This window comes from Temnothorax longispinosus, chromosome 2 (assembly GCF_030848805.1).
Source record: "Temnothorax longispinosus isolate EJ_2023e chromosome 2, Tlon_JGU_v1, whole genome shotgun sequence".
Taxonomy (NCBI): domain Eukaryota; kingdom Metazoa; phylum Arthropoda; class Insecta; order Hymenoptera; family Formicidae; genus Temnothorax; species Temnothorax longispinosus.
Window position 1 is genome coordinate 22,680,971 of NC_092359.1, and position 576,716 is coordinate 23,257,686.

At 39.2% G+C, this 576,716-nt stretch overlaps 14 protein-coding genes, 2 long non-coding RNA genes and 1 other non-coding gene across 32 annotated transcripts in view; 9 read left to right on the top strand and 8 right to left on the bottom strand.

The window, feature by feature from the left end:
• The first annotated feature begins 3,483 nt into the window (after positions 1-3,483).
• Trnal-uaa (transfer RNA leucine (anticodon UAA)) lies at positions 3,484-3,567 on the top strand. The gene has a single exon. It is a non-coding gene; the product is annotated as a tRNA-Leu (tRNA).
• Positions 3,568-24,290: 20,723 nt separating this feature from the next.
• LOC139825322 (fibroblast growth factor 18) lies at positions 24,291-155,317 on the bottom strand. 5 transcript variants are annotated; one of them, XM_071797968.1, is made up of 7 exons: positions 154,869-155,317; positions 146,826-146,940; positions 146,510-146,567; positions 41,113-41,158; positions 37,750-37,882; positions 30,407-30,513; positions 24,291-29,795 (listed from the first exon to the last, which is right to left on the bottom strand). In XM_071797968.1, exons 4-7 carry the CDS (start codon positions 41,113-41,115, stop codon positions 29,346-29,348), a joined length of 693 nt encoding a protein of 230 aa, XP_071654069.1. In that variant the 5' UTR covers positions 41,116-41,158; positions 146,510-146,567; positions 146,826-146,940; positions 154,869-155,317; the 3' UTR covers positions 24,291-29,345. The 5 variants fall into 5 exon arrangements, with proteins under 5 accessions (XP_071654069.1, XP_071654067.1, XP_071654066.1 ...); XM_071797966.1 differs by lacking the exons at positions 146,510-146,567; positions 146,826-146,940; positions 154,869-155,317 and adding an exon at positions 136,271-136,861; XM_071797965.1 differs by lacking the exons at positions 146,510-146,567; positions 146,826-146,940; positions 154,869-155,317 and adding an exon at positions 82,216-83,299.
• Positions 111,040-117,983, top strand: LOC139808939 (uncharacterized). The gene is made up of 4 exons (XR_011730980.1): positions 111,040-113,038; positions 113,684-113,751; positions 113,853-114,052; positions 117,496-117,983. It is a non-coding gene; the product is annotated as an uncharacterized lncRNA (long non-coding RNA).
• LOC139825324 (uncharacterized) lies at positions 148,098-198,627 on the top strand. Its single transcript, XM_071797970.1, has 7 exons — positions 148,098-148,434; positions 172,040-172,197; positions 172,341-172,639; positions 173,001-173,188; positions 173,373-173,417; positions 173,489-173,673; positions 196,872-198,627. Exons 3-7 carry the CDS (start codon positions 172,575-172,577, stop codon positions 196,908-196,910), a joined length of 522 nt encoding a protein of 173 aa, XP_071654071.1. The 5' UTR covers positions 148,098-148,434; positions 172,040-172,197; positions 172,341-172,574; the 3' UTR covers positions 196,911-198,627.
• On the bottom strand, positions 160,496-199,839 carry LOC139825321 (uncharacterized). 2 transcript variants are annotated; one of them, XM_071797963.1, is made up of 9 exons: positions 199,678-199,839; positions 198,709-198,784; positions 183,186-183,217; positions 182,222-182,309; positions 179,808-179,887; positions 168,361-168,404; positions 162,851-162,911; positions 162,509-162,555; positions 160,496-162,121 (listed from the first exon to the last, which is right to left on the bottom strand). In XM_071797963.1, exons 1-9 carry the CDS (start codon positions 199,698-199,700, stop codon positions 161,325-161,327), a joined length of 1,248 nt encoding a protein of 415 aa, XP_071654064.1. In that variant the 5' UTR covers positions 199,701-199,839; the 3' UTR covers positions 160,496-161,324. The 2 variants fall into 2 exon arrangements, with proteins under 2 accessions (XP_071654064.1, XP_071654065.1); XM_071797964.1 differs by lacking the exon at positions 182,222-182,309.
• Positions 199,840-200,430: 591 nt separating this feature from the next.
• On the bottom strand, positions 200,431-202,463 carry LOC139808363 (protein DPCD). The gene is made up of 4 exons (XM_071770255.1): positions 202,306-202,463; positions 201,555-201,757; positions 201,195-201,428; positions 200,431-201,112 (listed from the first exon to the last, which is right to left on the bottom strand). Exons 1-4 carry the CDS (start codon positions 202,367-202,369, stop codon positions 201,011-201,013), a joined length of 603 nt encoding a protein of 200 aa, XP_071626356.1. The 5' UTR covers positions 202,370-202,463; the 3' UTR covers positions 200,431-201,010.
• A 1,584-nt stretch (positions 202,464-204,047) lies between these two features.
• Positions 204,048-302,463, bottom strand: Cnc (NFE2 like bZIP transcription factor cap-n-collar). Of its 6 annotated transcripts, none has more exons than XM_071771595.1 (14): positions 300,912-302,463; positions 269,536-269,703; positions 263,595-263,670; positions 245,149-245,459; positions 244,483-244,683; positions 232,358-232,592; positions 232,141-232,227; positions 231,728-231,928; positions 208,378-208,666; positions 208,061-208,209; positions 207,800-207,976; positions 207,593-207,691; positions 207,114-207,478; positions 204,048-206,973 (listed from the first exon to the last, which is right to left on the bottom strand). In XM_071771595.1, exons 1-14 carry the CDS (start codon positions 301,371-301,373, stop codon positions 206,806-206,808), a joined length of 2,988 nt encoding a protein of 995 aa, XP_071627696.1. In that variant the 5' UTR covers positions 301,374-302,463; the 3' UTR covers positions 204,048-206,805. The 6 variants fall into 6 exon arrangements, with proteins under 6 accessions (XP_071627696.1, XP_071627695.1, XP_071627699.1 ...); XM_071771594.1 differs by having other exon boundaries at positions 231,728-231,952; XM_071771598.1 differs by lacking the exon at positions 300,912-302,463 and adding an exon at positions 292,269-292,422 and having other exon boundaries at positions 231,728-231,952.
• LOC139809008 (ATP-dependent RNA helicase vasa) lies at positions 225,973-231,322 on the top strand. Its single transcript, XM_071771600.1, has 4 exons — positions 225,973-226,159; positions 227,642-227,716; positions 227,809-229,815; positions 230,047-231,322. Exons 2-4 carry the CDS (start codon positions 227,648-227,650, stop codon positions 230,125-230,127), a joined length of 2,157 nt encoding a protein of 718 aa, XP_071627701.1. The 5' UTR covers positions 225,973-226,159; positions 227,642-227,647; the 3' UTR covers positions 230,128-231,322.
• Positions 302,464-305,059: 2,596 nt separating the features above from the next.
• On the bottom strand, positions 305,060-320,652 carry LOC139825406 (endoplasmic reticulum aminopeptidase 1). 4 transcript variants are annotated; one of them, XM_071798105.1, is made up of 15 exons: positions 320,036-320,652; positions 317,317-318,321; positions 312,075-312,227; positions 311,850-311,929; positions 311,349-311,445; positions 311,180-311,262; positions 310,881-311,086; positions 310,607-310,787; positions 310,204-310,429; positions 309,524-310,101; positions 309,216-309,453; positions 308,686-309,091; positions 308,456-308,598; positions 308,008-308,363; positions 305,060-307,902 (listed from the first exon to the last, which is right to left on the bottom strand). In XM_071798105.1, exons 2-15 carry the CDS (start codon positions 317,465-317,467, stop codon positions 307,735-307,737), a joined length of 3,066 nt encoding a protein of 1,021 aa, XP_071654206.1. In that variant the 5' UTR covers positions 317,468-318,321; positions 320,036-320,652; the 3' UTR covers positions 305,060-307,734. The 4 variants fall into 4 exon arrangements, with proteins under 4 accessions (XP_071654206.1, XP_071654205.1, XP_071654209.1 ...); XM_071798104.1 differs by having other exon boundaries at positions 312,075-312,230; XM_071798108.1 differs by lacking the exons at positions 317,317-318,321; positions 320,036-320,652 and adding an exon at positions 314,070-314,909.
• An 883-nt stretch (positions 320,653-321,535) lies between these two features.
• On the top strand, positions 321,536-322,627 carry LOC139825407 (high affinity copper uptake protein 1). Its single transcript, XM_071798109.1, has 4 exons — positions 321,536-321,838; positions 321,920-322,053; positions 322,116-322,175; positions 322,245-322,627. Exons 1-4 carry the CDS (start codon positions 321,830-321,832, stop codon positions 322,441-322,443), a joined length of 402 nt encoding a protein of 133 aa, XP_071654210.1. The 5' UTR covers positions 321,536-321,829; the 3' UTR covers positions 322,444-322,627.
• A 39-nt stretch (positions 322,628-322,666) lies between these two features.
• Positions 322,667-324,840, bottom strand: LOC139825408 (uncharacterized). Its single transcript, XR_011735525.1, has 3 exons — positions 324,300-324,840; positions 323,742-323,933; positions 322,667-323,162 (listed from the first exon to the last, which is right to left on the bottom strand). It is a non-coding gene; the product is annotated as an uncharacterized lncRNA (long non-coding RNA).
• An 8,072-nt stretch (positions 324,841-332,912) lies between these two features.
• Positions 332,913-337,021, bottom strand: LOC139808490 (uncharacterized). The gene is made up of 13 exons (XM_071770539.1): positions 336,862-337,021; positions 336,244-336,438; positions 336,008-336,148; positions 335,796-335,936; positions 335,538-335,684; positions 335,284-335,412; positions 335,093-335,215; positions 334,646-334,930; positions 334,433-334,558; positions 334,120-334,239; positions 333,818-334,021; positions 333,558-333,734; positions 332,913-333,046 (listed from the first exon to the last, which is right to left on the bottom strand). Exons 1-13 carry the CDS (start codon positions 336,920-336,922, stop codon positions 332,973-332,975), a joined length of 1,923 nt encoding a protein of 640 aa, XP_071626640.1. The 5' UTR covers positions 336,923-337,021; the 3' UTR covers positions 332,913-332,972.
• A 1,421-nt stretch (positions 337,022-338,442) lies between these two features.
• On the top strand, positions 338,443-344,459 carry LOC139808819 (uncharacterized). The gene is made up of 3 exons (XM_071771247.1): positions 338,443-338,580; positions 338,943-341,348; positions 341,636-344,459. The coding sequence occupies exons 1-3, from the start codon at positions 338,550-338,552 to the stop codon at positions 341,851-341,853; spliced, it is 2,655 nt and encodes an 884-aa protein (XP_071627348.1). The 5' UTR covers positions 338,443-338,549; the 3' UTR covers positions 341,854-344,459.
• Positions 344,460-344,599: 140 nt separating this feature from the next.
• Positions 344,600-351,816, top strand: Sosie (oogenesis-related potein sosie). The gene is made up of 4 exons (XM_071771254.1): positions 344,600-345,207; positions 346,188-346,337; positions 348,832-348,960; positions 349,717-351,816. The coding sequence occupies exons 1-4, from the start codon at positions 345,060-345,062 to the stop codon at positions 349,794-349,796; spliced, it is 507 nt and encodes a 168-aa protein (XP_071627355.1). The 5' UTR covers positions 344,600-345,059; the 3' UTR covers positions 349,797-351,816.
• A 68-nt stretch (positions 351,817-351,884) lies between these two features.
• LOC139808822 (EEF1A lysine methyltransferase 2) lies at positions 351,885-354,232 on the bottom strand. 2 transcript variants are annotated; one of them, XM_071771252.1, is made up of 4 exons: positions 353,955-354,227; positions 353,762-353,860; positions 352,334-352,743; positions 351,885-352,028 (listed from the first exon to the last, which is right to left on the bottom strand). In XM_071771252.1, the coding sequence occupies exons 1-4, from the start codon at positions 354,008-354,010 to the stop codon at positions 351,934-351,936; spliced, it is 660 nt and encodes a 219-aa protein (XP_071627353.1). In that variant the 5' UTR covers positions 354,011-354,227; the 3' UTR covers positions 351,885-351,933. The 2 variants fall into 2 exon arrangements, with proteins under 2 accessions (XP_071627353.1, XP_071627354.1); XM_071771253.1 differs by lacking the exon at positions 353,762-353,860 and having other exon boundaries at positions 353,955-354,232.
• The window catches only part of Invadolysin (leishmanolysin-like peptidase, invadolysin), a 281,796-nt gene continuing 58,879 nt past the window's right edge, over positions 353,800-576,716 (top strand). The window contains exons 1-4 of the mRNA XM_071771249.1: positions 353,800-353,938; positions 361,377-361,789; positions 477,982-478,082; positions 560,566-560,596. Coding sequence (XP_071627350.1) covers positions 361,607-361,789; positions 477,982-478,082; positions 560,566-560,596 — 315 coding nt within the window. The 5' untranslated portion in view covers positions 353,800-353,938; positions 361,377-361,606. The remainder of the gene's footprint in view (positions 353,939-361,376; positions 361,790-477,981; positions 478,083-560,565; positions 560,597-576,716) is intronic.
• Positions 353,814-358,032, top strand: Fech (ferrochelatase, mitochondrial). 2 transcript variants are annotated; one of them, XM_071771251.1, is made up of 9 exons: positions 353,814-353,938; positions 355,381-355,449; positions 355,861-356,059; positions 356,153-356,374; positions 356,498-356,599; positions 356,917-357,082; positions 357,165-357,272; positions 357,391-357,555; positions 357,626-358,032. In XM_071771251.1, exons 2-9 carry the CDS (start codon positions 355,410-355,412, stop codon positions 357,821-357,823), a joined length of 1,200 nt encoding a protein of 399 aa, XP_071627352.1. In that variant the 5' UTR covers positions 353,814-353,938; positions 355,381-355,409; the 3' UTR covers positions 357,824-358,032. The 2 variants fall into 2 exon arrangements, with proteins under 2 accessions (XP_071627352.1, XP_071627351.1); XM_071771250.1 differs by lacking the exon at positions 353,814-353,938 and adding an exon at positions 354,254-355,291.

The window sequence follows — 576,716 nt, forward strand, 5'->3', positions numbered from 1 at the left end:
CATGGTGTCCCATTACATCCTGCCTCCAAACGCTGGCGTGTATGATGCATGTATTGTGAGGCTGTTTGTGTTATTAGATTTAGATTGGCTGGCACGTGGCAGGGGTGGCGCGTGCCGCATTGCAAACGTTACAACGTGGGCACAATACAAAATCGTTTTTCTTCAAATACTGGTTTCTTTGGCTTCCCATAGAGGGGTATCGATTTTCACTTGCACACGGCTAACATGCTGTTACAATAACGCGCTAATTTCTCTGGTATATAATTTATTAAAAGAATAATACGTACATGTTTCAGTACACAAACTGTATATCTGTTGTAGTATATATAATAACTGTACATATTTTGCACAGTTTCTATTCAGTTCAAGTCTATCATTTAACATTGAAATTAAAAGTAAAAAGTTAGATTTTTATTTAAAATATTTTAAGATACTTCATATCTTTACAGAGAGAAATGTATAAGAACATAAATAAACAAGTTTCTACGTCGCACAATCAAAGCGAGTGAAATAAAAATTATATTGCGCGATTACTTTTCAATTTATTAAGATAAAGTATATATATATCATTTAGTCACTGATGTTAGCCTTGTGTGTGATAGTGTTACATAGTAATAATAATTGCATCATCAATATACCTAACAATAACAATGAAGGCTTGAACTTTGGTTAATCGATAATCTTGGTCCCTCGGTTGTTTCAACCCTTACTTTGCACAAAAAGATATAGCTGTATTTTCAAATCGCTGCGGTCAGCTTAATTTTTTGTGCTCTTTCATCACGTGCCATGCTCTTTCATAAAACCTAACATGACGCATCATAGGCACGATCCAATTAATTTGAATAAAAAGAACAAAAAGTGAGCAATTTTAAAAGAAGTCTACACTTTTTTTAGAAAATTATACATATACATATTATATATATATTTTTTTAATTTGTCAAGAACAATGCGAGCGGACATTTATTATCTTGAATCTCAAAAGATTTATATATAAATGGAGTATTACAATCTATGTAAAATAAAAACTATATATATATAGTAAATTATAAATCTTCTGAAGTATAATAAGCTCCAATCTTTTTTAGTTGTCTGACTATCTATATGTAGTTATCGCGCCATGCGCTGTCTTTACCATTATTATGTTATCGAGGCTGAGCTCGGGTTGCGTGTCAAAGGGGATGCACATTCGGGCAAGCTGGGATAAGAGCAATCCGGTGATCCACCCCTGACAGTTCATCGCGATAAGATCTGCTCGTCGGCAACGAGTCGGCTCCATTCGTATTCTGTTTGCTTTCTGGATCCTACGACATCGCAAGCCCATTGTACTCCCAGTGATGCGAAAGAATATTACCATCTGCTTATTACCGGTAATCTTCCTTCAATGGTATCGAATTTCCATGAGCTTGTCGGAATAGCGAATCTCGTCAACAAACGACCCGTTCGAAATGTATTTTGCACTTTTTGAAACCTACAGGAACGATTTAGAACATTCAATTTTGTAAACATAAGAAAAAGTTATTTAAAAATATATTCAAAAAATTCAAAAACAAATCTTTTTAGATTTTTCTATTTTGTGAAGAAATTTAAAAATGTATATGTACCTTTAACGCCAAAAGAAGAAAGTGAATATATCGTAATTAATTTGTAAAAATTACGCAATTTAGATATTTCGTAAATAAGCGTACATATTCATGATTTAAATTCTTGAAACTTTCGAAAATTTTAGAAATTTTAGATAGTCCAATCTCTTTGCTGATTATATTTCCCTAATACTTTGTTTACTTTTTATCTTCTTAATTTTTGTTATTCGAAATTTTTCATTCTCGGAATTGTAATTTCGTTAAATTTTAAAAATTTTTAGAGTTTTAGATAATTTAACTTTCTAGCCGATTATATTTTCTTAATGTAATTCCATTGTTCATATTATCGATTTTCAAGAATTTAGATTTTTGCGTTAAAATCTCCAACCTCTCCAATCTTAAAATTCTTGAAATTGCTGATTTTTAGAATTTTCATTAATTTATAAGATATGAAAATAATTGTGAAGGAATATGCTTTACAAGTGATTTGTATCATTAATTTAATTTCATTATATTTTTACATGTATATTAAATTATTGACTTTATATCTATTTTGTTGAAGTATATATAAAAATTAACAATTTATTGACGATTTGTCAAGCAATTCTAAGTTTCTTTTTCTCTTTGATTAAATAATTACTGCATGACTACTGTTTCGGGATGGATTCAGAGAATCGGGAGTGGAGGAGGGGCAAAGAGCCAATATAGTGACCGTATACTTTTAAAGTTTATACCGAGCTTTAATTTCACAATGTTACGTCGAGCCGGGCGGTTTGTTTTACAAACTTCGATTCGGAAGCGCGTCGCGGAGGCGCAGGAATGCAACAACTCGACTGGGCTTGGAGAAGCTCTCGATCACCGCTCGGAGCACGCAGCAAGACGGACTCGCATGGTTTCGATTAGGACTTGCACGGAATTTGGAGCAAATGGAAAATAAAAATAAAATTTTAAAATCAAAATCGATGAACAATGTGGTAAGTCAGAAGAAAATTTTGGAACCGAATTTTGCTAGCACGTCAACGGATAAGTCTCTGAAAAACTAAAGAATGCTACTTTGCAGAAATAACAGGACAGCGAGGTCCAGAAAATTGTAAAAATTTGATACAAGAAAATGAATCCTTGAGTCTTTTATTATAATAGAAGACCAAATAAATGAAATTAAAACAATACAAACGGATCATAAGAAAGCAATCGACCATCTGGTCGAGTCGTATCGAGCGTCAAATTCGTGACATGCAGCAGGTGAGAAAAAATTGTCCGCTTTACCGTTTGCTTTAATATAATATTGATTTGTCATTGTAAATCTATTATAATTGCAGGCACTGGCAGTAGAGGCGGCCAAAGAACTGAATAACTTGCAAGATAAAGTTGCAAGCAATACCCTAGAAATAGAGGCATTAAAGGACAACTTATTACAAGGTACTTCCTATATAATTTTATTTGGTTAATTTTTACATAGTTGCTTTACCGAGATTCGTAATTTATTACATATCCCCGTAGGGTTCGCAATCTACTACCAATACTATCCTTCTCCTCTCACTTTAACCCTTTGGATCAACGGCTTAACGTCTCTTTTCGAAAGACGGAGCCCAGTTTTCTCCATACATTATAGTATAATACATTATAGTACATTATAGTATAATAAATTATTACATCTAATGTTTTTCATATAAATAGTAATTTTATTTATTTCATCATTATGAAATATACATATTGGCTATATATATCTATATAAATATAGGTTTTATACAATAATAAACGAAGAGAAGAAGTGAATATTTTAATTGTACAATCATCTATTATTGAAAAGGAAGAAACAATGCATTATAAATAATTTAGCACAACGCTCAATATATATTGGATACCATAGTTAAAGCAATTCAACGAGTGATCTCGACACGAAGCTAGGTTGGCCGAGCGGTCTAAGGCGCCAGACTTAAGTTCTGGTTCCCATCTGGGAGCGTGGGTTCGAACCCCACACCTGGCAAACTTTTTTTGCATCATGCATTTGTTAGTTAATCAAACCATCTATATCATTTATAACTGTCTATAAATTTAAATTCTCAATAGTATTTTTTTTACTAAATAAATTAATAAAACATTTTTTATTTGAGATTTTTAGATTTTATAGCTTTCAAAAATGTTTGTTTTTATATTTAAAATCGTATTATAGTTTTTCCTTAGTTACCACACATATATTGTTCTAACAAATATTTCTATCCGCTCATAAAAAATTATATAAAATATTAATGTTATATTGATGTAACACATATTACTGAAATAGTCGATTTTAATATTGAGAGGAGAAAAAATTGCTTTCTTAAGAATATAATATTTTTTCAATATTTGGGTTAACATTTTTTACTTACATTAAAATTTATCTTTGCAATTTGGTAACGTTAATTAACTATTATTATAATTACCGATAATATTACTATTAAAAAAACATCGACTCTCGATAAATTTTCGTGATTATCAATAGAGCCCAGAAATCCGGAATTATTTAAAGAACATCAACATTATCGACTGTCGAAAATTTTCTACTGTTGATATAAATATTCAAATAATTAATAACTTAATAATGAAATATTAAAATTATGATGTATTATACAGACACTTTCATTGAAACAATTATAATCTGTGTAATTGCTAAAATGTTTATAAGACAGTTTATAGTTTATAATGTATTATTTATTTTATTATTTATTATTCCAATATTTTATTTGCATATGTACAACGTTTATAAATAAGACTTATATATTTAGTATAAAATAATATTACATATATATTGCCACAAAATTGCATTTTTTCTATATAGTTATTATTCGCATGGATAATAATCAAACACGGATAATAAGAATAAAATTGCAGTTTTTAATGAAAATTGTATACTATCAAATCAAAAATATATGTACGTTGTACATATGCAAATAAAATATTGGAATAATAAATCATAAAATAAATAATACATTATAAACTATAAACGTGTCTTATAAACATTTTAGCAATTACACAGATTATAATTGTTTCAATGAAAAAGCCTTTTTTTATTTCTGTTCCTCGCGCGATTCGTACCAGCAGAATGTTTTATTGTAAAAGGTTATTTCTTGCTGGTTGGTCCGATGAACAATCGACTTGTTTGCCGCTTTGAAAACAGAGTTGCAGAGCATTCTTTTAAGAAGTGACTCTGTAGGAGATAAATCAAAAAGGGATTACAATTCTTTAAAGACGTTGAAATTGACAAATGCAAACTTGCGCAAGGCATTATTAATCAATTTAAAATAATTAAATTAATCAATTACAAACAAGTCGGCAATATAGACATCTGTTTTTATTTTATCTTATTATTAGTAGATATTTCAGGTATTCTCCTGCAGATAAACACACAAATTTTCTCTTACAGACAGTTATGCATTGTAGTACTAGATGTCAGTTGCTTTCTTAGCGGGTAACTTTATTCTACATTATAAATTCAAAGGAAAAACATTCAAATATTTAAAAAACGAGAAAATGTAAAGAAAAATTTTCACTGGTTTTTCTAAACAAATCGTAAGAATTATAATAATAATGTCTTATACAAAAATATAGTTAGCAATTATAACGAATAGATCTTTTGTATGAAGTGATGAAACGTCTTTCAAGGGACATTCCCACTGCATAGTTAATTCCTACGTTTTGTTCGTGAATGATAAATTTATGTTCTTAGCTGTTAAAATTTTACAGATTTACAGAAGGAAAATTAATCTAATTTAATCTAATTATAAAAGAGAGAAAAAGAGGGCTGAGAGAGAGAGAGAGAGAGAGAGATTTTTAATTTGCAATTTAATTATAAAAATTTCTCTGTTGTTCTCATTATTATTATAACTGCATAATTAGTATAATACCTGTTATTTTAATAATAACTGTATAATGTACTTTATGTACATACAGTCTTATTTTATAGATAAAGCAGAAAAGGGGGGAGCATTTTATCATTAATTTATTTCTGAACATGGCACGAATGCATTTTCTCTTCGCAGCATATATCTCGCCAAGGACCCTACATCAGTGCAGCGGAGGCAATCGGCAACACCTTAATAACATTTCTACATTATCCGGCGATCAAGTTTGGAAAGATCATTAAACGAAACAACGTGAAACGCGGTCGTAAATTAAAGCGGCCGGGCCGAAGTTTCCGCGTCTCTTTCCGAGCGGCCTCGCGTGTCAAGCGAGATGGAGGCGCGACGAGGCGGCGAGTGGGGCGAAGACGATGCACGAGCGTCGGCCGTAAAGCAACGCTCTCATTAGAAAATGATGCTCTGGTATAATATCATCGGGACAACGCTCTGTGCGCGTCCCGGTCGTAAAATCGCCGTACGTACGGCGAATGATCGCGGAGGGGACCCCGCGTCAATATAGTCCTCGCCGAGGTTCTCGCGCGTTTTCGGAACCGTCGACGGAAAATTAACGAGGGAAGCCAGGTCGCGTCGTAAACTCGATGTAAACGTATCCAGCCGACCAGCAGCAGCGCGAGCTCGGACTCCGGAATCCGCGCTAATTTGGTTTTACGTTACAGAGTGATTATACGTAGCCCGGCGCGCAACGGGGTAACGCAACGCGGTGCCGGTCGGCACCTTAATCCGAAACAAAGCATCCGTTTCGGCGAGAGTGCGTATGTAGTTGTGCAATGGTGCGCGCGCGCGTTGGGACCGCACACATTGTCTTGTAGGTGAGCCTCTCCCGTCCGCCCGCGATCGCGCTGGAACATTCCGGGCTAAGTCCCGGAGGTCAGGAGGATACGGTATAATTATGTCGAACCACTTTACGCGACCTCTTCGGCTACCTTGAATCCGAAATCGATTATTCTCGCACGCGCGGCAGCCTCTTAATCTTCACTGAATTCTTCTCAAAGTCTCTCGAAAGCACACTTTCCGATCGGCATATACCTCATGAATTTAATGGCGTTTAAATTTTCCTGCTCAGACACGAGACCAAATAAAATGTTTCGGGAAAATTATCAATCTTTCAACGATTTGATAGAAACCGTGAAATATACACGGGATTGTGGAACCAATTAAAAAATTTATTTCTATAAATTAACTTAATCATGAAGGGATTTTCAATTATTGCCAAGAAATTATCTATAGATAAAAAAGAATTTTTGGAGCTAAATTTTAATTGGTGTTACAGTTTCTGTGTTCGTAAAATACATCGACACCCCGTTCTGCCCTAATTCAAAAATATTAAATAGTTCTCTTTAAGTGTAAAATAAGAAATAACTTTTTTTCAGATATGATATGCTAACACCTTTCCATTTCTTCCGTGCTGTAACCAATATTTTGCAGAGTTGCGTCTCTTTATAAATAACCGGTTCACCGCGATACCGGCATCCGTATGATGTAATAAAAATATCACAATATTTACGAATCGGAATAGGCGTTACGCAGGTCTGTTACCGCGAATCGTGACTGTTACGTGAGCCGGAATGAAAATAGCGTATGAATACGGTTTACCGACGACGGCATTCCAATAATAATTTACAATACGGAGAAACCTCTCTACACGCGCGCGAATAACAGGTAATGACGTACTTAACGAGTACGGTATAGATTCCGCTTAGGCGCGTATATACGACGTAGTTGGGGTTCAGGGTTCGAGGTTCAAGTGCCCGCCGTGTGCACACGTTTCACGTGTGTCGCACGAGGTGTGGGCTCGAAACGTGAATTCCGAATACTTCACGCACGTGTCTAATAGTACGTTCAAACACAACGGTAAATTAGCGCCAGCATAGCTCCATCTCTCGAAGGGCGAATTCCCACCATTAATCGACGATGTTACTGGCGGCGCGGCGGCCGGGTCTCCGAATGGCTCCTAAAGCCGCTTTACGACATAATCTGAAATTGTGTTGTTATTAACCGATTAAAATTGTAATTGCCCCGCTATTGCAATCGCGATAAGATCCGCAAATGAAATTTATAACGCGCTCTCTCTCTCCCTCGGAAGCGCGAGGCTTTTCATTGTGGGAAAAGCCCACGATTTAAGATGACTTTCCGCAACGTGATTCATGACACGCACGTTTATTACGCATGCATTAAGAAATGCCCCGCGACATTACAGCTATTTCAGCGTTATAAAGTAAAATATCTCTCTCGCGAAAATCAATATAAAACCGATGCATGCCGCGTACGATATATCGATTCTAATCAATAATGGATCACGCAATAGAATAGTTGGAGAAAGATTGGTGCATATTGATAACCAATTTCGCGATATCTCGTGCAATAATAATTTGTTATACAATATTCAACTAACTAAATTGTTTTACAATCACAAATGCATGTATAAAACATTTTATTTATTTTCTTTATACATTTTTGTTCTTCATAAAAGACTGTATATAGATACATGTGTATGTTATTCGAATTACGATATATTTAAATGATCTTTGAAAACGCTGATAGTTTACACATTCCATCTTTTATCAGACAAACCTCGTTATTCCGAATTTGGTAACGACCACCTCGAAGTAGTACGACGCTACTTTCGTTTGCGTATGACACTCCGTCTACCGCCAAGTTGTTGCTCAAAAAATCTAACGGAGAAACCCGTGTGGCGAGTAAACATACACACGAGTCATATCTCTCACCATCAGTAAAATTCCATTTAATCTTTTTCTACATTTCCATTTTGTTTTCAATGAAAATGTCGCCTTGTTTAAGTCACATGCTTATGTATGTACATATTTATTAAAAATGGAAATAAAGCTCTGCGTGCGAGCGCAAAAATATTTACTGCGCGAAAACGTTTTTCATTGATGCATAACACGACCTTTCAACCAATAATGAATTATTAAAAACAAGTAGTTGTGATTTGCATACATGGTTAAAAACATGTTACTGAAACTTAACATATTTTACTTATCACAAGATAATTATCATTATATTAGTACTCATCTTCATATAGAAGTAAATAAGTAAAAGATCTAATGCGTAAAAAATTAGAAAAAGTATCATCAAACTTGTGATTTTTACAAATATATTTTTGTTATAATTACATTTAGCGTTTATTATAATTACAATAGTCGAGGGGATTGCCTCAGGATCGCATATTCAAACCATTCTGTTTGCCTCTCTTAGTATAAGCTTGAGGACTGGCTCGCTATAAAATAATACTAGAACGATAAAACACGCGTGCGACTCGTGTCCACGATATGTACGCGCGTGGGAGGATGGTGTCGCAGGTAGAACGATCGAATTGGTACACATTGATACATCGATTTGAGACGAGATCTCGTGGCTTCGATACACACGCTCTGACGCGACGTTACCCATACGCCCGAGCCTATTAATACCACAGTCAGTACGTTACCGTCTCATAAATACGGTCGCCGATACGAAAAATGACGCGTCGCCGCGAGCTTGACGCGAATCGTTAAATCAATTCCCCCTTTTTCTTACCGCGTCGCCGGTAAAATTCATCGATGCAAATAAGAGCGCATTTGTCACGGTCATTGAGAAACGAATCGTTCCGTTCCATCAATATCGAGAAATCGTTTCGCGCCGCTGTCTCTCGATCGAAATGTTCATTGAACAATTCCCATCAGGACGCTCGACAGATCGCAATTTGAGATATCGCACATTCAGCTGCATTTGTAACTTGTATCCCTTGTTTATTATCCTTCGCTGTTGATACGCGCCGCATTGCAAACATTACATAATACCCTACTTGAGGTCGCCTGTAAGTGAAATGTAACACAGCAACCGTAGTCGCGACGATATCTTTCGAGAAGGGAAGAAATGCACGACCATGCAACGCGGCAAGTTTTTATCATCGCGCGATCGTCGTGCGAACATAACACCGTACACCGTAGGCCGTGTTTCTCGATCCGGGGAACACAAGAGTCATGTGGGTTTCGCAAGAAAACAAGCGAAATAATTGGGCCCCTAAGACCGATTCGGCGCGGAACGCGCGAAGACATATGTGACATCATTGCGCTGTTTTTCTTTCGGCCGCGCGCAAAACTTTATGGAGTTTCGAGGGTACGCACAGATTCCAAGCGACACTTCAATCCTAACATTCCGACTGCTTGAAAATTTTTCTCGACGAATTCAAGTACATTATCCGTCTTATTGTAACAACTAATTCGCAATTTTTTATCCACCACAAGAATTTAAACTGCGTTTTTATTTAATTTAATTTCAATCGAGGTGTCCGTTTTACGAAACTTCGACAGTCATGTATAAATATCATGATTAAGAAGACAGAAATGTTTTGCGCGTATATCGCGACGCAGGACGGTGGCGCCATTGGGCGGCGATAAAGTTTTAAGATGCGGAAATAAAAAAATACGGGTCGCCCTTATAAGGCGGGATCTCACATACGCGCGTATTACAAGACGGCCGAGGAGTCGCGCGGATAATTTATGACGCGGGACAAATTATGCCTCACCGAACCGGTAAGGAATTTGTACGTTGCCGAAGGTACCAGCTGTAACTGCTTACAACGGGTGTTAATTGAAAGACTGCACACTCCTAAACAATTATAAATATTCTCTTATTATTATAATCTACCGTGTTTATGCGCCACTTATAACACGTATGAATCAGAAAGGGGGAAAGAGAGGAGAGACGCGGTGTATGTATAATGCGCGGACGTGATGTCTCTCAAGGCGGTTTTGTTCCGAGAGGTATCGAGACTGGCTACGTGGCCGCGTTCCTGCGTATTCAAGTGTCGCGGGTAATGTTGCGTTTAACCGTGCGGTCCGTAATTTCATTACTGCGCTTAATGAACGTTAAATGATTAAACCGCTAAAATATGTCTCGCGGATACCCGATGTATAATGCCCCCGCAGCGAGATTCGCCTATTGCCGTGACAAATTTCAGACACTCTCGGCGGCGGAACTCTCCGGCGAACAGACGCGATTATTCATTTTTCCTCCCTACCGGTAATACCTCTTCCTTCTTGAATAATGTGCATATCTTAACACCGAGGTTTATTGCAGGGAGAGAGAGAGCCATTACCGCTGTCATTGCGTGCTCGCGCACCGCGCGCTTGGAAAGAGTGTCTTTATTAAACGCGTCGTACCAGAAATAGCGTCTATGCATGTAGCTCCTATATACGCTCTCGCTGTACTAATATTGTGAATAATAACCCGATAAATTGTATTTTATGTCCGAATGTTGCTAAATCTTTCCGCGGAACACTTTGTAGGCCGGTATTATTAATACGTTCAAGATCGAAATGCTTCATTATGCATTCATACAAAAAGAATTTATTCAGCCCGCATGTAAGGCGCTTCTGTGGAACGTAATATCACTAATATCTTTATTATTTATCACTGCCAACGATAAGCGGTAGACGTGTACAAAACAATTTCCAATATAATCAAGTTAAAGAGTGTCCTTTCTATGCTAACAGTCTACTGAAAGGCATTACTTCAAGCCCCGGGGAACGAAATCGCCGAAGGAGAGAGAGCGAAGTATATCTCGCGCATGCGATCGTCCTCTCCAAGTCCGCTCGACCGCAGAGATCGGCTCGTCGGGCTCGTCTCGGTTCCACTTCGTCCAATGATTTGTAATTACCGCCGCTAATATGGTACACGCCGGCAGTAGCTCTCATCCGAAATGGCAAGCCAATTATAACGCGAGACAAAGGCCCCGCCAAATCGTCGAACGGAGCGAGCCCATGCGGATAGGGCCCATCACGATCCCATGGGCTTTACGATCTTACACGGCGCCACGGGTTAATCATTCGAATCTTCCTCCACTCTCGCTCTTATAGTCCGCGGTATTTATCTTCCATTCCAGCGGATTCTCGATTCGCCATCCCGCAAACGGCTCCTACCGATCGCTACTGTCCCCGTTTGATTCAAACACCGATGCGCAGAGATCGATGGACTCTGCAGTTGAGCCACCGTTGCTGTGGATTCCAGAAGCCCTAGGGCCACGCACGTCCTCTACGTGGACCACCTCCTACGGTCCCGATCTCGTTTTCGTAAATCACACTGGTCGGAGGAGAAATGGATTATCATGCCGTATTACTGTCCGCTGCCGTATTTACTAATCGTGCAACACGGCAATTGGATGTATAAGAGCCATTATAAATAATTAAAAATAAAGATATATATTGTAATTGCAGTGTGTATCTGTAAATTTGCTGTTCCCTGCATTTTAATATTAATATACTATTGCAGATTTAATATTTAATATCGAAAGTTAAAATCCGGTTCATACATATCATATCCTTTCAAGCACGTATATAAAAATAGTTTTGGGTTTAAGTGTATTATTTTAAGAAATAAATTAACACGCAATATATTCTGTTAGGTCTCAGAATTACATTTTTTTCTCACTTCTTTGTTAAAATGGGAAAGAAGCGAGCCCTGCTTAGCTCAATCCAAGTAAAAGTCCCATACCCGAGTTACGTAAATGTATTCCGCTTAATACGGCGGCAGGCGAAAAAAGACGAATTCCTTGGTTTTACCACGTGCCGCGGAACTTAGCGTAATTTTCACGGAAGATCACGGCGTCAGGTGCTAACTAACGTTCCAACAGGATCGACACCATTCCCTTTCCGAGCGTGCCGCACGATTCCGGGAACAAAAGCCCTACGGTGCCTATACGATATTTGTGACAGGCCAGCCGCCGCGCGTTCTATTGACCTCCGTTATCGCGATTGAGATGACAGGGCAACGTGGCAGGCAGTTCCGTTTCGAAATCGTCGGCTTCAATCTTGCGAGAGGGGACCCGTTGCCGGACGTGGTGCGCGACGGGAAGTGGCGGGGGTATGTGCGAATTGATTTGCGGTTCGGCGTATGCCGATGTTACGGTCCTGGCGCCACAGCCGGCATTCCAGCATTTCCGGAATGGCATACCGCCTCTCATCAGGTCCAGCCTGGCATTAACGTGGCTCCGCATTAACAGGAAAGGAGATTCAAGTACGGCCGATCCGCGTACTCTCGAATGGTGTCTGCACGTCAGACTCTGGAACCACATAAACGTTGAAACTTGAAACTTTAATGCAACGCTAATAACAACTGATAACAATTGTGGATTTGTTAACAAACACACGTGCCAACTATACGATATTTTAGACATTTATAACGTGTAAATTTGCAATTTGTATTTCTATTTTTTTCGGCAATTTTATTTGTTTCATTATAGCATACAGTACTTTAATTAATATTGTAGAAAATATTTGGTAAACAAATTGCATAAATATTTTATACGATCATTTTTCATTTAATTAGTGTGACATAATTGATGTAGATTTAAGATGAATTTATCATTTATTAAATAAGAAGATTCAAGATTGTTTTTAACGTTAGTATATAATTCTTTCAATACGTCAGGTATCGCTTAGAAATCATGCATTTTCTTTTTATAGATATATATTGAATATTGTTAGTGGAAACTTGAAGTTTTTCGCAGAATTTAAATAAAAATTCCGCGTCATTAACAACTTGGCATCTTAGCTAATAACTCTTCTCCTTTTAAGGTTTTCTCGTTCGGACAAAAAACTGAAGATAATGAATTTTCAGCTGACTAATCGGTGCTTGAAGTATTAATTAGCTATCACGGCCATTCCGCGAGAAGAAGAATAAAATTAACAGTCTAATGGAATGTAACTGGCCGAGTGTTAATTTCCTTGTTCTTTGCACACCACCCGCCGCCAGGAAAACCGTGCTCCGGGGTGGAATTTCCGACTCGTCGTAAAATTTCGCGATGATCTAACTAACTCCTGTGCGCGCGTAAAGCCACGGGTGGTATCGCGGTGTACCGTAAAGTCACGTTTACACCCGAAACGCGAATGGTCTTAAGCCAGGTCGAAATCATCTGTGGGAACCACAGGACCGCGCGGCACAATGGCAGGCTTATTAAAATTCCTGGCTGTATTTTATGCCCGCGAGACGGTGGGCACCATCTCGCGAGGAGGTACGGCGAGGAGCTGGAAACGGAAAGAAGGAGAGAGAGAGAGAGGGTCCCCCCGGTAGGAGAATTGGCGGGGTACGGAAGGGGGAAGGCCACGCGACTCTCTCGGGGCCTGGGCTTAATCTCGCCACATCTACACCCACGCTTACTAACCGATGTGGGTATGTAACCGCTGGACACACCACGAGCGCATTTCACCGCGACGACTTCGGGTTTCATCCTTTCGCCGGCCTCGTTCACCCACCCCCTCCCCCTCTTCCCCTTCCCCTTTCTCTTGGTCCAGTCTCGGAGACCAAGCTTCAAAATTTCCCACTTGTGAAAGACTTACGGAACGAGTCGTACTTCATCAACGAGATATCACACGGTCTCATCGACGTTGAATGATATCCGATGCATAATGTTGTGGTAGACAGAAATATTCCGCAGGTAAAATTCTGAATTTTCTGATGTATGGCTGTCGAAGCATATAATATATAAAATAGTTTATAGTTAATTTTGTATATATTTACTCAGCTGTTGTTTCTCAGAATTTATTAATCATTTTAATTAAATATCGTATAGTTTTGCCTATTTCAAAATCCAAAGACCAGGGACCCCAGCGCTGATGGCAAGAATCGTCAGTTCTTGGATCACTTCGTGACTACAATACTAATTGACGATAAAAGACGGCGAGAAAGAATCCGCGCGATAAAACGCTCTTCACCGGTTATTGAGTAAATTGTGGGAATCCTCATTCGGCTTATCGTACAAATATGCAGCTTCGCGACAACGTCGATGCGCGTTTGTACCTATGCGAAAATATATCTACCGCCAAACACCCTATAGCGCGCCGCATAGAAACGAGTGCGTTACCCTCGCGCGCTGCACACGCTCTTATCGCGCGACGACCGCTTATCAAGCGCCAGTCTGGCCAGACTTCCCTCCGCAGGTGAATGTAGATACGCAATCTACCTGTATTCGTCTCCGGCGCGCGCGCATGCACGGCTTACGAAGAGAGAACGCTCTTTCTGTATGTCTCTTGTGCGTTCTCTTATCGCGAATTCCGGGCCGCCGTCGTGCGAAGACCCCCGTAAACCCCGTCGCCGCCCTCCGCAACGGTAATTGAATTCTCGGTACTCATAGCAAGCGACTATTCGTCTTGCGTTAAAGAGCAAATTTGTTTCATCACCAGCCTGCGTCGCGTTATCAGCAACAATTCCGCAAAATGGAGCAGGCGGGCTCGTTATAATCACCGCGAGTAAAGTTGTAAGACAATATAAGATTAACACGCTCTTGTCAGCGCGCTACATTGTGAGAAAAGTACGATTGTAATGACTGTATAATATTTCCAAATTTCGATTCAAATTGTTTCCATCACTTTACGCTATGTATAAAGCTAAAAGCTAAATGATCACTTCGCGCAATGTACTTGTGCCAAATAAACGAATTTTAGATTTAGATGTTCTCGGAATTCAAAGTAAAGATCACATTGCTAGAAGATGCAATATAATATCGAGATCCTTAGAAACACAAGTCGAAAATATGCATCCCCTACTTGAGCAAGGAATCTTTTCTATTCGCGAGAGGTCAAGAGCGGATTAAATTCTTCTGCACGCGAAAGTTAATTCGAGGAACTCCGGAGCATCTCGTTGAGCGCTTCCTGCCGTAGGATCTCCTCGTCCAGTTGGCCGCGGGCCAGAAGCAAATTAACCTAACGAGGAAAAGAGGGGCAGTTTTCACCGGAAATCACGCGGCAACGACGGAGACAAAAAGAGGCGGAGGAAGACGGGAGATCTCTCTCTCGGCGTAGGAATTCGTTTCGTTGCCAATGCACCTTCGGGGCGCCCACACCCACGAGCGAGTGGACAAGCTGCTGGACCGGACAACCCGTTCGGCTCCTTCGAGGAAGGAGGGAATCGGATTTAATGGGACACCATTGTTATTTATTTTTCTAGGCGTGCTCTGGCCCCGGTCCAAACGTGGGCCCACGTGGTCGCGATTATTTATAAAATCCAGTACCAAATATAGGGGCGCCGCCGTGCTGGGCGTTAACGAGACCCGTGTCACGCCGGGTTGCGCAATCCGGGAGGGAACGGAGGGCCGCTTCTTCCACGAACAACAAGTAAGAAGAACATGGCGCCTTGCTAATGACGCCGATAGTCAACCCACTTGTAACCCATCGTGCGTGCTTTTACATTGATGACGCAAAACTTAGTACGCGCGGAAGTGGTAGTGGTCGATGTTTACGAGATATAGCGCTCTCTTCCATTCTTTTTTCCACGACGCTCCTCCACCGAACACAAGATGATTCTTACGCGAAGTTAATTACACAGTATCCCTATTCACGCGCGATGTCATTGACACGATGGTATTATTGTCATTATCATGATTAAGTTGTTCGAGAATTGGTTTTTAGAATTATATACATATAATTTAAAGTGTAGATTTTCATTCCACATGATCGGCAATGTTCACGTAACCCAACAATAATCGATCGACATATATTAAACAATATTAGCAAAAATATTCTGCTCTCTAGCCGCGTCAGATGCAATTCGAGATAAAGTCTCTTACTACGCGATACGATATTGCTCAACGATTTAATATCGCGGAATAGATTAACTGGTACCACCAATGTACGTGCCAGTTGCCACCAATGACATTAAATATCGGGTGTATGCATTAACCTTATCGATACACTATCTAATTTACCTATCGACATAATACTCTTACGTTCAATCTTTATCCTGATTTATATCTCGCCGGAAAAGCCCATACTCCAAGCAATCAGCGTACTCGAGGCAATCAAAGATCCAGGCAACTGGGTTAAAGAGATACTGGTTTAGAAGAAGGAATAAGTTGGATAAATCGATAGGCAAAAGACGGAACGGAGCGGGCGGATTAACGGAGAGAAAATGAGAGTGAAGTCCGAGTGCATGCACAGGCGACTGAATTATTCATCAAAAAAAATATGTGCTTAAAAGGTAGGTAGGCAGGAGATAAGCGGTAAACCCCGCGAAATGCATTAAAGCCGCCAATAAACTTCGTACTCGAATGGAATGCTAATATATTATTCGCCGCCATGCCAATCCCCTTCCTGCCTGATATTGCCGAACGAAAACGAATACGGCATAGCCGGCCGGCCGGGAACGTGGAACACGATAGGACTAAAGTAACCGCGCATGTATATCGGTATCGACCAACAAGATTACGTCTTAATCACCGGATCGATTGATCTTTATCGGCGTCCCATCTTTCCCTATAAATCTTCCCGAGATCGTCGAGCAGCTTCCACGATCGCGGAGGTCCATCCACGGAAAGTAATCCACCTCCGAGATGACACGAATAACATTTACGACGCTCGTAGATTGAAAATAACACAGAGAGACTGACAGCTATACAGATTGCTGTACGATAAATTGTACTATCTACAGACTTTATTTGATATACAGTCGTATATATTTTGCCGATGCAACCGACTTCGCATCACTGAAAAAGTTATATATAAAATCATTATGTTAAAAATATTATAGCTCTAGCGAGTGATATCGCGCTAGAGCAACTTTATTTTTATTTGTCTTCATTGTATACATTCAAATGTATAATATAAACAGATATTCGAAAGTATTACTTAATCATACTTTCATTATTTTGTGTTACACATGGATTAGTAAAATAATATTCCAGTATCACATGCCAAATTATTCATTCTCACAATAGATCGCATTTTCTGGTACACAAAAAAGGGAATATAATTTCAATATACTCATTGAAAGTCTGGTACGCGTCTCTTCTATATAACTTACCTTTTCTACGTGGGTTCGAGGACGTCCTGAAGCTTTCCGACGATATTTCTGCGGAGGGTTATCGCTCGGCACGCTTCCTCGGTATTGTATACGGCTCAAAAATGACGAAAGGGTAAATATAACGAGGGGGATGAATATTTATGACGTCGCTCTCAATTGCTTCGCTCGCGAGGGAGTGCCGCACGTGCGTCCTGTCGGTGCATCGGAGAAAGGAGAAAGAAGAGGAGAGGTGTATATAACGAGTGAATATTCAAGAGAGAGAGAGCACCCTGTAATGCGCGGAGCACTTCGATGCGAACGCGGAAAATTTACGTCTGTTTTACGATATCGCTATATATAATTGAGTTTCGTTTATTTTGTAGTCACGCATTCCCCGTAGCTGCTCCATATATTGCGTTATCATAATGTTATTGAGAATCAATGCTTCCGTCCAACTCTTCCGGATGTCGGAAATATCACAAATATATCAACCCTTGTCAACCCTTTTATATCTTGCACCTAATCCATCGAATAGATACTTTCAGGGATTCTTGTAATTTTCTGTCCTTTGCGCAACCGCTAAGTAATTGCTCTTTTGTGCATTTCATGTTGTATTAATATCTCATTATTTTCAAAATTGTGTCTGAACAACTTTTATGACCGCGGCGTGGTTATAATTAATAGATTTTCTGAAATAATAGAACAAAATGTGAAACACTGTGTCTCGAAAATTGTGTCGGCTTTCTGGGCACTTTTTTCAAGGGACAGAACAGAAAGGCCGAAGAACGAGATTAGAATCACAGATTGCTTTATTATTAGCTGGAAGAGAGATTCTTTTCACGTGAGTTCTTTATCCTGTTCGGGGTGACTGGCAGAATATCTACGAAATCGGCTGACGCCAGCGGGAAATTTCGTAACACTCATTGAATTTCCGAGTCTGATGCGGTTCCGCCCTTGTCGCTTTCCATGCAGTTAACCCCATTGGTTCCTTTTAGAATATAAATCATGTTCCAGCAATTTTTCGTTTCTTTATATCAACATCAATCTTACTAGTTCGGTTAATGACAAATTTTTATAAACGGTCAAATAGTTTATCAAAATAAAATTACACATTCACATTCCTCTATAAATTTTCCAAATAAGTCTCTATGCTTTATATTATAATATTATATTACGCAACTAAACAAGAGACCAACAGTTTACAAAAGAGCGTAACAGAAACTACTAAAAATTGAGCACCATAATAAGAAAATGTTAAAATAGAATAGGCACAATCCCCTGGATTGATGAAAGGCGGGAGATAAAAATCGACAACTTTCTCGCCTCTTCGTATATTTTCTGTCGTCATCGTGGACTCAGTAACACGAGAACTTGTGCCATCAATACAATAAACGCCTCTCCACATATACTTACGGTTGCCTGGTAGCTGTCCCGAGTGCGAAAGTTGTAAAAGGCGCGAATGCATATATCATACAAGCGTAATGCAATATTGGCCGGGGCTCCCTTGGCCCAGGGGGCCCCACAACGCCGTGGCCGTATGCCGGTGTAAGAATAAGTAATGCCTGTTATTTGCCGGGTATTAGTTTTTGCAACGGCCTAACTTATCGTCCTCGTAAAGTAGCGCACAATTACCTGTCTCTACCGTGCGAGTGCCGGCGCAGGAGCTCACGACGACCTCTCGTATCACTACCGAGAGTGTTTCTCCGTGAAATTACATTCGCCATAAAACGACGATAAGATAAATGGCGGGATCAGGGAAGAGAATCACTTAAGGGAACCAGGCATATAATTGCTCATAGGCGTTTTAATTTTAACGCCGTAGTTGGCGCTACGGCGTTAAAATTACTGCCAACTCCTTTTTCTCTTTAAATACCGAATTTGAAAAAAATTGCTATTTTTAGTACACTAAAAAACATTACTGCGCTCTTATCTTCAATAAATAGTCCGCGTAAGTTTCTCTAGGAAGCTAGAAACATTCATCACTCATGCCGCAATCTTGCATACTACTTGAATTAATAACAACCGATGATTCATTGGTATCTAGGTTATTATCTTTCGTAATAAATTTTTGCTATCATGAATTCTAATAACTCATGTAACAATCAATAAAGTACTTCGATATACTTGTATCATGATGAATAATAAGGAATCAAATTTTATTGATGTTAAATTTCTCACATCAAAATGAATATTATAAATCATACAGAAATTAGAAAAAATTATCATTGACGTTAAGGTTAATAATTCATATATTTATTGCAATATGTGAGCCTCTATTTTAATCATGCAAATAATAAAAATAAAATTCAACGATTTAAAGTAACATTTGCTGTGTAGAAATTATTAATATAAAATACTATACACTAAGCATATTAAAAACACAACTGCATTCAAAATTATATAATACTGTAAATAGCTCTCAGTATATAGATAATGAGAGTAATTTAAGTACAATAGCGTAAAAGACGATAACATGATGAAAGTTTATCTCATCTATACGTATAGTAACTTTCATCATTCCAACACTCTAAACCTAACATCACCATTAAAATCCTCTGAGAAGAGATCATTGATCGTGAAATAGTGCATTTCTCGCTATCGACTTACCAGATCGACCTTTAACGGAAAATCACGATCCCATCGGTGGGCTTTGTTCAAACTTACGAGTTGTCCTTCGTCCCCTCGTTTTCCACTTCTCTTCTCCTCTCTCTTTTTCTTCTACGTTTATGCGTAACCATTTAGGATCCACGATATTTCCGATTACGGAGTAGCCGCCGTTACGGATAATGGGCCGATAAGGCCGATCGCCGAAAAAGCGGTCGGAACATTTATACGTGTACTCATACGGTTGGTCCAATTAAGACGAACCGGTAGCAAGACGATCACAAGGTAGCAACGCTTCTCGAAGATTTATCCATAGCCGTTCAATGGCCACACACCACCAAATCAATAATAAATTGACCAAGTGTAAATCTTATTCAGATTTTATTCACACAGACTTATTCACTTATTCAGTCGTGCCCGGTTTTTCCAGAACAGAATGTGAATGCCAGAGTTGATGGATGCGATGTCACAGATCTTGCAGATTTAATATTATTTAGAAAAGAAGCATTTGAATATAATGCGCCTGTTGAAATGAGACCGTTGCGACGTATGAAGCAACTTATTTCATTATTAAAAACTTTTGACGGTTTATACATATTTTATTATAAAGTTATAACTGTACTTAATTTTATTTAGTTATTATATGTAGATATATTATTATTTTTGGAAATTTATTTTAATTACGTTGGAACATTAATATTAGTAGTAACGTATTTTTTGTGCACTATAGCGGCGCTAGTGGTGAAAGAATAGGAATATTCGCAATATATATTCAAAATCTTTACTGAGATCCCTTGTGAATGAAATTTGAAACATATTTGAGAACGGCGTCTATAGTGAGGCGTATAACAAAGGATCTCACGCTGGCACGGATAACCGTTCATTCGGATCATCCAAAGAGTCGCATACTAGTCGCATTTACCGGGTGAGAACCGGGGCGGACCCAAGGGTGAAAAACCGAGAGAAAGTCCACCTGGTGCTTCCGTTGCTCTTCGTGTGAGCGAAGGAAGGGGCGTAACGCGCGAAAAATCGACGTGGAATTTCCTCCGATTTTCTTCGTGGGGCGTTGCGTGACGCGTTGGTGACCACCCGGCAGGTCCGCACATAAATTCAGCCGCGACAGAATCCGGTGGCGATTAAAAGAACAGACGAGATTCTACAATGCCGCGGGGATGCTGCTGCTGTCCGTCGAATATTTACCGAGGTTAGCTCCTCATTGTCAGAGCAACTACGGTGATTCAACCAGCTTCTTCTCCTTCAGCTCCTCGCATTTCTTGGTATTTAACTTCCTGCGCGTAGACACAGGATATAGGAAAAATATATATCGACGTGGAAATGCGCAAACGTTGGATCAAAGGTCTTGCGTGGGAGTATTTCGAAGATTTTTTTCAAGTAATTTATTTTAACTCAATAATAATATCGATAAAAACTATATGTAAATTATAAATGTAAAAAAAAATGTACAGTATAATAATATTAAAAAATTTACATCAATCACGATTATTGTATGATGGAATCAAATTGTATTAAATTTTTCTGCAGCGTTTGTCAAAGTCAAAAACGTGAAATTGTAGACACTTTGATTATGCAACATGCTCCTTGCAAGAAACTACCAGATCGTCCAAATATGGAAAACAGAAATCCTTCCTATTCCTTTTCTCAACCTCTCTTTTTCCGAGAGAGTCTGGTCTTTTCTCATTCTATACTCTACGCTCTTGGATTGTCACTGTTCTTTCGGAATTGTCCGGATTTTATCCCACCAGTCAGCGGGTATTGCCTCAGAGACCAATTTGCTGAATGGACGTCTCCAAGTCACTCCTCTTCGAAGGACCAGAACAACCGCCTTTTAAGGCTCCCTTAAATGGAGACATTTCAAAAGAAAACCGCATGTAAAAGAAATACAAACCGGAAGTTACAATTTTTGCCCCATACCGTGCAACGAAGAATTTGCAAGCAAGTCAATAATATTGTAACAATGTCGATTTTAATAATTTTTTTCATAAATTTTTACACACTCCATAAACGTTAAAATCACGCTACAATCTAACTTAGATCTGAACGATAAAATAGCGATTATATCTTAAAGACACGATAATTAGATGCAATAATTTTATTTAAGTATTCAGAGAAATGACGCGGAACGCTCATTCCCGCCGCGACTAATAATGTATCAGGTTAAACGTGAATTTGCGTCGGTTAAATCGACTGGAAATAACCAATATTTCGAAGTCTAATGGACATTCAATGCGCGAAATAATTAAATGTATACGCGCGTCTAATTGCGAAGATACGTCCGAGAGCCATGGCGGGGCATATCTGGTTCTCCCGTGAAGCCACTTACGAAATAGTACGAGATTACAGGTGGTAGCGAACGAGAAGGGAAAACGATCGCGCGATAGAATCTCCCTCTAATGAATCGCCGACTTAATATTCTCCTGGCGCGGCGGTACTCGATTTAACGAGGGCGGCATTGCTGCGGGGCCACAAAGCGCGCGCCTCCTGTGTATGCAGGTGAAGCAACGTCCGCGGGAAATAGACCGACCGACCGACCGCTCGATCCGGGACTGGTCCAGAGAATTGGAGGAACGCGCGGGAACCTGTCCGGCGCAGGCCGTTAGATAAGCAACAGCGCGATAAGATACGCTAATTGAGAGATCTTAATTGGAGGCCACGCTGGACCCTCTTTTCGCGCGCGGGCGCACGCCGTCGCGTCGCCACGCCGCGTTCGTGAATCCACAAACTGTTTAAGATGTCTTAACGTTTTTGTATCAGGAATGAATATTGTAAGATATTCCGGAATTATTAAAAAGATGATAAAAACTTATTTAATTCGAGATATTAATATTTTTTTTATAAGTATTATATTCCTGTGTGTGACAATGCACAATAATGTTAATAGTATATATTTAACAATATGATGTCTATACTTACATCTAAAAAAAAGGCAATTTAAACACAAATAATTGTGCGTGGCATAAGGAATCAACTAAATGAATAAATTGCCGCTTAAAAATTTTACTGTTAAATATTTAAAGATAAAATTTAAACCAATACCTTGTTTGTTTTTTAAACTACCATATGTGTCAAATTTTTTTAACACCAAATAGATATTATTTCCACTCCATTGGTTTAGTTTAATTAATGACATATTGAGTAAGAGCAGTGGCAACCTACAGGAATAGTTAAAATTGACTCATATTGAGCATAATTTGACACTACGAATTTAACAGTGTGAGAAGTAACGACATATAGATTTCATATTAGATAATACAAATCTTATAATACGAGTCTTAAACGCCTCATTTATTTGTGCCGTTGACTGGTGCGCGCGTTTCGTGTGAAATTCCGGAGCACCAACCCGCCCGAACGAAAGCGGATTACGGGTATTATCCGGTAAGATAGAGTTTCCGATGGGGGAGCGCACGAAAGCCGCACGCCCGAAGAAGGTAATCTCGGGATCTAGATGCGGGAACTTATGCACCCTGAAACATTGTCAACCTACCTGGTGACGCGTGAATGTACGTTGACGTAGAGGGATCCGGGGAGAGAGTAAATGCAGGAAAAGGGGTACGAATTCGGAAGAGAGAAGGATAGGGCGGGCACTTTGTGTGTAAGGATAAGGAGGGTGCACAACTCAACGGTTTCGTCGGGCCGATTTCAAGTTAAACACTTGAATGGGAGATAGTTGAGATGTAGAGCGCGAGATTTATGGGAAATAGCTCGAGATTTTTTGAGCATCAGGCGAGTACGAGAGATTCACATCTTTTTTTTCTCTACATCTCTTCCTTCCTCTCTCTAAAGGAAACCCCGATTCTTTCTCAAGCCACCGCTGCAAATAGAACAACCTCTCTCGGCTCGGCCGTTGCCGCCATCATCGGAATGTGTTTGATGTGTTTGATTTTGACTTTCGGTCTCGAGAGACGGCTCAAGTGGACGGTTGAGTACATTGACAGCGTCACAAATCCATCGGCGGTAGAAATTCGGCGTTCCCTATGAAGTCGAGTCTGCTTCTTCACGGCGGATTCCCTTTTTCGAGAAACCGCCATTTAAAAACTCTACCGCGAAAACATTTATCATGCTGTAACAGCAAATTTGGAAAAAATTTTACACGATACATTATATTGTTATAGATAAATCGGAGAGAGAAATGAGAGCAATAATGTTATGAGTGCTATAAGACATTAGACGCAGAACAAACCCGTCTCTCGGTCGGTTTTTTTTTTTTTCGTTTTTTCTCCCCTTTTTCTTTCTTTTCGCAAATGTTTCTGCAGTTTGCATAACTCGTTGGACTAAATCGTATGTCCGCTACTTTATCGCCTCTCGGAGACTGGTTTAGCTACCGTTCCTTCACGATCGTCGTTTTGCGCGCGGACTCTGCGATTATGGCCATTAGAGGGATAAGAGAAGTCGGTATGATAATAAATACGATGAATAGCAGTGTATGAGCGTGTATTTGACAGTGTTTTTCTTTCTCGTATGGCGGCACACATTATTAGAATTCGCAGTACATATGCGATTTAAGTTGGAATGTTATATTATTGCTAGTTGCTGCCGGACGTGCTATGCTCGTTCGTAATAGGTTGCTGCACATCGTAAACAGGGCGAGTGTGTGCGTGTGTACCTGTATGTATGTACGTGAGAGCGCGTGGGTGTATGTGTGTGTGTGCGTGTGTAGCTTTCGCGCTACAGCCGGGATGATTAACGTCGCGCAGCGCGAAGGCGCGATCGAAACCGATCTAATTTCCCGTCCCGCGAGTGCGACGGTCGTTGAACGTCGGCCAGTTACGAAAGTGGCTCCCGGTCCTTCTCGTAGAAAAATCTCAGTTCGGCTGTGATTGGCCGTCGTCCAAAGCGCGACGCACCTGCACAATAGCCCTCCCCCCCCCCCCCGATTCTCACCCTCTCTCGGAGTCATCCCATTCGGAAATGTGCACACGAGCACAGCACGGCCGAGGGTACATCGACACATCGATTTTAGTGGGTAAACGGGTGGGCCTCTATATTACAACGCGAATTACAGTGTAGAATATCATCATCGTCGTCGTTCGTTATACAACAATCATCGTAATAATTATTATCATCGTTTCATTGTTATCGATCGTCATCGGGTGTGCCTAAGACAAGTCGGTATTAAATATCTTACAATACACATCTTTCATATATTTTTATTTATATATATAATATTTATATTTTATCTTTCTTTTTTTATTTAGTATGTATACTATCTATCTATAGGAGAGGGGAAAGGGATAGTCAGATTCATCTCTTGTGTTCTATTCGTTTCATCTGCCGTTTTTTTTTGTCTTCTGGTTCGTCGATGGTTGAGAAAGTAAAAAAAAGGAAGGGGGGAAGGGGGCTATAGGACGGGCGGTGATGGTCTCTGCTCGCAATCGAGTCACGCGGCGATGATAAGATGATCGCAACGTCATGTGACGCTAACGGAGTTTAAACGTACCGAACGAAAATTTCTCACCAATATAAAAATATACAAACTAGACGATATAACAAACAATCGACGAAATTTTCTTCGATCCCGAAAGTAATTTCCGAGTAATGGCTCGATTACGAGTAGTATTCGATGAGGTCGCGAGAGTGTGACGCGCTGGTCGGGAATCGCATGCGCGCTTTTCGTCTTCCTTTTTTTACACATAATACGTAGAACGACAGAGTCCAGTGACACATCTCGCTTTCGAGGAGACTCGCATACTCCATAAAAATTATTCTGTCATTTTTCCTCCGCATCGCGCCGTGAACGCCGGTGGTGATTCTTGCTACGTGACGCTATGCTTACACATACAAAACGAGTTGGTTAATTTTCTTTTTCTTTAGAGGCGGAGTTACAATACTCATATTACAATACAATACATATACACGTTAGATTAGTTATCTGTTATTAAATTATAAGCGTCGGATTTTATGCCTTTCTCATGGTCATCTGCTGGCGTTTAATTTCTGTTTACACGCGACATCTTATCGTGCTTAGCTTGCACTCGCCACGTGCCGATAACGAATCACCGAAAGAAGTCAAATTTTACCGTAATTAAACGACGGTTTGCGGGGTAAAAAGAGATAAGAATTTTTTCGTAGATTATATAAAAAGATTCCAAAAAAAAAATGTTCAATTTGTGTGAAATGCGTTACAAGACTGAATTTTTGATTCGTCGTACGAAACGTGACGTTACTACGTGCACATTGCTCCCTACATTTTTTAACACACATACAAACATCATCCGTAGGAATAAGCTTTCTTATGCACTGCCACTCGTATGCAATTAAATTAATCAGGTATTGAGTATTTTCAGACTTCGCGTAAAAAGCGTGAATTTTAATAATTTAAACGAGTGAAGGGACGCGGCGTGAAGAAAATGTGTTCTCAAGTAAATTTTAATTATTTAAAACGTTAATTAAAAATCTTAGAAATGGGCATGATTTGAATATTACTCTTTATTACAGCGATGAAGTGTGATGAAATATTAAACATAAATGTAACACACTATCTCTTTATGAAAGATTTGTAACGTTGAAAATGATTTTTTTTTTTTAGAAAAAAGATATAAATAAGCTAAAACCCGATGAATTAATAATTAATGACATCGTATCGAATGGCCCGCAATTGTGACATGACGTTGCGCGAAATGATAATTAAGAAATGTGACTGATAGAGAGGGGAAGGGGATGGGGAAAAGGGTGAGCAATGAAAATGATGAAAAGAGAGCAGCGCATATCTTCATATACATATATATACGTACAAGGGTTTCTCGAAGGGTTTCTCAGGCTTTTCGGCTTTCGTAGTACCTAAACGTGATTTCAATAAATAAGCTACCTAGGGAGCGATTTCTTTCTTTCTTTTTTGGAAAGGGGGAGGGGGGAGAGAGGGGAAAAAGGGGGATAGGCGCTCCTTACGTGGCGAGTCTACGAAAATGAACCGCTCCGGGGTGCCATATCCTTGTGCCTTGTGAAAAGTTAAAACGGCGAGAGGAGGTCGACACTCGAGCTCGGAAAAAATAGAAGCGAAAAATAAGATTGCACAAGACGTTCCCTCCTCGAGGAACTCGGCGCCCCCCTCGGTCGTTCTCTTCGTCGAGTCGCCACCGCGTCATATATTCACGTACCTAGCCTAATAATACAGTCTGCGATAGCGTTCTAAGGATTAAGTTCATTAACGATAATGCATTATATTACACGCACTCACACGCGTTTCGGAGGCGAGAAATACGTATGCACGCGGAATGCATACAAGTACAATATATACCCTCGCGTACGCGGACACGCAGTTCTAACCGATCGCCGTCGTTCGAATGCACGAAAGAAGAGAGGTGTCTCAGGGTAAAGATTTCACGTGAAATATATTGTTTTAAAAAAATATTGCCGTCAAATTTCGTCGATGTCATCTTGTATTTGAGAGATAGAGGAACACAGACGAGCACTTGGAAAGAGTACAAAAATGAAAAACTACATTTTTATTCACTTGAAAAAGTATAGAAAAAATACTCTTTATCTCCGCGTCTCTGGGCATCTCCGTAAGTATCCTCTCAAAAATTACATGTACAGCTCTTTTGCTGTATCGTTAGCGTAGAGAGCTCTTCTATAAATACAAAAGTAATTTGCCTTTCTTTTTTTTTTCTTTGTTTAAATATATGGCACTTCCAGCCTTGTTTATATCAAGCCTTCAAATGTCCCGCATCTGAAACATTTTGTTCCTCCTATTTCAAAGTCACACAACGACATCGTATATTAATTTTCAAAGACACCGAATATACGATCCCCGATACACGATCTGATCGGCGCAAACCGGAGAATTGTGAATTATCAAAGAAAAATCCCATCGAAGGACTTGTCGTCGGTTGTCGGACTCGGCACGTTCGTTAATCGATCGCGCCGCGCGAGTTTGTGCGTCGGCGGCGCGGTAAGGCCTGCGTGTACATCGCGAGCACGCACGTACGCACGCAGGCAGGCACGCACACATTATTCATACACGCGGGCAGGCAGGCACGCACGCACGCACGCTACGTTAGGCGGCGTAATTAGCACAGCGAGCGAGAGAGTCTTGCGCGGCGTGAGCTCTAACTGCGCAGGCGAGCGTAAGAGCAGGCGACGGTACGAGCGTACGAGCGACGTGACAAATATTTCCTCGCTGGACCCTGGACCAGCGCCGACAGCGTTCCCGCTTTATAATTCGTCGAGGAACGAAATTCTGACGATTGTATATTGATCGTGATTTTCGTTGCCGATACGTTACGACCTGGTAACGCGTCATTTTGTTACCGAAAAGCGCTTGATCGAATCGACTGGATGAATATTAGACGCTTGTTTGTGTATAACACAAACAAATTTGTCAATTTATTGCGTTTATTTTTATTGCTAAAATACGATATTGCATTGAGATTTCATCGTATTAGGAACAAGCAAGAGACATTTTTTTCTAAAATATGCCTGATGATGCACCTTGATTGAATTTTGTATATAAACATTGTTTAAGTGAATTATATTAATATCTCGAAATTGCACTAGTAATTTTGTATTTCGCGATATATCCGAAAGACGGATGATTTCTGTCGAGCAAATTGGGAAACACGTGTCCATCGACGTGCGCCGTCCGCGCGTCTCTTTGCGCTATCATCGCGGGCCGGTGACCGCACTCGAAGCACAGTAGCCGTTCGGTTACGCTACGATTTCTACGCGATGTGAATTCCTTTCTGTTCGCGTCGCCACACGATCGACCGGGCGATAACAGGCCTGGAATGAATTTACATGGCCGGCGCGGTATCACACGTTTACCGCGACGCACGGCATCGAAAAAAAAGGTGTTTTCTCTACTAATTGGCCACGCTTCGTCACGAGACTAAGAGAAAAGAAAATAGATACAGATAGATAGAGAGTAAAAAAGAGACAGAGAGAAAGAGAGAGATAGAGATAACGAGAGCGATTCGTCGCGCGCGAATTAAAAGCCACGAGGAATCAATTAACGATTAGAAAGAAAACGCTCTTATACGTTACGAGGTACATACTTGCCTGAAGGGGGTCAGTCGGGGCAAGTGTAAATCGAACTTAACCACGTGAAATTGAGATAGCTTCGTTCGCGGCGGAAGTCCTCCGCCGATCTGGACGCTAAATCTCGACGACGGCACCCGTCTCCGCCGGCGGGAACGTTTGCTTCGGCTCCCGATGCGGGCGGAAACGGAAACTAAACGGGCGCAGCTTTAAGGCGCGCGCGCGCGCGCGTGTGTGGTGTGTATGTGTGTGTGTGTATGTGTGTATGTGTGAGTGGTGGTGCTCGGAACGAGCCGCGCCCGCGCTCTTGATTCGCCGACCGATCGAACGAATACGTGGTGCTTCGAGTCGCGAACACATGAGGCGCCGACATTTAAAGTGGGCTCCTGAACATCCCGACCGTGCGAATCCACCAGCGTATTTGGCAGTTCTGATCTCTCAGGTTTTCTCACGGGGTACGGAGGAGGCAGTCTTGATCGGCGAGCTCGCACGCGGCTCAATACTTGCTGGCCTCGACGAGGAGGCGGCTCTCGTGCCGTCTCCGGGGTCCCGAGTCCCCGCCGCCGTCCTGCCGCATCTTCCAGCGATTCGAGTGCCGATGGCGATGCGTGGACGTGTGGACGTGCTCCCTCGCGCTGTCGGCCTGCAACAGGGAGTTCTTCGTGGCCCTCATCACCGGCGACGGTTTCCTCGAGACGACGTACGGCTCCCGCGGCTCCATGCCGCCCATCTCCGCGTTCACCAGACTATTGTGGTGGTTTATGTCCGCGTGAGGGTTATACTTGATGAAGTTGAAGCACTCCTGCCTGCCGTGGGGATTCTTCATCGGCTTGCCGAACTTGTTGAAGCCGATGTAACGCGTCCCGTCGACGGCGCTCCTGTACCTCAGATAGGAGCCGTTGTATACCTCGTAAAACTGGCACATCGGTCCCTTCTGTTTCTTCGGCTGCAAATAAATAATCCACGGTTCACGATATACCATCCCGCTATTTCGACATTAACCCTTTGCAGCCCAAAATAATATCACAAATGGATTGAATATTTCGTTTTTTTTTTTAACATTAGCAATTAAATATTTTGTTGACAAAATGCACAATTACTGTAAATATTACAATGCAAGATATATAAGACTGCAAAAGATTAAAAATGTCCATACAAATCTTTTGACTATTACATGATTGAATAACGTTTTTTTTTAGAAATCGCAATCTTGGTAAATTGCTTGAAATACGGAATTCTAAATATGGAAATTGTGCGTAATTTCCAAATATAAAAATGATTAATAATGAAAAAGTACTCTAGATTTTAGCAAATTGGGTGGTACTTAACGTACGATGTATTAAGTAAAATTGAAGCTTGTAATGCACATTCTAAACGTTGAAGCCTTAAATCATCAAACTACTAATAATCCAATTTGTAAATTACAGTCCCGCGCGTAGGTGATGAATAGAAATTTACGGACAATACAATACGAGGCGTTTTACCGGCGCGTGTAAATCTACCCGAGCTCACTTAAGATGATGAAACATGTCTACTAATTGGTAGGCGAGTAATTACCAGGCCGACGAGTTTCCACCGCTTATTGAAGCAAATGTATCGTTGGCTCTTCTCCGCAAAGATGTACAGCTTCCTACTGAAATCTTCCGATTGTGTGGTGAGCATCTCTATAACATAAAAAGAAACGGAAACCTCATTGTGCGTTTGAACTATCATAATAATACAGCCATCAATTATATTATACAAAAATAAGATTACTCTTATCAGTAAAATGTAGCAAACGGTTTTATAAAACCATTTCTAAAATTATTCCTTTCCGAGAAAGAGGAAGTAGTTGCAACTTCGCGTAAAATAATATGCATTGTGGATGCAAGAGAATAACGTCGGAAGAACGTCGGAGGGAGACCTCGAGAAACTCTCGCAGTTTCTACCAACGCGGAGCTTCGATCCCGGAGGACAGGCGACAGGATGCACAAAGCGAACCGTTTTGTGCTTCGGTATGCGCGCTGGCATATTTCCGAGAAGAGACCTCGTCGAGGTTTATGGCGCGAGTTGTACCTACAACGACGCTCGGGCCCCTCTCTACCAGGCGCTCTCTTCGGCACCGGCAGAAAAGAAGAAAAGACTCGGCTAAGCCTACCGCCGAGGCTAGTTGGTGCTAATGAAGGAGGCACAGACCGTCCGGTGTATGCTTTGCCACTTAGCGGATCCTGTCGTGCCTCGACCCCGAAGTGCACGTTGCACCGTGCAGCCGGTGCAGCGCCGTCTCTCTATCTTTCTCCTTCTGTCTCTCCGTTTCCCTTTATTCTTCCTACTCCGGTGTTACGAAATTTCGTCGAGCGAGAAGCAGGCACCCTTTGTCCGTCGAATGGGAAAAAAAAGGGACCGACCAGGTACAGGTGCGCGCGCGCGACGGACGTCTCTTCTCTTTTTCTCTTTATTTCTGAGGCGAGAAGAAATATCTACCGATGTGCTCGTTGCTGTAACGCATTAGCAGAACTGGGTCAGAAGCGCGATATGTTAAGTTAAAATATCATTAACTTCAAGTTTACATTAAGTCCTCCTTTTTCATTCCCTCCATTTACGAAAAGAAAGATGTTAATGATGCAATAATCTTATATCCTTTATTTCGCGTGTAACATAAATTTGCTATTTTGTAACTATCTTTGAAACCGTTCATTCGCGTCGGCCACATTAAAATAAAAAATAGTTCATAATGTTTTACGAAACCGTTTCGCTTCGACATATGGTACGAACCATAATGAGAAAAGAATCAAAAGGCAAAAGTTTTGTCCTCTCGCTGATAGGTTTGTCTAGAGCCGATCGCAATGTTTCTCGGAAACTTTGTGACGGAAGGCGCAATCTTAAGACCGAGTGTTTGCCCATGGGTTAGTAGTGCGGCATGAGTTCCAGTAGTATAGAGAAAATAAAGGAGGCGAGTCTGCAGGGTGGCCCATTTGCCGTGGAGCCTCGTTAAATTCAAGTGGTTCTCGTCGGATTCCCTTCCAACATCGAAATCAAGAATGTCCCCGAACTGCCTCGTAAAGCCCTTCTTCAGCTCCGTCTAATTCTTCCTCTCTCTCTCTCCCTCTTCCTCCGTTCTCCTACTTGCACCTCTTTCCCTTGTCGCCTTCCACGGGTCTTCGCAGACGAAAAAAAAAAGTGAGAAGCAGAGAACTTAATCTGAAACTGCTATCTCACTAGCCTATGGTGTGCAGTCTGCGCCAATTAATTGCGCCACTTACGCTAATTAATTGGATTTAGCTCGCAATGGGATGTCGATTCCGATAGTATCATTAAAGGGAAACCATTGTTTTTATCTATCATTTGACTCGACAGAGTCCCTGTGAGAAATACCTACATGATTACGCTCCCTTTAACGTGACGATCGATAGATTTTATGAATACTGACGTACTAATTTGTAAATAGTAATTGAGAGATACATTTCAAGAGCACTTGTAATTGAATAATTAGTCATAAATTACGCAATCACTTTGCAATTTAAATAAGCGACAAGTGCACAACAAAGTAAACAGCGTTTCTCGAATAGTATTATCTTGTATAAAAACAACTGGACTAGATCACAAAACTTCATCATAAAAATTTTTATATATTTTGCTATTCGATAAAAAAATTTTATAAAAGCTCAATTATAAATCTTTAACAACAAAAGATTATAAATCACTTTTTCAAGCAATCCATCAATTACATGATACAGATGCTGCACTTAATAATTTTAATGCATCAGATATTTGATCAGAAAATTGTAATCTCTCCAGCCGATCAGTTGCGATCAATCAATCGGTAATTAATTGGCAAAAATAAAACCTCGAAATTATTTTTATCATCATCATGAAAACAAATATGATTTTATACAAATACCGATAAAGTTGATAACAGACGTCAACAACTTCGTTTTTTTGAGAATCAGCTAACCGTGGACAGTTTGTCGATTAATAAACGGTAAAATGTTTCACGAAGCGGTTGGTGATATGATGAAAACCAGTTTGAAACAAAAACACACACAACATAGCTGCGCTATCTTAATACGGACTTTATCAGAAATATTGAGGGAGTTATACGGGATATGGAAATTTGAGCGTAGCGAAACTAGCGTATCGATAATGAGACAGTGAATGTGCGTTACATGATAATATAAGTATCGCAGTGGTCTCGCAAATAAGTCAGAAACTATCGAGCACGGAGTCGATGGTCCCTTCCTTCCGGTTTGTGACACCGGAATTTTAAGTATGCGCCGCGCAATATCTGCGGTACACACAATGGCGGAAAAAGATACGATGATAACAACCCGAGCGATGTTACCCGCGCGTTTCACAAAGTCCTCTATACGTGTTTGTTCGCTCCAGTTACCCATTACCGAACTTTCACATTTCCGGTACCTCGTCGCCGTCGACATCGTCGGCGACCGAAGCAATCGCGGCGAAACTCCGTCCGTCGCTCCGTCTCGAAGCGATGGTTATCGTTATCAAAGAAAGGAAGTGAGGCCGGCGCGCCATTTCGAGTGCTGACGCGTTTGTTAGTAAGTTGCCAGACGCGCGGAGTTTCGAGACAGCCGTCTACGGCGCGTTGATTTCAATCTTCCATTTGACGGATCTCCTCGGACGATGAATTTCCCCCCACCCCCCTCCGAGTGCTAGAGCGTGTGCCGGACGCAATAAGCATCTTGATATCAAGGGAAATACTTCGTGAAATCGAGGAAACGTTTCTGTGATGAAATATAATAAAGTACTCGTCAAAACGAATTATTCTGCACGATTCTGCGAGTTTTCAAACTGTATGACCGAATTAAGAAGATAAAAAGTGACAAGAAGAAGAAATTAAAAGTGCAATTACAAAGCAAAATTATTTTTATAACAAATACTATTTGCAAAATACAAAATTCTGAAGCTTTACACGTAAAAAGTATTCCGATGCCTATCCGCAATCGATCGATTCGGCAAGATGTAATATATTTTGCCGAAAAAAGGTGCGACATCGGAATTTATTCATGACGCACTCGCGCAAGCTCGGCGGCGCGTATGAGGATGAAGAGAAGAAGCCACTAAATTTTTCGCTTCAAACCTCTGTCTTCTCTCCCTCAACTTCCCCCTACCCCTGGCCCATCGGCACGTCGCCCTCGCTCTGGTTCCCTCTGATCGGAGCCGCCGCGAGATTAGAGGCTGCCAAATGAATTAAAAGCCAATTTTAATCAAAAGCGGGCACCGGCTTTTAGGCACGATTACTCCGGATAATAACTGGTAGGATGGGCCTGCGCGTAAGAGGAAAAGAGCAAGGTAGAGGGAGAGAAGAATGGATCCCATATATTACTTCTACGTGCTCCTCGCGATATAGGAACCAATTCGCCGCTCGTTACAGGTTCGCAACTACCCGCATTTTTCTATCGCGCGTCGAAGCCAACTACTTAAACGGTTTTATCTCGCGATCGAGCCTCGCGATGCAACCTGAAAAAATTTATCAGACTTAGGGATATTCGCCTAGCTTGGAGAAACGGAGAAAAAGAAATTACACGCGATTACCACCGCGGCAAGAAGCATCGATATGGCCATTAACTGTTGATGTAATGCCGGCCTTGGTACAAAGGTGAGACGACGCGTCGGGCCGAGAACCACTGGGGCGCTACAATTTCGCGGCGTCGGCGTTATGAAAGCTATAATACAACGCGCGAGGGAGAGATGGCCGGGTACCGACCGTGTAAAGCGCAAGAAAAAGTCAAAAGGGAAAGGCAAGAAAGAACACGGCGTATAGACGCGCAGCTCTCTCTCTCGTTATGAGCGCGCGCGGTATAATAGCGAACCTGTCATTAACACCTAAACGCACGATTGGCCGATGCGCGAGGATGCGTCCTCTCCTCGACGATGCACAGTAGACGAGCATCGGTGCATCAAGACGGACCAGGAATGCAACGTGAGGTATTACGGGATGGATCAAAGGTGCGACAGGTGAAGGTCTGGTTTATCGGGCTGACGCGGTAATCACAGCCCACCGCGACTCGAATAATTAAATTCCAGTCCGGGCGATCGCGGTGCTGATGCCGGCGCAACCGATTTCCCCGCTCGTAATACGCCCCGTTCAAATCTCTATCGCTTTCCCCCCTTTCCGTCGTGTCGAAATTCGCGCGGGTGTCAGTCCGAAGGACACCCAATTCCGGGACATCAAACGTCAGACGCTTCGCGAGGTGTTTGGGGGATCATTTAAGCGCGGTAAGTATGTCGCGTCACGGTAATTATAAGTATAGCGTGTCATGTCGATCGCATCTGTGTTTGCTCTCGGCGTACGAGTAACGAAAAGTCGATAATTATTATTTACCTTGATTGTGGATAATAGTTATTATCGTGTTATTAACTGACGCGCACTTGAATTATGACTTATCATTCCGGATTGGAGTTCCCTCTCGTTCAACGTTCCCATGTCTTCTTGTACACTTCTAATATTATTCTACTTAAATCACAATTTAATATATTAAGTACATCATATTAATGCAATGATTTAATTAATAGATGCGTTAAACGTTAAAAAAATAATACTTTATAATTACGTAATTCTTTTAATTATTTACTAGTACCGATATGTGACGATGCTAACGGAAAATCACTATTGTGCATGAGATGGCATGCCTCCATACGTTGTACGATTTTAATTTTGTTTAATAAATTAATGGAATTTTGACAATGTGATAATTTATCTGATATTTAATAGAAAACAGACATCAGCTGGTATTCAACAACAATTCGTTGCGCGACAACGGAGCTTCAGAAGACTTCAGACTTCCAAAGATCTGTCATGGCGCATTCTTCCTCGAAGTCTGGTACATGGCTCCTCAAGGACTCTCTCACAGTGTCTCAATCCCCCCGTGCAGCAGCACACGCCGCACCGTTCCAAGTCGCGAGAGGGGCTTGAGTAATCGCTGGTCAGGAGAGGCTCGTTGTCGGCAGTTGAGTGCCGTGAGAGGTGAGAGAGCAGAGTAACAGAGGGAAAAGGTGGAGGTAAAAAAAAGCAAGAAGGTAGGAGGAGGCAAGAGGGGGCAAGAGATGGAGGAGGAGAAGGAGGAGGAGGTACGCAAAGGTGATGGATCTCGGGGAGGTGCAGACGCGACGCGCAGCGTGCGGCGCGAAAACTGGCTCCTCTGTTTGCACAAGCGAGCGCCTTCTTCCCTCCTTCCGAACCTTCCTTTCGTCCCCTACCTCGCCGGCAATCGTCTCAAGAGGAACCGCCTCGTACTCGCGCCGCGTGTAGGGCGGACAGCCCGTACGCTCGTTTCGTCCGAGATATCACGCGCAAAGTTTTCGCGGACTCGCGAAATTGCGAGAACAACCGTCGCGGGAGGAGCATTTTGGCAGTGAGGGGGAATCGTATGGAAGTTAATGAAACTTAAACTATGATATGGAGTTTCCTAGTATATTAGCGGCTCTTTACAAAATCTCGTACTGGCAAAATTTGACAATAGAACCATATTGCGCTGCGTGAAATAAAGAAAGAATTCATACGTGAATTAAATTCGTTTTATTGCACAAATATGTGTGAAAAATAAGTAATATAAAGTTAAGGAGCTTTCAGTTTTCAATTCTTCAGATATTAATAACTTCAGACTCCAAAATCTCATTAGCCACCTTCGTTTGAAAAGAGTCGACTTTGGACCGTTATTAGGGTCATCGGCAAATTAACGTGAACGAGTGAGTTGTGCGAGACAAACAAGAGAGAGGCGTTTATTCATCATAATTCTGTGTCAGCGATTTGCGCGGTTTAACCGGACATTAACCAGGGATACAAATGTTTAACAAACGTTTAATAAATACATCATCAACATCATAACATCCTGTTCATAAACAAGCGTTGCTTTCATGGCGGATTTATGTGTAAGGAGATAAAATACAGGTAGAAGATAAGCGAGCACTTATGTAAATGTCCCGTATATTTTATTGAATATCTCCTTTCAACTTTTCGAAAAATAAGGATAAATTCTTTTATTTCTGAACAATCCGCTCGTAAAACCGATTCCAATAAATAGAAATTCGGACGAGATACATTCCGTGCACGATAAAGCAAACGACGAGAGTGTCTAGCCGAAAACAATCAAGACGGGATAAAAGTACGTCGTAATTCATCGAGACTCCTCAGTGGCCGTCTTCTTTTACTCCTTTTATTTCTTCCACGATATTTGTGCGTCCGACGCACTGTTCGCGGAAATAGGACTGCAATTATTAGTTCGTAAAAATGGAAATTCATCCCGGAAGACCCCGCCGTAGAGACATTCGATAGCGAAAACGAGAGAGATAAGGTTCCTGACCTACCGAGGTCGATCGATAAGAATCACAATAAATTAAATTCTTTACTGCATCGTACCCGGATAAAAATCCTTTTCTTGTAGACAAAACTGTCTATCGAAATGATAAAGAAATGCTAACTCGATTCGATTAACATAATTAATTATCTTATTCCACAGATAGTCTTATTATACTACGAGTACCATAGTATCTCTTTCACTTTAGAGATAATTAGTATGCAAATCATATGTCAAACATATAGAGCATGTTTATCAATTGTCAATATAATTAATAAATTTTGTATTATCTTAAGCTAAGTTTCACAGCTGTGATAAGAGAAATCTTTCGTAAAGAGAAATTGATTTTAATAATTCAACCACATTTCAAGAGAATGTATCTTTTTAATATAAAATGTAAAAAAAATTATGAAAATATAATGGATACAAAAATATCTTGAATTATTTCCGCAAAATTTGGAAGATATTTCGGAAGAAAAACAACAAAGTGTTATAACAGCTACAAAATAGTAGGTACTCTTTATTAAAATAAATGTTTTATCTATCGCATCTAAATTATATTAGCAACAAGTGAGGCATAATGATTTTTGCGGTCTTACTTACGGTAGGGTGCATTGTGATCGTCGCGTCCCATGGCTTTGATCGAGCGGCCTATTACGGTAACATTGCCGCTGCTGCACGTCGAGTAGAGACTCACGGAGCGCACCATCGCCGGCACCGCCCCGCACATCACCACCTGCAATTAGAAAAGCCTCCCGTATATTCCAAAATTTCTTAGCCACGACAATAAAGAAATTGGTAAGTTGCTTTATAAGATGCTCAAAATAATCTCTTTAAACGAATCGCAAATCGAGACGTTCCAGAAGAAAAAAATTAGCAAATGACTTCAACAGCAGTGTTTCTAATGTCTCAAATCAAATCAATTTTACAATTTATATAAAATCCAAGATTTATGAATATTCAAAATGTCCGTTTTATGGTAGTGTTTCTTCAGTCCGGAATTATAAATTACATTTTATCTGCGATATTTAATTATTCGCTGGCATATTACATTACATAAAAGAGAGAGGTGCAAACATGAAGAGATTATAAAGAGGAAAAAAAGCAACTCCAAAAGCGGTCCAAAATTAGAATCGCGCTTTATATTATCCGTCGCGAATTATCTGATAGTTTATCTCTCGTTGAATATAACGATAAAGCTGGCGGGATAAGAATTCGCGTGGCATGTTTTCAGAACAACGACCGAACGGAGAGTCGTTAAGAACGTCGAAATTCTTCCACGGCCGCTTGAGAAGAACGCTTTTACGGTCGGTTCACATATCACGACATCGAGTCATTCCTTGATCCGCCCGCGCGGATCCTTCCCCGCGATAGATGCGCGCGGATAAAAATGCGCCGTGTCGGACGAAGACGGAGAGTCGTCGTGCCGGCCACTCGGAGGTGATGGTTGTACGCTGATGGCAGAGATCTCGTTAACGAGCGGACACGAGCCATCCATTAATAGTCGCCGAAACTGGCGTTTCGTTTATATATCAAAAGTGGCGCCGACAATGCCATAATAGCCGATGCAACGAGCGTTAATCCGACAAACATCGAAGTAGAAAGCTTACACCACGATCGAACAATCACGATACTCGAATGACGCATGAATCTGCATATATAATAGACGTGACATTAGGAACGTTAATATCGTAGGTATGTATATGACGCGTTTCTTCTAATATAAGTTATAATTTTGTACGGAATTCGTTAATATGTATGAACATCTAAATTATGATATTAAATTGTGTGCAACATACGTCCTTGCAGTTAAATGTCAATATTTCTAAATTGATTACTCTTGATGCTCACATTTTTCGCGCATTACGCGTCAGAATCAAATGCTATACACGTTTACTTTAGAATTTATCACAAGGAAATCCCGCTGTGGTATAACACCGCCGTATAGTGAACGTACATACAGCGACGAACAGTAATATGTGCGAACGAGAAGAGCAATTAAATTCGCATTGCAGGATTTTATTGCAGTTCCCTAATTCTGTAACACGAGCCTTTTAATACGTGAGATGGTAGATCGTATTTACGTATATAGCCCATATATAGCCCAAGAGACGAATAGAGTTGGTATAGCACCGTTGATAGCTTCTCTATAGTTTAACATACAAAGTTAAGTAGATCATATATACTTTCGCAGAAACTGTTTAAGACGTTGTCGCACGCAACAAATTCTATATTGAATTCTGTGTTGCAAATGTACGCAGTATAATCGCGCTCGTCCGCGACGCGCCGCGTATAAAAATTCGACACGCTAATTGATTCCGCATCATCACCATGATATTCGCATTATCATTTAATCGGCAGGACTTTCAAACAATAAGGAAACGAGCGAGCGAATGATGACAATTGTCAGTTCACAAATAGCTCCTCGCAGTTTTATATTGGCTGTTCATTAAATTCTCACCTAACAAACGTATCGTCAAGGCGATAGCCTCGGGATACGCTCGTCGCGATTTGCCACATGCGGTTACTCCAACCGGCGACATCTAAATTTATCGCTCGCGATTAAGCCGACCATCTATTTAATTATTTATTGGACCAGCGAACCGTTTACTGCACCGCTCAAGACCGGTATCGAGGATACATAAATCTCATTTAAATACGATTCGAGTCTCCGCTCGATGAGACTGTCGCGCGAATTGTCCTTATCATCTTGGGAAGTCGAGCATAGATCTTCATCAATTTCGAAAGCGTAATAAATGACGAGTGCCATGCGAGCCCAATCTCTACGATACTCAATGATTCATATTATATGATATTTAAGTTCAAAAAACATTTGGTCAGTGACGAAAATTATTTTGTTATCAAATCGAGAATATCATAATTTAACAATCTAGGTTTTTTACTAATCAATAATCAATACCCATATAAATCAAATAAATTACTTTTAGTGCATTAATATCCAAATGTGGCTAATCAGTTTATTTATTAACAATTTAATAAACTAAAAATTGGTAAGTTAAAGTATGTTAAAGTACGTTCAAGTATATATTGTAACATATAGACAGTTTAGAAATGAGAGAACCAAAGGAGAAAGAACAACTCGATATATCATGCACGCATTTAATCAAAACGCAATGGCAAGCTAACGGTTCCGTAATGAACGCCGTCGTAGGTACTTAAAAAAATTCAAGCGACGTCAAAACTTATAGCGCTTCGCGGCGCCCACAGCGGGAAATTGAACGTACGCCGCAATGAGTTAAGATGAGTTCAAAGCCGGCAGCCGCCGCTCTCGGCCATATAAATTGTCAGTGCCTGTAAACGCGTAGGAGTGGAAGCGCCGATCATTAATCTATGGCAGGTAAGGTGCGTGCCGGCGTAATCGCCGATTTACTTGATTCTTGGCACGAGTTTCAGCACGCGATCCTCCCGGGTCCCGACCTCCCCGTACAGGAAATATCTCAGATCTGACCCAGTCATCCTCGCCGTATATCTTTACATACGTTCGCGAGCTCGGAAGTAGGCGATTTTGCGGCTTCAGCGGAACTGCGGCTCGGTATAATACGAACTCTATGCCGCTCGTTACCGTCCGCGAAACTAGGCCGACTGATCATCAGATTACCTTTATGCAATTGGCTCGTGCTACAAATGTCGGTCGCGTTCGAAAAGATAAGATTACAAACCGATCGTAGCGCGATAAAAGTGCCAGTATTGAGTTTTCCGTACTTTTATATTTGATTCCTCGATAATCTTAATAATATAAATATTTTCAATTCTTCACGGATTACAAAACAAGGTGATATTACTAATTAACTATGACATATATATCGTAGCCACTTATTTTCTCTGATAATTTTCTCTAACTTACTTCTCTACTTATTACGAAAAGATGCATGTATTTGTAGCACAAAAGAGTGAGACTAAAATTTCTATAAATGTTATGAAAAGATTATATGTGAAAATACTCACCATCAGGAGGCACAAAATCTTCGCTAAAACGGCAAGCTGTGGTAACCTGGAAACAACAAAAATATACCCGTTAGTTAAAAGTACCGATCGGGATCGCGAATGGAATATGCAATAAGTCCGTTTCATCCAATTTGCGGCGATTCTAAGCAATCATGTATGCAAATAAATTTCGTGTGATTATATAGTAAGCTCGCGCAGTCATTACTCCCAATCGCACAAATTGAAAATACAAGGTGCATTTGATAAGTTGTAACTGATAAGCGAAACTGTGCACGGGGTAATTAGGACTAAAAAGATGTCACAAATAGATTACACTAAGTCCGCATAAATCATATGCCTCTTAACCTTAAATTATATGGCTGTAAAAATTTTATAAATATTTTTAAGAATAAATGAGATAATAATTGCGCTTTTCGTAAACTCTATAATTAAACGACATCAACAACATTGTCCAAACTTTGAAACAAGATTTAAAAATGTGAATAATTAATACTGATTATAGTGATTATCCCTAAAGGCACAGAAATATCGTTTTCAGCCTGCGAAGAAGTGACGCGAATGAGATCTCACGTAAAATCAACGATATTACCAACGCGTGTGTGGGAAAGGTGCATTGGAGAATCGTAGAATAGTGACGCGGCGCGGCGCGCCGCGCCGCAGGTTGTAAATGATAACCCAGTTACATACGAGCTACATGCGGCGAGCCGCCGCAAGCAGTTGCGCAATGCAAATGCATCTCGTGTTACAGAACACAGGTGAAACAGCGGCCGCGTCCGCGGCCACGCCGCGCCGGTATACGAACTTTCGCTACTCGTTCGCTTTAATTCGACTGGGTTATTGGCTCGCCCGTGGTACCGCGGGGTGGACCAAACGTGCCTTTCTTTCGCCTCATCCCGCCTACCTCGTCTCTCAATGCACTCGATGTACCGTGTGGAATGCCGCTTGGGCGGCCCCAATCCACTTAAAACATTCGCTTTGTCTCTCTGTCGAACGCGCGTCCTCGCGAATGAGCACGGCGTCCTTCATCTCTCAACTATATCAGGTTTTCATCGTTATCTTCAGTCTTCCCCTCTTTCGTGACGCAACCCCTTATAAGAATTGCGATTAAACGCCAATCGGATCTAATTTTTCGGACAATGCATGCGTGCGATCTCCGCACGTAGAAATTATCTCCGTTCACATAGAAAATTTGTGACTGGAAGACATAAGTTTCAGTTGACGATACAGATTTTCGCCACGACTTTCTGCCGTGCATTCATCATACTCCTTGCGCGATATACATCGGGTCGTAACGCGGAGTGCGGTACGGTGTATACGCAATCGACTCGGGTTTCGAGGTTTAATTGCATTGGCGCGACTGCGGCAGCGGTGCGACGCGACTCGATGCACAACTGGATTCGGTATTGCTGCTGGATATGAATAAATGATTCATACTTCATTAAACTAACAGATTCTTTTGTATAAAACGCCTCTAAAAAAAGTCTAAAAGACAGGCCTGCGGAATAGAAAATTAAGGAGAAAGAAGTCTAATCACGTACCGTGATTAATATCATTGCGAATTATCGTCTACTATAGGTATATGATTTGAAAAAGCTCTTTCTTTAAAAATAAAGATAAAAATAATAATACTTGTAATATTATGAAAAAAAATCTATGTATTATACACGAGAAAGAATCTATATAAATAGATCGCGTTTGATCTATCGCCATCCGGCGCGGCGGGCACTCTCGCTTCTTCTACACTGAGAGCCACTTGTAGAACGTATCGTGTCACATACCGAAGTATCTAATTTACGTCAGCAGCGTCAATATCAATTTTTCAATTTTCACATCAACGAAGACCACCGCCTCTAAACCAAGGTGTACGAGTATCCCACTCGCGCCGGGATGCCGGTTTACATAATTGCAAACTTAGTCACAACGACGTCCCGCTGACAACCTCTTGCTAGCCGTTTCATTAAGAGCCGTGGATCACCTCGGATGCGATAATACACGCCGGTGTACGGCGATGAAGGTAATCGCCGCGCGCCGCGCCGGCGTGCGGCGTCGAAAGGCGCGAGGATATATTAACATTCGGATCTCCCGGGACGTCTTACGTAAGGCGGAAAAATGTCCGAGCGAGATGTCCGTGAGATGTTTCGCGTGTCATCAGGATGGAAAGAGTGCCGAGGACGAAGAATTCCAGCCTAGACTATCTCGCGTTAATCACGAGCATCGAATGATATTCTTGGTTTACCGTGCGAATCATTTTATACGTCAATAATTCGTAATTCGTCACTTTTACTTATTTCGATATTATCTAAAATTTATAGATTAATTTATTAAAAGAGATTTAAATAATAAATCGATGTAATTTTTACTCAATAGTGAGAAAGGAGGAAGAGAGACTTGTCACGCGTCTCGATACCGATAGCGTGGTACCACGGAGGCTGGGATGCATGCGTACACACGCGGCGCCGAGCTGGACTCTGGCGCGGTTGGCGTTACTACACACGTGGCCACGTCACGGAATTCCGAAGAGTCGCGAAATTCCGGGACGTCGTGAAATCCGACCGTGACAAATTCCGACACGCAAGATCGGCATGCGCGCGTCACGCGTCGCACTGGCGCACTTCGTGACGCAGCATCCAGTTAATGCTCGTTACTTGCGTCTTGCACCGATATCCGTTAATAAAAGACCGAGTGTAAAAAAAGAATACTGAAGTCACCGAAGAGGTACGTGAGCGCACGCGCTTTCTTATCGTTTTCTTTCGAGGAAAGTATATAATAAATGATAAGCATGCGATTTCATAAGAGAGATCGATCCTAAACATTCTAGAGTTTCTCCAAGTTTTATCACGAGGCAGTGACAATGAAAAGTATTACGATCGGGCGATAAAAGTAACGATGTCCCTGGGTCCCTCTTCGTTACCGATTCATCGGCCATAGATTGGAATCCGAAGGATGTCCCCAGAGGACGACGCGAGAGACATGTCAACGTGGCGAATGAAATCGCCGTAACTCACCCAACGATCGCCGTAGACATAGCTGCGAGTCTCCGCCTCGGTGTGTCATCTCAGTCCATGCATTGTAAATCGTACGAATTACGACCAGCTAGCCGCAATAACGACTCAAGCATGTCGTTTCGCCGCGAATTCTCGCGGTTTCCGTTATAGGATAACGCACGATCTGCGACGGACACATTTGACAGGTCGATGACACTTCGGCGCGGTTCGATTCGGTTCGGCTCGATTGCACTTCTGTCCCGATCGACTAGTCCAATTTCGAAATCAGCGTGACGCCGACCACTGCGTTACATCGTCGTTGGAATTCAGCGAAGTAAACCGTGTGCCGATTACGTCGTCACGACGCGTCAGTCGCACTCGCAGTCGCGCGAGATTAACTCCGCGGGAAAAGCCCACGACCGAGCCTATATACCTTTTCGGCGTTAGGTGCAGGCGATGAATTCCCGTCGCACACCCATCGAAGCCACAGTCCGTGAGCTTTCGAGTAGAGGTTTAACCTGGATTACGCCGTGATATCTACATTAATCGTAACGCTGACGTAACACGCAAAGTCCTTTCAGTCACGAGAACGGTGGTTCCCCGGTAAACCGACCTATCACTCTATCAGTTAGGCGTTGTTAAAACCTAGTGTAAAAGCGTCATTCGTATTGTCATTAAATCTTTCGATAGAATGCCAAACTGTAATGATATAACATCGATCCACTGTTGACAGGACGTCAAACTGCCCGCACAAACCGCGAATGGTAATTAAATCACCTCGCACGGCGAGGAAACGACAGTGGAGTCGTTGATGCGCGAAATCACTTCTCTTCTCCGGAACGACCTTTTCGAAACACTCGCGCTCGATCGCGATCGTAGATTCGATAGATCACTCGGTACACGCGACTCGGTAAGTCACCGAGACGGGATCGGCACGGTGAATGTTGCCGGCGAGGATGCGACCCGGCATGACATCCCGGACCACGTGAGGACTCATCCAAAGGGGGATTTTGGTGGGGATATTTGTCGCCTGCCGCGTGAAAAACTGCCAACACTTGAATAGGCTCCGACACGACGATGAAAAACGCGACTACCGACCCGACGCCGATGACTCTCAGCTGGACACCGCCTGTGTCGCCTAAGCGGCGTACACGGATTTCGTCGCATGACTACACACCCTGGCCCCCGACATCCCGAGGATGTCATGCCGGAGGATGATCGTGCTCGTTGTCAGCGTCATTTAATGAGCGACCTAATCGATCACCTAGGTCGTCGTCCACGAAACTGCCCGGCGCGTACATCCGAACTTGTTTGTGTCGTCAACTAAATGAATTGCTATCGAGCGACGCGTTTGGCATATCGTTCCACGCTGCAATGTATATTGGTATAGACGTAACAAAGTTACGAGACCGTGTTAACCGGATAAATTCGGGTAACGCAATTTTCTTTAAAATCGGAAAGCTATCTCAACGAGTTTACGTCATTTAATATATTTGATATTAACGTTCTATTATAAAAATATCAACTTTTATATCGCGGCGTTACTTATTGAAAGGCTGAAAATAGCCTTTCAGTAAACCGTTCCAATAGACCTTCCAACGTTATGGCGAGAAGGCAGATAAACGACGACGTCTCCATTGAGGATAACCACGAGATTTACTACCTTTGTAGTGCCTATGCAGCACGAGCCGATCTACGCGAACGCCCCGAAAGGAAGAAGTCACCTGGCGTCGCGTCACAAAGGCCTACCCCGAAATGTTTCCTACATTGCCGTGGCAAATTGCGACAAATCACGCGTGTCAATGGATTCACAGACGGCCACGGCAAATTGTCGTGACCAATCGTGGCGGCAATGCGTCGCATCGCCCAGCGTCGCGATCAAGATCAACCCGTAACGCGGGTCACGATTTGATTTAGAACCAGTAAATTCGACCGCTAACTGACCGGGCCTAATCGCGCAGCGGACGCAATACACAATCATAGTAAACCGCAATCACATATTCTTGGCACATCTGCAGATCAACGATTTTTTCTTTCTTGATTAATACGCGTAAAAAATGGCGCGTTTCTAAAAAAATTTGCTCCGTAATAATGCGTAAGATAATTGATTGAAACAATTTTACAATTTCGCTAAACGCTTCATAAATTTGGGATAGACAGAGATGCTGCGAAATATAATTATAAGTTGTCTTATTTGTCCCAAGAGAGATTTTGAAGTTAGAGTGAGTCGTTAGTAGATTACAATACTTAAAAATAGGACTGCGAGACAAATATCCCACAGCGTTTTATGTCAATAAAGAAGCGTCTTATCGCATTCATCATAAAAGCCTAATCTCCTTCAACTCAGAAAAATCTTATCAATTTACTTCCTTCTGATTATTCCCGAATCATATTAATATAAATAAAAAATATTTCATGTTTGTTTTTTATATATGCACGCATAGAGAAAATTTAGATTTCCAAATTATAACAATGATATCAATATAATATCAAAATTTTTACAATTTCGACATCTAATCTGAAGTACATTGTAAATTTCGTATAAAAAATTAAATTTGAACTCACCCACATGTGCGCGCTTCGCTAATGACCAAGACCGGTGACTAGTCGGGAATTGTCGCGACTATACAGTTTAAATTTGGCTTTTTTTGCCGAATTTAAGTATGTGTCATTCGCATCATTTCCATGAAGAATATCTGTTAATCCGCTTACTTCATGCGGCTACTTCCGAATTCCAGGAGATTACACGGACCATCATCGAATTTGTCATCGCGACGCTTTCTACGACATGAATAATATTCTATTACACGTGCATCAGATTATTACTCAAAATATTTCATTTTTCCGAGAAAAATCTAATTGATTCTAGTTTAACTTCCAAGTGTTCACGTATATCAGTTATCATAACTGGAATGCAACTGATACGTAAATTATGCTAATTAATATCATGATTAATGTATAAAACACGCCTGCTGTGCAATCAATTATCATGATTGATCGAATTGATAATATTTTTTACTAATAGTACTAATAATTACTAACAGTACAAAAAATTAACGTAAACAGTTGCTTTTGTCATTTTCACTTTATGCGAAAATATATCTTCGCACTTCGAGCCACAAACACTCGAATATAATTAGCACGCAGACTAGAATCATAAAATATGTATATTTAACGTAGCATATGCTAGAGCTACTACTCTCGTAGTAATAATAGATCCATTACGGTGGCCACGATTGGTTACAATCTGCGTGTAAAAGACGCGGAGACACGTCACTTGACAGAGTCAAAACAACACGGACCGTCCTGTGGTCGGAACTATGCCAGCGTAGGATACGGCGCGCAAACTATCTCGTTGATCGAGCCTGACTTTTTCCTCCTACCAGCACGAGCACACTCACTCGTGTCTCCAGGCTGGTGCCACGTGAAGTGGTAGATAGCCGTCGACGTCGTGCGTTTATGGAGAACGGATAAGGAGACGACGAGCGACTAAACGCGTCCTGTAACGCTACGTAGAGAACTGTCGTGCGTCAAGTGTACCACGGCCGGGGACGCGGACGGGGAAGAGAGAAAGGAGAAAGAGAGAGAGAGAGAAGATGAATATAAGGAAGGAGAGAAGAAAGCGCAAACAAGAAGAGGAGCCACGCGAGAGGAGTACGCGACGTAGTTTTTGCTCGGAAGCCGCGACGTTCCGCCGGCGTCACATTCATTCTGACACGCTCCTCGTCATTCTCCCCTTCCTCGCCCCCGCGAAGAAAAAACGGCTACAAAGTGGCGGGATGAGAGCGAGGGGTAGATGGGCGAATATCATCGTTGTGAAAGAAAAACCGTCCACGGTGATTTGTTGATTCTCGAGAATCATGCGCAAGCAGGGAATTATGTATTAAACGATTAAAATAATGATTCAATTTTTATTCGCAATATGGTACTGCATTTTATAATAAAAATAATTTTATTTTCATTGATCTTAAAAATATATCCTGAACAGAGTATACCAGATTTCAAATTTGTAATATTTTGTAGGTAATCGTTCTCTCTGTAATTATTGCTGTTAAAACATAAATAATTTATTATTGCAAATTCAGAACATTAGTATATTTTATTATTACTTTAATCATTACTTTAATTTTTAAATATTTTGAACTGATATTCGAGTGACACTCGTTTATACACTCGTAAACACTCTCTTACACTTGTGAAACGAATTGACGTTGAAACGGTGCTGTCCACGAACTCCACGATGAGTCACCGTTGAAACTGATCTTGTACCTCGCCGATGAAGTACCATCGAGCTATCCCTTGCATTCCTAGCGTTTTACTTAGACCTACTTAAAAGGGTTGGATCATTCGATGCTCTTAGGGCGGGTATCGGTTTCGAATGAACGTATCCACGGATAGCTCGGCCCGATCGGAAAGCCGACGTATCCTGCACCGACCCATTCATTACCCGTTTCGTGTCGTTCGTTAAGCCGAGGCCGTTAAAGAGGCCACGGTTAATTGAGTTTTAGGAATTCATTTCGTCGCCGATAACCCAACGTGCCCTCCTCGACGTATCGCGCTCGTTGTGACCGACGTCTGGGAACGCGTCGATATCTCTCAAAAGAGGAGCCGCTATGTGTATCGTCGCACATACTTTCGTGTTCGACGACTCGATGTGGGTGATCGCGATAATCGAAAATGTATTTCAGCGTAAATCACGCGAAGTATTATTGAGAAAGTTTCAGGTGCAACGATATTTCGAAACTTGAATTTATTTTGGGTGTCACTAACTTTATTGAGGTAACTTTATTTTCAATTTTCAATGATTGTAATAAAATTATATATAATTTTGAACTAATCCCGTTTTAATATAATCGACCCAGATGGAGATTTAATACAAGCTATTAACCTATTATTACGAGTTATCTTATGAGATATAATTAAAATGATAGAAACATGAGAAAAAATGTAAAAAATCTAATTATAACACGAGTGACGTAAGTGCGAGACACAATTTACATCTTAATTTTATACACGGCTGTGTGACTCGGTGTTGATTGCAAAAACTAGAGAATGTTGCGCATATCATATCGAGTCGCTGGTTATCATATTACTGAGAATATATATGATTCATCTACGAATTCATCCCGCCATGCCATGAAAACGACGATGAAGACGCAACTATATGAGTGAACGCACGTCTATATCATATTAAACATATTAGACATAATTGTCATAATCCGGTCGTGTTTTTTTAAACAGAGACGGTCAAGGATATGCTGACGCGTGCTATACGCATTCGCAGGCCGTTAGTGCGCAATCCGCAAATGCATTTCACGCAGAAGCATTCGAAACCGCGTGTGTGTGCCATCGCGGGGAAAAGGTACGGAGGGAAAGAAAAAAGTATGAGGGCTATGGAAAGTTTTTGTTTCGAAAAGCAACATATCGCCGTTCGACTTGGCTCAACCACGTCGGCGGTTTGTTGTTGGACCGTAATCTCTAATGGTTCCTATGGGCATTTAAATAACCATCTCGCCCACCCACCATCACTTAACTCTCACTATTTCTTCTCTTCTTCGCGTCTCTCTCTCTCTCTCTCTCTCTGTCTCTCTCTTTTTCTCTCTGCTTCTTTTCTCGGAACCCCGGCGCTATCAGAGGCGCACGCTCTGACGATTCGAGAAAAACGACTGCTCTCCCTGGCTTTCCATTTTTTTACCGTTACCAGCTGACCGAGGGGGGCTATTATTCGCTACTACCGTCGGGAAAGTATCGTCCCCACGGATCAAGGATCGCTTACGACGCCGAGATCGCCGAGTGATTCCGATCGAAAGACCCAGGTCATTAAGTACGGTCCGGACGAAAAATCACAGATGAATGAAGACGTATTCGGTAAATATCGCATTACCGAGATGAGAATGTATTGTACAATGACGTTGGGAGAAAATGGTCCTGCCAAAATATACGTCTGCGACGGATCTTCCTCCATTCGCGCGCGGCACCGAACGAGGATGAGTCAGCGGAGGTTAGTCATACGAAACTTGGTTAGTCGACGCGAATCCAGACAACAGCGAAGGCGCACTTTTAGGGCACTCTCCCAGCAACCCGAGTCACCGGGGAACAGCAGTCCGCCGCGTTCGATCGATTCGGGCAACGATCCACCGATTAAATTTATATTTAGTCGGTCGTTCGCGTCGGGGATAAGCCAATGCCGTGCCGTCGACGTCCATGAGGACGGAAAAATGCTCTCAAGAAGGAAGATTTAAATCAAGTTGCTGATGAAACGTCCGCGGAAATTTTACGATCCGCATTTAATGAGAGCTAGCTGGCCAATGGTCGAAGAGAATTTAATTTCGCTTTTGATCAGACGAACTCTGAATGACCCGAGATATACGTATATAGCAAGGAGCAGATTGAAAAAGCGCGAAAATCACTCGAACTATACTTACGAACATAGAAGAAGCCATTAGGAATCTATCTTCAAATTAAAACCTTATTAAATAATATAAATGCCTGAGAGAGATTAAAGAGGTGTAGAAAAGAATAGACGCAGGATAAACGCAGCAAAAGACAATTATCTTCGCAATATTTATTTATCGTATAAAACTTTAGTTAGGCAAATAATTATGCATCGTGTGGTGCAATTACGCTCTACAGTCATAATTGACTTCAAGTATCGCGGTCGTTTGCGCGCGGGGAAAAAATATTCTCGACACGAATGCAATACCTCGGAATAGCTGATAACGACTGCGTGGGAGTACGTAAGATAAGACTCGCGAAGTCATCGATGGAATCCGTGTAATCGTTCGCGCGGGAATTTCGTGGAATCGCTTGAGTGGCGCGGGCCCGAAATAAACGTGTTACGTCAATGTCTTAACGTACAACCGTCGCGATATCTACGCTCGACGTCGTTCTCGCGATCAACACCGAACAATCGAATGTTTACTTACCCCAGAAAAGGGATACGATATCGAATTTTTATCAAGAATGTCCTCAGACTTCGCCGATGATGAGGAACGTCATGTTTGTTAGCGATCTTCTTAACGGAGTATCATCTCTACGACTAAGTCAATAGATACGCAACACAAGCTAAGAAGTTGCAAATATACGTTAAAACAATTAAAATGTTTTTAATAATTATCTATTTAAAAATTTTGTTAATAGAAATATGATTAAAAATAAAAACAGTATCCATCAAATTAAAACGGAAACAGCGTGTTATTATGGTAGCGAAAATTTAGTCCTAATTCAATGATCACATTCTTTTTCTGTAGGAGAGATACAAAATATGAGCAGATGTGTCGGAGATATGTTGACGCCTCGATCGCTAAGTACTTCATTTACGTTGCGATAATCTTTTATATCCTCTTTAAACGCTTTAAACGATAGAAAGTTAATTTACTTCTAATTACGCGAGGCAGATAATTACACCGTTAATAGGGGCTTATCGATTCGCGCGAAAAAAAGAGCACTCGTAGGGCTTCCTGGCGGCCCGTGCAGACGAGAGGTAGTCCGGAGATATCGAGTTGAGAAGCGATTTTAAGCCGCCGTGAAATGACCGACCGGAATCGCTCCAGTTTAATAACTCGGTGTACTCGGCCGAGATGAGAGGCTGCTCGAGAAGCGCGCGCCGTGCCGGTAATCTTCAAAATCGCGATACACTTATTGTCTTCATGAACGACCCACTTTCGCGAGCGCTATTAACCGACCTAATTAAAACGTCGCTATAAACGCCGTGCTCGCGCGCCATTTGTAGCTGATGTGTAACTCACGGCAGCCAAGACAAACGGTGCAAGAGGGGCACCTTTCCCGATAACGAGCAACACGGTTGGATACAATTAGCGATGAAATCAATCGCCGTACCGGGGACGGGGACCCCGGCCGTCAATATGCATAATCGCACAAGCGCCATTAGCCGCGTGTGTGTTCGCAATGTCGATGCGGCGTGTCGATGCGAAGGTCTCCTCCTACTTTCTATAGCTCCCGTCGGCCGCCTCACATGTGTAAGTCATTTTAGATGTAATTAGTGAGTGATTTGCACCGACTGGACGATAGTCGGCGAGCCCGAAGAGAAAGAAAGAGACACGGACGAGAGAGCGAGTCGGAGAGAGAAAGAGAGCGAGAGAAGGGGGAGACCTTTCCTGCTTTCAGAGTAGAACCAGTCCGAGGCGGACGTACCGCGGCTATTTCTCCGCTTGCAGGAGGGACTTTGTCATGGCCGAGTGATATCCAATCGGGAATACAGTCAGCGGGGAAACGTGGTATCCAATCGGCGGTATGGACCGCTGCTAATTGGCCCCGATACTCACGGACAATCATCTAACCGCGATCAGGTGGTCTGCCGTGGCGGAATAACTTTGATGCCACGGATGGTATTGGCGATAACTTTGGCCCCTCCCGTTTTGAGCATGTCGCCGCAGCATAATTCCATATACAATAATCGTTAATGCAAATTGGATAGCTGTTGAAATTAGATTGAATTCGCGGGATATAGAAAATTTATGTCAGTAATCCCGCAATTGACACTAATTTTTAGATATGTGCAAAATTTACTCTGACGAAACGTCGAAAAATGAAATCTCTGTTCCAATTAAGGCAGACTATTTTTTAGTTGGTCATCTTTTATTTGTTTTCGTTACAATAGATTTTATTTTATTTTTTTACTTGTAGTTTGTCAAGTTTTTCTGATTCTCCGGGAAAGTGATGTTCCAACCAATTCTCGTCTATTATTTTGAAAAAGATAGCATCGCAAAATGTTAAGAGAGTCCCGGAATATCTACGCGATATTATTAGTAATACCTCATATCGTGTTATTCGATCTTCGTACCGCAGCATGCAAATTATCTACCAACGTTGGTGGTCCGACTTATTTCTTAATTAGCTTTACTAGCTCAAGGGTGCGCGGGGACGGCGAACGAGAAAATATTCCCGTTGCTCCTTTTTTATCAACAAGCTCTACACCGCTACTCCTTAGCGGGATCTCTCGACAGGATCCTCCCGTGCCATTAACAAGCGAACACGGCCGGAGCAGCCGAATCGCTTACCGATGTATGTACCCGCCGACATTCGGACGGGTATCCTTTTCCTTTCCACACGCCCCGTCACTCGTCAATTTCGATTTCTGTTATTTGCGCTTGGCTTTCCGGAACAAGTGCTAAAATATCCGGCGCTACGCATGTCATTAAATCGCGCGGCGATTACACATAGGAAATAAGCGACGCCGGTTCCCTCGGTCATAAAACGGGTACCTCGAAATCGTGTTAATTGCAACAAATATGGGGAAGAGAATCCGACATCATCGGGCAATCCCTGATAAACAGGTACATTTCCCAATGGAATTCCCAAAATAGTCAACATCCGCATATCGTGTCACCGAAAATACGTCGCCGAGTAAGACTGTCAACCGTAATTAAATAAAATTTTATGCGCGCATGCATCTGCCGAAATTTACATGTACTTGCGAAAAGCAATTACATGTATCTATGTTTTGATAACAGGCAGGAATTTTTGCTGCAGGATATTCCGAATTAGACAAGAATCAGACGATCGGATGTACACAAGTAGATAGCTTCCGCACTAGTCAGACACTCGCGGACTTCGCGCGACTGTTTTCGCTTCTCGAATTAAACGCAACATGTTAAATTAATTAAAAGACATGTTATTACAACTTGAATCATGAAAATATTATTATTTATTTCAATTGTAACCAAGAAATACTAAACTTGAGTTATAAAAAACAAATATATATATTGTTGCATATCCTAACAAATTTATTTGCAGATAATAAAAATTGCAAATAACGTATCAGTAGCTTATCTATAAAATTTGTCGCCAAAGAAAAAAATAACTATGGAGCTGTGTTTCAAATCGCGACATAAGTTTCCGCGCCATTGTGCGTAAGGTAAATCCGTCAGGCGCCGCACAAACAGATGTAAAGAAATACTCGACATTCCGACGAAACATTCGTCTGCGAAGCGGATATTCCATTCGTCAAAGCGTTTTTATAGTGCAAGTTTGATACGTAAGAGCCGAGGGGAGAGAAAGCAGAAGTATTTTTCTTCCCGCGTGGTGCATACGCACCGTGTTTCCGCTCGCCGGCGTTTGCTGTACACGCATGCCTCTGTATGCGTATACCCTGTGGGAGAGTGCACCGTCCGCGATCCACGGTGACGATCCGACGTCGACGTGAGTGCTTACACGTATATCGGGAGCCGTTGAGTCGAGATACTTTTGCTTTTACGGCTTTACGATCCGTATCGCCGATTGCTCCGTTTGTTCAGGTTCAACGATTGGCACCCGGATTCCGATGGCGACTCGGTCGTTGTTCCCGAACCCTCGCGAGCACGGTCTTCTTCCCGTTTTTGGTGAAATCACCCCTCACCCGTCCCCTTCCTCCTGCATCGCTTTTCCTTCGGATACTCGCGTGGCGCATCGGGAAAACTTAAGCCATTAGAGTTCGCGACTCGCTTGATGAAATGCTTTGTCGCCCGAACTCTTCCCCGTACACTCAATGAATTTACGCGTACACTTTCGAAATAAGATTATATAGAATACGAGAAAAGGGAATGTAAAAAAGAGATATTATTTTTGCGGTTTTATCAATCTTTCTAGATATTTACCGTCCTCAAGCGTTCGTCAGATCTTGCCATTCTTTTTTGATACTTTCCATCCTAATGTTTGACAATTCCATGACATCTCAAAGCAATGAATAATTTATGAAAATGTAATATTGTGGAAATATATGGAGATGTAACGCATATAATTTCTTACAAGTTCACTGAATGTCATAGAAAACTTTAAAACGATATAACGAGAAATACTTGTATATTTTCACACTTTAATTATTCAACGATTTATAAAAGTATATATCAAATCGTTCGTTTCTCTCGGCAGCACTAAATCTTTATGACGCGCGCGCGCAATTCGAAAGACTTCATTCAAGACTCATTGTTAACATCACGAGAGGCGCGCTTTGGTCGCACTTTGCACGCGATTACGACGTACGCATGCGACGACGTTCTCTGTGTAACCGCAAACATTGTGTCATTGTCACGAGAGCACGCGTAATATCGCGTGTAGGCGGACCAGCGCGATGAATTATACATCGCGAATGTTTTCGGTCTCGAATTTGCATCGTCTGAACGGCTACCGCCCGCAATTCTTAACCACGGGGGCACCCTTACCCCTCTCTTCCTCTCGCTTTCCGATTCTCTCTACGTTCGCCGGCCAAAAAAGAAGGAACAAGATGTACGACCTTAGGAATCCGCCGGCGCGTACGCGCCGGGCGCTACGTGCGGCCGATGCGATCTCGCCGAACGTAGAAATTAATTATCAACGGTCGCACATCCACCCGGCCAAAATTAACGATCTAACAGACTGAAAATATGTTTTCTAGAATTATTATCAAGCCAGACAAATTTAATGTAAAAAAATATACATGTATAATAAACTACCCTATTAAAAATATTGTATAATTGAAAAAATGTCGCTCTTTTTTTATTCCTTATGTGTAAATGTTAATTTTGCCTTCTCTCGCGAGATTGCTTACCGGGAAGCGGAATGGGGAATAAAGCGCTTGCATAATTTACAAGAGTGTTCTTTGAACTCAAGCTCGGTGAAACGTCGCTGCACAGACGAACGATTCAGAAATCCAAGAACGAGGCTCCTTGTCCCGGCGTCCGTGCTCTCGGACAACAGGACGAAGCACAGGCGGCTGGACAGGACGCTTATCGCGGGACACGCGCGATAATAAACGTTCCTTTTACGAGCGCGGAAAGCGTAGATACGCGTAGAGGAGCGCGCGGAGAGAGAGGGACTTGGAGGAGTGAGAGGATCCAGGGTTGCTGCGGATGCGCTTCGCGTATACCAGCGAGCGTCGCCGTTTGTTTTGCACGCGCCGGCGGAAACGAATCTTCCCGATAAAAGCTGGAGTTACGATCGGGGCTTTAAGTCGGAGCTGGGAAAGAGATTGCCGACGCGAGGGCACCGCGCCCGACGGCCGCCGCCGCCGCCGCGCCACGCGATTCGGATCGATATCACGTTAATTGCATGCCTTCGCGATTGTGCATCCGCGGTCGCGGAGACGGTAATCGTCGTCGGTGACGCTCGTTAAGTTCGCTCGAGTCTTTCCTCCCCGGAATAATACATCAAGCTCTTAATTTACGCGTGCGATTTTACTCTTCTTTGTAGAACAAAAGATTCTTCAAAGCTTATGATGTAAGTACAGATTGATTTATAAATATATTAAGAATTTAGGATAAGAGGCTCATTGCATGATTCTTCCGAAGCATAATTATTTTATCTTATTCCATAATCTTGATATATTTGGAAATGTCATCCGTGTAAATCTACAGATTAATGTGTGTTCTTTTCTTCTACATTGATTGTCGTGGTTCCTCCTCTCTTTCAGTATGTTACTTTACCAAACTTCTCACTTCGCCGATCTTAGCTCTCTTTCGCAGATATCGCTCGTAATTCATTACAGTCCGGCGTGAGTGAGTTCTGCTCGTAAAGTACGAACGAGCTGGGCTCTCGGCGAGAAAGAAACAATAGCAATCTCTTCAACAGCCACCACCGCCGCGCCGCCGTCGCCGTCGTCGCCACCGCCGCCGCCACCACCACTTTCTGCCTTGGCGATTGGAGAACCGGACGAAGCCAGAGGCACCAGGAAAAGGATTCTGGGATCGCAAAAGCATAGATATCCTCAGCGGCCATCTTGCACAAAGGATTCTTACGCCGCCACCGGTACCAGGCTCGGCGCCGCGCCGTGGAAAGGACCGAGAGAAACAAAAACAGGAAGATACGGAGAAAGAGACGCGCGCATCAGACATGCAATAGCGACGCCCCCGTTGTAAATTATCTCGCGGGAGGCGAACGGGACAGAGGTGAGGCGGACAACGACATGGACAAAGCACGTCGAGGAACGAAGAACGTTGCCGAGGCAAGACAGCGGGAGGAGAGACGCGGTGAAAAGGGGACCGCGCGCGGCACGGAGTTGTAAAGAGAGAGCGGGTCGAGGGTCCTCGCTCCAGCGGTCTAATTAAGAACTCAGGCTAATTCAATTATAATTTATGCCTCGAGGCTGTACCCCCGGGGTCCTCGGCCCTCTCGCCCGGGCCTCCTAGGTACAGGCAATCAATTACACCGAGCTAAACGCCACATGTCCGCGGCACAATAATTTACGACGATTTCAGGGCTTTCGTCGATCCTCTCGCGAACACGTCGTGACAGTACGCACGCCGGAGACTGGCCACGGATCATCGTCGGGCAGATGAGGCCGCGAGGAACGAGGAAGAGGAACGAGGTTGCACGAGAGTGAAAGAGGAGGAGGAGGCGACGTCCGCCGCTTGACAGGATTGAGACGTCCTAGATTATTTGTTTGGAGTGCAACGCCGCGCCGCTCCGCCCAGCTCATCTCGCGTGCTCTTCTTCTCTCGACGCCTGCGTTCTACGCTGCCCTCCTCCCGGTCGTCGCCACCACCGCTTTCTTCCAGTCAGCAACCACCGACGGCACCTTTTTGCCCTCGCCGAGACAGTGAGAAAGCATACCGTAGAGATAATCTTGCGTGAACGTGCGTTTCGGTAGACGCGTCCTTGGAACATCAACGTCGATGTTCCAAGACTAGACGCGATCTTCCCGATCATTCTCCCGCGCGTACTGTCAAAGATATTTTTCGTTCTCATTAGCGGGAAGCTGTCATTAGTCAAATAACTTTTCGCTGCCAACTCAATTTCAGCTGAATCTATTGAACGAAACGATTAAAGCTTAATTGTATAATATCGCACTGGAGATGGAAGTGCATATTGATAACTGAGAAATTAACATCAGATTATTATGGAAACAGAACCATCCAGTTTAATAATTTTTGCATATATACGATAAAAATTGCCGTATCTTTTTGGTACTACTAGTTACTGCTCGCGTATAAAGACGACGTAAAGGAACTGAATGTTAAAATACATCATGTAGCAAATATAGTTCAAATATTTGTCAATGTGTGTCATATTCAAGTTTGTAAAATTTGATAACGAGAAATATCACTCGAGAAATATGGAACTTAATAGAAATGCACTAAAGTCACGCGAAGACAATATTTTACGCAGACATATATACATATAATCAAAATTACGTCATCGTAATTTACGGCCTGCAGTGGAAACGTTTTCCCACTCGTTCGCTACTCTATAAGACATCTACTTCAAAGCGCAATAAATTAATATTTAGGATATAAAGTATCGCTTATCTGGCAGTCTACGATTAACGTGCATCGTCAGAAATATAGCATTACGAAATGTATCATATATATGACATATACCCGCATAATATATCGCCCCCCTTTAGTTTTTTGTTATTGTGATATATTGCGAGGCACTTGCTAATTTATAAAGTTAACGATGATCTCTCTAAAGTAATGTTTAACTCGCGCCGCGGACAACACTAATCTCCAGGCAAACCAAAGAATTCAAGGAATCATCAGACGTACTGAAAATCGTAGAAACCAAAAAATATTAAATAGATATAAAAAGATACTTCTCTTGCGCGTGTGTGAATATTGAATTTTTTTGCGTCTGCAGCCTTAATATACTAACATGTTTTATGTATGACAGCATAACTTGGCAAAAAAAAGCATAATTTTTATTCCATGCGTCATTCAGACGATTTATGGATTAATATCTTGTCGAAATGAATTGGTATCCCAAGCGAGACTATTTCTGCGAACAACAGTAACGAGCGATTGATAAACATAGTATATGAGTAGTCGGTGACGCGTCATCACTATGTCGAAGCTGACGCGACATAATGATCTGGTCGACGTATGTTTCGTTCGTCTTTGAGATACCTTTAAGACAAGAGATTTGCGCGTAGAATTGCTTATACTCTAATCAAAACAGCAAATATCCGAGGCATACATCGGAATGCAAATTAAGAGAAAGTCCGATATACGTACAGGAAGCAGGCAGATCTTCATGCCGCGTCGCGTGTCATACGCGTGCACACCGTGAACTTATACGCGTGCGCTACACGCGGCAAACACGACGCCTCGTCCCGGAAAATTATGCAATCCATCTGAACGTTGTTCGAACGGTGTTTACTACTTCAATGGAATTTTACAGATGGCAGAGAAACTTCCAATTACAAGTTTATTGCGAAGCCATCACCGTCAGGCTTCGCGTATTAATTCGTACGTTTGTTTCGTATGTATTTATCGCGACTCAAACATATCTATCTTGGGATAACGATGGAAAAAAGTCAAAGTGGTTTAAAAATTATCTAAATCTATTATCTAGATCCTGGAGATAGTCGTGCCGATATGATGCAGTAAAGTGGCAGAAACGTTGCTCGTACGGAAAGTAAGGGGTGAATCGGATTAAAGTTAGAAACACATAGAAACACAGGAGAAAAGTATAACGGTTGTGCATAAAAGTAACTGTTTCCTAGTAATGCAACGAGGTAAAGTAAAGTAAAAGTAGTAAAAGTAGGTGAGTCGCACCGAGTAGAAGCACCGAGAGAATGCGCGGGCAAGTTTTCAATTTAAAATTCAATTCACCCTTCGATCCCGTTTACCTTCCGTTACCGCTTTACCGTACACAACATCTGAAGATAATGCCGTATTTAACCGAGCACAATGCGATATTTCGTAGAAAACGCAATTGAGAGGAAGGACAACAACGGAAGCGGCCTCCTACGTTTAAATAACCTGCCTGAATCCGTGAATGACGAGCGTCCTGAACTCGATGATCGCGGGTCTACACTTGGACGGAGATGAGAAGCAAAGAGAACGGGCAAGATGTCGTACGTCGTTCCCTCTATAAATACATTTACCGTGTTTGCGGAGCACTTGTACGTGGCGGCTTGTACCGGTGGAATGCGACTCTCCCTCTGTTTCGATCGGTTTACTCCAAGGGCCAAGGTGCGGTAAAATTTGGATGTGGAGGACTTTCGAAATACATACACAGTGTTGCTTACGAAATTTTTCCATCGTCCGGCCGTTCGTGATAATCGACATTTCGACTAACATTACGAAAATAATTTATAAGATTAAAATTTCCAATTTTTATGTATTGAAGGATTATTAATTCGATGTGTTTTTAATATTTTTTAATATACCAACGCAAAAATATTTTTCAATTACCCCAGCGCAAATAATATTTTGTGTATTTGTGGTTTTAACAAAATTATATATTATGCAAACTGTACCTATATTTATATGTAGCTGTTCAGTGCGTTACAAAATTTTACAATAAAAGATTCTTATTCTTTATCTATGAGCATTTTTTTATCCGATATCCAGACATTCTACATCTTAAGTATAAAACACCGATAATTATCGTTTTAATTAACGTAATCTCAACTGTTGCGCGGGCATAACGATAACGAGGTTGATGAAAATTCCATCGTCTTCGTCGATAGAACAGTCTAGTGAATCCTTTGTTGCATAATGCACAAGTCGTGTGATCAATAATTTTCCAGTACTCGTAATTTCTCGATATATCGGTTAACCGCACAGCTGATCGACCACCAGCGTGGCTAGTTTTATCTCGAACTACGTATCTGGTATTTATTTATCTGGTGACTATACACTCTATACGAGAATCGCGTTCTGCGCGAGATCTCGATCACCTCGACCCAAAATTACGAAAATTCCTCGAAGAATGTTACAACAGTCCTCTCAGACACACGCAGATATTGATTACAGCTTCATCGCCGCAGAGAATTAGAGTCAGCATTCTCAGTGCGTAATGGGAATCGAGCGATAATTAAATTGTAAGTCGCTAATTAAGTCGTTAATAGATTTACGGGCATTTCACGAATCAATAAAAGTGCAATGGCAAGGAAAACAAGTCCGGAATAACGAAGTATCGAGCGAGAGTTTCTTGGACTTCAAAGATCGAGAAGGCTTCTTATATAATTAAGTAATTTGGTTTTCCACCGACCGTACATGGCTTACTAGAATTTTTAGCGATTATGGATCAGAAGTATAAACTTGATGACAAAACAGGAATTGTGAACGAATATACCATACAAAATTGAGCGGAAAATCAAGACTAAACTTGAAAATATCACTCTAGAGAATTCGATAATCGTTTCAAAGATTTTATTAAGTTTGGAATATAAGTTTTATCGCACTATTTAAAAATTAAAAATTTCTATCTTGCCAATAATAGAACCACAGTTGACTATATGAGTAATTTAAAAAATTGTAAAGCGTGTCGTGCGGATCGTACGATAAACGCGCTTTTTTATCCGATATCTATTTGCGCACTATCTCGTTCGTTCGCGCCATAAAGTTGTATTATATATTATTACTATTATCGCAACTATTATTAGTTCGATCGTGCGTGTGGCACGAATCGTCTACCACCGTGCGATAAGACGATAAAACGGCGATCAAACGTATGAACCGACATCGCGCGCTTCTGATAAGGATCGCATTCTTTGTAACGATAACAAAGAGAATGCTGATTTTTTATCCCGACCAACTGATTCGCAATACAAAACGTACTGTATCAAGTTCTAATGCTGTTTATACACATTTTACACATCTCGCTAAATTCATATTAAGTTGTAATTTTTTTTCAATTGGCCGTCAAAAAAATGTATTCTACGCAGAGAGTGATTTCCAAAAATTTAAATCTAAATATTAAAAAACTTGGAAACAAAGTAAAATCTTATCTTTCTAATCACAAATCGGTGATCGCGTCACGTGGATTGGTCTCGCTCTCCCTTTCTCTTTCCCTTTCTCGATGCTTCTTGTGCATTTACATACAAATTTATTCGCGCGTGCAGGCGGCACGAATCGGTGCCAGTTTCAAAGATAAACGACGTCGCCGATTATTTAGCCTGGAGGGCCAGGTCGAGCGTCTTCCTGAATGGAGAGCCGGTCGATCGCTCATAGTCGCTGCGAGTCGCGTCGGGCCGCGTATTATACGTATGCTCGTCGATAATGCCTTCGGTCAATAATCACCGCGCTCGAGCACGGCACGCACGCACGCGGCCAGCCTCGCAGGCCTTCGCGCAATGCTAACAGGCCTTTGCGGAAAAAGTTGGCGCCAAAAATATTTGCCGTCCGGCGACAGCTATATACGTGAGAGCACTCCGTCGATAGGAAGCCGCCGTGTACCGTCGTTTTTATGCCACGCCAGTCCGACTATTGGGAATCTCTATGGGCTCCCCCGGCTGTGATTCCCCTTGACCTCATTAATGCTTACAAATTGGAGCGAATGAGAAAATGTCGGTCACATTTGTGTGTCGCTCGCAAAAATGTCATCAATATTTGCTAATTCTTACTTACTTAGAGTTATTCGACCGCGTAGAAAGATTACAAAGGGCTTTATAATATATCAACGATTTTTAAGTAATTTCGGGCAGATAAAACATGATTTTGCGTGATTTTGTATACTTAGATCATAGTATCGAGATTTTGTAATTTCGTTTTGATAAAATCTAAAGATTCAATTGAAAACGGAAACTACTCACATTTGGAAAATTCTCGCTGTAATGGAAAATTAAACGAATGGCGATACAATGCAACGCTACAAGCACATTTTTCTTCGGTCGGTCGAGCAGCACAGAGTACTTCTTTCTCTTCCGTGGAATTGGTCAATTTCCAAAATGCTGCTTTTTATTAGCTTCGAAGAGCGTATCTCTTGGCAATTTACTTAGATCTAACTGTATTGTTGGTTATCGCTTCGATTGATTACGTGAGAGATCAAAAGCTATTATATCTACTCGTGCGTAAGCAGACAATTTCAAAAGACAAAAATGCGAACTATTCTTACATGCGATATATTCTTAACTCGACTTAAGCCACCACTTCAAATTTTATTATCGTCATCAAGAGAATAAGTTCCAATAATAAACTTCATTTTGTCAGACACAAAGCAACTGTAAGAAACTAAAGACGCGTTCAATTTTGTTCAATTATATCACTCATATTTTTCATTTATCATTATATACACTTTATTATTAAATTTGCCATATTATTTGTATTATTTAGTTTTACATCACTTCCGATAGATCTTAAATCTAATGCAAGAACTGCGGGCAGCAAAGAACGCAGAAATTTTACGAAACAAATCGATCGAAACTTCGCCAATGTTACAAAAGAACCGCCACATTTATCGTTTCAGTCATTTGTCTTAGTTTCGTGTTTTGCTATCCAATATATTGGCGCCATGGCATGGCGATAATCTAATCTCGCGATAATGTATCGACATACGTTTCTGTATGAGTATCTACCACGTGATCCTCGGAAAAAAATGTAGAGTATTTGCATTAGCACTTGTACTCATGCACGAGTAGCTATCGAAAATCAGATGCGATATTAGTATGTATGCAGAGGGAAAATACGAAATATCTCAATGTGTTTTGGACTTGACACGATTCTTGATTGTCTGTGTTATATAAGCGCAATATAGATTATGAAATCTATTTATATCTCTAATATCTCACAATTACACGCATAATCCTATCATTAATATCATCGTTGCGGGACAAACGAGAATTATAATGCAGCAAACATTTTTTTCCTCAATTTATTTCATTGACATGACGCAGTGCGATTGAAACAAAATAAAATGTGAGCAGATTCTTGTCGCGAGTTGTTGTTTGTTTACAGCCAAACATCTCATCCGGTCGTTGATCTCTCAATCGGTAATTCTCTAAGTGCAGGCACGATACTCAAGTTCCTAACGTAAAATAGATGATGTATAGCTCAGGTAATATATAATATATTACATATTTCGGTGTGAAATGACATAAGTTTTGAAACATCTTTATCTTCGATACTAAATCTGCTCTAGATAAAACTTCTAACACATGTATCAACACAAATCAAATATTATCATTTTTTTTATATTTTTTATATTTCGATATGATATGTTCTCGATTATTCATTAAAAATTCTTATATAAAGTTAAAAAAATTGAGTTCTCCACTATGATGTTTTAACGTAAAGGGAATTGATAATTAAATTTCATAATAGTTAACATATTGCACAAAATAAAGCATGCATATGCACTTAATGATATAGAATAATGAAACAGAATAGATGAAAAACGTTATTCTTCTCCGATTAGAATAGAATTAAAATTAAAAAAAAAAAGAATCGAGGATATCGAGAGATGCCTTTTAATAGAAACAAAACTCTTGCCAGATATACTGGTGAGGCTTGAAAGGAACGAGCCAGGCCAAGAAGCTTCGAAAGAAAAGCCTCAAGGGAGGTACTCCTTGATATTCGGAATTTAATCGCTCGTATATCCACCATTACCTCTCTATCTTGAACAGCAATTATTGTCAACCGCGTCCTTTGCCTTTCGGTCGGCAGATGAATCTACTTCGACGCTATCGAGCGCACATTATGTGCGTGCACACGTACACGCACCAACGTACCGTCGTGCATACGTGTAGTACGTTATACTGGCACCAAACGTATATAACTCCACTTTATCGCGGCCATTAAGGAGACATTAAGTTTCTCTGCCAAGGGAACCAGCTTGACGCTAAGGACAAAAATGGCTCGGTGATTTCGTTGGGAAATCTGAGTACATGACCGCAAGGTCGACAAAATGTATCAGGACGCGCGATCGCCCGCGAAAGAATGAAGTGCGTCTTGCGCAAATAACCGCCGTCCCTATCATCCGTACGCCTTAATCGAGATTTACACTCGGTACTTAAATATCACCGTTAAAAGGCGCACTGACGGATTTTACAAACTGCCGTCGAGTTTAGTTTTCGATATCGGCGGTAGGACACTCTTTACGATAATGGAACTGCTCGTATACCTTCGGTGCTCTCGAGAAAGTATACGCGGCACGAGAGATTAAGAAAATCGATTTGCGTTCGGGAGACAGCCATTCACATAATTTCGTCCGGACGTGATGTAGCCGTGGATGTGTCTTTTCGAAAATCGGACGACGCGACAAAGCAAGACGAATAAGAGTATAAGGAATCGATGGCGGCATTAACATTCCAAACATAATACCGTCATAAATATTGGCTCGTAAGATGTGCGAGATACGATCGGCGGAAAATACACGGCAATTACAATCATTTTGGACGTCGACTTGTCCGCATGAGATGATTAATACAGTGCAGTATCGATCTAGGTCGTCGCGCTCGTAATTTCACGGATTATCACGGATCGAACATTATCGTAAATACACTACCGGCACTGCAATCGAGACGTTAATTGTGCACGCTAGTATATCCAGCGGAAACTATCTTATAATAGTTACATAACGATCCGGAAAATCATAAATCCGCGAAATGAGACGGTCGTAAAGTTTTCTGTTGATAGAAGAGACTCAACTTAACTCGCTCGATGCTCGTCTAAGATGCTGTTATATCCGCAGCATTTTATAACTTTAAGACTGCAGGTGAGATAAGTACACGGTAATCCGAGTGGTTGATTGATCGGGTTTCATCCAATCGCAACCGTAAACAGAGTGTCACCTTGCAAAGCGCCGCCATTCACGCATCAAATCGCACCTGCGTTCGAGAAGTTCAATTTCTAAATGTACTTAACAGTGAAATTGCTGACTGCACAATCTGTGCAAAGATTATGCAGAGATATAAACGTCGGATGTTTTTGCATATCTTCCAGCTCATTCTTATAGTTAAATTTATGTCATCATATGTTGTGTGTGTTTCTCATACAAAAAAAAAACAATCAATTTTCAATAGTCTCTCAATTAAATAATTTATACAAATATTTAGAAGCATTATTTCTACAAGAAAATTTGCAATTCTCTGGCTGTGTCGATTAATTTTAAGAACCTAACAGGAACAATGCACGATCTGAGGGGTTGTTTTGTAGCAAGTAACGAAGTCTCGGTATCTGACCCAGATTAAGGCTATAAACTGCCCAGCCATAACATTGGTACACCCGCTATGTTCCACGATACTGTTATGATAGGTATGCGCTGCCCACACTTCGCTCTTTATCCCGCTGCATTATTAACAATAAGCTGAAGTAGCCACGATATATTTCCTACAAGCGAAAACCATGCTGAGGCATAATAAATCTCACGACAAAACAAGACGTTGCGTCACGGAAGCGCTCCTTTGGTCGTATACCGTTATGTTATTAACATATTTAATCGCCGTCATATATTTCCTAACGTATTTACTGCCCCTTTGTCCGTCCACCCCGATTTGCCAGCTGCAGCTTCTGCTCTGAATAATTCGCGATCTGTCTTACCTATATACGTATGTCGTGGAAGCCTCATGCTTAAAAGTGGGGAACGAAAATGCATAAACACCTCGGCCACGAATCCACGTACAAATTAACGTGCAAATATTAGTCGTGCGTCTTAGCAATTCTTAAACAAGTTCATTACCAGGAAACGATACGTTCCTCGTCTCTTTGTGTACCACATATGCAGTTGCACCGACCTAAAAACCCTAAATCACGTTATTAATCAAGACCTCATTTATTTGCAATAACGCAGTAATGCTAAAATGGATTATACAAATTTAATTATATCACAATGTACATAAAAAAAAAACAAAATCGCGATGTAAAAAATGTAATAAAAAATATGTCACTATACAAACTAACAATGTCTTGTCATTGAAGGATCTTACATCCTAAAATTTAGCGTTCAGTATTTTAATTGACATGCACACATTCATAAAATTCACGACAGTGTAACGCTTATAATAGATTGCATTGCCGTATCGGTACAATGATTTTCGCCGACGGTGCAACACTATGATTACAGTGCCGATACATAAACCCGAGAACGATGATTCTCTGATTGAATGTGTAATTGCGTTGCGGTCAGCGCAAAATAACAGCCCATTAGGCGTGATCCGGCGCGCGAGCCTCTTTCTCTCGAGTCTAATCGATCGGGCTATTAGGGCCTGCCGAACGGCAAGGGCCGCGAATGGGCCTCGAACAAAACCTCGAATTTGCGAGGCACGTCTGCTACGCGCGAGCTGCTACGAGGGAGATCTCGTTGTAGGTGGTCTCGGTAATGACGTATAGACGACGTATAGGTAGTGTAAAGTCGTTTTAAAGACCCGGTACTCTTACGACGACGCCGACAAACTCAACGGCTTAACTAGCTAACGTCTTCGCGTTTTATTTTCCTCTTCTCCGCCTCGCGCAGTATATTCGTCTATTAACGGGGCGATTAGCCGGCTCCTCTCTCGCTGAACCTGCACCGGCCGGAGCGTGATTATTAACTGTCTCACGAACGTAACTGTACACACGACTCTATATGAGATTACGTTCCACGATGTCAAGATACGTTTTCCGACAAAGGTGAGTCGTTGATCAGAAACTTGTGACTAATCTCGCGACGTCCGAGCATTGAAATAATTTACTCAAATGTTCTGTGAGTTATCTAGATATTGATCCAATTGATCCAATAAGTACAGTAAAAAGACAACTAACAAAGAGTAAATTAATATAAAATTCCTGTTAATTCTTACTGTGATTTCAAGCAATTCCTTGAATTGGAATAGTCTCAGAAGATGTAATCATCAATATCGATGCGTCAGACCAAGCTGTTATCTAAAGTATTTCAACTTCAACAATTACTTGTGTTGCAGACATATACCAACTTGAGCAAAATTAAAAAGCTTTATTTTTATAGATAGTTACATTTCATCGGAATGAGAAATCATCCGACGATCGAGTCACGATGATAAGTTAAATCAGCGAAAAAAATACAGATTCTTGACAGCGAAAATAGCAACCATAACATTTACGTTTCTAAGACCGCGCAAACTCGACCGCTTAAGTAGCCGATGTTTTTTTCGTTCTTTTTCTCTCTTCCTGAATAATACGCATCCATTAACACACCGATTAGATGGGAATATTTTCTCAAAGCATGTTTATTAATCTCTTCACCGAATGTAACTATATGCGTCATCACTCTAAATGATTTATCCACACAGTTTGTACGCGCGGCGAGCAAAGGGTAATCTACAAGATTATGTAGCAATCCTTTCGTGTCTTGAAATTAGCACGATACTCTTGAAAAACAGTCATCTGTCGTACATCTATATGCATTCGACAAGTATTTTCTCATCAAATCTTGTCAGAATGTCAATTCCTTCACGCAGAATCGTGTCGCACGTAGGCCACTATGCGTAGTCAATGACGCGCGGTAGATACTTCCACGGGCACTTCGTGGCTAAACATCCAGGCCGCCCGCGTCGTGAAGTGAAGATGTTTGTTTGGTTTTCCCACGAAGAATGCCATGAAGCACTCTCAAAAGAGACGACCGTGCATGTCGAGTGTCCGCGAGTTTCCGAGACCCGGCCGACACTTCGATCGTATCTTCCTTCCCTATAAGCATGCCGTAGACCGACTGTTACGTCGTACTAGGTGCAGGGCGAAGTTGTGCCCGGGCTTCGGGGAAACCGACTTTACGTGCACATTATGTGACGTTTACCATATATTATGATCTATTCACAGAGTGGCTCGTTCATGGAAGTATTGTATAATGGAGAGATATTTCACCACGCGTTATATCCTATCATCCGCCATATATACGTCACCATGAGAATCGAACAACGCCAACATAACATATCCTTGTATAAATTTCATCCTTCGTTTAATGGAAAACAATATAGGTTTAGTTAATTGTAGAACAAATTTGTGCAAAGGAGTTGTTTGCTATAAGAAAATGATTCAACAATCTTCATGATGTCATCTCATACTCGTAAAATATTACCGGATGTGTGCCAGTAGTGGCGTTATCTATTCTGATCATAATATTTGCTGTCGCACGCTATATCGTTGCATTTAAGCGGCGGTTATGCAAAATCAAATGTTTTCTCCGTATCAACTCGTTTCGTAACGCCACAAAATGGAGCAGACAGCAAGACTACGCGCACGATTACCGAGCACTTTATTATTTTAATTCGCTGTTTCATGTCGCCATGTAAAATTAGTCAAGCACGACAACGGGGATAAGATATCCGTTCGAGAAACGGGTGGAAAATTGTGGAAAGAGCCGGGCAATCGAACAGACGTGAGCTCATGAATTTTTCAGGAGTCTCCACGGGGTCGTCGTCACTGAAAGTCGATATCTGCGGCAGAAACACCACTGTTTGGTCTCCGCGGCGTCCCGATCTCTCGGCCTATCTTAAAGGATGTAAAGCCATGATTTCTATACATGTAGATTCAGTCGCGTACCAATTATCCTACATAAAACACTGTACTTAATACTGATTGGCGAAGTAATCCAATAATACATGTAAAATCTGAACAGACTTTCCCGTACAATGCAACTTAAATGTATAAAAAAAACCCGAGAAAACGAGAAAAGGCGAAAGGTGACCGATGACTAACAATTAGTCGTTGGTATTTAATGATGTTGATTGAATATGTTTTATCTAATGAGATACACAGTTTCCGATTGATTCTAGCATTTCACATATCGCGTATTGATATTGCGATAAGATATTCACATATATTACGTAATACTCTCATCGTAAAAACTGTCGCAATAAATTTCGTATTTTGCGATTTGCGTTTGTTTTATACAAATACTTCGTGGGAAAATTAGCAATAAAAAGTAAAGGCAACCACCCTGGCTAGTAATAAATTGCTAAAATTGCAACATGGCATTTGCATCTTCTACTCGGTTTGCGTTTACGATTTTCCACTTTATGCTTCTAATTTTAGCGACGCTAAGCCTGCCTACAGGACGTCTTATCTAAAAAGGATCGCTGCGATCTAAGTGCGTCAAATGAGTCAGCGCTCCTCTAGTGTTAATAATTCAATGAAATAATCTATGAAAAGAGTAACCACACCTCCTTTCCGACCAGCTGAGATATGATTCTCGATAATACAAGCGGAAAGAGCGATGACATCGATCATCTTCTAAATATTTAGTCTCGCGATCACTGACCCGTCCCAACGAGCCTTACTCATAGACGTACCATTCTGTCTCAATCACGAGAGCGAGAGATCCTACCCACGACGTCGCGCGCCATACACACGCGACACAGCCTTAGTGCAAGTGACCGATGCAATACGCGCATTCGCGTCCGTCGAGGAAGGACGATAACGCATTCAGGTCGTTATCGCCCTCATATCGTATTACAAGCCGAGACGATTCGCGATATAAGCGCGTGTTCGAGTCACCGCATGCTCCTCACCCTTATTCAGCTGCTTTACTGCTTCCACGTTCGATGCAGTAGCATGCACAACGCGTATATGTACCATATCTAAGTCGGTATGCTTATTATCCGTCTGCATGGTAGCCAGCGATAGCGGAATATGGTGAGCGTACTTGGGTGCGAGAAATATCGGAAATATTGAAACATCTATGGCGCTCGACGGTAATATTGTTACTTTATTCGATAAAGTTTGAATCAAATTTGACATTTATAATGAAAATAATGATAATATATTTTATGACAGAATATGCTCTCTTAATCTTCATGCAATAAAATCTATTCGTCCTGACTCCTGTATCGTAATTTTATAATAAATAATAAGACATAGGAAATTAGTAAGTTTGACAAAATAGGAAAATAATAAATTGAAAGTGAAATATCATTAATAATATCTGCTTTAAACACTTTTTGGGCCAGAGCATAGTCTGCCAGAGAGGATATCGCAAAGATACTTTATATATTCGGCCTCCTTCTATAATCTATTGAATAGAACTTTTCACAAGCATTCACGGCGACTTCTGTAACGTATGCTTTCGACCTGAAAACGTAGGTTGCTCGCTTTTGAGGTAAACGCGGTATGTAATGCCGACATTTGCATGAACGAATAAAATTGTCCGAGCATAAGATCTGAACGTACCGAGGCGTTTCCCTTCTCTTACGTCGCAACGGCAAAGACTAGCTTCTTCAGCTCCCGGCACCATTCCCCTTGGAAGTTACATGACAGGGTACCGGGTTCGACGTCCGACCGGGAGGGCGAACTGGTGGAAAACGCGGACAAAACAAGACGCACTGGTCTCACGACAAGTCAGCGGAATAAAGTTTGTCGGGTGGCGGTGGTGGCAGTGGCGCCCGAAAACTTGAGAAAACTCGAAGTCTCCCCTGGACCTGATTCGAGGGGGTTAGCGCGATGACGGTACGCGGGGGGGGGGGCGGATGCCGGTGCGGTGGTGGCAATACTCTAAACTAAAGTCGATGACCGTTGCACTCGGGGGAGTTCTGGGGTGGGTTGGGCGCGCACGATCAACTCGTCGAGTTCGATTTGTAAACAAGGCTCTCAATAATGAAAGATTGTTATAACCCGACTAGGCAGTTCCCCCTCGATGTTCCCCCTCGATGAAGAGAAGCAAGGGGACGAGAGAATAATACGTGAGCGAACTTTAATGCCGGACGACACTCCGCGAGTAGAGTATAGTCTCTAACTGCAAAATATCGCTCGTCGAAAGAACAGTTGGCTACGCTACCAGGTAGCATGCAAGTAACATCGCTTCGTGCACGGCGTAGACACATGTTCGATCAGGCAAAAAGAAAGTTTGCGGAGAACCAGGTTAAAGAATGAAAGAATTTCAAATAAAGTCAAATAAAAACGCGTTTTACATTTTCAAGAAAGCTATATATGAGATACCCGTTATACTTTCTCTTTTTCTCTAATTCCTCATTAATAATAATTTAATAATACAAATAATAATTTTCAATGATACTAGATTAAACAATTTATATGTAATAGTAGACTACACCATCATGATATAGCTTCAACTTATAAAAATCCGTAATACTTAAGTCAATTTGCTCTCGTCCACTGCTCTTTCAATCACAAAATAGATATACTGTTTAAAAAAAGACGCTCAGAACATTTCGCCGGCGAGAGTGAGGCGATGATAGTTTTACAGCTTTCAACGTCATCGAATTAACCGCTAATCTCAGCTCGTCCTGCCTCTCTATTTCATCCTCGGCGTACCTGTCATCGGCCGTGACGCGCTATCCTAGCCACGGTAGAAAAGTTAATTACCGCCGGGGCAGCCCCTACACCAAGACGCTCATTAGGTAGCTCCAGAGACCCAGTGACGTCAGATCTGGTAACGAGGATATGGGGGCCGACGTGTCGTCTACCCTTATGTCCACGCGCATGGTGGTGGTCGATTAAATCCGAACGATCCGTAGCCCTCTCCCCCCGTCTTATTCGTGTTACTTGGCCATTCATTGTGATTTACACGCTCATTAACGATACCAACCGAAGTAGAAGGGGCACGAGAAACAGAGGGAGATTTACGCCGTTTTGGAGGGCACACAGCTGTCCCGAAGTTTATACCGCCCGCTTCAAGGAGGGTTGCGCACAGCCTATCCAAGAACGGACGAATCCTTTTACGAGCACTCTAGCTCGTTATTGCGACGAGCCGAAATGGAATTCAAACTCATCACGAATTGCTCGGCCAGTTAATCGTGGCCGGTTAGTAAAACAACGAAAGAATTTATAGGCGTAGCCATAAATCATCCATGCAAATGTCATCATCAAGATTTACAGCGTTAAGATTATCTTGTTGTAAGCACGCAGTGCCCAACTATCGCGGCGCAAGTATAATGTTAGCACGATGTATTAACGTATAACGAAAATATTGAATTGCTATAAATGGAAATTACTGAAAATGATTCCAAAATACTATTTAGGTTTCTCGCGTCTTACGCGTCGACATGAAATTCTTCTCTACCTCTCGTTCGCCTAACGGATCATCACATCCAAGAAACGGGCTGATTGACTTTTTAATTGGAGCCCCGCGCCCGGCAATTACGATCGTTGACCCTTTTATCCCTAGTTCCCGTGCTTCGCGCGAACGAGCGCGAACAGACGTCCGTCGTGCCAGTTCGGTAATACGCAAACTGGAAATCGCCGTCGTGCATCCTCGCCGCCTGATATCATTTACGTTGATCCGTGACGAACGACGCCCAACATCTCGCTTTCATCCCGCCTTGTCACTAACTATGTTGATTTTAACCGGAGAGATGAGCCCGGCTTGATATGGCCAGCGCCAGAGCAGGTGGACGGGAACAAAGCAACGTAAAAGGCTAAAAAAAAGCTCTCGAGCATGTTGCACAGGTGATTACGCAAAACGTATGACAAGTTATACAGCCGATTGGCGGGATGGCTGCGAAAGGCCCGAGTCTGAAATCTCTTAAAAACTTCCTCTCCCTCGAAAAGATGTGGTTTAGCCATAAGAATATTTAAATTCGATCAATACTGATTCACTATCGAGTACTAATACAAATATCACTCGATAATTTCCAAGCCAAACAAAAAATATTACGAGAACTTATATCCTCGATAAAATTTCATTAAGCGTTATCATTTTTCGCAACTTCATAATTTTATTATTATTAAATATCTCCATGATAAAGTAACTAAAGAGATTAACTAAATTAAATTTCAGTTAAAAGGCTTATCTAAAATTAACTGCACAAGATTTTATCCACTCGCTCGATACTCAATTCGCCAAGGCCCTTTAATTATCAATGTAAAGTAACTTCATAATTAGACCTTGCACATAATATAGGATCGATGTAGTGTCAAGATATCGTAAGCATCCCTATTCATCCCTCACGTGCGAGCGATTAAGTTCCCGAGGTCCCCGTACGTGCCTGCGCATCCACGCAGCGCAAAACGAAAGAGTTGATTTATTAGAGCGACGAAATGATCCTCATTACACTGCTCGTCTTCTCGACCGACCGGATTCCTGATTCGAACACCCGTCCGTCTCGTGACTCCGAACCGTTTCAATATCGGTATCGGTCGAATATTCGTGATCCCATTAAAATTATCGTGTAAGCGACGATTTCAAGTAATTGCCGTATACGTTACAAACGTTCTAAAACAAGCTTATTAGATATGCCGATATGTGTGTAAACAATTTTTTGTGTCGTAACAAATCATCGTCAACGTTTAATAGAACACTCTATGTAAGAATTTGAATAATTAATAGAAGAACGTTAAAATATTATCTACAATATTCATAACTTATGTACTTTTAATACATTCTGTACGTTAAAATGGAAATTTTTTAGTTTAATAATCAAATTTATTCTCACGATAAAAAGATAGATTACTTAAATTAAATGTTAAAGGTTCACCCATGTCACGAAATCCGTAAAAATCAAACTTGTTACTCGTACATGTCTAACTTAAATGAGCAATATAAAAAATTTTGCAGAATATAAAAATATATTTTTTACAGTAATAATGTCATCGGAAGAGAAATTAAAAGGTTCAACGGCAAATCAACCTCCAACGAAGAGGCAGAGTTCCTTTAATTAAGCTATAATGTCCTGAGGCACGAGCCGCCGGGCGGTGCCACGTGGAATAATCGATTATGAGTTTTAAGTATTTTTCTGTCACGTATCAAAGAACAATAAGCGGGAACGCGTAGGCAGAGAAGACTCCATTATCTCGCGAGGGTGGCAACGGAATATGCATGCGGGGCCTCTTTTGTGTGCTAGTGCGCGCGCGCGCGTGTAAATGAATGCGCGCGTGGCGGTCCATACGCTTCTTCCGAATCTTGGATATTTCCCAGGGAGGCGCACATTAAAGGTGCAATAACCCGATCTCGATGCGCAGCCCGCTCGTTCGGTTAACGACCGTCAGCAATGGCTGTCTCCTGGGTCGAATACTTGAATCTTATACGAGCCGAGATATAGTAATAAGAAAAAATAAAAAGTAAAACGCGGAGACGTGCCAGCGTCGCGTGTGCTTTGTACATGGCATATGTCGTATGAGAGGATGATTCTGTCGTCGCAATTATTGCCGTTGAAAAGCCTCATTGAACGTGTGTCGCAATCGAAGGATGTCGAATCTCTTACCCGGCCGCGGCGTATATGGACCGTCGACTGGATTCGGCCGCGGCCATCGATCATTCTTATACGACTTTATAGATTTCGGTCCGCGCGATTTACTTCCTCCTTCGATAATGGTGGGCTTTACACTTTGTCACCCGGGTGCAAATTCAATCGCGGTTGAATGCCTCAAATAAATACGTCATGAGCGACCGCGATCGATTTACCAAGTCATTTGGAAAGTGAAAGATGGTAAAATAAAATACAGGTTTATGGGACAGAATAATCAAAAAATTATTCGTGCATATATTAAGCTTATCGATTCTGTAATACGTCACAAAGGTATAAGAAATAATTGAAGAGAATGTAACACGTGTGAAGTATTCTGAATAAACGTGAAGGATGGAGAAAGCCACTAAAACCCTAAAAGTATATTAAACAATATATCCCTATAATATGATTATATTCTCTTAGAAAATGAGACTCATAACGTGTTATCGTGGTTTAATTATCGTATATAGCTTTTAATTAGGTATTGCACATATACTGGTGATGATAATCATTTATTATCAATTTAATAATATAATTTTTCGTTTACCTTTTAGTCATTAAGTACAAATAGTATAATCATATAGATATTCACAGAGCGCGGCTCGTAACGCGGGTATACGGAAGCGGAGTATCTTTACGTATAGGAGATATAGACGTATACCGCTCAGGTAGCTAACCGCTCGCGTAATCTAAGAAAAGCAGGAACATTCTCTCTCGCTGCCGAGAAAGAGCGGAGCTCCGTGTCTCTCCTTCCGCGAGAAAACCGTGCTCTTGCTTGGGGCGAACACGCAATTCCGAGGGATTAGGCGTCACCTAACACCCGTTCGACTTATGTCCCGTAACGTACACCGGATGCAGAAATGTCCTGAGCCAGCGCATTGCTTCGGCCCACCACTACCTGGTAGCAATGGTAGCGTTCGGCCGCCTCCGTGCCGTGCCAGGCCATGGCGGGGGCGCTCTCGATCTTCGCCTCGAGCTTAGAACTCAATCCGGCCGACGAGGGGCCTGGCGCCGACTGTCACGCACGAAGCACGAACAAATTAACTGCCACGCATGATCGCCTATGTACCGTCTATACGGTTCTTGGAAGCAGCGTGCCTCTTCGCAATCTTCACGCTGGGCGAACGCATTAATAAGCGATCAGAGAAAGATACTTTTGGAACTCTCTTTTGCCAAATAAAGAGAATTCTTAACATCCATCCAATAAAATCTAAATTTTCAAATAACATTATTCCTTTTTATGCTTATCTTTTTTAAAGTTCATTATTTGAAAATAATTATGTGAGGAGAAAATAAAGATTTAAGTGAGGAGAAGACTTAAAGATTTATTAATAATTGATCTTTCAAATACGAATTTATAAAAAGATCGAAGTCGCTAATTAGCGAGGGGAAAAAGAAGTATACAATGATTTGTGTTAACGTTCAACGTAAAGATTGCGACAAACGTCCTGCGATTAAGACAGCAAAAATATTTCTGGTCTCGGTGTCTTTTGTATATGATATAAAACGCGGCTTCGCACAGCGTGACTATCCGCGAGTGCTATTTCTTTTAAATATCGATTCCGATGCAAGCCGTAACACGTGTTATCGCAGGTCGTACACGGCGGGCTTATGTACGTGTTCGATTCTCTGTCCAGGCGCCCAAGCAATTCCCCGTGCGAACTGAGAGAGCGAGTACTTACGCGTGTACGGGGAGAGTAAGTACCGGACTTGTGTATACCGCACGCGATACACGCGGCGTTAGATTACATTCATGCCGTGTTTGTCGTGCGGTCGGGCCCGCCAGTTCACGATCGCGGGTGATTTCCACGACGTTAAGCCGCTGTTCGGACCCTCGTCGTTCCAAGGACAGCGATGTTAAAACATCATATCAATTATTTAAAAAATGCATCGGCGTCTGATTAGCCATGGCGTTTTTGAAATTTGTGAAAGTTATGACACACATTGTATAGAAAAATCTATACAATGATTAATAAACTTTATAGACATCGTATTTCTAATGAGTAAAGGAAATCTTTGTAAAGTATTTAAGACGTAGGAGGTCAGGTAAAAATGTAACAAGATATAAATCATGTCATTAAAAAAAAACAGAATTCTTTTAAAAATTCTTTTTGAAAACAAAACGATGGCATTAACATTATTAAGTGAAAGCTTAAACCTTGTAAATATATCTACATGTTTATTGCTTCAGAATAGATAAACGAATCGAAGATACTGGGCTATGCACCTGCCACAGGCGCAGAGCAATTCTGCTTGTAAACGAGTGCCTTTACTTAGCACGTTATCGTACCTAGTAATTGACCAAATTACCAATAAGAGGCTGTTGGGAAAATCACGTTCATTCTCTTGGTCGTTAACTTGCTTAGAGACCTTGCTTAGAGACGTCGGACTGTTCGTCCCTCGTTCAAGTACGATAGTATCGATAATGGTAATGGATCTTTCGTTGGAAGTTGACGCAATCGAAATACTTCATGATATTTCAAAATTAGATACTGTTACAATCATAAAATATTCGTTACAAAATATGCATAATGTTAATTATGCATATTTAATTAATCAATTAAATATGCGATTAGCGATTCATTCTTTCATTGCATTCCAAAAAAATCCATTTGTATATAGAGTATACTGATAGTAATAAGGTATTTGTCCAAAAGTTATATCAAGTGCAAGGTCTACAAAATGATAGTCTTACCAAATGATTCGAGATACGCATTTAATGCATACTTGTGTTGTTTTAATGATCATTTTTGCTCACAGCATATCTGATTTCAATTAGCAAGATCGCTGATTACCTAGACAAGTATCTTGCTTTTAGGATATCAATGGCAATATATAAAAACAATTGCGAAACTCGCTCATTTTTTTTGTTTATTATTCTTTTTATCTGTGCTCAATCAAAGACGCATAAACGAGTTCCGTTCTATGTAAAGGCTCGGACTTAAATGACTCTATAAATCCATTTTTAGTATCAAACGAATAGAAATCTCAAGAACATTTTATATTCGTGGATATACCCATTTGTTCGATGAAACCTTGTCGCAATATTCGATATCAAACTGTGACACAAGACAGATAATATCATTACCGCGACCTTGTTTTCCCTGATTGGATTGTCTCCGCGTCCATGTGTATATCGACACTATTCGGTATATTATACAGTGCAATCGACATCAATAACAATAACGAACGCGATAATACCACTTTTACGTTCCACCAGTTGCTCTTTTCAACTCATTAATATAATAATTTCATAAATGCATCTTTCTACAAGTCAAAATTTAAATCAAAATTATTTTTAAATATATTTCTACTCTTAATATTCTCTCCAAATACTTGTCTGTTTATTACAAGCGGCAATATTCACATAAAAAATTCATTAATAAAAGTTAACAACAATTTACATAATTATCGTAAAATTGTATTCAACTATGTTCCCTCTACAAAGTAATATCTTGAAGCCTGTAATGTTTACGTTTATGTAAAAGAAACTACATTTGCACGTATGTTAGCGCAATTTTGTGCGTGATACTTGAGTTCGTAAGTGTACTTTAAAAGTGCTTTACGTGGAAAAACGGTACGAGCAGATCTAAAATGCTCGCGTCACGCATTCCTTTAATGAGACCTGAGCGTGAACCAAAGTGCATTATGTGCATCCACCGGCCCCATAACCGCTAAAATCTTTCTTATGTTCGCTTATTATTCATGTTAGCACATGCGTCGCCGGGGATTTACAATGTTTGCACATCGTGGCGTAGATCGTGCTTCGTTACCCAGCGTCATGCTCCATTCGATGGACATCAATTGGTTACTGCACGAGAAAGAATTCGCAAGAATTCGCAAGAATTCTTTCTCGTAAGATGTAAATGTTAATCTTTGAGCGGGCGATAATCATCGTTACATCATTTCGTTCCTAAAAGGCATAAAACATCTAATTTTAACAGTGCATCACTAGTGCAACTGGGTCTAATTGATAATAAAATATTGAAGTCGTCGTTGCGAGAAAATCGGAAATTAAAGTCCAAGAGAAACTCAGTGAAGAAATTCAACTATATCCTGGTCAATCGTCGCTACTCATCTGTTCAAAACTCATCTCTGTCTGCCCGATAGAGCAAGGTGCGCGCACAAAAGTTGCCTACTGACCATTACAGGAAAATACGATAAAACCTAATGAATCGTGAAAGGTCCAAGAACCACACACTTGTGACCGTACGGCGCAACGAATGCTGTCACCTCATACCGAGAGGCGGGAGATAATTCCCTACAATTTAGACTGACTCCCATACAACGCAAATGAATGACCCGCGTTACGCCAGCCTGCACGCGCGCGCTCCGTTACCCGCGAACGAAATATTGAAAACGTGCCGGTGATTATAGGGATCGCAACCGCGGCAGAATAAATCGAACTGTAGATAATAGCTTTGTGCGCAAGATCTATACGATCTCGCGAAACAAAGAAGAACGCTCGCGACGCACAATTGAAAGTCAATTCATCATTGATAGGGAATAGCTTTAATTGATTACCAACAACCGAATACGAGGTACAGCGATAGAAGAAGAGAAGAGAAGAAGAAAAGAAGAAGAGAAGAAAAGAGCGGAAAATAAAGGTCAGAAAGAAGAGGACGTGGAAGCACAGAGTGCCGTTGCCTCACGTGGGGCTCATCCAAAAAGTATTTTAATTGCGCGTTTTCCTTATCTGAAATATGCTCCGTTATCGCGCATTTGCCGACTGATTTTCTCGCTGACAGCTCGTCTTCTGATAATAATCATCGAAGCGGAAATTCCACGGATTGAGTGTTTATCCGCTCAAAAGCGGAACGGCCGTCGATCTTCTATGTATATTGGAAGCGGGCTCGATCTAAAGAACTAAACGATCCATCGCGACAGTGTGTCGCCAACGAAATCGAAACCTATTCGCGCAGATCTCCGATAAGTCGCGGTGTCCCACTTGACGATTCGAAAGTCCAGTTGATATTTTTCAATCCGTTCGTTTAAACGAGTTCACACGTGAGATGACTTAGATTAACATCTCAAAAATGTTTAGTACTTAAGATAAAAGTGTCGAGGATTAAATCGTTGAGGTATTAGCGGAGGCTAGCGCGAGTACTGTTTAAATGGGATATCATCTTAATTAACGTACTAATTCGCACTTAAATACGTAAGTACTTGCAAATCTTTGCGAAGACGACCGGCTATGCGAAAAAATCGTTAACGTAATAAAATTCGATATATAGATGTAATAAAATTTAATTATTACTAATTATGTACAAAGAATAAAATTAGAATAAATAAGTTAAAGAGAAGTACGGAATATCCAATTCAACGTAGGTATATATAAAGTCGCAAACACCTGACATCGCGTGAATTTCTCCACCTAGCACGAGTAACCGTTGGCTTGAAAAGGGTATAGCTTTTCGTTAATCGACTGCAAAGCGTGTCAAGACCCTTCGGTTACGCTCATCTGCAGGGATCGCCGGATCCAACGTGGCAAAGGGTTGCGCGCGTCGTGCTCGGTTGAGTACCGCTGTTCGGGACCGTTATGTACCAGCAGCAGCACAAATAAATTAAAAGTGATACTCTTCAATATGGAAACCGAGTTTTCCGTCTTTAAACGTTTCATTATAAATTAAAATGCAATATCATTCAAATGTATCGAAATGCAAATATATAATTTATAACGCAAATTGCGATCACGAAATATCGATCACTTTTGCGATGTGGATAGGGGAGAGAAGGACCCGAAGGAGATAAGTCTGTCTTCGCCCTTAAACTATCCCAATAGCACACGTCGTCCATTTATAATGGATACCGTTATACAAGCGCCGTCATACTCGCGAGGTACGACTTGTCTCTCGCCGTATTTGATCATAACTGCATTTTAAAACCGACGCGCTTTTTTAGGCCAAAGCCCGTTTGTCGTTTTACTACCTGGTGTCGCTTCGAGGAAACGTGTCTCAAACTGGGTTTCTTGGGAGACAAATCCTACTTCACAAACGATTTCAAGCAAGATCCTTTTGTGTGCTTTATGTTAAGTCTTGCAATCAACACATTTCTTAGTCGAATAAAATCTATTTTAATGCAGATTTCTACTATATATTGTTATTATTATCGCAAAGAGTTCAATGGATGGACGATCTCAAGCAAACCCGTGGTATATATCGTGATTACAACTTGATCGAGAAATTGACGGTCCTAAGGCCATTGCACGTAACAAAGTTTTAGTCGTAATCGTAAGGCCATAAGAAAATAGACCAATCACACTCGATTATTTTTCGAGCGCGAGAAGAATAATCGACTGTGATTGGTTTATTTTCTTACGACCTTACGATTATGGCTAAAACTTTGTTACGTGCAATGGCCTTTAAGTTACGCTGGTCACGCGCACATTGACTGACGATAAGCCCCCCCTCTCCCCAACGAACTTTAAAGAGCAGAGGAGCGTTCATTTGTTAAACAAATGTTTAGACATAAGAAATTTATATGCTTGTTCATAATACCCTTCATATTGAATGCTAAATACATCACTCATGTATAACGCAAGTCATTTTGAAGTAAAATCCATCATACTACATAACATCATTGTTTTTTTTTAAATTATTGAATTGTACATATTTAAATTTTGTTTCATAAGCGACCGAGCCGCTCTCAGCTCACGCCTCATCGTTTGCCCGTCGCCAAGGTGCGCGCGATCATTCACGGACAAATCCAAAGTTATTTTCCAAATGCGTCGTAACGAGATCTCGCGGGGTGGAAACTTACATTTGTTTCCGCGTTAGACGACGTGGATTGACGAGATCGTGAAGGAACCGCGTGATCCGAAGCGGACGTCATCCCAGTATTCGTGTACGAGTACCTTTGTCAGCTCGGAGCCAGGATCATTCACCACCGTCGTCGTCGTCGCGTATATGCACTCGCGACCACTTACTACCACCAAATAACAACAATAATAAACACCGCACGCAGCACCAATTCACGCAGGGCACTATACTCACGGAGGAAATCTCCTTTTTGCGGGCGCGGGAAATATATTCGTCGCAAAAGCGGAGCACACGATTCGCGAGAATCGCGACGTGCAGGGGTGGAGAGGAGAGAACGACGTACGGGTACGAGGAGCAATGCTCAAGTGTCGGTGTAACGTGGCGGAGATGCTGAGATCGTCCTTCCACCCAATCCCCTCGGAATCATCTTAACTCGATCGACTCGCGCGCGACTCGATCGAAATACACGAGGCCGGCAGCCTCCTCGCGGGATAAATCCGTGGACGGTGATCCGACAGACGTACGATCGTAACGCGTGAACCCTTTCGCGCTTTCCTTTTCCCCCTCTTTCCCTTTATTTAAAAAAGACACTCACGTGTTAAGAGTGAGACGCATCCAGGCGCGTTTGCGTCAGCAGCGTCGACGCATTGCGTCGGGCTGGCCTCCGGGAGCTGCTTTTAAAATCGTCGCATCTAACGACGCCGCTGTTCCTTTATCACTTTGCCTCCCCCCACGTGGCGCGAAACACCCCCTGCTATCCCTTCCGACTGATCGAGACCGATCGGCAGCACTTGATCGTTCACACAAAGTCGTTTCACACTACATCCATTTCGTTTGCGAAAACGTGCGAAGTAGAAGGCAACGAGAGAAAACTCCGGAAATTCTTGTGCTCCAAAACGAAATACTCCGAAACTAGGCAGTCATCGCCACATCGCACTGTTGGATACGCGACACTGCTCGCCGTGCTGCATAGGTGCTAATCAATTAGCGTGATCGCGACACGTTTCACGAGACACGACCCCGTATCCCCAAATAATAACTTCCGGTCGATCATGCGCGGCTCACTCAGTTCGCCGACGTGATTTCCACCCCCGAGTGAAGAGCGACGCGCGATCGTATCCTCAAGACCGGCGACGGGCGACAGTTGTAGCAACGTGGTAGCGCCGGTGGCGGTACGTCTCCGCTTCGCCAGAAGCGCTTTGGAAGCGTGCCAATATTCTATCGTCACTCGAGGAGTCAGCGGCACGGCGAACGGGCACTTGGCGGGGGTAAAACGTAACGTACGCCGCCGTGCTCCGCGATGCTCCGGTAAACACACACGCGGGAACGCGCGCCCCTCTTAGACGCGCGCGGCGAGCGATCAACCCTCCGAGGCGATCGCGTTCTCTTCCGCGCGAAAGAGCAAGGGGGAAGAAGCCGGCGAGACCGCGAACACCAAGGTACGGGCGGCCGCGTGGCCGACGACGACGGAGGTGCAACACCCAGGTCGCTGCTCCGCAGCGACGGCGGTACGTCAACGGCGACGACGACGGTGCGACGACACGACCGTAGCACGCGTAGCGCGACAGTATACGACGACGGTGCCGCTGCCGCTGCCGTGTGTATCCCAACGGCTCGAAGGCGCGCAAGTCAGCCCCACTAGTGTTCGCTCGTTGCTTACCTGGCCGCTTCCCTGCCGCTACCGCTCGACTAGAGCGTACCCCCACCCCTCTCTTGCCACCCCTCCACTCGTATCGTACACGAGGCTGCCCCTCCATCGGCGTGCTCGCTTCCCTATCCCTCCTCCTATCCCTCTCGCGGCGTGTTCTCCACAAACGAACGCCCCCGCTTGCCGCGCAACCCTACTTCTGCCTCACGTACCGTACTCTCTTTTATAGTGAAATGATATAGAAACGCGTCGCGCTGCTGCGCCCAGCCGCGAGAAAAAGGTTGCGGCCGATTTCATGCGGCGAAACACGTGGCCGGCAACCCTTGTGTGCCCTGCCGTTTGTAGCCCTAGCGTTGCGGAATGAAACCACCTGTCCTAACTCGCACACGTCTTCGAACGATCCTGTCGGTGTAAGAATTCCAGAAAGAGTTTTTTTTGTTAATCTAACTGAAGATAAAAACATCTTCTGTTAGTAGTTTCTTTGATTTATAGCCAAATTCTTCTTATTACAATTAGTTGATTTCCTATGGAATTACATTACAGAATGGAACCACCTCTGTCCTAACTCGCACGTCTTCGAACGATTCTGTCGGTGCAAGAATTCCAGAAAGAGTTTTTGCTAATCTAACTGAAGATAAAAACATCTTCTGTTGTTGGTTTGTTTGATTTATAGCCAAATTCTTCTTACAATTAGTCAGTTTCCGATGAAATAGCATTACAGAATGAAGTCACCTGTCCTAACTCGCACTTCGAACGATTCTGTCGGTGCAAGAATTCCAGAAAGAGTTTTTGTTAATCTAACTGAAGATAAAAACATCTTCTGTTATTAGTTTCTTTAATTTATAGCCAAATTCTTCTTATTACAATTAGTTGATTTCCTATGGAATTACATTACAGAATGGAACCACCTCTGTCCTAACTCGCACGTCTTCGAACGATTCTGTCGGTGCAAGAATTCCAGAAATAGTTTTTGCTAATCTAACTGAAGATAAAAACATCTTCTGTTGTTAGTTTGTTTGATTTATAGCCAAATTCTTCTTACAATTAGTCGGTTACCGGTGAAATAACATTACAGAATGAAGTCACCTGTCCTAACTCGCACGTCTTCGAACGATGCTGATGTCGGTGCAAGAATTCCAGAAAGAGTTTTTGCTAATCTAACTGAAGATAAAAACCTCTTCTGTTTCTGGTTTCTTCGAATTATAGCCAAATTCTTCCTGATCGGTTTCTTGTGGCTGCGAGATCGGCGTGAATCTCTCTACTGTCGCGCTATTATTTCTTCGCGAATGTGACCAAGTTTTCAAGATCGCTGTATCTTTTGCGGAATATTCTTCCTACCGTGCGTTTCTTTCACCTGGCGATTGTTGCCCGAACGTTTCGCGCACACGCGCATTTTTGAACCATCACGCAACACTCGGCGCACAATAACGTAAAGGTCACTTTATAACAGCTGGACAATCCGTGGATCGAAAGTGCGGCGGCGATGCGCTGCGCGCGTGAGAGAAGACGCGGTTTCTCGCCGCCATCGACAGGCGGGTTGGCGCGTTCGCGCCATTCGCACGCGATTTATTTATCTCTTTTTATTACTTTCATTTCGCCATTGGGATGTGTGTGCGCGTGACGGCCAGGCGGTATATAAATTACGGTACAAGTCGTATCGGCTGTGGTATTCCGCCGCGCTGACTCGTATGCGTCCGGCGACGGTGACGATGACGAGCGGGCGGTTGCGCAATCCCCGCGAGCCCGAGAGCCCGAGGTTTGTTTTCCTAAGTGATTCAACGGCACGATTATTTTAATATATTTCAATGAATGTCGAATGTTGCACCATTCACAAAGAACTCAAGGACCTTTTCGCGGAACACGTGCGGATTTCGTACCGTCGCGTCCGTCTACGCCCGCAGCGCAGCGCGAGGTGAACGAAGAAGAATCGAAATGCCAGCGGCGCGGCGCGCGGAACGACGATGCGCGGAGAAAGGAGGAAAAAATTCGCGATGCGGCTCATCTCCGCGACGCGAGAGAGAGAGAACGGGTCACTGATGATGGAGCAGCAGTGTTGCGAACGCTCGGTGACCCAGCGCAACAAGATAATTAATTATCAATCGAGCCGCGCGCCGATTATTCCGCCCGTATGGTCACGCGCGATTGTCACCGTTGTCATATTACGTCGCTCGTTTTGTCTTGATAACGCCGCGGAATCAGCATTCGCCGAGTGAGTACGCGTTCCAGCGCTTTTGCTTATGCTGCGCTATTAAATGCGTGTTCAACACGGCTTCAATATCCGAGATAATGCCCGACGGCGTGTAAGATGTCTGCATTGTAGAACATTTTGTGCAACACGTACACTTAATAGTGTAATGATAACTAGGATGTTGGCAAATTAACTTCAAAGGTGCAAGCGGCAAAATGTTGTTCTACATTTAATTTCGAGCTGTCTTCGACACTTCAACAGGATTGTAATTGGAAACTTGTTTGTTAAGATATTTAATACCGACACGTCAAAGTCAGCAAAACAAAATTCAAATTTCATTGAGGAAAAATTAACTTCATCAGAAATATGATAGAATACATTGGTTAAAAAATGAATAGTGTGACCTGATGAAAAATCTTACGAGATATGTTAAATACCAATATTTTCTAAATTTAAATATTTTAGGAAGGTACACATAGATCGAAGTAATACATCTCGATGGAGAACATCATTCAGAACGTGGCAGTTATTTCCCAAATTGCTATCAGGTTGCCTTAATTAGCTTCCCTCGCGCCAGACGATTAACCTGATAAGTGAACACTAGGGTCTCGCCATTTTATATTTTACGAGATTCAGTCCGCCGTCCCTTTTCGGCTATGCCTAAAGTTCCGACTACGTGTCGCCAAATCCTACTCCAAATGGCCTAATTCATCGAACGTCGACGAGGCATCGCGTGGGAGAACGTCGGCGCCTTTTAGGATCGTATCTCGCGGAGCAACGGCCCTTCGGTGCACGCACCCATTGTAAAATTCTATCTCGCACGTATAACATGCGAGCGACTTATGCCCTTGCATAATGAGATCTCCAACACTTTTTACGAATATCTTTTTATCTTACTAAGAAAACAGTAAAAATGCTTAGTAATCAGTAACTGACCGTTTAGTATTTTTCATGATTTTTATAGATAAATAAATATAAATTTTAATTTATTATACCAATTAGTATAATAAATTAGAAAATATAAATATATATTCGAACAGAAAAAAAAATCTTGGTTTTATTAATATTTTAAAATATATAGCCATAATAATATATAGATATTTATAGACGTCTAATTTTTCATTCTTTTTGCTTCATTCAGTTTTGTTGACGGTGCCATCGATGCGGCCCTGAAAATCGGTACAAAGCGTTTTTACCTATCTAAATTAACCTGCACCACCTGTGTTGGGCTACCTACCTTTACGTTGAGTCTTTCTAAAGTCATTCTAAAAGAACTCACTTCACACATACGTACACTCACGAGGAAAAAGAAACGTCCTAGAGTGATCCTATTGGTGCGTAGACGAAGGTGAATTGGGATGCTCGCTTAATTATTAAAGGTGACAAGTGTCAATGCCGGTGGTACGGACGAAATTCACCAAAAACTCGGCTCAGTATACCTGAACTGAGAGGCTGAAGCTGGTGTAAATCATAGAACAATGGAATGGGATCTTTGTCCGTTTGGCCGGGGCGGAAATCTCCCTGAGAGGTCGAGAAGGTGCCTTTATTTCTTTCGTCTACCTTCTCGAAGGAAGACGACCCGTTACTCGACAAAATTCTCGGTCTCGGTGTAGGAGGTATGAATTCATATATGTAACAAGTCTTATCGCGATCTGCTCCGATTTCGACCTTCAACGACGAGCACAAAGAGAGACAGAGAGAAAGAAAAAAAAACAGAGAATGGTCGCGTGTCGATCTCTGATAAACTGACCGGGTTAAAGCCCGGAGCGTCGCGAAAGAGCAGAAGTGTTGATTAAGCACGAAGCCGAAAGAGCATTTCGTCTTATTTAGAACGAAGCTCACGAATATAAAGTAGATTGATAATCGTCGCTACGATCTGCCCGTATGACGAATCGCTCGCGGGAGCTGCCCACATCCTCGAACTCTTCCACGCTGAGTAACCGATGACACGGTCACGGATTGAAATATCTCGGTGTATGTACGTCCATTCTTCTATTTTTACCAACCTCCGAAACGAATGAGTCCGCGTGCACGAAGTCTTTATTAGACCTCGCTGCGGCCGCGTGCTTTTAAAAGAGATCAAACGCCCCGAATTCTTCACGGAAAGCTTATACCCACTACGACGACGGTCGACGATTAATCGCCGCTAGTTAATGCTATAATCTTATGGAATTCAAATCACGGGCGATATCGCGAGCGGAGTAATGCCTTTCTACGTGTATAAAAAGCAACGTGACTCGTACCGCTTTTATCGGCCATGTCGGAGCTCTGCTGCCGTACATGTGGTAAACGGACTGATTGCGACTCGCTCGCTGTGTATTTTTGGAGGATTCTGCACCGGGAAAAATATTCGATTGGGTCCAAAGGTCAATATTGTAATTGTTAATTCGCAAGAATATTTTTGTGTTATTAATAGCATCATTGCGTCACCTAATCAATGCAATTTCTTAAGTAGAATATTATTTTCTTATTTTAAATTTCCAAATCAAATATGCATCCCTATCTATCCTACGTTTTCTCACATTTAAAAATTCTTTCACCAACTTGACCTTCTTCTATCTCGACTTGAAAGATGATTCGTGTACAAGTGGAGATGCTCGGTGTTACAAATATACGATGATTAATGACACCGCAAATGTAATAATGTCTGCATCCATAAACATCTGATGTTTTAAAATGTGCACCTTATTTATTGCGCTGGTGAATAATTGATACGATAAGTCTTATGTAGACAGGAAACGTTTTAAGCGGTTCGTTATGTCACAAACGATGCGCTTTCCTCTACCTCTATTTGTCACGAGCTTACCAGGCTGTAGATTGCAGTCTGCGCGCCAATTAGTCACTCTCGTGGCAATCTGCTACCTGCTTGCGACCTGCGACCAATTTTAGGACGTAAAAAATCGCGGCCTATTTCGCTCGGCATTGATTGCACCTCGGATTGCACGATTAAACGAGATACCAAAGGAACGTTCTTCCTTTTCATTTTATAGGCGATGAATGACATTTTAACTCTCGCGTTTTATAGTAGTAAATTTGCGTAATTGATAAATTTGTTTAATCGTTTAAGCCTTCAAGCCGTGGCTTGAAACAAAGAACAATATTACAAATGCATGACTCTGTATTTTATTTAAAAAAAAACCGACTGCATTACAGATATATCTAAGTTAATTTATTAATATAAAATTATATATCCGGAATCCACGAGGTACATGAATATCTATACGGACACTCTTCTGAATATATGTCCAATCGAAACACTGTTTATCTTCCAAACTGTGCCTGGACAGCGATCCACGAAATGTTATTGTGAGTCATCACTGTCACAGATTGTAGACTGCGTGCCAATCAAGCATTCTTGCTCACACATACATTTATATCCGCTCGATAATTGTCAGACATCTCGGTTACCAAGACAGTGTCTAAATAAATAAAGAGTTCCCTTTTTTAAAAAAAGATAATTATTTTAGACGTGCTTGAAACGCAATTTGAAGCAAATAGTCTATTTTATCTCTTTCTCCCTCTCTTTTTAATAAATAAATATATTCATTTTAGAAAGCTAATAATCATTTTGCTTCGATATCTTGTCACATAAATCGTCTAGTAGGAAGAATCCAAGGAAAGGAAGGATGCCAGACGCCATCGTCACAATCCAAGAACGCGAGATATTAAAACGTTAAAAAACTCCTCTTTATATAATTTAATGAAAAGAATGTTACATGGGCATAATACACGCATGCCACACTTCTGCATCAACACGAACGACTGATATGCGCATCAGCGCGAGTCGGAGTGTGCGAAGAATCTATACACCGACAATTATTATAGTTACTATACACCGATAATGATTTCTGCGTATACACCTTTACGTAAGATCGCGCGAGAACGCGCGTTTTTCGCGGATTACGAAACCGATCGTTTTTCAGGTGTGGGTAGACCGCGCAAAAACAGTTTCTCCGGTTCGCCCGCGGCGGGCGCGAAACACGCGTGCGTTAAACACGAGGGGTAAGAGAAACTGGTTCAAAGAGACCGAGAGTGAGAAACGAACCACGTGGAGCACCGGCGGTGTGTATGGTAGGCGCGCGCGTCATACGGGGTCCCCTTCGAGTCGTGTAGCTTACACGATGCTCGTATTAAGTCCCGCGGCGCGGCTCGCGCAGACCGCATTTAATCAGTTTGCGGTCGCGGCCCGCTCTCTTATGCCCTTTTAATACGTTTTCTCCTCTCCCCCGGGTTCCTTTAACTCTCGCGCGACACCACGACGTAACTCAACTCCCGCATGTAACGTCCGCGGCGGCGCGGCACCGACTCCTTTCTCCGGATGGACGAGTTGTCCAACTGGCGAGACTGCCTACGACTCTTTTGTATACCCTCTTAGAAAGCAAGTCCAATGGAGCGACTTGAATTAAAAATTCTTTAAAAATCGTATCGCGAACGACGATGTCGTTTTTTTTAGTATTTTAGAAAAAGATATTTAAAAAGCAACTCGATAGTTTTTATTACATGTGGATTTAGCGGCACGTTTGCTTATTTCTCCGTTTGTATGGTCAAAATAAATTAATAGGGACGTTAACGACGGCGGAAAAATAATTAGGCCCTCGTGGTATGAATACGCATATCGGGGGCCTGCACAAATGTAAATTATGCGGCGGGACGATCGCGTCGGTGAGGGCCGAGTTCGATTTCCTCGGATTTTATTTGCCCGTTAGTCCGTTTCTTTTCCTTCCTTCCCGCATAGAATCCGGGAGTACAAGAGACCCGCGGTGGGTTTTTAGAAGGTTTTACGCCTGTTTCAGTGGGCCGGCCGGCAATTTGGTGGAATTAAATAATAGCGCCCGTCCCATTAACGTAACGACGCGGTCGGCGGTGTCTCTCTCGCAAGATTCGTGAGAGAGGATCTGGAAGTGGATGGAGGCACGCCAGGTACAGCTCACGTTTTATTTCACCGTAACGTGCCAGAAAGTTTACACATACCTACGTCTCGGGAGTCAGGACCCTCCCGAGGATACACCCCGCCGGTCCTGTGTGGCCTATCGCGGTTCTTCAAATTATTACCAACAATTCCCTCCCCGGAGAATTCCTTCGTCAATCTTAAAATTTGTCAAGAATTCCCGCTGCCGCTAACGCATTCGCGCTGACTTAAACGCCGCTTAAAAATTAATAAGCGACGCGTTCGCTCGGAGAAACGGAAACTTTCTCGTGCCAACTCTCGAACGATGCAAGATTAACCAGAAGCAAAATGTGAATTGTATGTAGTATATAAAAGTTAATGTCTGGCACAATAATATTTCTAACTTCGTTATTCAAACTTCTCGATCGATCAACTTACTTACGAGTTACCGCATGATCACTATTCTTATAGATATGAGCTATATTAAACGATATAAAACAGTAAGGAAATTTATAAACCGCGCGGCCAATTTTAAACGATAAATTTATCCGTTAATATCTTGCATTATTAATTTGGAACTACTACAGTCTCGTTACCGAAGTCTAGTTATCGATTTCCTATCCATGTCAGAATATTCAAATATAACATAAAGAAGGAAAGTTCAATTCAAGCATTCACGATATCGTGAACGGCACAGATTAATACGGCTCATCTCTCATTGATTATGCAACGCAGATTTACTTTATCACTTCACATCTTACGAGCACGTCTCATTGATTGAATGCCAGCGTGCAATAAATCTTCACTCTTTTAGTCCAGGACCCCCTATTCTTCCAAGAAACGGACAAAGCCAGCGAGAGAGAGAGCGTGGTCGGCCGACTAGGTGGAGTCGCATGGGAGAAGCGAATGAAGACGTAGCTATAAACATAAAAGAACGTAAACCGAGCGAACGACGCGGTTTTCACTGCTTAATAATTCTTTTTACTGCGCCGGGCCTGAAATTTGAGCTTCTACAACGGCGCGGCGTAGCCAACCGATGCATCTCCATCGTGGCTACTTCGCGCATTACGATGTTCTTGCAGCGAATTTACGGTTTTGGAAGGGAGGGGGGGTTAAGTATAACGCCGCCTTTTCCACGGTAACACGAAAAGGACACGTCCGTCGGTATTCGGACGCTTTTAGGCGATCTGCATCGTGGGTTAACGCCACGTCGTGCGCGGACCCACCGCAGCTTTGTGACATCACAACTTTCCGCTGCAATAACATTCACGTCTCTACAACAACAGCCGCGTCTCGTGAGACGAGAGATCCACTCTGCAACAATAATACTGCATGTGTGGCCCCGGACAGTGGTGCTCAGGCTTTTCGCATTCTTAAGCGTCACTTATCGCGCATCGGTGGCAAAAATTTGTAACCGAGAAACGAGCGACTTTCATACATTCGGATGCAATATTGCAAACGTTACACTCGATGATGAGTACGTAGCGAAATATTATTGTTGACTTAAATTATCTTTGGATACATCTCCTGTTTTCACTGTGGAGAATCAATCGTTCCGTAAAGGCTGCCTCTAAAACCATTCGCCGCCTGCGAATACGCATGAAAATGAGAATCTCCGCGAAAGATGGGAAACGAGCGTTAGCGTGTAAAATATCACGGGGACGCTCGCCGAGGAAACGCTCTAAGTTACGAAGGTAATATTTGCAAGCAGGTAATAGACGCGTTAGAATGGCGCCTCGACAAGTGGCGGACTGTCCTCTTGTTGTTTAAACGACCGGGAACGTGTGAATGGATTTTCTGTTCGCAGAAAGCGCGGCGAGCTCCACAAGATTTCCATTCACGACCTTCTTGTCCACTTCGAGCTCTTTCGCCGTCAATCACCAAAGCGCGCACTAAAAGGTAGGCTCAGAGCTGTCCTTATTTAGATAATCACACAATCCCGATAAAAGCATCGCTCTACAGTTTTTTGTATACCGCATATATATATGCATGCGTCCAAATTGAATTAGAAAACTAGCATAATCTATTTTTGCTTTTCGCTCATATATCAATCTTGAAAAAATTGAAGACTTGCTTAAGAATAACAATAAATATAAGTCATACATATTTAAGCCATTTTTTACGTCACGTATATCTCTTATCGAATACACAATTAATTAATGCAATTAAATTCGCGTGAACCACAGTAGCGTGCAATCCCATCATATAGTACATCATTCGCTATAGAACATAATCATTATCAGGGTTCTCACACGAACGAGATTGCGGCGGGTTCTAAATCATGACCTATGACGAGCCGACGTATATGCGTAGAGAGGTGCACATGGCGCAGTCGAGCATGCACAGATATGCACGTGCGGCATAATCGCGCTTATAATAAAGGCTTCGCCGTTGATTGAAGAATATACGATTCGAGACATCTGCGCGTGACGATAAGATTGCGGCCTTACTCCACGTCCGCAAAGTTTCGTTATCGTTATGCTTTTATTTATTGACTGCGAATATACCACGATGCGATTGGCGCAACACTCGTGTAATGTTCATCGCACTGGGCAGTGATGTGTGCATTCGCTGCGCGTACGCGATATGACGATCGTAATAATGCGTTCACGAGCATTTTTACCCCCAGCGCGAACACGTTACACACTGTGGGGAAAAGCCCACAGAAATCACATTAAGAAACCGGATGGATACGTCAATTTGATTAATCAGAATAAATATCGTTTACGATATTTGACGTGATGCAACAAATTGCAATCATATTTGCCTCACGCGATGATATTCAACAGTGAGAAGAATTGCTGAAAGAAGGTGACACACGCGTTTTGATATCACGCTTATCGTCGATATTTAGAAGAAATATTAACATTCATGAAATAGAAATATTTCGTATGTACTAATAAAATAAAATAAAAATAAAATAAAATTATATATATATAATTTTTAAAAAAATTTAGTAGAAAGATAGAGATAAACAAATTTCAGTGTACAGTACATATCTGTGCTAAAAACTACGGTAAAACGGTAATTACTCGCATACAAAATATGCAATAATATAATAGCAAATATTGCCAAAAACTGTGATATCAAAGAACAATGAAAAACATCATGGCAATGTTCTTTTAATTTTGATTCGCGAAACGTTTCTATACCTCTTCGTTACCAATTAATTGCGGAACGGAATGGTTTATGCTTCATATATGTACATATCGTTAATTAGAGTTATACAATAATAATGATTTATCAACACGTATTGCCTCTACCGAGAAAGTACGTGCTTGACTGACGGCACTCTCGCGAGCAGTACCGTTGCCGGTAAAGCTTGATTCACCACATTCAACCACGTGGTCAACTGCGCGAAGGTTACCGAAGTCCACGTGTCGATGCGCGGTGTTCCACGTGTCGCTGAGGCAGCTGAAGCAGAGATGCGTGAGCGGTTAGTAGAAAGACTTACGCATACGTATATACTCTATCGCGTTTTACGCAAGCGCCAGATATCTCTCGTATTGGCGCGAGGCACTTATCGTGCCAGCACATACGTGAGCTATGACTAAGGATCTTTTAATTGATAATTCTACCTTATTAATCGGATTAAATCAAATGATCACGCACAACTCGTCAAAGGAATAATCGCCGAATGCCCATAAAAAATTTGTTATAATTTTCTACGATAGTCTTCCAATAAAATAGGATTTTTGCTAATTAATTGATAATACATTTATAATGTTTCTAAGTGTAATTTTTTATTATAAAAACTCTCGTATATTAAAATTAAAACAGCGTTTTAGAAATAGAAATTTAAGATAGAATATTTAATCAATAATCAAATCGTGTCTTGTACAGATAAAAACCGGAAAAAACTAATTCTATAGAAAAACTTGTTGACATTGTTACTTCTTCAAAATTCAGATAATTGTCCAGGGTCAAGATGAGGTTCAGATAAAAAGTGATTTCATCGATTACCGGTTATCAATAATTATCTTAGAATATTTCTTTGTATATATTTTTAAAATTGGTTTCTGCTGATATATATAAAATAATAAACACATTGTCAGAGAGAGAAAGAAAAAGTAATAAATGAAGATCTCAACGATGACACCAAGTCATCGCGATGACACCAAGTCATACAACGCAATAGATAGATAGTGCCATACTGTTAAATGTTAATCGATTCTCCAATCGACCGTGAACGACTTCAGCGCATTATAATGGGAATTAATTTCCTGCTATTATATATATATATATATATATATATATATATATATATATATAATATCAGATATGCAAAGTAAATCATTTAAGTAATAGATATAAATATCTTGCGAACATATTTTTGACTCACGATGATTTAATATCTTGTGCATTGTTTTTATTTTGAAGAAAGAAATGCTAAGTATTCAATTCTTTGATAAAATGCTAAAATGATTTTTTTACTGATTACTACACGCATTTCTACGATTTATTGCGTTAATCCTACGAAATTGATACTAATCTTAGCCTTGAACCAATTCTTATCAAAATTATTGATAATTTTAGATAATATGTTTCTAAAATTATATATATGTATATTATGTGGATTTGTGCATCATATATTGCACAAAATAAAATTTAATTGTTGTGTTCGACCTCGAATGGCAACAAAAGTTTCTTATTATTCGTTGATAGATAAATCAAAATCCATTCAACAAATGAATAATATTCATCAGAACGATTCTTGTAATTTCTTCAAGCGCCACCCAACCATTTCACGTCGTCGATAAGCCAACGCTCAGCTAATATTAGCCGCAGCTAAGATTAAAACTGTTATCGCCGATGTTATTCTGAATTAATCCTTGATGTAGAGTAGTGTCAATCGCGACCATGTAACAGGGGCTTTGTGCAACGAATCAATAAGTGCGCGATTGTTCGCACACTCGCCGGTGTTACGTTTTCTAACGTCCCAATTTTCCTGACCTCCATCATATCGAAAAGAGACTGTACCAGAAATACGGTCGCCACTCATATTCGAAGGCTATTCAAAGATACGAAAAGTATAGAAAACTGATACGAGTAGAAGCTTTCTGCTTGGTATATGATTTAAATATGGTTTTGTGCGCTCGTCGTGAGAACTTTCTAAAATATAAAATAAACTCTTATTTTAAAATTTAAAAAGTACACTTTAAACATATCAACTTAATTATGCAATCTGTTACTTTACTGTTACTGAATTAATTTAGGGCTAAAAATAAATCGGAAGAAAATATTTTACGCCACTAAAATCCGAATGAGATAACGTTGTTTAGAAAACGCAACTTTCTCGCGAGATCATACACGATAAGCGAAGAAATGATATCGTTAACGATGTCGATGGGTGGTCGAGGAGTATCCAGTTGGATCCAGTTTCCCCACCGAATGTGTAGATATCGAATATGTAGGCAGTTGTGTTCAACAAACCTTGTGAAACCGAGGATGATCCGTCTTGCGAATATTATCGCTGCCGAACGATCCCCGACAGTGACAAATCTTAGGACATCCCCTTCGGCTCTCACGTACACGCACACTTAAGCGTTAACCATGTTCGGCAAGCGCTTGCAACGTGTTGCGATCAACGTGATTGGTAAAAGTGGATCTTTACTTTTTTTGCCTCCCCTTTTACAAGCTTCCTCGTGTTTCATCGCTGTCTTAATCCAGCTTGACATGCTCCACGAGTATCTACATGCACTGATACGTGTACAGATATAAAACACAATAAATAAAATCATTTGTGTACGTATGGGTAAATAAACAATTAGCCTTGTGAAGTGTTATGCCACTGTCTTATGAACAAAAAAAATACTATTACCTCCTTGTGTACCTCCAAGCTGCACACATTTATATTTACCTAATTACGCTATTCCCTAAGCTATTAATATTTAATAGCTGCTGCAATAACACGACGAAAGATTGATCATGATTAAAACAAGATTTCTCAGAGACAACGATAATCCACAAAGCGCAGCGATTCGCCACAGCCGCTTACTGATTGCGCTGGTGCAACGCGAGCGACAGTGGAATGCGTCGGGCAAATACGAGCGTAGACAAACACAAGGAGGCTACAGCGAAGAGGCTGGGGAAAAGGAGTTCTTCACAGAGATACAGCTCGGCGCGAGTCGACGCGACCGGCCGCGGAACGCCCGGTTAAAAGTGTTTGCATAAGCGCACTGTCCGACTTCTTCGCGATAGTCGTCATTCGTTGGTACCAGGCGCACTAGCGAAGAACACTCCTCGCTGTTTTTCGCGGAATCGACCCCGCTTGTTATCAACTGGAAATACCAAATCGAATGTGCTCACGTGTCTACGAGAGGCACTTAAATCGCTCCAAAATCGCCGATACGCGAATACACATCAATAAAGAATATATCATCTTTTATTAATCATCGAACGTCTCAAATATCCCGCACATTCTTCTTTTTATTTATTCTTTTATTCTTCATTTAAATGCCGATAATTTTTTAATTGCCATCGATTGCCCGCCTAGATAATTTTATAAACTAAGCTCTCTGTGCGCTAATAGAAACTTATTTATTTACTCGATGAAATGATTAAATACTGGAGATCACGTTCCGGCTATTCGTATTACGTGATTGAATCTGGTGTGTACATAAGCGCGCATTTAATTAAGCAGAACGTTTCTTAGGCGAAATTCTCATGCATTATTCATGGATAATATGGGACTTCCGGAGCGCGGAGCCGGTCGCGAAGTTTCTAGGAAAGCTCCGACATCGCTGTGAGAACGAATATGTAGCGCGAAAAATCGCGACAGCCGTAAATAAATTACGGCCGTGCTATATTAAAGGTACGCCGGTATATTTATGTATTCTCCTATGGCAACTATACTTTCACGTGGCGTAATAACAGCGTGCAGACACCTGTACACACGCGCGCACCGCTGCGCACAAGTCACGGGCCAATCATCGGCTCCAGGCGGCGGCTTCCGGTAGCACCGATCGACATTCCGTTCTTTCGCATTTCACGAGAAAAAAAAATTGCATTTGTATTTGCCGATGGCAGATAACTCGATCATCAATCGTCGCAATCGTCCAATAACAAACTAATCCCGTAGCTATTCGATAGATAAATAGCCGATATGGTCCGCACGAAGTTGCATCGATATACGCATTTGCTGCGTCATAATGCACAGAAATGACCTCGCGTTTCAAAAATGTAACGTTACTACGTAAATTTCATATCAGTCGGATAATGATTTGAAAAAAAAAAGAGAAGGCGGAAGACAATACTACAGATAGTAGTACAGATATAGGTATACTGTGTACTTACATTTTAGAGCGATATAAATGGTATATAAATGGAATGAAATAAGAGTCGCATTTTTTTGATAATCTAAACAATCACGCAAACAATTGTAATTTGTAATTTTATCTCTTTTACACTCTCTCTTTCTAAAAAAAAAACTATCTTTTTTTTTTATTCTTTAATTTAAATCCATGGATCAAATCCATGGATCCTAGGATCAAATCATAATTACGCAAAAAGATTTACGCAAAAGCTTACAAATTAAGCATAAAGTTATTTCATAAAGATCTTCGGTTGTCAAGCACACACCAATATTGTACGCTCCAGTTATTACGAGCTAAATTGGCTAAATAAAAAATCAGTTTTCGTTAAAGCCCGTGACGATACATTCGTTTTTGTATTTTTGCCTCTCGCATCACTTATGCATGCGGAGATACCCTCTCCGGCGTCAGTTTACAAGTCGTTCGATCATGTTTTCATCGCTCGCGTTTTATCACCGAGCGGCGCGGCTCGGTATCAAGGAAATTCAATATTTGTGCGGGAGAGATCTCGCGGCGTTTTGCAGACTGGCTGGATGAAGATCACGCGAAGATCCTCGCGCTCGTCGTCGAAAAGCGGCTACTCTCGCATGCCGTCTATTCGTATAACGGATTTGACGATTTTGACGTCGTCGGATGCAACCAGAAATGCAACACCGTGATAACGTTATGAAGACGACATAAAGATATTCACATATCCGTCACGTACGACGAATCATACTTGAGCGATCGTTAATCACGACGGGGTAACGTGACTTTCGGTTATATTGTTGTTTTCAAATGTGGGCGGTCTTATTACGCACGCGTATAAAACATTACCATCGCGATTCTCATGAGATCGCCGGGTTAAAGTCCGCGGAGCGCGATCATTCATCCGTTGCCGTTGCAATTGGGATTAACACCCAAGCACACGACACGGGTAAAGCAAAAGATATTAATGTCGATCGGCGATAACGATCGTCATCGCTACATTGATGACGATCCAGGCGAGCAGGGCAAAGAAAATGGCCAAAAAAAAACAACGTGATGAAGAGAAGGAGATCGATCGATCTGACGTATCCAGCGGCCGCTCGTTCACTCGCAAAGGTGGCCGCATTCCCGGCGCTTGGCGCCGCATGCCCGTCGCATCGAGTCCGGTAAACATGGACGAGAGTCAATAAGTCATAAAATCCAACACCTAGGCATCAGCCATATCTGCGCTTCGCTGCGCGAGGCTCGCGGATCGATTCTACTTATTCGAGAGAGCATATCTGTGTTTCTACGCGGGGCGGGCGAAAAAAGAGAGTCTACTACTTTTCTCTCATTCCCGCAAAGAAGAATATTGGCTGGTTATGCGATCAATTGACATGAGATTCCCGAAACACTTAAAAAAGTATTTTTTGCGAGATTTGAAAGTGACGAGACGTATTTCCGGATATAAAGAAAACGCAGATGGCAATTTACATTCAACGACGGACAGAATAACGACTGAATGAAAATGTACTCGTAAATATTGCTCTGCCATTATAACGCTTCTCATCCCGGTATTTATACGATTGTCTAAAAAATTATAATGCTTCGTTCATCTTTTGAAATTCCGGCGTTTCATATCACAAATGGAACTCTATCGTTATAATTTTTATATTTATGGACTGACTGGAAGCTTTATGTGAGAAATTTATAGCTAGACGGAAAGAGTCTTTCTAAAAATATACTTGGAGTTGGAATAAAATTATAAAGAAATCATTTTCTGAAAAGTAAAAGTCTATCTGCGTAGGGGAAACACGTTACGCAAAGTGGTAAAGTCATGACGCTTAATGCTTGAAAACAGAAAAGACTATACAATAGAGGCCACACACATAACGAGCGCTCGAAATTAGCTCATATCTTGCCCCAAAGAAATATTTAGGTTTCTTTTCATCCTGTATATTATTTCAGCTAAGTCCTCTTGAACGGAGGCACTCGAAGGAAAAAAGTACAACTCACTTCTCACCTGATTTTACTCTACCTGCCCTGCCTAAAAAAGGGATTTTCAGATTCCTCCTCAAAGAATTAGCGACGTATTTATGTGAAACGACGATGAAATGCGCAACGTAATCATTTTCTTTCGTAAATTCATCTCTTTCTCATCAAATTCATCCCTTCCATCAAACCTGAACGACTATGTAAATATACTCTCTGCATCGTCTAAAAATATCAAGCACTAAATTCATATCGATGAATTATTACGATCGTACTATTCGACTCGAAGCAAAAACATCCGGCTATCTTACGCTCGCTCCGCATCGCCGCGATGGTAGCAAATTCTTTCAGATCAATATCGAATATGAGCGTCGGGGTAAACGGCGACTCCAAGAAGGCAGAGATATACGTAGATGAGGGCAAGAGACGTCGCGACGAAATAATTCGTTCGTCGTAAAAGAGCGCGTATCTTCACGACTCTACGCGCAGTTCTTTCTTCGAGATGTTAATCCTCGCACATACGCAAGCGTATCGTTTTCTCGGGCCGAAAACGCAACGTAGAAAGAGGAGAGAAAAGGGACAGAAGTAGAAACGAAAGGGGAAAGATGCGAGTTATAAAATTCGTCGAATGTGGAGTACATGAGCCGTGTCGGGGGATGAACAACACATTAGTCAAAGGCAGTTTACGTGGCCGACGAGTGCGCGGCGGCGAGCGACGCGCTGGTATTTGTGAGCTGTCTACCAATTTGTTTCACCGTTTGACAAATGCATTCGGGGCTAGGACGGGCAAGTAGTTCGGCAAACTCGTCTGACGGAACGAAACGGCGCGCGAGCGCTGGGAAAAGTGGGGAAAAATAAAGTGATACGAGGCGGCGGGTATACGGTCGACGTGTCGGTGACGGCACGGCGACTGGGTATAGGTGGTCTCTGCCTGTGTAACTCCCGCTGGCGCTTTGGTAGCGCCGCTCCGATCTCTGCTGGTGTTGGTACCGCGCACGGCGTCGTTCGTGACGAGGTACGTTCGCCGCGACGATGGTAGTGGCGGAGCGAGAGAGCGCCGTCGGAAGAGGGAACGCTGACTCGTGTTGGTCGGAGATGTCGGCGGCGGCGGCGGCGGCGGTGGTGGTAGTTGGTGGTGTGTGCGGCCAGCGGGGGAGGGTTTGGAGAGGGTTGGCCGAGGATGGCAGGCCGCCGCCCTGATTTGGGTTACTAAACTGTAAACAAATTCTAACTTTTTGTTCCATCGATTATCGATCGGTGCCCCGGGTGCAGGGACCTCGGCACAGCACACCGACGACGGCGCGCGGCCGCGCGCCGATGTACACGTCGCCGCCGTGAAAATACGATCGGCGACGTTGCTTCTAACGGGTGTCTCTTCCAAGATCGTCTCGGGGAGAAAATTTGACTCGCGAAGAATTTTCAGGAGCCAACGGTATCCTGCCCCCCCCCCACATATCGTCGTCGTGGATTAACATCGTCAAGACGATGGCACGCGACATCGACCTCGCGAGATCTCACTCGTGCGCGAATAACTATCTTTTGCTCTGGCAACCACGTTGCATGATATCCTGAAAGGGTAGTTTTATATTCGCAAAGTCTGATATCTTTTACTTTCCGTGCTTTCTGATTCTTTTCTCTTTCTATACACTCTCTCGATATATCAGACAAGAATGACGAGGCCAAGATGAGGAGCAGTATCGGTTTATACTGTTCTAAAATCTGAAATAAAATTCTCAAGTGCGCTTCAGTACGTTTGAGACTTATTTCATGCACTTTACTTAATGAATACCAAATATGTGTGCAAAGAATTGTACAATAAGATAAAATTATACTGAGAAGACTAAAAAATAATTTTTAAAAAATTCTTAACAACTCAATAAATAATAAAAAACAATTTCTATTAATAAAAAAAATTTACAATTTATATTTTCAGAATTTTAAAGGCCTCCGCACAATGAAAAATATGAGGAACAAGAAACAGATATTAGCAATTAGAACTAAAGAATCAAGAATAAAGTTGGATGCACGATGAAAAATACAGGCAATAGAAACAGGGAATAACACAGGCAATAGATTTTTAACCCATCGGAAGCCGTGTATTACTGCTACACCAGCTTTATTCCTGATTTCTTATTTCTAATATATGTTCCTTATATTTTTCATTGTGCGGAGGCCCTTGACGGTTCTAAAAACTTTTATTATCAAAAATTTTACTATTATTAATTTGTATATTCCATCTTAATATGTTTACAAATCTACATCGCGTCATGCACAGTATTACATGTCCTTGCAAAATTATCATTTACAATCTATTTCAAATCATCAGAAAAACCGACAATGCCTCCGTTCTGCTTGTTGTTAATTTATGATCTTATGGTACATAATCGCTTTTATATTTAACTTACATTTCTCCGTTGCTTTTAAAATATTTTAACGACTCCACTGGTCCATTGAACCCTCAACGTGAACGATGTAAACAATCCTTGCCGGATGCTGCATATAAGACTCTTATTACGACATTTTCCTCATCGTGTCCAAATAAACGTGCCCATAGTTATAAAGACCCAACTGTTGGTATTTCGACTGTTCCGACTGGACTGGCCGAGTCGTCCCCTTGTCCTTTTTTTTCTAACTGTTATCTTATTATGCTCCTCCTCTCTTTCTTGAGAACAGCTTGATTCTCGAGGCATCAACTTGATTCTGATGACTGGCGGAAGCAAGTTTATAAGATAAATTTATCGGCAAGAAACTATCATCGTAATTGAAACGGATAACGATTGAAATTTTTTCATCCTTCAATTTCTATCAAGAAACTTGGAAGAAGTAAAAGTGCGATATACACGATTGAAGTTATACGAGAAACAATACAATAGTAGACTTTCCTCAAATTTTTTTACATTGACATAATAAAAAACATACGCTTTTTCTTATTTTTTCCACTCTTTTTCTGGTCGTTTTCTTACGACATGCCATTAAGTACGCAGAAGAAAATTAACAACGAGTTTTTGTCAAAAGCAAAAGGGACAAGTATCCGTCTACAAGACACAGAACAAACGTGCCGCGGTACCCGTTTGTGATAAATATAAAAATGCAAATATGCGAACGGAGAGGGTGGAGAAGGGTGAAGGATGAGAGGTCGCGATCGTAAACCGGCGCGACGCCAACAGAGATGCGCGTGAATCGTTCTCTAGATACATAATGCCAGCAACGACGAAGAAAGACAAAAATATAACATTGGTTCAATAGATTTCGAATGTTATTACTAAGCTGTATCGCATAAGTGTTTATTCGTTTGATTAATAAGTATCAAAACAGTTCAAAGTATCAAAACAGTGAGACGTTCACTAATAATCACTTCTCGCTTATGCTTGTTTATAGTTACAAATTAGCTTTTTATATCGCCTAAAATTATACTGTAAGAACGAGTTATCTAAACTTGCAACGCAATTTGGCGTCTTATTAAACGTTAATCTCTTAACATATATTTCCTAGAATATATGTTCTTTGTATTGATTATATGGCGTGCTGGAAACGCGATAGATAAGATCTTATATTATCATTAAAAATACAAGACACATGCTTCTTTTAATTAATTTTTCAAAGCAAAATTATATTTCACTGATATTGTTCCGTAAATAATTAAACAAACAAATATACGAGTAAATAAACAAATTTATGAAAAGTTTCACGCAAAAACATAGTTTTAATAAAAAAATAAGACTCACTATTTAGGAAACTAATTTGTTCACGATAATTATTTAATTCTGTTAAGTAATATTGCAATTATTGTAAATGTATTCTTCGTTTTCGAATTCTCTCCTTGGCTTTCGCCTTAAGAAAACATGGAGAGAGAATATGGAATGGAATATACCGCTACCGTGTAATCGAAGCTGAAACCGGATTGGACAAGGAGAATGTGCCACCGTGGAGACCTCACGCCGAGAGAAGCTCTCGGTGTGTCTTAATCGTCTAGACGAAGGCGCGATATCAGGTTCGCGATTTGTCCCGTCTAGGATAAACCAGATAGAGGCACCGATATGGCACCGATTAAAGCGAAATATAATTACGAAATGTCGCTAAAGAAAAAGATAATGTGACGAATAACGCTAATGAGCGGCCAGTCGAACGATTTTCCAAATGCCAAGGATCCCTTAACATTTAATCATCTACATTTCTGGCATGCGCGTATCGCCAGTGCCAGTTTATAGAATCGTGAATGTTTTCGGCCACGTTTCGCAATGTGTACGTGCGACTATCGCATTAATAACGATTACAGCCACGCAGTAAATCACTGTATTCAGGTAGTCTCAAGCCTCGAGCGCGGGAATAAAATGAGATCGAGCATCGAGCGGAGGGCTCCCCTTCGAAATCGTTGTTTCTTTCAGCGCAGCGTGAGGTACATTGTGATGCATTCGAGACCCTACCGCTCACTTTCGCTCTCTTTGAAGATTGAGCCATTCTTGCAGAGAGCCCGAGGACCAAAGTACTCTTTTCTCTCCCCCCTCCTCTCTTTCCTCCTCAATGGGACAATGTCTAAATGACTATTCAAATGAAGCCCGTGGATCGCGTGAGGCTTTGACATTTGTTTTCTATTCGGCTTTTATTAGAATGTGACAGCTACGGGTCACATAAGTCGGATTAACGTTTACTCATTTCTTCCAAGCGGTTTCCGAGGAGAGACACGACAAGAGAGCAGACGTGTTTGTCGCTTTTCGCTCACTATTGTGCGTAACGTACCAAAATCCGCTCAATCATCGAGGCGATACTTCAAAACGCATGCGAATTGACACAAAGCGACGCGTTTAGGTTCCTGACGTTAGAAAATGGATAAAAAAGAGACTTCTCAGGAGAAGATTATAAACAGTTATTTCCTACGTGTTTGCAGAATATAAATAAATAACATAAATCTTACTTATTAAATAAAATAGTTATTACATTAAACAAATGTAATTTTTTTTACTGTATTGCATTCAAAAAATGTAATTATCTCAATATTTTTTTAACGAATGCTTGATGAATGATTGATTGACACACGCAAATAAAATTTTCTTAATAATGATGAAAAATATACAAGATAATATAATTTCGCGTTGTTACAAACATACTATCATCTTTCCTTCATATAATGAATACATACATGCAGTAAATGTAATTTTGACAGCAACTAAATGGTAAATAACGATTAATACTCAACTCCTAACAAATAACTACGTCAATACTGTGTCAATACGTTTGTCAATCGAGACGTACGGTCAAATAAGGATATAATAAAAACCGAAAAGAAAAGAAGAGATTTCGTAGTAAGCTGATTAACTCGACCGGTGTTTAACCAACGATTTAGACTCTATGAGAATGCTGTGCCGACACTAAGAACCAATCTTTTAACGATTTATCGGTTTATTTATTCAGTTGTACAAATATCATATAATCTAATCGTTTTGTTTACTCAAAGAAAAATATCGTCAACTATTTTTTGTCTCGAAGGAATGCAACATACCAATATTTTCACTGACGTTTTCCTTTTTATGTCTGAAAGCACGCTTATTTGAATATCATTGCTTACGTAGACTATGAGCCATTATTATTGTGAGTTTACGACTGGGCGTGATATGCCTGTATCGGACCAGCGAGAGACAAAGCGTGTTCATTAATATGCAGTATTCTTTCCTGACTATTCGTGATGGAGATGAAATTATGGAAAGGTGTGTACTCCTTACGAAACGCTTCCGAATAATGTTACGAGACGAGCCGAGCCGAGCGACGCTGTACGCATTGCATAATCAAATCGCCGAATGCTCCTAGCGCGACATCGAGGTCATTCACATCTGGTGTACTCCGGTGTAGCATTTCCTAAGTGCTTCAAGGCTCTTTGCAGTGGATAAGTGCAAGCACTTGTGATGTATCATTAAATTATAACACATACCGCTTTCGGTAATAACCTTGTTAGTAATTGAGGGAACTTAAGCAAGAATTATTTCTATTTTTAAAAGAAATTGTAATTTCTTGTGGAAAAAGCGATATAATTAATTATTTAAAAAAACTGCCTTTACAAAAAACAGTCGCTTTTGTTAAATAATACTTTTGAATAAACAAACAACTAAACTTTTCTGTAACATTTCACTTATAAGATTTATTCAAGAGTAGGCTCGATTTTTCAAATATCAAAACAAAATCTGAATACATTCCATTAAAACCGTCGTCAATATTATGTCCCAAAAATTTCATTGTGGCGAGTTTAAGAAGTCTGAAAACAGGTTGGTGCACGTCCTATCATCCAGTAAGCTGCGGAATGCGTTCCCTTTCACGTAAAATAACCTAGAAAATGGTCAACGATAGCCAAAGGTCGAAGAAACAATCGAATTCTATAACGAGCTCCGTTGTATACCGCTCTACAAGAATTCGCTGTTACCTCTTTCTCCTTAACGAGGGGACAGCACGAATTTATGCGTCGGGGCGGGAGCAACGGCGAAAAATGAATGGATATTCGTCCATCCACTTCGTATTTGCTGATGCGAAGAAAACACGTTCTCAATTCCGCTTCGTAAAAAGCCGCGCGACAAGAGCAAAACCTTTTGAGAGTCGTAGTTCGCGCGCGAACGAGGCAGCAGCGTTGCGGCTTGACACACCTAAACGAAGATCTCGTCCTATTATCGCGTTTCGATAATCTTCTTTCCATTCCACTTAGTCGAGAATAAATACCGCGTCGGGGAACTGTAATTACTCCTCGCGGAGAAATCCGCGAACGCCCCCTCGTGCCTCGTAGGCACGAAAATATCATTTTTGTCGGGGCCGATGGGGGCGTCGAAAGATATTAGCGAGCGTGTATACCGCCCCTTTCTGCGTTCCCTAATATACGCAGCGAACTGCGAGGCGACGAATATAAAACCAGCCGGCCACGGTTCGTTCCCTCGTTCCCCACGGTACGACTAATGGCCGGCGCACGGTTTTTGCAAATTGAAAGAAGCGGCGACGGGGCCGAATCGTCGAACGTCAGTCCGCGTAAATTATCTAATTTAGACGCAGGGCCAGACGGGTCGCCGTTTCTTAGAGATGAACATCGGCGAAGAAACGGGAGGACCCACGACGGAGAATGGAAATCGTATTCGGCTCGTTAGGCTACCGTGAAGAGAGAGGCCTCGCGCCGCATCCTTTCGAAGGATACGCGGATGCGCCGATGTAATAAGCGACGTGAAAATGTACACAGAAACGTACACGAAACGGCAATATATCGCCATGTGTACTGGCGATGTAAAATATGTGCAATCGAAAGTAGGCACCACGCAAAGCGTGAAATCATAATACATTACGCTACAAAAGTGTCATGAAGCATACCGTGTTTTCCCTTTGGTCAGAGTAAAACACGGAGGACAAGATTTTCGAATTTCACCGCACAAATCGTCGCTTTTGCGCGAGTTATCAGAAAATATTGTATATAACAGGAGCGGTGAGACGCGCGTTATGACGTAAACGTAAAGCGTCCGTCCGTCTCGCGATAATGCATGTAAGTAGGCCTCGTACTGGCTCACGTACGTTTTCGTTTCCCAGCGAAACGCGAGATAACAAAGATGTTGTTATCCGTCCGGGATACAGCCGAGGGACGAAACGGACGAGAGAAAGAAGCGATGCAGCGAGAGCGACTCGCGCGTGAACAGTGAATTTACTAACAGGGAGAGCAGCGTCGCGTTTTGTACCATTACCACACGCGGATGTAAAGATAATAGTAGCTCGTGTATTCGTGTATATGGCGTATAGATTCTACATGTCTACTATGCAACGGCAAATGGACGAGCAAATGAGTAAGTGTGTGACCGCGCGGGTTGCCGTACCTACTGAGCCTCACCGAGCCGGAGTAATTTGCGGCACGCGAGGTTTGCATCGGCCTCGGGCTCTTGCCACGCGCCACTCATTCCCTGCACGGAGCACGGTGGCTCGGATGTTCCGTGCCACCTCGATCACGCATCAGTCTCTCACAGTGCGCCCTAGGATTATCAATTCAAGGAAACTTATGAGGGACCGCTCAGGAGAAATCAACATCGGTTCAAAAACGCAGATAAGAACACGGATAAAGAGGGTTGTAATGAGAAATTGTTAAGAGTAACGTTAGCTTACAACTGAATGTGATAAGAAACCAAATGCCATTAGGAGCGCCAAGCGCTCTTATTGGACAGGAGATCTTCTAGAAACGCATGATAACACATGGAATTGTATTTGAGGAGGATTATAGTTCGGACATTACATTTGAGATAACAAAATTTGGCGCGGAATTTTGTTTCTGATGTTTCGTGAAATTTGCTTTAGCGGAAAAGTAAAGTTTTGGAGTTGGTTCCGCATTCCAGAACTACGTCCAATTGGAACTACGTCGTTTATTAATAAATAACCGTATGTATATCTACATAAATAAAAGTTAGAATCACTAGCAAACTATTATGCGAGATTGTATGTGCCAAAGTGTTTATAAAATTCATAACATTCATAAAATTCATTCTAAACGAAAATTCCATGAGTTTTATATTGTTTTTTATATTATTACAATTAAATTATTTGTATATACTATTCTGTTCACTAGAGACTAAATTCTTTCATGTCCTAACGTGTAATGTATTTGCAACCACAAATTTCATTCACTGTTATGCATCCCGGTCTTATACAAATACATGAATGTAGCGATAATTACGACAAGTCAATTCACTCCCCTAGTCTCAACGGGCTCGGACCCTTGGCTTATTATTGAATGTCACACAGGGGTTGCCGAGCGCCAGCAAGATCTAATTCGTGGCGGAAGGATAAGCAGCTTCGGGGATCAGGAGGGCGTTGACGTGCGAGGCTTCGGAGGGTAAACAGTTTGACAGGACATAGTATTTCTATGAAGGTTCCTGGTAACCAAAAGCCTCCGTGTTGTATGGCAACCTCATAAATATGTACGAATGCGCGCGTATATCAAGCGGAAAGGGTTAAAGTCTTTTGTGGCGATGTCTTTTGCAGCAGGACGAGTCGTATATCGATCAACCTACCCTATAAATACGGTTTTATTCTCACACTCGTCCCATTTCTCCCTTCAGTCAATAGCACAAAGGCGTATACGGTTTCCTTGTGGTTGTCTGATAAATATAGCCAATAATACTATAAATAAATATAACAACGTAGATAGATATCTCTCGCTCGCAACTCTGCTAAGTGATTAGAAAACTTTTTTACGCGTTCGATTGACTGTGTTTGAGTCTATGGCGATGGTTTACGGCGATAAGAACAGTGCGATAACGATAAAAGCTAATAGCACAGTACATATGTTTGAAAATATAGTGCGTCTTAAAGCGAGCGGGCAGAATCTCGCGCGTCCAGACTTTGGACTCGGCGCGTTATAAATTTCGGACGATTCGTACTTATCGTACTTCTCGTCGATGCGCGAGCAGCGAAATCGGATGAAAACCACTGCGCGATTGTGGATGAGCCGCGTGGTCGCGGAAGATAACCGACAGAGCTTAATTGTTTCTGGTCTGACGACTCTCTATGCAGTCTGCAATACGCAGCAGCCAGAAAGGAGCGCCTTTGTTTATCAAATCGAAAGCAAAATTTGCATGCACCACCGACCGCGAGAGCCCTCCTAGAATTTTTGTTCGTGTGACTACACGTCGCGAAAGTATTCCCTCCGATCATTCCTCAAATTTTGATTCGCTCCGTGCGCTAATGAGCGTCATTAGCGTTTCGTATGCCGTCCGTTCGCGTCGGGTTCGCTCTGACGTATTCCCGGGACCCGGAAGGATCGTTTGTCCATCAATCTCAGTCGCCCTTCTCGCCGATACCGGCAGGAGAGAGGCATCTCTCCTGGCTGCATTCCATAAAATATCGAGCGTTGCACGAATGAATCCCCTGCCGTGGGAGGATTTAATTATCAGCGTAGAAACGAGAGTATCCCTTCCCCCTTCTTCACCCTTGGCAGGGCCGTATGTATGCGGACGTGAGCGCCAAGTAACTGTCAGAATTATCGCACCCCGAGGTGTACTCGCTAAGTGCGCTAGGCACCCGACTCGCCGCTGTGTTATTGAGCAGCGCAATGATTTAACGTTGATTGAGTGTCTCCGAATATGGTCGCGCGTTTGCCTCAGGTAACCGAGCTAATGAAATTACCTTACTGCACGGTGGCGTATATACAGATATACAAACGGACTTCGGAACGCGAGTATTTGCTCCGCATAGCCGCACGCTTATTCTTCCTTATCGTTGGATTAATATTATCTGCCGTTTATTGGACATTATTAAATTGTTTTCGCTTTGGACAAAACATGTTATAACATAACATGTTTTGAGTGAAATACGAGTCTAAGTAATAAAAGCTAGCAATTAATATTTCTTTCTATTTGATTTTATTTCTCTCTCTCTCTCTCTCTCTCTCTCTCTCTTGTTTTCTCTTTGTGTCGCTCTCTTTAGATAATTATTAAAATATTAAATATTAGGAGGAATCATTAAGCCCTTTTAGGCTACGATATGATTACTTCTCCATCGAAATTGCATAATAAAGAATTGTTGTTGTTACCAAGTAATTTCAAGCCAAGAGAGTCTATTAAGCTTCCACCGACCGATCATTACGAGTGAAACTATAGTGATGCTCCGAACATTGTGATTATCTAGACATAATCCGCGCCATAATGGAGATGTTTAGGAGTGCATTACCAGGCTCAGTGGGCCATGAATGCGGACCTAATTACTATATAAATTGCTGAAACATCGTAGTTATGCGCGAATAATAAGAAGACAGTCGCCGAAACCGGCCCAACATTTTGGCGCCTATAATAATCACCCTATGATCATCTTTATCTCTTTTCTTATTTTCTTTTTAGCTTAAATTCCCGACTGATGTTTCAGAATTTATCAATGTCTTTTTCATACTTATACTTACTACAATCCATAAACTTGTAAAACTTATAGATTGTTTGAATACTAAAGTATGATGTCATAACATCAAAATGAGTATCAATGCGTCCGAAATTTTTGCCGATACTGTATAATATGTGACATAAAAGTTTAAGATTTTTTTTATAGATGTATGTCCGTGTGTGCACGCGAGGGATACGCGAACGTGGCGCTTATTTTATAGAGGCGCGTCGGCGCCTTTCTTCTCTTAGGGGACCAGTGACGCGGAGTCAGTTGGGCGTGGATCGAAGTCTCCTTTTCTTTTCTGCCCTTCTAAGTAAGAGCCTAGCCGGATCGCGTGCCTTTAGCAAGAATGAATACGTACGGCCTCCGAGTAAATGGCCACGTGTGGCGACTCACCACGTTTAAGTGCATGCAAAAAATCACCTGACACACGAGAACTTGACTCAACATTGACCATAATATAGACCAAGTTTGTCACATAATATGTTTATTACATAATTATATTTTGCTTATATATTGAAATATATTATAATATTTATAGTGTTGTTAAACTTAACTCTCGTCAAGGAAAATTTAGGAATTTTCACTAATCAAGTTTGAAAGATACAACATTTCTTCATTCTATTTTAAATAAAATTTATGTTAACAAAATATATATTAATATCAAACATTAATATAAAAAAATTATAAAAAAAACTTATCGTTTAATAAAATTTAAAAAAATCAACGAGTTGAAGAGTCGGTGTTATTAAAAAAAAAAACCAACTTGTTCAAGCAATATTCCCTGAAAAAAGTGGCGATCATTTTGGGACACTCTGTGTATATTATGTCGGCAAGCAATACGAGATAAAAGGCAGCATAACAGAAGCGAAAAAATCAACTGGAATTTGGAGGCACAATAACCGAGTAACAACCCTTGCCAAGCAGAATATCGGGGGATTAAAATACGAGGAAGTAAAGTTCGAGGGGAACCGGGAAGAATTCCAATTCAGATAACGTACCTCTGACATCGACGATACGTGCTGAATTTTCCCCGAGCGTGCAAAGCCTGTCTATAATGTCGGGAATTTACAGACAGAGAGTATAAGGGGGCGAGAAGCGCGGCGATACCGAAATGACTCCACCGTATCCGCGAATGGGAGCAAACGACATTTATTGCACTACTCGTAACGTGGGAAAAACAATATAAGGTATATTGCGCCACAGTATAGATACGCGGTGTACGCTAGTATTAATGTACCAACGATTTTTTTAGTATTCAGTCTGATAGTAGCGTCATGAGTTTACACTCGATAAGACGTCAAGAAGAGAAAACGACAGTGGCAAAGACAGCGAAGTGAGGCAAGAAAATGTGAGATTATTTGATGTCTCGACTAATTTCTCATATAACGCTTTTTCTTTTTCTTCTAAATATGTAGAAATATAAAAATTGAAATATTAAATATTTTAAAAAGCAACATCTATAATCTCTCTATTATGTAAACTTAAAATAAAAGTTGTCTAAACTGAAGTATGAATTAATGTACCTACTATTGTTAATTCATACATAATATTGTCAATCCTGAAAAGAATATACCTAAATCATCGTTACAAGCAATATGTCTGAAAGATAAACCTCTTTGTAATAAATAAAAAAACCGGTGTTATCCAATTAATATAGCCGATATCGATTTTATTACATAATTCATTTCACTTTTATTATTGGCTTGCTCAATAATGCGCTCATCTGTACGAGGTGTGCGCCAACTGCCATCGTGCCATCGGAGAATAAAATCCGAGGTAGGTAGCCACGAGGCACGGACGTGGCTTTCTTCGGAGAAGGCGGCTCTTCTTAGCTCAGTCATAACTAACCGAGGCTGAGCATCGTGCGCCTCCTCCACCTCCTTCTCCACCTTCTCGGTGCTCGTACCTTCGCCGCGCTAAGGCTGTAAACATTTTGGCACCGCGCGATGCAAGAACAATAATTTAGTAGGCTCACGGGGTCCGCACGTTGCGGCGCGGGATTCCTTTTGCCGGCGCGACGACCGACCACGGATGTTACAAGACGTGGATACGTCGGGGTGCTTGTAACGTGCCGCGCGAAACGCGCGCGCCACACGACGTTGAGTTGTCGATTTTTGCGAAACGGCGCGTCCCCAGCCGCCGGGGAGGTCGTTGACTGGCCGATTCTCACCGGGAAGGCGTAAGGCTATTCGGGCAGGACGATAATTAGCAGTAAATCACGAGGGGATGCGTGCGCGTACAGCACGTGGCCCTCGTACTCCGTAAAACACAAGGGTGGCGAAATTATAATAATCGCGCCGCAAGAGAAACGTGGGAGTCGTGCATTTAAATCTTAACAGGCGAAAGTCGTCGAAGATATATCGCCATCTTTCCTTGATCATTCCTTGCTTCTCGAAAAATTTAATTAATATTAGGCAATCTAATCGAATATAAATTGTAGAAGAAAGTAATATATTTGTCTACATATATATAATACCAGAAAAATGATACAGATAAATATATGTCTCTATGTATAGATAGATCCTCCGGATACGCGGTGCAAACGCTGTGGACATTGCAATGTAAGAGGTAAGAGTAAAAGTTAGCGAGCGTCAGCTATTTCTCGAAACTTTCGAAAACGCACTATTGTGCTTTTCACGACACATCGTATATATTTCAAATTAGAACACAATAGCGTATTGATATTTTACTATGTGTGAAACAACCTTCCATCCGTACAAGCTATAGCTAAATGTTTACGGATATGAGAAATACAATAAATTTTACTGAACATTCAAGGACGCTAATACTCGAGAAACGTACTTGCATTGAGTCCACCACTTGACTTTTTATGCGGCCTTTGTCATAACATGATAATTTCGAAACAGGATAGACAGACGTTCCACACGTAAAACCAATATTTTGTTTCAATCAGACTCTAATGCGATAAAATATTCAAAATATTATACGGGTGGTACTAATATCTGTGTAAGACATCTGATAAGATACACACCTATCAGATAAATCTGCTATTGCACAGTAATTATCGTAAATACGATAAATCGGGATTAGCGTCCGTCAAACGACAAACAGAATAAGAATAACTCTCAAATTAGACCAATAAGGCTTCTCGCGCGCGTAGCAGCGCGATGCTGATCTCGATTTAATTAACGCTAAAAGGAAATAAGTGATTTCCCGTTAATTGCGCTACAACAAAATCACTTACGATTGTAGGAGACCGCAAAGGGAATGGGCGACGAGGAGGAAGAAAAACGTTCGGTAAAACCGCAGGCCTGATGCAGGTAGGCATATACGCACATCCATATGTCTGCGCGTTATGGGACCCGGTATAGGCTAGCGGTGCGTTATTATTTTTAAGACTGCATGGATTGAATTTTTATAGGGCTGTTGGCATACGCTTAGCGGGCCCAGTGGTGCTCAAATCGCGACGGTCCTGCCGAATTTTACGACGTCATTAACGAGGCCTCGAGAAAAGTTTGAACACCATTGACAACGTAACGAGACTCACGGACAACCCCATGTTAGCATATGAATACCGGGGTGGTGAGGCCGCGAGACACGGAACACGACCAATAAAAAGAAGTAGGTATGAAAAGGGGAAGGGGGAAGGGGCGCCGCGACGGATCGGTTTCGTATAATAAGCCCTTCCGTCGGTGCCGAAGGGTGTTAACGTTCCCGCAAAAAAAGGGTTGAGTTTTCACTCAACGGCCCACGACCTCGATGCAAGAGAGAATTATTCGAACTCTAAATTTACAGTTCCGCAGCGAAATATTTCATATAATATTGATTCAATTCACGTTGGTTTTCGTCACATTAAAAATGGTTTATATAATTAATCAGTCATGAAATTTAAAACAAATATCGGCTACGCAAAGGAATTACATATTGCTTATATACATAAAGATCTATTATCGCCCGTATGAAAAAAACTTATTTATAAATGTTTTATTAACTTCAAATTGATTTGCGGTTGACATACATTCGGCATTTTTAAAAATCGAAATTAATTATTTCTCTTTTTCTCTCGACAGAGGCGATGAGCTCGTGACGCGTGTCGTAGGCGATGCCTAATCGGTTCATTCAAAAAAATCCATCTAGACAATGACTCACAGCATAGACTGGCCGTTCCACTATAGGCCATTCCACTGTAGGTCAAAGTTCACGTGGGTCAGGGCCATCTTAATTGACATATTTAGATATTGCATATCGTTATCTTTTCTTATCTTCTCCGGACTGTTCGAAAGGTCTGGGAAAGCTCGATTAGGTTTTCTTTTTAATCATTATTTAAAGACAAAGAAATAATAGTCAAAAATATTACCGAGAAAAAGATATTCAACTATCGAATAAATCAAGATACCATTTGAATAAACACATCATGTTAGTCTAACAAGCGTTTCACAAAATGTGATTAATGACATGATTAATGACTAAAAGGAACAAGCGATAAAGCGCATAATTGGAAGCTGTCGTCGTTAGTTCAACTCGTAATAAAACGCACTGTCCAACTATCAACAAAAATTTCGTCAATTTTTATCGTTTTATGTTTAGCCGTAAATTATACACACTTGGGCAGCTGCTTCCCATACCTGGAGAGAGCACGGTCGTAATCATTTCTCAGGAATGTATGATTGATTTAAACCGTGAAAGGGTTGGCCCGACGGCGGGAGGGAATAGAGGTAGAAAGGGAGAGTGAAAGGGTGATTCGGGAATTTCGGGCGCGCGGATGTGCGCGCAGCGCGAGCCGGGAGAAAAAAGAAAGGGCGCGCGATGCGCGTTGTGAACGCCGCGCCGCGCCGCCACTGCTGTCGGGACACGAGATATACAGCGGAAACTAGGACACGTTCCTCGGGAACGCAAGGCCAAGAAAAGGAATACTGCGAGAAGAGAGCGACGGAAGAAAGAGAACGAAAATTATGGAGAGAGAGCGCGGGCTCCGCTGTAATAACATCAGCGGGTCTTAATGGAGGCATCAGCCGATACTTGTGGCACAATTTCACGGGGTTTACGATGGCGTATATCAGGGGCCCCGCTGAGCGGATCAGCCCCCGGGGGATCCACATATGTCCCACTGAGACATTCGTAATCCCTTGTCTTCGTCCCGCTCGTTGATCTCCTCAATCATCCTTCCTTGTTGGCCCCCCATTTTCGCCGAATATCTCCCCCTGTTCCCGCGACCCCGTATGTTTTCGTTCACCTTGTTTCGAACGGGAACGACGGTGAGGTGTTTTTGATACGCCCGTAAAAATTACGACGGTGTCCACAAGTTCAACTTGTGACGAGTGCTACGGCATTTCGAGAAATTAAATCGATAACGATAACCCGCACTTGTAAACTCTCATATCATAATATTTTTACCCTTTTAAATGTTTTATTGCGTTTAAAAATGTTTTTCAAACCATTTGCATTTATTTAATTGCAGAAATAATGAATTTAATTATTATCTGTGTATAATATTGGAATTGCAGAAAATATGAATATATCGTGATCTATTTGTATCTATTGGTTTCTCGATAGACCGTAGGCGGTGTTTTGTATCAATATACGAGAATACGATTCGCACATCTGTCTATAAAGCAAACAACGCTTCGGGGGGTGTCCTGACGTTTTCCAATGCGATCCCCGCAGATGCATTTTTTACGACTTCGCATGCAAATAATTTACATCCCGATCTGATAACTGTTCGCATTCGACCCCTTCGTGATAGTGACGAATGTCGTTTGGCAGACGCGTGTAATGCCATTCAAAGTCGCTCTATCTTGCATTTCACACCCCTGCGACTTTCCTCTCCGGCGATGATTACGATATCAATCTCGCCGACACGACAAACAAGGATACGTTCAATATCGGTTTACTGAAGCAAATATAGTCGACGACGTTCCAAGCTTCTTGTCCTCTCAAGGAAACAATGCCTCTCTCGTAAAATGAAAAATTTGTTCAAATTACAGAGCAAACTCGCTCCTTGCTTTACATATATCTTATTTATCTCTATGTATATATATATATAGAGATAAATAAGAGAAAAATAATTATCTAATACTAAATAATCGATATCGATTGATGTTACTTCATAACTTGAATCACGACGAAAAGATAATACTTAGTTAAGAGTGATGTAACAATGACATTAGATAACTCATATTATGGAGCATCAATCATAAATTATCAATTTACTGTGATAATACAACGATAATTTCGATAACAGCGGAATATTCAGGAGGACGGAGGACCGCAATTAAGCTTAGCAACGTATATCGAAATACATTAAGTCAACACCAACCAATTAAGAAGTGCCGGCCCAACCCGATACGATAGATACGATCCAATGAGTGGGAGGGTCTGCTTTGAGAGAGCCAAGCAGGTGATGGGTACCATTGTCTCGAGTCACTAAGGCTACGGCCGCGGCCTATAATTTCGTCGAGATGGCCGATAGCGTCTATGAAACGCCGATTGAGATCGATATATGCCCGTGAGGATATGTACGCTGACAGCTTGGCCCCGCTGCGGTAGGGTCGAATTGAGAGAGGTCAAGATCTTCTGGACAAATGCCACAGACACGTACGCAATGAAGGAAGCGAAGGCATTCATCCCGACAGCAATGTCGGCTACTATTACAGGAAAAACCCGTAAATTCTGAGTCAGCGCCCGGATTGAATAGTTTCGCGAATTTAATTTCATTTCCAGAAATTGTTACGTCGTGTAAACTAAGAATTAAGGTTTTATGTATAATTGAATAACTATAATTACTTTAATTTCTTCAGTAATATAGATTTTACTCCAATTTTTTATACTAGCACTGTGATAACTGTCTATTATAAACTTATATTCAGTATTAATTTGCATATTATTGCGTGTTGAAAAGCAGAGAAGAAACTAATTCTATTTTCTTGTTTAAGTAAATTCTTAATTCTTAATTTTAATAATTAATCTACTTTCCATAATTTAGACTCATATATATGTATAAGCGTAATTGGAACATCCTGTATACTAAACACGTAAATAATAAAACGTTTTGTATTCTTTTGCAGCTAACTGACATATTGTGGAGTTCCCAGTAATCTAGTGCAGTGCATCACGATCGATGTGGAAGCGCAATCCACCGAAAGAAAAAGCTTTGAAAGGCAAGGCAAAAAGCTACGATATAGAAGACGGGTTTACAATTTCGTCTCGTCATTGTCTAGCATTCGTCTCAAGATAATTTGTCGATCTCGAATGGCCGCTTGTGCATGATATCATCGACATTCTTGCATATATAAGTCTTATTATTTATAAGCAACTAAATTAAATTGCAGACTGTATTCTTCGATTAAACGATTAATGTGATAAACTAATAGACTAATTTTTATATGTTTTTTATATAACGATAGTTATATAAGTACCTATAATCGATGAAGATTTAATCATTAAGTTTTTGTTGAGTACCTAATTCTTTTAAATACATTAATCTTATATATCAATTGATTATTTAATCTCATATCTATTTATTAAGATTCGCGAACTCTTCAGATAATGAATAAATTCAATAGATTTTGATCTGTGTATCAAGAATAACAATATCGAAAATAAGAAATAAAATTGTAATAAGATAAATAATAAAAACGTTCTAAAAGTTCATTGAAATGCAATGCGATTTCAACTGCGCCATGATCCCAAAACAGATTCCATTCGACCGAGAGTGAATCGAATACCGAGAGGCGCGCCTGAAATACTTCCGATGATCGATGCCTCATCATCGAACGTTCCTAGGAGAGCGTCAGGTTGTCAAGCGATTATGGGACATCATGTAGGCCTACGGGGGAAAGAGAGAGCATAGCACGCGGGTATAGGAACGGAACCACGGGGTCGTGTTCTTTAAGGACAAGCCGGTATCGCGACGGTCTCTATTAATCACCGCGCGATGACGGGTACTTGCTCGGTTTCTCACGAGTTCGATTCATCGAACTTGCATTTCGTAGTCCGGTGTTGGGCCCGCATTCTGTTATCGAGACCCGGGACTGCTTCGGGGGCCCCTTTGATTGGACGGCGCTACCGCCATGGGGTTTCTCACGGGACGAGGCGTCGAGGCAGGATCGAAAAATTGATATAATGAGACAGATTATCCAATTGAAAATTATATCTCCTTAGTGTCGGTGTTGACGGCGTCGGGGCCAACGATGATCAATTATACATCGATACCGACTTCGCTTTCTATCAGTATTGTCGAATATTATTAGTATTATCAATAATAAATGCACTGCCGTCACTTCTCACTTGCTGACCTGTCAACGAATCTTTATTAAAATTCCATCGATACATACGTCCAGCACGACGACAGCGAAAGACACTTCGTACGATAATTACCATCGCAATCTTACGACGCGGTTCACAATAATTCGCAATAATCTCACGGCGCGGCGGCGGCTTTATTGCGTTCAACGCTGAGAGAAAGCAAGACAAAGTAGAGAGATAGATAGTTTCTTGCGCGACGCCGACTCCCACGAAAGTATGAGATTTAATTTATAATTTCGGAAGTGCTGTAAAGGGAACCGACTGTCGGAACGTCGCTCTAGGGTACAACCTGTCACCCCTTTAGACGAGCAAGCCCCACGACAGACGCGGACACATATGATAGTGATACGATGCGTGCACACACGCACGTGTGTGCTCCGAGTTAACCCATAACCCATGTCCCATCGGCTGGCAGGCATGAGAGCCTCGCGCGGGACTATACGAATTAAATTTCACAGCTCGTGAACAAACGTCAACTTTGTCCGATATACTAGACGCCGCGCCGCCGACATCTTTCTCTCTACGAATTATCGGTCGCCATTAATTCCTGTATTAATAGAGTCATTAAATATACAACGAATCTTCCCGTACACTGCTTAAAGCAAAATTATATTTTAATCCCACCTGAATCGCGACGTCAATTTTTTTTGTACCTGAATCATAGCGAAGAGAAGAGACTGCCTTGGATCCCAGAAATGTAGGGATTTTTTCAGCATTGTCTTTTAAGTCTCATGTTCCACCTTTTGGAACTGGGCCCGCGGCAAATATGATGAGGGCAAGAGGATACGCGTAAGATACCACCGGGACCGCGATATGAGGAGAGAGAAGCGGTGGGAGGGAAAAGAGAGAAGGAGGATCCCACATCGAAAGGCCCTGTCGAGTGTCGTATTATTTCAGGTTTGCATACGTTTCATGTTTCAGCCCATTATACTCACGAGGCCCACTGCTCTTCCCCTCTCTCTTCCTCTCTCAGCGCCAAAGTGCTCGCGTGTCCAAAGGCATACTCGTCGTTGCCCGAAAAGATTCCCGAGGGACATAAAAGGAGAACCGTACAGGGCCAGAGATGGAAGGGACGAAGCAGCGACCGAAAAGGAGGCGCGATAGGAGGAGAAGAACGGTCTCCTCGGTCACGGATATCTGTCGCGAATCATAATATGCTGTTATTAACGTGTCGCGGTTATCAGCCCGAAATACGTTAGTGCCCTTATCGATAAAGGTATCGGCGGCGGCGCGGCGGTGGCGCGGCGGCGAAAAATCGCGAAAGAATCGCGATATCCCGCGCGTGTGCAACTCTACACCGAATTCACGAGGGGTCCTCGTTTCCTCGAGGAGAAATTAAAGGCAAAAACGATCGAGAGGATAGGCGAAGGACACGCCGGGGACCCGCCTGTCATCGGAGTGCGACCAGTTTGGCTGCCTATCGTACATTCCAATCGACAGAAAAACCCGGCGGACAAATGCGCGAGAACAACTTCGTAAACGCACGTCTACTCTTTCGCCGGGCGCGTTTCGGTTTCTCATCGCCATTCCCAGATCTTCTCGGCTTTGCATCTCCCGCCCTCTTTCTCTTCTCTCCTCCTCCCCATGTTCGTTCGCTAATACACGAGATGTGATTTTCCAGCCAGGAACAAGCCCGAGATTATTTTGCTTCTTCCATCCGATGTTCGGCAGCAAGGATAACGAGCCTCGGAAAGTTATTTTCCGTCAGTAGTTAAGCGGTTTTTATGGCCCTTCTTTATACAGCAAAATATCACGGGTAGTAACGAAGGGGCAATCTCTCGCCATACTCGAGTTTCTCATAGAGATCGTTCTTGTTTCCCGATCGTCAAAGGCGACGTCACAACGTTGACCCTAACGATTGATCTGATTACAAAATATTATTTCCACGTAAGCAGATTGTGTGATAGGTGATCGCGGGAGTCGGCTGCATACGGCCGGCTTTAACAGGGAAGATCATGATAGAAGGGACCGAGAATAGGGTGGCACCGTTACACGCTAACACGATTACCGGACGCCGAACGTTTCCGAGGCGCGGTTCGCCTACAACACCCTGCTCTACAAGCCCGTGTCCGAGGCTCAGGATGACATAGGGTTATTGCCGCACCACCGGCTACTATCTGCTCTCGGGCATCAGCCCGTAATTGTTACAAATCGCCGGACGTCCTCGCAAACATTGATCCACCCTAGGTCCAGAAGTCGTTACCGAAAAAGGACAGATCGCGGCCGCTAGGCAAATCCAGCGCTTATCTAGAGACATAAAACTTGAGAGACAGTGTAATTGATACGAAAGTGGCTCCGTCTTTAACGTATAATCAGATCTAATAATTTAAACGCTGGTATTAATGAAACTGTAGACGCAGATATCGCCTAATAATTACATCGTAATAATTACGATGTAATACAGATGTACTCTAAGCGTAAAAGAGCAAGAAATGTAATTTAGTCCCAATAGATTCAATTTTCTGAAAGTATTGACAATTAGAATATTAATGGTTTTCATTAATAGATAATAAATTAAACAATCTGAGAAGAGAATAAAGTTTATTATGTTGAAGTTGACGAAAGGATAATAGTATATGTATTCTATAGAGCGCGATGCATATTTCACTGGATGGCACACGAGCGAAAACAAAAGCGATAAACTCACTTTAGGCTTACGCCAACTCGCTAATGTGACTATTCAACCTGTGTCAGGCTGATAATCAGACTGATGCATTAAACTTGCTAATTGGATTCTACTCGCAGCGCGTATATAGCGTGTATATAGTTAACTCCGCGTAAGTCTATCTCTGCAGAATGAGCTGAACTCTATGCTCGACAACTCAGTTATCATTTTTTTTGTCACAGAGTTAGCCGAGAAGACACAAGCGTGAAACTGTATCTCGGGTAATCGTATCTTAAATGTGCGTGTAAGCTTTTCTCGCGCGCATCGCGAAATCCGGTTGGTGGGTCGCGTAATCGCCACTACAGGCGATTACATTAAACTTATTAAAACGACCGCGAGGGAAGAAACGAAGAGAATCCTTTCAAGCTATTACCATGGCGTAGTAATAAAGAGGTGTGTTGTGTCATCGTCGTCATTACTACTTGGTAACGGGCGAAACTTAACGCCCGTGTAAAGAACAACCATGCGTGCAGGGGAGAGATAAAGCCGAAGATATCGGCGACGTAAAAGCACATCAGGATGATCGAGTGGAGCCGGGCAGAAGTCCTAATTCCATTAGCACGAAACGGATATAAAGATACGTTAGTGTGATTATAATAAACATCATTGGTCAACTCTGATGCTGAATACGCGTTACTGTTATTATCTTCGCTGTTGTCGTTAACCGAATGAGACTTGCAACGACATCGCCGAAACGCGTGAACTTTATCATTAATATCTATCGACATTATCACCGATAACAGGTATCCGTTAACGCGACGCAACCCGCATTAAATTTGCGCGAAGATATTTATAATTGGTTAACGTAGTTTACGCCTCTCCCGAGTACCCTTCTCCGGCTCGTCGAATCGCCGATGGGCGACGATAGGATTACGTTACTTCAGAAGTCTCGGATGTATCCATACACACATATAAATGGTACTTCGCGCCGTTCAATACTTCGATCGCCGGCTACCTCTTCTCGCGCAAAACTTGCGAGACTCTGGAGTACCGGTTCTCGTCTCGCAGATCTTATCGGGCGCCGCGCGCCGCCACTACCGCTTCTACCTTCGCGATTGTAAAACAGATGCTCCCGGTTGTGTTGCTACTATCGATAGGTGTCGTACCACGCCTGACGTGTAATTCTGTCAGGAGCCACACGAACGGCGAGTGATATCTCTTTCCAATGCGAGGGGTATACGGAAGAAATTTTAATGGAGTCCGCAGCCTGTCTCGAAATAGCGATAAGACACGCTTGGACGGCGTATTTCTCTTATGAAATTTATCGATACATCGTGCAAAGTAAGTCCAATTAATTTATATATCTTATATTTTCATGGAGAATATGTAATATCTAAGCAGGCAAATCGCCTCATGCTTCGCGAAGAATTAAAAAATATCGTAAAATGACAATCTAAAATGTAGCAGTATTTTCTCGTTCGATGAGAACCACTATCAAAATGTCGTAAGCAACACCCACGCATTTTACTGACGAAGCTCTTCTCGATTCTTTTTTCTTCAGCTTTAAACCATCCTTGTTCTACAAATACATTTCGTTCGAAATTTTGTTTTAAAATAATCATGGAAAAATATACAAGTTTGTACGTATCTTAATATCTTTTCGTATAAATAAATAAAATATAATACACAACTACAATTATCATCTATGAGTGAATTAAATGAGCTATTTCATATACATATATATCTTTGAAGAAAATTATGTATATAAAGTCCTTTCCCCCTCTGAATTTCATATTTATAATTTAATCAGTTTTGAAATATAATCTGCAGTAATTATATCACTTGCAAAGACAATTACTTATTAATCTTTGTGTAAATATATATATGGAATTAACAGCGCACGTATCTTGCACAACAAATTTCTTGTGTCTAATTGCAAGCCAGTAAAACTTAACATTCGCGACGTTGATTTTATTCCTGTAGAAATATTGAGCGCCCGCGATCACCGCGCTGTTGACGTTTACAACCTAAGTATCTTAATTTGCATAACGGATATTTTGTTCGTACACGCACGTATCGCAATGTATCCACGGCACCGGTCTACTCGTGTGACGTCAGTAAAAGGAAAAAACACGAAAGGCGGGCCTCGTACGGAAACTTTCGAAACGCGTGTACGTTTAATGGCACGCGTAAAGGGCCTGGTAAGGTGAGAACGGAATGCGGGGACGTTGCTCATTAACCATCGAGCGACTTCAATCAGATTATAGAAGCTGCCCGGGCAAGGCTGGTGGCAGCCTGTTTGGTTCACGCTCGTCTTGATTGGCCGACCTCGACACTCTTCGCGAGAGAGACGCACATGAGAACTTTATCCTAAGCATTTTATCGAAGACGGCGCTTATCAGACGTTATCCGGATGATTTTATTATTTAACGCCCTGAATGTCAACATACCGTATGTCATCGGTGCAGCGACGTTCCACGAGCGGTTTCTACACACAGAACGCTTTACCTCACATGTCGAGATTATACATATAATGAGATTTTATGTGATTCCAGAATTCAGAGATATTATCTGCTGCCTACTTCTCTCCTTTTTGATATCGCAATTTCAAGTATGTACTTCGTAATATGTTTCTTCAAATCGAATTCTTTTTTGCTACCAATTTTGTCATTTAAAATGACATAATTTTAAGCCGGTATAATTTTAACATCTGAAAATGATGATGACGACGACAGGCGCGACATACACATGACTAAATAGAATATCCTAAATCATAGCGACACGTCGGTGGCTGTCAGCCTCCGTTTTAACGACAGGTACTTACCGATAATGCGGGAAGGCGAGTTGCGAAGAGGTGGGTCCATAAATCTACCTAGTTATCGGCAGGTAGCACGTACCTACGTTACGTTTATGACAAATTAATAGACTACCTGTTCTCTCTCGGCGACCCGCGATCGCGCTCGGCGACTACCACGGAACTTCGCCGGATTTAACAGCGTTTTAATGCATCAGCGTGTCTCGTGTGACGTCCGGCGCGATTGTAGGGATTATATATCTCGACGCTCGCTGCCCCACGGGCCACCATAAAGCGACTTCTCTCTTCGTCACGAGTTTACGGCTCTGTCATGCCGCTAACGCAACATAATGCCCGATAATCCCCGCGCGTTGTCGCACTTACGCTCCCGTAAGCGCAACGCCGATCGGTATTGCGCACAGGTGCACCGCCGCAATCTCGACGGCGATATCTCAGGGGAAGACGTATAGCGAGGCATTTATCGCAAAGTACAACACTGGCTTAAGATTATTCTGGGATCGACGTCATCCTGTATATCACAGATCTCGCCGGACTAACGGAATTTTATGATGCGATAATTTGGATTTAACATGCTGTTTGATTGAAATAAGCCTCGAAATAAACCTCGCGAGACTGCGATCAGTGCGGCGCTCGACGAAGTTTCTCTACGCTAGCTTAGCATCATTCCCCAAGTGATATCAATGCGTACGTCACAGATAATCGCGGCTAAATAATTTTACAGCTCGTGAACTTCGACTTAACTAGCTCATTAATTTTTTAAAGTCATATATGCGTCCATAGAAATGTAATTTAACATAGTTTATAATATTATCTATTAATAAAATCTAGTATTTGTGAAAATCTGTCTATAAGTGACTTATCATATTAACCTTCTCATATAAACCTTTCAAATAAATTACACAATTTAAACAAGTATAACGATAAAATATTACGAGAAGGAGCCATGTAAAAATCAAGAGACAAGCGTAGTACCATTAATTTGTAGCTGTTTAAATGTAAGGCCAAGAGAGACAGAGAGAGAGAGAGAAAGAGAGAGAATCAGTGAATATAGTTCCTAACAAGTTGTTACAATGAACAGACTGTGATCCCGCTGAATCGGGTTTTGGGCGTATCGATTCATCAGATAGGTCTTTAGCCGGTTCTCCGCCGTTCGTATATATATCAAATTAGTGAGGCGAGAATTAGTGAGACTACGTCGGGTGCGAGAAGCGTACGCGTGTAAGCGAAACGACGATAAAGGGAACAAGGGCATCGAAGACGAGGAGAAAACATCCGTGCGGAACGTGGCTAGGCAAAGGACAGAAGAAGGTGGACCGGGAGAGAGGGTGGGTCCGAGTGAAGAAGCGAGAATCGATCAATCGAGGCCGAGTGACAGGCAACCGGTGGTATCACGGGCATCGACATGGCGACAAGTGCCTCGTACACCGTTCCCAGTTACCTACGTGCGTCGAAGGACATCTTTGTCCCGATGACGTAGCTGTAATCAAGACACAAAAGACATACCTACATTGTAATCCTGCGCGACGACAACTTTATCTTTCCCGTTGCATTAAATGCATAAATAAAATAAAATATTAATTCTTTTTCCGTTCCAAACAATTTCTCTGCTTAAATGGACTAAAATATATGTACTTTTCTACAGCGTAATCTAACTAAGCGACGTTTCATCAAACAAGGCGGTTGACGCAACTGAATCTGTTACATTATAATTGCATTAAATATTGCAACACGCTCTCGCGCGCGTGGTCGCTTCAAAGAAAACTCATCTATCAGCCGAAACAATATCTTATGTACATAACGTACATTAGAAGGTACCTCGTGTACCTGCATAAGTTAGGTCGTCAGATAAGCGCATGAAAAAGACGCCGCACTTGGGACGTCTTCGGGAAATCGATGTGTGGAGAACGGGATTTCTGTCCGCTCAAACGCCGAAAGAAATGCGAAGCTAATACATGTTAACCGCGGTAAATTGAGACCGCAATTATTCGACGGCAATTATTCCGAAGCGTGATGCCGCAAAAGAACCTGTCGTTGTTCCCGTGTGCAAAGAGGCGGTTACGAGACAGACCGCGAGCAGATGGATTAATGTAAAGGCGCACGACCCTAACAAGCGAATTATCTCCAAGATATATTGTGCCGCTTCACGGGTGGTTAAGTCCGCGCGAACAGCTCCTAGGAGAAAGAGAGATAGAAAGAGACGATTGTCGAGTATAACACCGCTGAGGAGAGACTGGAGAGAGTCAGAGTAGAACGAGGAAATAGAAAGCGAGAGAAAACGAGACGCAGAAAGCGAGAAAGAGAAGAAAAAAGAGAAGGAGAGAGAGAGAGAGAGAGAGAGAGAGAGAGAAACGAAAGAAAGAGAAACGAAGAAAGATCAGACGGCTCCCAAGCTCTGAATGACTGCGGCTTGCCTCTTTCCGTCTCACTCCCTGCTAATGCCTTGTAAGCTCTACTAATCTGCTTACCGGTCGTCTCTCCTGATTTACCGAGATGTTTTCATTGTCTTTGCTGACTTAACAGCGGACCATAAAGATTCTCGAACTTACTCTCTTTTCTGCGCGATCTATCTGTATCTAGGCGTCGATGTGCTTTTTATAAGAGGACACTCTGATTCTCCAACACGCACTGACATTTCGCTTCCGTTCTACCTTCTTCTTAAAAGCTTTCCTGAACAACAATTTTACACGCGATCGTGATCATATTATAAACGACATTATGGATTAAAAATCGTCCTCCTTGCATTTCTAGATAACAATCAGGAAATATCGAAAAACCTTACATTTAAAAATCGTATATTATATTAATAAATTAAATAATAAAATTAATTTTATTTGACACAAATGTGAATCCATCGTATGATATATTTGGCAGTGGATCGAAGTTCTAATTGCGAAGAAAGTCCCGCTGGCGGTTGAGTTTAGTGAACTCTTCTCGACAGCGAGCTTCTCTCAGAGACTGAAAGAGAAGAGCGGAGAGTTCGAAATCCGTCGTCGGCGAGCGCCGACTTTTTCTTGGAAGAATAATATTTTCTTACGATGCGGGGAGAAAGGAGAAAAGTACTCTCTCCTTCTCCCGAAACTACCGCGCCGATCAATGGTGGAAGTGAATCCGCCCGCGAGTCTCCGCGATGAATTTTTCCGCGGCACGCACCGACGAGCACGGGATTTAATGGTGGGTACATTGCACCACGGACATAAATTCCGCGATCAAAGTGCATTGCGTCGTATCGAGGCGAACTTTAAGGATTTTATGTGATTAAGTTCTCCGCCGTCACTATCCCCCACTTTTTACTCGCTTAGAGCTCCTCTCGCTCCTTTTAACTATTTTCGTTCCCCGAACGCAATCTTTTCCTCCTCGCTGCAAGACCTTTCCTTTTCCCTTCGTCCCGCTTCGCTCGCTTCGCGATGACTTTTTCTACGATTCTTGCGCATCTTCCTGCATCGATTGCACTCCCTCCATCGTCACTGGGGGCGCACGCCGCCTTTTCCTTTTCCGATCCGGTCGGATGCAACGGCGTTGGATACCAGCGCATTATCGAGTTCGACTCGGGCACGTACGACAAATCGTCCAAGTTTTAAGTATTTTCAAAAAGAATCCATCCTACGAAAATATCCCCGTCGCGCGTCTCCGGTAACGGCGCGCGGCGGCGCGCGCAGTGCCGGGCGGAACGGGGGGAAGGACCGAAAGAGCCGGGGCCATAAAATACGTGTGCATGGATGCATTTACGAAGTCCCCAGGTCCGTGGCGACCGGGAACCGGGAGAATACCGGGGGATGAGGGATGAGAACGCAGCGGCGTGCAAGCGCAGGGAGTAGGCGGGAGCGGGACAGAAAGGGAATGCTGGCCACTCTCACGTAGCCAAGTTGCTACCAGTTGTTTTCCCGAGGGACAAATTTATCACCGCGTCTCTCGCGCGCAGCGAGTTTGAGAGGTCAAAATCAAAAGTCGTATCAGCGCGATATTTCGTATCGATATCCCCGACCGCCGATCGTTTCAACTCCCGTTGGTATGTTCTTCAATTAACGTGAATTGTCTGATATTCCACTCCACTCGACTCCGGCAAGAGCTCGACCCACTTCGCGCAGGAATCTTGACCAAGTTTCTCGTATCCGGAATATCGGAGGCTTCCAACCGCGAACGAAGCTCCTACTGTGAATAATGACAAAAGTACCGCGTAACGAGCGTCGTTGTTGAAGAGAATTGACGAACATTACCTACTTATTTTTTATACATTCATTTTAGGGTGTATATCTCAAATGTACATTTTTGGAACAAATAATTGTAAAAAGAACGATGTGAACAAACTAAGGTACCAAGATTAAGACAGAAATAGTTTGGAAAACGTAAAACGCTTTTTGTTATTTCAGAATAAATTGTTTTCTTGTAGTTTTTAAAGCTCCTTTTAGCTGTATGTAAAACTATCATAATATTAGTTTTCAAAATAAGATTCAAATAACATGTAATAAAATATCATTTGTATCTTTGGAGAAGTCTTTAATTAGCTAAGAATATCGAAGACATAGGATAACATACGAGTTGACACAAGGTAATATATAGCGCACGTCTTGTCGCTTCTCGCTTTTCTTTATTAAGAATCATGATTGTTTTAATTCCGAACGTGCGATTTAAAATTCCAACTCCGAGAGTCCCGTAATACACAGAAAACAAACGACGAGACATATACATCTATAAAAATATTATATAAATCCCATAAAAAAATATAAAATAAATATCCGTAAGCAGTACCATTTATATGCAGTTGAAACCAGTTACGTGTTACATACACGTTGATATATTTAAAGAGATAATTACACATGCAATAACGTACGTGTCAAAATTAATTAGTTTCTCAGAATGCATTTCTCTAGAAAGGCTTATAGAAATCACGAATTGAAATCGAAAACGTTGTAAAAGGATTCCCATAAAGAATGAATCGATGCAGCGCTACTCCGGTAATCGCGACGGTACGACATCCCGGAGGTTGCGAGAAACGTAGGCGGGCCTGTAATTTTCTCGCCTCCGGACCATGACGCGCTTCGTAATTTTCATCCGACTACGAGTCATCGGGACTCCGGGTCGTCCGGCGCGGCGTCGCGGTCGAAAATTGTGCTAATCCCTTTAAAGCGACCCCCGCCCGCGTCTCGAGAAGTGTGATCAGCCGACGAGGCGTAAGTAACACAACAGGTAGGTAGAACAGCAGAGGCCACCGGCGGCGGCGGCGGCGGCGGCAGCGGCGTGCACGAGGAGGAGCGAGGAGGAGAGAACGGCTGGAAGAACAAAAGCAGCAGCGGAGCCACAGGCTCCACAGGTGCTCTCGTGAGTGGGTTTCCGTCCGTTTGGATAACCGCAGACCAGTCGCCAAGGCGTTAGAGCAAACACCGACCGAGGCGAACTTTCTAACGCCACACTGCCGCCGCCGCGCCGCCCGGTGAATCCCTTCTCCCCATTCCGGTCCCCTTGAAACTACGATCCTCGGACCGCTCTACCTGCTAACTCGCGTAAAACTGCCTATAATCTGGAAACGCAGCCTTTCCGAGAAGTTCCATCTATAACGCGTCTCATTGAAAATCGAACGAGTTGAAAAGAGAACATATGGTTGTTAATTTAGAAAAATGCATCTTAATAGAAGTTGAAATATTTTATCTACTGTGCTTTATACGAAATAACACTGCCAAGCATCATCATTCGAAAGACCAGAGTCTCGAAGTGATCATTCTCTTATTGTTAGTTATAAATACAGTACATAGGATTTTATCGCGCATCGATATTTATATTTACGAAAGAAAGTATTCTCTCTCGGCACTAAAATGTACCTTGACGTGCGCCCGTAAATTCGCCGATTTTCACCCCGTCGACTCTGATAGTTTTATCTTTCTCACCCCGCATCGTGTTTACTGCGCGATGGTCATTAGCAGGGATTGCTTGGTAGCAAATCCTTGCAACATCACGTATATCATACGCAAAAGCGTTGCATCAAGGAAAGCGAATCAAACAATAAATAATTTTAATATGCATGGGGATAATGAGCCATTACTATTAATTTTTCTACTCATGTGTATTAAATCAATTTCATGTCTTTGTAAAATCCTAAATTGTTAATTATAAACCTTTACATGATTTTTAATTATATAATTTTGTCAAAGCACTATAATATTTAAATGTGAAATAAATACAAATTTACGGAAAGTGATGACATTCATCTATTTTATCTAATTTCCCTGAGAAAAATATTCTTCACGATACTTATTTCGAGAAGTAGTATGATCATAAAATTGATATATGTAGATACTCTATAAATAATTAAATACATGGATTTTTTGTGTAAAACTTATGATGCATTTTTTTAATCCTTTGTTCGCACGCGAGTATTGTTCAAATGTACATGTGGCACGTGCCATTCTTTATTTTATGATTTTACCATCCATCCACAAACCAACGTCATACATAATACTATATTTAGAAAAAAAGTGACCACTATATCGAAGCACAGCTTCGCGAGCAGCGTTCAAGCAAGAAAAGAGGACGAAGATCGCGACGACGATCGTTTTACGAGCTCCGAACACGGATCAACAATCGGAAGACGATGGCCGTCTCAATGAGCGGCAATAAACCGACTTCATTGGAGGGGGAGAGGGGAGGAAGAGGAGAAGAGAGTGCAAAGAAGAATATCCACCCAAGAAAATGCGAATGCGTCTCTCGTATAACGGCACCTGCGACACTCTTCTACCGGGTGTATCTCGGAACGACGCGGCCGAACAATGCCGGACCACGAATCGTCGGAGTCTGATTTACAGTGTGCTGCCACAACGCCAATGTAAACAGATACCGGCGGCGCGAGGGCCGACGATATATAAATCGTGAAATGTCGTAAGTTTTCGAAACCAAAATGGTAATGGCAGTTGCGCAATTCGGCGACGCGACGCGCGACGGTCCGCGCGCTACGAATTACGTGCGCGGGTACGATAACGTTTGTCAATTTCGGTGCGAATTTTTCGCAAAAGTTTTGCGCGCGGCATAACAGCAGCGGAGCACCATTCACCGCGATGGCAATGATATACAGGGGAATTTTCTAACTGGAGTAAACTCGCGCGATACAGTATTCATCGATTGCCACGATCAATAAGCTACAAATATCTGGGATACCGAATCGTGCTGCTGGCCGATACATCGAACCTTATTAATCGTTTGTTATTTATGTAAATATTAAACCGTTACTGTTCACTGTTTAATGATCCTTGAATTATTAATTACAAATCACACAAATTGAAAGTCAAGAGATGAAAAGTTGTTCAGTCCTATACAATTTTTTAATTTCGCGATGAAAAAGATGAAACACAATATCGGCTTCTGACACAATCAAGTTAATTAAGGTATATCGTATCAATTATTCATTGATATAGTTTATTTCTGTACCGGTGTGGCGCATATAAATCCTACACGAATTCTCTCTTTTTCTCGAAAGAATCTTCCACCTATAAGAATTGCAGGTAATTTAGGGATTCGCAGAATGAAATACTTTTGTATTTACCTCGTGGATCGCAATTCTCTGACGAGTTTTAAATTCGGCGAATTTACTATCGTCAGTGACGCGGACTGCGTCGTCACTGCACAGCACTCGCACGCTCGGCGCGAGCGTCACGTCGTTACTTTACATTCCTTGTCGATTTTTATGACGTGGCCACACGTTGTAAAAATCAATAAGGGAGATTCGCATGCGACAGGAGAAGCGTAGGAGCAATAGATTCCTCGGTGACGGCAGTCCGTAACGGGGAGCGAGAGCCGTATAGCGTCGTTCTCTCTATTACTATTTTGTTATATTATTGCCAATAAAATATCTGCGGAAAACAAGGCACGCACCAAGTTTTTACAGTCCGGAACGGCGCGCGCTTATTTACGCCGAAGTAAATTCCGCGCGCTGCCGTTCGTTCGAGATCTTTAATTGAGGCCCAAACGCGCGAGCCAGTACGAAAGTATTTCGCGCCATTAATACCCGCGGACACGCGGATCGTAAGGAAATGCGTAAATTCATCCCGCTATCGTTGCCGCGAGCCGCGCGCATCGGCCGTTATGCAAATTATTCTCAGCCCGAGCATAAAACCTCGCTAAACTAGGGTCAAATTCGCCGCCTTGAGAGGAGCCACGCACACACGCGTATCACACTCTCGCCGCTCGCGCCTGCGAGAAATAAATAACGAACGGCCACGTCCCGTAAACGTCAATCTCCGTAAAAAAATGCAGCTTGGTCGACCGGGGTGCCGCAACGGACGGCGCAACATTTCGGCAAGCGGCCTCACGCGCGGCGATCACCGAGTATTTACGGCGGTAGATGGAGTAAGGCCCGTACCGCGTGACGACAATAGCCGCGACAATGCAACCTGTCTCCCGGTACTCGCGAGGATGTGACACGTTCGAGAGCCGCGCGTGACGTTCTGCAGCGCGCCGTGATAAGCGGTCCGTCGTATGCGGAGGCACGGACTCGGTGACACTTGAGACTTCAGGGTGACTGAGTCAAGGCTCCCGACACTTTCGAAATCCCACCGCTGCTGAGACTTGCCCAAAAACGGAAGAAAGACGCCTCGTAATTCGCTATGTAAATTTGGAAATTGAAATTGAAAACGGCGACTGAGAATTACTTTTTTTTTTTTTAATAAATTGATTACGAGATCATCTCCGACTTCTGATGTTCTATCTTTTAATGGTTTTCCAATTTTCAATATCACTTCCTGTCTCACAACTTTAACAGAAATCCAGTAATGTTCCTAATCAGATAATAATATTCAAAAATTCCCAACAAGCTCGTATAACTTTCTTGGTACAATCGGGAGAGTTTCGTGACCCGCTTTTGTGCATCGCTTAGTCACGATAAAACGGCAACGCGAGAAAGAAGAATTGGATGAAGGAAACAGAAGGAATACGAGCAGGTAAGCATCGAATCGCGATTGGAGCGGCGCCAATTCCTCCCGTGGGATACGTGGATTTGAAATTCAACGCGATGAAGAGTTCACCCCCTCGCACATTTTCGGCCGCGTCCAACCCGCTAAACTAGTTCGACCCTATACGCGAGGGCCAAGGTATATATCCCAGTTCGCTAACCCAGAGACCGTAAGCACTGGCACCCTTTCAAATTTGGCAGGTTCGGTATCCTTTTAATTTAAATTACGCCAATCGGGATATCTGTTTCTAATATCATTAACACCAGAATAAGACAGTGGACAACGAACCTACGGACTCATAATTTGCGAGAGAGAAATGGAAAGTCGTTTCTTACTTCGGTCTGTGTTCGTATCTTCATCTTTCCATTGTATTAAAAACCCTTAGAAATAATTTCTCGTGAAAACTACGTTATTCATTATGCTACTTTAGTTTTCAACTTTCAACTTCGAAAATGTCACTTTGATTAGCTTGTACAAGCATTTAACAAATTTGTAATACTATAAAATCGATATCGAGATAGAAGTAATCTTAATTTGTGTTAATTTTCTCCGTGCAGAGAGGAAACAAAATTGAATTCCTGCTACAAATATCAAGGTCTTAAATTAGTTTCATAATATCGTAGTTCGTAATCTTGTTGAAACTATTGCAATACCACGGGATTCCTTATATCTTACGATGCAAGTGAGTCAGCATTAAGAAAAGTCTTCAAAAAAGCGAAACGTTGCATCATACCCAGTTCCTGGAGGGATCGCGATAAGCCCGATCGATCCGGCGCCATTTTCTCGGGAAGGCGCACGACCGGAGAAAATCGCAGACAACCCGCGGGGCACGGATGTTTGTTTCCACTACCACTGAATGGCGAGCGTCGTCCGCGGGTCGACAAACGGAAGCAGATTGATGCGCAATGGGGCGATGACGCGTTAATCGCGAATTCCTTTGGAAATCGTCCCCTCGAATGTCGAGTCTATCGTCGGCTTTTGTACAGCCGGGGGGCACAGCCAGATGAAGGGGCAAACGAGAGAACGCCGTTGACTCGGAAATATCGCGGAGGGTTTCGCTTTTGACGAGACTTCGCGAGGCGTAAGGGCCATCACTGCGCGCGTACGAACGTGAATCGCGAGGGTTCGCTGCTTCTTCCGGCAGAGTCCTGGACAAAACTCATCGACGGCACAATACACCGAATAATACACGCAAATATGCCATATATCGCTTACTAGAGTTTGATACACGCTTTAAAAGTCATACATGATCCATTTGGATCAAGTGGAACAAGTAACTTAATTGGTACGAATGTACTTCGTAATAAATTTGATAGTTTATAGTGTTTATACATATGCATATAATCTAGATGAATGAGTAATATATGTTATATGAATATGAAATATATCAGTATAATATATGGTAATTGTATGTGAGAACAGACCGCAAAATAATGAGTACTCTCAGGAGTTGCAACAAATGCATGTAAGCTCAAGCAATTCAAGCTACATAGAAGCAACAATGCAGATATAAAGATATTTCGTAGTGCACTTGGAAGACATACATTGTAATCACTTTTATAAAATGGAACATTACAAGATTTAAAAAATTCAGAATTTTTCTGAACCACATTATATCAAACAAGTAGCAATTGCAAAGTAATAATATTAAACAAAGTAAATAAATAATTTCATATATATAAGATATATTTGAAATAATTCTTTTCTTCGCCAATAATAATTCACAAGAAAAAACAATTTATTTCGATCAAACTGGCAATTTATTGTAACGTTTATATGTACAACGTTTCGGCCATTGTTTTTGGTCCTTATCAAGTACACTCTGTGTCATAAAATTAAATAGCCGCTCGAAGCATCCTTGTTAGATACGAGTTCTTACCTCAGAAATTCATATCTAAAAGATATATAAACGGATGTCCATTACGAACATATGGACACTCGATTACATCTGTTAGATATGAATTTTTGGAGAAAAAAACTTGTAACAAACTTCGAGGGGCTATTTATTTTATGACACAGAGTGTACTTAATAAGAACCAAAAACAATGTTCAAAACGTCGTATATATAAACTTTACAATAAATTACCAGTTTGGTCGAAATAAATTGTTTTTTCTTGTAAGATATATTTGTTATTTAATCCCTTTAATACTTTCATTTTTCAATCGATGCCCCTGTACGACTTGCTCCAACCTTATTTCTCGCATTTTTGGCGCTTGAACAATATGGTCAATTGCGTTAATGCATTCATACCATTTTCTTATGCAACTTGAGTTAAATAGAAAGTCAGGCGATATTTCCGCGTCGTAAATGTCGTGCATTTCAAGCGAACCATTAACAACTGATTGCGCGGAAAGAGATTGCCAAAATTCGGAAGGAAGACGCGCGACGCGCGCGAGAATAGAACAGCTCAAAAAAGAAAGAAACGGATCTATCCCTTTAATCTAGCCTTGGGCAAAAGTGGTCGTGTCGTCTAGCCATGAGCAAATTCTCGCTCACTTCCCATCCCCTCGGCAGTCGCCGGCTCGAAATGGAGCGAGGGGAGACGTTCGCGTTTGCGTCCCGATTAGAATGGATTTCATCGTCGCGATTTCAAGAACGCTCCACCGCGAGAATGTAGCGGAACGAAACCGGAGACGATAAATCTGCGCGCGCGACATTGGTTCCGCGGCTTCCTCCTCGCAAATGCGAGAGAATGCGAAAGCATTCGCGGGGGCGGTCGAAAGACGCGTCTGATTATCGACATATCCGTTCGCCTTAACGCACTTATTCGGAAATTCTAAAGGTCAGCTAAAATAAATCCGCATTCGCGAGAGCTACGAAAAATTCGCCAAGAACATCGCTACGCACGAGGAGAACCGGTGAATTTCCGCGTTATTTCCCCTCCTCTGGCCGTGAAAGAATTCTCTGCAAATATCGTGTTCTGTACTTTTTCTCGGAAGTTACCAAGTCGGTACTTCGTCGCGCGAGGATGAAATCTCGCACGTTCCCATTTACGTAAATCCTCTCCGTCTTGACCGCTGGAGTTCCGAAGTGCAAACGACACGTAGATACTTTGCGCGGAACTCGAAGAACTTCGTCTCGGGAACGAGTCTCACGCGAGACTTCTTCGCAGGAGAAAAAAAAAGGAAAAAAGCGCGTTACGGAAACAGCGAGACAAGCAGCGGCGACTTCGTACACTGACCTTATAACGAACATGTGTGTCCCGTGGTCCCTGGATGGACAGTCATTGGGTCTCACACGGGGTGGCTCGTAGTACTCAGACGACGAAGCTTCGGGCACGTATCCACGCACGCACGCGATGTCCTCGCACGATCTTGACGCGGCTACCTCGCGGTCACGCGTGCGTGCGCCGCGCCGTCGTACGATCCTCGTGGTGTCCGGTGTCGCGATCGTCACCAATAAGAACTGAACCGACCTCACGATCTCGCGGTACCGCACAATTTCGCGGTTTCCTCGAGAATTCACGCCAGCGTAACTTTCTCCTTGTCTTCTTCTTCTTCCTTTTCTTCTTTTCCTTCTTCTTCTTCTTCTTCGTTTGGGACACCGTTTACGCGCGATCGCTCTTTTCGCGCCGCGAATTGCCGATAAAATAAACCGCCGCGTCTCGTGGAGAAACTACCGGAAGTAACGGGGGAAGTCAACGGGTGGAAGACAATAATGACAATGACGACAATGATGACGAGACCGTGAATGACGACAACGACAACGACGACGACGACGACGACGACGGTGTCTCGTGGCGGTGGTCGATAGCGCGGCGCTCTACTGACGTCGCGACGCCTCGTCGTGTCGTGGCCCGCGGCTCCTGCCCGCCCACCCCCCGTGGCGCCCCACGACGCCCTCACTCACTCCGGAACAACCCGGAAACTGACGAACCACCCCGCCCCCGCCCCCGCAAACTACCCTTATTTCGTGCCCCCACTTGCAACGTTGCCACCACCATCGCCGCCGCCGCTGCCGCCGCTGCCGCCGCCGCCGTCGTCGTCGTCGTCGTCGTCGTCGACGTCGACGTCGCCGCCACCGCCGCCACCGCCGCCGCCGCCACCCGAAGGACGATTTCGACTCCTGCACGCAAAGGAGGCATCCACCCACGATGTCTCTTTCTCCTTCCTCTTGTCTGCTTCTTCCTCTCCTCGATATTTTGGAATGACTTCGATTCGATCGCGCCTGACGCTGAAGGGTGAGACGGACTTCCGGCAACGGCATCCCACAGTCGCGACTTCGTTACGCTATAAACGTCTTTGCATCATGCGCGATAACGAGTTTGAGCGAGAAGACCTGCCTTGTCCTGTTGCTAATACAATCGATTGTTGCATCATTTGACTCGTAAAAATGTAGTGGAAATTCAGTTCTATATACGAATGACTGCTATTGTCAGTTTCATTGTTATCCAAATGGGTATCCGATAAATGTCCATTGAGATGATGAGTTAAATTTAGCCAGATTTACGACCATGCAATATTGGACATCCTTTTCTAAGTGCGTTTTATTGAAATAAAAATATCAGCGATATCGTTATTGAATTATGAAAAATATTAATAGATCCTATTATTCGATATTACGTAAGTGAGAGGCGAGATTTCAAGTTACATGTTCCGTACAAAAATGTCATAAGATTGCTTTATTGTTTCCCTTAACTTTGTAGGAATAATAATAGTTTCGCGGAATAAAGCCATAAAGTCAAAGGGACGTAGCAGAAAACGCTTTGTTGCCCTTCGTGGCTGCATTATTTCGGAGACGTTTCTTTGTTGCGTGCGTGTAAAACCGTACGGAGAGTGCGGAACGAAGAAGAAAAAGCCCATCGAGGAGGTACGGAGACGTGAAAGAGAGGGGAAAATCCCGCGGGCAGTTGGCCGACCACGTGGGTGCCGTCCCTGTGTAGCCCCCGCGTGGCCACGCGCCAAATAACTCACTTGGCACGCGTAAACAATTACTCCGAAACTCATATTATCGTGTTACATTACGCGTACATATTTCACGCGTGCATCTCCGCGGGGCATACGTTTAAGCGTTGTCTTGTGGCTTTACAACTCGCGATCGTCCAACACCTCGGCGTCTCTCTCGCGTCCCGCAGCGGAAAACTTTAGCTGGAACCCGAAGCTGTAGAAATAGAACCATCGCTGCGCACGACAAGACTAATTTCGAGGAACGAAAGAAGCAGGCATAGAATGGACAATTGTGACAATGTGAAATTCTAATATTTTTAACGATACAATTAAATTACATCATTTCCAACAGTTGCATACATAACAGTAATTCGTTATGGATTAATAACATAATTTGTCATTGAAAATAATATTCATTAAATTATACAAAGCTACAGATTAAATCATTTTGAAACTTGCTATTATGTAATCGTTCATTCTTCTCGGTTAACATCCTTTCTATGCCTGCGGGCTCACTGGCGGGTGCTCTACATCCACAAATCGATTTGGGCAATCGCCAAACTCGATTGCCGATATCGAGGGTCAAGACCCGCGATCGCAAGACAGGCGCAATGAACGTTTAAAGTACACTCATTAAGTTTAACACAAGAATTTGTTTAAACCGATCTCAGTGTGCAAAAATCTTCCCAGAGCATTCTATCTGTAATAACGTACGTATTTATCTGCAAATACGTACAGACCACTCTGCCACAAAGTTCACAGAAGTTAGTCGAAAGAATACAGACCGCACGTGTCCTACATTCATACATGCGCGCATCAGAAGAAAGTTATTTATGATAATACCTGCACGCGAATATCGCTTTTGATTGACGTCCTTAATTCAATAGTAGTATTAGTAGAAACAACACGTAACGCCAGCGACATAATTTATTTATTCACCGTCTTGTTACTACGTTTGACAGAACGGCTTTTAAATTACTAATTATGTCGCAAACGTGCAGGTTTATAATATTTTTAAATTATTTTATATCTTACACATTTGTAGAATAAAGAGTGGACTAAGTGCATATGCATGTGTAAAAGAAGAGAATATGCAGATTTAACTATCATATAATAGTAAATGATATATGAATAATAATTAAATATATATATATATAGAAAACTGACATTTTTATCTTTACTTTGTTATCACGGATTGCAATGTATAAACATCGATTGCGTAATAAACGGCCACCGTAAACATTATGCAAATCGATGACAGCGGATGATTTAATCGATCGCCGAGGACCACACATGATGCACGCTCGCACCTTTGATCGAAATTGTACGTTACGTCGTAGAGTCATTCTTTGTAGGGAATGCATATAATCACCGTGAATGATTTACGAGTTGATCGATGCGTTCGAACATTGATTAAACTCCGACGAATCTCAAAGTCCCGGATATACCGTCTACAGCGGCCCAACATCGACCTAAACTGCTTCATGTTCGTCTACGTTCCTAACACGACTAAGAACGGAAAAACTTATAACAAGACGCCATACAAAAGATAGAGGCGTATGTCATAAACGAATAAACGACTTTGTAACAAACCTAGCCGGTGCACAGTTCCTCAAATAAAACCTTCTACCGACGAAGTATCTTCATCTCGTTAAAATTACATGGACGTCAGTTATAGGTTTTCTTTAGTGCCGCTTTATAAAGCCAGGGCGAAGATAGGTTTAAAAGATTTTCAGGTAAAGCCCGTGACACCGAAACATCAGCTACAAGTTTCTACAAGTTTTTCCTTTAGAAGTCTCGTCTGTTTTCCGAGTACGAGTTGTTCAGAATTCACACACTTCGCTGTGTAAAGAATAAGCCAATGAATAATAATATTCAGTGGCAAAGAAGAAGAGATACTTAATAAAAAAAAATATTAATAAAATCCATGAATTATTTATCTCAATTTATACAGAAAAAAGTCAGATATAGAAGTTTGGTAGAAGCAGTAAAACTATAACATATTTATGTATGTAAATTTATATGTCTAGATACGTTTTGAAAATCAATAGAATTCGTTATAACTTATATTTTTCTCAATCGCCTTTCCTCTTTATTAAACCCGATTAGTTTTGCGTGAGGAATATCGCGCGATGTAACCAAGAACTTGAAAACCTCTCCGTCTATTATTTTTTTTTTTATTTTTCGCTCTATTGTGATCAGTATTCTATTTTTAGCCGCCGAATTCTAATTCTGCGAGGGCGCCAGCTGGGAACAAAAAACTACGAAGGAAAGCGTAGGCGGGCGGCTCATTCGTTTCCCTCATCGCGTCTTGTCTCCTCCTGCTTTTCCTTGAAGATTTAGGCTATGCGTATGAATAACGACGGGAAAGAAATGAAGCCTGGCAGCCATCGTTCTTTGAATTTTACGTGGGTTATCGATTTGTTGATACACACGGTGCTTTTAAGAGTCCCGAAATTCATATGGCGCCTTCGCGTGGCTTGTTCAGCGAAATTCTTACGGTCACCGTGCTACTATTTTTCTGGACCACATGTCCGTTTTAACACTCGCATTATTCGCCTTTGACATTTGAATATCTACCGAGTTTTAATTTTTAAAAATAGAGGATAAAAGATGGACGTCATATTCTTATATTTTTGTAATTAATTATAAATTTTTTGTAATTATAAATAATCACGTCGATACCTTTTACACAGATATCTATATGTGACAAAATTGCATTAAAAAAAGCGTGAAATATCGTCTTCTATAAAACTTCTAACCTGCCCTATTTACTAACGTAACGCTTGTCACAATGGATATTACAGGACAGTAGCGATACATAAAATCAGACGTGACTGTTATAAATAAATTATTTCTCGATATACGTTTCAATCTTATTTGTACCGCCCAATGTTTAGCTGCTGTGACCTTTCTCAAGTGACCTCTGACCTTCAGCATTGCCGAAAGACCAGCGAGATTCGACCAATTTCACGAATCGCCAACGACAGACGGCGGACACTGGGTGCTATCCCGCAGACGGTATTCCTATCGCGATACTCCCATCATCGGCTCGACAATGCAAAGGTTATCGACAATGGCGCACAGCCAGAAATAGCAGACGGTGCATTGTGTTTAGCAGCGTATAGAATATATACGGATGGTGGATGGCGGTTTTAGAAGCTGGGAGGTCAGCGGGTGGAAAGTTTTGGGGGTGATGGAGGAGTAAATATGCGTGATTTCCCAGATATACATAAAGGTCTTCACTTGCATCGTATCGTGATTCCAATTAAAAAAATATATATTTCGGTTTAAGCAATCTGATTAATCGTTGTTTGCGATAATTAAATAAAATCAAGCCCCCTCAGCAGTTTTCTTTTCTTATCGTGACCTTTTTTGCGCCATTATTTTTCAAAGAACCATAATTGCGGAAATTAATATGATTGCGATCGATATTTTGCGAAATACGTAATTATAACCAATTTTGGTAATATTACACTCGAAGAAATCGTGTAGATCTACTTTAATAAAAATATCAGAGATGTTAGAGAATAGAGAAGGAAACACATACATATATGCATCGCTACGCGCAGAGGATTTACGTCAGACGAGAAATTCTCCCCAGATAAATCGACGCGGTTTCATTTCTAACGTTAATATAATATAACGCTGCGAGCCAATGTTTATCTTATATAAGTGCCATATTAACGTAAAAATCTACATGTTGTAAATTGAATCAAAGTACAATTATATGAGACTTTTTTAAAATTAATATTTTGTAAAAAAAAATGTGTAAGAAAGTATTTTGGACAATCTAATGCGCGATCCAGAAGTGTTAACATTCGCGAAATCTCCGTTGTCGTATGATCGTACTTTTATACCTATTATATCGTGATTCTAAAATACGTGTTTACGCTGTTTCAAACTTGCGTATGCTGGTGCAATCGCACTCCGCTTTGCACCAAGTCGCATCAGTAAAGCATAGAACGTTTTCTTAAAAGCAAAAATCTTTCGCGTGGGAGAAAAACTTACCTAAGCAGTAACACGTACAGAAAAGCTGACATCCTGTATCGGTTTATCGCGCAGTTAAGCATACTCTCACAGCAATTTGTATAACTCTTTGAACACACGATGGGTACTCTCGCGGGGATAAACTCGTTGCGATACACGACGCGTTTTCACTCCCGGGAAACATACGTCGGGAAAAGAGCTTGAAAGCTCTCGCTAAGAAAGTCGCGGAAGACGTAGTCGGTGACGGTAGTAGATGCGGGTAAGGGGACATCTCGAAGGGATCTTAACGTTTTATCTCCTCCGTGGATATAGGGGGAAGGATCTCCGTTGTACACAAAACGAGGGAGGATGGGGGTGCGCCAGCGGCCCCGCGCAACCCTTACGCTCTTACGCCCACACTTATGAATCAGTGGATGAATGAATCGACTTTGCCCCACTTTCCAGCGCGTGGGTGTAACGTATCAGCCGGCTAGTCTGACATTTTCGCGCGGTGGCGGCGGCCACCCTCGCCGGCAACAGCAGCAGCAGCGGCGACGGCAGCAGCACCAGCAGCAGCCCGGCGACGACGTGGGCGTTGCTGACTCTATATCTACCCACGTAAGTAGACAGTAGTCTGGGATGCGACCACGCAAAAATCCATTTCTACGTTTTCGTCCCGTTTCGGCGGAAAAACAAAATCGTCGTATCGCCGCGCTATAACCGGACCGCGCCGCTTAACCCACCGTATTGCGCCTTATATGTACACTCATTACATTCATTAAATCGAGCATTATACAACGCGCAACTCTTTGGTATTCCCGTCGGTCGTAAACGATAGTCACTATATCGTGAGTTATGTTGTACATGTAATATTTGCATTCGATTCGATATGTACGTCGCGTCGGGTGAAATTGCGATGAACTCGACGGAGCAGCGAAACAAATAGCGTCGTTCGAGTCGCAGAAGTAGATCCGTTTTCGCGTTACGACAAAATATTTGGTCACGAGAAATTTTTAATTTATGTAGCTGACGCGCGTGGAGTTTATGTTCTTTTTAATGCTGGTCTCGCGCGAAGGACTCGATCGCGATCGCGATTTTTCTTGCGCGAGAAGCTTTCTTGCGTATCCTCGTTGCGGATGTACCACGAATCCGTCAGTGTCTCGACCTACGCACGCTATCGACATCCTCGATGATCCGTGACGTGTGTATGTGTGTGTCGAGTAGAATTTAGAAACCGCAGCTAATTTCCCGTCCTGTTTTCATACCGCCGGGGAAGCTATCGACTAAACTCGAGAAAAGTCGCCGCGTAGTGCATCGCGAGATGCGGTCCGATTAGCGTTGTAGTGGTGAGCGTGGCACTGAATGACGTCAACGGTGTCCCTGTATCCCCCAAGCTCCCATTAACTTCGACCGAGCGCCGAAAAATATAAAAGGAAATTTCACGAGCAAGATACCGCGCTTCTCTCGCTCTTCCTCGTCCCCAATTAATCCGCCGCTTCTCGTTAATGCTTCCTTCACCGATACTGGCATTTTCACGATGGCCTTTTAACCTTGGACCGCGGCAAATGTCACTGATCGATATCATTTTTGCCGACGCATTTTTATCGTCATACGTCCCGCGCGCGAGACACAAAATGACAAACTGAAAACGTGGGACAATTTTGACAACGTCATTACGACGCAACGATCAATATGATGCAAAAGTGATCTTAAAAGTTGCTCGACGTTAGAATAAAATTGCCTAGTACTTATTTTGTTGTGTATTCGCGTTCCGCAAATTGATTACGTAATTATTACATCAACGACATGGAATTATATTAATGAGTAGTAAATAAAATCTAATGTTGCACCCAAGCACTGAACATGTCGCGGGCATGTTCTTCGGCGGTTTAAACGACACTCTCGAGGCACTACTAACGTCGTCTTCGTAAAGGAATCAGCCACGTGCGACGAGGAATTACCGTTTCATTATACGGACGGCAAAGAGAGGTATAGGAGCAACGAGAGAAGGTAGTGTTGAGGCAGGCTCAAGCGTAGTAAGCATAAAATAAACTTGGAGACGCATGGGGTTCTACGTTTGCCTCACGCACGTACAGCGCGAGAGGCATGTAGCTGCAAATAATAACAGTGATTGTACAGCTCGTTTCAAATGCCATTTTGGTATTTAAGAACGTACGATTTTCGGATTGCTAAGCTAATATAAGATCTTACATGCATTCTTGCCTAAAATATTTCAATGAAACGCATATTACGTAAGAAAGTTAATTGCAACAGAACAGAACTGTGTTCTCAGAATATTTCGAATACTTTTTTAATAACGTAATAATGCGACATACACCCTTTATTCGTTTGTCTAATATATAATTATATAAATTCGCAGTGATTAAAAATATTATTATTAGATTAAAATTCACCTAATTGTTATTTCCTGCGTAAGACGTTTTGCACGAATTAATTGCACTTTCTTGCGGAAAATGATTAAAATCGATATTAAATTATACTTCTTTATTTTGTATTTTTTTTGTCAAATGCGATAGATGGGTGATAGCATTTTTTTAATAACAAAATGCGATATATGCAAAGTTTTATACCATTGTATTTGAAAAATCCTGTATGACGTCGTGGCGCGACGGCAATGCAACGGCGTCATTTTCAAGGCGATTACGCCACGGCGTTTCTAACCCTTGTATTCCAGATGGAATGTCAAGTGCGAACTTTACAAATGAACGATTGAGGTAGAAAAGCAAACAATAGCCGGAAAATGCTTCAACTTTGCACTCAACTCTAAACGCCGCAAACTCGCTATCTGGTCGAAACGAACGTCAATGTCGAAGCCATTCATCGCGAATTATAGAGATGAAAGACTCCCTTTATGTGCAAATGAGCAATAAAAGGAGAATGCAATCATCTGTCATCGCGATGTGCAACGATCGTCAAATCTCGAGACGGCGGCGCGGCGTCTCAACGCAACGCAAACAAAAAACCGCGAGAAAATAAATGTCGATTGCCTCGCAACTCCAATTCGCAAACTTGTCTATAATCGTAGAACATTGCACGAAAATCTTTATTTCGGCAAACGACGGCACGGAATTTAAGAAGTCTAGCCGAGCGCAGCATCTATTGTCGATTAAAGCTATAAGGGGGCTATATCTCGCGTATAAGCGAACGGATAATAAAGCAAAAGCTGGCTCGATCGGTCGTTGCGGCTTGGCGGAATATTCAGATTATTTATCGGTCAAAATCGGACACACATCGGAAAGTCGAGGGGGATATTACCGCGGTACGTAGGCGGTATAGCGCGACGCACGGTCCTACGTCCATTCCACGGCGTATACGTATATATCGTTAGAATGTATCCGAAGAAAGAGGAGCTCTCTTCCACGTTCCTGGAGATATTGTGCCATTCTCTTCGATAGCCATACATAACGGCACCCCTTTCTCAACGGACTCGCTGTCTCGTTCTATGTCGCGAGCTCGTTCATTCAGAACGCTAAATCAATGAGCGTTATTTTTGGCGCAGACCGGGCGGCGTCTGCCTGCGGCCGTACGCACGTGTAACGGCTCTTACGCAAAGATTTCACGTATTCGAACTCACGTCGATGCTGGGTGACGTATCGAATACGTCAGCGGTTGTTTCGACTTATTGTTAGACGTATCTTTGACGCATGACGGAAAAAAATCGAAGTCAGCGGTATAAATAGTATTCCTTAACGTTTTTCCTCTATGATGCGCGCTAATGAATTCATGGCGATTTAACGTAAATCGCCCCGTAAATAAATCACTTTGTTTTCAAAATGATATAAAGGCGGATAATAAATTTGTATGTCCATAAATATGTATGAATAGGCTATATCAGATAAGAGATACAAAAATTTGTATATTATAAGAATATTCTATGTAACTATAAAATATTTCCTGTCTTTTTATTTCTATTCGTAACATGCTTATTGAAAAAAAAAATTTTTTTAATAACTTCCGTGTACTGATTTATACAATATCTAATACTGGAAATTCATATTTCATTCTGGAAATAGATTTATGCAGAAAGGCTAGATACGGTTCTCAGATTCTATTTAAAAAAGTTGTGCAAGAAGAGAAAAGAAAAGAAAATAAAACAACACACCTAATAATTTTTTTCTACTTTGTTCTATAAATATTAATTTATAAATATCTTGTGTTCCGATATTCATTGTCTACAAGAAATAAATACCATGAAAAAATAACTTTAGATAAAAACTTTAAATATTTTTTTAATATGCCTTATTAATTTTTTATTTATGTCCATTAGGAAATTAAGAAATGAATTTAAAACAATTTTTGTATTGGTATTTTATCGTATAATGAGATTCTACATTACTGTATATATTCTAGAATTAAATATATCTGATCTGTTCTAGCCTATCCATTTTAAAGTATTGGATCTATATAAAATGTTCATTTCAGAGAAAGATTTTTCATCCTTCTTTTCTCATATCTTTTTTAAATATACATTTTATACATATGTCTGGCACAATTTTCACAGATCCATTACTTCAAGTTAAAATAAAAGTTGACTTATCACTCACCGATACGATGCGCAACAGCGGAGTTGTAGACTTTGTAGACTACGTTGAAATTATTGAACTGTAAAGTAGAAAATTCGGATTATAGCAGCGTTCACAAAATAATTAATATCACAAAGTTAATAATTGCGCATATCAAACTTTTTATTTGTCTTTTCTTTTAACAGATATATATTTAATGAAATAATTATATAAACTATTTTAAAGTTTCACATAAAAACATACAAGTTTAATGCTTATATAATTAATTTCAAGTAGCATCTCCAAATATTAATTTTAATAATATAAATAATAAAAATAAGTCGCGTAACATGCTTACCTCACGGTTGCTCCGCTGTCGCCTGATTTCTCTCGGTTTTCCTCTCTTCTCTTGCTCCTCCTTTGAATTCTTCATGGCACTCACACAACGCTCTCTCGCGAAATGACGACTTTATCTGTATTAATAATTGGATTTTATACATATAGCATTCGTGACTTTAATCGTACATGATACGCATTTCATTATATTACGAGCTGATCGTCCGTAATTGTTCATAAAAAATAATCGCGATTGGAATCTGTTAGTATTTATCGCGGTCGCATTTCGAGAAATACTCGGAGAAATAACACGATCTAACCTAACCTAACACGACGATGTACGGAGCGGCCCACACCGTCACCCGTCCGTTTGGCTCTCACCGAGCGAATGATAACAAACCACGTGTATACAATAAAACGGCGATATACGCCGCAGATCAAATCAAGTACTGTGCGCATTCATACCTCAGAACATACATATCTGGAAGAGGGAATTGTCTATGCTTCCCGTGAAAAAGATCCGTGTCCAAGTACTCCAAGTTGGGCGCGAGAGAGAAAGATAGATTAATTTAAACCTTTGCTCGCAATGTGCAGGCGCAGAGATGACGTCACGCTCACCGTGCCGTCCGTACCGACCGCGCCGTTACGACGCGATTGACGCGATTCGCGTCTGTGCATTGCGGACGAAGATTACTAATCTATCTTTTTCTTTCTTTATAAAACATGATTCTCTCTCGCACCTCGCACCAAACTTGGACACACATGCTCGATCCTTTATTTCCCTTCCAGGTAAATATGTTATAAGATTCATCCCTACTGCAATTAAGTAATAAATATATTATACATATTTTAAATATAAACATCGACAAGGAAGTAATTGCTGCCCATATGTAACAAAACAAAAGAAATTATAAAAATATATAAATATAATTCTCAGTTTTTAAGCTGATCTTTAATCTTTATTTTAGAAAAAAAATTTATTTTAAATAAATCGCGCGCGAAATATCTGCTGCAGTAAATATCATCTCGATAGATTTACGAATCGTTAACTATAGAAGATAATTACTCGCACGAGTTGATAATTATCTATAATTATCCGTAAGGAACGATTGCATTTGAATTCTGTCGCAACCGCGTTTCGATAGAAGTAATGACGCGTGAAGCGGCCAGTGCCGCTGTTTGTCGGTTAAATTTGCCCCTTGAAAACGATAACTAATATACGGCAACAGCGAGACGCATATACGCCACAAATTCAAAACAAGCGTCGCACATAGCGCGCGATATAAGTAAATTATTATCATTCTCAAGATGAGAGCCAAACAGTCAGGTAGCGGAGCGAACCGTACTGAGTTGTCGCATTATTTCTCGAAATGCAGTCGCAATGAATATTAATAGATTCCAATCGCGATTATTCTTTACGAACAATTACAGATTATCAACTTTAAATGTAATAAAATGCATGTCGTATACGATTACAGTCGAGAGTGTCGCACAATCATATTTCTATTAGTGCGGGTACAATCATAATTAAATCTGTTTTCGCGAGTGAGTGTTTGCGTGCTATTTGTCATGGAGAAGCAATAAAAAGAGAGAAGGAGACTAGGGAGCCATCGGACGATAGCAACCAGGGTGTGAGCACAATTTATTATTTTTATTACATGATTAAAATTTATACCTGGAGATTACTGCTTGAATTATTTATATATGCATGTAATGCATGTATTAGAATTTGATATTTTTATTTGAAATTCTATAATAATTTAAATAAATATTTCATTAAGTACCTAAAAAAATACAAATGCATATGCTAATTTCGATAAATAATTTCTGAAAATAAAGAATTTTATTCTTTAGCAATAGATATCTCACATTCAATAACTTTTTTTAATGAAATAATTAATGCATTTAATAATTTTATATTTTGATATCCTTATTTAATTTCATCCGAGAGACGCACAATCCGAGACGAAAAGATCTTCACGAAGATCTAAGCCGCGACTAACAAATGGAGGCGTATCTTCATTTCGCAAGTGTACATACGTTAACTCTATTGTTCCAAACCGACTTCTATTCAAGCCGACTTGCATCCCTCGACACAAATGAGAGGGTGTGTACCATCTTATCCATCTGCATCGTTCGACGCGAAATAGAATCCTCCGGCGATTTATTTGCAATTCTTGCGTCTACGAATACCGTAATCGCCAGAAGCAAACATACATTTAGTTTGGAACGAAGCAACATGTTAAAGATGAGGGAGGTATAGATTTTGCGCGAGCGTCTAGAACGGCGACAGGTGGAATTTTCGGAATTTTCGATTCTCTAAAAGACCGGTTCTCTCTCCGTTCTTTGAGGCGCGCACCGAGTTTCGTTATTTGTTTATGGCGCAATGATTCGCTTCGATATCGCGTATTCGCGCGATTCCTTTTCCAATTAAATGTCGGCATGTCGGCACGAGAAAGAGAAACGGAGACGGGATGGCGCAAATTAACGCATCGTAAAATCCTTTGACGTTAATAATGACATTATTACGCCGTCTCGTTCGAAGAGTTTCGAGGACGTTCGGCGCACTGGGGAGACGAGAGCGAGCTCCTCCAGGAAATCGGTACCCACGTCTTACTACCGCATGGCCCGTTTCGCTAAACGATCATCGGCGAACGTCCGCTACGTGCAAGTCCGTGTCAAATTACGGTCTCACTCGCCTCGATTGCAATGACTTTAACCCTTTCGCCGCGCGACGATCCGCGCATACGCCGCCGAATATTTATAGTCCCGCCGCTGGTAGGTATTTCTTTATTTGCCTCGTTGGGATTGTTAAGCGTGCGCAATTCAACGCGGTCCATTCTCGAAAGGGACATTAATACCGGCGAGTACCGGCAGATACAATTAGCATCGCTATCGAAGCGGGTAATTAAATTAACGCGTCATGATTTGATAATGTCCTTTTCTTTTTGGCGACGCGTAATTGATGCCAAGGTAATTTGCTATTTTTGCTTCGACTTTCCGCTCTTAAACTTGGCCACACAAGAAGAAGCCGTCGCTTTACTTAAAACGGATGGATATCGTAACTACGGATAAATGAGCTCGCACGCCTGGATCAGCTCCAAAGATGCATGTATTATTTCGAGTGTAATTTGCTCTCGCGATAGACAGTACTTTACTGTGGGAAATTTCGAAAAGTTTAAAATGTGGAAGCTAGACATTACTTATTGCATCGTAACCTAATATAAAACACTAGAGAAACACTGGAAAAATAATAATTTTCTATCGAAAGAAATATTATATAAAAGTAAAGAAATTAATTCTGTGTTATTAGGCTGAAGACAGAAAAATATCAAAATAATTAAACAAAAGATAACATTACGGAATAAAAAACGTGTTACTTTCGCGACGGACACTTTCTTGCGGGAGGATTAAGATGTCGACCCGACTGTGGGATCTCTCAATTTCTAGCCGCCTAATTTGCCTATCCTCCGAAGGATCGAGTCCGGAATCAAATTAGCGGAAAACGATAAAGCGGCAAGACGGGGAGCCTTTGTAGGGTGATGTCGCGGCGGCGCGGCCGTGAAACCGGTTACGTGGAACGTGCGCAACGCACGCGCGTGAACGTGCGCTGGCGTACGCGGTCGTCGTGTCAGCGCACACGTGTGTACGTGTGCGCTCGCGCGCGCGAGCGTGTGTGGGCTCTGTGTGTGTGGAAACCCGTTGACAGTGAGGTGAGCGATGGCTCGTCAAGCTAGCCGCCGCTGACAGCTGATGACAGGCACACGCACACGTCCGAGACCACACACAATAGGCGTGCGCGAGCGCGAGCGCGCCTTCGCAACTACGCAACGATAGTACGACAGTGTTTCTTTTCGGACGGTGCCCACTAATTCATATGGTAATCGCGGGCCCCGGTGCGCTATCTCGCCTTTATTAAGTGCACCACGGTCTAACCCATTTCGCTTGTCAGCCCCGGCTCCAGGAATCTCTGAGTCACTCGATCCACGCACCACGCGACTAATGTGCGCTCCTCCGTCCTCCGTCAGCTGCTGAATCTTACGTGTGTCTGTCCCGTACCCACCTTCCTTGGCCTCGAAAGTCGACGCCCGGCGATGACCGAGGCACACGGAGGGGAACTCGAGAGAAGTTCTACTCTATCCGGATATCCGGATTACTTTGAGCGTTCGCTCAAAAAAATTTGACGAAGATCTGGAGAGAAAGAGCATGTTTCTTTCAAGAAGAAACGCTTTTCAGTTATAATTTATGACATCTAATGATGCCTTAAAATTAATAATAACGATCATTCTTTGATATAGTTCTTATACAAATGTTCAGAGTTTAGTAGAGTTTAATTATTAATGTATACCGAGAAGAAAACATATCCGCGATATATCGCTTGATCATTAGATTTTTACGACTTTAATATTCTACTGGCCCGATTTTTTTCTCAGCTCTCCTTACCGCGGAAATAATAAACCAATGGTCCGTAGAAAATCGGCCAGCGTTATAAATTCTAGTACTGTTTGTTCAGTAAAATCTCGTACGTTATGTTTCGTGTAACGAATGGCGATAGTTTCATAGAGAAATATCATGGGTTTAACGACATATATTCCAGAAATTCAAAGCACTTCACAAATATTTCAGCGGCATTACGCGAATCCGCGGAAGCTTGCGCGAGATGTATAATACAAACTCCCACGACATTCCTAAATGAGAAATCTGACCTACTGTACCGAACGGTCATACACATATACACGCGTGACATTTTCCGTAACAGATAAACGCACCACATTTCAATCGACAATTGACCTTTAAAAAAAGACGATGATAAACTAGATTAAATTTCGCAATGCAGCAAAGTCTAATACGCGTGCGAAAGAGAATCATCTCGTTCTGTATATATTTTTTTCTTTTTTCTTCATTAATATGATCTCGACCTCTCAGCGAATTATAAAAAGTATACTGGTCGTTATTGTACATGTATTGCATATGTATATAGATACATATTGTATAGTGCGTATTTGCTGAATAAAATGTTTCATACGTTTCACGTTACTAAGCAAACAACAACATCAGTATCATCGATATTCATTAGCGCCGCCTTAATTAAACGTCACAAACATTATTGTGCAATCGTACGTAGGTCACTCTCGGTATTACTATCGCAAATTCCAGTGCGCCGCAAATTCAAAGTTCCGCGACAACGGTGACAACGGAGATTCCCCGGCATTAATTCCCGCTGCCTTTGTCACGACACCTCGTACCGATATTCCCGAATCGCTAATCATCGGGCCTGTTTCGCGGTTTTGTCGGCAACGAATAGCCATGGTTATTCGGAATGGGGTGGAACGAAGAGCCGGCCGACAGGAAAGACCAGGTCGAAGGAGGAGCGGAGAGAGATGGAGGGGACGGGTTGTCATAAATTTAAGCAACAATTAACATTCAGAGTTAAGGCCTGTGGGAAAGGGCCATTAGCCACACGTATCTGTAACGCCGTGAGCGAGCGGAGAGAGAGATAGAAGCGCCGTCCGACACGAGGAGTCCGTTTAAGCCGTCGCGAAAAGGATTCACGCGCCGCGTGAGAGCAGGCCGCGCCGCGCGATGCGAATAGGATGGGGAACGAGGAAAAATGAAAAGGAGCGCGATGCATCGTGCCGGGGTCGCAGGTTAAACTGTTCTCTCAACGGCATGCCTGATTTATTAATCATCCAGTGCCGCAGGCTACCTACGTTATTATCCTCTCTCGCCTGCCACTTCGTTTCTCTTTCCTCGAATGGGAGCTGTCCGCTGATCTTTAGTCCGCCGCTCCTGTCACCGATCGGGATCGGTTATTACGTCTACTATAACGTATTACGTATTGCATTCCACGAGAATTGCCACGTTCCTGACTGACGTGTAATTGGTAGCCGATTATAGCTTCAGATAAGCTAACTTTATGCACGAATATTATAATTTCCGAGTAAAAAAGAACGATGCTAAAATCAACGATGCTGCGCGGTCGTAAGCGAAATTATCCAAATATCCAATAGCGGTTCATAAATTATAGATATAGTACTCAAATAAATTGAGCGGTCTCTAGGATTCTTACATGAGCACTTTCAGCAGACACCTCCGCATTTCGACGACGGAAAACGAATCCGTCATCCGCTTCAGTCGCCGCCTCCAGATATACTCGGTATCGATTATCGGATCGAAGCTGGCGCGACGAATTCCGTATATATTGATGATGCGAGATATTAAATTCGGAAACGGAACCGACAGTGTTGGTCGGGGTGGTAGAAGGGTCTCCTTCGTCGACAGAGAGAGAGAGAGAGCTCCCTAATAGAGACGTCGATAACAGTTCCGGCCGTTAATGCGGCGTTCTACGCGTGTGCGCGGCGTATCTCGTTGCCATCGGCCGCTACTCTTTTCGCGCAAAGGAATTTATTTCAATTACGAGCTCGGCCGGCTCTGCTGCTCGTTTCGACAGATCTGATATCGATACACGTATCAGCGGGGCGAAATCTGCGACACGTCCCTTTCACAACCCGTGCCTCCTTTCATTATTTCTTGGAATATAGCTCTATTCCATTCAAAAAATTAGAATTTACATCTTTATATTATCTTTATCTTATTTATACGAAAGTAAAGTACAAAATTAGCAAGAAGCAAAATCAACACTTCTAATTTACTCTAACGTAAAATGAGTTCCGTGAGTATCAAGATTAGTTTCGAAGTAATCTTTATCGAATCGTGACTTTCAAACACTAGGCGGAAATCGATTGGATACGAGCTATAGCGCCCTACGACGGTGTTAAAGGATTAATCTGTTGAGCGTAGAGTGACGGACATCAATTTATGGTGTTCGCCGCAACATTTGGTTTAGCGAATTTGTAATGCAGACGTGATCGTGTACATGAATGTAAATATATTGAGTGATACCAAGTTAAAACGTTCTTACAATCTATAATTTGCGTAAATTGATCAAAAATTCTTCATTAATTTTTGTAATAACTACACTAAAAATTTATCATGATAAATCAAGTCCATAAAGATCATTCTGCTGATCTTTCACGAACGTAAAAACCAGAGTAGTGTAAGTCAAATTTTCTTAAATATTTTCTCATGTGCATAGATGCAATTTCTACAATATATAAATTGCAACTAAACACACGAGAAAAAATTTAACAAAATTTGACTTACATCACTCTGATTTTTACCCCTCCATACATATGTATACATATATCTATTCTGAATATCGTACAAATTGTAACCGCGTAAAGATGCCGTGCACAAACGCGAGGAGCTTTCTTCGTAGCCCTTTTAAGGCTACACCTACGACTACAGAAAGACAAGATGTTCTCCTGGTTCTTTCTCTTTTTTCCCCTCTCCTTCCACACACCGACACCACCATCGGGCAATGCATCACCGTTCTTTGTGTAATGCTACACCGTACGCGTTTATCCGAGCCTACCCGCACGATAAACATCGCACCGTTATCGATATCTGTCCATATCGATCAAAGGGCTCGGGGATAATAAGGCCGTCCAACAATGTCGTGGGAGGCGGACATCGGGACCATCGGAGACAATGTCGCCTCTCCCGATCACAATTGCGACTATCGCTTTCTCGTATTTACGGCACGCGAGACACGCACCTTCTCGATCGTCCTCACTAAGGTAAGATAGACGAATATTTATTGCCGTGGTTCATGAATAGAAGTTCGTTTGCGCGGCAGGTATAACACTACGTTAGCTCCGTGTTCTCGCCGGATAACGGTATCTCAAATTGGAAATGATAACTGTGTCACGATTATTATCGTACTACATATACTACTGTTACTGAAGTCGTCGCAGCTTGATTGCCATTTAACATTAATAATGCATTAATTGGCAGTAACATATCAAAATGAATATCATTTCTTACTTATTAATAGTGTTTTCAAAATGTACCAAAAAAGTATGTACGTTTAATATAGATTTTTCTAAGATTTAACACGTAAAACTATTACATTTTATCGTCCATTTTGTTTTAAATATATAACAATATACCTTCAAATATTTAAATATTTGAATACGACGGACAAAGCAGGTCAGGCACTTACCAGATGGAAAATCTCCTCTTCAGAACTGATGCGGCCGTGAAAATATTCCGTCTGCCGTGCGCCACTGATTAAGTTCACCGGATTCCTAGAGGATTTAATTTCCGCGAACGACGCACTTCGTGCGTGAACTTCGTGCCTGTACCACGTACGCGTCCTACGTATATCCAAATGTCCACGGTGCCTCGTAAGCGGTGAAACCCGAGCGCGCGACGGACCGCGCGCGAGATCGAAATGTCTTTCGTATGCACGACGAAATGTATCGGCGATATCTGTATTCGCGCGGTATCCGCCCATTGCTGTGGCTCGCTAAGGCCCCCATATGGCGCGCCGACTCGCCGACGGCGCACTGTTTGCGCTGTTAATAACGCGCGTTAATCGCTAATTACACAGCGTCTTAATTATCGGCTCGTTGTCCGAGACGGGCGTATAAATAGCCGCCGCGGGAAGCCGCTGGGCGTATTGACGTACGACGATTCTGTCTATCGACACCGAGCGTGACCGCGACATTGCCATTGTTAGACTGTTATCGTTGATAAATATTTTATTAACGTCTAAATTTCATGGTTTATGATCGATCTTATACGTTAATAAATGTATTAGCATCTTAATTACATATTACATAATCGATGTGTACTTTGCTCGTCAGTGTATTTCCTTATCAAATATCTAATAGAAAATGTGACATTTATGACTCTCACGATTGGGAAACGAAATTCTATTAATATGACGTTTTCTTCGCGCAGATTATACGTAAAATTGAGTACAAAAGTTAAGTAAATCTCCCTCTTTTATTACAATGTTGCATTGAACAGACAAATATATATTACATCTGTAGATGTAGGGGTACGCATTTTTAAACAATACCTTAAATTATATCAAACTACGACACGATATTTTCGAATGTAATTGCTATAAAAATAATCATATTATTTATCATTTTTCTTTTCGACGTTTCTCAAGGATATCTATCACCTCTGGTATCGATACCTCCGTGATAACTTTGTAAAATCGATACAAAGAAGTAAAATGTTCGTATCTATTTACAAATAGTCATCCCTGATCAGAACAATTGCAAGCCGTCGAAGCTGGGATTGTAAACACGGCTACAGATTGGATAGACGAATGCGGCGCCAACGCGCGCGTAACGCTGACGCAACATGTAAAGGGGGAACAAACGAGATAGATATGTCTCTCGCGCAAAACCCGCCAACAGCGTATCAAGTCGAATTTATCGAAAAGCATAGACAGATTTTTTTATTCAAATGAAATTAGAATCGAAAAACACACGGCTATAAATATACAATCATATATATATATATATATATATATATATATATATATATATATATATATATATGAACAGTTTTAAATAACACACAACGTCACCGAAAGTACAAAAGCATAAACTTAAAACAAATTTATAAATAACTTACATCTCGTTTGTTTAAAACTGATATTATATACTTGCCGTATGTCGCGTAAATAATAAATATTAAACTTAAATAACAACTCGAGCTGAAACGGGAACCGAGAGGAATTCAGACGATGCTGAGAAGGCCGAAACTCAGGAAGGCAAGAGAGGAGCCCGCGGACCGGCTCCGAGTGAGCCGATGTGAGACGAAAATAAAAACCAAAATAAACGAAATCGAAAAAGAGGAGAACGTGGAAGAGGGCTAAAGGGAAGAGGGAGCGCGGGCTCGCAAAATCGCCGTGGCCGAGGGCCCCGAGGTGGACGACGCGCAGGGCAATAAATATCGTGCGATTAGATCTCCGATGCCGCCGCTGTTGGGGTTGGTTACGAACGGAGGGAGCAACTATTAATCACTCCATGTTAATCAAGCCGGCCGCTAAGTAGGCCGCGCCGCGGCATTAAAGTGCACTGCCACGCAACGTTATTGGCGTGCCAACGAGAGAGAGATGCGCATACATACGCGTAGTACATAGGCCGGAGGATACACAGAATAGAGGATCTACGGAATAGAGAAGAGACACGGAGAGAGAGAAAGAGAGAGTGTGAGAGAGGCTAGATCGCTCGAACCACGTGTGTGGTTAGCTTTTAGCCTTCTATTCGACTCCCCGAAGTCCCTACCCTAAAAGATCTATACCTACCGCAGAGCACGCGCGCGTTCCTTTTGATTTTTGAGGAATTAATCGGGACTAATTGCCACGTCGGACGAAAGGGAACTCGCTGCCGATCCCTCCGTCAGTGAATTATAGCATTCAATCTGTGCAAAAAATAGATGAATTAAAAAAGATTCATAGCGATTTATTCCGTGAAATTGTGAACCTTGCTATCTAAAAATGGAAAGTTGATTTAGATTTCGACACTTTTCCATATTCCTTTTTATTTACTTGATTTAGATAACTAAGAAATAAAAAATATACTTCGTTTTCATAAAAATACATATTAAGATATTATTCATCCTTATACACGTATGAAATTTAGCTATATATATTTATTGAAGTGATCTATTGGCTAGAAATTTTTTTTTAAATTAACCAAAAATCAAAAATTAATCTTGCAGAAATATTTTGCACTATTTCTTCCTTTAAACTCATCTATTTTTTCTAACGATTGTCTCAGACTGCAATTTATTATTGATGCGCATACGAATCAGGTAATAGTGCGCATACGGATTAGATAAGCATACGAATTATCTGATTTGTGATCTGTGTTTCTGATAGATCGCACCTCAAAGAAATGTAAAACGACTGATCGAAAGAGGAAACTGGACGTGAGGAAGAAGAAACAGCGAGATGACGCGAGGTCTTTATGGACTTGTTTGTCCCTCTGCGGGTTTTTACGAATTATTTGAAAAGTTCCGTCGAAACGCACCCGAAAGATCGTTTCCGACAATCACGCAGTAGTTAGATCATGCAATCTTCTCGTTCGCAGTAACCCTGCACCGATTACGATCGTAATAATAGAAATTTCTGTCAATACCTAAAAAAAAAGTTATCGTTCCAACTCAGTACTTATTAACATCCATTTAAATCATATATAATCAATTGTACTGCGTTACACTTGAGTAAACATCTTTTTGCTCTATGCTCGAAAGTCCACGTATCAAAGATGGAATCTCATTATGCATTCATAAAACTCGAGGTAATAGCATATTGTTAGCATAATCAAAAAATTCAAAAAATCACGTATATTTTGCGAATAATTACGACATAAGTAATAGTAATAAATAATTCAGAGTTCCTTTCAAATGTTGATTCGGACAAATTTGCGTGATATAACATGTTGTTCCCCTCAAGCGCCCCTCGATTTTTATTCAATTCCTACCAATTCTCGATCGTCACGCATATCTTCTCTTCTGTTCAAAATAGAATTTATACAAACACCGATCAGTTTCCTGGTTAAAACCTCCGTTTCTGCTATCCCCCTCCGATCTGATCGACCAGCGTCCGGCGTAGTCCGAAACAAGGCGGGTAGTCGCGCGTGCAGCAGCGGTGCACGAAGGCGAGGTAGACGACGTTGTACAAAAGTAAATAAAGTCTCTCAAAAGACTGAGAAAATATGTCGATAAATCTAATGTCTAACTGAGAGATAGGTACGGGGGACCCCGGGGAAACAGTTGTCTCGCGCGCACGGTTGCGCCCAACGATCGCGATGGACGATTGTTTCCCATGGCGCCAGTAGCCCGCACCAGAAGTTACTTTCGGATTGTCTCCCGTGAGCCGGGAGCGTGGCGAGAAGGGCGACGATCTTTCCACCTCTGAGAAAGTTTTCGAATTCCTTCTATCCACGACGACCTCTTTTCTCGTCGTCGTCGTTCGTCGTCATCGTTCCCCTCCTCTCTTTTTCTCTTTCTCTATCTGTCTTCTTCTCTATTTCTCGGACATTTAGGTCCAAAGTGTGCCTGCGTTATGTCTAAGAGCATAACTTAGAACGCGATATTGATTTGACTATGATGAAAGCAAACGATTCACGCGCTGTATCTGATGTTCTATTATCTCCAGTGCAACCAAATACTTCACAGAAAAAAGTATGATTTTTATGACATTGTGTTATTAACAATTTCTTCTAATCTCTTCATATTTTAGCCTTGAATTTACACTATTAAATGTCTTATCTTTGCACTATGTAAGCATCATTTTTTACGAGGTGATCCTAAAGCCGTGATCCTAGCCGGTTTTTTTCAGTTTTTTTCTTAGCACTAATCTTTTAATTGGCTTTATAGAAATGCAAAATTCTTGTCTAGAATTAAAGTACGCATCAAAATCTAGGTCATGGTGGTCGAATTTATATCAAAAACGAAAAAAAATTAATATTTTTTGTTATACGTGACGACCACCACATATAAATTCGACCACCATGACCTAGATTTTGATGCATACTTTAATTCTAGACAAGAATTTTGCATTTCTATAAAGCCAATTAAAAGATTAGTGCTAAGAAAAAAACTGAAAAAAACCGGCTAGGATCACGGCTTTAGGATCACCTTAACGCATTAAAAGTTCAATTTTTTTTCATAGCCATAATATTCAGATATATCAAATGTATCTGATTTACTAAATTCAATTTTACAGTTAGGATTATTTATAATCTGAGAATTACATTTCTCAATCCACGTCAATTATAGCATATTACTACGTTTACGCGAGCGTTACTTTTGTAGTAACTTACGATAATTTACTCCGCGTAAACGAGTGAATTATCGTAAGTTACTACAGAAGTAACGCTCGCGCAAACGTAGTATATGTCGTTCACTTGCTATCGATTTGTAGTATTGTTCGCCGAAATTTGCTACTCGTCATTACAAGCAGAGCAATGCTTATCTACCAGGCGAGAGGGAAGCAGCACGCCATATAAAACGCGCATACGAGCGCACTTAATTTATGCCCTTCCTATCACCAAGTCTCACTTTTAAGGCCGCCGGGTAAAGCCCCCGAGAGGCCCAAGGCGTTACTCGTGTGTGACGCGTGCAATTTCTCGTGGAATTATTCCATGTACGCCAACGGCAGTTCGTGATATATGGTCAGGCGCGCGAGAGACGTGTCCCTCCTACACGCGTGACCCTTTGACTCCGGTCCGAATATTGAATCACTTTAATATCTCGGAACGAGATACACGATGCACGACCAGCCGTGGCCCGCTCCGATCTTCCAGGCGTACGTTCAATTACGTTCGCGCCACGCGCGTACCTGTCTACGTAATCTTATAGCATAGCAACGACAACATCGAACTACCAAAGCTACTTTACCATCGAGCATCCTCGTAAAACATTCGATCCCTGTGTTAGTATAGAAAGTAATTCCCCCCAAGAAGTAATTCCCCGAAAACAGATTTATAGCGATCAGAAAAGAATTGATTGCGTACCGGATATAATATAGAAGGAGCGATAATAAGTCACATCGAAAGAAAAGTGTAAAACTCGTTCATAATTCAATATGACAAGAATGATATTACGTTGTATTAAAGAGAATAAAATTAAATATCTGATAGGTTTCCAGATTGGCGGAAATCCTGTACTGATAACCTGCAATAATCAACAACTGCAGTTAGTTAACCAATATTAAGTCTTGCTAAAAGCATTGATTTCAGAATTGTATTTTCGCCTAGCCCATTCATGAAGATAATTGCGATTTCCCGATTGTAAATGAATAAAAAAAACTCTTAATTTGATTTTATAATAGTATATCTCTTATATCTCTTATATCTAAATGCACACATTTTATTTAAAATTGTACATAAAATCACTGTCCGCTCATTACTATCTATTTTGATTTTTAGTCATTAATCAGTTTTGAATATAATATTCGTCAATGGATTAAGTGTTTGCAATTCGTATAATGCTAAACACAACAATATTAAATGTTTAAACTGAAATTTTGTCAAATTAACGTCAAATTATAAGAAGTCACGTTAATGACGTGTTATACTCAATCTATAAATGATAGTATAAGAGTCATGGACAGTTCTGCCTTTAATCCTATTTTTATACATAATATTTCGCTTTTTCTGTTAAACAACATACAAACAACTATTTATTACATAAATACTCCCAAATGGCTTCTGTCGCACGTCAATCCCACGATATCATGTCTATGAATAACCTTAATAAAAATTCTACTATTACATTTAAATAACGTAATAATAATTGTTTAATTACTAAAATAAAATTACGTGTACATAGACATAAGCTAAAAAAAAATGGACATCGTGAGATTTCTGATATTATTTTCCATGAAGTTCGGTCATTAGTGTTGTATTCAATATAAAATACATCAGTAAAATAAAAAATGTTTACGGGAGAGACAGAGAATGTGTTATTGATGTCCAAGTTCAAAAATTATCGTGTAAACTGTTAGGTATCTCTATACGTCACAGGACAGCGACTACAAGCACGAGATATCTTGGACACTGTGAACCTCTGCTTTAACTGCGATATGTCAAACGGAAAAAAAATCTGGGTTTTAAGTATCATCGGATTCCTAACGAGTACATCGTCACTTGACTTGATTAAAGCGTCCTCTCGTTTGTCGTCGCGGTTGCGCGACAATCGTGGTCGTAAGCAGATTCTCCTCGAACGTGTCGACGGTAAAGTCCTGTTCCTTACGTGCTTTGGGTATGATTCTGCTGCTGGCCGGCCCGTTCCGCCTTAGGCGAATGTTCACCGCGCGCTCCATGATTCCATTTCTAATCTGCTGCTTCTTCTGCGCTTGAAGCTGCTGCTTGATTGTTCTGGAAGGCGGAGGCGGTGGCGGTGGCATCTTCATCGGCGGTAACCGTGCGGCTGGGCTGGCTGGCAATCTCGGTAGACCCGCCATCCTCGGCGGGACTGGCATACGCGGCGGAAAACCGGGATGCGGGAAACCCCCTGGGCCGGGAAGCGGCGTCGGTGGCATTGCCTGGCGCATCGGCGGCGGTCCATACCTAAACGGCCTGGGTCCGTAGAGCGGCGGACTCATCGGCGGAATAGGCGGCATACCGGGCGGAGGTGGTGGCATCGGGCCGAATCCCGGCGGTGGACCCGCGATACCGAATCTCTGAGGCGCGTACGGCCCACCGTTCGCGAAACCTCGTCGCGACATCGGAAACTTCGGCGGCCCCATCGGTCGGCCTGCCGAGTTTTTCAACAGCGAACGCATCTTCGACGTAATCTTCCTAGACGTGGCTACGACGCCGATGGAATCCGGGGTCAGAACGACTTTACTCGTGTCGATCTTCTCACCGCGTTGGACCTCCTGCAACGCGGTGAGATAAATGTCGCGTTCGACGGGATATCCGCGTGCTTCCCCGAAAGCTGAATATAAACAGAGGAAGATCTCATTTGTCATTCACTAACCTATTTCAGGCCGACGTTTTGCATAGCGTGATAGAAATTGGAGCGTCGTGTTTTGCATGACGCGCAGAAAAAAAAGAACGATCTGACGGTCTGTGATCATGGCCTGCTATGTATACTGCTCTTTTGATAGATATAAAATGATATCTGCTCATAATCCACAAATAATTAATTCTTCATCCATTGATAAATAATTCCAAACATTTAGTAACAATTCGTTACAGTTGAGAAAGTAATATATAAAATTTTAATTACCTCATTTATTACGTTTAATAAAAATAAAATAGTTGAGAAAGCGACTTTTCTATAACATAACGAAAGCGTATGCAAGCTTTTAAAACAACGTACCTTTTAAGGAATCTTGAGTTTCCCAACCTAGCTGTTGAATGAGATATCTATAACAAAGTAACCGCGCTATAACCATTTCTAACTCGTAAATAGGTTTTTCTATAAACGGATATCCGAATATTCGATATTTAATTAAATAACAAATAAATGACAGATACGAATTATTTCTTGATACACTGTTAGCTACACAAGGCTAAACAAGTATCCAGATATTCGAATAAGTAAAGCGAATATTTGGCGAGTATTTAAAATTTGGATAGCTGAAAACTCAATAAGAGCACTCGTTTTAACTGATTAAAAGCGGCGAAATTACATAATACTATGAAATTACATAATACTGACCTACAAATTAAATAACCAGTACGGTTCACACCGTGTGTGCAATGGACTCCTATAAGTTCACCTGTAACAGAAAATTTATACACACCTTACGATACGCAATTTAGTGATGCAAGTAAGGACTTAAGTAGTGGCATCAATACGCACGCGAACGATACTTAATAAATTTCGTAATTATAATTTACTGTCATAAAGAAAGAGTAAAACTTGTAAGTTTGTAAATTCAAGTGTCCGAGCGCATCGCAAGCTTACCATATTCCTTTCCGTACTCCTTTCCCGAGGGAGTTTCGTAAGTAACGAAGTAAAACGTAACCGATAAAGTAATTATGCGGCGACACAGATGTGTATGCGTGAGAGGCCGGTCGGCGGGACACGCGATCGGTATCTCGAAAGCACTTTCGAGACGTCGGACGGCACCGAGGACCCGCGGGAACCGAAAGAAATATTCGCTTGTGAAAAGGGCGTCCAATAAGGGCGCGCACCGCTACGCGCGGCAAGACGTACGATTCCACGGGTCATCAATTCGGCCCGGGGCGTGGGGTCGGCACCTCTTCGGGCTCAGCAAGGGGCTGATTATAATATTATCGCAAATTACCGGCAAAAGCTGCGACGAATTCACGACGATTCGTGACTCCGGCTACAGCCGGCCGGCCGGTCGCGGCGGCGCGGCGTCGGCGGCGGCGGCGGCATTTTCGCAAGAGCCGCAAACCTTAATGAGAGTAGTTGACCAGCATATAACGATCGAAGCGCGTCCACCGCCTATCTCCTCTCCTTCTTGGATTCCGTACGACCGGCCTTTTCCCTTACCAGTGTCTTCTTGTTTTCAGCGAAGCGCAAACGAGCGCGGCGGAGGATAAGTACCCGAGTACTTTAGAGGCACTTCGTACCTCTTTACCACGGCTTTCAGGGCGAATTAAGTGGCCCATCGCGAGAGTCATGCGATACGCCGTTTGACCTCTCTGCGTGCCGCTTCGATCGAACGCAGAATATATCGGTATCTCGGAACGATACAGCGCGGAGTTATGCCCTTCTCTCTTTTGATAAACGCGATACTGTACCGCTCGCGAAGGACAATAATGCAAATATATATTTAGACGCGAAATGCATGGCGCCAGCGAGGCGATAAGATTTTCCGTGAAAAATTTTGAAAGAGAAACGGTCTAATAAAACTGCTGACCGGGGCTATTTTCGATCTAGCAACCTTCGACATAGCGTCCCATGTAGAAGTATATTGGAATAAATATATGTGAATGAGCAACAGCGTGTTAGCGGACTCGAGTATAAAAGCTATTTCTTCGTAAAAGAGTCCTTGGATTATCATATATGGGAAAATAACAGTGTGAAAAATCGTAGAACGTAAACCCTCAACCTCAATCGAACATAAACCGGAGAACTCGTGAACATTTGAAACAAGAAAAGATCGTAGATATTTATGTAAAATAATTTCATGAACAAAATTTCAATCTTTCTTGAAAATCGATAGAGGAGACACTTTATAATACTGCTTCGCTTAAACGTTACACGTTTGTAGGATCTAAAATTTATATAATTGTAGTACGTAACGAAAAAGTTGTCTCTTCCACCTCTTTATATTTTTTGAATCATTGACGTACTCGTTAGATTTTTAGTAAATTATAGAATATATAATATATGACAATGTAATAACAATTGAAACAAATCAGAGAAGAATAACAAATCGCAGATATAATTCGACATTCATGTACACGTACACGATACGCAAGGTATGCTCGTTTCACGGTATCTATCACGAGGTCATCTCAATTTTGCATACGCCAGAAACGTTCTCTTAGTGGACGGGAATCTTCCCAGAACACGTCGGGATCTAATGTGAATCTGGAGCCAGCACCCCCGTGGAGCAGTGGTCTTTATGCTAACAAATAAGCCGATCCTCAAGCAGATTGTCGAAGACTTACGATTATTTTGATGGGCATTAATACATGTCATTCTTTTAACTACCAAACGTAACCCCTACTCCCCCTACATTTTCATAAGCTGAATAAAATAATGTTTCAAATTTAGTCAAATTTATCAAAATTTCATATAAGGTATCAGCCACTCATTTGTATACTAAATAATTTTCTTTAGTAATTAAATAGTTATTTCTATGGCAAAATTAAATTTTGCTATAAGACAAGCGTACTGACATTGAGAAAAAGACAGGAATGTGGAATTTTGCTTAACGAAGATCTCCGGCACATGAAGAAGTGAAATTCACGGATTGGCACTTGAATAATGTGTACATATGTACACGTTCGTACATCGGTATGGTATTACAACGGCCAGAGGGATATTACGGAAGTCTTTCCGAGCACCCTGCTGTTTGGCAGCCGAAATCAAACCTTGCTCGACGGGAGCTGAATGAACATGACGATAATAATGCTTGTTGGTCGAAAATGGGCCTTGTATATTCAACAATATCATTAATTAGGGATGAGTCCGTTATCAATTCGAAGTATCGGCTTCACACTGATGCAATTATTCGCAAACGTACAATCATCTCAAATTTATGTTATAATACAATATAAAAAGATCATTGAGATCTTTAAATCCATGCTGGAATACCACCTCAAAAAATTTTGTCTGTTAATCTTATCGTTATTTGAACTTATTTCACATCCGTCGTTAACAGTAGTTGCAGATACTTACGAGTATTACTATACAGTCAAAACATTTGTGCACACGCAATCACGATTTTCGTTTATGCCTTCACACTGTAAAAAATTTAATGTCCCAGAAAGTTCACTCTAAATTTTGTGTTAAAATAACTCATTCATCGTGTTATTTTTTTACATTTAGAAATGTTATATCGACTAAAAAATGTCGATATAACATTTCTAAATGTAAAAAATAACACGATGAATGAGTTATTTTAACACAAAATTTAGAGTGGACTTTCTGGGACATTAAATTTTTTACTGTGCAGGATATTACTAAAGAAAAAGAAGCATTGCCACGTAGAGATTCCCATTTACCGAAAATTTCGTTCGCTGGTTATTTGCTTAGAAGATTGTAAGCTATTTAGTTAACGAGGTCAAGTAAAATGTTACTTTCCACGAAGATAAAACTTAAATATAATTACCATACGTCGCGAGAGAGATTTCGAACCGTGCCTCGCTTTATTGCAAGCTTCTTTCGTGTACAAGAAGATTAGAGTCTCGCTTACGAAGATAAATTCGAAATTCAGGAGAGCGGCATAAAAACGCCGTGTAAGAACGTTTCGCTAAATAACTCTTCGAGCGAAGTAGAAATCCTTGTTGCTTGTAATGAACTTCGGTCCGTCACGTTTCAAACAGCGCGAAACGAAGCGACGCGACGGAAGGAGTCGGTCGGTTGCAGTGCACAACCTCGTGCATACTGATGGACGAGGGTGGGCAGTCGCATGCAAATATTGTTTTCGCTCGTGCCCCCGAGATATCGCCGACGAAGGGAATAAAAGACGGGCGGCGCACCCGGAATTGCACACGCCACTCCCCGTACGGCGCGCGAAGGTTGGTTTTCGGGCTACTGGAGTAGTCGCGAGGTACGACCCGAAGCGACGTGGTAAATGTGGCAATATGATATATACGTGAGAGGTACGTCAGCTCAAATAGCCTCTGGTAGATGGGAGAGATCCTGGTCGTCTCGTGCCGAGAAGAACACGAGAAGAAGATCCTAGTAGCGTAAGAGTGTAAAGCCCCGCCTTACGTGCACGTAAGAACCGCCGAAACGAGGAAGGACGTTAATGTCCGGCGTACATAAACATGAAAATATCGCCGGCTTGTTAGAGAGAGTCTTTCCAAGCTGCCGATTACTGCCGTCCTAAATCAATCCAACGATCCGAGTTCGGCCGCGTTCAATGTACGTATACGGAGCGTGTCGCGAGATGCTCGGTGAATAAAGGCTTTTGTGACGTGCCTGAAAATTAATATTAATTCGGGTTCGCGCGAAAGGAATATAAATATCCGCCTGATGCTTTCGAAACGCAACAATTTACATTCCGTTGTCAAAAATAATTATATACGCACCGAGATAATTCTCTCAATATACATTTACACGTGGAAACTTAAGAGAGGAAAGAAATTGGCGCACGACTCTGAGACACAAACTTAACTTCTTAATGCATTGGGGATTTAATAATTGATTTAATGAATAACGAAATACTTGTGTACGACCATTTCTACGCGATCGACCGACGTCTCGGTATTAGGCATTGGATACACGGTATTGATAAATGCTAAGTGGTGGTCAATGGATGGGCAACTAAGCGGCTCCTTTTGCCTTGGAATGCGTCTCGACTCGTTCCTTCGACGGACCGTTCCACCTTCAAAGTTCGAGTTACTTGATTTATAAGTTTCCCACGTATACAAATCCGAGAGCTGTAAATCGTGATAACATAACCGAGCATTGCACGTTTATGCAATTTCGACGCAAGAAATTCGGTTGCGTTAGTTTCACATCTTATAAACTTCCTGAAAAATCTTGCAAATCCTATAAGAATTCCGAAAGTTTCGGATTTTGTGTAAGTTTAAAATGGTTCTCTGTCGAATAAATTTCAAAATTTCAAGCATCGTCCGAGGATCGCTGCCTTGAAAACGTGTACCTCAACGACAATAGATCCTAGATACATAGAGATTTAAAGATACCTCGAAATAAACCAGAGATCAAAACTCGATTCTTAAATTATGGTGTACACGTGTTCCACCGGATCCCGACGTAGTCTCATAGATATGACTGGCCGTTTGGCATGAGAAAAAATGGAGGGACAGAAACGCGAGGTTACACACGCGGAGAAGAGACGAAAAGGAAGAAAACGACGACGGGAACGAAGAAAAAGAAACGAGAGTATAGGGAAGAGAAGAAGAAACGCTCAAGGGAACTTTCTTCTCTACTGGTTGATAAACGGCGGCAGATAATTAACAACGCCCCGGAATATACTTCGCGCGTGGGCGATCCTTCGCCTCTCGAACTCTCCGGTCGAATTCGTTTCCAATCGTCGTCGTCGTCGTCTTTGTCGAATTCTCCTTCGTTCGAAACACAGAAGCCGGATCGTACAATCGCGCGAGTAAAACAACCACCGACTATTCTACATTCATTCTCACAACGTACAACACGGCCGAGCCGTAATCGAGAGAGTAAATTAGAAAGGGATGCGTTCGTACAGTCGTGATCAGCAGTTTCGTTCGAGCGAGGATTCCCACCAGAGATTTTTCTCGCCAGAAACACGAGTACCCGTCAGTGCGTTCGATGTTGCTTCTTTTTTTTCTTTACGTTTGTTGGTACGAAGTTTCTTAAGAGCTATTTCCTACTGTTGTCGAACCTGATGCATTTTAGTTGGCGCCGATCACAGACATGAGTCTTGCAACTTTCATCAAACATCTCAGCGATGCGACTACTCGCGATCAATGCAAAGCGTTACATATTTGTCCAAGATTGTGGTAGATGCAATAAAGTTACTTCGATTTCTTGAGTCGAGAAACTTTGTTTCAAGTATATTTGAAGTAATGCAAACTCACCTTCACCGCATGTCGATGTGAAATCATCCATCACTTTAAAGAATCTGCAAGGAGAGAAAGCAAAAAATCTTTACTTTTGGCAGCATTAGTGATTGCAATCTAGTTTTGTGACTTTATCTTTCAAAAAAGGCAATTGACACTGCAAAAAGACAATTTACTTTTTAACAATCAATCTAAATTTGTATAGAATTTTACATGACCGGAGCCAGCTAAAGAAACTTTCCAACCCTATATATATATATATATATTAGGGTACATATATGTGTTGAGTAGCATTCTGCGACTCTTGTTAATAATAATTAGTTCGTAGAATAACTTATTTAGTGAGCATTAACATTTTTGCCATCTAATTATTTATACGGATTATATCTAATTAGTTATCTCGACTAAATAACGTAATTAATATCTCAAGCGCAATATTATAAGCATGCGTAATAACTGCGCCGCCTTTGAAAGGGCAGCAGCCTCTTATCCGTCCTTCATTCGCTGCCCGTAATTTTACGAAGCAGCCAGCGCGACGGCGATCGAATTTCCCCGGAGTCGATGAAAAAAGTAATCGGCTAAATAAATATTCAGGTACCGGTAACCGGTCGAGCAAACCGGCAGCAGTGTAATAGCTATGTAATAGGTATGCAGAACCCGAGCGGCAAACGAAGGAGTATGGTAATGAGACTTAAGAGCCGGAATGTTGTACGTCCTGAGTTACGGACGGGTGCAGGCGAGTAAGAGTCCTTTACGCGTCACGCAGAGGCGCTAAGAAGTTAAATCGATTCCAAATTATGTCATGAAAACACGTCGCAACGGGACTCACGCGTTTCCGACGTGGATTAATAATAGCTGCAGCGCCGGCGATTTTTCAGCGGCCAACACATTTCCCCTTTTGTCTCCTATAAACTTTACCGTGAACTTACTGGCGGCTTCTTTGTGATCTATGGGATAGAAGACAAGAGAAATGGAGAGACGAGAAAGAGATTTCTGAAACTTCGCAGATATTCGGGTGGCGGTTACATAATAATTTATGGGGGTGCAGTCGTGCATCACGTCGGTTTCCCTTCACCGTCGTCGCCGAGGGCGGAGAAGGAAAAGAATTCGTTAACGGATTAAGCCTACTTCGATTGCTCGATAAATTATATAAAAAGCTGTTCACGTGTCTTTTTCTTCGAGAATTTCTCGAAAATATTCCATATGCGCTGAGCCAAGCGAAATGTTTCGATAATAATTAATGCCAACGTGAAACTGATTTGTCTTGCATAAATTTAATATTTTACATCATTATGAAATCTTTCGCTCAAACTTTGCACAACCCAAGATTAATTAATAATTTGAAAGAGACACCGAGATCTCATGTTGAAATAAATTTAAGAAATATGCTAACATTTAGTTTCCAAGGAAATGAGAATAGTGGTGACAAGCATGAAATCGTTTCATCCTCTTCACCGAACCTAGATAGATTTAGTTCTCCGAAAAGTTACTGTACGCTCGTTATTGTATTGGGGATTGGGTGGCCCAATTGTGGCGGTCTATAGAAATTTAATAGGACCGTTTTAGTGCCTTTGGTCCCTTTCAACTCCGAAACGGACTCCCTACAGCACCGATTAGGCTAACGCGATTATAAGCACTAACTCATTCACGGCTTGCCGACTGGTCTCAACCACCGTTCAATATCGATAGGTTATAAGGTGAGAGATATTTATAACCTGCGAGAGCTTGTTAACTCATAATGACTCTCGAAATAGGTGCATCTCGTTTTGGATTGTACTCCAATCGAATCGTAAACATCATCGTTATTCTTAGGGGCATTAACTACATCAATACGTCTCCATAAGTTGAACAACCTGGTGAAAAATTCATTGTCATAATTCATTGTCATAAAGTGCACATGAGATACGACAAATTTACACGACTCTATATATGTAGCTCGCGACACATAGTCTGTGCAAGGTCAGTGCAAGGAATGAGATAAATCTTCCATGTACGTATTGGTAGCGAAATAGCGCGCGCAACGTCAACTGTCACTCGCTCCCACGGTCGCACATTATTTGTAATACTTGAAATATTCGTGGCGCGTCTTCCACGGTTCAAGAGCGTGACAGCACAATCACGAGGAGATGCATCTATCACGGGGGGAGAGTGTGGGCCACAGCCTTCTACGGGATGAAATATCGAAGGATAGCTGCCGGGGCTCCGCGTGCCGCGGAGCGGCGCGGCGCGGCGCCGCCGAAACGTGAAAAATGACGAGCGTTAAATTAATTTGACTTTCGGATTTGAATTACAGATTCGAGATGGACGCGGAGGTGTCGTTGTACACGGCGCTTCGCGCTCTGCCCAGTAGGAATTCCCCTCGAAGAACCCAATATCGAGAACCAGCTCCATCATCATCATCATGATCATCATCATCATCGTTGGCGTCATCAGCGCGATGGCCATATTTCCGACGCCATCCCCCCGTCGGAAAACCAAAATCAAAAGCTCTCTGACCCGCTATGTAAGACCCGCGGCCATCAATATTTATAAAACCAGTCATCTATCAGTGGATGAATTCCTTCTAGGAATATTTTACTGCGTTGGCCGCTATGAATGCATAGATTTCACCGCGTATCGAGTGTTTACCTTTTTATTCAATATCGAGAAGTGTCATTTATCTTGAGCGTTTCTATGCTAGAGACCGCAAACCGATCGATTCGGTTACTAGCAAATAGCTAAATGCAGTTCCGCTCGTTATGTCATATAATTTCGCGCGTTTTTAATTTGTCCTTCCAACCTGTTTTCCGCCCTTTAACAATTACAAAAATTAATCTAGAATATTATATATACATATATTCTAGTATTCATACAATTACATAATATACACATAAAACTGGCACTATTAATCATCTGTAACACACTTCAACTATATTATCACGTAAATTCAACATTATTTAATTCAGTTATATTAGCAAGTAATATTGCTAATATGTAAATTTATCTTCATTCGATTACGTCGATTCTTTTTTTCTACAATTTTTCTTAAACAATTATACTTTAATAGCGTTACATCTACGTGATGTTCTCGGAACAGTTATTACCGCGTATTGCGAATATCATATGGTCTCCGCAACCAAGGTGTTAATGGAAACACGCTTTTACAATCTTCTCAAATCTAAGTGATATCGTCGCTAATTAACTGTAGGGCCTATCGAGATGACTCTGCCGATAACTCCAGTTTGTTTCGTGTAAAAACCGTCAAAATCACACGGAGCAGTTCGACCGGAATAAGGAGACACGCCTGTGAAACCGCGAAACGACGTTTATGGCAGCGCGATTGTCGGTCGTAAGTGGCGTTCATTTGAATATCACACGGTGTGTGGTCCTTCGCACGCGCCCACCGTACTACGTGCTCGCGCCCATTTGCGTGCGTGCGTGTAACTTTCCTGAGAGATCACACGACCGGTCTATGTCATGCCGTGAAGACGGCGCGATTGCGTAATCACACGTTATCTAGAAGCTCGATCGGAAGAACAACGCGTTGTGCTATTTAAATCTAATGAATATCAAGTTACAATTTTGCCGTCTGACAAAACGATGATAAATAAATACATCATGGCGCTCAGAATTTCAGACACACAGGCAACCCGCGTTGATTATCCGCGGGACACGTCAGGCTTTCAAAGTCCGTTAAACGAACAATTTTTTATTCCAGATTTCAATTGACTAACGTAAACGAGTCGAAATGTAAAAGAGAATTATTGTGCTCGATCGAAATAAAAACTTGCCTAGTCAACAGTGTTAAATGGCATTATACCTCGAACGATTCATAAGGCACTCGTGTCAAGATGAATGAAACTTTATTTAACTTAGGTATATAAATATTTTCGTAAAATTCTTAAAATTCTTTTGGCCGAGATTACGTTTCTTATTTAAATTTAAAAAAAAAATTGTTTTTATAAAATCACATCATGCAATAAGAATTTGAAAAAACTTGCTTTGTTATTTCGTTTCAGTATGCATTAATAATGTAAAAATGCAAGTTCAATCAAGTTTCCATTTACAAAGATATGATGCATATACGAATTATTCTGCGCTGTGAAGGATGATGAGAGAAGCAGTCGACAGGCCTTGATCGATCGACGCTATGTAAGGCTATAATTTTGACGTAATATTTCAAATTTGTAAAATTTTTCGGCACAACATTTTCAAAATTACGAAATAAGTATATTTGTTCTGTAAAATCGACTATGTGTACTTGCAATCCAGATACTAATAGAGAAGAATATCACACTGCACTTTCCGAGTTTGAGACGTACGTAACCTATATATAATTTTTTGCATTAAGATTTTATTAAATACATAACTCCATTATTATTCAACATTGTTATCCAACACATTATCGTCAATGTATAACAATTTATAAACTAAACATATTGTTGGAAAATATAGATGATATAATCGATTATTTGAAAAAATAATTTCTATATTTAATCATGATAAAAATGTAACATAGTACATATTATAGATATATATTATAGTATATAATATATATTATAATATATATTTTCTTCTTAATGTTATATGAACTTTCATAAACAGCGTTTTCACGATCAGAATAAAAGATCATCTCAATTTATTGAAAAAATACTAAAAAGTATGTGAACTTCAACTAGAACTCCAGAAGATCTCCGTACATCGACAAGATATTATGAGGATGAATTTAGTCCAGAATATATCTCGACTCCAAAAAGAACTATACAACAAGATTATCAACGTCCTATTCCTCGAACCCGTTTAAGAACTACTCCACGTAGACTAGATCTTACAACTGGAGTGGCCATTGTTCCACGGCGAATCGATTGTAAATAGAAAATTCATGTATAATATGTAATAGTGCATTATCATATAGATATAATGCAACAGTTAGTTTTGTTTTCTTGACACAAAAATTGCTTCCAAATCAAAACTTTCTAATTTCTGCTGAAACTAATCAATAGGAAAATATAAAACAATAATCTAATCGTTTAATTAATTCTGATTTTCAGTCGATGCAGCATCAGATGTCGAGGACACTGAGGAAGATATGGGCGGCAAGTTACATCATGATCGATGCATATTCAGATATGTAAATAATTTACACAAAATCGTTATATTTTTCTAGAGCTAGCAAGAGAAACATTAGAACGCTTGAGAAGTGCGGCACAACGTCCGACCCCTATCTCCGAATCGACTGTTGCTCCTGAAACGTATAGATTGAGACGTACAAGAGCGACACAATATCCAGGGGACTACGGAAGACAATACCCTAGAATGGTTAGGGTTACACCTTGCGGGAAATGCTTAAGAGTAAATAATTTAATGCATCTTCCTTCTTACGATACACAGATTTGTATATAAATTTAATATGCCTCAAATGAAAAACCAATGCAAATCTTCAAATTTGAATTAAAATCTATATCCCGATAATATTTCTGACCAAGTTTCCTAAAGCAAAGTGTGTGGTCATCGCGATCAAAGCTGACCTAGAGCTAGCCTTCCTACTATTCCAAGCGCAGTTTTGGCTACCCTTTCTTCCGCCCATAAATTCGTTTTCTTTGATTTTTACCCATGTTTGCGTTTTGCGTCACTGTTTTTTTCCTTGCCCTACATTTAGACGAGAAGACAAAACTCTTTAAATCTACTGTGATGAATAAATTAAAAATCTGTCTATATAAATTACTAAGATATCTATAAATTATTAGGATACTTAGTTAACGTAAAATCGCTTATTTATCAATTCTACTCTCTTAACAGATATAAAAGTATATCAAAGTAACTACTGAGATGCAATCAACTAATCTATACAAGTATGTACACTCGTGCTTGTTTGTATTTTACACTCTGCACAGTATATTTGATTTATATGTAAATATGATTTATTAGTAAACGCTTGAATTTTATTCAAGGTGGTGCAACGTACGCACAACACATGAAAAAAAAAAAAAAAACAAGAAAAAATCCATGGTATAAAGAATAGTCGTGCGACGCAGCAGTTTTAATTGCAACAAAAATCCGCGTCCTGTTTCAAAATTCACGACCGCGGATTGTGTTTTCACGCAAGTACACACGGATCAGCGAAGTTGGCCCATCGCTGGACGTAAGATCGTTCGTGTTTGAGAATGTTTAATGCATGGACCGCGCGGTCGTAGGTAGGTGAACGGTTAACCGATGTTTGTATGGCTGTACTCCCAGCACAGATCCCGGAACACCGAAGATATCGTAGAAGTACTGCGCAAACACTCCGACTGACTGTTTCTCAATCAGAGTCGCGTATACGGAAGGCGCACGGTTATAGCAGCACTCGGTACACGCCTGTTTTCACGGTCATCCTATCTCCAAAGTGCGTAATTTGTCATCATATAAAATATATAGCTTAAAATATACTCAATTTTAAAGATGCGACTATATCTCCATTCGAAAATGAATAATTCATCCAGCTAATAATTGCAGAAATTGATCGATTAGAACAGTTATCGAAAATAAAATACTTGGACGACAAATTGGATTAATTAAAGTCTATCATACACGTAACATGATTGATAGGTAGAGCGTAATGAGACAAATCTGAAAATTCAGATTGAACAAGAATTTTTCGCTGTAAATTAACGTTTATGAATATATAATATTCTTTAAGATAAAATCTTATCATAGAATTAATTAGATAATAAGATTTTATAATTTTTACATTCTCCAAGATTGATTATAGATGCTCAATTATATCGAATATTAAATAGTGTTCAGGGACTAGTTTTTGTTGAGAAGAAGATTAATATTGACCCAGGAATACATTCTTATACATGCATTATCATTTCTGACCAAGGATGTCCGATCAATTCGGCGAGTTCTCGGAAGAACGCGTTGTGTTGGTATTTCGCGCGAAATCACCTTTGAGCATCATTGCCTGGTATCGCACGAAGAATGGACGGCGCGGCGGGACGGCGCGGCGCGGCGCGTGCACGGACGAAACGGGCACGCGAAGACGCGGAGGACGCGAGTGGTGGCGAATTTACGTAATGAAGCGATCGCCCGGGTGGTCCCGAGCGTGAGACGCGCGTACGCACGTTCCTTCGTCGTTCCCGATGCGAGACGCTTGCCAAGATGGAGAGAACAAAGAGAGGCGAGAGCAGGAATCTCTCCTCTCTTTCTCCTCGAGGACGACTTGTAGCTCCGGCGCCGTTCAGCTCTCGAGCCGCGGCGAGCCGAATTAACGGCACCGGAAATACGAAGCAACGTGCACGCGCTCGGACGCATTATGCGCATGGAAGAGAAACGCGCGCTCGCGCGTTTACCACCCACAATCATTTGCTAAAACGTGCCTCTCCCGTGATTTCCACGCGGCACGCACCGTCGGAGTACCGCGGCCCCGTGAGACGCCACACGTCAGAATATTTGAGATGGGTTCGCCCCGAGCGCTAAGGAAACCAATCACCAATCTTTCAGGGAAACATCGTCGAAGTTTATGTTCGCGCGATCATCAAAAGATTATCCCACCCCCTTCCAGTAAAATATAGATTTCTTGAATACAGGAGAACTCTTAAGACTCTTTAATTACGTTTGGCTTGTTAAAATTCTTAGCAGAAGAACAAGATATACCGCATATGATATTATTGATATTTTAATATCAGTAGCTGTAATTCGAATGACAATCAAAGAAATGCCATCTAATAATGTTAATTATATTAATAATGTTAATAAATTAAATTTTATTTCATAAAATATCTCAGTATATCTTACAATAGAACCGATCCGATAGATACATAGGAAAAACAGGCAAAAAAAACCATGCACGGCTTATACAAGTATAAAAAATCCGAACCATTACTGCAGTTCTAGAATCGTGCATCAGGCTCACATTGCGCACGCTTGTGTTTCAATTAACATCATGGTTCACGTGAAATTGCTTAATCCGCCACACACGAGACTAATGAACCGCTATCAACGTGATTATCGTTGGTAACCGAAAACGTTTACGGAACGAACACTACCAAATAACGGCTTGCATGTTGCGAGAACCAAAACCACTGCCTAATAATTTCTTGAAAATAATAACATTAACGTTCTATTTGCGCGGCACTTATAAATAACAAGCCATATTATTTAAAGCTAAATTACAAATTTATTTATTACCTATATATATTGTATATATGAAATATCAATCCTAAATATATATATATATATATATATATATATATATATATATATATGCGTAAATCATAACTTAATAATTATACAGAAAACTAAAACTCCCAATGTTGAATAACACAAACTAATAATATGAAATTGCCTTTACGAAAAACGATATAATTTACGATATAATTTATGTCTTTATTTTACATCTTTTTATTAACTTTCCCATTAAGTAAATCAATTATCGAATAAAGGCAGGCACTTGTTGCCATGAACCCCGTTAACCGACCACTCAAAGAACGCAATTAGCCGCGTGAAATTTAAGACTCCGTCCCGAGCGAGAGTAATATCGTCCGTTCTTTCTCCGCGATTTCTCCTTTAATCACCGATCGTCAATCCTGAATACTGCGCTGCGAAATAAGGAAACGTCGTTTACCTTCCAAATACCATTTTCGAGTGTCAACGAGCGTAAGCGCCCGCTGTAAGGCTATTTTTGGCACGTTCGCTTTTGGCGCTTCGTAGACGCATTCGCGAAGATATCCTTGAGGCAAAGGATCAACACTTTCGATCTTCCAGACGCGTGACGACCGCGAGACGCGCGAAAGAGAAGAAATTCCGGTCAGTGTAAGTTAACATTACTGCCTGATAAATTCCGCTGATACGAGCACCACGACCTCCGAAGGATGGGGCCAAAAAGACAAATAGGAAAAATTCAGAGAAAGGTCGACTCCAAAAGGTGGCCTCCTTGCCATCTCCTTGCGCGATGTCTATGTTGGTTTCGCCTTGCTCACCGCAATCTCACCTTTTCGTCCACCTCCGCGTTTTCGTCAGAGTTCAAGGATATCTAGGATATTAAACGGCGCCTAGTGTTTTTTCACCCCTGGAAGCACTCCGTTCTACCTCTTTCACCATTTCTCTTTCTCATCTCTTTCTCCCTATCTCTATTTCTTCCTCGTATCGGCCTCACAACGGCACAGCGCCGGTAACCGATCCAATCCTATCAAGGATGAAGTTAATTACACGTCGCGCAACAGCCGAGCCACAAAGCCATCAGGTCTCACTCAAAGAGATCAACAAAAGAGTAGTGCGCCGGGACCAGACGGGCATCCGCGCGATAGGCTATTCGCATACCTGTCGGCTATTAACCGCTGATGCGAATCACCGTTTTATCCTCGAATTATACAAATCGGGCCGCGTCCTTTGTGCGGGCCGATCGACGACCGAGGGAGGAGAGCGAGAAGTCGGATGATCGCGCGAAAGGTCGTGCTTTGACCCGCTCGGCTGGCTCGCGAGTGGTCAACATTGTTCCCCCATTAAAGAAATATATCTCACGTATTTATTTCCCACTCGATCGAACGAGTAAATAGTATTTAAATGCGGTAGCCGTCGAAAAATTCGGCCCGACGCGACGTGACGTCGTTAAAAATTTACGCGCGTGTCATGTTCTTCGCGCGACGCACTTATGCGAATGTTTTTAGTAGCACCTTCGCCGCGAGAAATAATTGCGTCGGATATCGCCGTAGAACGTCTTCATATTTCTCCACGAACGCAAACATTTCCCAACACACTTGAGAGCGGACACTGATAATTAATACTTTTATTATCGTAATAATAAATAGTTTTTATACGTCGTAAGAAACTGCCGCTAATTACGGCGCTCTTGCATTACTCTTCCTCGATCGTATAACGCAATCCTTACACATTATCCGACCGTGTAGCACTTAGGGATGTCCTTTGCACGCACACGATAACGGAGAGAGAGGACGAAAGCATGAGAGAGACAGGAGACGGAAGACGAGCAGGAGAGTATGGGTACGGTGCACAATGTTCGGTAAATCATTGGACGTTTATTGCAGTTAATTAGTCGACTGACCAGCCCCGTCAGACCACTTTGCATGTACCATTCGAAGCAGAAGAGCTACACACGTGCGCGTGATGGCGCCGTACAAAGGTTAACACGCGTCTCCATTCCGTACGAGTAAAGTACGAAGAATTGGACGTTATCTTGAACATCAGAATTTCGGGAATTTTATTCAACCCGTTTCGGCTACTTAACGACCATTAGATAAGAATTTTAGTAATTGCATCTTTTCTCTCCGTTCAAGGACCGCAAGGTCCTTCTTGATCGATTAAGATAAGCGGAATTGTTATAGCTATTGATATTCTATAATCTATATCAATAACCATATAAATTTTTATAAATTTCTTACTTTCTAAAAGTATAATGATAATTTTATAAAAACCAAAAATACTCTGCCCTCATTTAAAATAATTTTTTTAAGTAAAAAAAATTAAAAAATTATAGTTTTTGTGTTATAGCTTTAATATTTTATTATCATTAAAATAGCTTTAAAAAATATAATATAATAATAAAAATGCAGTTTTAAGTATCGAAAGAATGCCTAATATTATATTTTTTTTTTATACACAATGTACATTTTTAACCAAAGATGTCAAAAGACATAACGAAAACTAGAAATTTATCTAATAATATTATTGAGCGTGGAGTTGCAGATCACAATTGGCAAATAATTAAAGCCAAAAAAAATCGTCGAGATACTCGTAACTAAACTCATTCCTCGCTGCAATGTGAACCAAGGTATTCCGAATAATAGTGTAACACGATTCGCTGTATAGCTGACGCTTTACGGTCTAAATTAGTGAACGAAAATATCCAAGGAAGGAGAGAAAGAGAGGAAGAGAAAGGAGAAAGAGAAAGAGCGATGGAGCGATAAATTTCAGACGCGATATTCGCCCCTGATTTCTCGACGGCGGAATGCCGAGAACCAGAAAAACGGTACATGCCGGGCTCGGCTTCCTTGTTAAAGTAACATGATTTGCAGGCGAATGATTAACCGGCCGTCACCTGCGCTATGCGAATCGCGCGCTGATCAATCGCCAATCGCCATGAAGGGATAATAAATATGAAATACGATTGGCATTAAGCGAGAGGTTAACGCAAGTCGTACCAGAAAAGGTTCACGTTGTCTTGCACGCGTGCCTGACATTAAATCGAATGGATTGTTAGATTCAATGGAGAGCCATTCCATGTCAGACTAATCTTTTTTTAAGTACACATAAATAATTTTCCTGAATTTTAATCAGTTTAAAATATGTTACGACAAAAGAAGTGTTAAGACTACATATATCTGCAAAATTCGCAATTTTCAAAGATGTATTTTAAGCAAACTGAGACTTTTAATGATCATATCATACATTTATCGAGCCAATATAAATATCACGAGCACCGTTATGTCATTGACGTTTTATATAATTGTATCTAGCATTGTAAATAAAATCATTCGCATACTTACTTTTCGATTATATCCCTAGTTGGTATCTTCCTCCCTGGAATAGCAATCTTCTCATATTTAATACCAGCATTTGTAAATTCCTGTAACAGAACCGTTAACAACAATGAACAATCACATGCATATGTGATGTTGCGTAATAAAAACATAATATTCTCCGTCGCATGAAACGCAGATGCATTAATAGAACGCGTATTGAATTGAACACGCGTATAATCTGATCGACCAAGCTATTGTCCTGTTAAACCGCCCCGGCGCACTCATTAGCATCGCTAATTGTCACACGTAAAACCGTCAATTACAAACAATGCGGATAATCATACGTTTCTGAGTGCGAACGTGTTTGTTATTCAAGTACGACGTAAACTGAACGTTCGGAAATCGAAACAACCGATCATTAGATACAAAATGTGCAAGGGCAGAAAGGAAAAATACTCCGTAGACTAATCGACACGAATGAAAGAAAGATTCACAATCATTTGTATCTCGAAAGGAATTATTTGATACCCGCGTGTCCGCCTAGAAGCAACAACGTATGTTGCATATTCATGAATCTCGCCATTATCTGTCTCTTGGATGATACTTCCAACCGTACTATTAACAAATTTGAACCGTAATAAGCTAATGAATATAATATAAAAATAAATCGTTGCGAAAAAATATGAATAACATGAGACAAAAATTAATTAAAAAATGGAGCAATATCTTGTGCCCCGTTAACATTTATCGTCATCTTTAAAAAACGCCGTTTAACAATAACAATAATAACACAGTAACTCTAACCTGAGTGATGTCAGATAACAGTTACGACTAGTTTTTCCACTCTGATGACAGATCACGTCATAATAATCAATCTTTTCGACTTTGCTTTTAGCGAGATATTAGAAACTCAATCCTGGTGATCGTGCACTATTGCGCTTAATGGCTATATCGAACCTATTTTCTTTTCTCGGACCGTCGATAATGCGCAAGAAATTCTTTCGCACGTTCAAGAAAATCTCCGATTTTCAATCATAATAAAAGCAAAGTTACAAGTTACTTTATAATAAATCAGAAGAAAAGAAATTTAATTCTCGAGAACGAGAAATTTTATAATAACAATTACACTTATAAATAATTCTCTTCATATAGGAGAGATTCTCTAACCGTATCTAATGGAGCTCATCGTATTTCTGAGATTTTAAGAAGAAAAAGATAGAAAACTCAGCGTGCACCGCGTACGCAAACAGCAAGAGTTTTGTATATGTAAATATACACAAAACTGGGAGAGTAAAAGACACATCTAACGATAAAATCTTTACGAACCGGTATGCGAGGTCCTTTGTCTCTACAATCTTGTTTTCCCCCATGACATCGGCCACGGGCAGGAAAATTAAAGGACCGACTAAGCGCTTCATTATACATGTATAATGCGCTCTAATTAGGCGTGGGCGACACCGAGAGAGATCTCTCTGTTAATTATCGTTGCCCCGCAGCGCTATTGATGTTCACGGCGGCGTGTATAATGTTTTTTTAAAACATATATCCCCCTGGGATTCCTCACTCTCCTCGCGTGGCAAATGGCTGTCCAAACGTCGGTGGGGCCGGGGCAAAAAGCGGAGAAGCGACTGAACCGACTCCACGGCTTATTAATATAATTGATCGGTCTTCGGTCCTTCTTTCTGACAGCTGACCCAGAAAGCATCGCGGACACATTCCCGTTCGGCACAACGGCTCGGACCGGCAGTCAGTCAGCCGATCGAGTCGTTGTGGCAGCTGGCTATTCCAAAAATCTAATAATAAGTTCATTAGCTCCCGACCCCTCTTACCCTCGCTACAAATTAGGACCGCTCTCAGAGCGTTCTCAAGTCGGAAACTGACTCTGATGCGATATTAGAATGTCAAAGCGAGAACGAACGAAGAGGGGCAGATGAAACCGGGGGAGATATGATAGACGAACAACGATAACAGATAGTTGAACCGTGAAGTTTGAGAAAAGGAAAGAGAGAATTTGTATATCTGCCCGATCAAGGAATGCAGCAGGTGACAACTTGCGGGAGAGTGAAAAGAGAAGACGTCTCTCATCTCGAGTTACTAAAAGGTAAGGGAGCGCGTGCATAAACATAGCGAATTACGGCTTGAAATTCGAACGATACGCGATATGTTTCCGCATTAAATTCATGTAGCTACATCAGTATTATTTCATCAAACGATATTGCCTGCGTATGGCCCCTTTTTAATCGCGTGTAACAATCTCAAATTTATTTATTTTCTACGTTACGTTCTGTAACATGTTTACAACATTTCTCTCAAAATTAGCGTGATTATATCGGTATGTATTAATTATCGATTATGTAGAGCGATTATTGTTCAAGTCGGTAAAAATCGGTCGTTTGGTTATGCATGCTAAAATCAAGTTTCGGCTTTGTATCCCTTACCTTTTTGTCATAGTAGCGATAAGTATTGGTCAAGTCGACGATATACTTGAGATGAGGAAAGGCTTGCAGCAATTTTGCGGTAGTAAATCTGCAACAACGGACACATGGCCGGATTATAATATGCGCGCTGAGTGGTGTTTCGATTTATCGATCGCTCGTAAAATTCCTGCGCTACTTGAATCATAAAACGACGTCTTTCTTCGTTTATAGATATAAAGAAGATAGGAGAATCTAGTCGGTTAAGACGGCGTACACAGAGGGAGATTCTTCTCGAGGGGCGCGATCTGTACGACTGGATGATATATTAAGGAAAGCAAGGAATCTCCGAGGCTCCAAACGAAAGGGATCGGATTAGGCGGGGGTGTCGGCCCAAATAGTTTCACCATCCCTTTCGATATATCAAAACCTTTGAGACGTACCAGGTGCGTGCGTGCGTGCGTGCGTGCGTAGATACAGAAACGAGCACGACCACGCTTTGCCCCGAATGATTTCCCATAAATAAACAACCCTCGCTCGTGTCCGCGCCGAAATGTTATTAAAAAAAAAACTCGTGAAATTTATTAGGATACACTGGTCGATTTAAAAGCAATTAGCGGCGAGCTAATGTGACCCGGCAGATTTATGTAGCTGAGAGTTCTCGAGTGAGAAGTATCACGTCTCTCTTCGAACGCACCACTATAATCATTACTATAATTTCCACGAGCGGCCACGATTTATCGACGAACGACTAATACTCCTTTCTTTTTTCTTTTCGCGCGTCGGGTTACCGCGACGCGACACCACTCCGCGTCGGATCTCGCTAATGTGCTTTAGTACGCTCATGCATCATCTCCTGTCTACAAGGAGAGAAATTCTGCACCGTGTTGTAAACGCGGTACAGATATTTGCGGAATGAAAGAGAGGCGGTTGGCCGGCGATGTTTACACGAGAGGTGTCCAAACGACAAGTCATCCCCGATACTCACCGTTGCTCCGGCTGCAGATTCTTCGCTATCGCCTGAAACAAAAAAGAAGACAACATTCATCACCGAGGAAAACGCCAGCGAGAAATAATTAATAACCCTTAGCTTAGCGACAGCCGCGACTGCAGCGGTGCTTCGGGAGAAACTTTAAACGGCATCTCTGAACGACTTCATCTCCGCGATGATTACCATCGCTGCATACCTTCGTCTCGTATGAGACCCGTACGGATGTATGTACAATATCGCAAGTCATTCCCTATTTCTGGTTAATTAATAGCGCAAGCTTAATAGACCGCACGAGACCATCGCGCGCCGCGATCACGGATCGCATATATCGCTAACGAATGATTGATTGACTCGAGTCTCACGTTAAATAACGATACGCGATGACGTCGGTGGTGAACACCGGTGAGAAACCTTAAAGGCACGCTCCCGCCACGGGCACGATGACTCGATGATTGTAACACCGGCACTTCTCGACAGAGAAGACACCGATATCAAAGATATCGATATTAAAGACGTAGTTTACGGATTCTATTTCGTCAATATTCATATTGTTATAATGAGCATCTTTGTGAGATTTTGAAGATTATTTGCAACAATTACATCGTTGAATATGCTCGTTACTCAATCCATTATATTCAGAGATGCCACAGAAAAATCTAATAAACAAAATATTTTTTTAACAACACGAAAGAAAGATGAGCTGTTAGCTAAACAATGCAAGTTCAAGAAAGTAATAACATGGTGTGTACTATTTATACACGCACGTTTTAGATTAACAGGCGTAGAATACGGTGCAAGGTAAATTGAAACTTTCGTTAATCGGCTTGTAACGTCGCACCCGCTATGGGTGGGCTAATGGTAATTACGGGTTTAGACGTAGCTATCTCTCCGATTGGCTAGGCAGAGAGATCGTATCTACGGATGAGTACGGAATGAGTATCGGTCGCATTAATAACGGACTCGTGGTATGGCTTTTGTGTCCGACGTAATAATCCGACGTTGACTAGGCGTGAGATATTTCCCTACCCTGTTTTAGGTTTAGCCGCTTCTGTTGCTCGTACGTTTCACATCTTGAAGTGTAATTTCGCGATTTCATAATTAACACAACATATAATTCATGAAAGGCATACATTAGATATGTGTGCTTACGTACATTGTGAGATGTATAAACTACTTGCATTCTCTGAGTGCATTTCTATTAACAATTAATCAAACGCGATTCAATAAATAGTCCTGTTTTGATTAATGTAATTTTATAAGTTTTAATGTAACTAACGTAAAATAGCTTGTCTTTAACATCGCGAATGGTAGCAGTGACTGTAATATTAACAATTTAGTAATTATGTGTGATGCGTATATGATGTAAGAACATGAGATTAAAAATTCACAACGAACAATGCTATGACGCAATGGTGGCTGGCGATTGCCAGCGTGCATGCGCCTCGCCTTTGACGAGTCGGGATTCGCGTATTTACGCTCCAAGTAAGGACAGAAGGCGCGAGGTAAATGCAAGGATTTACGAGCCTTCTCGGGAGAGGACATTCGCGGCACTCCTCGACGGAAAGGAATACTCCGGGAACGCAAACCAACGGAGAAGAGTCGAAAGGAGAGAAGGAGGAGAAGAGAAGAAGAAAGATAGAGGATATACAGGTAGCTTTGGACCACCTGCGAAATTTACTAACCCCACTCGCGCCAGGGGCAGTTTATTTTTCGCACGATACACTCCGTTGCTCGCAGTTGACAGCCGGATCGTTCTCTCCGCTGATTCCACCATTCAATTTCACGATCCTTAATCTAATATATAGGCCCGTCTAAATCAGGATTATCGGACCGCGCCTGCATTGTGTGAATCTTCCTGACGGTTCGCTCGAGTTCACGCAGTATCCGTCGTGCGTCGGAAAGCTTCCTGCTATACCTCCCATTTTCATTCTCTAGCAAATGCCACTTCGGAATCATTTCTGTTTCAATGATTACTTAAATACGTAAAATAACCTTACATATATCGATTAAAGGGATTAAATATTATTTCATGTTTCCACTGTACTCTCTGTGGTAGCTAAATTTTTTATCTCAAGAAAAATATTTAAAAAATATATAATTTTTATATAGAATATTAAAGAATTGAATAAATAGAATAAAACTCCACTGAAAGCGTACCGAAATGTTTTTACATATTGATACATAAATGCAACTGTATATCATTATTCAATGAAAAATTTGCGCAGGTCGTAAAAATTCGTAAAAATGAGTGTTGATCAAGCGCAAGAAGGTACAAAGCCATCGAAAAAATGTGATCTTGGCGCACGACGTAGGCGTTGGTCAACGGTAGGTATCGGTGATATTTATTGGAAATATTTACGAGGGGTGAGCTTCCACGCCTTTGTACCGAGTGGGCCGTAATATTCCCAAGGTCCTTGCCTGGTCATTCGAAGTGGACGGCGTAATCTCGGCGAAACTGGCGTGAGAACTTCGGCGTAAACAGGGGGTAACCGCAAATTCATATGCGATGTATCGATGACAATATGATTGAAGTTTTCTAAACGGTCTATTAGCAAATCGCTAAAAATTATTACAGTTACGTACACGTATATCTACCTACATATTTTCTAAAAAAAAAATAGAAAAATAAAAATGTCTTGGTTCTTCTGTATCTAACTTTTCAAGTTGTAAGTGTGAGAAATCAATCGGCAACAAATAAAAAAAAATTATCTAGATAAGAACCCCATTAATTACATCAAAATTCTAAAAATAGAATGCCAATTTTGTAAAAATAAACTTGTAGCAATACTTCTCGTGTCTCTCCAAAAGACACAATACATCATAATAGCGAAGCAAAATTGGTCTAATGCAAACTAGGACGGCACAGCAATTCAAAGGGCAATGTGAACAATGGCGAGCGAACAGAAGCACTTTCGTAACAGAAATAAGCGAAACGTCGTCAAATTCCACGTGTCACTAAGTTACCGTATACTCCGTATTACTCCATGAATTGCTCGTAAACATCTAGTTTCCTGAATGGCCGAGCGTGAAGAGTAAACCAGGCAGAACATTGCCATCAAGCTTTGTCCAAAAAATTATTGTATCTCACTTAACACGCTCACTCTCTCAAAAGTATCGTTCGAGATTATCTTCACAAACAAGCGTTGTTAAAAGGTTATGTGTTAATTGCTGAGAATCATAGTGAAACACGCTATTTTGAAATACAACGCTCAATAAGTGATTAAATAACTTTATGTCATCAAAAAACTCTAATCAACTCCATTTAACTCCATGTAATTATCCAAAATCAATTTTTTAAATTTATATGCAGAGATTACAGTAATTAATTTTATTAATTTCTATGAGAGATTTCTTAGAACGGATTCTAATTTGCAAAATTATATATCAGATTTATAATACTTGCCCTAAACTTTGAAACTTTATATTATAGGAAGAATGATCTAAAATAAGAAAATACAATGCATAGATTGATGAACGAAGCCTATAAAAACGAGATGGAGAGAAAAAAGGAAGTCGACAACCTGCGAAAGGAACATTTTACTGCATGAGAGAACGAACGACATTTCTACGCGTTCATATAGAGCCATGCAGAGAAGCCATATAGACTGCTATATGACCATCTCGAGCTGATATATGCACGACATTATTCGTATCCACTTACTTCCTCGTTTGGCAGAAGATTCGAAGCGATCTAAAATAGGTCACCTACGCGGACAGAAGACATGTACGACAACACGACGCGACGTGTCGCGTCGTTTGCTATCGTCATCGTCAATGATTTTTCAGCAGTCACTGAAAGATGCATCATCAACTACATATAAATTCGAGAAACGTTAAAACCTCTGAAATTGAGAGTAAAAATAAATCTCCGCATCTTCACTATTAATTACGGATTTAAGTTTCGGCGTAATTAAGTGTCAATTATATAATTATATAATTTGTCGTTCCCGATTTTAGTCTTCTATCGTTGAAATTTTATCTTGACCGATAAAACCACATAATTTATTTGAATAGAATATCTTTTAACACGTGAGAAGTAATTTTAGTTGCATATGATCTTGGATAACAAATGAAACGTGAATCCATCAATTTCCACCTTCCGCGTGCGCAGTAGGTAAACTATTTTAAAAGTAGAATGCCTCTGCGAGAATCTGTAAAAATTGATTCTCTCTCCGGCTTTCTTTAATAATCATACCTCAGTTCAATATTTCGTGGTCCTTTTACGATTTTCGAAAAGATCCAAAGCCGATCGATTCAACGTCGATTAGCGACCACTCCTCAAACCCCATTGTGTCCAGTGAATTGACCATTAGCGGGGTTCCAAGAGATATCATCGGCCATTATACGGCGGTAAAATACAAGGTATCTCAAATAAATTTTTTTCTGAGTTTTACGTAAAAAATTTACGAACACAGATAATTCTGAAACGATATTATGAAATCACACGTGCCGGATTCGTACGTGAGAAAAGATCGAGAAAACGATTTCGGAAGGAAGGTGCCAAAATTCTCCAAGACACAACGAGGAGCGAGGAGATAAATTGAATCGTTTGTATCAGCAATATGTCAAGGTTTATTCCTTAACGCGGGTGCTGCAAGCGCTCGGGAATTGATTATAGGCATCGTATTACCGCGATACGGCGGCGTAGCCTCGCCATTCTGTGTGGATAACGAATTAGTACCGCTCCGACACGTGGCTTTATAGACTACCATCCGCGCGCCGCGTGTTTCCTATCACCGACCGAACGCTCGGGCACAGCACGGCGAAAGTCGGGGAACATGTTACCCGACCATGTATAAATAATAGGGCCGCGTCGGCAGTCGCTATAATTCAATTCACACCTGATAACCGCGACCATAGAATTTCCATATTACAGGCCGTAATAAAATTAAAAATATTTTCAGGGCGGTCCGCGCGCCCCGGGGGGTCCGCCTCTCCTTATTCGTGCCCCGGCAGACGGAGAATTGCGATCCTCCACGTTCGCCGACATCACGAATTTGTTCCCCGAATTTGTTTCTCGTTGTCGCCGGTGGTCCGTCGTCGGCTGTGACATACGAGGGAACGCATGCAAAACGATACCGCGAGACCGAAATATTTATGTCGCCAGATTGGGGCGATATTAGACGCTAGACAAGTAATTACAATGAATCTTACGGATGAATGATGATCTATTTGCGAGACGCGTTCGGCAAGAAGCTAATGAATATTTGCGTTTTCTATCGTCATGTTTTATTATGAGCGACGCGTAGACCGGAACATTGACTTATGGTCTACCATTAAATCTTAACAGACAATAATCTAATATATAATTTATCTTTCGTACTTTTTTCTTTAGTTTATTAGACCTCTAATGCACTCTGACAGTTGAAATTACATTATGAATACTGTGTTCTTATTACATATAATAACTTTAGAGAAATTGGTTTACTGAACTTTTTATTGCTTTGCCTATATTAGAATACAATAAATTATATTTGGATTATAAATTATTCATAAGATCGCTAGAAAATGCAATGCTAATTTAAAAATGGCAAAACAAACTATATATAGACCGTGTAATAAGATTAATAAAAATCGATATAATCCATTTTCCACAGGAACAGTGTTGCAATATCGACACGATGTACGGTCCCCCCTTTGTAGCAATCGCGATGTCGTCGACATGCATTAAAGGATATTACGGGCATTGCAGAAGGACGTTATAACGCTTTCGTGTGGGTAGCGCCGAATGGAGCCCTAGTAGACTCTCTAAAGCTACCATGCCATCATTTTGCGGCGTCGGGCTTCCGGTATTCACGGCGCAGTTACAGCAAATGGCCGAAATGACTTATACCAGCATCGGCATTTCCTAGTCAGGATCGAACGTCGCTTTTATTACGAAATTCTTACGGACGGATCATACAAGATCGTAACAATGCCCGCGGAGTCACATTAAGTCACCGACGATGACCGCTATTCCCGAAACGAGAAAGATCGCGGCAGCCCTTCATCTCTATCCACACCGTTTCTCTTTCTCTCTTTTTTTCTATACCCGGGTCATGCCCCTGAAGAACAGAGTCTCGTCGGCGTGTCGGAGGTTCCAATGAATTGATTGTTTTAGCTACGGGGGTGAGAATACATTATACATTAACGAAAGACCGGCGCGACCGAAGACAAGATTAACGACCCGCAGGTATTTATGGCCGTGACTTGTCGGGATCGTTTAAACAAATGTTTGTTTCTTGCCTCGGCATGACCCCGCCTCGTCAGTTTCTCGAGGAGGAAAGGAAAGGTAAGAAGATTTCCCGAGGATCTTAAGGTCCGCGGCAGCTGCTGATGGCGCCGTTGATGCCCGGTTACCCCCTCCCCCTCCCCAAAGCACACCCATTTGCAGTTGACTGACTTTGTATCTCCCTCTTTGTCTTCGTAATCCACCGTACATCATCGCCGGTGCTTTTCGCCAAATCGCGCGTCTCCATGAAATTCGTTCGCGCGCAAGGGAAACAGATCGCGAGCAATGGTTACCGCGGAGATCGCCAGCTAAACAAATAATTCCTCCGATATTGCTCTATAACGCGCGTAACCAATCGCGCGGTCTCCCCGATAGATCCGACGCACCGGTTACGCGAAGATTTATAGGACATAAGCACCGCCTGCCGCCTTGCTGCGCCTTTTTCTCGAAGACGTTGGAACTAATCGACGATGCAACAGAACCGGTGGGAGGCGGCGACCGCGGGGCCAATAAATTTGGAAATTTCTTCACGTGTCATCCTCGCGTCCGGTGACGCTTTCGTAAACAGACGGGCGATCTCGCAGAAGGGAGGATCAGGCCTCCGACCACCCTGGATAGAGCAGGTCCACAGGAGCACGGAAACGGGAGGAACGGAAGAGGGAAAGAGAAACAACGAAGACCGGGAAAATCTCGACGGTGCAGAGAAGGGTGACGATAGCGGGAGTAGGACACAGAAACGGTGGGCGCCGGCTCATACGCGCGCCATTCACAGAAAATTTATGTACCAGAAGCATAAAGCCAGAGCCGCGTCTCTCTCGGGCCGTGGCATCCAAACCACCGGGCAAATCCACGATCGTTCGTTCCTTTCATCCCCTCAATCTCTCTTTTTTTCATCTTGCTCCCTTCCCCCCTCTCTCCCACTGTTTTGTTTTCTCTTTCTTTTCTTCTGCAGAGCTTGCGCGATACAATCCAAGCAATACTGCACTTCGTCACGTATAATGACGCTGGATATGGAATGGGAGAAATCGAGCGAAGAAAGAATGTAAAAGGCAAGATCGGGAGAGGGAAAGAGAGTACGAGTTGAGAAATAAAGGAAAAGTAATACTATTGCCTCCTCAACGATTCCCATCGCTCTGTGAGAACTTCCCGCGAAACATTTGCGGTCCATTATTTCCCCCGTACTCATATCAAAAGGGTCGGTGCATATACCGCAGAAATGGCCTTCTACGTCTCAACAATAGTTTCTAAAAAAAAAAAAAAAAAAAAACTGATCGCTTTCAATTCGTTCGTTCACACTTTTAAGTTGCTGCTATATAAAATGTTATTTAACATTGTTTAAAAAAAATAGTTATCAAAAATTGTATCGCAGTGTATATGAGATAAACAGTGTATGTATGCAATCTTTATAAAAAAGTTGCTCTATCTGATGTCTATTTAAAATATTACCGCTTGTTTTTTCTTTCTAATAAAATATATTTATTATATATTAATCTACAAATCATTAATTTTGTCATTTCATTTGTGAATAACATCCTATTTATTACAATATTTTACATATTTCAAAAGTTAACCAACTACATAAGAAAAACATGAAATCTATTTAATTTCGTAAATAGTGCAATCGATAAAATCATTTAATATCTCAAATTTAGCAGAGAAAGACTTATTTTCATGTTTTATAAATCTACATAAAAGAGCCGCGAATTTTAACTCTCAAATAAAACAGAATAATATCAACAAAAAGAAACAGTAAAATATGTCGGATGCATAGAATAATAATTTTATATATATTCTACGCGTGAAAATATTTAAATGTATGAGAATATTAAATTATAGAAGTAAAATTGAGACTAATGATAACGTTTCCTTTATTTTAATACTAACATTTTATAAAGTTATTTTAAACAAATGTCTGTAGACTCCATATTCTTAGTAAACATGGAACTATGAATTTTTTTAGAAGTATTATTTATGTGACGGATACACCTTAAGGTGCTAGTACAAAACATGCCAGATCGCATCAAAAGCTGCGCGAGCCGTTGAACTGCACTAGATACAGATATGCTAACCGGTTGAGTATATCTTCCAGATTCTTTACGACTACGCGCGTCACCGCCTTGCTGTGCACGTACGTGTACAAATGGGCAGTACCTACGCGTATAACGAAGCCTCGCAAAATGAGAGGAACAGCGGAACACGATCGGGTAAGAAGATAATGCTGGCTACTGCGAGATCTTTACTCCGCGGGCTTCCCGGAAAGAAAGGACCCCCCGAGATGAACACTCGCCATCTTATCTAGCGGAGATAGACCGTGGCCCAGCTACCATATCAGATGAGACACGATAGATGGGACGGCGTGACAAAAGTGTCCTGCACGTCGAGCTTCCCGCGCGATCATCCCCTTCAATGCGCGCACACCTGTATGTATGAACCCATCCACATCCGCACCGTGACAAAAACTTTTACTAACCGCAGTTAACTTGTTCTGTTGGTAACGATACATATAGCGTTTGTTAATTTATATAAATCCGCGTAAGTCAGGTAAAATTCAGACATTAAAATATTACAGAGCGCTATTGCGGGACGCAAAAGTGAAGAGATCGATACACGTATCGTCATCGCGCACAAATTCCATATACCGTTTCGTTTTCTATTTTAAAATCGAGCCGCCGAGTGTGACAATGTTAGATCGCGAGACAACGGTGTCGATAACAAATAAAATAACCAGCAGCGTCCAATTTAGTAAATGTTCAACACTTTCGCGACGCTCCGGCGTAGATAAAAACTAGTTTCATCAACAAATGACATGTTTATATGCTTTCTTCGGTGGCCGATCGGCGGAACTTCGAAAGCAAAGTCGTTCTGGCGCAGTGGGTCTCGGCGTGACGCACGACGACCCCTTTTAGAGGCGCCAGGCTGCTAGAGGAAGAGCAGGAACGAGGAGGGCGACGACGAAGGAGCGAAGGGCGAGCGCAAGAAGAAGAGAATGATGAAGAAGAAGAAGCAGAAGAGAAGAGAAGAAAAGAAGGAAGGCGTTCCGACGAAACGGAGCGCGGTGTCGGATCTAGATAAGATCTTCGAAACGGGGATCAGTAATATTTTACAAAGTCATCGAAGTTGCTCGCTAACTTCGGCATAAATTACAATCGCCGTCTCCTTTTCTCCCGACCGCCTTCCTTCTTCCTCCCGCCGCGCAGCTCATCCCTTTTGTGAAACGGCTGCACACGGCTATGGGAAGATGAGGAGGCGCCCGCGGATCCACCTCTCTTCAGCGAGTGTTAAACAAACACTTACAATTGCTAATAACATAGAACGCGCGCTCGCTTCGCGGTGAGCTAATAAATCCGCTTATCTAACGACCATGCACGGCCGATTGCCGATGGGAAACGTAATAGTGACGCGAGGACGTGTCCCGAATTAATTACCGTAATCTTCCGCCGAGATTCGTGAGAAGGATCATTAAACGATGTAATCTTAAGCTAACACTTCTTCGACAAATCAATCCATGTCTAGATACTATGTAATCGAATAATCTTGCGCATCAAGCAAAAAAAAAATGTGTTAAATCAAGTTGTGAATTTACTGAAATTCGAGAGATTTCATATTAAAGAATTTCATATTAAAAAATTTCCATCTGATTAGTATTCGATATAGCATTCAGTATAATTACCGAAGGTAATTCAAGAAGACTAATGAAATCATTACGTACATTGGATGTTAGATAAAAAATTGTATGAATATTATATAAGTCACCCTGTCACATCAATCCGAAATGGTCCAATCGCAAAAATTTCGTAAATTCGCAATAAAATCTGCGCGAAACAATAAGAATGGCTGATTACGCGCACGAAGTCGACTGTTTACCCGCGAGATTAGCGTCTGCGACAAGGCACAATGCCGCCGTTTATTATCTCCGACAGTGACCAAACCGATAGCTATCGTCGAGGGCCGTTACTTAATATTTTGTCGTAAAAAAAAGAAAACGAGAGGGTCAGTCAAGAAGGACGCGGGACTCCGGTCCGTGACACGAATACGTCGCAGGAGCGACGAAGTTCGCGAGGCTCTCGCACATAAATCATACGTGAAAAAATGTTTGCGGCTAATCCTAACATGATATGCTAGCAAAAACGTCATGTATGGCAGTCGTGAATAATGATTGCTGCATGTATGTCGGGCGACGAATCGATACGATATCCACGAGATGTAAATGCGTTACATTTCGAAAATCACAGAAGCGACTCCGATCGATGTTGCTTTCGTCGTCATTCGCGTGGCTGGCACTTTTCCCGATACAGGTAAAAGCTGTGAGAAATGAAAGGGTCGTCTATTAGGAAAAAGGTATCCTACATTCCTAGGTTATCATAATGGAATTAATCAAACAAGTCGACGGGATATTTGGGCACGATTAAGACTATACTGTGAAATCAAATGAACAAACGTCGAGAAAAAATCTCATTAAACTTCAACAGTTAAAAAATAAAGAATCTATGTATAAAATATAGATGTACATATATATCTCTAAAGAATGTTGCGTGTTTTCGTTTCCCCGATAACTATATTAACCAAAGTAAAATCGAAGTTGTACTTTGTGTCAAAAATAAATGTCAACAGTTGCATCTTATGTCAGAGTCTGTAAAAATTCTGTAAATAATTTCGACACCACAATATATTCGAGGCTTGCTGATTTTGATTGCAGACAGAGAGAATAAATTGTATCTCGTGAATCGAAACGCGTTATCCTTCAGTACACCGTTGGAAGGATACATTCCTCTAGAAAATGTTAGGCAAATTTAAAACACAAAATGATCAATCCCTCCATTCATCTTATCCCCGAAGACACGGCTGCTTACGACGAGGGCGAGTAGCCCGTGTGTAACTGAGAAGTTCATGCGATTACGATCTCAATGTTTGGGATTTTTCGAGGGTTGAAATACAGATATCACCCACGAAGAGACGCTATCTTCTCGAGCGAGGCCTACCCTAGCTCCCCGACGAATTAATATTCTACCACCGTGCAGAAATCGCCCACATTGCTGTGACAGTCCAAAAAATATATAGTCAATCGAAATGTGCAGTCCCCGCTATCGCTCAAAAAGTCAAAAAGAAACAGTGAGAGAAAACTTGATAGTTATCTATTTATCTCGCATTCCGATTATCTAATGAAAATATACACACATTTACACATCATTGTCAAAGAGTGGATTTATCATTGAAGAAAAATTTAAATTTTAAATTGAATTTTGACAAATAAGAAATAATCAATATAGCGTTTCGGTTTTTATTCAAATTTGCTTTTACCTTCAGTTGTATAGCTATTATGTAAAAGTAATAAAAGGAAATGTAGGAGCAATATTTATATAACGTCAAGTTTCGAGATTTAAGAGTGGGATCTATTTCAAAGTGTTTCTCTTCTCATTTCCATAATTCATCATAGAAGAGGCAACTCTGCACGGGGATGCATCCGCCGAGAGCATATGACTAACGCCATCTTAAATCCGTCGGATCAGCATCGTTCCCCAATCCAGAGTAGAACGAGAGAAAGACAGAAAGCCTACGGTGAAGCGTCGAGCGAAGAGAGTATCACGTTTCGTGTGAGCCGATATTTGTTACAAGTTCTTATAGATGATGAAGAAGCGTTCGCCGTGCGCGCGAGCCGAGGCAGCCCAAGAACGAGCGCTGGCACTGGGCCCTTTGAGGGCCCTATTAACGAGTGGCCCCCCGCGGCCGCCGCCGCCGCCGTAGCGGGCCCAATCAACCCCGAGTCCAATTCGGGGCCCCGGCCTCGACTTGTTTTATGTAATGCCCGCGACGCCAGAATCAATTAGCCCTGGCACCCTCCTATTTTGCGTATGCATGCGCAACGTATATGCATAGCAGGCGATCCCGGCGAGCCGAAACTTATTTGCAACTGTCCTGCGCGCGCGCGGGAACGGCCGGTGGACGAGAAAAACCGGTTCCGGAGCCGCGAGTTAGGCGGAAATTAAATAGCTCGGGATAAACGGGGATCAGAACGTTGCTGCTCACCTCCGACCGTGTGGCGAATTAGGATCGCTAATTTCGCCGCTCGGAATCCCGCGGGTTTTTGACACGACCGGGCCCTGCGATAGATCCAGCGGACGTTACGACTGGATAAAGGACGGCGCCAAGTCCCTCGAGTCTTTAGTCGAGCTATTAAAGTTTAACGTCAACGGGTTAACATCAATGAAATTCGCGCGCGCAATTAATTTTACCTTTAAAGATATGACAAAAGATATTATCTTTATTAATTATGTAAAAATATATATTATATCGTTATGCCATAAACGTTGCAATAACGAACACGAGTAAATAGCATTATCGGCAGGCGAATAATATAAAGAGCCGCGATTTTCCTCTCAAAAGAAGTTATCAGAAACCACCACCGTCATCCACCAAGCTATGTAGTCGCGGTCGATAATTGATCAACGTTGATTAACATATAGACTATCGTTAGCGGATAATTGTCATGAAAAATGACCCGTCTAATCGTATCTTTGGCGAGATAACGAGAATCACGACGACGGCGTGAGAGATTATGTTAGCGGAGAGATTCGACGAGTATATACGCCGATCAGGAGTGCGCGCTCGTAGGATAGCACGGTCAATTAGGCGGACTATCGTTACGTGTTTTAATGAGATCTCGACGCGGAGTCGAAGGTATATAAAAGTGTTTTATGTCCTGTGAAACCTGGGCACCGTTGTGCCGTCAATTAGGAGACTACGCGCCGCACCGCCCATAATCAGCATATATGCAACGTGGCGTATGCGCGGCCCCTCGGGCCGATAACCAGGAAGCGACAGTGTGATCTCGACTTATTATTTCGGTGGTAAAAATACTGCGGGGCGCGCAGCCGTTAGGCGCCAACATTTTCTTGTTTATGAAAGGTATTTTTCGAGCAAGAGTATAGAATTAATTAACATCAACTCGCGCTCATCCCTTTTATCTCTAAATATATACAAAGAACACTATTGTTGCATTTAATTAAAATCTTCGTCATGTGCGAACACTGCGAACGATTGTTAGTATTTCTCAGTATTGTGTCTACCTATATGAGATAAATAACAAACGAAAAGAGAGAGTAGCATGATTATTATAATCATATACTAATATTCTAATTACAGATTATGCAAAAGCTATGACCCGACAATCCAACACGTTAATTCGACAATCTAACACGTAATTGTATTCTCATTCTTAACTTTATATAATTTCTTCATAGAAACAAAATTTTTTTGATTATTTCGTGTTTTTTTTTCTTATAATTCTTATGTCAAAAATCCCACTAAATATTTTATAATCTTCAACAAATAGAAAGTAAGCATATTGAAAGATGAATGTTAGAAACAGCAGTAAATAGAATCGATGCCGACCCCGGTTATAATATCGTCACTTATGACAGATGAATCAAGAATTCTATCATTACACTCTGAATAATCGTCTGTCCCTTTTACAGGAATTCTATTCCCGGAAACTCCGGAAAGGAATTCAATGAGAAGCGATGGATCGCAGCGTGAACGACTATACGTCAACCAGCTCGCGCTACAGCGGCCGGCATTGAAGCACACACATTTTATCTAGCCGGAGGATTTAGACTCTCGGAGGAGAATCGGCGGCAGCGTGCACCAGCCGGCGATACCGCGCGTGCACCGGCTGAAAAAAGGAGCACGCATACATCAAGCGTATTTATATCTACTACGGAGTGGGTCATCGTGCGCAACAATACGACAATTTGGCCGCGGCCGATACGAGATCTCACGACGTTGCATTCCCACCCTCCCGTTACCTACATCCCCGCCGGAGTAGACGCGCGGCTCTCCCGTCCTCCACCCTCTCGTATTCCTCCGGTTCCCGACGTCGCATCGATTTAACGGGGAACCCGTGCCGCGCGATCCCACGAGCCGTGCCGTGCGTACGTGCGTGCCTGCGTGTAACGCACCCACACACACGCGCGCACGTGGCGTAGCGACGACGCGTGTACCTGCCGCGTCGTCCATTTCGAGAATCCGACGCGATCTTATCTGCCGTGCGGCCGCCACGACTCCCGCGAAGAGAATCTTTGATTTAGTACGGGAGGAAAAGTACGGGAGAGGACAGTCGAGTGAGTCGAGGAACGAGGGGGAAGCCGGGAGGACGACGGATAAGAAGGACGTTCTGTCCCCGAGCGAACCGCGGCTGCGTTCCGCGAGAGCGATGCGCTCTTAAAAACTTTTTTTTTTTTTAGAGTAAATCAGAGAGGAGTCCAAACGCGCTTTTCGTTACCTTCGAATGTAAGATATAAACATTCTTAGCAAGTAGACCGCGCCAATATAACGCTTTATCTACAGATACACATTTGTAATCTAGTCAAATTACAAATACATCTTGTCTTTATATTCGTCGCAGGGATTTCGTGTAATTCATTTTTTTTTACAAAATTCCTAGAAAATTCACAAAAAACTAGGATATTGTGGCATGTGTGTGAATAAAATATATATACAATCTCACTAAACTTCAGTGATTTTGCAAACTTCTAGGTTCTGTCAGTGAAATTGTGAGCTGAGATTTTTATTAATTTATATAGATAAATATATATTCAAGTATATTTATTCAAGCGGGTATATCAAATATATATTATTCAGATTTTGAAAAAGCTTGAGAGGAATACAAAAATTAAAACATCATTCAATATAAAAAATTGAAAATAGCGAGAGAAGAATTCCTTAACCGCTCGCTCTCCTTTTAATTGCTGATCCGGCATTCAAGTTCAAATGATTCAGATGTCGAAAAGACTAGAGAAGAATACACAAGTCAAAACATTTTCGATTCATCATGTTTATATTTATATCTATATTAATAATTATTTATTCCACAATATCCTGGTTTTTTATGGATTTCCTATGGATGTTGCATAAAAACCGAATTATTTACATACAACATATTCACAACGTGGGGATCAATCCTAGTTAGAATATAAAAAATGCATCACATTTCTGATGCCTGTTACATTTTTCTTGTTTATTCTAATCGATTCATATATCATCCTTCCTTCACAATTCAGAAAAATATAAGAAATGCATCACTATGTGGTGCTTGTTACATTTTTCCTGTTCATTCATTACAATCAATTTCTGCACCATTCTTATTTCAATCTAAAATTTAATCTAAAATTTCCTTTTTATTTATATGCTAAAAATAATAAAAAAATTGCTAATTTTATTCTATTTTCAATTTTTTTCCAAATAATCCCACAGCTTGTGAAAGTTGTAATGCAAGTTAAAAAAATACGCAAGACGAATGGCGCAGATACTCACGTCTTTCAGCGGAACTTTGAACGCCAGGATCTTGGTGCCTTTGATCACATCGCCGAAAGCTTTGTACTCTAACCATCTGAAACATACGAAAAAACGACTATAGTTGCAGAATTGATAATAATTGCCTTCGTGGCGATTTGGTAGCAGGAAAGTATGCTGAATCTCCGAAGCTGGATTCATCGATCAACAGATTAAATACGGAACTTTATACATTCATTTATCGACGTTCGATTCAATTCTCCGATTCTGGTATTTTCAGGGGCACATCTAAACGTACGAAAAGACACGATACGTTTGAAATATCGAGATACTTAAGTGTCGGTCATTTCGTTCCCGTGCCTTTCCACCTGTTTTAACCAACAGCTTTAAATCGATACCTACGATTTCAAATATACGTACTTCTTGCGGGAACGCGTCATTCTCCGTCCCATTCTCAACTCTAATCGATATCGGCCGCTTTACGAGAATGCGTCACTTAAGTAAACTAAACGCCCGGCGCGATAATTATTAAATAACGTAACGAAAATTCGCGAGACCCGAGAGACCCGATCGAAGACTAATGACCCGCGCGAATCGAACTGGCTCGTATTTCAAATGGCGATCAGGCAGGCAACCCCATCTCGGGAAAAAAGGCGGGAAACGATAAGCGGGCGTGCGACACGCTCGCTCCGTTGGTAAGTCAGCTGTCCCCGAAGATAGCGTCGGATCGCGTTCCCGAAATTCCAGCGAAACGTTTCGCCGTCGGTTCTGTCTGACGTGCGAGAGACAAATGAAAGCCGCACTTCGCCTCGCGGATCGACGATCGCGTTATTAGCGTCGCGGCCGCAGGCCGAGATGTCAGGGAAACGTCGGCGCAACCTAACCTCGTCGCGGCACGACTGCGCTCGCGATCGCGCCGCGCGAGCGATCTCCACCGTTTCGAGAGACTCGGCGGGCCTCCCCCCGCGCGGGAAACGGAAAGCCGCTTACCTGTCCGGCACCGAATTCGTCATGTTTCCCGCTCGCTCAGAGATTTTCACGCGAAAGGGACGGCATAACACTCGAAACTTGAAAGTCTTGAAACGCAGTTTACGCAGTACCACCGTGTCACCGTCACACCACACGCACTCGCGCGGAATCGACGACGCAGAACGATCGATCGATCTCTCGACTACGCGGCGCGGCACCGACAACTCGGCGGGTTAACGTGGGCTCCGAAGCAAATTGCGAGAAACGAAAATAATTCTTTAATAGATTCTCCTTGATGTATATTTTGATGTGTACGTTTATCATCAAAGATTAACTTGATGTTACTTAAGATTACTTTGCTGTAGCGTGAACATATCTCTTGAGTTTTAAAGAAAATGAGAATTCGTGCATTTACTTTTATTTGTTTACATTTTAATTGAAACACTTTTGCAAACATTATTTATAGAGAGATTAAAAGTTGTGATTATGAAAATGTATAAATTCTAATGAGATATACATAACCAAAAAAGCCCGTAGGATTTTTCATCTTTAAAAATTAGAAGATGCTACTGCAGTGGAAAGATATTTATAAAAAAAAGTCAATCCATTTTCAGATTCTGCTATTTAATTTACAATTAAAACTGTTTCTTTCAAAAGTTTTATTTTGGCTACATTTTTTCATAATTGCACATCCAATGAGAGATACTGAGAGATACATTTGAGGATTCGATTATTATTACGATTATTATACGATTATTATTCATTACTCTCCAGTTAAGAAAATAAGATATAATCACAGAAATTTTGATACAATTTTCAAGTAACAAATATTTAATCATAATTGCACTTCCAATGAGAGATACTGAGAGATACATTTGAGGATTCGATTATTATTACGATTATTATACGATTATTATTCATTACTCTCCAGTTAAGAAAATAAGATATAATCACAGAAATTTTGATACAATTTTCAAGTAACAAATATTTAATCATAATTGCACTTGTTACATACAAACTGTAGGTCTATTTTCTATTGCTGCACTGGCTGCATTAATTCAAGAAGCATACATTTACATTGAAGCGTGAGACACGTATGAGACTTACACTTTAGGGTGTTTTCCGTTGCTGAACCGTTATAGTTCAGAGTTCACCTTTTTCCTTCTAATGTGGAGTAAAAAAGATCAACTCTGAACTAATGCAGCCAGTTCAGTAATAAAAAACTAACCCTTAGTGTATGTACAGTTCTTAAACTAATGTAGTCAGTGCAGCAATAGAAAATAGGACCTATGTATATATTAAAAAATTATTTGATGGAAAACAAGAAATTTATTAACTTATTCATAGTATCTCATTAACTGGTTGGACACTGCACATCCTTAGACTCTGTGTTCAGTTCCAAAACTGTGTTTAATACCTTTTTCTCCACGTCGAGAAGTTGAGGAGGCTTTTTATACTAGAATAAAAATAGAAAATAAATGATAACGAATAAGCCATACCTACATAGCAAAATATGTACAAAAAAGTATTTTCCATACCGTTATAATTAAAGTATTGTACTGATGCCGAAATGATATCCTTTGCTGTTCCGGCTTCAATCCGATCCTCTCCAGATCTGGGATCTTTAGCTTTTTGAAATATTTTTTGTTGCTTGTACGTACGGTCATAGTGCCATCCTGTTCTGCAGTAATGGAATACACACTTTCAGGATATGGCAGATTTCTGATTCGCCATTCCAGAGACGTTTTTGTAATTCTTCTTGTAATAAACGGCTGCAAAAAGACGATGAACTTAGAAAATACATTGTACGTACAATTACAGATATTGCTTAAAATTTCAGAATAACCATGTTAGAATTATATACTTGTTCTGTTATTCACAAAAAGAAAATGACATACAGCATTTGAACTTTCTTCTATTCCATATATCTCTATATTACTCTGTTTAAGTTCAGGGTCTCCAACTTCCACCGTCCATCCAACGTTTGTACCAAAATTATTTTTCTCTTTCCATGCCCGTCGTACCACTACATTTGTATCTGTGTTATATTCTTCTACCATTTCCTTTCCATCTTCCAATAAAAAATGAACTTTCCTCTTTCCTGTAACGTAACATAATAAAATCAATAAAGAAACTTCTTGCATTAATTGAAACATTTAACACTGTAAAATTTAATTGTCTCAATTAAAGGACTATAATTTGAAATGTTATAAAAAGCGTCGTCTACAATGTCAACAGGAGTATGCAGTAAGACGTAAACGGTAAGCTATTGACCAACCACAGTCAATTATTCTTAAATTGTAAAAATTCCATTAGTCAATAACTTACTGTTTACGTCTTACTGTATACTCCTGCTGCCATTGTAGACGACGCTTATAAAAGATAAACTCATGTATACTCATAAATATAAGCATAACAAAAAATGTCAATTTTAAAAAATATTTTTTTACAGAATTAATAACAAGTTTAGTTTAATGATATTTCAATATAATGCTACATTGTCCTGTTCAAGCTTGTGTAATAATGCATAAGATTACACGAGTCTACTATTGATCAAACATTTTTAGGTTAAAAACAGGCATGCCGTAAACCCACACGTGGTTTAATCGACAATAATCATAAATCGTAAAGCTATTTAATTACACTTACCATCCTCGATAACAGCAGTTTTCCTAGCATCTTGAATAATCTTCAACCACGATTTAGACGTCATCTTGCACGTTAAATAAACGAGCGAACTTATAAGGTTTCCTAGCAACCTCTCGAGAGTCTCGAGACTGCTCAAGACAGACGATAGCGCGCATGCGCAATATGCGCATGCACCTGATGCACCAAATCATAATCAGATCTTATTTCAATACTTAAGATGCTAATACGGCTCTGTGATTGGTTAATGACATCTTAAGATTGTACATACTTAAGATGGTCTTAAATATAAGCCCCGACTTATGAATACCGGCCTAAAATGATATTTTATCGACAGTGTCGGAAAATGGCCTCTCTCAGGCTTCTTTCTGAACATGATATCAAGTTAATTGTTTTAATATGATTTGGCTTTAATATAGATATGGCTTGAAACAGATAATTTATATCATGTGTTATTTTCAAAATATATTATATCAGTGTATATATTTCAATATTTGATGAAACTGTAATTGAAAAGATAATTTTTATTTCTTTGTCTCTGTATATGTAGATATGAAGACATAAGTGTTTAATGGATGTCAATAGAAAAGTTTATTATATAAATTTATTATACATATATGTACATCTCGAATGTTTCAACTGCCATATTTTTTTGCTAATTGTAAGTCCATGAAAAATTATTTCAATAAAAAAAACCGAACAGATTGTATAACAACAAATTAATTTTTTACTTATGTAATTGTTTTATAATTGTTATTCTGAAAATCAAAATTTGTTTAAATTGATCAATCACAAATAATATGTTTTTTAATTAGAGGCCTTTTTAAATACTACAAGTTTAGCATATCTTGGGCCCGATTCTCTAACGACAAACGTATGCGTAAACTCTGCTCTAACAGAAAAGCTGCAAGCTTATTGGGTAAAAACTGTGCGATAGCCAATCAATTTGCAGCCTTTCTTTTTTAGAGCAGAGTTTGCGCATACGTTTCTCGTTAGAGAATCGGGCCTCTTATATCCAGAAGCAAAATAAGTTTAACAATAAGATATAAATTAATAGAACATATATTAATATAACATGTCAGATTTGTTTTTTAAAAATTAGAAAAATATTATAACACACTTTTCTATATGACAAAGAAATAATTGAAGCAAACTTACAATACTTCTCAACTTATATGTATACAAATAAAATCACAAAATTAATTTTAATTAATTATTAATTCCCGCACTTAACGAGAGGTTCAAGCTATTCATTGAAGCGTCTTCCCTCATCACGCGATTCACTCATTCGAAGAAATCGAAACGGAGACGTGAATTCCGAGATTATTGTTTCACTGCGACACGCCACGCGGAACAACGATTCCGATTCGGATGTATCGCGCTTCGAATCATTTATTTCTCACACATATGTACATATAATTCACTCATAATTATTTTTTAAATTGAAATATTCAAGTATTTAAATAAAATTACGTCATGTTAGATTTAATACATCATATTTAATTTAAATACTTAAATATTTCAATTAAAAAAATAGTAATCAGTTGAACGCATTTAGTCAAGTTAACAACTTTTTTTCTCTTTAATTAAAAATCTCTTTAATTAAATTTTAAAGGTTCAGGATGAAAGGGTTAATTGGAGTTTGATCAAAGTCGTGAACTACTGCCGCGACACATTCACGGTACTATAAACATGAATATTTATATAAAAATAGGTATTGATTAATTAGACAAATACAAGCCAGATACGATACTTTCCCCAGAGGTTTTTATTCAGCTTTATTTATACAATATAGAAATTTAATGACAGAAGGAGATCTTCATTGCAAGTAGATGGATTTGCAAGTTTGCGCGAATCCAAATTGTTTGTACAATAGACGAACAGAGAGTTCTTATAAATTAATATTATTATTATCTTTTACAATGTTTTGCCGAGATCTCCGCTCGCTAAGTACAATATGTAAAAGGCATCCTACACCCAATAGTATGAATACAATTGCGTATGTAAATGTTAATAATGATTATTAATAATTACCGACATAAATTGCATTTTCGTTTTTTTTTTCAACGTTATAACATATATTTTATCGTTACTCTTTGTGTATATGTATTTATATATACACGTACATATACATAAATACATACATTTATTTCATATATGTATATATATATATATTTATATATAATATTTATAGAAAATTATACTAGCTACATTAATATATACATAAAAAGGCAAATGTGAAATACCTGAACATTTCTCATCTCTTTACTTTATAAAAATATGTGTTTTTATTATGTTTGTTCGTATTTCAATGAATGCTATTCTTAATATATTGTAGCATTACAACGTGTCGCAGTAAGTGTATATTCACATACTTGTATTATTTACTATATTATTTGTAATATACATTACAATGTGTTTTGCATGTAGTCTACCTGAATGGAGTGAAATTTAAGGTATCTGTTTAAGCTGCTTTCTATATGGAACACAAAATGGTTCGGAGATTAGTTACTGCAAGTTTGCTGTATCCCACTAATGCCTCAATCATTTGCCTTTTATCGCTTTGCCCCCTACTTTGTCCGCAATTAAATGCAATTTTGCATTACATTAATTACAATTTTGCATTATTATCCATAACGCTACCAATTCTGAAACTGTAAGCGCTTCAAATCATGCGTATTTTCTAAGTTCATATAACACAACAAATTTTTATTTAATAATACATACGCGTGTGATTAAACATTTGTTTTACTAACACTGTCACACGCAGATGACGTACTCAATGCCGTAGCGTTTTGCTTGCGACAGTGAGCATTATTTATTCATGAATGTGTATCATAATTTTGGCAATTAAGTATACCGCTAACAATAAAAATCACACACAATCAACTGAATAGATAAAAATCACTGGATACATTCAACGCAATCGTCTGTGCTTCTATATCTATGAAATATATAATTCAATTCATATATGTCATAATCATAGATACAATTCATAAAAATAATGATATCGAAACGTGATAAAATCTGTTTCGCGAATGTAAAAAAATGAGCTTTTTGAATGTATAATATATCACTGTACGTGTGTCAACGTGTGTTACACGTGTACGTATATTAAGAAGATGACAAGCATATTTTACGCTTAAAGCAGGAAGAATAGTAATTGGAATTAGATGTTAATTTAGAGTTGCTTTAATTATGGTGACACAACAGTTCTCGTGCGTGATTCCACAATATAACCATCTTACTACGTTTTCTTACTATTTACGTATATTAATAGTTGTAATCTTTTTTTTAACGCTATAGACATCGTGATTTGTTTAGGCTAGGTCTGCAGCTAGGTCGGTTTCCATTTTTCGGCCGATATTGTCTACTGCTCTTCCCATTTCTCTCATTTCGTAGCATCTATGCTACTCGCGGAGATGTAACACTCGAGTTCAGGAATGGTATTAGTTATAAATCGTATGGGACTTTGGTTCGTATTGCCCTGAGCGCTGTTCACTGTTTATTGAGTTATTATTATTATTATTATTATTATACATATTATATATGTGTGTGTATATATTATATATACCTATATAATTATATACACACAATGTACATAATAATAATAACTCTATAAACAATGAGTAGCGCGCGAATCAACACTCGCCAAAAAACTATACAATTTGTAGTTAATACTGTCCTCGAGCCCTTACATCTCCGCGAACAGTCGAAATGCTACGAAACGAGAAAAGTAGGAATAGCAAGCAAGATCGGCTGAAAAGGGCAAACCAACTGCAGGCCTGGTTTAGGCAATCACAGAGAAACTCGCATACTATAACACATTCCATCATTTTTTCACGAGTAGTATTATATGTCGCTATAAGGCCAGTATAAACTCATGAAACATATTTTAAGATCATCTATTGACGTAGCTTAAATAAAGCATAGGAAATTCATGAAGCTTTCGATTTTATTTTATTATTAATTATTGATCTTATTAAAGACAGTCACAACAGACAAGATACATTATATATACAAACAAATACAATGATACCCGATGCTCTCCTTTCTGTAATATAAAAATCTTTGATTATGAAAATGAAAAGAAAATGCACAAAGTTATGATATTTAGATGTGAAAATGTATTAACACGGGTAGTCAAAGTAACTGAAAACTGTAGCATCACCCATGCACACAAAAACCACCATTAGGATAATTAATCCTATCTTTCTTCCTACTAAAATCTCTAAATGTGTTAAAAAGTCATCTGCCAAAAATCACGTAGTCGCGATTCGTAAGCCGGTATCCTTGACGAATTTCGTTGTTTATTTGGACACAGTGCGAGGTGTGTCAGGTCTAAAACCATGAACGCTACTCTTTCGAATTATACGCAATAAATCTAATAACGCGTATAATATTCGCTGCCCGTGTTCGCTTTCATTACGCTTTGGACGCGCTGCCCAAGAAAAACAAAAGTTTTTCAATAATCAATCACATCGTATACAATCCTTTAGCAGTTCATTCCTTGTGCTCAGGATCGGGTTTAGTCTTCGGCTCCATCGAAGACTGTCGCGACTGATGCGGATTCGTCTGATTTCTGGGAACTAGCAAGATGTTCCCATCTGCAGACTGTTGAAGACTGTATTCGCACGGATGATACAGATTACCATCCGGATCCCGTAAAGACTAAAATATAATTTATCAAACGTTATAGCTTCTCTTTTATCGCCTTTAACAGCATTTTACTCGAAAATAACATAATAAATTATCCGTTACTTAAATTACATATAACTGCAATGGAAATGAGATTAATAGTTAATACTGACCTGAAAAACATGACGGTAAAGTTGGCTAAATTTGTCTTTCACCCGCTGTCTCTCGATGAGCATAAACTCGCGCTCGCGGATGAGCCTCAACTTACGATCTCGCATCTCTTTCACTTCATCAGCTAGACTTATGATTTGATCCAATTTGCGTTTACGGCAATTCTGTGCGGCAACCTTGTTTTTGCCTCGTCTCCTAATATCGCGTATTAAAGATAGTTGGGCTTCGCTGAGATCATATTTACTGAGACGTTCGTTAAACTCGTCCATGGGAAGGTTGATGATGTCACTGACTGCAATCGGTACACTCAATGCTCTTGCTCTCTTCTCATCTCTTGTTAGATGCTCCTCTGCTTCGTTTTTGCGGACTGAAATTTATATTTGACATAGATAAAAATTTAATATTGATAATCTCAGGAAATTGAACAATCGAAAAAAAGGTGATTTGAACAAATGATGAAAAATATTAGAAAGATAGTTACCTTTCTTGTCACGGGAAATGGGACGTTGAAGAGATCCTGAGCTCTCAGCGGGCAAATGATAGGTGTGATTGTGATGAACATGTTCTATTACAGATCGTCCTGAAAATAAAAAGAAATCAGAAATTTGTATTTACATAAAATTATTCATTTATTCAAGAGGATATATTTACTGTATTAAATAAATCTACATATAAATTTTTTTCTTACCGGATTGATGACGGCTGAAATCCACACTGCAGCTATATTTCATTTCTGGCTGTGGCCCGGCCGCACCTTCGATTGGTCCAGAATATGTATTTCCCGGTGCACCCGCACCAACTGTATGAGTATCATAATCATATTTCATCGGAGTGGTCGGATGTGCGGTAGCCCCTAAAGGTGAGCCTAGTTTGAAAGTTGTTTAACGATTAAACTTATATCATAGCGACTTGAAAAACTGCAATCATAAGGTTACTTCTAAATACTAACAAGTGCCTTGTTCCTGGAAATATCGCTTGGCGAACATTTGGTGTTTCTTCTGTGCGACTGGTGGTACCGCTCGTTCTGCTTGGCATCTCGGCGAGCCGGCGTTTCTCGCGGACACTGAGTAGTTGCAGTCGTATGGCATACGATATTTGCTGCAATACAATTAAAAGATTATTGATAAACGTTGCAGAGTATACTACAAATTAGATTTTTCTCATATACAATCGTGATATCTTGAAAACGAAACAAACCAAAATTATTCCGTGTCTTGAAGATAATCCGATCCATGTCACGAATGACGCATTTGTGATATTAATTACCTTGCGTAATCCATGGTGTAATGGGAGTCGGCCTGAGTATGGCTGGAATTGGATCCAGTTTCCATCCATTCGCCGTCCGATAGAGATGGTACGCGCTCGCTACCCATACTACTGACAGCGCTATCACTTGAAGCATCCATCCTTTCATCGGCTACACCAGGTAGAGTCGTAACACCCGTGGCCGTCGAAGTTGCGCCGCCAGTTGTCGGGACACCCGGCAAGGCCGCTGCACCGGTCGGTCCGGATGCATTGTTGCTACCATTGTCCAACATGCGCATGGTGTACATGCCTGAAACACAATAGAAATATAATAAATTGGAGAATTCTATCCTATATAATTATTTTGTACAAATAACGCGAGAAGAATTAAAAGCATGTTTCAAAAATTTATTTCGGTAGCATTGTTTATATTAGTTTATATTAAATAACATGGTGCCTTCGAGATGCGATGCGAGTATTTAAGTCCTGATATAATCACGTTTTATCTTCACGAACGCAGCTTTGTGTTTACAATCCTAAAAGAATGCCGAAGTAGGTCGTTGTCTACATTTCGCGTGAAAATTCTTCGAGGACGTAATGTTCTCTCGCAAACATTGTGTTTGCGCCAAGTTTAACGTGACTGCAAAAAGCATTTACAGACGAACGAATACAATTTCTGATACGTCGGTATTCGGGCCTTTCGATAGCAAACACTTCTTCGCAAACATGACATTTGCTACAACCGGTTTTTGCACGGACGACTATTTACAACATGCACAAGTTTTATGACTATACCAGTAGTACACTATCTACGGAATATTCTTCATTTAATGTAAGAATAAGAAAACGTAAAACTTATTGCTTAGTAGATTGTCTCACTATTGATCAGAAAAAAAAACATTTTTTAATATGATTCATATATTTTGTGTTTACTTTGTACCAATTTCATTACTTTGATATACATATAAAAAAGGTTATATATATAAATTTATATTATTAGAGTATATATATATTTTTTTTTGAAAAGGTTTTACGTGTCTTAAGGGAGTTTAATGACTCAAGATAATAAAAAATATATCATTAATCAAACATGCCTATTAATATCAATCGAATTTAAAGTCCACACCGATTGTGAGATAAAATTGACAAGAAAAAGGCGCGCAAACATAAAGAAGATACATTGGCACATAAATCCCGTTATCAGTAGATTATCAATATTGCAAACAATATTGCACTAGTTGCAAGAAATAAAGTTACTGCAAGCTCTTCACTGACCATGAACAGTTATTTTGAAAGAGACGATCGATTTGTTTCGTTATATAGATAAATAAAGTCCTATCACTTTTGTTGATAAAATACTGACTGATATGTGTATAATAAAGTTCTGTCAGTTTCATATACGATTATTTTCATAAACTATTGAGGTAGAGTTAAAGTGATATATGTCATCTTTCTCAACAATTGAAAACTGTCACTTCCGAATATAACTGTCAGATGTTAAGAAGAATATCCTAAATATCTTCATTTACCAAGCTTTAATTTTCTTATTAAACTGCATCGTATTTACGCGGATATCCTTATAGAAATACTGTTTTCATAAAACACAAAACTGATAATTGCGTGAATGGCCACTCTAACTTTATCTTATTTTCTTCGTAAACAAGCTAAGCTTCGTTTGTAATTCAGTCCAATTCGATGCTATCTGCAAGACTGTTATCGTTCACAGTACGGTTATGAATAAATTAAATTTTTCCACATCTCATCGTCAATTAGCATTAGGGAAAAAACTTTTTTATGTCAGAAAATATTTGCACTTAATTGCCACGTTTTTATATTAACAGCGCATGATTTTTATACAGTTCATAATAAACGAAGTCATCCGAGAGATTCTTAAAACGACACAAAATACGCGTCTAAGGTACAATGCGACTGATACAACGTTCTCAGAAGCAGACAACGTGACCGAGTATCATCGAACTGTACGTGACTAGTTCCAGGTTTAAGTTGTTATTATCAACTAGTTGCGAGAAAGGAAATGCGCCGCATTCTTTTTAGCTCCTTCGCATTGCATGGTTAATCCTGTATTAATCTTCTATTTGGTTTATATCAGTTTTGAGATATTTATATTAACAAATAAAAATATAGGAGCTTGAAATTTTACGTTATCTTAAGCACGAGATATATTATGATATATAAAATATCAAGAAAATTTAAAGATCTCTTCATTTTTATTTTATCATGTTTTAATAATTGAAGACAGATATGATATTCTAATCGACCTAGTAAAACTTTGTATCATGAGTGTCAAAAATATGCTATAAAATATGCTATCTGGTCATTGATCACCAAATATTACATCGGTAGATCGTCCTTATCGCGCTTTCATACGCGATAGACGTTAGCAAGAGATATTACTCTCATTTCCGCAGGCGATAAGAGTGAGCTTCCTAGAATATATATTCGCGCAATAATTGTGAATTTTATCGGTCTTTATAATTTTCTCTTTCTTCCATTTCTCAATTTAGTTTAATTGTACATTTTTAGATTTTGTTATAAACAACACTACAGTTATTAGCACTGTATATATTCGCGTATTTTTGTAAATTAGTGTTATATTTCAAAATATATACTCTTATCACGCAGAGGATGCTCTTTAGAGAAGATAATTCTGCCTATAAAAAACGTTATATTTTATTTTAGTACACATGTTCTTCACAAGTCCGTTATATTAGTTGTTAAATTATAAAATAATAGCTGAGGTTGTTCTTAGTCAATTTGTAACTAGCGCGAATATATGCATCGGCCAAATTATCATGACTCAGCACGGTACAGAACGATACTGTTATCACGTCGTCAAGCGTTACTTCTCAAGGATCAGCCACGCATTTGATTCGACGACGCTGTGCCGCGTTACGTAACGCTTGTTTTTATTCAAACTAAACTCATTAGACCCTCATTCTAATTTCATTATTCCCAAGATGATTTCATTAGCGGTGCGTGCGAGCCAATAGAGTTGTCATATAGGTCGGCATATCGCCGACCGATGACGCAGATCGTATGATCGGGCAATGTAAATACATATTTATATCATGTGCTATCTTTCTCATAAGGCAACCCGATTGAGGAGACGCTATCCACATTTTTCTGATTTCCTGGTCGCGCGAGTCAGGGTCGATAAACATGCAACGCGATCGCGACATGGAAATTCGAGTGACACTGCAATTTTCACGGTTTATTTCTACTGGCCGGTTATTGAGTGAACGTTGTCGTGGGAGTCGTGGGACAGATAAGCGGTAGGGAAATATATGAAATGCTCTTCGAAAGTCGCATTATCGCCGATATCGTCTCTCTTTTTTTTCTAAGAGTCCCCTTATCACAGATACATTTGATATTTTACAATATTCCGGCAACTGTGGAAGATTTATAAAGTAACGTTAAAGACACGTATAAAATTAAAAAAAACAAATAAATGACTTCAGCTCGAGTTTTCAAATGAAATACAATAACAAGAAGTCACGAGCGTCGTAAGGAGTTAAAACGCAGCGTGAAGGAAAATTACCTACTTGGAATATATACGATAACTCCCATCGTCGCCATTCAAGCTCATCGAAGAGCTTGACAATTTCGCGAAGAGTCTCTCGGATTTAATCTTCCTCGGTCTTACAGCGTTGAAATAATTACGCTCACGTTGCTCCGATTCTCGTCTAACGTTAGAGGAGCATTCATCAGGAAAGCGAAGTGTCTTTATCGTGTAAAACTGTTTCTCGCGAAGTCTACAAGTCCGGGATCTTCGTTAGCTTGACGAAGTTCCGATGAGACGAACGCCGTGGACGAGATCGAGGAGCTCTGCTCCTTAGAGTCCGCGAAGTGTTTAGCACCTCCGCTGTACCAGATGTTCCTTTCTCTCTTTCACAATAGTTGCCGAAGGTACTTGGGCTCTACCTCTCGCGCTAGCGCATATTAATTATGGCCAGCTAATGGAAGCTAACATGCTCGTCGCGTCTCTTGACTAACAAAATCAACACTCCTAAGGTCCTCGCAGCGCAACCCGCGACCACACTTTCCTCCGGCGGGAACTATACCGTCGTACGCGCTATCACTCACGAGGTGAAGTGACTATAAAGATAGAAGACTGTCTCGTAGGAAAAAAAAACTCCAACGATGTTGTTACGTCGCGTGCGTATTTCAAAAACGGCGAAAGAAAACTTTGCGTTAATTCACGTCAGAAGCGTGACATAATATAATCGAGCGGCGATGCGGCAACGCGAGCGCCGAATCTACGACTGACAATAACACTATCGAACATTACGTTTTCGCGATAACACATCCAAACTCCGAAACTTCCCGCGGACTGCGTCAGATCACGGAGAGCATCTGTTGATAGGAACCTTATCGCGTGCTCGATGTGTTTGCGATTTCGGGGCCGCCGCGCGCCGGTGACGAGCGGAAAATCCGGAGTAATCGCGAGAGAGAAATACGCCGGTGATCGGTAATCACACTCCGAATCCACTTCACCGAGTTTCTCGCTCGCTCTCAGCACGCCTTATTGCATTCGTGATCGGCGTACGTGCGAACGTCACGTAACTTCGCGGGCGGCGTGGAAAATGCACGCGGCGAGCACGACGTCGTTCGTACGAGGCGTCGTTAAGTATTCGTCGTGCAGATAAGAGCCGAGCCACCGCGGCAACTTTTTCGTGGCCGGATCGGTTCCGGCGAGGGAAGCGGGGAGCATGCACGCGACGACGACGACGGCTCCGTTCGCCCTGACAGCCACGCTGGCCGCGTAAACATAACTAGGTACTCGCGGCGCGGATCCGCGAGTCTGACCCTGCACGGGGCGTAACCACTCGTTCGGAGAGGCTGGCGACTAGCGTCACTTTTCACTGCGGCATTGGACGGCGCCCGGCCACGCGGTGGGAGCACCGTTGCTGACTGCGCACTATAATTATAGTATACGTATTATAATTTCGTCGCGCCGCGTATACTATACGGGCCGCGCGCGGTTTCATGAATCATTCGCGCTCGAAATCGGTATTGTTATCGGGCGCGTTTTTAGCGTGACGAAAGATCGATTCGACGATCATCGCGTTCATCATCGATCCGTCACCGATCATTGATCATAGATTTCCCTGGAATTCATTTATTTCGCTTCGTCCTCTCGTAATATCGAGCTCACTCAATTGTTCTTGAGTGTTTTTTTTTAAACCAACTCAACATGTTTTTTTTGTTTATTATACAAGAGTCTCAAACTGCCAGTGATCTTAGCAGGGTCACGTAACACATAATTTTTATGCATGTAAAGCGTATAGTATTTCTATGCGGAATGCGATAATCAATCATTCGCAGCATTTAATAGATAAAGATAAGAAAAGAATAATAACAATGTATCTTTAGATCTTTAGATTCACAAAATCGATGCTATGATCAGCGATACGATTGAGTCCTTCTGTTTTTTATCAGCAAATTGGCAAGTCTGAAAATGGCCACTCCTATAAACGAGCAGCACCCGATAAACAAATATGAACATGCATGTGCATTCGCGCGATATGCAGCGCAGCGCGAAATAATTGCCGATTCATTACCTACCTCAAAAACTAAAATATGCACCGTCATCCTTTAAACTTTTTAATTCCAAGGCTACTTGCATTCGGCCACCGGATTTATTATTTATTTAAACCTCGCTTTAAACTTATTAACAAACTCGTTCTCGGATGAATAAAAACTGCCGGGGATATTTTAAGGAATATTTTAATCCTCATTATCACGGAATTATTTGTATGAGAATGTAAATTAGTTAAATATAGTACGATATTCGCGTATCATATCGCTATTATTAAATCGTTCTGCGAGAATAAATGCCAATAAATTAACATTATTATGTAGCATTATTGCACGATGCAAATACAATATTACAATGATTAGATTGCGGTCGTCTCTCTGGTCTCGAGGTTGTAAATCCCGTAAGCTAGGAAGCGACATTACAATGACATGAGGCAATGCCATTTCGCAAAGTTTTACATACAAAGTCCGCAGCGTGCGGAGCGCGCGCATATTAATATTTTCTCAGAAAGAAGGGACCGCATTCATTTCGACATACTTGTCAATTCGATTATATGCGACTGCACAATAACCGACGCCGAAAGAATGCGCCGTGTCTCGGCGCGGTGCCGATACCTATCGGCGCTTTATTTAGTAGGTATTATTAACGTATGTATAATACGCGCGAATGTAACGTGAGAGAGTTCGGCGCGATAATCGCGCCGACGTAAGAGCCCCGGAGGGAACGTAACTGCATAAGTATGCAGGCGGCGGTCATTTGTACTTTCACCGTCCGTCGTGGGTGTAAAATCGCGATGTTGTTTCGCGTGTGCATGCACGTGTGTAATTATATCTCGCCGTGTTGCGCGACGAATGGGTGGAGCGCGTAAAACCTCCGCCGCGCGTTAATAATCCTTATAGGCCGAGAGACGTTTGGCTCGTAATGCAAAATTAAGATATTAATTGGAATCATTCGATAACGATCATTCGATAATTATCTGCTCGTAAGCGTAATAGCCGCTATACATGCATGATACGTGAGTAGCGGCTATTGCGCGCGAGTGCGTTTCATTCCGAAAGTGTGAGTGCGACACTTACGAACCGTTCCCACAAATTGTTAAGTTAAAGTCAAGCAACATTTAATTGATTTCTTTACTTTTTAAAGATAGAGGATTACTTGAACAGCGGATCATTTCAATTAACGCTTGCGTGATACTTTCTATTTGTACGTAAGAAGCAAAGCTACCCGACTTACAATCCGCGATGCGATTATAAGCTAATGTGTCTAGCAAGTTTTCATAACTATTAAATCGATACAATAATATAATCTATAATTAATACTTTCAAGTAGCGATCAAGATAGCAGCGTTTTGTTTTTTCGCATCTCAAGATTAATATATTTATTGCAACTTCATTATTTTTAATGATACTTGTCACAAAAAGAATGTATCACTTTGTCAAGGACTAAAATTACTCGCCATTGAAAAGAGGCATATCTTTTTATTCCAGAGCGATTCGCAAAAATTGCCGACCTTACCGTGCATACTGTGATGTAAGGATACTCTAAAGAAATTACGTTTCGCGTGGTAGAGCGGAAAATTTATCTAGATCTTAGTATCTTCGCGCGAAGTGATGGATAGCTAGACGAATTCATGCGGAACATTTCGAGCCTGAAGAAATCGCGGAGGTTTTTCTTTTTTATCCTTTTTCTTTAACAACAACGCACGCGACGACGACTTCTGAAGCGCGCAATCGGGCGTCTCGGACAGTATTTTTCAGAAGTTAATTCAAGAACTAGTAAAAGAGCCTTTTAAGTCATCGAGGCCGCGTGACTAAGCGTTTCAAATATGGACGCGATATCTGTTCGCCAACCTCGCCAACCTCGCCAACGAGTGATAATAAAGAACATGCGGTCGTGCACGAAACTATATATAACCGTGTGCGGTTTCCGAGTTGTGTCGGAGTGCCGAGACGTAATGTTTTTATCGAGGACTCTGTTTTGGGAAAAGCGCGGTTCTTGTACCTCTGAATAGATAATCGCATGTCGAGAAATAAAATGAGAGAAATAATGAACAGTTATCTTAGTTTCGATCTGAATTTGGAAAAAGGCATTATCTTAAATATTAATAAACATCAAATAAATGAATAAACAATAATGCCGGTGCATTCATGTCAGCAACACATTACGCGAAAAACATTCCTGGTTAATTCCACTCCTATATAGTTAAATTGCACGCGTTTCTTAGAATCATGCAAATAGAACATACGGGAAAAAAGTCTCGCTCTCGCCCGGAGCGGTAACTACTTCCAGCGACCTGAAATTACTCGATACGTAATCAATTGAAATATTGTGGGTAGAGAACATCTGCGTGACGTACGCGGTGGAATGAAGCAGCAGCTCCGACACTTAATATGACGGATAGAGTCAATATTTGAAAGTTTACGTCGAATATTCGATTACGAGGCACGCACATGTGCATACGGCATACATTTATATGTATATGTGCAAAGACAAAACAATGTTATGAAAGTAGCATAGTGAAGCATCTCCGCGTGATGGAGCATCGTTCTCGAAGATGTCCGATAAAATCGTCCGCGACTCGAACAGCCGAGTGACGGATTAGCGGTTTTATTCGTCACAAACGTGACACGAAGCCGAGGAGCAGCGTGCTTTGAGTTATCGTATTGTATAAAGAAATGTCCCCGCAATATCATCGACAGTGATAAAGTGATTCGTTTGCAAAGTCGCTAAGGAGATCGTGGATCAGTTGCTTTTTCCTGCATACAATGTCTGGTCGTTTACGTGAATGAGATGATCTCATGCTTCTATATACGATGATCAATTATTCTGCATTTAAATTTCTGCAGGTATAAAATTCTCATTTATGTGAAAAACATGTACTAAATTATACTATTTACAAAATACTGCCTCAATATATAAAAAGAACTTTTCAGAAGTTTCTTTAAGAGCTCACTTCAATCTTCTAATAGATATAATTTACTATATCTTTCTAAATATTTTAAATGAAATAAATCTCTGGCCACACACACTGCGTATATGTGTGTTCTTTCACTTCGTTTTATAAATGAGAATATAAATATGTATATCTATCGTTAAAAAAATTGAATAATTTTATTATTTGAAGATATTTTTTATTACGTTATATATTTTATTATGTTGTTATAATAAAAATTATTTTCTCGTATCATCTTGCGGCATTGTAGACCCCAAGTTAGCATCATATGCGTAATTTTATACGGTCTCGTCGTCATCCGTCTTGCTTGACGCAGTAATAAAAAAATATTCGACGTTCAATCAGATCCAAGGACGATACACGACGCAGCGCAACATTGTTGCGACGACAAATACCACTTCCGAATTCCGGGCGCGATTTCATACGACAGCAAATAAACACGAGCCGAGCCGAGCGAGCAAGTGACAGCAGGCAGGTAAGCGGATTTGCAGAACCGCGCGCCGTCCGTCGCAAACCCGTGTGCTACAAAGAAGCTTTGCAAAAATCACGGGCGGTAGCGACTCGCAAGCCGGTTGCGAGAGCAGTACCCTCGGTCAGGGTCGGCGAGTGTAAGCGAGCACGAAGGTAGATCAACGTCGGTGTCCGGCTCATGTGTCGCCGGTTCTAAAAGCCGGCGATAAGCGCGGTGTTAGCGCGTCGCGCTATCCCGTCATTGTCGTCGTCGTCGTCGTCGTCGTCGTCGTCGGGGAAACCGCGATTATCGGAGCGTAGGAATACATATCTATCTATGATAATGCGTGACACGATAAATGTCAGTTCTGCGATGCGTTCCCACTCGGCGATTCTAAACTCGAGCAACGAAAACCCATAACGGAAATAACTGTAACACACAACGACGCGATAAGCCGATATTCAAATCAGACACGATTGGAGTGTAAGCGCGCGAAATGGTGCAAATAAATCGACCAGGCAAATGGAATTTAAACGGGTGCGTATATCGGATCGCCCTCCGGAGAATCGACGGACTCGAAAATCCCCCTGAAGCCGGTTCCGACCGACTCGTTTGCTCGCTCGCTCGCTCGCCAAGCAAACTCCGAGTCACAAGAGCGGGTCAATGGGATAATGTAACGAATAACGATTAATGTAGACGGAGAGATATATCACGTTCTTACTTGAAGAGCCGAGCAATATCGTGGACAAATTATTTTTTTTTTTCACACAACGACAGCATTACGTAAATCATAGCACATTGCCTCTTGTTAACAATAAGTTCTCAGTTAAAAGTGAAAATCAGATTAATTGTCACGATTATTTTAAAATATTATTAATGTCACACGCCTTTTTTACTCGCATTTTTTGTTATATGAAATATGGCGCGAAAATCCCTTACATAAGTGCAAACATTTGGCATAAATGAATCATTCAGAGGCTGCTTTTTTTTACGGCGGCTCGTTACTCGAATCTCATGCCGAGGTAAGCGAATTCTTGAACGCGCGATTTCACAGCTGTAATGTGAGTAGCTGCAATTTCTATTGCAAGATAACGCCGCGCACAAAGCAACGTTGCAATGTCTCTCCCTCGATTCATCGAGCATACCGAAAGGTTTTTTTTATGTAATTGACTGCCAAAAAATATTTAAGTTATGAACACCTTGCGTTTTGTCACGTTACATTGTCGTTAAGTAATCACAAAAATTACCTGCGACGTCGTTAAATGATGAGCTGAAGTATTTCCAAATTACTTTTTTTACATTGCTTTTAATTCTAGAGAGATAGTTTTTAAGATTTTCTCATTTTATTATTACATTGACACTCGCATTAACATCAATGTGTGCTCTTTAACGTAAATTGTATTAATTATTTTCGACTAGCCTTCTTCATTAAAAATGAAAAAATACATAACTCTTGGAGGTAATTGAAGATTGTATCTGTTTATTGCCATTATTATACCAACTGCTATAATATATTATACATTCTGGCAATATTATTAACCGAGGTTACTGGATGTTGAAATGATATTAACGCGTTTCGATTTGGACGCGATAATCAAGTCGCAATTTGTTACCAATGCATTCTCTAATCGCGCCTACGCGATGCGCGCGAATCGATAGCGCGGCGGCACGCATCATCGACGATTGCGCGGCCGAGATGTCAACCTGCAAGAAGACAAAGATCGAAACGCATCGTCGGTCGGCGCTCTTCTGGTGAATCAATTTCGTTCTATTATTACGTTACGATCGGGGTGACGAGATGCAGCAGCGAAAGAAGGGAGATGACTCACTTTACCGGATACGTACGTGTGCGGCATACACGCGCGTGTGTGTGCGCGCGCGCACGTGCGCGTTCTCGGTTCCGCGCTCGCGAAGAGATGAAGGCGAGAGCGGTCGCGCAGTTGCAACGATCACTGCCTGCAATCGCCGCTTCTCTCCTTCATTACTCATCGCCTAAGTGAATGATGCAAATCATGTTCCGGGCAAACAGTCGCGCGTTTACATGCACGCGCGCGCGAGAGAGAAAGAGAGACTTGGTGCGCGTTTACGTTAAACGCGTATGCGTTTCTCTTTTTCTTCGCGTTGGCGTAGAACAGCGGTTCCCAATCCGTCTCGACTCGCGAATTCTTTCATACGTAATTACATTGCGAGCAGTGAAATCAATTTCGTACCAAAAATGAGATAAATCTAGCTTCTTAAAAAGCTTGCTATAGCTTGCTAAAGTGCCCACCGTTTGATTTTATTCCTTTTATGGAAATCTCATGGAAATTTATGTTTCAGAACAAGATTTACGTTGTTTCTTTCGCGTAAGCAATTCATCAATTATTATTGTGAAGTATAAATTAAAGTGGATAGGCCGATGCCGAGTATCTTCACTGCAAAATGTTTGACGCACAAGTTGGGAATCGCTGATATAAGAGACTTGCATAACACGCATCGTAACTGTCTCTCTGGATCAGCTGACGCGTATAATCGTTTTCGATGAAGTACCATCGTCTTTTCCTTCTCGCTCGCTTATACACGACGCGTATGTAATTAAACGCGACTGCAGCCAATATTTGAGAAACGGCAGTCGACAGTGTGCTATACACGGACTGTGCCAGAGCACTATCGTGTTATTTATCTTTTACTTTTCATTCTCCGACTGGCCTTGGGCATATTTCTTAGTTTCACAGTTAGTATACAGGATAGCTAAAAAATGCGGGTTGTCATATGACACTCATGAAAATATTGTATAAAATTAACATGCTTTGTTGCTACATTTTGCTTACGTCTTAAATTTGGTTTAACCGTCTCTCCAAAGTCGAGTCGCATAATAAATTTTTCATCTGCCAATAAGTACACGAGTCATCGCACTGCATGCCTCAAAATTGTTTATAAGGCGGGCCTGTTTATAATCCGCCGATAAGCCAAACAAGGCCTCGATAATAAACAGTCTTACCATTGATATGATTGAGTGCCGTGGAGATATCCAGACCCATTCTTCGAATTAGTGGAGTAACAGAATCACACATTTGAAATTTAACGTGCGATAAAAAAGTCGCTCTCAAGGATTCACAGATATCTTCTATTGTTTTTTATCATTATAGCACCCGAATATATTAACAATGCACACATATGGTGATCAGATATTTCGCTTTTAGACAACAAGCATCTTGCTTGCATATCTAATCTTGACTACAAATTTGAATCTTCGTTAACAGATTCCATAAAAAAGAACGATTTACTAAATCATTTGTTAAGTAAAATAATTATACTTTTTGTTTATCTTTCGATTCATAAAAATACTTAAATACTTAAACTTGTAAAAAAATACTTAAATTCGTTCATTTTTTGTTTTTCTACGACGCGAGGTGACTCAAATAACTATATTAGCGTTCTTTTTTGCAATTTAAAAATCTTATCACCATACGCTACACGTGGTCGTGTAGCGCGCATATGGGAGACGCGTGGATTTAACGCCGGTCGGTCGCGATATTGCTTCCAAAGTTGCCGATTCATGCGCCATGAATATTTACAAACAGCGGCACACGTTTTTCTTCGTATCACGAACTTCGTTTTTCTCGCATAACGTTAATCCGTTTAAATTTTAATCGTATACGTTCACGAGCCGTTCACGCCTACGAGGGCAATACAGCGAATAGTTGCATTATTTTCCGAAGGCGCGGCCTCACCGAATGCTAACTGTCCGCAAACGACACGTAAAATTACACACTCCGCAGGTTTTTGTCACCGTGCCGAAAAGATCCCGGTGCTCGTTCGTTCGAGCGGAGAGGTGCGCAAATGCGGCCCGTGTGATCCCCGATTCGGTGATTGCGATTAGTCATAGTATATAAGGTGTTCTAAAGATTTCGAATTTTTTCTCAAAGCTCGAAACTCGAAACGTAGGCTGCGTTCCGATTGAGGTTCACTGCAAGTATTGAAAATCTATAGTTTACATAAGGTACACTGTAGATTTTCAGTATATCGACAGTGAATATCGGAACGCAGCCGTAGTGAGACAAATTAATCTACTCGGTGTTAAAATGCAAATAGTCTTTTCAACAAAAAGGAAGCAGTTGTACAGAAGGATGAATTGCGTTTCTGGAATCACAATTCGGAATCGTATCGCGATTTTGTTATGTAAAAGACATGTCAATCTTATTTTCGATACGTTCTTATTGTTCATTCGTGCAAATATTCCAAGAAAAACATGCAACTCGAAGGTCGTAAAATTTATTGCATTCACAGTCGAAGCGGTCACGTGGTTCATACTGCACACGATCCGGGAGACGCACAGAACGATGGAGGCGTTTAAAATAGCGATAAATCGTGTCAAAATGGAAATCATACTTTGCGCGGGCAACACACACCACTTCTGTCATCCGTCGTATTTCGCCGTTATCCGTCACGATCCGTCGCGCATTTTTTTTTTTCCGAACAAAACGCGAACACGCTCGTTCTGGTTCCGAATTCCGAGCGGATCGAGGTATCCAATATATTCGGCGTGCCTGTCCGCGCCCGGCGGTCTAAAACGAATTGCGTGGGCTATGCACTGCTGATTGGAAATTCCACAATTCCCGCGGACGTATCCGTTCGCTTGACCCGCGATCGCGGGTTTCGCAACGCGTGACCCTTTTCCGCGTAAAACGCGTGCGAGAAAATCGCGGGATGTGGCGTGTCTTCGAGAGCGTTTTGGCGAGCGGAGCTGCAAGATAGAGACGCTCGAATCCGTCGCGTTTAGTCACCATCGGATAAAGCTTAAAGCGTCGTCTACAATGGCAGCAGGAGTATACAGTAAGACGTAAGCAGTAAGTTATTGACTAATGGGATTTTTACAATTCAAGAATAATCGACTGTGGTTGGTCAATAGCTTACTGCTTACGTCTTACTGCATACTCCTGCTGCCATTGTAGACGACGCTTAAGTCTATCACGCGTCCTTTTTTTTCACATGCGATACGAAATGATATGTTGATGAGCGATCGCGTGACAATTGAATCGCAAATTTTAAGACGAATAAATTAGAAGCAAAGGTAATTTGTAATATTCCTTATCCCTGGCTTGTCGAATATACCGATGTGCAATGTAGGGACGCGCGAGTCACGTGTCGTCACCGCTCTACCATTTGAAACGCTTCCTATCGTCGAGGATGTGTCGCGACGACGACGAGGGCGATAATAATCGGACACCGCGTTCCCGAACAGGCGCGATGTCGCGCCGCGCGTGTCGCGAAACTTCGGGCGACGGTACGTTACTGGAAACTGGGCCCCTATATCGTTCCGCACGGCGACGATACGTTTCTCTTCTTCCTCTCTTTCCTTTACTCGCGCCCCGAGCCCCGAGACACCTACACTTGGGTATCTCAACGCGTGCGTTGGACGGCTGTGCGTATCACCCGCGCACACACGCTTACGTATGCATCCTCGTGGCGAATGCGACGACGTAAGTCTGATAACGGCGGGAATAACGATTGCGGCTCGTTCGTACTCTGATGATGATGCGGCTCAGACCGCGTCCGCCGAGATTATTCACTTTTTTTCATTTCGTTATCCGCGTCGAAGGACGCAGAGCTTTCGATACGATTGTCGCCGAGGAGGCTTCAAATGATGATTGCCAATACATTGTCGATATTGACGATCTATTGACGATAAATAAGTGTATAAAACTGATCTAGAGTAGGAAGGTCAGGAGATGTAGAACGATTGAAACGAATAAAGTATGAGATAATTATCGGACACAGAGGGCCGTTGTTGTAATAACAAGCAAGGCACTCGGCACTCGTTTAAATCATGGATTTCACTGACACGAGGGCATTGCCACAGGAAGGAAAAATGATGAAGCGCCTCTTACAAGTTTGACTGCCATTGTATGGAAATGTGAGAAATCGGTGTCGCGGTAATTGCATCATTTTCAACATATGCAACATTAAATTTTACATACGCCAGTGAATTCAATATGAAAATGTCTATTATGTATTTATTACATACTCTCGATATATGTAACGTTACTATCTTCTAACGAGTAACGAAGTTTTCAGATATTAAATTCAGATATGTGTCAATGTTTCTTCTCGTAAAAGATGCGAGTTAAATCGAGAAATTTATTATAAAATATATCAAGAAAGCAATACAACAACAACAAAATATGTAAATAAAGATTGAAAAAGTTACAATAATTATAAGCAATTTAAACAATGGCTTTCATGGATATATCAATATTAAATTTAGCACATATTATGGATAACAAATATATTCTAGAGAGAGAGAGAGAGATCTGTATTATATATTTACGTGAAATTTAAAAGCACATTTTAAATACGTAATACGGACAGTTTTCCATATTGCCGGTTTGATCTTTATCGCGTTTATATTCGTGTCATGAACAAAGGTGCTTTGAGAATAACACGATCGAAACTCGACGCGATACGGAGTGACTCAGCGTTTATAGATTAGTGTCAGTTGCGCGTGTGCGATAGGAAACCTTTTATTCTTTTACAGCGCAAAGTTAAAACGATCATGACAAAAAAATATTCGGACTGTCTTTATTTGTACGTTAAAATAATACGAATTACAATACAGATATGTCCAGATTAGTGGAGTCAATAGCGTATATCATGCAACAAATTAATGTTTTGTATAAATATACATATTTGTAAAATTAAAGGAAAAAAAATAATTATAAATAATAATAATAATAATGTTACCGGAATACTGTTAAAAACAATTTTTAGAAAGATCAGTTTTTCATGATTTTTTTCTTTAAGTTCTTTATTTTAGTTTTTTCTTTCCCATCTCTTTCTTTACTGAGAAATTCAGAAAATCGTGCTTCCGCGAATGCATTATGTAAACACCTACATATGAAGACTTAAAAGTAATATTATCTCTCGACTATATCGCGTAAATACACAATCTCTTAGTGAAGAGAACGTGTTCTGCTTTGTGTCACTTTTTTTTCTCTCAATTGTATAATGCTATACGATTTCATTTACGTCTTTTATAATACCGACTGTGACATAAACCAGACGCTATATTACCTTTCGCTATATTTCACTTTCGAAGTTAGGGTGATACATTTTTAAGAGCCGACATGAATTTGACCCGAAATTATTACAAACAAAACTTTTAAGGCGATATCGAATTCGAAGACATAAAATACAAGTTTTTGACATTATTAGTGGAACACTTGTAAGTAAAATCTAAATAAATCAGTCTGTTAATTTATAATCTTAATTTGCTTTGTTACATATCTCTATATAGTCGCGTTCAAAATAATCGAACGATAAAAAAATATACTTGATTTTATTCCGAAGTAACTGCGACGCGTTTAACAAAAAAGTACATTTATAGCCTTAAAAATATGAGCTTTATAACATTGCTGCTACAAATCAATAGCACTTCATACAATTAGTTTGAAAATAATGATGTATAACAATGAAATTCTTGCAGTTTTATTCAATTATTTGATTTGTATATATTGAAAAAACAAATATCAAATGTTATTTTCTCCTCATGTAATCGAATAAAATAATATCGATGTATAGTTATCAATATAGCTCAATTATAAGAATGCTAAATAAAAGACAGCTAGGTTTCGATTTAATTATTCTCTCGTCTAATTTCTCGTTTATTATAGAAAATGGTATAAGATTTCAATGAATAAAAATCTCAATCTCATGAAATTTGGAAACCAACTCGAATACGTTTCATTGAAACATGAACACATTCGTTTACCTACTACAACATAAATTCATGTGTTGTCTGATGCTGGATGCATCAGCGGATTCCATTATATAAATATTGATTATTGACATAAATTATAATATAAATAATTATTGAATAGCATCTTAAGCGTTTTCATTAAAAAATAAACTTATGTATCTATCAAGAGACACAGTCGTGAAGACGAACCATCTATTTGAGAATACCTTAGATTATTTCATCTCAATAACGGATTAATCGATTTTGCAATAATTTAATCAATAATCGAGTTTTCGATTACATAACAAAAGCGTATCTATTTTTTGTTTTACGTGCCTTAGAAACAGAGAGATATAATCTATATTGTATATATAGAGAATAGTATCGTCTATAATCTGTACAGATAACAAATTTATTATAAGAGAGATTAAAGACAATATTTATAAATTAATCTTGCACGAACGTTAACGATTGTGTTCTGAATGTCCGATAATTTGACTTTAAACTGCTTGAAGATCGCCAAGATTTTTGTAAAGAATGTAAAGGATCCTGTTACAGAGATTCTGCTGACAAATCCCACATATGTAGGTCTGGCCCTGGAAAATTTACGAACTTATGACTCAAGACTTATATAGCAAAAACTCGAACCGTGCCGTCTTTACTCAGATTGTTTGGCTCAACATCTTGCTTTCTTTTTCGATCGTAAATTTCGTCCCTTCCTCGGGACAATGTCGGAATGTCGGTATTAAACAAAAGAACGGAAAGGTCAGCGCCGGCAGCACCCGCGCCCGGCACCCGACGACCCGACGAGACTCGAGGACGAGACGACGAGAGCCGGGGGCGCGACGCGCAACGCGCATGCGCGCACCAGTCCTCGCCGTCGCCGATTGGTCGGAAAAAGGCGCACGACGGCGGCAGGGAGCCGATCAGGGACGCGAATCGCGCAGTTTGCTTCGACGTCACCGTCACGGACGGTTCGGCTCTATTCGTCGTGCGATTGCATTATCTCGACGTTTCCGACGCCGCTTGCTAACTACCCCGTCTCGTTTCCCGAGACACGGAAAACGAAGGGAGAGAACACGAGGGAACGTTCCGACTACGTGCCCATCGAAGACACACGAGGTACGTGCGTGAACCGGGTGAAAGTGAGCCAGGCGGCGCGTTTTTCCGTCGCGCGGCCATTTCTCCAGTCAGCTCGGCAGCACTGGTTGTTTTATTATCGACCGTCCACCACGTGATATGGCGTAATTATATGCGCTAGGCGCGGAATATCACATTCGCCGACGGTGATACGCGTTGTTTCCCGCTTATCGAAGGTGATTTCCTGTGCGAGGTAGAAGGCGACGACCCGATACGAAGCACGTTGCTTTATATGATCGCGAGCGAACCGTGTCGCTCGGAAAGACTGTTACCCGCGCTTTTTTTTTTTTTCTATTCGCGAAAGTTCCAGTCAGTAGGCCCGTTCGTTTTAGCTGAATTCTTGCCCAGGTCATCTTTCCTCTTTCTCTTTTCACGTTGGAGAGAAAAAGAGGAGATACGACCTGTGCGAGAAGTTCAGCTAAAACGAACAGGCCTATTAACAACAAGCCGTGTGTCGTAGAATTATTTTCAAGGACGTCCGATGGACGAACCGTTTTTTTTTGTCGTCAATTATCCCGTTGTAAACATTCCACAACGTACTGGCGAAAACAAGAAAGTAGGGGTCACGTAAGAAAGCTGATTTTCGTGGAGACGAAGCCATAAATTCTTCGTTCTATATTGGAATATTAAAAATCAATATAAAGTCGTGGGAATATACAAAGCGATGACTTGTGATTTTGATAGGATTCGGTTACAATTGTACCTTTGTATTATTTATAGAATGTATGTGTATGTTATTGTTGAGAGTGTTAGTACATGATATTTGAAACTTAACGAGATAAAGTAGAAACTGCTGTGACTCTGGATCTCATGCTTATCTGCAAATTAACCTCTCAATCTTTATCTCCTTCCTGTTCTATCTTCGTTCCTTCAATGTATATCTCTAAGCGAAAACTAATGCGTGCAGAAAGCAAGCAGTAAGACTTGTCGAGTGTTAACATGGATAGTCTAATATTATGTACTTCTAAGCAGTTTTATGCAACTAAATATTTTTTACTGAATAGTTGTTTAGAAAGAAACAATTGTGCATTATTGGTTGGATAGATTTTTAATAAAATCTTAAATGTGAACTCAGATTATGAACACCATTCTGTAAAAAATAAAATTATTTCTTGATAATTTAACTTGGCATGTTAGAATTACCATTTTAATTTATTCACAGATCTATTAATCATTATTATATTCAATTTATACGTTTATTATTAGATTAAATTACTTTTGTCATCTTGTAATCTTAGACGTTTGTCATAATGTGATTTGTATTAAATAATAATCCATATCTCATTTTATTTTTGAGAGAGAGAAGCAATCCAATATATTTATTAATTATACACGTATTATTAAACTCAAAAGTTTTCTGTTTTATATATATAAAATTATATATTAAATATATAAATTTTTTACTATGTATAAAGTATAATTTACATGCAATATATATGTGTAACATGTTATGTATTGCTATAGGTAAAAATGGCTGAAGAACAGTGGGGAATTGTTGATGATGTGGACTTTACTCAGGCGCCAGTAAATACGTCTTCCGTAAGAAAATTTTTTACACAATGTGGAATTATATATAAAAAATAAATAATAACGATAAAATAGTCATTAATATTGACATTATATTTTTATAGTTTGACGAAGGACGCGCGCCTTGCCGCGGTAAAGGACGTGGCACAATCCCATACAACAACAACGATACAAATGGCAGTGTGGGAGGTTACAATAGCTCCTATAACAGCAAACGAACAGACGACTACGAGGGCAGCTACGATAATAATACCCACAACGAAGATCGTGAAAATAATAGATTTAACGGCGATAATAGATTTAAAGGAAACAGACAAGGCAATGATAGACCGCGTTATGGAAATAACAGAGGTGATAATGATCGAAAGTTCCAAGGCAATAGGGATAGGAACAATAGTAGGCGAAACAGGGATGATAATGACGACGAAACTGAAGATAATGGCTATAACGGAGGTTATCAGAACGATAGAAGGGATCGTGGAGACCGACCTAGAGGTGGAAGAAGCGGCGGTTACGGTAGAAAGAGGGATGATGATAATGATGGTGGCTACAATGATTCTGAAGACAGAGGACGCAGAAGAGATGATAATAGAGGTGGAAGAAGCGGCGGTTACGGTAGAAAGAGGGATGATGATAATGATGGTGGCTACAATGATTCTGAAGATAGAGGACGCAGAAGAAACGATGGTGAGTCTAGAGAAGGCAACGAAGATGAGCCAAAGAAGAGAGAGATTTATATTCCGCCGGAACAACCTGATGATGAAAAATCCTTGTTTGGAAACGATGTGTCAATGGGAATAAATTTCGATAAATACGATGCCATCGAAGTAAAAGTGACCGGTGAGAATGCACCACGTCCGATACAATCCTTCGAGAGTTCCGGCCTCAGAACTATCCTGTTGGAAAACATCAAGAAGTCAGGTTATACGAAGCCTACCCCTGTTCAAAAGTACGCCATTCCAATTGTAATGAGCGGCCGCGACTTGATGGCTTGCGCGCAAACAGGTTCGGGCAAAACTGCGGCCTTCGTGGTTCCTATCATACATACTTTGTTGGAAAGCCCAAGAGACTTAATTAAAACGACCACTTCCTGCGAACCACATGTAATAATTGTATCGCCCACGCGTGAACTGACTATGCAAATTCATCAACAAGTGAAGAAATTTTCTTTGGGCTCTATCCTGCGTGCCGAACTTGCATACGGAGGAACATCCGTTATACATCAATCGAATAAGGTGCTCAACGGTTGTCATATTCTAGTCGCAACTCCAGGCAGACTGATAGATTTTATGGGACGAGGCAAGATTAGACTCTCTTCCTTACGTTTTCTTGTGCTGGATGAAGCTGATAGGATGCTGGATATGGGTTTCCTACCTGATATCGAAAAGATTATAGATCACGAAACAATGGTAGCGCCAGAAGAAAGACAGACGCTCATGTTCTCTGCCACTTTCCCGAATGAGATACAAGAACTCGCGGGTAGATTTTTACGGAATTATTTATTCCTCGCAGTTGGAATTGTGGGCGGTGCCTGTGCTGACGTGCAACAGAACTTCTACCAATCATCTGGTCAGTCCGAAAAGCGAAAATTGCTGAAAGAACTGATAGAGAAGCAAGATCAACTGGGAACTATCGAAGGTACCTTAGTATTCGTTGAACAGAAAAGACACACGGACTTCATCGCCGCTTTCTTGTCGGAAAGCAATTTTCCTACAACTAGTATACATGGCGATAGATTACAAAGAGAACGAGAAGAAGCTCTAAGTGAGTTCAAACGAGGAAAAATGAAGATCTTAGTGGCTACGGCGGTTGCTGCGCGAGGCTTGGATATTAAAAATGTCTCGCATGTAATTAACTTCGATATGCCAAAGGCGATCGACGAATATGTTCATAGAATCGGACGAACTGGTCGAGTTGGAAATCGCGGCAAGGCCACTTCATTTTTTGATTCAAGTACTGATATGAATCTTACTGATGATCTGGTCAAAATTTTGAAACAGGCTGGTCAGCCGGTACCTGACTGGTTAGAATCCGGTGGCGGTGGCGGAGGCGGAGGCAGAACTTTCATGCCAGGAAAGGGCAGAAGATTCGGCGGGCAAGATATCAGAGGCGTAAGTAACACTAATCTAAATTTTTTATCGAATATTAATAACATAATTAAGGAAAACGCCGTTAAACAATTCATTTCTATCATGTTTGTAGTATATTACTGTTGAAAAGTAAAAATTTGTATTATGAATCGCAGATAATTTTTTGTGTCAAATCGGAGTTTTTAATAAGCATAAATAACTGAATAATGGTATAAATGGTTGTAGATAAATATGAATAATTCTTCTGTGCAGGACAATGATGCATATGGTGATACATATGAAGATGTTGGCTATGCACCTCAACAACCAGCTGAACCAGAAGAAGTATGGTAGATTTAGATGCTTCGTATTCTATACAATGTATAAAATACTGCTTTATTTTCTTTAATTTTAAAAAAATATGATAGGTTCTACAGATACATGTAAGACAAAAGTGTATGGACAGTGTTGACAATCGATTTTTGTTTCCTTTTCTCTTTAATTGTTTACTATGTGATATACTTTTATTACTGAAGTTACATACGGTAAGAAAGAATGTGGTGTACATGGCTTTACATTACTACCTCGAATTCTCAGGCATAGAGTTGATAATGTCTGAAGTTAGTTCCAGTAATTTTAAATTACACAAACGTTTTTAGATTACGTACACATACATACACTTACATTACTTATATTTTTTGTGTATAGCATAGCGTATTAAAAAACATTAATTTTGGATAGTGATTTAATAATTGTGATTTTCTTTTTTTTCTTTAATTAAGATAAATCCATCTTAACATGATGTGACATTGATTATCTCCAATAAGAAATTCTTTGATAGTAGCATCGAATTTCAAGACAGATGATCATGTAGGATATAAATATAAAATATTCCTCATATAAAATATGCAAAATGTAATGAGTAATTAACGATTTTTTTCCGTTGTCTTCACATACTATCCCTTATATAATATATGTAATTTGTGGTCACACAGTAATTCATTATTTTTTCCATTATCTTCACATACACGTCACTTTTACGTTAATCTCTTACGTTAATTTAAAGAATCTTTAAAAGAAATTTTGGGGTACTTTGTCTATATAAAGATTTTTAATGTATGCATTTTTTATTTAGAAAAAACATGCATTTAAAATTAGTATAGTATAATTAACGAAGTATATTCTAGTATGAAGTGTATATATATATTTTATGTCCCACACGATCATCGAAAAGTTGAATGAGTCATATTTTGTGATTATAGTTTATTTCACGAAATACTGCGATTATATTTCGTTCCTTGATATGTTACATTTTTACATGTTATAATAAAATATATATATAACATAATAAAGTTTCATACTTTTATAATAAAATTTTTAGTTGATACTTTTCTAATTAAATTCCAATAATAAATTGCTTTAACAGATTTCAACATATTAAGATGAGTTAGTACATTATACAAATCTATTTCATGATTATTAATTAGCATAATTTAATGTATATAAAAAGGAAGAAGAGAGAGAAGTAAAGTAGAGAATTTCAATGAAAGTCCACGTTAGACAAAAACTATAAACTTTTTCATCCTGGATTTAGCCTATAATTTATTAATTTCTATTACACAGATTTAGCAAATTATATTCCATATCCAACCAATAAAACACTTCCGACATGCATAAAAGATGTTTAAGAAGCCTTTTATTAAAAAAATGCTTGATTTTTCGATTTTATATTTTCTACAGTTTATTGTAAATAAAAATTATTAAAGTATATTGCCAAAAGATCTCTTGAGAATTTTTAACACTGGCATCTCTGTATTACTTACTTTTTTTTATGCTACGTGTTCTTTAAATATTCTTTAAATTTCGTACATTAATAAAGCGGTAGAATTTTTATATTAGGAGAAGAATGTACACTAATGTAGTAACAATGACATAAGCAGTGGGTAATACTTACCGTCGCTCATGGCCATGTCCATTAAGTGCAAATCCTCGTCATTGAGTAGGGACGAAAGAAATCCGTCAGTGGTTTGGTTCATGGAATCTGTCGCCGGTGCGTGATAATACATCATATCGTTAGGTTCAGACTTGTAACTCGCGCCGCTCTCTGCACCCATTGGCTCGCTACTGTTTGTCAAATTCATCGATGTTGCCACAGCTGAACCCAAATTCGACGACCCACCTGTAACAGTGAGCAGCTTAGTTCAGACAATGAAATTTTCTTAGATGATATTTTTATAGTTACTGCATTCCCTCATCGTTTTCGTGCAAAAATTGATGACGTCGGCTAGAGTTTGCACGAGGGTGAATGAGTGCGTGAATGAGAGACAAGCCATTGTGAATTTATGCTCTGGAGATTATACAACTTACGTATTAGGCTTGCCGCGAGAGTACAGAAAATATTTTGGCTAAAGATTGGAGATTTCGTACACCTCTGATGCACACATCGCGTGTTAGCTTCATTTATCTCAACAGTATAATTCACATTGCGAAATTTCGTTGCATCAGAGAGAAAGAGATAATAATACGTGTTAATATAAAAAGTAAGAACAAAGAGCTTCCGTAGGCAGCTTTAGGCAATACTCACCCACATTGTGGTAGGGTCCTGTTGAATTGAGATCCCCGACCGGAGGCGCTAAGGTAGGATTATGGAGCAATACATTACGTTGCGCCTCGTAATGACTGTGACTTATACCGTGTCCTGGATATCCAGGATGCGCTGGATGTGCGAAGTGATCCGGTCCTCCCGGAAGGGATAAGAGAGATGCGAGATCCTGCCACCGCTGTTCCATGCTCATCGCTCGCACAAACGGCATGCGACCCTGAAACGAATAAATTCGGTTTTTCTAAAATCACAATCTCTCTCCATAAGAAAAATTAATTATTTTAATGCATCTCACGATAAGTAATTAATCATTAATTATTTCATAATTTAAAATCTCTCTCGGAATATGTATTTCGCGCTCATTTATGCATTGCAAATATAAAATAACCAATCGAGATGAAACATCGTTATTTTTAACGAATTATTAAAACTTAATAATTTTGAAGCAACTCATAAATATGTATGACTAATGTTCCGATTTCGTTGAATGACAATTTTCGTTTACATTTGAAACCAAATCCACGAAATTCCACGCGGTCGTCGACCATCGCAGCAATTATCTTATCTGTGGTACATCCTATTATCATAGAATCGAACATCCATCGATCGAATGTCACGCGAGAGAAATCCTGTAGCCGTCGTGCCTGTCAAATGTCAACCAGGTAGACACCTGGATTCCAAGGAGACAGGAACCCCGCTGATCGCGTAGGTGTTGGCTGCACGTAAGATCGGTAAAGGATATTAATAACAGCGGTACTACGTGTCAAAAGTATCCTTTTCCCCTTGTAAGGGCATGCGTCAATCGTGATCGCGTGTCAATCAAATGCGGAAATTATGACGGGCGAAATTTATGGATTGAAAAACGCAGCACGTTTACAAGTATAGCTACCAAGTAAGTATAAGTTATGTGCCGCGGACGAGGTTTAATTCGTTTGGAAATACGATAAATGCATCTGCTCAGAAAACGTAGTTACAGTATTTTTCATCTGTGTACCGTCGATATTCTTCGATAATACGTAAAGTCGTATATCATAGGCGCCCGAGATGTATACCAATTAGCACATTTAAACATCGTCAATTATAGGTATAAAATAATAAGCATCTTGTTAGCATATTTTTTGTACGTCCGTAAGGAGCGTGGCGTAATAGCAGGAAACACGGAATTATCTTCGATTCTTCTCGCGAGAAACGCGCGCGTTTTACGCTTTCGAGGAAAAACATCTGCGAATTTTATACGGTTTCAAGAATAAAAATCTCTCTCTTTCTCCGCCTGGCGACATGCGCGCGAAGAGAATCACGATTTGTCCGCTAATTGTGAGAGGACAGTCGTTCGCTCGTGTACTTTCACGAAATTTCTTCCTGTCCCGCCGTCTCTCAGCGAGTTGCGATGAGAGGAAGGGGTGACGCGAGGCTGCTGCATCCTGCATCGCGCGTAAGCGTAAGCGCGGTAGTGCTGTTGGGGCACACACCGTACGTACCCACACCGGCGCCTTAATGCACATAGGTATTGTCGCTAATGCGCCTGGGCCGCAAGAAGAAGATGAATAGGGAAGCGCTGCCGCGCGCGGCTGGCTGTGCGCGCCGGGCCTGCTTGGATTGTTGTTCGCGGGCGCATCAATCAGTCGCCGGTGCAATCTGTCGAGCGCGACGCCTTTAAGGCGATTCTCGCTTGTCAGCGCATCTGCCGGCTGTGTGTAGGCCGCGCGGCAGCGCAGCGGCGAAATGTAGGACGGGGGACTTTTGTTCCACCGGCGATTTGTCGTGCAAGCGCGGCACGACGCGCTGTGCACGTTTCTAATGGCCGGACTTTACGGCTCATCCTGGTTCGACGTAACGGCCGTGATTGAGTTATAGGAAAAAAGCGTGCGCCGCGTTTAAGCCTCTCCTCTTTCTCTTACTCTCTCGCTCTCTCTCCATCTCTCTTTTCTGCCGTGGAGACGGCGGCGATTACCTGTCCGCGACGCGGCGAAGTGCGACAGCTTTCCGCCGCGCCGGAACGCGACTTCCAGTTTTCAATCATCGTCGGGAATACTCGAGATTCGTTATAGCTCGCGCCGGATTAATCCGTGACGGGAACCATTAACGGACACCTTCCGCGCGCGTTGCGCGAGGAACCGGAGTCCTCGAACACGGTGGATTAATTTTGAGTACGTAAAGAGGCGATTGTGCGGACTTTTTTAATCGGTGATCTTTATTCAATCCTTTATCCACAATGCAAATGTAGCAGGTCGCTCAACTTGTTCGGTAAACTATAGAAGAATGGAGGAAGTTATAAGGACGCGGATCCCGCGATGTTGCGTACGAAGACCGTCCCGGCTGCTAATCTCGCGATTAGATGCACGAAGCGTGATTTATCGGACAGCCGTTGGGGCTGCCCGACATAGCGTTGCTCATCCTGACGAATCCACAGTCTCAAATTGGTTTGGTATCTATACGAGTGCGGTAAACGAACGTTACGTTACGCATTCCTCCTCAGCTACTGGCGCTTATGATTTATGTACCACACACAGGACGTACGGCCTCACATACGGCGCACGTACGTGCGCGTATCTCACGTGTGTGCGTGCACGATCTCGCTTCGCGTGCACGGGAGAGTCGTCGCGGAACGTATGAATCTGCGAGAGACTGCGAGGAAAGATATCTACGGCGGCAGATGTTTGAAACGCGCTGTCGAGGACTCGCTAGATTTCTTCCGAGATCTCTCCCTCTCGCTCTCTCTCTCTCTCTCCCTCCCTCTGTTTCCTTCTCCTTTACCCCTTTTTCCCCCCTGCAGCTATGTGCTCTTTTTCTTCTGGTATTCATTAATATCGTGCAATTCCCGATGTCTTATCAAATCCATCACGAGAGTTCGTGCAGAAACAGATCTGAGATTTGTATGAAATTGATTTTACTCTGGTTCGTTAGAAAACGCATTCATCGCCAGTATTTGCGTTTGTATTATCACTCATCGCGCTACTTTAATCGGATTTCTAATGAAAACAATCTTGAAATGAGTTCTATTAATATAGTAATGAGCGTGATAGTTTTAGCCAATTATCAATAACTATCAATAAAACAAAGTACGTGGAACGTGCGAATTAACAGGTTTATCGTTTTCTTTTTGTGTGCGCTAAACCTGCTTCATAGAAATATCATGTTGGACGCTCGTCCATTTCTCTCGTTCTGTCTCCTCCCTTTAAAGCGCCATAAAAACGGGATCGGTCTCTCCTTTCAGGATTGTCGTCTGCAATTTCTGTTTTTATTCCACCTATAACGTCGCGGCGTGCACGAGCTGCATGAGCGAAACTATTTCGATCTATTTGACAGTGATCAACTGACCGCTTGACACCTGCCATCCACCGTCGTTTAACCCACCGTCTCTCCACAGTCCTCGATCAGTTACGTCGAGTTACCTACTTTTCACCTCAACACGTCGCGTGTGTTTTCGTACGTGACTGCTGGCAAAGCTCGTTTCTGTCATGAAAGTTGTGAATGAAAATATTGATGGATACGGATTCAGCCCCTCACCCTTTATGCGCGTCGCGGTATGTGGAAAAAAATATATTTGTGTCCGCCTTCCCGATTCGTTCTTCAACGAGCCAGAAATTTTTCCCAAGCCCCCGCGATCATCCGCGCATATCCGTAACGGTAAGACCGTTCGATTCCTCGATCGTATCTCGTTCAAGGGTTGCGTGTGGTTCAATCGATGTAAAACCTTATAATTAGCGAAACTACAAATTGCATCGGAGCGCCGCGTTCAGCGTTCACACATTGCAGGCGCCGATATCCCGCCACATCTGTTGTCTTTGTTGCGTCCGCGCGTGGCCTCAATGACCATACGAAGACAGAAATTCGTTTCACACATCCTAGATAGCCCCGGCCGCGGACGCGGACGCGCATTATGCATTTCACAGCGCATAAGTCCAGCAGCTGCTTGGAATCCTGGCGAACGGAACGGACTGTGACGCCCCGTTGCGTTTCTTGGTTCTTGGTGAAAATTGCCTGGTCGGGGTGCGCGCGTACGTAGGAATTTATGGGCGACAGAAGTGCGCGAAAAACTTAACTTTCTCGCCGAGGCTTCTGATATTACGTGAAATTGACGTGCATCAGGGATTTTATGTACGCGCGTTTTATGTAGCGCAATTTCATATTATCGTGAACGGAGTATCTCTGCAACAGACGAGTTGATTTAATAAATCGACTAAACAATTGCAATTAGGCTCTCAGTATTAAACTTATTCCTTATTTCTACAAGTGTCTAATAAAACTATTAGCAATACAATAAACTCGTTTAGGTTTTCATTTTAATTTGAAAAGATAAATATGAAAAGATGTCACTAAGTTTGCGTCATCAAACTTGACACTTTGACGAAAGCGATAAAAGTTAAACTGATCTTAAAAAGTAGAAAGATAAATTTCACAAATATTTCTGCATACGAACAGGCGGACGATTTCTACCGCTAACTATATGGCGAATTTGATAAATGCCGGATGTTACATGCACCGTTTTGTTGAGACACACCGGCGGGCGGCCGGAAACGGCGATCTCGTCTTAATGCGTCATCGGCAAAACGCAAGTAATTAAAGATGCGCGAGAAAAACGTGCGCATTACCCGCGGTCGCCGGTGTGCTCTTACGGCTAATGGGCGAAGATATTAATTATGATTCATTCGGATTCATAGTCATCAGATTAATGCACGACCGGCGTGGGTTACCGCGGGCCGGCGGGGTTTGCGCCAGCCTCTCCGACTATTGCCACGAGTGCATCCTAATGTCCGACCGGCGCGGCGCGGCGCGTCTCCCACCGCCTTTCTCATTTCCATAGCACACATTTCGCTTCTCTTATTAATTTCGTCTTACGGCCTCTCCGGCTCGCAATCTGCCACTTGTCTCCGTCTCTGTTTCCACCGCGCGCGGATTGCCCTCTCTCACGATCTTCTTTCTCTAGTCCTTTATCACCCGCGCTCGCCTCTTTCCTCGCCACGACCCTCCGTCCCGCCGACTTTCTTCTCTCTCGATTCGTAACTCGGTGTTATACGTAAATATTGTTCGGGGAGTCCAAGGATACGTGGAGGGCCCTCCTCCGGCGCTCGAGGTTCTAAGCAAATATTCAAGTGCCACGGCAAATAGCGCGCTACCGGCGCGCTCACGGCCTAGCAAATCCTTGTGCAAAGATATACAGCGAAGTTCCCGTCAATCACGGCCAAAGGTCATCTGGTAGTTCTCTGCTTCTCCGATTACGAGAGACCGAGGCCTGCGGCTCGATACTGCGTTATCCAATAGTGCGACGAACGGCAATAATGATTTATTCGCTTAGTTGATTGGCTGTTTATGCTCCACATCATTATCCAGCGATCAACTGATCGACCGATCAACTTATTGCGTTGCTCGGTTTTTTTTCGATTATTTAAAGAATATAAATTCTTTAAATAATACTCCACGTTCGTGAACGTAAGATAAGTGCTATAGGGTTTTTTACATGCATACATATGCATAATCTTCGTAGAAAGAATACTTTTGCTATACATATATACCGTTTCATCATAATTATCAAGAAAAAAAGAGGAAAAAACGAACTTAATATTTAAGCAATTTGTTATCCTCTCATCAGATGATATATTATCAGACAATTTGTTCCAACAAATTTATAATATGGTTGCGCTCTATTAAAAGATGTATACACGGTTTTTTAATTGATTAATACCACCGCGTCGTATGCGTAATAGTAATATATTTGGTATACATATATTTTTCCAATTATGACCGAAGAATTAATAGACTTTTCTTTTTACATTAAACATTTATGAAGATCAAGCGCAATAGAAATAAGCCACGGAATAAGATACATCATAACACGCTCTCTCCCACGAAAACAAATGTCTACCACTTCTAGCTTCAAAGACCTTTTTGTCACAAGGATATTTTAATTATTTCATGTTAGTTACTTCCTACATTCTCTGTGTTTGTCGGGCCCTGCGGGTGCGTGTTGCAGTGGTAATTATTATCGCGTCTTGACATATTCGAATTCATTCTCTCATTATTTACATGGAACTTCTAAGACATTCCGCGTTCTCGTTACCCGCAGGCGAACATCTGCCTACTTTATATCGTTGCTTAATTACTAATTATTCTTCTATAATTAATTCTACCGTACCGGGCAATTTAAGTATGTTTTCCGTTGACATCCTAATAAGGGCGAAATTTTTAGCTTCATATATCAAATGACACACGATGATTAAGTAAAACAAACAGCAATTATTTATTTATTATATTTTATATGATTCCAAATAATTTATTCATCACTGTCGGTCGTAAAATCACAAAAAAAAATAAATTCTCTTTATGAAATTTACAGAATGATTTAACAATGGAGAGTCAAATTACGACCGTAAAATTGATGATCTTGATATTTTGAAAGCTTGAAAAAAATTTCAATTTTTTTTTCAGTTTTGTTCGGCGAATAACATTTGTACATTTGTCATTTTTATCCGGAAAATGCGGCGAAATTTTTTAACTGTGCGACTTAATGACAGAATGACATTGGTCTTTGTTACAGTTTAAAAGAGAGTTGCCACTGGTAGACCATAAGAGATAATCCTTCTGGGATGGTTGAGCATAATTGGTGACTGGTAAACTGCGGGAGGTCCTACTGTTGGGAGAACTTCGACCGCTTTTAGTGAATCTTTTAAGATTCAAAGGAAAAGATAGGTACCTGCCGAATTCCTAAGAAATTTCACCATATGTTCTTCAAGATAGAGCTGGTTAAGAATCTTTCTAAAGCATCCTTAAGCACATGCACAAATTTTAAAGTATTCATAATTTTGATCTCTTATTTTTTAAAGCAAAAACTATTTTGTAGAATATGACAAATGAAATTATTCTAATTCTTTACTCAAATAGATACGATTTCAATAATTTTTTCGATGCACAATTTGATCTGTTATGCGTATATTAAAACGTTCTTCGAAAGCAGAATCAAGAATCAAGTAATTAAATATCAAGAATGTCTCCTTTACGCTAGCGTGAAATTCTGACATATTCTGCGTGACGTCACAAATATGTCCAATAAAATTTACTATGATCACAATTTCCTGCATCTTTAAACGCAAACAATCCGTAATTTCTTGGACACTTGTGTGATGCACTATGAACCGCTTGCGATAGAAAAAAATAGCGCAAAAAAAATTCGCGCGAGTTGTTGAAGCGGTATTACATACCCGAGGCTCTCGTTCTCGCAGAAGCGCCTTCCTCTCCTCTGTGAAGGAAATAAAAAAAAAAAGGACGATTCGACGATAACGTCGGAACGTGTGCCACCCAACTGTAATGGGTCGCATTACGTGTCCGTCGTTTGTATCTCGGTGTATACGCTAACATGTAGCAATTACAGGTGACTGAGGTCAGTGTTAATACGACGGTCGCGTGAGAGAGGAGCTCCAAAAATGATATGGCTCGCGAGCGGCGACGGCGCGTTTTCTTGCGTAAGCCATTCCATATAATACGCACGACACATCCTCCTCCGTAGGCAAAGGTCCCGGGCGTAGGAATATATTAATTTAGTGTACTCATTACGTATTGAAAGACTCGCGGACGCGGCGCGCGGAGTATATAATACGACAACGGTTGCGTGTAATGACAGTTCTACACGTGCGGGACGCAGGGACGCAAGGTCGCATGGCCGCGCGCGCACGCGTGTGTATGTGTGTGCACACGCGCGCGCGTACGGTCACTATGGAGGCGAATTTTAGCGAGATGTCAGACTGAACCTACTGTTTGCCAAATAAAGCTTATAATACGTACTCAGTGCCCCAAAAACGCGGTCATTACGGGAAAAACGAGCCATTTTAACTCTTTAATTATCACACGTAACTGGATAATTTCATGCAAAATAGCTATTAATTATTTAACATTTTACTCCTCGATGTAACTTCGCGTGCTTCATATAGAGTTTAGAAACACGAAAGCTATGCAGTTTTTTTTCATAAGAAAAACAGGTTACGTTCCTAGAATTAATCGCAGTGAACACAGTCCATCGCTAAGTATTCTCTCAGTTATTAACGATATATGTCTTTTTATCCGCGGAACCTTGTCCACGAGACCTTGCGACCAATCTCTGCCTCGTTTCCTCGCTGATTTCCACGTGTGAATAACTGCGGTTATCGTATCTGTTATCGCATTGTGAATTTTTATTTCATTATCGTAATAAGTGTTGTGCAATTAGTGCAATCTACCTGAAGAAGACCTTCGTCCAATATCAGACTCCAACATTCTGTATTTCCTTGGCACGTGTGCTCGTTCGTCTGCGGATGAGGTTTGACGAAGGCTTGCTGCACGTCGTTCATGTGTACCCTCTTCACTCGAAATACGAATTAGGCACGAGATACGCACCGGGGTCTTCGTCAAATTAATCGAGTATTATTAAAGAAACAACTTTTTTTTTACAAGAAACTTTCACCCCGCGGCAAGAATTGCACATCCATACGTCGGCATGCGAATTTCAATTAATTTTAATCAGGTACGATTTTTTGTAAGTGTATTATATCGCGTTACTCCAGTATGTTATTCCTGTATTCGAACGAATATCTCAGTCCATTGGCGATTCTGCGATAAACGAAATATCATTTTGAAAGGCACGGCGGAGGAGAGATTTGTGTATTCAACGTGGGCGGTCTTACGGAGTGATGTGAGAAGGGTTTCTTGGCCTCGTTCAAATCGCTTCGAGCCTCGTACAAATGAACGTGATGCGTTTCATAGAGATAGTCATTGTACTAGGTGGCTTTATCACTCGCACACTTATATCTCACGTAGTTTAATCTCCGTCTCGATAGCGTATTACGCATCGTAGAATTTACTGTTCACGTAACACCGAGATCCTTGAGATTAGACCGCAGGCGTACGAAACTTTATGCAAATTATCAACTTGGTAGTATAGTAGTAGTAGTAGTAGTAGAGCCACCGGCTCGTCAAATGTACAAGGCCGGAACGAAGCGATCGCGGAAGTCCAACGTCCTCATTTTGCAACCAGTTTTTCATTAACAATACGAGGTGCCTTCCCGGTGATGTCTGGACGGGAAACTCGTCGGTATCCTCGAAGAGGCGTGGTATCCTAGTGTCTACCTCAAGATCTTAACTTCTTCTTCTTCTTTTTCTTCCTCTTCGTCTGCGAGAACCGTTCGAACGTCGCACTATCAGCAGAATCGCAAACTCGACTAAAGAAACCTTCCGGAACCGTTTATCGCGCCTATCTACGGAGCGGATGTTCCCCGAGCGAGAGACCGCCTTTTCTCCGGGTGATTGTTGAAGCTAACTTTTCCGCGAGATTAGCGTTCACTTCCAACCGCGTGTCGTCCGCGAGTGTCAGCGCGCGACGTCCAGGATCACAAACATCGCGGATCGCGTCCACCGCGGTTCATGGTAGTAGGGGCCCGTGCCACCTCTCCCATTGGCGGGGGCTTTTCAGAGACGTATTCCTCTCCACGTGCACGCGAAGAAGTCTTGCACACGTACGCGTTGCGTCACGTCTCGCTGGACGGACTCGCCGCGTACGGACTATCCGGGTAGGTCATTGTCACGATCGTCCTCTCCTACAACGATGAGATTTCTCGACGGGACGCATTGTATGATGTGCCCCGACAACAGCGTCGAAATTCAGATCCGGGGAAACGTCAACTTTCTCAGGGGAGTTCTTCGGGATGCTTTCGAATCCACGGCGTGATTTTGTCTTGAATAGTTACATCTTACATACGTTGTTAACCCGCTTATGCACAAATGAGATTTTAGGGGTTCAATGAGCGTTTTTTTAGTTATTTTCTTTTGCGTCATTAGAATTCGACACGTGTAAATGTATTGATATACGATGGTAAAATACATTGTAAACGCATATTTAAACATTCGAACGCATGCATTAAAATAATTGCATTCTTTCTACATAGATGCATCAGAATTTTAAAAGCAACAACAAAAGTAATTCAGTTTACTGCCAGCTTCTTTGCATATCTTTCTGCTTTCACATTTCTGGGTTATTGGAAAGATAAGACAACGATTATTATATCACGTAGTATACATACGGCTATAACTGCATTGCCATTCGCATTATCGGCCAGCTACTGTCTGTGATAAAATTTAATTTACGTTTTATAAAATGCACGTCGCGAACGGAACAAGCGGCTCGAGAAGCATCAAGCTCACACGTATGGCTTTCTCTAATGGGCACGATCTATTCGAGTCTAAAACTTGTTTTGCGCGTGCTATAAAATTCTATAATGCTATAAAGTGATAATGAGGAAAGAGTTTTAAACGCCGAGTGATATCTCTTATGAGTAAAGTGCTAAAAATGGTAAAGATCTCTTACAATTAGCTCTTTAGGAGCTATCTTTAGGAGGAACGAGTAAATTTTGGAAAAGTCAGAAAAAATTGAAAAGATTCTGTTTTAGTTTTTCGGAAAGCACAGATACGATATTTGAAATATCATAAAGATAATCATAAAGAAAAAATAAATGACGTTGATTATGGAGATCGGAGTTTTTTCTTGAAAATGATTAGCAGTGTTATTGAACAAAAAATTTCTAAAGAAATGAATCACCGTTGTACTATCTATCTATCTATCTGTACTATATTATCATTGCAGTACATTACGTTAAATAAATTATTTCTGGAGATAAATCATAAACAAATTCTCTCGGAAAAATCACGTAGTGATATCGCGAGTTATACAAGCGCACAGGAATCCACAACAAGTAATAATTATAATCAAGAAGTTGGCCTTTTGCGAACGTTAAAAACGCGTCGCGACAACGATTGCCACAAACAGTACATTCTAACTGTCCAAAATGACAGCATGATACTCCTATTAAAACAATGAGTTGTAATGATCGTTTATGATTGCCACGTTTAGATTGCTGGATAATGAAACTTGTGTAAGAATCGGTACACAAATACACAGTGCAGCCGCATTGAAATTTTAGAAAATGCATATAAGATATTTCGATATCTTTAATGAAAGTATAAAAGTCGAGCATACATGTAATTGACATGTAATTAACTTGCAAATTGAGATATTGTAGTAAGCACGTAGATTTAAGACGTAATTTAAAACGGTAAATGTACAAAAAATGTATTTAAAATTTCTTTTTATTAGCTATTAAAAATATAGCCATCACCAAGTGTTTTGTGGAAAAAAACTTTAAATGTGCTTTCTCCAAATTGGAATTTCACTTAAAATTGCTTTTCTTTCCGTCACATCGTTTTAATTGTATAATACATTAATAATAATCGTGAGAATTAAAGTTTTCGGTTTGAATTAACTTTTTCGGTAAAAAGTACGAATTGTAAAAGCGATCCATTTTCAATTGCCTCGTTACATTAAAGTGCGGTTAATGACGTACAATCGTGAGGGGCCCCCTGAAAGGGTGTGGAGCCGCAGGAATGGAGCCGCAGCGATGTTTTCGCGGTCAACGTTGTAAATAAAGAATGTCCCGTTTATGGACCGTAAACGCCGCTCTAACTGTGCGGCTTTGCGCGTGGTTCTTATCTTCTCGACGTTTGTTTCCTACTTCGTATATCACCGCTTGCTCCGCGTGGTATCATCGTGTGCCATTCCGAACCTCTCATTAACGGAATGTCGAAAAATCGCAAATGCCATGCCGTGGCCATATTCCCGGCGACAATGTCCGCAGCTCTTTCAGCGTCTCTCAAAACTGCAGCTGCGCATATCGCGAAAGGGCATTAAAACGCCAGGAGAGTCGCTCTAGATAAACGTGTTGCTGCAAACCGGACAATGTTTAAACCGCGGTCGTATCAAAGCAAACAACTGCTACGAGTGCGAAATGATTTGAAATAAAATTAAAACCCTGGCGATTTTGTTTACATGAAGATTATTGAGACGTATTCCGAAGACTGTTATTACAGAGACGATAATTCAACATCGTGACACTCGATTAGAAATCGGATAGCTCAAGTCAAGATAATTTTTCATCGATTTACTTAGGCATATATGTTTGATAAAAGAAGCCTGTGTACTTTGTACATAAATCATTACATTGTCGCAATCATGGTGACATTGTATACGCAGCAATGAGAGGCACTGGCCTTGGTTCTAATCTACAAGGCAATGAAATCAGGGTCGTTCGTACCTGGAAGGAGCGGTGGTGTGGATGATGGGGATGATGAAACTGCGGTGTGTGAATCATGTCGCCGGTCTCGGGATCCTCGCACCTGGATGACTTTGCGACCTCGACGTTACTCGAGGCGGTAATGGCCGCGTCGCCCTCTGCACTCGCGGAGTCGTCGGCGGTGTCTTCTTTCTTCTTCTTCTTCACTTCCGACTTCGTTTCCTAATAATCAATCTTTATATAATGATCACAACATCACAGCTTCGCTAAAGACAGTGCATTAATCACGCAAAATTAAAATATTCTAACACGTTCAACATATATGTTCTTTTTATCAAGAGATTCAAATACTGTTGAACTTGCTAATAAAAAAATTATTATTATATTATATAATATTTGAATAGTTTGGAGAGAAGGAAGACTATTATTGCCGAAATCGACGTCAAAATAACTTTTGTTGATCTTATACGAATCCTCAGCTTGTAAATAACAAAATTATCCCAATCAATCACAGACTGAACGTTACAAAAGATATTTACAAAAATAAAATAGAAGCAAATAAAATTTTACGATCCGTCTCATAAAGAGGCTAGCTGTTGAAAGACGAAATATTAACATATTGTCTATTCCTCAAAGAGTCAAATTGTAGTTACTTTCAAGCAGAAGATATGAAGATATTCCACAAACCTCTGGTTGAGCCTCATCGAGGCCAACGAGCTGAAGCGCCGCCTCGAGATTAAATTCGTCGGGCAAGCCTAGAGTATCGTTGTTAAGCAGATGTTCTACGCCGGCGCTTGCCAAGAGACTGCCTCCGAGCAAATCTGAAGTAAAGTCATGCTCGAGTTCTAGAGTGTCGTTTAAACCCAGAGAATCACCGGTTAAGTCAGCCAAGGGATGATTGTCTAAAGCCAACGATGCTTCGTTGAGAAGCGGATCGTCCTCTTCGACGATGCTACTTCCACTTCCGTTCTGACTGCCGGAGCTGAGAATGTATTCGCCTGTAAAGAAGTACACAAATGTTCGATCGACGAATTGATTGAAATTTATAGCTAAATTCGTTTCACGAAACCTGGCGATCGACGAAAGAAAAAGGCGTTTTCGATATTATATGATTCATCATGAGAAGCACGCGTGCTTCGAAACGGCAGGTGATGAAACATAAGCGAGCGTAAACAAGTTCGCGTGCAGTCGCAAGGTTCACGCAGAGATCACCCGAGAATACTTAATTAGTCGTTTGATTGCGATGTTATACAGGTTTCTTATCCACCCTATTATGCAACTTTGTTCTGACACGACATCGACAACTGTTACTATTATAAGTTTCTTTATATGCATTCCATAATTTTCATCTAACAATGTAGTCGTTGTAGAATCAATACTTTTGCAAATTTTAATTATTTGATTATTTGACTGACTGTTACATTATTATAAAAGATAATTAATATAATTATCTATATGTATTCACATTTTTTCTACATATTTACGTTGGAGATTAAGAGTTGGAGCAAAAAACGATCAATGTTTGCGTTTTAATTAGATTTGTGTGTCTGTGTGATTATCTGCAATTAAAAAATAATACTTGCTCAATTGCTTTAACCACAGCACATATTAAATAATTGTTGATTTTATTTATATCTGATCATATTTGCAATGCTACGACATAGACTAATTTGTGACACTTGTGTTCGAAAGCACTGTTTCACTAGTCAGTTATTTAAAACGTCGTTTATCGTTCGAGTTATATTAAAATCAGTACTTATCATGTTCATTTGATATGCAACAAAACTGTTAGTCTAGAATATCTTCGCTTTTCTTGTATCCACGCTACCAACAAAGTAATTAGTAGCATCGTGATTAATCGTTTATCGCGACCACCTTATTACGCGTACGTGAATTGTGAGAAAAAATAAATTCACAACATTTCACTGCACTGAATAAACTTATGACTCGGCAGAAACGGACCCGAAGCGCGGCGCTCGAAAACTGGCAGTTAGCGACGGACAGGAAAAATTTTTCAGACGAACAGAGAGAGGAAAAAACTTAACTAATTGAGAGACAAAGAGGGATGTTGTTGGAGATCCACCTGCTCGTTCTAGCTCTCGTACGTTCCCGCCCTATAGCCAATCGCGTGACCGCGTCGTTTCATCCCTATTGCGCACGCATGAAAAGATAACATGGACAAGGCTGTTCGAGAATCGTTCACCGTTTCCAAAATGCGTAACGTGGGTAACTAATAAAATATACTTCCATATGTCTCGAACAGACAGGTAACATTTTTATATTCAAACAATAAATTTCGTTTCAATATATTTCGCTCCTTTTTTTGAGAATCGACGTTAAAATATTGTTTTTCAAAACTGTAAAATAATTTGTTGTAAATAATTAGATAGATATAAGGAGAGAAAGATTTTCTAATAAAAATTGTTAAATTAACTAAATTATTTACTCACAGAGACTAAAATAGAGACTAAAAATACCTCATATTTAACATTATCATAGTTATATATACTGTTTATAAAGTAAGATATCGTGAGATTAATAATTTAATTTGCAGTAAATATTTAATACTAAATCACTGAATATATAGATATTTATCTCGTACATTTTAACGATAAATTATAATTTCTTTAAAAGAGATTCATTATACATTTATTACACTTGAAAATATGAAATATAAAATTGAACATGCTTTGCTTAATATTGAACAAGGATATATTTTATTTGACTTTTAGAAACTTATATATGTATATTGAACTTTCGTATTTATCAAAATCGGCTATCATTTCGGCTAGAATGTTCCACATTTCACCAGAACATTAAGTAAAAGGGCTTCTAGAATTTCTACCTGGACTTTTGACAAAACATCGATAATATCGAACAGCTCGAGCGGGCTACTTCCACGTGTGAAACATTTCCATCGAACACAAAAGCGTACTCCTTTTCTCTCCTCGTAACCGGGTGATGTTATTAGAGATAATAATCTCATAAAATAATAATTCGCCTTTCGGGGGCTGCCTGGAACCCGGGCAGGTCCGCCTGACGAAACGAAACGACGGACAGGTTGACCGTGAAAGAGGAGGATTTTCGTCCTGCGCGGTTCCTACCGGTGAGTGCCGGTGCCTCCCAGTAAAGAGAGAGATCGCACCTTTTGGATGCCTATTACATTAACGAGTGGTGGCGGCCATTGTCTGGCCCAAATGCGAGGCCGACCGCGCGATAATGGCCGTCTATAATTTGAGGGAAGTCAGAACAGCCCCTTCCCGTTCGACGTAAAGCCTATTTAAAGCCCGGTGGAATTACGAGGTAAAATTACTTTCAGCCACACACACGCGCCGAAGTGTGCGCCACGCGTAATTGGTACAGGCATAATTTTTAACCGGTGCAGCATAACTTTTTGTGGCTTTTATTATCGCGCTCTTTCCGCTTCTCTCTGCTCCATAACAGGTATTTACAAAATGTAATTTCTGTTACGCCCTCTTATTCCCACAATAGAAATTTATACGTGTGAGCATAATTGAAAATATAAAAAAATTCAATTTTTCTTCGGTCCCCAGTCAAAAGAAATAGATTCTAACATAAATATGTAACAAAAAACATTACGAATAAATGCTATAATATTTTAGATCATTTGAAGTTAAGAAATAAAAAACTCTACTTGCTTTTTTTATATGAGATTAGTGAGGAAATTTTTACAATGAGAAAAGAATATAACACATTTTTTATTGGATTTCATTCTTTGTTAATACTTATTGGTTAATACTTATCTAGAAAATCGATTCGTCTCATCATATAATTTCTGTTTATGAAAAAATACACCGATTCTGTTTATCAAACTTTATGCGAAATAACTTAATATACAAAATATGACATGTTATTTTTTCGAAATTACGCGGCGTTAAATCATGAAGCGTTCAAAGTTTGTCCCTAAACGTATTAAGTTTATCGCAGTTGCTGACGATTATCATTTTAAGGAGTAAATAAGAAAGTCTGGGTTTTCCTCGACGCTCGAAATTCTGCCGTCGGAATGGATTTTCCTTCGAACTAAACCCGTCGCACGGAATTCGCTCTATCACGCTGCATCTAATGGCGGCCCTCCGGCTTTTTCAATTCCACGGCTTCTTTGAAGCCCGCGTTCGGCTTTTTCCACGGCCACGGGAACGTCGACAGATCATTTCTCATATTTCGCGCACACGCTTAACGACCATTTTCTTCCGCCCCCCTTCTGTCCTTCTTTTTCTCTCTGTTCAACCCGACGGTCCGCCGCGTTGGATAATAATTCTTGCATTACTCGACAGAATTTTCGGTGCCGAGGATCCTGTGCCCGAGGATCGGGAGGACGCGCTCTTGTTCAAGCGCTCTTCCCGATTCGTTCACAGACCGGCGTATATCCGACGGGATGGGACGCCACGCCGGAAGAGAATCCTCGAGGCCGAATGCGCCGGCACGATTGTCCTATTCCGGAGGGGAGGGAGAGGGAGCAGTGACAATACGTATACATGTCGCGATAATCTCATTTGTACCCTTCGACTAAGGGTGACGATTCGGTGCCAGTTAACTCCAGAACGGAGCTTGACGTCTCATTTGGAGCCGAACTGCCGAAGGAGCGCGCGAATCGTCGCGCGTCACCTGCCGTGAACGATAAATCGTAATTGCGATCATCAATCCTGCCGTTGATCGATGTCGAACTGTCGGCCGTTTCGTCGTGTCTTGTTTCGTCGAACGAGTGTGCGAACCGGTCGGGTCGATTGGATGGACGCGTCCTCGATGTGTCTTATGCTTATCATATCTCTTTAAAAGCTTCTGGTTGATCTTTTCAGCGAAATATGGAAGTTCATTAGAAACTTAACGTGATTAAACTCTAACGGGAAGATAATTGATAGCTTTAGCATCCAACTCTTTGAAGAATGTATGAAGAACGAAGTTGTTTGTACTATGCACCAATAACATTGATATAAAATGGTATGTATATATTTCTTATTAAATTGCTATATTGTTGCAAATAGATTTAAAATGTCTTTTTAGACAAATCGGGCTAAATTTCCTACAACAGCATTTGACAAGTAACACGTTCTTGTTAATATTTTTTAGTAAGTGTTTTAGTAATGCTGCGTTTGAAATAATAGGACATAAATTAATCGACCACTATGACCATCCATTACCCGTCGTATAAATTTGTACAAAATTCTCCACTAAAAAAAAATTACACTCGCAAATTTTTCTGATTCTGTTTCTGATAATAGACCAATTGCATTTAGAATATTTTGTGAGATATAATTATTTATAATCATCAGGATATGTATGCGATCCGAAAGTATTAATTGTTCGTCCACCAGACGGCGTATCCGACGGGACGCCACGATAATGATTGATGCTAAAGTTGAAATAAAAAAAAAAAGCATTTGAAAATATCGGTAGGCAAATTATCGAGTTTAAGAAGAATTAATCGACAGTATAAGAATCGATATGTGTAAACTGGGTTCTCTCTTAAACATTGTCAATGAAGCGTCGCATGTCTGTTGTCAAACCGCGACGATTAAGACAAATTGCTGTTAAAGCAACTACACGTGCTTGCGTTACGTAATAATACACCGAGTCGCGCTGCAATACGATACAAATACAATCGCCTGACGCTCTTCTACGCATACCTTTGTCCACTAGATCCTAATCCAGGATGTCAGAGAAACCCGGAAAATAATCCAAAACTCTGTTCACGGTAACCACAGTGGCAGTACTCGAGTCACTAAACTGATTCGTATTAATCGTAAACAATTGCAAAGATACGACTAAGTTCTCGCACTAGACACATGGTTTACGGATCTGCAGCTCGAACAACAGCGTCGTTCTTCAGGAAACAGCTCGATTTCCAGCTGAAACATCGAGTTCTCCTTAGGATAACTCCTTAGGACACAGAACGGAATATCTGCGGAAACAGTTTATCCGCATTCCAGAATTCCCAAGGGGCAGGATAATCCGCATTCTCGAGCGCATTCTTTATTCTTCGGATATTGCACTGGCGCTTTATCTATCACATGAATGACCTTAGATCGTCATCAAGGTTATTGACGGCAACTAAGGACTTCCGACGGTACTTTTGATGAGAGAAAATTACGAAAATTCGACGCACACAGACCGGATTGAACCGGACTGGACTGACTGGACTGAGCCAGATTAAACTGGGGACTGAATAGGGGATTCCCTTTATCGTCCCGTGGCGTGGATCGCCTCTGCGTTATACGATCCGATCTTGAGGAGAGTCATAATACCCGGGCACCGCCGACAGACGAGTTCGAAGCGAACGCAGCATGGAGTCGACTGATAGACTATCGCGTAGCCAGGCATTGCCTAACCACGGGCTGGTCGAGTATTGTGCCAAGCCACGGGCTCTCCGTTAAAAAACGGACCAATCACGACGGGGTTGGCTGTTACTCCAATATGGCTGCCAGACAATACGCGGCTCGGAGGCGAGGTGGGAAGAGAGGGAAGGTCTCTCTACCCGTAATGCCATTCTCCGGCTCCCCACTGCGATCCGGGAACGTATACCCGGGCTTGATCCGCTCCTCGTTGCTGTGCCACGGGCTTAGTCAGGGGTGCATCTTGCCCCGGTATAGCCCCGAGTCATCCCCCGACTTAGCAACTCTCCCTCTCGTCCTGAGGATCGCATCAATTGCTCCAATAGCGTTTGTCGTAACATCGTTCTTGCAACATACGATCTTTTATCTTGTTGAAGAAAATTTTATGCGGGGGTTGCAATACAATTGTGCATGTTATACGAAAATGCGAACACGTAGCTATGAAGAACAATGTTTATTTGTACTGACATATGAATTAAGAAAATATAGGTAAAAAAGTTGTTATATCTTTAGAGATATTTGAAAATGAAGCAACTTTAATAAAAACCTTGAATTTTAATTAATTGAAGGGCGGAATTTTAACTTCATAACTTCAATTTCAGGATTAAATATAAAAATATATAATAATACTTTTTATATATTAAATTATCGTGTAAAAATATGGATTTTTTTATTCATTATGAACTTCGTTCCAATTTTACACCAGTTACAAAATATTTTATATTGAAAAATAATTTAAAAGCACACGGAACACGAGTTAAATGCTGATATATAACATTTTATAATAAATATAGATAGAAAGAACAAAAGTATTATGGCAATCACAGAGTAACCTGCGGGAGTAGAGAGAGATCTATTACTGCTATAATTATTAGCATTGTTTTTGTACATTCGTATAAACATGCCTATTTAATCCACACAGTGACTAGCCACTCTAAGAGCCAGTCACTAGGTTAAAACCGCCGGATGATAAACCACCGCTGTTAAGATGCTATCTAAATCCTGTCAAATGCCCACTCCATTGATACCCCTTATTCTTGTGTCGTCACTCTCATTCGAACACAGTTCGAGATCTGCCGGCATATATTGGAATAATTTCATAATTGCCACCGATACGGTCAGTAAACTTATTATGCGTACTCTAGGCTGCTTGACAGTGGCTACAGGTCTCCGATGAATGCATAAACCTTGTGACCATGACAATCCTTGATCGTCAGCGACAACGACACGGTTAAGCAATTTTTCGTATAGCTAAGTCATCGACTAAAGCCGGGAAACTCTATAAATTAAGTAGAGCGTAACTTCTTCCCCGAATCCATAATGTAATAAAAAATGTTTTCTTTCCATAAAAAATATTGCACATTAATAAATTAATTCCGTAAATAATATCAGAAAAAATGTAATAACATTATCATACTACAATATTATCATAATCGCCCTAAATTCGTAAATTAAAATTATTTCAGAATGGGAAGGAAGAAGGAAGTGCATGATTTACCGATATCTTGTCGTGTAATAAGTGTGCCGTAAAAGACCGTGCCGAACGCAAATGTTGCCACAATCTTGAGTATAACTTGACTCGTTATCAATGACTACTTTCCATCATCAAGATCTGAAACGTTTCGCGTCGTTTCCTACGGACAATATTTTGCGGCTCGAGCCGGGCTATTGAGGAGAGTGACGCTATTTCAATTTACCATGCCAACGTCACTTCATCATGAATATGTCGAAGAATATCGGCACCTAATGGCAAACGTAGCGCCATAGCGCTGATTTATTAACCAATAAGTGCAAATCACTGTATCTGCCAGTATGCCGCCGCGAACGAACTATAGGGCCATCGACAAAACTGTAACGTAACAATACGCAGTCGATCCTGCGGAATTGTCCTGAAGAACGCAGCCCGCGGGACACCTTGTGCGGCCGATAAATAATAGTGGCCGCATGAAGTTGTGCTTTCCAATATTCCGCCAATATTCCAGGCTCGTTCCGGAACATCGGCTGACACCGACACGGCTCCTTTTGACTTTTTTTTTCTCTTCGTTTCCTCGTCAAACGCGTAATGCGAGTTTATTATTCAACAGCGCGCTCAATAGTAACACGCCGTCGGAAAGTGGCCTGAACCCGTTTACTGTTCCTTTAGCATACATCTGACTCGGCGATTACCTCCGTAACACTTAATACAACGATGTGCAAAGCGATAAATTCTTCATCGTTCTTACCGTCGGAAATTAAAATTACGCGCAATCACTTTTAATCATTCCGGGGTGGTGATTGATACACGAATCGTTGACCGCGGAATAGTAGTATAAGTCAGTAGTAATGTCGTACATTTTGAGAAGCGTAACATTTAATTATTTTGGTATCGCACAAAATTTCCAACGCTTTTCTCTATCTCCCCTTAAATCCCCCTTTAAAATCTCCCCGTTATCTATAAAAGCAGAGTACTTTACACACAGCTGAATTGTACAGTTTAAGTGTTTTCACGGTTGCATTCAGCTTTATCAGTTTCGGACACCGATAGCCATCTTGACTAACAATGAGGTGCGAATTGTACCGGCAATTGTAAAACGTAGTCGGTTGTCGAAATTCACGGTAAGGTAACGTAATTAAGGGAATAATGGCGGCTGAAAAACGTTGGTCATCGCTCAGACAACGGACATGCCGCGTAATCGAATACGCTCACAAAAACGATGTCACACCTCTCTTTTCGAGCAAACAGTTTGCAGATCCGTGAATACGTCATGACACGGTTCGGTAATCGTGGAAGTAAACACGAAGAGATACGTCAAACAGTGTAATAGATATGATTAAAGTTAATAGACCCGTGTTTTGGAAATAAAAATGCATGCACGATAGATATAAGACATAAGACATATTTACATCTTACATTACTGCGATGCCTTTAGTCCAGAATTAAGAAAATAGTAAGAAAGCACGGCTAATTTTACCGAAGAAAGTGAATCTTTCACCGTTGTAATTTATTAAATGACAAAAAATCACTTATTTCGACTAGTACACGCGGAAATCAAATTAAATTCAAATTAAAAGCAGCTAGACAGACAAATTAAGATTGCGAAGTTAAACGCAGTTAAACGTGAAGCGGGCAATCGCAAAATCCGAATTTTCCCGTTTCGCCGCGCAGAAAGAGCAAGGTAATCAAGACGGCGCTCGTACGCAAGGAAGAATTCTGAAAACGAGGTCAGAAACCTTGCTAACACCTCATACATACAAGTCATTCTCGATCTGGTGGTGCCCGTCAATGAGCATTGTTGCCACCTCATAGTATGACGTTCTCTCTTCGTGTCTAGCTTGCACTTTTCGATGGCCACGCGTCCACCACGAGAGCCACGCGGTAGTCGAGTCATGCTTAGAAGGTGCATTTTTCTCATTTCGACTTCCGAAAACTTCGTCTCCCGTTACCTATCTTCCTTCCGGCTTAGCTCCGTCATATCGGAGGCGTTCGCCAACCGGCCAGACACGAAGCGACGGTGCTACCTTCACGTATGCCCCTTATCGTCCAAAGTAGAGGTACCGCGCCGAGCAAAGTGCTCGTAGCAGTACCTCGTATAGAATATTTGTAACGCGTCGCCTGTCCAATAAAACCCGAGTTTTATCGGGCACTTCGCAAAAGCGGGCGAAGTCGAGCGTTGGCCCGCGAGAAACGTGCCTTGAGAGACAGATGCTATCGTGACTTTACGTCCAGAATAAACGCGGTCTGCGTTGGAAGACTTGGAGCGTACAAATCGGCATCATTTTGGGTGAAACTTGAATTCCACGATTAGAATAATTTTTTGACAATAGGCAATTTAACATTTAAATGAGAAACATTTCGCTAACATAAATTTATGTATAAATTCAATGAGTCTATTAACTTGACAAAAATAGGACTTAATGTAGAAATGCTTATTTCCGACAGCAATATTTAATTTATATACATATTTGAATTCATACAAACACAGCAACTTTTGTCGCCGTACTTTTTTCGTAGTCTAACTCACGAATGCTGATTTATAACGGTTTGGCTTCCAAAGTTCCTTGTTGCAAGTTGTGGTGATGCACGAATTCTTCCGCGGGACATAGTAACCCACATGACAAAACAGATTTTAAATCGGTCAATCTCTAACTATTATCATACTTTTCATATGTGAAAGAACTTTCGTCTCTTCTGGAGACAAGTGGAGAAATTTATTATTGCTGGATTTCATGAAAAAATTTGTCTAATTAATACGCCATGTGTATTCAGTATAGAATTATTTTTTAACTGATTTAAGAAAAACTTTCTATCTTGATATATTGTCTATATTTCAAATGTTTAACGTGCATAATTTACGTTTCGTTTTTCTGGTTTTACATTATATCTCCGTATATTCAACATATCTATGTCAAGAAGCAATGGGGCTAGCGATTTTGCAGACTTCTTTTTTGATAGATACTTCCTTTATTAAATTTCTTAAGAATAATGACTAATTGTAATGAATATTGTGATTAAAGTTGCGAATAAGTACGCCTTTTAAATAAGTATCTACGTACGTGTACCATTATTGCATTCATTATACATAGTCCACTCCGATGTCTGATTGATACAAAATAGCCGTTCGTTTTATTGCTTGCGAGAGATTCTCAGGAAAGTCCGTCGACAAAAAATATCTTGATGCATTAATGACAGGTTGGAGGTAGAACGGAGAGGGTGTCTAGAAAGGGCTAATGGTACTTGAGGTGACAGGCTGACCTTAACCCACGCGGTCTGATACATATCTATCCTAAACCAACACGATTCTACCAGAAGAACCTCGCCTCGGTGTACTAGCAATGCGTTCTTTTGTTTATTTAATGTTTGGCTTTGCATTCTTTCCTCGTACTCGAGTTCGTGTTTTAGCCAGCTTAGTCAAGAACACTTCATGTTTTAATATGATTTATCCGACAACAATAGAAATATTTAAGTTGTACGAAATGCGCATTTATTTAAAAAAAGATACGCGCGGTTCTCAATCAATTCTGATGTTCTCAGTAATTTACAATTTCCTCGGATAGCTCGAAAAATATCGTTACGATTATGAATGTTGGATGAGAGGAAAAAAATTTCCTCTGAAAAAACGTTGTGTGTTATTATCCGGTAGCAGAAGTCGAAAGTCGAATTCGGTGAGGTTTCGACGAGCTGCGAGGCAACGTCGGTCGCTTATAGAACCTAGGATGATTTGCAAAAAACCTCACAAAATCGTAGAGACGATCTCAACCAGGTAACGACTTCTACAGACTGTAGACAAGCTCTATTGTATGGCGGCGGGAACTTCGAAAAGCTAAAAGGAAGAGAGGAGAAGGTGCCACGGACTTAATTTTTCATCGTTACTGGCGACTGTCGTCATCTCCGACTCTGTGCAGCTTTGACTCTAATACGAGTTTTATGTTAATGTTTTAATCCGCCGATAGGATTGAAACGTTTGAAATATACGAAGGACGTGGCGAAGAAGCGGAGGAGAGCAACCGCTCGTGTTCGTCGAGAAGGAATCCCGGCCCTTTTATTGAGCACGTCGACGCGGCTTTAAAATGGACGCTCTATAGCGACTCTCTCTCTCGCTTGGCACTACCTCTCCCCGTATCCCATTTTATTAATATGAGATTAACGAAGGGATTAATTAAAGTGCTCGGACGAAGAATTGGTGTCGGCTCGGCCAATCCGGGCAGATATAATTACGCCGAACGTTGCGATTGGCATTCGTATACTCGGCTTGCGGAATACTGTGAAACATAATACATATTGTTACAATTGTATTTATCAATGTCAGCCTTCATTACAGATAATGCTCGTATGTTCTGCGCTGCCGGTGAGATATTCGCGAGATAATTTCGAGCATCGTCGTTTCGCATGACGAACGGCTGGTTTTCACCGAAGGATGGTGGAATTTACAGTTTAATTAGTTAGTTAGTTAGTTTCTCGCGCGATTCTGTGTGTTTAACACATGCACAAAAGCACAATATGGTATACGTCGCAAAAGTCGAACGTTTTCTCTCATCTACCAGTTATTGCGAGTCGCGATATGAGTGCTTGAGCGCAGATGAAAATCCTTTCTAAGAGAAAATGCTTTGGATCATTAATAGTTTGACGTAGGCTTTTTAAACAAATTTCATAAAGAAATAGCATATAGTGGTATCTTGCGTAGATTATTAAATTTAATTATGCCCGGATCGTTATAAAAATCGCATATTGTATATAGTGGCACGATTATATTTTTGTGTTACATATTACGCTGGCACGAAGCTAGACATGACGTCGCGGCTATTGTTGCCGCCTATTTTCATCCCGAAGCTTCCTGGAAGTGCCCTCCTGGATTCGTCCCGAATCCATGGCGTGCAACGAGCCGCGATATGAGTAATGGTGCGTGCTCGTGTTACAGGGGTGGATGTGGCAAGTCATGGCTCCGAGTATCCCTGTAACCCCCATATATACGCCTCGCCAGCTGCCCTCGCAGACACATCCCCCATGGGGGCCGCCGCTGGCTGGCATAGCTGGACTAACATGGCGGAACACGCACAGCTCCAAATATTGATTCCCTCTCGGGACGTGGCCGGAGAATCGAATCGCGTTCCTAAAAATTGTCCGCCGAACAACGAGTTGCCGCAAACTGGGGCATCGCTTTCCTCCGAGAAATTTTGTTGTTACACAAAATCCTTTGATCCTTCGCGCATTTGTTCCCCGTTACAATTCTCAAAATGTTCAGTCTTTTCTAAGAGATTAAGTAGGGCACGAAAAAGAGGGGATCATATTCGAAGCTGATTTTTTGCAGTTACACGAAAAGAAGGATGACGGAGGAGTTTTTCGAGAATCGCAGAGTACCCGATCTGGAGTGGAGTGCGGTCCCCGAAGTGGGGTTCCCGCGTCTAATTCCAAATCCACTTCGGGAGGAATTGGTCACGGCTATTGCCATGCGTGGAGATAGTCGGATATTATTTTTTCTCCCTCCCCGGATCCTTGACGAATCGAAGCGGAAATTAACACTACGCGGTCTATCGATTGCGTCTATCGGTTCTTGCTATCGACTGCATTTTCTTGTTTCTATCCTTTTTCATATCATCTTTCTATATTTGTCGACGTGAAGCTTTTATTAATTCGCTCATCAATATGAGAGCATCATGATTATAATTGCGATATAATTGTAGCATTAAGAAATAAAATAAATCGACCAATCTCTGATCTTGACGTTTCACATACGTTCACGATCAAAAAGTAAATTATCTTGATAACTTTCTAAATCTTCCATAGTTGAAGAAAATAAAAAATAAAAAAATGAAATAATTTTTTGCAAGTTTAGATATTATTCACTCTGTGGTTTATTTCTGTGTAATAAGAATTACATAACGATGTGAGATAACGCTTTTATTATATATAAAGGATAAAAAGCTCACGGATAAAATCGCGCACTACTTTTAATGAGTTCACCTAGAACAGCGAAAAAAAAACTCAATTTTACTCGCAGAGAGAATTGATTCATTTCACCTCTGAACTTCATGAATATAATGTAATGAAATTCGATAAGGCCTTTCCTATTTTACGCGCGATTCTCTAACGGCTTCTCTTTCCTGATTAGCATCCCGATATCGAAATTGGAGATAGACAGAAAATTAGTCGATCGCGCCTGGGCGGCCGCGCATGGCGGATGCGGCCATGCTTCCTATCCCTCTTCCCCCTCGTGATTTCAGTCCACGCACGAATCCACGCACTATGCGCCGCCCGCGCACGTGGCAGATGTTCAGTTTTATGCGCTCACGCATGCGTTTCCATCGAGAGGTCCCCACCAATCCCAATTTCGCTGTCCCTCTACAACTCGTATCGATATACAGCTCGTTCCCTCGATTCACCGAAATATTGAGGAAATTGCGTTGCCTTTTATACTACGAGATGGATGCTTTTTTGTTAGAGCATGACGCAAAATATTCGCGAATTTCGTATTCAATTCTGTTTTAAAATGCGAGTTTACATTGCCATCGACTACATCACGTTCAGAAGCATAAATATTGATCTTCATCTAACAATACGCGTTTTTTAAACACTTTTTTACTCGGACTAAAAAGATTTTTAATTTGAAAAATAATATTGGAAATACCATGTATATACGTCATATTAAAACAGGATTATTCATAATGTACTACTCAAAATAGCTTGTTTTGTATAATTTTCAGCTGAATGTGCATGAATTTTTGGTTGGTTAATTTTAACTAACAATTGTTGAAATGCGAATATAAAATTAAAATTAAATATATTACAATAAATTACTTTTAAAATATAACAATATTAATTACTCCAATTGTTCACTTATGTATTATCAGCAAATAAATATCAATAATAAAATTGTAATTTTCCGTGATTCCATTCCGATGTAAGAATAATAAAACAAAATAGCAAAAATTACTATTAATCATGAATTATGCAACATACTATTAGCTATGAACTTATAAGCAGCAACGATAAAGACATATTTTCATCAATATAAAATCGGCAGAGACATTTAGTTGTGATCGCATATGATATTTTCTATTTAACAGCCAAATTTTCGCCTAAAAAAAATTCAATTTTATAAATAATATCATGCTTGCTGATGTAGTAATATCAACAGGGATCAAATAATGCCATTGCAAATTCATTTAAAAAAATATAAAAAGCTTCGTAAATCCACCTCTTGTTACTTGAAAAGCCATTCTTTCCTCTACATTAGTTTCTTATTTTTTAATAAACGTTCCTTGCGTAACATTACTCAATATCTAGTGAATGCGACCGATCAGCAAATTGTTTTGGTTTTATATAAAGTTTCTGCGCGATAATCTCGTGTAGTTTATTCTCTTCTAGTCGTATAACCGCAGTCGCAGATAATGTCGCGGGCATATCTAAGAAGGCGGAGTTGTCGAGGCTGAACGCCCATTACACGACTTGAATCTCACGAGGCGTAACGAAAACCGATCTCTCAGCGCAACGTCGATCTCGATAAAGGTTATTCAGTATCGAAGGTGCTAATAGTCGGCTACGCGATTATTCGAACCTTTCCGCTCGCATAGACGTATCGTAATAATAAATATAAAAGTATCACGAGCGGACCGGTCGAGTTACGTTTATTTCAGTCGATCACCGATCGCGAACACCATCACAATTAAGATCTATACGTCTGTGATAATAGTTCCGACGTTCAAAATACGTTTCACCTTGGCCGAACCGCGTGTGGTGCGAAAGTATTTTCGATAATTGTGCAACAAACCGGCCAAGTAAAACGCATTAAACGAGCCTATATAATACATTTAGTTGAGACATATTCATCATACGTTGCATGGACATAACAAGGGTCTCTAATGCGCTCGCGCTCGAGACAATGCGATGATAATTTATTCTGTGGATGTTATTTTTTTACACGCGACTTACAGTATAATCCATCATGCTTCGTCAAATTGGTACAAGCACCTTGCGCCGCGGCGGTAACGTATATGCTGCCTGCTTTCTATCCCTCTTTTATCTTTATATCTATTCCTCTTTTCTTTTCAAACTACCTATCTCGCGTGCGGATATCACGATTGGCACGAAATTCTTCTGTGAATACATAATGATTTTTCATGCAAATACCAATGCAGCTTGCGTTCTAAGCGTCACAAAATTTTTAAAAATAAATTTTACGATAACAATTACTTTATAGAAAGAATAGACAAAGATCAATACTTTTCGCAAGTTTTTGTGTAAGAGTTAATAATAAAGATTCTTAGCTTTAAATATTATAAGCACTAACTAAAATTCATATTGAAACAATATTGGTTAACAAAAACAAGAAATACGCTCTCAAAATATACAATCAAATTTAAAATATAAAACAAATAAGAGAAAAACGCCAATGTTGAAGTAAGATATATAAAAACAAAAAAAGTAACTTTACAATACACACAGATTACAGACATTTCAGTCTTATTAAAAAGTATCTCTGGAAATGTTTTACATTAAAAAACAAAATAATCGCATTAACCTACAAGAGAACACATTAGACTTTGTAATGATTAATCACCGATTGTCGAGAGACTACCACATAACTGAGAGGGTTTAAACCTTAAATAAATAAAAATAAACAGAAGATGTCAGTTATGTAGAAGTCTCTCCACAATCGGTGAATAATAATCGTTACAAAGATCTAATGTGATCTCTTGTAGGTTAATGCCATTATTTTGTTTTTTAATATAAAAGATTTCAAAGGTACTCCTTTTAATGTAGGATTTCTCAATATCTTTTATTATTATTCCAGTAAAATACTTATGCCCATTTTAATCTATGTTTAGAAACTACAGAGTAATCTTAGTGTTGATTGAGGAGTGAGACTTTCTTATTTATTAGAGGTTTGCCATGGAAAAATTAAAGCCGCACAGCGACTGAAAGTTAAGATAAATTTACATTAATATATTAATATACAAATAATATTAAACAAGTTAAAATCAAATTAAACAAATTATCAGGAGAGAAGCAATAGCATATTAATTATGTTTATATATTTTCTTATATAAATGTAGAATATATACGTGTTAAAACAAATAAATTAATATATAATAACGGCTGCATGTATCCTAATTGCAATATGAAAATTAGCTGCAAGTAACTTTTCCCACAAATGTTTGATTCCACACAAGTGTATGAGTTTTACGACCTGCATCGCGATTCGCGTCAACTATTTCAAATTTACAATTAATTTCTAATAGTCATCAATTCGCCATTTCTATTTTAGCGCACGCATTACGCAGCTCTCTTGCTTTATATTACGTTGGATCACCATTTTCTCCCATCAAGCCCTACAGAATAAGGATGATGGAAGAATTTCTTATGTATTAGTCTAGTAACTCATTAATCATATACGCCATGCGCCGAATATCTCGATTGATCGACGACGAGATAACCGCGTAATGAGCTCTGCTGCTCTTCTTGGTCCATTCTCTGCTCAAAAAGTTATTACCGCACTGTCCGATTAATTCATTTCGTCATCGTAAACGAAGGAATACTTCAAATCATAGCGCTCTATTGCGCTGGTATTAGTTTTTCAATATTATTTTTGAAATGCGGACAAATTACATATCGTACTACGGCTAACAAAATTTAAAAAAAGGTATAGTATAACCATAATATAAACAATTTCTCTTTAAAGATTAAGAAAAATGTAAGGAGATAATTTCGAATTTATTTTATTGCCAGGATATCTAATGTATTTTTCCAATATCAATATGAAAGTAACGTTTAATAACATTTTCCTTGGTGCTCAAGCACTTCCAAAATTGTCAATTGTTTTAAGACAATCCTCGCAGTCACGTACGAACGGGACATCGATATTATGAATTTCTAAGGAGAATTTAACAAGCGAGCCCTTCGTCAACCGTTGATAGCACGCTCGACGCAGAGTGTCTCGTAGCTAGGCGTATATTCTGTCGAGCGCAAAGTAATTAAATGCAGAGAGAGCGAGAGAGAAAGAGAGAGAGCAAGAGAGAGAGAGAGAGAGAGAGAGAGAGAGAGAGAGAGGGAGAGAGAAAGAGAAAAGAGGGGGGAACCGAACCCGACAGAAGGGCTGGACAGGCTGGTGGGGTTGGAAAGGCAGGGAGGTAGGGAGGAAGGTAGCGAGGGCGTTCCTGAAGCCACTCCCCAGCCTCGAGTCCTCCGGAACTGGAACCTGCCTGCCTGGAAACCCGTAGTTATATACCTGAACAAAGTGCACCTTGGCATGCAGGTAGATGCCGCGGCGCGTTGCATGCGCGCTCGTTACAGTCTCCTGCCATCTCTCTCACTCCTGACGTTCGCGCGAGTGTCCTCGACATTCTCCCACATGCAGTTCGTGTCGCATAACATTTCTCGCCGCTAACGTACTTACCTCCCTTTTTATTATGCGACAGAAAGCGCGCGGCAAGAATGCCAAAGAAACGATTAAAAAAAGGGAATGAGATGCAACCTCTGGTCTATTAATGCCATCCAACTGTTATATATGTATATGTGGTGTGATGTACATTTTCCATTTGCACGGTAATTTTGCTGATCTTACATTACGTCTGGTCTCTATTTCCAGGCGGATCAATTATTTAATTACATAAACATAAACCTTCGATTATTTTATGATTGCTACTTATGGAAAACGATAATGGTCAATTTAATTGCTCTACTATTTTCGATTAAGCATCGTTATTAAGGGTCACATACAATTTTTACAATGTAATTAAACTCTTTATAATTTGGCATTTAACGCGTTTAAAATTCTATGTCTTCAATTATATGTTTTTTTTTCATGATGGATGGCGATGAGATATTTCACGGTATATGGTGTATTTCCAAAGGAATGGCCAGGCGAAGTGCATTCGGTCGGCGTGTTTATGCTAATTAGTCGCGCAAAGGTGCGGCCAGGTGCGGCAGGCTCGGACTATAGTGAATGTTCGGATTGGCTCTTACAAATTGCCGCATTAATTCGATACGCTTCCGACGTAAAGAGCCGCGAGCGCCAGATGTATTTAGCTGTTCTTGCCGGCACACGGACCAACATGAAACATGCACAGCATGTGCGCCGACTGACTTTTTAATTGGTATCCGAAAACGGGATTTCGATCATCTCTGATAGACGCGCAACAAGATAAAAATTGCGATCGATGCACAGGCGAATTAAAAGAACGCTGATTCCGATTATAAAATAGCTCGATCACCCAATATCGTCTTTAATAGATCAAACCCTTTCTTTTTTACTAAAGTTTTACGTAAATACGAGAAAGATAACAGATAAAGAGCGCAAAAAAGCTTACCAGTTTCAAGATCTACGGTGTAAGGCAGTCCTGCCCATGGATCATCTTCCTGCGGCTCGGACTCCTTGGTATCATCCTAAAAATAACGATAGATTCGATCGAACAAAAGATTTTTATCACAGATTTATCATATTTTTGCAATCATTATCTCTCAAGAGAGATAATGTTATGCGCAAAAGTATAGGGCGATATCTCACGAGGCGAAAAATGTAATAACGTGACTCGTTGTCAAAAGTAAAGTTTATCCAGCACATTAATTATAATTGATCAATTAATAAACTGTAACGAGGGGCCAGTAAATTAGCTAGAAAATTAGATTGAAAGAGTAGCGTCGTGGTGTAATGAGCGCTGACCGTAATTAACGACGTTCTCGCATCTGAGAGGTGTCAAGGAGAGGGGTGAAGGACTCGGCTCTCGGCTGAAGCGAGACTCTCGAAGAGAGATGTGATCGGTGTACCCGGTGCTCGATCACAAAACGTAATTTCAACAAAGATGATTACGAATCCGTGGAGCTGACGAATTTGAGATGAAGCTCGCGCAACAATGGCCGAATTCAGTCGAGCGCCTATTCGAAACGGCCAAGGTCGAGCCTTATGGAGACGTCATAATCAAGCGACCGACCGACCCTACCGCCAACGTGAAAAAGGGCCCAAGGGCGGGCGTATGCCCCCGGGCCATAGGTCGCCCATAGCGCGGCGGTACATGCGAGCTGCAGTGAAATGAGTTTAATGAAAACAGTATTGTACTCGATCATTAATCATAGCGAGTCCCTGATAGCGGCCATCCACAACCACCGGCTCTCTATCTCTCTCCCGCCCGCCAAAATCCGTCTCCCTTTCTCTCTCTTTCTTTTCTCGCCGCTCTCCCTTTGCCATCCTCTCTCTCTCTCGAATCTTTCATCCCTCTGCCTACGCTCCGGTCACTTTTTCATTCGACGATATGATGTATCGTTGTTGAGTGGTGCGTTGCACTGTGAGCTCTACAGAGTTATGAATACGAAATTCAATCTATCCTAGCGCCCTAAAATCGAACTCGCGCGAGACAAAAACGAACACTTCATCACTGTACTGTTAGAAATATCGTGAAATATCGTGAAAACTTTTTTTTCCGGATTAATAACAGATGTTGCAGCTTATCGTAAACGTAATTTTTTTCCTTAATAGATGCCTTCTCTAGAATTTAAAGAATATCCTGTGTAATATTGAGTAAAACCTGAAAAATTCTCCGTGAACTTTAAAAGTCCATGCATCTTAAAGGCGGTCCTAAAATATTTTTGAAGAGTCACGAACGCGTATAGCCATATGCCTTATTTTGGGCCCACAACGTCATCTCTTTCGACTCTCGAAGGAAACGTCGGTCCCGCTCGACGACGCAACCCTCGATGCGACAATGGAGGTCCTGTCAGCGATACGGACTTGCATGGCTGGCATAGCTCTCAATTAACGTTTACGAACTGTTACGACTGTCTGCCCCGATCAACCGCCTTACAAGGACCAGCGCGCGGATAGAAAGCATAATTCAAATCAGCCTTGATCGCCGCGAGTAAATACGAATTGAATATGGTATATCGCGGTCGTTGAAGATATGGCGCGAGTCACGCTGCCATCGAATCGTATGTAACTCGCGACACATTTCACATTTTGTGACTTGTCGTTCTGAATTTATTTCGACTTGTGAGTGAAGTATCTTGAGGAATAGAAATTTTAATATTTAAAAATATTACCTTCGACAATAATTAAATATTTTAACAATTTTATAGAAGAAAATATACAATATCTTATTAGTTATTAGTCATAAAAATGTAATAAAAAAGGAACTATATTCTAATAATGCAGCGGACAATAAAGTCGCTTCGTAAGGAGTAAGATGAATAAGTTTCCAAAAAAACAGCTCCGGAAGTCAGATGTTAAAACGCGATAACCTAGATCATTGATATCACCGCACGAGCGCCATTTTGCTCCGAAATTCCAGCCGACGGAAACAATCGGGACAAAGAAGGAAGCCAAACCCACTTCGGCTGGCCGGGCGCGTTTTCAATTTCCAGGACCATCAATACGTCCCTCGGAATACCCCTCCCGGAGTGCTCCAATCTCTCTGGCTCGCGAGACCCCTCTCTCTTTATCCGCTGTCTCTCCTTCTCTCTTACAAGAAACGCCTCGTGGATCGACATCGTTCTCTCTTTCTCTCTCTCTCTCTCTCTCTCGTCCTTTTTGGTCCCGTCTCTCTTCCGCTCCGATAGGTTCGTCGATGGCGCCCCTTCGTACCGAGGGGGATGCTACGTACATCTATCATTTTACCAGACCCCGCCGGCTTCACGGATACATCGCAGGAACAAATGAACGCTAGCCATTTTGATGGTTTTATGAATACACTCGGCGCGGATGGAGGACGGGGCGAGAGGATCTGTTGTTTTCGTCGAGATCCTCCTTCTACATCGGCATGGATCCGACCCTCTTCTCGCCGCGTTTCTCCCAGCGAGCCACCGTCTTCGGGCTCCTGGCACCGAGACGGAGTCGCCCCTAATGGAGCCCGTCGCCTAGGAGAACTCGCTTCATTTGAATCGCGTCGATGAATTAAAAATTCACGTCAGTCACGACAGCTCGAGAAAGCGATCTCCTACGATCGGAAATAAGGTGCCTTGCGGCGATTCATCTTGCGCGATACGCATTCGCGTTGAAACAACTTAACGGAGCAAGCCGGTGCTGTAAGCGGAAATTGATCGGGCTTTGTATCGTGTTTGTTGCAGGCGTCTCTTCGCCCAATAATTACGAATCATCTCAGACTGATGAAAACGCGCAACGATACATGTGATCTAGCAATGTAGCGACGACGTATCGAGAGCATCTCCATACATACGTATAAAGAGAATGTCGATCAAGATATCAAGTTGAGTATTTATACAGGAACATCGATACGACCTTTTTCCGTTGTTGCTTTTCTAAATGCGATCGACGGATCTTTGTATTTTTAATTGATATCGATAATGTTTTTGCATGGACGATACCAGCCGAGAGACGTGTGTACGGAAAGTAAACAGACGTGTATGCGCGAGGGGGAACGTTAACCGTGACCACGTCTGCTAAGCATGGAAAAATTTGTTGTCTTCGCGACGAATGCTTTCCATCCTGAATCGCTCGATCGAACTTCCTCTTTCCTACTTTCTAGATTGACGTCCCTCTAAACGCCTCCATAATTCATTCCCATTTCGCAGCGAGACGGAGTCGCTCTAATGGAGCCTGTCGCCGCGACGTGCACCGATCATTTAAATCTTGGCTCTGGATTAAAAATTTCTGCCAGTCACGGCGGCTTGAGATAATTGTACAACAGAAACATGCAACGTGCTTTACAGCAATTCACTTGCCTAGAAAGAAGCTTCTTCCTAGCGACATCAACGTCGTTCTCGAATGGCACGACATGTTGACAAATATTCTACGTGGCAGGATCATTTATAGTGTTTTCATTGCACTGTTCACCTTAAAGCTGATAGTCGTAAACCTTTATGAAGCTATATGTCTCAATATACAATTTCAATTATTCATATCTAAAAAAAAAAAGAGATTAAAGCAAGATATTATACCAGTAATGTTATATCGGTAAAATTGGACTCGCCAGAATTATATTAATTCTAAATTCTCAAGAAAGGAGGAATAATATGCAATTCAAGAAGATATGCATAGTGAAATTTTCTCATTATCACTTCTGACAGCGCCACGTCGATTTTGAGTCATTGCCTGCCTTTTTAGTTAAAACAATTCTGTGGCCAGACACTGGAACAATGCTTGTCAATAATCTGTCGCAATGCAAGACAGAGAGGGAGAAGACGAGAGACTGGACTCTTCTTTGTTCTCAGCTGTTCGCGGATCGCGTCTCGGATCAATGTGTCGGCTTTCGATCGGGATCGAGGGTCTTCCCCGTGTTATTGGGCTCTCGAGGCGGCGGCGAGCCCTCACAAAGATAGAACCCGCTGGAACAATGCGATCTTCGCGGAGGAAGAGGCCGATGGAGACGAAGCGGCGCATAGCGACGCCGGGAAAGAAATAAAGAAAGAAGAAGGAACGCCGAGACTACTGAAGGTCGTGAGAAGAAGAGAGAAGCGAAGAAGCGGATGAAGAGAGGACGAGACAGAGAGGGAGACGAAGAACGTCGAGAAGTCTGATGGGCTACCCGCCCAGAACGTCGATGCAGCGTCATTGTCGGTGACCATCGTATGGATGAGATCTCGTAGGCTCGAATCTGCCGGATACTTAAATGCGCCTCGTGTCCATCCACCGAAACACGCCGAGCGAAGAAAAATCATCAGTATCGAAAAACTTACTTGCACGAGGAGAATCAACTGGGATCCAATCAGCTAAAGAGCCTGCATTTTTCATAGCTTTAGATTACATTCACGGTTAGAAAATTAAAATAAATTGATTTAAAGATGATAGTCGAGTTCCAGAATTAAAAGACCTGCTTTTACATTGCTAATGAAAGAAGCTATTAAAGAATAAATTGTATAATCCCTATCATTGTATGTAGATATCGAAACAATATTCTGTTCTTCTTATTTTCAATTGCATATTATTCTAATTGTAAGTATTTTAATAGTAGAGACTTGATCAATTTTTCGGTGAAATAGAAGTAAGGGTCAATTCCATTACTATCATTTCTCGATAGTAACGGAAGCAGGTGTAACATTATTCATGATATCTGTCTCGTAATTTCTACTGAAAAAGAAAATATTTAGAATCTATGGAAGAAACTGCAGAATCTTTATATAAAGATAAACAACTGCTGCATGAAGATCTGCCTTCTCGTGGGACACGACTATAATACACCGTGAGACAAAGTTATCTCGGATGTGCATATAACTTGAGAGAGACAAGATCGATGATCGATACGAGCCAGATTTGGAATATCAGCCGAGATTGTATCCGAGAAGACGCGTGGGATATGGTTCCTAATCTCTCTTTGGGCCTACCGAACATAGCCGCTACGTATTTGAGGCGGCTTAGTGTCTCCGATCGATCGAGATCGATCATCTACGACCGATTATGAGCGCAGAAACCACGCGCTAAAGAACCAGGATAAGAGAACAATACTTATTCTCGAAACAAAAAAAATATTAAAGTTCGCGAAAGATTCGGGGTATGTTGACGTTTCAGGACGGATGTGCATATCCCTTGAAAAAAACTTTGCGCGGTAACGCACGATGAAGAGATGACAAGGAGATAACCACCCCGAGCGCCGAATTCCACTGTTGATCGAGCTAGTAGTGTCATGTTTGTTTGATGCATCATCGTCTATTTTACGAATCGATATGAATCTATCTAGACACAGTATTTTGTTGATATTTGTATTCTCAGCGTATCGCGATTAGCTTAATATTCTTGTTAAAATGTCAAAATACATTTTTTTTTAAATATAATAATATGATTTATAATGATACTCAAGAAAGAAAACGAAAAATAATAATCCTAAAATGTTTATCAACATGTGCATAAATGCCCGGAAGCCAAATCTGGAAGTCTTTTTCTTCTGAAGCGTCACACAAGGAATGTCGCTTCCTATTCGCACAATCCAATTGGTCGACGATTATCGAGAGGCAGAACGGAATACGTGCGACGTCGCGAGGCATTCTTTAACGTACAGGTGCACGTCCGGAGCTTTCTATCTGCGATAATCGTCCGGAGGACACAGGAAGACATCAATGGGCCCGTTGGCATATGGAGAAACGAACGTTTAAATTGAGTCCGAGGAAGCAAACGCTTCCTTCTAACATGCGTGAAAGCAGAAAGCGGCGCATTCTCAAGAGACAATCGCTCGTTAGACGCTGTAATTGGAAATCCGAAACAACTCGAAATCGCACAATCGTGCGATTTCAAAAAAATGAACAATGCAAAATTCGAATAGCGTAAGATACTAATCGAAAAGAAAGAAAATAAAAAGAGCCTTTTCGTACCTTCTGATAGGTGGCATTAATAGCTTCTAAAGCTTTCAGCTTCTCGATTTCGTCCGCTGATTCTTTTTCCGATGTAGACGGCTTTTTGGTGGGCGTCGTGGCCGGCTCCACCAGCGTGAATCCCAGATCCACATCCTGCTTCCAGAGAACCTCAATTAGGTCCATATCCTGAAATCAAGAATGCACGTGATATTATTATATAAGATCAGCATTATTCGTACTTATTAATTTTATTTGTTTTCCCTTTCTTAATTCGAAGCTCCAATAATTGATATAATGCAACAATAATTTACATTCACGCTGATTTAATTTAACGCATAATCCTTTAAAACAAAATGTTCCTACTGTAACACACTTTCCTCTTTTCATTATCTTACACGAATATATGCGGGTTTCATTTTAAATGCAAATCGAATAGATGCGAGTTATACGGGTGGAAGTTTTGTCTCGTTTTGATATACTTAATTCTTTGATACTCATCTTATCTTTTGCCCCAGAAATGATATTAAAGAAAATTATACTTATAACTTTAATGTAACTTGTAACATGTGCTTTAACATAATACTTTTATTAAGTATATGTACGAGGGAAACTTTTAACAGGTGTACATTTACTTTGAAAAAATGAAAAATCTATTGTATGTGATGTATAGAATAGAGAATAGACATTGAAAACTTTTACAGGGGGATCACGATAATTAATTTTAAAATTCATTTTATTAAGATGCATATCCGATATGTTATTTAATTTTACGATGCGCTCCTGACTAGCGCTTACGATTAAAATAAAATTGTTGCGCAAAGTAATCATAATATCGCTACCATCCTTCTAAAAGTCGCACGATTAATGTTCCACAACGGAGTGCCCTGCGCGCTTTCGTTTATGTTTATTTTACATAAGTTAATAACATCTGGCCTCGATCGCCGTTCAGGCCCAGTCTCGATCTCCGAGATTCATTTTTGTTGCGTCTCGGATGTCCCTCGCAGGGAGTCCCATCGACGAGTGTGTACAAAAGTGCATGATTAATGATGGTCGAGTATCGATGCATCTCGAAATGGAGGAGATCGAAGAAAGGACCCGGGAGAAGGGACCAATCACATGACGGGGCACAATCCTCGGGGCAGCTGCCCCGTGGGTTTTAATCGAGCCAATTTCGCCGAGTTCGTACTTTGAGCCTCGTTAACCAATCTACGGATTTTCCTCGCCAATCTAAAACCCACTCCGAACTCGCGGCACATACATGAAACGATTAACATGTTCGGAAGGAGACCGATCTATGCGCCAGTTTGTGTAAGTACCGTGGGAAAATCGTTATGGTCTTAAAAAATACGGATTACAATATTTTTAGCGATAGTGCGGGCGTTAGGATGTTTCCAAGTATTTCTTTTTGTAGGAAAAGTAATAAGCCCTTTTCGTATAATAAAAAGTAATTTTTTGTATAAAAAACACAAGTGTTATAATATATAATTACAAAGACCATATAATATATACTAATAATGCAATATGTAATATTAATTTAAGTTTCTTATTTTTATTCCTGCTATAACATTTAGATAGTATCTATTATATATATATATCTCAAAAAATTTGAGTTGTATTTTAATATAAATCGTGATTTTGTTGAAAATATACTAGTATTGCCTTTCGCAGTCCTTGCTTACTCATCGTTCGCTGTTTCCCCATTTACCGATAAACCGACGCCGAAGCGTAACGTTTGCTCGAACCGCCATGTTTACGGATTAAGTGACTAGAGGGACATACGCGAGTTCTGGCGTCTTCGGCCGAACGGCAGGCTTTTTCCGCGGTACTTCCGCGTCAATTATTGTTCGCGAACGCGTGTTTAGGGCCCAGGCATTTCTATTGTATTCACCACTCGTTACACGGTGCTTCATGGGCGTTCTCATACGTGGGTACCATATCGCGGATATGCCGATACTTGAAACTGTAGCAATAGCTTTCGCTTCGTCAGCGACATGCACGTGGGCTAAAACGGCTCGATTCTTGTCGAAGCATCGGCGAGACAGGAAACCAGGCTGCATTCATACGACAAGCACGTAAGTGCGACGTGTATGTCCAGGAGGAAGAAGCCGCGGCTCTCGTAACGCGACTCTTGTCAAAAACGTTACACGAGAAAGGACATGGAATGAGGCTCTTCGCGCAATGCCTGAATAGACAATTGAATCAGGAAGCGATTAGATTTGATTATTTCGCGCTGGACAAGCGTAGCAACTCGATCGCGGCCTGTTTAGTGTCCCAGAATAGTCCCTTCATTATTCAACATCGTTTTTCCTATATTTCCTTTTACCGAGGCTTCCCTCGACGAAGGAATGATGTCTCGAGAGACCAAAAGGTATTTACAGCCAGAAGACCATAACGTTTTCGAGGGATCATTAAAAAAATACAATACATAATGTATTCTTTAGTGGTAGAGGTTTTCAACTCTAAAACTGTTGTTTATGCATTTGCGAACGCCAAGCTAGAAGATAGCGACGTGATTTTCTCGATCGCGGAATATCACCCTTCCTTCAGTCCTCCATTACTGCGCTCTCTCGCGTTCTTAATTAATCAGCGACTACGTTTGTCGACGCGCCCCAGCCGGCCAAAGACAAAGGGACCGCGGCGCCATTAATCTCACGGTATCGTTATGGACGATCGCGAATTTGCGCGCAGGCCGCGGCCGAGGCGCCGCGCCGCTGCCGCGGAGGGATGTAACGGATACGATTCCGTGCGGCGCGCTCTCGTGCGGGTGTAGCTTTGTAAATTACTTCGCTGACCGTGTAATTCGATGCGGCGAGAATCGAGAAAGGGGAGATCGGCGGTCAGTGGGAGGCAGAGAAAGAGAGACACGGCGTGGGTGTGCGTATGACGTCGGCCATGTTGGAGAGACACAGCGGGATATCCGCCGCGCCCACAGCTGGGCTCCGTGGCGCGATGTCAAGAGTTACCTCTCGCTCGGCCCACGTTTTATACGCGCAGCGCCGCGCTACGATCCACGATGCACGCCATGCGGCGCGGCGCGATGCACACGCTCGTCCGCATACACAGGCCCCGATATATCGAATATCGACGCCCTCAATTTCTATTCGATTTACATCGGCGGGTTGGACCGGAGTCCCGAAAAAAGACTCGCGCCCGCGACCGTCCGATCGAAACGATCTCCGACAACGGCCGGCTATTGTGGCCAGTCCCGTGCTTCTCTGCGGGCGAAAATTTATATTCAATTTATATTCGAAATGAAAGGAGCTGATGATATATGAAGCAATAGTTGTCACGTATCTTCGCCAGATTAAAAATTTCGTTATCTTATCGCACGAATCTATAAACACAGTTCGAAAATGTAAATCGCCGTGTCAGTAATTATGTAATTTCTAAGAATAGGATATACTATACTCGATCGAAAATGAAATTCCAAAAGTATGAATGGTGCCGGTAATACGATTCGATCGGAGAAACCTGGTGAGACCGAGCCGCGCACAAAACAACGACGTGAAGGCAGAAGATATATCTGAAGATCAGTAATTACACGAGGTGGGCTCGTAATGGTCGACCACCGTTTTATCTAGCATCGCCCGTCCCTCCGATTCAATCGGATGTGTCGCGGATAGGTTTCTCGAAACCGCGATGGCGAAACCGCTTCGATACACCGAGCACCAAACGTATCTCCGCGAGTTATCTCGGAAAAAGCGATTGTTTTTGCGTCCGACTATAGAACAGGTGCAATGCAACACGCTCCCGTTATTTCCGCGATTCTCACCGCAAAGACGAATCTTTGCTCGCCAGCTATCGCCGCGCGTATCGAGTTAATTATAGCCGGGTATCGCGATACGTTCGATTTTCTGTAACTGTAAACATAATTGCAGTCTGCGAAGTCCAAAAAGATCAAGTTCGACTTTTTGTTCGCAACTTCGGACGAATAATAAGTAGAGCTTGGCAGCGTTTCACGCTGATTGTATTACCTCAGAAGTCAATTGCAATATTAAAACAAAATGAATTGTCAAAATAAAGATAATTAGGCACATCCGGGAATACAATCCGTTCTTTTGTGGTATTTGACTAATTGTCGTACCGTGCAACGGTTAAGAATCGTAAAAAATATCGCCATTGAATTGACATAATGAGAGACACTATGGTCTATATCTGCGACTCTTGACAATGTTTTCTTCGTCAAGCAAAACCACTGTCGTCGAAACATGACAATGCAGCTTTCTAGTTTTCGTGCGAGTCGATGCACTTGTCCTAATTCACGACTTCTCTTCTAAAACCATTCAAGCGAATCATATTAACGATTTATTGTTTTTTTTTTTATTTATCTTTCAATTGTGCAGTTTAGACAGCTTCTTCTACTTTTCAATTATTTCTAGCTATGTTTCTTGTCGCTAAATTATTACAATTGTCGAAAAAGCATATGGCTTTTAATGATAATTATTTACTCAAAAGTTATAACTTCCACATAAAAGATCTCGATTCTCGAAAAATATGATCTAGAATCATATTACTTGACTTTTCTGCATATATAAAAAGAATAATAACATTTTTTAGTGAATCGTTAATTTATAAAATAGCGCAAAACGACAATATTGTAAAAAATATAAGTAACTGCTTTACGAGTGTCTCGTAAGTGCACTGAGAGAAAAATCCAGGTTTAAATGATCAGGACAATCAATTCGAAACGGATATTATCGATTCCTTAAACCTCTCAAAGAATTTTTCTCTCAGTGTGGAACTAATAAATAAAAAGCCAATCGTCCTTTTGGGCGATATATAAAAGATCTTTACAAATGTATTGCTAATCTCATTATTGCTTAATATCATTGGTTTTCTTCTAATCCGGCATTTATATATAATTGATGAATTACCTTTTGGGAATATCACACTGTTTGCCGACAGTGAATCCCATTCAGAATTGACAATGGATCTGTTTGACTATGGACAATAAAAAGACCTAATAATGATTCTACCGTTAAGTTGACCAGGTATTATTGACAAACCGACAGCTTGCTGTCTTTGCATAGATAAAACATATTTCTATGTATTTGTATTTTATTAAGATTAAAATACATTTGTGTTAAATAAAATTTTAATAATAAATCAAAATTAAAAAATGTAGAATAAAAGATAGACTTTCTTTTCGTATTAATTTTTGGAACTTTTCTTTAAGAAAAATATAACTTAATGTTTATGATAATATTCAACATAAAAAATTTAAATAAAAATCCAAGTATTTTATTAGAAAGAATTGTATTCATGTATTCATTATGTTATTTTTATTTTTATGCTATTCACATTGTAACGTTCATATTCAAAGTTCTTAAGTTTTGACCAAACTTAGTGAAATAGCACAGTTGTCCCATGAGACTCCATAGAATTCGCACGGAATAAGTGCTTTCTTCACAAAAAACGAAAGGCTTTCTAGGTAAAACCTTTCTTGCATGCGCAAACAAAAAGATCTTTACGAAACAAATGATCTCTTAAAATTCAAACGAAAAATCTAACGATGTGTTAGATCCATAAATTATACAGTTTTCGTATATATTTATGAATGACTTGACACACACTTTGATGTAGGTACTGACCGCTAATGGATTCCATTCTGACCGATCTGTACACCTATTGAACGGTAGAGCGAATCATTGGCCAAAAGAATGTGATGCATAGAATTTTTACTTTTGCTATTTTTTTCATCTAATCTCCAACGAAACTCATAGCAAAGTTATTATAAAACAAGTTAAATTTTACGTTACATATTAAAAAATCGACAAAAAGTAAAACAGATAATTTAATTGAAAACTTCTTCATTAGGGGAATGACTATCTTTTTAATAAAATTCTTCACCATATATATAAACTAAATATAAAAAATATCTTTTTCATACGCATTGTCGAAAAAGATTTTCATTTTTCGCAATAACAATTTTTTTTTAAATATAAAATTCTCTTATTCTGTTTACAATTAAAAATGTATAGTGCAATATATGTAGCATTTCTATGTCAATCTTAAAATATTATAAGAAAATCAGGCTTTTTTCTACATTAATTAGAACAAATTAGAATATAAGTCTCAATCGGTTTAACAAAATGATCGTGCCTCGTCTTTGGAACTACGAAGTTTTCCATCTGGCACGATACGTCGTATCGAGAGAGTAGGCGTAAAGGAATAAAACATTAATTTCCTGGTTTTAATTAGTGCGTTGTGCATGCAGCCGCACAGTAATGGCGGCCGAGCCTTCGGTCAAGGCGGGGATAAAGGGGGAGGCGAGGCTAAAGGGGAATTTGATTAATGATCCTGCGGGATCTGGGACGGGAGGAGAGGGAGGAAGCGTATCCTAGGGGACGTCTGTCTTGCCGCGAAGCAACGATCGGTCTACCAAAACGTAACTCGAGAGAGAATATACAGACAATATATTTTCGGATACATAAAGCATAATCGATGCGCAATATATTGCTTTTCTAATTTTCGATTGTAAAAGAAAAGCATAGTTTTTACTCATTGGTATTGGAGATTAATAGAAAGAAACATGATAAGAATAATAATCTTCGTAAATATCCAATCGTATTAAATTCGAAGCATGTGAGTACTCGACGTAATGTTACGATCGAGCTAATGTAACGTAATGAGCAAACAAAAAAAAGCTCGAGAAGGATGGAGATTTAATTATGGCTAAAGTTTCCTGAGGCAAGGGTGAAACTTAACGTCAGTCATCAGAAACTCTCAAGAGACTTCCCGAAAGGGGTTGACTGCAAAGTTACGCGGGAGGAGTTATTCGCTTTCTCCGGCGATCAATGTTACGTCTCACATCGCAATGGCGACGGTCATTTTTAGAGATGTGTAGGAAAATGATTATTTAATCGAATAGTCAAAAGTACATTCACAAATCGTGGTATATATATATATATAATTCACTAATACGAAAAAAATTATTTCCCGTCTTACATACTTCTATTGCTAATAAAAAAAAAGATCAAAATGCAGTCTACTTCTAAAAAATCTAGAATTTTTTCATTTTTTGTAATAATATCCTTTCACTTTTTGTCTAATAATCATTCACGCATGGAGAGCGTATTCTCTACTATTAAATCGCAAAAAATACTAATTGCACGGATTGATTAAAATTCTAATGACAAAACCGGTTATACAACTTGCTGTACAACAAATAAGGATTGTGACTTTACTAAATCGATTCCTGTCTGTGATTTTGATATCAAAATGATCTTATAATTATGAGTCAAATTATAAGGCCGCTATTAGTTTTTGAAGAAATCATTGCAATTTGTCACAGAAATTTCATTGAATTTTTCTGGTTTAAATATCACCAGTACATGCGGCTGAACTCATTATCGCGTGGTGCCTTAAGCGAACTAACGAATAAGAAATTGCGGCACCTAGTGCACCGCGACTATGGCGCTCGCGTGAGTACTGAAATGCGATCATTTGCATCATAATCAAGTCCGTCGGAGGCACGTTATTTTCTTCTTTCGCGCGAAACGGATAAAAGAAACGAACGCTCGCGGACGTAAGATCGTAAGAGCGGTAAGACGGATAAGGCGGGAGGGAGGGTCCGGGGAGGGCAGCATGAAAAATAGTTCCGGCGCTATCGGTGCAGCCAAAGCACCCCCCTATCTCGTGTCCCATCGACGTATCATCAATGTAATTCGTATAATGTATCCACGCAACTCCGACCGACAGGGGAGTCCGGCAGGATTGCGGAGGAAGAAAGGGAGGAGGGGGGGATAGGGAATTGCGGAGGGAGAGACGCGTATTTATGTTGTGGGATATATCGCAGAGGTACCAGTCGGCAAGAAGGAAAGGGGGAGGAGATGGAAAGGGGAGGGGGGCGGTGCGTATACAAAGGGAACGCCGACGGTGCCCTCACGATCGTTCACCCCGACAGGGGCGTACGTATATTCTCCCTCCTCAACCCCGGAGCCACAAACCCTGCGGTGCGATGCCAAGCCCACGTATTTTGCATTTGCCGCTTTTTATACGTATTCCAAAAAGGGACTGCAGCACTCGTGTCGCAATAACGAGTACACGTGTCGGCCACGATTTTCGGCACGATATGAACGCGATAAAAAGTAAGAGCTTGAAAAATTCGAAAATTATATATAAATAAAAATAAAATAGGGATAAGATAGAAACTAGTATTAGTATTTAAATATTAGTATTAGTATTTTTATATTTAATGAAGGATATGACTCTGTGAAAAAATATCTTGCATGTGCGATAAAGGAGTTTATCTTTAAAAAACTTTACTCCATTTTATGATATCTAAGTTTATCTGTATTCTGGTGAACAAAAATTCAACGATGTTGTGCTTAATCAACGATCGTACAATGTAAAATTAATTTATTACATTTCTATTTATCGACATTTAATCGATATCTTTTGTATTACGAAATACGAAAGATACTTCTTTTGCACACGTAACACATAAGAAACGTACACATAACAATCTGCATGATAAAGTCACAAAAGTAATAAACATTTCTCATTAACCTAGATTGGAAAAGCGTTATTTGTCTATCAAGATAAATAGCCTTTTTGGATTAATAAGGATATGTGCTAGAGAGAAAGAGAGAGAGAAAGAAATATTGTTAAGTTCTATATGCGTACCGCGCATATACAATGTTCCTTATCAGGCTGTCAGACGAGAATACTATTTTCACGCACTGTTAGATAATAACTCGCTGCGTGTTATATCACCTTACACTATCCTAGCTCATTAATTTATAATCCATTCAGATGAAATCGAAAAAATTCTACGGACGTTTTCAGAATATAATTAGCAAGAAAACGCCGATACAAAGTATAACTGCCTGTCAGTGTTTAATGAGACTTTTTGTTCAGATCATAACGACAATGTAGCGGATTGTTTACAAGCATGTTAATTAATTATTAATGAAGCATCACTCACATGTTTTTAAAAACGATCAAATAAATTTCTCGCTAATATTTATAGATTCACCTGTTATTAATAGATCAAGCAATCTTCTTTTCTTTGCAAATATAATATCGACTATTAATTTTTAATCTAAACACTTACAGAAAATGTCTGACAAAAACCAATCTTCGCCGAAGATATATCATATTAAATCACTTTATTATAAAAATCAATAATTGAAAAAATTAATTGTCATGTAAGTATTTATCTGTAAATATTCGTAGAGCTGTAGAACTCGCGCACATAGTAGCGTAAAACATATTGACTCGCCATGTTATCGGCGAGCATCCTTTTCTTTCCGTTGAAGTTTTAGATCGAGAGAAACAGGATTCGAGGACAATCTGTGTCTAGAGCAGAGACTAGTTTGAAGAAGATCATTTATCATACGCGTATTCTTTCGCACGATTTAGATGAGATCTTTCGTTTTACTAGAAAAATTCTTATCTTCATCCCCGAGCTTTTCCCGTGCGCGTGCCTTATCTGCCATGCGCGGCATAAGCCGAAGAAAGCGCGGAACCAATCTCAGTCATCGTCGCAAGAACATGAACCAAACCATTTTCTTTTTGTTCGTCCGCCTCTTTCGTTCCACCGCGGCCATTAAATCAACATGCGCCTTTATTTATTCTCACATCCTTTCGCGTGTGTTACATACATATATTCGTCTTCCAACTTGATAATTAATACCATTGTTATATGAATCGACCAGAATCTAACTCGTTTATTCGTAAATCAATGAATGTATAATCGCCGAGAAAATCGCCAGAAATTTTGCAGCGAAAGCTTGAGGATCGATATCGTTGCGTGTTTCCCTTTTCGCTCGCGTCGATGTTCACATGGCTTCTTCTAAGTTAAGACGATGGACGACGCATGGCAACGAAGCACGCTTTGCCTTCCAGTTTAATATAGCGTAACAAACATAAATAAAATCGCTTAATTACATCGGAAGAACGCAGGTCGCGAGCAAGAAACCACGTATCGAACTGCTTTACAGTGAGATTACAGTGCAATTTTTGCGAATATATTTACGGTTTGGCAAAGTGAGAAAAAGAAGTTGAATGCCTTCGAGCGTGTCTCATAAATAGCGATCAATTAAACGCGTTACTAACACGTTCTTCCTCATTCCGAGTATCTTCTGATAATCTGCTGGAGATCTGACGCGTCTGATTCAGATAAAATGCACTTTACACAGGGTTATCTACTTCAAATTTGTTTCGTCTTACGACAACGAACCGCTACACTTTGATGCGACGAAAAATATGCAAATTTTTTCACGTAAAGCAGATTCGACGGTACAAAGACCGACGAAAAATGGCGTCTGCGGCTAAGTCGATGGTGGCGATGGGCCCTGAATTTTTTCGAGATACCGCGCGATTGGTTCGAACCTTATAATTACGCTCGGAAGAAAACCGGTCTTGTGCCTGGCGATTTCACGATGAACGCCTTCGCTCAGATACAGCCGCCATTAATGCAAATAAGATCCTAAAAGACGCGATCGGAACTAATCACTGGATTTAACCTTGAGAATTTTTTTTCCTGCAAGCAGTAATCGTTAAGGTTTTATTCATCGCTTATGTTCCTAGTGATTATTAGAATGCTCTACGATTTTCACTAAAAAAAAATGCATGACTCTCAATTCCATGCTACAAATTTCCCCTTTTATCAACGATTTATCAATGATTATTGTAGCTACACGCAATATCTCAGATTTCTCTGGTTACGAAAGTTTTCCAGAAAATATTCGCCAAGTTATAAAGTCCGCAGAGCAGATGGCAAGGTCTTTCGACCAACCGCACGCCACGGTTTCTGGTGAGAATCGTTCATACATAGGACTGCAGTCCATGGCGCGATGTGCGTTCATATGGAGAAAATGCAATTCACGATGTAATCTCCAGGGAATGGGCATCGATCACACGGCGATCTTCCCCGACGTCAAAATATTTTCAAAGACAGTCCGCACGACGGGAGCCTAGAAATTGTTCGCGCCAACGGAATCGCCTCAGAATTTATCTCCCCGGAATGATCCGCGGGAAAAATTAAAGAAAGCCTTTCTCGAGGGAGATATTCTTGGTACCCATATTGCAGTTCGATATGGATTTATAGATAAAGTAGAAGAACCTTTACTACCAACATTTTTCACGCTACCGCACTAAAATTTTGAACGCATCATGTATTTCTTTTAAAATGACAAAAGCTTCTAATTAAAGAAAGATGTAACAAATTTGATCGATGGGACGGATTCAAAATAAAATTCTTGAAAATTGCACACATAATTACGTACTACGTATCTGATCTTAATTGCTCAGTAACGTATGAATCCAGAAACGTCATAGAAAGCAAAATTGTGCAAAGATATAATATAAAATATATCGAATTTTAGAAAATATCGAGTTGTGTAATGTACATATACTTACAAGCCAATCTGTGTGCAATCTGTTTAAGTTTCGATTTAAATTATATTTAACGAAACTAAGCTCAGGTCGGATAACTTCAGAAGGAACCGCCTTTCGCCGAAGGCATTTTGTTCTCTTCGTGACACGGGTTTTTAGTTTATCGAGACGCACCTGCAGCTGAGAAATGAAAGAAAGCTGCATTTTTTTAAATCCCCAGGTGAGGGTACATAGAAAAGGCACAGAGCCAAGAAAGGGCTGAAGAGTGCTTGACAAATGAAGAAGACGGCATCCCTTTGAATTCGACGTCTGTAAAAGGTGCGTTCGACGCCAAGTAGTCTGTGCATCGCGGCGGCAACGTGCACATTGTTTAGTGCACGAAACACGTGGTGTCGATTATGAGGGAAAAAAAGAAAAAGAAAAAAATGTTAACGAGCCGGATGCGGTCGACGGGCGTCAGGAAGGTTAAGGCGAGCCGAATCCGAGAGCTCGATAGGTCGACAGGTCGGAAGGAATCGGACGAACGGACGGACGGACGGACGGCCGTTCGACGGAAAGAGACATCGCTGCGTCAGCCTGATAAAATCTCGAATATCGCGACGCGTATCATTACGCGGCGCACGAACGCGGCTTTTACGTAGCGCTGTCTCCGTAGCAGTCACGATAATTACCAGTGACAATCATTGCCAGTGTCTCCGTCGTTAATGAGTCGATAAAGATACCGCTTGTCTTGCGCTACGTCGCTGGCGCTTTTACGCATAAAAGGATCCATCGTCCTTACGCAATGGAACTTCGCGATCGTCAAAGATAAGTCTGTACGCTGTTCGGTCGGAAAGTATTACGAGCGCGATACAAGTCGTGATCGTTGAAGCACAGGAGAATCAGTAACAATAACAGGACTATGCTCTTCATCGTCGATTTTGGAGAATCGATCCCTGAGAACGTAATTAATTTCAAGTTTCTAGTATTCGACGTCAAATGTTTTTAAATTCCGAGATGAAGTACGAATTGACCAAGAAGATTCTCGAGGGAATATAGCCGAGGGAAGATTTATATCCGTCTCCTGACGAGATTAACATGGGAGATAAATATGATGATTCGATTGCATCCTAGCTGTTACTACGCCCCTGCCTTTCTCCGCATGATGCTTTCACGTAAACCTCCACCTAGTGTCATTAGTCACCACAGTAACATTTCCCCGAGCCCGAAAGGGACGCAAAACTATTATACCCACTTGTTCCGTAGAGAATACGGCGGCGGAGGTGTTTATGGTAATCTTACCGTAAACGACAAACCGCCCAAGGTGTCCCGTTGTCACAATCATTTGTAACATCTGACTAGAAATATACGAATCCCAAATATACGGATAATCGCTTTCACTCTTTGTGACACCGTCCGACTCGTTGCAACCTATACATAAAAATTTTTCAACAAGAAGATGGTATTCCCTTTTTTCTTAAGCCAGTTAGCGCCAACCATAACCGTGGTTGTCTTGTCCCTTAGTGATCACTTAAAAGAGATAATTTACAGCAAATTGTTATTTTACTTCTTGAAGTTAAAATGGATTGTATTTTATGAGATTGTCTATTTAAAGACAGAATAATGTGGCGAAGGAAAAATATTAGAGTGCAGAATTAAGGGAGATTACATAATAGCTGTTGATTGAAATTTCCCCAGCAGCAAAGAGCAATGAGAAAGAAAAACGAAATAAAAATCACAAACAAGAATCTAATATACGACCTGGTGACTTAGATTTTTATTTAAATTCTCAACACAACGGGCGTTTATAATTCGTGAGTTTCGTGACGCTTCATTAGCAATTGTAGTTTTTGCAACAATAGTCTGACATCGATAGATTATGGCGAATAGTCGGCATTACTGACCGCGCGGTAGGTATATAAATAAAATTATCATAGGTCAATGCCGATGATGCATGCGCGCGAAAGTATCGTAGTTTTCAACGTCCACGTGGCGAACGAGACTTGACACATTGACAAGAACGTGATACGAGACCACCTCCGCTACAACCAAGATGCGTATCTTGTTTGTTATCTCGAGGCTACCACAATTTGTCAAGGCAAATCGGATTGATCTAAAAGGATACTGATCGACAGACAGGACGGGAGACATTCTTAATTCCCGGACGAACGAAACCTTTATCGGGCAAACATATTTCGCGCGATATAATCGATCGAGATCAATGATCACGCGCTAGACGGTTAGATGATCGCGTGGATTGCTGTGCGGTCATCGTATCGTAAGAAAATAAGAAAATATAAATGCAGAAATCTGCAGCAAGAGATTTACTCTCTGGCGCCATCTGAAATCACTCGGACGAAGGGTGAATGTGGTAAAAGCTCGACGCGATACCGACTATTCATAAATAAGAGAGTATGTTTTCGAAAGATAATGTTCAAGAAAGTTCCAAAAAAATAAAAAAATGTTTTTTTTTTTTATATAATAATTGATAATGTCTTTTAAATATAATTATAGATATTTTTTGGATCCTTTCTAATAGCGCTATTTTTCAAAAAACATACTCTCTGAATTTACATATATATATATATATATTTACCTATTACACAATATATTACATAGATGTACATAAATAATAAAATTTTATAAGGCTAATAAATAAATAAATAATATAATGTATATTCACATATTGGATCTATCAGTTTCAAATGATAACATTTTTCACATAGGATAAGACTGAGCCGTATACATAGTAGACGTATGTGATAAGCTTAATACGTTAATATGAATACGATGAACTTCATGCTGCAAAGTCATTGTTTATAACTTATGTTCGCAACTATGACATAAAAAACAGACAGATACGAATTAGCGCGTAAGCATCTGTATTTTCTTAATATTAAACAACTATTGCGAGAAAAGCTAATAATATCGCTAATAATATACATATTATAACATTGTATATAATATATTAACTGTTGATAGTCGTTTGATTTTAATTTATTTATTGTAATTTACTCCAAATCTTTATATTTTTCCTGTAATATTTTTCCATTGGTACACTCGAAATCGATTGCGAATTCGTATGTTGCAACTCTTCTTTTCAATTATCCTATACAATCGTGATTTGCATGTTTAAAATACGTTTGAGCTAAGCTGAAACTAATATTTGCAGATTTATATTTAGAATAATGTAACTTGGAGTTTTATTTGCAATAGAAACATAAATCAGAGGATAAATGCAGTGGGTTGTTCTTGAGATAAATGTGCACATTGTCTATGTAACTCACGTAAATTACTTGGTGACACATCTAGGTAGTTCCCGTATATATCTTAAGTATCCTAAAACCTCGAGTTGTGCGAATGCAAAGTTTAACATAAAGAAAATAATAGAAACTTTAAATCAACGATTCAATATATACGGAATTTCCCAATTTATTTTAATCATATGAAATTCGATCAAGTTGCATTATTAACGCATATTATTATCGCGTTATGCATTTACCTATGACTCATAATAATGGCTGATACAATGTAATTATATAAGTATGAAAGATGCGTAGTGCTATCTAACATAAATAACATTCTAGTAAAAATTTTTCAAGCTAAACAGAATAAAAACTTGTTGCATGCTGTCTAAGCGTGCTGTTATTGGCACATGCCGAGCAAAACAAAAAAAAATGTTTTGAAGAATTTAACATTAATATTTTCATGTCAGATAAATCCGTGTCATGTGTCTGACAATGAGATAAAACTCACATAACAAGATATATATATCTCATACAAATTCGGTTCCCATAGTCCCATAAGTCGCGGCGATGAAGTTCGTTTAATACGTCTAAGGCCAATAACTATTGATTATATTATTCTTGACGATTTATCCGATACAGGTGCGATCTCTATGTCGATCATCACACATTGAGTATCATTATATATAGTTAAGTAATAGATATGTCACACTGTATATGTCCATATTAGTACGTTGGCTTGCATCACACAGCCAGTGAACGTAAATTGTGTTATCTATCTGCTGGGTATTACCAAGAACAGTATCGTTAAATCGCGTCGAGACTTTATCCTTCATCGAAGTGTCATGGCTTTGGCGCCAAGCGAGATTATGTTCGCATTTCAATGTCAATAGAATTTTAATAGTATGTCAACTATTGAGCATATATTTATCCATTGTTTTTTGTTTTTCTGTTGATATCAATGCTATTAATAAAATTTTCGTTGCCGCTTTTAATATAAATATATTATAACATCTTTATTAGCCCTAATAAACATGAAATAATATATAATAATAAAAAAATTGTAAAATATATAATATGTATATAGTATATCTCTCAGATATCCTTTTCATTTTTTTTAATTACAAATTTTAATTAATTTAGAATTGATTTTTAAAAATGTTAAAGTTACTTTTTTATTTTATTTAGAAAAAAAACTTTAAATTAGTAGCGTTTTAAAATGCTAGCGTTGATAAGAATTCAAAAAATAACAGTCTATAAATAAATATTTAATACAATGTAATTTATTTTTTTGAACATTTATATGTGGATTACAATGATTACATAATTATACATGGATATCTTTTGTATCTTCTTGCAAATAAATAACCTATTAATAAAATTAAAAAACAATTAAAAAACCTAATTTTAACTTCAATTAAAAAATAAGAGAGTTATCATAATTTTTCCATCTTCTTTGTATATTAATATAGAGGATAGAATTTTAATAATAAGGTCTCATTATATGTAATAGCCTGAAGGTTTAGAGTACCATTTATCAGATGTACGTCAAGGAAACTTGCGCATTAGTTTTATCTAAGAGACTACCACGTTAAAACATTGCTTTATTCAAGGTTCTTTTAATCATTCAAATGGCTACTGTTGATATAATTAATTGTTACCACTCAATTGTTGATATTCTTAATGGATTGCAGATAACGCAACGCGCGCAATTTGAACCATCAGAAAAGCGTTTTACGCGCGGAATAGAAGCCTGTCTTAACCATGCACTAAGTTTTTTCGTGGAAAGTGTGACATCACCCGGAACGGTTCATGTTGCCGAGAAATGACGATTTGAATCGTTTATGAAAACATGTTTGACCGGTTATACATCATCGATGTTAAGTGCAAGAAAGAGAAGGCATTTAGGTTATCCCACGTATTTTTAAATTCCTCGCAAGGTCGGAAGTGAGAGAAATATAAGAAAAAAGATAATATATAAATGTGTCTGAAATAATTTATGCTTGTGCGACGTTGCTTCATCTAACGCGCCGATCGCCACTCGTATTTCGTAATAAAATGGAATAATTTTGAGAGAATCGTTTTATGTCTATTTCTATCAATGTAGATTAACTTTAATCGCGGTTTAATTTACTTTTTATCTTTTTCTAGTTCTAAGAATTAGAAAAAGATAAAAATAAGTGAAACCGAGATTAAAGTTAATCTACATTGGTAGAAATGGACATTAATGTCTCGACTTTCTTTTAAAAATATCGAGAGAACTGCGGTTGTTCTTACGCGTCACTTAACGTGCTTCTATGACAATGAGATGTCATCTCGCGGTTTCTATATTGTGCCCGCCAAAAGTGAAAATGCTCTCTCTCCCTTTTTTTCTACTGAGATCTGCTAACAGCAGTATCATCGACCTACCGCGTTCGACACCACTTCCAGACTCATGTTGCTCCTCTCAAGCTTGGAGAACGTTTCAGCCGACAGAGAAATCACCGCGTGATCGTACTCCACCAGTGCGATACGTCACAGCTATTTTTGGTAGGCTTGTCGTCTGCACAGGGATCTCCGCAATATTGCGTTCCGCGTGTACGGTGCGTAGACCGGATTCACGTATACGTCACGGCAACGTAAATGCGGTTTCTACGAGGATCGTAACGACCGACTGACCGTTAGTTCGCGGCGGGCACGAGTTTTTAACGAGTTCACCCGTATCTTATCGAACCGAAGTGAGAGATCCGCGATCTTTCGGTGGGTTTCACTCTTTTAACCGTCATAAAGAACGTCGCTGAACGAAAGAGGAATCGCCGAACTGTTTTTCCGCGCTCGGGGTACACTGTCGTTGCGAATTATACACTCGCGATCGCGAGACTGACGATCGCGCGACGGCGGCGTCGTTGAGGGGCAACGGCGACGATGGCATCCGACGAGGACAGATTGCTCTACGCGCGCGTCACGATGATAACGATGAGTATGGGTATGGGTAACTCTTTCGCGCTACTACTCGCGTCGCGAATCATGAAGAACCACGCCGCGCGTGAACTGCTCACACTGTACACGCAACATTGCAGAACTTTCGAAGTTGCTCCGTCCAACCTTTCCCGAGGTCAGAATTGAATGGGATCTCCGGCAAAAAGCGATAAAAATAATTTGCCCGCATAACCGATAATTGGAAACCATTCGGCACGAAGATAAAAATAATGTCCGTGTACATGTGCACACACTTCTTGTTGCAACTCTATATAGAGTTATATAAAGATTAACGTTGCCGAATATAACAGTTGTAGACGAATTCTTTCGAAATGATTGACATTGGCAGAGTCAAAATCGTTACCAGTGGTCAGGGATAAACTGATAAGATATCGTTGCCAGCCAAAATTTACATGGCTTTCTAGCTATCTACGTTTTATACAAAATTATACATAATGTCTTATGTTCACGACAGTGATTTTTCAGTCACTTTTTAGGCGCAACATGAATTCTCAATAAATCGGACTGTGTGAAATATTCACAATGCATAATCCTCCTTGTTGCAAATTTATCGCAAATCTTATTGTTCATACATTCTACATTGCTAATTTGCTGCTACATTATTAATATATACGTTATGTTCCGGCCGATCGATGGTGAGAACATGGATAATTTAACAGAAAATACTGTGTTGTATTATTAAAATGTGCCTAACCGAGTCGAAGATAAGATACGGGCATTATCGGTCGCGCACATACACAGCTATCAAAAATACGAAAAAAGAGTAATAACACGCGTATTAAAATAAAACAATACTTACACTGTCCGTTCTGTTCCTTTCATTTTATTGAAGCAAATATTTAAGATTCCCCTATCGCGCAAACTTGTTTTAGCATTCAGCAACGGCATTCAACGACTTTATTACATATTCTTACATACACCATTAATGCTCACGGTAATTACATAAATTCATTGCACGAATCACCATTCATTGAACTATATGTATCTTTCCTCTCACTAAATCAATCTTTCTCCATATTCTCTGGTTCAATATCCTTCATCATTTTCTCGCTGATCGATCTCCCCTTTTTACGCAATGCATGTATATATAATTACATCGCTACATTCGCGAGAAAAGTGTAATTATATTTAAGAGCAAAGTATATTTTGGATCATCATGATATTTTGGACGTCGGTTCAATGACTTATTAACGGATCAGGGATGTCCGGCGAATCGTCGAGAGGAATATAATGACAAAATTTGATTTGTATTCGCTTATAGAAAAAAAAAGTTGAAGAAAGCAAAGTTATAGTGATCAGAATGTGCATGTGCAGCAATACACGTGCGACTGTACTCACGAAATCAAGGTCGACGATCATTCTAGATAATAATATCGTGTATAGAACACGAACACATAATTACCACGAACAATCATTAATGACAATTGCTTTAAAAAAATATCATTTTCCGGGCGTGCCTGAGAAGACTCGCTTACAGCAACACGCTGAGGAATCGTAAAAAATATTGAGAGATCGGACAGAAGTACGAAGACATGTTTGCGCGACAGTATATAAATGATTATTTGTTCTTATGTCATAATGACTTATAAGAATGTGTCATAGCTAAGTTTTGAATCCACTTTAAAAGAAATCTTTATGACAAAGAATTGTTCATTCATCGAAAAAGTTATTTAAAAAATATTGAATTATCTTCTTGATTTCGGCACTATATATAGATCAAGATTTCATATTGCGTATTTTTTAACGAGAGTTAATTTTATTCGATAAAATATCTCGAGATAATCTTCTTTCTCCTCTAACTTATTATGACGTAATATTTCTAATGCGTTATGTAAGAGCAGTAAATCAAATGGATTAATACAATTAAAATGAGAACTCATCTGGACATTAAAAACATATTATTAGCTCACTTAACAATAAAAAGATCGATTTAGTTAATCTATTGTTTTATAGTTGATATTTTCTTTGATATCAATTAATAGTCAATGATTCGAAGAATTAGAATATTAAGGCTGTAATCTTGAACATAATGGACTAGATTAAAATATAAATAGAGTTTAGTAAATCTCATATTTATAATAAATAAGGATTGATATTTTGCTAGCACACAGATCGAATGAGTTCCCTCTTTTCGTATACCATCTATACTCGCAGTAGTGTAAATTGGTTCGATTAACGTACCGAGAAAAATTGTTACTCCCAATTAACCGTCGTCGACCTCGTCAGTTACATGACTACTATACTCGTGCGAAATTCCCGCTCTGACATTTTTCAAAAATCCCAGCGCGTTAATTATTGCAAAAGTTCATGAGAAACCTTATCTTTATAACTTTCATTAAACACGATAACGTTAGAGCTCCCTTATCAGAGATAACACGCTGGACCGATCCTAAACATAGTCACAAATGCATCATATCATATCGCGCGAGCTGCTTTTTATCACAATAAAAGTGTGTTTGATACTGCGAAGGAAAAATATATTCCAGTTCGTGCAAGAAAGTGATTATACTTGATGTCAGCACCCATTTTAAACGAAATCGATGACGCAGTTCTCGCTTGTGGATGTACATCCAGCAGAAAGTTACTTAACCAGCAATCGGTAATTAAAAAAAACTTCGATAACAATTAAACTACCTTACTGCACTGTTTTATCGATGGAGAAATAGTCACGATGCTCGATGGAGAGCTATACACGTAGTATTGTATTGGATGACGTACTACGCTGTCTACATAGTATATAGATATTTACTTATCCTATAGATGAATAGATGACATTGCATCTTCGTTTGATTATGAACAACAATGCTTGTTTCAGAATGAAAAATAATGTTTAGCTTGTAAATTAAAAAAAAAAATGAGCTTTGACGAGATAATGTTTAGAAATATAAATGAACCGCTATAGCTTCATCATTTATTTTAATAGGAATTTAATTGTAAGGGCTTGGTATTTAAAACAGTATTTAACCCGTGAACAGTCACCTTAATTTTTTTGCATAAACGATTTTGCATAAACGACCCAATTAAAAGTCATTGCTATTAATTACATATTGCATATATTTCATTATTCTATAACTTATTAGTATTTGACGAGGTATTTGAGAACAGTGCATATATAGATTTATTCAATATTTTCTGAAAAAAATAAGGAGAAACCAAAAAATATTTAAAAAAAGAAGCATATTAAAATTACCATGATGTGAGCTTCGTTTTTTCGACACTGGGTCTAAAAATCACCTCACACACACATATAGATGACTGTTTTCGGGTTAAAAAACATTTTTAATACTTTGTTATAAATAAGTGTTTTAATTTGTGTGTCGTTAAGAGATATCTAAAAGTCAAGAGAAAAAATAAAACTACTAATGTACTTTACACGTGCGTAGTAAGTGATAGGTTAAATAATGTTAAAAACATAAAGATGTACGTTCGCCGAATAATTTATCACAATTTATTGGCAGCCGACCGACCGGGCACACGAAAAGCGCAACAAAGATTTCGAGATCTCCCGTTTGATTGCTAAATACGAAGACGCGTGGGTTTAACCCGCGAAGGTTACAAGATCGCTGCACTCTTTCATGAACGAACGAATGTTGCTGAACGGTGCGACGCGATGCGGTTATTTTTGCAGAAGCTGCGCTTCGACCTCGCTAACCTTGGTATATATGAGCATCTTTCCTAAATGCTCACCCTCAACGATTCGGCGAAACACGCAAAAAAAATTCGTTCTACGCCGCGTTTTCCTGGCGATCGACTTATGCATAGGTTATAGGTAGTGCGGCTGTGCTAATTTTATAAAGCAAGTCGAAAATAGTGCAATGTTGTTTACGTTAATAACGGTACAAAGTAACGCAACAAAGACGATCGCTGTGCTAGTTTGTAAATTGGGTGGCATTTTATCAGAGTGGAGCTGAGCTCTGATTCATGGGAACCTTTGTTGACTAGAACGATATTCGCAGCGGGTTCATCAAACAAAACGTAAAAAAACTTTCAGTTCCTACCTTTGTCTTACGTTAAAAAGACAATGTAAAGAATATTTACTCATTATAAATTATTCTTGATTGAGGATGATTAATTTTTGATGGTATCGAAAGAATATATAGTGAAAAAATCACGAAAAAATCTTAGTATGCAATTGAATGTGCAATTTCGAAAAGGGCACGTCTCGCATTTTTTGGCCTATAAGTTTTTTCACTAATATGTATTCTAATTACGTCTACACATCTTTCTGTGTGAATTCCTGAAAAATTTTAATTTTCAGAAACGTGCCCTTTTCGAAATTGCACATTCAATTACATTCTTCGATTATTTTTATCAAGGAAGGCTTTATCCCAAGTTCACGAAATGTCTATTACTAATTTTATGTGACATTGAATCGATTTAAAGAAAGAAGCACAAGATTTGTAAAACCGAGCGATATAATTGTACACTGGAGCGACAAGAATAAAATAGGGAAATGCGCAGGGGGAATAAAAGTTCCATAAAAACTTACCCAAAGACGTGAAATATTGTGTTCTATATTCGATGTTATTAATACGCAATGTTGTAGAACTGTGCACAGCAGAGAAATACCGTGATGTTAAGTAATCTCAAGTTTTAAAGCCCAAGATAGCTTCGATAAATTTAAAATGTGATATGATACGTACCTGAAACAAAAAAACAACGTTGTTATTTTAGACAACCGTGAATGGAAAACAAAAGCACACAGGCACAGTAAATAATTTATGTGTTATAATTTTGGCTGCATTCCGATATTTACTGTCAGCAACTGTCAGTACTGAAAATCTGTAGTATACGTGACGTAAAATATAGAAAAATATAGCTTTTCAGTACTGACAGTGAATATCGGAATGGACGACAACGAATTATTTAATAGTTTTTATTTCAAGATCGTCTTCAGTAATGTCTTAAAATGCTATGGCTCTGTGATTAGTTTATGACATCTTAAGATTATGTTTAAGACGGTCTTAAATATAAGATCTGACTATATGACTATACCGGCCTGTGACTTCTAATGCCGAGAACATCGCCGAAATGTAAGTAAAACACATTAGCATCCCAAGTTTCCTCCTTTGCAATTTAAGTATCCTAGTGACCCAAAAATTTCATATATTCACGAACGATGCACAGCGTACGTGTTTTATCACGCGTGAACGGTGGCGATTTTGTTTTTCGATGAAGAATTCGTTAATACGATAAGAAACGTACGTCGACCGGCACGAATACGGTGACTATCCTCGGCTGCTTCCTCTTCCTGCGCGCCATTTGACACGTCCGACCAAACAGTAACGGTGATCCCTGTGCGTCCGATTAATTACACGCGCGACTAGCAACGCGTACACACGCGGCATCTAACTCGGCAGTCGCGCGGCGTGCCGCCGTACTGCCGGCCGCTTGCACCTCGAGATCGACGAGGCAACTTTTGTCCGTCAACCGCGACGGGTCGTCAGGGTCATCGTTTGCATACGCTCGCGATGCTGATTTATGAAAATTTATGGAACGCTCGATGAACACGTGACGTGTCGACGTCAAAGTGTTCGTTACCGGACGGTGAAACTCGCTAAAAGGAACGTCGAATCTCGCGACGAATCGAGAAACTTCATTTTCGGTTATTGACAAAATTTTGACTTGCAGAGATAATCGCGAGAATCAGGTCACAAGTCAAGAACATTAAACGGTATCTATTAGACATTTTAATTAATGTAGAGAAACGGAAAATAATCCAAGAAGTATATAAGAGCATTGCAGATATAAATTCGTCTGAAGCCTTGTATACGTGCAAAGTTTCTTAAATTAAATGTAAACATGATTAAAAGCGTAAACTATTATTTTATTAATTAAAGCTAATATCGTAATATTATCGTGTTTCCCATTTCATTGGGGTGTCACATTTTGCTTATGTATAGAGAAGTTAAGTATATTAAGACAGCTCAAACTTACTCACTAACTGCGAGTGAGGAATTCTTCTAATAACAATCCCGGGCAAGGGATTGATACTTGTATCAGTCAATAAATATGCGATTCGCATGAATGTACAAATATGGCACAATTCTTACGCGCTATTTACTGGGTGAATCACGATATAGCTTAATAATTTTCAAAAAATTATTATTACGTTCGTATAATAAATGTGATCATAATAATTAGTTCGTATAATAATTAGAGATGCGATCATATATTATCGAATTTCTGCAATAAAGAGCGGAGCAGTTTAACGTAAAAGAAGAAGTTTAATTAATAGCGAACAAAGATGCTTATGAATAACTTTGATGCTTATAAGAAACAGGATTTTCTATGATCAAAAATGATATCTACAATTATGTGTAAAAATATGCAAATGTTCTGTAAATTATTTGCTGAGAATGTTGGTTTCATAAGCGAATAATATATTAATTTTGTTCAAGGTTCAATCATTGTATTGTTTATCCTAGAAGACCCCTCGGTCTTGCCATCGTCAAATCTCTATGATAGATCACATACGATTGTGTTTAATCACTGCACACTCCGCGCGAAGGCTGAATATCCTCAACCTTTGCACTTGCGCGCAATATAGTACGTATGCGCCACATTGTAAATGATGCGCGATAAAAAAGTGATGAAAAACGTAAGAACTTGCTACACGATGCGATCCGGCCGATTCAATAACAATAATCGACTAGTGCTGCTTAATTGTGGACCAACAGATTATGAATTAAGTCTTGGTATACGACAATTTCAATATAAAAAAGTATATTCGGAAATTCGCTCGAGATAAGATAAATACACTTTACTGTGCTATTTTATATGAAATGTCGTATTTCGAAAGATTTAACTTTATGCAGATTTTTCTTTCTTTCTTATTATTATAATATAATATGATTTTTTTTATTTATGCTTTAGTTCTTGCAAATACTGATTCATTTTCAAGTCAGATTTGTGTAAACATAAAAATTCATATAGTTTTTCATATTTTAAAAGTTTGGATATATAACATTACAAAAATGTTTTTAAATCTTGAATTTCCTATATTGATGGAAACAAAATTTATACGAAATATGAGAATCCTATCAATTGTATATTATATATTGTATATTCTTGTAAATTATCTGAATATCATTTACATAAAGTCGACATTTTATACACAATAACGTCAAAACATCACATCTTTCAGCAAGACAATTCTGCTTGTCCGAATCGGTCGCTAATAAATTTATTCACATTAGTTGATATGCTGATATATAGTCGCTCACCTCGCGAATATTTATTCCACAATGAAAAATCGGGAACTGAGTCAATTCGTCGTCTTTCCTGTTTATGTACGTCACCTCGAGACGCCGTCGACCCGTTGCAAAATCATTGCACGATTTAAAACTTGGCAGGGCAACCGGTGCAAAACAGCGAACAAGTTGTCGTTACTTATTCGATCATAAAAATAATGGACCACAAAACAGAACGACAGTCGAACGGGGTTATAAAAATATATATCACGTCAATTGTTAATCAGTAATTTGGACTCATATCAGGTCACTATTAATAATAAAGTCCAAATTCGCGAATTGTCAGCAAAATGAATAATTAATTAACAATACATAATATAATACGTTTACGTTATATTACATATTATTTATAAATATTTCTAGAAATTTTTAATGCATATGAGCAACATTCAATTCAAGGAAAAATAAAAATGTTGTGTATTTTAAATGAAGATATAAGACATGAGTATTAAAAATTGTCACTTAAATATTGGATGTTAGTTACGAATAAGTGGTTAAAAAATAAAACGGAAAACAAAGTGAGCAAACAGAGATTAGTAAAATGTTTGACCTCGTCATTATGTCGACCTTCGTTCCATAATGTTACTTAGAATTCTATTTATGCCGATAACTCTTTATCTGTTAACTTTTTACATTTGGTTTTTATATGTAAACATTTTATAGCCAAAGAATTTTTATGAGATAAAAAGAAAAAAAAATATATTATAGTATCTCTATTATATACTTCACTATCATTGCCATTTAAATCATAAGTCTATGATAAATATATGTTACATAGATACTTTTTACTGACTAAATATCTCTTGTAAGAGCATCCTTTTTGTTAGCTCATTGCCATTGCCTTGATTAAATAAATAAAAATAAATAAAAGTGAACTCTGAAATTAAGCATTGAAATTTATTGCTTCCAATTTTCTATATCATTATTAATATACAATTGATTAAAAATTGCAAAATGAAAACTTATACTACAATGCTGGTACTCGCTATATTAAAATTCCACTTTAAGTTATTAATAGTTATTTCTTATAATTAGATTTTGTTCTTATGCAATTAGAATGCAGGAGAAATTATAATATTTTATAATAACATTAAAATTAAACAAGTAAAATATTTGTGAAATAAGTCAAGCTAACAATTCTCGAAAGAGTTATTTCGTCATGCGTCAATATCTCAAATAAAGTTTACATTTGTTACAAGATCGTAAGGTAAGAAAGAGCTATATCTATAAATAGCTAATAATGAACAAGGATAACAAGCTCCACGCGTGCACACATGTGTATGTGTATATGCGTGTGATGCTGCCAATGAATTAAATCTTTCCTTCCGAGATCCAATGTTCTCGAGAGTTATGTTATCTGCATTTTTACTCTCAAAAAAAAATAGAATTTATATAAAATGTTTGACAATGATACTCTTGATATTATCATAAGCAATTGCAAACATATATTTTGTTTTACTATTGTTACAAATTGTATCTATTGTTATAATTGTATTTATAATTAGAATGTATAACGTATATGAATATGTATATGTATATTGAAAAATCAGATTTGCCAATAATCTATTGTTATCATCTATGCTTACCAATAATGCATTGTCGTGCAACCCTAACTTTGTTACTTTTATTTCACTACAATTTAATCACTAGAGCACGTGAGAAGCGCACTTCGATCTTAGTAGGGCAGCTTGCCAAGATGCGTCAAAGATCTGTATTCATCGCTACGTAAAATGCCACGTATATTTCTCTCGAGATACGCTTGGTTGCAGCTGCCTTTCTACAACCGGGGAAAGTCCGACATCCGCGATTTTCATACACAAAAACATCAATTCGAGGAAAGACATTAATTTACTCGAAATAGTTTCGAAGAAATTAACAAGAAATATTTAAAAAATTATTTAAAATTAAATATCTTCAAAAGTTTAATACTAATAAATTTATATATGTATTACAAAATTTACCACACAATTTTCTTAACGGACCTTGTATAGGCAATAATATATTCATTATTTGTAAATAAGTCAAATAAAAAGTGCAAAAAATAATATTTTTATATTTTCTCTCAGATCAAATTAATTTTGCGATGCATTATTTATTCAAACCATTTCCCAGTGTAAAATATGTTGAAAAAAGGAGTGCAAAATGCGACTACTAATATGGTACAAACGATTTATATTATAATCCGTCGATCCTCGAATAAATATTGAAGATTTATATAGTTTCAAAATATTATGAAATATACGCAAAATTTACATTTCACAGTCCTATACTTGGCCGATTTCTGTAGAACTTTCAACGCGTGCCAATATTTACTGCGGCAGTTAGTGTCACTCTTTCGTTTGATTTGCGCGTTCATATAAATGTCACATCTTTAAGAAAAAAAGCAAGAGTACTCTGATTACCGATCAAAACAATATCTGCTTCGCGTGCCATAAAAACTGTCACAAAAATATAAAATGCATGCCTTGGAGTTTGTATGGCATTTGATCATTCAATGCGTCCTTAACACGCAAAAGTAAAGACAGAAGGACAAACTCCTTTTCGCGAGCACCTTCTTACGATCGTGTCGAAAATCCTCGACCATTTCCTAATTCTGGATGCATATATCGCTCTGGAAACGAGAGATTTGCACAGAGAGTTTCGCATCAATCCTCAAGGAATCGGGGTCACATCTGTTTTTCGCGCATACCTTTTTTTTCGCGAAGTCGTTTTTAACGCGCGCATTTGCATGCAATTATTTTTGTAATCGAGGCCGTCGCGAAAACCTAACGAAAGGCTTTGGCAATGTCTCATCGAAACGTTTACTCAAATAAAGCGGCGGAGTTTATCAACGCGATATCTGGGTAATTGTCATCGAGAAAGAATTGAGCAATAATCTTTTTGCAAAATAAATTGATATAAATTCCATCGAATGTTCTTCGAAGTCCGACAATGTCACTCACGTGTTGGAGTAAGGTCAGATATCTAATTTGGAACAAGGCAATTCTCGGTAATGTATGGAAAACACTTACAAATACTTTTTAGTTGTATTTAGTAACAGTCAGTCAATAACATTCAAAAATAGTTATATAGAATTATACCACATCTCCTTCGACCTACTCTTATTTATAAATATGAATTTTTAATCTCTAAATAAAAAGGTTGTGATAATACAAGCGTTAATTACTGCAATGTCGCAAAAGTTCTTTTTAAAAGTGTTGAAGATAATATATACATATATATTATTATGCAAATTGATAAGTAACGAGTACAAAAAACGTGACACATTGATGTCATTATATCCAATATGTTTCCTTATGACATTTTTTGTATCATATTAATCGTGACTTTTTTGAGTACATTAATGATTAGATCTTACGAGTGATATCATAGCTTGTTTCGGAAATATTTCTGACGCAAAAATTGCTTATTACAGTGCATATTCGCATTCAACGCGCATAAGCGCATTTCGCAAAATGTTACTCCAATCTTTGAGGAGAGATGATAAAAAAATCACTATTATTAAAACACGCTCTTGCTCCGATCGATTACAATTACATCATCCCGTGTTCAAAGCATTGCGTGTTATTATAATGATTTTTATCATTCAAAAACAATATCTTTTTGAGGCAGCAAACAATTTCTTAAAAATTCTAAAGAAATTTCTGTTAATGTTTCAAAGCGTATTCTTTATATCAAAACAAAATATTTTTTTTATTTCTACAAAAATAAAATCTAAAAGTTGAGAATAAAAAATTATATATTATATTTATTTTTTTAATAATCGCAGTACTGTTTGTATTATTAATTTGGAAAACAAGTATAATTTACAATATCACATTTGATTATATTCGATTTCAATAATTAGACGTTTCTACGTTCGGCGCGCTAAAATATGCAAAGATTTTGACATTCGATACGTATTCGTAAATCGATAGAGCCAGCAATATCTTGGCAAAAACACGAGCATTCAATTACTGAAGAATTTTACCACAAGCGGTGTGAGATAATTCAGAAAAGCTTCTGCTTCTACGTGCGAGTGATGTCACAGGTTCGCGTGACCTCAATTTATCAAAGATCATAGAATTAATGACTAAATCCAGTTAACACCATTCTACTTTAGGTAAATAAATCGCGTATCTAATTATGTTCTCCTTTGTCACAAGGAAAATCAAATTTTTTGTTCCTAGACGTAATTTAAAAGAATAACTCGACGCACATTAAACACGTCTCTTCTTACATACACTTTGATTTCAGAAACATATATTATTTATTATTTCTTCTCAGAGTAGTTAACATTGATTATCCTTTTATTTCTTTTTAAGAACTTTATTAGTTATTTTGGGAAAATAAGTTAGAGCTGGATAAGCAAGCTTTAAATTCAATTTAGCAGGATCAAAAAAGCATATATTATGTATATTGCGAACATTATCATTATTTAAAATTCTAAAAAATGTAATATTTTTAAATTATGCGCGTATAATTATAATCCCATAAATATGATAAACATAATAAAATATACGCTAATTCTTATAACAATACTTTTATTTTTTGCGTCATTCTCGAATATCATATTTTCCTCTAGATTTCTTTCACGTCTTATCCATCCGGAATTAAACATTCTAATTAAAGAACAGACGTAAGATTCTGCGAGAAAACTCAGAATATAGTCCAAATATAGTAAATAATTTTTCTAATTGCAAGATTTGTTATTGTTATCTAAATTGCGATATTCATCGTGCACGATTAAGTTATTATCGTTTATGACGCACGCACACACACGCACACATGGTATCAGTCTTGAGATGATATACTTTCTATCATACGGGACGTATCAATTATTCATAATGATGCGTCATTGTGTGTCATCCAATGTGTACGACCGAAGGATTTTTAAATTTGCTAAAAACGATCGTCGTTAAGCCATTGAGGACAGATTCGCAATTAGTTGACCTAGATCAGCCGGTATAGGCATAACCTGCGTGCGCAAGGACGCTTGTCCTCATAAGGAAAGAAACGATCCTCGTGTGGGTTCGACAAAAAAAATCACAAAAATAAGATGAATTACGATCAACGAATGTAGCCGTGCTTTTAGGATGTACAACAAAGAAAAGTGGGTTTATGACTCATCAACCCGTTGTTTTCCTTCACGCGCCACTATTTACGGTATCGGGTCGTAAACTTTTTTTTTACGATATCTTTCGAATTTTACAAATAGCGTACAACGTTCTTTCATAACACGTAGGATACGGAAACAATACAGTTTGAAACGAAACTAATATCAGATGCCGTTAGATATATATACATTCTAAATTGAAGACGTAAACAGTTACGTTGGTAAATATGTGTAATCTCTAACTTCCATTTACGATCTCTTGTAAAAGCAGAAATGAAATAACAATACATAGAAAAAGCACTGACTGAGCTTAGGTTATTACGTATCTATCCAATTCTACGGTTGACTGTTTATAAGTAATCACGCGCGTATGAGATACTACATCAGAGTCTTATCCAACTCGCCGTAAACGTAAATAATTATTCATTACATAAACAGTGTAAGATTCCACAAGGCGAATTGAATTGATATTAATGAAAGATTGAAGTCGTATGCGAGCCAATTTAATGCTTCGAAAAAAAAAGAGAAAAGGAGAAATAGAAAAGCGAGAGAGGCGGAGGGAAGACACGTGGGCAAGGTCGTCGCAAGGATTCGCGGGGTCATTTACATTACATGCGATTATATCTGCTCAAAGAGAGATATTGCGTTTTCGCTTTCAACAAATCCCCCGCCTACCAACGTGACCGTGACGAGACGACGGCTATTTCTGATTTTTTCAGAACATTCGCTTTCGAGCAAAGAAAAATAATAATGTTCCAGATACGCGCCGCGTGCACTGCCAAATATTATTTTTAAGTCTGATTTTTGCATGCAGTTCGACGCGCTCGATCGCATGGGATCGATTTTATTGTGTGCGCAGTGTGTTTGTTAAAAAATACTATCAGATGCTACGAATGATCATGATATAAAAAATTATAAATATATATATGTATATAAATATTATAAATAATATATACATATGTCATAAGTGATATTTTTAACTAATAATTTCTTTAACAAGTAAAGAAATTATGTATTTTAAATTAAAGAGTAGGTTAAGCAAAACCATTTTTGCTTGCATTTAAAGTAGGCAGCACTTGAAACAACTTAAAATAATATTTAAATACTCTCATATCAAATATAAATGTCAGATTATAGTTACGACTATTTGTTTATGTAATATAGAATAAGAGCAAACGAATAAGGATTAGCATTAATTTGTAACATGAAAAAAGAAATAATAACTATGTATAGTAAACAAAGTATCAAATAGTAGCTTTCGTAATGTAAAATGTTTATATGTCTGTATATGTATGGTGAAAGTATGATATGTTGAAACGTATATGTATTTGTATTATGTATTGTGACAACTGGCTGCACTTTTTCCTTCCAATGTGGAATATAAAAAAGAAAAACTCTGAATTAATACAGCCAGTTCAGCAATAGAAAACAGATATACTAATCCTTATTCCAATTTCACTCGTCGTCAATCTTTGGTGCAAAATCAACTGAAAGAGGTACCTCTTGAGTGAGTTCCGCTGCGCCAACTGGCTCTGCAGGACTCTGGGTGGAAGTTGGTGGATCGGGAGACGTCATGTTCCTGGTTGTATTAGTGGAAACTGGCAAGCTGGGACCCGCCACTGTCGCATCTCTATTAGACTCCTCGACATTGAGCAGATAAGCGTGTATGGCATTGAGGCCCGAATTCATTCTGTTGTATCTGCCCAAGGAATTGAGCTCCTCGAACAGATCCCTCTGGTAATTCAGAAGCATGGAATCCGGATTCTTCGGATGGACGAACATCGGGCGATGGACAATCGTGTGGTCCGTGTGCCATCCGGAACCGTTGTGGAGATCCAGGGATCCAACGCCGATGGTCTGGATGTCCAGGCCCAGGTAGGACTCCGGATCCACGCGCAGCAGGGAGAGCAGCAACGCGAGCTGCAGCAGCTCCTCCCGATACAGTTTCTTGATGCACAGCATCTTGATGCCGTTCCTGCTCTCGGCTCTCGGGTACAAAATCACGCGAAAACGGAGATTTCTACGGATTTCGACACGTTGTCGCACTTTGCTTCACTGTCCCTATTAAATCCAACCGACAGGCTCGCCGTCATGAGGAGGCGATGACGCAATTCCGCGAAATGTTGATTGACATCACGCGCGAGTAGCACAAAGACAGTCCCACGCAAACACGAAGAATTTTCTCGAAGAACAGGCGGCGGTGCACGTTCACGCGAGACGCATCGCGAGCGAGTCGCGTGCTCCAGTTTTTAAGGTTAGAGTACGGAGTCCAGCGGCGGCCCAGGACACTCGCTCACCGCGTTAATTCGCCGCGGGAACCGCGAAAGGAGTCCTCTCGGGGAAGGCGAGCGATCTCTCGGAGCGCCGGAGTGGAAATAAAAGATCCGCGGCTTTCCGGCGCGGCCGGGTATAGGTCAGTTACACGGGATCGAAATAACCTCAAAATCCGCGCACGAGCCTGCCACACTGATCAGCCTGCGGTGGAGTCGTGCGCGCGTCGCACACGCATGCCTGGCGGACACTCCTCTGACAGGCGGCGGGCGGCCGCTTCGCTCCGCACCTCCGTCCTCCGTGTGTTATCGTCGGCGCTTGGCCCTCGGGCGCGGATCGGAGTCGCGCTGACAGCGCGGACAGGCGCGAGACCCTCACGCTCACGCACGGCGCGGATCAGCTGCGAGACCGCGAGCGAGGCGGGCAGGAGACCTCAGGCCGCGAAAACTGACAAGTGACAGATCCCGCGTATACACGTTTACATACATACATACAGACGACGCACACACACGGCCGCGGCGATTCGAGGCGGACGATTCGAACCCCGGGACGGGTTCGCGCGCGCGGATATGAGCGACCGCGACGAGCGTTATGCCGCGTCTCGCTTCCTTCACGCCGCGACGTTCGAGCCTCGCGCGGCGGCGGCGGCGATGAGACGACACTTTTGCCTCCCGACTCGGAGTTCGTTACGCGGAGAAACCTCCCGTCCGACCGACCGAGCTGAGCGAGCGAGCTGGCCAACGTCGCGCACCTCGCCGGGAGAGATCGTTCGCGAATTGTGACTCAGCAATCGCGGTATTCGCGGTCCGACGTCCGACGTCGCGCCGCTCGTCAGGGCCGCGCCGACGTCGTTGATTTCCCCGCGCGTTTCCCAATCGCGCGGTTTTGCGCGTTTGTACGCCGCCGAGCGGTAACGAGCCACTCGCGTTTAATTCCGTTATCGCCGACGATAACGATTTCCGCGACTACGACTACTATGAGCCTCGTGGACGATATACGTGCGACGTGCGACTCGGCAGGCGAAAGAGGGTGAAGGGGGGGAATCGAGGTGCCTATTGCCCAATCGAAAAGAGTCGGTAGATTTAACTTCTGACTTCTTTAACGCGTCATGTCGAATACGTCAACGTGCGCTTGTTTACGTCGTGCTCGCGATTTAGCATTTTTTTCCTCGACATAGTAAAGTTTCAGACTCCGATTAGCTGTTTGCGATTTGCAACGTTAGGCAAGTTTAGGATCGCGGTAAAGATGCGAAAAACGATAGCGAGTCCCAACGAACAATTGAATGCGTCTCGATATATTCGTGCTTATTTAAATAACTGACTTTCTGCATTTTCGAATACATTATTCACAAAAAATGTTAATGTAACATTTGGTATTTATAACGTGCCTCGCGAAATCTGCATAAAAAATTTCAACAAAATATATGCTTTAAAAAATTTACAGTCCTACCTTTATACAGAAATTCAAGTTGTTATTATAATCTTGTGATTATTTATCGTTGAAGATAACAGAAGAGAATAATAAAATTTTTGAAAAAGAGATATTTCTTAAAAATCAAGATAGAATCGTCTTGAGACTCCGAGAAACACGCTCCTGAAATTTCATTGTGCGAGCATATATATCGTATATCATACGATTCGTGTATCATGCGGACACGTGTGACTCGCGGTTCGATTAAACTACACCTACTATGTGCGAGGTGTTGCGATAGAGAACGTCGAGCTAACTCCACGCAATGAATAAGCTACACGTGCGCTGTTTTTATATACGTTTCTAACGCGCGAGTTCGATTCGTTGACGAAAGACCGTCCGCGCTGGCCTGATTACCACTCACAAAGCGAAATGATGCAAAGCTTCTTTATAATCATGCGCAAATACATAGATATACACGACATAATAGCGTTTGCGTCATTCTCTTCCGCGTAAAAATAACTGTAGTAAGTTTCTATGTTTTCCTTTCACTTATCTTACTTATTGTTACTTATTGTTAGCGGTATTGTTTGCGTATTTACATTTGTCAGTGAACACGTCGTCCGATTAGCAAGCATGATATGTTTTGATCCCCGCCGTAAGTTTAATCTCGCGGATTGAAAGTGTCTCTCGTGACCAATCATCTAACATCGTACGGCCGTTCGTAAACATGCGTAACACGCGCCATGTAATTTCTATCCTCCGGTGAAACAATTTACTTTCTCCGCGTCTTACTGTTATTAGATGAATTCTCTCAGAAGTGATTCCAAGTGATTGCCTCATTTTTAATAGCGATCCACTTGAGACACTCGTGCTCGACTGAGATGGCGAGCTTCCGGAGCAGATCCGGAAGTGCTCGTGAGAAGATTTCTAATAATAATTCGCTAATAATTTGCGAAGTTGGATCGTTCGCGTCGATAGAAACCCGCGCGCCTTTGAGTCATTCGATCTTCGACGACGATTTCTCCGTCAGCTGCGTATCATCGCCTTTCCGTTCCCCCTCTTCGTCGAGGTCGCAACGTCCGCGACGGTATTCGCGACGAGGAACTTTGACCCCGTGTCCGACTGCACACGTGGCACCGTTTACCACGGATCCTCTGTGCGTGTGGCGCGTTCACGCATGCTAAACAACGCGTTTAGCTTGTTCTCACCTAACGCATGACCTTCGTCGATGATGGCTCGTTACCAGGCGACAATGCTCGCACATCGCGACAGCTTCTCCGGTGAACGGCGTGTCTCCTTATAATTAGTCCTTCGCTCGAGGAGCGACGCTGATGTCCTTCCTTATCGTTTCAAGCACACATATTATCGCTTCTCTAGATACGCATCACTGGTTCGTGAGGAAACGCTGCGACGATGCGTCATCGCGATTGATACTTTCTTTACGACAGCCACCGACCGCGGCTCTCCTGACCGCGCCTCTCCAAAGATCTCGATAGTATAAATAAAGGTCTATTTGGACGAAAATACGAGATCTATGTGATATATGGCTTCTACGTTGTATTGTTTCGTAATCGCGGCGGCGCCTATTGTGTTTGACGTCACTTTCGACACGATGCGTATTTTGAATGCGGGGTCAGTGTTGTTAATTGCGATTGCCGCCGTTGATTCTAAAGTTCATGGAACGATTGCAGAAAGTTTTGGCAAGAACCTGAAATGTGTGAAAAACTTTAAATTTGTGTAATACATTTTGTTTTACATAAATACCCCACAAACGTTATGATTTCGTAGTGTCTCCGATGTGCTGCTTTACGAATTTTATCTACGATATTTGTGAAAAAAATTCTTTAATATAAGATTATAACATTATATTATAGCTACAGAAAAGAAAAGGAGAAAAAGTTACACATTAACCGAATTTCTTCCATAAATTGAAGTTATTAAAGGAAACGCATATATATCTGGTGTACTTTAAACATATATAATATATTCATTTATATGCTTGTACATATTTCATATTTTTTTTATACAACAAAATATCTATGACAATACAGTTGAGAACGGTATACACTATATATATGTATATATATTATTATGTTAATTCACATAAATATGAGATGTAAGACAGCCTCGTTCTCTTAAGATGTAATCGTGTCGTGATTGCGTAAAATACATAAGTATACTCTTGATTACTTTGGTATCCAGTCTTTCGATATAGCATTTTCTTTGTCCTATCTTGCGTATAGTAGATTTGATACGATAAAATTTTTCTCCGCAAAAAATTGACAAATAAAGTTGACATTATTTGTCTTGATAAATAATTTATTTAAGATTAAATAATAGATCCAAATATCATATAAAGTAAAACGTCGAATATTTAAAGATCATTTAAAGATCATTATTAGATCAAAACTCACAGCTGTAATTCTGATCCATGAACACACAAGTAACGAAAGTATTACAAATGCATTTACAAGAGTACTTTCGGATATTTCAAGAATGTGATAAAATAGGCCAGTCGGTTCGCATCTCGCACAAGTCGGCGAGCGGACGCTTCCTTAAAAATTCCGAAGCGACTACCGTTGGTTAACTCTTTAATAAGAGAGAATATCCGTTAGTGAAAAAATATGCTATTTACACGTAAGATATCTAATTGTGCGTCGATTCATTAACTCGCCGTTTGGAGTGTATCAAAATCTACTTAATGGGACAATGAAAAATGATTTCACATGCTGTACAGATTTTTTTTCCATGTGCGAGGGATCGTGTACGTATGTGTAGGTACTTATATATGTGTGCGTGTGTGTGCTCTCAGTTCGCTCATGGAGCCATGTAAATGCGACGAGCGCAAAGAATTATGCGCCGTTAAGTGGATTGATCCGATAAGAAAGACGTTAACAATAAGTATTAAATATCGAGATAATGTCATTTTGCAGTAGGCATCGATAATGGCAAGCACAAAATGGCAGTAGAGATTCGTGGCAAGAAAATATCGTAGAACCGTCGTGTCCTATGTGTTTGAGCGTGAAAATGAGATAATAACGTGTTCCAGTTAAACGAGTGCTTGAATTTTAATTGTTATCTTTACAGGGACACGCGAATTCCAGATCTGATTAACCACCGAGTTCCGGCAGCAACGAGAAATACTTAAGGAATAAAATTGGAGAGCACATGAATGTGTTTGTAGACAGTTTGATATTTTCTGATCGAAGCAGGAATTTTTTTTTGCTTTCCGTGTATAACTATTAGACACTTTGCAGACCTTCACATTTTTGTATCCGTGCGATCAATTTTATGCTGTAGACGCCTAAGTACTTAAGCCTTAATCCCAGAACATTAAATTAATGTACATTGCTAAAACAATTAACGTATAATAATTAAACATTTTTAAATATATCTCCCTATTTTCTGGTGTTTATTGTCCAAACGGTTAATGGTACGATCGAAAAACGATGAATTTCGCATTGCGACATGTACGACATATCCTGTTTCAAATTAAGATTTACTATTGTTAACCGAGATTTTTTAGAATTCGAACGCAATGCTTCAAAAGCCGTGATGATGTTAAAGAGATTTTAGATAAGTCGCGTCTAGCATCTAGATTCTTCACAAAGTATTCGATCAAACACGGCACACTGTCTTACACTAATGCATGCACACCATACATATATGTATATATAAAGCGTTGTTTGGATTATACAAATTTATTAATTTTTTTCAGAATAAAATATCCAATTCTCTATTTATACTACTTCGCACGGAGAACAATCAACTCCACACGAGACATGTCCTGTTCTTCCCGCAAACCTTTAGCAAACACGAATATGCGATACACACGACAGACATCGATTCTTCATATTTTTACAATTAATTTTTTATATATCCTCCTGGCTCTTACGACCGAGTTTTTAATTAACGCCATCTTGTCTCTCTGGACGGTGCTTGTGGCACAGACCTGAGCGATTCAGCGGATTATGCTTCTCTTTTCCGTACATTGATATGCTACTTAAATGTGCCGAACGATCGCTCATATAGTCATGATAATTCTAATACCTCTTAACATCTGCAATGCAACGCAGTTTTGCACGCAGACTTACGCGTATAGGACGTACGTGAATAGTATAATTAGCGTTTTCTCCGACAAATTTGCCGCAAGCTCGACTCTCCCTGTTAAAGTAATGTTGGATGATTCATGAATGGGGCTTGGACATCACGTGGAAATGATTATCGCAGCTTCTTTTCAATATAATAAAGTATAGCAAACCCGAGAGACTAAAGCTTTCAATGCCAGTAGGCGTACGTCATTAGTCCTTATCTGCCGAATGTAAGGTCAATGACTACCCTAGGAACGACTTTTTTGCTTTGCTCTCGTTATTCCTTTTTATACTTACGATTAGTGATCCAATTGGCACGCGCTGCGTGCACGTTAAATAAATACTTTCGAAAGTGCGTATAAATCGGTGTATAATGTATTACATTAATATATTAAACAATTCGGCTTCTCTCTAGGCTCTTGTTAGAGGATTAGGATCCTTTCCGACAAGTAAACTATGATAATGAGTATATTATACTGAATACATTTAAGTGTCTTTCTCAAGATAAGTAACGCCCTCGTGTAAGAGTTGTCTTTTAAGAGCGAATGCTAACTTGCAAAATTCAGATCCGTGAAGTATTCGGTGAGCCAATTATTCACACCTTTCGCGTTTGTTTTTACCCAGTGGATGTTGAACTTTATCCTTTCTAAACTCTGCTGCAGAGTGCGATTACCGCGGCGAACGTCATGCCCATGCTGCTTGAAGAATTCCGAAACCTAAAAAAAAATTACAAAATATTTTTTTCGTGGCATAACTTTTAAAGAAGTTCAAGCTCGATTACTTTCGAGAAATTGACTTAAAAAAAAATGGCTTCTCCTTACTTCGCAATAATCGTACTCCGTGATGAAATAGTCAGGAACAACGCTAAGTATGAGATTGTTTATCGAGAGCGATTCATTGATATACAAAGCTTCTATTTGCGGCCAATAAGCTTTAATATGACGCCAAGCGAGATAATATCCGTGTGGATTGGCAGCGACGGACGTTATGACGGTATTAACTTCTTGCGCCTTAAGCAGATTCCGATCCAACGAAAGTCGAAGATAACGTTTGAGTAACCAAGGATCCCTCGACGCACCTAGGGCTTGCAACATTAATAGCTTCTCGCTCTGGATTTGCGTCTTAAGATAAACCTGCCAGCAATGCTGCCAATCAGCCTCCTCTCCGAATTTGATGCCTGAAGCATATATATATTTGCATTGCAAAATACTTTACTTCGCGTTTCTCAAATTATATCGATATTATATAAATATCCTTAAATTTCTTTACCTGCCATATAAACAATATTCCGTATATTGGGTGCGATGCGTTTGCCTTTCGATATCCAGTCTTGAAAAAGACTCCTTGCAGACTTCACCACATCATTCATTCCTAATTTGATAGCGGCTTTCAGTACTGCGATTCTCAATAATCTGCATCAAAATAACAAAAAAATTTGGATAATGTGCTATTCGTTGCGTCATTGGATATCCAACAGTTGTTCTGAATGCTATACTAACTTTTTCAAGTGAGATCCCTCATCTGTCCAGCCAATGTATCTTGTAATCGGACCCAACAGTTGCTTAAAGAATAAGATATATTTCTTATACGCTGCACTCTCGGCCAGTCTGCCTTTCCAAAATTTCAAATGACGAAGCGCGGTTTCCCATGGCGCGTAATCTGTTTCGTTAACAAGGTAAAGCAAAAGCTCCAGTGGGATCGAAGCATCCACCTCGCCCGCATCACAAAGCGAAAACGCATCGTCGATGAGATTCGCCCGATCTGCCGGACTGAATTTGGTGTGATTCTTCATCAAAGTTTTGATGATCGAGGTCCACATCTCCTTCGGATAGTTTACTCGATAAAAGCCAGTTTGGTTGATGTTGCATTTGATGTAATCTACGTCGCTCGGTATATCGAAAGTCGCTAAGTAAAACATAAAATACTCGTCTTAATTTCTCAATCAGGATTTGAAGGAAAGGGACGTAGCAAATGCATACGTTTTATATTGAACACTAAATAGACTAATAAATTTTAATGTAATTGTTACCGTTGGTCATATTCATCCACACCTCCATAGGAGATTCCATCGGGTCATCCTTGTCTGTGTAACAGTTCAACGGGATGTACCACTTGTAATTGAAGGGTGATTTGGGTTGCGAAATGTTTACTCCAGTTTCTCGCGGCGAAGCAAGGAATCTTTTTTGTGTCGCCGTGATAGTACTGTCTTCACGGATGATGGTAACAAGTGGGAAGCCCATTTGTTGGATCCAAGTGTTCATTATGGTCTGCCGAAATTTTTTAATTATATTAAATACGAGAACGCGCGAAATAATTATTCTCACACATTGCACTTACTTTCACGTCAAGATCCGTGCTAATAGATGTATTTTTGGAATGTTTTGTAAAAATGTCCCACAGATTGTTGGTCTCCGTATTTCCATACGCGTGCAGATTTAGATAATCGTTTAGTCCGCGTTTAAAAACATTCTCGCATAAAACTACTTCCAACATGTAGAGGATGGAAGCGCCTTTGTAGTAGCTGACCGTATCGAATATGCTTTCTATCTCGACGGGGTTTTCAACGGGCACGCTTACCGGGTGACTGTTGGCTAGGGCATCGAGTTCGAGTGCTTCTTGCGTTTTGTGTAATATGAATAAATCCATCATGCCCCATTCGGGAAAAATGTGATTTACGCCTTTGTATTCGAAGAACGTCGCGGCACCCTCGTTCAGCCACAGATCATTCCACCATTTCATTGTGACGAGATTGCCGAACCATTGATGAGCCAATTCGTGAGCCATAATAACGGCTATGTATTCCTGTATTTCAGTAGATGTTTCTTGTTGATCGTACATTAAAAATGATTCTCGAACAGTAATTAGGCCCCAATTTTCCATAGCGGCGGGCTCAAAATTAGGGATTGCTACTATATCTAAGTGCAGAAAAATATGTCTTACAAAATATTATATATTCAAACAAAATATTAACAGTTCTTTGATGATTATGCTTTATTCTTTATTTGAGGAGGGCATACCTTGCTTTGGCAAAGGGTAAGGTATGCCAAAGAAAGATTCAAAGTAATCCATAATACGAGCAGCAGTGATCATAGCATACTTCATATGCGGAAGCATATGCGATGTGGCGTACACACTTACAGATGTATTTCTCTGTGTTAGTTCAAAAACTCTTTTAAAATCGCATACCACAAAAGCTACCAAGTACGTCGACATATCTACGGACTCTTGAAAGTCATCGCGTAGCTGAAAAGTAACATTATTCTGGATGAGGCTAATGCAAATGCAATCACTCGCAGATAATATCATAATTGCGATAATGTAGCTTGTTGCACTTACGATCGGCATAGTGAGAAAGGTGATAGCCTTTTAAGATGCCGAAAGATTGCGAAAGCTTTCACATTGATTTGAATGCGTACTTACGAGATTTGTGCCCAAGTAAAATCCAGCCTCCTCAGTATTTATCGCAGGCATGTTACATAACGCAATGTGAAATCTATCCCTATATATTGATATCTTAAATTTAGCTTTAAATTGTGGTTCATCGAAACATGGAAAGGCCATGCGCGCGTATGTTGGTTCGAAGCGAGTTGAAGCCAAATATCTAGAAATTAAAGAAAAAATTTAAAAGCCTTAATAGCAAGGCATGAATTATCCATTCGTCATAAAGGGAATAATTATATAATTTCAAAGTTACCTGTATTCTCCTTCAGGAGTGATGTAACTGTTAAAATAGAACCCTTTAAGCTCAGTAGAATTCAACGTCGAATTAAAACTCAGATATAGCGTGTAATTGTTCTTTTTTCGAAATGATGTGTCCTCTAATTCCAAATACAGCTGTTCGCGTTTCGGATATTCGAGCAACTTTGCGATTTTTAGCTCTTCTTGATCATCTTTGACTATCTAAAAGTCAATTTTCGAAAATTAAATAAAGACGGACATTGACATGTAAAATGTCAATCATCATGTGTGCGATCGTAGCTCGGTGTTATTTACCTGTTCCTTTATTGTCAAATTTTTACTATGGAAGACGATAAATTTGGTCTCTTCATCGACAAAGAATTCGATTGTGACTCGTCCTATAAATAAAAATAGACAGTAAATTTATTACATGTAAAAGAGAAGATATGTTCTTTTATTTAAATGCAAAACTTTTTAAACTTACCTCTAAATTCTAAGGTGGTAAGATTTGGATGCATGGTAATATTGTACCTAATAGGATGTGCAAAGGCAGGTAATCTTATGTTATCCCATGGAAATACCTGTAAAATTTTCATTATATTCGATCTATCTTGAGTGAAGTTATTATAAAATATAAATGACCAAAGTAAGTAGACTTATTGCCATAATTTCACCTATTGATTAATCTTTCGCTATGCTATATCATATTTGTTTCAGTTTAGTCAGTATTGTAACTTAAAATTTCTACTTTTTTCACAAGTAAATAAGTTTTTTTAAATTTTACAATATTACTAAACGTACAATTAATTTATTTAATATAAATAATTTATAAAAAGCATAATATATTTTTCAATTAAAGAAGTATTTATACAGTTTAACTTGAATCAAATAAAGCAATTTTTTAAAAACAATTAAGAAAAATGTAATTTTTTGTCTTTCATATTATTAATATTTTCATATGTAATATACATCCAAATGTACGTACCTCTCCATTTTCCATCCGAGGCACGGCGTTTTCTTCGTCGTCCATAGCCTTACTTAAATCTTCTTGAAGACAAGTGCAGCCTAAAAAAAGAAATGATATGTGTTTAAAGATACGAAATAAATGTGACAAATGCGATTTTTATGCAGAAATTAAATTTGCGACGTTTAAATATACGATTTAATATTTATGACGCTCGCTCAAAATGGAAATTTGACATTTAAATACCAGTTCGGAAAGGCGCCAAGGCGATGATAAGTGATGCAACGAGAAGTACCAGGCAGCAAATACAAAGTACACAATGAGTCGTTCTTTCAGAACATCTAACGACTTCATTTGCGCGCTCGTAAAAGTTACGTCTGTGCAATCCTGCATTGCTCTCTTCTGGAACAAAGAATCTTCTGCAGAAACGTTCGCTCCAATATCATGTAATTTTCTATAAATGTTGTTATAAATTTCGCAGTAATTGTTGCGTAATTTATAGCTAGTATAATTAATTTGAACTGATTGTATAAATTTCATGATGTAATAGCTATTAATATATCTATATATGATAATTTAATCAAATTTCTCTCTTTGTCGACTTTATTTCATCTCCATATATATACGTAAATCAAGATAACAAATCAATATAATCACAAAATGAAGATAAGTAATTTCCAATGTAGATATATAGATATATTTCCAATATAGATATATTTCTGATTTTTAATTGTTTTGTATACGTATTAAAGATAAACATACACATACAAACACATATAAAAGATATGCTTTAATTTGTATATTGTTTGATTTAACTATAATATTGGTATATTACATTTCTACCAATATTTAATATTTCAACGCATGTATAATAAAAAATTTACTCTTTTCATGGCTATATACCCTTGATCCAAATTTTGGATTGCTGTACGTCTGTGCAGAATAACTAGTGCACCTGACTTATACGAGAAATGGAATGATAACGTTCTTAATGTACTACACTTTTTAGATTTGTACTTATATTTAACCCTCGAAAGCCACACACTGGGGTTTCAGGGACCCCATGCAACAAAATTTGGAAACTACGTTTGGAACTATTATTTATATTTTTTAATTCGTATTTTTTGGTAATATTTTTTTTACAAATTCGAGATTCGAGATTACCACTATAATTCCCAGAAAATTTACGATCAATTAAAAAAAAAAAAACATAATACGTTGATTTTTTCGAAACTTATGAGCGAAAAACACTGGGATCCTCCAGATTTCAGTGTAGCTTACACGTGTGCAAAAAATAAGTGTGGTCTACAAGGGTTAAGACGAACAAGTAAATGTTTAAACTTTATATATATTTATTAAAAGTAATTAAGATTTCGCAAATGCATGGCAAATATTAAAAGTATATTAAACTGATCTGTATGAATGATACTTTTATTTTTAAAACATTTAAATTTAGAATATTTATTTTAAAAGATTTGATTATACGAAAAAAGAAATTTCTAAGGAATATATTATGTATCTTTTAATGTATTCTATTCTATATCTTCGAAATTATCTTTGGACGGACAATATTTATTATTCTTATCAACATTTTTGCATTGTAAAAAGCATCTTGTATTACAAGATGTACAACAATTCTTTTTTTTTAGACATTTTTGCGTAGAGTCAATACATCAGCTTCATTTCATTTAATTATTAAAATTGATAATTTTTTAACAAAAATCAAATAAAGTAAATCTCTACATTTATAAATCTTGAAAGAAGCTTATATCGTTTTCAAAATGGGCAATTCGTATAAATTATATAACATGCGTAACGTGTATAACATTTTTTGCTAATATATCTTGTTACATAGTCGCGCACATACATAGATACATTGAAATCATTGAACAACATTATCAACTCGTCATACGTATCTATTTCCGCTGTCAATAAAGAGACCTTAGTAACAAAAGCCGTGGGTGGGTGGATTGCGATACAACCGCGTGGGGTGAGAACGAAGTGTTCACGCTTTAATTCAAAAGATCGGAGAAAGCTTTCGTTTTATTGATCGCACACACGTGCTTCATAGTCTATTCGCGGCTCGCGGAGGGCTGTAAGTGGGCCATCTGGCCGAGCTGTTCTTATAGAAAAGGAATTGTCTAGGTATAGCAGACGCTTATTGTGTATCGGAGTTAAAGTCCAAAGCACGCGTTCGCATTCTAATCCCCAGCCAGTCACCTATAGGATAGGACATCTCACCTGTCAGAAAAGCATCCTGCTCGCTCATCGCGAACCGATTCGGCGGCGGTCTCCGATGAACGAGTTCTTTTACCTGACCGTCTTTCGAGGCATAGGCGACTTTTATGAGCGGCTCTCTTTGTTCAGCCAGTATTTGCTCGGATACTCGATCGTCGCCTCCTAGCGTCTCTCTTGACCGAGTTTTCGCCACTGTACCGTCGTCTCAAGGTTGAAGCCTCAACGAGGAAGAATTTCGATTTTGATGGACGGCGTTTGAAATTCGATTCACCGTGAAGCCGGCTCGTGAGTGCCGCCGCAATTATTCGAGCCGCATCAATTACTATATAGGCTCAAGCCTTTTGATCATCCGCTACACGCAATTGCGTCAATGTGGCCGGATTGAGTCGCGTCTATCTTTTTTTTAGACGTAACTTTGGGCGGGCCACAACCGGTAATTTTAACCCTTTATTAATAATACGCATGAGATATGAACGTGTGGGATCCAATCGGCAAAACCGACAAGCACCAGAAACGGATCGCGAGCGGCGACGCGCGACCTCGAACGATCGGCGTCCCTCAGTCGGCGTGAACGCGCTGACTCGTGCGTAACGCGGACACACCGAGTACCACCACCGGGACCGGGACTTTGTGCAACACCACCGCCAGCAGCACGCCAGAAATCAACCCCGCTGCGAGGAACCGCCAGTACGCGAGGAACCGCGAGCTTATGAAACCCGAGCCGAGTAGCCCGACACCGTCGGCGAATCTATAGCGCGCGGCATCCCCTTGACATTTCATTGGCATTAAAGGCGTGGGATATAGCTACTGCGGAGTTAGGCAGAAATGGCGGCTTTCCAAACCCCCTGGTGGCGGACTGCTTTACGGGGGTGGTTTTGCCGGTCCTCAGCAGTCGGGGGTGGTTGGCATTACGGTGGCGCCATCCCTGATCCATGCTTTGCAACCCCTTCGTTGGTGGTGGCCCATCGTGATATTGGTCTCGGCCGCGGGAGCAGTCAACCGGACAATGTCGGGGATTTATGACTTTTCACTTCGGCTTGCGTGATATTATGAAGTTGCATCGATCCAACGCAAGGATGTCGTTTATATTACATTTTTTCTAATTATACTTAATTATACTTGAAAGCTTGTTGCCTCGACTTTACAAAGGAATGAAAAGATTTACTCGCACTTAATTTGAGTGGAGAGAGACTTGAGATATTTGAAAGCATAGCAGAAATTTTCGTACTTGAGATAAATTACTATCTTCCATCATTTCTTTTCACACTACTCTTTCCCTTGAAAAAAATTGTTAGGACAACTTGGTTTTATTGCTTATTAAAAAAATTTATTCCGCAAGAGCTTTATTTTTTTTACATTTTGCCAAAATTAAGAAAAAGAGATTTATATGTGTATGTATTTATGATATATTATACGTAATAACATTTTTGTTAATGTGCTAATTTACATTTGAATTCACATATTGTATTAAAACTCTTTAATTCCCAATTATTTATAATTCAAGACTTTATTAATATTACAATGTCAGAATAATGGAAATTATTTTTAATTTGGATTCTATTATATATTGAAACATTGCATTGCATTATTAATAGTATAATAAACTGATTTCATATTTTTCATACATAAGTTTAGTTTATTTTTTTTATTTTTTGTACAATAAATAAAGTAGAACTGTGTAGAATGTTGTTTCTAGCCTAAATAGACAGCCAATGTATGTAGCTATATTCCACTATGAGATCTGACCCTTTTGAGATCAGAATCGCTGGCGAATTGCAAATGGATCAGTTTGTTCGAGGGGTACCATATCGATTTTCTTTTCTCCACGCAGCCCCTCTGACAATCACATTACATTCATTTACGAAATGACATTCGTGCTTCTATTGTATACAGAAGAAGCTTTTTTGATGAACTTTGTGGCAATTAAATTCGGTAAAAATTTAAATTCAAATATTAAAGAAAAGTTGAACGTCTTTAGAGAAGACATAGCTATAAAGCAACATCATTTTTATTGACACACAAAATTAATTTAATTTTGAAGCAAAACAAGAATATTTACCAAATTTTATTTTAGACAATGCTATAGTTATCTTTTTGTAAATTAAATTTTCACGAGAAACGTTTCCAAAAGTACGTTCGCAAAAATATCTGCGAATCGATAAAGCTTAAAAGTTAATAATGCGCAGGCCCCAATTTCGATATTGACGCTGAATATGAATAGAAAGGGTATGTTTATAAATATCTATGATTGAACTTTTGAACCTCTGACCCCTCGCATTTTGTCCTCGCTGTTACAGCGAGACTGTTTCGACTGCGAGAGAGAGAGAGAGAGAGAGAGAGAGAGAGAGAGAGAGAGGCGTTGTATAATATAAATTATTCAGATATTTCGTGGTCGTGAATCTCGCGCTGCTTCAAAATATATGTCGCATCTGATCAAACGGATTCTGACGCTGGGCGAAACGTATTGAAACATTCATGCGCTTTCCGACTGCCATATGTTCGTCGAAGTTACGTGTCCCGAAAGGCTAGCGTTATAAACGCCGACCTTTTTCCCGGTCGGTTTAATTTCGAAACACGTAACTGTTAGTGACGAATCTTCCGGTAATCAGCTAAACACGCCGATAAATAAGAGAATAAGAAATTAAGATGTATGAGACTACTATGAAGATCGTAAATTCGAAAATTATCTTCCGTCTAAACCTAACTTTAGAGTTTCTAAAGATTTGCATTGCGAGCAAGTCACGAAGGGCAACAATTTGAAAATTTTAAATGTATGCTAATCTATGTGGTCACGCGAGAATCAAGGGAGCGCTATCTTAAATCTACCTAAGCAGTATTCACGTTAGGATCAAGTTTATTAAATTTGAATAACATGAAGTCACAAGAGCTATCTGAGCAGAACATAATGTAAGTAAATCTACGCCAAATATCGTGTGGATCGTTGCGACATATAAAAAAAAATCTTGTAATAATCAATAAGACGCGCGTGCACATTACTTTCTATCCGAAATAGTTTCTCGGAAGAACCATGCGTGGCCAATCAATAAAATTTATCGTATACTTTTTACCTGTCTTTTCGTTAAAAATTACCTCTTTATCGATTGCATCTTATTGTATAATTATTGAATTTATTATATCCATAATAAATCCAATTTTTTCATAATGCAATTCATAAGCATATCTTATATACATGTATACATTGTAACGTGTAATAAAAATTTAACGAGACACAACAAGATGTTACACGTACCTAAATCACATGTCTTTCTTGCGGCGTGTCTTAACGGTGCCTTCGCATCTATTTCTGCACGGTCCATAGATTCGTTTCGCCTAGGCGTCCTAGACAAAGGCTCCAACTGGATATTTTCGCTGCTATCCTTTTCCGGACTTCCTTTCGGCATCTTACCTCTACTTTTCTATTTTCCTTTTTACCTCGGCCGACCTTTTATTCGGCAAAGTCGGAGTTGCGCGCGGCAGGAACTTTCTTCTTTGTTTCTGAGTTGCTTCGTTTGTCGAGTGACATGCTTCGAGTTTGCGGCTGATTGGCGTCTTGCTAATTATCGCTACTTTACGTAGTACACTCGAAAAATAAACGTCGGAGCCGTAGACCTTTCTGCCATCTTTAGATATCCCCTGTCTCTCACGATGGTATCGATCGCCGCCCTTTTCCTATACTGGATGTAATGTTCATGTCCAAAATTATATGGAGCTACTATCTTGGTAGTCGTGACTCGGTTAAGTTCCTCTACATCGGCACAGTACACCCGTACATGCACGAGTATTTTATGTCGACAGCACTCGTATTGGTCCCGATATTACGATATGTTGCGTTTACTGGCATGAACGTTCAGCTTTATTTGGTCGCAGTAAAAGGTTTCGTATAAAAATGGTCGATAAACGTGATCGGCAATCAAACCTGCCTTCTTCGAGATAGTGCACATTGATTAATAAAAAATTAATAGCATTTTAGTACTTTCTTTGTACATAATATCATATTGATTTAAAATAGAAAGATATTCTCTGATGCTGTTAATCGATATAGTTTTTCTTCTTTTTTCTATTTAATCGAACATATGTGTCTTTGTATGACACGAGGCTGAATAATTGCAAGCTAAAAAGCTCATGATATACTTTAATAAATTATAGACAGCAGTTAATCAGTCTTCTATTTCGTATCCCATGTCGTTGATCAACTTTAAATATAACGATATGTGTTTCTCTGCCAAAAGTCGCTATATGTTCAATCAATTTACATCTGCAACATAATTGAGCATTACGCGTGATTAACATTTCTTATTTATTCATAAGTGTAATAAGGTTGTAGTTCAAAACAGATATTAATAGAAGTAGTAAGAGTTATTCTCGTCAAGCTTCACTGTTGGATCAATACTTTCAGAATAAATATCTATTCATAATAAAAGAGTCAGAAGTAATAAAAAGAATATTTACATAAAACATTTTACATGCTTCTTTGCAATTTTGATCAATTTTGTTTGTGTAACGTTGTTAAATAACACGTTTTTGTATATACCTTGCTATAATTTTATTATGTTATAACAATTTGTTTATTTATTGGCTGTGCTTCTCTTAATAAATATCGGAGTATCATAGCTTCCATAAGCTTCCGTGGTATTAAGTGATATTTATATCAAATCGTTACACGCTTAATTTAATCACATAATGAACAAATAATTTAGAACGCAATTATGGCGCTTATTTGCGCGAATATGCATGCAAATGAAAAACAAGATTATGAAAATCAGTATTTGGAATTGTCAATTGTTGTTATCGTAGATAAACATATGGCATTATACCGATGTTCAAGGCCTATACGCGAAGCATAAAAGCAATTATACTCCAACTTATATGCCTTCGACTTAACTATTATGAACGATGCGTACGCAACGATAATGGCTTTCATCCGATTTGTTATGCGCGCGATCTTTTGTTAGGAAGTTTTTGTGTCTAGAATAATGCATTGTATAACATTATGTTACATTCTTGATTTCAGAGAGAAGTTAACTATCATAGAAAAAATGCATTTAGCGAAATATTACGTTTCATTGATGATATCTCTCTAATTCTCTCGTACGTGCATCTATACATTTTTTAATTTACAATTGAAAGCTTATTGTTAGACTAAAATAATTATTGCGGTATTAGATGAAATAAAATTAAATAATCTTATGTTTTTCTTATTATTTGTACACGATACTTTTGAAAATAAAAAATTAATTAATATTGTTATAATTAATAAAATATTTACGAATATTACTTAAATATTTTGTTCATATATACATTAAAACTAATTAAATGTACATACATTTTTACTTATATATGTTAAGAATATAATATAATAATCTTAATAAATTTTTTTGTAGAACATATTTATTATGTATTAAATAGCAATATTTCTTATTTTTTTACAATTAAATCTACATCACATTCAACAAATATTGTTTAAATTCTTTTATTCTTTATTGTAAAATGAAGAAACTACAAGAAATAAATTAATGCTGAACAAAAATCTATTTTAGGCTTAATAGAAATGAAGAAATTGGAAGAAATAAATTAAAGCCAAATTCTAATTTATTTCAATTTTATTGAATGCTGCGTATGTAAATACACATGTGTATATGTGTAAAGAGCATGCGATATATGTATAACAGAGCACCTCGTGACAGAACATTGACCCTACCCGATCCAACTGATCGGATCTCTCATTAACTACGAGAGACACGGCTGAATGAAAATGCTAATAAGTGAAACGCTGATATTTAACATAATTAAGAGAGAAAAATCAGATAATTTGAAGTTTATGATAATGTTTTACTTAATGATCAATTATTCTACTGTATCTGTATAATTATTGAATTTACGTAACATCACAGTTTTGTGTTTATCTCGCGTGCAATTAGGATTAAGTGACATTTGATCAGATTTAAACTACAGAGAAAAGAAACACTCACCTTTCTCTGATCGCATTTAATATCGATCAGCAGCCTATATCCGATATTCGTTTCTTGAGAATGTAATCTCTCCCCGTCGTCGTCGTCGATCGCGGCTAATCACGGACGGTCGCTAATTGCACATCCTTCCTCAACGAACGCAGTTCTCCTCTTTCACTCACGATCTGGCCATTTCCCTCTTTTTCAGACAGTATCCGCACATTTTTTGGCACTTCGCGGCCGTTCGCAATACGCACGCAGACAATTTGTTAAACTGTCAATCGCCGCATCGTCATCACAACATCTCGGTAAGCTGACGCGCTCATGGTCTCCCCCGGAGGGTTGCGTCGCGGCGCTCCGTGCGCGATTTGTCCTTCGTCGCATCAACGTTACACTTGCATCCGACGCGCATTACCGTAGCCGCTGGTAGCCGCTGCCGGCGACGATCCGCAGGTCGTGGCACGGCGGGTCGGGGTTTTCCTCGGCGTGAGGTTGTCGATGCAAACGGCCGCACGGTGAGAATGGCACTGACTAGAAGCGCTTTGAGGATTGAGAGCGTGGCTGAATTTCCGGAGGGAGGCGCGCCGGTCAGGATCAGCCACAGGTTGCGCCCGTCTCGTTCACGCAGGCTGGGGCATCTTGGCTGATCGTCGGCTGGCGAGGGTAGTAATGGTGGTGGTGGTGGTGGCGTATGCACCCCAACGGGGGAGAAAGTCGGCGAGAAAGAGGGAGAGAAACGGGAGAAATCGATTTACTTAACATCTAGGACTCTTTGGCCCTTTCACAATCGTCAGCCAGGATTTGGTTCGCCGACGATCGCAATATTATGTAATCGCCGCCGTCGCGACCGAGCTTGCAAGTCGCTTTCGTCCGACTTGCGTGGCAAACGAGCGATACCAATGCGGATCATGCACATGATTGCGTTTCAATTTTAAATTTAAATTTATTCAGGACTAGCTTTCAGAAAAGCATTGATAGCAATAATAAAAATCCATTAATAATTAAATTGTTCCAACTTTTCGCTATTTTCGTGAGTCTCGACTTTATAATATGTAATTTCTGCGAAATTCTTTTCGTAGAATAATTTTTATGATATGTCTGTCAATCATTATTTATTAACTGTCCAGTATTTTTAAAAAAGCACTCTTCTTCGGGATGAGACAAACTACTTGGTATTTTCCTTTTATCTGTTTTCTTTGAGTCAGTAACCACACAACACAGCTGGTGACGCCATATACATTTTAAGGTTTCTACAGAGTGACGGAAAGCTAATATAAAAATAAAATATTTGAATCTTGTGGATATATGGAATTTTCACAATTTCTTCCGGGACAGTACAATCTTTCTCTTGTTCAAAAAGAAGAGATAGCGTTGGTTACATAGCACACTATTATCAGATATATGTGATAAAGGAAACAATTCTTTTGCGTAATTTCTGTAAAGTTAAATATGATTTATGAACAATTTTAAAAACTTAATACTCTTTCTTGACAGATCTCCTTGAATTTTATTATTATTATATAATTATTTGTCCTGTATTGATCAATTAGACACTATAATATTTTAAAATTTAATATAATAAATGTTTATACTAAATTGAACTTCTTCGTAAAAGAAATAAATAAAATAACCAAATAATATGTATTTTATTAAATAGTTTCTTCTGATTCTAACTTCTTGACCAAGTTGAAATATACGAGATAAGATATCTTTGATAAAGAATTAGCTGTCTGAGAAAAATTCCTTTGCACGACGATATCATGAAGCGCGTGCTGTCTTTTGAGAAAGTACCTGACGGAGCTATCTTAAGGCAAGATGCATTCAGTAAGTGTAGTGACGACTTCGTCATGCTCTTTTCTCATTGTATTCGTAATTATTGTAATGACAACGTCGCGCATTTTGTAGATGTCATTTCATGGCGGCGTCATAGAAACTATTCTGTTTCAAGGCTGGCGCATTGATAACGCGCAGGGTATGGTCGGTTCCGTAATCGGTGTCATTCTTTTAACCGCATTGTACGAAGGGCTAAAATCTTATCGGTGAGTAAATATTTATTAAAACGTGAAGTGCGAGCATTTAGTTACGTACTCGTGCATTGCAGTGAATATCTCTTCTCGCGCACGACGTTTCTCAGGAAGAACCAGCAGAGGAAATCGAGAAAGTATGTGTGAACGCGCTGCTTATTATTTGTGTAAAATATACAATTTTATCACACTGTTTATTGTTACAGTGCACTGTTGTTTTCCGGAGTGCATTTCTTTCAAACGCTTCTGCATGTGATCCAAGTGGTGCTCGGCTATTTTCTCATGTTTATTTTTATGACGTACAACTATTGGCTCTGCATCGCTGTTGGAGCTGGAACAGCTCTTGGATATTGGCTATTCTCGTGGGAAAAAATTAATAATAACAATACAGATTGTTGTTCGTAAATGCACTTTTAAAATATTAAATTTGACATTTTTAAATTATATATACGACACATTAGATAATTAAATATTTTTTCTATTAAAATAATCGGTTCTTTGATTATAGAAGTATATGGATTGCAGAAGCTAACGTCAGAGCGGTAGCCAATATTTTACTACATTTGTGTGCATGTATACGAGAATAAATCATATTTTTCGTAATTAATTAATACAGTAGTCTTTTTATTCAATTAATAGGCGTGATAGCGTCTCGCGGAACATATATCTAGTATAGCAGCAAACTTTGTTAAAAGAAATTAATTATTTATATCTGAATGAACAAACAAGTCTCAGGTTAATAATTTAACTTATTCTTGTACATTAATCTTTAATCGATACAGTTTTACATTTTGAAGAAAGTGTATGTATGACAACTTTGAAGAAACCTTATCTAATCTAATCTAATTTATGGCCAGATTTCATTTATTACTGGTATCGGTGTTTCATTTATCAGCAGACTGCAGACGTAAGTCAATTCTCTGATGTCGAATATTTCGTCATTCATCGAAAAGAGCGTTTAACACGATGACGAATAATCAAAGTAGCTCAAAAATTTGTTGTTCGCAATCCAATGAGCATCAGTTTAGATCAGTCCGTCATATTATTTTCGGATGGGACAGATTCAATTCCATATCGTGGTTGTTACTATTAGTGCTCTTCTGCATTTGGTGCATAACGTTTTTCTGTACTTACCAACCGGGACCGATAAAAGGTGATCATGATCATGATCATGATCATCATTGAAACAATGAATGTGTATGGAAAAATAAAATATAATTATTACTGAAAAATGGAGAAAAACGTAAGTATTTAAATTATTTTTACTATTATTTAATAACAAGTGTTTGCAATAATTAATAGCTGTAAATGCATGTCATAAAATTCTTTCGCATTCTTTCGCACGTTGATTTGCTTAAAGTCACTTGTTTATCTGTTCTTTTCAATCATTTTTTATCGTAAACTGGCATGATAAAAATAAACATCTTTCCGATATAATTTAGCAAGAATATGACTAATTCATTTTATTGATTTGTTTAGATAAGACTGAACAAAATTATCAACGGAATATGAACGGAATCATTGGACTTTTACGAATTTAATAAAAGGAGTTTTCTGAGAGAAAAATTGAATAAATGTTTAAAATTAATAATTTATTAAATTATGTTTTAAATAATAAAATGATAGAAACAAATATTTTTTGCAAAAAAACAATTTACGATAACAAAGTTTGGAAAATCGACCATTAACTGGACTTTACTTACAATTTTTCGCCTTCCCTGTTATTTAAGAACGAGCTGCACTTCTCGAATTCGTTTAGAGAGCGTCCCTTTTCTATCCTATACGAGGAATTACATTTGGGAATTGCGAATCCCAGGAGGAATGCCACAGCCTATGCCTAACCCATTTGAAGCGTGCACGATCGCACCGGAAATAGATGACAGCATGGTTGATACCTATGGGGAAAAATAAAACGATATTAGGCTAAAGTAATTTTTATGCGTGCTCATGTCTATTATGCTAATTTCTTTTCAATTATAAATAGTATTTTAAACGTGCTTAATGTGAATGAATAAGAAATAATAATGCTTTGAGTATTTCTCGCGATAATAATATTTGAAGTACATATAAATTTATTACAGTGCCCAATAAATACTTGAAAAAATATTCTTATTTTCAATAAGAATCATATTTTTAAATATATTAATTACATATTATTTATTAATATACATTTTGCATATTATTAGCTTTTTTTAATAACGTACTAAATATTACGTACTCTAAATTTTCTTCTACATTCATGCTGATTTAATGTTACATACCTGTAATGTATAGAGCGTATTTAGCAATAAATGCACAGAACGTGCATCACCGTGTGATTTATACAAAGCATCGTCATGATTGAATGTCTCGGTGCAGACAGAGTGACATAAGAACTATGCTTCTGAATATATATATCGAGGATTAGAACCCGTTAATCTTCTTTATCGAGTGACATTTATTGCTTTACAGAAATGAAGCGATAACCGAGATTGCTGCAATTAAGTCGAAGACATTCTTAGCGCTTCTGGCGATCGATATCACGCGAGCTTTTATTATCTTTAAAATATTACACTGGATTTTAATGGTTCAAAAGTTAACGCATATCTTTTCATCCTGGAGACGCGACCACTTTTTTCTCTTTTTCAACATTCATTTTTCCTGCAGTAGCCTTGGGCGGCCTTTGTGCATTAAGCCTTTTGAACTCAATAATCCATGCAGATTGCAGCTCAGCGACTCGAGGATTCTTCTTTTTTCATTGTGATTTACGCCCCTCTCGTTTCCGTTTGTTCAGCCTTTTTCTACCGATCGTTTTTATTATAGTACGTTCTTATTTTTCGAACATACAATGGTGGCAAACATTGAAAACATAGGCTATCATTTGCGTATGATCTTTCAATATCGACGCACATCCCTGTCAAACTGTCATGAACGATAGACGGCCGTTTACCAATAAAATTACCTCCGACTGGTGGAGCATGAAGGACGCGTTTTGTCCGTAAATTAACGTTTCAACCGATTGCATTCGGTTGCATTAATAATGAACCTAAACTCAACCCTGCTTTTTAAAAGTAATATCTGTGACGTATTCTAGATGTGATTTATACAAATTTATTATCGGAATCGTCGTTGAGTATCCAGACGCCATTGAATTACACGTGTGTGCGACTGATCGATACTGGCGTCGCTAGCTGGTAAACCGTATATTCCTCCTTTACGCATCAACCCCTCGGACGGATCGCGCCCTTCGCACCCGATTCGCCCTTTGGTTGGAGCTACCCTTGGTTAATGCGATAGACGGTATAGTACAAAATACTCATCGCATCCTGTTGCTTATGTTAAAGCATTTTCGTTGTAGCTCGTAATAAACACCCAGATGAGAATACATTGCAATAAAATACGGTGACTATACAATTTTATACGGACGTTCTTTTACTATGTAATATCACCCTATAAAAAAGATTTATACAATTTATAATATAACTTAACATGTACTTACATTAATTTTCTAATATATATTTTCTATTATGAGTATTTGAAGTATTTTAAAATTTTGCTTTAGAAATATAAATAAGTTTTAAGAAATTACTTGTATTATACACATTTTTATATATATGTTATATGTCACTAAAACAATACAGCTTTTTGCGCGCCTTTTATTTCCTGACCCTATGTATTTCTCAATAGATTACAGTCAAGAACATAATTTAAACTTATTTATCTATATATGTATAAATTTTAATATTTAAATCTAAGCATTTTAAAGTTTAGAATTTAGATTTTAAAATCTAACAATAAGATTTTTAATTCAATATGTATCTCTCCGTACTTTGATTTTTTTTAAATCATGGAAACTTGAATAGCACGAGCATATATCAAATAGATGAATTCAACGATAAAATAGGGAAGACAGAGAAGGAACGAAAATTCGTTCTACATCGCATCGGGTCGAAATATCGCGAAACGATTCGTTACTCTCTATCCGGACAGATCAACCTGGATATCAGCAAATGGTAATTGCATCGGTTCCAAGAGACGAGCGAGTATTCGAGCTTCGAGATGGAAAATTTCTGGCCACGAGCCCAAATTGGGTTCTCTACGTGTTGCATGTTGTAAAGTAAAATGATACGGGAGTTCAGGAAGTATGCATGAACATGCAATTTACATACATGTATATAAAAGGATGCACATATTTAGATATCATATCACCTACAAAATTAATATTAGGAAAATCAAAGTAGTACGTTTTACAAAATTTGTGTTACATTAATTAAATTTCACCACAAATGGATAATTAAATTTGGTATATTAGTAAAGAAATTATTTATGACTATACCAATAAGAAATTTTTATATTTAATAATAATACATTTTTGCTTATAATAAAAATAGCTTTTATATATATAAGTAAGAATAAATCAATTTTTTAAATATCACTGGCTATAATAGCTTTTAATAAAATATAATAAATAATTTTGTGCAATGTTAAAAAAAAAACGTATTGAAAATTGTATTTGTACGAATGAATCACTGAAATAGAAAGTTTACGAATCTCTTGATAGATGGCAATACGGACTTCTTTCTCGCTACGTTTTCGAGAAATGAAATGTGGAAATATGCACCGTGCATGTCGGTAAAACTACGCGATTTTTAAATTGCGTTGCGATAATAAATGTGCATATTTATGCCAGCCTTTGTCAAAACATATGAACAGTTCTACGTGACTTGTTTCGTCGCATTGATATCATTTAACGCTTAAAAAATTAGATATTACATACATAATAATAAAATCATTTGTCTTGAGACAAATGTAAAATAATACTTAATCAAGCGGTTGCCTATAACGGGGTCATTGTAAGAAGATAACGCGGCCGCAATCAGGCCGCAAAATGACGAGCGACGTCTTATTTCTCCCTCGAGTCTTTTGTTATGTATAAACTTTTTCGTCATAAATAGATGCTAATAAATTCATAAGAACGCCGAGCTACGCTGCGTGCCCGGTATACGAAATTCATTTAAATAGCAATTGCCGGCAGCGAACACCATTTTATGAAACGTAAAAAATAAAATCCGCTGCCGACCATGTATATACAGAAATATGGGATGCTGTCAGGCATGCGCGTTGAAAAACACTTATTCCGCAGATACGATCGGGCGTCACATTTTGCGGCAGCCCTGCTGGAATCTGATAAGAAAAGTGCGCAAGTTTAACGAACACTTAAACGTAACCGTTCTTTCCACGACGTTCATTTTCCACAAGATGTAATATCACGTGATATGTTATCAGCATCTATAATAAGATCTAATTAAGTTATGAAATCATCGATATGCGATGTAAATTCAAGTTCCGTAATAGTTTCATTTTATAAATCTTATTTCTAATTTTATCGTGCTTAAATAAAATTAAGTTTCATAAATTAAATCTTTAAGTAAAAAAGTTTGATATAAAAGATTGCAATCGCAACGCAGAAAAATATCGGAATAAACTGCTTTCATAGGAGAAACTTATTCTATATTTTCTTTCACGTGTCGCGCATAGAATAATTTTTTGACAAAGATACAATTTTTCGAGATTGTTATACAGTCTGATAGCTTCTCCAATAAATACTTTTCGGCCTGATCGGTTGCGTATAAGTGTCGCGTCTGGTCGGCCGCGCGAGCGACCTTGGCCTCTGTTAGCACCATACAACGCATGACACATAAGGGCGGGTAATGTCGGACACGCGATCCGATATGTATACGCGGGTCGCAAGAAAATCACTGCGACACAATCCACGACGCGCGTTCCGCGTTACTTACCTCCTTCAGACGCGGGCGAGCACGGAACCGAGTCGAGGATTTATGCTCACCCATATGCAGGCGCTCGCAGCACATGGCGGCCGCAAATTGCACCGACTCTTTAAATTCCTCAGCGCTGACGTCTTTCTCCGAACGACGATTTTCGTCACGGGTGCGCGAAGCGATATCAGACACGAACTTTTTACGGCGTCCTAGATCGGCGCGAGCTTGTGCAAGTCGGCCTGAAATTACTTGGGAAATTACGTGGTGCGACGGTGGTGACCGCAGTATCAGATCTCCGGCTCGTACGTAATTTTCTTCCCGCATTAGTCCCCGCGACGTTTATGCACGGGCGAGAACATTTCGCAGCGCGAGAAACGCGAACTTATTAGACCGAATCGTGACCTCTGCGTCAACTTCGCGCTGCGATTTCTTTATAACTTATAGATGATATCAACTGTAGAGATTGTAATGCTCGGCTACGCCTTTTAACTGTTTTCTAGAAGTCGCGAGCGAAAGAAAATATATATCATAACAATTCCATGAATTATAAATTGCAATTTCCCTGATTTTTTTTACTAAAGTACGTTAAAATATTAGAAGAGAATAATCTCTGTCAGACGTTATTGAAACTGAAATGTACTTTTTAAAGGCAATATTATAAAAAAAATTGTCTTTAACAAATGACGTTATTGATTATCATTTTAAATAATATCCAAATATATGGCCTTAATAACAATTGCTTACGGGACAAAATTATACACAATAAAAATTTAATCAGTATTGCATCAGAAAGACAATGAAGATTGACAATAAAGATTGATAACTTCGAGTTTCGACTTTCTACTTATCTTCTTGAAAAGTATGAAAAAATATTATTCACTTTGTTGTTATAAAAATAGTAAAGATACAATATTCGCAAAAAGTTTTGCTGTTTTACTGAAATTATTCTCTTGTATACGTAGTTATATACACCGTTAAACCGTTTACGAATATGACTTCTGAGTGTAAATTAGTACGAGAACACCGCGAAGTATGCTAGAGAATTCAAGATACGGGCTTGACCGCACGTTGAAACTTCAAATTCCGTGCCCACACGATCTTCGTGGTAGCGTCACGTGGTAGCGTCACTTCCTATCCGCGTGAGCGAGTTCTGACCCATTTTACAAAGAAAGAAGCCGGGTCGAGCCTCTATCAGCTGTCCATCTGGTTGGCGTGTGACCTTTCGCATCCCTTCGTTAGCTTACCGCGCGCGAGTAACGGATAAACGAGGGAACGTTTTGGCTGATAGAGAGAAGCATTTGTATACCATATCTGATATCAAATCACCTGATTTTGAGATTTATAGACGGTTCGATTTCTTTTGATAGATATATCTATGCGATAAGAATACCGAGTACAAAGTCGAGGAGTTTATATCGTTGAACTTTAGTATTTGTGTCTACGACAATATATTCACTCGAGAAACGTGCTTCTAATGCTATAACCAACAGGCCAATTGAATTTTATCTGATTATTGTAAAGAAATCATTAAGACATAAAATAATTAACAAAGTTTCGTTTGATACAATATACAATATATATAATAAATGTATATGAATCCATGCCAATAGTAAAAATGTTTCTTAGAACTTGTTTATACTTTAGAAATTTCGATAATATTAAAAATATTACTCTTATAAATCTATCCTCTCTAAATCTGAATCAGTGAAAAGCATACTTTACACTGATATCGGTGACTATTCACTGATTCAGATTTAGAAAGTCAGTATTTAAAAGTTGATTAAAAATGATTAAAATTAAATTAAGACTTTTAGTCACAGAGATACATATTTAATATACAAAATTCAGTTGTATAACCAGCAACAATACGACACGATTGAAATTGTGTAAACATTTTACATAACTTTCGATTCTGATGCCTACTATATTTATCTTCGAGCCATGCTACTATGATCGATTGACATTATCTCGGCGTCAATTACATAACTAATTGAATTTGCCTGTTCCTAGAGTCAGTAGAATGTAAATGTATTCTAGTATTCTAGCCACCTTTGGAACAGATTGACAGCTGTTCTGTTCTTCATTGTCATTTAAAATCCATGTTCTGCTATTCAGTTTTGTGCATGACATTTTCGCTTAGTTAACAGCTTTCAAGGCACATTATTGTGGGTTAATATAAAATTAAGACAAGACATAAGTAAAATTAAGACAAGGAACAATAATAAGATAATTTTTAAAGTTAAAATATCTGCCTTTAATCAATATATACGAAAATTTTCTATGAAAAATACGTTAGTTATATCTAAAAAAAGTAAAATGTTGTATTATCATTTCCAGCACTAATTAAATTTAAAAAAGATAGTAATCTATTTACGTAGTTAATCGTCAAACAAATATTGCGATAAAATCAGTAGTTCATTCCTGTGATCGTTAGAAATAATTTCACTTAATCTGATTTCGTATCTGCATAGCGCAGGTGGTAATTTCGCTTAGGTCATATAAATGGAGATTGCGCACAAGTGTGGAAAGGTACAAAAGATCACGAGGTTGTTCGCAGAACGCTATTCAAATTGTAATGTCAACGATGCACGCAGTATTTAGTACGAAGTAAAATTATTCCTTTCTTTGGCAGTGGCAGTAGCTTCTGGTATTGTTAGAGAATGTAAAAAACGCGAGAAATTAGAACATCTTATATAGCACAATTTTCTTCAATTAATTTCTGCCGGGCGACCAAGTACTATGCTCTTTAGCAATTTGTGACGAGAACTTGGCCTTTGTGCTGGTAATCGCCAATCTTGAGATTCTTGATAAAGCGATGTTAATATCTGATGTTGTCAATATAACGAGCCTTGCACATTGGTGAAATGCATAATGTTCCATAATCACGTACAGCACCGAATAGGCATTGAATTAGCTATACAGTACAACTTGTAAGGAACAAAAGGTCTGAGACGTGAACTATATATCTATACTGAAACTACTCCTGAGATGATTTAGTGCTTGATGACAAACGTAGATGGATTTATTAATTGAGATTGATGCACCGACTAATTTAATCACGCGAATCCTGTTTGATGGTAATTTTAAAGCGTATCGGAGCTAAAATTATGGCAAAAACGATATCCAAATAATACAGAATAATACAGAAGTCCAAAATATACCGAAAGCATATTTAAAGAACTCAAACTTGCAGACATTATTTATACAAATTTTTTAAACATTTTTTTGGTTTCTAATTAGTGGTTTTTTTGATAACATTTTGAAATAATGTGACGTCTCAATAACGTTAGATTATTCATTATGTCAGATTACATTATTCATTATTCTGTTTTATTCTTACATTTTTTTAAAGAAACCACTACCATTATACAAATGTGTTTATTAAATTGCAAATTTTAGAAACGTGACAATGTGCCGAAATGTCATAATCCCGAAATCTTAGAAATGAGACAATGTCCCGAAAACTTATACCGTTCAATCGTATATATACTTTGACGCTCGCTTTGACGACTGCCGTTAAACCGTAACGATAAAAAGCACATAGTTTCACGATTGACACTATAAAAATTGACAATATTAAGGTATATTGGCGATTTTGACAATAGCAATAAAGCGCGGAGCTGTCCAAAAGAATCGCGCGCCTCGCCATTCATCATTTTCATTAAACGCTTATATCTCGGCAACCGCAAACGATAAACAGACGATTCAACAAGTACTCGTTAGTTTGAAATCTGCCCTATTGGAATTAGTCATTATTAATACTGGCAATTTTACAGTTTCGATTACTAAGACGAGAAAGCGCACAAGATGTTCGCCGAGTGACTTTTTATTTTCATTAAACACTTACCGTATATATTTCGGTAATCATAAGTGATATCTAGAAAAATGATAGAAAAACACTTCAAAATAGTTTTACATTTTTTTCTCGTTTATAATGTTTTTTTTTAAAGCTGATTTTATGGATTTTTGTTAAATATTTTTGCTGCGCGCCGACTTCGAAGCTATATCAAAATCCGAGTCATTTTTGGCTAAAATTATATGGAGTAAATATGTTCTCGTCAAGATATAAGGTAAATTTATATTATTTGTTCATTGTCGTCAAAATCGCCAATATACCTTAATATTGTCAATTTTTATAGTGTGTCGAACGTGAAACTATATGCTTTTTATCGTTACGTTTATCGTTTTGCCGTTAATTTAACGGCAGTCGTCAAAGTATATATATACGATTGAACGGTATAACTTTTCGGGACATTGTCTTATTTCCAAAATTTCGGAATTATGACATTTTGGCACATTGTCACGTTTCTTCAATTTTGGGATTTTGACTTTTTGGGACATTGCATGTCCACCAGTTCTACGTCTGATCGATCGCTTAAAGAATATATATCTGAGTAGTACACCTATATCTTGACCTCTCTTTTCCCCATTTTTATGACGTCACAATGCCTTACATCGACTACGTCATCGAAAGTTCACTTTAAGCGAGCGTTGCTCGCTCAGTAGAAATGGTCATAATGAATATGGCCGACACGACGCGGCTCGCGTGTCGGCTATTTGGTCTCCTTATCACATTCGGCGGAACCTTATAAGAACCGCAGTTTTTCTTTAATCAATTTGTATAGCCGGAAATAGTGGTATTCAAATCATACGCTACTTATACGTACAGTCAAATTTTTTGTCTGCCCATATCACGAATAAATGGCCTAATCATTTTTGGTCTCCTTATCACATTGGGCGGAACCTTAAGAACCGTAATTTTTCTTTAATCAATCTGTATAGTCGGAAATGGTGGTATTCAAATCACACGCTACCTACGTACAGCCATATTTTTCGTCTGCCCATATCACAAATGAATGGCCTAATCATGTTATGGCAGTTATGGCATAATTGCAATTAATAATGGACTTTCGTTAGCTGCCTAGTCACTACGATCGAATTAATAGACTACAACGTATGAACAGAATGATATTTTCTATTATCTTTTTTATTTTCTAAAATAATTTTTTAAATTTTAACACAAAAATAATAAAATTGTCGGAAATTTTTAATTTCTATAACACATTTTCTGTCAAAAAATGTTATTTGTAAGTAACAACAAACAGTACAATTCACTCAGTTTTACAGAATAGTTGTATCTTTTTATTATTGCAAAAAGTCTCATTTTCAACAAATCTAAAATAATTTACTAGAAAGTATAAAAGATATGATTAAAAGAAGTCCCATAGATACGACGTTAGTTGCACCACCTGGAAAGAAGCACGATTTAATCAATTTATTATTCAAGTTGGCTTGAATAGTGACAAAACGGGAGGAGGTAAATGACGATAAAAGTAGCTTTCATCAGTTAAACGTAGCTTAGAAGGCGAGTGCTATTTCTACAGTTATCGATTCTTACGCGATAACAGAATTCGCAGCAGTAAACTTATTTCCGAGATTGTGTGCTCGAGAAATAGCAATGTTCGATAGAGCACTGCTTTTCACGCTTTCTATGAGAACGAGCAAAAAGTCTGTTAGATGGGTTACGTTATTGTAGGCACGTCTTATCGATGCTAATCGCAAAAATTACAACACAGCTCTCGAACTGGCGTGCGAATGCGCGACTCGTAATTGCGAGCACATTATTCTGTCACATAAAAGGATTTTATGCGCATTTGAGAAAAGGTTCCTGTTAATCGACATACTTTCAGGTAGGTGGAAATAAAATGCGGCAAAAATTTTTTATTAATTGACGCTTAACTGAGTCAAGGTTATACTTACCCCTAAAAAAAAATTTTGAATGTTGCGGATGTTCTACACAGACACTACTGTTCAACTTCATGTAGCCCCAAGTGCACGCGCATTTCCCGTTTTTGCAAACTATTCTGTTCTGATGGTTCTGATCCTCTTCTGAGGTTTCGTAACATTCGCATAAATTCGTACAAGTTTCCTCAAGAACTGCGAGAATTTAAATAAAAGAGTATAAATGTTTTAAATGATTTTTACGAAAAATTAACTGAGCATAGATTATTTTGTCTTACATCTCTTCTTATAACATCCTCCGAATCTGTAGGTCATATTACTTGTTTTGTTACAGATACACACTTTGCTTTCTGCTACTGTTGACGATACCATTACGTCTGCAGTATTAGTTTTGTTCTTCTCAACGGTCGCGTTGCAAATTGCGTTTACTGTAACGGCAGAACATTGAGAGTCCGCTAAACAAGGCTCGCCAAATCTTGATACTAGAAACATATTAAATCCAAACATAAAAGTTATCGGTAATATAAATATGAAATTTTTAACAACATTTCCTATAGACCAAACTAAGACAAATACTTACCTAGCATGCATAAATCAACAGACACCTCCGCGTAATTCGGTTTACAAAAACATTTGTTTGAAATACATATGGAATTCTCTGGCGCGCAACCCTCGTCATCCATGCATTTAGCATTGATACCTAAAATTCAATTGCTGCATCACGTAAACGTTACTTTTATTACTTTTAATGATTTAATTTTAGTTACGCGTTACATCAATTATTTCTGTATTTCTTAAAATGCGTAATTTGTTCAGAAATATTAATATAAAGTATATAAACTATTTACTTTCATGAAAAATTGATATTTTTATCAGAATTAATAAGATATTACCTGGCAAACAAAGCTTGTGTGATTCATAGTAGTTCTTGGCACACGTGCACACTTTTTTCTTTTTTTCACAAGTAGAATGCGGAATCGTTGCACAATCACTGTTTATTTCGCAAACGTCTCCAATTTCTAAGATTTAGTGCAAAAATTTTGTCAAATATCAAATCAATCAATTTTGTTACATAATGGAAAAGTAATAATAAGAAAACCGTTTACCTGTTGGTCCTATACAAGTTATTTTGTCCTTGCTTAAGTGCGTGCCCTCGGGACAGCCGCATGTACCATTGCATGCTAGATTGCCTTTGAAATCTTTCACATAACAGTCTCGGTCTTGTTTGCAAGTTTTACCGAGCCCCGTGTTTCCCCAGCAAAAGAGTTCACTCTCCACATAATGGGAAATATTCTCGTTGCATATACATGTATTATTATCACATACAGCATCCGGACCAAAGATATAACACTGTTCGTTCAGCTGGCAATTTCCCATATACTCTCTGGTCGCTGAATGAGATAAACATATTAAAAATCAATATAATTTTAATGTATAAAATCAGAGTCCTTAATTTGATACATTCCAGCGCGTTAATTTCACATTGACACCATAAAAAGATAAATTTATCAAAATTGTATGTTTTAGCTTTTTAGTTAAAGCTTTTTACTTACCATTAAGGCATTCGCGATTATCTTTAGATGCAACCGTGCCTGTCGTACAACTCCATCTCCCTTCACGACAAATAGAATTCTCGATGTAGCTGTCGTCGTCCTTGTGACAGGGTTCTCCAAGTTCTGCCGACATATGTGCCTGAATATTATTACCTGTAAAATTGTGTCTGGGATAGTGTCATTAATATTACCTGGGATACATTTGGTGCTTGTATTCGATGCGAAATGTGCACGGTCACAACGGCATGTTCCGGTAGGACCGCATATGGCATTTCCCATTTCTTTACAGTCCTCGTCGGTCTTACAATTACTGCCCACCTCTAACAGAAACATACACACATATGAACGCACTTACAGTTTCATCATTTTATCATTAAAAATTTTTAAGGATTTTACATTTATATTATTATACATTTAATTTGTTACTTATTGTTCATATACTAACCTTTATCCGAAATTTCTTTGGTCGATATGACGTCAGACCAAAGTTCGACAGTTTCATCAGCTTCGGATTTTACAGCGCATACGAACTTACTACATGTCGCATTACCGAAAGTACAATCGATATCAACTGTGCACTCGTCGCCGACGGCTGCGCGAACAACATTAAATAAAGTTTTACAACACAATATTTCAATGTTGTGTCATAGTATTATAAATTTATGTATTTTGTCCGTGTAACATGGTCGTTGAGCATCTTTACCTTTCCCCTCTCTCCGACAAGTGCGATATTCACGCTGATAAAAGCCAGGACTACATTTGCAAATTCCTGCATCGCAAGTGCTTGCTTCAAAGTCGGCGTTCACATAGCAGTCAATATTTTGCTTACACTTCTCGAATAAGCCTACATATTAACAATATTTTTTATCATTAACTTGGAAAGACATAACAAGTAAAATAATAGAAATCACTCACCGACGTGTCGATTACATCTACCATGTAGATAGTAGTAACCAGGACCACATACACAGACATTTTCCACACATTTAGAGCCACTGAGGAGATAAGCCGAACACTGTATTGTATCCTCACATAAATCATAAAATCTAGTTGCAACTGCGAAAAGTAGCGATAATTTCTTTGTTCATGTGCAATCAATAATATTATTCTAATTGTAAGAAAGCAATGAAGTTTGGATGAAACAATGTTACCTTTAACGCAGGCTGTCATATCAGCGTTAAAAATAAATCCGGACGCGCACTGACACAAACTGTTATTGCACACACTGTTTTTCGCCGTACAATCATTATTAGAGCTGCATTCCCATTCATTAATCCACATTATATTATTTGTATCGCTGGTATCGCTTGTTTCTTTCGATGAAATGTCGATGTTAAATGTGAACACTAAAATATTTTATTTCTTGTTTTAATCTTTATCTAAATTTCCATCTTATATATTTAATAATAATTTATTATAAATAATATGTTTAATTATATAAAAGCACACTTATATGTATAATAACAGCTATTTTAAAGAATTTTTGCAAATGTACTGTACAGTGGATCAAAAAAATATTCGCACACCCAGTTTTCTTACAATAACTTTATTTGAGGGAATAATACATAATTACGAATTGTGTCCATAAGTAATTTATTACATACAGTATATAAGTAATAAGTTACTTGTGAACACAATTCGTAATTATGTATTATTCCTTCGAATAAAGTTATTGTAAGAAAACTGAGTGTGCAAATACTTTTTTGATCCACTGTATACATAAAAATGTAAAATTTATTGTTATATCCTAAATTCTTGTAAATACTTACCATTGTGGACGAGAAATTGTAGATATAATAAAATGTATACAACTTGCTGAATTTGTCGCATCTTTAGCACATGCGAGTATTATTGTAACGTCTTCAATAATGAAGTTTAATCAGACTGGCTTCTTTTATCAAATCTAAGACCAGTGCCGACGCTAAACAAAGTATAAAACGCAGGAATTCAGTCTCATAAATTTAGAAAGCAGTAATTATTACACACTAATATCTTCTTCTTTTCATACAATATTGTACTCTTTCTTTCAAATATTATTTTTAGGAAGTCTTTCTCTTTTTATACATATTCTATCATAGCGTTCACTATATTTTATTTTCGTAGCTATTTCTAACATAATCATGAAAATTTTCGTCTTTATTTCATAACATGCACTTATGTATGCATTATGTTATAATAAAAAATCTGATTACCTTCGTAAAAATTATACTGTCGTTTTTTATTTACTTCTTATTAGAGTTGTAACACATTTGACACTTGGTTCTTTGGAATATACGATCGGCACTGTCTTACGATATCATCTCGATTGGAACACCTGTTCTGTTATCGTAAGAAAATAATCTTTGGAGTGATATGTGTTATTTGAACTTATGTTCAATATATTATAAAAGACGGAAGTAATACAACATACACAAAACATTTTTAAAAAATAAAAACTTGTTTACATTTTTTTGTTTCAATGTCCAAAAGTGATCATCGTTTCATAAAAGACGCTTATACAACGTTGATCTCAAAAACAGTTATATAACACTTAATCATTGCAATTTGTTATAACATAATTAAATATAATTTGATTTGATTTACTGCAATTGTTTAAATCCAATCAAATTAGATCATTACAATAAATTACAGGTAATATATCAGGAATTAAACAGTGACCAAAAAATACAATACGATATTAATTCGATACATGCAACAAATTATATCTCATTTGTTGTTTTCAACTTGTTCATGGCGTGCAAAATTGATCTTTATAAATGCAATTGAATTCAATCTGTTTCTCGCTCAATATATTATATATTTAAAAAAATTTTTTTACAAAACATTAAAAAAAATATAATCTATTTATATTTTTTTAATTTTTGAAAGCGATAATTGTTTTATAAAAACGCTTATACAACGTTGATTTAAAAAGTAGATATACATTTAATCACTTCTTCTGATATAATTAAGATAATTTAATTTATTGCAACTGCTTGAGTTCAATTGAAATAACAATAAATTTTAGATAATAAATCGGCAATTATGAGCAAAAAATACAACATGTGATTAATTCAATGTATACGCAAAATGTCGTATTAAATTTATTTTTTTCAATCTGTTTAAGGCGTGTAAAGTCGATTTTTATATATAAATGCAATGGATTCAATGTATTTTAAAAAATTTTTTCTATGCTCTTTATATTAAATTAATTTCGAAATTAAACAAACATATACATGTAACTACGAGGTAAGTTTCTGTTGACAGCGAGACATAGTCATCAGCTCTGTTGACCCGGGAAAGATAATTGATGACCCGATCTACGTCTTCCTCGTACCTAAAAATGTGGAAGGGGACAGCTTTTATCTCGACCTTCTATATGCTATTTTAGCAGGTCGAGATTAATTCATACTACTGCGAATATTTATTACGATCTCGCGTCTCAAAGGAATGTTCAGTTTACGATTATTCGCTCATCATGAAGGAACAGTGGAGCAATATTAGTGAGAGTGAGCAATATTACTCGTGTTTTTATGTTAAATATAAAAGAGTGATAATTATTCGCGTTAATTATAGAAAATTTATTAAAACATTGTTTAAAGTAACCAAAAAAGTTTTACCGTGCTTCTGTTATATTAATATTTTTATTCTTACATTTTATTTTTTTAGTCTTATAAATTAATTAGGGCATTGTAACGTAAAAAATCGTTTCGTATATGAATTTTGATTATATAATAATAATAAATACATTGAGTTAAGCTCTTTTTCTAATATATTTATTTAACGTTTTTAAATAAATATGTTCATTAATAAACATTTAGTTATTTTGTAAATAAAATGCTTAAATAAATAAAAATTTAAATTTACACAGATAACATGCAACTCGCAGATATGGAAGAAGGATTATATCAGGGAAAGCAAAAGTACATGAAGAGAATCGAATATAAAACCAACTGTTGCATAGGATGCATACCCTATCTCAGACTAATACTCTTATTAGAAGTAACGTTGTTCTTCGGATGGGGTTGTTACATGATCTTGCAGAATTATCGTCCCGGAGAAATAAAAAGTGAGACTACGAGTATCACTATTGAAAGAAATCCATCAATGATTGAATCTGAATCATTATCTGAAATTCAGAAGTCCAAATATCCAAATACAGAGATCCCTGGGATATTTGTCAAGCCTGAGGTCATTATAGATAAGATAAATAATCTTTTAGAAAACATAAAATTTGCGAAAGATCAAGATTTAATGGACAACAAGGGAACTGTAACCCTGGTAACAAATGTACCCAGGATGATGCAAGCAAATATGCAAAATTCTAATTACATGAGAAGTAATAACATTGGAATAAATGCCATCGACAGATTATTGTCAACACTATCATCTAGAAATTTAGATAAGAAGTTTACGAAGAGCTCAGTACCCCAAATATTATTTTCAATTGAATACATTGATAAAAATACTGACGATAATATTGACAAGGACGATGAATTTTTCCACCCCGCACTATTTTTTGAGAAACTACGAAATATAAGTAAAATAAAAGCAACCAACGATTTAGAAGAAATCGAAAGGAATGATTTTACTGAGAATGTTAATCGTTTGACATTAGGAAGTCAAGAAAATCATGCGTTAGATGAGCCCAACAAGCTTGATGATTTAGAATTAAACATTGTAACAATCTTAAATCCTGAGAATTTTATAGATCATAGTGAAGATCTGATAAATGCTTTGCAAGATTCGGAACAGGAATTTTCCGATTCAACCAAAGATGCGGCACAGGACGATCGTGATGAAAATTCTTTATTTGATGATACCGATAAACGAGTAAATGCACGAGCTGAAGAACTAGGTATTGTGATATGCCCACCTTACGAGTCACATGAGTTTTCTGATATGTTAACAAAAGACTCGCCCATAGGTTCTCCTACTTCTCAGCCTCTATTAGCACAAGAAAGTTCAGAACAAATCGAAAATGGGTCAAGCGATGATATTGCTGAAAGAATTGAAGATAAACACGTTATAAAAGGTAGCGATATGTCAGCATTTACGTCCGGAAGCCAAGATCGTTTTGATTTATCGGGCATCACTGTGCAAGATATAAAAGATTTATATTCATCCGAGAGTCTCGCAAAGATGAAAAAAGATGAGAAATACGAATCAACGGAGAATACTGAGAATCCTTACAAATTATGGTTTTTCCGACCAAATTCCGAGATGATAGAATCCTCGACGCCAAATGTTGATAAATTCCAATGGTTTAATGGGCCCCCTTCCTTTGTAGAACTTGAATTGGGAGATATACCGAAGTCAAGCGAGATACATCATCGAGATAGTTCATTATTGTGGGATACGAACGAGGACATGAATGTTGACGATGTTATTCCAGGAAGTCAGTGCGAGATAACAATTAAAATGGGTATTCTCAAAGTGAATTGTCCCGCTATTAAGTTCAATGAAGAATGGAATGTCACCTCGCCCGAAATACCTCCAACCGATGTCCCGAAAGTCACTAATTTTGGAGACATTTTGGACGGTTATTTACGTACCGAGTGTGACAAAGATGCAAATGAGAAATTAGAGGTTGAAAATATTTCTAATGAAAATTCTGATAAAAAAGTTACAGCATCGCGGAATGGCGTACCTAAAATAATCAACGCGATTGAATCACAAGAAAGCACAAGTGTGAAAATTGACGTGTTACCGGATTTATCTGATGAGGGTTATATTGATGGCGAAGAAGATCACGATTATCGCGCATTTTATGAATCTTTATCTTATGATTCAAGTGCGGACAATGACAAAGTAAAACAAGTCACGACAGTACCATCTTCTATTCCTGAATTCGATTCCAGTACCATCGATTCAAACGAAGGACAGAATTTATTTCTTGATATTTCCGGTACACAACAACAAGAACAATTAGTCAGCAAAGAGCGAGATTATTCAGTTTCTGATAATAGCGAAACTTCTTTGAAAGATTTCGATCATTTTCACGCTTTGGAAAAGCAGCTAACTTCTCTACTTAAAAATGAAATGTCAAATATCCTGACGCGGTATTTACCAAAAAATTCTTATGAAAATAATTATCGGAATAATATTTGCAATACTCTTCGTTATATGCGTTCCATATCCCAACATCCATGGCGTGAACAATACGCTGCTTTAAGGAAACTTTTGGAATATGAACGAAATTCCGACTATCCACACAGTATGGATGATTCTCATTATCGAAGAAAACGAATGACTGATGATCTTACATGGCCACAGGGTATGTCAATTATTATATTAAAAAAATAGATTTGTTAATATATTTTATTTATATTTTTCAGCATATTATTTGTCAAATTGCTTTAAAAAATTATTTATTTTGTTCTTTAATTAGTTCTTACAATATCCCTTAAGACAGTAGTTGTATTACATTAAAAAATACATCTCATTATTAAATACATTTCTTTATTTGACATTTTTATGGTAAATATAAATTAATGTAATGTAACTTAAGATATATATCTTTGCTGCTATTAATTTATTTAAAATAATGTTGCATTATTACAGATCAGGTATCAAATACGTTAGAAGAAGATGAGAAAAACGTGGATTCGTTAGAAAATTTAAGAAAAATTTTCCAGAAAATGGAAATTATTGCTTTCTACATTGACAGACTTCATGAACGATATCTTCTTACCAATAAGCTTGATGACGATTACGTTTCGAGTGAATTTCCGATTGAAACTGAAAAACACCGCGAATTATACACATCGAGAATTGTATAAGAAAAATATGTGAAAAAAAACGAAACATAAATTTCTCTTTTTTTCTTGTTCTTCTTAGCTCTCTTCCTCTCTTTCTTTCTTTCTCTATTAATTTGATACAAATAATAAATAAATTATTTGTAAAGATGTTATAAAAGCTATTTATATTGATTATCACATATTACAGGAACTTTTATATCATAATAAGTACGAATATACAGCGTTAAAGCGCATTTTAATTGTTTCTATCGCAATGCGTTAGTATACGTAATATATAATGTGCTCACAAAATTTGTCGGTAAAATCTGTAGGTATTTGACAAAAGCACGCCATGGAATAATTAGTGCGTTGCTCATATGCCTGCGCATAGACCTTGAACTTATTCATGCTAATTTCTTACGATTTATACGTAGCTGCGTTAATGCGATAACGTCTCATGCGTTAGCTGAGTGACGATTGCAATTGGTTGTTTGGTGATTATAGAATTGGAAAAGTAGGTCAAGCTCATATATCTTGAAAATAGGTTCTTGATTATACTGAAAGTGCATAACCTTTGGCTACTGTTTCCAAATGTGTTTAAAGTAAAATTTTAAATCGATGTAATATTTACTGTAGCGAGCAGCTCTTTGCATATAAATAAAGCAACCAAATTGTTATTTATTGCTCATTAATTCAACTGTATCGTTAGTTTATTTGAATTTAATGCGTTGTGGGTGCTGTCAGTCAAAAGGATATAAAAGAATATATTTTAGTAAATTGCACAGTATCGTGCACAGAAGAAATCAGTAATTCATTCAGCAATTTCAATGTTCAAACTGATCGCAAACAGAACGCTGCAGAAATTGTGATTTATTCAAAGTTACGTAAATGGAACTTTTAATAAAATATGATTGCTGATCTTATCAAGTATGTTGTTGAGTTGATATAGCATATAGCGTTGCGCTTCTTTATTAATGCCAGCACTTGTCAGCCAATCACGGGCTTAATCGCGCGCTGACCTTACACCTTACAGTTTTCGTGAAACATGCAAGATCGGCCACGACAGTTCGATCAGTATATTTCGATCGCCGGACGAGCATTCCGGTAAATTGCCTTGTAAATCACGGCACGTCTTGCACGCGTCTTGTTAAATTTATGAATCACACGCGAGCCTTCGTGATCGACGATCGATGGGGAGGTTTCCCCGTCGAAACAAAAGGCGACGCGATAGCTGTAAAATCGTCACGACAATCCGACACCCGCCTTCCTGCTGCTGTAAATGTTGCAAGGCGAGGCGCGATGCACTTGGCGTGCGAGCGGACACGTTTCTACGACTGTCTGCCTATAAAATACTAGCAACAAGGCGATAAATTTTCGGTCGCTTTCGTGCAAGAGCAGCCGGATGCGCCTCCTTTGTAACTTGCGTAGTTAACATTTAGAACTCGATAAAGGCTCTCGAGTTTCGAAGAAATGTAACGTCGTGATGTCGAGCACATGATAACGGAAGAACTAAGCTAAATAATTAAATGAGAACTGCGTGAGAAAGCCTTAATAATAAATCTTATTCTACAGAAATAATGCTGCTAAATTCTTACACTTACATTTTTTATGTTTCCTCATTTACTTTTAAACATCACTAAAGAAAATAAATGAGAATATAATTATACTTTTATACTTGTATTAATGTTGTTAAATATATCGTGCGATACATATTTTGTGATAAATGGGCGATGATAATATTAAATTTTCTTGCGATAGGTTGCTCCTGTTTAGAAGCAATTATACAAATAATGGAAAAACATTAATTCAAAATTATCGTTTTTGTATCGCAAAAATATCTTAGTTTCGCTGTTTCTTTCTTAAAAACTATTTTTTAAAAAGTTTTTATATATTACTTATTCTTTCCTCTGTTTTTGAGTTTGTAACAAATAGTTCATAAACATAAAGAAGATTACTGCAATTATTGAATAAGAATTATTGAAGTTATTAAAAACGATAATTATCCGATAATCTTTCTTTGATGATTGCAATAATTTTCTTTTGTTCTCAAATTGTTTGCTGCAAACTAAGAAACAGAGACATAAAAAAATAAGAGAGAACTTTCAAGAAATTATTTTTTATAGAAAGAAATGTGTGGGTGAATAAAATGAATAAAACAATTTGCTTTTTGTACAGTGGTTTCTAAAAAATATTAATTTATAAATAAGTTTTTATTATCTTGTATGAGCGATAAAAATCCAAGCGAATATTTGATTTAGTGCATGTAGGTCGATTAAAATAATTGCGGGGTTTTCAGATGAGGCATGTAACCCATATTCGACGGCAGCGTGAGACCAACTTTTTACTTCAATAATCTCGTGATTGCAATATATATATATGCTATAAAAAAAACTCAGCGAACATTCCCGTAATTTTCTTCGAATAGACGGGAGAAACTTAAACAGATCGTTGATATGGTTGCAGTAATTACAAAAGTTTGCCTCAGATCAGACATGTAACTTTATAAAAAATAAAAGTTAGTGTTATAATCAGATTTATGCATAGTTCAATCATATAATTGTGTAGAAATTTTTAAATGTTGCTATTAGTATATAAGAATTTATATTGAGAATAGATATAGAAATAAATGATAACGATGCAAAGTAGAATGCTTCATGAATTTCCGAGTGATACCCTGAAAAGGAGTCAGATTGTATGTGTTAGATTTATAAATTGTGCTGGTAATGCTCAGCAATGGCTCAGTAATAGAACATCTAGCCGCGTCTTTCGAGGCGATCGAAGTTCAGCCGGCTAGCTTCGTATTCAGATCTTAAGAAAGGTGGTAAAGGTAGCCACCCTATGGCAGAGCATTTTCTGCTTCAGTAGTGGCAGCACGTAGGAGGTAGTGGGGGTGCCTCGAAGGCTTAAAAGGCCTTCCAACGTCCTTGTAACACGCAGTCTTGGAATCAAACATACTAGTATTCCGCGTAAGTAGATCGAAAGTGCGAAGAATAATCTCGCCTAACTTTTCCGTCACGGGTTCCGTCAGACTTCCATCGGAGTGATCTGGTGTATCCGAGATTAATCCGTTAAGAAGATAAGAGAAATAGTTTGGGGTGAAAGTATCGAAGTGAAGAAATTAAAAATCTAATCAGGAAAGGAAGTGATTTTTTTCCCTCGCAAGTTATCTCTTTGATAGAGCTTGGATTCGTGATTTGTGTTCACAAGTGGTAATAATTAAATATTGTTTGCATAACAATTGAGAGATCATGAGAGGCGGAATAGGTCTTCGAATAATTATATCCATCCTATTGGTCATATCAATCTTTTCGCCGCCGATGTCCGCTGCCCTCACAACTTTTGGGAAGAGCAATCCACAGAATCAAAACCCGAATCCACCGCCGCCGCCTACACCAAGTATGTAATAAACGAAAATTCAAAGATTATATTATTAACCTAATGTATAATGTTTCTAAATAGTTATAATTTGAAAATAATTATTGAATGCAATAATTTAATATGTTCTCATATTAATTTCACCATTCATAAAGTACAATCCAACTTTATTTTAAAGCAAATTTATGAGTAGCAGACAGACATCATAATGTATGTATCGATTCTGTTATATTATTTTCTAATGACTTAATATTAAGAGTAAATGTATACAAACTTAATTACATCGTAGATTATATAAAATGCAATTTTATTAAGCGTGATAACTACTTTAATGCGTAAATTATGATACTTATTTTCAGTAATTTCAAAACAAGATAGTTGTGGATTTTCAATAATTTCAAAAACAAGATAGTTATGGATGTGTTTTATAACATCAATCATTTCTGTGCATTTCTATGACACTTCTATAAATATGCAAATTAATGCGTCTAATAAATCAGTCACAATTTAAAATTGCGTAGATATAAAAATCTGATGTTTAAGTGTCAAGGTTAAACCGAAGTGAATACTAATGCTGTGCTGAATGTCAGAGTTCTAATCTGCATGGTTTTCAACGATTATAATATTTACATTATTTGACATTATATGTATTTGTACAATTAAGATTTTATAACAATATTAAGACAATGATAATTTAGCGAAAGTTGTATTACGTACTATATTTTATCTTTGTGATGTTTCACCGGACTCGTTAATAAAGAAGAATAAAAGACGAAAAGATTCTTCGAACATTTAAATATCAAATATGCATTTATGATTACTGCAAAATCTTAGTTATTACCTTTGCTTTAAATTCGCAGATTTAATCTCCAGTTATATGGCAAAATATAATATTGCATACATTTTTATGAGACTAAGAACACATTAAACTAGTTAAAGGTCAAATAAAATTACGGTTTCTTACACAGAATGCTATTGTACATGATATAATACAATTGCAGCTGGTAAAGCTCGCGAGTGTAGGATGGAAAGTGACTGTGCTGGAATTCAAAATACAACGTGCATGTCGGACCCCCGGGATGGAAGAACTCGATGTCTCTGCGGTGATTACTCGGCACCACTTAATGGTGCCTGCGCTAACAAATTCAAAGGTAAACCAATTTTTATTAGGAAATTAATATAAAAAATTTCAAATTTTAATTTATAGGTAAATATATATATCTAAAATATTTTTTGGTAGACTTCAGAAATATAGGTACTATATAACATGTGACATCACTTTTTATTTAATATTTTATGTGCGTGTTTACATTCTCCTCAATGGCTTGCATATCTTTGTTATATTTATCGCCTGAATTTCTTGAAATTAATCAAATTTGGAAAGTCGTTTTAACTAGAAGGCGGTAGAGATTTGCATATACTTACGTGCTATATTGCAATATGTGAACACACACGTGTGATAGTGTTCGTAGCCGGTCTATGGTTATCTATGCAAATTGGTACGGGTAAAGGGGTACCGGCTCGACCTACCTTCAGTAGTTACGCCCGATACAACTCGTTTTTCTGTATGTAGCTTCGCTTCACCGCAAGAAAAGGCGTGAATGTAGAACGGCAATAACAGTAAAAATAATAGCTCTCATATTACATTGTGTCAATAAATTATTACATTAAATATTATCTTTTCAATAAATTATTAACCAAAGTGATGGCAATAACCGTACCTGGTACGATGCAGCAAATAAATTTTAGAACTTTGGAAATCGTATAACGTGTACCAAGCAATTTGTAGTTCGATACGTAATATTAGAGGTTCGTGAAACGACCCGGAAACTCGGCAATTTCATTTGATTAGATGATCACTATGCACGTTTCCTTTCTGATCTTTGGCAGAGTTGCCGATGATTGCCTCGAACATTTTAAGGGTAATTAATTGTGATAACGAATCGATCGCTGCTTGAATTATGCTCACGCTCGAAAAGTTAAATGGGGTAATTACTACTGACTTGGCTGCGCTGATGCCGGGGCACTTCCTGGTGGGATCTGCGTTAACGGGTGTGCCCGAGCCGTCGTTGCTGGACGTGCCCGCCAATCGCCTATCCCGCTAGCAGTTGTTGCAGAAGATGCGGGATCACTTTTGGGAGCGGTGGGCTCTAGAGTATCTCCACGCCCTGAGTCATCGTCCCAAATGGCTTGTCCAGAAGCCTGACCTCCGGGTCGGCAGCCTCTGCCTCATCCGGAACGAAGCCACTCCGCCAACGAGATGGCCGTTAGTCCGAGTCATCCGAGTCTATCCGGGAGAGGACGGACGCGTTCGCGTGGTCACCGTTCGCACCGCGGCGGCGGAGTTTACCCGGCCTATTATAAAACTTGTAATTCTACCGACTAGCGACGCCGATATATAGGCTTTATTTAGAAAGAATTCCCTGCGAACGCATTACCGTCATTGATTAAATTAAAGAATTGTTCCAAATTAAATTACCTTGAGTAAAGTGAAACGTTAACGCTGAAAATTCCGTGAATACTCCGCCTGCAATGTGTGACAAAGCGCGCGTGTTACAATCGCGGTCTTAAAGTAGCTCTGCTTACTAACGTATTTTTTGCAACCGGACTTAAATTCATGGTGTTCAATAGATCCGCTTTAAGCGGATTCCAGGATCTTTAAATCCCCGTGCGTTGCGACAATGCGCGACGTAAACATTCGCGCGTGCGATCGAGAGTCAAACGACCCCGCCGGCGAATCAGCGTGTCACCGTTAATTACCATACCGCGATTTATTTCGTCAGCCCCTCTGACGAGGCGGGCGGTATGTTTAAGATTGCTTAAAAGTTTCTATCGATATCGGAGTCGAAATAATAAAATCGGTTTTCAGCACCGCAATTGCGAGCACCGAGACTCCGAGCGTTCTTATCGCCGTGACTTTCGGCGTGACGACCTAACGAATAAACAGCGGCCGAACGAATGGTCTTCGCGTGTTCGCTTTATTTCCTCTGTCTTTATAATTGTCGACCACGGATCTCTCGGGGACTTCTCTCGGTGACGCGTGTGTTCGAAAAGTCTCGAATTTGCGAGAAGCCCCCGAGAGCTTAAAGAGACGCGCGCCCTTAGCAACGGGGCCAGTCGTTCTCTGCTACTTAACGAGTCACTGCCACTGTTTGTTAATCGTTCGAGTTGCTTGCTCTTTTGCTTAATCATTCGAGTTGCTCGCTCCTTCTTGCGCTTTCTCGAGAATTGATCTACCATCCGTCTTATTCGCGATTCTGCGTTTTGTAAATATTGTACATACTGTAATTAATGTAATAAACCAACTTGTCCGTCAACTCTACTTTACTTCTCTCTCGTTGCAATTCGCGGTTCGCGCAGCCTTCGCTCGCGCGCTCGGTCCACTTTCGAACAACTACATATTTACAGTAATTAAAATCATACAAGCTCACATAAATCGTTAATCGTAAAATCCCAGGCTCGTTAAAAATAAATTTATAAATATAATTTATTATTTATTATTATATCTATTGTACATATTCGGACTCCACTTTTGGAGATAGTAAGATATTTTAAATAAAATCAAGAAAGAATTCGCGTTTTGCTTTTTACAGTCGTCTACGCAAATTCTTAAGTTATTTTAAAAATTATGTTTTTGTCTTTCAGCACTACGTGCAACCTGCAATTCTGACGTAGAGTGCATAGAAGATGCTCACTGTGTGCAGCGTAACGGTACGGGAAGACGCTGTTATTGCCGAGATGGATTTTACGAAGAAACTCCATTATTTTGTAACGGTAAATATTATTTCTCTTTATATTGCAAGAATTATCGTTAATAGAAATATATTATACACATTATACATCTAACTGTATGGATAATGTCAAAGTAACTTTTATCATTACTGTATTAATAGTATGGTTCAAAAATAAATTATTTTTTCATAAATATTTAAATATTGTAAAATGTAATAATTATATATATATATATATATATATATATATATATATATATATCATTTAAATAGTAAGTAATAATTTGAAGTGAAACTTTCAATGTCTGATGAAAAGAGTTGATTAAAGAAGATTTTCTTTTATTTTAGGTAAATTATATAAAATATTCACTGCAAATCCAAGTGTGTTATTTTAACTGAAGCTCTTCTTACACATTTCTTGCCGTTTTAAATAACGTCATTTAATATATATTAATTAGTATTTAATAATACTAATTAAAATTTTTGTTTTAAAATTGACATTTAGTATTTTTTCTGTCTTCTTTGAAAAACAGGATGTTTCAATCTATATCTATATTAAAAATTGGTAGAATATGATAATAATATTCTTGCTAAATACTGCTTATCTCATCTTTAAGATTATAGGAAATCCAATGACGTAATAAACTCGCGTTCAGCTACTTTAAGATTTGCTATCATAAACATGTGTTGCAACAAATAAAAATTTGAATTTCTTTCAATAATCTATGAGATAATTGTATATCGCCTTTCATGTGCAATGTATTACAAAATTAGCTTAAAATATTTACATTTTTCGTAGGTTGCTCATCCATCTTCACGTTGTATACAACGACACTTCTGGCTGTTTTGCTCGTGCTTGGAAGATTTAACTGCATCTAAAATATTCAAGCTTTAAAGAATTATCTTGATAACTCCTGAGTCTGTACGATAACCCACAGTAGAAAAACATAATAATTCTTCGAACCAACGAATCAAAAGAGAAGTCGCCTAAACCATACATTTATCTGTAAAAGTATCCATTTAGGTTTTAATGGAAGCGTTTAAGTAAAATGTTGTACGTACGAATACGTTTAAGTTTCAGAATGGTAATGCACATTTTTGTGTCAAATAACTATGAACTACGAGAAATATTCACCGGATATAAATTATTTCAATAATTGCGCACTTTTCCTTCATTATTCTTTTCAAATTTTTTAGAGAAACGATTTTCTTCTTCAACGAGAATTTGCTTAATCGCCATCTTACTAGCAAATTTCTGACAAACGATTATATGAAATAATAGGATGTTTATGTATCTTGTGTAAACTAGTTAAATTTTATAATACTATTTTATAATACTATTATATTTAATATCATTTAATATAAAATACGATAGCACAAAGATTAATTTGTTCACACTGAAACAATCGTTATTATTTTTATTTGTAGTTTGAGAAATATACGCGATTTCTAGAAAAGTTTTATGTAAAAAAATGCATTATATGTTGCAAATATACATGTAAAGTTTAGTATTTTCTTTCGATTCCTTTTAGACTAGAGAAATGATCTTCACATCATCTTATAGCTGATATATCAATTTATAATCGACAAGTCTTATACAGCTGGGCTATAAGATGCATATATAATATACTCAATTTAAACTATGAAAAAAACTTAAATATTTTCAAATTATTATTTTTATTTTTTGTAATAACAAGGAGTGGTTCAGAATTTCCAGTTGCTTTTAATTTAAAAAATCCTCGGAAATAAATAATTTAGTCGCATCTGGATAACTTTTATTCAAACATAATCATTAATTATATTTTATATTATTGTACTGACAATGTAATTTTATTATGAATCTATAACTTGGATTCGTAATGCGAAATTAAAGAAATAAACGTTAATTCTGAATCACTTTGTGACTATAAATCAATCGTAAATAAGTAATCGATCTCGCGATTCTTCGTACTCGCCTATATTCTTAGTACAACGAGTGCTTTAAAGTTATTACAATTAGAAAAAATTGTTATAGTTGTTATAATGGCAATTAAATTAGGATAAACACCAAATTCATTATTTTATATAAATTTTTTCGTGTTTGATGTGTGATCATAGTCTGCCATTTCATTATTATTACGATATTCTTATTCTGTTATATGTAATGTTATATGTAATGATCACAACACGAGTGTGAAAGACTAAAAGAATATATATCGTTAACGTATTTCAGATAAAATTTATTAGATATCGAATTTGACTATTTTTAGAGTCTGAAGTAACAAAATACATAATGCTTTGATAGTAAATTTTTGCAGTGTACATGATTGAGCTTCGTATTTTAACTGCACTCTAAAGGATAAAAGCATTCACAAAGATGCACGTATTAATATATTTATAGTTAGCATAATTTATTCTTAAGACATATTCTCCTTAATGCATGAAGTGTATTAAAAGAAAGTAAAAAAGATCTATTAATAAAATGCTCACAAAATTCCTACAAAGTTGCACACCACATGCAATTTTCTAAATATTTCAGAATTCTAATCTTAAAATTCAGTAATAATTAAATCGTTCATCAAACATTATATCAATTTTGTTTTAAATCTGCAAATCAATTTGGATGTGCGACATCGAAATAAGTTCTTGTGAAAAATATACACTATTGCTAATTATACTATTATAATAAATGCATTCGGTAGATAATATGTATATTTATTTCTCCGCTATTTTCTCTACATTTAGTAATCGGATATAGATTAGCCGCGTAGTTTAATTTATCATAGTGTAAGTATCTTTTGTATAAACTTTGTAATGTGATAATGGTCAAGAAGACGTTATAGTACAAGATATTAATCTCACTGTCGTTTTATGTATTTAAATATTTCTTGCACAAATAAATTCTTGAACCTTTTCGCAATACTTATTTATTCTTTAAAAGGAGTATTCAGTGTAAAAGTTTTGGAAGATAAAATGAAAATCTCTTCACAAATTAAACACAATTATTTTATTTATCTCAATGTGATCACTTTTATCGTCACTTTTTTCTAAATACCAATTGTGTTACAGTGTTTCCCTTCTGTCCACCAAACTGGAAGGTATCCGTAGGAAGTTCACTATTGAGTTCGAAATCTGCGAACAATAATCACATTTGATAATGTACATACATCTCAAGAGATTATGTTCGCAATATTTCCAAGATAATGATGCGAAAGCGATAATTTCTTTTACGAGAACAACACCTGTCTTTGATAAAATAATCCAAAAAATTGTAAACATGTCATCGCACGCGCGCGATAAATCTGATTGAGGGAAATATTGTAATAATATAAATAATACTATATAATTAATGTTTTAAGTTATTATTGTAATTAATACTTTGTTTAATATTTACTTCAAAAACAGATACTAAAATTTTAAGTAATAATTGTACTAACGACTCGCAAAATGCTTCAGTAGTTCCTCTTTGGTCCAGTTACAGGATGTCAAGACGAAATACCCATCTGGCAAAAGGATGCGGTGTATATTTTCCATATATTTCTGTCGCTTTGCCATCGGATCTTCCGGGTTTAAACTGATAGCGTCGTAAGTGCCTTTATCATGAACGACTTTAAAATCATGCGGCAACGTGTTGTTGAGTATGTCGCAGATCTCGATCTTTACATTCGGCAAATTGTTATCGTTCAGCACCATGCGGGCCAGATCCACCCCTTTCTGTGAGTAATCCACCCCCGTCAAGTTCGTGAATCCCTCTTTCGCGAGTTCCACCAAAGTCATCGCATTACCGCATCCTACATCGATCATCTTATCGCTCTCTTTGTTCAAATCCAATTTCGTGGCGATCCATCTAGAAAATGACTTTCTTTATATCAGTTTTGATATATTTGTGAAGCTTTACACGTAACGATCTTCATTCGTTTTATTTGCTTTTGTCTATTTTAAACATCTTCAAAAGAATAATAGAAATTGTTTTCGAACAGACTAAATTTCAGGAAAAATTAATTATTCTCCTTTAGTATATGGAGTTATTTCCTCTATATTGTATATTACATTAAAGATATAAATTGTAATATAAAGAATTTTGTTTATTTCACGCACGTAGTAAAATTATACTAATAAAATACCCAGACTGCAAAATTTTATACGATTTTTAACCATTCTAATTATCTCGAGCTGCGTGAAAAAGAGCGGACGAATTATTTCAAGGAGCACTAAATCATAAATATTTAATATTTCTAAAAAATTAATTAACGCAAAATATTTAAATACTAGAACTACCAAAGTGGTTAAAATGACAGGTGAGTAATATATTTTTCATAAAAATTACTCAAATTTGTAACGTTGCATTTTCTGAGAGTTATTTTCACGACTTTTGCTGCAATCTATAAATGATTAGATTACCAACATTTCAAAGATATATTTATAATATATATTTAAATAGTAGAAATAGGTAAAAATAATCGACCAAAAACAAGCAACGATAGGATGTAAAAGATTAAATTAAAAATCTCGTTTATTCATATTACTTATTTATATCCTATATCGTTGCTCGTTTTCCTTTATCATATAGCTTCGATTCTAACGAGTGGAAAACTTTAGTTTAATTAGAAAAAGATCATTTTTAATCCGGGAATTGTGAATTGCGATTATCCGCAGTAGAAAACGCTATCGACGGAGAGGACGGGACGCCGCACGGTCTCACAGATGTCGCCACTAGTAGCAGCGCGCGGGGAACAGTCTCGGTCGTGTCGCGGCTGTTTGCGTTTCCGCGGGAAAGAGTTTATCGATTTCTACCGCGGTGTGCTGTTTACTCCGTTCCGCGGTGCGAGACGCGTGCTCGCGTGCCGGCCCTTGGCTACGCTTACCGTACGACCTTGCGTGCGTTGGCCGCGCCGAACCATATCTCGCCCACGTCCCCGTGATCGCGGAAGTTGTCGAGCTCCTGCGCGTACGCGTTCTCCCAGCTGCGGCAACAGAGCGAGGGCAACAGAGGAGGATCAGAAAAGCGGCGAGTGATGCACAACGGGTGTCGCGCGGTCACGGTACGTATTTACTCACAACTCGAGAGTGCCCAGATCCGACGACGTCAGCTCCTCGCTCGCCCGCTCTGTCATTATTCCGCAATCCGCCACGGCTTCGCCTGACGAAGTCGAGTGCGACGATGCCGAGATCCCTGTCGAGGTCTCGCGACGCACGAGGGATCTGCTCGGGCGGTACCGGGTCCGACCGCGTAGACTTTTAACGAGTAATCGCGATCGCTCAACGGGTTGATCGAGTTGTCGTAAAAAATGGAGTTAATTGGGACTCGGACGCAAACTTGACAGGCGCGAACTGTCAAAGTTCTTTTTATTTACGAACCGGTCCGACAAAATCTCAACGTGGTACGTAGGAATTAGGATCTCGTTGGTTCGAAATTTCACGACGAGGTGGTAGCACCGTTTAGATATTCTCCGCGACAAACGTACGTTGCTTTGTTAATTGATAAATAAATAGAAATGCGCGCTTGTTAAAGCACGATTAGAGCAAATTATTGTTAGATTAAGTTGATATAATAAAAGCAATGAAGTTGGAGCTCTTTTGTAGCTTTATTCAATTGTGTGTATTTATTTGAAATATAAAAAAGAATTAGTTGTTAGTAGTCCTTCGCGAACTTTTCTTTTTAAACACAGCAAGGAGGTCCCTTGCTAACTTGCTTACGTACCATTAGACAGTCCTTTGGACGGTCCTTCGCTAATTGCTCCAAATCTTAACGAGATGAATCTCTATGATTTCTTTTGGACTTGCTGTCATATATTGATTTCTTAGACATAATGATTTGCTAAATGTGGGATTTTTTCAAAACAAGGAAGGAAAGAAGTTTGGTTTATTTTTCTCTTAACTATCTAATTGTTCTTGACATTTTTTTTATATGTTATATTAATATTTTGTAATATATTGCATGGCTAGTGCAGGTGTTTAAATTTTTATTTAGCGCTATCTGGTAGCCATAACGCAAACTGCAGAGTTGTCTATTTCAGACTATTTTATCCACGTTGCGAAGGAAAATTCCTCGGTTTTTTACATTTCGAGTATTTACTTTAATAATTTATTTCAGGAAACGGATCCATTTGCCAGGAATAATATAATATAATATTAATATGGACTGTGCAATAAATATGTGAAATCGAATGTGTAACGTTTAGTTTTTTTTTTGTGTTTGAATAATTTCTATTCACGTGGAACTGTCATTATTTATCTGAGGAAGCAAATTGTGTAGGATTAAAAATCTTGATTGATTGTATACCGAATCGTTTACGCACGATTCCTACTTATACGCGAAATACATGTGTATTTGCCTGTGTTACGTCGAACCTAACCTAGTCACGAGGATTTGACTTGTTTGCTGTTATCTAACGGTATAATCTGTCATCGTGATGGTGCACAACTCACTAGTCTCATAACGCTCGTCGTGATAACCTCTACGTTGCAATTTTTAATTTTTCAGCCTTCAAGGTTATTAAGTGCTATTTAAATATGAGCATTAACAGTCTGTTAACGAGCCTGTTATGTTTCGGTAAGTCAATAGACCTCGATACTTTGAACCACCTCTTGCAGAAACAATGAAATAATCCCGCTGTCAAGTAACAGCAGTAGAATGTTAATGATAAATTCTCCTTTTATCGAGCTCAACATTTAGAATTTTATTAGCCATAATGTTAACGCCGAGCTCAGAATACATCTCACTGTTTAAAGTGGCACGCAAATGGGCTTTTTTTAATATTACAAACTTTGAATTTATGAAATCTATTATATTTCATGAAACGGGATGTTACTGTAAGCTAAAGTTTGTGCAGTTTTTCTGGTTTACAAGTGGAATAGTTTTATATTTTGCTTCACATTCCGTGATTTCCATTTGGCCTTGAAATTTTCCTACGTAGAGTGATGAAATAAATATACTAGATAATTGTAATATAATGTTGTACAGGACGACAGTGCACAAAATCTGCTGCTGTAGCACGATGCTACGCTTCTGTTGCTGCAAATCCAGTGGACAAAGACGGTGTAAAACCAAAGACTGGTATAGTAATGTTAAACATGGGTGGTCCTAGCAACACTGATCAGGTCCATGAGTATTTGTTAAGAATAATGACCGATCGTGACATGATCCAACTGCCAATTCAAAGGTTTTAATTTTATAATCTAAATTTTTATAGATATGTCATGATATAGAAGCGGATATTATGTAGGAGGATATCTTATATAGAAGTATGTTGCAGTAAATTAGGTCCTTGGATAGCCAAACGACGTACTCCGGAAGTACAGAAAAAGTATTCTGAGATTGGCGGTGGGTCGCCAATTCTAAAATGGACGAATAAGCAGGGCGAACTTTTATGCAGGAAGCTGGATAAAATTTCGCCTGAAACCGCACCTCATAAATATTATGTTGCCTTTCGGTACGCAGATCCTCTCACAGAGGATACTCTTGAGAGGATACGCAAGTACGGTTATCATATTTTCTTATTGTTAGATAGATGTAATCTAATCTAAATATGTGCAGCGTATAAACATGATTGTAGAAACATGAATATTAGATAATTCGAATGAGTTGTGCTTTTTTTCAGCGATGGAGTACAACATACTGTACTTTTTTCTCAATATCCTCAATATAGTTGTTCAACTTCAGGTTCCAGTTTTAATGCTATATACAATTATTACAAGACTAGGTGATTATTATATTTAATCCATTTTTAGGATAGATAAGACTAATTGCATATAGATTGATATGAAAGACTAATTGTTTTTGTTATCTATTTTTTCACATATTTTTTATAGCCAGATTTATTCAAAATTAGAGATGCAGTGTGTGTTCCGTATGCTATTGTTCAAATATATTTGCAATACATACGGAAAATATTTACATTATATGAATAAAATTATTGCCTCTATTGTTTTAATGTATAGGATATAATAAATAAGAATAAATAGAAAATAGAATATGTTAAAATCTATACACAGGAAACAAGTAGAAATTACTTTGCAGAGAGTTACCAAATGGCATGAAATGGAGTATAATCGATAGATGGGCCACGCATCCGCTTCTTGTAAAAACATTTGTCGAAAGGATTAAAGAGGAACTTGCACAATTTCCTAGCGAAAAAAGAGACGATGTGATAATTTTATTTTCAGCACATTCCTTGCCATTGCAGGTTACGATCATCGAATCAATGTGTATTTAGTTTTATAATCTCATTGAGAAATTAGTCTGATTTGTTTTTTTTCCGTAAATAGGTTGTAAACAGAGGAGATTCTTATCCCGCGGAAGTTGGAGCCACAGTTGCATTAGTAATGCAGGAATTAAATTACTGCAATCCATACAGCTTGGTGTGGCAATCGAAGGTATATACATAAATGTACATGCTGTAAAATTTCGTTAAAATTTAACGAAGTTTAGCCGGTTTGGAGAAAGTGTTGCGTTTACTGCGTTATGTATTACGAAATATATGTATATACTTAGGTTGGACCTATGGCATGGCTAGGACCCTTTACCGATGATGCGTTGAAGGGTTACGTTAAACAGGGCAAGAAAAATTTTATTTTGGTACCAATTGCGTTTGTAAACGAGCATATTGAAACCCTTCATGAGTTGGACATAGAATACTGCCGAGAGCTTGCTGAGGAAGTAAGAAGTGCTGTCACATTTTACTGTCTAATATAAGGAACAACGAATATTTTATGTTTAATCATTCTAGCTTGGTATCGAGGGAATACGAAGAGCTGCCGCGCCTAACGATCACCCTATTTTTATCGACGCTTTGACGGACATTGTTGTGTCTCACCTTAGATCGAAACAATTTGTAAATCCGAAATTTTTAACACGCTGTCCCCATTGCGTAAATTTAAGTTGCGATGCCAGCAAAAAATGGTACGCTCAGATCTGTAAAGATTAATGGCATTTGCGATAACGCGCGAGCGAAATCATAATTATAAATATTATATTATATTTAAATATGTATAATGATTATTTGTATGATTTGGTATATCAATTATATGTAATGTTATATAATGGCTTGTTAATAATTGAGTGAAAATGAACAGATCCAATGGAATGTATATATTATATTTGGAAACCGTGCAAATAATATCGAATAAATTATGATACTTGTTTTATTTCGTAAATCCCTCGCAAAATTCCTCTAGAAGTTAACAGCTGAAGCAGCTGTGTTAATAAAAAGTTTTTATTTGTTTCTTATACGGACATATCGCTAGAATAATTCTCATTTATCTGTTCGCTCCCGACTGAATCATTTCAGGATAGCTGCAGTAATATCTAGTTTCCATTAATTTTTGTTTGATATATTTTGTTCGAATTCACGCATTCGGTGCATTTTACTTTTTTAACGAAGTAAAATCATAATTATACATCAGGTGTTGCAATCAGCGATCTCGATGTTACGCTTCTCCTTTACTTGCTTACCGGCTTCGTCTTGTAAAAGCATCGCGACAATCAGACCGTAATAATTCTGTTATTGCTATACAAGAAAATTACTCCATGTCAAGCTTGATAGATCAGACCGTAATAATCCTATTATTGCTATACGAGAAAATTACTGCATTTTACATATCAAGCTTGATAATTTTCTTTAGCTGCACAGTTGCTCACAAGGTGCTCGCGGTTTTGCGAATATTTTTCCATATATGTTCCTGCACATTTCTTGCATTTGCATGTAAATTTTCGAGATTTTATTATTGATGAAACCTTATTAAAATTTTGACAATTTATTTTTAATCTTTGAAACTCTAGATAAACTCGAGAGGATAATTATATATGACATACATTTAATAAATATTATATATTACATTCTTTTAAATAAGATGCGAGACAGCTATAAATAATTTTTCATTTCGCACTTACATTAATTTCATTGACTATTATAGTTTCGGTAATTGTATAATAAAGTTATCGACAAGAATATCGCTATGATTGATTATCTTTATTATTTGTAGAAATTCTTTTTAAAAGATATAAACTTTATTGTATGTACAGCTCGGGATTTCTCAGAGTTGACTCTAGTCGAAGCTTCGTCAGCCTTATCATGCCGTATAAAGCAAAGAATATTGTCACTAACAATATTATTTTAACCTCTTTGAAGTGACTTTCTTTGGTCACGTATGTAAAAAGAACATATTCAGGTTCTTTTCGAGACATTTAACGCACTAAATCGGCTAGCGATTGTTCGACGGATTTCAACATGCTTAAAATGGAATTTATTTATTTTTATTAATTAATTAAATTTAAAAAATGCGTATTTCATTTCTTTTATATTTTATGTTGTCTACCGGCATATCGTAATGTTTACTCCAATATGCAGTAAATTATTCTGACGCATAAGTACTGGATTATATATCAAACTTTGAAAAAGCTTTTTTTCATTTTTCTCGCATTTCCAAGCGCAAATATGAAATACGATGATAGATGCAAAAAATTTTGTCGACCTCTCTGATCACGACGGTATAAGGATTAAATTTCTTGTTCCGTCAAGATAGGTATCACTAACTACGACTATCGCGAACGACGGTGGTATAGTAAAGGTCGAGTTACATCAAAGAATCGAATAAGTTGATTAGGATTAGTGATTGGAGCTATTTGATTTTAATATTCAATCACAGATAAAGAAAAAAGTAAATTTAATATCATGCTGATATTACTTTATATATCTTACGATGTGTAAAGTAAATTAATCTTTCCTTTGATAAATATCTATAATAATACGATATCTATGGCATATATCTATACGATACCGATTTTTTCTGGTATTGAGTGATTCTGGCACTGACGTTACTTGATATTAAGAGTATTGATAGTAACAAGATTACAGATAGAAAGTAATCTCAAAATGTGTACTTATTTAATTATTTGTATTGATTTATTGGGAAACTATTATTGTTGTTAAGAAATCTTAGAAATCTCTTTTCTTTCTGTTGCAAGTTATATTGAAGAGTATTAATTCTTATGGAAAAAACTCGACTAAAGGAATTTGATTTTATCTAAAATAGTTTGTCTAACAGATATTTCAGGGTAGAAAATTAAATGTTTTCCAAAAGATCCATGTCTACATCTATATTCTAAAGTTAACTTTCTTCACTCGTATATTGAGTTACGCTAAATATTGTTGAAAATTCTGTGGATAGGTATATGTTCCATCACTGGAAAAAATAAATAATTATTTTTAAGAATATATGAACGATCGAAAAAATCGTATTCGTTATTTTGAGAATGTCGAAATAGAAATATGATATCTAATATTAATTTATTAGTCGGTATAATTTCTTAAGTCGTGAAAGCTTAAAATATCGTTAAGGTAGTTCGTCCGTGACAGTACTGTCAAAAAGTTAACGATAGACAAATGACATATAGCCTATAGGCCGCGTTCGGAAACTTCACTCGCGTGCACACCATGTATCGCGCGTTCTGTCCTTGTTCAATTTTTTTAGTTAGTAACAAAGATAGAACAATGCTGGTGTGCACTCGAGTGAAGTTTCCGAACGCAGCCATAGTATTTGGCTGGGATTGTCCGCGACGTCCGCGTTATGCATGTGTCTGTGTAAGAATCTCATATGTACATATATATAGACACTAATGTGTGCATTAGATCTTCAATGGTTGGTTGTAGATCTTGAAAGGTATGCATCCACCGCTGTCAGAAATTGGGTACTTTACGTATCAATTGCTTCGAAAGACGGTCAAAGGTCTTGTATTTTTTTAAGAACATTCTTGTAAGTCTCTTTTTATCGTCTTCTTATTTTTCGTTAAAATCGTAAGAATAGTTTGATCTCTACAATTAGAAACGTGATATCGGAAGCCGTTTTCGTTCTGTGATACATGCAAAAAGTGCTAATTTTGACTTCCATTATTTCAACTTCGGTACGGTCAATCTTTTCAATTGCACATGTGTGTAGAGCGTGTTTACATTAATATGCTGTCCAAATTTTACAAGATTTCTAAGAAAATGAGTTTACGGACGTACTACCTTAAATATTCGAATCAATCATAACAAATGAATCATGTAAATAAAGATAAAATAAATACTGTATGCAAATGATAGCATTTTGTTTTAAAATAAAAAGCATACCTACAATTAAAGCATATTTTATACAATTCGTACCACGAATAATCTTTCGTTCGGTATTCTTTTTAACGTTATCATAACAACACACATTAACATCTCGAACATATGCGAATGCATATTGTAAAATACAAATTGTACGTTTTATTTTTATAATTTAAATACTTTATTCAACCAAGCAAATATTAATATACATATAATATAATTCCTTTTTGTTTCAACTTTTTACAGTATTTGTTTCGACAGGGGTGTAAGCGAAGACGATTACTATTGGTTTCGCTATTCATTATTAAACGACGAATAAAAACCGTGTCGTATTAAATTTAAGCTTTATACCTCAGCACGTCGTACAAGTCCTTATTCGATTTCTTCGCAGGTTCTTTACGACGAGGGGTTTATCCCAGCGACAGCGTCGTCGTCGTCGTCGTCGTCGCTGCCGCCGTCGCTGCCGTCCTCGTCGTCGGAGTGCCGTCTCCACCACCACCGCTGCCGCCGCCGCCGTCGCCGCTGCCGCCTCCGCGCTCGGGGTATCGAACGTGAGTCGCGCGGCGCTGCCTGCCGCGGCGCCAGCCATATAAATGCGTGGGGCCGGCGGGCGCGCTCAGTATGTGTCATGCTCTGCGAGCGCGCGCGTCGTCCGTGATGGCGGCCCGAGTGCGGTTGAAGATGCGCCGCTTCACCGGCGTGTCGCCGCTCGCCGTTCTGCTCGTGGTGTGCGCTGTGTTGGCTCCTGCCAGCGGGATGTTCGAGCACCGTCACTGCGATCACCAGCATCCGCGGGCGCACGAGGTAAGTGCCGAAAGTCCGTTCCCCGGAGCGAAGAGGGTCGGATTCTAACCTCTCTCCGCGCTCTCCTTCATTTCTGCGCCTACGGCGTTACTCCGCTCTCGCTCCGCTTTCCTATCCGCGTGTATATACGCGACATCTCGTATCTCTGCGTTGCCTTTAATCTTCGCTGTATATTTTCGCGTCCGTCGCGATCGCGCTTCTCCGTTTTCCGTCCACACACACGCCGAATGAGTTTTTATCTCGCCGAATGTGTGGAACGTTGGGCCGAGCGCGACGGATCCAGTCACCCCGTTACTCGCGGTAGTAACGTCGCGTGCGTTCGCACGTGTTCGCTCCGTCTCTCTCTCTCGCTCGCGTTGTGAGACGGTAACAGCTGATCGCGTTTAACGACAGTCTTCAAACATTTCGACCGCTTTCTTTCGTTGCACAATCTCTCGTAATATCGCTAAAGTGATGTAAATGGTGCGCGGCTCACTGTTACTGAATTCGTTACGGTCTTCGAATTCTTATGGTTATCTTCTCGAGACACAGAATTGATCGCGGAACGATTAAAGACGTGCGTAAATGTCTCGTTTTCGCGCGACGTGTTTCAACGCGCCATTCATACGTTGCGCCGATAGAAGGAAGACTTCGGTGAGTGTTTCCATGCGCGGCGGCGGGAGGGGAGAAACACGTGTTTTCGGAACAGCACGTGCTGCTGCGGGATGTCTCGGGCGCGTTGACCTTCCAACCGACGCGTCGTGCGTTTCACGAACGACCGGGCTCGATGACGCTTTACGGTTTATAGCTATTGATATTATTGAGAGACGGAGTATCGCTAAAAATCTGAGATATTTTAGAGAGTCGTTAAAATCAACCGCGCGGGTTTCGTCAATACTTTCCATTACCTTTCCCGTTTTTCCGCTTGATCTCGCGTCGCATTGACAGTATACTGTCTGTAGATATTTATAGAGATGTGAGGTTCGCGTAAACAGCGCAAGATATTGACTAACTCTTGTTATAAGATATTTTAACTCTTTGCAGTTCTATTTCTAGTTTGATATAATGCTCCGCGACAGCCTATTGATGATTCTTGAAGCATTTAAATTTGCCCGTATGTGACCTGATTGTAATCGGCAAACTATATTTTTAAAACTATAAATTATTTTAAATAATAAAAATTCTTTGAATTATTAGACCCGTCGTTTAAATAAAATTGAGGACAGAATATTCGATTTTGGCTTATTTGCTTATTTGTGGAAAATAATTTGAATTGCAAAGGCTTAATATATGATTTGGAAAGACATTGATTTTATTTATGAACAACAAAGGATTTGTTGATTGCTATTTGAGGTACGAAATTGTTGCAGTTGAAGTAATTTTATAATAGTGTATTTAAGAACTAATGTACCTCCATCGTTTATTGGTTCACGCAATTTGCGTAACCGATTGTCTGCATTGTCTTTTCGAAAAAAATGGAATTATATTTGGATGAGATATATGTTGCAATATAATGATTTAACTATTTATATTACCACGTTTTCGATGTGCTGTACTTTGAAGATCATTTACGTATCATCGTACGGATATTGTTTATCTCATTAAATCCCTATCATTCGCTATAATATGCGTTCTTTAGACTGCTGCATAATATTGCAGAACGAACTTCGCTAATATTTGATGCTTAATGAATAATTCATAATTATTGTAATAATCATATCATCGATGAATACTAATTATATTCGTTGCAAATATTAATTACTATGTCGCGAATGTTCATTGATCTATAGGATATTCCATTATCTGACGCCATTTTCTACTATTGTGGGTAAACTTGTCAAAACAGAAATAGTTTCGGTAATTAGCGTCTATAAATGAGAAGCCGTTTGCTTTCTAATTCAGCTGCAAATTGAAAATTAAATTTTTTAATCGATTTTGTGATATTTTCTGTTTTAACAGATTGATTAGAAGTTACAACAATTTAATACTGAAGTTGTACAACAGTTAATATTGAAAATTGAAAACTTACGAGAAAATACTTATCAAGCTTTGATTAAAGAAATATTCATTTCGCTTTGATCAAAGAGTCTGTATGAGAGAACCGCGAGATTGGTGGGAAATGTTATATCGTATATGACATGTATCGTTTATTGGGTACTGTAATAGTTTTGCGCAAATTTTAATTTCGCCCTTTTGAACGGCGAAATATTTTTCGTATGACAGAAAACAATCGACAGCGATATGGCACAAGTTTTAAAATCGTGAATAGGCAGACAAGCCCAGTCATCCGTTTCCTTTTCCATCTCGGCCCCTTTTTGCTCCCGGAAAAATAGACTCAATTTTCAGGATTGGAACGATTGGTGTACGGATGATTCTCTATTCGTAGAACGAAGTAACTTGATTGACTTTTCACTCGGTCAGATTTGACAATTTTTGCTTGGAAAAGTCAACGTAAAAATTCCCTTAGAAATAAAAATGCAACGTTCCGTAATTTTCAAGATTTTCTTTCACGCGGTAAGAAAAAACGAATAGACTTTTATCGTTATCAAACATATATAGTATCAAGCTTCCATAAAAAGTAAATTTATGATGCGTGAAATTAAAAATTTAGTGGCGATTTTTTAATTTTATCTTCAGCTCTTTTTGTTAAGCTACGGTGCAAAAGCATTGTATTTTCGCCACTTTAAAATATAAATCCGGGTCAAAAACATATTTTTCTCCAGGGAGTCGGTTATTTTCTTGCGAAAAAAACAGGTTTTTCCATTTCGATGTGAAATTGGGTGAAAAACCAGAATATTTCGACGGCACAGTGTTGTGCCCATGGGCGCAACTTCAGAATCTAACGATTCTATTGTTAGCATGTGTGGTATGTGAGTTTACATATCATTCAAAACAAAAATAAAAAATGTTAACATTCAATGTTTTGCTCGGAGAAAATGAAAAGTAAACGTATTCCATCGCGGCGTGCGTTAAAAATACATGTCGGAACAATGCGATTATTACGTGAATGTGCATTACGTTATTATTAATCCCCAAAACTTTATAACAGTGCATTGAACGAACAATTTTTTTGAATAGTTGTCGATAAATCAATCTTTTTCTCAGTCTAGGAGAAAATAGTAAGGGGATTTATATTTGCGGCGTAACTTATTTCTTATTACAGACTAACCAGTTTTTAACGTTTCGGCAAACGAGTCAAAGTGCTTTTAGTCGAAGTGTACGGTGGTTTTATACGTAAGTGCAGTATTCGTTTTAAGGATCGTTTTAGTGAGAATTTGTATGCGAATGTAAAAGTTTACGATCGTTCCACTCGTGCTTATGGCACCTTGTACTAGTATTCGGGAAACTTTTCTGTTTGGCGATCCCACTGTCATCACGTATCAATTTTGCGCTCTCCTAAGGACGTACATAAACTCATCTTTTGGTAGGATTGCCCTTTATTCCGTAGTCGTAGGGTCTGACGATAAAAGAGACATGGAATTATGCGAACTGCCTGTCCCTCGCTGGCGATCAGCCAACTGTTTACGAGTTACTCTTTTCTGCCAAACTAATAATACGGGAAAGTCGGTATTATGCGTAGTGTAAATTTATTTTCTTTTTCAAATTTGGTCATATTTTTCCTCTTCGTAAGAGTCGCGTAATAATTTATGTAACTGCCAGAAATTTTTTCTTCTTAACCGTGATTTTAATATTAAAACTGTACGAGGAAAATTAATTATTTCGAATTAAATGTACGAACAGGAAAGACGGATGAAATCTGAACCTTTTGTATCAAGTTTAAATCTGTTTGACGCGACGAAATTGCACTCGTAACATCTATAAAAGGGATAATTACCACGTAATGTCTTGCAATTTGTTCGCGCCGCGAGAAGTGTCGAGTTTTTTCATTACGATTGTCTCCGTAATTTTCCTCGTCTGCGAGAAGAACGCACGACGCCGAGTGTCAAGTTTTCATTACGATTATCGAAAGTACTTTGCGCTCGCTTACTGTCGCGACGAGAATAAAAGTAAAACGAGGGTCGCACGATTTCGTAGGAAAAACTTTTCTAGTACGTGCGCTTCAATGAAAGTGTAATGCGAGTGGAATTTCACTGGAGCACACGTAGGCGCGCGCGCGCGTTCTCTCGCAAAATCCGGTATTTTTCTTTGGCATTGATTTATTTACGAGGCGGTCGGCTGAAATCTCGTGTGCGGAAAGGTTATTAAGAAACTCGATTCCCATCGAAGTTTATGGGCTTCGTGAGATGTGCAACGATATATGTGACGGTGAGGGGCTTAAGAGGGAGGACATCGTGAAAAACCGGACACGCGAGCTTTACGTATTGCATTTTTTTCGACGATCCCTCGACTCGGATCGATCGATCGAGGGCGTTAAGACCTGTCTGCGCCGACAAATTATAGATGGTATACAGAAACCGTGATGGATTATCGATAATGGTACATTCTCATAGGCAATCGGTATTTACGCATATCTCGTTCGAGAAAATTTTATTTCTCAAGCACGCTTTTCCGCGGTGAAATATTTGATAAAATTTTCGATATGGACTTTTAAACATACAAACATATTTAAATGCATATTTATTTAATTCTGATGGCAAACAAATTCTGGTTGAGAAATTTTAATGTGGAAATATTCGTTTTTAGAAAATAACGCTTATTTCTCTCTGTGCGGACTTGTTAATTTTTTAAAATTTAGTTTAAATGATATAGTTAATTATGTTATGAGTTTACATGTTAATTAAATATTTTACCTGAAGAAGACGTTTCATACTGTATCATTGTATAATAATTCAACGTACTACATTTTAATTAAATTTTTAAATTAAATATTATTGTCACAAGTCTAACGGTATTAATTTTATGCATAATGCATAATGCACTAGAAGTTAGCATTTAAAATCCAGACATTACAAGATTAGTGTATAATTTTATTTCAACAACTGTTTTAAACAAGGTTTTAAAGTTGATTGTTGGCAAATTTAATGGATTTATTCAGTTTTAAAAAGAGAGACGACAAAATTGATGAAACGCGACATTAAGTTAAATAGCGAGCTAAATATATATAAATACGTTTACGTTATTCCAAGCGTGGACGATGCAATCTTTCGAAAGCGAGTTAGCACGTTGCAAAATCTTGTGCTCAATGTAACGAATCGTCAAGGATACTGAGAAACTTGCTGGTATAAATAGAATTATCTGTATATATCTATGTATATAATACATATGTAAGTGGTAACAAAGAACAATGAATCCATGATTGATTATAAAGTAAGAAATATTTTTAAAATTAATGGAGTGAGTGATTTATATAGATGCATATATCTGACATCGACAATATGATATTAATTAATTATAATTACAGAAAATATATATATTATATGATTGAATCAATTAATCATAATTACAAAAAATATTATATTATCAAGTAATATCATATAATCATTTTACGAACATATTCTAATAACGCAGAAAGTATATGTTACATATAAAAGTTTGTGTTATAGAGTTGCAACATTACTACGAGAAATGCATATTTATAAGATCTAAATTTTATAAAGTCGCTTGTGTGGGAAGATAATGATTCGTATATGATTCGTGTATAGTTTTGTAATCCGGCCATCTGGCACCGGTTAATTAAGAGGATCTTTGTAATATTTGCACGCGAACGCTCGATTAGATGCTGACGTGTACTGCTATGTGTGTCTTTACATTTGATAGGGAATAATACTTCACGCAATAAGAATCGTAACTAGAAAATATCTCTCGCAATCGCGTGAGTTTACCGAACTGTAAAAAGTGAAACGAGACGATAGATCTGAATCTAAAGATAGAGTGCAATAGTATCGTTGATAAAAGCAATGGTTTTGTAGCGATTCGTTTTGTTAAATATGCAATTTTTTATGCATTTATTAAGTAAATGTTGCACAAAAGATATTTTAATATTTGAAGCATACAAGAGATATACTATCTGTAATTTAACACTCCGCAAAGTGATAATATAATTAAACAACATTAATTTGATATTCTAATTAGTTTATTTTTTTGTGCTTTATCTCGCGATATTGCAATATGTACATTACACAAGTGGAAGTTAAATATAAAGTTTTTAACTTAAATCTAAAGCAAGATTTGTTAGCAATTAAAAAGAAATTTTTATAGCATTTACCATATGAATATAAAGTACATTTATTCGATTTATCATGCGTGTATTAAAGTTTTGTTTGTGTAAAATTATGCAATGTATATATTCAACGAATAAGGAATTAACGTATATAGATTACGATTTTCTGCGAACGTAAATCCAGATCGAGGATTTGAAAACTCCAGGCACGTGCGATTTAGCCGCGTTTTATCCCGACCGAATGTGGAAACATATGCAAGCTGTGCTTCGAAGCACTTGCGCGCCAACCGCTTTAACATACCCGTATTAACTGTTAATCAGGTCGGGGATGCAACACTCCTCATTAGTAGCTTCTGATTACGCGGCCTACTTAAATCAGCGCGCAACAAAGCTTTCTAAATTGTTGTTTGTATATTGTATCACTTCCGCGCACGTCGGGAGAGGGAGGATTTGATAACAAACGTATCACGTCTATAACCAAGGCCATGCATTATATCCGATACGGTATGTTACAACGGGGGGCACGGTATGTTGAACGGGCAAATTAAATTTCATCTCCATAACGTTTGTAACAATGGTGATCTGGTAACGCCGCGGCTCTTATCAATGGGTAATGATTATTGCCCGCGCAGTTTCGCGTATGTCGCTTCGTATGTCGCTCGTAACACGCGCTTCATCCGCCCTCGTCATACCAATCATTTCATCAAAACATCTACGCGGCGCATCCGTTCATGTTATTTGCTGTCGCTATCAGTAATCAGGCGATGTACTCCGCGGTAGCAAATCGCACGTATCGCGAGAAAGCGCTACGCGATGAAACAACTTTCACATAACGAACATCTTTCAACATCAATAAGCTTTCTATCGCTAAGTATATACATATATGATTCTATACATGATATAGGTATGTAGCAGTTTTGGAAAATTGTTTTTCCATATGATGAATATTTAATAATTTCACTTTCACATGAAATCAAACTAGTTAACTCCTATTGAAATAAAAAGTAAAGAAAATTGAGAAGATTACGAACGAATTATATGTCCCGATAAAAAATTAAAAAATGTACAGTTGTACAAATGTGGAGTTGATCAGATTAGCACGCTTCCGAAAGATTAAAAACTCGCTCTTATACTTTTAAAATTATTCTGTATGATTTATTTATACACGATGCATATTTTATCCCGATAATAAATTCTATAACAATTTAATTATATATTGCTTTTAGCAGTTAACGATACAGTGATGTATGTTAGTCGAATAAAGTAATTACATCGTACTATTACGTGATTAAGAATCAAAAACTGAAATTATGCTGTTTGCTTCATAATTTGATAAAGATATTTGTATGCCTCTGTGTGCCTAAGGCAAAATATCGTGATAGCAATGGTAGGCAACCAGAACTGTTAACGAATGTCGAAATAAATCCAATTTTAAACTCGACGGTTACAAATGATTGGATGAACGTGTTCCGGTAGATAACTTCGATGAAACGTTCCTCCATTAATTGAACTTGCAATCAAGTCGAATTCGTTTAATCTAGACTGACTCCGGGCTGAGATTAAACTTTTTACGTTTGCGTAGAACGTTGATTGACCTCGAACGATGAACGGAAGATATGTAGTTGCGAGAGATAAATTGATTTGACGTAACGGATATCTCTTCAAAGAAAATAATTCTCATTTTACTCTTCCGATGCGCTCATGAACGGGACGTTCTCAAAATTCTAAACACGAAAAACGCGAATCTCGATTTATTGAAAGAAATTGCAACCGGTTCCTGGATGCTTTGGCACTTACCTTGTATAGCGAAGAATGGCATTCCGTACGCGTCCGGATAATTATCAACTGTGTACGAACAAAAGCAAATTAAAATGCTTCTAGAGTCGCTTTTCACGTTCGCTGTTGCTGGGAAATGCAAACTTTCTCCTGGCAGGCTGAGAATTTAATAAAACGAATCGCTCACTCGGGAGTAGTATAACGGTGTAACCTTAACCTCGATCAAAATAGTGGGACGTGAAATTGGCGGAGTCGCGCGTCACCGGAGCCGGATTACGTATTGCCTTTGCGGCCGCTTTGAAAGTTTCGGGGCATCGCTTCGAATGAAAATGGATGGCCGGTCGCTCTTCGTGCGGCGCGACGGTTCTCTTTTTTTCTTCCCCTTTTCTACCGCTACTGCGCTTGTTCTCGTCCTTTTACGTCTCGTTTTTTCGCCGCTTTTTGCCCGGCCAACTTTTGCGTCCCTAGGGACCGCGCGAATTGCATAGCCATGCATATTCGGAACTTTCTGCCGGCGTGGCACCTTCGGTTCATCCTTTCGTTAATAAAGAACGGCCCGTTTGGGACATCGATTCGATCGGAAAAACTGCCAACTAATTTCTCGCGTATAGGCATATCGGAATCCGCTATCGCTTGTCTATATGTCGAGTAAAAAGAGGCGCGCGACGTGATTTGTCCGTAAGATAATATTTCATGTGGCCGACAACATGCGAGTTTATTGATATAACAATCAATTTTCTGGTAAAACTGATATTTAGCGCAAATCTGCAATGTTTGATACTTTCTTTATTTTAGGCACACACGCAATTTCTCTCGCGGTAATTAAATTTACGCCGTACAAGTTTCGATTATATCTCCAATTGCTTCTATATTTACATCCGACAGATTGTGATTTACATTGAAATTTGAACGATCTTACTATTATTAAAATTAATTAAAGTTAAAAGAAACTTTTATATGTTGAGAGAAGTACATTTATTTTGTATGAGCCAAATAAGAAATTATTGAGTTCTTTTAGATAACAGCGTATCCTTATTTGAATGTGCATGCTTTACAGCAATGTGTGTAGAAAAAAATATTTTTCTCAGATGAGACTTTAGTTAATTCTCTTATTGACAGTTTAGAGTCAATTTTCGAGAAAGATTACTTATGTATTCTATTTATCGTTTAACTTTCAAAGTTTTTCGATTTGCGTACTACAACACCCTTACCGTGTTATTAAGGGAACTTTATTGGCATAAATCCCACAGTCAGACCGCGTGAATGTGGTCGACTGACTGGCCCGTCTGTCCAACGATAGGTCATAGTTTTCGCAGGAAACGTTCCGGATTAATCACGGTGGATTGTTTGAACAGACAATGGCAGTCACGGGTAAACTCGAGGTGTAGATGAATATGGTTCAAAGCAGCAGGGTACGAAACATTTCGGGAACGTCACTACTGCGCTAATTAGTCGACTATTCGCAGATGAGCTTAATATTCCATTTCCGCAAAGGTGGCCGCGTTTCACATTTTCTGCTACGCATACTGAAATATCGCGTCTCAACCGCTGTCGTTCTTTCGTCGCAAAGTTTGCCGGTCCGTTGTTGAATCTGCCCGTTTTTCCGACAACGCGGTCTTGATTGCGAAAAATTACGCTATTCTTGTGAACTTTGGCAACCGTGACGAAGTCTTTTCATGGTTACAAACGGTGCGATTTCTATTATGAGAGAATGAAGGATTTCTGTACCGATTTGGTCCCAGTGCACATGATAGTAACTGGTATAAAGAGTAAATATAATCTTTCATTAAAATATCCGAGAGAAAGCAATAATTATCTGCATATAATTTAAATAGAATTCGAATGAAATACTTGAGTTATAATTGAGAACTATAAATATTTTTACGCTCATCTGAAGTTGGCAGATATATATATACTGAACTACTTAAAAAAGTAATTAAACTCTCAGAAACTCTTGGAGATATGAATTTTTTTCTATTTTTGCAAAGCGTGATATTTCATGACATCTTTTTTCTTGATCAAGTTTTACGATAGACGCTAAGTTGTCAACTCGTCGCAGTTGTTGAACTTATTATGTATTCCACGTCCAATCGCGACTCCCGCTTCCATTATTTATGTCAACCGCCAACTTGTCCTATAAAATAGTATTCTTCTTGACCTGGGAGGAAGCGTTCGCGTGTCGACGTCTCCGCGAGGCACAATTTCTTGGCGGTGCGCCAAGCGTGACCCTCTACACTAGACAACGTCACGCCCATCTTCACAAGTGTTGTAATTCCGGCGCTCTTGACGAAGTAACGAGGGGATCTTTGGAGTGGACGCGAGGGGGGAAGACGGGTGGAAAGAGTACGCAGGGATTTCTCGCGAGCGAAACGCGCGAGATTTTCGATGGTAGATCCGGCACGTCGAACGAGAATCCGGAGCGAAGTGGCCTTCCGAAGTAAACCAATCTGGCCGGGGCTTTACGTCGCTTTCGTTCTTTCTTCGGTAAAAGTTCCCGCGCTTCACTTGGGCGGCCCCGTGAATGCGCCGGGAATGCCGGTGTAAGCGAACAGTGTGCAGTTCGTGGGTGGCCCGAAGGTGGGATGAATGAAGAGGCAACTGGAGTTGCGTCCATCGATCGGCCCATTCGCACGTGCACATATGCTGCGTCGTACAAGAAACCAAAGCCCCGACCGAGCAAAATAGGATTTCTTCTTTCTTGCCGATTGTGATATCAATCAGATATATATATGGAGGGGTAAAAACCATAGTGGTGTAAGTCAAATTTTTAAAAATATTTTCTCATGTGCATAGATGCAATTTATATATTGTATACAGATTGCATCTATACACACGAGAAAATATTTTTAAAAATTTGTCTTGCACCACTGTGGTTTTTACCCCTCCATATATACTCTTTTGCTTCGAAAGCAGGGTCTTTTGATTTTCTTATTAATATATATATATATATAAACCAGTCGATAATATTATATTTAGAAGAATATTATTTCAGTTATAGTACAGTTATAGACTGTTGATATTAATATCAACGCTAATTGTGGTTTAATTCTGTTTTTTTTTTTGCTATTAGTTTTCTATATCACACACACAAGTATGAATTTCTCTATAAAAATTTAGTACACGTTAGAAAAGAATTGACCTCTACTTTTGAGCATGCGGGCTTTGAATAATATTTCTTTAGACGTTTAGACTCTTCTGAATGAACGAAAGAATGAAGTTTTTTTCTTACGATAGTCACAATCTTCATGATATATACGCACAAGTATGTCATATTGTGAATATGAAAAAAAGAAGTAATATCTTCATATCTTGAATTTTTTAATATTAATTTTTCTTATCTCCTCTCTTTCTTGATTCAGGTAAATGTATTTCTATTTGGCGTTTCGGTATTTTTCGAATGTATGGTTTCGCAACGAATATTTCAATTGCGCTTCAGTAAATCTGCCTGTAAAAGATTAACCGCTTGAAAATATTTAGGCACTCGTTCAATTAACTATGGATTATTGCAATAGCGATGAATTGTGCTAATTGTAAGCGGTTTTACAGCATCGCGTAATATATAGACGTTCACAGAGAAATTAAAATTCTAATTGCCTCATTTGGTTTAAATGTATCAATATTTATGAACAAATGGTTCTCGGCGATTAGGGGAAAGCGAATGTTTGTACGGTAGAGTGGATTCGGTGGATTAACGCGAGACGAAAATAATGGTGTGCTTTCATCCCGATGCTGCTAGCTATTAATTCGCCCATAATTAATGATCGATTTAGATCGAAATCGAAATCAAGAGCCATGACGTCGCGGTTGATGCGGTTGCTTTAACGCAAATATTTGCCGCAATCGTGCTGCAGGGCGCGAGGACTTAGATTAAACTATTAATTATTCAGCCATTGAGTGGCGCTTACAGACGACGACGTTCAGCGTAAGTTCTATAAATGCGGTTAAGTTGCACAATTACATTTTCGATACAATTGCTCGTCTAGTTTAGCGATTGTTCGTTCGGGAATAAATTAATTTACGTCACGTTGCCGAGCTATTTTCTAATGAATTAAGTTAAAATCGGTTTCTCATGTTGACTTCTCTAGTTGAAAGTGTAAGAATTGGTTGTTATAATATATTTTATTACATTATATTTTTTTTATTTTTAAATTTTATGTATTAAATATTAATTAAGATAATTTTATATTAATATATAGTACACACACCTATGCATATACACATACCTATATGCATACACACAAAATTGGTAATTAAAATGTTCGAATTTTTATTTTACTTTAATGTAATATATACATGTCTTTGCATGAAAAATTTAAAAGATATACTATATTTGTCCAATTAATCATCCGTTAGCCGTTAATTTGCAATCGACGTGCCGATGCAAGACGCCAATTCGCACTGGTGCATTATTAAGTTTATGGGAATATATTGTACAGGAATGTAGCTGATCTCTTACAGTATACTGTAAGAGATAATAAATTCATACACATGTTGAACTTGTGATATATTGATTCATGAAAGTCTCTTTGACATGGATCTGTCCGTAAAACAATTTGGAAAATTTAAAATCACCTTGATACATGCGCGTAGTAAATTTCTTATATCGCTAGTGCTATTAAAGCGGTTTAAGGTCGAAGCGCGAAACCTACTTTCAAAGAACTTTTATTGCGCTGCACACCGTACCGTGCTTAACAGAATATTTATTGGAGCGTAGTTGAAAGCGTGAAGTTCCTTGGCCGCTATAATACGCACATGGTCATCCATGGGGTCATATCCGGAAAATTGGCGAAATTATAAACAGCTCATACAATGGTACCTGCCGTTACACTGCGTTGATTAAGAATTACTCGATCTTAATTTCACGGTTCTAAAGACGTAAGAAAAACCGTAATAGCAGCTATAAACAACGAAAAACATTCCGAGCGAGTTGAACTATATTTATAAAACTAATATTTATTGAACGATATATGTCCACTGTATTTTTCTTTTAATCCAAACGATTGTGTAAACTTTAGCTGCAAAAAAATAAAAATGTTACGCGGCCAGCTTTTAATTTTCGCGATTAATAATTATAGGCCATGTGTAGCAGGTTTTAATAAGTTTTCTAAATTAAAAAAAAAATTATTACTGCATAAAATTTTTAGTAATCATGACAAAAGAAAAAAAGGGAAGGTTAGAGAAAAAGAAAAAGAAGATGGAGAGAGATGCAATTTGTTTATTTCGAAATATAATATATTTAAATAATAAATAAATGGTAAATGTAATCTGTATAAGATGAAAAGTTATATAGCTTTGCACAAAGTAGAGTCTCCTGCAATATTTCACCTTGTGTCCACGACTATATTCGTGATCACGATTGTACTATAGTTATGATATCAGTCGAGAGGTAGAATCACGTCAGACGCTCATTGTATTTCATTGGAATCATGGGCGAGTTCAAGCCGTGAGGTCAGGACACAACTGACTTTGTTGATTCGATGAGATTCGCCCGCTCGGGATGCGTTTCACGGCACGTCTTCTCGGACGAGGTCGGAGGGCGCACAATCTCTGATATCTGCGAAGGACCGCTAGAGAGGGACAGGCCACGGCGCTTGATTTTACAACTCGAGAAGTTGCCCGCGAAAGTTTCCGCTGAAGAGTTCGGAGTTTACCGCTTCTTGTGCAAATAACGTTTCGTACGCTAAACTTATTTCGAGGTAGAGGTTGCCGCCTATGCGCGCGCATACGCTGCAGATGAAACTTTTGCCTCGCGTTTTCCTACCGTCTATTCTCTTTTGATATAGCGCACTTCCGCGCCCGCGTCAGATACGCACTCGATGCTTTGTAGGTATTGCGTGAAACAAAGAGCGAATTTAGTGTGCGCACTTTTCGCAAATCGGGACTTTCTCGAGATTAAAAGACTGTATCTTTTAGCGTTTCTCTCTTATGTGTTTCGCCTGACATAGTTTGCTTTGAAAGATGTGAATTATTTTAAAAATGTCAAATGTAATAGATATTTTATAACATATTAAAGGAACATATAGAGGAAGAGAGTACGCACACAAATGTGAAAAAATAATTTAATGCTTTAAGGGAATTGTAACCAATTTTTACCTATTAATTATAATTTGTAGTATAATTTTTATATCAGCAACAACCACTTTGATATAACTTATTATCACAACAATGACTAATAGGCTTTTACCCGTAATATTTCAGACATCATGTCTGACGTTGAATGTGTAATTACTTCTGTCACATAAATGGAAAAATATCTGATACCTTTCCTGTGCATAAACTTAGAAGCGCGTGGCACAAAATATTTTATAAAGCTTATCGCAGATCCATTTCCCGTCACGCATAACCGCATTGTAATTGCCCCTGCATTAATACAAACGCGATACTCGCGTATTAACTCATAGGCACGAACGGCGATTGCATAGAAGCCATTTGGCAACTATGTAAAAACCGTTTCTCTCACAACGACACTGACCTGCGATGATGATACCTTTAAATACCGCGTTTCTGTAGTGAACGTGAGTTGCGCTAATTACAACCGCAAAGTATAACCGCGCAAGCAAAAGTGTTCCTGTTGTGTCGCTTTTTCCTCACCGCCTCGTTATTACTAAATGCATTCACAATGCAGCATTAATTAAAAGGTCAGTTTCTGCAGCTTGCTGCTATCCTGCTGCGTGCACGATGAAACTTTTCTAATTAAAAATTTACAGTAGTCATAAGAATACGGCGACGCGACGTAACGTAAAGGTCTCTTTAATTAAATCGAAGCTGAACTGATATTTTCTATAGAAAATAATACGTTTAAATTGAAACTACTGAACTTGGGAATATACGGGAACAAATCATGGATCGTTTCATCGTAATATTTATACATTATTCATATAATAGGAGAGAAGAGACGCATGAATTATAGCATCGGACATTGATTATTCTCTGCAGGGGGTTTGCATTTTGAAAAGCAATCATTTGGTCTGTATATAACAACCGACGTAATTGATTTGATTTCAATTATGTATTATCCATCGAAACTAAATATAAGGAGCATCAAAATTAAATTTTTTAATTAATTATTAACTGCTCGTACGAATTAAATAAATGTTAAGATTTTTATTGATTAAATTATGTAGTGATCTCGGTAGTGATATATATTTTATGCAGTTTTTAAGTCTTTTATCGTTACATAGATTATTCTGTAAACATCTAGTCGTGATTATTACATGAGTCGCTAGTAAGTCTCTTTTAAGTCTGTAAATAATAGAATTTCTACTTGCGAGAGATTGTGGAGATACCTAAATAAAATATAGCTTGTGATATATACTAACATTTATTATTTATGTTAAATTTATGACTTTAAATGGCTTGTCAGGAATTACATGACGATGGAACAAATTGTTAACAGCTTATGTTAATTTATGACGATGTGACAATGATAAAAATAATTCGCAATTATAAACGTTAATCCTGACAAACATTTTGATACTTAACTTTTTATTAAATTTTCTTTTATTTTTGACAAGTAGGCTATTTGTGGCACTATGTAAATATTGAACATATAGAGAGTCTCGGTCTTTTAAATTTTCTTAAGAATATTTCTAGAATTTATTATTGATAATTTAAATATATAGGATTTAATAATATACGGAATATTCTTAAATTATTAATGGTATCCTTTTAATATGTAATAATAGTCTCGTTTATATTTGAAACAAGGGGTGACGTTGCGATGTAATTATGCAAGTCAGTGACGTGAACAATGCTTATAGAGCGAATGATAAGGTAATGGGAACACCAGGAAAAATATACGGTCAAGTTGGCTGTTATTAATCACGTTAGATTTTCGCAACTATTGTTTACAAACGCCGCAAACGCACAGCTAATTACTTACTTTCTGAAGATATCCCTGAGTACAAGTAGAAATGATGGGATTGCGTGCATTTCCGCGTAACCATTTTCCCATGATAAAATTTAAACTGTTATGTGTCAATAAAAATTCCACAAGCTGCATTAGATGGCATGCACTTCAATAAATTCGCTATATACACTTCCATCTACGAAATCTACCAAACTTTTCGATATATTTCCGTAGCTTTCAGGATATCGAGTACACGATCACTTGCTTCTATTCGTCTATTCCTATTCGCCTCGCGTGCTGGAAAAAAAATATTTAGTCGTTTATTTAATGTAGAACTTTCACAATCGTGATATGTATACACATGTAAAAAATCGACTATTTTATTTGTATTTTAATCGATCAAAGTAACGAAAATGAGAACTGCATATATTTCTATTATCACGACAAAATTTACCGTAAGAAATTCGAGATATGAGATAACTTCACATTCTGGCAGATTTAACATATGACGTTAGGAACCGTGAGATACGGGACACTCCTACTGTACGCGGAACATCAGGCGAGACCACTTCATGTAAGAGATGTAACTTAAACATATCGATCACGTTACCGGTCTAGCCGCGTTCCTGTGTATACACGCGACGCATTCACGTCGACAGCCGTGATTTGTCCCAGGGTGCCCCGAGGAAGCAACTCGGCTCGATAGCAGAGAGAGCACAATGCACATGTACTCAAGACGGCCGCGGGTATACACACAATGCATGTAGGTATCGCATACGCGCGCCTTAACGGCGACTTAGAGCCGTGCTAAATGGTACCCGAACCTTGATACAGCTCAAAGGTCTGGGTATCCCTGCCCCATCAGTCTCAGTGCACAACAACGGGCTCACCACCGTTTGCTGTGATCTAGGTGAGTCTCTGTCTCAGAATGCAACGGGGATGATGCGAGCGGAGTGATGGTAGTATGTAGACAGAGTGGAGCTGTATACACATACACATACACACACATACACGTAAGCACACGAAGAACGGTCGGCAGCACGTAACCGGCGCGAATTCGAGATCCTGAATTCGAATCGACTGGTTGGTTCCCTTGGTTGGCCGCTCGCTCGTCTAATCAGATCGGGTTTGTAGGCGGGGCACGATCCGAGACCTCCACAGGCTGGAAAATCGAGGGTGCGCAGCGTATATATCCCAGCGACCTGGGCTACACCGTCGGAACAAAAGCTCGCTTGTAGCTACCACGGATGTGAATTGACTAGAAGTTGCTCTTTTTCGGTGCGCGTGTTGCGCGGCGTTTCCGCAAATAGGAAGCATTGAAATAGGCTTCAATCGGTTTCACAATATAGTCGAGTCGCCACATAATATCGATCGATTCCGTCACGAGAATCGTAAGTTACAATTATTGAATATTTTTAGGTTCTGTATCTATTGAGAAGTATGAAATTTGTGAGCAAAGAACATTCCGTTTGCGTCGTTTAGATACCTACATATTATAATATTGTCGTATATATCTATAGTTCGAATGTCTGCTTTTCTTGGGTTTAACTTTGAGTTATTTAATTTATGACATGATACGTACACGTTATAGTAATAAGCGTATTATTTGCTGGACGAATTCGTAATAGGGGGGCCCTAAAGAAAGAAATCCACACATATTGCAAACATAATATATGTGTTACGAGAAAGTTTAAGCTTTATTACGAAAGCCGAGTAAGAGTATGTTATCTCATAAGATTGTGCTAATTTTATGCTACCATCTATTAAGAACTATTGACTGATCAACGAAAATTTTTTGCCATGAAACATTATCTTTAAATATACTACGAAAGGTATAATCACAAAATCGTAACAGTTCTTCGCGTGAAAGCGTCGTTGGTTTTGAAACGACGCTTTCATTTCGCGCAAGACCGCGCATTATACTTTTATGTGTATCGAAAACGATGTGCCAATTTGTTGTTAATAATTTAGATGATGTAATGACTCCGCAAGAATTATTGATTAGTGAAAGCAAAATTTTTTTCTTAACATCGCCGATGATTGACTTGTATGTGAGGTGAAATTGGACATACAGATGGAACGAACGATTGCAAATTGCAACGCGCGTTAATTTTTTTTTTACTATAAATGCATTCTATGCATTTTGCAGAAAAAATGTATCAGTGAACGATCGTACAACGAACATATTTCTTTTCGGTTTTTGTATACAAATGGTGTGTGCAGTTCCGAAAAAATTTTTTTGACTGTAATATTATATCTGTATCACGATGAGATCGTGTGTTATTGTATATATATATATCCGATGAACTAAATTAAAACAATATATATATATATATATATATATATATTGTTTTAATTTAGTTCATCGGATCGCGTGGAAATACTGATGTGAAGCATCAGCCGTCGTCACGATTGCGAATCGATCTTTGGTGCCGTATATTAGGCCGCCGTTTAAGTATTCCTAAGCGGGAAAGCTACGAGCTCGTTCGTGCTGAGAATTTCGAGCCAGGTGCTATTAGGCCATTTTGATGCCGACATTGCATACCGATAGTCCGACAACCCAGTGGCTTACATATGGCCTCGGAAAGCGTGCTCGTAGGCGTTTCGCGAATTACGACTACTCGGCTGCGACTGCGATAGGAATTTTATTATATCGCGCGGAATCCGGCCCGAATCCGGAACCGCGCCTGCTTTCTGAGAGCTTGGCTACGTTCCGGCGTGATCGGAGAACTCGCTATATATCGGGCGACGTAGGACGATTTCCACTATCGATTCTATTGATTTTATTGTCTTGGAAGATTGGCCGTAAAGCGAACGAATATCCTTCTGTGTCTCAGGTACGAGACGACTATGAGTCCTGTTCTATCTGCTTTCATCCCACTTATTTCCCTGGGTGATATCGACACCTGAAAGCGCGTTGCTTTACTTCACCAGTTTCTTTCATCAGCCGATTCCGGAAGAGAAAAGGCCAAAGATCGATATCGATGTCTCTCTCGCGAAGCGTGTGTTGCATTTCGTTTACATTACCGTCCCTGTGGGGTATGTGATATTCGAATTCGACTAAATAAAGAATGTGCCCGATGACAAATGAAAGCTCGATCGTCTTTTCAATCGATTTGCTGCAGTCTATTTCAAATATAAAAGAATATATCGTATCAATCTGAGGATTTATGGAAGAACAAAGTATCTTTCTTTAGACTGTCGCAAGAAATTCATGACGTAATAATAATTTTATTAATTTTCTTAGCGGATACTAAGAATGAAATGTTTATTAAATTGATGAAATCTCTTTTTGTAATATGTGCAATTAGATATTACCCACATTTCGATAATTTCTTATTTTCTCTCTCTCTCTCTCGGTTTGTAAAATGTAAAATTTTAAATATTAATTTCTTACGTCTTCTTTACACATTATCAATCGTCTCGTTAATCAATTTTCTTTTATGCGAAGTTATTGCAGAGCATAATACTGTGTCGTGTTGTTCCGCACCTATTTAAATCTATGTACTAGTTGGATACATAGTCGCGCGAGGCGAATACGAATGCATCGGCGTGTATTGACACGGTACATATAGCATTGTTACTGAAGTATCAATAACCCGGTCGTAACGCAAACCACGTGCTTAGTGAATGAATTGTTCAGTTACTGTAAACATTAAAGAGTTTACGACATATATGCGGAATCGTATGCAGATTGCCGGTACTTTACGTCGACCGCGTGCATGATAATGCGGATGTGTGCCATGGTAATAATGTTACGTATCGAACTATAAACCAAGCGGTATGTGATATTTGGAAATTAGCGGATGCACGAGTGGTAATTTCAGGGTATTTGCTGCAGCAGAGTATGCTAAATGCAAGTGTTTAATGGTGTAGTCGATAAAATGTTGAGAATTCTCTTAATCGTTGAACTAATGAACAACGCTTAGTGCGCAAGTAATACACTCTTTAAAGACGAACGAACGGATCTCGATTTTCGCAATTAGTAAACTTTGCCTTTACGATTATTGCAATTAGTAAATACTTTTCTTAAGAATCTTCTTTCCTCACTCAATGTGCTTTTCGTATAGAAAAAGATACATTAACTAGAAGAATTTTAATAATTAATAGAGGCAAACAATGTTTTATGTAATAGTAAGACCATTACCGAAGTTTCTTTTTTAATTAAAACTGTTAAAAGTTAAAATGTGTGTGTGTCCCATTAATATAGTTTAACATAACTTTGCCACTTTTCGCGTATGTAATAATAACAAGTATTTTGAGTAGAGCATTATGAAAGATTTTCGTGAAAGTAAGTTTTGAAGTTTATGCACAAGAACTATACTTGAAAAAGTAACAACGTGGTGAGAGGTTGAAGTTACTCAGCATTATTAATTTCCTAATGTACGGGAAGATTTCTTCGTGCATGCTACGATGCAACAGTCGTGAATATTGTACCGTATTTCTTCGGAATCTTGCAAGAAACACTTTGTATTGTTTTCTTCTATGCATAATATCAATTGTTATAGATTCCATTACTAACAAAATGGAATGATTTTGCAGGTAATATAATTAATTACACTTAATATCAAATTGTTCGAGAGCTTCTAAGTCAAATCAAATATTTTCCTTGAGTCTCCCAATTGATCTTGAATAATTTCTTAAATTCTAATTTTTATGCTAATTTTTTATAAATATTTTTTATTTGTTAGAAATTTATTTTTTAAAACTATTAATCAATTTTGCTTCATTATGTTTTGCATAGTTTTCTGAAATGAAATATTTATATTCTGAGTGAACGTTTTTGTTGCAGAGAAACTTTTTACTCGACATAAATATTGTATATGAATTGTGTTAACGTAGAAGTGACAAAGTGTATCATAAATGCGATGTCATGGAAAAGGAAATATAATGAAATATGCAAAGCAACCACGAGCTTTTTGAAGTTTTTGCTGGAAACTGTGGTGATATTAATTTGCGGTTACGAGAATTGATAGTCGCAAATTGAACTCTATTTTGTTTGTTTTGTTGTCAGTAATAAAAATACTATGGCTTTACTGCAAGCAGCAGAAATTGTAGATTGATACGAATGATTACGGGCATGAATTCGAATTTATTTCAGTTGAATTTTCCGGCCAGGGTCTAAAATAGTCAGATTTACGATAACGATCGCGCAAAGATTCTTCCTACTCGTTCTCGATGGTTGAGAGCAATCTCTCTTGTGCTTTCAATTTAGCAATTTTGCTTCCTTGCTCCGACGAAATGACCATCGGAGACCCTTCCGTTTTTCACCGTTCTTTCTTTCCCTCGACAGTCAAGATTGGAGTGACGAAGGAATCCATTCTGCCCACGAGAACCATCGATCGCGGGAATTGAGAGGATTAATCTTAACGGCGCATCTATCGTTCTTAGTTGCGCCGTTTTCTTCGTTCATGAATTAGGATGTCACTGTTTGGGGGCGATGATAGATGGTCGTTAGGGACGTCAATCTACATGGTTGTGCGAATCTCCGTGTGAATACAATACAAAGAAAAAAAAAATGATTCACATCAGTATTTTCCCCACTGTTATATACGCTTGACATAAATAGAATAAAGAAAAATATATCATTTATTTTTTTGTGATATAACGACTATGAATAAGCACGGTGCAAAAAGCCAATTTGCGAAAAAAACTCAACATTTCAATTGCTAAAAGATGAATTTATGAGAGGTTTCGTAAATATAGATAGTAATTTTATACAATTATCTTTTTTTAATATGTTCTTATTTGCATTTTGCGATTTCAAATTTGGAAAGTGGACTTTTTGATGCAAAAAGTTTTATAACGGTTTATATTTGGTGTATATTGATATGATTTATAATAATAGCTCGCGAAGAAACTAGAACGAAGAAATCATTTTTTGCTTTCATGCGTTTATTCCTTTATAATAATTTTGCTTAATTTTCCATCTTGAATTGAGAGACGATGATTATTTTCTTTCTTCGACGATTCTCTGTTACAAGGATTGTTCATTTCTGAGCTCTTACTCAATTCCGGGTATTACTGACGTCATAAAACACGCCTTGTTAAAGGAAGAGTATATAGTTTTCCTTTTTGATACTTTATTATAGTCTCTTTATTCGGCTATAATTGGTTGCCTTTCGTGAATATAGAATGTTGATTGCACAGTATGATACGTTAAGAACAAAGTACAATATATGTATTTAGAAGAATCGCGGTGGTATCATTTATGACGTACAAATCTTATTAGCCATGTTTGTCGTATTAGCCGTAATATAACGACCATAAATGTTATGATGTTGATAGTTTATTATAAAGGCATTATTAACAATCAAGTCGGTTTAAGCGTTTAATGTTTGCCGATTTTTATTTGACATCGTATCGACAAATCCAGTACGCTTAAATTAGAAATAATGTTTTTGATATAATGGATTTTTGTTCAATGCAAATTACCTACAACACTGCTTAATAAAATATATGATTGTCCTTTTCACGAGCTTTTGTAACACGTTATAAATTGCAATGTACATTAGATACGACCTGGTGCAAGTATGGTGTAAAGTCGTTGTCAGAATTTTCGGTGCGAAAAAAAAATAAACGCAAATCGTGGCAAAAAGTAATAAATTTTAAATAAATAAAGGAATATTTATACATAAGCAAAAATAACTGTATTGAGAGAAAAAGAGATGGGAGAGGAGAGAGGGAGGAAAGTGAAGGGGGATAGAAATATATTCTTTTTTTTTCTTACTTTTCCCAAATAATATCTGATAATTTTTAATAAAGTATTATTGGAAATTAGCTGTTATTTTCGTTTTATTTCAGCCAAATAATAATTATAATTGCAAGTAATATTGAATTGAAAACGAATATTTTTATAATCAAAAATTTTTATATAGATATTTTTAGTGTGTTTAAAATTTTTAATATGAAAATGTACAAAAAACATTTCCTGCATTTTGATACATAATGCTTGGTATTTATATATGATACGGAGCAATACATTATTTGTTTAGGATAATCTATCGTAAATTTTTATGTAGAGAGTCTATTAAAGCTAATGAGGCTAAAACGGATAATTGGGTATAATTATTGTCATTTTATCCTATATGTAAGTGTGTAAATATTTATGCGACATGTTTTTCAACGCATTACACATGCGGCTCAGAAAGCATTTGTATTAATGTCAGAATCAGGCAACGTGCGCCATGTATGTGTCATCTCCAAAAGTTTGCCGCCATATATATCACATTATTTGAGTAAATTATATCCTCACTCTGTTCTAGTCCATCAACTACGTATATAAGTTTTACGTATATCAATTTTACGAGTTTAATTTGGCTCTCAAAAGAAATAGGCTCTCAAAGATAAACATTTTTATTTAAATTGAAATGCTGCTGTGATAAATTGTGGTAAATTGAATAGAAAAACATTAATAAACGTGACGGTTACAACAATATTTTCGAATGTGTTTATAAAAACTGTGAATTTACACTAAAAATATAAAACTAGGTATATGTATATATGTTTTTTTAAATTTAACAATAATATTATACAAATTAAAATTTAGTAGTATACAATAATAAACAGTATGAGTAAAAAGAAATAAAATACACGTTTTACATGTATGAGTTTTTGTACATTTCGATCTGAAAATTAACATTGACGAAATACGAGTCGCTTTTATATTTAAGACTTAAAATATACGCTTATATATAAAGCAACAGAAATGAAATAACAATGTCAAACTAAGGCAAAGTATGTTAGTCTAGTTTCATTAACTTTTATGACTCGACTAACGATTTTCATAACATCTTTATCAAAATTTCACGCGGACATTTATTCTGTCGAGCGCTTTAGTATAGTCACATACGCCTGCGCGCACATAACAAACCACGGAACTTTTTATGGTCGGCTGTTTCGCGAGGGTATATTACAGCGGCTTACGAGGGTGAGAAGCCTTTCCGAGTGAAATGTAAGCAATCACTATACAAGGTTAGTGCGTTTAACCGAAGGGGTAAACGACTCTTACGTTCGAAAGAATTCTTGACCATAATCAAACGTGACTGCCGTTCGAACGAATCTACACGTGAAAGCCTTTGCCCGAGAAAGTTAACGAGCCGTGCGTCACGATCGCTGCGTAATCGTGTATGATGTACATAAAGATGCGAGAGAGACGTGATGCGGGCTAAGACCTAAGGCGGTGTTATAAAGCAATGTTTAACTCACTGTACACGGAATTCTCGCAATCGCTACGATTTACGAGTCAAACTCGTATGCGATATCACGCGGTATCAGTTGTGTTTCTTCCAATTGAGGTTGCCGGACGTTGTCTCATTTGACATATGACTAATGCATTGCGCGATACATCTCTATAGGTAGTTTTCCCAAAGAGACGTAGATTTGGACGAATCCAATTTGTCCGCTTGTCTTTGCTCGCGTTATTGCCAGCGTAAAGTTTGCCATGGAACTTGATTTGCAAGCTTTTGGGCGAGACATTCTAGACATAATTCTTACGTTCCACGTTTCAAAGGAATAGATAATATGGCCTTATCGGGCGCGTCGTACGACACGTTTCTCTCAAGCGGGATATTGCACCGAGCTGTAGGAGAGAGAGAGAGAGAGAGAGAGAGAGAGAGAGAGAGAGGAGAGAGAGAGCCTCGTGTGTACTACATTCGGTCGTTGGTTGCAGCGCATCGGAGTATTATTGCCATTGTGCGATGTCAGTCTCATTTCCCCGTATCTGTAATGAAATCTTCGCCGGTGCTGCTGCCGGTCTTCGAGCGCAGCGGCACAGTCGAAACCTCATTGTTTTAGGCTAGCCGTATCTCCGCGTGTTCTCTCTAATGATATATACATAGCGGGCACGTTCTTGCGCCTCGCGTCTGCGCGCACATTCGCAACCACGGATCCAGCGCGCATATACGAGTTAATGGTACTTCCGAAAGTCGTTGTTGCGGGACGTTAAGTGCGGTTAATGATCTCCCGTCGAGTTTCCTTCTCGCGTCCGAGGGGAAATAATTACATTCTCGTATTCGGGCGCATCTTGCTGCAACGCACGATCGGCCGGCGTTCGCGCGCGCGCGCAGGTGCCAACTGTGAGAGGAACGGGATGGGGCCGGCTAAATCGAGAAGATGCAATTTGGCCGAAACGGGCACGTACGCGTTTTCCCTGCTGCATCTTATTTACAGAGTGAATAGTAATAGAGTTCCGACGCTTGTTCGACGATTCACTGGAAAATTTCACTGAAATACTTGATATTCTTTTATCGCGATCGCGCGCAGTAATATTTCGAATCAATATCGGGAAAGGAACGGGGGCGATATCGGCAGCCGCGGGAGGAACTTCCCCGGGCGCGAATCGAATGAAATTATACGATTCGACGAGCCAATTTTCCATACGACGTCCTTAGACTTCGTGTGCCTGCTACGCGTCGCGGCAGTACATCCGCGCGTCTTCCGTATCGCACACGTAACCGCGCAATGAAAAAGTCATTTCTGCTCGATTCCATCGCGAACACACGCGCGATCGTACACACGTGTGTGGGTGACATGGTGTGCGAAAAGGTCGTACACATACCTCAAGCCCGCCGCTGCACGTTTCTGCGGGTAGATACCGACATCCTTGAATTCCATGAGCGCGGCGAGGCGAGCGCCGTAGGTCCGACCATAAATTTCGATTTCCATCGCGACGGGAGACCATTCGATTCCACTTGGCGATCTATATTCGCGCAAGGGTAACGTACGTGCGGCAGATAGAGCCGGAAAATCGCGCGCATGTGTCTTGGAGATCACGCGAGGCTCCTGCGGCGTCCCGTGGGTGTCTCAGCCCATCTATCGAGTTCCTTGACCAACGGGTCGTTGCCTCTATCGTGTATACTTAACCTTTGGACACCGAATCTTTATTTATTCAGTGGTAATTTCAAATTTTTCATAAGATGCCTCCACGTAACTGTAGGCCTTTCATAAACTTTGCTGATGGTATTATCCATTTGTATTACACGTAAGATCTAATTTGTCGGGGCGATAGTGGTGTAAAGTAACTAGAACTTGTTTTTTTGTGCTTATGTTGCATTCCACGTTTTTAATTATATGGCATTTTCTTGTTTATAATTTTTAATATTAAATAAATAGATTATTTTTGAGAAAGAAAATTGGAAACTTAAAGCACATAATTCTAGAAGTCCGGCCGCATTTATTTACTGTACGTTAAACTTATAAATAGTTCGTTACACAAGTTTCACCAACGTCGCGATGCTAAGCGCTGTCCGCGCTTTCACCTATCTCCTCTTTCTGATATCATTCGTTCGGAATGTATTCACCGTGCCGCTGCTGCGCGCGGGTCGATATTCGTGCGACAACATAGATACAGCGATCTCCGTGTTATTCCACGGCGCACGTATATACGTATGTATACACAACACGACTTGTGACGTACTACACATTGCAGATTCTCGTGGAAAGAAGGATGCTCCAGATAACTGTGATTCTTAGTTTTCGCATACCGGGAACTTTATCTTCATCGCGACCGTGGAATACCTTTGAAGTTCATAGAAAGCAACTCCTCTTTGACTTTACTAGAGAACTATACTTCTTTGTGAAAAGCTCTGTTGTTTCTCCGCGGTTATCGTTCTTTTTGCAATATTCTGAAAGCAACGACCCGTAGCGAAACGCAGTTAAAATGTGTTCAGTAACATAAAAACAAATATTAATGTCTAGCAAAATCTTTGCGAAATCTTTGAAACGAGAAACGAATGTTTTTTCCCCAACACTTATTTGAATGAGCATTATGAAATAATATATACGTTACCTTTCACGTGGCAAATATTGCGCGAGGTCATTGACGAATGGTGGAATCCGTCCGTGCTACGTCCCGCGGAACTCGTGTGCCTGAAACGTTTGCGATTCCTCGTAAAACTGTCTTATGAAGACGTCGCAGGAGCTACGAGAGCGTAAGGCAGGAAGACCTGACGTAACCTGCAATATCGTTTATCCGACGGAACTTAGCTTAAGAGGTTAGCATAATCTTATGCACTTTGCCCTAATAAACTGGATTACGGCTTCTCTGCTATCCCACGTCAACTTATTTGGCCGTTTATCCGTTCCTCTCCTCTTCCGTCTCTTTGTGTTTTCTTCCTTTCTCTTTCACCGTCTCTTCTCCCTGAAGTTTTTTAAAACCCTTCTCTCATTTGTCGCTCCTCTCATTTGATGCCCTTCCACTTTCTTTTACACACACGTTCCCCGTCCTTTCTTTTCATTTAATAATTATGGTTTGCGTTTTACACGCATTTACTACTCTCTTTCTCTTTCACGTTTTTCTTACTCTTTCTTCTCGTGTAGTGTATGGAGAGAGAGTTTTGCAGTTTACTACTATACGCTTACATATTATCTTCTCATTATTGCATAAATTCATCTACTTTCTAACTCTCCTAGCCCTTCAAATTCAGCCCGGCGCACTTGACTTTATAGCCCCATGGATCCTGGCCGGTACCGCGTTTATCGGAGATTGCACACCGGGAGCATATACTTTCGCGCAACCCGGCGCAACCTATCGATCAACGGCGCTGAAGCGATTCATATCTTTTTTGAAATATATTTTCACATATCGCCGACTTCTACCTTAATTACAGTTTGTACAGAGGATATTCTTCCATATTTACAGAGTATTCTATATGTATATATTTCATTTTATCCGTTAACTACTCGTGCGTTTACAAAGACCAAAGATAGAGATTTGTCTAATAAATGTAAAAAGATTTATTTATAAAAAACTCTTGGAGTAGTTGGAGCTTTTTATCTTGTAAAATGAAATATGAGATTGAGAATATATATGACTATGATGCAATCGTTTTATAGAGAACTGATTTCGCTAAGTACACATCGAAGCTTATCCATCATTTGTGGCGTGCACGATAACGTGCATTTCTTTGCTTAGCTATTCCCGTTTGAAAGGGAAGGAAGTAATCCGTTGGTGAGTTGTGCGTAAATACACCTTTAGCATCGAGCAAGTCGCAGATCGTTCGCTGATAGTAGTCTGTATGCATCGGAGAAAAGAATCGGGAACATTTCGTCGTTCCATAAAGTATAAATCGTGCCAAGAATTTTTGCGCATGACGGCCACGCGTAGAAATCTCAGACATATGTCGATGCCATACATATACGACAAGAGCAAATACGGAGAAATACGTTTTGCAACGTATGTTGAAAGCATAAATTCTTTAAACTGATAAGCTTGCATTATTTTTGCGTCCGGAGATACGGGCAATCGAAACAGTCATTGTTTTGTATATCTTTATTCTGCTCATCTTTGCCGCAATCTATAACTGGAGCGAACGTGCTTACTATTACGATGCATTTCTAGATCAATGTCTTATGTATCTCAGTACGTCAGACACAGGAAAAGAAATGGCAAGGTCAGTCGCGCGCGCGCGTGTAAACCGGTTTCTTCTCTTTTCACTTAGATCATCCATACCACGTCACGTTTCGTAAGCGTACATTCTAACGATATATGTGCTAACAATACGTACAAAATTTTTACGCTATTCATAGACTATTTAAACTTTCTTGTCACGCGTATATACCTTTGGAAAGAATATAATAAAATTCGATTTTATTTCGCTTTATTAAATAAGTAAAAAATTAAAGGCAAAGATAAAGTTTGAAACTGATCGGTCAATTTAGATATCAAAAGTTAACAAATGGGCAAATTCTTGGTTCCGCATGACTTTGTCGCCACTTTAAATCACTATATTACGGCAATCTGGATAATTACAGTATGCCCTCGTTTCTGCATCGTAGATCTGCAGCGAGTCGAGAGGAAGTGCGTGCCGAGCGGACATGATTCGTATCGAGCGTGTCAACGTTACGTTTCGAAATATTTCGTAGTGCGAATTCACTCAGCTTCCTCAGAACTTTACGATGACTTTGCAATTCGGTTTTTGCGAGTTTTAACACTACAGACTGATATATTATATTTATTATATATGTTTTAATAAGGTACAAGAACCCATGCTTCTCTCTCTCTCGTCGAGCTCACGGGGTGAAAGATAGCATGCATCATATAAATTATGGCCATATTTCATTATAATATCGTCCAAACGTTTTGGAATGAGGACGAAGGGTTTTAATGGTCCACTCATTTGCATGTTCGTGTCTAATTTCAACGCAATCAATATTTTACTATATATCTATATTTAATATCTTGCTACGTATATATATATGTTTATTTATTTATTGAATTGGTTCATAAATAAGTTTTGCTATACATATTTACTGAATTACTTCTCTCTTCTGAGAAACCAGTATTACCTACGATATCTATAAATTATTTTAGTTGCTGCAAACAGTTAACAGAGTGTAACAGAGAGAGAGAGAGAGAGCGTGAGAGAGAAAGAGAGAGAGAGAGAGAGAGAGTATTTATACTGTTACGTTTCTTAAATATAAATATTTAGTTTCGTAAGACGAACTTATTTATGAATTGACAATATATATTGATTCAATATATATTGTGTTTGCGTTTATTATTTATATTGTATAATATATTTATATTTAAACGGTGCTTTACTCTATATCACGTGTGTATTACGTAATGCACTTGTTGACAAAATACAGGCATTTTTTTTAAATGCAGCTTACCATTATGTAAGCCGTATTGAGAAACTTGCACGTTTATCAATTCACGGTGCAAAGAAATGTACGCGTAATAGTTCGCTATATAGAATGACAGGTCGGCTAATGACGTGTAGCAGGGGAGAGGTAGCATGCAAATTACCGCTTGCATACGATTTTCCCGGTAGCGGCGTCATGGCGTGTTGCTATTAAACTCAATACACGCTCTGGAATTGTCGCACCTCCATCATGCGCCATTGTAGAACTTGTAAAGTTCCCGCGTGGCGAGAAGATTTTGTCATTAGCATGATTGCGGTAGTTCTGCCGCGAAGCATTTACAAGTGATCCTACCCAGTTGCATGCGCGCAACAATAGGCGGGAGGGGGGTGGTGAGGATGAGGGAGGAACGAGCATTTACGCGAATCGATAAATACAATAGCTGTCGCCGCATCGATCTTTAAAGCGACGACGCGATGGCAATTCCGACAAATATTCTCTTCCGTATTTCGCCGTCATCTCCTCTAAAGAAGTCAATCACTCAAAGAGGTTGCACGTCACCATCGTTGCTCTTTGCGCTCGCATTAGCTGACATGCGCGCAATAGCCTTTCATCTCGACATTGCTTCGTAATGCAGCAATGCTTTGCGCTTTGTTTCCCGCGTGTAAAGCACAGCGTGACACAGAATGCCCTTTGAGTACTCGCGATTTAACATTGTTTGCGTATTATGCATTTACATTACGCGCAGGTACGTGAACATTGACAAATGGTTCGCCTTCGGCGGGTTGAAGTTGGGCTTCTATATAAGTTGTAAATCTGACAGTTTTACTAACAAGAGTTGTTCTTAGAGAGAAAAACGCTTAGCGGATTCGGAGTTATTCATACCGCAGTATGTCCACTGGAGAAATTTATTATGACTATTTGCTCGAAATGCATAAATCTACAAGTATAAGTTTAATTTCATTAAGAAATTATTGTACAATATTTAGCTCCACTCTGACAGAATTGATTCTGAGTTCATTTAGAATTTTTTTTATTTTTAAAATGTAATTTTGCATGAATAAAAGAAAAAAAATAGAAAGTATTTATATCTTTTCAAATTTTATAATTATATAATTATATAATTTTAATTCTTTACTTTTCATATAAAACATCAAAAAATACATATAAAAATTTATTATGTCATCATTAAATTTGAATGCATTGTAAGAGTTTGTAGCAAATGAACGAATTAACAGGGTCAAGTGTCTAAAGGATACTTCGTTAAGGGAGCGCGTAGGTGATCATTTATGTATATGTAAAGGCAGGCTTTTTACGAGGTAGATTTTCTTTTTATTATATATGCGTGCGTCATTGTCGAAAGGTCATGTAAATTGAGGGAACAAACAAGGTCAGGGCACCGGTTATAGTCCGTGGTATTTGACAATCAAATTGTACGCCTCTGTGGCGCCGTCTTTCGTGGCTCATAATCCAATATGCGATGCAGAAAATTTCTCGCATAGTTTCGCCTATCTCCCCATATGCTGCACTCGTTTAGCAGGCAATACCGTTCCACCGAGGTATATGTAACAGAATTTTGGAATACCTGACGTTGTACATTGTGCATGTGCAGAATCACTTTTGGCATGGAAAAATAGATTTTTCGTTTACCAAATTTCAGACCCGAATTTCAGTGACCATGTATAACGCGACGGACGGTAGCTTATGTAAAATACAACTGCTGTTGCAATCGCTGATATAATCGTTGATACAATCGCTTATGTTCTGAAATCTAAACATTAATGTACATTTTGTCATTATCACAATATTGCCTCGTGTGCTCGCTATTATCATAATTTGATATAATCAGTATTTACGGTTTCATGGGTATGCCTCGCCGAGTACCATTTAATGGTTTTCGTAATAAACCAGAATTTGTGTAAATTGTTTGCGCGTCCACGATACACTATAGATTTATTTATTCGTTCTAAAAGGTAAACATAATATGCTTTCTAATGATATATTGAATAATTGTTAAGCAATCAAATATACACACATATAAAAATGTTTTTTGTTTTGAGAATAATGATCGACTAGAGCTCGTTAAATATCCTAACAAGTTAGATATTAAGTAATTGCCTTTTTTTCCATGAAAATTACGTATCATAGACCACAAGCTAATTTTATTTCGTTAACATAGATATATACCATATCATTAATCTATAACAGAAGTTAATTAATTAATATTTCATTACATTAGCCAAAGCGTTCCGCGGATAAATAGCATGTCGATTATATCGGTTTCACAAATTTTCAAGAAAATTTTACAGTTTATTCCGAGAATTTATATATTACGATAATATATTTAATTTAATATATTTTTGTGTTGTATTACAGTTTATTTTTCACGTTTTTTTAAGGAAACCGCAAGAATATATATATATATATATATATATATAATATATATATATAATGTATAAAAAGTTATTATTGTTACATCTAAATTGCGATTATATCGAATTGATATAATAGCATTTCTCATATATTGCATATGCTTTTATTTTAATTAAAAATACAAAAAATTGATTTTTTTTGTATTGGTAATCTTAAGTAATACGGTAAAATATTTTTATTCTATGGGAATGAGGGACACGGACATACTTATAGGCAGTTCCAGATAGAATTTCGCGCTTTTTTGTAGATTAGTAGCGGTACTGATGGTCGTTGTAAACTACATTCGGTTATCAGCAAGCAAACCGTTCTCGTCATGTTCCTTACCGTCCTCACATCACGTTTTGCTCGCCTTCAACCGCGCATTAGCGACATAAATCAAAACTTAGAACTCGAGTTCTAGTTCTCCATCTGGTTTCGGTACCGTTCTGCTCCGTTCCATTCCGCCAAAATCCGCCGCCCCGAGCGCTACTTACTTACGGGCGAGACGCAAGTTACCTGGGCGTAATACGCTCACGTAAGAACGTAGCAGGTTGGGGATGTGGAATATCAGCAGTTTACTGGGCTACCGTCGCGCGACGGGTCCTTTCTCCCCGGCTTCTGTACCGCGCGCAACTTTCCGGTCGAAGAACCAGTTACTCGGTATATTTGGTTATCTTCCCGACTGGCTCTCATTTAGCCATTTACTCTAAAGCATGTGAAGTTCACGAAGACATTACGAGGTATAACTAAGCACGTTGCTCAACTAATAAGAGCGTGATTCAATTGCTACCGAAATCGGCGAAATTGGAGTTAATCAAGCATCTGCAATGTTGGACAGAAATAAGCAAATATATGACAATTTATTCCTGCGCTTTTCGAATAAAAGTGTTTTTTTTTGCGTTTTAAGCATATTTCTTGTAATTTCTTTTATTATTGCTGCATTATCGTCGTTTTTATTAGTGCTGTACAAATGTTCTTTTTTATATCCATTTTGATTTGATAAAACTAGGGTAATTTCGTTTATTAATTGAATTCAATTTGAAGAGTAAAAGAAGATACATATAGGTAAGAGATTTATAGAACATTATTGACAAAAACATCGCAAATTTATCGTAGCAAGCGAGTGAAAATTAGCATTGACAGTGTTCTTCAAATGTATAATTAATTATTATATTTGATTACTTTGAATTTCGCATTTGTATTTATAGCGTTTGAATTTTGACAATTTTTTATAATCAACATCAATGTATGTATAGATACTTGTTGAGAAATAACGGAATGAATAAGTTATATTTAAAAGCTATACTGTGCGCGTTTGTACAAGTTTATTATTTTTGTTTATACGACCAGCAATTTTCAAAGAATTGTCAAAAACGTTAAATTTTTAACTTGAAAAGTAGAATGTGGTAAAATCTCCCACATAATTCACTTGAGCCAATGTCGAGATTTTACGAGTTCTCCAATATTCCCGCAAGAGTATCAAGATTCTCCAAAATCTCATCCCTCATTGCGGTTCCTCGTCTTTACGAGTCTACAAATCATAAAATCGTGTAAAATCGTCTTTATAGCCACAATCTCATTGGTCCGCATCGTTGATCACTAGTGTGTAGATTCCACTCTATATCACGGAAAAAAAACAGCTCTTTTTGTCTTATTACAAAATAATTGACATGCATAATTGTGGAATTGTTGTATATTTATCTTCTTAGCACAATTAATTTTTTACTTGAACATTTATTTATTAGCACTGCACAAAATTAGCAAGAGGCAAATACTAGATTAATTAATATTTGCATTTGAGTATTAACATAGACTTCGACAGAAACCGTTATGTTACTAATTATGTTGAGATTGGCAGCATATCAAATGATGCATGGATAATTACGAAGATTGAATTACATGTATAGTCGTATGCACGTTATGAATCGATCGATCGATTTTAGAAATTATAATAGAGTTTTGTCATGATAAAGATATTGCTGTGATAATAATAAAATAGTGAATAAAGTACATAAGAATAAGAAGAAATTTCATCAGAATAGTTATCCAAGAAATTGTTTGATTGTTTTCCTTTTGACGAGAAGTCGATGTTTGAAAAGCTTAAATAAATATAGGTAGATATTAAACGAAAGCGTTCTCGATTTCGAAATGACGGTCTTTGGCGACGTTCTTTATGGCAAGTTCTCGAGCGTGAGCATTCGTTTGAAAACGGTCTACTTTGGCAAAAGCGCTTTAATTAATCGCACCATGGTTTACCGATTACTTCAGTGCCTTCGCTTTGGACGAAGAAACGCGGAAAGAGCGCGTTGATGAAAAGGGCGTGTCTCTCCAGTAGGCAACAAACACGGAAAGGAAAACATGGGGAACGGCGATGACGGAGTCGCTACTTCATTACAGAGGATTTCAATTGGGTCGCTCTAATTATCGCTGAAAGCCTCTGAAATCGCGTGCTCGCAAGCCAGCAGTAAAATAATCCGACGATTCATCCCGCCTTGGCATTTATACACGCCCGCGTGAAAAACACGACCGTGCAAATGAAGGTGTAGTTCCTAATTAGTGATAAACTCAGCTTCACGATCATGATATATCCATCCCAATGGTATTTTTAATCTTTGAAAGCCGAGAGATACTTATAATGAGAGAAAAAAAATTATAACCTTTAACATATCTCTTATGTATATATCTTTAAATTCGGAGTCTGTACTCTATTTGTAAAAGCGTTGTACCAGTATCTTTTTAGAAAATTTTGGAAAATTTCGGTGTCATTTTAAATGGTAGGTTATTGGCATAATTTATGTGAATCAATTTTGTCTTGATGCAAATTGTTGAAATAGCCTTTGCAAAATTTCAAAAAGAGCTGTGTCTTTACTTGGTAGATGATTTATGAATTATTTATATTCGTGGAAATAAATTTTAGATGTTTGCATGAACATCCCAGTTATGGAGATATTCACATTAGCCTATATTTCTCTCGGAGTCGTATGAAACATTAAAAGAATGATGTAACATGACGGAATTTATATTTTTCATTTCTGTCTTTCTTCAATCGCTTTAACACCGTGCAATCGGAAATATTCACGCAGCGAAGATATAGATCCGTCAGCTTTAAGAGATGACGTTTATCGTGCTTGAGGTAATATAACGTCGAGTTTCTTGCTCACTTCCATCCATCTTCCGTAATTCCTCATTTCTCTATCTATCTATGAGCATCCTTGCTTCGCGAGATACGTCTGGCAGATCCGACATCACATTATACACCGCTCTGCGGCTTCTTTCGGCAAATTGGTTTCTCGATACAGCTTGCCGTAAAATAAAAATTAAAATAAAATTTTTTATTTTTGTTGCCCACATTGAAAGGTTTTGCTGAACGGTTTTGCTGAAGTATCTAAAAAATTAGCTAGATACAGATTTGAAAATAATTTTGTTGCATCATCAAAATAACTATAGGTCGCTGAAGTATGATAAATAATGCTGTAAAAAATTTTGACATTTTAGCAATTAATTTGAGCGTTTTACATAATTATTTTGATGGTGCAATAAATTATTTTCAGATCTGTATCTAGTTAAATTTTTAAATACTTCAGCAAAACCGTGTTCTTTCTGTGCAGAAGTATTAGTGCAATGTTTATGTGTCAATCATTTCCCGATAAAAATTAGATAGATGGAAGTTTTCTTTTTTCATTCAAAACTTGAAATTAATTAAATATATTGTTGACATAAGTAATCTATTGTGTGGCAGATATTTCGAGTGACTTATATTTCACTTTACTCTCAAGTTAAAAAATAATTCGTCAATATCTCGGGATATACCGCACGTCAGTCAAGTAAATGCTCTAAATAGTATTGAACTACTTTCTCAATTATTTTCGCGCGAGCACATTAGTCTCTTGCTAAGACAAGAAGTAGTCCTTTTCGCTATCTTTATTGTCGTCTCACTTTACGTGAAACTGCAAACTACAAATAGCCCTTAGCAGTGGATTTAATTAAAATCCTCCTACGAGCTTGCCGACCTGTATGGCTCCAAGCCTTCCGATGCCGCCTCTTTCCGACGTTACAATTTCTGGCAGTGACGGTTTCTGGCAGTCGACCAAAATCAACCGGGGATTCACAACATGGCCGCGGAAAGAGAAGACGCGCCGAGCCGAGATAACGTAATTAAGAGTTCGCTTTGAGATAGCGATGCACCTGGTTCTTTCCCGTTATCGCGAACCGGCTTTGTTTCCGCCATCTCGTGCTCGCGATTTCTATCCCCGATTTTTAGCACGTTTTCCAGAAGACGAAGCGGAATCTTAAATTTTTTTTGTCTTGCATTACCGGAGGATTTGCGCGCGTGGGAAACGTCTGCCGCGATTCGTGAGATTTCTCCAAGATTTGCGCCGGATGTCTTCATGCTCCGTTGAATCGTCCACCAAGTCGGGTTAGTCTTATTCGCGAAATACATTTTAACAAGATTATTCAAACGAACGTAGCCTTCTCAGTCAGGAAGATAATGGCAATATTTTATGCTGTATCTCTCGCGAAACTGACAACGGTTAAATCGACCGTTCTCGTCCGCGAGATACGTGAATTTGAATATTTCAGAGCTCGGCAATGTATAATTAATGTTTCCCGTATCGGCGACACGGATAGATATACATGCTTTGCGGACGCAATGTAGAAACCGGTCCGCCATTCTAGTTTTTATCTTTTAATTTACATTTATATTTTCTGCGGCACATTATTTTCATGCACTAACGCGCAATATTCGTATTGTTGTTTCAACAGGAATTTGCTGCTTTTCTGTTCTGATTATTATTGAGAGATACGGAACCGATATATTACACTAGCTCAAATACGTGGAAATTGTCGCTCGGCACATGTATATACCGCTCGTATTGCCGCGCTGATCAAGCGACATACATTTCCAGCAATTCGTGTCCTCGTTTGTTTCGCGGTAACCATTCCTAGGTAGGGGATTGCCTCGTCGACGAGCGCGAATTGTCGTCTCCAGTTATACATGGCGACGAGAGGTGGGAATGGAGAAACGACGGAGGGTAGCGAGCACCACGAGTGGAACGTGGATGGCGGGGGAAGGGGTCGAGGGGAGGGAGGGGTGGAGCCTTTAGCGGTGGTGGAAATGCAAGGGCACTTTGTATCCTGAGATTCATTGTCCGCCACAGCTCGAGCAACCTACCAGCTTAAGCAATGCATTATGCGGGGCCACCGACAAGACGCCATTTAAATGCTCCGGAAGGTAACCGCTCCGCTGTCAGCCCTCATCCTGCCCGCGGTCGTGGTTGTCGTGTCGCGTGTCACCGTACCTTAAACAATGCCTGCGCGCGTGCAGAAGCGTGCATGTCGGTTAGACGAAGATTACCCGTCTGCGAGATGCACCGCGCGCGCTTCGATGTCGCGGCTTCGTGTATATGTTTGTTGCGCGCATTAGATCATTCAACAACAGTTGGCGAGATATGATAAGTATCCGGAACGCGCGCGTTGCGGGCGTAACGGCGTTATCAGAGACAGGAAATTTTGATCGTGTCATCTGGAAGCAACGGCGTAATTTATTGTTGCGAGGAATGAAATATACGTAAAGTTAAAGGAAAGGTTAATCTCATTCGATTGTGCGCGTTTTAAAAACGCAACGTGTCGCTTTATCAATCAGCGTCAACGTACTTATCGCGATGCTGTTTAATTATTTTATTCTATCTTAATCAGATCTTGGTTGTTGTGTTATTGCATAATTTCTATCCTCCCTGCGTGCCATTCTTCGATAAAATAAACGCCGCAGCTGCACGCGTATAAGTGTGCATATACGTCTAATAATCCGTCTTCGTAACGCCGCGCCGTCTTGTATTTTCTCGCTCAGACCGCCGCCGTATCAGGCGGCAGAATACCGCGCGTTTCGCGGTCGAATCCCAAAGTCTTTAATTAATCATCGCTCGCTACACAACAATGCATTTCGCGGAATGTACTCATGACATGGCTCGGCGCAGTTTGTGGATAGCTTGTCAGTTATTTCCACGTAATTACGTATTCATTTATTGCATATTAAATAGACGGTTATATACGTTTATGTTTCCCACGGAAGATAAACAATATTTTTCACGATGCGTATCGATCGATGCTTCCAACTTTCTATAAACGCATAAAAAATTTCAAAAGAATCGAAGCAGCCGGTTTTTTCTGCTATTGACAAATGAAATGTCGATGGTAAACGATGTTCTTTGCATGAATATTTTACGATGTCAGTGTTTTATTAACCGATTGAATCACAAGGTATCAGTATCGGTGCCTTTGCTTGAGATTGATATTTATACAGAGAAAATACATGCGTAATATTCCGTCCACGAGTTCTTGGACGCTTTATCCATCATTGCGGAAATATTGCGCAAACGGTGTGTGTATGTATATACACGTGAAGCTTGATATGAGATACATGAGGGATGTGTTAACATGTTGTAAAGAGGACGCGATTTCTCTTCGTCTTTCCCCATCTCACCCAGCATGTTTCTCTTTGTCGAACCTATCTCATTCTCACACGTGTTTTTCCTCTTTTCCACATTCACCAACCTCACTTTTTATCTGCCACCCTCGCGCGCTTAGAATTGTGCTCAGTGATAGGACGCAAAAAAAGAAAGAGGAGGACAAAGGGGAAAGAAAGTGTCGAGTGAGGGAAGTGGATGTAAAAAGCAGTACACATACTGTTGACAATCACGAATTGCGTACAGTGACATATATATTCGAGGATTCTTTCTAACTCAATTGGTGCAATCAAATAAATGGTATACAGATATTTAGCGCTATTTTGCTAATTAATCCGATTAATACGCTTTTTAAATCTTTTATCGTTTCTTTTATGTGTCAAATTATATTTTACAAAATTTATTTATAAAATATTGCAGGCAATTAAAACAACACTGCTGCAGTTGATAAATACATGACGAACAAATAATAAATGTTTCAATGTTAACGTTTTATTTCGAAGACTATTCTTTGCGTTATTTTGCAAAAATAGCTGAGTAATGCTGACACAGTTCCCCTGAGAGCAACGGTCAATCAATTTTCAATAACCGAACGGTTCAATTATGGCGTATCACTATCGTCACTATCGTTTCCGTCTATCTTCCTCGACGTTTTTGAATTGGATAGGTCAGACACGCACCCCCGTTGTGGCCGACATTAAAAGCGCCCTTCGTACGGCCGGAATCGCTTTCTGACATGCCGGCGACGCGCTTCGACCCGAATGATCCCTCATTACGTCCGTCGTTAATCGTCAACGGCATCGGATGCTCGTTTAGCGCGCTTGTCATTGCCTGACATTAGCGGAGCAGGATGTTTCACCGCGTTTTCCTCGCGTTTTACGGTCGTGCTGTTTCGCCGTGAACGACAACGTTGCGTGTCATGGGAATGGTAGCCGCGAAACGATATCCCCTTAATCACGACTATTATGTTCGTCGAAAATTAGTCACAAACGTGAAAATCGATACCGTACCGATAATCCATCATCCGAGCGATGGCATCCACACGTCGTTGTTGTCGTTAGTGCAGCGATTAAAGCGTCGTCAGACGTCCTTGCGTGGTGCCGCGGTGCTAGATTTACGGTCGATTCAGATTTAAATCCAGTTGATATTTATAAGCGAAGAATTTGCGGAATAAGTAGACAGAATTTTATCCTATTATTATTACATTTGTCGTTTTGAGTCGCAACGCTAGAGATTTAATTTCTGCGACTGCATCTTCGATCTTGAATGAGATCTCGTTTCGATTGGATATTGGATATTAGCTTGTCGCATTGGTGACTGATTTTACGAAGAATTTTCTTACGCTAAATGGGCTTTAAAACCGTTTGAAGGGTCTTTTTAAGATAAGAGCTTGGCTCGATGAGGATCTTAAAGCCCCCGTCCATTTCTGCCCCTCTTCCTAGCTCCTATTAAGAAAGAAGGAGAAGAAAATAGCGAACGGATAGCACTCGTTAAAATCACGAACGATGTAACGGTGGAACAAACCTGCATGGAATTATGAGCGGAGTTTATTTTCCTCTTTCTTCCTCCCTTATCTTCCGCGTCAGCTTTATGCTGATCCATCATGCTTATCTACTGCGCGCTCGAATATTTTTTACCTCAGCTTATGGAGTAGCCATTGGTATCTTTTTTGATTTTTAGATATCTCGAAGATAAACGATTATTTTAATCTCGAATGCGTATTTCTATATAAAGGAGGTTTTTTTGTAATTATTTCGCAATAGAGAGAAAGTGAGAGACACCATTCAGGTTTCTTACGTTTCGTAAATGACCGTGCGATTCCACAAGCTGCTTGGAGCTGGAAATTACCCAATTAGGGAGATCTACTCTGTTTATGCACTCTCATAAGGAGTCTTACAATTAGCAGTTTTTCCTGGACTTGAGTCTTGGAGAATCTCTCTAGGGGATTCTTGAGGTGGAGTTTCGAGGAGCTTACCGGGCGGCGAATCTCATTTCTTCGCGCTCTGCGAAAAGGGCAAACAAATCGGAAGTAAACGATAATCATTAGAATAACTGCTAACTTAGAATGCAGCAAATCGCCATGAAATTGCTATCATTTCCTTCTCCTTTTTTTTTTACGTTAATTAGCCGCTTGACAGGTTCATGCATATCCCCTGTTCGCTTCCGGGATGAATATAGAATGGCGTTGTCCTTGTCTCTCCTCTCCCATCTCATCGAGCGACGGTCTTATCTACTCGCCGTTCTATTACTCGCTTCTACTCGAAACCCGATTTCTCTCGGCGAAAGATTCACGAAATCCCGACCTCTCTCTCTCTTGCTCGTCGTCTTCTTCTGCTGGCTGCTGCGTTCTTCTCCATCGCTGAGCATCCGTCAACGTCGCGGCAGGAAGTTCTCTGGAAGTAAGCGGTCTGTGAATTTACGTACGCCGTTTCTGTGTGCATCCATGTCACAGTTCTTGCATTCAAAAATGCGGCAACCGTGATATTCTACTCGTTTGTGTGTCGCTCCGAGGTACTTTAAAAAAAATACGTTTGATGTTGAATATTTTTTACGCTCTCCGAAAGCAAGAAATACTTAGCTTGAATATTGTAATAATAAAAAAATGTATTTTTAAAACATTTTTTTGTCTTTAATCGTTTATTTATTACGCCGGAACAGAGAGTGGGAAGATTATTTTATATAAATCTTACGTGAAATCGTGCAGAAATGTTTGCAATCGGCGCTAAACATATACAAAGATCATTCGCTTACGCTTAGGAGAACTATTCTAATTTAAAGTAAACGCGGCGTCTGACGGGGACACCGAGATAACGCTGTGCATAATCGCGGCCGAAGCAATTTAAATTGGAGCTTTAGTTGCTTGTCGGTTTCATATCTTACGGGGAAGACGGTTTTGCGCGAAATACCGTTGTTCGTTTCCAACCCCAGCGCGCGCTGGGGGATGCACCTTCTTTCGCCCGCCTATTCTGCCTTATTCGAGTCAACGTTAATCTTCCATCTTACACAGAAGAAAGATGTCTTCCGCACTTTTCTCCCGCTTTCAGACCGAACCTCTTTGATGCGTTTTTATCGGACCACTTTATCGGCGTCGTTCACGCGCCGACTTCTACCTGTTCTCATCCCCTTCGCCGGTAAAACAAGTTTCAGCGTCGTGTCGACGTCGTTGTCGCCACTGAAAATCTCTCACTACGGATGAGAATCGTGTATAAAACGATTCTAAAATAATATGACAAAAATTTGCAGACGTATTTATTTATTATTCCTTAATTTTTAATATCAAATGTAATTTGTTAACAAACTAAAACTAAATTAAAATTAAAACTATTAAAGTGAGAATAATTTGAAATTGAAAGAGACAATTTTTACTATTTATTAACATTTTATATTTTTAAATTTTCCATTTTTAATCGTTATCTCGACTCGTATAAAAATTAAATTTTAACATTTTAAAATTATATTTTTGCTAAAGAAAAACTTAAATTGATGAAAAACTTTAAATTGATGAATAAATGTTTTTGTAATTTTTGTGATTTTAACATCGTTTTTGCATATAAAGATTGCTAATTTCAGTCGTCTTTCATTGACGATGCAGCGATAATCGCGTGGAAGTTAAATTTATAATAAGAGGGATTTGTATATTTCTTACGAGGCTACATTTGCATCATATAATGCATTGTTCTCACTAAAACTCATTTGAACATGCGTTATTTTCAAAAATAATCGATACTCTATCGCTCTTAGCATATTGCAAGCTGCAGTAACAAACTCTAACTCTAAATGAGTAGTTCATATATGTACGTATGTATATATAAAATATTTAGGTGTATATACCATATATATATAATGAATATAACGGGAAAGAAAAAAGTAGGAAATAAAAAAAAGCGGTTGTCATATTTTTGCGCAGGAACAAATAAAATTTGTAACTGTAGTAAAATTTAGTAGTGAAATATTTTGGCGACAGCAACTAGGGCGTAAATATGTCAACGACGCAATCTCAGAATATGGGTATGTCGTTAAAAATTTAATATAGTTGGACATTTCCTCGTTTTGTTCTATTGTTTTCAAAATCTCATTACATAGATAATATTTTTTATGCTATGTTGTTGCGTTCATGTTTGTTTTTCCCCATTAATTTATTTATACGGGATGAAGATTATAACGTCAATTTTTATATTTGATTACACTGTTGTTTACCTGTACTCACAGTATTTAAATTAATGCATTTGGATTACGTTTAAATTACGTATATAAATTTATTATATTAATATATTTTAAATGAAATAAATGGTACGATTAATAGAGAAACATATATCTCGTGGATTATATGTTTATATACTTATCAATTTTTATTTTATGCATATTTTATAACGGAAAAGTATTATTACGCAAATCTCTATGATCTCTGTATTGCGAGTGCTAAAAACCTAAAAAATCATATCGCATGAATAATTCGCGTCATCGTACGCATAGTGCATTAGTCATGTTAACTAATAACGTTTCTGCGTTATCATGATACCGCATAAAATTCAAACAGTTTTATTTATCTTTCATCATTCTGATCCGATATAGCAATGTATTTGCTAAAATTGTTGGATTTTTGCTAATAAGATTTTTGCAATGGGATTTTAATTATATTTCAAAATATTTTTGTTATACGTGCAAGGGAAGCCAAGTTTAAATGTGCAAATAAAAGTTACGTAATGTAATATTATAATCTCTTTCTCTTTCTCTTCTTTTAGAGTAAGATTTCTAAACACTTGATTAAACTTCTCTACATTTTCTGTTTTCTGATTGCTTATTGTTTAAAATATGTATACAATGTTTTAATGTTTATTTATTTTTGAAATTTATTTATTGAAAATTTATTGAATTATTCCTGCTGCGAATAATGTACGTGCTAACAGAAGTACAGTGTATTTCAGAGCTATTAAAATTACAAATTACAAAAGCATCTCATTAAATTGAAAATACTAACATTTATGTGACATTTCAAACGGGCATTCAATCCTGATTGCGAAAGTAAGCAAAACACATTAACCAAATTAATTGATGGAATTTACATTACGAGTTGAACCAGAGTGTTTGAATTATGTTAAATGCCATTCCTCTTTCGTTAAAGTAATCCGTCCAATCTCACGCTCGGAAATAGTCCAAGAAGTTTCTAATGGAATCAAGTAGTTTGTAAAGTAGCGATGGCTTTGAATTACATTGTCGAGTATGTCAAGTTTATAGTTTTAGTTGTAAATCTTTTGCCTGTTTTTATTTATTAGGTATATTTAATTTTTAAGTATATTTATTGCGTATTTTAAATTGCTTGCAGCATTTAATACTGCATATAGAGTTTGTCACTTGCTAATCCCAGAGCGTTGCTCTTGTTTTATGTCAGTCATTTTGAGGCGGGCGATGAGACGACGGCGTGTCAACTATGCGAACATTCAGCAATAAAAGTTGTGCCGTCTCCGCGCATTCGCACGTGTACGTAATTTTTTTCACACGGCGAGAAATGCAACTCACTTTGAGCGAGTGTTAAAGTATCCGGAAAATGATAGGACAATGCTCCACATAGACCTTTACGCGGCAATGAAATGTAAGCCGCGGTAATACACCCGCGCGGGCTTTTGAAAAAGTAGCAACACGAGAGCGTTCATTACAACGAGTACGAAACGCTTAACGCAACGGACATGTGCAGTAAACCGAATGCGTAATCGGGGCAGCATGAGTTTTGCCTTTAATTTAACGTTGGTTTAACTTGGTGAAAATTATTTGCTTGGTGAAAACATTTTATCTGCACCTTGCGTGTGAGAAGGACGGAAATTTCTACTTCATGCTACGTTCTACTTCATCATAATCTGATGGCCACGTGAGATGTGTTAATTGACACACGATATTTCACACGCCGCGCCGTGGGGAATCGCAACTCATTCCGACGAATATCACCTTCCGTCATTAATCACGCGATACGTTCGGACTAATCGATTGTCGACAATACTTCCGCCGCGTATCGCAGGAAATAACGGCGAGCGAAGCGTACGGAAGCATCGCGAGAGTGGCTCGTGTCGTTCGCTATCGCGCCCGTCCATCCCGTTTTATCACCGCGGCTTGAAGAGTGCGAGTACCTCGCACAGAGAGTTAGTCGTGCGCACGAGTATTTCGCGTAGGGGCGGGGAGAAAAAAAAATAAAATTCTGCATGTCCACCCGTTCACATGTATACGCGCGGCACTGCGCGACGTGAAAATTGTAATCTGCACCGAGCAGATAGCTGAAGTGTCCGGTAAACGCCGAGAAATACGGTTCACGCGCGAGAGGTTCATTCGGCTATACTGCGCGCTGTGTCACGTTGTAACCCAAGGCAAACTACGAGCAAAATTGCGAGCAAAAACAAGATTTTTGATGCGCGCAGAATGATATGAAAGATCTACGTGAAGCATCATCGTAAGCGAAATGCATTTTACTATTGATTGGTCAAATATATTTGGGCCTCGAATTAACGAACGAAAAGAAACGAATTCTTATTGTAATGCATACATTTGACTGGCATTCTTTAAATGATTTAATTAATTGTAGATAAATGAGAATACGAGGATTGCAAATTGGCATTTTTCTCGAAAATTTATTCTCTGAAAGCGATATATACTACGATAATTTATAGCGTAACTTTGTTTATCGATATTATCATGGTCCGAATATTAAATGTTATTGTATCAGCTCGCATCTGCTTGTTTAAAATTGAATTCACAATCCGCGTTCGTAACGAGGCGTATGTCGTTTATCCAATATCAAGCAAACGTTGACGTTATCTCTCGGTTCATCGACCTACAGTCTGTCGCTGTCTTTTTCGTTTAAATGCGTTTCGGTGATGGATGGTTTCGAGAATATAACTGTCGGGCTCGGAGCTTTGTTGGAACTGAATGTGAGAAGCGCTTGCGCGTAATCTGAAGGCTAGAAAGTGAGATGTGGCGAAAGTCAAAAAGAGAGCGTCGGGTAAGAAAAAGTTACATTGAAGAAGAACAATGGAGAGAGGGAGAGACAGAGAGATGGAGAGAAAAGGAGAGCAGATAAGCGAAGAAGGGATGGAAAGAAAGAAAACGAAAGATGAGGGGGTGGAAAGGAGAGAGACGGAGATAGAGAAAACGAAATGGGAGAGATAGAGAAAGACTAGCTCCTTCACGGCCGAGCGACAACGCGAATCATTTTCCCTTAAAGCTCCCTTTTGCTCCGGGGCAGTCTTCCGTTTCGAAAGCAATTTGCCCTGCCGAGCGCCGTGCTACGTATATCTACCTACGCGGATCCAACGGACCGGCAAAAAAAGGCTCCGGACTCGTTACGTTTCCCGAGCGAGGTAAATTCAGGGTGCGAAGCGTAGGAGGAAAACAACCAGAATTCTCTCTCTTTTTGTCTCTCTCTTTTTCTCTCGACGTAACCGCGAGAGAAGACGGCCGTTTTCCATTAGGCTTTCGGATGTGCCGGATGCAATAACTTTCTCTCGATGCGAGCGGTAAAAATTCATTTGACCGCAATTCGCCGTTCCTATGAATTATCGGTATATTGATTTATTGTATCACGATGTTAGGCGACATTTTGATGAAATGTCCGATCGTTAGAACCACTTTTAATCGATTTGGCATATATCGTTCTTATATTCAGTATTTTAATTTGCTATGGTCACGAAGATATTTCTATTATCTCTGCGCTATGCTTGATTAATTTACGTAATTCCACCTATTGACAATATTAGCACGTTAAACTCGTTTACTCTGTTTGCAGAGGAGGCATTGACCTATTAACAGATTTCTAATTAGCAAGGTAAATTAATGAATAAATAATTATTAATTACAATGTGTTTATTTTATGTACATAATAAGATGCCAGATGCGCTCGATGACATTGCAAATTAAACAGAACACATGGAGTAAACATATATGCCAGCGTGTAATTTTTGTTACCCCGTAATTATTCGTCCTCTCAAATTCATATATATATTTGTGTATCGACAAAATTGTTAAATATATTTTTCATGTTTGTCTGTTCGTTAATTATGACAGATTCAAGCGAGGATAATAATTTGCTATAGATCACGCAATCTGCACGAATAGATCACGCGATTGCAATGAGGATATACAAATGTCAGAGAAAGCTGAAAAAAGCAAATTATCAAATGGCAAAACAAAACTGTCAAAAAAAGGTTTCTATGATTGTATAAGGTTTCAATATTTGGGTACGCCGTCGCGTCGTTAATTTTAGCTAGTTAGCTAATTTCATGTATACGCGTGTGCGTATTTACTTTATTCTCTAAAAAATTATTTCAAATCGTAAAATTTATAGAAAAACCTTTTTTCAATTTTATTATGTTAAATCCGATTTATTTCTTAAATCTATATATAAAGAACAAAAATGTATACTAGAAATATATTTATTGCATTTAATTTGCAATTAAGAATAAAAAGTGAAATTTCCGTGTCGTCACCGCACTGTGTGAACTAACCATCATTGAGGCAACGCGATAAGATCTTTATTATCTTTACGTGCGGCACGGTTTTTTTGATGCCACACAAACGCAACACAGAACTACTGTTGAAACGAACGTGATCTCAGCAATCTACGTTCTCACGACTTGCAGATTGCATTTCCTGCTTTCTTCTATTTGAGCGACAGCAACGCCCGAGCTTGTTCCGATTTTAACGTTCGACGAAGTGTATTTTCGCGCGGCGAACAGTGAGCTCTTAGATGCGCGCCTCGTATGCAAAATAGAAACGCGGGAACAGAAGAATCGGTTTTACGTTGGTGATCGATAAATCCATTCTCTCTCTCTGTCGCGTACGTGTGTTTGCTCTGCCAGCAGGTTCCAACACGAACGTTTCCCATCCGCGTCCTGTTCGCAAGACCGTCTGCGACGTCGCGATCGACATTCCGTCCGCCCTCGTCGGAATTATTTCCATGGGGCTTGGCAAAGCGAGATGACATCGCAGTCGCCGGTTTCCAACTTCGAGATTTCGCATGCAGAAAGTTGGTTGTCTCTGAAATGTTTGATATTCTTTTTTCAGTCAGAAAAACCGGCGAGCCCCACTAGTCTGCACCACCGTCCGTCGACGTCGCGAACATACGTAATACTCTTTTTCACTTCGACGCTTTCTGCTTTCGTGCTGAATCTCTTACTTCGATATGTAGCTGATGTTATTTTCGTATTATCATATTATTCTCTATCAATTTGCATATCATATATTGAATGCTATAATTATATCAGAAGATATAAACGTACATATACATATAAATTAAATTATTTAGGTGGGAAAAAATTGTGGAGAAGAGATTAACTTATTGTTTTCTTATAATTTCAGAAATATTATTTTTACCGCTTTAGCAATATAATATTTTTAAAGTTATATTAAGCTGTATTAAACTAATATTTTAAAAGGGTGCTTAAAAATGTTAATACTTATATGGAAGTAACTTTTTTAGAGAGACAAAACTGATAACACAAGATATTACAGTAATAACAAATGTGTTTTGTCCTCAAAGAATCTCCACTTGTTCACCATAATAGTTAACACATATTCTTAAAATCTTCTCCAGGTGGTCTTTAGAGTCCTGAGATATACATTTCTTTATTGTTTATTTCTGGGTGTTGTTGCAATCACATTTGCAATTTGCAAATGAGAAATCCGGTACCTATACTAGTATATTAGACATTTCCAGTTGGATAGTGCTCCACCCTACTGTGACTGTCTGTACTCACCTTAACAGGGAATTCGGACGGAGATGGATTGGAAGAGGAGGGCCTCTAATGGCCAGCACGTTTCTCCTGACCTCACGCCGTGTGATTTCTGGCTGTGGGGAATGGTAAAAGAACGTGTTTATGCTACGAAGCCAATGTGCAAGATCACCGATAGACAGTTGCAAATATGATTGCAAAAATATTCAAAGAAATGTACCTCAGGGCTCTGGAGACCACCTGGAGAAGATTTCAAGAATATATGTTGACAATGATAAACAAGTGGAGACTCTTTGAAGACAAAATATATTTGTTACTATGATATCTTGTGATATCTTATCAGTTCTGTTTCTCAAAAAAGTTACTTTCACATAAGTTAACATTTTTCTAAAGCACCCTGTTGTATCGATGAGTAACGTAGAATATTTCATTTTACGTCATAATTTGTTCATCGTTTACTAACGGCTGTGTTATTTAATGCAAGTCGATATTATTTTTCATTTAAATAATATCAGATCATATTTCTAATTATACGTCGGAAAATACGTCAATTTCATAAATGACATACGTCTAATTGATACGGATGCATTGCATGGATACTCATTATGTGCCAGTCTTATCATGTAGGTCGAGCTAATTGCAGCGAACTGGGATATGCTTCAATTATAGTGGTAACAATGATAAATGATGCACGAAGCTTGACAACTCGAAGTATCCAGTTTCATATACGTTGCTAATTACGTTCCACTAATTATTATATTCTTCTCGATATGTCTTATCTGCTGTTAGCAACGTCAGGCGAATAACATGCAGTCTGTAAACAAAATACTGTAGAAACTTATATGTATATTGGAAAATCGAATCGTGATATAAAAGTTAAGCATTATATCTTATATTGATACGATCAACTCATGTCATTGAATAATTACTTATGCATCATTAGCCCTATCATAAATAATAACATCGTGAAATAACAAAATGATAGAGAATGCACTGCAAATTTATGTTATTTTAACATGTGCTCTTCTTGCACATTTCTTAATTGCCGTTTTAAATCACATCATTTAACACGATTGGATCGTATTAACTTTTAATTTAATACGATTCAACGTGTTAATTTAACACGCAACAAAACATGTAAAACAAGCTTCAGTCAAATGTGTCATTTTTAGACAATTGTACGTGTAGAAACAACATACTTGGATTTACAGTGTGATAAGAACAATAGAAATAATATAGAATTTGCGCATTTTACAAACTATTGAATATCCATAACGGATAAACGCGGACGTGGGGATGTGGCGCCGAAGGGTGCCGAAGATGAAAACGACGCCAAAGAGGTTTATGAGTATCGATCAACGCTATTATAGAGATCGAAAATGCCTAAATAAATTCGCTACACGTACGTAATGCGCTTACTGATATATTATCGGCTTTATAAGAACGAGCGAACTCGTTAGAGAATATATATGACAATAAAAAAGAATTACCGATATTAATTATCATTAATTCCTGAAATTATTATGGCTGATGCATATATATGCATTAATGCAATGAAATACGACGTAATACCGATTAATGGAACGATTGGTTAAGCAGATATAGCAATTGCTTATCTTTTTTTTTTTCACTTTTACAAAACTTCCTCCATTTCAAGAAAGGAAATTTATCGATCTGAATAAATAAGTTTTATTGTATTTTGATAATTATTTGACATAGAGCTGTACTTTTGTCAGATATGAATGATCTTGTGTGATATCTCTCGGCGATGAAAGTAAAATCGAACATTATATGTACTTATAGTATAGATGAAACCAGAACCGGTCCGCATCTTTCAATTTGAGCAAAAAGTAATCACGTCTAACGAGTTTGACATGGATTTTATTCTCGATTAGAATAGAGAGTATGCGAGAATCAGATTAGAACGTCCTACTTTCCTGGGCTTTAATTTAGATATCCTTTTGATAAGTTTTCTAAAAATATACAAATCTTACAATTCTAATCGAGGTATCACTTTTGATTTGACATTATTATGTTTATTTCGAACGCATTTGAACGATTCATAATGTATCACTTCTCTTTAAATTACGATTAATAAGTGGACATCATTCACTTACTGTTACAACCTCGCATCTTACAGTTTGCCATTTATTGCTTGTCAACGTAACACTTTGCGGGTGGGAAAATGTGAAACTGAGAGAATACTGAAATTACTTTCTCGTTAACGAACGCGATTCGGCAAAATAAAGCGTCAAATACGTTTAACGATGGTATTGCAGCGCTACTTTCGCATATAGGTATACACACTCTCAGTCTCTGCGTAAATACAAACAAATGCATTTCCATAACGGAGAAGTACTAATGCTATTGCGTCTGTATCGAATGGCAACGACGCTCGATTATTTTCAAAGCTTTGGCGCAGTTTTACTTCCGTCCGTATTGTAAAGCTGATTGCTCCGAGGACTTTGTCAGGACTGGCTTTTATATATACGTTTCGACTTTACAACTCTCATCTCTCTATAATTGCAATACATATTATTTGTTCACAGAGTTCGAGTTTACTTCATATAGTCTGCGTTAGTCCATATAATAAAAGCTTAGTGACTTTCTGCTTTGATTACGGCAACGTTGGAAATCTTTTTATATTGGAAATGTTCGCTTTGATCGTATTTTGCTTCAAATATTGTTTTTGTATAAAACAGAAAAGATAATAGATTCGGAAAGAATTCACTGTATATGTATATCGCAGGTCGAAGACTGCTGTGGTGAAACAAACGTGAAAAGAATTTCTGTCGGAAGTATGCTCGACAGTGCTTCTTCGGGATGTTTTCTCTTGTGTAAGTATACGCGACGGCGTTTCTTCGATCGTCGAAGAAACGCATCTTCTGGCTTGGCGCGACTCTGTGTAGCTACCTACCTGACAGTCGTCAGAGAGGAAACACGTCCAGGGACCGATCAGGAAAGGGAGCGCGGAAATATCGCCGTTGATTGCGTTCGCGCCTTGGCGCGCTGCCGCGCCGCGCGCCACGGCGTACAGGCTCCCGCGGTATGTCAAAGCGACTGGCATCGATCGTACGGCGCTCACCTTGTTACCCGTTTCATGGCTCACCTCGCGATAGCTTTGTGAGGGAAAATCCTCTTCCAACAAAATTCAATATCCACCCGGCGGCGCAATACGCTTTGGAACAGCACTCAGAAGGGCGGCGCAATCCGAGAATCTGCGTGCGTCTTATCGGCGGAATTCTTGACATTGCGCGGAGAGAATTCTTTCGCAATTGAGGCGCGCCGCCTGTTCTCGATGCAGTTCGATGAACTTTCCGACAGAAAGTGTCGCGCTAGGGAGAACAGATTGAGAGGATGCGAACTGCGTATGTTACTTCGAGCAGGAATAACGCACTATCGTTATTCGTTTTCACGATTTTAGTATTCTCTGATATTCGGGCTTTCAGTCTTTAGCGACGTTTAGCCTTGTGTTTATCACAGCAACATTTGTTTGCTCTTAAACCACGAATAATCGATAGATCGGTCTGCGTCCACGTTTCCCTTGCTCTCGCCTACTTTATTTGTTGTTTGCTTATACGTAACCGTGTGCGCAATTTTCCGGTCCGTATGACGTACTCTCAAGTGAAGAGACCTTCTCTAAATGCTAATCCTAATTGCTACGCATGTAAACATCGCGGAGACTACTTGAGTTTAATCTTCTGTCGCGAGACAAGGCTGGCCTGCCTTGAGATCTCGACGAGTGCGCCTACGCGCTGCATATGCTGATACGACGAGCTTTCACTCTAACGCGCGCAACATTGCATGCGAGCGCACGCGCGTCGCTCGCATATCTGTGTGTAAATAATAATATTCTGAAGGGAAAATGTAACTAACGTATGGCAAATTTTCTCATGTCTAAAGATTCAACGTTCTATTCCAGCGACGTTGGTCAGTTTTGTTTCGGCATCCATCTTTGGAAAACATAATTTTATTTTCAAGTTAATTAAAAATTGTCGAAGAATCGTCATTCTATGCCGTTGCGAATGTTATATTCATCTCTCTTGAATTCCGCGATTTCTTTTCTACAAATCTATATGCGCCTAGTATTCGCAAGCCACCATTTAATCTTCCTTTTGTCGAGCGAGTTTCAATATCTCGATATCATTTAAACGATCGACCTCAACTATTATCTTTTAATATTCGACTTCAGTCCCCGTGGATCTGCCGTCGCACGACGTAATAAATCCACTATTCTTCTCTTTTCCCCCCTATTTTCGCTATTCTTTTTCTCTGTACATATATCTTTCTCTCTCTTTCACGCGGTATATATACAGAGTCCCAATTCTATGTTACATAATACAAAATTTTCCCTTCCGCCATCTTTCGTTCCGCCAGCCGTCGCCGTCGCCGTTACCGCCGCCATCTCCTTGTCGGTTCTTTTTCCGCTCTCCTAATACCACTCAAAGCCAATATACCTTCCTACTTGCCCTCGTAATGGCCCATTTGCCAAAAAGGGCATTTTCCTCGGCGCGCAGCGACGACGTGCTCTTAACACCTACTGTAATCGACTTTCTCGCGTAGCCCCACGGCACGGTGTAATTTTTCGGTAAATTTAAAATCCAACGTAGCGATACATCATATTTCAGCCGCCGTCGCTCTTACTGCATTGTCGTCTTTACCGGGCAGCATTCCTTTTGTCTTGTCTAGCGTAATTTCGTCGCGATCTTTGGTACGACGTACGTGAATATATATTCTCTCGAATTTATCATCGCGCGCGTTTCTTACGGCGCGCCGGAGAACGAGGGAAGAGCGAAACGAGCCGGGATAAGGCGAGAGGAAGTGTCCGACGTTATCGCGACGGACGAAAGTAGAGAGAGGGTGGTAAAAGTGAAATTATGACTGCGCTAAGTCCGACTCCGCTTCTACGGCGCAACTTCCCTACGCGACCCGTTTCTATAATGTAACGATGTGATATACGTGCTCTCGCGGACCGGAGGCCGGCAAAGGCCGAGGATGAGTTATGAAGGCGGTGGGCCTGCGGACTCTTCGCGGAAGAAGCTAAAGGTGCATCCGGCGTGTTTAACATCCGAAAGAGCCTCGGAGTACGTACTCGACACGTACGCCAGGTTGAAAGGATCTTTGCGCCCGGTGGAATTAATATATCGTTGAGACGTGGCGTCAAATTCCTTCCTTCTGAAAGCTGAAGCTTCCCGCCGCTCTCTTATTAATTTGTTGTTAATTAACAGTATACGTAAAAATATATGCCCGTGTTTTTTTTTATGGTCCTTAACATGGGAAAAAAGGATTAGCTACTACAGCAAATTTAGGGATAACTAACATTTTTTGCAGCAAGAGCTATAATTTAGCAATGGTATAGTAAAACCTTTTGTTACAGTTTGCTACTATTGTTAAATTATAGCTCCCGCTGCAAAAAATGTTAGCTGTGTAAAGATAAGTTTTGAAATTGTAAGAGAAAAGAGGTATTTAGAAAAGGCATAAAGATTTTCTATTTATTATTTTTTTTTTTTTTTTTACTAGATTTTATAATCAAACTCAATATTGGAGAATCGGGAAAATGTAGAAGTTTGGAGAGAATTCAAAGTTCGATTCTTTATTAAATCAGATGTATATGCATGAGATGGTACTGAAAAGTCTAAAGAATTTGATTAGATTACAATAGAAACTTAACGAAATTAGGAATTGATAAGATTGTATAAATTACAATTTAATGAAAAATTGTACAAAGATTAAATCCGTATTCGTAATAATATATTCGCTAATAACGGTATTAGGGATGGCAAAACGTGTCAATTACGGATTTTTTAATTTCCATTGAAATAACACGTCGCACGTTATATTCGTATTGTTGGATCTTACTTTGCTACTGTTTTCTTGCGTGACTATTCCCTACCGAGAGAATACTTTGAGAAGATGAATACCCTGTGACTGCTATGAGACATGCCGGGTTAATGAATAATAAACACCTCGAGTTTTATCTTAGGAAAAATGATCGTGTCGTTAAACTTAATTGAAATATTTTCGCAATATATTAACCACATTTACCACTAGACGTATTATATATATATAGGTATGGTATTACTAAAATTACCGTGGATTAATAGAATATTGAATAAACAAATATAATACTTTTTATAAGGATACATTTTTAAGTGTATTATTTACCAAAAAATCTATCCTTTTATTTTGAAATAGACGTATGAATTATCTTTTATAATCGACATGTAACAACAAATATTAATTTTGAATTATAATAAGAAACATATGACGTAATCTCTTGTCTTTTAGTCTCTTAATTTTTTCGAGTTTCTCTCTATTTGTCACCTTCTGCACTTCGCTAGGGTGCTTTCCTCTTATTATCAGGCCACGAGCGTGCTTTCTTCGTGTAGAAAGCGCAAAATCGTCATGAATATTTCACGAAAGTGATGGCGTAGAAATAAAGGGCAAAGTGGGCGGGATTTCATCTCTCGTCGCGAATATTAAAATACCGAAGCGAGGTAAATGAAAGGTCGAGTGGCGCGACGTTCGATGCGGAAATAAATGGCGGGATAGCGAATGAGCGTAATCGAGGATGAAAAGCCGATAAGATCAGCGTCGCTTGATGAATGCTGGTGCTACGGGAGGACGTATGACGCACAATAATCGCGTTGCGCGGATTAATCTCGAAAGTGGTCCAATAGTATCCACAGAAATCTGACGGAAACCAATGACAAGCAGGATACCGGGAAGCGTCGCGTCGATACGGCGATGCACTGCTTAAACAGACAGAATCTCTGCTTAGATAGTCTGAACCATAATCCTGATTCTATTAAGATGGAGGCCCACTTGCCTCTCAAATCTTCGTCCAATCGGGTTCCGCGTATACGCTCTATTTGCTATGCAGAGTAGCTGCTAGACGTGATGGATATCCTGCTGGGTGAATTTCAAAATCCAAACTCATCGTGCCACGGTATAAGCGCCTTCGTTAAGGTTCCTTACATTATCTTCTTTGGTTTTAGGAGAGAGCGAAATATTGGTTAATCATGAATGGATGCTTAATCATTGGGCGAAGACAAAGAATGGAGAGAAATGTGTATGTAACGCAGCTATTAATTATATAATTTCGAGAGGACATATTTAAGAGTCTCGATTGACAATGTGCTTTATGTCGTTTAAGAGAAAAGTAGCATGCTTATGCTCACAACTTTGAAGTATACAGGCAATCACGCTTGAAATGACTTTTTTAAGCGCGCCAGAACATTTTCTTTGTACTTTGCCCACCTTGTTCCACGCGCAGATTATGCTTCTGCGGTCGTGATCGGAGCCGAGTTCACGTGCATACGCATGTTATCGAGTGGAATGATCTTAATTCCCTACTGTGATTCGCGATTGGTGTGCCCGTGATATCGGTGGCACTTCAGCAACGTTCGCGTGAGAAACGCGAACCAATGAAACTGCTCCTCGCATTATTCACAATGATTTATCCGTAGAACGACGACGGCTCGGAGGCTACGTCGCGGATTCTCTCTCTTTCTTTCTCTCTTTCTTTCTCTCTCTTTCTTGGCTGTTAACTGTAAAAGTCCACCCGAGGATTAACGATCGATACGTTTGAAGCATGGCTCGTGTTCTGGCACGAGCCTCAAAGGGATTCCATCTCGATCTTCGTGCTCTCGATTCTTCAAACGGAGCGCATTATCCTTCGTATATCTGGAAATGCATTAAGCTACGTTCCGTGAATTGCTATAAAAATTGGTTTCTACGATCCTTGTACCTTCGCCGGCATAGATTAAATCTTTTCTCTGAGAGTACCGAGATTATTTCAACGTCAATGCACACTATCGAATTTATCAATCGATAGCTACTTTTAAAATAATCTCTTGAATTTTGAACGCGTCACTGCTTATTTATCTCTTCCATACTTTGTTATTCATTGTCTTCTTTTCTTGATGATGAATAAGAGAGTTTCTTATCTTAAATCTCATAAAAGATTCATCGCTGTGCCATATTGGAAACGTGCTTACGCAAGCAAGAGACAAATTGATCGGATATGTAAAAATACTAGAAGCGGTATTTTTACATTTTCACACTGTCGCCTTGTCTTAAAGTAAAGCGTATTGCTGTTTTTCTGGCGCTGGAGAAACTAATGGATCAGGCGGAAGCTGAGTTACCGTAGGAAGCGTTAAGAAAATGCCAGGGTCGAAAGTAAATACCATCCACTTCAACTTATGGTTAGCGTAAGTGCACGGAAATTTATATTTTACTGCGAGATTTTCCGTGTTCGCGATAATACAACGCGATGTCTATAAAGTATTGTATTCTTAGAGATATCCTTAGAGATATTTTTAGAAGCTTGTCTTATGATGCAACACCGGTTGTTCGCGCTTTATAAAACCTAATAAGTAAATCTTAGCGCATGGGTAATAATCGTTATTTTTTACTTGTAGCTGCAATTATCTGTTTAAAAGTTAGTAAATGTCGTTACTTATTTCTATAAAATTGCACTTAAATATGTCTTATAATTTATCGCTGTGATTATTTTCTATTTTACAAAGACTATGTAAAAAATAGTTATTAATGATGTCTGCGTAAGAAATTGCTTGAGACAGAAGTTACGCAGGTCCCAGAAGGGGAACTTACGTGGGTCTCTCTCAGTGCCAATTTCACGGGGAGGCACTTATCCCAAATGGTAGAAAATGACGGGGAATTATTTACTGTAGTAAGGTGAAGTAGCGAAAATTGGGCGCAGCCGTTCTAATTTCATGCCAGAGTAACGATCTCAAGCGCAAGCCATTGACTGAAAGGCTGCGCGAGTTACTAACCCGCCTCAGCTGCCGTCTGCTTTCTCATCCTACCCTGTATATGCTTCATCCTACTTCTATACCCCTCCTCGAACATCGATGTAGAGCTCACAAGTTCTATGGTCAAATTTCGCTGTACGGGTATACCTATTGCATATACGGTTGCGCTTATTTAGCTACTCCGCATTACCGCGTGCTTTGAAATTCGAGCAATATGCGGTATTAACTTTTTCATATTTTGCCTTGAATAAAAATTGAAGAACCAGGCATAGCTGAGTTCCGTCAAAAATACAAATAAATTGATTGGAAGAAACCGAAAACTTTCTGTTATTTGTAGTAAAAGATTATAACCGATAAAAAATTAGTATAAATATATAATAATTTTAATAAAAGAGATAGACTTACAATATGCTTAGCTTTAAGACAAGAAAGATAAAATGCAAAGGTCTCTCTCTCGACCTAATTGCTTTCTCTTCTTGGTTCTATAATTACTTTTTGCGTGCCGACTGTGTCGAAAGTTTTACTGTCGCTATGAAAACTTTTTATTTTCATCGTGTATTTTTTCTTAAACGTGTTATACATATTTATAAGCACTATTTACTGGTACAAAACACAGACCAAATTATAATCTCAAATGTATTTATACTGTTGGAAAGAATATTCGCATATGCTTATGAATGTATGTAGAAACTAATGTTTTTTTTTAAATATACTTAATGTTTTGTATGTTTAAATAATCTCACAAACGTATTTAATGCTGTTTCAGGTACGTTATTTTCACAACATTCTACCCGATGGTTGCTCTTTAATGATATTCTGGGAACACGTCCATTGCGCCGATTGATGTCGGTATGTAATTTGACTCACATCGGTTGCTTGGTAATGTTCGATACTCAATTTCCGAATGTTCTCCATCAGTGTCTGCTTTGATATTGATCCAATTTGAAACGCTAATCACATGTTGAACGATTAAATTATTGCATTAACATGGCAGTGCCTGCATCGCAAAGTGTTTTCACGACGCGTTTCCGACTTTGAGAATATAGTGCGATCGCGATTATTACATCGAGATATTACTCATACTTCTGACAATTAGATGAGCTGGATTTGTCTCAGTTTGATTTATTACATTTGTTAAAGCTGTGAAAACAACAGAAAATCAGATTGCGAAATCAGATATATATGTCCATATTCATAGTCGCGCTTCTATTGAAAAACTTGTTAGTCGAAACTATTATAGAAACTATACGATTTCATAAATTTTGAGCTCGAATGTCAGTTTGATATTATGTCATATTTGCAACTGCAATTTAATTTAGGAACTCAGAAGAACTGTTTTGACTGTCAGACTGTCTTCAAGTTCAATCTGAATTTTATCCTTCAATTATTAATTCGTGAGAGGTAATGTATATATAAGTTAATAGTTTTTAAATATTGTAATATTTTTCTGTCTTGCAAAGAAAATGATAACTTATGCAAAAAACCTGACTTAATCCATCAAAAATATATTCAAAGTATTAAAACTCAGAATTATGAAATACTATCTTTTTATATTGATTAATTCGGTAGCAATATGCACGTATTTTAATTTATTTTATTTTTACTGTTTTTCCAAATTTGATACGAACATATCAACGACATATGGACATGCTGGCGACCTACTAAATTTATTTGAAGAATAAGCTTATCTATGTTTTAATTGAAAAAGGATTTATGAAAATTATTTTATTATTAAGTTGTGACATTTTTGTGGTATTTAACTTGATTTTTTTAAATCACTACAATTGTTTAATGTTATGAATGTTAATGTAATAATATTTGATTTAAGAAATTTTTATATAATTTACTTTCCTCTTATAACAGAAATCTGAAAGTAATAATAATAAATTGATTTACATAAACAATTTTTTTTTAATTAAAATAAAGATAAATTTTATTTTTCAAACAATTGATTTAATAATTATTTTTAAATAGGGTAATCAATCATTCAAATTATTATTAAAAGAAAGAAATAATTTGCATGTAGTAATTAAAATATGCTATTAGTAATATACATTTGTATACAAAACAATCAAGTTGCGGCAAATTCTCTCATCAATTAGAATTTAAGTAATAATATTTCCATTTCAAAATGCTGTTTTCATTGAATGAAATTAATTGTCTTCTTAGGCAACGCTAACGAGCCCACAAAACGATAAGCAAAATGTACAGTAATATCTTCAATGTTATCGGAAGCTTGCGATGAGAAACTGTTTTTGTTTTTAAGATCAATTATTTAAACGCATGTCAGAATCAAAGGGAATATTTCGTACCTTGAATAATGAGTGTGCGAATTCAGTCAATATTACCATTTCAGGATAGCGCTGCTATATCAAGTCCGTGTAATATCCTTTTGTATTATGCGTAACGCGTAAACCTCGCTTCTATATCGATCGATCTCGTTCCACCTCGCTGATTCCGTTGACGTATCTACATATGGATTCATATATAGATTCGTGACGTGTTACAATCGCGCTGAGTTATCGCAATTTGCATCTCACGCATCAGCGAGATGGAAGGACTTCGGGAGTTCATAGAATAGTAGAGGGTGACTGAAAAGGAGAGCTTGCGTTCTAGTTAACGAGTTCGCTCTTACTTTGATGCATCAAGAGAGAGAGAGAGCGAGAGAGAGAGAGAGAGGGGGGGGGGCAATCATCCTTTGTACGAAGTAATCGTATGTCAGCCATATGCTAGGTACCAGTAAATTATGACATACGCGGAAATTCAGAAAATTAGCGCAGAAGTTTATCGATCTATCGAGCCTAATTAAAATCCTTTTTGACCTTTCGCACATTTATAGATTATAAATTATAGAGTAACGAACGATCGTTATATAAAAGAGCGAAATTTACTATGCGCCTCAACCGTTCTGTATAAAGAAACGTGAAAGAAAAACAATTATTCTGATACTCGATATGCAGCTGCATTGAACGTTACTTAGTACATACGTATATAACGAGGATTCGCGTTATGAGGATTGCAGAGCATGCGTTACAATTTTGTCGAATGGAATGCGCACTAGCGAAAGCACGTGGTTTATAACAGAAATTCGTAGAATTTCCAATGAACTGCGGTTGTTTGCTGGCTATAACATTCTCCACCGCTCAAAATTTTATCTTTCTCGTTCATGCCGCATTCATCTACAAGTATATATAAAAGGATGAAATATTTACACTATAAAACATTGATTTAAACGTAATTGGATATCTCTTGTGCAAAAAGAATTAAACTGCAGCTTTAAATTAGAGACATTTCGAGAAGTTATATTGTCTAATCTGATTTGTATTTATATTAAAGCCAATATTTTTGCTTTCTAGTAACGTATACGATAAGAAGTAAACAGTCAAATAATTGCTGCTTTTCTTTCTGTACAATTATAAATTTAGATATCAAATGTTAGCTGATGCATAGATAATACAGATCTTACATGTAGAAGGGTCACGACGCTCGGAATCGAACAATACGATTTAAAAGAAGAAATATTATAAATTAATTAAGTTAGAATGGTCTTTATAAAAATATCTAGAAGTCTGTTTTTCAGTATTAATAAAAATATTTGTTGTGCGCCAGTGAATATATTGCTTGATATTTTTTATGTAAAAGCTGTCTAAATATTTGTTCATGAATTCATTCGCTCTTTTATTTACAATTTTCATTGTCCGTACGTCATTAATATAACAGCTTATTCTTTATAAACAATTTATATTTATATATAATATTGGTTGCCAATATCAGTAATTACGAGCAGAATATAATGAAATTTATCGAACTGTTGTTGTGAATGTTTGATATAGAAGATATTTTCATCACACAAAAATCCATGTATTAGGTATTAATTGAAATATTTTTACATCTTACTAGACAGATTTTATATTTTATGTCATTCTGAATGCTGAAGAAAGTGAATATTTTTATCGCAGAAAAGTGAAAAGTAAAAAAAGGGAGAATTGAATTAAGCTACATATTTGATTTTTGCGATAAATAGTAAAAATTAGGTCTATGAAATATAGTATCGAGAATAACGAGGATAAAGTCGAAAGTGTACAATGCTTGATGGGTTTTAGATGAAATGTACTTAAGATGCATTTATTGTTGATGCATTATAAATATTTTCTATTATTAATTTTTATAAAAATAAGCAACCGATCTTCGAACTCGCGTATCTGATTTTACCTTACCTTTTTTCTATGTAGAGCCGAAATAAAGTTACCGATAGGCGTTCTCGTTTCAAGATTGATCGTTGACCTCCAGCATTGCCTCGTGTGACCGCAGGGGATCTTTCTTTAAATTTTCAACGTTTACGACACGTCGAGTCATCTTTGTGGGCGTGAACGATCCTGAAAATACGTTCTTGCGAGATTGCGACCCCCGAGGAAGATCTCCCGTCCTATGTATACCTAGGTGAAATCTCTGCGAGAGAGAAAAATCTCTCTCCGATAGTCCTGGCGCGAGCGGGGTCTCCGAGAAAGTTGATCGGATTGAGCATTGTAACTGGATAAGGGTATCCAGGTATATGTGCAGACTCTCTGAAGACGCGCGTGCGAAGGCGAGGGACCTGTGCCCCTACAGCGTTTTCGCAAGCTGTGTCCACGGTGCTTTCTCGCCGGCCATTTTGCTTGATCTCCAAACAAATTTAATTAAACCGGAGACGCGCGACGCGGTGCCGTGCTCGCGGAAATTGAAATTTAGACGCGCGCGCAACTCGGTATTTTTTTTACTTTTTTCTCTCATCCTCTCTCTCTTTCTCTCTTTCTCTCTCTCTTTTTTTTTATACCGCAAAGCACTTGTACATCATCTCAAGTTCTTCCCACTATCTACATCGCGTGGTGTTTTACGCGGTTCCGTCGCTTTTGTGATCCTTCTCTGTACGCGCGTAGGTCATGCAGTCGTTGCGTTACTATGGAGACCTTAATTGGAAATTTCTTTGTGCGTGCCCGCAAAGTTTATGCGCAATAATAACTTACGAAAGTAATCACTTTCCAAGGTTATCATATATATTCTTTTTTTCTTATAGGCTTTTCCAAGACGCAGAATTTATATATATATTGTATATTTCCAACAACGCGTATTTTTCGTATGCTACGCAGGCTATTCAAATCCTGCTTAATACGCAAATTTTGATATTTATTTTTATCGTTGATTTTTTAAAAACAAAAACAAAAACAATTATATTGATATGCACTTATTCATTTATTTCTATACAATTGATATGATTGAACTTTAAGTTCCGTATCAATCAAATTAAATTAATTATAAATGCCATAAATATGTTACAGCTTGTAACTCTTAATTGCTTATGTTTTTTTGTACTTGCGCGTTGAATCATGTAACAGGATGCTAACAGAAATTATAGTCAGAGTAAACTGGATCTTCATAAGCCGCTAAATTCGCTGGGATGTTTAATACAAAAGGGATTAAGGATTACTCGGTATATCATCCATGTATATGTTACCGTTGATTACGATAGTTAGACAACAGAATCAAACATGATTAATGAAAGATTTACAACAAAAACAACTACAAAAAAGCTACGCGATATGTAGATTAATACTATTTTTTAGTTGCGCAGGGTGTATTTTATAGCACATGTACTAATAAATTAAATAGATATCAGCTCTAAAGCAATGACACAGTAAATTATCAGTAAATTATGCAAAAGATTTCGGATGAAATGCCCTTGGCACAAATTGTTCACGTAGACGAGCTCGCGTCTGGGAGACGCTGCATTTGCTTCAAACTCCGAGCGAGAGAAACAGGTTAAGTCTCAATCGAAGTCTTGAACAACGTCGTTTGTGGAGCGGCGGGTCACGGTGAAAGCGTTACCTATATCGAGTGTAATTCACTTCGGAGAGGCTCGGCGCGCATGAAGTTGTACCGATCACGCGAGGATAGGAGAGTACCGCGGCTGCGAGTTGAAACAGTCGTTTGACAGGCCCTAATTGCAACAATACAGAGGAAACTCTAGAAACTTTGGGCATTCGGGGCCCGCAAAATGTTGTGACACGGAGCGAAGCGTAAATACGGTGGGGCGACCGGGGTGCGGAGCGGTATCGCGACGCTCTTCTGATGGCCGATCTCTTAACCCTCCCTCCCTCTCATCTCAGAAGAACTTCCCGTAGAAGACTCTCCAAAGTGGCAAATAGATCCGTGAGTTTGCAACGATCTCGCGGATTAACTTCCCGCTCCTTCTTGCCGTATCGGGTCAGCCGCGGGGCATTCCATGTTTCATTTCGCCGTGAGTTTCAAATATAACTGAAGTTTACGATCATTTCGATTGACGTAGCTCACACAGCCTCGTCTGATTCCATTTCTCGAATCCCCGATAAGGCGAAGTTTATTTGAGCCGCGAATTGGCTCCCGTTTAATATGATAAATCATCGAACTTTTGGTTTTGCAATTTATTCGTGGACATTTATTCGCGTGACATTTGAGCGAAGTGCCAGAATATCAAGTTATTTTACATTTTATCTTTATCGTGAAAAAATAGTCCTCTATATTTATTTCAATGATTGTAGCGAAGATTTTTGTTATCGTCTCATCTTTTATGCATAGCGATAGAAAACATATATCGAGTGATATCATAAAATTCCGTTACTTTTAAAAATTTGTTTTATTATATAGTATAAATTAAAGTATACGTTTGTGAATCTAACAAGAAACTTTAAAAATATGTCTATAGAATATAATTTTATTTTATTGAAATATTTTTGTGAAAGACAATATTTATAATATTATTTAATTATTCGTATATATTTCGATGTGTACTTACTGTATAGTTATATTTATTAATTGTAAAAGGATTATTTCGTATTGAATGAAAGAAGAACGTGCGTAAACAGAACCTGACAAAAGATAAACGAGGATAGTCGATTTGTCACGAAAGAAGCAGCAGTCATTTACTTAGCCCTGATGAGTCTATAGACATGGTACTTCCACGGCATAGGTATTGTATTAGAGCTACAGACTGATAGACTGTCAAGATGGGTTTATTAAAGAGACTCCCGCGCATTTCTACTGCAATTTATCCCAGTCTTTTTTTAAGAAAGCGTAATTACGCAGTGAACAATAGGACCTTATTCGTGTTCTTAGCGCATATTTCATTGCTTGATGTAGTTCACGAGAAATATATCGCAGAACTAATGCGAATACTTTGTCTACATTATATGTTTAAGCATAGTTAAAAGCGGTATAGAACGGATGACTTCAAGATTAGGTGATGTAATAAAATAAACTATATTTCAACTTCACAAAGAGTTTATTGAATACGTTTGTGACATATAAATGTCAAAGCCGGAGAAATGGCTTTATTTAAATTTTGGTCGCGTAAGCGATGGGCTTAATCGAAATAAGAAAAATGCTTAGCTTTTGTTATGATATAAAATCATCACATATATGCGAGTGTGCAACCGTGAAAGAAATAATAACAAATCTTTCATATCATAATTCAAACCCGAGAGAGGCGAGTGATTAAAAACGTGAAATACAATCGCGGTATGAAGCGCGCAACGAAGGTGAAGTTTTGTATAAACGTGAAGCCATTTGGCCGATCTCGATGGGCAAAATTTAGTACCTTTGCGAGCAGGATAGATCGATAGCTGTCGAGTTGGCTTTATTAAGTTCTCGCGCAGCTTCATATTCTACGGCCGCGGTGCAAAAACCTCTTCGCGTACCGCTGGAGAGGTGAGGTCGGCCGGTTGTTAATCGATAGGGTCGGGTGTGGTATACTTGCGTGACGACTCGATAATTAATTGGCCCCGAATACATATAGCGGGAATCGTGCGCGCATTTTTGCGATCGTCGTATAACGCGGCGGAGTTGCGTAATCCGCGGCGGCGTCATTTTATGTTACCATCGATGGTGATTTATTGTAACGTTCGACTTTCCCGTGAAATGGATATTTCAACGACAAGGAATAATTCATTAAAAGCGCAATTGATAGCTACGTCGATGCGCTCTACAGCGGCGATAACGAGCCAGTGTGCAATTTGTTTCGCTGGAAAATACAACAGCGAAGGGATTACAGTCGCTGTGCGGGAAAAGCACGTTCCTGCGAGGTTAAAAAAGGAGTCAAAAGAGAATTTTTCTCCAGAAATTCTACCAGAGAGTACGTATGTCATGAACGTATGTAATGCAACATGCGTAATTACTTAAAATATCCTTTTTTTACTCTTCTTGAAGGTATTAAAGAAATTTCGTTACTGTTTCCGTATATATGTATAATGATTTTTATATTGTATACATATATGTCAGACACATTAAAATATACACGCATTAAATATTAAGAAATAATGTTTTGCAATATCATTGCACATTTGATGTATCAGATACGATATTACAAAACACTATTCTCGCAAAGTATATCGACTCCCCACATTTTTCGTGTAATAATGATAAATCATACGACGTTAAATCATCGCGATAACAAGTTTTGTTTAAACATATATGTCTTTCTATGCTGCGCACGCGTTCGTGAAAATTTTCTGTCGCCGACGCGAGATACATTGCGGACATAATGTGTCACGACCAAGCTACGTGGTCGTGAAAATCTTTCGCGCTGACGAGATTGCGATTCCACCGTGGAAAAAGTGTTCCTGCGCCAAAGAATGTTGTCTTTATAAATACCGTCTCCGATGATCCTCGCGTTCCCGTTTTTTATCCTCAGCTAAAAGAGCGAAAAATCTCGCGCGCCAGTTTATTTGTCCGGCACCGATGGTCTTATCGGGTTGTCGCTTTCTCATTGTTATCCTCGGGGATGATGGTTGCTTGTACGACTCAACTCCATTCTTCTCGTTATTCGAGGTTGCCATTTGTGTTGGGTATTTTGTACACAATACCTACAAATGCAGCGACTTTTTCTCTGTTGGTTTGAAATTCGGAGTAATACTCGGTCGATTTACCTTCCATTGCGAAGTAAAGTTTGAATATGGATGCAAACCAGCCGTTAATTTTATATAATTACTGCGGTTCTTATATTAGCAAATGTATTAGCAGAGTATCCAACACTTTCTTCAACATAAAATTAAATTACATTAACCAAGTTTGCGTTAAAGTAATGAAAAGATTTGAAGTTATTCGATATCAATGAAATTAATCAACAAACATTAGGAATTAATAAGTTAAAGATAACAGCTTTTCTCATATTAAATGATAGTCGCAACATCTATTTACTATAAAATTATTATATATGAGTAGACGCATTTTCTTCTGCGAAATTTTTCTCTTAATGCTTAAACGTTATTAAACTTTTGATGTTCGCGTATTCGAATATTCTCATAATATCCACCGATATAAAAGAAAATGTTATTGATCCAGAACGTGAACATAGAGATAGCGGCATGGATATACACATTCATGGCGGAGATAGCTTCAAAAAAATGTTATTAGGATGGCGTTGCCATTGGGAGTAAAGAGCAGCTTGCCGCTCTTTGTTTCTAAGTAGCACTTGATGCGGGTGCAGCCAGGTGCATGCAGCATTTGATGCGTCAAATGGTTCGGAAGTCAATGTCTCTCGGTTGAGACCGTTGCGAAATTGCATTTAATTTAATTTAATTTAATTTTATTTTATTTTATTTTTACGTAAAAAAAAGACAATGTTTTTATAAGTTGCTTAATAATTATTATTAGGATGTAGAAGTTTATGTTGTGATACAAAGTTTTACTCTAATTATCCGAGTTTCATTGTTTGACAACGCCAATAGTATAGTAGAAGACAGATTTTATTTAGATTAAGCGACATGCAAAAACAATTGTACGTCAACCGATTTATCATTGTCAGGAAAAACTTACCGCGGAACCTCCCAGATTTCCGCGCCATTATCATTTATCTTGAAAGATTTTGAATCTTTCTATTCAGATTTGTCATTTTGTCTTTGAAATTGTCATAGTTACAATTTATATTACGAGACAAGCCTGTTTTATTTCACACATAAATTCTAAACTGTCGCTCTTTATTTGTCAAAGATTAATTATGACATTTAATTTCTGAAACATATATCTTTTTAACGAGCTATGGCACAAGCTAATGGGTGTACAGTGCTCTATATGTAATCCTAATCCAGATTTACTCCTGGTCAATGTACCCGTTAACGTCGTTCGATCAATACGACGGCATTCAATGCTCAATGCTAATTATAATTGGTTTCAATTCGCCTCGGGCATGACATTGAATCGGTTCGTGTCGAAGACGCAAGTATTCCCAGTGCTGCGACACTATTCGTCAATGGATAATAGTACTAAAAGGATGAGGCTTGAATGAATATGACAAAAGACATGCGAGAATGAAAAAAAGATGCCCAACGGCTGCTGAATTTTTAATCCTCCCATTTCATTTAATATTGATATGAGTTGTCGCAAGATATCTTTTTCCTTTTAAGCAACAACATAAGCAGATGATAATGATACTTTAATAATAAATTATATTATATTATGTATTAAATATCTCTCGCGTTACATATTAAGTTATGTTGTAATGTTTACGACCCTGCAAATGAGATATTACGACTAATGGACGGAGCTAATGAGTATCTCTGGTATACGTTGTCATACCTAATGGCAGGAACATTGCTTACGTTTGCACGTAATGAATAAATAACAGAATACGTCGCATATTTATCATTAATATAGTCCTTAATTTAAGTTACGCGATCATAATGAAATTTCTGTTACCGGAGATATGATATTGGCGTACAACGTTCATGTCATGTATTTTTAAATTACTTCCTTATCAGATATATATATATATATATATATATATATATATATATACGCGATATCTATCAGGCAACGGAAACATGCAATGAAAAATTTTTATCGCGATGAGATGCACGGATTTTCTTTTTATTTTGGGATGTAAGTTCGTGCTAATGTAGATAACATCGATGGATTTGCACGTTGTTTGTGTAACATTGTTAGTTCTCAAACGATGCGTCCGAGAACTCGTATAGTTTAAGGGACAAGAAAGTTCTTGTTTGAAAGTTAATTTTAAGATCTTATATCATAAATTCTTAATTGATTATTAATCCCATGTTGATTTATTGCTGAACGCGCTACGGGGAGGCACGCAAGTTTCTGAAACATTATACAAAATGAGACACGAAACTGAAAGCTTTGGGAACCTCTGATGTATTATCGATAATCGAAGCAAACCGCGTAGAAGTAGTTGCGTCGGGGTTTATGCGATAAACCTTGTTCTCTCGTATCTTCGTGAAAATGAGGTTGAAGACATCGATCGAACGGAGGCAGGTGTTCCAGCGAGATTAGAACTGATCACGATTATATGCATTTAAGTTTACTTGTTGGAATAGATCGAGCGCGTTAACTACATAGCTGCATTGTCGAAAATTAATCTATTAAATATTAGAAAATGGTGACAATTGTGAAAACCAGCTCAATATTTAAAATGTACAAGAATTAATATTTACTTATTATGTTTTATTATTTATTATTGGTACAGTAAAATTCTATGTAATAGATATATTACTATATATATCATTAAATTACTGCTAATATTATTCACATAATTTAGCAAAACGAAATTTTGATGTATAAAATGTATCCTAAATTCTATGGTTACATGGATGTCGTACAAAGTATTTCAACTTGTTATTTTTCTTTGTCTCGATCTCTCACGTTGTTGAAATACACGAAGTTGTTTTAAACGGACTCGATATTCCCGATCGAATAGTTGTAGAGAAGCAGATTGTAATTTCGAACAGTTGGCTTTGAGAACGCTCATTGCGGAAGCGCGATACGTGACATCGGGGGTCTTGCAGTGCACAGTAACGGTATCTTTCGCACAAACACGCGTGAACTTTGCATTGTGGTACGTCATAAGGCGCCTATCTACCGTAGCGTTCCCGGGATTCTAGTATGGAGCGGGAATCGAAGGAAATTAGTTCGAAATTCCACTTTCCAAATGGGGAATCGGGCGTGCTATCCCGCAGCGACGCTCGTAAAGCGCGAAACGAAGTTTCTTACGACGGCGATAGGATAAAAGACTTCGGAAAGCGATACAGGGGCGCGGCGTATTGCACGGCTAGCAATATATAGTTAAGCAACATGGATAGAAGTAGACTGTTCTTGGCGAAAGTTTTTCTCAATCAGCCACGATACTTTCTTCCGCCCGCGCCGGTGCTATTTCGTGCGGCTTACGATCCCTAGAGACAATTAAATCGATTCCACGTGTGATTTATTTCTATTGTTCTTCTTATATAGAGAAATATATAATAAAATAATACATAGATGTTGATAAATGATATAGACTCATAAACGTAAATAAGAAATTAGAAGAACACAATTCATGTCAGGAACTACGACGTTAAATTTATTAGAATGATTAGAGCAATATATTAGCCTTTAGAAAAAAAAATTATGACAAAATTCTTACTTAAGAAATTTGGAAATTTGGAACATTTGCTTAGACATTTTATTATTATTTTATTATTGCTACTTTTATATTTATGTCTGGGGTTAAAGCTTTTTTTTTTGTATACACATGTATACAAAATAAAATGCAAAACAATACAATAAAAACTCATTTTTTATGCAACAACCTGCAAACACTTGTTTGCCGCATTATGCGATTTTCTAAACAATTGGACATCGTATAATATTATTATTATACTGCTTGTAGTCTGTGTGAACTGAAGACGTTCGCGCAGGAAGTACAATATAGGCGATCTGATGAATAGGTGACTTAACTAGATGACCTACACATGAGGATCATCGAGTTGAATCATGTTCGGCAGATCGCGGGCATCCTTCCCTGAATATCGTGTCGCACCATTCCGGATGCCAAGGATGCACACACCAATTAGCGAGATAATCTTGTTGTTTAGATCGATTACATAGCCGCCGGCGGATCTAAGTGTTTCGTTAGGCGAGCTGGTGATTAAGTTTGATTAAACAGAAACCTACGAGTGCATCACCATCGGCATCTTCTACTAGGACTTAATCTCTTCGTTGTAAATGCATTTTAATATAACAGTAGCATGTTTACTCATCTCTGTTTACAAGATTAATTTTAAACGTATATTTTGTTTAAATATTTGTCGTAACAATTTGATAATATTTTAGTTGATAATATTAATTACTGCAATACAAATTTAATGTTTTAATAGTAATCGGAGAGGAATGCTGAAACAAAACATAGCTCCGAAAGTCAATACTTTTGATGTAAAATGAAATTATTAGTTTCAGCAATACAAATTGTTTATTATTATTTGTCACTAACACTGGTACATTCAATGGCACCACTTTATTAATCAATGCAATTGATGTAGATATCTAATATATAAGTATATTAATTTAGTGAATTTTATTAATTAGTGATATAATTTTATATAAAATATAGATTCACATTTATTGTTAAAAAATATATTTAGAGAAAATTTATAATTTATTCAAATTTATCATTTATTCATTGATATGAATATATTACCATACAGATAGCACACATTGGCAAGACACTCCCATAACATTTCAAAGTATCCAGCTACATTATTTTAAAACTTCCTAATGTGCCATGTCGAAAAATAGTGTACTATAGTGTCTATAGTAGCACATTGTGTTATAGATATCTAATATGAGTATACAAATTTTCTCACATTCAATATTTCAAAATTTCATATTTTTTGTTTAAAAAAATCTATTTCTTTTTTTTTTCTTTTTCCATTACTTATTAATCCAATCCTTATTGAATGTTTCTTTCATTCTATATGATTGATATTTCTAGAAATTACCGGGTCGGAAAATCGGACTATTACTACAGTCCCGATGGTATAAGATCTGGTGCTCTTATTTTTCCACAACTGCAAAATCAAGATAAAGTGCTTACATAAGACAGTAAAATAGACACAGTGCGTTACTGTTTAATAAAGGAAAAATGCTTTACCGAGCACATAAGATTTTCATAATAGGTTATCGCAGGAAATCACAGCGGGGAGCTTATTATAATGCTTTGTAATATCTAATATAACACGCGTATTGATCTTTAACAAAAAATGTGTGTTTATTAAAAAACATAACGGAAGCAGCATAGCAATAAATATCGCGTCTAAAAGATGTCATTAATGTGTAGATATGTAGTGTATATATATTCAATATAGAATTCTATTTTATTATTTGAAAGCGTAAAATTAAAAGAATGGGAGAGAGACCCTAAATTTTAAGAGTCCGTTGATATTGACACTATCGCGCGCTTTAGTTTTATATATACTGCGTCACGACTATTTTAATCCGAGAGGAGAAAATTCTCGACTACATGTGGAAGCATTACGTTATCTCGAAGCAGCAGCGTGGTCGTTTCTGTGTAAGCGGTATTACATAGAGTGCTATATGCATGCAACTAAGGATAGGTAGGTATTTCGTGGGTTCTCCACGATATATGCGTGAATTGTCGGTCGCGGATCCGATTTATCGCAGCAGAAGCAACGTTGGTACTAGCACACGCTTTCAAGCGGCGCGACGCGGTGCGGTGCGGCGCCGTTGATTAATACGATTCTCACGAAGAGTCAGAGGAGGTGCATCAATCACGGATACGTCGAAACGGTCGTTCCTAGTGAAGAAATATGCGGCTGCGCTATCATTCGCGCATGCATGGGTATGTCGGAGTGTAGCGCACGTATCGCGTGCACGGGATGTCTTTAAAGTAATCGTAAAGCGAACAAAGAGCGTCGCCGGTCGACCGCAAGAACGTGATCAGCTCGAAAAAATTCCCGGCGCCTTTGGAACATATTTGCGCTTCGTGTCTCTCTTCTTGCCCCTTTCCTGCTGAATTTTGATGTAGATTACCCCTGATTTCTTTCAACTGCTGATATTTCGTTATCCTGTATATGAGCCTGCGCGCTCACGTCGCGTTTCATGCATATGCAGAGGCACATGCATAGGTACATGCATCTATGTATGAGGAATATATCCCCGCATCTCTCGCGACGACAATAGCGTCGATAACGACGGGCTATCTATACTGCACGGAAATATCGCGGGGATAATTCAATTGAAATAAAATAATTGCGCTGCAGAATTATATAACCAATTGTTTTTTGTTTTTACTGCGAACGGATACGGTTACTATTCGATTGTAGGGCTTTCGAGTGTACCACATATTATTTTTTTGATACGTGAAATTGTCCGTTTTTGAAAGAATGTAACAGGTGTTATCGGAGCAGCTTTTCTTTCGTTCGTACGTGCACTTTTGAAGAACGAGACGAATGTACTTACTCATGATTAGTAACGCGAACGAAGAATATGACCCGTCGGATCGTAAATTCAAACGGCGATAACTATTTTTTACAGTTAACAACGAATACATATATCTTTTCTTCTCAGGCGCGTTTTTATTCTGATGTAACATTATCATATATAACTGTGTGAGAAGAAGAGAAATACGTGGAACAAATAGACATCTCTCTGACTTTTTCTAAATGAGTTGCTGGCTTAATGTGACATCTAAAAAGCCACGAAAAAAACCCCATATAAATGGAATATTTGCGTTTTTAATTTAAAATAAAAATTAATAGAAAGTTAAAGAAATATGTATATTAAAAAATTGTGATAACGTTTCAGTTATATAATGCGCCAATAGTTAAAGACTAATAAAATATTTTAAACATTTTAAAGAAAAAACTATTTGCAAAATTATTGAGAGAGAGATTGAAGGTATTTAGATTGAAAGATAATAAAAGAAAACTTTTGCAAGCATATGCTATATATTATTTGGGTGGTGACTATAACAGTAATCAGAGAGTATTTATTTGTATGACTTTACATCATTTTCAACGCTTTGTCAATTATCTGATCAGTTGATTGGATATCTGTATATAGATTAATTACATAAAATCGAATTTTTGAAGTACACACCCCGTTACCATAAAAAAAAAACTCGAGTAGGCTAGTATCAATGACCGATATAAAATAAGCAATCGTATCGTTGGATTACTTTGGCGCGGTCGGTTTACCGCACCAATGCAGCTACTAAAGGTCTCCATTTTTCACTTTTACCATACACACACGTTCGAGAAACATCACCAACTAGCGTGGAGGTGTGCTCGCGCGGTGTTATTCTTCGGCGATATTCCGGGCACGTGAGAAACGGCGGAGTGCCTTATTTTTACGCTTGCGGTCCTACGTGCGCCCGGCTCGACGTTGAGTCTTACCACTCGGTCGAATCCGTCTACTCGCTTGGTACGTATCTTGGGCGACAATAAAAGCCGATGGGCGACGTTGTTGGAGCGCGTCGAGTTCAACCAGGTTGGATAGGGCCGCGGTGTTAGGAATAGAAGCGTAGTAATAGAGAAGCGGGGGCATTGCTTCACGAACGTGCGGGTTATTACGGCTCTGCTGAGGCACGTATATAAAATGCGGCACCTGACGTTGTAAGACGGAAATATAGAGTCCTTTCCGGTCGATTACTGATAACGGATGATATATTCCTGATGTCGCATCGCTGATTGCTTCGACAGGAATCACGTGGGAGAAATATCATGCATAAATCTAGGCAAGGCAAGGCAAGGCAAGAAGAATTTTTCGCGAAAATATTGCTTTTGAGATATGTCCATAGTCCGTATTACCCGGAAGATTGATGGTTTTGATATATCTTCAAGTCGCATATGGCAAGAAGCAATTCTTCTTAGCTTAATAGCATCGTTTATACACGACAAAAATCGCTCGCTATTGTAGCCCTGAAGAGAATTTATAGGATAAGTGCGCAATAAATTGTCACTTTTGTATAAAATTGTAGTTATATATTCTCTTATATATGCAGAAGATATAATAAGAAGAGATTTATCGCATGAAGCATTAATCTTGGTAATAATTATGCGATATACCTTGACCATTATTTTTTAAAATAACATCATTGTTATTCTGTTTTATTAAAATTTGTATTATATTTTTGAATGTTATGCATGAAAGTTTATATCTATCTCGCAAGTAGAATATTAATTAATGTAATGGATCCTTTGATACGTCCATTACCAGATTAGTTGGTCATGGTACTTTTTAAGAGCATCAAGTTTGAAAAGAGCATTAAGCTTGATATTTCTGCTGGTGCGGCATTTTGCATTTATAAGTGCATATAAGAAGTGAAAAGAATTCTCATATTGGCTTTCATCACATTCTGTCCTTGGGTAGGTAAAAATGACGTAAGGAGAAGGTTTTATTCCATTTATAGTTTAACTGCTATTTGCCGGCATTTTATGTCATACAAGACATACGCGTGTACAATTTCCTTTCGGGTGTAATGTGACGTAACGTGCATGACGTAATATCTACTGCGCTGTAATACACTTTTTAGTTATTGCGAATATGTTATATACGTATACGTGTACTTACTTCTGCATCTTCTTCTTTGAATGATGCTTCGTAAAACGAGTTAGAATGCAACATTACGAATTTCTCGTCTTGAGCGAATTCAGGAGCGCAATATTCTGCAGTTATAAAAGAAAATATTTCACAGAACCACGGCATCGTCCGCGTCTAAAATTAAATTCAGATTTACATTAAATATTTTTGCGAATGAAAGAAATATAAATTTTATTAGAATTTATGAATATCGGCGGATACTGCCTGTCCTATATATATTTTTTATTTCTTACTATCAATTTACATATTGAATCATATATATATATAATACATTATAGATTATATCTACATGAAATTATATTACATATTTATTGCAAGCAATATCTATATCTTGATTTGCAAGTATGGGATATATTTTTACCTCGTATAGTAATACGAAAATAGTGCATTTATATATATCTAAATTTTTGTTGAATGAAGATGCGAACACACTTTAACTTTCCTTTCTGAAATTATTTTGATCACGTAGCCTCTGACGGATACACGAACGATACAATTGATGCGTTAACTCGAAATGTGGGCTTTTTTTAACGGATCGTGTATTTCGACGCATATTGTGCGGGTACAGAGAAATCGGTCGGGATTTGCACGATCAGATCTGTGCATGCGATGTCGCTATACGAGAGGGCGAAGGGAGACGACACGTACCGTTGACCAGAAACGGAAGTTTTCGCGTGTTTGCTAACCAAGAATCCCGCAAACGCATCGGACACCGTCCTGGATGTTATTCGCGGCGCCTGCATTGCGCAACTATATAGTCGGGGTCAACGTCGAGCGCGAAAATCCGCGATCGCACAATCCGCGGTCGCGCAATCCGATCGGGAGTATCTCTGTGTGTGCCGCATACCAAAGCGCTCTCGCCTGCGATATAGGCTTTCATTCAAAACTCTGAATCTGTCCTCTCTGCCGCGTTTTCTGTCAACGAGCACACCCTTGCACCTATAGCGGAATTCCATCCGCAATAGCGGTATATGCGAGATAGATTCAGACGTGCGCTTTGTCCATTGCTAATACGGTTCACTATACTATTATATTCTTGCGTTCATTGTTGTCACATACATTATTCCTCGCTTGTACTGTGTCTCTTCAATAACGTAATCTATGTTTTGTAGTTTTACCTATATTTTTTGTTAAATTTACTGACAGTAATATAGAAAATATTAAACAATTATTTGTGCTTTATTTCGAAAAATTTATCTTTGTTTATCTAAAATGTCTTTCGTGGGAATAATATTTTTGTAGAGCGAAGTAAATACGACTCTTTCGTATTAATTTCAATAAATACGTCAATGGAAGCATATTCATCAGTTTATTAAATAAATGAGTTACGTAATACTCTTTACTTTAAAACAATTCCTCATATAAATTATATTATATGAATTCATGGATAACTCATGATATTTTTATTATTGCTAAATGTATTGTTTTGACTTAAATAATATTTTCAGCTTGTATTTTAACGAAATAAATGATTAAGGCAATGTGTTTAATAACATCAGATCTATGTATATACTTTGTAGATTTATATCTTTACTAACGACACAAGAATGACAGCCATAGCGCTACCGTGTCATAGCATTGAGAAATAATATGCTTTCTCGATAATGAGGGTAGATATTGAATTGAAACAAAGGCAGATGTATATCTAGACAGTTACATTTATCTTCGTTGGCCGCTGTAATCGGCTTTGCAATAAATACGTTTTTTTTATGCATATTATCCACAATTTCTTTACTGTTCATTATTCGTATACGTTTATACAATTTAGTTGGATATTTATTTATATTATAATGTAATTAGATGTCTTATTTAAATTTCTAACTATTTATGATTATTGGTTTTCTAATAATGTAGGTAATGTGATAGCAGTTTACATATAAGATTGAGATATATGAGGTAAGTTCAGAAATGGATATAATAATAATAAATATATTGTTTTTTTCAAAATATACATATGTAGTTTAGAAGATCTTGTTAAAATTTATACACGGCGCGCGATTTATATTTGCACCATAAAGTTTGTTTATGATGATTTTAAAACTAAACTTACCTTTGCAATAAGCTAATATATAGGCTCTGTGTTCCAAAGTTCACTGCGCTGGAAATCTATAGTACACATAACGTATACCTAAGATTTTCAGCGCTGGCAATAAATTTTGGAACGGCCAAATAATCTCTGTCGAAGTAAAGCAAAATTATTTCAATATGACAATTTAAAAAGAAGAAATTATAAATATATCTCGTTAAAAATGCGCGTTTATACTAGAAGTCTTACGGCTATAGATTGAAATAGTATCTGGTGTGTTTATATTCTTTGCTGTAGTGAATGCCGCCGATATTCTACTTTTTCTTGCTATATCTACGGATCTCTCGGATTTCACCGTCGATAGAGACGGAAGAAGTTGACAAATGGTAGCGATTGAAGTCACTTGTAAGGTCCATTACGGCGCAAGACAAGTATACACTGCGCTCCTTTTAAAATCCGAAAACGTTTATCGGCTAACGCTCAGTCTTCTCATGTCTGCGCCATCGAATATATCCTCTAACTCCGATTGCCCTTCGGTTCAAATAAGAAAATTAAATTCAGTTTCACGAGGCCTCTCCATCTAACTTTCTGCTCGACTTTTCGGATGGCAAATCAAAAGCGGTTAATAGAATTTAGAGGCGTTATGCTCTCGTAAAGTGATATCGAAAGTAGGTATTATCGATAAAATATTGTTAGAAAGTAATGTATAAACTTATCATGAAACTATTATAAGTTTAGTTTTAAAACATATACAGATTAAAATATCTGTGATTTTGTCATATGCACCAAAATTATATATTAATTTTAAATTAAAAATTTTAGAAAAGATGCTTGTTCTAGAGGGATTAACGTAATCCGTTTCCCCATTTGTGTCTCACGTATGTGTGTACTGCTTATAACGAAATTGCCAATAGAGCGGAGCCAGAATTCGAAAAGGCACTTTGTCGAAGGTCAGTGTGCGTCGTTGCGTTTCTGCGGGAATTATTCGTTTCGTTTGTCGTGGGTCAAGTACGGGGAGGGCCGAGCAATTCCGGAATCGTATTAATCTTCTGCCGTCGATTGGCTGTCCGCGACATTGCCGGGATGCTCGCGAATTTTTCATTCTCCAACCTCCGCTCCTTTTGCTCCGTCGCGATTTCGCCTCTATCGTTTCCTCGAAAAGAAAAAAAGAGAGAAGACGATTTCTGTAGTCGATAGCAGTCTCCTATAATTTATTGTTTATTGCCGAATAACTTCGCTGAATAACTCCCCCCCGATTCGTTGCGTGCTTGCCGTAATTGCTAGTGAGATTAATCGTTGAGTCAAATAGCGTGCTTTTTTCTCCGGAATGCTTACGCATGACCGTCTGAGGAAAATCGATAGCGACGCATATCTCTATTTTGAAGCGTCCGCGTTGTTACGTGATATATGCGGACAATCGTGGGTTAACGCGTCAACCTGGAATTCGATTAGTTAATCAGTCGCGTGTGGCACGGAATTTTGATACAATTTTACTTAATCGGCTGAACGATCACCATGGGATCATTATGCGTAAAACAGAAAACAGCTCGTCGTTTTCATCAATTATTGCGCTAGTGAATAATTGAACAAGAACTGACGGGCCCGCATTAATCAGTTACGGATTAAACGATTCATAAATATAATATTCAGCGGACGAGCGTCCGTATTATCGTTTTAATTCATTTTCTGGTCTAATCTTATCGACCTTTGATTTCATGGAAATTATTTTGTTTGGTGAGTTTTATCGTCTCGCATTACCGCACGTATCGCGTGTGAATATTTGTTTTGATGTATGTAGTACGGGATTAATGGAAGTGTGTACGAGATATTAATATAAATTAATATGGATTATTAAACAAACATCGTGAAAAAGCGTCAACGTATCGTGAAATGCTGCTCAGAACCATATGAACGATGACATTAAAAAAAAAATGTTGAAAACACGAACCAATAATCTCGTTCGACAAGTTGATACTTCGATACAATGGGATTTCGTATGACACACGATAAGAATGTAATACACGAGATTTCACATAGTGAATTCATATTTCTTTTCGGTTATACTGACGCGTTAATACACCACGAAATCTGTTGTATCCACGAACCGTAAGAATCACGACGCTTCATGAATGAGTCAGTTTCCGCCGCGCTGACAATGAGTCGTATTTATCGCGTCTATTGAGAACGTTTGCTCGTAGCACACGACGGCGAATTAAAGTCTATAAAATCCAACTGAATACGCTGCGAAATATCCATCTACGCACGGACGGTACGAATCGAAACGTATCCGTCCGCACAACACAACGGCATCCGTCCGACAACGAGTGTTATACGAAATCACGGGCTCGTAAACGAATCTGTCGCCGGTTCTGCGCGACCGCCCGATTTTATGGAATCGTATCCGAACAGTTCGACAAAAGCTTGCGGGCGCTGCGAGTTACTCGAACTCTATCTTCGGCCGGCTTTTGCCGCTCGTCAAGCGTAACGCTGCTGTTTTCGTTTTCACCCGTCGCATTGTATTGCCGAACTAGTCTCACGTATCACGCTGTGTGCACGCTATCTTGCATCAATTCGGTGCCATGGTACGCGTTTTGTTCTAGCCGGCAAGGACGGTGTCAAAGGATGCAGTTGTGCTTATGCAATAAAACTAGGACGATCGACCTCGCAACACGCGACAATTCCCTCAGAATATTATACCCCGATCTTCATTGAACATTATTGCGTCTCGTCGTCCCGCTGTGTATGTAACTGTTAGTAGAAGCACATCGCATGACACATTTGTACAACGATGGAGTTTCTAAATTTCGGTTCTGAATCGAGTAACATAGCGTAACGCGAAATAGATTAAAGTGACCGCGACCGATATTTTGTTACCCGATATCGAGTTCCGCTACGGTTAAAATGCTATGTATATATACTTGAAATTGTGCTGAATTAGCTATCGATATAGGGTACATAGGATAGAATGTAAATTCTGTAAATAGCTTGTTACAGGTCGACTGAGAAACGTTTGATTTAATTAGCAGCATCCTGTACATTGGGTAATCAATTAATTTTGAGAATCAATGATCATTATCATACAGAAACATGTTGTTACATAGCGATGCAAAATAAACTAAATTTGCGATTTTAACATTTTAATATTATTACAGTTTCTTCATTAATTCATAAAAGAAACTCCAAATTGGAATTTCTTCATTAATTTATAACAATATTAAAATGTTAAAATCAAGTTTAATTTGTTATTTTGCCCTATAACATTCTTCTATAAATTTCGAACTTTTGATCTTAATAAAATTGTATTTGCCTAAAAAGGATTTTCAGATATTTTTTGGATATTTTTAATTAATATGAAAAATGACTTATTAATTGATTACATTCTGCTATAATAAATATATTTCGCGACGTTTCTAGCTATATTTCCGTACATTTTTCTAGAGCCAACTTTAATAAATAAATCGGGTAACATATCAATATTGTAAAGAAACAAAATCGGCATTGATTTATTTGAAGTTTTTTTATCGCTTTATCTTTCAAAGTCGTAGAATATACGTGGGGCGAAGTATTCGCTTGAATCCGAGCCTGCAGAAAACGCTATACTGTGCAGTCTGCGAATGCTCGAAAATCGCGCTCATGCATAACGGCCTAAACACCACCCGTGCAATCCTCTTGATTTACGATTTTAGCGAAACGACCGGTTGGGTACCGACCCATAAAGTCCCCGCTTTTACTTCCCTCTTTCGTGTCAACACGCGCGAACTTGACGTTGATATGCAGAGCCCGATAAGTCGCTATGTAACCGCGCGTTTCTGTATAAAGTTATTATCTTTATCGGATTGCCAATCGCACAGCACCGGTATACCTCAGTCGATGTAAGACATTGTGTCTTCAGATAATGTCTTCTTTTTGTTTGACTAATGTATTTATTGTTAATATTTTATTCAAATTAATAATACATATATTATTATTAAGAGAGAGTCTCTCTCTGTCTCTCTCTCTCTCTCTCTCTCTCTTTCTCTCAAGTTTGTACAGAATCGGATTCATTATGTACCTAATCATGAAAGTGATTTACGAAACTGTAAGTATTGATTAAATACGCTATCGCGATTACTCGATTGCATAAACTATTTATTGTGACTATTACATTTAAATTATCATTGTAGCAAGAATTTCGAAGCAAATATTCCACATTATTAACTTCTCGTTTAATATCGTCGTCGTTCTGTTTCCATTGATTGCGTTAACGTCCAGTTTGACGTGAAATCTCATTGGTAAGTTTTCGTTAGGATGTCGAGCACGCACGTCTCTTCGCATTTTTTTTCTTTCTTCATCTGTACCTCGAGGGGTATTTTGCGAGCCCTCGGAGCCCCCTCCGCCAACGGTGTCAGTATCACCAGGTTAGATAACGCCGGCGTTATCCTCTCCTGAATCCCAAGTACAATATCTCTTCTATTCGCTTAAGGCGTCCTGTCCAAAGATCAGCGGCTTTTCAGTCGCGTGAGCGATAGATCTCATGCCTCTTAAAATTCCAACCTCGACCACCATCGGTATCATCCCGTCTCTCCTTCTCCTCCACCTCTTCGATTTCACGAGAACGCGTCGCGAATTCTCCAGCAAGAACATCATCGTCGTACCTGTGCTATAACCGTAGTCCGACTCGTAATAAAGGCAGAAACGTCTTTATTGCGTCGCGCAAAAAGCGACACCGACGTTGTGTTTGACCACTTAATGAAATTGGTTTAATGATTAAATGGAAGAATAAAATGGAGAAGATGTACAATAGAGACACGGCAGTTAGAACTAACAAATAAGTTTCTCTGGAAAATACTTTGGCGGAGATAAAGTGCAATCCGAAGTCTCGATGCTTTCGCGCGTAATTTTGAAAGTATATCTATACTATATATCTATACTTTAATTAACGACTGACTATAGGATTGGGAGATTGAAATCATGCATAATATTACAAGTATACTTTTATTGTGAGAAATGGTGCTTTTTTGGAGAAAACACGCTACTAAAATTATATGTGTAGATAATTGTTAACTAATTTCACAAAATTTAACAAAAATAAGCTTAATTATTTAAAGTGGCATAATAAATATTATATATTATATTTTCAAGATAAGATTCTTAGTATCTAAGTTATGAAATCTTTTGTTATTGACTTAAAAACACTACACATTAAAATGATATTTAAATCTCAAATCTCTTTACGGAGCCAGATTGTTAATCCAGATGTTTAAGCAGCGAATCAAGAATCTTTTTACCATAGAATTTTTTAGCGACGCGTTTACAAAGATACTTTATGCTTTCTGCACTGATTGTAATTTTTTTTTGCGGGAATTAAAATTTCCCATTTGGTGAGTGAAGACATGTAGATACTCTTACTGCAGTGTACTATCCTCCAGGGGCACGAGTAGAAATATAATATCCTGGAGAAATTGTGTCTCATTTATTGCGTCTCTAATTTTCGTCGTTGTCTTTTTCGTATTACGCTTGCAACGGTATTATACGCTCTATATCTCGCCAGCAGCGTCATTTTAATCAACGATCCACCATACCTTATTGCGACTATTATTTTTTTCTTATAAAAAAATAACAGGGAAATAACACCAAACTAGAAAAATCAAGAACGGCACGAATTTTTGTATTATTATTATTTATATATCATCTTTACTATTTTTATTCTACGATATTCTGTACACAGGTACAGAAATTTTTATTCCACGATATCTTCCGTACGGAGGTACATAAATTAATCGACATATTTTCTGCGAAGTTCAATCAAATTTTAATAATACATTGAAGTTTTATGTATACCAGAATGCTTATATTTTGTTCAAAAGTTCCTGCAAATACGCGCTTACTTATGATTTGCATATTTTACATCACTCTCTCAGAAAAAATTCTTAACGAGACAAAAATATTCTTGACATATTTAATCTTATCACAACTTCGTGCAGTATAACTTGCTTAAAACAATATTAAAATTAAATCAATAATTTCTATTCTCCTCTCTCGAATTTAATAAGCTGGACTTACTCTATTTTGAAATAAGAGTAACATATATGTATAAGCTTATAATATTCTTGCGTTTAGAATAAATCTCTATTCGATGTTATACATGAAGCACGATGTTAACGTCACAATAATATTTGACGCGAAACCGATACGTGCTACCGTCTTTTGACGGTAATAACGTGATACACGAGGAACGTGTCATGCCTGGGTATATGATGGATTTCAAGTAACCCTACAAGAAATGTTAAAGAATATAGAGATGTCCTATTTCGAATCTTATATTTCTCAAGTATACGTATATACATATTGTGATTCTAATTATTAATTGATATGCTAATTGAATCAGAATTAGGATGCTCTATGACCAGTTTCGTCGAATATATTTATCAGATTATATACAGATTAAATATCATTCATTTGCTTATACATTAATATATTAGGGTGGAAACGTGAAAAGTAAAAATGTTTACCGTTGAAGTTAATAGATAAATTTCTCATTTTTCACGTTTTCACTCTTAGGGAAAAAATCAAGATCAGTGTCCAGGTATTATTATGGTCAAAATGTTTATTAATTTTATTTATTTGCATGCTTATTAGTTTTATCAATATTATAATATCGATTTTTATAGCCTTATTTGTTTTAACTTAACATTTTTTTCTTCTTTTTTAAACAACGGTGTGGATATTAATACATTTTTAAATTTAACTCCAAGTCAAATTCCTCTTCTTTTTCCCACTCCATCTTTTGCTAGAGGGGATTAATTAAAGTTATAGGTATACTTCTTTTATGGTTTTAAATGAACTTTTAAGTACATGTTCTTTCTTTTTCCTTTTTGGTATATTGAACGATAATATTGTTTTATGTATTGTGTGTGAGTGTGTAGATCACATAATATATGTATTATAAGTGTAGAATCATTATATTTATTTTAAATTCATACACTCACATAATATCACACAGGTGTGAATCTAAAATAAATATGATGATTGAATCCACATTCATGCGCTACATAATTATCTGATTTTATTTAATTTAATATTTTTAGTATTTTAAAACTGAAGAGGGAGAAGACCGAAATGTTTCAATACATGATCATAATAAAACATTAATCAAATAATCTGTTTTCGTTCGTGAAAATCTTTATTTTATTCTATTACAAAAAAGAAGATCTTGAATCGAGAATAACATAAGGTTTCTGATTCTACATACAAATTTGTTTTTCGTAAGAATAGAATAAGATTTACTTCAGATCGGTCTATTGTAAAATGAAGAATATTATCAAATTGCCACAAATTTCCATCTGAGAAAATCCTTCCGAGAAAATTAACGGGATAGCACCAAGATCATTTCATTCTAGATTTAAGCATTTTCCATTTACGACTAAAATATTCCTTTTTCAATAATAAATATAATGTCCCTATATTGATCTTATTTTATGATAGATTGAAGAGTAATAGAATTGAATCTGGAAATCTTTTCTGTGAGTGCATCTCTATTTTCTGCGAATTTTATGTTCCAGTGGATATCGAGAGGATATCGGAAATATCAATCAAGAATTAATATTAATTTTTTACGTAATAAAATATATACTACAGGAAGGATAAAACTAGTTGCAGCAGTTTAAAAATGTACTTCAATCGATTATTTCAGAATAGAATAATATAATTAGCTTGAAATGTGCTTATACCTATTTGATCTGCTTTTGTATCTATATAGTAATACTTATATCGGTTATCCTTCCTCACCTTCCATATGCGGCAAAGTTTGGCGAGGTTTATGCAAATATGTGAAACTGCAACGTGAGTGAAATTCTCTCAGATTATGCGGACGTTCTTGCTGAGGCAGGTACATGTTTACAAGAAGCCGACGAAGATCGTGAGTTTGCCCGAATGCGCGATGTATCTTCTCATGGAAGCGAGTATCTCCTTTTTTCCTCTTTTGTCGTTCGATCTGCATCTCCATCCGTCATCGTTTCACTTTGACGTGAATTTTGAAAAAGTTCCTTTCGCGTAGCTTTTGTAGAGAAAAGCATGACGTTAGAGCAGATAGATTTTGGTAGCAAGATAGTAATAAATGACACTCGTAAGGAAGATGTATTACAATGCAGATTATATTGTACCTTATGGTGTACCCTAAAGCTTTATAATACACAATGTAAGGGTACACAACGTGAGTTTGTGCATTTCTAAGATCATAAATCTAGCTACACACGAGATGATTAAAAAATTATGCACGCTACACGCTATCTTTATGCGTTTGGAAAAAAGACAATTTGAATGGAGTATATCTTTTTATATGAAACATGGTCATCGATGAAATAATTTCCGTTTCCCTTTTCATATCAGTCGCGGTAACCGACTGCTTTGCAAGATTGACTTGCGGGCAGAAGCTTGTCACGTAGCTTGAAGTTCAGAGTCTCTCGAATGTGTAGCAAGTGAAGGCTCAAAGATACGGACTAATTGTCAGTAATGTTTGCGACTGAACCGAACGCTACCGTGGTAAATGTTTGCGGTGCGCCAGCGGTACAAGGATCCCCCGTAGTCTGACCACTGACTGTTTTCAGAAACGTCCGCTTTACCCGGTAGTGGAAATGCACGCTGTAACTATTTGGCCAGACCGACGGTCAAACTTCCGGCTGCGAAATTCGACAAATATCCGACAAGTACTGTTTACTGCTTAGGAAGTAAGACGCAGAACTTCCTTACGACTTTCGTGATATTGGCAACGCGTTAAGCAAAAGCAAGGTGTTGCTTGTTGTGGATTTGATCAAAATTTATATATAGAATTTATCAAGGCGGGACATTCGGATGTACAATTTGTAATTTTATTATATGTATATATTATGTAACTCATGTTAATTTTATTTCTCCAAATCGATTAATTCAATCTCCGAATTTTAATTTTTTATATAGACTGTTCTGAAATTCAATAAAGACAGACGTTCGCTGAACTTATTTTATTTGATTTATCGACAATGTAATTTCTTTTACGTTAAATGTTTTCCACAGAGTTCAAAATTTTTAATAAATCAAATACGTATAAACTTTGAAGTTAAACTATTCAGTTATTATTAGCTGTTTCATTAAATGTTTTAATAAAGTTTTAATAAATGCAAGTATATAAACGGCTTATATTTACAGCTAATTCTAATTACTGTCTTTCTGAAACAAGCAGCTTCTCTCGACACTGAAAGCGCCCGATGTCAAAATATGATCTTCACGATACGACCTTAAGAAAGCTTTTAATGTCGCGAAGCTGAGTCATATATTACAAGCAATTTAACGTACGAGAGGCAGCTTCCTTGCACCGGCGACGGCGGCGGCGGCGCGCACCAGCGCTTTTATTAAAACGGAGGAAGACACGTTTGCCGCTCTGGTGAATCGTTTACCCGCGTTTGAGAAATTACTTTCGAAAGAAAAGGAGGTCCATTCACGATGATTTGCCGTTTGTAGTAATTCTTTCTCTCTCTCTCTCTCTCTTTCTCTCTCTGCGTTCGTGCAAGGCATCTCATTGCCACTGTAAAATTAGATTTTCGAATTGCCGCTATGTGCAACATCATAGCTGTTGTTATGCATTTTCGCTGTGACGGATGGCTAAGTATAACAGAGTGAAAGGACATTTATCGGCATTGCAGCCAGCGGTCACACCGCTGTAATTGTCCACCCTTAGTGCACATGGCGAAACCCAGTTCTATCGATTTTCTAGATATGATAAGCAAATCGTGACGAAGTCGTGCACTTTGCGAAAATTGCGAAAATTCTCGGCAATATATGTTTTATTTTTTTAACGAGCTTGAAAGAATTTACTTTGAATACGATATAAAAGTATATATAATATATGTATGTGTGTGTGTGCGTGCGTATGTACATATGATACACATATATATGTATAATGCTGGAAGGTATGGATTCACAAGTCGAAAATAAAATTATTTTAGCGATTCTTACTGGATAATAATTTAAATTTAGATTTGTATCAGATAGATGCGATATAGAGATGTATTTGTATTAATATCCATGTCAATGAACAAATATAAAGTAGCATATGCATATATAGTGCTATTGCATATAATGTTAAATGGCAAGATTGTAAACAGTACTTACTATGCATGTGCACAAACATCATAATAGTAATTAAAGTTGAATCAAGGGATATGGTTTATGAATACTCGAGACAGCTATGAAAGTTCCTAGGGCAGCTTTTGAATTATATAGAGAGGAAGATACGTAATTCACTGCCATAAACTCTTGAATGCTATTAAATGCGATTAAACTCACGATTTGTTTCCTTTTCTCTTTCGCTCTCTTTCTATTTCATTGTTTCCTTTTCACACGTTTTTGCCCTTTAATCTCTTGTATAATATATTAGTGACACTGCGGCAACTTTTATTTCTGTAGTTTTTATGCTTGTTATGTCTGACATCCTGCTACACTAATTTAATGTGATCACAATTCTGACTTGAAGCTATTTTTCACCGAAGAACGGATATATGTCAGAATTTGAAATTAGCTCATATGGCAGCCAATGATAAAAACAGAAAGAATGGAATATTTCTAATTTTTTCTTAACGAAGACGTCAATATTTTATCGTTTATTTATAAAATTCCTCTTCTAAATCTTATGATACATGATTCAGTTAATGATAATTGATATCTCAACTAAAAATTGAAAAGAAATTAAAAGTAATATAGTTAAAGCTTTATATATAGCCGTATATATTATCTAAAAAATTAGTAAATCAATAGCCATCAGTTGCATATACATGAAGAAAGAATTGGACAGAACGTACGGGTTTTAATGCGCTAAAGGGTTTACGTGTTTCGACGAAATAAAATTTGCAAAAGCATCGTTAATTTTGCACGCTTGCGGCGAAGATTTGTAAATCTCTGGTTTTATCTCGGGGCAACGGATGGTCAGGTCAGGGACAGCATTATGCGAGTTCGCAACTATTCACAATGAGACAAATTGTTAGATAAGCCTTCTACTAACCCGTAATATTCATTTTCCTCGGTCGCTCGGCTGAAACTCTTTCACATCGGACCGAGGATTCGCGTCTTCGGACCTTTTCCATTTTCCGGCAAATCCTGCAGCGAAACGTGCAGCTGCAGGACGCCCTGGCTTACGTTTTCAACTTCTCCACCTTTCCTCTTTTCTTGTACGATATGTCAGTCGTAAAATCTGTTTGTTTCCGCCGCTATGCGTCTTCATGCGAAGGGACAGGATAGTCGCAACAGAGTCATGTGTCAACTAGCAAGCTTTTTCTTCTCCCTCTGAATTCGTATAATCATGTACATATACACAGACATCGACTGTCTACTATACGTAGTCGCACCGTATCACATTATACATTCATTAATATTACAGTCGGCTGTGTTCAGACGCCGTGTTTATATTTGTTAAAAGTAGGTGCTCAGTTATTTTTCAGAACTTAAAAGATTAACTTGAAATATATATATATATATATATATATATATATATATATATATAGGCTTATTTGTTTTTAAAGCATTTTGATTTCAATTCAACACATAGTAAATGCATTACGTACAGGCATACGACGTGTCTCTGCCTTCTCCTCTTTGCAGTATATATAACATTTATTTCTAGTTTAATTAATGTCCCATAGCATAAATTACATATTCATCTTAAAATTATAATTTTCCGGTCGAGATTGAATTTCAAAGTGTCATGGAAAATTAAGCGGGCCCGTCGAGTTTTGTCAAGGACAGAATGGCATGTTTCCCCGAGATTTCCTGCAGATTAGAATAACCGTGTGATAGAAGGTCTACCTGCTGTTTGCGCAGTTTCGCTCTTCCCTTTTCTCTTATCTCATACATACCTAATCGCGCAGCTATTCCGGTCGCGCTTGTGCAAAAACAGGCCAGTCGTCAAGTATTCATCGCTGCGACACTCTTGCGCCGTTTTCGTTTCTTTGCTCTCGCTCGCTTGCCACCCAATTAGCTGAGCCCTTTCGTACATTTTTTATCATTATGCTTCTTAACTTTTCTCTTTCATTAACTGCCGCGGGCACGCTTGCTGAAGTTTAATTCTATCCCAGCCACACTATTGGTAAATAGAGATTTCTTTTTGGGCGACGTTGCTTTTTTTCCCTATAAAAATATTAATTTCACAGCTAAATGGAGTGGAAGCACTTCCGACTTTGGACGCTCACCCGTTCTCGGTTCATTATTCCGATATTCCGTCACTGCGTTCAAATGTGTTTTTATTCTGCCTGCGCATATTAAATTTGCACGAACGGAAATGATATTGTCGCTATCTACGCGCGTCCGAGCATCACTGGGAACATTTTTCTGGACTTTTGTTTCATTTTATCAAAAAACGTGGCATGCATAATGGACATTGACGTTGCTCGATAGAAGAAATATGATATAAAAGAGATATTTCTGTTATATATATATATATATATATATATATATATATATATATATATATATATATATATATATATATATATACACACACGCGATTCTTTACCAAAATTAAATTGTTTATCTTTCGAACTCGTTCATTTCAGTAATTTATTATCTTGTGTAATTTACGTAATATATTTATGCACGCGTCTGACGAAGGAAGTTTCTCTGGCTGTCTTGAAATCAGCAAGATTTATTTCACGACGCGCCGCGATAACTTCTCTCTCGCCTCCGTTTTTCAGCAGCGGAAAAAGTGACAGTACTAAATGACCGAAGATGAAAACCGTGCCTAGTCACGTACAGAGCGTCGTGTAGACTGTAGAGCGTTGAAGTTCTTCGTCCGCCAGGCGAAAATTACTGATGTGTAAACCGGCACTTTGGCGTGCGCTCGTCTAGATAATACGCTTGAAACGTTAAAACACAACGAGAAGCTCGTCTGTTTACGCGAGCGACTTTTACGACCGTACGGCCAAAGTATCGCGGCATGCATAGCGTGTCGAATTTAGTCTTCCGTACAACTGTGTGCGATTTCATCGACGGGTTTTGGACGGACTATCTGTATCTTGCGTCGCGCATAGGATTGATCATAAAAGCGTTTACATTTGACTAATAGATTTTAAAATTTCCGTCTTCCAGAATGTAAAATGTAAATTCAATTTAACACCATGTAGATAAATTAGAAAAGTATTCTTTACGTTATAAATTCGCTAATGATACTATACGACATACGTTATTTGAGTAAAATTTAAATTACAATAATGACGAGTTGCAAATAAATGAAGATTTCACTTTGATATATATAAAATAATACTGCAGTTACCTATTATATTATTTTTTATCATTATTATATAAAAAGTCAATAGTTTTCTATCTTCCATATACATACGTATCTGTACAGAAATAGAAGAAACTTACAAACGACGAAGATCCGATTGGCACTTATCTTTAATATCTTTAAGTCCTTCGTTAAAGTTTGTTCGTTTCTTACTAAAAAGAGAGCAGAGAGAAAGTTTGGTAAGAACTTTCTTGAAGAAAAGAAAATCGAATTTTGCGATTAAAAAGCCCATTCCTGATTCTAACGGTGCAAGCTACTTCACGTGGTAAGTGAGAAGGCTTCGTGGTTTCGAAGTTTAAGGCGTATCTGATCCTGTATCGGAGAGTCGTTCCTCGAAAGTGCTCGAAACCGATAAGCCTCGCGAAAGATTCGCAAGCATCTCGGTTTGCTATCTATCTCTTCTCTCTCTATATATCCGATTTTTTTTCTTCATTTCTCCAAAACTTTCAAAGCTGTGGCTTTCAACTTTTCGATTTTCCTCCGAGTTTTCCAGTAATATCCGGTATTTTACAACCGCGTAGCCTCGAATATCGGGCACGTGTTCATTGTTAACGGGAAAAGTCGTGATGCGAATGTTAAGCTAATTAGCGGAAATGTAAGAAAGGCGGAGCACTCCATTGCTTCGCATCAGCGGCGAATTTATTTAGCATGAATGCAAGACGGCCATAGCAGTTCAGCGCTGCCGGAATCCCTTAGCAGGGAACGATTTCGGCGAAACGTTCCAGAAAGTCGTAAAGCTCGCCAGCCACGAGAGAACCTTTAACTTGGCATCCTTCACGGCAACATTGCGAAAACCATACATCACCGCTGGCCGCGAACGCGCATTAAGTCCGCGTTTGTCCTGAGTTTCTTCATGCGGCGCGCGCGGCGCATTCGTTGACACGTTGTAATTTTATCATCCCGAAGACGAATAATTTTAACGCTTTTGTCGGCGAAGTTCTCGGCAGTTTGACCAGGTCGGAGTATACATGTACGCCGTGGTCAAAACTCTCCGCCGTACGTTTCGCAGGAAGTTGGGAATATATTTACATATTTACGTAACTTATTTGCATCCTCGATAGCGACCTTATATACGCGCCATCGTTAAGAAAGCTCTCATTAACAATGTGGTTTAGAACCTCGAGTGGTGGAAGGCAAGAAATTCACGAGACAATGTGGTAATTAAAAAGACAATAACTCCACTTGGAAAAGATTTACGATAGCGAATGTTTATGCTACTTCTCTGTTCCATCTCGGCCGACTTTATTTTCATCGAAATGGTTTTCTCCTTTGGTTACCTCGAACTTATCATGCCATGGCTGGCGATTACGTGGGTCTGCACCTTCGTCTGCGCCCCGTAAAACTTCATACACATTTATGCGCCTTCGTAAAGTGGAATGGTTGCTGCGTCCAAATCGCATTTGGCGCGTTTCATACAAATGTACCGTCTGCGTGTGCTCATTTATCATGAATATTGCGGTATCCGGGAAAGGAAGGCAAAAGGAGGAGAAATTTGATGCAGAAAATCAGAAGAGAAAGGAAAGAAGAAAGGAGCGCAGAATCGGAAGGTACTTCGGTGTAAGGTGACAGCGTAGTTGTGTAATTCTAGCTCGCTAAATGACAGTTTTGCAGGAAATGTAATATCCGCGCATCTGCAAAAATCCCTCGTGAAGGAAGTCACAACGACAATGTCAAATTACCGTGTAAATATTTACCGAAGGATGCAATATTAATAGCTCGTAATTAAATCCCTTTGCATAATTTGCGAACCGTGATGGATTACAATCGTAATAATTTCATGCTCATGTATGATGGATTTCTCTGTACCACCTATTATCAATACAATTTCTGGATCAGAATTCAGCAACGGCGAATTATATGCAATTTGCTATGATATTAACGATGCACCGTTGACGAGTACATAACGTCGGTATATATATATATAGCGTATAGCCCAATTTCAGGGAAGATGCTAGAGTTACGGTTTGTAGACACATCTGTGATGCATTCGAAAATATTCCACTGCGGTGGAAGTGCATCGTAAGACATATCAAGCAATTCTACACTCGGGAACATGCAACTGCTGCAAAGTAGTTCATCTTTTATTCAATACGCGTTCTAAATATGAGTAATGCAAATTTCACGTGTTTGAAAGCATTTGATGAACACTTTAACCGAACCTACCGATGCGTATATTACAAAAATGGAAATCAATTGTACGTACTGTTTTGCGAATTGTGCAGATATCGGGAAAAGAGGTAAGCTGCATACGTTATAGTTTACATGAATCTCTGATGCCGCAATACTAGAAAATTACGGTTCTGACATGAAGCGATGCTTAAGATTTTCGCTTAGCGTGCCGTGCATTCGCTGCATTTTGCGCTGAATGGACTGATGCGATACGAGCACATACAGATATACGCCAGACGCAACAGCGCCCCCGCAATACGCTACGCTACGTGTACGGTATTTGCTTAACTTGATTGATAAACAGTCCCTCGATGGCGTGGAGTAGCTGCGCCAGTCCCGAGTTTCGATCTGGGCGGACCTCTGGGGACCCGGAAACGTTTACCTCGCACGTCACGTATACGTCGTGTGACGTAGATACTTTACGAACCACTAGTTCTCAGCGGTGTCATTCATGCGTTACATTTGTCTGCTAGGGATGATGCGGGCGCACGTACCTACCTGCCTACCCTACCGTTGCACTAGCACCGATGAACCGTGCGGCAATACGCGCGGGAGTGGATATATAAAAGAACGGTCCCGTTTACACATCGGTAATAGAATCCTGTTTGCGCCGTTTGGCTGACGTTACACGATAGAATAGAATTTCGCGGAATTACGTGTACTATACGTGATCGGACTGAACTGATCACCTTCGTGTAAAAAACATATAGCGAAAAAACAATACCGTTGTCGGTTGTTCCCCTCTTTTTCTCTCGAGACGAATTTTAATCCCTTTAAATGGAGACGTTATATTCTGCCTGTTACATTTTCAATAACATTTTAAATACTCATTGTACATTTGAGATCGCTAATTGAATTCGTCCGATGTTAATGTACCTGGCGAATTATTCAGTTATGCACGATCGATTTATCATGGCTTGGCACATCTGTATTGGGTGAATTAGCGCACCCAAGTACACGTATACGTCTAATATACGTTATATAATTTATATAACATCTTCTTATCAAATTGTTATGATTATAACCGTATATTATGTAGAGACTTAAAAGAGATTTTTTTTTAATTTTTATATTAAATCACATATTGCAGTTTTTATGCCTATGAGCGGTGAAGTGTTTTACCGTGATCTAGAATTAGAGTCCGAAGTTTGCGGGTTTTCTTGCCGGCGCGATGCATTAAAATTCAATCTTCGTGGCCTAAAGCGTATCCTCGATCTTTTTTTTATTTCGCGAAAAGTAATTAAAGCCGGCTTTGCCGTTTTGCTCCTCGTTGCCGTAGCTTGCGGAGACTGCGGGCAAAGGACGCGAAGAGAGGACGCAAAGCCGAGATTCGATTTACCCACCGTTTCCTCCGTAGCCGAGCGTCGTAACACGAACGGATAAAAACCCACCCCACACGCGTTTTCGTTCCGAACTTTTTCTTCCATCTCGACGTCATTCTGTGCCTGCGGTTCGCCGCCATATCCCCACATATTACGCCGACGTCAAATAATGCCGCCATCGAAGGTGAATTTATATCGAATACCCTACCAATTTCGGCCCAACAAGCGATAAAACATGTTGGAAACCCTCTCTACATATATAACTCAGTCTCTCGCCAATCACGCGCCGTGCATTTTCCTCGGCCTCTACTCCACTCCCGGCTTTTCTTCTCCGTAAATGGTACGGGGAGATTGCATAAGAAAGGAGAAAAAATTTAATTTGTCGCACCAATTTTGTGCGGTTGCGGCGTTTTGGACTACGCTATGTATATATAGGTACGTTCTCTGTGGTCAATATCGAGCGAAAGTAGAAATCGTTGCGTGATATCATGTCGCGCAAAATATACCGATTGCTTTTGTATCATGCATGTAGCATTTGTTAAGTTAGATTCAATTTTATAGACGTGATGGATATGTCTCGAAAATACGCTTGAATATTGTCGTTAACAACATATTTAACTGTCAGACATAACAGGAGTAGATCTGTGATAGAAATAGTATCCTGAGAATTTGATAATCATTCAAAGTAGTGCTGAATGTGAAATATATATATATATATATATATATATATATATATAGTGGACCAATATATCGAAATTTAAGTGCAACATTTATCATCGTCTCATATATGACTCGCATATCTACGATCCTTTGAAAGTTTGCATTTTTTTACCGTAATACGGCGAAGCTGTTCGAGCTAAATGATGAATGTGGGGAGTATAAACGTTATTCACAAGGGAGAAACACAATGTGGTTATTTGCGGGCTTGAAAAAATGGACTGTTAACCCCATAAATAACTTCGCGATACGTGACGCACGGTAAACATGATACATAAAGCAAATCAAATGTTTTGTAGGGATAGAAGACTGTTTCTGCGGTTGGGAGTGACCGGAACGTTGTAACGCGAAGGGTGTGTTTGGGCAAACTAAAGTGGGCTTGAGTGTACGGGTCTGCCTCTATAATCAATACTTGCGTACGTGAACGGGCGGAATGTAATTTACGATGTGCCAAGCGCTATGCTCGGAAATATCTTGTGGAACTTGGAAACTATTTTAAACGCTACGGCGGACGCGGTATTCCTGAAGAGGTTCCGTTGTTGAATCACACTTTTTGCCATTGGAAGCAATTTACTTGCTCAGCAGAGCAGCTAACATTCGAAATAATGTTTATTGCGCGCTGTATTTCAATGATTATCAATTTCTGCTTATAAATTCAACCGCAATTTTTCTCCCGCGCGAAATAGACGTATTTTTTTTTGCAAAATTCTTTTTCCTTTTTATATGTTCGTCCGCAACTTTTCGTTTCGAGGTTTCTATTTTTCGTAACTTTTCTCGACGCATTTGGGTCACACGCGAGTTGTCTGCAGTGGAAAATGTCTGTATCCGTTATTGGACACATAGCTCCGTGATTTTACCATCTAGTATCCTTTCCACGTTCGATGAACTAGGACACCATATATAAGGATGGTTTGCACGTGCGCAAGGCGGTTCGTAGATCGCTGCACGTAAGGATCGTATGTGGGACCGTCCGGATGATTGGAAAGGGTTCTTGCAATAGAGAGAGATATATATGTACGTATATATACGTGCAAGCATTGCGACTCGCCCAGTTTCGTTTACCCAAAGTTAGAATTACCGACACGTTTGTAACGAAAACTGGGAAATAGTTTGTTGTTTCTTACGTAGCCTTATGTATTTTAGAGAAAACAATTCTAAACTCTCATTGTATTTGATAGCTATTCATATTTTTACAACGCTTTCGAAACAGACTGTCATTTCGAAATTAAGTTTTATGTGTTCTAATATTTTGTTTTAGTAATATAATAATTTATTCCATAAAAATAATTACTGTATTTTTTTCTATAAAATCCGATGCTTTTTAATTATAATCTATATTATTTTTTTGCACTGTTAATTTTTGACATTTTCAGATTCAAGTTTAGACTCTAAAGTTATAACGTACGCATATGTACGCGGAACTCGACGGGATAACATAGAATAATTTACTTATACTATGTTAAATTGTTTCAAAATGTTATTTACAAGATTTTCGGTAAACTTAATTCTGTATTTTTTGATGTTTTTTCTCGCAGTAATTAAAGAGGATACTATTTTTTCGGAAATTTTCATTAAAATTCCGTTGAAATCAGTTCGACAATTTGGTTGGAATTTAGGGCTCTATCGGTGCAAGCATATACACGTATTCGTGCACTTTTCACAATAGCCAATATACGTTATGAAACTGGCGACTGCCTGTAGGTAACACGCGGGTATGTATCGAATCTAGGTCATATAGCAGAAGTGACTGTCAGAAAAGAATTAAATTCACTGACAACATTTCATTTGTACATTTATATCTGTGTCTGGTGATATATGAAAAAAGTCTTGCGTAATGCCATTGATATTGAGTGGGAGAAAACGCGACGGGGAGATACTTTCGTTACGGAATAATATATCTACGTTGAAGTGGCGGAAAAGTTGGGAAAAACATCGGAACATATGAAACTCTCTCGCACAACCATGCATCATAATTCTCGTGGCAGTCTGTAACGGTAAATTATATAGATCTTTGGCATTTAAGAACAAACTTTAAGATTACAGAATGACATTAGATTTTTAATTAAGATGGAAAATTTCAATTTTATATTTCTGCTTAATAATTAAGAACATAAATATCTAGACGATAGATGAAAATATGCTATCTAAATTTTAATTACCCTTGTTTTTTTGTGAGATTTATAATAGATTTATAACTTGCATTAATATTGTAGTTGTTTTTGTCTCACGTGGAAAACAGTTTGTTAAAAAAAACTTCTTATTTTGTTCGATATTTTCGACTTATTCGAATATTTTTGGCATTCTATTTTCATTTCGTACTTACGAAATTAATCTCTCGCCTCGCGAAATGTAATGCAACGCGTCGAGCTATTTGTCACCGAACAGTTTGATAATATACCTACGCATATCCGGCTGTCGTGCAGCGTGGTAGTGAGAATCGGGAGACATGATCCCTCCAGATATACAAAATAAAAACAATAAAATCGAGGAAGAAGCTGGCGCGGCCGACAACCATGCCGGCAATAAATCTGTCAGCGGGATAAAATATGCATCCGGGGAAAACGGGCGTCCCGCGCAATCAGGGTGCGAGCCTGGAACAAATGTACCCCACCAAGCGAGTGTCGGTCGTTATCGGAAAATAGTTTTGCGGCTGCAAGCCACGATGGTCCACGTTGAGAGCGCTCGAGCCGCGGCTGTTATCTTGCAAGAGTAATACCTCACTGAATGAGTCTCGCCGTAGCTACTTCTATTCTCGATCTTCGATTATAAAATTTAGGATCCTATAGAACCAAAAAGGACCACTAATGTTTCGAGATAATAGCGTTTTTTTTTAGACCAAGTGGACAACAGTCGGTTAAATCATAAAAAATACTCTCGGTTAATTAATCATCAACGATGCTTTATGCGAAGAGTATTATGTTCGAATGCTTTTGTTGAATTCCACGGTGCACATTATACGTGGAATATTACATTTTGAGATCAGAAAGGCTTTTGGATCAATTTTTATTCTTCGTGGAACTCGTAACTTTAATCGTTCCAGAAATGTGTCATAACTGAATTAAGTATTGCTGTTTCAACGAAGCATTTATGACTGGTCGACGTAGTTCGTTGGAGTTTTGCATTGTCTTTCTTTAAACCTAGCTCCTGTTTGATTTTATTACAATATTCGTGTGATAACTAAGCATGGTGTAGACTTTAAGTTTGTGACTTAAATAATGTTACTCAAATTAGAGTATTACTTAATTTATCTTTAGCTCAATTTGAATTCGTATGAGTTAATAATTTTCGAAAGATAATTTATCATATTGTTATATGTCATACTACAGAAAAGTGTTTGCACACCCATTTTTCTTACAATAACTTTATTCGAAGGAATAATACATAAGTACGAATTGTGTCCATAAGTAATTTATTACATACAGTATATGTACAATGTACGTGCAAATACTTTTTTGATCCGCTGTATGTGGGATTTGCAGGATAACCAAACGATCGAAAGCAGAAATAATAACTGCACTGTGTGAGAAAATGAAGGAAGAGGGAGCATGTTTATTTTGGTCGCGCACAGTATATACTCTATCTTCGAGCTCTCACTACGTCTCTTTTTTTCGCGAATTGTACAAACAGCGGAATTGTTATGGAAGAGACCGCGCTCTTCTCATTTGAATCTTGCAATACCGCGAAGGATTTCCAATATCGCTAGGACGTATTTAATTAGTTTTTGCACGGACCGTTATTACCGGTGTGTGTCCGCGTCAATGCATCTTTCGCCTTTCGATTTTGCGCGGAATCGGCACGACTATCGATTATTCGCTCGATTCTCCGTTGCACGTAGCCCACGGGCCACGGCTCGTAGTTTCGATTAGGGATTCTATAGCGCGAGGTTCCGGAGGGAGCTTTTACTTTGTTTCCGCGGTGATTTTCGACGAGGGACATACTCGCGCGTTCGCTCGTCGTGCCGGACGATTGCCGAGGGCTGACCACTTGAAACGGAAAGGGAATGGCGAGTGAGAAGACAGGGAAAACGAGAGGTGGGACAAGAGAGGCTTTCATTTGAATAGCCACCCATACCAACGTACACTTATGCGGCCACTGCACCGCCTCGCGCCGTTTCCTCTCCCTGCTATACCCTTTTCCACAGCGTACTTTCACCCTTTGCCATCCGTCGGTCTCCTTCCTCCGTCTACTTTCCCAAATGTTCGAATTGCGTCCTGTCCGAGCCGTCGATTAACATCCCTCTCAACTACTCTGTCGCTCGACGCCCAGGGGGGATGCAGTAACTTTTTCAATCTCATCGTAAAGACCGACAAGAATCGTTAACATAGTTGTGCAGCTTGAAATTTAACTGAATAGATTTTACGTGCTTTTGTACATTTGCTCATCTTTTTTTCATGAGATTGTTTTGCTTTGCCGTCTCTTTGTGCTTCTTGTAAAAAATAGTTCGTACAGTCACAAGAAATTTTATAAAGGGTATTAAACGAAGGGTTTATCTCTTCAAAGCTTCGAGTTGAACAGAATTTGACGTAACTTGCTCGCAAAATGTTGATAATATGGAATAGACTATTATTGTGTAGATTTTACAAGAGAGAAATGACAATTGCGGAATTTCAGAATGCACATCTCTCCTAAAACATCGGATACTTGCATGTAGGTATATAAATATTAACAACTCGCTCTTTATTAAAAATTTATGTCCCAGTTTTATTTTATGGCGCAAAATGATTGATATGACACATAATATGCATCGCACTGCATATGGACTTGCATGCACCAGAAATAAAAAAAATATATACATGTCTGATACATGTATTTTAACACTATACACTCAATTTTTCAATAGAATTTTTTATTCAACAAAGTGGAGTCTGTTTTTAATATATTTTTAAAGATCAAATTGCTCGCTGTTACCTTATTCGTAACTTTTACTGGAAGGTACAGTCTTAAATAAAGACAGCGTCCGTTTTTTTTATTGGCTGGCATCTTTTAATCATGAATACTCAATCGAAGGAAAGTCATGAGTTTTTTCAGCTGCGGACAATTCATATGCGCCGACGACGAATAATTATTTAAATATTATTCTTCGGCGGAGAATCGGAATTCCGAATTCGGAAGAATCGAGACTCGTGGTTCACCGCTCGGCTCATTAATAATGTATTATCAAAATCTCCGGGAGAGTCTTCCGGGTGGCAGATGGAACGCGAGCGTGGGATGTCAATGTTGGTACCCGGGCGAGAGGGTGGGACTCGCGGGAAGGTAGGTCCGTGGTGTATGCCCCTTCGTAAAAGGCGTCCCGACGCCACGCAGCGGCGGGTGGCGACGGCGTCGGTGGCGGCTGCATTATCGAGTACACGGCAAGTCGCGAGTTTACAAGTTAATGCATGTTAAATCGCTCGAGCGGAATCGACCGGCGTGCATAATGGAACGTAACGCAGTCCGTGTGAGGCCCGCAGGGTTGTTTCAGGCGCCGCCCTGTAAGCGCCGGTGTCAGGGGTGCCGAAGGGTATGAGAGGGAGAGCTCAGAGGTCGACCTGTGACATTATTAACAGATACGACGTGCATAGACGGAGAGTTAACACATATAACGAGGCGGAGTGAAGCAAAATGAGGCTCTGCGACACTCGGGGGAGGGGTCGTATCGCTTAAAGTGGAGTGATCCTCGAATGCAACGAATATTTAATAAATTAATTTACATTTACATATATTAATTAAACATAAAATGTAAATTTATTCACGGTTTACACGTACAGTCGTCAGATTTTTTAAAGCAAATACAGTTGACATTATAACATGCGATATTTGCCATGTCTGACTCTGTTTAGCTTTTACTACTTACGTTGGATATTTTACAATGTAGTTTCAGGAGATGACGAATATCGACAATCATGCAATATTATATGTTTCCACAGTAGCTAAATATCGACGGTCAATTAACGAAAGTTGTTATGCAGATTGTTTCGCTGGTAAATTTCGATAATAAATTTATAAGCGAAGAGCGAAGCAATATGAGTTCGCTATGCATTGCGTCACGCATTCGGTCTCTTTCATACCATTTGTAGCTGCAGGGAATTTCAAGCGATATCTTCATGCGTGCAATGCGCGGGATCGGCCAGGCGGCAGAAATGGGTAGATTGTTTGACTAACGACATTCGGCCTTCGCCGTTTCTACCGCGCCAAATTTCATGTCTAGAACTCGTGAGCGCGCGTGACATGCAAATTGCTTTAATTTATACGGGATCTGGAGACTGTTGTTTGGTCAGGTTGGCGACTACCAGCCAGATTGGGGTGGTCTGGGTTCGGCGGACGTGCCTGAGCATCGATTGCTACGCTTGGTACCGTGCGAGTCGTATTCCGTCATTTAAAAGCTTCATCTGCAATAAAGGCAACCGAATAGTGGAATAGGAGTATACTACGAAATAGGATCGTTATAATCAAGGAATATAAAATTCTTCCTCTACTCCGCGAATATGCTTTGAAAATGCGCACAAACAGACGTTTAGTTTGAATCTTTTTTTTGCAAATTACATTTTAATTATAGCTGTAGTAATAAATATCGGATGCTGAAATTGCAAGAATTTGTGCTTTATTGTAATCTACTATATTGCTTCTTTTACCGAGATCAAGGAACAGAAAGATTTTATGTTTTGTTTACAATTTCTATCTACAAAAAGTATCAACAATATTCATATCAATTACAAAAAACAATTTTCACAAAAAATACTTATTTTCTTTCTAACTTTAACACTTCGTATATGTATTACATGAGAATAATTGCGAATATAGATGTATTGCTCGTGTAAATACAAATTCACGCAAAGGTGCGTGCGTGCCAGACACGTGGACGACAGTATACATAATTTTTTCGCTCCCCTGGCTATAATCGATCACAAAGGAGCGAAAGTGTGTTTCGTACAAATTTCGAGTATGGTGAGTGACGTGATCTTATAACTTCGCTGATCCCTGCTTAGGTCGATATCTCATAGAAACGTATCGCGATAATGGGGATGAACAACCACGATAAAAGGTTTTCGATGTACTGCCATTCATCCAATAAACGCGAATGATAGTCAAGTCATGTTTGATTTATTAATGTTGTGTTTCTACTCTGATATTGTTATTAGCATAATCACGTTGATAAATAAAATCGTCGCAATGTTTAATATAGATTGTGGTTAAATGTTGATAGATTTATATATTTTAACGAAGAGAAACTTGTTTGCGTGGCTATGCAGTTATCGTAGTTATTATTTCAATTGTAATTGCTTACGCTAAACTCTCAAATGTTCATATTATTAGTTTTATCAGACACATTATTCGCTTAATTATTATATTTTTTGCATGACATTTTTACAGAATACAAGAATATATAATGAAAGTCATATGTAATAAGGATAATATGTATACACGTGGATTAATTTTTTAAAAATTTATTATAACTATTATTTGAAATAGAGAATTAAATAATATTAAAAAAGCTTATTTGGTAGCATGTGATGTTATTGTGATGAACAATATTAAGATCAAGAAAATCCTTTTTAATGATACTATATATTCTAACCTATTTATTTAGAATCTATGTTGAAATTAAAATTTCAAAGCTCTCATTAAATGAAAGACACGGACTTTAATATTCACGTATGACTCATATTAAATAATCACAATTTTTGTATGTTCATTATTTAGTACTTGATGAAATCCAATAGTAAAGAATGCAAAGCGATTTGTTTAAAAATGTCAGTCGTTTCTCTCTGGGATATGGGATCAAATTTTACATCTCTTATATGTTGACAATTATATTTTGGGACCCAGGTGGGCTTTACCTGTTCAGTATGATGCAAGATTGCTGTGCGAAAGTGCATCTCATCGCAGATCCCGCAATAATGTGGTCGTAGAGCTTTTTATCGTTTCTCCGTTGGGCGAGCTATAAACTCTTACATAATTCATAGCATAAACAGCGCCAGTGAGCCGCGAATTAATCGGACGGGCAAAGATTCATAATATCGGAGATGCAACGCAAACTTGAAAAGACACAGTTAGGCTTTCCGCTTAAAATCGACTAAAGATTGCTGTGGTTTTAATGGGTCGGACGAACAAGTGATGGTATCTAATGGTTATTATTAATTTTTATATGCGCATAATTTAAAATTTTTATGAATTAATTTTATGAATTTCAAATTTATGGTAAACGTTTTTCAGATTTGCCATTGACACATTTCGTAAATTCGAAGGGAGCAACGAAGTTATTTTTTTACTCAGATTTTTATCATTTTTTCAAGTTTTCTTTTATACTTTTACTTTTATAATATTCTCATTTTCCCTTGTTTTAGGTATATCTCAACACTTATTTATAACAGCGCCATTTATTTTCGAAATTAAAGCATGAAGCAAATGAATCCATTACGTTCTATTTTAGACTCACTGGATTGAATCACGGAACTTAATTACCGTAAATCGGGTTTGCCTAGCCCGGAAGAAATTTCAGATTTCGGTTAGTTTAGAATCAAGAATGATGGAATTACAAAATCCAATTATCGTAAATCTTGTTTTTTAGTCGGCCGCGGAAGAATTTCAGACTCCATTTGGTCTCGAGACAGGCGATCGATCTATGTGGGACCATAAATTTTGTTTTCCGTGCTGGCCAGAGAGGAATTTACGGTACTATCTAACGTTTGATTAACTCTCTAACTTAACACATCGAACGCATCGCCATCGGCGGGATTATATGACTGGTGGTCATGCCATTATTGTACGCTAGGTCAGTTTCTCTATTCTTTTTCGTTAATCTGAACGAGCGACTCTCTATCGTAACACTGATCAGCATTGGGTTACAAAGTTGCGAATATTTATATTACTCGTGCGTATAATTTATATATAACACCTGCTTTTAATAAATATTCATCGATGCATGTGACATTTCGTGAATAATGTTATTAATTCATCAAATAAATTGTCACAGCCGTGTGTACTGATTGAGTTGACATTTATCGATGTAAAGAGAGATCGAGATACCTGGATGCGCTGACATAATCTTTGTCAATCCTAGGATCCCGGATTGACCTAGGCTACCCTAAGCTACGCGAGTATAACCCAATCTGTAATGCATGCGGCGAATTAGTAAGAGGATTATGGTCGCGTGTACGATCGATGAGATATAGGATTGGCCAAGATCGAAGAGATGTGTGGTCAACGTAACACAATGCCCGCTTTTCATGGTGGATCAGGTTTTTATTCTGGATATAGCTACTTAGAAGATTAAATTTATGCGCACTCGTCGAGATTAAAATTGGTGAAATATATTCTGTTTTACCTATTAGAGTTTTATGTCTAATAATCTAGGGGATTAATATATATATATATATATATATATATATATATATTAAAAATTTTTATTACACCTTTACTTTAAGTCCTTGGAACTCGTAAAAGAATACGCGTAAAAAAGAACTAAAAACTATTTATTAAATGTTAGAATATCACACATTATACTTGTATGGTTTCTATTGTTATATAATACTGTTTTAATATTGAGTTTTTATGCTGAATCGAAAGCTTTTTAAAAGCAGGCATTTGTTCTTTCTAAAATAAGTTCTCTCTCTGAAACAAATCAAGGAAAACACTAACAGAAATAGCTCTGCCGTTGAACGTGACATGCACGTACGATAAAAACCACGAGATTTGTGGGACATTCAAGACGTCGGCTAGATGATATAAAAGTCGCGTCTAATATCTTTCCAGTTTTCTTATTGTTATTATGAGATTGTTAGCCGAAACAAAATAAAATTCGTGACGAGATTGCAGCGCTTCGAAATCTTTAAGACGTGTCACGCTATGCTGAAACTGATATATTTACTTGCATTTAAATTGCAGTTTTGTTACACAATCAAATCGAATTATACTATCCAATGTTAATATGCGCCGTCTTGACAAATGAATACTCCCGTTTCATTCGCCGCGTCGCGGCGGCGACGTGACGTTGCCTGCTCAAACAGCCTCTACCTCGTTGTCCACCTATAAATGGTCACTAGCTACGGGGCTACTTCGACGATTGCAAGCACGAGCGGCGCATGGTACCGTCTCGATTAGGTGAAATGGCTCTGAGAGAATTCACGGCATGTGGCGCAATATTGCCACGTGTAGATCACATCGTGCCAGGTCGAAGAAGGCGGAGGTGGCGGTCAGGTTGTCGAGTGGTGGTTTAATATACGCTATGAAAGACGCTTACTGTATACTATATACACATACATATACACACGATATACATGTAAAGCGATACCATACATTACACTGAAAATCTCATAAATTTTATACGACTGAATTCGTGCTTGCGGTGATAAAGAACACTGTATCGTAGATATTGAGATTATTTTTTACCTTTTAGTCATTTCTGTATTTTTTAGTGGTTAAAAGAAATACCATTGTAATAATTTATTAGGCATATTCTTGTTCATAAAAAAATATGATATGATACTTTAAAAATACAATAATATTTATTTTAAAAAAATGTGCTATTTAAGATTTATTCATAATTTATTATGTGATTTCATCTAATTAATACATTTGCAGAATAATAACCTCTAAATACATACTACTGCTAATCAACGGACAATTGGCGTGTCATAAATCGTTACTAGACATTAAAGTGGATTGTCCTTAAGCGGATAGATACATGTATCGGATAGAATGTGCGGGTGTTTCATTGTTCAACAATTATACATGACACGTGTATAATTCACGATTAAATCGCTCAGGAAATCTCTTACTACCTACATTGATCGCTAAAACATAACTGCATATATAATTCCATTGATGAACAACTCGACGTAAAAGAAAACTTTAGTTTTAAAATTTCTATATTTTTATACTTCTGCATATAGCTAGATTTTACATGTCTAGTTTTATACGTTTATCTTCTCTTTTGTTAGATTTAATTTAAAAACAATTAGCACATTCTTAGAACATTTATACTTTAAAAGAATTATGTGTTATATCACAAAATTATGTTACAAGAAAATGATCTAATATATATAGTGGTTCATCGAACATTATCAAATTAATGATTGACAAACAGAGACGCTTGCAAATTGAATGAACCGGTTACCATTGTACGTAGATCTTAGTTTAGTGAAGCGCACATCTCGCGCTTGACTTCGAAGCTCGCGGGGACGGCGCAGCTAGACCAAAAGAGCATCTGCTCGAAATACCTTGTAACATTCTCTAGGAGCGCATGTACACCGACACACCTAGGTACATGCCTGTAGAAATTTCCTGTCGCGTTAGAGTACAAAGCCCCACGACGCGAAATTTATTTAGGGCCCCGCGCTGCACAATTTGCTGCGAATTTGCCGCGACGCGTGCGTCTGGAAATTTACCCTCTCAGCAATAAGGTGAACTAAGCGAGATTAACCGAGCCAGAAGATTTTTCAGACGACGCAAAATGTTAAGAAAAGATCCGTGAAAACAATTATTACGGCACATGAGAAATATATTAAATTGTTATCGATGTTGTATCGATGTCAACTTTTCAAGATACATTAAGAGATATTTATCTTAGAATAATTTTTCTTCAACAATACATTACATTTCATATTTTACATAAATTATAGACAATGATGTATTATTGTCTATACTCTATAATAATGTCTATAGTAATCTATATATAATATTATCTATATAATATATTATTGTCTGTAATAAAAATATGTAGATTTCAATAAGACGATTTTTATTCTTGATTTCTTTGAAAAACACATATACTATTATATATGAGAAACCGTAGAAAATGGATTCTCAAAGTTGTCTTTTAAATTTTTCTAAGTAAATGTTGAACCCTCAGTTGAATCATTGTGCTTTCAATCTGTCGATTCAATTTGCTCTACCCCGGTTTATACTGTCACGCAAGATCTGATAACTGTTTGCACTGACAATAGGGACGTGTACACGTCCAATGCAGTTTTACCCGTGTCCTTCCTTATCCCCATCCTTATGTCTCTTCCATTTTGCGCGACGTGCAGCAAATTAGTTCGTTAGGTGCGGGTTGCAATGTCTTGCATAATGGATTCCCGACGTGAGCAAGGCCCTTTCATGTCTATAGTCAGTTCAGCCATCTACTCGACTAATTAGCTTGCCTTGACACAAACACGACAGTTGCGTAAATTATTGCACCAATACAAATTGCGCCCGATAGAACTGACCAAGCATGAAGAACTCTCGCTTTTAATCAGCTATCTTTAACATTTGAGGTTGATACTGCAAATTAAAATACAATAAAAAACATGTCAAGGTTCTTTCTTTTTCTCTCTTTTCTCGTTAAAATTTTACTTCCATTATTATTTCGTCTAACCAATTTTTTACATGAGCATCTCATTATTTTTTAAATAATTTTTAAAATAAAAATCTTACTCTCTCCTCTTCATCTTGAAATATAAATAAACTTAAGTATGGATCTCATTTGCAGTATTTATATAGATTTTCTATAGCTGTGCAATATGAAATATGATTTATCGTCTGAAACACGGCTGCGAAATATAGATATCTACGTTTGTCGTCTTATCAGATTATAACGCAATTATAATATATATAAAAACCGTATGTCTTTTTTTGTAATGTTCATATTACTACGCAGAAAGAAATTAAAATATCAAATCCATTGAAATGTGTGTTTATACATACTATCTATTCTACATACATCACTAACATTGTGTATTAAATCCAAACCTCGAAAGATTCATATGTTAATACAAATGCAGCGGGTCCGACAAAAATTCAAGGGTTGATTCACCCTTAGGCTTATCCGTCGTATTGTGCATCGCGCGCCCATGCCATGCCATTCGTACATTATGCATGCCGGCAGTATGGTAAGGTCGGGAACACGGTTGATCGTATACCGCGGCGTGTAGACGTTTAACCGTTGCTCCGTATTCGCATGTGCGGCTTTGTGTCAGATAAGACTCGAGCACGCATTCGATCACAAATGCAGAGATACGTGTGTGCGGTACGTATCTTACTATCAAGGGTAATAAACGTAACCGAACCGCCTGCGGAATCAATTCGCATAAGTCGAACCAGAGCGGCGTCTTGCATTCCGCGAACACCCAAGAATAGTATATACCGGAGCGAATTCGCTTCGCGTATATAATTAGCATTTGCCATCGCGCCACGAAGCACCCATTTGATCTTTCTGGATGGTAATTCGAGGATTCAATTACGTGTGCGCGCATCGATTCCGCGCCCCGGAAACTGATATCATTTCAATGAACGTCATGCTCGTATTTTGCGGCGGTATGGCCCGCATGGGATATCTCGCATTTACCTCGGGTGGCAGTTTACGTCAGTATGTGAAGCGGGAGAACATGACTGAGAAGAATGGCCGGCAAGTTCTCCGCTGCGTATTTGATTTCCTGTACTTTAATTAGATTTTTCCTCATTTTGTTCCACCGACGTTTTCCCGCAAAAAAGCTCCTCGATGGAAAGATTATATATTACCACAGCTAAATGCGCGTGTATATTTTGCTTATAGTAAAGAGCAAATTTCACAGAATTAACTTTAGCATGTGCGTGCATTGTCTATTTGTTACATTTCCGCCGTTCTTCTTCATTGTTAATGGTTATCTAAAAACTGTTACGCATATACTTCAGATTTTACAAAACATTGAAAATTATATCCTAAAAATAAAAGTAACATGCAATTTTTTGTCGTTTAAATAAATATTCAATTTTATAGCGATATGTTAAAGGGACTTTATGTGACAGAAAATATTAAACAGGCGACACGTCCGACTGTCTATAGTCGTGTGCGCGCTTCGATACCACGGAAGCGAGCCGTCCTTTTTTCCCCTAACACGCTACTATATAATGGATATACAAATCACATTAACGTCAGGTGATGGCATAATTCAGTTTCTGTCGAAATTCCTGGGTATTCTTTTTACACCGATACTACGCCGATAAGCATTATTTACGAGATCTGTATTTTTTATTATTATTAAACTTTCTGAAACTTATTAAGATAAAAGAAATAGCTTTCTCTAAATTTTCTTTGAACATTTTGATAGGTATATGTACTTACCAAATCGAATATCTAACTTAAAAATTAATTGAATTTTCTGGGATTTTAAAATAAAATAATATAAATGAATTTAATACGTTTGTACTTCGACAAACGAAATTAAATTATAAGTAATTATATTTTACATAGAAAAGAACTAGGAAGAAGGAAATTGTACCTATTCATTATTTAGTACATTTACTCAATTAAAAATAACTCAATTTAGAAGTGTGATTTAGTTTGATAGATTAAATTAACTTATATTTCTATACTCCGATTAAATTTTTCAGCTTCAAGCTTATTGATTATGCTACTTTTACTAAAAACAAATATTGATTTTTTTATTTCCATTGTCAATATACACTTTCTGGTAAAAAAGATTTTTCGCTTTTGAATCGAGTTAGATATTTTTACAAATTGTATCGAAAATAGCGGAATATAAACAAACCTTTAATTGCTCCATATTGTTTCGTAACTACTCGTTGCTCTGGCAAAAGCTGGAGACCTGCTCTAATGATTTTGCATTTAAGCAGGATAGTAGAAACAACTTTGCGATAATGGTTCCTTAAGTAGCGTTTTAATTGTCCAAACATACGTTTTGGCAAAATATACTATGTCTTCGTAATTTCGTCAAAAAGTTAAATGCTTTGCGCGGTGGTAATTCTAATGTTAATGCTTCTATATTGATACACTGTTTCATGCTAATGCGAATAGTATTGTGCAGTAGAAAAAAAAACAGGTTTTGTTTATGTTAACGTGTTTATGTGGGTTATATAGTACCTCTATCGCTATTTGCGTGTAATATACGTTAGTAAATTTGTATGAACAGCAAATATGTTCAGATATGTTCACATTACTTATCGATATCTTTGCCAAGCAATGTCCTATCAAGATAGCCCATTTTGCATAACTATAGAAATTGCTAGCTATAATTCTGCAGATAACAATGCAGCTGCATATTCATGAAGAGGCGCCATACAAAATGCAATAGCCATTTATCTGTCGTTATATAGGAATCCAGAATTTCCAATTGCCACGATTCCAAAAATCGCAAATATTATCGCGCCGCAACCGTAATGCGCGCAGATTGCTCGCTCTGAAAGTTGGTGAAATTCCGGAATAAAATTTAACAAAAGATATACTCGATGTCTATTTTTTTTTTAATACGAAATATTTATTCAATCGCGTGCGACCTCGCGCTTCCTAAATAAGCTATGACTGCGGAGAATCTAGTTTCGCCGGGATGCTTTTACATGATACCCACGTTCTGCAGACACCGGCACAAGGGGGATTCCGAAACGACGCCTTCTCCCTTCCGTATTCCCAATAGTAAAAGATTCCACGTACAACCAATCGTGTCTGTATACGTATAGCAAGCTCGGTAGCAAGTGTATAAAACTGCTGGCTTTAACCAAGTGCGTGCTCCAATTTTTGTTGAACTTTAATATGAAATGCGGAGACGAGAGTTCGGAAAGATCGAGGGTGTTTTGTCAAATTTGGGGCAAGATCTTGTGTTCGCATGGTATACTAATTTCGTATGCATAATCGATGAATATCGATGAACTCTTTCGATGGCGAAGCTTATAAGCATAAATTAAACTTTGATCATTTTCGCAATATTGACGAGCTCGTAGCTATCGCGGTATACGTGCCCTATCCCAGAAACCTTGTTGCAAAATCAGAGGATGATATTTCCATGCAGAAAATGTAAACTTGGTTTTATATGTGTGTTACTTTACTATAGTATCGACCTATGTTTACAAATAATGAAACTTGAAACTTTAATGTTTCCACTTTTGATCAAGTTCTCTTTGTTATAAAAGAAATACTTTGGTTTTTGAAAGACGGTTTTACAATATATATTTCGTTACTTTTCCCAATAGCTTCGCTTATCCAATGAGATAATTGTATTTGCGCTCGCCTAGCTCTTTCTTCTGTAACTGTATTTCTTAAAGAATGCAGTTAAGCTTTTATAATTTTAAACTGTATTAAAGTTTTTCAAACTACTGTATTTTACGATTAAAATATTCGCAACAAAAAAAAATTAGATAATTATATCGCACGAAACTCTTGGTGTTTTTTTTTTGGGGGGGGGGGGGTTCCGTACTGTATTATTTTCTTTCAGCGGTGAAGCCTGGCACATCGAGTGCGAAAGTTACACGCTTAAACTGCATTCTGCGAAACGTGTGATTAAAACAGGTAACACGATACGTCAACCGTATTTCACAACAATAAACTCTAGAGATTCGTTTTCAGATATGCCATATCAAGTGACACCCGAAACTACTGAACACGTATTTCAACGGGGCGCGCGATATCGTATGGCGCGTATATTTTCCCCGAGCTAAGTGCTGTTCGCAGTGTAAAAGCGGAATTGATGTATTATGCCGACTGGCACGTTCCAATTCGTGCCGTGGCCACGGTAATGCTTGCGGTGTTTCGGACAGCTCCCACTGCACCAGCATTATGATCATGACAGAAACTCGAGCGCATAATTCCGCGTACTTGCGCGTCTTGTCTGGCGTCTGGTATTATCCGCTATCGGACAGGCCTGATGATGACTGATGGAAGTCGGCCTATTCGATTTGTCGTGACGCGAAGAGAGGGAAGAGGAGGGGGTGGTGGAACGGGGGTGAAAAAGTGGAGTGGATCGCAATTACGGGTCTTCTGCCGCGACGACGTCCGTTGCACGAAGCGGGGAATTACCTCGTCTCGACCGACAATTAGTCCGGTTTCGAACTCTCTGCCATGCCGCGCCGTATAACCGCCCTCCATTGTACGAGGAATCTTTTGCCGAGCCTGCGCGCGGCAGAAATAGGATTACCGTTTTCTCTTCCCCTCGAGTCCCTTAAATCTCATTTCGAACGGACATGTCTTTTCCTCTATTTTCTGTGGCCCAATCCTCTGCCGAAGGGAGTTTCGTGGCAAAAACATTAACCCGCTTCGATGTTGAGCCACGGTTCTTACATCCTAATCTCTCTTTTTATATATGAATAGCTCTGTGTTAAATATTTAACTTTTCACGCTGCTCTCTCTCGCCGATATCAATTATTTCGGAGCATGAATCTTCGTCGTTAATTTCTTGTCAACGCTAATGAATTTATGCGCGACGGAGTTTTATCATTTGCAAGACGCACATTGAGATATATAAACGACGAAGTTTATTTTGCTGTTGACGGCACTGCAGCACGGAAGCTATTCTCCAACGTGTTTTCAAAGTTTAGAAGCTGGAGCTGTCTTCTGACAATCAGAGTAAACGGAAGGAGGAGTCGGTGCGACCGGCAAAGATCCTGGCTGTTCGAGAACAACTAGTTACAAATGATAAAATAATAGAGTTCATTTAATCTCTCGTTCGTGCGTTCCGTTAATTGACGAGAATCAGCATTGTTTCTTGGTAAGGTAAACTTTGACTATTTTCCTTTCTCATTCGCGCTTGTTAGAAAAGGTAAACAGTCCATTTTCGTGAATCATTTTGCAAAATTACGTTAATTATACGTTTTTAGTGCTAATATTTACATAATTTTTTAAATATTTGACTTCTATATATTCAAATCGCGGTGTATTTTGGCGAATTTTTAATTTATTAAATTTCCACGGCTTAAAAACTTCGAAAATATAACATTTTTACAGGCTCTAGATAGTAAGAGCACTGTCATAAAGCATTACATTTCAAATAGATTCTGATTGAAATAAGCAAATTTATTATACTAATTTCGGTATAATAAAAACGTGCAGTTGACACTCTATACTTTCGGACATCTATTTTTTAATCGCTAAAACGTCTGAAACATATCATATTCTTTGAAAAACAAGCCGAATTCTATTAATTATATCCGCATTTTTAAAATGCTATGCGCGTTAGCTTCACAGAAGCTGTACAACTTTGCTAATTATCCGTAATTAATATCTGTATTGCTGAAATATCGCGCAACTGTATTGGTGAAACGGCAAAGAATTTAATTAGGTTTGACCTTCTTGTAACAATGCGATCAATCGTTGATGCTCGAAGACTATATCCGGTTAATTAAAAGCTATTAAAATGGAGGACTCGGAATAAAGGATTCTGGGAATCTCGAGAATTTGCTCGCGCTCTTCAGTTCATTCTTCCGCGTGGAATTTGTTTTATCGCACACGGCTAAACTACTCCCATAAATTACTTTCTCCATGCGATCAGATAATGTCCTCAAATTCACGCGCGCAACTTCCGCCGTAGATCAATCTCTTCCCCAACCTCGCTGGTTGAATGGGCGACCGAGCGCGCGACTCGCACTACTTCGAGAAACACCGTAACATTACGCCGGATTTCGAAAACAGATTGTTTCGAAAACTCGCCGGACAGATTCGCGCAGATCACTTAAATCATGACTTTTTTCAAACAAATAAGAAGTTGAAAGACAATTTATTATTGTTAATAGAACCGTGGTCTGTGGTTTTATGTATATTAGCACGATGTTAGATTTATCTTACATATATCTTATGAATCTATAATCAGTTTTTTAGATGCTTTTGTTACGTTGTGCTGTTATAGAGGCATAACACATTGCATATACTCTTGTGCAGCCATCGTACGTAAAAAATTAAATTTTAGATTGACTAAAGCTTTAAAAATTGAACATGGAATGGATATGAAGCTAAATTATGCATCATGCAAATGTGTCTAAATGGAACGGCGTTTGAAAATAGGTGATATACCCGATATACCACCGCGGTTTGGTATATTCGTGGAGATGATAATAATGAACAATTCATCTCTCGCCGTTTGATGAGGCATATATGTTGGAAACTTGAAGACGAAGGACGAGCAATCGATGATCGGTTATTTACGTTTCCATCGAGGGGGAAAGACGAGCATAAAAATGCTACGAAAATGCAGGGACATGTAGGAAACACAAAATTTCCATCGTGCCGCGTGTAAATGCGGTACGGCCGGAAAGAGACGGGTATATCACGGTAGACGGCTACCACGGAAATTGCCCACCTGCCCAGTTTCCACGATCTCTTCATCCCCCGATCCCTATTTCAACGCGTAGATATATGATAAATCGAAGTGCATCGAGGCACTTTCTCATCCAGAGAAGGAGATACGGCCATGCAAACGTGTGCTGGATATTTTATCTCTCATCTCATTTTCGCAAAATATATACTTCCGTAATTAACCATTGTTATTAAAATGGTGTATTATAGTAATATTATAATATATTTACATTGTCTAATAAAAACGGAAGTACGTTGTTACACATTTTCGTTGTACTACGTTTCATGTGCTTTGCTCCTGCTGCAGGTAATTTAATTCTTGAAATGTTAATAATGAAATGTAACTGCTGGAATATCACTTACAGAAATGCATGGATGAATAAATACGGTAGCTTCTCTATTCCTCCGAAAATAACAGCCAAGTTCTTCCTTTGAAGTAAATTATGAACGACCAGTCTTTTTACCTTTCCTACCTTTGATCAATATATATGTCATCGCACAAGATTTTAAAGACAGATATCGATAGGCGATCTTATCAAATAATGAATATGCAATAGCAAATAAAAAAAATTAATTAAATGTATTTTTAGACTGCGATAAAGCGATTGTAATATAAACACTTTTTCAATTTTTTCGCGATTATGTGGGAGTATAATTCTAAAAAAGATATAATTATTTTATAGTCTATACGTTCATTATTGCGCAGAATGTATATTTGTGCATGCATATTATCTTTTTTCATCTTTTAATTTTATATTCAAGGAACACTTTCTTATTCTTTAGTTATTTAGGAATAATATTTCTCAGACTATGTATAATGTACCACTTTAATAATATCGCTTTATGTAGCTAGTAACGTTTCCATTATTACTATCTTTACGACCAGTGGACGTAGCACTGGAAAATATCGATTCTCCGTGGAAATCATCTTAATGCCGACTGGCTGGTCTTGAATTAAGGTCAATAACCAAGATGGATGAGGCTTATGGAATTTCTCTGCGGGATATTTGTAGACCTCTATCTTCTTGTTTTCCACCATATCACATGAACTGTCCACTTACTTAATCTTGGCATTTCCTTTCCATTAGTCCGCAAGTAATTGAATTGATGGTAATGCCATTGTACTAAATACATTTATTGAATTTGTTTTTAACGTAGATGTAACATATATGCGTATAACAGGATCGCACAATTAATATTTTACTGTGATCACCGTTATTAATAATATGTTTACATTATCGTTATCTTATGAATATGCGTATAATAATGTATTTTAAAACTCTTGTAGACTCTGTCAACTCAAAGTTTAATTTAATTTAATGAACATTTAATTTAATGAACATAATTTAATTAAAATTTTCGTAATTAATATCTAGTTTAATTAATTTTAACGAAAATATATACGACATTAAGGACTGAAATTAATTATGTAAAATTTTTAATTTATTGATTTAACACTGCGCAGACCCCGTGTTTTTGAAGCACTCACCCGGACACCTTGGTACTTTTAAGTCTAAAAGGGTTTCGAAACCGTTTCTGTGTTACAAAAAAATTATAAAAATTCATATATCATCTTTAAGGTTTCAAAAAGTGATTTCTATTACATAGGCCGGAACTGTTGCAATTTCTTTTTTCCCCATTTTCGTGGGAATCATAAATGTGAAAAATCGATTTAGGCCACGGTGTCCGCGCATGCAGTGTTAATGCACATACTTGTACAATAAATATACAGATTAAATATTTGAATAGTTTAGCATAGCGGTAGAAAGTCTATGCTATATACAGTTAGTTCTTGGTCGAGGGGTGTACATCGGCACGCGCATCCCGTCGTATTACTGGGATAGACCATGGGTATAAGGATAGAAATTAGGAGCGGTCTAAAGTTTGATAATTAAGAGAGCACTATTCGCTAGAGTGGTTTGTAAGTTACGATGGAGTGCGCGTGGTTTAGCTACCGTTATCTTCTATATACGTGATACTCGAGCGCCGCTGCATCTTAACTTCGACCTTCGATCCGGTATTCGTGGTCTTCTCTGCGCTCCTTGGCTGGCGCAGTTAATGCCACTCCTATCCTCTTAAGATATCGCATTATCACTAAGAAGCTTTCCGCGCAGGACGCAAACTCTCCGCAAGTATAAAAGTGGATCGGATTAAAACTTAACGTGGATCTTCGCATAATTGCATTTCTAACAAGCAAGCCCATTGCGACGAGGCAACGGTGACCTTTCTCGATTACACGGGGCTCTATTAAACGAAATGTCGAGCCCATCCCGCCAGTCAAAGTCCCTCTTGTGGCGAAAACTCGTTACAAAGTGGCGAATTAATCGATATATCAAACCGGTAAATTTGTTCTTTTAGCTTATCACAATTTTATCGTATTAAATAATTTGATTTACGTAATAATATATAGATTTATCGTTACTTTTTGCATTTTCATATCATAAATATTTAGAACAAAATGTCAATGTACTAATTGGTGAATTCTCGCTGTTACGAATTGCAATGCATTTCATTGAGGCGCGCGTTACTTTGTTTAAGTTCTCATCTTCACGTCCATTTATCTATTACCTCCTCTCGGTTCTACGGCTCTACCGTTCGCAACTTCTGATTGAAGCCCAACGGTGTGTTGAAGTTAACCAGAACTTATAGCTAGTTTATGCACCTGTCTCTTCCCTCTTATAACCTCTGTAAACGCGGCTCCGGCCTTTGCCGCAAGCTGCTATTCCTGCGAGCGCGAGATTGCAGCCGCCTCACCGTAGAATTCGCAACCTGAAGCACCGTCGAAGAGCATATCAGGTTCACGCACCGCTGGTATCATAATACCAGGCACGATTCAATATAGTTAGCACATCTTCTATTAAGATCTGTCAGTAACGGGCTTAACTTTCGACGATCAATTATCGCGCGGAATAGACTTCAATGTGAGCATTCACGTGAGTCTCTAATATCCATACCAAATTCTGAATTTTGTGAATGTATAATAAGATATATCGCGTCTTTTTCTGATCGTATACGAGTCTATCTTTATATAGATTTACATTCCACGTACCAAAAAAGAACAGTGGAGGATCATTCCATAAATTAAGATATCGAGGATGGAAATTAATTTGCTATTTGCTTGGCGTATTTTTATTACATTTACTGGATTGATTTTAGCATAATAGGAATTTGTAAAAGCAAACTGACATTCATATCAATTATAAAAACAGTTGTTCGTTCGTGAATGAAAATAACGCCATATCAGTGAAATAAAATAGTACACCATCAGAATATTTCTTGTAGTAGCAAATACATCATTTATAAAAATATTAATAACTCCGTATAAAAAGCTCGATATATTTGATTCCAGGTATATGACGAATTTAGCATTGTGTTCATTTTACTTCACCACGTCACTGGCACAATTGTAATTATATATATCTCGAGTATTGTCGCGATTTAAACTGCTTCGCATTATTTTACAATCTATTAATATATTTATTAATAAACTATGAACAAAGCTCTTGAGCTGCGCGGTATTTTACATGGTATTTCTGGTATTTTATGTAAACTCTAATCAAATTCCGCCTTTGTTTTCCAGATAATTCACGGCGTACACATCGAGCCAGCGCACGAAGTAAAAAAACGTAGCATCAGTCAGCCAGTACGCATTCTGTTATCTTACGACGAGAGCGTCTTTAGGTAAGTTCGTACACATATGTGTTTCTACAATGTATTCAACGATATTTGTCGACGGCATGAAATTACGGAGGAGTTACGGATCGACTATATCAGGATATAAATCGAGTTCACCTCGCAGCGCAGCGAATTGCCGCTAACTATCTTAAGCGGCAATCTCCTGCGAGCAATCGAAAATAGAGGAATGTTCAGGTCTAATTTGATTTATCCGCGAATTTGGATGCTTCCGATTCCGTGTGACGTGGAATATTTATCAAGATATTAAAATGCGAGAGAGAGAGAGAGAGAGCTTTAAAAATTTTTCTTTTTGCATCTTAAACATTATAGGTGAAAAACGGTTAGAAATCAATGTTTCAAAGTATATATCCATGAAAATAATGCAAATTTCTTAATATATTTTAATTCAGTACAGTCTTATAATTTCTTGGATTGTAACATGTTATAAGATTACATTACAGTCGTGGAGGAATAGTTTATCCTGCCCGATAAAAAAAATTCGGCATGTAATGAGGTTAATACACTCCGTAATTTCTTCTTGTGATGATTATAATCTTCTATGCGCGCTTACGCTCGCAATTCACTCGAATAAATACGGTTTTTATGGACGTCGTCTTGTCGTCACGCTTACAGTGGGTGTGTCCAATCCGCTACGCATTTTATACAATGCACAATGGGATTTTTTGCACGGAGCTAATTTAGTAAAGTGCTCATAAATATTTTCTCTGCCGTTTAATTTTCAAATGGTGGCAGAAATTAGCTCGGCCGTCGTGTAATACTTCCGTTACTGCACGACGCTCCCGGGTTACCTGTCACTTACTCGCGTCGTGAAAAGAACAGTACAATTCACCACTCTCGCAGGAGGATAGTCTCTATCCGTAATTGCCGCTCTTGCAGACGTTATTTCTAATCCGCGCGAAAATTACTGTAAGGTGCTCCTCGAGGTGCTCCTTAAACATTTACATCGCGAATATACGATCGCGTTTGCCGTTTCCGAGGGATACTATTCGAATCGAGAGAGGTATATGGTCTAGCGCGAGAGCTCCATTGCGAGTTTCGATATTACCGGGTAATGTCTTCAAGAGCTAGTAATGTAACTCCAGATGGCGAATTTTGCACAGTTATTATTTGTATTATTTTCTGTAAAGTACTGATACTCTTACCTCCTAGGTTATTTCTCGAGATACCATCCCGGAAATTTAGAGAGGTTGCAGATAATCTCTACTGCATCCCTTTAGTGTCTTCTGCCGCAACTGCGGAAGGTAATGCGTTAAGGCTATAATAGCTGGAAACATGATAAGCAAAGATATCGTTACTGCTCCAAACGGCGATTCCGTAGTAGCTAATGTGAGACATAATATCGAGATGGTGTATAGCTTTGTATAACGTGATATTTACACATTCATAAACGATCGCTTATTGACTTGAATTGCGGTATCATATATACGCTGTTACGACATATTTTACTTGAAAGCAAAATATTTAATCGTATCAATCTCATAAATAAAGATTTAAAAATTTAAAAATTTTTTTAAGAGATCTTTTTAGTTTACTTTTCTTCTTTTATAACCTTTCTCCGCGATCGTAATTGTGAGTCATCTATTTTGATATAGGATTATCGTTACGCAAACGGCAAGTGTCTAGGGACTTATAAAGCAATTATTTTTATTGCCCTTCTCGCCCGTTACTGCAAAGCAAATAATCCTGTGTCAACTATCTTAATCCAGTGACAATTTCTGAAACAATCGTTTCACTCGTGTATAGCGCGCATGGAAACGCGTATAACGTCGCGCAGTTTCGATAACGTCGCATATTCTCAAAAACCGTTTCCGTTCTCGCGATCATCGGATAACTCGGCGTACCGGCGTGTCACGAAGTGCAACGCGGCGACGTAACCGTTATGAAACGACTATTGCGAACTCCTATCTTGTCGGCGATTCACAGACCATTGACCCGTACTCCAAGTTTGATGCGGCGCATATATAAGCGACGCTCTCTTTCTCTTTCTCTCTCTCTCTCTCTCTCTCTCTCTCTCTCTCTCTCTCTCTCTCTCTCTCTCTCTCTCTCCTCGTGTTTTGCCGTCGCGAACGTATAATTATATCCCAAGGATGACGCATATATTAACGATTCACTATATTCCGTGGTAGCCCGGCTGGAACACCGTCGCATTACACCAGTTTATGGTAGGGCAGGATTTCTATCGCTCCGCTGGGTTTGCCAAGATTTCTTAGCGTGTGGTTTTTTGCACCGTGCGTGCACGGGAATATATGCGTTACGCGGAGCGGAAGCGCAATCCGGATAAGTGCGCGATGTACTCGAGTTTCATTATACCGAAGTTTCACTACCGCTTTTCGCGCGGTGGAAGGATAACGAAGTGTTTCGTTAGGATACTGTGAGAACGAAGTGCAACGTACAGATTTGTATTCGAACATGAAACACGAAAGATAATCGAGCAATGGCTGCGGAGAACAGATTGAAATAGCTCAGGCAGAAATAATCAGAAGCCGAGGGCGGACATCCGAAGTATGTCATTTCACACGGTGATGACGTGAATTGCATAAGATTCAGTTTAAAGTGTCGACTGCGGCGACAGAGCAACTTTTATAACTTTCGAGACTGAAAGTTCAGCAGTTGTTAAATGCCTCCCTGGCACTCGGCGAAACTTTTGGAGTGTCGGCCCCCGTAAGTTTCTACGTTGCATTAACCGCGCGTCTTGTTCCTTGGACGTGTATTCATCTGTAAACAAGATCTTAGCTATGCATAAAAGATTTTTCATTAGTCAGCTTCCGTATAAATATTGTAATATGGATTCAACGACGTCGTTGAATATGTCAGTTGCGGCAAATATTTAAAGAGTTTTTCGGTTTAACAAAGTTAAACCGTAGAATCAATTTTGGTAACAGCTCAATGTATACTTGACACTTTTCGACTATTCTTTTAGTCTCGTTACATTTTTTAATTTATATTCAATAGACACTGTTTCTTTTATTTTCAAGCTAATGATATTTTCAATTTCGAGATGTCATGTTAACGAGCATTCAGAAGCCGTGCTTGGGCGTGTACTTGAACAGCTTCAAAAGTTGAAGTGATACACAATCGCGTCGCGCTGCAATGGCGTGTATGCATGTAAAAGTCAGACCAACACTTTCCGCGAGATAAGGTCATGTCGCGCTGTACAGGTGCGCGACACTTCGTCATTATGCACCTCTTCCTGTATGCCATTATACCTGCGACCTGCGCATCGCGACGGAATCTTTTCTATTCGTGCACGCGTGGAGGAGCGTTGACCTGTAACAGCGCGTCTCGTTGATTTCACTTTTCACGTGCGGTGTGCTCGTCGAATATTTACGATGTTAGTTAGTTACGCGTTATCGCGGTAACACCCCCGATATCTGCGATCTCGTAAAGCGAAATACAATTTCCGGGGATGCATTTGTTGCATTGTAACGGAATAATAAGACTTATCTCCTACGAAAGCTTTTGTTCCGATCTACCGAGCGAGTAATATAATTGCATCGGATAGGAAGTTAAAGAAATATTGCGGCTGACGTGAATTTACGTGCATTGACTTCCGTCGTTCTATAATTATGTGTGAATTGTAAAATCGTGTTAAGAAATACTCATACGAAAGAATAAAATATGTGTATTCAAGTGAAGCATTTATATTAGGCATTAGGTATGACAAAATTTTCGTGAGGTTTTACATCCTAGATATATATTGCCGGGTATAAATATTTTTAAATCTTTTTTAAATTATTTTGTTGAAAAATTCTGTGACACGTCCATGCATCGTTGACAATATTACATGCATGCAGCAGCTCTTCAAAAAGAACTGAAATAAATCCGCAGCATTTTCAATACTATTCATCTGTGACATTTCTCATTTTTGAAGGATTATTCTCAGGTTTTGAAATATCAGTCATAATTTTCACATATCACATGTAATTATGTGCATGAAACCTTTGAACATATCGTCGTATCAAAATTAATTCTAAAAACTGTTCATATTTATATATATATTACGAGAACAATCCACTATCAAACCTATCACGCAGATTGAAAACTCTCATTTGATAGGATAACATTTCATTTTTGTTACCGTGTTCGCGTGTTCCTCGTTGCGGTGTTATTAGCAGATTCGCTCGCGAACTGGATGAAAAAATTGCGAGCAGCATGGAATAATAACGTGCAGCGCAAACAGCAAATTAATTAACGAGTGAGTCGGGAGTTAAAATGTGACGAGATGGATGGTTCGAAAAAAAATTACCTTTTCGCGCGGGAGCGCAACATGGAGCAAATTTAGCAGTGACTACTGCATTTGGCTGGGTATAGTTACATTAGCCCGCGCGTGTGGCATTTTACATGCCATTTTATCCATCGAAACCGTGCTGCCAGATTGAATATGTATTTTTCTTTTACTAGCGAATCGCTATTTTATCATGCGGCATCGCGTGATCTGCGCTTTTTCTCGGTTTCACTCGATAATCTCAATTATTAGCTCCTCTGTTTTTCGCATTCGATCGCGCTTGTTATTTGCGGGGTCGATTCGGTGAGCGATATCTGTGTCGGTGATTATAATCGGCAATATTTTTTATACAGCGATACAGTTATATTATATTGATAAAGCACTTGCGAGTATTGCACATCTCCCGCTACGGACTAGTGACTAGAGTATCCGCAAATATAGTTGAAATTCGCGACCGTACGCGTGCGTGCATTTTCCGTTTCCGAATATATTACGAGCTGATCCGATCAATTTCTGTTACATCTGCTTTACATAAATAGATGTGTGGACAGAAATATATGCTTCAGCAGTTAATCCTCTCAAACATTTAAGCCTATGATGTGTTCATCACATCTATTTCCTGTTATAGATATAAATGGTTGTTGTTTGCATTGCCATGGATTTTATTTAAGTACCTAACAATAAGAGAGTTCATTAAATGCTTAATAAATATCGAGCTATAAGTAAATTTTGTGTGTCGCATCTTTATATTTTAAGTTCTTTTCATTGGTTAATTTTTTTTTTAATTTGGAATAAGACTAATTTTATCATCGCGTTTCCAACTGATTGCTCCAATTTTTTTACATAAATCTTTTAGTATCTTTGACTTTTAATTTCTCTTCAGAAATCGCCTTTTTGATTTTTTTCTACGTTTTTATATTGATCTCTTTCACCCACTTCCATATGTTGATCTCCTTTTCCTCTTCTTGCTTTATAGTTTTTTCTCTCTCTTATCTCCCTTCTGTCCTCTTCATATAGATAACATTGCAGCAGCAAATGTTCTATACTTTCGCACTCATTCCCGCATTCGTCGCATCTGTCATTATCTACTATGTTCTTTCTTGCTAGCGATTCTCTTAGATTGAAATGGTTGGTTCTTATTCTGTTGACCATTAACCACTCTACTTTCGCTACATCACTAAACCGTGGTTGACTTCTTTTCCTGTTATATATTTCTCTGAGGAGAGTATTTTCTTTCGTTATATATGTTGCCTTCCGCTTTTAGGTATTCCTTTGTCCTTCCTTTCATTTCTTCCTTAAATATTTTCCTCATGTCCATCACTGGTATCTTTATTTTACTTTTATTTTCTTCTGTAGCTATTTTGGCCAGGCTATCTGTTTTTTTTTTTGTTCGCTTTATTAGTTCACATAAAAACCTTGTTATGGAAGTTTTAAGTCGACGTTTAATTGAACGAAATGTGCTCAAATTGCATCAAATTGCAGCGCATTCGAATTTTGACTGTCCTTGTGCTTGTCTCTTGTAATTAATAGCGGCTCCTCGTTATCGATAATTAATCCCGTATCGCCCGTATACGACTAAATGGAAAAAAACCTAGAATTAACCGGCGAAGAGAGATCTATTGATATTGTCGCTATCCGACCGTGGGGCGATTCCTCTCGGGAGATCATAGCTGGCGTACCATCCCACAGAAAGCGGCGAAATTTTCGCCGTGTAGCGTCCAAAATTTGGCCGTTTGCCAGAGAAACCGCAGTGATGTTGTATAAAAGCCCGCTCGCAGTTACGCGGCCTTATTGAATTTCGGCATCGATATCGACGTTGGAAATGGAGCTCTCAATCTAGGGGTTTATTCATAGCCACACGTATGCTCTTATTTTCCGGATACAATCATTGAATACCGCATTGAATACGAATACTTGATGTTTGTATAAATCATAAAAAGGGTTAAAAGTAAAAGATGTATAAAACTACTAAGAATGAAAAGTGGTTGTCTTAAAAGTGATATAATTTAAAAAAGTATAAACTTGTAAGGCAAATTCCGCGAGCACTTTTCAAGTATGCGCAAATCATGGGTTCGCAATTTGTTTCAACTTCAGCAATAACTCTAGATAAAACGAAGTGCTTAAACTTAAGAGATTGCTATTCGTGAACTTCCACGTTAATACTGGCACGCAAGAAGCCATAGTCTTCAATATAATTGCACATATTGGAATTCCCTTTGTAACGCTATACAAAGGCATTGGCGCAATTTCGGCAGTTTATTAAGCGTGAACAAACGTATCAAGCTTGAAAGTTAGAGATCTTACGTCTACATTATTTGCATCGAAGAATTAATCTTCATCATCAATACTTGGAAAATATATCCTTTCATTTAATTTCCTATGATTATTTCAGTAGCTGCTCTTTCAGCGTGGCCTTTTAACCCAGCTGAGCCACACCTGCAATTTGTCTTTCTACTCTTGCATGCAATGGTAGTCTATAACTAGATTGAGAAGCAAGTTTACAGTTCAACTTGAATTTATTAATAGAGATAAGTTCTCGGAATATAACGAAGTGGAGATCGTAGATTTATTTGCGTTTGAAAATTATATAAACCAATTTGAATGTCTTTTAACGACTCCTTGTCTTGATTAGCGTGTAGCATCCATCTCGATATTGATTATTTCAGATATAGAAAGCTCGGAGAGTCATAGCTGTTTCTGTCTTTGCTCTTTCAATGTAGAGTGCCGCGCTTCAATAAGTAGGAAGTTCTAGATTGATATCGATGTTACTTTCAAAATTAAACTCTGTTCGCGACCTATATCAATGTTTGCGCATTGATATGACCGAAATACATATGGACTTTGTAACTTAATACTCGCTTTCAACATAGTGAGACATTGGGAATGTTATAAATTTTATAAAAAAGAAAGATATTTTTTGTGTATATTTTGTGTATATTCACTCGAGACACTAGCATTTGTTTAGAAAATATAAGATTTTTGGGCAACATAAGCGCACCCGGGGATAATTTTTTTTATTTATAAATCGAACAAATTTATAAAGTAACCCACTGGATTATTTGTTATTGGATCAAGGTAAAATTGTTTTCAATTAAAGTGATATACATTCCTGCACAAATAACGGGAAAAATGTTTATTGTTAATTTAATTTGCGTTAATAATTTTCGGTGAATATGTTAAAGCACATTATTTAATTGCTCTTGGCAAGAAGTTGAACATTAATTGTCTTTAAATATAATACTGTGACTAATGTAAGAACTTTATCCGCTACATGATATACAGAAACGTTTGTTCATGCGTTATAATGAATTTGCAACGCGTGTGGCACACAGTCAGCTAGTTTCTCACGAGCGCGCTCATTCGCAATGAAAGTGTAGAAAACACGGTAAAGGGAGAGAGTCTGGTAATTTTGTGCCCTTTGTGCTCGTTCCCATGTGCATATTTATGTGCTCCTGACCCAAGTGGCGCTTCATCAACGGGTCCCAGTTAGCAACAATTTCTGAAACGTTAACATTCTTGCCTCTGCATACGAAAACAAGTACTGTGATACTGATAGTTTGCTTGCTGCATGGCTGGCTCCCTTTATATCCACGTGCTCATCTCTAATTCATGTATAAAAACGGGATAACGAACAAAAAATAGTATATAAATGCGTGCTCTTATATGTATGTATGCAAATTAAACGAAATTTTGTTTTCATATATTTTAAATTTATTAAAAGTCTTTTTACAACGCTTCAAATATTATTATATTTAGTGGAATTATTTTCAAATTGTAATAAATAAGAAAAACATTATTAATTGAATTTTTTCTATCAACGAGTGTTATTTATATGAAATATAACTTTAAATTATAATACTCTGCATGCACTCTTTTTATTATACATGATATATAGCGCTCATAAATACTATAATTATTTTATATGAAGTACATATGTATATTATTAATAAAACGGAAATCAATTGGATCGTTATCGAATAGAACATAAATTTACATACCGTATGCTTGCGTGAGTGCTTTCTATAAGAAAGTTTTTGATAATATTTCTTAGGAAAAACCTAAAGTCGAGAAACTTTCTTTAAGGGTGAAATTTTTTCATAGAACTTTCTATTATAAAGTTGTTCGTTGGGAGAGAACTTTCTTCTATAGGTGCTAATGGGTTATTTTTTAGTGTATCTTATGATTTATAACTCTAAACTATTTTTTCTCGTCAGCTTTAATTATAAGCTTTATATGAAACTTGTAAGAATATGTTTCTTATTTAAAATCAATATTTTTATTAATCCTCATATCAAATAAAGAATCAAATAATGAAAGTTTTCCTACAAGAAATTTTATTTTTTATGTTTTCTTCCTACAATATAAAAACATAAAAAATAACAAAATCTCATTTATTTAAAAATTATTTTTTAATACATAGCTTTTATATATATAAATACACATTTTGACACTTTAGTTTTTTATCTTCTCTTTAATTAATATGTTCACATAAAGTACCTACATATAAAGTTAACAAATTAAATTACTGTTAATGAATTAATATAGCGATAACGAAAACTGATGGTTTGTTGAACCCAGCGCACCAGTCTCATATTTCACAAATCGTAACGCCCTTTCGCGACAGTGTCGAAAATACCGGTAAACCGTGAAAGCCCCGCGGTAATTTTTTGCTTTCACTGTTCGCCACCTATGTGTCTACATATAGACACATATAGCTACGTGCGACAAAGACCGACGCTAGCGGCCATTTATAAAATATTAGCAAGGTGGTGTTTTTTTCAAAGGCAACCAGGTCCACACACACATGTTGGCGCGCGTGCTCAAGCTTTGCCTGTTTCTACGTCAAAGGTCTCGCCCTAATTGGTTGTTTGCATTTGCACGCGTAAATTGTACATTTCTCTCTCCCTCTCTCTCTCTCTCTCTCTCTCTCTCTTTCTCCCCTCCCTTTCTTTCTTTTTCCAGCTCTTTTTCCTAATCCCCTTTCTCTTTCCTCTTTATTAGTACACTGTCTACGCTCTATCTTTCTTCCGGTAAATGTTTGTCTTGTTATGGCTTTATACAGTGCTGCAACAGGCCGCAAATATCTTCGGGTGACGTTTGTGTAAATTTACCGATTCTATTTGCCAATCGTAAATTAACCATATTATCTAATAGATATTTAAATAGGCTTACCGACATGTTCGGTGTACTAATGACACTAAGCTATACAAGAACATACAAAGGACTTTATAAAATAGACAAATGAAAGTGTCGTTTATCGATAAAAATATTCAGATTATATTTAAATCATCAACGCTATGCTCAAGCTAAATTTTTAGCAACAGTATTCCAATTACTAGGTATCTTTTTTTATGCGCGTTTGTATTTCGTACGATTCGAGTATATTTCACGTGGAAACTTCACGAAGAAAAATACGTGTTATGGAATATCTTCATAAGCACTGGTAAAATGACACGTGTGTGTATATAGGTCGATGAAATAATTCGAAATATCAGAATTGTTGGCCGAATTGTTGTAAGTTGCACAAGATGTTATGTTGAGTTACAGATCAAAGAAGCAATAATACCGATATAGCTTTTATTTGTTTCGCAGTATTGGAATTGCGCAACCAATTAGACGAATTGCAGAATAGTAACGGTCTTTGAATAAGTTAGTGTGCCGTAAATTTATCATATTAATCAAGGGAAATTGATCACCTTGGAATCCATATCGATGTCACGGACTTCCATCGTTAACCATTTCCTCACTGGATATTGAATTGTGATATACATGTATATACAGTTTGAATTGGAATTTAGAAATTACGTTACTTTCCCAGTTTTCTTCGCGAAACTATCGCGTAGATCCTTATCTATCGTAGAACCAGCCTCGCAGCCTTCTACGCTGCTAATGAACGAAACTTTCCTCTTGCTTTTTTAAACAATACTCTCTCGTTGCTAAACTTCGTAACGAACTTCGGCAATCGCTTTATCCCGTAGACGGGGGGTGGCTGTGTATTAAGAGACTTTTGCGAATACTGAAGGAATGTGGACTGTGGAGGGTACGCGGAAAAGACTCGCTCACGGAAACGGAAATACCTTTCGAAGCTTTAAATGTTGAAGAAACGGTGCGGGTCTGAAAAGGAAGTAAGCAGGAGGCATGCTGGGCTTGTTCGCTCGCGAATAAATTTGGTTTCAGACAATATGTGTAAATCGTTCGATTAATAATATTATTACTGAATCCACTAAATTGCTGCACTATTATATTGAATCCTGCTGGTGTAAAAAATGTGCATAATAGGTTTTACGTTTAACAATCTTTAAATACATATATATCATAAGACTTTTTTATTTATCTACTGTTTTTTTATTTTTCACATATTTTAAGATATCCGATTGCGTGAATCTCTAGTACACTCGTAAAATCGTATAAGTTTCTTAAAATAAAATTACTTTGATCCGCCGAAACAGAGTAATCCCGTGTCCTAATATGTGAATTTTCGTAATTAAAATGATTTTGCAACTTGAAAGACGATGATCCACTTGCTGAATTGAAAAGTTGTCGACCTCTTTCGTAACTATAATGAACAATTTCATGAGTCAATATGCATGCCCTTCTATCTTGATGAATACAAGCGACGAGTAACTATTCCGTTTCGCTAGTCTGAAGATGTTCACATTTTCTGCTGGCTGGAATATTTATAAGGCACATTGCATACTAATCTAGTCTTTCAGACATGCTTTGTGTTTTGCTTTATAATGTATTTGCATTTGAAAGTATGATCCTTTTTGTATTTCCACGCGCACAAGGATTCGAATATTTTGAGTAGAGCTTTCAAAAGTGCATTGCACACGAAGCAAACATTTCATTTTGATAAAAATAAATGTTACCTATAATATTTTAATCAATATATAAATTCTTTTAAATATATGTATGTATATATACATGTTATTTTCACAAATGGAGATAATTAAAATGTCTCGATAGCTAAATAAAGGTAATTGTTTTAAAAGTCAAATTAGAACATGAACAGATATATGTGTATTACTATTTCTTAAATACATTTCCGAAATCTCCGCAAACGCATCTTGAATCTATCTACGGTCTTTGCATTATAAAGCTCTTCGTACTCGCGCATATCTTGTTAGCGAGAGAATCACGTACGGCCGCCGTCGGCGTTCGTTAATTGCCGTAATTGCAATAATTAATTCGATTCATTCCCAGCTGCGTCTGATTAATTCGGTCCCTTCGCCCTCTGCACGCAGCCATTCGCTCCAGCCGGTGCGTCATCGTCATAAACGTGCTTCGAAATTTCGTCGTTCAGAAATGAGGAAAATGCAGCAACGCACTTCCGTTTGAATTCTTTCGTCATTGCATTACATATAGATGCACGCGAGATCAGAAAGTATTATTAAAAGAAATTAAAATTAAATGTAAAACGTTAAATATCTCTAATCTTGATTTTTTTTGCGCTTTCAAGTATACACATTTACGTAACGTTATGTGTAAGAAGATAATTTCTTTCATTGCGATGTAAAAAGATAACGGTTTTTACATTGAATTGCTTGACGCATGGAAGCTATAGCGTAATTTGCAGTACGGCATAGCGTAGTCGCGTAGTGCATTACGTATAAAGTATCTCGCACGGCAATGAAAGACATTCTTCGCGGGACACGCTGCATTGACGATTGTTGGGCGTTAACCGCATTTGCCGCTGCGCTTTTGATTCTCATGCCATTCAACTTGACTTTTGCCGCGCGTGAGCACTTTCACCGCATTGAAACGGAGAATGCTCGGAAAGCGCGGGCAGGACGATACCGGTATTACGAAAGTGCAAACCGTTGATAGTGCACTTGGCATCGCACGCGTGAATGCAGCGCATGTAGAGTTCATCGCACGACGATTATACGAAAAGCGTTTTTTGAAATAAAATAATTGTTTAAATTGCAATATGTGATATTAATCGCGATGGATGAGGTTCGTGGAAATATAACATTGTCGAGATTTGTTATGCAATTAAAAATATATGTTTATTTCGAATCGTTATGTATCTTTCATTGAAGTGTTTTTTTTTAGTTTCGCACAAAATGAGCTCTAAAGATTTTAAATTTCTGGTTTTATTATTTTAATTTGTCCGAATTTTCTCGTTAACATTTCGACGGAAATTATACATTTCTTCTTTCATGGATATGTAATTACGAATGTCGAAATGGAGCACTTGTACGTGCCGCGGATAAATAATTCCAATTCAGTTTGTAATGCGCGCGTTCGCGCTTTATTCACTCCAAACATTAAACGAAGTAGATAACGGAATCATTGAACGCGCAATTAATTTGCGTAGATCAATGAATTTAATACATCATCGCCGCTAAATAATGGCTCATCGTTTAAAATATTAAACTCATAACTTTTCAACATGTGAACGCTAATACAAGGGCCTTACATGGTATCGCCAATATCGGGGTGCACGATTGAATTTTGTATTAATATTTCATAATCAGGCTGGGTATGCGACATTATATTACGCCACGTTTTCACGAAAATGATACATGATTATAACCGATCTAATGCATTCATGAGTAATACGAGTGACACTGCGTTAGTTACGCACGCATTATAACGTTCCAATCTATGAAACTCGGAATAAGCTTTATATTTACGAGGAAAATACAAACTGTTCGATGCGTTCACAAATAACATGTTTATCTTTAATTCACGATAATTACTGCAGTCTGTTAATACAGTGTTTTCGTAATATCGTTTACGTTCGAGCAATTCATATTGTTAATGCGATCATTTATCCGCTTCATTGACTATTGAAGAACTACATGCTACTTTTGTTAAGTATCAATCTAGAAACGACGGTGTAGATCGCGTGGTTATACGAAACCAGGCCAGCTTTGTAGTGTGACATCCTTTCTCCGAAAATGCAAGGGTATACTCAAATGTCAGGTTGCAACAAAGCTTCGGAAAATAATTGGACGTAAAATTGGCGAAAATACGGGGCGACTGACCTCATGACAAAACTGATCTTGATAAACAAGCGTTTACTGTTACACACTTGCCACTTAACCGACAAGTGGCACGCGCGCAAAATTTCTAACTACTTCTTGATGCTAATTGCCGTGCATCAGGGTTAAATGGGGCCATGTCGTAACACGAATTTTCCATATAATGCTCGCGCAGCTCTTTCCCGCACCGCTCTCTATCAGAACTCTTGATTGCTAATTATGAAATTTGCCCGGGCCAGTAGTAATCATAATAATAATAATAATAATATCAATATTGCGGTTTATTTCATGTTTGTAATTAACTCATAGCATGTAGATTCTCTTCCACAAAAATTATCTAATTTCAGTGTAATAAAAGGGAAATTTACGCGTGACATTACCTATTATGTTCCGCTTAATTTAATTAAATCGTTAAGTTCAACATTTACTTTAAAACATTGAAATTCTGTCTTGTATACGTTTCAAAAATATATCTCCAAGGTGATTTTTTTTTAATTTGATAATGAATTTTTCTTAACCCAACAATTCGCTTAATGGAATATTTAATATCTTTACAGGAAGAAAATATATTTTAGAATTTTTAATTAAAAAATATCAATTTGTTGTGTTAAATTTTTATCTTTTCAATGCATATTTAGAAAAAATTAAGTTTGGCAAGTTGGATTTTATCTTTAATCGATGAGTCCCGAGGCACATCTTATCTTAGAATTTTTTATTGAATTTGTACGGAAATTCTTCTGACACTGATTTCATTCGATCTTCGTCGCCGTCAGTTTATCATATTACGCGGACTTCGTCATAAGCATTTAAACATTTTTGAATATTTAACTTCAAAATTCTATTTTGAGCTATAATATATAATTCTAAATGCAGAATCTTTTCAAATGCAATTGAAAAGAAAATCGTGAATTTTGCATGACCATGAAATATCTGTTGTATTTTTCCTAATAAAGGAATCAAAATGAATTAATTATCAATTTTATGTAAATATATGCGAATAAACATACATTTCTGTTGATGTCAGTTTCTTATTTTGCCGAAAAAGGATGGGGTAAAGAAAAGGTCATACAAAGGAGGGAAGCGTGAGTGGAAAGTTTGGTGGAATGCGTTACTGGAAAATCTACCAAGCAACTTGGTTCCGTCCGTGAAAATACGTAAACTCCATCTCAGGTTCACACGTTCCCGTGAGCTCTCTTTTTCTTTCATCTATATTCCCCGTTTTCTTACGAATCGTTCTAAAGCGACAAGTTATTTTCTGTGGAACAGATTAAATTGTTCTGCACCGCCACTGTGCTCTTTGGTAATACCGCGGGTGATTTCCTACAACAAATGGTAGCTTATACATATTTTTTCTAATTTTTCGCGTCATTTCACAGTACCTACACAGATTGTATCAAGAATCATTTAGATTAATTCGGTAACATTCAAAATATAGAATCACAACTGTACGGACGTCTCTTTACGTCCGACTTATGTCTCGAACGAGAATATTCTTTGTTGAATTATAATTTTATTAATTTTAATGTACTAATGAATATCTTTATATTTTCATATTTTTTAAAATATGAGGATATAATTTACGTAGTCTGCAATTAAAATATCAGCAGATTACATATCATAAGAATAATTTATGATGATGATGAGTTTTGTTAATAATATAATTTATCTTGCAAAAAGTTTATATTTTTATTTCGAGTTTTAATATTTTTTTTTAAATATATGTATATCTAATATTAAATTATTTTAATGCGTATTTAATAGTAAAATTTTTATTCAGTATTAAAGACTTTTAGTTGACAAACCATTAGCGATATTATAATTACATTAGATGATTGATTAGCAGTACTAATCACACATTGAAAGAACTATGTTCGACGTCGATTTTGGGTTGGTCGGAAAATCGAGGGAGAGGGAAGGATGGGGATAGCTGTATAATGCGAAACCTCGTAACTGCATCCCGTGGTTACGCAATAACTTCAGCCCGTAACGATCCGGTTCTCTAATCGTCACGATAATGGCGCGGCGACACGTTCGGAGCTTAACGACCGTGTAAACGGGCGTCCCACGCTGTCAAGTGCCGTGTTTTAAGCAGGCGGATCACGCTCGTGAGCGAGCCGGCGCGCTCGCAGCTGTGTCACGCGTGTTACCGAATGACAAAACATATAGTGCCGCCGAACCGATGAAGGATGTATCCCTGCGACACGGTATTTTCACGCTGAACGATACATCGAGCCGCTCGCGCAGCTGAGTCCTGGTCGCAAAAAATGTCTTCCCATATTGCGAATGTCCTTGAAATATTTAGCAACATGGATTTTACGTGTATTCCGCGAAGTTCCATTTTTTACCGATACAATCATGATCGATATATTTGCTGTCAAGGCATTTAATCTCCGTGTCAATCGCGTCGACGGAAAAACGAATTTATCTTCGTCAGACGAATATCTAAATGTTCTGATTTATCCCTCAAAACGAACTGTAATTTTTCGTCAAATAAGCTGAACTCATCATGCTGGCGCTTTATTAAATAATGTTAACATGCTAAAATAATTCTGAAAATGTTCATTAAAGTATTAATTAAATGTCCAAATATAAATAAAATAAAAGTTAGCACAGCCATAAAGAAAAAAAGCTGGAAAGTGAAAAATAAAGACGTATTATTGTAGTGCTTATTAATTGCTTTATTCCCGATTTTGTTACTTCAGCCGTTAAAAACAATGCTAAAAACACCGTCTGTTTCGCTAAAAGTTGGCTTACCGAGATCCGCTGTACAAGAATAAGGCTTATTAAAAAATTTAGTTGCTTGTACAAATATGGTATCGAAATAATCCCTGATTAAATTGCTCTCGAAATATACGAAGTAGAAATTTGTTGCTCCACTTTTAATACAAAAAGATGACTTCGGAATGACGGTAATACCCGCTTACGAGAACCGCTGTACAAGAGTAAAAGTAAATATACTATGAAAATTAGTTTACAGTAAAATTAGTTTTAGACAGTATTAGAAATTAATCGTACTATTTTAACGGCTGGAGTAACAAAATTGGAAATAAAGCAATTAATGAGCATTTCAAAAATACGTCGTTTTTCACTTCCAGTTTTTTTATAGCTAACTTTACAATGGCTGTGCTAACTTTATCCTGAAGCTAGTACAGCCATTGTTTTTAGTGAATCGGCTAGAGCAATAACACCGAGAATAGAGTAATTAATTAGCAATTAAATTGAACTACAAAAATACGTATTTGTTTTTTAGTTTCCTGCTTAATTCTTTTCTTTATGGCTGTGCTAATTTTAATCTTAAGCCAGCACAGTCATTGTTTTTAGCGAATCGGCTGGAGCAAAAAAATTGGAAATAGGAGAATTAATTAGTAAAAAAGTAGCAATTAATTTTGATATAAGTCCCATTCGATTATGCTGAAATGGCTGTGCCAGTTTAATAGACGTAAAGAAAAATACATTTTTCAAAATTTCAATTTCGATTATCAAAAACTAGACTCATATAGGTCTTTCATGCCCGCCGCCGATTTTAATCAAATAAAAATTGATTGTCAACAAGCTTCTGGCCTTGAAGTATATCCACTATTAACTTTTTATTCATAGAGATGCTGCCTATAAACTTGTAGCAGATTTTCGATAAATCTTTAATATTTGAAATCGTTAGGGCATAAAAAATCCATGAGTCTGTTTTATTAAATAAAGGATTTAATAAGAAATTTAATTCACTGATTACTATTTTAATTGGTTATATAATCACAGAACTATTGTTATATATTACAGACTGATTGCATATAATCGGTATAAACAGAATCTCCAGAATATCTATACTATATTATTAATACTATTGATATTAATTATCTATTATTATATTATACGATATTGTTAATACTGCGTATTGATATTAATTATTATTATACTTATGTTATTTGATAGTGTCAATGTTATACGAAATCTTTTTTTATAAAATATTTTAAAAATTATTCCGTGGTATAAGCATGTAAACCAGTATTGATGATCCTAAAACAGATCAAGATTATTATTTATTCTAGATTGATTAAAAGTTTCATATTTATGAAAGCGTATGGTTCCTGAAAATAGTTGTCGATTCGTTTTTGATGGCCCGTTAAGCGGATATGATTAAATATTTAAAAAAGAATGAGGACAACTGAATAAAACATTTGCGATATAAAAATTGATTTGAAGTTTCTATTACAAATCTTGATAAAAACAAATTAGGTTAACAGAAACGTCGTGCTAAGAATATGAAAGGATACCGTAGAGGGCGATATCTTAAGGAAAACTATACTGAGAGTAAATTTGATTCACGCGTCGAGAGGGAAGGTGTTCTTATCGATTTTGACTTCGCAGCGATGTAGATGCCACTTGAAACTTCGAAGCCTCGTTATAATGTTGAACGTCGCGTCTGTGTGGAATATTAGCATAATGGGAAAAACTTGTAAGTCGCCATACACCATAAACGCGAAAGGAAATCATCGTCGTTCTTTACGGCAACCCAGGAAGGATCCTTCAAGGTTCGCACAGAAGTCGCATGATGCTGCCGACAGGTTTTCGCGAAATTATTTACTTGCTATCGGGAGACAACCGACTCACGTTTTGTCGTTCTTGAAAACTTCCTCTGAGATCTCCAGCGATCATTAATCATGCCGCTATTTACGTGCTGTCACGCGCAAGACACTATCAAGCGAATAAGAAGAAATCTGTGAGATTCCCCACGCAAGAAATATGTCTCTGCAATCGATCTGTATAGTAACTGTAATTAAAATTAATGATTAATACACTCTCGAAAGAGAGTGTAATTGAGAGATATATACGCGTGACGTATCGGCATGCAAGTTTATCGTTAGGGAAAATGTTTAAAATGCGCGGCAATTCAGTTCCTTTAATCCTTGGATGTCTCACATATAACGAGACGTAGATATCCAATTCTGTTATGTAAATAAGATAATATTTGTTGCAATTGTCTTTTCTTTGATTCGCAGTTAGGTCATGGGCATGCTTTCAAAAATTTACGGGCATTCATAGGTTTGTATATTATTTTTTATATGTATAATTTTTTAGTTACACGACGCGAATTATACATGAGATGTTTAAAGTTTAAAGATTGTGTTTATAGCTTATATATTACGTGACTACGGCACTTTATGCATAATGCCAATTACTTCAACGTCGTAATTATGCGTATACATATATCACATGCTAGTGCAACGCAATATCTACGTTATTTTAAAAATCAACAGCCTTGTAGGCACGATAAGTACGAGAGTAACATGGAGAACTTACACGCATTACATACTTTATCGCACGATATGCTTAACAACGATTTTTAAATTTCTTATTCAAAATTTCTTATTGCGACAACTTTTTGCTTAATTTGCAACTAATGTTTTCCCTGTTTTCGTATATGAATATTGAGTATAGATATTTGTTAAATTTTATTTTTATAATATCTGTAAATAACCTTTATTTTATCAGCACAGAAAATATAGTATATATTCTTTTTTGTGCTGATTTTAATAATAATGTATATAATACGAGGCTATTGAAGATTCTGTTCCTTTCCTGTTAAAGATTTCACGAGGTTTACTTTCGGGAACTTATTATCTTGCCGCAAAGTACCGAATTGATATCAAACGGCAAATGGTCGGACGGGCAAAACTTTTTGCTAGTGCACGTACATATATACCTGGCTGAAAGAGCACTTTCATACTTCCGATACCTTTTTTAATCGTCCATCATATGTAGTCTGTTCACGAGTGGGAGAGCAAACTTCTCCGAGATCCAAACTACTAGAGACTCCCGCCGAAAAGTAATTGAGCGGAAAAACTTTCTGCGCGCGCGATCTCTCTTTCTCTCTCTCTCTTTCTCTCTCTCTTTCTCTCTCTATCTCTCGTTTCTCCTTCTGAAGCTTTCGCGCAAAAGAGAAACCTACGAAAAAACCGCCGACTAAGGGCTTCGGCTGTGCGCGGCCGAGAAAGAAATGATGGTAGGTGGAGTTGGAAATATTTTTCACAGCTTCAACAGCGGTTGATCGGGCGATAAAAGAGGTTCTCGTTAACGTGTTCTTAATATAGCCGCCAGCAAGAGACGCGGCTGTAAAACGCGACGAGGAATAATTCGCGTGACGGAAGACACGTTTTAAAAACACTTTACTGTCGTCTTCGTTTTTCGGCGATTTTGCCGATTCCGACACTGTTACGGCTCGCCTTTTTTCCATTTCTTTTCCACATAGTTCATTTGCCTTCATAATGGCACAAAAGGATCGGGACGCGCGTTTTCCCCCTTTTAACGCGGTGTAATAACGCTGCCCGGAGTGCCCGGTATTTTAACGAGGCTGTAAAGCAATCCGCAATAATCTCCACGTTCTTGTACTACTGGCGACTGCTATATTCGGCTAACGAAGGATGCCGCGGTAAAAGCACGCCAGTACTTTCCGCCTGAAAAGGGATTGGGCACAGAACCGTAAAGAAAAGCGCAAATAGTCACCTTATTCTATGACTATGTGTTGTGTTACTTACAGAACAGACGTCTTAACAATTCTTTGTATAGAACTCTTGAATGTTCTTTTACACAATTCACACAATGATCATTGTATCTCGCTTTCTTTAAGATCAATTCGTACAATTGTGACACGGAAATGTAGATAATACTGGAATATTTTTCTATGATAAAACTGACACAAGACTTCTGTAAAGCTAATTTTCTAGTGAAATGACTTTTATCGATTGTATTTATTGTTGTAGTGTTAGAATTATATTGCTTTATTGTGCAAAATAAATGTTGATAACTATTTTAGTAGCTTTAAGTTATAATCATTCTTCTTCCTGCGTTTAAAAGATGGAAAGATGGATGGTTTATATTTGCCATTATCGTTTAAGTCATCGGTCGTTTTGAAAGTACTGTCACGTTTGACCTAAATCGACGAATTCGTCTTCGAAGTCATGCGTGACTCCCTTCATGTTTGTATATCGAACCTTCGGGGTGCTTCGCAAAAAAAGATATCGAAAATGTGAGAGGAATGCGAGTGTGCGGATTTAATATGCAAAGACAGAAATATAAAGAATGGAGAAACGCTTAACAATCGACAATGGAGATTTTATCCAAAGCCGGCTACCAGATATAGAAACTCCTATATTTAGATTTAGATCAAACAAATCTGGGCAGAGGACTCTTTTTCCAGGTTTAAAATCGAACATCGAATTATCTATGCTTTGTCGACAGTAATACACTTCGGGCATCACTGTTCAACATTTCAACTGCGCATTTTCAAGCAAACGGCGAACGAACAAACATCCGTTTCGTTTAATCTGACAGACGATTTTATTCAACACCCTGCCGTCAGTTTGTCCGGCGTCCAAAGATAATACCGTCATCTGCAATTCGCTGGCGTCATACACGACGGTGTTAATCGTAGCGACACGTGATAAATGGCGCGCCGCGCGATTCCCTCGTCGACGATTTACGCAAGTACGGGCGCGATCGCCCATCGCCGGCATGCATAACGGACGATGCATCGCGCGAGCTGTCAAAATTATCGAATGGAATTATTAATCGTAGCGCCCGCGAACCGGCAGACCACCGGACAATAGACAGTTTGATGTACATTACGCTTTTACTCTGTAGTCGTTCGATGTGTAGTTAACACGTCGAAACGCAGTATCAAACGCAAGATAATCCATTGAACTTATCGACGATTGTTCCTCGAATTTTATTGACGAGTAGGGCCGCTTGTTAAGCACGACATAACTACAGGCGCCCTGGATAAATTTGCCTGCGGTAATTTATTTCCAATTCATCGACGCGCTTGATTTTATCGCGCGTCGATTTTTACCGAAAATTTATCCGATTGGATGCACCGATATGAAAATAATAATTTCATACATTTAATGGGGCATCCCGTGATATGCAGAATAAATTGCAACAAATCCATGAAAGCTTGTGATCAAAGAAAATATAAGTTACAAGGATAAAATAACTCCTTTTTTTTTCGACATTTATTTTAATCTCACTATATTATAACGCTTACATTATACCAAGTGATTATCGATAATGTCACCTTTCGCTTATTATATTCCAGCATTGTTTTCTTTTTCATCTTGTTTAATGGAATTGTTCAGGACGCAATCGCGAGAGCGGAAGGGCTGTACATTAGTAAGAAATAATTTTCAAGTCGTTCTGCCTTCGCGACAACTCTCTCGAGGTCACGTCGCAGCTGAGCTTGTCGTTAACCTTGTCCCAGGCAAACACCAACTCTCCTTATTACTCTAACGATTCCGCCGCCATCCTCCGTCAGGTTTCCTCTTTTACTCTTACCGCGAAATTCTCCGTCCATTATCCCTCGCTTCGGTTAAAACCGCGTTTCGAGAGATTTTCCTTCCCTTTTCGACGACGATATATAATTCCGCAACCATGATGAGAAACGACGACGACTATCACGCAGCTTTTGGCTTTTCCAGGACTGAGCGGCGTTTTTGCGCGAAGTACTTTCGCCCTATACGCGCGCGTTAAAACGGCATAAAGCCAATGGGGTCCTCTATAATATTTACGCATAACTGAGGAAAATATAACGTCGCGTTAAAGGATGGCGATGCCTCTTTCCGCAGGAAAAACATTAATTATATCCGAAAATTCCGTCTTGCACACTCGAACGAAATTTCTTACGGCAAAGGTGACTGATGTGGTTTCAAAGCCTGAAATTAATCATTTTTGCGGGCTCGCAGCGGAATCGTAAACAAGCAGGAAGGCTTTAAAGGAAATGTATCCCCTCCTATCTTTCATAATACATAACTTCAAGAAATTGGAAAATATTTCTGAGATAAAATTGTACGGCCAAATATTTCCCGAACTGACAACTCACTTCGATAAAAGTATGTAGTACATAATATAGTGTTATCTTTTATGTAAAAATGTATTATACATTATTAAATCGTCTAAAATTTTCGCATATTGTTTAATTTTACTTATATTCCTTTGATTAAAATTTATATTTTTAATTTATCTTTATATGCTTATTACTTTATACTAAGAGGAATTATTTCTCTTTTTTTTTTAAACATACATAATATATTTAAGTTTAAACTGTATTGAGTGTCGCAATATATTTGTCTTTCGCGTCGCATAGATTTGCGTTGTAATGCATAGAGGGACATAAATCTCAGATATGGCTTTTCTTTTCAATTTCCGGTGCAATTAGCATTTTGCATTTTGTCATTTTAATCGTCCCATACCTCTCTCTCTTCCTTCCATGTGTTACACGATCCCGGATCGAAATAATCATTTGCTCCGCTGGCAATTGGTTCAGCGATATCACATGCCGGGCTCGCCCACCCGGCCCACCCGGATTCTGCACAAAAGAGCCCGATTACATAAATACCGTAAATCTCGCGATACACCTAGGTGCCAGTGCGGCGTTCGTACGCAACTTTTACGCGCGGACACGCATTTCGTATCTCGATGGTTATCTCTCGACGGTTTATAGCCAGCCGGTACAGGCCACGACCGGCTCAGAGGCCGTGATAACGTTCGTGCCCAAAGGGGGTGGTAGTCGCCCATTATTCGGCGTAGGGAGGAGAGAGAGGCAGGGGCGCGATGTTTTACGACGAGCTGTAAAATATATGCATACCGTGATGTATATGTATAACGGTGAGGGTGGTCGCGTAAAAAAGAAGAACGGACCACGATGGAAGAATGGGGTGGATATGGGTAGGTAAGAAGGGAAAGCCCGATGAAGCGCAGAAGATGGGGGTGGGAGGGCGTATCAAGGGGACAGAATAAAGGATGAAACGTAAGGTTGCTGAAAGGATGTACGCGCATAGCATGGCGTGTATGGGCCGGAATGATATGTTGCATCTTTCGAAGCGTATATAGACTATTGATTTCTACATTGTTCGGGAAACCTCGTTGAAAAATATAATTAAGTCGTATTTTTATTAAATATTATAGAGGTATATTCCAACGGCATAACTAAAAGTGAGTGGTAATCGCACGTATACAGGCTAATCTTTTCTTGTACGAAATTCATCTTTAATATTTATTACTTTTTTTAATTAAAATATATATTTGTGTATATACTTGTTTTTGGAAAGATTAAAATATATACATAATCTGAAGTAATTCTCTGTAACATTTTACAAAGATATCTCATTATATTCATAAGCAATGAAGCGGTCAGAATCCGTAGAGGATAATCTTTCATATCATTGATCTCTTATTTTATTATTGTATTGGATTATTCAGTTGCCATACATATTTTGATATCAATTTTATTCCCAAATTATTCGCATCGATACATTTAACAATAAGCAGTTAATCGGAGCGTGTATCAAGAGACCGTTATATCTCCAATTAATTGAATAACTACATATATCTTTAGTAATGAAGGTAATGTATTGTTGCAAAGATTAATTAATTAAGTTATTTACGACATTGCATATGAAAAGGATGAAGACAACTTGGAACAAAATCTTCACCCAAGAAATATATATTTATCTCGTGTATCGTATATAGAATAATTATATTAATGGGATTATATACCTATATATATACACACACATACAAATATAGTAAAAACATGTGACAATGTATAATTTTAGAGTAAATTTCATTACTCTATCATTCAATCAGCTTAATCGTCCAATTTTATCAATTAAATTTATATTTGTCAAACATTTGCAAATTACACGAACTAAAATTGTTTTACAAAAATATAAATGAATATTATTTTACGCATTAATGTAAAGACTTAAATTTTAATATAAATGTTAGACATAAATTTTATCGTTCACGATCCGAAATATAACCGTTTCATTTTATTTGCAATCGATACGGCTATCTATTAGGTAATTGGAGGGAAACGGTTTTTATACGGAGTTAAATGATTAATATATATATATATATATATATATGTATGTATATGTATACACACACACGCAATAATATCGTTATGGTTTGCGTCCCTATAATATTTCGAGATTAACTGCCTACGATCGATTACCGGATTACAAACTCGTAAAAGCAGGATATCCGATAACGAATTGCCGCGATCCTGAGATAACCGAAAGTTTCGGGTAATTGGATATCTACTTGGATACAGTATAATACCAAGCTCTCTCTCCCACTCAGAAACGGCGGTATTTGTGGTGAATCGTAGGATTAATAAGCTTTTTGCAATTTAATTTACTCGCATGATTGTATAATATGCTAATTACATTTGAGGAATGGCTTGATGGATTTTTTCTTCTACAAACTAGTTTTGTTTTACTAAATACAAAGAAATCTTCATTATCAATTAGCATTTATTTTCATATTTTATCTTCTTTATTTTCTTCCTCATTTTTATGCAAAATAATCCGCATCGGAATCTTGCGATAATGTATATGCAAAAAAATGCATAGAAATACATAACTTTCTTATCGCTTATATCGGCGAATATAAATTGCAATTGTAATTGAACTAATCCGAAATCCATGGCGAGACCGTGTACACGGAGGTCGAACATTTCGAATGACATTATTGGCCTATATTTTTGCGACGTTAAGCACACCCAAAGGGATTAAGTATCCCTCGGAGAAATACCCTTTGAATTATAATCGCGCTCCACGATTCACATACGTTCCAGTCACTTATACGCGTTTTGGCAAACGGGCCAAGTACCGGTCGTGGCGCGGGGCGAAAAAGCTGGGACGAAAAAAGGAGATCGATAGCGCCGCGCGGCGCTAGGTGGAACGTCCTCGAGCGATGTTTTGCATTCGCTGCGTGGCTCCTCCGGGCCGTTGTTTATTTAATCGTGGGAATCGCGATGGCTCAGTGCCAGGCTCACACAGCCCGCCGGTATACCGCTCCACGCCTGCGCGATCACGCGACACACGAGTCGAGTCATCGCTCGAACACGAGTCCGTATATAAATTTATGATAATGACGTCCCTCCTCCATATATCTGTAACCTTCCGCGTTCTTCTTTCCTTCCAATGCTATCACCGCCACAACCGCCGCCACCGTTGTTTCCGGTCTGTGTGTGCACATTCCCGGCGCATACACCAACGTTTCATACTCTCTGCTTTCTACCTTTCGCCGCATTGTATGTCGTGCGCGCCCGACGGGACGACGGCCCGATTTTGCATTTATATTCAACCGTTTGTGATAGTTTGCAAAGCCGTAGCGCGCACGTGCCATGCCACGCTCGGTTTTGCCGAATCGGCAGGAACGACGATGAGCCGCGGTGTCCCGGTATCACAGCGAGAGACGCGAAAACGCGTAACGGTGCCAGTGCGCGAGAAGAGAGGTGCGTGCGCACTTTTTTATCTTCCTTTTTTTTTTTGTTTAATGCGCGTTTCGGCCGGATGCGCCGCGTAAATCTCGTCGCGCGCGTTTAATATCCTGTAACACGAGCGCCGCTCCATTTTGCATTAATTTCGCACCGTCGATTTATTCGCGATTTGCGCGCGCTAACGGCACACGGCGGGTGAAAGCCACCTTGCGAGCGTTATCAAACTTTCACACGACCGGGACGGATTAATTACACGACGATGGAACGCGCGACAATCGAAGGGCGGCTGCGCGCGGCTCCGCGAGACTGCAGTGTAAAACAATTTTTTCCATAGCGCACTTTCCGGCGTATGTACGTTGCTTCGTTATGCGTAAAACTTTCAGGCGCAACAGCGCGCGCTGTTATACCAATGCCGTTGCTGCCGTTCGACTGTCCGGCGTCAGAGCAGACTGACGGATAAATGCGAGATGGGGGTGTTACACGTCGAAAAGTTTGCACGGCGGAATTGGAATTTCAGAGTGAGGGAAAGAGACGAGGAATACGCCGTCACAGTTCCCAGCAAATTATTTATTCTGGTGTTTTACGTTCTCCTTTTTTTCCGGCGAACTCTCGTCTTGCAAGCTGCAACTAGCGCGATTATTTATTTAACCGTTAGGTAGTGGCAGATGGGAATATCTGTTTATTATTACATGTACATGTCCGAGTCAAAATGTGGCCAATTTGCCCATTTTCAATTAAATGAAGTTGAAATAAACGTTCAATTTCAATAAAAAGGACAGTTCGAAATTGCGTTGCCAATATAATTGTACGACTAAATGTTAATTAATGAAAAAATAGTAAAATTTGTAATTTGTTAATTTATTGTGTATACCGTGTATACAATTAGACAATAGAATCACAGACAAATCACTTATAATATTGCTCTGATTTTGTTATTTCTATTATTAGCGACTATAATTTCTCTCATTCGTTCATTGAACCAGAAATTTTTACTGTCTGAGATAATATCACGTGCGTCGTACAATTATGTCAGCGATTTTAATTCAATCAAGACGGAGAGTCTGCAGCTATATTAGACACAATAATAATTGATGGTCTCTTTTGATTAAATAGTAAATTTCTGTTCTCACACACACAGTAGGCGCATGCAATATGCATTATATCTTTTATGTGAATCATATTTTCGATCCACATGAAATGCAATAGCGTGTCAGTGGTATCATGCGCTTGAGGGAAATACTAAAAAGATGTAGTCTTTCCTTCGACTTGCGTGCCAATCACCTTTTAAATGTCGATAACAATATTGTTAACGAACTGGAACTCGGAAGCAAGATTGATTCGTAGGAAAAGTCTTTAAAAATTTTTCAAACATATTCAATATGTGAAAACCATATTGTATCCGGAGAATACTGTCACAACTGAAAAAATTTCAATTTTGAATTATAAGCTCATAAAGAGAGCCTAAAATGTTATCTACATATTATAATAGTGTCACAAGTCTATAATAAACGATATTCACTACACGAGACGCAAATGTAATTTTTTAAAACCGGAATTGTGGTTTCCTGGATGAATAATGACATAAGTGAATTGACAAGTGAAACACATAAAAAAATATCGTAATTGCGTTTTAGTTATCTCACAATTAAAAGAAATTCAATTAAATTTATTTTTTCTCTTCTGAAAATTCTCTGATTATACATTTTTAAGTGACAGTGTTCTTCTCGAGGTGCGATATATATATCATTAAAATTTAACATTTCAGACTTTGCATCGTAATATCTCCGCTCGTAGGGCACGTAGAGAAAAAATGAAAATACTTTTATTACATAATTTAAACTCAAACTATTGGTTGAGCGGTTATTGAGATCTAATAATCTCGAGTACTCGCAACTCGATGGTTCGCGTGATGATGATACACAGTACGGTCTCGCTGCGCGTATACTTTAGCGCGAGACACTATCGTGTCTCTTGATACGTGGAAAAAAGTCAGATTTTCTTAAATAAAACTCGTGTTATTGAAGCGCTTGATCAGGTAAAATCGATCGCGCTTCCTAGCCTTCTCTTTATTAAACCACGATATTCTATCGGACATTGGTGTCATCGGTTTTTTTTCGGGATTCTCTTGTTACCGCTCGACGTTTGATCTCAGCGTAACGATACAGCACGGCTTTTTGCCGGTGCGCGGAATAGTTGAAAAAACTCCGTAACGAGTTACCGCGACGTATTCTGTTTACAGAGCAAAACCGTCCGTTCGTCCTAGAATTACACGCCGTGCTCTCGCCGTCGAACGGTACCGAAAATATTTTTTGGCCTCGAAACAAGCAACTGTTCCATCATCGATATCCGGCGCGACGCACGGCGAGTTCCGCAACGGAAGTGCGGTAAACGTCGATAATGGACGAGCGTCGATCAATGCCGGGTGCGCGGATTCTCTTTAACGCTGCTGATCCTGTAACAATTGGTGTGAAATAGCGGCACGATCGGCGCATATGTACCGGCTCGCGGCTGGAGAATTAACGCGGATGCGTCAGAATCTGTACACGGAAAAAAAAGATTAGCTACTATATATAGCTAAAATAGTCGTAATATATGGATAACTAACATTTTTTTGCAACGAGAGTAACATTTTTTGCAGCGAGAACAAAAGGTTTTGCTACTATTGCTAAACTATAGCTCTCGCTGCAAAAAATATAGCTCTTGCTGCAAAAAATATTAGTTATCCATATTTTACGAAATTTAGCTAAATTTTTTTCCGTGTACATACAGGGTGAATTTTAATGGATGTCCCATTCACAATTGTCCATAATGTATATAATGAACCTTTATATTCAACGAGGCACCAAACTAGGCGCCGCAGATGGGTTTTATAGAAACCGACGAGAAATAACTCTACGATAAAGATCGTTACGACTCTCCATCGGAACGAACCATGCATTTGCTAGTGTCCACCTGACGCGAGGGACAGCGATAAGGTCCTATCATCGAGGCAGCAATTGCGTCTATGAAAATAACCTGAAAATAACACGATGTTTGCATTAACTTTTTACGATTTAACATATGATCATTGTTTTGATATGATTAACATATGATCATTTAATATAAAAAAATTAGTAATATTTAATGCGTACTTTTGAGTCATTATTAAAAATATAATAATAATAAATATAATTATATTTATTATTATTATTATTATATTAAAGTTATTACTATTATTTCGCCTACAATCTTTTTCAACTATCGAATTATATCCCCTTGTCCCTCTCCCTGCCCGAATCCCTACTTATACCGTGTGTATCCCTACCTACCCGTATTTCGATCTATAGTCCTACCAATATTTCCATTTTACCCCAAAAATATTTCTATTATTAATTCTGTTATTTATTTGAGAATATTGATTGTCCGTTTCTTTGTGACCCGTTCTTTTAATTTGAAATTGTAATCAAGTACAGACAAAAAAATTTCTTTGCGTTATATAAATATCTCAATTATATTCTGCGAAAAATTAAAATTTATAATGTTGACAAAATTCAAAAATAATGGAAAGTTTCGGGAGGGAAGGGTATTAATGTTCCAACGATAGCTGTGTTTCAAGTCCGACAAATAATCGGCGCGCCGTTTATTAAGTTGGAAAATATGTATATACGTATATACATTTTAATTCGTTACTTCTGTAACTATTAATTCTTTATTTGCGCACCACGTACCGCGCGTGACTCGTATCGTCGTCTATTAATTTTTAGAATATAATTAAAGAATATAATTTTTACAAAGAATAAGCATTAATTAGTGAATTTAATATTTACACTACAATTTTGGAATTGAAAGATTGGATTATTTTTTCTATTTTGTATTTTAGACGTTGATTCAGATATATCTTCAGTCATCATACAGCCAGCAAGCGACACAAGTCGACACAAATGTCGTTTTATCTTTCTTTTTTGGCAATGAGTAACAAAGACAAAACGACGCTTGTGTCGACTTGTCACTTGCTGGAAAGCTTCCTATATGTTTTAAGATTTGCCCGTTACTTTACTTTCCGCCCGCGGGAGGACGGGAGAAAGTAACAACTTTCCTCCCTGGCGTGAAATTGGTCACTTTCGTCCCTCTCTACAGGCATGGAAAGTTGAACTTTCCGGAGGTGTTGTGAAAAAGAAATTTCTTGTATAAAATTTTTTATTGGATAAAAAATATAAAATTAATTGGAGATAAACTATATCTCATATTGTCAAAATATATAATAAATATTTTATTGTAACATTTATGTTAAATGTTTCATGGCATATCATTTTTTGTCATTATGTCATGTCAACGATGACATATAATACATAAATTTTACTATACTATTAAATAACTACATAATACCTACGATTATGTAGCTAATACGTGGGAAAACTTTCACAGAACTGTATATTAATAAACGCTATATTTTTAGAATTATAATACCTGATGCTTTTATAATTTAAGCATGGATCACACTTTATAAGTTATTATGTGGTTTCAAGATAACCGATCATGCGATCATACGACCATAACTTTCTAATTAATTTTTTCAATGTTACCCAATCTCGCAGCATTCTCGCGTTGCTATTATTGCCGGTGACAATTTTGCGAAGTACCCTCCATGAATGGAAACTTGTTAATGAGTTTACTCCTCGTAGATGCGATTCTCCCGAGGTGATTTAAATTAAAGCGTTATTGTGTTTCGTTATTTATTCGGAAATGAAAGGAGAGACGACCCATTTATAACTATTATCTTATATCAGAGAGGCATACACTGATAGAAGGAGCTCGGCGAGAGAGCACTCAATGGCGGATTTTACAATGGTAAGATCCAGTATAACGATCGTCTTTCGTGCAAAGAGTTCAATCATGGAAACTTTTGCAGAAGCGTGCGCACAAAGAAGGCATGCCTTTCTCGTGGCGTGGTTTTTTTTTTCTTGAAAAGTACAAAAAAAGAAAGTTCTGCTGGGGCGAAAATCTTTACCCGACTCGTGAGACAATGGCAATGGTTTTTCCTTTCGCGTTGAGATCGATGAACATTACGGAGAAAGATGGTGCGATCATCCTGTCGCCCCGTTCTATTATATATGTTTTGTCACGATAAGTTTTTGCGAAGAACTATTATATATTGTACTGTGACACATTTATCTCGAGACTCTTGCAACTAAACGCAATAAATAAGCTCAGCTTATTTCGTAGAGCTTCTGTTTTGTTACGCACGTGTGAGTGTATTGTCGCCCAATAAAATTTACACATAATTATTGCGCATATGTGAGAAATAACAAAAGTCTTGATTTTAACATATATATATATATCTATATATATATATATATATATATATATACATATATGCATGTGTATATACTCAACTTTTGAGCAGATGTGCTTTACACACACACACACACACACACACACACACACACACATATATGCATTCAAAAATTGCGGAAGTGTAGTAGGTGGGCAGTTAGTCGTCGGAACAGTTGGGGGCATGCACCTGCTCGCGCAGGTATACAGCCGCTTTTGAATATTCATCCGACGGCGTTATCCCGTTCGAAACTTACCAGGGACAATTTAAATAAGTCAACGAACTGGTTCTCCTTGGTTGGAATCCCGAATGAGCGCGCGGCGACGATAGACGCCGAAGGCCTTGTAATGGGATTTACTTTCGATTATATCGGTCAGAACTTATCTGCTGCTACGAGCTGCATTAACGCCGTCGGAACTTCAGCGCTGGCGAAAGTTTGTCACGCTCGACAAGTTTAACATGTCTCTGTCCGGATATTGAATTAATCACTACGGCACTATATGTAGAAATCTCTCTGGAAGGTACTTTGTTAAAATTCTATGCAGAAGGTGGTAGATTTAATTAGGTCACTCAATTGTCAATCCCACCATTCTAAATCTAGAGATAAATACTTTACAACATCATGTAATGAAATTCGCTAAAATTTTATTTATTATAATTATGTTAGTTTTATCAATATTAAATATCTTGGCATAAAATTCTAATTTTTCTGTGTGAAAGCAAATTCCGTTTAAAATTTAGCTTTTTTTATTTAACTATCTCAAATTCGAATGTCTGAAGAAATCAAGTTTGTCGGAAAATATATTTTTGCTGTATGATGCTTTAATAAAATACAAATAATAAAATTTACTTATTTCTTTGCTTCAAATTAAACGTTCTCCGGAAATTCGACACGTATAAGTATCGATTCCAGTCGATCACACTTTAATTTCGATAAATAGTCCTTAGTAGGTTTTTAATCCGTCTTAATAAGAATCCCCGTGAGAATTGGAATGTGCTGAATGCGAATGTGCTAGCGCGCGGAAAATCGCCGCAATGTCTGATCGATCAAGAGGAAGATGGGAAATGAGAAAAAGAGAGATTACGTCGCCTCAGGAATGATAAAGTTTCCCGGACGATTTACCGAGGTAAGCGGCGAGGTAAAGCCTCACGGTTGAATCCGTCCCTAGATGTTCCCACCGATTCTCCGTCGTCGAATCGATCAAAATCTTATTCTCATCTTCCGTCCGCTATGCTTCGGAGCTCTTACTTAATCCTCTTCGATAATTTTAATTGCAGCCGTCGATCGACACGGAAGAAAATCTTCACAATATCTGTATTACGAATATATGAAATACTATTCACGCGGTAATTGCGACGTTCCTCTCGGACGATAAAAACTGAATTTAAAATGTTTCGTAAATTGGCCTAAACAAACAGCGCAAATTAAATTATTAAATAAGAAGAAATTGGCTACACACAGTTGTACAAATAATTGCTTTACATTAAAACATACTTTATATAATAATATTTATTTACAATATAATCGCAGTTTTTCTGTTTTTTTTCTTTTTTCGTGTTTTTCGTGCAATAATTGCGCGCAATGCGTCGAAACAAGCGTATACGGCTGATATCTCTTTTTCCTTTTTACATCACAATATCCGCTTGCACTCGTCAGCGCACTCGTTATCTGTGAAGATATTCACGGACGATGTAAAGTTTAATAATTGCACATTTTGACGTGTTGCTGATGGTTGCAGTACCATGGTGAATGAAAAACGTGAAGAAACTTCATCATTTTCATATATTTAACAGTCCTTGTTTCCGCATTCTTATCTATTCGTTTAACAACGTCGTTACCGCCAGAATAAGTATCATCAAGTCTTGTAATTATTGGTTAATCGTATCTTCACATTTTCAATAAATTTTTTTAAGTGCGTTTTAGAATCGAAATGATTTCTCGCGAAATTGCATGTTTTTTGTGCAATAATTGCGCGCAATACATCGAAACAATTGTACATGGCTGGTATCTCTTTTTCCTTTTTACACTGCAATATCCACTCGCAATCAAAATCATTCTTTTGGAATCAGAATAGTACAATTGTCAACTATTTTCGTTTAATTGTGGGAATATGCTTGATGCTCCCAAAGAATATAAGGAAAAAGAATCAAAAAGTAAGCGCATTCTCGCACGATCTTTCGCGTTTCACCGAACGTGTTGTTTTAATGACGGCATTATCAGAACGATTAACACGGTCGACGCGCCGAAGGCCCAATTAGTACAACGAAGGCTATTAGTAGCGAGCGATAATGACGGAATTGTGGAACGGATCGGCAGTTTCGATGTCGGATCCTGATCGTGCTTGGGGTAGCGTCGAAGAAATTAAGCCTCGCCGACGGAACGCCAAACGGTGCGGCAACAAAGCGAGGGCGTGATTATTCGACTCTCATCGGCTCTCCAAGCCAGCTCCCGTAATTAATAGCCGTTGCGATTAGCACGGTCATTTCCGAAGATTGCGGTGGTGAATGCGGAATCCACGCGCAAATTGACGCGAAGGGCTCGAAGATGACGGTCGATTGGCGTGCCAATTCGTCGAGTAAAAACGAACCGTGCTTACCGCGCAAAGATTACCTACTGGCAGCGGCGGCGGCGGGCTGCATTGTCTCATATTAATTAATCGAGCACATCGTGAAAATCCTTCTATGGTGCTTATTAATGCGATGACGCAATAATCCGGACTAATGCGCAAAATCCTCCTAATTAATTGGGATTCTTTACATATACATATGTGTGTGGGTACTGGATAAAAACGATCGAGTTTTCCATTATCTATATTCATTGCATCGATTCTGATTGCATGGGTTATTAAAGATATATATTTACGCTCTGTACTGTACAGCCTTTCAATCAGCGATTTTCTTGGACTGGTTTCTTCTTTGTGTATATTAACATTTTTTTCATTCTTTTCAAGTAACTTCCGTTATTTTACCTGTTTATTGATTATGAACATTCCACTGCTTGAGTTATGTCACCGGCAATATGATTATTGCGTGCATAAAGGAACAAAGTGGAACAATGTGAAAGAAATTTCTCTATCGTTTATGCTCGTTATATTTCCGACATCAATGTCGCTCGCGAGATAAGATAAAAAAATTGCCTTTGCTTCTTTGATTTTCCTCGTCCATCCGGAAAATGCGCGAGTGAGGGACAGAACGGCTAACACCGGCGGCGATGCTCCACAAAGGTAATTGTTTTTATCGCGTATTTTCTCTGTACATTTGTTCTTTATTATACGCGCGCAAGGATGAGGTTCGCGTTAGTACGTTTCCGGTGCTTTTACGATCCTCCGTGATGCGAGAGCGCGGTTTTAACCGCGGACGGGGGAGTCAGAGCGCTAAATAAAACACGCGCCAGCCCGATTAATGCGGTTAATTAAAGGAATAAATTAGTACGTTGATTTATATGTAACGGCCACGAAAAATATTAAAACGCGAATCCGCGTCAGTCGTATCTTCTCGCGCGATAACGGCGCGGTAACTCGGACGTGTATTTTACCCCCCCCCCCCCTACCCGCTCCTTCTCTCTTTTATTGCGAAATAAATCGAGAGAAAATATTATTGTCTTCTCGAGAGCTTACGAACGCGAGATGCACGCTCTGTTATGAATTATCGCACGCGCGGACGTCCGCATTTTTAATTCGCGCCGAAACAGTTTTTCACTCGTAATTAATTAACTCATTAAACGCTCTGGAGGCACGTATACGTTTCGTGTATATGATGGTTATTTTGTTCCTACGATTATTTCGTGAAATTAATATTTATGAGGAACAGCGGTCTCGCGCGCGTTCTGTTATTACGCCCATCGCGCTGCGGGGTCATTTTGCAGCGTTTCTTCGAGCAAGCGCAGAAATTGCAACATTTTCATCCGTAATCAAATCTGTTGTAATATTTCAGCTTATACGAAAACTATAATAAGGCAATAAGATAAAGTACAATAGAGCGAAATAATGGCGAGTAACTCATCTTTCGTTATCAGATACGGTGAGAGAAGCGTATTATATTTCGATAAGAAGCTTTATTATATTATTATAATATTGAAAACGTAGTCGATAAAAGCGTGTGCGCACGGTATCGTGTTGTGTTGCGGGTATATAATAAAGGAAAAGACGATATTTGAGATCAATAATTTAGTTCGCATTACAACATAATTATACTACTTTCTTGGTGACATCGCCTTAATGTAGACAAGAAAATTCCATTGAACTCAGAAGCTATCATTTATCGATGTAAATCAATTAATATCTAGTACGACAGAGAGTAATGAGTAAGACTTAAAAAATAAATATTTAAGCTTACCGAGTGTTCATATATTTAGTTTCGGATATTATAATCACTTAAAAATATTAAAATAATTATGGGCTTTTGACAGATTCTGTCTGTTCGCTTTTCCAGAAATGGGTCATTCCGATAAAGATTAAAATGCCACTTAATACGGAATGTCGTTTGATGTCGCTTCAAAGTTTCTTTCGAGAAAAAGGTAGTGAGGTTTAAAAGTTTTAGTATCTTTATCATTAATGTCCTGTTTCAAAAAATATAGTCTCGACGTCTAGTCTAAAAGACGTTTAAAAATGGTGTTAAATAGTTAAATGATTTTAAGAGTGGAGGAAATTGCTTTTTGATTTTCTTTTCTTAACCGTGCACGCGCAAACGCTCATAGAAGAAGGATTTATGTAGCTTAATGAAAGAAATAAAAAATTTATATGTTTTATGTATTTATAGAAGTCCATAAAAAATATTATGATGTATTCGTTATTTTCATAGTTGTACTATGTTATCTACGCTATACACTATACATGTAACAACTGCATACGTATGAGCACTTCGCATGAGAGAGTTAAATTTCCATTTTATCTTCCACCTTGATCTAGAGCGTGCCATTAAAGTGTGCCATCCGGTAAGATGGGCAATCGCTGATCAAGGGACGAATCGCCGTATTAAGTAACTGTAGCCCGCTAAACGACCCGACCGTGGGGAACGATGTGGGCGACGCGAGGGAGAGGTCAAGGCTTCGAATTCCGTTTTCCGCAGCGTCATCGGACGGATCGGAAGGCGATAGCGAGCGGTAACGTCGAGGCCGTTAAGTCCCCACTCTCGGAAGGGGTTTGGTAGATCCGGGGGTTGACGTGCCGCTCCATTAGCGACAAACGAGGCACCCGGATCGATATGAATGTGACGATAAGCGCAAAATGTGGAACAGAAGCTTTATTGTTCGTCTAGAATGCCGACAATAAAAGCGCGTGGTGGTCGCGCCCAACAACGGTGCCGCACGTGTGTGTGTGGCTCGGTGCAACCATTCCGCCGCCATTTCCCATCTCCACTTCCCATACCGTCGTCCCGCTTAATACCGACCCTCGAGTGCCAAGTACGTAACCGCCCCCCTTTTATCGCAACGATATCCGGACCTGCGGTGGAGCCTCGATCGTCGCCTTTTTCCCCGATAATGAGCTGTTCTTGGTCTCCGCAGTAGGGGCTCTATCGCTTTCGATTATTCGTATCAAGCTCCGTAACTTCCAAATCCGAAATAAATTTTGCCGAAAGAGATGAATTATATCACGTTAAGTTAGGGCTCTAGGATTTCTTGCTGAATGTGGAAAATATATACGTATTATGGCGATAACAGTTCCGACTTTCGAAAAGCAGAGGTAATAAGAGACAAAAGTACAATTTTTCTCTCGTGCATTGTTGCATTATTATACGACTCGCACTCGAAACTGCACCGGAAAAGGCATTAAAAACGCTGGCCGGCGCGTTTTAATTCCATCATACGTATAATCTTTCAACGAGAGAGAATCGCGTTCGAGCTTTGCATCGCTCGAGAGAGACGCTCCGTTCTTTTCTTCGTGTGAATAAACCTGCCTCGTACGGCGGAGAGTCTCGTAGTGAGGGAAACACAGGATTTTTATCTTTCACCGTCCGTTTCCGGAACCCCCACGCGGACCCATCTCTCCTTTTATCCGTATATATCTGCCGTGCGACGACGCGAGAAAAGGGAGAAAAAAGAACATGACAACCGCGCTGTCCGCATCTGTCTGACTGTTGGGGAAACGCACCGGTGCCCATTTGATCCCGGGCTCATGGTACCCGCGCGCGCAACGGTCGCACGGCCAGGATGCAAATGATGCACTCTCCAGAATTAAAGTGTCTGCAGCTACACCTGCAGCCGAATTCAACGATGCGGAAGGGACGAGGCTGTTTCTCGGTTGCCACGTATTTCCGCACGTCCTCAGGTGTATTTTTTTTTTTTTGGTCCTTGGTCTTTCCTGTCTTCGCCTTCGTCGCCGCCGCTGCCACTTATTTCCATCGACCGCCGGACAGTTCTCTCGTAATTTCACTTACGCGTTTATCCTTTTTATTTCTGCTGTAAATTACATTTGCATCAACAGTCGAAATGGAAGGAAAATACACGTTGAAAATTAATGCTACACGCGCGTAATTTGTTATTTATCAGTTTTAATTTCGCGGCCAAGTGAAAATGTCGTGTGATGGAGTTTGAAATTGCGGCGCACTTGATCAATGCGATTAATCATGTTTATGTCTGTTCCGGACATGATAATATTACAATGCACGATAAATGCCGCCTCGTAAACCTGCAATGGTCTGTACGGAGCTTCATCTTCTGGGATAATAGAGACATTATGATTATTATTATGTTTGAACATATTCACCACGTGTCTTGTATATTCCAGCTTAGTTGCGGGCTTTGCGCTTATCCGTGTGTTTCTACCCTTCTGTCTCGTCCGTTTTCCCTCCCGCGTAAGGTCTAAATACACCAGTTTTCCCCCTGCATCTATATCTAAACTTAACTCCCGTCTCGCCTTAATAGCGAGTGCAAGTTGTGTTCAAAGGAACTTTTGAAATAATCTCATGCTTTATTATCAATGTAACAACTTTTTCACCGGGTTATTCTACCACGTTTTAAAAACAATTTATCTCATAACTGTTAAAAGCATTGAACAATATAAGTACGAATAAGCAATTGTAATGTTCCCAGTATAAATATAAAATTAATAAATATAATTTTGTTTGCGAGTACATATATACAATTAAGTATATTATTAAGTAACGGATATATTTGCATTTATTTACTACACTATCGAAATTCTGTTCAAATTGTATCGTTGAGCGGATAGAACAGCATTATCAGAAATTATTGTTACGAGACTTTAATGCGTTATCGATATAAGGAAAACTCTCTCGACTCTCGGCTCTTATATGAACTACAGCTTTTCAGCGCACGCATGCTCCAGTTACTACAGCACATGTCGAGCTTAACATAGGGCAGTGATCCTAAACGTCTCCGGAAATCCGTTGATCGTGATAGATCTACGTATAACGTCCATAAAGTTCCAGTGCACAGTGTAGTACAGTATAGTGCGAGGTTTATGGTCTCCCTTTAACCCCATGGGAGAAGTGCGTCGCCTCCATATCCTCGTAAGATTGTAAATCACTACCGTATGCTCGATTCATTGGCCATTCCTTGCAGTATGGATTTTCAACCAGGATAACGTAAATCGTTTTCATAATCGTATTGATGAGTTTCCGTTCCGATTTTCCGGCAAAGATTCAATCTTACTCATTATTTTTGCAGATATTCATAATTATGAATTGCATCCGAAATCAAGCTGTAAATTAAAATTGATGTTTCTGCAATATTAACGTGCATTCCGTTCTTGAAGCTTCTCCTTTAGACTGATGAAAATAGACATTGATTTTGAGCATTATTCATCTTGCAATGCTGATCTATAATATCGCGACAGGTGATAGATTGTTATTAGGTAATGAATGTTATTACATAATCTATGTCGTTAATTTATTTCTCTCGAATTTAATTTCTTTTGAAACTTATTTATATCATATATAATAGAAACAAATTAAAAAAACAAATTAAGCGATGCGAACAAGTTCTTGATTTTTTTAATTTTAAAACTAATTGCATTGAGAATAGGAAATTAATGTAATTTATTGTAATTTTTTACCAATATTGCTTTGTGTAATTTTAGTATTTTAATGTGTTATGAAAATTGGTTAATAAATTATTTCAAGAAATTTCAAAAAGTATCTCGTTGGAAATAAAAATGTACATATTATATAAACTAATTGTCTTGCGAAGCATGACAAGTGACTATTTATAAACTCTTTAATAAGAATATTGAAAGTAGGGAAGCGCTGTACTACATACCGATAGGTATTTGTGTCACTCGAACCATACGCCCATTTTATGCACAATAAAAAGAGAAGGTTTTCGCAGTTCTATTCGCACTGTTGCTGTATTATGATCGATTGTTGAAAAAAAAAGTTCAAACGAGAGACAAGGTATCATAAACTCGCTCTGTAAGTTCGTAGGCGTTATGAAATTATAATTGCTACTGTGCTCAACATAGAAATGGCGTATCTGCTTTGCAAATAATGCGGACAGCAAGTAATGTACATAGTTGCAACATTTCTTATTTCACGCCATTAAACTTAACAATGGTTTTATGAATATTTATTTCTGACATCTGAGGAATCGTTATATGATATATTTCACTTGTACAGGTACGTCACGTTCTTGTTATTTCATTACATTTTCTTTTTGATGACAAGAAATTTTTCTATTTTAGTTTTTTTTCCATTTTACTAATTCCACTCATCGCGCAGAAATTCAAGCTGGATTTCAATTTTGTATTCTTTCAACAGTCGCACATAACATGTGAATAAGTTGCGCGGATTTCGACGACAAGAGGCTTTACCGATGTTTTTCAGCGGCATGCAGCGTGAACTATGGCTACAGACCGTAGCCGCATCACGTTAAGTTGCTTGCTACGAAACTTGAAGGTATGAGACTCGCGCAAAAAGTCGACCGCGCGTCGGGAAGCCTTGCAGATAATTTCGCTTGGCTTCGTTCGCATTAGAGGCTTCGAAATGGTTGCCAAGTGTCGGCGAACTCGGATGGAATGCCGAGTACTTTATGCAAATGAATACACGTAGGAGCGGTGTCTGAGCGGCGTAGCAATAATTTGTTGCTATGCGCGAGACTGATCGGCAAAATGTCGAAATGGTAATTTCTGCATTCTCAACGTCGAAAATTTACGAGGGCCTCTCGCACATGTCACAAGTATAACTCGCATGGGAAAAGGAATTTTACGGAAATTATAATTAGATATGATTTATATTTGTTTTACTTCTCTCTTAATAGGGATTGTTTCCCAAGGCAAATAAATTATATCACTGTTTTTTTATCCATAAATCCCGTTATTTATCATCTCGTTATTAAATACGTTGTAACAAAGATTGTTTTGCTGTATTGTTTAATAGATGAATTTTACGAATGCGCTGGCCTGCTTAATACGCTGAAACTCTAAGTTGCGTATAGATATATTGGTAGGAAAGCATTCACCAATGATATGAAATCATCACAATGGACTATTGATACAATAGAAACTCTATTGTATCGAATCTATTATTTGATAGTATTCCCGATGCGATATATAAGAGCTTATATATAATTATATTTTTGCGGATGAATTGAAATACAAGCGCTACCTATTAGTTTTCTGTGCATTTCACGACTTCTGACATTTCAACAATTTATGGCGACGTAGCAAAGAAAAAAACACGATCGATCCTATTATACAAATGCGATTTTATACAGAAGTTTCCGGAGCCAAGTAGATCGTAAATAAATAACAAGGAGATAATAAAATCTCATAGAACTTTATAAATTCCATGAATGATTCGCGCGAGCCTGTTATTAATTTTATTATACTTGTAGCGTAAGCTATATAAATTTTGTTAGTTTCAAGAATGAGAGAGATTGATAGCCCCGAGGTATTTAATGAAAAATCTCTTACGCAAATAACCGAGTGTTAGATAGTAGAATTATCATAATTTGAAAATATTAATTATCTCAGTATTTACGCTATTTTATCGATTTTGACAAAAATATTAAAATATATTAATACTTTTCGTAACCGCAAATAATTTTGCTTTCTGTAAATCAATTGTAGAAGCAACTTGAAAGACGTCTCTTTAGCTCGAGAAAGATCCAAGAATATATCTTATAACTATTCCGTAATTGTCAATGCAATTGTAAGGAAAACAGTTGTTGTGCGTGCAAGGGAACCACGGATGTTTCAGTCCATTAGCGAATCCACGCGCATAACGGGAATTTCACTTTTGAACCGTGATGATATCGGGCTCTCGTCGTCACTTGTGCCCGATGCACAGACAGAAGTAGTCAGTCGTGTTTCCGATGACGTTTATTTGCGGGACGCGATGCTGATTCACCCGATGATCCCCGGATCGGTCTGGACCGGTCTGGTTAAGGCCGGACTGTCCGGCCAACAATCGCCCTGTCCTGCGAATTACGGTCGCGTCGTCATTATCGACGCTTCGGCGCGACATCGGGCTGAATGTGTAAGCGGACGAGCGTTATCGTTATACGCGTCAACGTAAACAATGCCGCCACATCGATTGGATCGCCGGATAACGAACGCGCAGGTGAGACGGGTGGGAACGGAAGAGAACGAGGCGCGGGAGCGCACGCGAGATCGGCTTGGCGGTCGTTCGAGGTAGCATGGTAGCAAAGGCGAAGCGCTGGTAATTCGCTCGATTGTACAAGCAAATGACGCCATGATACATCAGCACAAATTGATTTGGCCACTCCAACTGCGCCAGGCTGCCCGTACTTTACAGCGAAAACGATCGGGTACACGGGCGCATCCACGGCCATCAATTAACTCGCGATGGCTCTTCCCCGGACCTCATCGTGGACGCCCGTTTTTCGGCTATTAATTCATTTTTTTTTTACGTCGCGTGACAGGACTGCGCCTAAAAAAAGGTACTCGTGTAAAATAACGCGCGCCGTACCGGAACATGAAATATTGGACGGGATCGGTTAGTGCTTGATTTATGGCTAAATAAAGAAATCTTTCGTCTGCTGGAATTAAGTTGGAACGAAACGAAAGTGCCATGCTGCGATAAAAAAAAGTGTTGAGATTACGTTCGATCGGTATAATTACGTCGACCCACGAGACGGCTATCAATTAAACCGAGATGGCTCTCTCGGCTCTCGTACTCCGGAAGCACGTTTTTCGAGGCTACACTCATATAAAATATCGTGCTGTGTTAGGTACCTACGTGACGTATTGCTCAGGACCACTGTTTACTTTATAGGGAAGTAAAAAGAGACGCTGCATGAATTAAAGTTTGGATAACTTTGGAAGTATATTAAAAGCTCTGCGTGTGTGTGTGTGTGGTGTATACGTACGTCGAAACGAGAATTTAGTCGATATTCCTGTTATATCTTTGGGCAAATTTTATGAGTTTTCATAAATACAACTTTTTTCTTATAAAACTGAAATAATTAATTTACTTTAAGGATGATGTTTATCCTACTAATATGAGAGATCTTTTGATGTCTTCCGTGAAGATATAAAATTGTATTAAAACGTAAATTGAATACCGCATCAAGCGACATATGCGGTAATGAATAACGCATGGTTCGTTAATGGATTATTTAATTAGAGTGTCGGATCATATTATTTGGCGATAATACCGTTTATAGGTCATATGCAAAAGCTTGTTTTCGAAATGTAGGGAACTTGTTTTCGAAATGTACATTTGATTATGCGAATTTCAAATCTGCCACGCGAGCCTTTCGTGTGTTATATTAACGAGGAAATTAATTTGTAATTGTATTGACGATAATTGCAATGCTATATCTACGAATTATAAGAATTATTTACAAATCGTAATAGATACTAAAAAATTTACGAGTGTACTCTATTATTATTAATCAAAAAATGGATGGAATATGCAAAATATATCAATTCGAATGATGGTAATAAAACAGGCGACAGCGTCAATGTGAACAATACAATAAATAATTATTGCATGTCGACTGAGTTCTTTCATCCGTGGAACCGGAAGCATAGTTCCAGCAGAAAATGGGTATATGCGTTCAGTTCTCTGTCGGCGTAGATTTGACAGCCCAATTTTTGTGGAGCTGAACGAGACGGGGCCATCGCAGTTGACGGGCGTCCACGTGACGTCCCTCAATTAATATCGACGGTATCGATGTGCATACGCACCAACGAAAAAGAACGAGCCGCGAGTTTCATGCACGCCCCGTCACGAACCGACGAGATAAAACGCACGCGTCTGCGTTATTTCGGTCGAAGAAAAATCACTGACTATGAAATGGCAAGCTGATAATTCTATGCGGCGGATATTCATTAAACGAACGCGGGAAATCGACAGAAAATTTGTTTCGATTATGTATGCGTGACACCTGTTGGGCATTTCATAAACAGGATGTCTCGTCATTTCCATATCTGTTAACGATTCATTGACGAGGCCATTAGCGATTTTTCCTCAATGATAATTCAGCCTTTTCGTTACGGAGTTACTTCATTATAACATAGACATAGAGACATAGACAATGATATTGATAATTTCAAGTGTGTAAACAAGCGACGAAATTTAGGTCTGTGAAGTTGGTATCCCGAAATGCGAATTTTTACAAAATTGATATGGCATTTGATTGTCCACAATTTATCCACATTTGCCCATAAATAATCATTTTTGTCCATTCAGTCGACATGAAAAAAAGTAAAGAATATACAAAAGAATTGAACAAATTTTATCATAAGTACTCGTGCATTTTTTTAAATTATTATATATACATTCCACCATTTGTCCATATTTGCCTATAAATAATTATTTTTTGTCTACCTTGCAAAAACACTAAAAATAAACAAGAAAGTTGAACAAGTTTTATCATGAAGACCCCTAAGGGCATTTTTTTAATTATGAAATTTGATTGTCCGCAATGTGTACACAATTTTATCTATAAATAAATGTTTATTGTCCGCCCTGTAAAAGGAATGATAAATAAACAAAAATTGAACAAATTTTATCATAAGTATCTTTAAATGTATTTTTAAAATATTATAAGTATAGGATTCGATTGTTTAAAATTTCCATTTTGCAAAAAGATTATAAACAAATGAAAGAATTTAGTGAACTTTGTAATACGCATCTCCGATTGCATTTTCTTTAACAAAATTGTGCATGTACTTACTGTTTCTCAATGATCAATCAAGTGTTATATCAATTTTATAAGAATTCGCATTTTGGGGTGCCAATTTCATAGACCTACAAAATTTTAGCTTTTAAGTAAATTTAGATGAATATAGACCCGATGCTTGCACCTGATTATGTTCGGAGATGAAAGGAAAATCTCTTATGTACCCTTCACCATCGTGTTCGTGTCTAAATCTCTATTGTATACGAAGAACTCTTAATGAGCATCTTGATAATATGCAGTATTGTCGTACTACTTTCGCAGAGAATTATACAATGAAAGTGCGAGTAAAAAGTCTCTGCGGCCTCTTGTTCCCGCTGAAGAACATTCTGAAGTCCCACTAATGATGCTGCGCGTATGATAAACACGCTGTGCAAGCAGTCCTGTGTATATCTTTCCTCAGAAAGTACCAGCACACTATTTGCGCTTGCATAAATATGCGTCCTCATTAACGACGCTTTACGCGCAACCGGAATGAAAAAGGAGAGTTTTCTTTCCGACAGTTTTCTCGCAATGTTACATTTACGATGTTATACTGATTGTGCAATATCGTCGATAATGATCGTACGGAAATATATATTTTATACGCGCATGTATCCTCATCGTTATGGTAAACAATTAATAAATATATTTATTTTCCTTGGAATACCGCGCGCATTACCTCCAATTAATTTTCCGCCAAAAATACAATGTGAACGAAAATAATCGATATCAATACATAAATTTTCAATTAATTTAGAATAGTCGGACAAATATCTCACATATATGTCTGGATACGCGCATTGGTATTTAATAGTGGTTAATTTCGAAATATCACGCTATTTGTTTCTATTATCATGTTAATTTTGATATTGATCTTTTTAATAAATATTTATTAAACCGCTTGTTGAAATTAAAACCGTGTCTGTCGATCCGTGTGACTTGAGATTCTCCTCTGTGCAAGAAGCTCGCGCTATTTCATACTTTTAACGTTTCAGTGCACACCGGCGCGGGCGCGTAACTCAAAATCCTATATTTCACGCGATATTCCGTTTCCTCCTTTCCCTCACAAAGATCAGGTAGCTCGATCTCCTTTAACGAAGCCCGGAAAATCCCTTGAAGCAGTGATTTATCTCCCACGTGGACACTAATCCTTCCTCACGGACGAAAAATCTCTCTCAGGACAATGTTGTCATTTTTTTTCCTTGTCTTCCGGAAGATTATACATGTTGGGTCTGCGTTCTTCTTCTGTGTCGTTCGTTATCTGCGTTAATAATTACGGTCTGATCTAAGCTGCCATAAAGAGCTTCGTGGATGTACCGAAACACAATGACAACCGAATGTTGCCTCTGCATCGTTTTGCCGGAGTCCTCACGGTATTAAGTAATGCCATACGTATCTTCGCGGATGACGTTGACTTTGCCACACTGGCGAGAAACCTGTTGCACACGCAATTGAGGGTGTGTATGTGCATGTGAGAGTGTGTTGATGTGCAAATGCACGCGGGAATGCGTAGAACAGAAGGCTCCGCAATATCTACATGCACGAGTGCACGCCCGAGAAATGCTGCTGCCGCTTATGTATATATAATGTGCAGTAAAGTTGCAAGCAAATATTTAAATTAGATCGTCTCGAATTAAGTGAAAAGCGGTGAAGCCCTTTAACTATTACGGTCTAAGAAGATTGAAACAATCGTGGTAAAACAGCATCGCGCTTCTTCTCTCTCGTGAAAATCAGATGAAGTAGACGAAAGATCTGTGACCTATAAAGTGGTTTCTGTTGAAATTTAGCACGATCAAAAGTTCAGAATAATAGAGAATGATATTTTAGGAGGCTGAACGATACGGCGTATGATAGATCTCTTCTCCTAATTCAAACCGGCACGCCGCGTGACAAAGGGCATCCCGCGCGGCGGATTTATCGGATCTAAAAGTTGCAAGCGCGGATAGAGCACGCTTCATAGGTCGCGCATCGGACTCGTTATTCCCCTCGTCGTCGGCGGCAAGACCCGGCCATCCCTTAATCCGGGATGAATCCCGACGCTTTAATCTAGCGATTAGACTCCGCGTCCCTTTGATTTCTTCTGGTTTCGAACTTTGCTGCTGTGCTCGCGCGTATCCTTGCGCTGAGATTTTAATCCGTTCTGAGCGTAACCGAAGCTTCTATCTGCTATCAGTATAACGAGATATACCGATAACTAACATTTGCCGTTTCCTGAATTTTATAGGCTAACACTAACTTTATGCGGGAAATAATTTATTATCTAAAATTAGAAAGGAAAAGGAACGTTAAAACACTGATATAATATCAGATTAGCGAATGATTATTTGAATTTATGATTCTAGAATAAAAATTTATGGCATATATTAAGCTTTTGAAAACAAGAAATAAGACTGCTTTACATAAAAATAAATGTAAATCTGAGTGTTATTTGTCTCAATCTTGTGTGTAATTACTTGGCGCGAGACGTGTTTCTTGATACTTCTCTATTAAATATTAAGAATATCTAATAATTAAATATAAAAATACATCATGACTTTAAGATTCGTTTAGATTTAGATGTCTTTTTACTAAGTAAGCTGGTTTGCATGAGAATTATAAACCGAACGAATAAGGAGATTCACAAGAGGTTGCTAGAGCACAAAGGCCATACTGTTCCCAGGCTGTTCCCACTGTCGTTGCTTGTAATCGAGGCGATTCACGATCCACGCCTATTGTGCGCGAATCGTGCCCGAATATGCCGGGCACAATCAAAAGGTGACTTATTGTTAGTAAATTTATAAAAACAATTTTTAATCGTACATTTGAGTTTGCAATGCAGTTTTTTACGGAGCTTTTAACGCTTCGTTTAAATTTTATAATTGCTCCTTCAAATAATTTAAATGTTTACTGATTTTATAGCGTAGCAGATTCGTTGAAATAATATATTTATTGCATTTTATAATCAACGTTATACGCATTAATTTGCCCGGCTTACGTTCAATATATATATTTATTTATTGCAGATAATTACTAATTACTGCTAATAGATGTTGTTTCGGATTAAATGGCAAATTATTGCCGCTAAAGAAATATGCTATATATTTATAAAGTTGGTTTGTTAATTATGCAATTGAATTCATTATGTATTAACGGAGAACGAGAACTACCTCGTTAACGGGTAAAACATTACCGGACACCACGTACATATTTACATCAAATGATTAAATGTCGTATTCACGTGTCTGCTGATCGATAATCACGACTCGTTAGTATATTAAATCAAGTGATTATGGCGATTATTGATTAAATAAATTATCACCATGAAAATAACTTTTATTATTTATATAATTAATGGTTGTCCTTTTTATCACGCCTGAGATTTACTTTTAGTTTTACTTTTACATATTTTTAAGTGAGCAATTATTTGATCGCATTATTCATTTGGATAAGTTCGCGTCAGCTTGAAATATCTGGGGTATTGGCTCATTTATATATACAGACGATAATATGTTATATCTGCTAAAAAAAAATCTATATAAGTTCTGATACAAAAAGTGCACAATTGCGATATCAACTAAAAGAAAACGGGAATAAAATTATTCTCGATTGTTTTATATTTAAATTAAAAAGAATTGCGAAAAAATAGAGTTTTTCGTTAGATTAGAAATTGTTATGATTTATATGCGCTATTTGACAAGTTAGTGTAATAATTTATACAATAACAAAGTGAAGAACATTCGAAAAAATAAGATATCATGTATTGAAAATATAATTTGCAGATATTTTCATCGATTTAGGAATTGTATTCACCAAGCATTGATTCGTTTGTCGATATCCGAGCAATCTGCGAATCTTTTAATATTCAGATGCAATCATCAGGATGCTTCTCGTTACAAACTGAAAAAGCTATGTGCTTAATGAATGGCCCGTAATATCCTGTAGACTGATAAACGATTAGAAGAAACGGTAGGGAAAATTGCGTTTGCTTAAAAATAGTTCTCGAAATTATCGGAAAATCGAGTTCTTCGTGCAAGCGACTCGAAGTAGAGAGTTCATGTCGATAACGGGAAGAGTAACGATCATAATGTATGCATTGGACATGAATGAGACGATTTTATTTGCCTACGAATGGATTGTACTACTTTCGTGAATATGTACCGAGGAATATGACCGTTCGTGAATCGAGTTGTAATTCTTCAACGTCTTGTCTTGTAAGAGTGAATTAATTGTTCGTTTACATGAAATATATTTGCAATTATAATCATATTAATTACAATGTGCAAAGACAGTTGTTACGTAGGACAAAACTTTAACACATATACATATATAGATATATTATTATTTGGTATTTTTAATAGTGTATAACATTGATTAGAATAATCTACAAATGATAATAATATGTAATATGCAATGATGTGTTATCTTTTATACTACTTTTAACTATTTCAGTTTTGAGCGCAAATTTTACATACACGTACATTGCACTTTTTCGGAATGCAAGGCGAAGGGATTGAACTGTTGAATGCACGCACCACGCGATCCTCTATTGGAGGCGCCGTGCATAACGCAGGTCACCGACGTTCATAGCGCGGCTGGCGTGGCTTCCGGTGTGCGGTGGCCGTAAGGCGTTCGCGAGTGCATTCTCGGGCGCATTGCACTCGCGTGCCTTACGAGTCAGGCATAACGGCGATCACGCGACCGCCGCTGTTTCATTATTGGTACTCTCGTGACAGCAATCGAGAGATTTTCTTCGCTTGGTTGAGAGTGAAAGGTATCCTCTCGTCGAGACGTTTTAGAACGCGAGCAAAGAGGTGAAGAACACGAGAGAACCAATAATAAATAAATTTAAGAAAAAAAAACTGTAGAAATGGTTATACATTGAAAATAATCATTGCATGTATAAATAAAGATAAATACATAATAAGTATGTGTAATAAATATATGATATAAAATATTAATGCTATCATTTTCTAAAAACTCATATTGTCCATAATAAAATCTTTTGTTCCATAATGAAGATGGAAATTTTGTCTTCATGCATTGCTTTAATGATAATCACTAGGCGTGTAAATCTGCTCGATAGAGAAAGCGAATTATAAAGACAGTATTTATGCGTAATAAGCGTTTCAATACAGCACGTACAAGAAGGAAGAACAGGTGGTACGTCTGAGCGGGAGATGGGGATAGGCAAGGTGGCAAGCTTTCAGCAAGTGTTACAAGGCTGTTCTCTTCTCTTCGTGACCGCTAGCACGTAGCGTTAAGTACTTGCGAAATTACACGCATAGATGCTCGCTACGGCGAACAATGGCGGATGGTAAATCCCACGAATACACCGCCTGACCTCGAGAATTGAACGTTGAACTTAAGCGCCGCTCTTCGACATATTAACCTAGTGACATATTCGAGGAATCGGAAAAATAAAAATTGTCTATTTTCCTCGGGATACTTATCGCGTGTATTGCTATGTAAATCGTTCGTCTTCTCCGAGCCACGTTGTTATCATAAGATGCAATAGAAGAATAAATAATAGCTTAATGACGTGCTGGTTATTATTATTACGAGGCATCCTCTCAGCATTGCGCAAGATCTTTTTTATTATCCATCGACTTTTGTGTGAATTCTTCTGTAATTCGATTTTCGCAATGTTTAATGAGGCACGCTTTGCATGACTGTGTTATTATATTTGCCGTAAATTGAAAGAATTTGTTATTATTAATCGAACAATTATTAATACGTGCATGGATACTGCTAAAAGCACTATTAGATTTCAACTTTATTTAAACTGATTAGTAAAATTATTCGTACGTTTGACGCCAACTAATAAGTAATGAATTTTGAGTCCAGTTTGCTTGTTAGATAAATTGCATCCAAATTCCAATGTTGACGCTGACATGAAATGCAAATCAGAAGTTTAACATTCCACGATAAGTACACGACGAGAGGGATCAAAGAATCAATATAATTTTGCTTAATTGGCGGAAACAGTTCCAATGTAATGATGACTAATTTATAGATTTTATGAGCACACCTATTTTCGCATTAATAATGAAAAAACATTTACGTTCCATCTAGTGGCTATTGTATGTACACTACGATATTAGCAAAACTTCCGTCCTCGTTACAAATGCATGCACCTACTCAATCATGGATTCTGCCTCACGGAAAATCGTCTGTAGGAAAATGATCTAAGTGCAAACGTAATCATCGGCGGATCTCTCTCCGGTACACGAATTGCTTCCAGCTGCAATATTCCAGCTTTCGTTGAAACGCGAGATGTCAACCCGAATTTCCGAGAAATCTAATTTGGGTTAGAAATACAGAATCATTGTACGTTGTCGAGTGAAACAACGGCTTTTGCAAATATGGATAAAATTGCGTTCTACACCGCGGCGATAATTGCGAATCTACATTGTTGCGCGGTGTATGAAGTCGCGGCAAATCTGCGAAATTTCATTATCATTGGTTGGAATGTTTTTCTTGTCATTATCGAGCAACAGGCAACGCGCGGAACACCGATAATTCTTCGTGAACGCGGCGATATTGTTTGATCGTATCATGAAACTGGATTATTGTTTACAAATTTAATTATTCCATGCGAGCGTGGAATTGGTCGAGCTGAAGAAAACGATGATTTTGCAATATTCGATTATTTTGATGTTTCTATAACGGTTCAATCCCTTTTTTGCGTATCCTCAACATAAGTTTTATTTTATATTTAACTTAAGTGGATATCATTCAATGGCATTTTACTACACTTATTCTATTGATATGTTTAGCCCTTCTCGTCAATCTACAACATTACTTATTATTATTTTTTGTTATTATTCAAACTTAATATAATTATATATAAATAATTGCTAACTCAATAATAGTACTTTTTATGTTAACGAGAAAGAAAGAGATGGTTTAATTAAAATCAACATAAACATAAGAACAAATTAATTTTAAACATGTTATATTATTCGGAGAATACATAATCAAATGCTGCTGTTACCGAGAAAGACATATTTTAATGATTATGATGTCTACAATGCTCTCGAAAATAATGTAGCTCATATATATTCATATAAATTTAAGTTTCTCAATAATAACTGGGCCAAAATTGGATTAAAATATACGAAATTTGAGCATTCGCAATGAAGTTACATATCTAATGTGCCATCCAAAAATGGACTGTGATGAAAAGAGTTTCGCTGGGTGTTAAAACAAACCGATAGAATCAGCCGAAGTTTCACAAAGTGTTCGTGTTTTGATTGAAGTATATTCACGATTTTCACGGAAGTGGAGCAGAAGTAACACGCTCGTCGACTGTCCACGAAATTGGAAAAGTAAATCCCGTGCGTACGAGCGCAATCAGATCCGCGCTGCGCACCTGCGCCCGCCAGGAATTGATCGTTTCGCCGATAGCGCGGCATGGCAGCGACTACAGAGCGACGATGACGGGGGACGACGTGGTATTCATTCCGGACAACTTCCGCGAGAAGAGCGCGCGTAATTACTCTTCGTTAAGTTTTCAAGAGCTACGGACGTACCGGAGACTTATCGAGGAAATGACTCCTCACCGGTTCGCCGCGCGCTTCTCTTGTCTCTTTCTTCTCTTCCCTCTCGGCGAACCTGTTGCACGTCTACGCGCTATTCGCAGCTCGTCTTTCTCATCCGAAAGCGTCGCCGCGGAATCGCGTTTCATCACGGATGCCATAGCGTTCGACCGCGAAATTGTTACGCTGCAAAGCGGCCAAGCGCCAAGCGTGAGAGATTAATGAAAGATTAATGAATATGGTGGCCGCGATTCGTAGCGCGAGCGAATGTTAGATCAAAGCTGAAATGCATCCAGTTAACGGAACCACGAAATTTATTGACCGACGTGTTAATTATTCGCTACAACGCGAAAAAAAATTAATGGTACCGCAGCACGTTGCTGTTGGGTCATCCGTTTTAGAATCGTAGGTAACGACGTGAGATATAAAGAGATCCTACCAAGCAAAATTGAACAATTACGAAAACTTTGATGATTTGGTAAACTCATACAAACGCATCGTTTGTGGGTATCTCTCTCTCTATAGGATAGAAACTTTTGAAATATTAATCACTTTTTTCTTCCGCGTAGCATTTCTCGTTCATATTCATTTCTGCGGCATAGCAGTTTTTATTACGACCACCTGCCATTCTATACTAACATAAGCTAAAACAATACAAATATTAAATTTGCGATATTTCGAAGTCTGTATAAACAATATACGCGCTTGCAACAATAACAGCAAAATTTGATGTTCGATTTAACAGCTCGTAACTTTGCAAATCGATTTTGTACAACGTATATGATTTATTCACTTTGTTTGGATAACATTTAACAATCGTGGATAATGCCTTCAATTTTTCATGTCTTTTATTTTCCAATTGCATGTGCAACAATTATTATATAAATATATTTATATATTATATAACATGTATGAAAATTGTGCAAATGAGAAAATAAAATGTTGCATTATTTATTTTATATGGATGTTAATAAGATAGAACACGAGGGCTGCGTACTCGACCAAGGTCACCGATGTACTTGGTGCCTGCCGAGCAAACAGCCATCACGGTAGCCGTACCATATGGAAATTAGATTTGAAGCCGTAGTTGCGAGGATGTTGTTTGATAGCGCACGCAAGACTGTATCCGAGCAATTCCGAGAGGAATAACCTGAAATTGAAATTACTTAAGTTAAGACCGACGTGCCGGGGACCACCGAGCGTGAACGTGAAATGTAGACCGAGAGCGACAATATAAACGCGGATGCAAATGCGGAATCGTATTTGACTAGCTTCCTTCGGAATTTTTTTTCCCGTGTGTCTTCTTCTTCTTATCGCTGTTTCCTCTTTCTCGTATTTTTCATCAGAAAAATGTTCCGCTGCGCTGCAATCACTATATATTTTTCGCAGATGTTTTTAGCGAAATACATCGTTGATAAACTACGTGAGATCGTTTATTTATTCTTAGCGTGTATTGTCTCATATTAATTTGTTTAAAATTTGATAGCGTTCAGTTATGTATCATTGAAATGTAATAGATGGTTTGCAATCATTAATGCCGTTGGATAACAATGGTAATTAATATTAAACAGATCAATAGTTTTTTTAGTTGGTAATTTTGATGTATCATGATTTAACGAACGACTATGAAATTGTCATACAGTTTTGATTGTTATATTTAACAGTTGTTTCGCAGGAATTGTCTCTTATTAATTTATGCACATGACACACTGTTATTTTATGATTAATTAAGCTTGGGTATCGTGACTGTCAATAGCAAACGGTTTTGTTTATGGATGCATCGCTATAACAAATTACAATCATATTATATCTGTGTACCTATGTTATGAATACGATTCATAGAATTTACTATAATTGTTCTTGGTAATTTGTGGATTAGTCTTTTGTATTTATACAATATCAATGCGAAATACGATTCGTATATCCTAATATATATATGCAGTAAAGAAATCTTTTTTAAATGCACATTTAAATGTAAATCTCTTAAAAGTAGGATACTGTGATAAATTTTTCGTTTAATTTATATATTATTTATTAATATGTGCCGAGAGAGAGATTATCTTAGAAACCAGACTTTATCTATACAAATGTAACCTCTGGCGTACCGTATTAGGGGTAACCGTAGCGTCAGCAACTTTGCTGTCGCGAAATGAAATCTTCGGCGTTTATCGAGTTTCGAAAATAATCTCGTTTAGCCCGATTTCATTTCGCGATAATATTAATATCTACGGTGAACGAGTTTTTCAGCGCGAGCCACGCGCATACTTTCTGAGTTTTTCCCGTGTCCCATCTCCGCCTTGTCGTCCGCTGATGCATAGAAATTTCCTCCGTGTCTAGTAAAAAATTCTATGCATCCGAGAGTATTCTCAATGTAATGGGCAGTTGTGAAACCCCAGAATATTCCCCTGGATTGTAACAATGATGCGAAACATTACCCAAATAACAGTTGATCTCTTGCCTCATTTTCCCGAAACAATTCAGAAGAGCAAATTTACTCGCGGAAAGTTGCAGTTCGACGCGCCGGGTGCGCTCACTTCTTGCGCACGAGCAATCTTTTTGTCTTGAAATGCATTGTTAATTTTTCATATTCCTTCTCTTCCGCGTCCATGTTTGCACGTAAACTTATGCAATTCACTGCCGTTAAAATTTCTTCTGTTATTTCTACTAGTGAAATTAACTGCGTAATATTCGAAACGATAGTAAGCAACTTTTTACAAAAGTGTAAAGAAATGGGGTCTACTTTTAAAATGATGACCGCTCAAGAATGATATTATTGCTGCGTGATTGTAGGATTATAATGTGTACCATATGCAATATAAGATCCTGTTTATATGATATATTTGTACATAGTTTATACATATCATGTATATTGTAAGTTCTACTGATCGGTTTCACGATTGTGTTTCCGTGAAACCGATAGGTGGAATCATATTGGAGAAACATTGTTTATATTTCGGATAAAGAGTAATCGAGTCCTGATCGTCGAATATATTGGACACGTTGTACATACATATGACTATATATGAGAGAATGCGCGCATTGTACGTATATCCGGACATGTAAGCGCTGTACATATGTATAGACTATATGTATACATATATATATATATATATATATATATATATTTATATGTACACAGGCATGCATATGCCGATAGATGATTTTGAGGATCACAGCATCCGAGAGAGAACAAGGCAGGCGAGACAGCGAGTATACCGCCGGAAGGCACACGGTGTGGAAATCAAGAGAAAACCGTCGCAAATCGCGGATAAATTTACCCGGCAGGCAACCCGATTAAATTGACTTCGATCCCGCGGCTGTGTTGGTGGTAAATACTCTCTCTGGCTTGGGAAATCTCGATTGTTAAATGGCACCGGTGATTCCTCGTCTCCCGGATTTTTGCTCGGGTTATTGGATTCTTGAGTTCGGTTTCTATCGTCGTTGGGCAGCGACGACGGTGGATGCCAGAACGTCGCGTCGCTGAAATCTCTCGTAGAATATAGTTCTTTTTCAATCCGATTACGTATACACGTGTCTCACGACTGGGATTCTCAGCTCCGACTATACGTAGCTTCTTAACTGGTAATGCGATTTATCCTGGCTGTTCTTGCTATTCCTTGCGTCTGATTGTGAGAACGAAAACGAACGGTGGATTGAAATGTTTTCGTGTTAAATTTAGTTTTATTTTCGTTTCAAATTTTTGAGATTATTTCTACGGTTAAGTTCGGTGAATTATTTAACTGCTTTCGACACATTTAATATATTCGCGAAATTATTGCGAGCAATGAGAGAAAGCTTTGAATAAACTTTGCAATTTCAATTTAACTTTTATATTAAAATTATACTTATATTATTATAATGTTACATAATATTAAAAAATACGAATTTAATAAAATGCATGATAAAAGCCCTGTTTAATATTTCAGTCATTAACACGATTCAATTTTTTTATTATATCGTCTCACCCACGAGGAACGCTAGCGTTAATCCTGTTTCCTGGCTTAAAGCTCTCTAGACTCGTTTAATTTATAAAATTCCATGGATTTGACAAAGTTCAGAATGGCTAGATAGCATAACTTTTTCCGTTTTTGTACATCTGTGTTGCCGGGCTCCGCGTACATTTATTCATATATATACATATCCTTAAGATATTAAATTACGTAAATCCTAAAGCGAGATTTACGCAACGAACGCAAGAACAGGAGCAGCGATGTCATTTTAAATGAAATTGAGCCGATTATGGAGTAAATTAATCAAAGTTCATTCCTTTAATCTCCTTACCACCAGCATATCTTCTTACAAGCCGGGTACTTTCAGCTCGATCCTTACCGCAGTATATCAATTTTATGGTTGTTACCATCTGGATACTAACCACGGAAATCTTTTGAGAGAGATTAGCCGCACTTATATCCGCAGGATGATTACGTTTCGCTGAGCTTGGCAGCCGTGCGAAAGCTCTGTCCGCAAAGAAAAAAAGCACTGAAATTAAAACTAATTAAAACTCGTATTTTCTCACGAGTCGCGCTGAACACCACCGGAATGTTCGTTAAACGAACGACTTTCATGTCGTATGCTACCGAGGGAAACAGAAAAAGGTACAAGGAAACGACTCCGGAGACAAGAAAGACGCTAATGACTCTCGCAGAAAGATACTGAAATACGCTAGTACGAAGCAATATAATTCTGGACGCATCGCGAAAGCCATCTACTTCAAAACGTTCTCAATTATTTAATTTAAGACTAACATATAAATTCAGCACTTTTTCAACGTTTTTCCAATATCTTAAATAAGTTTCGCAAATCTTTCCTGAATTATCTTGCTATTTTTATGGAGAAATATAGATGTCAGAAAAACTTGATTTGCCCGTCATTTATAATTTAACGTCTTCGAGGCTTTGCATAATTTATTCCTGTGCAATATCTTGAATTTCATACTTCATCAATAGCCATGCACTACCTACAATTGCACTTTCGGTAATCGCTACTTCAAAAAAGTGGTATCCGAATAACCATATTAGGAACAGCCAGTGCCCGCTTAATCGTGATTTCAGCATACGTGCTGGAACGTATTTACACACTTATTGCTCCATACATTAAAGGGTTGCCGTATATGCTCGTTGGAATTGGACGTTCACAAAGATCAGTTTATCTAATTAGGTCTAGCGCGGGCGTCGCTCTGCTCCGCTTCGTCGCCACTGATCCTCGTTATCCCGTCCAATAATTGGCGCCCTTCCAGAAGCATTGCCACGGATTTGCCAATTTATCGGACCGCGTCGGTCTGGCGCTTCTGAAATTCGATCAGCGCATAAGAGGAGTAACTTTGAAAGCTATTAGTTCGGCAAGCCTAAATGGACAGAATTAAATCGGATCGAGCGTGAAAATCCAATAGAGCATAAACGTATCTTAATAATCTCTATTCGCATAACGGAACGTCGGCACCGCGGAAAATTATTATGCGGTATTGTAATCTCGTTCCGCGGATATAAATGGAATTTACATGGAGATATTATATGATCAACGCACTGCCGCAATTATGATAATCTATGCATGGGCTTTTCTTTTATGTACGTATAATCATGTCCTGTTCCCAGGAAAGCCTTTCAGAAATCTGGAATGACGATATTTATTGGTATACATTGTATACAATATTATCGTTTCTATTATATGAAGCTAATTTTTCTTTGAAATTTCTCTCATATAAAGATGTAATTAAGAAAGTAGGAAATAATTATCAATTTCTTTCATCCAACAGTCACATTCTTCCTCAAAGTCTACATGTTTAATGGATATTGATTCGAGATGGAATTTTCGTTATTGAAATTATTAAATCTGAATGACATGAGTTAGGTTTTTATTTTATTTATTATCGTAGAATAAAAGTAATGGTTGAAAAAGTGACACGTGATAAATAAAAGGTTGCTATGTGATCTCTCTCTTTCTCTCTCTTCTCTTCTCCTTTTCTTTCTTTACCTATTTCTATCTATCTATCTCGCGCTCGTCTCAAGTGTCGATAGTGAATTAAAGTTGCGTGACAAGGAATTTATTTTGCGGTGTCTTGTCTAACTTTGTTAGAAACTTCGCGACAGCAAGTATACGGTTATGCATCCACACCGTGACGTAACATTAAGAAACTGTCGCCTTGCGATTAAAAACTTTGCGTTTGACGTGCCCAAAGTTTCGCTTTATCGACGTCTAGACTCTCAGACTGCATCTTAAGTTCAGTTTAATTGATCGAAGATATCTCTAAACCGTGCTTGCATAGTCTGTATATTTGATTTGCGCGGAATTTTCTATATAAGGATATCTCTTCGTTAGATCGAGCGTGCATCTTCCGTTGCAACTTAAGGATCGATTGAGTTCCGCCGGTAGCATCACCCGTTCGCCAAAATTATCTCCCAGGCACGTCGAATCTGCAACGGCATAAGCCAAATACTTCATCATCGCCGGCGAATTATTACCTTCCTCGGGAACATAACTCGATAACCTTCATTTTTCATCCGCCGAGCATGTAGGCGGGGAGGGGGGGAGTTTCCGGCCGTGACGGTCGACCCAGGAAGCCACTGCGATCCGAAGGGCGAAAGGTGCATTCCTAGGGCGCAAACTTGTGCAAAACCTGCGACGCGGAAAGACCTTATTACGATAAATCACGTTTATCGAACGCTCTGCTGGCCGACAGCGCAGGTAGTATGGCTGGCCTAGCCTCGTATTTGACTTGCAAAGCCTAGAACCTGATTCAGCGATCGAGAAAGGAAGAGAAAAAGGAGCCGCGCGTCGCGTCGTTAGGTCGCACGCGATTAGATTTTCGTTTGGGCGGGTTAACACGCCCCCCTCGTTTCCGCGTACGTTTAATGGACTAATCGCAGTTCTCCAATAGAGTTATTTCGTTTGGTTTGTGTTTACCGGCAGCTGTGCAGTAACGAATTTCGCGGTTTATGACGAGTAACGTTCGGTTATAAAATAATCCGGCGAATGAATTCTCTTTCGAGCTTATAAAATTGAGCCAATAAAATGAAGTGTTCGATAACTGAACAAGCGAAGACTTCGTAGACCGCAAAAAGCCGCTGAAATTTTTCAAACTGTACATGACCCGGATGGATTCTACGGTTAGCAACAATTCAATTTTCCAATGTTTTAATCTGCGAACGGATAAGCCATATTGCTGAAAAATCTCGATGCTTCTCCAATATAGAGAATTGGATCAGTCTCTAGCATACGTGAAAGACGTATTTCCAATTTATAAGTTTTGTTTTTATAAATGCTAAAGCCACACGGATGAAATTTAGGAAATATTGTAGATATATGAGCCAAATATGAACAGTTGAGAAAAATCTTTTCGGACAATATTTATTTTACGACGGAGAAAAGTTATTCTATGCTTCTACTTATAGACAATTTTCTTTGACATTATCTCGATATTTGAGAAGTTAATGCAAGTTTTCTTATACTGAAGTTCTGTTATTTGACACAAAAAAAATCACGATTTCTACAGCTAACGTATGCATATGCTTTGATAACTACGCAACATTTCCCGACAGCCAAATCGATTTTAATATTTGCAGTACGGCGAATACACATTTAGCTTTCCCGTGAACGAAAACATTATTGATTCGGTTTAGCATATGCAGTCAGCGGCAGCTGCAGTTTTCACAGAGATACGGATCCCAGTTTCGAGAAGATTGTTGCAGAAATCTCGCACAAAGCTAAAGATGCAAAGGCGAACTGCTACCCGGTAGTCTATGGAACTTGCGCTTTGTAGAGTTACGTCAACGTCCGTCCATGTTCTACCGTTGTTCCATTTACACGAAGCAACCGAGTAAATAGCTCCTACCGTACACCGGCAAACTACTTCCATATCGATACGGAGTACAGAGGAATCGGATTGACTTATCTGGCAAAAAACGTATACGTAACGCCTGGTTCACGTTTGAATGTCAGCATAAGTGTACAATGATGCGAGTGAGTAAGCGTAATATAACTCCCCAGTGAAATGACTGTCGATCGATATCATTTGTTTTTAATTTATTATGCAGGATATTCGACTAAATAAATGTGAAATAAATAATTGAAAATTGAAATATTCTTGTATTTGCGTCATAAGAGAGAACGACCCGAACTACTAACAATAAGTTAAAAATCTCTGTAGAAAAATATGATTTTAATTAAATTCTAATTCTGCTCTAAACGTATATTTTTTAATAATATATAAATACTTATACATCACTTCAAGTATTCCTTTAGTATACACTAGAAATTTGCGAGGTAGATACATGGAAATAGTGAAGATAAAATTCGATAATTTGGGATTTTTTCTTGCGAATTATATTATTTGACATTTAGCAGAAATAGTTTTTAAAATTACTTTAAAAAAATTTTGTAAACATTTAGTTCTTCGTTCAAATATAAAGTTACCTGATTTTTTTCACGAGCAGAGATTTATTTATTGCACGAATATTTCGTTTTTAATGCTTACATTTTACCGAACAAAGCTACGTGTGTTTTTAAAAAAGGCACAATTGGCAATTAAAATCTAGTCGGGTCTAAAAAAAATTGCATTCTATCTTTTAATTAAAAAGCTAAAAAAAATCGCAATTTCCCAGTTTCTCTTGACATTAAAATAAAGCATCGAAAGATTAATGGTTCGTTTACATTACTTTCACAAAAGTAACATTTTAAATATTTCTCATTAATTTGTAACATTATCATGAAAATATTTTCCTATAAAAAATTATGTCGGGCAATGCACTTTGTCACTTATTTAAAATAAATTATATTTAGATTTTGAAATAATAAAAAAGCGAATATAGAATACTAAAAGAAAATTCTTACCGCCGGATAATATTAAAGATAAATATCAAAATAATATTTCAATTTTATTATTTTTACATTCAGCATGCATATTTATAAAACATTCTCTTGAGGAAGACATTTTTCTTGTGACTCGAATCGTTACTTACAAAGTTTGCGTCTCAGAATTTTATCACGCTTAGTTGACATTGGCCGTATTCTGAATGCACTTTTTATCGATAAATGTGCGCATTTAGCATGTAATTTACGTCACATATACTATAGAATTTTAGAAATAAATGCGCGCATTTATCAATAAAAGTGTGTTCAGAATATGGGCCATTGTCTACGTAAGCAAATGTATTTAAGATTCCTGCACCAATATATATAAGATATAATAATAAAAATCGACGAATATAGCGACCATCAGGCGACTTTTAATAAACTTCCCGCGTATTATATAGGTGTCTCGGTTGTTAAAGGGTCGAACCTTGACGGAAGTGAGTCGTGAGTCGTGAGGCGAACAGCGGCGACACTTATTTCCGGTTTCGTATATTCTCTATGGTCATTCTTGCGCACCGGAAATTACAAGGATATTCGACGGTCGACTTGGGATCTACAAGGACGCTGCCGTATCAGGGGAAAAATGTGAATACGAATATAATAATATCTTGTTTTCTTGACAGCTATATAATAATCGAAGATACGAAATCAAAATTTTATGAAATATTTATTATTGTCGTGATGCGTTATTTAACTATCATCCTGTCATCATATATTTCGATTACCATATCAAAAATGTCATATAAATGGAGACTGACTTTATGTGTGCCATTTATTAGTATCAAATTTAAATGAATTAATGGGTAGAAAATAAATGGAGTAATTATTGTTTATTGATAAAAGATAAAATTGATAGCTATTTTGGAATTATTATAAGGAATAATAAATGTCTAAATATTATTGAGTATAACATTTTTATCATTCAAACTTATTACATAACTCTTGTGTCGTATTTGAATCTTGTGTGTAGCTTTGCTTTTATTAAAATTAAAAGATAAATTAGGATTTATTTTAAACTTGATATTTTTACAGTTAGATAAATCTTGATAGATCTCTGATTCTTTTCACAGCATTTTTATCATATTTTATCTCTGTATAGCCATACATATTTTACCGAGTAATAATTAAAATCGACATTATAATCGGGAGATATCTTACAAACTGAACAGTACTTCTAGTACTTTTAAGTTTTTGTACTATATATATAAAGCTTTAACTTCTGTCATACTGTGTTACATCAAATATTGGATGTTGAAAAATGTAAAGATATATATGTTATCAGCAATTTCATGGGTGGTATCAGTCGATGTTATCAGTCGCGTTATGACTTTTATGACTTTATGTCATACATCATGTATATTCTTTTACCTTTTAAATGGTTTGCAATTTATAGGTACACTATTTGAAACAAAAATAACGGGACTAGCAATGAGAAATGAGTACTTTAATTTATATTTAACTACAACTATAATGACGTATAATACTACGTACTATTACGCTCTTTGGAAACGACAATGTAATTATTTATTATGTGAATATCGAGAGAGAAATAATCAGAGATTTAATCATTGACTGGTGATTGCTTATTCATATATGCATCTACCAGCTCAAGATTCAATTTTATTGAACCGTTGCTTGCTCGAGGACTACCACCGAAGAGCCGGCGTTTCTCGGCTTACATCTCGTTCGACGTAAAGCAATCCGTTTCTGTCGGTGGAGCTAGTCTGCTGAGGAGTTTCGTCTCACCTCGTCTCGTACCCCCGTATCGACCTACCGTCTGCGTAAACCTTGTTCCGGATCATCGTCGAATTTCTCACACCGCGGATGGCCTCAGGCCGAACCGGAAATTTGATTTGATGCGGGCGAGGGCGGGAATGCGATTTATTGAAAGGTCGTTACGGGCGTACGATATATTCGTTATTCCCTGGGTGGTACGGCAAATATTCCGAAGAGTCGCGAGCGAGAGGGTGAGTTTGCGCTGTCGGTGGTCGAACAGTGACCGCGGATAGCAGTGGTATCATCGAATTAGGTTGCCCGCCGAGCGGCGCTAATGTGAAAATTACGACCGCGGAAAGGCTCGTCGGTTTATAATATCGGATCTACGCCGTTGAGCGGAGAAAAGCTGAATATTTGTGCGCGATCCGAGAGAGACACGGAGGGTTTTATAGTCGGTTGCTTCATTACGGATTCCTCGAGGTCGTGTCTCCTCGGGAATCGTATTGTTTATACGATAATGGACGGTAATAATGAAATAACCGCACAATTTTAAAAGAATCTTTCGCCATAATAGTTCATAATTTCATAATTCCTCGATGCAGCCGTTCAGACTAATAACTCTCTTTAATTCGTAATTAACGTCGGATAAGCTGCACGTTTTTCCGCTATCGTTATTTCTTATAAATCTTTACTTGTAGTCGTACATTTTAACGCATTTTGTAGCTCTTTTTTAAATTACTTTAGTCTAATATTTGATGATTTGTTATTATAAAATTGAATTTATTATTATAAAAAAGTTAATATTTTTTAGATTATATGTTTATCAAAATTTTTATAAATGTACAGATGATATTTATACGTATCTTTAGGTATACGAAATTTGATTTTAAATATGTCTATTAATATTGCATCGGTTTTTTCTTAATAAAGTATCAACGAATAAATAAAGATTGGAATTGATATCATTGTAAATTTAAGATTGAAATTTTATTTACGAACTTCAGACGCGGATTGTACGGTTACATGAAACTATTGTATACAGTACAAACGAAAATCTCTCGAAGGATTAAATCGCTGAGAGAAGGATTAAAGTACATCATCAAATTTCGTACATTCTTTGTCAAGCAGCAAACAGAAGAAGAACGAGTCATACAGAAAGGAGTCGGTCTCGAGACCAGCGTAGCGTCAAAGGTAATACAGAAGAATATTGGATTCCAGAATGTGAATTTTGTCGTTGCATTGCGCTTGGCGCAGGCCGGCACAGAGGCAAATATCATCCATTAAAGCCAGAATAAAATATTATTTCGTGCATTTCGCTGTACCGTCTTAAATTTTAATATAGCGGGACGATGCGACTCGCGTCCTACGCTATATCATGCGGCGAATCGTTAAAGTGGAAAGCACCAAATTGTGGTATCCTAGTGCATTTCGTCTCCGTTGCATAGAGTAGTGGCGCGAGTACATTCGCAGCGTTAAACTAAGCATGAAATTATGACGAAGTGCCGGTGTTATTACGAAGCACGTACGAGATTTGGGACTGCGGATTAAGTTGCATATTACGTAAGCCGTACTTCAGAGGGGCAGGGGTTACGTCTATGTTACGCTGGACGTAACAAACATTAAATTCTACTCAGAGCTGGTAGCTGCAACGTTGCTCAAAGCATGCAAAGCCCAGAGGATGAAAGTTCAAACAATATTTATCACAGTTCGCGCAGCGACGTTTCACCGCTGTCCCTTGATGTCTGAAATTTGCGATTTAATCATATAAGCATTATATCATTTTTGTGACAGGTAAGATCGCGAAACAGTTAAATTTATGCAAATTTGCAGCTATATGATTGATGATCTATTAAAATTATCTTTAAATAATACAGAACTATTACAAATCATGTAACACGTGAACGAAGAGATTTTATTTTACTGTTATAACTGCTATTTAGAGAAGAGGTCAGAGAATCATTAACTTATTTATTTTAATATAACTGCTTAAAACGAAGACGCTGGATATTAAATCGCGAGCAAGAAGAATCTCATGCGCTATATCACAACGCGTCCCTACGGGTCGCGGAGAAATTCCTAACTTTCGAGACGTTATAACTATCGCCAGACACGAGATTTAGGGAAGGATTAAATCGAACATCACGCGATGAGTTATATCGCTAGATACAGGCGACGACGGAATACCAAACTAGATGAACTGCCGCGCGGAGTTAGATGAGACCACAGGCCATAGGCCAAGTCATGCACGCGCGCGCGAGGTATCATGTGTTTTCAGAATTCCGTGGTTACGCTGCACGACGGACAAGTATCTTAACCGTCGCACCGGTGCGGCGTGGCGAAAACCCTGCGGCGCGTCTCCTCGTAGCCGTCAAATCTGTTTAGCGCGTGTCACGAATCCAAATGGATCGTCGTCGCGGTCGTAGCTTGATCTTCCGCTCAGCGGGACGCTTTGAATGCCACTTTGTGTGCACGACCGTCTCACACCTGGGCTACATAAATTCCGCATAACAGCTATAGATCTGAATTGCCGTATATCCATAAACGACAGTAATCTTAGCGTCGCTGCAAAACGTTTTTCCCTACGAAAAACAGAGTTCTTTTCGAACGCTTTCCAGATACAGAGATATTTTTCTTATTACGATTGCAAATATTTCATATTTAACGAGAACTTTCAATACAAATGATAGAATTTTAATAACAACTTCTTTCATAAATCTAAAATCGATTTTTCAACGCTAGATAGTTGGCATTATTATTCAAAAATTACTGATAGCTCTTCATTGGGATAAATGTATCAATTAATATATTGAATATTCAGTTCTATATTGAAATAAATTTAACATTAAGCGTTACGTAATAAAGTACAATTTACAAAGAGTGAAGTATTTACTCTTGATGTTACGCAAGCAATATTTAATGGTTCTTGATCATTTTGATTACAGCGATAGAGCACGTTTCCATTGATCTACAATTCTACATGTTGCACTTGTAGATACACTATGCTATATACACATATCGCGTACCTTCTATAACTAACTTATAGCTCAGTGGAATTAAAAGAAGAATAGTTAAGTGACGATCTCGCGAGACGTTTCTCATTGCGCCGGTGGAGCTTGACGAGAGCATACTACTCTCCTCCTTCTTCCTCGCCGCGCTTCTACTCTTTCGCCGAGGGGATAAAGAGACGGAAGGAAACGGTGAACTGTATGGGAAGAGCTCCGAGAAGGTTATATCGTCACGTAGGATTAAACTTATACGACCAGCCGTTGTCTCGCGGGCGTATTTCAAGTGCCATCGGTGCTCTCTTCCCCCAATCCTGCTCTCGAAACGTCTGCCGCCGCCGAAACTTCGCGTCGACGTCTCTCTATGGCAAGGCGGCCCGTGTTATACGCGCTTCGCGACGAGCAGAGGAACGAGAGGAGAGAGAGAGAGAGAGAGAGTCGGAGAGGCAGAGATTGTGCCACATCGGATACGAAGCGGACGCGGAAGCCGAGGATGTGACGTTCGACGTAATCTCGGGGCGCAATTCTGACAGTACCGCTGTCGTTGGGAGCCCGTTAACTCGTGCATACGCGTCAGCCTTTCAACGTGAAACAAAAACTATATATGACATCGGCGAGATTGGAAAAGGGCAGAAACACGCGTAGCGATAGGTAGGTATATCCGGCAAGTCAAGTCCGCGTGCATTTTTCGTACATCTCGTATTATAAGGAATGACGCCGCTGGGGATCGCCCGTAACATCTCGGCTCGCGTAGTCATTGCACTCGTATATATTCCGTTATTTTACAGTCTTACATCTTACCGATGTAGACCATAATTATGGCGCAGCGAGGGAATATTTTTTTCTTCCTGCATATAAAATGCGTTATTTTCTTCATTAGTTTAGGTTTTGATTTTTTAAAATAATTTCGAGGAAAATTTTTTATAATCATACAAAATATCTGTAATATAATTTTGTGTAGTCATCGACTGAAACAATCCTATAACAATCCATTCGTGAAAAATCAGCCAGATCATGTTCTATCAGAAAAATGAAAAACACATTCCCTTTTTTCTCTAATGCCCTTCAACATATATGACTTTATACGGTTGGCTTTACACGGAGCATCGTGCATACAATGCATAGGAATAATACGAATTTTCACAAACGTGGATTTACCGGATTTCGAGCGTAAGCCCACGCAATTATTGACCGCGACTATCGTTATATGCGCATCGCAATTTCCGATAAAGCAGATATCTTGTGTCATAATGAAATTAATAAACGAGAGCATGCGTGCGTTTATTAAATCGCAGCCCGTGCTCTTGAGGTGGCCGCGTATCTCGGACCACACAATTCCTCGCATTTTCCAAAGACAAATGGGCGAATATCTGTGACGCATTTTTCGTATAACGGCCACCTATTACATCGTAGTAATTTTACATCGAGGCGTAGTCGCACGTAATTTTGTCAGAACCATAAATTCCAGCTTAGTTCGTTAATCCGGCCGTGCTCTTGCCGTTTACATCGCGACATAGTTCCTGCACTAATACTTTAGCGTGGAGCATAAAGCAGCCCTCCAGTGGCTCGTTGCACGCTCACGCGAATGGAAGGTGCGATCAGCAACGTTACAGCAAATTTCTATCCTTCCGCGTGAGGTTTCACCTCGACGCCGCAAGTGGCTGGTTGTGCGATGCCGCAAGATGCGCAGGATACGTTCGCCGGTGTGCTTAATTAACTCGGATAACTCATTACTGACACCCCTGCCTCGCTGTTTCGGTCTCTCGCGATATGACGCGTCTGCTTCGCTTATCAAGTTATCAACTTCACACGAGAGACGTCACGTCGTATTAACGCACGGAATTTTGTCAGTTTCGTTAATCCTTCGCTACATTTCATTGCGTATGGGGTATACGTTGCAGCTATTTAAAAATTCTGCTACATATGTTTATCGCGTTTTAAAAAATCTCATTATAATATTTGTGATATTTTTAATATACACGGTATAGCGGTGTATGTTATAGGTACAGATAATTTTTAATCCCAAATAATTGTTCCATACTATTTCTTTTCAACAATACTGTTGAACAAAAAAAATTCCAGATAATTAGGTATTATATATTTCTATTAAATGGAACAGAGATGAATTTTGTCTAACTATTCTTATTTAAGCATGTCAGAGTTATTATATCATAAAATGACACAAATAAAATTTAAACCTTTTCAAAAAGTTTCATGTGCCAAGAATAATAATCCTATAAAACCCTAAAAAAAAAAGAACATCACTGGCGAGGAAATTCACGAGATAAAAGTTGAATAGAAGCTATATCTCTACTTACATTTTAATAAATAAAATATGAGTAGAAAAATTTTATGTTTATTAGCATTTATCATCTTTCTTTATGTCAAGTCCTCGATTTAACTTTGCTACTTTCTTCGTAGTAATATGACGAAACGAGGCAAAAATGCTCTGCAAAAGACGTCACGATAGAACGTCGCCCGTAACATTCTGTTGAAACTTTTTTAGCGCTATCGTCACGTATGCAGCTGCGCATCTTCTTCGTATGCCAATGGCCCATCGATTACGAAGCAAGAGTGTACAGGCGCGAGACGCACGGCGCGACGCGGCGATGAATAACGGCGAGAAGAACGACGGACGGGCCGGGAGAAAGACGGAGTACGGAAATTTCGTGCGTTCCTCCCTGTGACGGGACGGGCATTAATACACGCTGCCGTGAATTTACGATGCCGTGGAAAAGCAATATCTGTCGCTCCGGGGGCGTACTGCTGCGTCGGGGGGCCCGACCGAATGTTCTGACAACCACCTGGCAATCCCTTCGATTATTCGTTCGTCCGCGTCGCAATAGCGTGCACGGACCGGCGGCGCAATCAAAGTCGGCCTCGTAAACCCGCTGGTTTTATGCCAAATCCGCCGGATTCACCGTACTGCCGTCAATCTCGGACACGCTGCCCGTCACGTCACGTCCGCGCGAATTTCACCCCAACGTGTTGTTGCGCGAAAGAACAAGTTTAATTCGCGTCGGCGTATTTAAGTGTGGTGGCTTTGGACCGAGCAAGAGGTAAAAGGCACTTTATATAATCCGACATTAGCGTATATTAATCCTCTTTCTCTGGAGACACTAGTGTCTGGTTTTGTGTTGTCTTTTTATTATGTTTTTGTTTATTACATTATTGTTTTACTCATAGAATTATTCAGTCTAATACATCAACTTTTGGTGCTTATCATGTGACATGCATTTTTCAATGTTTTTAATTGCGGAAAATGGAGTTTCCAAGATTCTACGAAGTTATTTCTTGCATTTGACTTATGATATGCTGACTACGCGACATATATATTCATGCTATTTTCAAAAATATCGGGATTATTTAATTTTAGATATAGTATAAAGAATACGAAAGGAATACGAATATGGATGTTTTATTCTAACTCTTCAAATCTGAATGCTGCTCTGTTAAAGATAGGAACCGTGGATTCCGAAAAATATAACATACATATATTGTCGAAAATATCATTTCAAATATTAAAAACGAATTTCCGAATTTAGAAGTCGAACTTTGTGATCGTATTTATACAATGTAAATTTATTAGTTTTGGATTTATAAGACCGCATTCTTCGTTGCTTATTTTTGTCCTGCTTTGTGGGCACAGAAATATTCTTGAAATATTATTTTTAAAATTGTATCTTCAATAATTTTTAGTTTATAGAATTTTTTGCAAGCAGTTGTCAATGAAAAATACCAGAACTACGAGGAACAGATACACGAACAAGTATGCATTGTATTTCTAAAATGTATGTTACATCTACTTGCTGGAAAATCATAAACTAACATTGTATTAATATTATTCTTATACCGCTCGACAAATAGATTTCTTCGTATTTCTGTTGAACAGAGTTGAATTTACTTTTCTCAGATAAGGAGCTTTGTTTATCGAACGTCGAAGAGCAGAAAGCTTTTGTCACGTCGTGTTGCTTTGCCTTTCTCATCGTGTGGAGAAAACAGCGGCGTCCCTAAATTCTCAAATTTCCGGCTAGTAAATCGAACGATATAAATTTTCCGATCTATTTCACCCTTGCCACTTTATCTTTCGTGTTTGTTCTCGCTGCTTTATCTCGTACCACAGAGTCGCTAGATTCGATCCTACCGTTGAGATTTCTGCGGCACAATCGGGAAACGAAGATAAATTCAGCGTGGATCCAGCCAACGAACTAAAGTGTAGAACGTTGGTAAAAGTGAAGCAAACTGACTGTTAACTGGGAGAAAAAAAATCTGTGGATACGTGACGTCACTAGTAATCGAATCGGCTCGAGCCATAGGAAGATGGAATCTTTTTAGATTGCCTGTTAAAGTCATTTTCGCGTTGTCTCTGCACCTACGACGCGACTTATGAGCTGGTTACAAACGATCTGTAATCGACAAACTTAATGATCCGCGAGCAACACGATTTCTCCCGCCTTCCTTTGTCGGAAAAGCAGATTTTTGTGATAATATTGCTATCATCGATCGACCAAGTTGCGTTTGATCTTCCCTTCTCGATCCTCGATAGCATACTCTCTTCTCCATCGCCCTATCTGTTTATCCATCTTTTGCCCCCTTCCGTGGCAATCCTCTTCCCCCCCCCCTTCCTCACCATCCAGGATCTCGCTTGATTCCTCGCGCAGGAGGCATGTTGGTCGATAATGCTGGTAGAAATCGCAAACTTTGCGACGAGAGAGAAAAAGATGTGACGATAAATCGTCGTCCTTCGTGAAAACTGTTGCGAAGTCGAAAATAATACGTAACATATATATATAACATGTTTCGTATCATTTGAAGTGGAAGTGAATTAACTGCATGTCGTAGTAAAATTTGCATGGTTACATGGAAATCACATCTATTTTTTAAGAAAAATGTTATCTTTTTGAAAAGCAATTTGGTGACAGTGAAATATATATATTTCTCATACCAAGAAATTCATATTGTTGCATCGTTCTTTGAGAAAATTTTTTACAGTTAACAAAAATATTTAGTTTTTCCATATAATTATTTGATCAAATATTCTTAAACATAAATGAAAAAGTTTTAGGAAAAAACGAACGTACGAATAAAATTCATAGTTTTTTTGTTTCTAAAAGAAATATGCAGATTACTTCCATTATTCCAAGTGATAATTTGTGATTTTATATGAAAGTCTCTCTATATCTTTATTTGCGTTTTAACTATACATGAGTTAAATTGCGAATCATATGCATAAGGTTTTTCCGATATCTTTAACATTGTAATTGGTTTTGATTGCATAAAATAATTATTACATCGAACAATCACCTATTGATTATGAAACAATAAACTTAATTTCTCTCTCTCTCTCTCTCTCTCTCTCTCTCTCTCTCTCTCTTTCTCACCCTCTCCCCTTTTCTCCTGCTCTCCTGTATATACGCACGTTTGTACGCCAAGAGCTGAATTCTAATAGATAGTAAACAGAACATACACCCAGCTGTAGCGTGAACGCAATCAGGATGCGCTATCTCATGCAAAGCCTCGCTGGTCATCTCTACCTCCTCTTCTACCACCTCCTCTTACGTATTTCTCTCTCTTTCTTCCTCTTTCTCTCTTTCTCTCGCCCTATTCCCACTTTCGAGCAAGAGCTCGCTTTACGCTCGAATTTGAACCCTCGAGAAAATTATAGAGGTGGGTTTGCGGCGGTGCCGGCCAAGCTAATCCCACCGTATAATTAACCACCGGCAACCGTCCGGGTTCTCCCTGCCACCGTACGCCATTACTCATGGCTAAGCTTCCACGAATGTGTATACACATACGCCAGTCCCTCGCGATCCCGCCGATTCCACTGCCCGCGTACAGGTACAGGTAGGGAGGAAGGGGGAGGGAGGGTCTACCCGTCTATATCCGCAAAAAGAAGTATACGCGCATAGCCGGTGTATAGCGCCGCGGCGACATGTACCTGCCGCACGCCTCTCGACGGTGGATATCGATTCGGCGCGGTGGATGCGGTTAGACCGCGAGAATGGTCGGACGATCGTCTTTGGAGCGTGAAGCGTGTCGGAGGGCTAGAGAGTAATCCCTCATTCTCTCGATCTCCACGATATAGCCGAAAAACCTGAGGAGAACAGGGCGCGCTCCGATTGTAATTGAACCGCGGAGCGTAAAGCGAAGCTCCGGCAGGTCGAATGGACCATGGTATTCTCACGCCGTCGACTATTCTACTTCCCGGTCGGCAATCTATGTTAAAGCTGCGATCAGTGAAACTTCGGATCGTAAAGGCTACATGGCTACGTAATTGCGACTTTAACGTTTGATGCTTGGATATTGGAGAGATGGCCAGCTTTGTTTATTAAAAATATTAATAATAAATTAGTGCATATTTTACGTGCCCGAAATCTGATAGTAATATATTTATTTGATCGTCTTTATATTTGAATATTGCATGATTATTTATATATTTTATTAAGAGAGGAAGCGCTTACGATTATTAATAACAATTATTAAATAATTACATTGCATTAGCACTTTTATAATTAGTGATTGTATAGTCTAGCAAAATAAAATTTTACGATTTCAGTAGTAAGAGTCAACGATATGTTTGACGATATATGAATGCTCTTATACAAAGCTGACGTGGCTGAGCGTAACAATCCGTCACTGCTTGTTTATCCTACAATATGAATTAAGATGGATTTGATATTTTAATAAATTAAATTAATTATTTTTTTATGTTGACTCTCTATAAATTTTCTCTCTGTATGAACGATATATATTAGGTATTCTATATTTTTAGCGATAAAATAATTAAAATAAACTTTTAAAATCTTTATATATTCTCTGCAGAATATATAGCACCTATTAAATATTAGAAATAAAGCTAGTGTTAAATTTTAATGAATAAACATCGCGTATTATAAAATGTGTACACGTACTGCAGACATACTAAACGGGCTACTTTGTTATATTTACTATTTAGAACGAACGAATCGATACATTGATTTTCTGCATAAGACACAAAACATTCCGTTACAAAGCGTGAAATGTTTGTATGAAATATCGACGAAGCGATACCATTTACCTGTCGTTTTAATTGCCCGACGTGTTTTACGAGAGCTGTACTACTAGCGGACTATCCGGAATCGTTTCATGAAAGCACCGGAGTAGTTACCATATCGTCGCTGTTATCGGCATTACGACTGCGTTGGCGCGAGGCCACTCTCGTTATTATCGTGTTTAAACGGACGGAAAAGTTCGTCGTTAAGGTCGACGGAGAGTCGCCGTCGCCTCGGGCGTTATTAAATTACTCGCTGACTTTCCATGCCAGCGATCACACGATACGTTCTCTCTCTCTCTTTCTCTTTCTTTCTTTCTTTCTCTTTCTGTAATCGTGGTAATACGGCTATCTTATAACAATATGATATTTGCTCCCGGCTTAGAGCTCGCAGGTGCGTGAGCGAGACACTTTTCTACATCAGCAGTTCTCAAACCGCACCGTGGTTTAAAGCTAAAAAGATATCCGGAACTGAAAAAGCTTTGATAACCGTTGATTCTACTTTCTTTCACACGCGTCGTGCGATAAGCTTTAATCGGCCTCGGAAGGCATTTGCGATCGAATGGGTGTCTCGAGACTGCGACAAAATACATTTCTACAAGTGGAATACGATCTATGAATAAATAAAATTGAATGTAGTGATATCGCTTGGTACGCGAAACTTTTGTTTTACAACTATTCTTTTATAATCGTATTATCTGAGAAAATTATATATGCTTAAAATTTCGTACCCGTATATATTAAGCGTACTTTCTCGATTTTACGTTCTCGTGTTTATTATGCGTATGACTCAACTTTTCTACTTCTCTTTCCTTTTTTCTTTTTTTTTTAGCGCAGCGAATTTACATTTCCCGGCGCTTTTGTACAGGAGCTCACTGCAATAGTCATATAAGCTGAATTAAATGCTACGTAATAATACTAAACAAACGCATCGTGTAATGAAATATGACATAGCTAGAAAAAAACAATAAAGTCGTCAAAATGTTATGGGATTGTCAGAATCTGTAGGAAAATAATTGGAGATTTAAGCATAAGTGCATTTATGTTAGCTGCGTTAAATGCACATTTAAGTTACAATTGCGCTTTTCACGCAATCTTCACATTCGGGATAGTTGCGGATTTTTGCGGACGTAAAATAATAATTCGCGTTGAACGTAGAGTTGGTGATATAAGTTTTGCCTTATATCTGTTGAACAGCAATATCTTCTAACTCGTCTAGCGAACGTAATGAAGGAACACAGTGGCTCTAATGCACCGTCAAATGAAGTTCGTGATTTCGCTGAGTCGATTCGCTACGGACGAAAATAACACAGCTGCGCAATAAAAGAAACTTTGAAGAAACGCCGCCATTATGATGGCCGCCGCCGCGAAAGAAATACTTTAACAGAGCAAGCGATCGATCGAAGTTATCGCACTTCTACGGCCGGTCCGCACTAACGACATGGTCGTTATCTCAGAAAGTTCTTTTTTTTTTTTAATTGAAAAAGAGCAACCCCTTTAGCAGAGAGTACACAGAGGGGGCTGAGCGATGCAGCTTAAGCGATCTCGGTAATGGATGGTGGAAAATAGTCTTCGTTATCGTTGCCATGACGGATGGTCTCCGTATCGGGTAAACGATGTTTCGCCTGTATAACCCGCCCCGGCCATTGCCGATTCCTTAAGCTGTCCTCGGAAAACGCCGTCATATCGCAACGCTAAATCTCCGTCGCCGAGGGTAAAGCGTAGCGGCATTAGCGCAACCCGACGCGACGGCGAGAGCTTTCTCCGTGGAAAATGTAAGGGTGGAAGATCAAGGGCCGGCCTCGCGATGAAGGAAGTAAATTACTAGCGCTCATGAATTTTTTATAGGCTGTCGCGAGTCCCGTCATCGTCGTCGACAAATTCTCGAGCGGCCCGGTTTAATGAGGCCGATTAAAAGTCTGATATCAAACGCGCGCTCGATCGTCAAACGAATGCATAATGCAAAATCGCTGCACTAACGAAATACCAATTCTGCGAGCATAGCCGACGTTGAAATACTTGTCCCCCTCCCCCCCATCTTCGGCGAAATGAAAATCTCATTTAACTGGCTATCTCGCGACGGTGAAGTGTTGCCGAAGTGATTATGGATAGCGCCCGTAACGCACAGCCGGCGAAATGACTTTTTCTTCACGATGTGTCACGTTTCCGCGGCATAAAAAGTGAGACGACGCGTCCACGTGCTTCCACGTGGAACAAGATGGTAATAACGCGGTAAAGCGTTTAGCACACACATGGCGGGACCCCTTGGACTTCCTACGCGCGTTTAACGGTGTGCAGTCAGTAGAACGAGCGAGAGGCGATCTCGTGCGTCAGACTGCCGTGGCATTAAGTCCCGCTCGTGATCTTTATTCACGGCGAACTGTCGTCTTAAATATGGAACGGTCGCGAGCGCGGCGGTCGCGAGTCGACATCGCGCGACGCAGTCCATTACGACCGCATAAAACGAAGAAAGATTACGACGAGCAGAAATGATTCCGGAGAGCCATCGTTGCGAACCAGGTTCACGCACGAGTGGCAAAGGCGCACACATTTCTCCGCATATTATGGACCAAACTGAGGTTCAATTTTAGAAAAGTTATGAAAAGTGTCTCTGATTGACTTGCATTCCATTTCAAATTTACATTCTAGAAAACTATTATAATTTCGAGACAAGGTTAACGGCCAATGACGAGCAGCAAGGATGTTGAAAATTAAAATTATGTATTATTAACAATATTAAAATGGGGACTCACAACATCCTTGCTGCTCGTCATTGGCCGTTAACCTTGTCTCTTTATTATATATACACAAGCCTGTTTCTTTATTTATTATTATAATTTCATTATTTTTCGGTATGAGATATAGCTCAAGTCAAGTATCCATGATGGGTCATTTGGATCAGTCACTTTAATATTAAGACTTTCTAATAGCAAGACTAATAATATAGCAAGACTGTCTAATAGCAAGACTAATAATAGCAAGATTATCTCGATAGTGAGATATGCAACTGTCTGTAAATAATGTATTTGTGCACTGTCTCATGCAATATTCATATAGATCAGATTCCTAAATATATAGGTATGTACGATTAGTGTCTAGAATAACAGAATAGTCCAATGTCCAATATTATATCGCGTATTTTGATACAACAAAGATTGTTAATCGCGTTATCGCATTAATAATTTGAGAATATTACGTTATTAAGAAAACAAAGTTCTCTCCCGCGCTTCGCGCTTGCATATTACATGCAGACCGCATAAGTCGATAATCTTAGTAACGAAAATTTCGCATTTATATGAGCGCTTCTACGTCGTATGATAACATGCAATTCGAGTTCAAGTTAATTCGAATAAAGGCTGAATGGGGTACTCTTGAATTTAATAGTCACTTGCGAACAATAGAATCTCCGACTCGCGTTGCGAATCGTCGCTCGACGTAGACTAATCTTGGAAGCTAATAGTCATTGTGCTTGCATTTCATAACGAATTATGCACTTACATAAATGCAAATTGTGCGCGCGCATACGTCGCCGAGTATGTAAATTCTTGCCCACGGATGTTCTGGTTCGTGGTCTAGCGACAACCGCGCTATGATGGTTGTGTGCTCGTACTTTGAATTTACAGGAAACGCATTTTGAAACGTTCTGTTTACACGGAGTATAAAGCAAATGTAGTATTTTTTTATCAGATAAACGAACAAATCACAAAATCGTCTGTTCTTTTCGCCCCGAAATGATAATGGAACATTGATCGTATACCTACTGTTTGAAAGAAAAAAGTCTGATGATTAGCACAAGGATAATTTACATCTTTCTATTCCACTTTGATATAATGAATATTATAATATATATTTTATTACCTATAAAATCAATACTGGCAGAATGCTAAACATCAACTTCATCATGCGCGGCTTTCGTGGCATGTAAGGTTTCCAAGCGATAATTAATTTCTCTCTAAGTTCTTCAGCATTTGTGATGTAGCTGTTTCTATCGCAATAACAAAAGGTCTTTAGTTTATTGGTGGATTCGATCAGTATCTTCCTGCGAAGTACTTCTCACTCCTTTTTGATGCTGAACATTACCAGTCTCTTGAAGTTGCTTTAACCAACGTCGGATAGCATGATCTGAAGTAGATCTTTTCCATACTGACAATGAGTTATGTAACGATGTTGCGTTGTGATAACGGACGAACCAAAGTTTCGAAGAACCAAAGTACACACATTGCTTTCTCTTGAACAGTTACCATTTTGAAATATGATATCATATTATCAGACATCAATGCAGTGAGTATAGCGTTGTCAAATAAAACTTTTGGAGTCACACTTGTGACGTAAGTTTACTTTGAAAATACTACATAGGCCACGAAAACCCCAACAATAATTTAGAATTACATATACTGTATATGCATATATATGATAATTTATATTATATATGACGCAATTTATGTGTATGTACATTTTTCGGGACAAGAAGAAAGAAATTGCTTGCTAATCTGATAACTGCAATAAAGGGCGTAGAAGTTTGTGAAAAATTTCGTGATAAATCTTATTCTTAGGCAAATGGTACAGTTAGATTTAGTCATCGCTTAATTTGAAAAAATGTTACTTCTATTCTACTATTTTAGCATCGTTAAGAAAATGATGAATTCTGCATCACTCCCGTGAGACGGCTCAATATAAAATCTCATGAAATTTCCGCGCCCTATATGTTAACTGCTTGATCATTGTTTCTCGCATCGTAATCATTAAGGTAAACGTGTTTTTAAGTAAGTGTTTTAAGAACGTGGGAAATGTTTGCTACATTTTCACGTTCCTTATATCGCTATTTTGTCACGTGCTTTACTGGATATTTTATCTCGCGTAAAGGGCTCTTTTGCTACGTAAAGTTTCCTTTTTTTTCCTTTACGCGACAATAGGCGGTCTTGAAAGCGGAGATACTGCGATGTAATGGCACGACAACGGTAACGGGATAGAGACAACACGTACGCTCATGGTGCCCTTGCTCGAAAAATCTTATCACTTGTACACGCTCTCAAAGACTTTGAAGAGACGAAGAAGCGTAACTGTCGTTTAGTCTCTCGTATTGTATGCCACGCACCTTCCTTGCATCCTAATGAGGACTTTAGACGCGACACTTGTATCTATCTATCTCTCTTTCTCTCCCTCTGTCTCTGCCTTGCTATCCCTCGACGCGTGAGGCCGTTGCGACCGACTGCTACTTTTATTGCGGCATAAAGCGTATGTTTCCTTGAGAAAATGAGAACGTTTAAAAGGATTTTATGCCGGGAATAACGACGTAAATTCAGCAGATGTGGATTTACGTGGATAGAGCGCGCGATTACGCTGGGAAATGTTCTTTTAGTGGCAACATGAATTTTTATTCCCTAAAAGTCGTTTTACCATCCTCACGCTGGCGAACATATAGACATAAGAAATTATAGATAGCGATTATATACGTACAATGTAATATCGTCTTTTTTCACGATATTAATAAAAAGCTAAAATATCAGATATGTGAGACGTAAAAATAAAGATAACCAATTGAGGGTTTTTTTGCTGTTCCCGCAATGTGCGTTTTATCTAAAAATAGATTAACTTGGACAATTTATATCGTACACCTTCCAGCAACGCACTCGCCAATTGCCAGCAGTATTTCGCCTTGCATTCCTTGCAGTAAATAGCGAATGGGCGATATTTCGGATCGGCGGGCGCGTTAAGCTTGAAACAATCGCATAGCATTGCCATATTTATCCAAGGCAACGAATGACCGCGGCCCCATTTGCAGATCGTAAAGATAATAGAGACGCATAGTCGTAGCCATTCTCTGCATGCGTCATCAATAATCCAACACCGTAACGTGACCTGCAATTTGCAGGACATTAGCACCGCGGTCAGATTTCGGTGTTCTGTGCTACGAATGATGACTGATTTCGTTAATGTAGCGAGTACACGTGCATACCGCGCGGTTTCTGTGTCCTGTTACGAGGTAGCCGAAAGATAAGACCGCGAGTAATATGATTTCGCGACCTACGTGACTTCCAACCGCGACGAGTACGTGATAAAAGTTACACGGGTTTTTGCGCTGCAAACATTTTTGTTTTATTAGTCCAGAATTAGGGTAGAAAAATATCTCAATGAAAATCAAGAGATAGGAGTTGTTATCTCACAGCTTAGAAATTATCATAATTAACATATTTTTACGTATTTCAAATTATTATATTATTATTCTTATCGATTCTTTGACATAATTCTTTTGTAGTTCTTTTCAGCACAATTTTTTGAAACTGAAAAGGCTATTTTGCCTATATAAAACATAAAAATAGAAATAAAACTAAAATATTTTGAAGGTATTATTATTTCACAAATTTAGTATTTATTGTAGCATAATTATTATTTTGTAATTAAATATGTTACGAATTTTCAACACAACAGTTTATAAATATGGTTGAAAAAATCTCATATATTCAATTATATATGTATTTTAAAACAACATTTGCCAATTATTTGCCAATTAAATCGAAATAATTAGTTTTGATTCTGTATATGTTCGCAAGCCTATTAGGCGCATTACCTATTACATTTCCCAGACTCAGTAATTAGTCGTAAGAGCCTACTCAAAATTCTGCTACTGCGGAATATCACGGATGTTATAACCAGATTCACACTCAATTAACACGCTCGCGCTTACGTTGCGCGCGACTCCGCGGTGAGGCGACATTATGGATTTTATCGCGGCGGCCGCTAATTGCTACTGAAATTTATCTGGCGCCTCCATATTCTACGGGATATTACTACAGCGCTGCAGTAGTACTCGAGATCATAACTTACCGTCCTAAATCAACACGCTGTTCTCCGTGGCGCTAAAACGCGAGAGTGGTGTCTCGTTTGATTTTGCTGGGTAACTCGCTGAGTAACTCGCTAAATCAAGTACATTTGTTTAAACTTTTTGTCTCCTCCGTGCAAAGTTCTAGACTATCGCTGCCAAAAGATGCGATGAGATTGAATCGCGAGTAACAATGACATACTCAATAATAATCTTTCTTCTTTATTTAGATATACCGTAAACGACAAATTAAAAAAAAATTAATAGCTTTTATACAAGCGCAATACCACGATTTATATAAATACATATGTTTATATAATAAACTATTAATTGATTATTTTTGTCATTTGCTAGCTAATGCAAAATTATAACATAAAAGCTAATGCGATAGAGGATATGATAGAAGCTTTTTTGCAACTTTAATTTAGATAATGGAGATTGAAGCTAAAAGAGATGTAAAAGATATGCGCTAGCGCGACATGTACAGGAAATTATATGTTGTATGTAAAATAAATAGTGCTATAAGACACGGGAGAGAAGAAGTGGCCGCGTGAAAGAAAGAGAATGAGAAAAGGAAATAGGGGGTGGAAATACTAACGGAAGATAGAAGGCGATATGGTAAATGAGAAAGAAAAAAACCTAAAGAAAAAAAAGGGGAAACAAAGAAGCAGAGCGATACGAAGTGAATGGAGAAAATAAAAACTAGAAAGATTTTGGACCGAGACGGAAGACAATGAGGAAAGGGGCGAAGGGATAAGTTGAATTAGCTGAAACTATTCAGTATAAGAAAAGGCGAAGGACAGAGACTCGATGAAGGAGTAGGCCGCCGCCCATTCGCGCGCACAGATTAAGCATCTTAATCGCCTACGAGCAAAACTGCAAATTGCGCACTCGGGTGAAATGAAAATGGCACCGAGTATACGTACGCTTGCTTGTAAGAGAGCTTGCACGACACGTTTAAAACAAAAAAGTTCAATGGGCTTGAAGCACAAGCGAGGAAAGGACATGGAGCTCGTGAACGCGGAAGCGAAGGGTGAATGGTCATAGAGAAAGGGTCGACTAAAAAGTCAAGACACAGGAGACATACCCGGTTGAATTGGAGACGCTTTGAGTGAGTGAAAATGGTGTGAGTTACAGGGCGCTTACCAAGAGTGCAGATAACTTTTTTTTTTAATCAGCGACGCTATTAAATTGCCGCTTTAATCTCGGTCCTGCAGTTTTACCAGCAGCATTCCCTATGATTAAAAACGAGCTTGTTTCGAAACTATGCGATTGCATTAACAATACAATTTTCCGCCGCGAGAACTTTGTTTCCTCCGTATACGCGAGCTTTTATTTTTGCGACCGCGTTTTACTATTGTAATTTAAAGTGGATATTTACCAAACTTGTAGGAATGTGTATTAAATGCTTATAATTAATAAAATATGAAAGATATAAATAATTTTACACAATTCCTTCTTTCCCTATTTTATTCTTCTTCTGGATTTATCTTCGAATACGCACTCCTATAAATTTGTACGTCAAAAAGGATAATATTAAGTAAAGTGGCGTGGCGCGGCGCGAATATATTTTGCTAACAACCAAGTTAATCTACTTTTATGCAGTAATTTTTGTACATACGTCGCCTTCATTAGAGCAGGTCGCAATCTCATCTTTTCTGGCATTTTGCTTAATAATGTACAACTTAGCGTGGGTGGTTATATTACCTCACCGATGAAAATTTATATTTACAGAGATCTCACTTCTCGTGAAAAACGTAATATTCGCTAGTGCGGAAAATTTATTTTCATCTCATTTTCGAAATGTTAAAACAGCGAGTTGTTCTAACGTTTATTCTCTCGAGATATATTAAAAATAAACAGTTAAAACAGAGTTTTGCATAAAACAATGCGAGTTATCACAATGCCTTGCGTTTTAACATAAAATAGATTTAATATTAAAATATTGTCATATAATAATAATATCAATAAAGTTTTGATAATTAAGAACACACTAGGAAAACCATGAAATGATGATCTGCAACAATTAAACAGACAATACTGATATTTTATTATTCATCGAGAATTAAAATCAGCATAATTTCAATGAATACAGATTTTGATGTGGGCAGACGAAAACAGATTCCTCTAAAATTATTCTTGAAAATTTACATAAATGCGCGACTAATGCGAAAACATTTTTTTTTTCGTATCTGCATAAGTGTATGCGTTTCACATATAATTTTGTATTTCTGTATTTAATACGTCAAAAATTAAACTAAAATAGAAGTTAATTACAATCCCTATTTTTAACAAAGCCTTGTTTTATTATAATCCCGACGTTTCTTTTTTGCTGCGCAGAAAGTGAATTAGCGCTAAATAACGCTGAGTAAGGAAGAGGTTTACAACGTTTCTAATCGCCGAAGCTCCTAAACTCACCGGTCTCGAAACGCGTGACGTAGAAAACGGCAGCTCGTCAACTTCTGACATTCCACACAAAGCGCCGTCTCGCGAGAGTACTCACTGTGAAATCGCGTATCGTCGTACGTACATACCGCGCACCTTTTTGCCCCTCACTGAGATTAAAGTCCTTTGCGCTTTGTCCACAAGAGTGTCTGACATCCTCCGTCCTCCACCTCGTTTCGCGCAACGTTTCTCCGCGGGCGGAAGATAGACGCCGACGAATAATTTTCTTCAACGCATATCAGGCCGAGCAAAATTAGTCTTGAGGATGAAATGTGGAGGGATAAGAGCAGTGGAGCGGGTGGGACTTGCGCCACCCTAACGAGACTCTAATCTTCTTCCCTCGTTGAAGCTTAGGGCAGCTTGCTCAAACTTTCGTCTCGTACACCGGGTAATTAAAATGTTAATCGAGGAATTAGCCAGTTAAGGAGAAGGTTCGCCCCGGCGTATACTTTGGTTTTGCCCGCACGTCGTCTGTCTTGGTTAACGGAACTCGGGAGTCGAACTTTGATCGAATTTAACGTGAACAGAGCGACACCCAGAGGAGATAGTGACAATTCTGTCTCATGAGAAGTAGATATCGATGTACCTCAAAAATTTAATAATGATTTCTAAAGTTATATTTTAAAATATGTATAAACGAGATGTGTATATGTATGTAATATAACTATAATAGATTGGACTTTAGATATAGCTTTATCGAAATTGGTATTATATGTTTATTTTCCAAGTAGTTGCAATTCATGAGAATTATGTTAATTATTTCCTATAGTTTGTATATTACAGTTCAATTGGAAATTTAAAGTTTATGGATTTATAAGAAGTGTCAGAGAAATAATATGCATAGGAATTGAATAAAATGCCGATTCTGTCTATATATACTTCTACGCGTCATGTGCTGCGAACGTAATCTCTCGGTCATCTACTAGAGCGGTTTGGGATTCCTATTTTGGAAATTAGTTGGAAAATTAGTTTTGGCCACCAGTTTACTATGAACTTTTGAAATTGGTAGGTTGGAGGACTGGCATGACCGGGGAACATAGTTTTATGTCGTCAACGAGTCACCCCGTACATTGTCAAGTTCTAATGTTATTACAGTTCATTTCGCGCGGCATTTCAACGCGCGCGGTCAGCAATGAAATGTCGACAGAAAATTGTTAGCTTCCGTTACATCTAAAAGACCATCTTTCACTTTTTGTTGCAGGTTGGACGACGAGAAGTTGGATCTCATTAACGTAAGTAATTCCAATAAGATGAAGCATTATCTTTTACAACTTTAATTAAACGTCTCGCTCGTGGAACAATGTAGAGCAGAAATTATATTTATCTAGAATCTGAGACTGAAAATCAAGTCTTCTATGAAATATAATATGCAATTGCAGAAAATGCCATATTAAAATAATTATACAAAAATGAAAATAAGAGCGATATTAATAATAATTTAATTCTCCAATTTAGTCTCTAATAAAAGAATATTTTTAGATAAAACAGTAATAATAATTTCAAAGAAATAATGTAAGAAAAATGTTAAATAGTAGATGTGATTTATTATTAATACGTTAATTTAATCGCTTTAATTTCAAGAAAATATATAAATCAATTAAAATCATCCGCGCGGATTTGAAATTATCATTTTGCAGCTTAGTCCTCTTTGCACTGGATCGATTAAAAGCCCCGCGATATTAGCTCTCTGTAATCGCGTAAGCCTCCGTACGATTTCGTCGACGTTGATCGACGTCGATATACGGGACGCAGCGGATGGAAATGGACCATGGTAGAACTACGCATTCCACGCCATATCAAACGTTGCCGGCGTCATGGCGGCCTAATGCACCGCGTCGCAAGCATAACTGTATGTGCCAAATAACCGGAAATTACCGGGCGCATTTCAATCAGAACCGCCCGGCAATGTCCGTCGCATGGACCATCGTTTGTTCCGCATAAATAGACGCCTAGCTTGTATGATAATCTCTCAAATCGAGCCGGGAAATCTCGGGGAATTGCTGGCTTCTCTCTGGAGAACCGCTTTTCCGGTAAAGCTACAGCGAATGATCTCTATATTCAACGGAAAGGATCGCTCGTTTATCATTCATATCACGATTATTATTCATATAGTTGTTTATCGTTGCTAATATATCGGTAAAATGTGGAAATTAGAAATATATTTTAATTTCTTTAATAATTTCTTTTTCATAAGTTTGGCACCAATTATCTGACACAAATTTACAAAGGTTTAATTAAAATATTACTGGTATTAAATATTGACTAGTGAATGAATAAAATTGTACGGATTCGAAAGATAGAGTTTTATGAATATGAATAAATAATAATATTTTATATAGGTATTAGTTAGTTTTTACTTTTCTATTTTACTTTTTGTATTTGAATAATTAAGCTAAAATTGAATTTCTAAAAGCGAGTAATGTAATCCCTCCAATTAAAATTTCGTTATAAAAAAATCAAACGCAGATCGTCGCGATGTTCCAATTTCTCAAAGAGCGCAATTCTGCCTAACCCTTACATTCTATTATACCTACTACGAATGCAATGTATTTAATATTCATGTTTGCATAATATGTACATTTGAGCGGCAAAATTATAAATACGACAAACGCGATAATAACGATATTTCGAAGTTCGTCTTTTTTCAACATATAAAATGGAGTGTAAATTGCAATGGAATAGAAACAGAAATTTGCAATCTGAACAGTACAGAGCGATATTGTATATTGTAGTCATCACTGAATATTGAAAATGATTTTCCTCCGTTTATCCTACATTATATTGCGTGCATCCGCTATGAAATTGCGCACTTAAGCAGGATAGAACGCAATATCGTGTAAACGCCCGCAGATTTATCTCGATCGTACATTGCTGTATTTACCAACGTGTTCCAATTGCATTAGTTACGATACTTCACGCGTAGTACAGCAAAACAATCGTCTTTGACTTGGATGAAGCCACGTACATTTAGCTTGTAAAGTGCAATTGCACTTCGCTAGCGATATAGGAGCGCAACTCATTAAATCTGCCCTGCGGTCGAATGTTTCAGCGAACCACGACACTCTAAATAGCCTTTTGATAAATATAAATTAAACGTAAATAGTGTTCCGTGTAGCATGCTTTAAATTAAATGTCTTGAATAAACATTATGTTGCAGTAGCATTTTTTTTATATTCTACTAAACATTTTTTGATACGTAAAGAATTTTCAAATATATGTATTTTTTCCGTATTTTATCTTTGTACAAGAAAACTAATAAAAATTAGTTTTACTATTTTTATGTAGTTATTGAAAAATAATAAAACTAACCTTTACATAGCTGTTATCTATATGAAAGTTAATTTTATTATTTATACATATGTATATACAGATAATAATTTACACATTAATTGTACACACACATCAACTTTCAGCTGTTTCAAGAATTTCCAATTTTTCATCATATTTTCTATGTTTTCTATCATCGCGTCTTAGTGATATACACATATGTTATAGCTGGTTGTAAGAGGATCAATTGAAAGGATACATATTTTGCAATCTTCTTGGATACCAAGATACCGAGAATCTTTATTCTTCTCTCTTTCTCTGTGATGTCAGTATCGAACATGGAGTACCAGCAATCTCAAGAGAGTGCCTTTTACTCCACAATCTTCCGCTTGCGTTTTATTGCCGGGCTACTCTCCTCTCGCTTGTCGAACTGCTCTCTTGATTTTTCTCAGCTACTTGTTTTCATCGCTCTCTTTTCTCGGACACTCCCAAGGGTGCTTCTTGTCCCGTAGAAATCTTGCTTGGTATGTGTGTGTACACGTGTATGTGCAATTATAAACATACGTTCCCTAATATATCACATTAATCGAGGTAAATTCTCGAACAATTCAATGACTCGTAAATTAAAATTATTAATATTCTTAGTAGATTAATAGTAGTTAACTTAATTTTGAAGCGTTGTAATCATCGTGTAATTTATTTTTTTCGTAGAAATATTTAAAAATTTTAAAATTATAATAAATAAAAATGTATAACAATAAAAAATTTATAATTACAAATTTACCGAAATTTTATTTAAATAACTAATATCCTCCATATTTTTATTATTAAAAATGCATGAAATGCATTTTTCCGTTGGGATGTCATGTAGCGCAAGTCCTTCCATTTGCATATCATTTTACAGTATATGCGATGGTAATCTCAGGGGAGTGTCCACTCTACAATCTTCCGCATATGTCATATTGCCGCTGAACGACAATCCTGTGATTGTTCCCGTGGAAAAAAGAATCGTTCTTTTTCCTCTTGCTTTTTCTCGAATGATCTCCCTTACGAACGATTTTATGTAAATCTCATCGTTATTTGTAATGCATACGACAGGATGAACAGACATTGATGATCAAATTTTATTCTGTTAAACTCTTGCTAGCAGAATTACTGGTCCTTCGATTATTGTATTATCTCTTAATTTTATAAATATACCTGTCCCTGCCTACCCGAATCCCTACCTACCGGTATTCCAATCTATATAGTTCTACCTATCCATGTTATAATATCTAATATACAAAGCTTTAATTAAATCCGCGACACGATTTATAAGGGGTCTGATTTGCTGGTTAATCCAGCGAGATACCTGACCGGGAATCTCGGGATGTCAGCTATGCAGGATTGCCTCGCTGCTACGATGTCACGTTCAGCGTCGTTATTTTCTGAAACATTCAAATGAACGATTCGATTAAGTAAAGACAGAAGAGATAGAAAATATTTAGACATAAGTGACATAGTACGTAAAAATCAATTACACTCACCACCTTCTTTCAGGCTGTTTCGGCCGCAAAATCCTCCTCCACCTCCAGGTCAGCCTCGCATTCGTCAGAATGCAGTTTACACAGATCTTATAAATCTGATGCCACATAGAAGTTATCGAGACTCGTGGCAATGCAGCGTGCTCGGCAGCAAGGGTTCATCCATTAAGCAAGAAAAATCAAGAAGCATTTCAGCTATATTGCATTAATTTTATGACGGTGTTGCAATATAGTTGAAATGTTTCTTGACCTTTCTCGCTTAATCGGAATGTAATTGCTGAAAAGAATTGAAAATTATTCCCTACCTACGTTTTAACTAAGTCCCTACCTATTTCTCCACGCTTTCCTACGCTAAAACTCACCGACCCTGATGTGCAGCAGCGGAGCTGTATCTGCAACGTCGCTATGATGTGATTCTGTAACAATTAAACATACAATCCAAATTAGAGCAGAAAAGAAAGGAGACAGTCAGTATTTCGAAAAATAATTACCGAACGTAAAATACCGAATTCTATATCTTAATTCGTTAAACGAATTTAATAAAAAAAAATCACGCTTAACTTCTTGAAAGTATACTCTATTTACTGAACACAAGAATTTTAAATAGAATTTTAAAAATTAAACTCTTTTTTAATTTCTACTCTCTGGCTAACTTTACTATTCGATTGAAAAACCGATTGGTTAAACTATCCGCGAAAGACACAATATGTATAAACCAATTATATTTACCGCATGTTGTTCCGCCGGCGCCTGATGCCTCTCCCAGGCCTCCACTTTCTCTCACGCTGCTCGGGGTGTCCCTCGTGTTCCCTCGATGCGAAGCTGATGCTCTTTCCCACGCGGATATTTTCTGTAACATAAAAATAATTGAATCGATTAAATACGTGTCACGCGCATCGAACATCTTATTCGTTATTCAGATTAATATTATATTTTAAATTACTTCTTCGAAAAAGGTTTTTACGTTAGAATCAACTTGAATCAAATTTTTCTAAATATTTCTTTTTACTAATTTAAATTCCAAAACACGGTTTAATGTAGGAACTAAATAAGCACAAAGAAGGATTCTATATCTTTAAAAAAAAATAAAAAGTAACACTTATCAGAAGTGTTGGTACGCCGATGCCCGATGCCTATCCTAGGCCTCCTCCTCCTCTCAGGCTGCTCGGGATATCAGCTTCGCAGGATTCCCTCGCTGTTCCGATGTCACCTTCTGCGTCGTTATTTTCTGAAATATTCAAATGAACGATTCGATTAAGTAAAGACAGAAGAAATAGAACATTTTTGGACATAAGTAACATAGTACGTAAAAATCAATTACACTCACCACTTTCTTTCCTGCTGTTCCGGCCGCAAAATCCACCACCACCTCCGGATCAGATAAGAGTCTCGAGCCACATTGAGACTCGTGGCAATGCAGTGTGACTTCATCCATTAAGCAAGACAACTCAAGAAGCCATTTCGGCTATATTGCATTAATTTTACGACGTTGTTGCAACATAGTCGAAATGTTTCTTGACCTTTCTCGCTTAATAGAAATGTAATTGCTGAAAGGAATTAAAAATTATTCTCTTATACCTTTTTTTTTTTTTTTTACGTGGTGGAAATCTTCGAAAGACTCCCCCGCCCTGGGGTAGGGAGGGAGGAGTGTCGGATTCTACGCGCACGCGTACCACCGTTACGAGGGGCGCTTCAGAGGACCGAAATCCCCTGAGCCTCCCTCAGCGTGGCATCGCCCGCCCATAGCCTACCGACTAAAACCACCACGAGCGACCCTGATCTAACTTTCTAAGGGTGGTGGGTGTCGATCCGCAGACACACGCACCGCGCGACTCTACGCCCTATAATCCACCCGTAATCTCGCAGGGTTGGGTGGGTGTCGATCCGCAGACACACGCACCGCGCGACTCTACGCCCTACAATCCACCCGTAATCTCGCAGGGTTGGGTGGGTGTCGATCCGCAGACACACGCACCGCGCGACTCTACGCCCTACAATCCACCCGTAATCTCGCAGGGTTGGGTGGGTGTCGATCCGCAGACACACGCACCGCGCGACTCTACGCCCTACAATCCACCCGTAATTTCGCAGGGTTGGGTGGGTGTCGATCCGCAGACACACGCACCGCGCGACTCTACGCCCTACAATCCACCCGTAATCTCGCAGGGTTGGGTGGGTGTCGTCGATCCGCAGACACACGCACCGCGCGGCTCTACGCCCTACAATCCACCCGTAATCTCGCAGGGTTGGGTGGGTGTCGATCCGCAGACACACGCACCGCGCGGCTCTACGCCCTACAATCCACCCGTAATCTCGCAGGGTTGGGTGGGTGTCGATCCGCAGACACACGCACCGCGCGGCTCTACGCCCTACAATCCACCCGTAATCTCGCAGGGTTGGGTGGGTGTCGATCCGCAGACACACGCACCGCGCGGCTCTACGCCCTACAATCCACCCGTAATCTCGCAGGGTTGGGTGGGTGTCGATCCGCAGACACACGCACCGCGCGGCTCTACGCCCTACAATCCACCCGTAATCTCGCAGGGTTGGGTGGGTGTCGATCCGCAGACACACGCACCGCGCGGCTCTACGCCCTACAATCCACCCGTAATCTCGCAGGGTTGGGTGGGTGTCGATCCGCAGACACACGCACCGCGCGGCTCTACGCCCTACAATCCACCCGTAATCTCGCAGGGTTGGGTGGGTGTCGATCCGCAGACACACGCACCGCGCGGCTCTACGCCCTACAATCCACCCGTAATCTCGCAGGGTTGGGTGGGTGTCGATCCGCAGACACACGCACCGCGCGGCTCTACGCCCTACAATCCACCCGTAATCTCGCAGGGTTGGGTGGGTGTCGATCCGCAGACACACGCACCGCGCGGCTCTACGCCCTACAATCCACCCGTAATCTCGCAGGGTTGGGTGGGTGTCGATCCGCAGACACACGCACCGCGCGGCTCTACGCCCTACAATCCACCCGTAATCTCGCAGGGTTGGGTGGGTGTCGATCCGCAGACACACGCACCGCGCGGCTCTACGCCCTACAATCCACCCGTAATCTCGCAGGGTTGGGTGGGTGTCGATCCGCAGACACACGCACCGCGCGCTCTACGCCCTACAATCCACCCGTAATCTCGCAGGGTTGGGTGGGTGTCGATCCGCAGACACACGCACCGCGCGGCTCTACGCCCTACAATCCACCCGTAATCTCGCAGGGTTGGGTGGGTGTCGATCCGCAGACACACGCACCGCGCGGCTCTACGCCCTACAATCCACCCGTAATCTCGCAGGGTTGGGTGGGTGTCGATCCGCAGACACACGCACCGCGCGGCTCTACGCCCTACAATCCACCCGTAATCTCGCAGGGTTGGGTGGGTGTCGATCCGCAGACACACGCACCGCGCGGCTCTACGCCCTACAATCCACCCGTAATCTCGCAGGGTTGGGTGGGTGTCGATCCGCAGACACACGCACCGCGCGGCTCTACGCCCTACAATCCACCCGTAATCTCGCAGGGTTGGGTGGGTGTCGATCCGCAGACACACGCACCGCGCGGCTCTACGCCCTACAATCCACCCGTAATCTCGCAGGGTTGGGTGGGTGTCGATCCGCAGACACACGCACCGCGCGGCTCTACGCCCTACAATCCACCCGTAATCTCGCAGGGTTGGGTGGGTGTCGATCCGCAGACACACGCACCGCGCGGCTCTACGCCCTACAATCCACCCGTAATCTCGCAGGGTTGGGTGGGTGTCGATCCGCAGACACACGCACCGCGCGCTCTACGCCCTACAATCCACCCGTAATCTCGCAGGGTTGGGTGGGTGTCGATCCGCAGACACACGCACCGCGCGGCTCTACGCCCTACAATCCACCCGTAATCTCGCAGGGTTGGGTGGGTGTCGATCCGCAGACACACGCACCGCGCGGCTCTACGCCCTACAATCCACCCGTAATCTCGCAGGGTTGGGTGGGTGTCGATCCGCAGACACACGCACCGCGCGGCTCTACGCCCTACAATCCACCCGTAATCTCGCAGGGTGGGTGGGTGTCGATCCGCAGACACACGCACCGCGCGGCTCTACGCCCTACAATCCACCCGTAATCTCGCAGGGTGGGTGGGTGTCGATCCGCAGACACACGCACCGCGCGCTCTACGCCCTACAATCCACCCGTAATCTCGCAGGGTTGGGTGGGTGTCGATCCGCAGACACACGCACCGCGCGGCTCTACGCCCTACAATCCACCCGTAATCTCGCAGGGTTGGGTGGGTGTCGATCCGCAGACACACGCACCCCGCGCGACGCGACGACCTAATCGCTAAACACTCTCAGGGTGGTGGATGTCGATCCGCAGACACACGCACCCCGCGCGACGCGACGACCTAATCGCCTAAACACTCTCAGGGTGGGTGGATGTCGATCCGCAGACACACGCACCCCGCGCGACGCGACGACCTAATCGCCTAAACACTCTCAGGGTGGTGGATGTCGATCCGCAGACACACGCACCCCGCGCGACGCGACGACCTAATCGCCTAAACACTCTCAGGGTGGTGGATGTCGATCCGCAGACACACGCACCCGCGCGACGCGACGACCTAATCCCCTAAACACTCTCAGGGTGGTGGATGTCGATCCGCAGACACACGCACCCCGCGCGACGCGACGACCTAATCGCCTAAACACTCTCAGGGTGGTGGATGTCGATCCGCAGACACACTCACCCCGCGCGACGCGACGACCTAATCGCCTAAACACTCTCAGGGTGGTGGATGTCGATCCGCAGACACACGCACCCCGCGCGACGCGACGACCTAATCGCCTAAACACTCTCAGGGTGGTGGATGTCGATCCGCAGACACACGCACCCCGCGCGACGCGACGACCTAATCGCCTAAACACTCTCAGGGTGGTGGATGTCGATCCGCAGACACACTCACCCGCGCGACGCGACGACCTAATCGCCTAAACACTCTCAGGGTGGTGGATGTCGATCCGCAGACACACGCACCCCGCGCGACGCGACGACCTAATCGCCTAAACACTCTCAGGGTGGTGGATGTCGATCCGCAGACACACGCACCCCGCGCGACGCGACGACCTAATCGCCTAAACACTCTCAGGGTGGTGGATGTCGATCCGCAGACACACTCACCCCGCGCGACGCGACGACCTAATCGCCTAAACACTCTCAGGGTGGTGGATGTCGATCCGCAGACACACGCACCCCGCGCGACGCGACGACCTAATCGCCTAAACACTCTCAGGGTGGTGGATGTCGATCCGCAGACACACGCACCCCGCGCGACGCGACGACCTAATCGCCTAAACACTCTCAGGGTGGTGGATGTCGATCCGCAGACACACTCACCCCGCGCGACGCGACGACCTAATCGCCTAAACACTCTCAGGGTGGTGGATGTCGATCCGCAGACACACGCACCCCGCGCGACGCGACGACCTAATCGCCTAAACACTCTCAGGGTGGTGGATGTCGATCCGCAGACACACGCACCCCGCGCGACGCGACGACCTAATCGCCTAAACACTCTCAGGGTGGTGGATGTCGATCCGCAGACACACGCACCCCGCGCGACGCGACGACCTAATCGCCTAAACACTCTCAGGGTGGTGGATGTCGATCCGCAGACACACGCACCCCGCGCGACGCGACGACCTAATCGCCTAAACACTCTCAGGGTGGTGGATGTCGATCCGCAGACACACGCACCCCGCGCGACGCGACGACCTAATCGCCTAAACACTCTCAGGGTGGTGGATGTCGATCCGCAGACACACGCACCCCGCGCGACGCGACGACCTAATCGCCTAAACACTCTCAGGGTGGTGGATGTCGATCCGCAGACACACTCACCCCGCGCGACGCGACGACCTAATCGCCTAAACACTCTCAGGGTGGTGGATGTCGATCCGCAGACACACGCACCCCGCGCGACGCGACGACCTAATCGCCTAAACACTCTCAGGGTGGTGGATGTCGATCCGCAGACACACGCACCCCGCGCGACGACCTAACCGCCTAAACACTCTCAGGGTGGTGGATGTCGATCCGCAGACACACTCACCCCGCGCGACGCGACGACCTAATCGCCTAAACACTCTCAGGGTGGTGGATGTCGATCCGCAGACACACGCACCCCGCGCGCCGCGACGACCTAATCGCCTAAACACTCTCAGGGTGGTGGATGTCGATCCGCAGACACACGCACCCCGCGCGACGCGACGACCTAATCGCCTAAACACTCTCAGGGTGGTGGATGTCGATCCGCAGACACACGCACCCCGCGCGACGCGACGACCTAATCGCCTAAACACTCTCAGGGTGGTGGATGTCGATCCGCAGACACACCACCCCGCGCGACGCGACGACCTAATCGCCTAAACACTCTCAGGGTGGTGGATGTCGATCCGCAGACACACTCACCCCGCGCGACGCGACGACCTAATCGCCTAAACACTCTCAGGGTGGTGGATGTCGATCCGCAGACACACTCACCCCCGCGCGACGCGACGACCTAATCGCCTAAACACTCTCAGGGTGGTGGATGTCGATCCGCAGACACACTGACCCCGCGCGACGCGACGACCTAATCGCCTAAACACTCTCAGGGTGGTGGATGTCGATCCGCAGACACACGCACCCCCCGCGCGACGACCTAATCGCCTAAACACTCTCAGGGTGGTGGATGTCGATCCGCAGACACACCACCCCGCGCGACGCGACGACCTAATCGCCTAAACACTCTCAGGGTGGTGGATTCGATCCGCAGACACACTCACCCCGCGCGACGCGACGACCTAATCGCCTAAACACTCTCAGGGTGGTGGATGTCGATCCGCAGACACACGCACCCCGCGCGACGCGACGACCTAATCGCCTAAACACTCTCAGGGTGGTGGATGTCGATCCGCAGACACACGCCCCCGCGACGCGACGACCTAATCGCCTAAACACTCTCAGGGTGGTGGATGTCGATCCGCAGACCCACCCCCCGCCGCGCGACGACCTAACCGCCTAAACACTCTCAGGGTGGTGGATGTCGATCCGCAGACACACTCACCCCGCGCGACGCGACGACCTAATCGCCTAAACACTCTCAGGGTGGTGGATGTCGATCCGCAGACACACGCACCCCGCGCGACGAACTAATCGCCTAAACACTCTCAGGGTGGTGGATGTCGATCCGCAGACACACTCACCCCGCGCGACGCGACGACCTAATCGCCTAAACACTCTCAGGGTGGTGGATGTCGATCCGCAGACACACGCACCCGCGCGACGCGACGACCTAATCGCCTAAAACACTCTCAGGGTGGTGGATGTCGATCCGCAGACACACTCACCCGCGCGACGCGACGACCTAATCGCCTAAACACTCTCAGGGTGGTGGATGTCGATCCGCAGACACACGCACCCCGCGCGACGCGACGACCTAATCGCCTAAACACTCTCAGGGTGGTGGGTGTCGATCCGCAGACACACGCACCCCGCGCGACGACCTAATCGCCTAAACACTCTCAGGGTGGTGGATGTCGATCCGCAGACACACTCACCCCGCGCGACGCGACGACCTAATCGCCTAAACACTCTCAGGGTGGTGGATGTCGATCCGCAGACACACGCACCCCGCGCGCGACGACCTAATCGCCTAAACACTCTCAGGGTGGTGGATGTCGATCCGCAGACACACGCACCCCGCGCGACGACCTAACCGCCTAAACACTCTCAGGGTGGTGGATGTCGATCCGCAGACACACTCACCCCGCGCGACGCGACGACCTAATCGCCTAAACACTCTCAGGGTGGTGGATGTCGATCCGCAGACACACTCACCCCGCGCGACGCGACGACCTAATCGCCTAAACACTCTCAGGGTGGTGGATGTCGATCCGCAGACACACGCACCCCGCGCGACGACCTAATCGCCTAAACACTCTCAGGGTGGTGGATGTCGATCCGCAGACACACGCACCCCGCGCGACGCGACGACCTAATCGCCGAAACACTCTCAGGGTGGTGGATGTCGATCCGCAGACACACTCACCCCGCGCGACGCGACGACCTAATCGCCTAAACACTCTCAGGGTGGTGGATGTCGATCCGCAGACACACGCACCCCGCGCGACGCGACGACCTAATCGCCTAAACACTCTCAGGGTGGTGGATGTCGATCCGCAGACACACGCACCCCGCGCGACGACCTAATCGCCTAAACACTCTCAGGGTGGTGGATGTCGATCCGCAGACACACGCACCCCGCGCGACGCGACGACCTAATCGCCTAAACACTCTCAGGGTGGTGGATGTCGATCCGCAGACACACTCACCCCGCGCGACGCGACGACCTAATCGCCTAAACACTCTCAGGGTGGTGGATGTCGATCCGCAGACACACGCACCCCGCGCGACGCGACGACCTAATCGCCTAAACACTCTCAGGGTGGTGGATGTCGATCCGCAGACACACCACCCCGCGCGACGCGACGACCTAATCGCCTAAACACTCTCAGGGTGGTGGATGTCGATCCGCAGACACACGCACCCCGCGCGACGCGACGACCTAATCGCCTAAACACTCTCAGGGTGGTGGATGTCGATCCGCACAGACACACTCACCCCGCGCGACGCGACGACCTAATCGCCTAAACACTCTCAGGGTGGTGGATGTCGATCCGCAGACACACGCACCCGCGCGCGCGACGACCTATCGCCTAAACACTCTCAGGGTGGTGGATGTCGATCCGCAGACACACGCACCCCGCGCGACGCGACGACCTAATCGCCTAAACACTCTCAGGGTGGTGGATGTCGATCCGCAGACACACGCACCCCGCGCGACGCGACGACCTAATCGCCTAAACACTCTCAGGGTGGTGGATGTCGATCCGCAGACACACGCACCCCGCGCGACGACCTAATCGCCTAAACACTCTCAGGGTGGTGGATGTCGATCCGCAGACACACGCACCCCGCGCGACGCGACGACTTAATCGCCTAAACACTCTCAGGGTGGTGGATGTCGATCCGCAGACACACGCACCCCGCGCGACGCGACGACCTAATCGCCTAAACACTCTCAGGGTGGTGGATGTCGATCCGCAGACACACGCACCCCGCGCGACGCGACGACCTAATCGCCTAAACACTCTCAGGGTGGTGGATGTCGATCCGCACGACACACTCACCCCGCGCGACGCGACGACCTAATCGCCTAAACACTCTCAGGGTGGTGGATGTCGATCCGCAGACACACGCACCCCCGCGCGACGCGACGACCTAATCGCCTAAACACTCTCAGGGTGGTGGATGTCGATCCGCAGACACACGCACCCCGCGCGACGCGACGACCTAATCGCCTAAACACTCTCAGGGTGGTGGATGTCGGTCCGCAGACACACGCACCCCGCGCGACGCGACGACCTAATCGCCTAAACACTCTCAGGGTGGTGGATGTCGATCCGCAGACACACGCACCCCGCGCGACGCGACGACCTAATCGCCTAAACACTCTCAGGGTGGTGGATGTCGATCCGCAGACACACTCACCCCGCGCGACGCGACGACCTAATCGCCTAAACACTCTCAGGGTGGTGGATGTCGATCCGCAGACACACGCACCCCGCGCGACGCGACGACCTAATCGCCTAAACACTCTCAGGGTGGTGGATGTCGATCCGCAGACACACGCACCCCGCGCGACGCGACGACCTAATCGCCTAAACACTCTCAGGGTGGTGGATGTCGATCCGCAGACACACTCACCCCGCGCGACGCGACGACCTAATCGCCTAAACACTCTCAGGGTGGTGGATGTCGATCCGCAGACACACGCACCCCGCGCGACGCGACGACCTAATCGCCTAAACACTCTCAGGGTGGTGGATGTCGATCCGCAGACACACTCACCCCGCGCGACGCGACGACCTAATCGCCTAAACACTCTCAGGGTGGTGGATGTCGATCCGCAGACACACGCACCCCGCGCGACGCGACGACCTAATCGCCTAAACACTCTCAGGGTGGTGGATGTCGATCCGCAGACACACGCACCCCGCGCGACGCGACGACCTAATCGCCTAAACACTCTCAGGGTGGTGGATGTCGATCCGCAGACACACTCACCCCGCGCGACGCGACGACCTAATCGCCTAAACACTCTCAGGGTGGTGGATGTCGATCCGCAGACACACGCACCCCGCGCGACGCGACGACCTAATCGCCTAAACACTCTCAGGGTGGTGGATGTCGATCCGCAGACACACTCACCCCGCGCGACGCGACGACCTAATCGCCTAAACACTCTCAGGGTGGTGGATGTCGATCCGCAGACACACGCACCCCGCGCGACGCGACGACCTAATCGCCTAAACACTCTCAGGGTGGTGGATGTCGATCCGCAGACACACGCACCCCGCGCGACGCGACGACCTAATCGCCTAAACACTCTCAGGGTGGTGGATGTCGATCCGCAGACACACGCACCCCCGCGCGACGCGACGACCTAATCGCCTAAACACTCTCAGGGTGGTGGATGTCGATCCGCAGACACACGCACCCCGCGCGACGCGACGACCTAATCGCCTAAACACTCTCAGGGTGGTGGATGTCGATCCGCAGACACACGCACCCCGCGCGACGCGACGACCTAATCGCCTAAACACTCTCAGGGTGGTGGATGTCGATCCGCAGACACACTCACCCCGCGCGACGCGACGACCTAATCGCCTAAACACTCTCAGGGTGGTGGATGTCGATCCGCAGACACACGCACCCGCGCGACGCGACGACCTAATCGCCTAAACACTCTCAGGGTGGTGGATGTCGATCCGCAGACACACTCACCCCGCGCGACGCGACGACCTAATCGCCTAAACACTCTCAGGGTGGTGGATGTCGATCCGCAGACACACGCACCCCGCGCGACGCGACGACCTAATCGCCTAAACACTCTCAGGGTGGTGGATGTCGATCCGCAGACACACGCACCCCGCGCGACGCGACGACCTAATCGCCTAAACACTCTCAGGGTGGTGGATGTCGATCCGCAGACACACGCACCCCGCGCGACGCGACGACCTAATCGCCTAAACACTCTCAGGGTGGTGGATGTCGATCCGCAGACACACGCACCCCGCGCGACGCGACGACCTAATCGCCTAAACACTCTCAGGGTGGTGGATGTCGATCCGCAGACACACTCACCCCGCGCGACGCGACGACCTAATCGCCTAAACACTCTCAGGGTGGTGGATGTCGATCCGCAGACACACTCACCCCGCGCGACGCGACGACCTAATCGCCTAAACACTCTCAGGGTGGTGGATGTCGATCCGCAGACACACGCACCCCGCGCGACGCGACGACCTAATCGCCTAAACACTCTCAGGGTGGTGGATGTCGATCCGCAGACACACACCCCGCGCGACGCGACGACCTAATCGCCTAAACACTCTCAGGGTGGTGGATGTCGATCCGCAGACACACGCACCCCGCGCGACGCGACGACCTAATCGCCTAAACACTCTCAGGGTGGTGGATGTCGATCCGCAGACACACGCACCCCGCGCGACGCGACGACCTAATCGCCTAAACACTCTCAGGGTGGTGGATGTCGATCCGCAGACACACGCACCCCGCGCGACGCGACGACCTAATCGCCTAAACACTCTCAGGGTGGTGGATGTCGATCCGCAGACACACGCACCCCGCGCGACGCGACGACCTAATCGCCTAAACACTCTCAGGGTGGTGGATGTCGATCCGCAGACACACACCCCGCGCGACGCGACGACCTAATCGCCTAAACACTCTCAGGGTGGTGGATGTCGATCCGCAGACACACGCACCCCCGCGACGCGACGACCTAATCGCCTAAACACTCTCAGGGTGGTGGATGTCGATCCGCAGACACACTCACCCCGCGCGACGCGACGACCTAATCGCCTAAACACTCTCAGGGTGGTGGATGTCGATCCGCAGACACACGCACCCCGCGCGACGCGACGACCTAATCGCCTAAACACTCTCAGGGTGGTGGATGTCGATCCGCAGACACACGCACCCCGCGCGACGCGACGACCTAATCGCCTAAACACTCTCAGGGTGGTGGATGTCGATCCGCAGACACACGCACCCCGCGCGACGCGACGACCTAATCGCCTAAACACTCTCAGGGTGGTGGATGTCGATCCGCAGACACACTCACCCCGCGCGACGCGACGACCTAATCGCCTAAACACTCTCAGGGTGGTGGATGTCGATCCGCAGACACACGCACCCCGCGCGACGCGACGACCTAATCGCCTAAACACTCTCAGGGTGGTGGATGTCGATCCGCAGACACACTCACCCCGCGCGACGCGACGACCTAATCGCCTAAACACTCTCAGGGTGGTGGATGTCGATCCGCAGACACACGCACCCCGCGCGACGCGACGACCTAATCGCCTAAACACTCTCAGGGTGGTGGATGTCGATCCGCAGACACACGCACCCCGCGCGACGCGACGACCTAATCGCCTAAACACTCTCAGGG

Bases quoted from the DNA above. Each gene is read 5' to 3' on its own strand.
- LOC139808822 (XM_071771252.1), bottom strand. From the start codon at position 354,010: ATGACAGAGCGGGCGAGCGAGGAGCTGACGTCGTCGGATCTGGGCACT. The intron at 352,744-353,761 runs GTAAGCGTAGCC...GTCATTTTCTAG, and splicing joins AACGCACGCAAGGTCGTACG to ATGGATCGCCACGAAATTGG. The intron at 352,029-352,333 runs GTTAGTACAATT...TATTGTTCGCAG, and splicing joins ACTGAAGCATTTTGCGAGTC to ATTTCGAACTCAATAGTGAA.
- LOC139808819 (XM_071771247.1), top strand. From the start codon at position 338,550: ATGAAGGAACAGTGGAGCAATATTAGTGAGA. The intron at 338,581-338,942 runs GTGAGCAATATT...AAATTTACACAG, and splicing joins GTGGAGCAATATTAGTGAGA to ATAACATGCAACTCGCAGAT. The intron at 341,349-341,635 runs GTATGTCAATTA...GCATTATTACAG, and splicing joins TGATCTTACATGGCCACAGG to ATCAGGTATCAAATACGTTA.
- Cnc (XM_071771594.1), bottom strand. From the start codon at position 301,373: ATGCTGTGCATCAAGAAACTGTATCGGGAGGAGCTGCTGCAGCTCGCG. The intron at 232,228-232,357 runs GTGAGTATTGCC...AGATAAATGAAG, and splicing joins AGGACCCTACCACAATGTGG to CTAACACGCGATGTGTGCAT. The intron at 207,479-207,592 runs GTAACTATCTTT...TATAAATTTCAG, and splicing joins CATTTCCCGTGACAAGAAAG to TCCGCAAAAACGAAGCAGAG.
- LOC139809008 (XM_071771600.1), top strand. From the start codon at position 227,648: ATGGCTGAAGAACAGTGGGGAATTGTTGATGATGTGGACTTTACTCAG. The intron at 227,717-227,808 runs GTAAGAAAATTT...ATATTTTTATAG, and splicing joins CGCCAGTAAATACGTCTTCC to TTTGACGAAGGACGCGCGCC. The intron at 229,816-230,046 runs GTAAGTAACACT...TCTTCTGTGCAG, and splicing joins GCGGGCAAGATATCAGAGGC to GACAATGATGCATATGGTGA.
- LOC139825324 (XM_071797970.1), top strand. From the start codon at position 172,575: ATGTGTACTTGCAATCCAGATACTAATAGAGAAGAATATCACACTGCA. The intron at 173,418-173,488 runs GCAAGTTACATC...ATATTTTTCTAG, and splicing joins CACTGAGGAAGATATGGGCG to AGCTAGCAAGAGAAACATTA. The intron at 173,674-196,871 runs GTAAATAATTTA...TCCCTTTTACAG, and splicing joins CTTGCGGGAAATGCTTAAGA to GAATTCTATTCCCGGAAACT.
- LOC139808490 (XM_071770539.1), bottom strand. From the start codon at position 336,922: ATGCGACAAATTCAGCAAGTTGTATACATTTTATTATATCTACAATTT. The intron at 334,931-335,092 runs GTAAGTAAAAAG...TATCTCATTCAG, and splicing joins TAATCGCGAATGCCTTAATG to CGACCAGAGAGTATATGGGA. The intron at 333,047-333,557 runs GTAAGTATAACC...GCTTCTTTCCAG, and splicing joins TTCAAAATTTTTTTTTAGGG to GTGGTGCAACTAACGTCGTA.
- LOC139825407 (XM_071798109.1), top strand. The intron at 322,054-322,115 runs GTGAGTAAATAT...CGTGCATTGCAG, and splicing joins GAAGGGCTAAAATCTTATCG to TGAATATCTCTTCTCGCGCA. The intron at 322,176-322,244 runs GTATGTGTGAAC...TTATTGTTACAG, and splicing joins CAGCAGAGGAAATCGAGAAA to TGCACTGTTGTTTTCCGGAG.
- LOC139825321 (XM_071797963.1), bottom strand. From the start codon at position 199,700: ATGACGAATTCGGTGCCGGACAG. The intron at 183,218-198,708 runs GTGAGTATCTGC...TTTTTGTTTCAG, and splicing joins TCAAAGTTCCGCTGAAAGAC to GCGATAGCGAAGAATCTGCA. The intron at 168,405-179,807 runs GTAAGTATGCGA...CTCTCCTTGCAG, and splicing joins ACTAGGGATATAATCGAAAA to ATTCTTTAAAGTGATGGATG.
- Sosie (XM_071771254.1), top strand. From the start codon at position 345,060: ATGAGAGGCGGAATAGGTCTTCGAATAATTATATCCATCCTATTGGTC. The intron at 345,208-346,187 runs GTATGTAATAAA...ATACAATTGCAG, and splicing joins ACCGCCGCCGCCTACACCAA to CTGGTAAAGCTCGCGAGTGT. The intron at 348,961-349,716 runs GTAAATATTATT...CATTTTTCGTAG, and splicing joins AACTCCATTATTTTGTAACG to GTTGCTCATCCATCTTCACG.
- LOC139808363 (XM_071770255.1), bottom strand. From the start codon at position 202,369: ATGACGTCTAAATCGTGGTTGAAGATTATTCAAGATGCTAGGAAAACT. The intron at 201,758-202,305 runs GTAAGTGTAATT...GTTACGTTACAG, and splicing joins AACTGCTGTTATCGAGGATG to GAAAGAGGAAAGTTCATTTT. The intron at 201,429-201,554 runs GTATGTCATTTT...GTCTTTTTGCAG, and splicing joins TAGAAGAAAGTTCAAATGCT to CCGTTTATTACAAGAAGAAT.
- LOC139825322 (XM_071797965.1), bottom strand. From the start codon at position 82,235: ATGCGTCTCACTCTTAACAC. The intron at 41,159-82,215 runs GTGAGTGTCTTT...TGTTGTTTCCAG, and splicing joins ATGCGTCTCACTCTTAACAC to GTTACCACAGCTTGCCGTTT. The intron at 29,796-30,406 runs GTAATTACTCGC...ATTTATTTGCAG, and splicing joins GGTGGAAACTCGTCGGCCTG to CCGAAGAAACAGAAGGGACC.
- Fech (XM_071771251.1), top strand. From the start codon at position 355,410: ATGAGCATTAACAGTCTGTTAACGAGCCTGTTATGTTTCG. The intron at 355,450-355,860 runs GTAAGTCAATAG...AATGTTGTACAG, and splicing joins AACGAGCCTGTTATGTTTCG to GACGACAGTGCACAAAATCT. The intron at 356,600-356,916 runs GTGATTATTATA...ATTACTTTGCAG, and splicing joins TACAATTATTACAAGACTAG to AGAGTTACCAAATGGCATGA.
- LOC139825406 (XM_071798104.1), bottom strand. From the start codon at position 317,467: ATGCCGAAAGGAAGTCCGGAAAAGGATAGCAGCGAAAATATCCAGTTG. The intron at 311,087-311,179 runs GTAAATAACACC...ATTGACTTTTAG, and splicing joins ATTTGACAATAAAGGAACAG to ATAGTCAAAGATGATCAAGA. The intron at 309,092-309,215 runs GTAACAATTACA...TGTTTTACTTAG, and splicing joins GTGGATGAATATGACCAACG to CGACTTTCGATATACCGAGC.